Raw genomic sequence first — 560,236 nt, forward strand, 5'->3', positions numbered from 1 at the left:
GGGATCTGTCCCCTGGGTCCTCAAGACCAGCTCCTCTGTTTCCCTCACCACACCCCAGACCTTATCCTTTCACTCAACCGCCTGCCCCGCCGCCCATCTCTGCTTTCCAGGTTCACGGGCCTCCACCCAGAGGCACCTTCATCATTCCTGCCTGACACGTCGACTTTCATTTTCCTAAGACGAACCTCATTTGACAATCTCCTGCCCATATTTCTAAGCTCTCTGGGCCTCACGGTGCTATTTCTCTGTCCTCTCTGGGGTTTGGGACACCAATCATCTGCAGGTTTCATTAGCATGCTGTTTACCCCTGTCTTTCAGATCATTAATGAAGATGCGTAGTGAGACACCCATCCTCACATACCCCCCCCCCCCCCCACGTGCCCCCTCCCGGGCCCCCGCGCGGCTGGAATCATTATCCTTCCTGGCATGACAGGGTCAGAACCAAACCAATTTGCATCAATCTTTGGTGATGTTGTGAGGTGTCGCCTGCCCTGCAATCCTCATGTTGTTACAATCGCTTCGGCTCTCTGTTCTGGCGTGTTCCTCTCTCCTCCGGGAGGGCTGACCGGATCTGGCCGCCCCAGCTCTTCAGGCTGAAAGCCCCTAACAGTCAGGCAGGATTCAGGGCTGCGCATGGCTGATATTTTCCCTTTGTTTTGCTATCCTGAGCTGGGCAGAAAGTAGCACCTCTCTGAGAAACAGGATGGACAAGGACACATACTGGTGACCTGGAGGAGGGAGCAGGCGTCTCAGGCACAGCATTTTTCTTACTCATCATGACATCTATTTTTGTTGAAGGGAAACGAGGAGCAAGGCTCCTTAGGGCCCTCCAAGGCCTAGCCAGATGCCTGGGCCTGGGGTGGACGAGCCATTTCTTGAGGACGAATTTCATTCTTCTGCATGATTTTCATGCGACCCAGCCCCTAATGCTTTCCTCTCTTCTTTATCAGTTCCGTGGGTCTGCTTCCCATCTCGCAGGGACCCTGACTGTATACACACGTGTTCCCGGTAAAGGTGAGAACCACCTCCCACATACCCCTTGTGCCCCTCAGATCCCAGCTTGCACAGAAGGCTCCTCATGTTCTTTCCTGAGGGTGCAGCGCCTCTGTCTGGCGCTCTGGGATGAAAATAGAGGAGCATCACTCCAGGCTGCCTTGCCTACCCCTGACTCCGAGTTCCTCTTTTTTTTTTTTTTTCCCTCCCCCTTCTCCCTCAGTCGGGAAGGGAAAATGAGCAGGAAGAAAGCGAAGAAAACTCTCACCAGCACAGTGTTGGCACGCCCCCGAGCTGGGGGAAATTCAGCCTTAAGAGTTGACAGCAAAATTAGGTGAGATATATTGTTCTGTGTGGGGATGGACCGAGGAAAAAGAGCTATTTTGCAACACTGACCGCACATGTACTGAGAGAACATTTTTCTGTTCCCGAGTAAAGGCTCTGTGGCCTGTGAGGAGGGCTGGGCCTTGGGACGGAGTGTGCTTAGGGCACTACGGGGGATGGAGTAGGGTCTACGACAGGACTGGATGCTCAGTAAATACTCAGAGGTTTACAGGTTGATAGACATGTTCGTACACAAGAACAAATCTCATTACCATAAACAGATGTCACCGGTGAACTCTGTGTGTGTGCACGCACACATGCATGGTACTAGGCTGGGCTGATAGGGCATTTTAAGCCCCATATACCTGTATACTCAGTTCCAGAGGCTTCCCCCCATGTTATGAACACAACACGTGCTTCTGTAGAGAGTGTGGAAAATGTAGGAAAAAATATAAAAATTTCCCACAATCCTCCAACAAGGCAGCAAGTACTGTTAATACCTTGGTCTATTTCCTTACAATCCCCTCCCCCCCATATTGGATATTATGTCACATTTATAATTTTACATCTTGCTATTTTAATTTCGCTTATCCTTATGACAAACCATTTCTTCCATGATGTTATAACCTTTTGCAAACCTACTAACTGGCTGCATAATAGTTCACTCTGTGAATGTACCATAATTTGATCAATAGTTCTGGGTACGAAGGACCTTTGGGTCAGTTGGCTTGGGGGAAGCGGCACTGTGAGAAAAGCAAGGGATGAGGGTCTGCCAATAAGAAGGTGGAGACAGGGGCGCCTGGACAGCTCAGTCGGTCAAGCGTCTGCCTCTTGATTTCGGCTCAGGTCATGATCTCAGGGTTGTGAGATGGGGCCCCGCATGGGGCTCTGCACTGAGGGGGGAGCCTGCCTGGGATTCCCTCTGCCCCTCCTTCTCCCCGTTCTCTCTCTCTCAAAAAAAACAAAAAAACAAAAAAGGTGGAGGCAGAGACAGCAGAGACAAATGGAGGGGGGAGGAGGCCAAGGAAGAGGTTGTCAGGAGCTTGCTTTCTCCATTCCTCAGAGACCATTTATGGTTCTGACCCCTGCACATCCCCCATGGCCCTACCCAGGGCTTTGCTGGTAGCTGCAGCCAATGCTTCTCATTCCCACTCAGCCGAAAGTCACTGACTTTTCCCACCCGACTCTTCTCGGCTGCTCCTTTGTGTGAAGCCGCTGGCTCGGGCCCGCTCAGCTCCTGGGGCTTGGCCGCATCCTGGAAAGCCCTGGGATGTGACCTTCAGCCCTGCTTGACCCTGAGGCCCCGGGCTGCAGAAGCAGGCCAGGCTGTTCTCCAGGGGCTCCTAGAGAGGGCAAAGCCAGGAGGAAGCTGCTCTGCGGGGAGTCCAGGCCCAAGTGAATCCTGCTCAGGCCTGGAAAGAGAGCATCTGGAAGAAGGATAAAGGGATTGGTGGAGGGGTGAGGTGGGCAGGGGTGGAGGACACAGCAAAACAGGGAAGAGCATTCCTGTGCAGTGACTGGAATAGTATGGATGCTCAGCAAATGTGAGGACCATGAAGACTAGTGAAGCACAATGAGCTGAGGCTCGTGCCAAGCTCAGTATCAGCTCAGAAACCTGCCACTGTCACAAAGAACACCTCTCCTTCCCTTGTTCATGAGTAACAAATAGTCTTCAATGCCACCGTCTGCAGAGTCAGCCGTGATATTTGCTGAATGTCCATACGAGCAGAAGCTGCCCCAGAGGCTGGAAGGAGGGGGGCAGGAGTACCCAGTAAATGTCAGCTCTCTGGAAGAGTGAGAGAAATGGGTTCTCTGCTTCACCCATTTCAACTGTTCTAGGTAACCAAAAGTTACTGTACTTTCCCTGTAAGAATTATGAATTTTTAACAAATGTGAGTATAGTAATTAAACAATGCATTGAATCCATTTTTAAAGATATATCCCTCAAGCACTCATATAATGGGTTAAGATAGGCCATGTACTGCTCTAAATACTTGCAAGTACTACTTTAATCTCTACAACGACCCTAGGAGTTAGATGCTACTATTGGACCCACTCCATAAATGGGTAGACTAAGGCACAGAGAGATGAAGCAATTTACTTATGGTCACATGGTTAGTAGATGGCAAAAATAGGATTTGGACCCACGCAATCTGATGAAAGGGTCTATGCCCTTTTCCATGATGCTTGCCTGCCTCTTTTTTTGGGGGGGGAGGGGCAGGAGGAGAGGGAGAGAGAGAATCTTAAGCAGGCTCCATGCCCAGTGCAGAGCCAATGCGGGGCTTGATCTTACAACCTTGAGATCATGACCTGAGTTGAAATCAAGAGTCGGATGCTTAACTGACCAAGCCACCCAGGTGCTCCTTGCCTGCCTCTTTAAAGTAGAAAAGGTTCCAATGACACTGTGGTTCAGGGAGAAGTGAACTCATGACCACACCCTGCCTCTCTCTCAGGATCCACGCTCTTAAGACTAGCAAGAAAGCTATGAACACTGAGTATCATGGTGCAGTTCTTCAACAAATTCTTATTAGGCACTTATGTTGTGCCAGGTACTATTCTAATTTTGTTTATAACCAAAGAAACTCTAATAAGAGACTGAACAAATTTGGATCAGATTCTTTGACATCTCCCAAAAGTTACTTACAAAGTCAAATCCTATTGTTACCTCTGTGTGTCTCAGATAGGGAGGATGGGAAAACAACAAAGCAACTCTTATTACTTGAGCTTTCTGGCTCCTTGGAGTCCAGATAATTGTTTTCTAGTATTGGAGGTTACTTTCAATTTTAAGTTTTCAAACTTGGTAGAAAATACCAATTTATTTGTAGTATTTGTAGAATTATATTTTATTTGAAATTCCATATTCTAAGGGAAAAGAATCAGCAGATATTGGCCAGAAGCATCAAGTATAGATCAAAAGAGAAAGCAGAGACCAGGATAAGATGAAAATATGTGCGAGTCCAACTCAGCTCAGAGCTTGAGTTTAATTGAGATTCCAAATGCCACTCTCCACTGCATTCCTTCGTCCCTGGCTATGACCAAGTTCATGGCTGTATCACCCCTAGTAATCCCTGTAATGGGCTGCAATCCTGGGGGAGCAGTTTCTGTTTATTAAGTGGCCAACCTCTGAGCCACATGGAGTGTGGCTGTTGATGGGCCACTTTTCTGTTTAAAAAAACAGGGATCTTCCAGGAGAGAGCATGGGGATAGAAAGCAAGGCTTGTGGGAGAGCCAGAGACCCAGAGGTGATGGGTGCTGGAAGTGAGAGCCCCTTCCAGGTCCTAAGCTCTCCGAGCGCAGAGTTCACATGTGTGTGCTGCACGTTAGCTAGCCTCGAGCTCACTGACTACGGTTGTACAGGGCTTCAGTGCAGGTCCGAGGATGGTGCCACAGTTGTAGCTGTCCAAGATGCCCCAGCGAGGACATGTGGGAGAAGGGATGAGGACACCCAAAGGGGACAACTGGCAAGTGAATGGGGCGAGGCAAATAGCAGGGAGTGGGTCTCTCCCAAGGTGCCCAATTCTTAGTGCTTCAGACGGCAGCCCAGGCAATGCGACCAGGCTGCACCTGGAGCTGTTCTCCCAAACGAATGGCCTTGTCCTTCTCTGCCCACAGCCCCAGTGTCTGCCTTTTGGAGTGGGGGAGACATTGCCACAGCTGCTTCGCTGTTTAGACACCCTGTCCCCTCACTGTGTCCCCCCTTCCCCCGGGCACTTGTCCTCTGGTGAGAGTTGTGTGAAGCGGAAGACAATTTGGGGCTTATTAGTGTCCCAGGGAGACATGTAACTTGTGTTGCTGGGACCCAAACAGCAAGAGTCTTAGCGGCAAACTCCAGCCGAGAAAAGACTGAGGAGTTGTCTCACCTAATTACAGGGAATGGCCCTCTTTGTGTTTGTGACTCGGTACGGTTGTCCGATCGCTTTTGATCGCTTTTCTCCATTTGCTGGCTCAGGCCATGCTGGAATTGTGCTAATTAGAAGAGAAATGGACAGAGTGATCCTGTCAGCCCTGGTTACTGGTGGGGACAAAGCGGAATATTATTCTGAGGCAGTGTGTTGTGAGGGCCCTTCTTCCAGCTCTCATTAGGAGGAAGGGGCCCACAGGAGGGGAAGGTTCCGAATGCCCGGCCTGGCGAACGGAGCACTGGGGTGTTCATGTGCTAATTAACAAGCTCTGCGAGCACCGGCGCCAACCATGAGCCTCAGGGTTGCACCTGGTGCCACCTGAAGCTCATGAAGAAAAAGTGTGGGACAGAGCGGGAAGGCTGGTGGCCTCTTTCGGCATAGTCGGGGACCCAGCCCCAAAGTGCCAAAAAGCCTAGATAGAGAGGAGCAGTCAGTTAGAGGCCAGTCAGAACTTACAGACTTGGGAGAGGCCACTGTTTGGGGTGGGGGCTATAAGGCTCTCTGGGGAAAGAGAAGCCCATGCAGGGGCCGTCTGGATGGCACAAGATGAGGAAAACAGAAACTGGAGAACATAACCAAATGGTTGGAGATGGATTTTGTGTAGAAGTTGAAAGCTGGTAAGAAATCATGTCGTCTGACCCTGGGACCATCCACCTTGGCCCACCAGCCCATTTCCTCCCTTCCTGTTCTGCCTGTTTCTCTTTTCTGTGAGGCCTTAGTCCTGGAGGAAACAGAAGGGACCAGAGCATCGCACTGGAAAGGAAATTTCTTGGTTTCATCACAAAGCTCCTGTGGAAGTCCAAACACCCTTCAGAAACCAAAGAGGCAATGGACTGACTTACCAGCTCCATTTTCATGGCCCAGAAGATAGAGGAGCTACAGTTAGCTAGAGGACCACAAACAAGCAGCACTTCCCAAGTGCCCATTTAAAAAATATGGTAAGTGGGTCACCAAAAGATACAGAAAAATTAACAATGGCATCTTGCTATTAATACAGTTAATAGCCTGTGAACTTTTAGTGCCCTGACAATGGAAGGAAGGCCGAGCAAATCAGCAGAGGCCAAAGCAAGAATCTGAGACTGAAGTGAGCAAGAAGCAACAAGACTGCTGGTGAGAGAAGACTTGAATAAGAATTTGCAAACGTGCCTCCGAAACCCCGGTGCTATTCCTCTCAGCCAACAGTTGCTTCCGCAAGGAAGGCATTCAGAATGGCAAAGGGAAAGGCAAGAGAAACCTGTGGGCAAATAATACATAATTATTTATTGGAAAAATAATCTCTCAAGATTTAGAGCAGCGCCATCACGACTCTGTCCCTGCCGAGGCAGCCGGCTGGCCGTGCTTTTCCAGGTCACAGAGATCTACTGCCTACCCAGCTGTTTTCTTGGAAATCAATGATGAGCCAACGATGCCAAGCAATTTGCTTTCCTCACATGGAATGTTTCTCTGAAAGGGCATGATGCTCTGCTCGAGGGCAGGTAAACTATCAAGGGGAGGGTAGTGACAGTACAAATACTTGCTCTTCTCTAGTTCTTGAGCAGAGTCGAAAAGGAAGTCACACTAAGGATTTTATTTATTTTTAATTTTTTTAAAAAAGATTTTATTTATTTATTTGACAGGGAGAGACACAGCGAGAGAGGGAACACAAGCAGGGGGAGTGGGAGAGGGAGAAGCAGGCTTCCCGCGGAGCAGGGAGCCCGATGTGGGGCTCGATCCCAGGACCGTGGGATCATGACCTGAGCCGAACGCTTAACGACTGAGCCACCCAGGCGCCCTACACTAAGGATTTTAGTAGGTGGCAGAGAAACATTTGTTTTCAATCCATCATATTTAACTGGAAGTCTGCAAGAAGGTACGGACCCTTCCAGCTCAAAGAAGACACAGCAGAGTAACTAGATGTGTAGGAACGAGCTGTAACCTTGAGGAGCTTACGACTCAGTGGGACAAGAAGAGATGCACTTGGAACACTTAAATATAAGGCGGAGTTGGTAAGAATAGTAAGGATGGGGTACATACATGTTGTGGTAATGCAGGGAGAAAGATTGTTTCCAGCTGGTTCACCAGGGGTTTGCAGGAAGGGTAGGTTTGATATGTGCAAAAGAGACTTTCTAGGAACTCAATGGCATGAGCAAAGGCACTGAAGTGAGGAAATGGGAATTGTTCAGATTAACTGGAACAGAGACTTCATATATTGGAGAGGAGGGGTGCTTAGGATTACATGCAGAGAGTTTTAAATGCCAGGACAGGAGACCCGACTTTGGGCGCCTGGGTGGCTCAGTTGGTTAAGCGACTGCCTTTGGCTCAGGTCATGATCCTGGAGTCCCGGGATCGAGTCCCACATCGGGCTCCCTGCTCGGCGGGGAGTCTGCTTCTCCCTCTGACCCTCTTCCCTCTCGTGCTATCTCTCATTCTCTCTCAAATAAATAAATAAAATCTTAAAAAAAAAAGAGACCCAGACTTTATTATTAGACAGAAGGAGGTATTAAAGGTTTTTAAGTAATACTTTAGGGAGGTGAGCAGTAATGAGCTTGGATGGCTGGTAGAACAGACTGGAAGCTGGGAGACCAAGTAGTAGATGGTCATAAAGCCCCACACCACCCACTGTGATGTTAAGGGGAAAAGAGCATAATTTATCATTATAGTTGTACTTTCTGATGAATGCTTTAAATACGCAACTTGGCCCTTTGAGGAAAAGGAAAACTCACTCTCCTATAAAAGGGACATATTTATTATGACGACATAGAAACCACCATATACAAAGCACAGTCCTCTAACACACTGAAGTACACACACATTACACATCCATTTATATTATCAATATAAAAATACATCATTAACATTTCTAAGGATGACAAATACAAAACCAATAAATATCGCAATTCTAAAACATCTACTTATATTAAGTGCTGGTGAATAAGATGACAATAAAAGAAAGGCCAAAGCAGATCAGAAAACCAACTACATAGCCTTGGGTTACAGACCTGAGTTGGTTTTGGGGAGGTATCTTCATATTCTCCATGTATTTCTCAATTTCCCCAAACACTTAAAAGTGCCTGATGTTGTCAACTCTCAAAAACAGAGCAAAGGAAAAATTTGACGTTATGGCATTCTTTTTTTGCCCTCTCCTTCCCTCCCACTCCAACCGTATTTAGAGAAAAAGGAATGTCAGTAATAAGCTTAACTTAAAATCTATGCCTCTCCAGCCCAAATTTCTATATCGCATCCAGGCAGAATCTTTTCTTTCTCACTTACCCATCCTTTGTGACTTGTGCTCAACTTTTCCCCTTATCAATATGTAAAATCGCATGGATGGCAAAAATGAGAGAAAAACCCAACATTAATTCTAGTATGGGAAACAAGGCACAAATGTCAGAAATGGTTAATAGACCAGCTATTAAACTGAATAGGGCTGCACCCTCGCACAGACACTAAGGACCAATAATTTAACCACAACTTTCCTTGTATCCAAATACCATCAGACAACTGCCATGTGGATGTTCTTTGCATGAAGGTCAGGAAGCCCCATGGCCTCAGGTACTTCTCGAAACATTATAGAGGCTGGGGTCTGGCTTACGAGACAAAATATGGAGAACATGTGTAATCAATCTTACGCATGGGTTAGGTTTTCAGGTTTTAACACAGGGACAGATAACTGGCAAAGAGCTCCATAAGAATTGTCTTTAAGTCAGGAAATTCTTTTTTTCCGTGTGCACACTTGTGTACTTTGGTGAAAATATCTGCTATGTGCTATGAGAGGGGACAAGGGGGGCAAAACATTGCCACCATTCCACAGCACATTCCTCTCAGGTCAATTAGAGTTTCTCGTTTTTAATCAGATGGGAACTCCTGTAAACAATCTCCTTCTACCTTTTAGGCCATACCGACTTTCTTGTGTGGATCTGTAACAGATTTTGGAACTCAAAAGTCCTTTCTTTCATCGTTGACTTGGTCTTGAGGTCTAGAACCCAATGTAACCTTGCATGATGGGCCTTTCACTAGCTAATCCCAGGAGGGATCCCCTTTTCCTGGAATCAGAACTGATGGTGGGGAATGAAAGGCACTGGGGAATGGGACTATTGTGAAAGGTACAGAATTTTTAAAGCAGGTATATATTTCAAGAAGATTCTGGCTTCTCCAGCTGGGGATTCTTGGAACCCAATATATACTGGAGAGTTCACAGGTCAGGCTGCCTGGTCTGTTTCAGAATCTAATTGGTCTCTGGTCTCCTCGCACCATAAATACTTCCTAAGATATCAAGTACAAGTCAAAAGAACCCGTCCAATCAACGTGCCACAACTGACTGCCATCACCGAATCAAATCATCTGTAAGATCCTGGGACTCCTGAATCACTTTCTGAAATGAGAGAGCAGGACTTTGACCTTTAAGAATGATGTGCCCTCTAGGGTTACCCATATCCAAGGCTGAGATGGTCAAAGTCCGGAAGTTGACTGAATAACTGCACTGATCCTTCTGTAGAGAATTGATAGAGCAGATTCCTCTCTTGCCGCCGAAGGTCCTCAGAGGTGCAGAGTGCCAGGGGCAGGGGAGAGGGTCAGTCCTGGAGGGGCACCCTCTGGCCTCTCACCAGGAAGCAGAGAGCTAGCTGCACATTGCCAGAGCTGCACTGGGAGGGGAGCACGGTTCCAGTCCCCCAGAACATCCTGTCCATAAGCAGCTCCTGCTACTTCTTGGGTTTCTCCAGAATGTTGAGAAATTTCCCCCGTGTCATCTCTCTGGCTGGAATCACAGCAAATGGAAGATCAATGAAAACCCACAATCTGCAAAAGAGATCTCAGGAAAATATAATTTAATAATGCAAACTGATTTAAATCGTAAAAACAAGTTGCTACCAGAACAGATTTAATCACCACTAACCTCCAAAAAGAGGGAAAAACAAACCACCACTGACAACGAAAACTGTACAAAGCTGTTCTGAAGTTGGCAAGTGCTATAAGGCATAGGCCAAATGGGGAAAACTATCATTCCCCCCTTAAAAAAAATCCCCAGGGAATTCCCCCAAACCCCTCTCTCTCAAGAACGTAACCTAATACTCATGTTCACTATGTCAGGGGGTTTGCTCTTGGAGACTATAATCCAACCAAGATTAGAGTCTTCTCTGGGTTGTTGGTGTCTGGACATTTATAATCTCAAATCAAAATTAGAGATCATTTACCCCATCTCTCAGCAGTGGAAGTCCCTAGATGCTGTAATGTAACAGGGTTTATATTCCCTCAGTGCAGTTCATCTGTGGATGGTGTAATAAAGTAGGGTTTATAGAGCTTTGGTCTTCTCTCTCTTGGTATTGTCAGTCCTTAGATATTTAATATAGCCAGGCAAGGTTTATGTGTCTTTCTCTGACTTTCAGCACCATCCATCTTTGAATGCTGTAGTTACAAGAGGGTTTATACAGCTACTTTCCTACATATGAGGCTCCAAAATGAAAGTAAAACATTTCTCAATTACAAGGGCCACTCTAGAAGCCCGCTGTTTTAGCTGTCAAGCAGGTCCTCAGAAAATGGATGTATTATAACACCCCCTTCATCCTCATCACAAAATCATCTTTCCAGATCTCTTAAATAGATTTAACAGTGCTCAAAGTTTCCAATGGTTGGTGCTGGAGGCCAGAAGTCTCCTGGCACCATGCAGGGGGCTCACAGCAGCTATGCCTGTGGCCTCTTAAGAATATGTCCCCATGGCTGGAAAGACACATGCAGAATGAGAAGGACCTGTGCCCTAGCCTCCGTGCAGCTTGACTCAAGTCCAGAGATGGTGCGAGATGAGTGGGCTCCACTCCCCCTCCCTAGCAGTTCCTGGTTTATTTGTACAACAGAGAACTGTAACAACACAAACTCTATAACCACAGGAAAGCTTCTGGTACCTGCAGTCTGTGTACTCCTCATCTCTCACAAGTTCTGGAGCTCCAACAAAGGGAAAGGAAACCCCATTAACTAGGAATGGAAGCTCCAGTGCTAAGTGCTGCCTCATGTGCCCACAACCCCACCCGGGCTCAAATCAGACTGACCATTTCTTTCCTTGGTGGATCTGCACCAAACCCTATACAGACAAAGTTCCAGTAAGACTTGCAATTATTTGTTTATATAAATGTCTTCTGCCCTAAAGGGTAAGAACGGAGGGTAGAGACTGTTTCATTATTTTTTTTATCATCAGCACTAGATGTAGTATCTGCTAAATAAATGTTGGTTGGATGAATGATAATATACGAAAGAAATATTCCAAGCAGGAACACAATAATGTTTATTGCCTTCCTTTCCAGAGACAAACAGCAAGATGTGTTAATGGCCCTTGTTAATAGCCTTCATTCTGTACATTCTGAGTTTTTTTTTCTTTCTTTCTAAATTTACCTTGCTTGTTTGGCAAGAAAAATAATTTCCTTTGATGAAAGTAATGCCAGACTAATGGAGAGACAGAAGTAGGACTAACTACCCTAGAGGAAATCCAAACAGGTATTTTCTCACCCATGCGGACTTTTAGATAACACAGGGTCTGAACTCAGTTTATGTTCCAGCTCTAGTGCTTAGCGGTGGGGTGACACCTTGGGCTGGGCAAGATCTCTGAGCCTGTTTCTTTATCTGCAAAATGAGTAGCATATTAATGCCACCTGCCCTGCTTTTCTCTTGCTATTCAGCAATGAACGTGTTTGGTAGAGTGGTACCATTACCAACACACCACCTTTCAAAGGAGGGTAAGTAGCTTCTCCTGCACTTGGTATTGCCTGAGTGAATGAATGAACTGTGATAAGAAGGGAGGCTAGCAACCTCAAAAAACCCATTCCTTGGAAGTTTTCCCCTCAACCTTATCCTACAGGTGACCTATACTTTTGGCCAGAGTGGGTCTCATCATTTATTTCTACTGGAAGGGCTTCCTGCCTCCTCTCCAGTGCTTATTAAGGAGTTTTACACAGTATCAAATGATCCTACAGCAAGGCTAGAAGCAGGTACTTTGGAAACCAGATGTGGGTAATCTAAAACTCTGCTGGGTAGAACAGAGACTTGCTCCAAAACTCCTGGGCCTGGAGCACTGTATTGATCTTACTAATTATTTCTGCCTGCTTCCCTTCACATCCCCCGATTCTTTACTGTTTTTTTCCCCAAATGGGAGAATGACCAATATTTTAAGGCATAAAATTTAAAAAGACCCAATCTAGTCAAGGGATCAAAAGGATTTAAAAGGCAAAATAGACAGTTCTTCCAAAGTCTCTCAGTGGCAAGCTCTCCTTGAATTTAACCAATCCTTTTTAACAACCCTTTCCCCACTCAATCATTCCTCCCCCTTCAACCTAATCTGAGCACACAGAGCTGCAGAAAACCACCGTAAAAGCAGAAGTAATTCAAAGACCTCATCTTCTACGTGGGAGGGGAGAAAGTTTTCCTACTCACCAGTCCCATATAGGAGATATACGAATTCATGACAGAGTGCTCCCTAAAAGAGGGCTGTGCCCTATAAATCACATCCTAAGCACCAACCCCTCCTTGTGCGTGGAGAAACTGCTGTCAGGGGCAGTTTCGGACTTCGAGCCCTCCTGTTCGCTTGTTATCAGAGATGTTAACATCTCTGATTAATTCACATACCCCTTATTTTATTCTTCATTTCTTTATCCTTGCCTTCCTGCTTTGCTGCAGCATGAAGTTCTTACTGACCTGCGACAGTACTCACTGCCGGCTGGCCGCATCCCCCTAAACCTAGTGAAATTGTTTAGTGATGCCAACCGCGCTTTTAATTTGCAAGACATCAGACACAGAGGTAATTTATACCAACATCTGTTCATTTTTGACTTCTGAAACAAACTCACACATGCTGCTACAAAATCCCATTAGGAGTAGGGAGACAGCCTTCTGCTACTATTCTGTATTCCTCTTACACACACACACACACACACACACACACACACACACACACGAGTGCACGCGCCCCCCCCCCCCCCATACACACCTCTTCCAGCAGGGTTTTATATGTAAATGTATTTTATGAAAAAACTCCCACCAAGGATTTCAAATCTCTCCAGGGAAGAGCCTTTAGAGATGTCTCTGGCTTGCTTACAGAGGAGAGGAAGACATTTCTACTCCCTTGCCTCGTTCCATCCCTTCTTCTTCCCACTAGCTACAGCTTGGTACGATTCTTGCATTAATGGCCCTGGTAAGATTACATGCTCCCCAGCTTGACACTTCCAGTTCCTCTCTTCTCTGCTGGTTCTTTTTTTCCACCGTGTGTTAGAAGACAATCCTAGAGACGATAAGATTGCTAGTTTTTACCTAGAGTCAATATAATTTCTTAACTGTTTTCTAATTCTGGATTAATCTTCTAGGATTACAAGGTTCAACAAGAAGGCAATGCTGCTCCCACATTCTAATAATTATGCCAAGAGGGATCCACTGGTCATCAGCCACCACAGTATCTGCATGCAGAAGAGAAGCAGGGCCTCCGTGTCAAGTCATGATGTACAGGCCTCCTATGTAGTGCAGACCGTGGGCAGAGTAAGTCACAATACATACTGTCACCATAGGGTGAATGTGTGAACTGCTGCCAAGAATGTGGGACAGGAGGCCACTTGTACACATTTAAAGACAGCAAATGGATAAACTACAATCAACTTCCAGGTTTATGTAGTTTCTATTACCCCCTGCATCGTCTCCCTAGGGCTGTCAGGTTCACGGCAGCTGTAAATACCTGGATCGACTTAGGTCAGGGCTGAAAGGAGGACTCCATCCTGCTTGCTCTGAAGGTGGTGTGTGGTTTAATACAATCTCTTCTTTAGATTCTCCAATTCCTCCATCTACAGTTAGCCTTGTCTCTGGCTCCCTTTCCACAATGACTATCCCCAAACTGCCTTCTCTGCAGTAAATTTTCTTGGTGGCTGGTTGAAAAAGATTCAGTGGTACAGATTGATTTCTCACCAGTGAGGGGATGAGGGATTACCAGAGGCACCCTGGTTAACGAGATTGGGTGCAGAATCTCTCACGAGACCAACCCTCTCTGCCAGGGCTTTGCACCTTTCGCCCATGACATATGGGTTTCATTATAGAAAGATTTTCCAGATTATAACTTTGAGGCAATTGCCTGATAAAATTCTGCTCGGCTTTAATGTAGAGAACAATGTAAAGATTAAGTAACTTTTTAATGAAATGGGAGAAACTCATAATGTTTGCTTTTCAATTCCAATGCAAACTACTTTAAATATTTCTGTGCCTCAACATAATTAAAAACATTAGTGAGACGGAGAAAAGTTACAACAGGCTATCTTTAGGAGACTCTAATATGAATGGCAGGAAGCAAAGGAAACAGCATAACCCTGTGAAAAGAGCAGGGCGTTGAGCATCAGACAGGCTTGGAGGGTTGCACCCCAGCTCCTACACAGGCCCTGGACCACTGCAGGCAAGTCACCCGAGACATCTTTCCGAGCTTTGGTTTCCATTTTTTTTCTTTTTAAATAAAACTCACTTAAAATACATAAATAAAACTCATTTTTATTTATTATTTTTTTTAAAGTAAGATCTATGCCCAACGTGGGGCTCAAACTCACGACCCTGAGATTGGGAGCTGCGTGCTCTACTGACTGAACCAGCCAGGCGCCCCTTGGTTCCCTCATTTGTTCAAGGTGGAATTAATATAAAGGTCACATAGGCATTTAGTAAACGCTAGCTACTGTAGAACTATCTTTTTCTCTCTTTCATTTCAAACAAGACGTTTATTTAAGCAAAGAGACACTTGATGGGAAAACTATGTAGGATTCATTTCTTTTAGAGCAATTTATTTCTACTTAAAGACAAAATGCCCTATGTGTAACAGCTACGTACAAAAAAGTTATACAATTGTCCTTAGTTTTACAATGATAAATGAAAAACATTAAAATTCTTCAAATGAACAAGGTACACAAGGATTTTTTCTTGTCTTTTTGTTAAACAGTGAGAGCAAAATAACTGGAATACGAGATAAGAGCTGAATGAGCATGCCACTAACGGGGAAAGGGGATACTTTCACTGAACCAGTATTTTATCCCATTCCATATCCATTCGATGTCGATCAGAACAGGGCATTGGTCGTTTTGTTTTTAAAAAAGGCCATATGCTTGTGTATATACACCAGTTACTTTATGTACAAGGAAGGAATGAAGAAAGGAAAAATGAAAGAAGAGAGAAATCCATACTGCACCGGTCAGGACTAGTGGAACCAAACTGCAGGTTTCTGAGAATGGGTCCATGCTCTGTGGGAACTGAGTTTTGGAGTAAACTGCAGGTTCCCTTTGTAGTAGACACTTCCTGTCTGCTGCTGGAACACATTAACTGTATCTTCATACTCTATTTCCAATTGTGCAGGTGTATCTCTTTTGTGACTTGGCTGCCTATCAAACTGGTATCTGAACTGCCTCCTTGACAAACCCTGTCGTGCACAGGAGGCCTTCATTAGTTGACTAAGTGGCTTAAATCGCACCACAGACCTATTCTGCCCTGCCAGCTCCAGGTTAATATGACTATTGTTCTTAGTCTTGACCTCTTCCTTCCTTGCATTTTTCGCTGGCCAAGGGGAGCCCTGGAGCTCCTTAGCTACCACTTCATGAAAGAGGTACTGGGTCCGCACCGAGACTGCACACAGGCAGTCTGGGGAGTGGCAAAGGAGATCAAACAATTTATTTTCTAAGAGATCTCAAATGTAAAACAAAAGGAAACAGGAATGACTTGCATCTGTGTGACACGGATAATCTGGAGAATCACACCTGCCGGAGTAATGTTGGGTCTTAGAGGCAGCCCTCTCCCTTAACTCTACCAGCAGCTTCTTCTAGCAAAGAGGAACACATAAAATCCTAGTTTAGTTTAAATCAGTACGCTAAGAAGCTATTTATTGAGTTAGCTTCATTGAAAGATAGTTTCGTAGAAATGATGCCATTTGTTATAATTATGGTTTTGACGTTTTTAAAGATTACTTTTTCGGTCCTTGAAACGCTGAATGCATTCTAATAACTATGACAAGAGGGATCTCCTAGTCATCCTAGTCATCCAGTGTGCTAAGCAGGAGAGAGGCATAAAGGGGGAGGATGAATAGTTAAATTAGTCACACGAAGTGACGACTACGTACTAGATATTAGGGAAGATTCAAATAAATGAGAAGTGGCCTCTGAGACGTAGCTAGCTGTTCACAGGTTATTTTGGTGCGTTAGAGGAGAATAAAAGGAAACCGATGTGATTTATAATTCCAAGTTCTCTCTCACAGGAACGTGGAAGTTTTTGGTCGCTCTGGCAGAGAGCCGGGGTTCAGCAGAGCAGCTCCAGGGCAGCCTGCCAGATTGGGATTCTTCCGCATGCTCCAGTTCAGACCGCCGCACAAAACGTACCAGTAAGTGAGCGATAATTCAAGTCAAGGACTAAGCACTTACTTTTTCATGCCTCTAATGCAAGAGCAGCTGGTGCTGGGGCCACTGTCAAGAACAGAAGGTGCTATGAACTGAGTAGGGTGTCATGGATGAGGAGGGGTCTCTTAGAGCCTCATTTAGACACTTGGTGGCCCTCAGAAGGTGTAGTTGTAATAAGGTCTTCTGATCATTCTCAAAGAACTCATGAGAGAGTTCACAAGTAAGAGTCTTTAGTAGAAATCCCACTTTTCTCTAAAATATATAGAAGGTAAGCAAACAGCTTTGAGGCTTTTGCCTAAAGTTCTTTGGGCATAAACATTTCAAAAAGGAGACTGAAATATATATCTGAGGAAGGAACAGTCTGGATGCTACATCTGTGACCAAACTATCACTGACTATGAAAATCTTCATCTTGAGAGTTCTTAAAAAGCCTTTTTTTGGTGCACCCTTTCCAGATTCTCTTTCTATTGGGTGTCTTATCTCTCTAACAGGACTTTTTTCTTCCAAAAGGGTGGGGTGGCGGAGAACAGTGTTCCCTTAAGGGAATTTAGAGAAGGATAATTTTATATCAAACATTTTCCCCCCAATTCACAATAAGGCCCATTTCTAGATGGGTTTTTATCTAAGATGTTTTATCTAAGATGTAATATAAGAAAGAAAAGCCAAGACTCAATGTACAGGTAAACAAATTTGGACAGTTCCAATATGGAAAATAATTTTAATGGCTTTTCATGACAAAAAAGAAAAAAAAAAGGACAGAAATATCCAGCCAACAGATTTATTCTCAGAATATAAAACATCAAGCAAGAACATAAAATATGGGAAGTGTCAGCCATGATGCCTGAAGATTGAAAGCAGAAGTAGAAGAATCTTAATTGTCAGGCATTTGAAAAATGTTGTATTCAGGTGAAAGCTTGTGTCCCTCCATCAACTCTCCTTGTCCTGCCTTCTTTTAAGAGCAAAACAAGACTAGTTTTCAAATATTCAGTCTCTATCATCCCTCTCCCTACTAAAAAACAAACCAAACCAAAACAACAACAACAACAACAACAACAAAAACCCCAAAGATGTGTCTTCAGGAATGAGAGCTATCAAGTTCTTATTTGTATTTTGTATCCTTTTCATAGGGCTTCAGAGACCCACTTCATCGTTTTGCTTGGTTCCCCTTGCAAGAGTAAACTCAACTGAATGAAAGGTAATGAGATTAAAGCAAAGGATGAATACTCTTGGAGTGAGAGCTTTTACTAAACACTTAGAAATTTGTGCAGAACATTCATGCTTCAGGGCATGAGTAGTAATACATCGTGGTGAAATATTTATTATGACCAAGGGCTAGTAACTTCACACAGTCTTAATTTCTTCATCTATAAAGTGAGTAAAGCAATAAATCTATCATGTAAGGTTAAGAAAACAATAACTAGTCAAACTGACTTGATCAGTACACAAAATATTTTGCCTCAAGTTATTGTAATTTATCCACAGGCTATATTCCACTCTCAGGAAAATCAGGCCAAGATCACCGTATGGATAAATTTCAAATGACTTGGACATTAAGACAACTTTCCTGCTTGGAACATCCCCACTTCAGGGTGCTGGCCGTAACTAAAGTCTACAGAGGATGAAGGCCCAGTCTTCTTGACCCCCAGGGCAGGGAAAGAGTTACATTTTCACACTGAGAAGCCAATAAAAACCTCTCTTGATTATAATTTAGATAAGAACCATCGGATTGAATAATAATGTCTGAAACTCCCCTAGCTGTTTCACCTTGAGACGTCCATCACTGGGTTAAACATGATGCTAATTGCATTTGGATTGATTAATTTCTCTCACTCCTGTCTATTCGAATAACGCTTAACAAAATAATCATAGCACCCAGAGCCAAATCTTTTCCGTCAAAGGAATGAAGCCATCAGAACAGGCAGAGATGAAAGAAATGAAGATGACCCGTAATTACTGCAACGGTGATATCATTACCATATTATACAAAATGAGTGTGTGTGGGGAGGGGGAGTGGAGGGAGGAGGGGCTGAGATTATTTATTTTTTTTAAGGGAACCCTACAATCTAAGAATACAGATTTGACGTCAAGTGGAACACACAGAAATATAGAACTTTAAAAAAATACAAATCCTGCTCATGAAATTACAAAATCCAACAAACACTGAGGCCCAAGATACATCAAGTGTCTCGGGCTGTGAGCAGGTATTATTCACGCCACTATTTTTTCATTGCAATAACACTTTGTGTATGACTTGCATAGAGATTTAAGATGCTGTCTTCATGCCACAGCATTCCTATAGTTACTGGAGAATTTTTCTTTAGGCCAGGAAATATCATTTTATTTTAATATTGTTAGAGGTGGCCTTGTTTGTAAAATTAGCATCTGGGTTTTAACTGCTAAACTAGTTCTAGTTTAAGACACCAAAGAAAATGTCTATGAATCTTCATGCATGGTTCACTGGACAATAATATGGACTTAACTCACTGGCAAGGGAGAATATAATAATAGTTTCCTACTTTCTTATTGTTTCAGATGACCTTTTTAATACTTAGATATAAAACCAATGAGTGCATAGGATTTTAACTTTAGGTCTAAAAACTATCACTTATTAGAAGGTGATTGCAAGTAAATCATGTAGCCTCTCTGTGCCTCAGTTCCTTCATCTATAAAAAGGGGATCACTACTGACCTGAGTTGTTGCAATACTTAAGAGAATACATTTAAGTGCTCAGTAAGTGCTGATATAAGAAAAAAAAATTTTCCCCCTAAGATTAATTTTATGGTTATTTATAGAACCTTGAATAATTTGGTTATTTCATTTACTAAAGGTAATTTAAACACTTTAAAGTACCTTTTATATAAATTTTAACAAATATCTGTGAAATAAATAAAAAGGATACTCAGAAGATGCATCATTTTAATAGGTTAGAAATATCTGGGTGATGTTTTTGCTATGGTATTTTAAACATAGAACCATTACTAACTCAAAAACAATAAAAAGATATTGAAATAATTTTATTCAGCTTGGACAAGAAGGTCTATTTTTTATATAACAAATATTCCCAAGTAAAATGAGCATAGGTATTCTGAAATTATAATCATTCAGTAATAAATAAATTAAACCATTTACTACATTAACTGGTATTCACCGCTTTCTTTGTAAGAGGCAATGCAATACAGGAAAAAGGGTTTGTCTTATCTGGCTTTAGAATTAGACAGGCCTAGATTTGGTCCAAATCCCAGCCCCTATTTCTAAGTTTCAAGGTTTTGAGCGAGTAATTTACTTTTCTGAGCATCAGTTTTCTTATCTGTAAAACAGGCATTATAAAGTAGACTTCGCAGAGTTTATGGAATAAAGTAATGTGTGAAAATCCTTTATACTGCCTGGCATATAGTAGGGAAGTCAATAAATGATGACATTGATCATCTTTTTCCTTCATGTCTCAGCTCAAATGTCACCTTTTCAGAGAGGCCTTCCCTGACTACCCTATTCAAAGTGAGTTATCTTAGCTTATTCTTTCATATCAACCCATTTACTTCCTTCATAGCACTTACCGAAATCTGCAATTAACTTTAACTTCATGCTCCATGAAGTTCCGTAGAACTTCCTCCTGTATCCCCATCAATTAGAACAATGCCAGGCACACAGCAGGTGGCCAACTATGTATCTACTGAAATAATTTATTCATATATGAGGAAAAAGGAACTCTGCTTCCTTTTCAATTCTTTTTTTTAAATGAGATTTTATTTATTTATTTGAGAGAGAGAGAGTAGAGCAAAAGAGAGAGAGCACAAGTAGGGGTGAGGGGCAGAGGGAGAGGGACAAGCAGACTCTCCACTGAGTAGGAAGCTCGATATGGTGCTCCATCCCAGGACCCTGAGATCATGACCCGAGCTGAAGGTAGACGCTTAACTGACTGAGCCACCCAGGCACCCTTTCCTTTTCAATTCTTAAAACACCGTGTGCAAGAAATTTTTGTTCTAGTAAAACTACATATGCATTTTACCCTCTGACCCAGCAATCCCACTTCTAGGAAGCAATCCTAAAGATACACCAGCAGAAGTATTAAATAGGGTATTCATATTTCCATTCATTTTAGAACTATTTGTAATAACTGAGGATTGGAAACAACCCAAATATCTACCTTTATGGAGGGGACTCCTTTTGATAGAGTAATTTTCAGCTTTTTATATAAAAAGGAATAAAAATACCTACATATTGTTATGGAAAGATCTTCAGGACATATTGTTAAGTGAAAAAAAAAGTAAGGTGCATAAGACTGTATATAGCATGTTACCTTATGTGGAAAATTAGGGAAGGGGGAAAATATATATATGCATATTTACTTATATTTTCAAAAGAAACTATGGAAGGATTAGGTTTGCTATTAGTTTTTACTAATAAAAATGGTTACGTCAAGGATGGAAATGAGAGGGGGAAGAAATAGAGATGGAAGGTAGACACTTTGAATGTACCTTTTTTATACGTTTTTCTTTCCTTTTCTTTTTTAGAGGTGGGGAGGGGCAGAGATAATCTTAAGCAGGCTCCATGCCCAGCATGGAGCACAACATGGGGCTCCCGATCTCATGATCCTAAGATCATGACCTGAGCCAAAATCAAGAGGTGGACTCCCAGGCGCCCCTCATACATTTTTCTTCAAGACACCATATAAATATTTTATATACTGAAAACAAAATTCATTAATTAGAAAAAAGCAATCTCTAAAAATTGAAATAAACAAAATAATTTGAATCTATAAAGTTTGCATAACCACAGAGTACAAAAGTTTAAATTTTACTTTATTATTTTTTAAAATTTAATTTTAATTTCAGTATAATTAACTAATTTTATTTATTTTATTTATTTATTTTTTTAAAGATTTCATTTATTTATTCATGAAAGACAGGGAGAGAGAGACAGAGGCAGAGGGAGAAGCAGGCTCCCAAGGAGCAGGGAGCCCGACACGGGACTCGATCCCAGGACCCTGGGATCATGACCTGAGCCGAAGGCAGACGCTTAACCATCTGAGCCACCCAGGCGCCCTAATTAACTAATTTTAAAAGACATTCTGATTGGGGTGCCTAGGTGGCTCAGGTCATCCCAGGGTCCTGGGATTGAGTTCCGCACAGGGCTCCCTGCTCAGCAGGGAGTCTGCTTCTCCTCCTCCCTCTGACCCTCCTCCCTGCTTGTGCTCTCTCGCTCTCTCTGTCTCAAACAAATAAAATAAAATCTTAAAAAGAAGACATTCTGATTATACATCCCAAGTATATATCATACGGATATAAAAGAAGCAGAGAAATCTTAAACTGCATCCAACAGTCTTGTTACATGTAGTTAATTCTTTTGATGCTAGTTTTACTGTAGGTTAAAGCAAATAATTATGTTAATTATTAGGAGACAACTTTTCAGCATTAAAAGAAAAGATATCATTATAAAATCAAATACATTAAATAAAAGCCCTTTCACATCTTTTTTTTTAAGAGATTCTATTTTTTTTAAAAGATTTTATTTATTTATTTGACAGAGAGAGAGAGACAGCGAGATAGGGAACACAAGCAGGGCGGGTGGGAGAGGGAGAAGCAGGCTTCCCACCAAGCAGTGAGCCCGATATGAGGCTCGATCCCAGGACCCCGGGATCATGACCTGAGCCAAAGGCAGATGCCTAACAGCTGAGCCACCCAGGCGCCCTGAAGCCCTTTAACATCTTTAATTTGAACTGGGCATACTGGTAGGCACATAATTTCCCTTTCTCTTTTCAAAAACCAAACCAAACCAAAAACTTATTTACCAACACCGCCTATGGGAAAGGCCTAGAAGCAATGACAGCTCAGTAACAATGAATACCATTAGTACTTAGATTTCTACTACATGGGACCAGGGTTCCTTAGAGAAATGAATGAGATTCCAAGTCTGAGGAAGTACATGAGCCATGGCTAACTTGACATGCCAAAAGCAAGAAATTACCAAAAATCACAAGGGTTGTGTCAAATGACACAGGAGGCAGCCTGCAGGGGCATCCACTCACCAAAGGTGGGACAGTTTTGAGTGTCAAAAAGAATAATTATAGTAGATTGAAACACATCAAATATAAACATCCACAATACTTTTTAAAAGTCCTCATCACTTCAATCATTTCATGTTTTGAAAATTGATAAGTAAAAGGAGGGGAAAATCTAGCATTTTCCCTGCCATTCCTATTTGGACTGTATTTTAGGAAAACCAAATAGTGATTTATGAGAATCACCATCATCATCATCATTATTATAAAAAGGATCAGACTGATACCACCTAAATCCACTGATCTTCACTGAAACTGGAACAAATGGAGGTGATGTGCTTCCTGGTGAAGCTATAGTAGCAAGCAAACAGTACCACTTATGAGGCATTCTTACCAAAAAGACGGAAACCAAACTCAGTTTCTTCTCTAACTATATCAGATTCTAGGAAATATGGGGGAAAAGAGGAACATGTGGAACACTACCACCAGGATAAAATCATCAGAATTTAAAATGTGGGGTAGAGGATTGAAAAAAGAAAGCAAAAAAAGAAGAAAAAAAGGAAATAGAATGTGGGAAATCCTGCAGGACAAACAACCCAGTTCTTCAATAATTAAATAGCATGGGGGAAAAAAATTTGGAGGAAGTAGGGAGTGTGGTTATAGAGAAGTTTAAGAAACTGAGGATTCATATGAACCAAATACAATGTGTGGGATCTGGCTGAGATCCTGATTCATACAAACCAATTTTATTTTTTAAAATTTATTTATTTTAGAGAGAAAGAAAGAGAGAGCGGGCATGTGCCCGTGGGGAGGGGTAGAGGGACATTCTCTGCCTCTCCCTCTGCGCTCTCTCTAAAATAAATAAAATCTTTTTTTTTTAAAGATTTTATTTATTTATTTGACAGAGAGAGACACAGCGAGAGCAGGAACACAAGCAGGGGGAGTGGGAGAGGGAGAAGCAGGTCTCCCCCTGAGCAGGGAGCCTGATGGGGGACTTGATCCCAGGACCCTGGGATCATGACCTGAGCCGAAGGCAGATGCCTAACGACTGAGCCACCCAAGCGCGCATAAATAAAATCTTTAAAAGACAAAATTTTGAGCCAAATTGGACACAGACTATTAGATGTTACTAAGGAATTATTATTTTATTTTGTTCAGTGTAATAATGTTTTTTTTTTTTTAGATTTTATTTATTTGAGAAAGAGAGAGCGCGCGCAGAGTGGGGGCAGGGAGTCAGAGGGAGTGGGAGAAGCAGACTCCCCACTGAGCAGGGAGCCTGACCCGGGGCTTGACCCCAGGACCCTGGGATCATGACCTGAGCCTGAAGGCCAGCGCTTAACTGACTGAGCCACTCAGGTACTCCAGTGGTGGTGTTTTTTTAAAGAAAAAAGCTTTCTCAAAAAAAAAAAAAAAAAAAAAAAGGAAAGGAAAAGAAAAGAAAAGAAAAAAGAAAAAGGCCTTTTCAGTTAGGATTTCCTTTAAAATACTCCAGCCAACAACAGGAACATAACAGCGTGATACAAGGGAGTAGAGATAAAACAAGAATGGCAGAAAGTTGACAATAACTGAAGATAGGGAAGTGGGTCCATCACAGCATTCTCTCTACTTTAGTTAGTATATGCTTGGAAAATCTCCACAATAAAAAGAAAACCTCACAAATGCTTCTCTGGATATACAGCCTTTTCTCATTATCACCACATATCATAATACAATGAAAAGTAAGCCAGGGAACAGAGACTGGGATAATTCATTCTGCAGAGGGCCTGGAAACGGATGGACAGGGAATGCGTTAGAAAGGGGGTGACTTTTCATGTCATGAATGTTTATCTCTATCGTTAAATTCTTTGGATGAGGAACAAATTACACATGACAAAGCAATCAAAACCAGATTATATATTTTTTAAAGTCTACCAAATCTAATTCAGGTTAAGCCTAATATTAAGGAGCAGCTGCCCTCCAACCTTTCTCTCTCTTATTTAAGAAATCAAACTGACAAATCTAAAAGCACGGTTTTCAATTTATTCATAAAATAGCCATGAGAGACGCTCTCTGGCTCAACATTCTGCTTCTACAAAATTCTCCGGGAGGTGGAGAGAATGAGTCCTTGGTTACTCATTTATCGAATCTTCTCAGAAAAACCTTTAGAGGTCTCAGAAAAACCTTTAGAGGTTAGTTAGCAAGACTAACTTCAAGCTGTCAGTCCAACAGTTAACAAGTTACAAAAAGGAATAGCTTAATCTAAACTTTCACTAGTCCAATGAAATTTCAACTAGTTTGTCCTCATACTGTCAACTGTATATATAAAATGACCTCACCGATCCTACTTCACTTGGACACCCTTTTACTTCATAGATGATTTATACAGTATAAAACAAATTACATGTTCTAGCTGATAATTTGATTTTTAATTGTTTGCACTGTGGTTTCACATACATATGGTTCATGTTCTCAACCTGACCAGACAATAAATTCACCAATGGAAGAGAACTTTAAAGATGATTTCCCTGATGGACTTAGAAAAAATTTACAATATACAGGAGCTATCCAGTAAGCCTTCATTTAAAAAATATTTTTCCTGGGGCACCTGGGTGGCTCAGTCGTTAAGCGTCTGCCTTAGAGTCCTGGGATCGAGCCCCTCATCGGGCTCCCTGCTTGGCGGGAGGCCTGCTTCTCCCTCTCCCACTCCCCCTGCTTGTGTTCCCTCTCTTGCTGTGTCTCTCTCTGTCAAATAAATAAAATCTTTTTAAAAAAAATCTTTTTCCTCTAAAATCATGTAGTAATACAAAGGTACAACAATTACTGCCTTCATTTGACCATGAATTTCTTTCAGGTAGGAATTTGATTGTATGATGTGTCTACTTGGGAAGCAATATGGTAGGGGTTATTTTCCTTCTGATTAGAAATAACAGCTAGTTAACCTTCTGTTTCTTTTTTTTCCCCCAGAATATTTGGCTATGATCTTTCCAAATAATCATATTTACAACATTCATGAATTATTAATTTAAAATAATTAAAACACAAAAATATCCTCAACCAGAAAATTATATTCTACTGTGTATAATAGTGTGCATTACTGAACTCCAGAGCTTAACCAATATATAGTTAACATACAATAAACATGTATTAAATGAAAAAAACTTCTGACAGTACAAGCCGTCATTCAGGATCTTAAAAACAATTTATGGGTAGGGGCACCTGGCTGGCTCAGTCGGAACAGCATAAGACTCTTGATCTCAGGATCGTGAATTCGAGCCCCACCTGGGGTGTAGAGATTACTTAAATAAATAAATCTTAAAAAAAAAAAAACCAATTTCTGGGTAATCAATATAGTTAAATATGATGGGGGACCCAGATGTCCACTGACAGATTAATGGATAAAGAAGATGTGGTATATATACATACAATGGAATATTACTCAGCCATCAAAAAATGAAATCTTGCATTTGCAACAACATGGATGGAATTAGAGGGTATTATGCTAAGCGAAATAAGTCAGTCAGAGAAAGACAATTATCATATGATCTCACTGATACATGGAATTTAAGAAACAAGGCAGAGGATCATAGGGGAAGAGAGGAAGAAATGAAACAAGACAAAACCAAGAGAGGGAGACCAAACTGTAAGAGACTCCTAATCTTAGGAAACAAACTGAAGGTTGCTGGAGGGGAGGGGGGTGGGGGGATGGAGTGGCTGGGTGGTGGACATTGGGGAGGGTATGTGTTGTGGTGAGCACTGGGTGTTATGTAAGGCTGATGAATCACAGACCTGTATGCCTGAAACAAATAATATATTCTATGTGAATTAATTGAATTTAAATTAAATTAATTTTTAAAAACTGATGGGGAATCTGGTTGGATATTATAATGATTAATAATTAAATTTAAAATATCTTTTTCATTAATTTTATTTGCATTCAAACCAATACAGAAGTAAAGTGAAAAGAAGCATCTTTTTTTTTTTTTAAAGATTTTATTTATTTGACAGAGAGAGAGCGAGAGCACAAGTAGGGGGAGCAGCAAGCAGAGGGAGAGGGAGAAGCAGGCTCCCCACCGAGCAGGGAGCCCAACGTGGGGCTGATCCCAGGATCCTGGGATTAGGACCTAAGCCAAAGGCAACCACTTAACCAACTGAGCCACCCAGATGCCCTGAAAAGAAGCATCTTATAGATGCTAGACCACTGGCTTCAAAACCAGAAGGTTAGAGTTCTAAACTAGTTTCATCAAGCAGTCAACAAGTTCTTACTGTGTGCTCACATATACTCTTATAACTGCAGATGATGAGACACCAAAAGAGATCAGAAAACCCCTCCCGGTTCCTGTGGGCACCAAAGTTTGCTCATTAACAGCTTAACTGTTTCTGTGTAGATACTTGTAGAGAGCTTTGCAATCATGGAGTACTTTTTTTCCCCAAGACCTTAAAAAGAGGGCTAGGTGGGAAAATCAGGAACAGATCCATTTCAAGATACTGGAGGTCTTTCAGATAGCTTATTTAGAATCTGTATCCTGTATCAGTGGTTCTCAAAGTGTGGTCCCTGGACCAACTACACCAGCATCACCTTGGGAACCTGTCAGACATACAAATTCTTATATCCTCATCCCAGATCTACTGAATCAGAAATTCTAGAGGTTGGGCCCAATAATCTATGTTTTAACAAGCCTGTCAGGTGATTCTGATGGATGCTAAAGTATGACTACCACAAATCTACATTATCCAGGCTTTCTGATTTTGTCTCCAGTTCTCTGCAGTTCTAATTCATTACCAAAAGAGAAAGCATGGTTTTTTTATATTAAAATTATGATCTGAAAGTTAAAAGTTAAAAACTGAAGAGACTATCTTTTAGAAAATATGAGCAACAAAGAGATAAATTAAAATATTCAGCCAAAGGATTAGAATTTTAAGTAGGCTTCACATCCAACTTGGGGTTCGAACTCACAACCCCCACATCAAGAATTGCATGCTCTACCGAGCCAGCCAGGCACCCCCATGGGATTAGAATTTTTACTAAAACTTTAGCTCTATCTCTGTTGTCACAACTGTGCTTAGTATTAAGGCTACCATACAATCCTTAACCTTGAGAATCTGGACAGAAGACAGACTGGAAAATAAACTATTATCAAACAATGTCATGAAAGCTATATAAGAGGACAGACATGAGCCATACTTAATTCTGCACAAGGTTTGGTTTGAATGGGCAAGAAAAAGCTTTAGAGAAAGGGGTGATATTGAACTGAGCCTTTAGAAATGTACTATCTAGGAACACTTAGACAAGCTAGGGACAGCTCTTTTTTAAAAGCTTTCCACTAGGCCACTGGTATAAAATGCAACTGAATGTTACGAAATAGATCTTAAAACCCTTAAGAACCTGCTTAAAAGCCCTAAGTACCTGCTTAATTCCCAGCACTGTTTGGGACTTCTTGTAGCTACCAAAGTAATATAAAACATGGCCCTACTTTTAAGAAATTAAACCACAAATAATGAATTTAGCCTATCCAAAATTTGGCAGAAACTAAGGCGATTGTAACTATTCTTCATCATATTCTGTTGAGCAAAAAACTGTGACAGTCAACAACCAAAACACAATTAAGCCAAGTGATCTGTTCCTAAGTCCAGTTTCCTCTTAAGACTGAAGTTTTCACATGATTTATAAAAAATGGAGACATTTACCATGCTTTTATATAAAAAGATTTACTTAAATACTTTTATTTTTTTTATTTGAAAGCAATAGATGCTTTATAAAGTCCAGGCTGGATAATGCTATCTTTTTTTTTTTTTTTAAGATTTTATTTATTTATTTGATGGAGAGAGACACAGAGAGAGAGGGAACACAAGCAGGGGGAGTGGGAGAGGGAGAAGCAGGCTTCCCGTGGAGCAGGGAGCCTGATGCGGGGCTCGATCCCAGGACCCTGGGATCATGACCTGAGCCGAAGGCAGATGCTTAACGACTGAGCCACCCAGGCACCCTGGATAATGCTATCTTAATGAACTAAAAATCCTTGGGCTTGTAAGATCAACCCGATCTAATTCCATGAAACAGCCAAATTTTAAATCACAGTTTTTTCCTCTATACTTATGTTGATTTCAATAAACTAGCATTTCTGTAACCAAACATATCTGACTGAACCTCAGGTTTTCAGAAGGTAGAGAGACTTAAAAGCTAGCTCTCATAATTTGCTAAAAGTTTATTTTAATAAAGACTACTTAGTAAGTTGCCAGTAATCTAGCTCTGATTTGATTATGGGGTCCTATTTCTAATAAATAAACCCCCAGATCCAGAACTGAGTCAAAGGCCAGAAGACAATGTGAATAACACACTTAAATATTCTTACTATTAATCACATTCTCTGAACTGTTTTTTAAAAAAATTATGTTAGTCACCATACAGTACATTATTAGTTTTGATGCAGTGTTTCATGATTCATTGTTTGTGTATAACACCAGTGCTCCATGCAATACGTGCCCTCCTTAATACCCATCACTGGGCTAACCCATCCTCCCACCCCCACTCCCCTCTAAAACCCTCAGTTTGTTTCTCAGAGTCCATAGTCTCTCATTTCTGAACTACTTTCTTAATGACTACCCAAGTTCAGCTTAAGTTACTGGGTACATTCACTTCATTTGTACAATCAATGATGTGTCTTTGAGGTTAATGTCAACAAAGAAATTAAATTCTCTATGCCAGAAGCTGTTCAGCATTCCAAATCTATAAATTCTTTCAGTTTCACTCTAAGCAAAAACAAAATAAGAATATATAAGATTAAAAATAACAAAACAGAGGATATGACCTAATGCTGTCATTCAGCTTTTCATGCTCCCAAATAGCCAACCAACTGTAAATGAATTCACAATAAGCCATTCTTCTCCAATCTAGCTCAGGATATGAAATATCAAACTCCAGAGTCCTTTGAAATAGGATCCAACAGAGTGATGAAAGCAAACAGGGCATTTCGCTCAGTCAGTTTTAAAGTGACTCCAAAAGACAAAGGAGAGACTACTAAATGGTTGGGTTACCTACTAGTTTAGCAAAATGTACTTAGATCATTGGATGATATATGTTATACTAAGTTAAAACTATATCCAGGGAATTCTAATACAAATCTTAAGATATAAGCTATGAATACATCCCCACATCAAAAGAAAATTTAAAATGGTGATGACACAAAACCTTGTACATGAATATTCATAGCAGCATTATCATAATAACCAAGAATTGGAAATAACCAAATGTTCATCAACTGATGAATAATGTGGTATATCCATATAATGGAATACTATTTGGCAATAAAAAGGAATGAAACCTTTAGACAAAAAGTAGGTTAGTGATTATTTAGGATCAGCTGGGGAGGAGTGGAGTCAGGGGGATGGGAGAGACTTCTAATTAATAGGTATGGGGTTTCTTTTCGGGGTGATGGACATATTCCAAAATTAGATTGTCATGATGTTTGCACATTCCTGTGAATATACTAAAAACTCACTGACTTGTATACTTTAAACAGGTAAATTTTATGGTATGTGGAACATATCTCAATAAATCTTTTATAAAAATGGGTAGTGTGTACAGCTGTGCCAAAATTAAATGCACAAGTGTAAAAAGCTCCTTGGGCTCAAGTAAAATCCTTCATAAAAAGACCTCACACAGAGAGTATCCAAGGCAATAGAACATGAGTTTCTCTACTAAAGACACAGGCATCCAGTTCTTACCTCTGTCCTACAGCACAAAGGAAAATAACCCTTTCCTCCTGGTTTTGTTCTTACTAAAGAAGTGACTGCAAATCTAACCAATCAGTGTTTTTGATAAAAGATCTGGGCGTTGGAACATTATTGCCATATACTTCAAGAGAAAATATACTTCATAAATTCAATTGTGTAAATTCAGATAACATCAGAATTTGTATTTATGATGTACTTTTAGAAAGCAAAGAAACTATATTTTGAATTAAAATAACTATAGTACTTAGATTACTTAGACACTATGAATAATTATTTGAAAAATGTTCCTTTTGTTTAATGACTAAATATTTATCCCAGGAAGTCAGAATGCAATTAGATTTAATATAAGTAGATTAGATTACTGAAAATGCATTAAATGCAAAAACATTTAACAAAGCTATATATTTAAACATATCAAAATCCATGAAATGAAAGATTAAGGTTGCTATGAAAACTAAGTAATCCTCAGTACATGTAAATAATTGGTTAAATGTAATAATTGAATTAGCAATCCTCACTCAGATCATGAGCAATGTAGGTAACTTCATTTGCACAAAAGCATTTAATTGTAGACTTTCTGTGTGCTTATTATAGTGTTATGCTCTGAAAATACTAAGAATAATAATGCTGATAGTTTCTTTTTAAAAATTGGTTCATTTAGTATGTGTTTACTGGACATAGCTTCATACAGGATTAGTAACGCTCACCTGTTCACATTCACATTTTGAAGAGATTAAAAGATTCAGGTAATCACCATAGAAGCTAACACAATCATTCTTTTTTTTTTTTTTTAAGATTTTATTTATTTGACAGAGAGAGCACAAGCAGAGGGAGAGAGAGGGAGAAGCAGGCTCCCTTTTGAGCAAGGAGCCCGATGTGGGACTCGATCCCAGGACTCTGGGATCATGACCCAGGCCGAAGGCAGCTGCTTAACCGACTGAGCCACCCAGGTGTCCCTAACACAATCATTCTTACGGTGTAATTTCTCACTGGGTCCCAAAGAACCTCCATAATTGTCATACTGTCACTGGTTGTCCTTCTGTCCTGTGTGGCTATTTGAGTAGAAACATTTTCTGATCTGAACACATTCTTACATTCTTAATATATTTGTGAGGCAAAGTTCTCACTTGTTCTAGTAAGTGCCATCTTTCCTTGGTGTTAATGTGATATTATGCTTCTGACCCCTTACTTAGAACAAGTTGTATCCTGCTCCACACATCACGTAACCTGCTCAGTTCTAAGGTTCATCTGACTGGCGTCACTGTACTGTTAATGTGTTTATTACACATTGTTCAAAATTTATAGCACACCCGGTGAAGAGTTTGTGGGTTAAGAACTACAATCGCTAACATTTTTGAGTGGTGATTATATGCTGAGTACTATTCAAAGCACTTAACACGTGTTATCATTATTTAAAATCCTCACAATAAATAGGAACCTCACAAATAGGTACCACTTATGATTCCCGTTTTACAAATGAGGCACGGAGAGGTTACTTAACTTGCTCAAGTTTGCACAGCTAGTAAGTGGGAGAGGCAGGATTAGAACCCAAGTGCCTTAACTCCAGAGCCTGTACTCTTAGCTACTTTGCTACAGTTATCTCCCCATGGTTCCTGACCTAAAGGAGTTCACAGACTAGAGATACAGACATCATTTATTGAAGTTTGATACTGGCTGTAGTAGAGCAATGTACAGAAGCTCAGAAAAAGGGCTAGGAAAATGGACAAAGAATTTCAGGGATAAGAAACAGCATTCAGTATTTCAAACACTCCAGGTATAAATTTCCCAAGAAATGTGAATTAGATTTGTCTTACGAATTACAGTGATATAGGGGCGCCTGGGTGGTGCAGTTGGTTAAGCCTCCGTGTCTTGGTTTCAGCTTGGGTCGTGATCTCAAGGTTGTGAGATTGAGCCCGATGTTGGGAGGTGCACTCAGTGTGGAGTCAGCTTTGGTTTCTCTCTCACTCTGCCCACCCCCCCAATAAATAAATAATTCTTTAAGAAAAAAAAATTACAGTGATAAAAACTCAACACCCAAAAAACAACTAATCCAATTAAAAAATGGGCAGAACACACGAATAGACATTTTTCCAAAAATGACAGAGATGGCCAACAGACACATGAAAAGATGCTCAAAATCACTCATCATCAGGGAAATGCAAATCAAAACTACAATGAGATATCACAATTGTCAGAATGACTAAAATCAACAACACAAGAAACAACATGTGTTGGCGAGGATGTGGAGAAAGGGGAACCGTCTTGCACTATTGGTGGGAATGCAAACTGGTACGGCCACTCTGGAAAACAGTACAGAGGTTCCTCAAAAAGTTAAATATAGAACTACCCTACGATCCAGTAATCACACTACAGGGTATTTACCCAAAGAATACAGAAACACTAATTCAAAGGGGTACATGCACACCGATGTTTATAGCAGCATTATCCACAATAGCCAAATTATGGAAACATCAACCGATGCATGGATAAAGAATATGTGGTATATATATACAATGGAATATTATTCAGCCATAAAAAAGAACAAAATCTTGCCATTTTGCAAGGACGTGGATAGAGCTAGAGAGTATTATGCTAAGCGAAATAAGTCAGAGAAAGACAAGTACTGTATGATTTCACTCATAGGTAGAATTTAAGAAACAAAACAAATGATCATGGGGGGAGAAAAGAGAGAGGTAAACCAAGGAACAGACTCTTAACTATGAGAACAAACTGATGGTTACCAGAGGGGAGATGGGCAGGGAGGAGGGGGAGGGGGTTTGGGCTAAACAGGTGATGGGGATTAAGGAGTGCACTTGCTGTGATGAGCACAGGGTGTCGTACGGAAGTGTTGAATCACTAAATTGTACACCCTACACTAATATTATACTGTATGTTAACTAACTGGAAATAGTTTAAATAAAAAGTTTTAAAAAATTAAAAAAAAATTACAGTGAAAGACATATGAGAATACTGGATCTAAATTCATTTTCTAATCTCCAGGTCTACATAAATGTACTCTTTACTCATATAACATCTGTTTATACTTTTTTGATAACTTAAAAAAAAGTTTTTAGTATAGTAGCTTTTGTTTTCCTTCTAGTTCATGATATTTATTTAGGTTTTCTTCAATGTTTCTCAACAAAATGTGCAATTTTCTCCATAAAGGTTTTACAAAATTTTGGTAGATCAAACCCTTAAGTATCTTAAATTCTTCTTAAATTGGGAAGTTATCCTTTAAAACTATGTTATATTCTACTTGTTTCTGGTGTATAAAATACAATAGACTTTTGTTTTTATATAATGGTTTTATAAAAAGTACGATTTCAAATTGGTGTATTCTATTCAATACTACCAGTTCTCCAGGCAGAGAATATCACATGGACATTTGTGTTGTGTGCCCATATTTGAATGAACCCAACATTTGCTTTGTGTATGTATGCCAAGCAAGAGGGATGATGGGATAACATCATCTGTAATTCTTTAATTACTTTGCACTTGCACTATTTCCATGGGATTTAAATCATTCTCATGTTTCTGTTATGACTTTAAGTGCAGTCTGAATGCAGGATAATCTGAACCCCCAAAAGGTTGAAAAATTACTGAAGAATATAGTGCAGCAAGAAAAATGCATCTTCCAAAAGATGATGCTCTCACACTCTATCTCCACTACCATCCCCTATCAAATCTTCCCTTCTTCCCTTGGTAAACAAATCAAGTTTCATCACATTACATTTGTTATACAATCTGTATTTACATACTTTCAAATTATTTTTTTTAAAAGATTTTATTCATTTATTTGAGAGAGACAGCATGAGTGGAGGGGAGGGGCAGAGAGAGGGAGAAGCAGACACCCTGCTGAGCAGGGAGCCCAATGCAGGGCTTAATCCCAGGACCCTAAGATCATGACCTGAGCTGAAGGCAGATGCTAACTGACTGAGCCACCCAGATGCCACTCAAATTCTAATTTATTACTTAAACCTATTGTCATAGTTCAGTTTATATATTTTTCTACCCATGAAACTTGTTTGGATATCTTAGGTTACAATGGAATGCACCATAGTTTTTCCTACTAAAATTAATAAAAATAGTTTTGTAATTTTTCAGAAGCACATTCAATATAACAAAGAGATAGATATATTTATTCAAGTACAGGTTCTATGAAATATGTCCCATCAGGAAATGTGTAGTTCCTCCCTTCAAGACCCCAAATCTCCCCTCAAAATCCAAAACAAATTTCAACTAACTTGCTCTCTGAAAGTTAACTTTCTTGAGCTATAACTTACATATAATACATTGTACTCATTTTATTTTATTTTTTTAAAGATTTTATTTATTTATTTGAGAGAGAGAATGAAAGAGAGAGAGCACATGAGAGGGGGGATGGGTCAGAGGGAGAAGCGGATGTGGGACTTGATCCTGGGACTCCAGGATCATGACTTGACCCAAAGGCAGTCGTTTAACCAACTGAGCCACCCAGGCACCCCTATTTTTTATTTTTTTTTAAGATTTATTTATTTGACAGAGAGACACAGTGAGAGAGGGAACACAAGTGGGGCGGTGGGAGAGGGAGAAGCAGGCTTCCCGCTGAGCAGGGAGCCCGATGTGGGGCTCGATCCCAGGACCCTGGGATCATGACCTGAGCCGAAAGCAGACGCTTAACGACTGAGCCACCCAGGTGCCCCTACATTGTACTCATTTTAATCATACAGTTTGACGATGTTTAAAATTGCATGTTATTTAATCATGATACAGAATATTTATATCAATCCAAATCATTCCCTTATATCCTTTTGCAATCAACCCCAATATCACCACAGTCCTAGACAACCACTGATCTACTTTCTGTTACTACAGATTTGCCTTTTCTAGAATTTCGTATGAATAAAATTATATATACGGTAGGTACTCTTCACTATAACATTTTTAATATTCACCCATATTGTTCTATGTATCATTAGTTTGTTGCTTTTTAGTGCTGAGTAGTGTTCAACTATATGGATATACCATAAAATGTTTACTCATTCACCTGTTGCTAGGCCTTTGGGATGTTTCCAACTTATGGTTATGAAAAAAAAACTTGTGAATATTTTGTACAGTCTTCATACAGACATGTTTTCATTTTTTTAAAAAGATTTTATTTATTTATTCATGAGAGACAGAGGGAGAGAGAGAGAGGGAGAGAGAGAGAAGCAGAGGGAGAAGCAGGCTCCCAAGGAGCAGGGAGTCCGATGCGGGACTCGATCCCAGGACCCTGGGATCAGGACCTGAGCCAAAGGCAGACGCTTAACCATCTGAGCCACCCAGGTGCCTGACATATGTTTTCATTTATCTCAAGTACAAAATTAGGAGTGGAATTGTAAGGCTAGATGGTAAATGTATATCTAACATTATAATAAATTGCCAAACTTTTCCAAAGTGGCTATACCATTTTACATTCCCATCAGCAATGTATAAGTTTCCAGTTGTCCCACATCCTCCCCAGCACTTGCATTATCCATCTTTAATTTTAGCTATCCTAATGGGCATGTAGTGGTATCTCGTTGTGGTTTTTAATTTGCACAATTTCTCTGATGACTAATGATGTTAAGCACACTTTCACATGTTTCTTGGCCATTATTCATCTTCCATTTTTAGATTATTCACCTTTCTATTATCAAATACATTTAAAAATATATATTGTGGGTAAAGTTCCTCATCAAGTACAGTTGATTCTCATTATTCTAGGTAGTTATGTTCTATAATGTCACCATGAACAGTGAATTAGCAAATACTGAACCACTGCTCCTACGGGAAATACCGGGCTAGGTTCCTGAGAACCACTGGTCACAACGTTTTAGTCAACCAGTCAACACAAAACCTCATTTGTTTCTGTTTAAAGACAACTTATTTAATACATATTGCTGATTCATTAACATTAAACTCCCAGCCAACAACAACTATAACTCATGCCTGGAGGAAGCTTATCTCATGCATGTGTTTTCTCCACTAGGCACCATTACAACCTTGTACTTAGGAACACTGGAAGGCACTACAGCATTGTGCTTTGGGGGCTGTTCTAAAACTGCAGAATCTTCAACAAAAAGAATAAAAATGCAAGATATGTGGCACTAAATAAATAGGCCACAAAAATGACACTGTTTATAGTATGAAAAATAAACAAGAAGGCAGAGCACCACCTTGTTTGACACTAGCTAGGAGCATGCATGTAGGGCAACTAAAATTTTTGCCACCTTGGGCATGTCCACAAATGATCATGAAAGCACCTCAAATATAGACTTTGGGGTTTTAATTTTAGCAAAGAGGTGAATTCGCAAACACAGAATCCATGAATGAGGATCAAGTGCGTATGTATTGCAAATATTTTATCCCCATCTCTGCTGATTTGTCAGTCTTTTTGTGATTTGTCTTTTCATTTTCTTTTTTAAGATTTTATTTATTTTTTTAAGAGAGAGAGAGAGAGAGCACGCCTGAGCGACTGCACGACCAGGGCAGGGGGAGGGGTAGAGGGACAAGCAGACTTCCTGATAATCAGGGAGCCTGACTCAGGGTCAGGTCAATCCCAGGACTCCAAGATCATGGGGTTAATCCCAGGGATCAATCCCAGGACCCCAAGATCATGACCTGAGCTGAAGGCAGATGCTTCACCGACTGAGCCACCCAGGTGCCCCTGTCTTTTCATTTTCTTAACAGTATCTTCTGAAGAGCAGAAGTTTTTAATTTTGAAGAAGTACAATTTATCAAGTTTTTGCTTTATGGTTCATGTTGCTTCTGTTGTCTAAGAAATCTTTTGGCTATCCCAAGGATGTAAAGATTTTCTCTTACGCTTTCTACTAGAAGTTTTACATTTACATTTGTTATCTATTTTGTGCATTTTTTTTCTGTTGTGAGGTAAAGGTCAAGGTTAATTTTTTTTTAAGATTTTATTTGTTTTGAGAGAGAGAGAGACAGCACAAGTGAGGGGGAGGGGCAGAGGGAGAGGGAGAAGCAGGCTCCCTGCTGAGCAGGAAGCCCAATGAGGGACTCGAGCCCAGGACCCTGGGATCATGACCTGAGCCAAAGGCAGACGCTTAACCGACTGAGCCACCCAGGTGCCCAGTAGATTCCTTAGATTTCTATGTAAACAATCATACCATCTTTGAATAAAGACAGTTTCACTTCTTTTCCAATCTGTAGACCTTTAATTTCTTTGTCTTTCCTTATTTCACCAGTTACAATCTCTTGTAAGACATAAAATAAAAATGCTAAAAGCAGACATCCTTGCCTTGTTCCCAGTCTCAGGGAGAAAGCATCCAATCTTTCATGACTAAGTATGATGACAGATGTTTTTTGTCTATCATATAGACTTTAACAATAGGCATAAGCCCAGAATGCTTACTATCTTCCCTATGATTTGTAGCAGAAAGAATAGAGTTTCAGAAAAGGACTGACGATTGCTCAATTTTAGGAGAGGAAGGAAGAGAAGCAGAGCTTATAGTATGGACTACTCATCATTTTATTTTTATTATCAAGTCTTACCAAACTAAAAAAACCCCACCTGTCTATATCTATTTAATTTCTTCTGTTTTTAAAGATTTTATTTATTTATTTGAGAGAGAATGAGAGATAGAGAGCACGAGAGGGAAGAGGGTCAGAGGGAGAAGCAGACTCCCTGCTGAGCAGGGAGCCTGATGTGGGACTCGATCCCGGAACTCCAGGATCATGACCTGAGCCGAAGGCAGTCGCTTAACCAAGAAAGCCACCCAGGCGCCCAAATTTCTTCTGTTTTTAGTCAGAAAGAAAATGGAACATTCAAACTCCAAAACCACTTCTAAAATGTTAAATAGGATACTGTGGAGTTCACCTCACCAAGAATTATTTTTCTTTTTCTTTTGCAGATGTAATTTGGCAAAATGTAGCACTATAAATTCTGGCAGGTAATCAAATAAATTAATATTTCATATTCACCTTAGATATACACAAAAAGGGAAGAAATGCTCATTAATAATTGTGAATTGGATTGAGAATCTGAAGAAGATATAAAAAACCTAAAAATGTGAAAAAGGCTAGTCTTAGTAAAATTTAGATAAAAATTATAGTTGACCCTTGAACAATGTGGGGGTTGGAGTGCCTACCCCCTGTGCAGGCAAAAATCCATGTGTAACTTTTTTTTTTTTTAAGATTTTATTTATTTATTTGAGAGAGAATGAGAGACAGAGAGCACAAGAGTGAAGAGGGTCAGAGGGAGAAGCAGACCCCCCGCTGAGCAGGGAGCCCGACGCGGGACTCGACCCCGGGACTCCAGGATCATGACCTGAGCTGAAGGCAGCCGCCCAACCAACTGAGCCACCCAGGCGCCCCATGTGTAACTTTTGACTCCCCCAAAACTTAATTACTAATAAACTACTGTTGACCAGAAGCCTTAACAGATAACAGATAACATAAACAAGTCGATTAACATAATTTTGTATGTTATACATATTAAATACAATATTCTTACAATAAAGTAAGCTAGAAAAAATGTTAAGATAATCATAAGGAAGAGAAAATGCATTTAAAGTATTGTACTATAAAAAAATAAGAGGACTCGGGCAGTTAAAACTTGTTTTGTTCAAAAGTCAACTATACTTGGGGCGCCTGGGTGGCTGAGATGGTTAAGCATCTGCCTTCAGCTCGGGTCATGATCCCAGGGTCCTGGGATTGAGCCCCGCTCCTCGCTCGGCGGGAGGCCTGCTCCTCCCTCTCCCACTCCCCCTGCTTGTGTTCCCTCTCTCGCCGTGTCTCTCTGTCAAATAAATAAATAAAATCTTAAAAAAAAAAAAAAAAAGTCAACAATACTTAACTTTTCTGAACATTGTTAATTGGTAGTATTACCTAGCTTTTCACAAGAGGGCAGCAAGAAGCTTTTCAGTGTAATAAAAGTCCTATTTGAAAGGTATGATGGAATTTCAAGTTATTACATAATTACTGGGGCAATCTGTAAAAACCTTACGGACACAAAGGTGAGAAAGATTTCAGGAAGTTCTATAACTGGCATTATCAAGGCAAGTTACATAAACATTTGATCCCTCCTTCAAAGACTTTATTTTGATAATGTAGAAGATATTCTAAGAATGAATAGACCAAAATAACAAATAAACAACCATTAAGACTAAGTATGATAAGGACCATAATACAGGTAAAGAATAAGTGCTATAGGCGCCTCAAAAGGGAAAGAGCACTATTAAGGCCTAGAAATTTCAAAGCATTAAGTTTGAATTGGGTCTCAAGTGTGAATAAGATATGGACAAGTGGAAAGGGAGGGCCAAGGCAGTCTTGATGGCAGTCACAGAAAAGGACAAGACATAGGGTGCTCTGGGAGAGAGAAATGAGGTACAACCTTTAGAAATCCTCACAGATAAATGTTAGAGGAAAGTATACAGCCTGGAAGTACAGGTTCCCAGAAGTGTGTGAAGAGTAATGAAGCTAAAAATGAGGCTATTGGATTAAATGTAAAATATGATACTTAATTTAAAAAAAAGACTATGCAGGATGGGAGGAGGCACATGATTCGATAACAGAAAAACCTAGAATTTTTAGTTGATTTTTAAGTTCAGTATGAGCCAACTCTGGGATAAGTAAGTGCTAACCAACAAACACAAATCTTAGTTTCCGTTAATAGAAGCAGTTTCCAGATCACAGGAAACAATCGTGCAGTGCTCAGGGATCAGTCCACAGAGTGCTGTATTCAATTTTCATCGTCATTATTTTAAGAAAAATGTTGATAAATTACAATCTATACCCAAAGAAAGGCAACCAGAATGGTTATTGCCACAAAAGGAAGTTAAAGACAATGCTGGTTTTATTTACTTTTATCTTACCCTTTCAAGCCTGCTTCATCATCTGTAACCCCGTTCTAGGCAATGGGAACACATCCACTGAATCACCTCACTTGGAAACCTGGGAAGATCATCCTGGGTCCTTTTCCTTCACTCTCATCTTCAACTGGTGACTAAATCTTGTTGATTCTCTAGCCCAAACATCTCATGTCAACTGCATTTTCTGCCTTACCACTGCCTTACTTGAGGTCTTCCCCATCTTGCCCCTGGATTCAAACTGATAACCTAACTGATCGCCTGGTCTCAACTTTACTCTCTCACAAAGCCATTCTTGACACTACGGCAACTGAACATGGAGACCAGCTATTTACTTTGCTGTTGAAAGCAAAAAGAATAGATTCTTTAACTCTCTTGGTTGAAAAGAGTATTTGAAATCACCTAATCTAAGCTCCCATCTAATCCCAAACAGCATCTAGTAACATTCCAGAGCTGGTTGAAGACTCTGCCTAAGCATTCCCAGTGATAGGGAACTTGGTACTTTTTGAGAATCCATTTAATTTCTGGGCATTTGGGAAGTTCTTCCTTAATACTGTGGCAAAAAAACAACAAAAAACCAAACAAACCTCTTTCTAACTTCACCCCATTGTTCCTAACTCTGTCCGTTGGAACAGGACACAGATAAATGCCCAGTTAGTCAAAGCAGACAAAATGAAATGTAAAGGCTCTAATCAAAAGTAAGGAAAAATAGGTGAAGTATCAGGGACAACTAAGTCAAAGACAGCAGTTCCCTGAAAACTTTAAGAGCAATAAAATGAAAGCCCTAGCATCTTCCTTGACATTAGGATTCTGTTCAAACCCAGGGGGTTTATAGAAATTGTACAATTCTTTTGTGCCTCCCAATATTCAGTATTTCTTCAGATGAAACACACAATAAGGAGAAAGAGCATGTGATTCTATAGCCAAACATGGGCGATCCATTAAAAAGACAAGTGACAGCTCAACCCTCTCTCCAGGAACATTTGTCACCTACGCCTTTATCCTTCAGGGATTTCAGTTGAATGACATTTGCTGTAGGTTGATAATTAGTTTTTCTTTCTTTCTTTTTCTTTTTTTTTTAAAAAAAGCATAGGAGGCCAATGTTGGCTTCTTCCCCATGAGAGACACTAGCCTGAGTGGTTTTGGGAATATATGCCTTGATCAGATTTGCACTATGACTCCTGAATGCATGAGCCATCCCAGCAACACCTGCTCTCCTGACAGGCCACCCGGGACTAGCAGCAAAAGGATCCATCAATTCCACTCTCCCCAGAGAGATCACCCAGACCTAGTGGTAAATGTACAGTTGAGTGCCACGTTAAAAAGTAAAATTCCATCCACCAAAACCTACCAGTTACTTAGCATAGGTCAACTTAGCATAGAATTTTTTTCCCAACTGAACTGCCATCAAACTAAATACTAAGAAAAGTACCACTTATATCAAAGGAGGAAAGATGGGAGGTAGTGAAATTCCTTAATCAAATCTGGTCACCAACATATTGCTAAGGGCTTGTTCTGGAGTTGTATTTCTCATCACAGGGTGGAAATACAGTTGCTTCGTACCCAACGGTGAATTACTTATTTTGTATTATAGTAAGTTTGGGCAAGCAGATTTTATAACACAAAAACTGAAAATATATAAACAATCACATTTTATTTTATTTGTCAGAGAGAGACAGAGCGAGAGCACGAGCAGGGGGAGCAGTAGGGAGAGGGAGAAGCAGGCTCTCCGCTGAACAAGGAGCCCAAAGCAGGACTCGATCCCAGGGCCCTGGGATCATGACCTGAGCCAAAGGCAGAAGCTTATCTGACTGAGCCACCCAGCAAGTGCTGGCATCCCAGCAATCACATTTTAATTCAAATTAGTTTCCTTTTCATAAAGAGAGATAGACATCTTTTACTTTTGGCCTATTCATATACATTTTCTGTATTGGTTTCCATTTATTTTTCTATTAAACATTATTTAGCTTTGTCATTCTAAATGTTACAAGATCCAGTCTCTGTCCCTCCAATTACCTATTTCACCTATTTTTAACAATGAATTTTTTTTTAATTTAAAGTTATACATGTTTCAAAAATCAATTCTATGAGGTTAGTTAAGAAAAACTAGTTCACCGTTAACTTCTTTTCAGTAGTAACCATTTGACCCTGTTTAGTTGATTATTTTATATTACCCCTGTCTCTGTGTGACTAAATAACACACTTATATTACTATTGCTTGATTTTTCAATTTGAGGCATTATCTCTTGACTTCCCTCAAATATAGAAGGTGATGATTTAGCTCCTTTCTCCAGCCCCACCTAAACTCTTCACAATACATGTGCAAGCATCCCATCTCCCATTCTCTCATATATTGTAACTTTACTTAGATCGATATTCACGTCCTACATTATTATGATTATATAAAGCTATTTATAGCTAACCCATTGTAATAAACTATGATTACCTTTCCTTTCTTGCATACTTTTTGTTTTCTTTGGGTTTTTAATTTTATTTTCTTAAGATTTTATTTTTAAATAATCTCTAAATCCAATGTGGGGCTCGAACTTACAACCCCAAGATCAAGAGTCGCATGCTCTACCAACTAAGCCAGCCAGGTGCCTCTTCTTTGGGTTTTTAAATTTGCTTGGTTTTCAATGTACTTACCCCTCTAATTCAACCACAGTCTATGTCTGCCTGTTGTCTAAATCTTAAGATACTGAGATGTATCCCATAATTTATGAATTTCATCTTCCTGAAGAAGTCTCCAATATTGTCTAATTGTCCTCTGTGCCTGGTTTGCTGCAATCACCCTGAGACTCTTACCCTCTCACCTTGGGGAGCCCCTGTTTTCTATAGCTTCTGTCATCTCCTTTCTTGGCTTATTCCCTCATTCCCTCATGACTTCCAATAGTCCTTAAGAGTTTATGGGAGGTCAATGTTTTTGGATCTTCCATGTCAAAAAATATTTTTTGACCTGAGTTGGCATTCTAGGTTGAAAGTAATTTTCCCTCCAAATTCTTTTTTTTTTTTAAGATTTTATTTATTTACTTGACAGAAAGAGAGAGAGAGACACAGAGAGAGAGGGAACACAAGCAGGGGGAGTGGGAGAGGGAGAAGCAGGCTTCTGACATTCTGATTCCCATCCTTTGTCTAAAGCCCGTTTTTTGTCTCTCTTTTCTGAAAGCTTCCAAGATCTTATCTTCTTCCCCAGAGTTCTGAAAATTCATAATGATGTGCTTTGGAGCAGTTTTATTTTCATCTGTTTTGGTTGCACCTATCAAGACCTTTCAGACTGGAAATACATGTCTTTCAATTTTGGGAAGTTTTCTTAAAGTATTTTATTAATGATTTCCTTTCTGGTCCCCCCTCTTTTTTTCTGGAACTCCTATTATTCAGATTTTTGGCTCTCACAGATCGGTTCTCTTTTCTTTGCTTTTCCCTTAGTTCATGTCTTTTTGCTCTACTCTATTTCCTTAACTTCAACTCTAACAATTTTTGTTGAATTTTTCATTCCTATCATATTTTTAATTTCCATGAGCTCTTTCCTGTTCTCTGTATAGTCCTTTTTAATAGCATCCTGTTCTTATTACATTTGCGGTATCTTCTCTCTGAGGGTATTAATAGGACAGTATTGCATAGTCTGTTTTCTCTGAGCTGATTTTTTCCATTTGTTGCTTTTGTTTTTTAAAATTTTTGTCAGAGCTTTTTTCAAATGTTGATAATCTTTCACTGTTTTTCACTTGTAAAAACAGGGGACTAAAAAGTTGCTTGAAGAGTCTGAGAGTGGGGATGCCTGAGTGGCTTAGTCAGTTAAGGATCTGCCTTCGGCTCAGGTCATAATCCCAGAGTCCTGGGATTGAGTTCCACATTGGGCTCATTGCTCAGTGGGAGGCCTGCTTCTCCCTCTGCCTGCCCTGCCTGACACTCCCCCTGCTTTGTGTGCTCTCTGACACATAAAAATCTTAAAAAAAAAAAAAAAGAAAGGAGAGAGATAGAGAGAGAAGAAAGAAAGAAAGAAAGAAGGAAAGAAAGAAAGAAAAAGAACGAAAAGAAAGAAAGAAAGAAAGAAAGAAAGAAAGAAAGAAAGAAAGAAAGAAAGAAAAAAGAAAAGAAAGAAAAGAAAGAGAGAAAGAAAAAAGTCTGAGAGTATAGGAGTTGGGTTTGGTGACTGTGAGCTTCATCGCAGTATGACCAAGCTGTTTGGTTGTGGAATTTCCAATGTCAGTGCCTTTATACTTCTTAGGCTGGTCAGATTCCTCTCTTTCACCTTCCTGATTGAAGGGTAAAGGCCTGGTTGTGGAGGGCAGGGTGATCTCAGCACAGAGTGTACGTAATTCCCTACATTTTCGGTACAGAAACCCATCCTCAGGTGGTCTGTATCCTCCAGCTGAGGAAACATTTTGTTTTACCTTTTCTAGAAAATAAAGCTCCAGTCTTTTGTGGGGTAGAATAAAGCAGGTGATCTGGGCATCTGACTTTTCCTTAAACAGACTTTAATGAATCCTCGTTATTTAAAGCATCTCCCCCATCCACCTGATACCAATCTTCAGCCTTTTAGAGTATTGTGAGATGTGAAGTGGCTTGATTCTTGGCTTTCCTCTTTTTAGGATTGTTTTTCTTAGGCCTGCTAAATTCATATGCTTACCCAGCTTCCAAAATTTTGTAACTGTTGTCCTCTTTCCTTACTATCCTTGAGGGCTTATATCTTTCTTTAAAAAAATTGTTTTAGTAGGGCTTGGGAAGAGAAGAAAAGCAAATGTATGCATTAAAACCATCATTAACAATGGCATGTGGGTGGCTCAGTTGGTTGAGCATCAGATTCTTGATTTCAGCTCAGGTCATGATCTTGGAGTTGTGGGATCAAGCCCTCCATCTGGTTCTGGGCTCAGTGGAGTCTGCTTCTCTCCCTCTCCCTCTGCCCCTTGCCTCCAAAGCATGTGGGCGTGCGTGTGCACATGCGCGCGCGCGCACACACACACACACACACACACACACACACTCTCTCTCTCTCTCTCTTGCACTCTCTCAAAAAGAGAAATCTTTTTAAAGATTTTATTTATTTATTTGACAGAGAGAGAGATAGCGAGAGCAGAAACACAAGCAGGGGGAGTGAGAGAGGGAGAAGCAGGCTTCCTGCTGAGCAGGGAGCCCGATGCGGGGCTCTATCCCAGGACTCTGGGACAATGACCTGAGCCAAAGGCAGACGTTTAATGACCGAGCCATCCAGGTGCCCCTCAAATAGATAAATCTTAAAAAAATAAAAATAAAACCATCATTAACCTGGAAGCACTCTCTCCCCAAATTTATTGTTCACTGTACATAGATACCTTCCAGCTTTCTCCATGATTTTAACTGTTTTGTCATCCTCCCCGCTCCCACCTCAGTTTTGGTTTTGTCTTTACAATTTTAATATTACTTATAGTCTTTCTAAAGGGCAAGAGACAGTGGATAGCTTCTGAAAAAGGAGCAATGGAGAAAAGGATGGGTAAGTATCTATCTGTTCTCTGATTGCCTTGAAGACTGTTTCCATTTCTTATTCTGTAAATATATTCTGTAAATATAAAAAGATTCCATCTATTCAACAGGCATTTGCACAATACAGTTTGGGTTTTTAAAATGGATTTATGTTAGCATATAGTTGGGTCTTGATTTTGATCTTCCCTTCTTTCCTCTCTTCCTTTCTCTCTCTTTCTTTCTAAAGCAATCTCTAAGCCCAATCTTGAACTCACAGCTAGGAGATTAAAAGTCCCATGCTCTACTGACTGAGGCAGCCAGGCACCCTTGCACAATACTGTTTTGTAATATACAAAAATAATATAAAGCATGGCTCCCAACAGCAAGGGTCTTGCAACTTAGTTGGGAAGACAAACATAAATAACAAGTGAGTACTAATGCTCATTGTAGCTAAAAAAGAAAGAATAAAAACAGTTCAAGAAAAATAAAATGGTTAGAAGAGAGAATTAGTCATGAAGAAAATTAGGAGAATTCAATGGGATTCAGAGGTTAGGAGAGCCATCTTTTTTTTTTTTAAGATTTTATTTGTTTGACAGAGAGAGACACAGTGAGGGAACACACACAGGGAGAGTGGGAGAGGGAGAAGCTGGCTTCCTGTGAGCGGGGAGCCTGATGTGGGGCTTGATCCCAGGACCCTGGGCCAAAGGCAGATGCTTAACGACTGAGCCTCCCAGGCACCCCAGGAGAGCCATCTTCTATCCACATTCATGTTCTGCCTTCTAATTACAATCTGATTTTTCCTTCATTTTAAATGTTTGTTAAAACTTATTGATTAAATAACTTTTTTTTAAGATTTTATTTATTTATTTGACAGAGAGAGACACAGAGAGAGGGAACACAAGCAGGGGGAGTGGGAGAGGGAGAAGCAGGCTTCCTGCCGAGCAGAGAGCCGGATGTGGGGCTGGATCCCAGGACTCTGGGATCACTACCTGAGCCAAAGGCAGATGCTTAACGACTGAGCCTCCCAGGCGCCCCCTGATTAAATAACATTTATTAAACCCCTTTGTGTAAAGTAGCCAACAGAAGTTTGAGGGACATTTATAGCTAAGTCAGTCACTGGCTCAGATGTCACTGTCAAGGCTGTGAATGCTACCCAGCCAACTGCAAAAGTTACAGGTATAACCTGCTTTGAGGAAAATAAACATCTATTAAAAAACGAAACCAAACAAAACTATTTGTGATGCAAAATGAAATTATTTGCAAGACTGAACTTTACACAAAGCTTTTACTCACTGTGCCAGCTATTCATTTATTGCCTCTGTGCTTCTAACTCACCTTTCTCTGCCCTGCTTTGTGATACTAGAGCTGGACCCTGCAGCAGCCTACATTTCTCCTCGGTCAGCTGGCTTGATGTTAAGCTTGCCAACAGAGAGGTACTGGTGGGAGACTGTAAGGCTGAAGCAGAAAGAAAAGAACTTTCTTCCTTTCTACAGTGTATGGCTTTTCTCCACAGTGACAAGCAGGTTGGCATTTGGGGGTCCCCGCACTGTCCACCTTGCCCAAGTGGCCCTTAGTTTGGTGGCAGGGCTCCCTCTGGCTAAGATTATTTACACACCACAGGGAGGCTCCTCCTAAAATGACTCAGTGCGCAGCACGTTTCGCAGGCAGTTGTGTCCTCTCTTCAGAGGTCTGAATCTCAGCCTTGTCGGGGACCTCCTTTAAGTTTCTAACTTCCTCTGCGCTTCACTCTCCTTCAGCTCTGGGGGAAGTGGCTTTCTGCAGCTTCTACCCCTGTACTCCTTAGAGTCTTCTAAGGAGTACAACAATTTAACACCTCTTTATCTAAAATTTTCCCTGTTCAAATTACTCTTCATTGAATTCTACCGTCACCCAAAAAGACCAAATAAATGAAACACATATGATACCAAGTAAAGACAGTCCCCAAATCCTAATGTTAAAAAATGAATTCTAGCAACTTGTTATAAATCTAGAGAAAACCCCCAACATGAATTCTCAGTAAGACAACCATAAATATCAGATTACCCAAACCATGAGTACTAAGCACTGAAGAACAAGAGTAAAGAACCAACTATGTCAGAGGAACTTTTATATTCTGTTGTGATAAAATTACAAGATTAGTGGCTGACAAGAACCCAATAGATGAAAGAACCTGATTATAAGAAAGCATTTAATAGTGCTTCTCCTGGCATCTTCCTTGCAAAATTAATTAAAACTAGCCAGGATATATGAGTCTCATGAATTGAAAACTAGCCTCAAGACCGCAAGGAGTGATTATAAACTGCCTTAAATCACATTGAGGAAAGTGTCTGGTAGAATGTCCAGAGAGTATTAGATTGGTTATAATCCAGTATTTCCATTAGTGCTTGGGAAAGTAAAAAGTAAGTTAATGTTTAGTAGACATTCACTAGAAGGGATTTGTAAAAACCAGTATGCTCTAAAGTATAAAAGATTTAGAAAAGTGAAAAAGATGTACAAAAGGTAAACTCTTTTTCTTTATCTCAAATAATTAATATAAAAAGTAATTTTCACCCAGTGATCTCAAAACCTACATATGCATGTGGGACTACATATAGTTGACAGAAAAGAATCGGAGGTTTTTATCTGGGCTAACTAAGAACAGCATCCACCTCGGGGGATCTAATTCCTTTCATTCTATAGAGATTATAAATTCATGGAGAGACGAGTGTTTGGGGTCTATAAATAATCCTTTTCATAGCTACATCATACAGCAGTTTGAATTAATGCCAGAATTTCCTTTCTGTGCGGATTTGTAGATTTACAAATACACAAAGGCGGAGACAAAACAGAAGAAGTAAGAGCAGCAATAACACTAGCAGCCAAACTGAATTTTTTGGAGATAAAGATATCACTGATGCCTTAATAAAGAGATTGCCTAAACCCAGAAGTTGTCTGGCCTTTTCCCTCCTTTCCTGTACCTTCCTGGCACCTATGTGTACATCAGGCACTGGGGACCCAGTGGAGAACAAAGCAGACACTCTAGGAGGGAGAAGTAGACTGTGCTGGTAGAACATATATCATGAGTGTAGGAGTGCAAGTAGGAATAATCTAGTCTAGCCATCAGGAATAGCCTTCCAAAGGACTTGCCATTTAAGCTAAGCCTGGAGTTTGCTCTAGTCACTATGTGGACTCCTTCTCAAGGGAGTGAGTTGTCAATGCTAGTATCTTGCTATGGGACAGAAGAGGGTCTGGGGCTTATTCTCAAATTTGCCTTCATCTAGTCAAAAGGGGGCCCAGGGTCTGTTTTTCTTGAGAAATTCGGGGCTCTAAAGATGCTAGCAAGTCATAATTAAGCTAGGAAAGGGCTGGATTAAGCTCTTCCTCCACCCATACCTGTATAGATATAGAATGCTTCATGTTTCTTTCTAGTAGTTAGCTGGGTAAGGGGAAGACAAGTATTGACCTTAAGAAGTAACATTCATGGCAGTGCTAAGCAGTCCTCAGAAGAGCATCCAAGGCCAGGACCAAAAGCCTTCCCTAGTTATTGTGGTCAGAGAACTTAGGCCATGTTCAGCAAGCCAGTTAAGGAGCAGAGGCTTTGGAATAAAAAACACAGACCTGAGTTCTAGTCTTGGCACGGTCATTCAATACCTTTATTCATCTGTACAATGAGAAGAGTAACAGTAGCTACCCCCCACGGAAGTGGTATCCAGAGAGCTGGTTACATATCAGGAAATGTAGGTTGTTGATGATAATAATAAACAAGACTATATCTGTATATGATGGACTACATCCGTAAGTAGCAGAAGGACTAGATATAGGTTTATTTGCATATGCCTAGATTGTTTATTAAATCAATATTTAGCTAAATAAAAGTGATAGAATATCCCATGGGTAAATAAGACACAACAGGTTGAAAGCAAGTATCTCCCAGCCCCAAAGAGTACTTTTACTTACATTCTCTATTCTGGTTAATAAAACCAATTAAAAACTACTCAAGTTAGAAACAGAGTTATCTGAAACTCCTGCATCACTGCATTTTTTAAAACTGATCTTCCTGCTTCTAGTGGTCTATGAGTCATGAATACCTATAATGTGCCAGACACTAAAAAGAGAGAGAGGGGGGTGCCTGAGTGGCTCAGTTGGTTAGGTGCCTGCCTTCGGCTCAGGTCATGATCTCAGGGTCCTGGGATCGAGCGCCACATTAGGTTCCCTGCTCTGTGGGGAGCCTGCTTCTCCCTCTCCCTCTGCTGCTCCCCTGTTTGTGCTCTCGCTCTCAAATAAATAAATAAAATCTAAAAAGAGAGAGAGAGGGAGAGAAATATAGTGAAGAACAAGTCAACAGCCTCTGCCCTCAACTAACAGAGTGCTCTTCCTAACAAGAGATCAATTGACTTCCCTGCTTATCATTCTTCAGTGGCCACACAGAGCCTTCGCTCATATGTGCAATCAGGCTCATATGTGAAATCAGGCTCCTTCCTGGTTTTCCATCTTGGTCTCCTAACTGCTTACTCAGCAGTTCCCCAAACACAGCATGCCTCAGGCCCTTGCCTTCACCATTGCTTATGCCCAGATTACCTTACTCACTCTCTGTGCAGCAATCAACACCCCATACCCACCCCCTTACTGCCCATCCTTAAAGACTGTTTAGGATTACTTTCTCTGATCCTGTCTGAGATAAGTACCCTTCCCTAGTGCTTTCCAATAAACTGTAATCTTAAGGACAAGAACGTTCTTTTTCTCTATAACCTCATGCTCAGCAGAGTATGCCCATATAGGAGGCACTCATTTATTGAGTGATTAAGTTAAAAACAAACAAACCCAACCTTTCAGTTACTATTAACTTAGAAATTCTTTTTTTTTTTTTAAAGATTTTATTTATTTATTTGACAGAGAGAGACACAGCAGGGGGAGTGGGAGAGGGAGAAGCAGGCTTCCCGCGGAGCAGGGAGCCCGATGCAGGGCTCTATCCCAGGACCCTGGGATCATGACCTGAGCCGAAGGCAGACGCTTAACGACTGAGCCACCCAGGAGCCCCTTAACTTAGAAATTCTTAAACATGGGTCACTATTTTGATATCTGAATAGAGCTTAACCTTGATTAGGTATCTCACGTTAGAAACACTGCCTGTCTTAAAAGCAGTGGTTCCTAACCTTTTAGGGCTCACAGACTGGTAGACAGAGGTAGTTGTCTACACAGAGCTATTTCCCCACTTAATCTTTGTTAACAAAACCCTGGTTTTATTTAGGAAAGAGTGAGCTTGTGCTCAGGGGAGACTGGGCTCCTTCCTAGTTCCAGGGATGAACCAGTATTAGTGCATCTAAACCAATGATGGTAGGCAGTCTAACTTCTCTTGACAATGGTTAGTTTAGGCATAGGAATGTGACCAGCACTGTTCGATGGCATGCAAGGGGAAATGTGCCTCAGAGCGTCTGGGTTTTTCTCACTGATAAGAAGCAGCACGGGGGGGGGGGGGAGGGGGGGGGAACAATTACCTTTTCTATCTTAGGATAGTGTTGTCAGCCAATGATGTCAAAAACTGTTGCAGCCATCTTGCAAATATGATGGAAACCAACCTAAGGGGGCATCCAACACAGTGAAGTGACAATGGGGGTCTCTGGTGATAATGTTAAGTAACTGAATTAACCACCCCTAAAAATGAAGTACCTATATGGAACATCTTTATCCTTTAAGCCATTGTAGTTAGGTGTTCTGTAATTTGCAGACAACAGCTTCCTAACCAATAGAGAGTATATTAGTTTTCTGGGACTGTTGTAACAAACTACCACAAAGTGAGTGGCTTAAACATCAAAAACTTACTATCTCACAGTTCTGAGGCTAGATGTCTGAGATCAAGGTATCAAAGTGTTGCTTCCTTCTGAGGCCCATGAGAAAGGATCTATTCCAGGTCTGTCTCCTTGGCTTTTAAGACGGCTGCCATCTCCCTGTGTTTCTTCACATCATCTTCCCCCTATGTGTGTCTGTCTTCGTGTCTAAATTTCCCTCTTGTATAAGGATACCAGTCATATTAGACTAGGACCCATTCTACTTACCTCATTTTAACTTGACTACCTGTGTAAAGACCCTATCTCCAAATAAGGTCTCATTCTGAGGTACCAGGGGTTAGGAGTCCAACATATCTTTTTTAGGGGCACACAGTTTAATCCTAACAGAGACCTTTTAAAAAATCTAATGAAAGTCATTAATATTCTCTGCAGAGAAATATACACGTATAAGCATATACATACCATTTTGTTTATATTTCAGGAGATTCATGGACTCTTAGGTTAAGAACCATAGCTACAGTATCTTCCTGAACAAGACACGCACCTGAGCATTAACTACACACATACAGAAACTAAAATTAGTAATTGCCTAGGTAGTAACATTACATTGCAGGTAATTCTAAGGGTACTATGTTATGTATATGCAAAGGCAGGAAAGAGGTATTTTATTGAATGAAGGTTATGCTAAGATCACCAGAAAGCTTTAGGAAAGGAAGTTACCAAGAGTCTTCTCTTAAAGGGATAAAGTCAATATCCTTTATTTAAAATTTTTAGGGATTATTTGGGTAAGTTTTTTTTAACCTCAGAATTTCTAGTATTAAATTTTTGTTATAATTAAATGAAAATATACAATCTACGCTGAAAATTATCAGTACACAAAGAAAACACATTTTATTTCTATAAATCTGTTAATGTTAACTAAGGCTTAAAACTTAAAATAATTGAGATCCAACAACTGGGAATACAGAGCCCTTAAAATGCTGGCTTCCATGGCCCCAACAAACCTGCATTGTCAGTAAGATTGGCAGGAGCTCTGGGGCCCAGAAAAATGGCAGGAAACAAAAGTCAGAGCAACTGGAAGGAAAACTAGAACCATCTAAGTACAACATCAATGTAACATGCAACATGTGAGGGACTAGAAAATTCTGAAATTTTGCACTATTTAACTCTGAGAATTAGCATTCAAAATCATAAAGGGTCATTTGTGAACTGTGGCAATCAGATTAAATAAGTTTGATTTCTGGGGTGCCTGGGTGGCTCAGTTGGTTAAGCGACTGCCTTCGGCTCAGGTCATGATCCTGGAGTCCTGGGATCGAGTCCCACATCGGGCTCCCTGCTCAGCAGGGAGTCTGCTTCTCCCTCTGACCCTCTTCCCTCTCGTGCTATCTCTCATTCTCTCTCTCTCAAATAAATAAATAAAATCTTTAAAAATAAATAAATAAATAAATAAGTTTGATTTCTGCTCTCTAGAGATACATAGCTTAAGGTAGCAGTAATGATAGGGACAGCAAACAGACACTTTCTTCCTTACCATTAAAGATCGCCACAGGGGCGCCTGGGTGGCTCAGTCGTTAAGCGTCTGCCTTCGGCTCAGGTCATGGTCCCAGGATCCTGGGATCGAGCCCCGCATCGGGCTCCCTGCTCCTTGGGAGCCTGCTTCTCCCTCTCCCACTCCCCCTGCTTGTGTTCCCTCTCTTGCTGTCTCTCTCTGTCAAAATAAATAAAATCTTAAAAAAAAAAATAAAGATCGCCACAAATCAAAGTTAAATTATAAAGTAAAATACATAGGACAAATCATTAAAAATTTGACCATTAAGCTAACTCTTAGTTGAAACAAAGAACTGGGAATATTTGCAATCTGGCAAGTAATGCACAAAATCCTTAATTACTAAGAAGTACATTTTTTCTACCATGGGAAGAAGCCAGAGCCACCAAGCGTAAAACCCACACTAAATGATAACAAAAATGTAACTCTGCTTGGGGGAATAGGGAGACACTACATGGAGAGACTGGGATTTGAAACAGCCTTGGAGGATAAGTGTAAGTTTTCCAGATAAAACTGGCAAGAAAGGCTAGGTCGATGTTTAGAAAGTCCTTTGTGAAAGCCTGAGGAATCTGAATTTTATCTTAGACCCAAGGAGCCAAAGAATTTTTATAAGCAGGAGTATGACATAACTGACTTCATTCTATTTATATTTAAGGAAGTATTTGTGGTACCAGAGGATAGACTTTCTCACTGTTCACTATGCAACTAAAAATGCCACATACCTAACAGATGCTCAATTAATACTTGTTGATAGACTTACTGACTGAAGTCTTATGAGAGAATTATCAGAACATGTAGATTGACATACAAACAAAGGTTAGTCCAAAAAGCTACCACTGGGTATTTATATACAGAAACAAGAGTATTTAGGGCTTGATGCTTATGTTTTGATATTGCTCAAAAAGGGGGTATTATGATCTGTAATCAAATGATGCCAATTCTTTTTCTACATTAATAAGACTTTATCTGGCTTAAAATAAAACAAAGCAAATCAATAACCTTATCTGGAGGAAATAATGCCAAATAAAATAGCATCCAAAATATCAATTTTTATTTCAGTCTGTAAGCCCTTTTCTTGCTTGGCTGTACAGTCTCCAATCAACCCTGAAATACAAGTGATTGGGCTCTTCTGGACCCACCAGTTAAGGGGAGGGAACATTTATCTACCGTCAATTCATGGGACACTAATCTCCTTCCCACTCCTCTGATTACAAGCAAGCAGGATGCTAGAGGAGAGGCCTCAACAGAAGCTTTAAAAATAAATAAATAAACCCAGCCCCTTCTGCTCCAGGAATACAGAAAAGATTGGCATTAGTACAAGAGAAAGTGATCCGTCCAAACAAAAGCCAATCTGAAGGAGCTAGCCTGGCATTATTGGTAGGAAGATAGCACACTTGTTAAAAATGTATATTTTAATTTTCTGTATTGCAAAAGGCCCCAATTTGCCTGGGGATCTAGCTAAGCTGCCATTTTCTACTACGACAGAGTCTAATCTTTATTTAATGGATTTAGCATCTATCTTTACTAGAGTGGTCTCTAAGGAAAAGGGGAGGGGAGAATAAAGGGGCAGAGAAGAGATGATCAGATCCCCCCCTCCCCCTTTCATCCATCCGGCTCTCATGTTTGTGTTCAAAATTCAATTACCTCCTTATTGATACTTCACAGAGATATTTAAGCTGCAAACATGAAGCCCTGATTTCCCAAGGGGCCATGCCCCTCTCTATTTCACTGCTCTGCTTCCCCCTGGGTGAATTCCTGAGGCGTCCATATTAATAGGTAATCAGTCACAATTCATTTATTAAACAGCTAGCAAGGTTTATCAGCCTGCCCTGATTAGCCCGAAGAAACCACTGAATTCCTAATTTATTTATGGAAATGTAAGTGTCTTTCTGAATTCCATTCAGGAGCTGCAGGAGTGTTCTGGTCGCTGCATCCTGCAATCTAACAGGCAGCACCAGCAGCAAGCAAGCTTTCCAGGACGAAGAGGGGGACCAGAAGGCAAAAGCCAGGGACATACACTGCAGAGATTCTTCTCCTGGCCACGGGATTTGGGTCCACATAATCCTTGGATTAGTACTTATCTGATTGCTTTCTGTTTACATAAAGGAGTTTGAAATGTTGTCACTCAGCAGCCATTACTATCCATTGTAACAAAAATCAATCTCAGGGATGCTGCTTTTTGATTGGCAGAGAAGTGGCCCTTAATGGAGTAGAATTGAGGACCTTGGTGAGTTAAAAGACAATCATTCTCAGCAGAGTTAAGACACCAGGCTGGAACAACAAACCCAAACCATGAAAATAATACTTTGCAAGCATTTGTCTTAGAATAGTAACTAAACTAGACCCCATTTTAATCTTCTACTATTCTAGGCTACAGTGACAAAACAGCTTTTCAGATGATTTCCACAATTCTAATCAATTAGCAATTCACCCAAAATTGCCCATTACTAATTAAAAGGCCAATTCAGATTAAATAAAGCTCTTAAGAGTAACATTAAAACCCATGCTAACTGCCCCAACAGGTGCAATTAGAAAAGAAACTGTTTTGGGGACGTGAGCAGATCATACAACCTACACTCTTGTTTTCAGCCAGAATTAGGACTGGCTTCTTCTGAAAAATGGTAAGATACAAAAAACTTAAAGAATGTAGCCAATGTTTCAATGCCAACAAAGATTGTTAATGCTTATCTTTGTGTGGGTTATCCACAGCCAATATTTTCAAATCCCAATCTGCCTTCCTCAGAGTTCACTATGATTAAGAGCAACCTCCCCAGATAACCTAGTGTATGCAGTGAAAGGCAAACCATAATCTTAAGAAAAACATCAAATCCCAAGTGAGGAACATTACACAATGTACCTGACCAGTAAGTCCTTCTTAAAACTGTCAAGGTCATCAAAAACAAGGAAAGCCTGAGAAACTGTCATAGCCAAGTGGAACCTATGGGGAAATACGATTACTAAATGTAATTATGATATCCTGGGTGGAACTCCAGAATTAGGGAAAAACTAAGGAAGGCTGAATAAAATACAGGAAAAATGTTAAACAAATAAAAAAAGTTAATCAATTGTAACAAATATATAACAAATGTACCATAATAATAATAGGGGAAATCGGGTGTGGGTTTTATGGAAACTGTCCTGTATTTTCCCATGAATATCTAAAACTATTCTAAAATTTAAAAATCTAACAAAAAAACAGAAGTGACAATTTATAAACTAAATTACAAGGTGGCCAAAACATGAATAAGTAATTTTTATATTTTTACAACAGAAGGTTGAAGATATACTTTCGAAGTCATTTTTCATTACAAACAATATTTTTGGAATAGTGAAAAACAACACATTTATAAATGAAAATTTTCATATATATTTATTTGTTTTCACCTGATAGGAACAGCAAAAACATTTAGTTATTAGTATATTTACTTATCGTATTAAATGTATTCTCCCGGAAATGTTATCTCCAAGCAAAATGTCAATGAGCATTATAATTACAATAAGTGGGAAACCCCCTAAAACACACACACACAACACATACACACATACACAAAAAAAGAAAAAAAGAAAAGCAGTTGTAATATGCAAAAATAATTGGGAGGGGTGTTTGCAAAGAAAATCAGTGTGTCCTCAAAGGAAATATTAACACTCTTCAGGTTGTGTCACTGTTACTTTAGTTTGTGTTGTTACTGTTCCTCTCCTTGAGTTTGAATCATCAAGAAATGATCTGTATGTGCTTTGGCTAAAGATGAAACAGGCTCAAGTCAGGAGCACCAACCCTCTCCATTCCCAAATTAACAAATGCATACATTAGGATTCTGTTAATCACTCCATAATGAAACATAATAAAATTTTCTTTTAAGGCCCAATGTCTTTATTTGCACTGCCCAATACATAAAAATGCTACATATGGCCCTGGCTTCTAAAATACTAGCTAGGGAAAAGTAAAAACTGAAGCCCATCACGGCAGATATAGACTAGTACAAACAACGGCTGTGGAGTCAGATGACATGGACTTGATTCACAGTTCCTGGGTCAGTCCAAACCTTTGTGAACTATGAAATGGGGTCAATGGTCCAAACTGCTCCTAGTGTAGCGTTGAGGCTTTGGAAACCATGCACTTAAAGCACTTAGCACAGCATCTGTTAGTAGGTACTCAAATAATGATGGCCGTTGAGGATATGCTTGCTTCCCAGCAGGCCCCTCATGACTACAGGCAGAAAAACCCGAGGAAACAAAAAGTTAATTGAACAGTATAAAAACAATGCAGAGTCCATCTGCAGAGTTCATTAACATTAACACAGCACCCTTACAGACAATGCCCCTACTTGATGCACTTAACAACCTATATGGAAGGCAAAGCAGTTATTTATCACCTATTTCACAGATAAGGAAAATCAGGCAAGTTAAGTGATCTGTCCAAGGTCAACAGCTAATAATGAGCCAAGTCAGAACTTGAATGTAGTTCTTCTGGTTCTGTCTAGTTTGTTCGCTGGTCTCCCACTCTGTGCTATAGGTACATTCTGTCCTTTGGCTGGTAACTCTTGACTTCTCTGGCACATTACTCTGATCCATGTCAAATTCCTTACAACTAAAACTCCTATAATGCCACAGGATTTCTTAAACCCCACTGCTTTCATCAAGCACTACCATTTTAAGAAAATTTCAATATGAGAAAAGAGAGACTATTCAAAAAGCATTTGACTTGTATTAAAATAACCAACAAAAACAGATGGGTCAATCACTTTAATTTTTTTTAATTTATGCTCAAGTGCACCCTAATCTCCTCATCAATAAATTTCATTGACATCTTTGTCCAAGGCAGTTAGTCATTATCTCAATCTTGACATATACATATTCCTACATACAAGACAGAAAAAAAAGAAAAAGGATGCTGCTCAAATTCTTCCTGAATATTCTAGGTATTAATACCCACTTAATACTACATTAAACAAACTTCCTATTGCAGGCTATCATTCTAGGATTTTATGTAGAAAAATCTGTCCTCTACATTTGTGGACTCTAAATCTTATGGGTTCATTCAAAATAGTTCCTAGTAATACATCAAATAACATGTAACATGAACAAAAATATTAAAACGTTCCTTCCGGTCTACTTGTCGAAGCAGGTGACCCTTTATCACTCCTGAAGAAAGTTGCTAAGAGTTACCCCCACATATCCACATTTTAACTAAAAACTTCAAAGGGAATACTGCCATCTACTGAATCACATTTATCACCATTCTGTCTCTCTCACAGTGATACCTAATTTAATGATTCTATGGAACCAAATTTTTAATACTAAAGATGTTTACATTAAAAGCAAACTTTTAAGGCACAAAAAGTTGTATATATTCACAGCTACCCATGACAAAAATATCCTAGAAAATAATTCCTATTATTCTGATCCAATGCTTTAAGCCCTGCTCAAAGCAATATTTTGAAATCTGGCTGGAATACTATTAGTGCTTGGTAACTTTCTTTCATGAGCTTCCCATATCAAACCAAAAAGGCTAGCAATTCAATTTAACAACAGCCTAGCGATTCGACTTCAGAGTGAATTACTTTCAATTTTTATCTCAGCTACTATTTGTCTTTAAAAAAGATGTTTAGTTAACTTTTAAAGTGCAGCTATAATATAGACAGAAAAATGTACAAATCATAAGCATATGTGAGGAATTTCACAAAATGGACACACAACCACATTCATCTTTATAGAGAACCATTACCAGTCTCCCAGAAGTTTCCCTTCTCATGCTCCCTCCCAGCCACCACCATACCAGCAATGCAACTATTATTTTGATTTATATCACCATAGATTAGCTTTGCTTGTTTTGAATTTTATATAAATGATAGCGTGTAACACATACTCTTTTGTGTCTATCTTCATTTACTCAATGTTATGTTCCTGAGACTCACTCATGTTGTTGCATGCAGCAATAGTTTGTTCATTTTCAGAGCTATATAGTATTCTAGCATGTGAATATATCTGAATTTATTTGTTCATTTTACTGTCAGTGAACTTTTAGATTGTTTCTAGTCTTGATCTATTATGAATAGCACTGTTCTGAATATTTCTGTATGTATCTTTTGGTATACAAATGTTTGCATTTCTATTTCTAGAGTATATATCTAGCACCAGAATTACCGGGTCATAGGCTATATGTATGATCACCCTTAGAAGATACTGCCTGTTTTCCAAAATGGTTGTACCCATAATCATTTGCCATTTAAAGTCTCATATTTCTCAGCAAAGGGCCAATCTTTAATTGGAAATTGTTCCCAGGTAGAAAAACTGGAGACACTTGGAAGCAGGTTGGGAGTACTCAGGGGAAGAGAGGTCAGAGAGTTGCTAAGAACATTACTTGACCTTCCCAGACTCTCAGTTCCTCCTTGAGGACTATGACCTAAGTCCACAGGATGTTAGAAGCCTATTTTCAGTCTGTATCCCATGTCACTATACCCTATACCAATTTACCAGAAGGTTTCTCCCATTCAAGTTCTCCTACTCTCTAAACCCTAATCAATACCTCAAACTCCCAGATAAAGATATTGTATGTTTTTGAGCACAGGTTGTTTTAGTTAGAATTCAGAGGCATTTTAATACCATGACTTCCTTCCTAACTGGCTACATGGAATGTGTTTTGATGTAAAGAAGTTTCTGAAAAACAGTATTAGCAGAATTGAATTGGAATTACTATAATGGGAACCCCTCCTCTAAGATTTCTCCTATTTACAATGACAAAGACTCTTGTCAATAATGCGAGAATACCATGCCTAACTTCATTCTTGTACCGGTCAGAACTGATACAGTCTTATCTCATCATGATGTCTCAACTTAAAGGCAAAAAGGAGACAGCTGCCGGAATATTTTAATACCTATGCATTTAGAGAATTGCTCTATGTCAGTCTAATCATTTTGTAGAGTTATAAAAATATCTGCTACAAAAGTGGGGCTATAAGTATGTGTCCTTATGTAGCTGAGGGTAATAAAACACTGCACAGCCACGGGTCAAAGTATGTCAAGCCAGAACTGAGATATATCAGAGCTGGCTGTGGATTTTAAAAAACTGTTCTGGCTAATCTTTTTAAAGGACTCTTGTTTACTTAACCAAGAATTAGCTGCAAAAGTAACCAACTGCTTCAGTGCTTCAACAATGAGTTGTGCCTAATGAAAATTCAGAAATCATCACGCATGTCATAAGGAGGCTAACAGTCAGCATGTAGAAGACTAAAAATAAATATATTTTTTAAATTAAGGGTCTTTGAGACTCTGATGGGTAGTAAATCCATTCAACATAGAAAGCAGAAATAATCAAAATCATTGTCAAAGTGCAGGTCAAACTCACCCTAGGCCAAAGATGCTTGACAGTGGCTACTTTCTTATCTCTTTGTTACCACTTTACAGGCTAAACAGAGTAAACCCACAGAGGCTATTGCATGGCTCTGTGGCCAAATTATGATATAAGGTCACTTTGCCTCCCTTACGTAATTACTCGTCCGTATGTGAACGAATAGACAAATAGGCAATGCCTTTTACTGTACTAGCAAATCTGGGCTGCCAGCAAGGGAAATGAATATGAGAAAAAAGGATTTGTGCAGGTTAATCAAATAGTAACTGTTACCTGGAATGTTACATTTTACATGGAATCTTACAGTGTGGAGGAAACCAATTTGCCAATGATGATATATAAAATTTATTTCTTGGGGTGCCTCGGTGGCTCAGTTAAACATCTGCCTTCAGCTTGGGTCATGATCGCAGAATCCCGGGATCAAGCCCCACATCGGGCTCCCTGCTCAGTGCAGAGTGTGCTTCTCCCTCTGCTCTCTCTCAAATAAATAAAATCTTTAAAAATATATAAATAAATAAAATAAAACTTATTTCTTTCATTCCAGTTTAAATTCCACCCAACCACCTTCAATGCATTATGGGCTCTCATTTCTGAACTTCTATGGTACTCAAGTGACACTCAGTACATCCTCTCTTGTACTGTGATCTTTTTACATATTTGTCTTGTCACCCTAATCAGACTATAAATAGAAAAGTGTATGTATTTTTGAAATCCAGGGTCTAGCACATTGCTTTTCATAGCAGGCCATTAATAAATGTTTATTTATTATGATAGTATCTAAATCCTAAGCAATAGATGTGAACCCTTAGTAGAGTCAGATGTTACAATAAGTAACAAGGATGATCAAGAGATTATTTCAAATCTACTTTGGGAAATAATAAAAGAAAAGGAGGGGTAGAAAAGACTCATTCAGGAATTGAAGGAAGTGGAATACAAAACCATTATACATCAAAAAAAGACCTTCAGTAACACAGACTGGATTCAACTCTGACTTGTGTCAGTAAATAGATGGTATGGTCTTGGAAACTGCCTTTTCTTTTCTAACAACCTTTCCTAATTAGTGTCCAAGTCCTGCTTTTGGTGGCTACTAGATGATTAGAATCAATAAAAATATCTCCAAGCATGTGCTTGACAATGGCACCTGGTAAACCACATAGCCTGTGCACCCTGCCCCTCGTAAGGACAGCCACAGGAAAGGTGCGAGTAGGAGGGAAAATGCTCCCTCCTGTGAACTGAACTGAACATGCACTCCCTACTCACCCCTTGAAAAGTGGTAAGAGAACAAAATAAAATTTCAGGATAGCTTCACCTTCTCTGGCTTACCATGATAATCAAGTAATAGGAGCATTAATAATGCCAGAATCCTGTCTGCTGGTCTTTTTTCATTATTTATCATTTCCTAACCAGGAACACCTCTAGCTTGTGTTTTTTGTTATATTTAAAAGATTTCCTTGAAAAGTCATGTTGACATTAAAACAAAAAAATAATTTAGTTGCTTTGGAAAGGGAGAGTTTTTTTCTTGAATGAATAAATGCTGTGGACTTGGGGGGAAAAAAAAAGACCTTCAGTTAGGAGCAGGCATATAATGGACTTCTTCAAATCCTTTTGGGCTTTTTGGACTGGTTTCATATCTTTGTTTTCTTCTTTTTCTCATATAAGTTGTTTTAAAATTGAAATATAATTCATATACCATAAATTTGCTGCCCCCTTTTAAACTGTGGTAAAATACACATAACATACATTTTACCATCTTAACCATTTTTAAGTGTACATTTCAGTGGCATTAAGTATATTGATATTGTTGTGGAACCTATGTTCAGACTTTTTTCCCTCTTGCAAAATGGAAACTGTATCCATGAAATAATAACTCCTCATTCTCCCTTCCTCCTTTCCTCTGCCCTTGGCAACCACCATTCCACTTTTTGCCTCTATGAATTTGACTACTCTAGGTACTGCATATTAAGTAGAATCATACAATACTGGTCTTTTTGTGACTGGCTTATCTTACTTAGCATATCCTCAAGCTCGTCCACGTTGCAGCATGTGTCAGATTTTCCTTCCCTTTAAGGCTGAATATATTCCATTGTATGTACATTCCACATTTTGTTTATCCCATTCATCTATCAATGGACATTTGGGTTGTTTCCACCTCTTGGCAATTTCAAATAATGCTGCTGTGAACATGGGTGTACAAATATCTGTTCAAGTGCCTGCTTTCAATTCCTTTGGGTATATACCCAGAAGTGGAATTGCTGGATCATATGGTAATTCTATTTTTAATATTTTGAGGAAGTACCATACTATTTTTCATAATGGCTGCACCATTTTTACATTCCCAACAATAGTGCACAAGGGCTCTAATTTCTCCACATCCTTTGCCAACACTTGTTATTTTCCATCTTTTTCATTATAGTCATGCCAGTGGGTATGGAGTAGTATCTCATGATTTTGATTTGCATTTCCCTAATGATAAATGTTGAGTGTCTTTGCATGTGCCTATTGGCCATCTGTATGTCTCTGGAGAAATGTCTATTTAAATCCTTTGCCCACTTTAAAAACTGGGCTGTCTTTTTATTGTTGAATTATATGAGTTTTTTATATATTCTGGATACAAGCCCCTTATCAAACAATACAGAAATGATTTACAAAAGTTCTCTCCCATTCTGTGGGCTGTCTTTTCTTTTCTTTTCTTTTTTTTTCAAAGTGCTCCAAAGCAAATTTTATTTCACAACTTGTTTTGAATGTGGGTTGTCTTTTCAATTAACTTCTCTCTCCCTCTTTCTTGTAAACTCTATATCCAACATGGGGCCTGAACTCACAACCCCAAGATCAAGAGTTGTATGCTCTACCAGCTGAGCCAGCCAGGTGCCCCATGCCTTTTCATTTTCTTAATGGTACCTTTGAAGCACAAGTTTTACATTTTGATGAAGTCCAATTTTTAATTTCCTTTTTCTGCTTGTGTTTTTGGAATCATATGTAAGAAACCACTGCCTACTAAGGTCATAAAGATTTACGCTTATGTTTTCTTCTAAGATTTTTTACAGTTTCAGCTTTTACATTTAGGTCTATAATGGATTTTTGAATAAATAATTGTATATAGTGTAATGTAGGGGGTTCAGTTTGGGGTTCTTGCATATGGATATTGTGTCTTCCCAGCACCATTTGTTAAAGATACTGTTTTCCACCCATTGAATGATCTGGAACCCCTGTCAAAAAATAATTGACTATAAATATGAGGGTTTCTGGATTTTCAATTCTATTCCATTGATCTATAAAGATACCTATATACCAATACCACACTGTCTTGATTACTGTAGTTTTGTATGAAAATTTTGAGACTGTGACTCCTTCAACTTTGTTCTTTTAAAAGATTTTTTAGCTATTCTGGTTCTCTTGTATTTTCATGTGAATTTTAGGATTTCCTTGTTAATTTGTGCCAAACCAGCTTCATTCCTGACCTAAATAAAGTACAGGGATAGTTCCTACATATGGAAGGATCCACAGTCCTTACAAGGTTAATCATGCAAACTGGGATCTCCTCACTGCTTGCACCCTCCAAACACCAAAGCAAATGTAGGTGATAACAGACCATTTTTGCATATATTCATTTCACACACTGGTGGTGAACAATAAAAACAGAATCGAATATAATCTCTAAGGACAGAATTATTAATTTAAATAATTATTAAATCTCATTTATGGCAAAACCCATTTATTTTTCTTCTAACAGTGTTATAAAATATTCCAAAGAAAATCAGACTGCAGCATTATATACAATGTTGGATAGTTCCATTACACAAAATTGAATTTTAGTATACTTTCTTTCTACTTCAGGAGGAAAACAAGTTATTCTAAACAATTCCTTATGGTTACCAATATGTGAATCTAAGTCTTTAATATCTGTGGGATTTCAACTATAAAAGCATGAAAGTCAATATAACACAGGAGTTTACTTGCAATTTTGCTAAGGAACTAATCCAAACAACACAAACTAAAGAGCAAGTCATTCAGCTAGTTAGTGAGCCTAGCAGTCCACTCACCAAGAGCATCCCACTGTGGCTGTAATATTCCCCAGTGGTACTCTTATACATAGTAAGATAACACTATGGAAACTGGAGAGGACTAGAAGTTTCTACAAATTGGGAATAAAAGATGGATACATTTCTTTCTTTGTTTTTTTTTTTCAAAGATTTTATTTTTTGAGAAAGAGAGATCACGAGCAGGGGGGAAGGGCAGAGGGTGAAGCAGACTCCCCACTGAGCAAGGAGCCTGATGCGGGACTTGATCCCATGACGCTGGGATCATGACCCAAGCTGAAGGTAGACACTTAACCGACTGAGCCACCCAGGCACCCCCAAAGATGGATACATTTCTTGAGGCTGGCTCAGATCTATAACACAAATAGTTCCATCACATATCCAGCAGTGTGTGGGAATGTTTCAGCAAGTACATCAAGTTTTACCAAGAACATTCATCAGAAAAGAGAAAAATGAAAGCTGAAAAGGCAGTGAGGATGGTACAGGAAACATGGGACTCATGACCACAGTGTGATTTAGGAGAAAATGTGAAGTTAAAGGGTTCATAAAAAAGAAGAGTTATCAGTCATAACAAGAAATTGTTTCGTGCGCCTGGGTGGCTCAGTCAGTTAAGCGTCTGACTCTTGACTGTGGCTCAGGTCATGATCTCAAGGCCATGAGACTGAGCTCTGCATTGGGCTTTGTGGTCAGCAGGGAGTCTGCTTGAAATTCTCTCCCTCTCCCTGTCCATGCACGCTCTCTCTAAAATAAATAAATAAAATCTTTAAAAAGAAGAAATTGTTATAACAATGGATATGAAAAGAAAATGCCTTTGTACATAAATCAATAGAAGATCTATTAGACAATAGATATATATCATGTACCAATTATAAGAAGTGTTGGGAATTCAGTGGTGAAAAACTCAGATGCCCAGATTTCCTTATAGGTTTTTGGAGTTTAAGATCAGGCTACCTTATCTACTTTGTAGCAATGTGCAGACTTTATGCAAAAATTAAGTTTGCCCTACTAATCTGAGAATCTCAGGACATAAAAAGAATTCTTTTCCAAATAAGGATAGGTCAACAAAAAAGCCTCAGATACAGGGCATCTTTTTTTGGTTGGTTTTATAAATACTTTATGCCAGAAATGGAGAAATATCTAATTTCTCAAAAGTTTGAATTTCAGGTTCTCCTCATCATGGACCATCCTAAATGGCTATGGTTTGCAACTTTGAATCTCAAGTTGACGTTCCTTCCTCTTAATGTTTCTGACTTTTCAACTGGGGTGTAAAATACAGACCCAAGGTATATGACTTTACCATACTTTGGCATCATAAAATGCCATGGACAAAGATCTCAAATTTGATTACAGCCAGCTTTAGAGGGGTACATCCTCGGTTATATAAGAAATATTATGGAATCTCTTACTGGAGACTGGGCGATCTCTGGATGCTTACTGGCGTGCCTTATAGAAGAGGGTGGTGTATGACTTCAAGGAGATGATTTTCACAGGCAATACTATTAATACTGGGGTGGCAAAGTTGGGAGGGCACACGTAAAAGTGACATGGAAGAACTGAAAGAGCAAGAAGATTCAGAAATGGTCTGGCAAAGACTGGCAAAGAGGGGGCACCTGGCTGGCTCAGCCAGAAGAACCTGGACTCTTGATCTTGCAGTCATGAGCTCAAGATTGGGTGTAGAGATTACTAAAAAATAAATAAATGTAAAAAAAAAAAGAAGAATGGCAAAGAGGATGGAACTGAAAGATTAGAACAAATGTGGGGGGTTTTCATAAATTTAGTCAAAGTTCTCCCATGGGAAATCGCTGTTTGAAACCACAACCAGTTATGATGAATGAATAAAACTTTAATAAAATTTTCACTGATTTTGTGCCAGGGAATAAAAGCAAAACACAGCTACCATTCTTACCATTCTTTAGAAAGAAGCTGTCACTTCATGAAGGTTCCCTCTCAAAATACTGTCTCACAATTCTCTCCCTTATCCCCTCCATCACTTGCCTCTTTCTTTCTCCAAGGCTAATGTTGAAATGTGACTTTTTTTGGGGTTCGGTGCATTTCATGATCTCACCACATAGTCCATAATATTGTGACATCACTATCTTAAATCTGAAGACTCAGGCAAGTTCAAATTAATGCTTCTACTAATAATTCAATGTATTATAGTGTAGCATTTATTTTAGTGGGGGAATTACTTTAGTTACTTCTAATTATGAAATGACTTACATCAAAAACCAAAAGGGTAACTTAAATTTTTTTCAAATGTACCTTACTGCTTTTTAGAGGAAAAATAATATGCTATGGGTTAGCACAAACTTGGGAAATCACAAAGTTCCCTCATGAATATCAAGGTCCTATCTTGGTGGCAACAAGTTGACTCTAATTTACCACAGAAGTGCCAGATGCTCACTTTTATAGGCAGATTTCATAAGCTTTACATTTAATGAGAAATTGTTAGCTACATTTGGCAAGGGAAGATTCTCTCTCAGATGTTGAGACTACCAGCAGAAGAACCTTTTTGCTTCATTCTTCCTAGGAGACTGACTGAAATAATTTGACAGTTAAAAATAATTTGAACAGTTAAAAATCTTCATGGTAAATTCTTTGTTGAAAGGTCAAGTACATCTGCTGAAATGTACTCATTCTATTTCTTTCAGAGTAAGATGGGAGGACAGAATACCTAAAAGTCCCAAAATTGTGTATAAAATCCGAATGATGTTTTGTTATACTAGGTATTATTCACAAAGCTGTTCCAAGTTTATGATTTATATTTTAAAGAATTTTACCTATTTCAAAGCTCATCCCACTTGTGCTAGCTCCAGGGAACTGATTTGTGTAAGCTCTGACTCATTCCATGGTCTATCTATAATAAAAAAAACTTTACTCCTGAATTTGCCTGATCTGCTTAATAGAGTCACAATCTCCTGATGGCTTAAGGGGAACCCCTAACCTTAACTTGATCAGAAAGCTGAAATGTTCTTTACAGAAGTAGGCACAGGTCCAAGGGTCAGCAAACTTTTCCTATAAAGGGCCAGGTAGTAAATAATGTTAGACTTTGCAGGCCACAATCAGTCTCTGTCTCATATTTTTCTGTTTCGTTTTATTTTTATGACCATTTAAAAATGTAAAAACCATTCTTAGTTCACAGGGAATACAAAAACAGGCTGTGGGCCAAGTTTGCCAACCTTTAGAGTAGTGCTGTCTACTGGAAACGTTCTCTGTCTACGCTGTCCAATATGGTAGCCACTAGACACATGTGGCTACTAAGCATTTACAAGTGTGACTGAGGAATTAAATTTATTTTATTTTATTTTAATTAATTTAACTTTAGACATCTACATGTAGCTAGTGGCTAACATTTTGAATAGCACAGGTCTAGAGAATCTCAAATAGCCCACAAGAGCCACTGAAATCTGATACACTCATGTGTCCCAAGAATCTACTGAATGCTTAGACAAGAGGTAAATCAGGTATAAACAGGAATTGTTATTAATAACAGCCTCCAATTATTAAGTTAAGCATTGTGTGTCAATTCAAATGCATCAAGGAGAAGAAAACAACATAGAAGAAACTGGAAACAAAACTAGTTGGCATCTTACAACTTATCAGTATGACATCTCTTCAATAATGATTGGGCAAATCAGACCTTTGAAGTGTTGAGAGAATGAGTCTAAAGGGCTTTGAGCTAAAAGACATACAGTGTTCCTGTTTTTTATGGAAGTGGTAATTTCTATCACTCAAACTGCATAGATCCTATTGAAGACAGATGCAACTAAAGTTAGGTTTCTGTTTGCCTGAGAAGACAAGTGATTTCTCCCATCACTGACCTGAAATGCTCCTGGAAAATTGCTTTGCTTCATTCATCACACTGCCACTCCCAGCAAGGCCCCTAAAGTTCACAAGGTACAAACTTGCTTTGTTAGCCAAGCTGTTAACACAAGAAACCTACGTCCTCATTTTCACGTGCTGACAAATCATTTCCCAAGTCCATTAATGCATTCATAACTTGATACTTGGAACTTCTGAAGTAGAAAATTAGGGGAGAGAACACTCATTCAACTTGAACAGAAGCCTCTAGCTGATGCCTTAGACAACATCCATTAAGGGTTGTTTTCCCCAACCTATCTAGACTAAGCAAAGAATTTAAAACATGCAGTAGGGGCGCCTGGGTGGCTCAGCTGGTTAAGTAACTGCCTTTGGCTCAGGTCATGATCCTGGAGTCCCAGGATCGAGTACCGCATTGGGCTCCCTGCTCAGCGGAGAGTCTGCTTCTCCCTCTGACCCTCCCCCCTCTCATGTGCTCTTTCTCGCTCTCTCAAATAAATAAATAAAATCTTAAAAAAAAAAAATGCAGTAGGGCGCATATCACTACACAGATGTCCAGCTGGTGGTCCATGACAAGACTCACACTACCCCTCCCCAAAAGTTTTACTTCCACTACTTCCTATTTTAAAAGTCTTGGAACATTCCTGAAGAAAGGAAAATCACTGAGGTAAAAGGGTGAACCACAGAATACAAATGAGTGAGTGCAATCAGTTGGTACAATAAGTATTCACTCACAGGTCCAGGTCAAACTATCCAGTAAGAGTCTAGAACTGGCACATCAATACAATAAAATTCTATGCAGCAATTGGGAAACAATGAGGTAGGTCCATCTATATTGCTGTGGAAAGATATCCAAGATACACTGTGGGGTAAAAAAAAAAAAAAAGCAAGTCACAAAACAGTACATATATTATGATTTCATCTGTATGTGGTAGCATACAAACTTGATTATGCATAGAAAATGTCTGGTGGCTACCTCAGGTACAGCAAGCAAGGTTTTTACTTTTCACTTTATAACCTACTATGCTATTTTAAAGATTTTTAAATCAAGAGTGTGAATTACTTGCATAAATTTAAAATGTTCCTTTAGGGGCACCTGGGTGGCTCAGTCAATTCAGCATCTGACTCCTGGTTTCAGCTCAGATCATGATCTCAGGGTCGTGAGATCAAGCCCTGCACTCCGTGGGTAATCTACTTGAGATTCTCTCTCTCCCTCTCCCTCTCCTCCCCCTGGCCTCCTGCACTCTCTCTCTAAAATAATAATCAAATTTTTAAAGAAATATAAAAATAAAAAAATAAAATGTTCCTTTATGGGGCGCCTGGGTGGCTCAGTCGTCAGGCGTCTGCCTTCGGCTCAGGTCATGATCCCAGTGTCCTGGGATCGCGCCCCACATCGGGCTCCCTGCTCCGCGGGAAGCCTGCTTCTCCCTCTCCCACTCCCCCTGCTTGTGTTCCCTCTCTTACTGTGTCTCTGTCAAATAAATAAATAAAATCTTTAAAAAATAAAAAGTAAAATAAAACGTTCCTTTAAAGCCTAGAGAGATCTCCGCAGTGGTCAAGAGACTAAGGATATGTGGTAGCCCTTCTTTACTGTTGCAGTGTTGATAATTTAAATGAAAAAGTCAAAGCTATATATGGAAATCCTTTTGGAACTTCCTTTTGTCTTTACTTCCTCCAACCCCAAAGTATACAATCAGTTGCCCCTCACAATCCCAGGTCCTGTCCCCGTGTTTTAATAAAACCACCGTTTTGCACCAAAAAAGAAAAAAAGTCAAAGCTGTTCTTTTTATACTTAAAGCCACTACAATATTCCCAACACTGCTTCTGTCAATGAATTTCTACAGTGGGGAGAAGAAAAAAAATTCACACATTATTAGTTAACAGGAAAAAAAAAAGGAAGAAAGAAAAAAAGAAGGCAACTTCAAATAGGGTCCTGGTAGGAAGACAATCCACAAGTGCCAACTAGCTCCAGGGCTGTGAAGATCCCAGGAGAGCCATCACATTTCAATTACCATCACTAACATTACTTATTATTTGGCCTGCTCCAGTCTCTAAGGAAGGCAGCTTGTGATGACAATACTCAGCCTCTTCTTGTAAAACAATTCATTAGGCAAAGCAGAACAGCTGGGGCAGCCACGTGCTAGTTCTTAAAGCACCACCCCACTGGGACCTCTGGCCCAGATTTCTCTTTTGGTGAGGGACAGCTGTAGAGTCCTCCAGGGACACTTCAGGTTTAATCAGTACTTCCTGCACTGGAGAGAGCCATTTGATTTCCAACATAAACTAACGGCACTCCTGCTTTCAGCAGGTTACACCAGACATCAGATAAGAGGCTTTAGGGCATTTTTATCTTGTTCTAATGCTCCTGAGTTAATGAGGCAGCAAAAGATATTGTCATAGAGCCCCGGTGTAGCTATATTATCCAATAAACGGACTCTTTCCAAGACAGATTTAATATGGATCGAGGAGGTAAAGAAGGCTGGCTTAATATCGATCCTATTGAAAGGATGAGAATCCAGTCACCAGAAGTAGGGCAAAATCATACCCATTCTGCAGTAGACAAAGTGCTATAAGGAAAGTAAGAAGTCATCTTTAAATATTAAGTAAAATGCTGCGGGGTTTTTTTTGTTCTTGTTTTACCATTTTAAGCAGCATAAACCTAGAAGATGTATATGGCATTTTGGGTTGTTTTAAAAAAATGCTTCGAAATGAATCTGTTTTCATGTATTTTGCTGAAAATATTCTTAGGGGCTAGTTTTTGTTAAAACTAGCAATAAAATCATTGTAAAATTAGCTTATTATATTAATAATATATAATTAGTTATATATTATATATTAATAAAAGATATTAAAGTTTTTTACTGGCTATAAAGCAAATCTGATTATGTTAAACAATGAAGACTGCCTTTAACTTCCAAATATGACCACCGCCTAACTGGGCTTCAGAAATAATTCAGCCATTGACTCAATAACACTGATATCCTATTATAATGAAGGCTGTGAGAGATATAGTGAAAATAAAAATCAGCCCTTGGATTCACTGCCATTAGTCCAGACTAGCTGCATAAGAGAAAATTTTACTAAAATGATCTTTTTAAAAAAAAAATCTCTTAGAATCTGCTTTGATAAATATACAGAAATCAGAGAACCAAGTGTTTTTACTTCAGAACTAGAAATATCTACTCAGAACCTGCGAGCAGATATACATATTAATAAGCTGACCATAAAAAAGGGTCAATTATTAAAAGCTGACCATTTAAAAAAATTTTAAATATTTTATTTATTTATTTATTTATTTATTTATTTGAGAGAGAGAGAGAGAGAGAGAGAGAGAGAGAGAGAGAAACAGCATGAGAGGGGAGAGAGTCAGAGGGAGAAGCAGGCTCCCCTCTGAGCCAGGAGCCCGATGTGGGACTCAATCCCAGGACTCTGGGATCATGACCTGAGCTGAAGGCAGTCGCTTAACCAACTGAGCCACCCAGGCACCCCAAAAAGCTGCCCATTTTTGAGTGGTTTGCCCTCTAAAGATTTTTTTTTTAAAGCTGAGATTTTACTTCTTGGAAAAATAGCCCCCACCCCTTAAAAAAAGGTCTGCAAGATCTCTTAAAAGGATTCACTGGTTATGCACTTACTGACTTTTGGAATACCAAACATATCATATGGCAAAGAAAATCAATCCCTAACTTTTGTTTATAATTCACACAACATAATAAAATATAAGAATGAAATCTAATTCACAGATTAACAACCATTCATGCACCTCTAAAATCACTAATTCTGAGCTTTCTCAACATAACTGTCACCTTACATTTCTCAAATCTCTCTTTTTTTTTTTAAAGATTTTATTTATTCATTTGAGAGAGAGAGAAAGAGAGCAAAAATAGGGGGAAAGGCAGAAGCAGACTCCCAGCTGAGCTGGGAGCCCGACATAGGATCCCAGCACCATCTTGATCCCATGACCTGGAGATCATGACCTGAGCTGAAGGCAGACACTTAACCATCTGAGCCACCCAGGCACCCCACATTCTTCTACTTCTACTGACCAATCATTGCTCTTTGCACAGGTCTCCTGTTACCTGTGGAAGAGAATATTGATTGCTTATCCCAAAACCTATTGTTCCCCTCCTTATTATTAACAAAACCCCTAATTCTTAGCCAGCAAAATTACAGTCCAGAATAATAGACGACATTCTTTTACAGCTAGGTTGGTCCAGATGACAAAGTTCTATGGCACTTCTAGGAAACTGCTTAAAGGAAAGTAAGTCAGCTGTGTGGGGACCCCCAACCCCCTTCGCCCTTCTTCCTTCCCACCTTCTCTTGGCCTATACCTCTGGCCTGACGACGAGAGCGCTAGTAGTCATCTTGCACTATGAGGTATCCTTCAGGATGGAAGCCACTAAGAAAGTGGAGTGGAAAGAAAGAAGCCTTAGTCCTTGATGACACCGTGATGCATACTACCTATCTACCTCCAGCCTTCCTTTGTGTGGAAAAAAAAGAGTTCTACTCTGTGTAAGCCACAATTATTTTGGATTCTTGTTACATATAGTTGAACCTCATCCTAACTAACAGACTTGATATCCACAATCTTTTAGCCTATAATACTGATAGATTTCAGAGATGCCTTAATACTTTGTACCCCACTTCCACCCTAAATTGTAGTCTCCTGGTCACAGGGGCTTAACATCTTAAAATCATTTTGATTCTTGTGTCCTTCCAGTCTATTACAATTTCTTTTCTATTTCCCGCCCCCCAAAGATCTCTCAACTGTCTGTCCTATCTAGCACAAGCAGCATTGCATTCTTGGACTGCAAGAGCTTCCTAGCTAGTCTCTCGGACCCATTACCACACCCTTCAATTCTCCCTGGAGGTAGCTATCAGGCTTCTGAAAATGATTCCTCAGCCTGGTCCTTCAGGCCTTCCATAATTTAGCTCCTCCTCATTTTTATTTTTAAGATTTTATTTATTTATTTGACAGAGAGAGACACAGCGAGAGAGGGAACACAAGCAGGGGGAGTGGGAGAGGGAGAAGCAGGCTTCCTGCTAAGCAGAGAGCCCGAGGCGGGGCTCGATCCCAGGACCCTGGGATAATAACCTGAGCCAAAGGCAGACGCTTAACAACTGAGCCACTCAGGCGCCCCCCTCCTCATTTTTAAAACCATGCTTTCGTACTCTAACCAATCCATACTCAAAAACTGCTTCTAGTCTGAAAAGTGTCTTCTTTCCTCCCATATGCAAATATTAACCATCAAGTCCTACTTCAAGTTTCATCTCCTCTGAAAGGTGTTCCCCAGATTCTTTACCTCATTTTTTCCTCTTGAGGAATTTGTAGAACTCATGGTCAGAGAGGGAAGCATGGTGTGAGATGAACATCGTGTGAGAATGGCCAGATCGTGCAGGCAATAAGGCCAAGTTAAAGATTTCTTATTTTTTCCTAAGAGCAATGAGAAGCCATTGATGGGTTTTAAGAAAGGAATGAAGACACAGGTCAAATGTGTTTCAAAAATATTACACTGACTGGGGCACCTGGGTGGCTCAGATGGTTAAGCGTCTGCCTTTGGCTCAGGTTATGATCCCAGAGTCCTGGGATTGAGTCCCGCATCGGGCTCCCTGCTCTTTGGGAGCCTGCTTCTCCCTCTGCTTCTCTCTCTCTCTCTCTCTCTCATGAATAAATAAAATCTTAAAAAAAAAAAACCTCATTTAAAAAAAAATATTACACTGACTGCAGAGTGGAGCAGTTATTGGAGAGAGATCAATTCTACAGCTAATTTGGTTAGGAGAAGGGGAGAACACCAGAAACAGATTAAAGAAGCTTCATAAAGCAAGCTTGTTGTAGAGGGAGAACTTGAAACTCAATATTCTAATGGAAAATGATAGTCATTTGAGTAGATATATGTTCACCATAGGAAAAGAACTGGTAAATATTTATTAAAAGAGCTGGTGTGCAGAATTTAGTACTAAATGTTCTTCTATCAAGAATGTACTGACATGGTTAAGCATCTGCCTTTGGCTCAGGTCATGATCCTGGGGTCCTGGGGTCGATCCCTGCATCGGGCTCCCCTCTCAGCAGGGAGTCTGCTTCTTCCTCTCCCTCTGACCTCGTAAATAAAAAATCATTTAAAAAAAATGTACTGACATTTGCAATGCTTGAATCTTGACTGGATCTTGGTTTAAAAAAAAAAAAAGCAGGTTGCCTCAGTCAGGTAAGTGACCTACTCTTGATTTCAGCTCAAGTTATGATCTCAGGGTCATGGGATTAAACCCCACATCAGGCTCCGCACTGAGCTTGGAATCTGCTTGCCCCTCTCCTTTTGCTCTTCCCCCGCTCACTCATTCTCTCTCTCTCTCTAATCAATCAATCAATCAATCAATCAATCAATAAATAAATAAAATCTTGAAAAAAAAAGCTACACAAGATTTTTAGGGACAATTGAGGAATTCTGAATGTGAAAGGATACTAGATATTTTGTAACTATTGTTAATGTTTCTTGGACAAAACAGTTATAGTATTATTGGGGCACCTGGGTGGCTCAGTTGGTTAAATGTCTGCCTTCAGCTCCGGTCATGATCTTGGGGTCCTGGGATTGAGCCCCACATCGGGCTCCCCACTCAGTGGGGAGTCTGCTTCTCCCTCTTCCCTCTGCCTCTCTCCCCCCATCCCTTGCTCCTGTGCTCTCTCCCAAATAAATAAATAATCTTAAAAAAAATAGTTATAGTACTGGGCACCCAGGTGGCTCAGTTGGTTAAGCGTCTGCCTTTGGCTCAGGTCATGATCCCAGGGTCCTGGGATCGAGTCCCGTGTCAGGCTCCCCACTGAGTGGGAAGTCTGCTTCTCCCTCTGCCTCTGCCTGCCGCTCTGCTTACTTGTGCTCTCTGTCAAATAAATAAATAAAATCTTTAAAAAAAGTTATAGTATTATGTAGGAAACTGTCCTAATTCTTAGGAGATGTGTTCGTAAGTAAGTATTTAGGGGTAAAGTGCCTGATGCATGAAACTTCCGAATAGTTCAAGGAGAAATAAATAAATATTTAAAAATACATACACGCTATCTGCACATGTATATAAATACATATAAACATATATATATGTGTGGTAGTGGGAGGCTCACTGGGTATTTAAAATGTGTTTTCATAAAAAGAATTATAGGAGGAAAAGAAGACTAATGGCATTTCTTCAGTTAGTTTTTCAGCATTTCTTTACCTATTTGTGGCATTAATATTCTTTTACTTGAAAATCTGAAATAAACTATTTTTAATCTATATTGAGCCAAGGAAGTCTGGGATCTTAAAAAGTCAAACACCACTTGAGGGTTTTCACCCAAGAATGATCCCTTCTACAAGCAGTTAACAGATCAATACTTCAGCCCTCCCTTTAGTTTCAAGCCTGGCTTGGATTCCATTCTCAGACTGACTGAGAAGAGTGAGGAAGAACTACCTGTTTTTTAAACTGGAGATGTGTTCTGGAATCATTCTCCAGTGCCTATGTTTATTAACCCTTTAATACAAGTTATCAATTCCTGATATGGAGCCATTCCAGCAAATAGCAGGTACACAAATTCACATTCAAATAATGTTTTATTGTGTTGCTCTTTTCTTTGTTAATGCTATTATCCTCCAACACTGAGACTGTTAGCTAATTAGACCCTTGTTTTTACTGAATTTGACAGCTTACGGCAGCAGAAACAGAAGCAGACAACCATAAACTATTTTCCCTCCAACCAGAAGAAAAGTGCTTCCCTTGCAAAGCTAGAATACTATACTCTCTGCACCTCCAAAACTATTTTCGGGGAGGGGATAGTCATAGTAATAACAAGCCTTTCCACCTGAGCAATCAGAAGGCTTATTTTCTATAGTCAGACCAAGACATCTCATTCTTTTGACTGAGCAGGCATACAGATGAAACTTCTTAACCTAGTCCAGACTTGTGCAAACAACCAGACTGTATAAAACGGGTAAAAGACAAAAGAAAAAAATGAAGGTCTATATCAAAATGGATGCTGAGCACTTCCAATATGACATTCATTAAAGAAAACTTTTTAAGTTCATAAAACAAAACCAGAAGTTACAGCACCAAGTTAAGAAGACAAGCGTTTTTTTGTTTTTGTTTTTTTAAGATTTTATTTATTTATTTGAGAGAGAGAATGAGATAGAGAGAGAGCATGAGAGGGGGGAGGGTCAGAGAGAGAAGCAGACTCCCTGCTGAGCAGGAAGCCCGATGCGGGACTCGATCCTGGGACTCCAGGATCATGACCTGAGCCGAAGACAGTCGCTTAACCAACTGAGCCACCCAGGTGCCCTGACAACTTGGGGTTTTGTTTGGTCGGTCATTTTTAGGTTATCATGTATGTTTGTTAAATTAGTAGGAAGCCACATACTAGAAGTTTCCCAAACTAGAATTAGGTTAACAATGTCACTTACTCCATGAGGAACACTGCTTGGTGTGATGGGAAAGAAGAAAATGAGAGAGGGCTCCTATTATAAAGAAGGGCAAGGACTGACTGACAAATAAGGGGCCTGACTGGCTTATTCCTCTCACCCAAAGAAAGTAGTTTATCCCTTGCTGAGTAAGAAGAAACTCTATTTCGGCAACAGGCGAGATAGAGAATTAAAACCACAGATAATTTCACATTTTATTTTAGCCACAATTTTCCCTAGCCATACTTCTCACCGCAGCTTCTGGAAAGAAGCCAAACAATTTTGTATCATATCGTCTCCTTTAATCTTCCCTCTCCCATCTACTGGTAGAAAGATGGCAAAAAGAATGCAAGCAGAAGAAGGAAGAGAAGTTAAAGGTACGGAAAAATCAACTAGATAACTCTCCATATTACTTAGATGTGTGGGCTGACTGAGGGTTGAGATTCATGCTGCATCTTAGCCTCTCTTTGTTAAACTGTACTGCCACCTACTATTCTTTTAAACTGCCCTGCACAAGGTTCAGGGTATGCAAGGACAGTTCTGATTCTTGAGGGACGTGCTCCAATACCGAATGTACTAGAGGAAAAATATGTGTTTGCTTCTCCATCTATTTTTAAAGGCCTTCTCTTTGGTTTCTTTCACAATTGCTCTAAGAAAATACCAGAGAAATCCTGAAGGGCCTTTAAAGATGGAATATTAAGAATTTCTCTATGATTTAAGACTTCCTTTCTCAAGGCAAATGGTTGAGGGCACCCCACTTCAAGCAATCAGCAAAGAGCCACTAATAGCTGAGAATTAAGACATGGCAGATGATATTATCAAAACTCTCTCTGGCCCCACTTGAGGAATGAGTGTTCTGAAAGAGAAATCCTGTGTGTGTGTGTTTTTTAAAGATTTTATTTATTTATGTGACAGAGAAAGACACAGCGAGAGAAGGAACACAAGCAGGGGTAGTGAGAAAGGGAGAAGGAGGCTTCCCACCAAGCAGGGAGCCTGATGTGAGGCTCAATCCCAGGACCCTGGGACCATGACCTGAGCCGAAGGCAGATGCTTAATGACTGAGTCACCCAGGTGCCCCGAGAAATCCTGTGTTTTAATTCTAAGTAAAGGAAAATAGAAAGATGAAAGCTTAATTATCAACAGTGATAGAAAATGGGAAGTCATCTTAAAGGTGATAAATAACAAGAAGTTAGAAGAGATTCTTTTTTTCACATCTACTATTGCAATCAAGTTGCATTTCACTTAGGAAGCCAACGTTGTCCATGTTCTATTTCCCATACACAGTTATCCAACACAATGTCGTCTGACTTTAAACAAACAAATAAACAAGAGAGGCCAAGGTCCAGTATCACTTCCTATCCCACCATTCCTACCTCATCTCCCAGCAAGTTAATGCAAATCAAAGCAAGCACTTCAGTGCGGCTGGTAGTGAAGCCTGTTCCTTTCCCAAGAGAGGCCTGTAAAACAGGACAGTCACTGACAGCAGTACAATTACTGACACAGATACAGACTTTATGGACATGTTTATCTCCGCTGTAAATCCATACTCTCTCTCCACTCCGATTCATGAGTCATAAAGAAATTGCAGATAATGAAAAAGTTGGGGAAATTTACAGCATGTCGGAAACCTCAGACAGCCAGAAGAAATTAAAGAGCTGACTAGGGATAAATCACACAGGTACAATTAAAACTTCCCGCATACCTCCTTCATTTCCAAACTGAGGCACAATCCAATGGAGCTGATGAAAAGTTGAGGTCATGACTCCTCAGGCTGTAATCATTTCTTAACTAACTGCACGTTAAAAATTAGCCAATTCACAGGTCATGTGTAAATGCTGATTTCTTGCTGCTACCTTGATTTCCTTTGCTCTCTACTAGAAGAACCCACAGAGCAGTTCTGTCTGTAAACAGGCCAAATTGCAATGAGCAATACATGGAAAGGTGATGTCCCTTCTCCCACTGCCATTTCTGTAGGTGCGGGATATCTTTTACCATTGCCACTGTGAACTGAGCATTAAAATGAGAAAGTGGAGCTAGAATGGGTGAATGAAATTGGAGGTTTCTTCTTCCCCAATAAATAACCATTCTGAAGGTTTCATTTGATCTCTTTTCAACGTTCCAAAGGAGATTTTAAAGGACTGTTATGTTTGATACTAGAATAAGAATTATTTCTGGTGATACTTGTTTTTCAGGAGTGGACTGAGCTAATGGTCCCTACTCTTAAGTAACCATCTCGGCATTAGCAGAAATGTGGTATGGCTAAACCTACCACTGCCTGAAACCATTCAACTTTGATTTTTTACGTTCTTTCAGTCACAAAGACTGCAGGAGGGGAGGAAAAAACAAAAAGGAGAAAACAAAAAAGGCAAAATGAAACAAAAACCCCAGAATCTATAAGTGCTAATTAATGTGTAACCCTTGTGCCAATAAAGTAAATCAGAAAACTACCAAAGAAATAATGTCTATTTCTTAAATAATGAGACTTAACAGAGCCCCATGATTAAAGGCTAGAATAATGTGAGTTAATTGTTGGCCCCCCTATTCTATAAGCCTATAAAATCCTCTGTAAAGGAAAAAAAAAGGAAGATTCTATCACATGCTACACTCTTTCATTTTCCCCAACTTAGTTAGATGAAACTAGAAGGTTTAAAAAACATCAGCCTAAACATTTATAAGATCTCTCTGGAAAGTAGAAATGCAGAACACATATTTTTACCAACTAACGTCTACATAACTGAAGCAAACGAACAGTGTCAGCAAAGTTATACACAAGTCAATACTAATCTCTGTACATCTCTGTAGGATAAAGCTTCAACCAAATTAGCTCAAATATGATTTTGAAATTCTGAGACCTGTCAAGAAATGAAAGTTAGCAGGCATTTTTTTTTTTTTTTTTGAGATATGGAGGATGTAACTGACATGGTTTTGATTTTGTTCCTATTGACCCCTTGATGATTTCAGGTCCATTTTACACTTCAGAGAATCCACATGTCATTTTCATTTTATATGTTAAGATTTTACTCCCTATGGAATAAACATGGTTCTAAGGAAATACTGAGAGTTTCAACCCAGACATCTCTACCGTAATAAACTTAGGTTATATCTAACTCATGGATTTCAAATCTATTCACCCATAAGCCAAAAGACATGGTCTCTGGTCTGTTTCCGCTTATTTTTTTAAAGATTTATTTATTTGAGAGAGAGAGAGAACACACAGAGGAGTACAGGATGAGGGAGACAGAAACTTTAGCCAACTCCTTGCTGAACTCAGAGCCGAGGTGGAGCCTGATCTCAAGAACCTGAGATCATGACCAGAGCAGAAACAAAGAGTCAGATCCTTAACAGACTGAGCCACCCAGGGGCCCCTGATCTGTTTTTGCTTATAATGAAAAGTTCCTTAAGCTTGGTGTCCAGGATTTTTTTTTTATTTTATAATTGTCCTCAGATTTTATTATTTTTTTATTATGTTATGTTAGTCACCATACAGTACATCATTAATTTTTGATGTAGTGTTCCATGATTCATTATTTGCGTATAATACCTAGTGCTCCATGCAATATGTGCCCTCCTTAATACCCATCACCGAACTAACCCATCCCCCCACCCCCTCCCCTCTAGAACCCTCAGTTTGTTTCTCGGAGTCCATAGTCTCTCATGGTTCGTCTCCTCCTCTGATTCCCCCCCTTCATTTTTTTTTTTTAAAGATTTTATTTATTTACTTGACAGAGAGAGAGAGAGACAGGAGCTTGTGCAGGAGCACAAGCAGGGGGAGTGGGAGAGGGAGAAGCAGGCTTCCCGCCAAACAGGGAGCCCAATGTGGGGCTCAATCCCAGGACCCTGGGATCACCACCTGAGCCAAAGGCAGACACTTAACGACTGAGCCACCCAGGCGCCCCTCCCCCCCTTCATTTTTCCCTTCCTTCTAATGTCCTCCCTGCTATTCCTTATGTTCCATAAATAAGTGAAACCATATAACTGACTTTCTTTCCTTGACTTACTTCACTTAGCATAATCTCCTCCAGTCCCATCCATGTTGATTCAGAAGTTGGGTATTCATCCTTTCTGATGGCTGAGTAATATTCCACTGTATATATGGACATCTTCTTTATCCATTCGTCTGTTGAAGGGCATCTTGGCTCTTTCCACAGTTTGGCTATTGTGGACACTGCTGCTATGAACATTGGGGTGCATATGGCCCTTCTTTTCACTACATCTGTGTCTTTGGGGTAAATACCCAGTAGTGCAATTGCTGGGTCATAGGGTAGCTCTATTTTTAATTTTTTGAGGATCCTCCACACTATTTTCCAAAGTGACTGTACCAACTTGCATTCCCACCAACAGTGCAAGAGGGTTCCTCTTTCTCCACATTCTCACCAACACTTGTCTCCTGTCTTGTTAATTTTTGCCATTCTAACTGGTGTGAGGTGGTAACTCAGTGTGGTTTTGATCTGAATTTCTCTGATGGCTAATGATGAACATTTTTTCATATGTCTGTTAGCCATTTGTATGTCTTCTTTGGAGAAGTGTCTGTTCATGTCTTCTGCCCATTTTTTGACTTGATTATTTGTTTTTTAGGTGTTGAGAAGTTCTTTATAGATCCTGGATATCAAGCCCTTTGTCTGTAGTGTCATTTGCAAAAATCTTCTCCCATTCCGTAGGTTTCCTTTGTTTTGTTGACTGTTTCCTTTGCTGTGCGGAAGCTTTTTACCTTGATGAAGTCCCAAAAGTTCATTTTCACTTTTGTTTCCCTAGCCTTTGGAGACGTGTCTTGAAAGAAGTTGCTGTGGCCAATGTCGAAGAGGTTACTGCCTATGTTCTCCTCTAGGAGTTTGATGGATTCCTGTCTCACACTGAGGTCTTTCATCCATTTTGAGTTTACTTTTGTGTGTGGTATAAGAGAATGGTCGAGTTTCATTCTTCTGTATATAGCTGTCCAATTTTCCCAGCACCATTTATTGAAGAGACTGTCTTTTTTCCATTGCATATTTTTTCCCGCTTTGTCAAAGATTATCTGACCATAGAGTTGAGGGTCCAAATCTGGGCTCTCTATTCTGTTCCATTGGTCTATGTGTCTGTTTTTATGTCTCTTTGCAGATGACATGATACTTTATGTCGAAAACCCAAAAGACTCCACCCCCAAACTACCAGAACTCATACAGCAATTCAGTAATGGGCAGGATACAAAAACAAAGCACAGAAATCAGTTGCTTTCTTATACACTAACAATGTAACTGTAGAAAGAGAAATTAGAAAATCGATTCCATTTACAATAGCACCAAAAATTTTAAGATACCTTGGAATAAACCTAACCAAAGTGGTAAAGGATCTATACTCTAGGAACTACAGAACACTCATGAAAGAAATTGAAGAAGACAGAAAAAGATGGAAAAACATTCCATCCTCATGGATTGGAAGAATAAACATTGTTAAAATGTCTATGCTGCCCAGAGCAATCTATACTTTCAACGCCATCCCAATCAAAATACTAATGGCATTTTTTCAAAGTGCTGGAACAAACAATCCTAAAATTTGTATGGAATCAGAAAAGACCCCGAATCGCCAAGGAAATGTTGAAAAAGAAAAACAAAGCTGGGGGCATCACGTTGCCTGATTTCCAGCTATATTACAAAGCTGTGAACACCAAGACAGCATGGTACTGGCACAAAAACAGACACATAGTCCAATCCAGTATCTAACAAGAACCATTAAACAGAGGCAGTTTTTCTGTTTTGTTTTGTTTTTAAAGATTTTATTTATTTGAGAGAGAGAATGAGACAGAGAGAGCATGAGAGGGGGTAGGGTCAGAGGGAGAAGCAGACTCCCTGCTGAGCAGGGAGCCCGATGCGGGACTCGATCCCAGGAGCCATGACCTGAGCCGAAGGCAGTCGCTTAACCAACTGAGCCACCCAGGCGCCCTTTTTGTTTTGTTTTTTAAAGATTTATTTATTTATTTGAGAAAGAGAGAGAGAGAGAGAGAGGGCACAACCAGGGGGAGAGGCAGAGGAAGAGGGAGAAGCAGACTCCAAGCTGAGCTGGGAGCTCGACGTGGGGCTCAATCCCAGGACTTGGAGATCATGACCTGAGTCAAAGGCAAATGCTTAACCATCTGAGCCACCCGGCGCCCCCAGAGACAGTTTTATTTACAAGTTCTCAAGAGGTAAATCATATGTTATCAAATGAATATTTAAGTGAAGTCAAGAAACATGTCTACTGTTAACTACTCTATGAGGCAATGATACCCCTGGATTAAGCATCAGAAGACTTAAATTCCAGTCCAGGTTTGCAAGTAACTAGGTGTGTGACTGGGCAAATGACTGAAGGTCTCTGAACAGATGAACCTCTGTCACCTTATTTGTTCAAATGGGAGTACAGCTGACCCTTGGACAACACGAGTTTGAACTGCATGGGTCCACTTACTCATGGATATTTTTTTGGCAAATACAGTACAGTACTGTAAATGTATTTTTGCTCCCTTATGATTTCCTTAATAACATTTTCTTTTCTCTGCTTACTTTAAGACTCTAGTATTTAATACATGTAACATACAAAATATGCACTAATCAACTGTTTATGTTATTGGTAAGGTTTCAGGTCAAAAATTGGCCATTAGTAATTAAGTTTTGGGGGAGTCAAAAGTTCTATGAGGATTTTGCGCCTGCATGGAGGGGGTAGACGCCCCAACCCCTGCATTATTAAAGGGTCAACTATAGTAAAATAATAGTGAGAATTAAATGAGAAAACACACATAAGAAACACAGCAGGCTCAAAAATGTTACTTGCCTTTCCCTCTTCATGAGACATGATTCAGATTCCTGGTTCCGTCATTAATGAGCTGTGTAGCTGTCCTTAGTCAAGTCACCTAATATCTTTAAGCCTCTGTTTGTGCATCTGTAACATTAGAGGGTTGGGATTCAATGATGTCTAAGACCCCCCTCCAGCTCCAGCATGCCATGATCACCGATTCTGTCCCTTAGTTGCTGGCTGACCATGGGAAAAGTCATTTCATTTCTTTAGACCTGTCTCCTCACCTTTAAAAATGGGAAGCTGACCCAACAGAAAAGTAGATAAGGATGATAAGAGGAAATTCATGAAAGAGGAAAACATGTGGCCAATAAACACAACTTTATTAGCGATCAAAGAAACACATGTAAAAAATATTGCAACATAGTTTTTCTATAAAATGGGCAAGTAGTAAAAAGTTTTAACAATATCCAGGGTTGGCTAAGTTGGAGGAATACAGTGCTTTCATTGACAGTTCTCAGAAATATAATTTGGACAAGTGAGGAGGTCACTTTTTCAATATGTATAAAAATATTAAATGTGCCATTCACTTTGATCTCGCAAAGGATGGTCACTGCAGCATGATTTACTTTAGTGAAAACACTGGAAACAACCTGAATGTCCACTAAGAATTAAAAAAATATATGATAAATAATCATATAATGGTATTCTGCAGTCATAAAACTAATGATTTTACTATGTTTTCATGGACACTGAAAGATGTCCATAATGAACTAAGCTGAAAAAGCAGGTTACAGAACAAGAATAGCATGATGCCATGCATGTAAAATTTATATTTATATGCATAAGTGTGTGTGTATGTGTATATGTACATGTGTATAATATCTGTTAGAGATGTTGGAAGAACGTTCACTAAAATGTTAAAAGTGACTACCATTTTGGGATGCTGTGATTTTGTTGGATTTTTGCTTTCTTTATATTTTCTATAATGAGTATGTATTGTTTTATAACGGCAAAAAAATAAAGCTCATATTTAACTTTTAAAAAAATACACTACTGGGGCACCTGAGTGGTCAGATGGTTGGACGTCTGCTTTCGGCTCAAGTCATGATCCCAGGGTCCTGGGATTGAGCCCCATGTCCAGCTCCCTGCTTAGCGGGGAATCTGCATCTCCCTCTCCCTCTGCCTCTCCCCATGCTCATGTTCTCTCTCTGTCTCAAATGAATAAATAAAGAGTTTTCAAAAAAAAAAATAGACACTACAGGGGTGCCTGGATGGCTCAGTCAGTTAAGCATCTGCCTTCGCCTCAGGTCGTGATTCCGGGGTCCCAGGGAGTCTGCTTATCTCTCTCTCTCTGCTCCTCCCTCCTGTGCTCTCTAATAAATACATAAAATCTTAAAAAAAAAATACACACTACAAAAAAAACCTCTGTGGCTTTAACAATTATTTTCAGTTAGATAAGCAATATCTCTTGTTCTTACAGTCCCTGACGTCTAACCATGTATATAGTTAAATCATTAGCACTATAATGTACTTGCTTTACTTAGACCTTTGCAAAGCACTTTACACATACCATTTCTCATCACTCTACGATGCTATATGCCTTTTATTTTTTTTTAAGATTTTCTTTATTTATTTGACAGAGAGAGCGAGAGAGCACAAGCAGGGGGAACAGTAGAGGGAGGGGGAGAAGCAGGCTTCCCGCCAAGCAGGGAGCCCAATGTGGGGCTCGATCTCAGGACCCTGGGATCATGACCTGAGCCGAAGGCAGACGCTTAGCCATCTGAGCCACCCAGGCGCCCCTGTATGACCGTTTTTATCTTAAAACCAAGCAGGGCTTTTACATTTTAGAACTCGTTTTCCCCACGCTAGATGTTCTTTTCAAAAAGCGTAAGAAACTGCAAACTAAGATCTTTAAAACCAGAAAACTGTCTTTTTTTTAAACAAGTCACTTTGTAAATACAAACAAATCTTATTCTTGGTTATCTTCCAGATCTCAATTAGGAATACTCATGCATTTAGGAATTCCAAGCTGATGCTAGGAATACACTTAAGATTGCCAGAACCGAGGAAAAGCACAAGTGTGGTATTTAATGAAGCACACTGGATGATGGGGGACAGGATCTGGGCTGATTATTTGTTGTAGGATGGCCTAGATAGGCAAAGAAGAAACCAGTGTAAGAATAAACAACATTTTTTGTTTTTTCTTTTAAGGGGGAGGGGCAAGGGAGGAGAGAGAGAGAATCTTAAGCAGGTTCCACATCCAGCACAGAGCCCAACATGGGGCACGATCACACAACCTTGACATCATGACCCGAGCAGAAATCAAGAGTTGGACACTTAACTGACTAAGCCACCCAGGCACCCCAAGAATAAACAACTTAATTCCTAAAATATGTTGAAATTGAAAATTTTGGTTGCCATTCTACATTAAAAGCATATTTAATTACTTCTTCATTTGCTGGTATGTTTGTTCAATTTAAATTGGAGAGGCACAGAAAAAGAAACACTCTGATGTAACATACAGGTACTCTCACATCTTTCTACCAGTGCACAGACCTGCATCATCATCATGTTTTCCCCATCCTCTGGTTATGAGATAGTAGCTCTCTCTTCCAACATAAGGCAACACACCTGTGCTCTAAATGCTGGCCCCTCCTTCTCAGGAAGCTTACTTATACTTCACCCCTTTTCACCTGTGTCTCCCATCTCTGCCATCGGAATTTAAACATACACAAGTCTACTGTTTAAAAGCAAACAATATACTTCGACTCCACTTCTCCCTCTAGCAACCACCCTCTCTCCCTCTTAACAGATGAACTCTGTAAGCATTATCTACATTTCCTATCTCCCACTCATTCCTCACTCCATTTCAAACTGCCTCTACCACCTGACAAAACTACCTCACTCATCCACCCATTCAACTGCCTACAACGTCTCCAACTAACATCCAAAGCCATACCCCATGTCAACAACCGAACTCATCATCTTTCCTTACGAATCTGTTCCTCCTCCACTGTTTTTTTTTTTTTTTAAAGTTTGGTGAGATATAATTCATATATGAACTGCACATTTCAAGTAAGTTCTAATGAATGTATTCACCGCTGAGGCAAAACACTTCTGAGTCCTGTGAATCATGAGATTTTTGCAGGCTGGCTGGTGGGACCAGGCACTAGTACTGGCCTAAGGTGTCAGCCACTGTTCCCCCAATCCCTCCAGATGGTACTCTCTTCGGCCTCAAGTAGTTTCCTCACATGAATGCGCGGATCGGTACTCAGCTGGAGCCTCTAAGAGGACCTTCTGCAGATCTCCAGGATTCTCTCTCTGTATAGCCTTCTCCTTTCTGGAACTCTGTCCTGTGAAAGCCAGCTGCCTTGGTCTCTCCAGACTCTTAGCTCTGTTTCTTCAACTCAGGGAGTTTGTCAGTCTCTGCCTGGGATCCCTCTCCCTGTACCACTGCTTGAAAACTCTCAAAGCAATAAGTTGGGACAATCACGGGTTCATCTCATTTACTACCTCTCAGAGACCACTGTCTTTTGTTGCCTGTTGTCAGTGTCCTGAAACCACTGTTTCATGTATTTTGTCATTTAAAAAAATTGTTCCAGGTGCGAAAGTGAATCTAGTCCCTGCTGTTCCATCTCAGCCAAAAGCAGAAGGCTTTCCAATGTTCTTTACATGCCACTGATTTACATGATCAGGGGAGAAATGTGGGACTCGTTGACAACTCTGTCTCCTTTCTCACGTCCCATAGTAAATCAATCAAGACTTTGTCCTAAATCACTCTCAAATTCAGTGATTTCCCTCCCTGGCCACTAGGCATCAGTTCTAGGCATCACAGTCTTGGCTATTCCATGACCTCCTACTTGGTATCCCTAGTTCCTCTCTTGCTACCCTCCAAACCATTCTCTACGCGGCCAGATGCTGAATATTGCTCGCTTAAGCCCGTCAATGATTTCCCAGTGCTCTTTGGATAATGACCAAAACCCAAGAAGTTTTACATGATCTAGCCTTTGTCTACCTCAGCAGGCATATTAGCCTTCTTTCAGGTCTGCAAAGACACTATAGTATTCCTTCCCACAACCAGAACTGCTATTTCTTCTAGAAAGCTCATTTCCCTTTCCTTCACTCAATTAACTCCAATTCATTCTTCATACTTAAGTATCTTTTTCTCAGAACGATCACTGCCCACTTGACCTCTGCCCCACACTGTACTTAAAACAATTTATCAGCAAACAATTATTAGCTCCGTGACAGCAGAAACCATCTCTCTTATTTACTGCTAAGTCCTTGGTACCTAGCACAGTACCCTGAAAGTACACAATAAATATTTGCTGTATGAATGTGAGATAATAAAAAGTAAAGATATTGGTCTCTGCCCCTGGTTCCTGGCACAGAGCTCCTAAAACTCTTATAATTTCCTAAGTGGTAAGACGCCTAGGAGGATCTTTTGTTCTAATATTTAATCTTTGACGCTCGTTCCTGACACAGAGTTGCTAAATCCCTTGGCATCTCCTGGGTGACAGTACTGTCTTTTGTTCTAATGAGGTGACTCCTGGTGGGTTCCTGGATGGGGGCTGCTCACCAGAAAGACCAAGCCATGATTAGAAGCTTGGGATTTTCATTCATACCACTCCCTCCTCCAGAGAGGGGAGAGGGGCTGGAAATGGAATTAATGATTGATCATGGCTATGTGATTAAAGCCTCCATTAAAATGAACAAAGTACAGAGTTTGGTGGGCTTCTGGGCTGGTAAACACGTGAAGGTGCTGGGAGACGGGTTCAACTGGAGAAGGCACGGAAGCTCTGTGCCTTTTCCACATACCCTGCCCTATAAATCTCTTCTAGTTGGATGTACATCTGTATCCTTTATCATATTCTTTTATAATAAACTGGTAAACAGTAAGTAAACTTTTCCTGAGTTCTAGCAAATTAATCAAACCCAAGAAGGAGTTTGTGGGATCATCTGATTTATAGTCGATCAGTCACAGGCACAAGTGACAACCCGGACTTGCAACTGGTATCTGAAGTGGGAGGGAGGGGAGTCCTGTGGGACCGAGCCCATAACCTGTGGGATCTGACAGTATCTCCAGCAAGTCAGAATTTAGTTAAATTGTAGGACACCCAGCTGGTGTCACAGAATTGCTTGGTGTGAGGACAAAAAACCCATAGGTGGTGTCAGAAGTGTGACAATAGAGTGGGACAGTAGCGTTGAGAGTAAAAAGGAGAAACCCAGGAGGAGTAAGAGTTGGTTTTCCCTACACAATGAATTAAATACCATATCTTAAAATAATAGAATTTTAATGCTACAAGGATCTCAGGGGTCTTCTAGTCCAACAACTTTGTTCTTCAACTGAGGAAACTGATACCCAAGGTCACTCAGCTAAATTAATGATAAAGGTGACACTAGGCAATAATAAAATCTAAAATTTATTGATAGCTTACTAGGTGTCAAACACCATCCTATGCATTTTTCTTACTGAGGTGAAATTTTTAAGTGTACCTTTCAATGGCATTTACTATATTCACAATATTGTGCAACCACCACTTATCTCAAATTCCAAAATATCTTCATCACCCCAAAAGAAATTCCTGTACTCATTAAAAGCAGTCACTCCCCATTTCTCCCCCATCTCCTGTCCTTTCTCCTGATTGGCAACCACCAATCTGCTGTCTCTATGGGTTTATCCACCCAGGATGTCTCATATAAATGGAATCATAACATATGTGACATTTTTGTATCTGGCTTCCTTGTTAGTATAACGTTTTTGAGATTCATCCATGTTGTACTAGGTATTGGTACTTCATTCATTTTTATGGCTGAATTATATCCCATTGTATGTATATGCCATATTTTGCTTATCCATTCATCTGTTAATGGACATTTGGGTTGTTTCCACCTTTTGGCTAACATGAATAGTACTGATATGAACATACATGTGCAAGTATTTGAGTTCTTGTCTTCAATTCTTCTGGGTATATATCTAGTAGTGGAATTGCTGGGTCATGCGGTAATTCTATGTTTAGCCTTTAGGGAACCACCAAACTTTCCCACAGTGGCAACATCATTTTACATTTCCACCAGCAACATATGAGAGTTCTAATTTCACCACATCCTTGCCAACACTTGTTATTTTCTGTATTTAAAAAACTATTATTATTATAGCCATATTAGTGGGTATGAAATGATATTGATACCGTTGTGTCTATGATTTGCAATTCCCTAATGACTAATGATGTTCAGCATCTTTTTATGTACTTATTGGCCATTTGTATATCTTCTGTGGAGAAATGTCCATTCAAGTCCTTTGCCCATTTTTTAACTGGGTTGTTTGTCTTTTTGTTGTTGAGTTGTAAGTGTTCTTTATATTTTGTAGATACTAGCCTCTTATCAGATGAACGATTTGCAAAAGTTTTCGCCCATTCTGTGGGTTGTCATTTCACTTTCTCAATAATGTCCTTTGAGGCACAAATGTGTTTAACTTTAATGAAATCCAATTTATCTATTTTTTATTTTGTTGCTTGTATTTTTTTGGTGTCATATGTAAGAATCTGTGGCCAGATCCAAGGTCATGAAGATTCATACTAGGCATTTTATAATCATCATCCAATTTAATCCTCTCAACAACCCAGTAAGATAGGTATTATTACCTCCATTTTATAGACAAGGAAAATGAGTCAGAGAGAGATAAGTTGTCAAGTTTAGTAAGTATTAGAATAAGTCTGTTCCCAATGACCAGGCTCTCAAAATTCCCAAGCCAGTTTTTCTCTCCATACTCACAATATGGCAGCTTGCTTTTCTGAAAGGGTAATGGGGGAGAACAAGACAGAAGTCATGGTCTTTTTGTAATTTAATCACAGAAGTACCATTCCATCACTTCTGCTGTCACCAGATCCAGCCCACACTCAAGGGAATAATATCAGGCAAGGGCATAAATACCAGTAGCAGGGATCAGAGAGACCATCTCAGAATCTGCCTACTACACCAGAGTTCTGTTTTAACATCACACATCCTTCCTGGGTGATCTCTTTCTCACTGATGAGAACCTATAAGCTGATGATGTTCAAAACTCTATTTTCTGCCACTAGATCCATATATTTAAACTATCTCCTGGGTAGCTCCTCATAAATTGTCTACACACAGACGTGCAACTGAATTGTCCTATCTTTTTTTTTTTAAGATTCTATTTATTTGAGAGAGAGCACACGAACACGAGCAGGGGGAGAGGCAGAGAGAGAGAGAAAGGGAGCAGCAGACTCTCCATTGAGCAGGGACCCCAACGCAGGGCTCAATCCCAAGCCCCTGAGATCATGAACTGAGCCAAAATCAAGAGTCAGACACTTAGCCAACTAAGCCACCAGGTGCCCCAAATAGAGGTACTTCTTAAGCTATATTTTGAAAAAGCAATACCTACAAGCTGTTCACTACAATAAGATAGTATACCCTTCCAAAGCTTTCTTTCTAAACCAGACAAACAGGCTTTTCAACCTATCAAATACAGATATTAATTCCTTGGATCTGACCTCTTAAGAATTTCTTTTTAAAAACAAACCTCACAGGGCACCTGGGTGGCTCAGTCAGTTAAGCATCTGCCTTCAGCTCAGGTCATGATCCCAGAGTTCTGGGATCAAACCCCAGGTTGGGCTCCCTGCTCAGCAGGGAGTCTGCTTCTCCCCCAACCCCACAATTAATGCATGCTCTCACTCTCAAATAAATAAGCTCTTTAAACTACCCCCCCCCCAACAAAAACCTCACAAAATGTCCACAGTGATACCAATGATCAGACTACTCTCCCAGGGGACATGTTTGGAACTATGAAACAGGGACTTAAAGTCACTGCTCACATGTTTTACATTAGCTACAGTGTATTCATTTCTACAAAAGGTCAAAGAACTGAAAAAGAAAAACTATGCGGGACAGTAAGCCACTTAAGATTGTTTACAGTGCCTCAGTGATTTCCTAAGTCTTTGCAACAAAGATGCCCAAACAAGTTCTTTTTCCTCAGGCTTCTTCACAGCAATGCATTTCCTTTTTCACGCTGGCTTTTCTTTCTAGTTGACTGGGGAATTTGACATGGATTCATTTTCACAACATGTAGTTCAAATCTCAATGAAGTTACTTTTCTTTTTTTAATGTTTAAAACTATTTCTCAAAAGAAACCTATCTAGTAGGCTCAACTGCTTCTAAAAATAATCCACTGCACAGGGTAGACTTCTCACTCAGGATCAAACTATAAGGTCTATAAGCAGAGCATTTAGATAAGACATTAATATCCAACTGAAATCAATGACTCGAGTATAATTCCCTATGGTTTCCACATCCCACCCAAACAACTTTTCTCTATTCTTTTTTTTATTAAGATTTTATTTATTTATTTGAGAGAGAGAATGAGAGAGAGAGAGCACATGAGAGGGGGGAAGGTCAGAGGGAGAAGCAGACTCCCTGCTGAGCAGGGAGCCCGATGCGGGACTTGATCCCAGGACTCCAGGATCATGACCTGAGCCAAAGGCAGTCGCTCAACCAACTGAGCCACCCAGGCGCCCCAACTTTTCTCTATTCTTATAATTCTCCATTGCTTAGATCTGTTGTTTCCATTTTATATTACAAATTTACTCTATATTTCTTACACTACTAACCATAATCGTTTCCAAAGACATTCGAAAAAGATGTCTTCTGCTTTTATAATTAAGTGATGCAAGTTTTAATTAGTAATATGAGACTAAAATCTTCTTTATTCTTTCCTTTCCAATCCTAAAATAATTATATGCATCAACTCGGCTATTAGTTCATTATGCAAGATTTTTTGTCATATGGCGCCCAAGTTAGTCAACACAGTTAAAGATGCTTTGGTTTTCACGGAAAGTAGTTTTCCAAGGATTTTCACATGACAAATGATAACACATTTAAAAATTCATCACTCAATAAGGTTGTCAGAAAACTTACACATCAAATCAGGAAACCAGTGAGTTGCAGAAAACACACTCTCACTTTGACCGTTTAAATTTTTTCTATTATGTAACCAATAATGATATTCTGATATCCCCACAAGGGAGAAGAAGTGGGGAAGAAAAGAATTCAGCCAGCCCAAGTCACATATCTAGTAATTTAGTATTTATTTCTAAGATACTACAGCTTTGACATCATAACCCAAACTAAAATGACATGGGTGGCATTAACAAAAAGGGAAAATACTGCTAAAATGAACTACACTAAAATTCAAAACTTCTGTTTAAATTGGAGAAATCTGAATATGGATTGTATGTCAGACAATTGTACTGTATCATGTTAAATTTCTTGAGTGTGTTAAAATTATATTGTAGATATATAGGAGAATGTCCTCATTCTTTAAAAATAATGCTAAAGTATTTATGAAGTGTCATGGTTTCTGTAGCTAGCTCTCAAATCGTTCAAGAATAAAACAATAAACTTAAAATTATATGTGGAATGATAAAACAAATGTGACAAGTGTTAACAACTGGTGAACAGGTGAAGGCTATATAAGTATAGTACTATTCTTGAAACTATTTTTTAAACATTTTATTTATTTATTTGTGAGAGAGAGAAAGAGCACACATGAGAGAGCACAAGTAGGCAGAGCGGCAGCAGAGGGAGAGGGAGAAGCAGGCTCCCCGCCAAGCAGGGAGCCTGACACAGGACTCGATCCCAGGACCCTGGGATCAAGACCTGAGCCAAAGGCAGATGCCTAACTGACTGAGCCACCCAGGCGCCCCTATTCTTGAAACATTTTAAAGAGATTTGAAACTTAACAAAACACAAAGTTGGGGAAAAAAACTTTGGTTCATTAACATATACCATTAAGAATATCAAAAGGCAAGCCATGGGGGGGATAAGATATTTGCAATTTATGTAACTGACAAAGAATGCATATCTGGGGGGCTCCTGGGTGGCTCAGTTGGTTAAGTGACTGCCTTCAGCTCAGGTCATGATCTCAGGGTCCTGGGATCAAGCCCCACATCGGGCTCCCTGCTCAGCGGGAAGCCTGCTTCTCCCTCTGACCCTCCCCCTGCTTGTGTTCCCTCTCTCGCTGTCTCTCTCTGTCAATTAAATAAATAAATAAAATCTTAAAAAAAAAAAAAAAGAATGCATATCTGGGGGGTGCCTAGGTGGCTCGGTCATTAAGTCTGCCTTCAGCTCCGGTCATGATCCCAGGGTCCTGGGACTGAGTCCCATATCAGGCTGCCTGCTCTGCGGGAAGCCTGCTTCTCCCTCTCCCACCCCCCTGCTTGTGTTCCTGCTCTCGCTCTCTGTCAAATAAACAAATAAAATCTTAAAAAAAAAAAAAAAAAAGAATGCATATCTGGATTATGTTAACAACACTTGCAAATCAATTTTTAAAAAACTGACAATCCAATTTTTTTTAAGATTTTATTTATTTATTTGACACACAGAGAGATAGAGAACACAAGCAGGGGGGAGAAGCAGGCAGAGGCAGAGGGAGAAGCAGGCTCCCCGCCGAGCAGGGAGCCCAATGTGGGACTCCATCCCAGGACTCTGGAATCATGACCCGAGCCAAAGCCAGACGCCCAACTGACGGAGCCACCCATGCGTCCCAACAATACAATTTTTAAAGATGGGCAAGAGATATGATAAACACTTCACAAAAGATGTTATCCAAATGGCCAATGAACATATGAAAAGATGCTCAACCTCATTAGTCATTAGGAAAATGGAAATTAAAACTACACTGGGATACCATTCTATTACAATGGTTAGAATGAATGAATGAATTTATTTATTTATTTTACAATGGCTAGAATTTAAAAGACTGGGGCGCCTGGGTGGCTCAAATGATTAAGCATCTGCCTTTGGCTCAGGTCATGATCCCAGGGTCCTGGGATCCAGACCCACATCGGGCGCCTGGCTCAGCAGGGAGCCTGCTTCTCCCTCTCCCTCTCTCCCTGCTCATGCTCTCTCTCTCTGTATCTCTGTGTCTCAAATGAATAAAATATTAAAAAAAAAAAGAATTTAAAAAACTGAGAATATGTCTGTTAGTAAGGACTTGAGGCAACTGGGTGCCTGGCTGGCTCAGTGAGTTAAGCGTCTGCCTTCAGCTCAGGTCATGATTCCAGGGTCCTGGGTCCCTGCTCAGCGGGAAGCCTGCTTCTCCTTCTCCCTCTGCCTGTTGCTCCCCCTGCTTGTGCTCGCTCTCTCTGTCAAATAAATAAATAAATAAATAAAATCTTTTAAAAAGAAAAAGGACTTGAAGCAACTGAAATTGCCAAAGGGCTTGTAAATTGGTATAACCACTTTGGAAAACTATTTGGAAGTAGTATCTATTAAAATTAAATATATATATACACTCATAACCCAGCAATTCTACTCCTAGTTATATATAAAACAAAAATACATATATCAAAAAAATACATATACCATGAATGCTCAGAGTATTTATTTTATAATTACCAAAAGCTGGAAACAATTCAAATGTTCGTGATTGGCAGAATGAAAAAATTGTGTTGTGTTCCTGCAATGGTATACTACATAGTGATGAAAATAAACAAATGACTGCTAAACACATGGATGGATATCATAATCAAAATGTTGAACAAGGGCACCTGGGTGGCTCAGTTGTTAAGCATCTGCCTTCGGCTCGGGTCGTGATCCCAGGGTCCTGGGATCAAGCCCTGCATCGGGCTCCCTGCTCAGTGGGGAGCCTACTTCTCCCTCTCCTGCTCCCCCTGCTTGTGTTCCCTCTCTCGCTGTCTCTCTCTCTCTGTCAAATAAATAAATAACATCTTAAAAAAAAAAACAAAAAACCAAAATGTTGAATACAAGAACCGGACACAAAAGAGTATGTAACTTGTGATTCCATTTACATAAAGTTCAAAAACAAAATTTTTTCATGATACCATGTCACAATAGTGCTTGCCTTTGGGGAATGGGCAGGTAGTCACTGGGAGAAGCATGAAGGTGGATTTATATATTGGAAAGGTTCTGTATTTTCATCTGGTCTGGGTCGTGGTCACAGGGAAAAGCTAATTTTCTGAAAATTCATTAAGCTGTAATTTGTGTACTTTCATTTATGTATATTATATTTCCATTTAAAAAAGTTTATTAAAGAACAAAAAATGATGTTGCAGAGGAATATTTTCATATCCTGAATCTGAGGTCTCATTTTACTTCTCAACCAAAGAGCTGTAATTCCATTTAAGATTGACATTCATTCAAACAGTTCTTTGCTCCTACTGAGCATTTAATATTGAGTATTGTTCTCCAACTACAGGAGAGAAAAGCTGAAAGCATAAAAAGCTGGACAAAATCTTGGCCAGTGTTTGCTTATGAAAAGCCATCTCTTGCCCCTGACCCAATAGGTTACCACTTTTATTCCCAAATTTCTACTTCTGGAAGAACAGACTAAGGATGGGAAATGAAGTATCACAACTTTCCCCTTGCTATTCATCACTTGCTTAAAGTGATCAATTGTTAATGGATCTAGTCATTTTTATTTAGAAACAGTCCATAAAAGAGTTTAAAATTTTAACTGCATGAGAAATTAGGAGATAGACCTTTCAAGTAACTATAATTTTGTTTCTAGAATGGTATACAATTTTTCTCTATTTCTTTACTTTTTCTACTCAACAGAATAGAATGTGCTCATTGTGGGCAATAAGGAAAATACAGAAAAATTTAAACAACAAAAAAATCACTTGAGATAGGCATTAAAACATTTCTGGTCCTTATAGGGCAGAATAAATGTCTCTTCCTTTAGGGCAGAAAAACAAACAAAAAAACATACTGGTGTATTTCCTTCCCATCATTTGTCTATGCCCATGCTCTCAAAACAAAACAAAACCAAAAAGAAAAAGAAGAAAAACAACCTGATTTTGTGTTCTGCATTATGATTTTTTCACTTGCAATTATCCTTACATACAAGGAGCAGTTTTCTGTAATTAAATTCTCTTTAATGCTTTAACATTTTTAATGGCCACATTGTCTACTGTAATTCACTTGGTTATTCCCCTAATGTTGAACTTTACATTGTTTCACTGTGTACTTTTCCCTACCATACATGTTGTACAATTAAACAGAATGCTACTTTGAAACCAACCCCATCCAAATTAATGTGTGCCCTGCTTGCTTTCCTCTATCCTTGCCTGCCCCAACCCCCACCCCAAATCAGAAGAGAATAGAATACCACAAGCATTTTAATGGTAAAATCCTCTTTGTGTGTAAAGCCATTTCAGAGGCAATGTTGGGTTTATGAAACAACTTGACTAATGGATAAAATATACGAATGCTTATAAGCCTTAAAGGTAATTTGAAGCTTTGTGCATCCTAATTTGTTAACCAAGGGGAAAATGAGAAATAATGGCATGTTTTATTTCCCATTATCATAATACATTTTTAAAAACAAAATACTTAAGGCTAAACTGACAATTTCTAATTATGAAGAATAACCTTGATCCCTTCAAAGTGGGATTTCTAGATTTTATACTGTATTACTACCTAAATAGGATGCCATGCTAATGACTATGGTGAAATGGTATGGCAGTGTCTGAAACAGAAAACAAAAGATAAATTTCATTTGGTATTTGAGAAGTGCAGATTATAACACTATCTTTAAGGTGCCTTTGCATCAAGTTCCCTGGCTTTATTTTTCAGGTTAAAATAATTTAAATTTATACCTTCTTGAATTTCCCTGTCAACAGATACAGTCAAGAAACATTAAAAAAAGTTTATCTTCACAAGGAACAAACACTAAAGATATTAATATTTTGCCTACCGAGTTAGCAATGACTTTAAAAATTATAATACTTGGTGTTCACAAGGATGCAGGGGTAGGAAGTGCCTTTCTAGAAGACAATTTGGCAGTGGTTCTCCTCTCTGTCAGAGATCTCACAAATCTCCAGCTACATGTAAAATGCTGTCTTCACTTCTAGGAGGAACTGACCCTGTTGCTGATATAATCCAAATATAGCTGTCGATTAATAGATATATCAACATCAAATATTTGGGGCCAATTACTGTTATTTTAAATATATTTGGGGCACCTGGGTGGCTCAGTTGGTTAAGTGTCTGCCTTTGGCTCAGGTCATCATCCCGGAGTCCCAGGATTGAGCCCCATGTTGGGCTCCCTGCTCAGTAGGGAGTCTGCTTCTCCCTTTGTCCCTCACCCCACTCAAAACCCCACCCCGCTCTCTCTCTCAAATAAGTAAATAAAATCTTTAAAAAATAAAAAAAAACATTTATTTTTGAAGTTTAGTTAACACACAATGTTACATTAGAGATGGACAACACAGTGATTTGACAATTCTATACATTATACAATGCTCACCACATAAATGTAGTTACCACGTCATCTCAAATTTATACTTCTGAAATTTTTTTCCAGTTAACAGATTTGGAAATCAACTATACAAAAGGCCATACCAATTTTCTGAATAGCTACAGGTAAGCTAAGTGAATAAAATATCACTACTATGGAAGAAAACTATACAAAAGTAATCTATTCAACTGAGAGGCCTGATGATCTGCCAAAGAGTACTGTAAGGGGACTACACAAATCCATTTCTGAAGTATGGATATCTAGTTTCACATGTTTATTTCCCTGAGAGAAAAATATCTATCCAAAACATTACCTGTTGCCCAAACTAGACAAGAGTACTGCTGTCACTCTATTAGTAACATCCACCTATACAAATGGCTTTTACTTATTTCTAAAAAAAATTAAGGTGCCTGCCTCCTAAGAAACATACAGAAGAGTCTGGTGATGTATTTATCTGGAAATGATACAGCCGAAACATCCACTGCACTTCTTCCCATTCTCACTGCCAGCTTTCATTCAAGCCCTCACCTCTTCTTGCTGGACTCCCATAATAGCTTCTGGCCCCCTGGCTCTACTGTTCCATTCCATCCTATGCACCAATGCCTCCTAATGGTGTGACTTCCCTACTCAGAAATCTTCAATGGTAGAATTTTTAGTGACACAGAAAAACGCTTAAGATAGAATAAATGAAAAAAATTCACAGGCTAAAACTATATACTATAGTCTCGGTTATGTTAAAAAGCATGTTTGTGTATGTGTATGGACAGAAGCAGAAACATAAACACAACATCCATACACAAAGGGAAAAGAGTGGGGCAAAAAACACATTCAGTGTTATTTCTTAGTGGTAAGGTTATAGTTTTTACTTTCTTCTTTATCTTTACAATTACAGATTTATGGTAAAGTCTCTTTTAGTAAGTATCTCTATAAACCATCTATAATGAACACATAGTTAATGTTATAGGCATTAAAATCCTTTTTTTTCAAGATTTTTATTTATTTATTTAAGAGAGAGAGAGAGAGACAGAGAGACATGAGCAGGGGGAGGGGGAAAGGGAGAAGCAGACTCCCTGCTGAGCAGGGAGCCCCAAAATGGGACTCCATCGCAGGACCCCAAGATCAATGACCTGAGGCAAAGGCAGACACTTAACCGACTGAGCCACCCAGATGCCCTTAAAATACCTTTTAAAAAACATTTCACATGCTTCCATTACCTTTACGTCTAACTCCTCACTCCCTAGAATTCAAGGCTCTTCTCAATCCAGTCCCTGTCTCCTTCCTTGTCTTATTTCTTATGAACCTTGATGTAACCTGGGCTCCTTACGAACCAGATTAGATCACTCCCACCATTCCTTGAGCACAGCTATTCCTTCAAACTCTGTTTTGCTCTGAATATTCACTCCACCTGGAATATGGTCCCTTCCCACTCCCACCTAACAAGCTCCTATGTGTTCTTTAAGGCCTATTTTCAATGATCCAGAAATAGCAAATACTACCACACCTTTTCCTCTTGTCCATGGCAGACAACACTGACTTCTCTGAATCCAGGCTCCTTCTCAAAATCCACAATTCGATGGCCCTAAACAATCCTTACTAATCAGTCCATGTTTATATACAAAATGAAACATACCCGCCATTCCTATAGCAATCTAATGTAATTACCCTCTTCTCCCCTACCCCACAGGTCTTTGTACTCTTAAGGAGCTTATCTCCTCTACCTTCTATTAAGAATCACTTACTTAATTGTCTTACCTCCCTTTCCTACTAGATTTTAATCTGCACAAGGGCAGTAATTATGTTTTATTCATCTTCATATCCCCTGCAGAGGCTTGCAGGAGGTCAGCACTCAAACAGTTGCTGAATTGAATACTTCATTCTTTTCCTATTATCTCATCACTCAAAATGGCCAAATATTTGCAAGTTTTATTTTAAAACAATTAGATTCTTCTTGAAGAACGACTGATGAGTCAAGTTTACTTCATCAGTTTTAGCCAACTTGCCTGCCTTAACTTAATAAAGCAGTGTCTGATCTCACACAGTAACCTGCAGAGTCAAAGGATAGAACAAGAGAAGCTGAGATGAGAGAACTGAGCCCATTCTGAGGGGGCTTATATCCAGGTATGGAAGTACTGAATTAAACTACCACATTTTTAGAATTTTTTCTACCAATATCTTTAATCAAAAGCAAAATGTTATTTCTGACAATAGAGAAACTTAAGGACTCTGAGCATCAGAAATATATATCTTGCTTTGAAGAGGGATTTAAAAAACTGGGGAGATGAAAAGGAAAAACAAAAATCTAAAACATCAAGCAAGGCATCAACAAAGTTAGGCAAATAGTCTGGTAAAGTCACAATAATGTCTTACCTAAATCAGAAACCCAGTTCAAGAGATATGGTCGAAGAAAAGCTGGTAGTACAGTAAGACTCATGCTGCCATCTAGAGGTTAAAGGCTAGACGATTTTCCTCCTCAATCAACTGCAGTTAATTTAACTTCTATTATAGAGGGAGACTCAACAGGCCTTATAAAGTAAGCCAGACAAGTATTTCTGCTGTCAAGCCACAAAGAAGAATATCTAGGCTGTAAGAGTCCCAGTTTTTCTCCCCTTTTCTTCCTTCATAGGCTAAAATAAAAAATCTAAAGACCAGAGTTAACTGTGCTTTAGAATTTTATGTAGATGGGAAACAATTTCTAGATATAAATGGTCCATTTTTTTCCCCAAAAAATTATATGCCTAGGGGGTAGAGAAATCTACTATACCACAGGCTAACTTGGAAGTTCTCCTTTGGTACCATCTCCCAAGAATGCTGTACCAAATAGTTTCTGGTACAGACAACTTCATCAATGTAGACTGATGGGATGAAGTACCAGGAGTGGGGACATCTCAGGCTTTTTACAATAAAATGTTCCTTTTAAAAACTATGGTAAGTGATTAAATTTAGCCAAATAACAGTCCCACTGAAACTTCTAAATGAACACACAGGATTAGACTATAAATTAGTAAAAAAAAAAAAAATCAAAATAAGCTAAATTTCATAAAGCTTTTCTTAGGTGAAATTATTTACATTAGTAATTGTTTAGTCTATCTTTTCTTTATACCACTAAGTAAATTTCAACCCAGATGAAGTAAATGAGTACAAATTAAATTGAGATTTTAATTTACTTTGTAGTATAAGATAAAGCGCAATTTGCAAGAACAAATGCATCAAATTCAACATCTCTTCGTGATAAAAACACTCAACAAAAAAGAAAAGGTAATTTCCTCAACCTGACAAAGGACATCTACAAAAAACCCACAACTAACATCATACTTAATGTTTTTTTCCTAAAGTAGGAAGAGGACAACGCCACTTCTATTCAACCGTGTACTGGAATTTCTAGCCAGGGCAATTAAGCAAGACAATAAAATAAAAGGCATCCAGATTGGAAATGAATAAGTAAAACTATCTCTATTTGCAGATGACATGATTCTGTATATAGAAAATCTAAATTCTACACCTGAAACTGGAATTTAAATAAAAACTTGGAAAAAAAATAAAGCACCAATGAACAAACTGAAAATTAAATTAAAAAGACATTAACACTTATAACATCAAAAAATAAAATACTTAAGAACTAACTTAACAAAATATAAAACTTATACTTTGAAAACTACAAAACATTACTGAAAGAAATTAAAGACCTAAGTAAATAGAAGACATACTATATTCATGAGTCATGCTAATATCAAGATTGTTCAATGCAATCTCTATCAAAAACCCAGCTGACTTCTTTGCAACAACTGACAAGTTAAAATTCCTACAGAAATTCAAGAGACCCAGAGCAGTCAAAACAATCTTGAAAAAGAACAAAGTTGGAAAACCCACACATCCCAATTTCAAAACTTACTACAGAACTACAGTAATCAAAACAGTAGGGTAGTGGCATAAAGACAGACTATAGATCAATGAAGCAGATTTGAGAGTCCAGAAATAAACCCTCACATTTATGGTCAGTTGATTTTTAACAAAAATGCCAAGACAATCAATAGGAAAAGAATAGTCTTTTCAATAAACAATGTTTGAAACAAACGGCTAGCCACATGCAAAACAATGAATCTGGATCCTTACCTTACACCATATACAAAAATTAACTTAAAATGGATCAAAGACCTAAATGTAAGAGTTAAATAAAACTATAAAACTCTTAGAAGAAAACACGGGCATAAATCTTTGAGACACTGGATTAGGCAATGGTTTCTTAGGTATGAAACCAAAATACAAGCAACAACAACAAAAATAGATGAACTGGATTTAAACAAAATTTAAAAATTTTGTGCTTCAAAGGACATCATCAAGAAAGTAAAAAGACAACCCACAAAATGGGAGAAAACTTCTGCAAAGCATATATATGATAAGTGACCTGTTTCTAGGCTATATAAAGAACTTTTTTTGTTTTTAAGATTTTATTTATTTATTTGAGAGAGAGAGACAGAGAGAGCACAAGCAGGGGAAGCAGGAGAGGGAGAGGGAGAAGTAGGCTCTCCGCCAAGCAGGGAGCCCGATGTGGGGCTCGATCCCAGGATCCTGGGATCATGACCCGAGACAAAGGCAGCCGCTTAACCGCTGAGCCACCCAGGTGCCCCTAGACTATATAAAGAACTCTTACAACTTAATAATAAATACACAAATAATCCAATTTAAAAATGGGTAAAGGATCTAAACTGTTTACTGATATCTCCAAAGAAGATATACAACTGGCCAGTAAGTACATGAAAACACGCTCAATATCATTAGCTATTAGTCAAATGTAAATCTGAACAATGAGATACCACTTCACATCCACTAGGATGAATGATAACTTTTGAAAACAAAAACAAGTACTGGCAAGAATATGGAGAAACTGGAATCCTCATACACTGTTGGTGGGAATGTAAAATGGTGCAGCCAGTATGGAAGACAGTCTGACAGTTCCTCAAAAAAGTCAGATGTAGAGTTATCATATGACCCAGGAATTCCACTTCTAGTTATAAGCCCAAGAGAACAGAAAGGTAAATCCACACAAAAACTTGTAAATAAATGTTTATAGCAGCATTATTCATATTAGCCAAATAGAAAAATTCCAAATGTCCATTAACTGGGAGATAAGTATAATGTGGATAACTGGTGGATAAATATATATATAAAATGGAATATTATTTGGCCATAAAAAGAAATTAAGCACTGATACATGCTACAACATAAACATCGAAAACATTATGTTAAATGAAAGAAACCAGTCACAAAGACCACATACTGTATGATTCCATTAATATGAAATGTCAAGAACAGGTAAATTCATGAAGACAGAAAGCAGATTAGCTGTCCCCTAGAAGAATGAATGCTAATGGGTACAGTGTTTCTTTTTGGGGAGATAAAAATGTTCTAAATTGTGGTGATAGCTGTACAACTCTAAATATATTAAAAGCCACTGAATTGCACAGTCTAAGTAGGTGAATTGTAGGGTGTGTGAATTATATCTCAACAAAGCTGCTATTAAAAAAAGAAAAAGAAGGGCACCTGGGCTGCTCAGTCATCAAGCGTCTGCCTTCGGTTCAGGTCATGATCCCAGCATCCTGGGATCGAGCCCCGCATCGGGCTCCCTGCTCGGCGGGAAGCCTGCTTCTCCCTCTCCCACTCCCCCTGCTTGTGTTCCCTCTCTCGCTGTGTCTCTCTGTCAAGTAAATAAACAAAATCTTTTAAAAATAAATAATTAAATAAAAGAAAAAAAAGAAAAAAGAACAAGTGCATCAGAGTCCCAAGCTTTAGCCTTAGTTTCAAATGGCATGATCCTGTGCTTTCCCAATTTTCACACTGAATATAGCCATTAATTAGCTCCATGAGGGAAAAAAAATTTTTAAAGGGTAAAAAGTGTTGAGAATCAGTGTTCAGTAGGGTCACAATGATAGTTCCATTGGTCTTTTTTTTTAAGATTTTATTTTTAAGTAATCTATACATCCAACATGGGGCTCAAATTTACAACCCCAAAATCAAGAATCACATGCTCTATCAACTGAGCCAGCCAGGCACCCCTACTTTCATTGGTCTTAGGAATAAAGCAACCAATGGACTGTTGAAAAGACTAAATCAGGATCATGTCCAGGTCATATCAGTGATGGAATAAGATTCAAGTAGAAGATAAAATCAAACCATCATCAACAAGCTTCACCCTATTTTTACTATGTGTGGTTGATCATCCAGCCACTAGACAAAAAAATTCCTGACACTACAAAACCCTCAAATGTTACTTCTCATCACTAAAACACCAACTATCCAAAAAAGAACAATTTCCAGAAACTTTCACCTTTTCAGTTTTAAGTCAATGGATTTCATTAGAAAAATTCTACCATTTCACCCGAAGTCATGAGCAATTGATCACTCATTCAATCAGCAAATACATACTTGTGTGTTTACTACATTCCAGGTACTCTATGGATCAGAAAGACAGCCCAAAGTATGATTCTTACCTGAAAGAGTTACAATCAATCAAGGGATAAGACATGTACCAAAATCTCCCAGAATGGTAAAAGTGCCACACAAATGAAACAAATGAACTGCTCTAGGAGCAATTTGAGAGGTCAGGAGAGTTCACTTTCCAGATAAGGAATGAAAAGGAAACGCTGATCAAAGAGGTAAATCTGGAACTGAACAGTGAAGGATGAATAGAAGTTCTAATACTAGAAAAAGGTCAGGGAGAGCTTTCTGAGGAAAAGGAATAGCATGGATAGACTTAAGAAGATGGGCAAGTGTTACAGGAAGAATGAGTATCTCAAATGGGAATGGTACATGGTGTTTGGGTAGGGGAGAAGTAAGGAGGAAAACTAGTCAATAAGCTAGGGCCAGAGTGAAGAGGATTTTGAATGCCATGCTAGAATATGAATTTGATCACATGGTCAATAAAGTACTAATAATGACTTATGAGCAAAGGACAAAAGAAGCAAATGATACTTTAGAAAAATTAACCTGAGAAGGGTAAACAAGATGGCCTGGAATGGGGTGGTAGAGAGGCAGGGAGACTAGTTAAAGACTGCAATAGTTCCAGAAACAGGAAGGACACTGAACTCAGAAAGAATGAAATGAAATTCTTTATATGGTAAGGCAGTTTACAATTTTTCGTATTTCTATGTATTTCATGAGAATTTCATATTAATTAACTGCTCAAATCAAGCCAAGGGTCCCCATCATGACAAACTTTAAATGCCTATACAAAAAATTACTGCACTCCAAAATCCCAAAAGGGTTATCTGAGACATAATCACGTACCAAATCAAAGGGCATGGTTCATCTTCCAAAAGACACAATCTAGTTACTATCAGCCCTAGAAGGTACACATTAATTCTATACTAACATACAACAATGCTCTAGGGAAGTGACAAACAATCATGTTTTGAGGACAAATATTTTTTGCATTTCTTTTCTTTCCATCATCTTTATCAGTGCAGATATTTGCATGAAAACAGGATCACTGGTCCTTGGGGATTCATCAGTTCCTATTGCTTATTTTTCATCCATGTCATCCTCTCAATTAATGCAGGAAAGAGGATTGAGACATCGAAACACCAGATTAGGGTGTCAAGTAAATGTCAACCCCTAGAGTAGATGAATAATCTGTAAGGACAAAAAAAAGATCTTGTTTTTATGCAAATACACTATATACAATAAACCAAAGAGAGACTATACCCAAGAAGTCCAATACATATCAATATAAATCTTTCCAATTCTATTAGCTAAAACTATTTTCTATATGTCAGTTAATTTGTTGTAATCAGGGAAAAATGACAAGTTGCAAAGCATTGCCACAGAAATTGAAATAAGGCTGAATTTTGAACCAGAAAATAATTTTGAAAGATCTCAGCTGTGCTCATGGGACTCATATGGCAGAAATGAGCATTTGTTGCAGAATTTTGGTTCAGTGCTTAAGGTGGCTGAGTTAGGCGACGGCAAATCCCCACCTACAATGTCTTAAGTTTTAGAAATACAAACGCTTAATAGTAATAATGTTTTTAACTGTGTGAATTAAAAACTAAAACAAACCATACCAAGTTTCTGATTCTGTGGAAAGCCATTAAAATAAACTTTACTGATGTTTAGGGGAACCTTTATTCTAAAAACTGATAAAGAGAAAGATTCATTTATTCTGTAGAAACAGCTTTCAAGGTAATAATAAATAGTTGATAAGATAAAGTCCTTTGTAGAAAAATTCTATCTAATAACAAAAAAATGACAGAATTAGAGTATTACCATCTGGCAACCTGTAATAAAACAGGGGATCTAGGCAGTTACCAAAGGCTGCTAAAACTCTCGTGTAAGGCTGATAGAGAATTTTACAATGAATAATAAAGCTAACAATGCCTTCATCAACTAATTAATTTTAACATCACAAAGAGAGACAGGCAGACGTGATGTACCTTCTGATGGATGTATACAATACCATTTAGGAAATGGCCAAAAACAAAATAAAAGAGTCAAGCTGTATCTGTGCAAGCTTCTAGATCTAACTACCAGGAAATAAAAAGCACTACCACAGAAATGTAAATAGCAAAATCCAGAATGTGGAAAATTCTACAGAACAAATAACCAGTTTAATAAACAGCAAGGGAAAATAGAAGGGAGATGGAACCATGACAGATGAAGAGAGATTTAAGAGACATATCAATCAAATACAGTGTATGAACCTTACTTAGGACCTGATTCTAATAAACCAACTGTATAAAGACAATTATAAGTCAACCAGGGAAATCCAAATCCTCATTAGCTATTGGACGATATTATGCAAGTTTGTTAAAATATTTTAGACATAAAATGGAATTGTGGTTATTTTTAAAAAGGTGAGGGAAGGAGACAGATCTTGTCTTTTGGAAATACATACAGAATTATTGGGCAATGAGGTAATATAATATCTAAGATTTGCTTTAAAATAATTATGGGAGGTTGTATAAGTGAAAGAGATTGGCCATATGTTGACTATTGAAGCTGGGTCATTGGCTCCATGAGGTCAGTGTTCTATTCTCCCACTTTGGTATATGTTTAAAATTCTCCATAATAAAAAATGGGGGAAAATTTTTATCTTTCTCAGTAGGAAAGCAGAAAAAGAAAGACTAATCACAGGAAATACAGCAATTTCAACTACAACTTACTAGAGATAATACTGTTGATAAATACATTTGGCAATACAGCATCTTCTTGATATAATGAGCATAAAATTTATTTCATTAAAAACAACTGACAGAGAGATAAAGGATTATTTATTATTACAGCATTTACTATCCAGAGCTAGTAACAGAATCAACTTTTATATTACACCAGCCTAGCATTCATGAATTTAATAATCACAGATTTGCCTTTCCATTATAAACCCTGGGGGTCCATGACATACATGGTAAATATTAATTTTGCCAACACATAAATTTTAATCATGAGAAATAAATGACCAGTAACAAGAGGAGAGTCAGGAAACAATGAGTGAACCTAGTAGACCACATAGCAACCATAGTCTGTTGTTTCCTGCTCCTTGATTCATGAAGTGATTAAAAAATATTTTCTTGGTAAAAGAAAGCCAACTGTTAATGACAGTGATGGAATATAGAAAAAGATAAGGAGGCCTAAGGAAGTGATGACTATTAGTCAAAAATTAAAAGTTTCTTAAATGAAATTTTAAAGTGAAATACTGAATTTGACAGTAATTTAAATCAACAATGTAAACAAATCCTCTATATGCTCTATAAATAAGCAATTAATGAAACTGTTTTTGGAATTGTTCTAATCAGTGCAAAACTTGCATGTCTGAAGAAAATTGTAAGCTATTATAGTCTCTCACAATTGTGGATTCATGAAGGTGTCAGGAAGTACCCATTGAGAACAAAGTTCTAACAACTGTATTTATGTTGAGTTTCTCTTTCAATTACAAAGTGAGAATTCCTACAATTCTTTTCCCAGTTTTATAATGAATACAGTATGGGAAAAAATACAATCTATAGAGAAATAAATGTATACTAAAAGAACGGAGAGCAGACGGGAACAAATGAGAAGTTTTAAAACATTAGTCATGACAGTAGATTACATTCTTGGCCTGCTATATGGTCCTTCCTTTGGGGAACCAATCCTCCCTCCCATTCCATGGGATTTGAATCAGACTAACCCCTCTAATCTGTGTCTGCATTCTGGACCCAGCTTGGCCCACTAGGGTACTCCATGCTAACTGGCTAAAGGACTGGTTCTAAGATAGGTATTTGAGTCAAGATGGTACGGTCTGAGTCCTCCCCAGGATCTTTCTTTTGGAATGTTCAGAAAAGACATTCTTTATTTTGGGATTATGAGATTTAAAGACACATTAACTGAAGCTCCTTTTGGCCACCTTCCCCAGGGCTAGTTCAAAGAACAAGACTAATGCAAGAGCCTTGAGATGAAAAACAAAAGCAAAAACGAGAGCACATCCCAAAGACATCATTAAAAGTCAAACATCTAGATACCCTCAAAGCTATTTCTACTCCTGAAATTTTGATTTATATAAACTAATAAGGTCTCTCTTTTCCTTAAACTACTTTGATTAGACATTCTATTGCTTTAAACTGAAAGGGTTTCCAATGTACTTTCACTACACAGAGAAAAATAACTTGTTACTGAGTAAACTCAGTAATTATTCCAGTATATTACATCATAAAAGGAACTCTAGATTACAGCGACTTCTTACCTTCACAATACTTAGTAAAGATACTTTGAATTACAGCTAGTACTCATTATGAAATACACAACATGCAACCCTGAATAAATGTGATCTGGGTACTCACACTCATCCAGCCCCAGCTGATAGGCCAAATTCTGTAGGCCTCGTACCTTCTCCATCAAATTAGCTGTGGTGAGGCTCCCCAGTTCTGAAACAGAATCATTTATTTCAATACCGTATCTTTCTACTGTTCTCTAGTTAACAATCCATTCAGGTTTGAAATCCTTGTTATAAAAGTTTTCAAGCTTAATTCTTATCTAATAAGTAGAAAATGGATTCATCTCTCTTCTTATCCAATCATTCCCTTTACACACACACACACACACACACATACACACACCCCAGTGAATTTTTCCTACTGTTACAAAATGCTTCAGATGAACTTATGTTTAAGGCACAGGTCAATTTGTATGGAACATAATGCTATGATCCCTCATTAAAAATTTAAAGTTTCCTTAGAAAATACATACTGATGAGACATTATATAAATGTCCATTTGGAACATTACAACAATGAACCTGAGATGCCCTTGAGACTTAATTTTTCCATGGTTGGAGGAGGGGATCTGCATTTAAGCATTTCATGCAGAACAATGAATTACTTCTGAAATCAAATAAAGGTGTTATTTTTCTCCCACTTATCATGCCACACTCATTATCCATATCTGGCATAAGTAGACTGCCGTGATCTGTTCCGCTGCTTAAATAGCTCAAAAATGCCAGATTTTTACCTTAATTTCAGTCTATTACTTTACAACCATCATGAATCTTATCACCGGAAAGATAAAAATTAAATAAAGTAGAGCAAAATCAAGGAAAATTAATGTTTTTTAATTTAAATTTCTACTTTGTGGTTGAGTTCCAAGTCATTTATCAAACAACAATATTCACTACTTATAGTATTCTTTATGGGAGAAATTGATGGGATAGAAAGAACTAAAAGACAGGTCTTAACCTACTAAGGGGTTATCAATTAACAGTACTGACAACAATATATAGCAGTAACTTCTAAATAAGGCACTTGGGTAAGATTGGTAAGAGACTAGACTTAAAAGATCAGTTTAAATTTTAACTCTTTCTAATAAATCTTGGTTAAGTTAACCTCTGAACCTTGGATATCATCATACCTAATTCACATGACATTTATGAGAATTAAATGGGAAAAATTTATATGAGAGCTTTTGTCGACTACAGCATTACACAAAATAAAGTTAATATTAAAGGAATTTAGCAGCAGAAGAAATCATTCTGAGTGGGTCCTGAATTGAAGGGATTTATACATATGGAAAAGTAAAGATAAGCATTCAGACATGAAGAACCATGAATCAGCTTGATTAAGTAGGCGGTTTGACTGCAGCAAATACTTGTAAGGGCACAGTGAGAGAAAGCTGGAAAGGTGGTTTGTAGAGGAACGTAAATGTCAGGTTAAAAGTCAGAGGTCACCAGCATTGCTTACCTTTCAACATGTCAATGTCATCACGTTCTATTTCAGCCATCCATTTGGGTGGAGAACTAGTAATAGGCTGTCAGAATATAAGAATATATCCACTCAGATACATACAAAATGTAAAGAAACTGTAATCTTCCTTCTTATAGAAAAGTAGCTTGTCACAGAGCCTTCACGTTGTTTGAAAATACTGTCACACAGCCTTCAGGTTGTTTGAAAAAACTATAATTTTGAAATTATAGTTTCAAAAACCCAGATTTCTCTAGGTTCAGATATGACCTACAGTTACCTTGCAAAATAATTCTGCTCATTTTTTACAGCTGGTCTCAAAGTAATTATCTTAGAAGAAAGGTCTGACTATTATTACTATTTCACGGATAAGAGGTTAGTAAAGCAATGAAAGAAATTACTTGAAATTCAGTTCTGATAAAAGCCTCCAACTGAACTGTTTGAGACAATCAGGAAGTAACATTCTCTGGCAGAGGGGAAGATTCATAGAACGATGTCTCTCTCTCTCTCTCTCCCCACACACAGACACACACAGACACACAGACACACAGACACACAGACACACAGACACACACACACACACACACACACACACACACACAGGAATATTACTCAACCATTAAAAAGAGGGAAATCTTGGGGCGCCTGGGTGGCTCAGTCGGTTGAGCAGCCAGCTCTTAGCTTTGGCTCAGGTCATGATCTTGGGATTAAGCCCAGTGTCAGGCTCTGTGTTCAGCAGGAGTCGGCTTGAAGATTCTCTCCCTCTGCCCCTCCCCCCACTCGCATTCACCATCTCTAAAATAAATAAAATTAAAAAAAAAAAAAATGAAATCTTGCCATTCGTGACAACATGAATGGACCTAGAAGGTATTATGTTAAGTGAAAATAAGTCAGACAAAGAAAGACAAATAGCATATGATTTCACTTATATGTGAATCTGAAACCAAAACAAACGAGCAAATAAAAAACAGAAAGAGACTCATGAATACAAAGAACAAACTGGTGGTTGTGTTGGGCGGATGGACAAAACAGGTGAGAGGGATTAAGGGGTACAAACTTTCAGTTATAAAGTAAATAAGTCACAGAAATGAAAAGAGCAGCATAGGGAATATAGCCAATAATAACGTAATATACATAATTGTTGATTCAGTGTTATACACCTGAAACTATTATATGTCAACTATACTTCAATTAAAATTTTTAAAAAGAGGAAATACTCAATTTGTGAGAAGACTGTGATGATCATCACTTCAGATTTCATTTTACTGTAGACATTTTAGGAAACTAGAATTTTAAGTTATCCTCTCATTTCTCAAAAGTAAACTTATAAAATATGAAAGAGAGCCCATTTTTGGAATAACTTTGAGCAACAGTTTTCAATCCTAGTTGCACATGAGAATCATCTATGGAACAAAAAAATACAGATGACCTGGCCACACTCCAGATGCACTGATTAAGAATATTGGAGGTGGAATGAGGGTTCAGTGGAGAGAACAGAGCAAGGGATATTACATATGTATTTTTTTTTTAATGTAATACCGTCCATTTAACTTCAAAAACATTTTTGTATCCTAAAAATACAAAAGAGGTAACAGAACATTGCAAATTGTGTTTAGTACAGGTTCTTGAAATTTCATTATTGCAGTGGCTCTTTACAGACAACAAAGAGTTCTACAGTTCGTTTAAAAACAAAGTTGAAAACTACTACATTTAATTAAAAAAGATCCAAACACTTTTCATACCAGTGGACCCCCCTCCTTTTCCACAGGTAAGAATGGCAGCAGAAGGCTATGTCACTATACACACGAACAAGACAACGTGAGGCTCAATGAACACCCACTGCAGTGTTCACAGGTCTAGCCTCACAGCACACATCCCAAGCTACAACCATTACATATGTTTAGTTTTTAAAAGCTCCACAACTGCACACTGATGATTCTGTTGCATGACTGAGAAACATTATTTCAGCTTTGAGTCTTTTTTCTTTTTTTAATTAACATTTGCTTGGTACTATGTGACCAATGCATCGTGTAATTTCCAAATCAACCCTATGAAGCAGGTATTATTATCCTCATTTTACAAATGAAAAAAACTGACGTACAGGACTTGCCTCTGGACACACAGCTACTGGAGCCAAGATTCAAACCCAGGAAGTCTGAGTTCAGAAACCACTACTCTATACTACCTTTCCTAGAAGGCCATTGGTCAAATTTGCCATTTTTACCCACCAGTAGGGAAACATACTATACCAGGGGATGTTAACCTGGGGTCCTGGGATGACCTAGAAACAAAACTTAGGGAAAAGGGGTAGATATACAATCAGATTTTAAAAAAACAACATATTTTAATAAAAGTGTTTTTTTAATCCGCTTATTTCTATTTACAACTCAAAATATTTAGTTGTTACCAAATATAATTAACTAAACTGAAAAGTATGAATGAGAATGTAAGAAAATTAAGTTAGGTACTTTATACTCAATCTACTAGACAAAAGCTGATCTAATACTAATAGCTACTGAGTACTATTTATTATGTCCTAGGCACTATGCAAAGTATTTTACATGCATGATGGCATTTTATACTACAAATCCTATGAGGTAGTTTCAGATGAGAACACTAAGGCTCAAAAATGTTAGGAAACTTGCTCAGGTCACAGACAGTGAAGTAACAGATTCAGGACTCAAATCCAAGTGTGTCTGACTCCAAAACCCTATACCATCCTGAACTCTCAGGCTTAGGCCTTACTGAATGTTAAATGAGCACAGGCCAGCTTTCATACAACCCTAGCTCTTGAATAAATGGAAGGTTACCAAAATCTAAACTACCTCTGAACAGATACTCTCAAGGAACCAGAAAGCCACACGGCCTTAATATATTTTAATTTTATTTATTTTTTAAAGATTTTATTTATTTATTTGAGAGACAGAGAGAGAACGAGCAGAGGGAGAAGCAGAGCGAGAGGGACAAGTACAATGAGTAGCCCGATGCAGGGCTTGATCCCACGACCCCAAGATCATGATCTGAGACAAAATCAAGAGTCAGACACTCAACTGACTGAGCCGCCCAGGTGCCCCTGGGGGGGGCCTTAATATTTAACTCAGCACCTATAACTATAATAATAAGTAGAGAATACTAAGCACATAGCAAGGTACAGAAGATTCTTGAACTTTCATTGTTGCAGTGGTTCTTCCCTATACAGACAATGAAGAGTACTATAATTTATTTTATTTTTTAAAGATTTTATTTATTTATATGATACAGAGAGAGCACACACAAGCAGGAGGAGCAGGAGAGGGAGAAGCAGGCTCCCTCCTGAGCAAGGAGCCTGATGCAGGGCTCAATCCTAGGACTCCAGAATCATGACCTCAGTCGAAGGCAGACGCTCAACCGACTGAGCCACCCAGGTGCCCCTCTACAGTTTGTTTAAAAACAAAGTTTAAAAAATTTAAAACTACCTTTAAAAACAAAGTTTTAAACTACCTTTAAAAATGTTTAAAACTACCACACTTCACTTGAAAAGTGAGAGTTATATTACAAATCCCCAGTGGCATGGTTTACTAGATAGAGCATGAGCTCTGTAATAGATAGAACCTGCATTCAAATCCTGGTCTGTCACTCCCTAGAACTTGGGCAAGTAATTTCCAAGGTTCTCTTTCAGTTAGTGCTTTTAACACTGGACTCAAATGCTTCTGCATATGGTGTTAAAAGTATGGATGCTAGTCATCAGATCAGTGGATTCAAAGCCTAGTTCTGCCACTTATAGCCTATAACCCTGGGTAACCTACTTAACCTCTCTCTTTGTGCCCATTTCCTTATCTATAAAATTGGGATAATAAATAGTACCTATACCCTACATAGTTTTGTGACGATTAAATGATATACATGAAGTACAGAGAACAGTACCAGGCATACGGTAAGCACTATGTAAGTGCTAGCTGATACTACAATCACATTCTCCTGGTTGTGGGAATATAAGAGAATATATGGAGAGCATCAAGCACAGTGCCTGCTGCCCTGAAAGTACAAAGGTTGTGGCTCTAATGGATGTCTTCCTTTGCTTTTTGTTAAGCCACTGAGAAATTTCAAAATCTTGTAAGGAGGTATAAGATAAGGTCAATAATGCATCCCATAAACAAAAGAGAAAAGCTTCAAAATATTGGTTTGGGCAAGAAAGAATACTGGTGTTACATCAAAGATTTCAACTGCTTTACCTTAAAAGCTTTCAAGCTGAGAAAAGAGGCTAATACACAAAGGTCAAAATGCCAAAACAGAACATCTGAACAGAGGAAGACATTATCATCAACATGATGATAATGTACACAGATTTCCAGGGCTGTAGTTACAAACTGATTGGAGCCTATGACATTTTTCTTGAAAATAAAGAAATAGGAAATATTTGAGCTTTTATTAAGGAGCAAAACACTGGATAAACTTCATTAGGTAAGTGAAATATTACTTACACTTTTAAAGGAAGCTGCAAATTCAGCAACACCTGGTACTGAAAAGAAAAAACACATTATTTATTAAATAAACATTTCAGTGCCCCAGACATAGAGGATCCAAATAAGAAGAAGAAAACAGCCTTGTCGTCAAGGAGCTTATAGTCTGGAAGAGGAGGAAGAGTAACTCAGTAATTATAATACTGGTTAAGTGCTCCAAGAAAGATACCAGGCATTATGGGAAGAAAGAAAAGAAAAAGAAATCTGTATCAGACTGAGGGGGGCAGGAAAAGCTTCTTAGAGAAAATGCCTCAACCGAACTTGCAATGACAGGAGTTAGCTGGATGGGAGAATGGGAGATACACTATCTCTTACCAGAAAGTTTAAATTTCTTTTTTAGGTATGCTGTCCTGCCATGGATTGACAATCGGATAATTGTTTATTTAAATGCCCAAAGAGAAGAATCACATTAGAAAACAGAAAGATAAAAAGCAGATATTTAAAAATAAAATACTGTTCAACCTCACTAATAAAGAAATATGAACTAAAAATAATAAAAATCAGTAACATCCATGGGCACCTGGTGGCTCAGTCAGTTGAGCGTCTGACTCTTGGTTTTGGCTCAGATCATGATCTCAGAGTCATGAGATTGGGCAGCCCCCCTCACCATCCCCCCCCACTGCCGCGTCAGACTCTGTGCTCAGCATGCAGTCTTCCTGAAATTCTCTCTCTCCCTCTGCCCCTCCCCGCCCTCTAAAATAAATAAATAAATCTTTAAAACAAATCTGGTAACATCCAATATTGGTTAGTATGTGGGTAGATGGGCACTCTCACACACAGCCATCATCTTCCTTGTGCACAAAGATACGTGTTAAGTTGTTTATAATATCAAACAGTGGATCTTGGGTTTCCAAATAGGGTAGGAATACATAAACTACAGTTTATCTATTATAATGAAATACTTTAGGAGAATGAAGTAGATCTACACCTAGTAACATAGAAAGATCCATTAACAAATTACTAGGAAGAATAAGTTAAGCTACATTAACTTAACCATGTACATATGACCCCATCATTATACCAAAAAAATAAAATAAAATAAAACAAAAACCCAAAAAACCCAAAAAACCCTGCTGTATACTTTATAAATACGTATTTAGGGGTGCCTGGGTGGCTCAGTCATTAAGCGTCTGCCCTTGGGATCGAGCCCCACATCAGGCTCCCTGCTCAGTGGGGAGTCTGCTTCTCCCTCTCCCACTCCCCCTGCTTGTGTTCCCTCTCTTGCTGTGTCTCTCTCTGTCAAATAAATAAATCTTAAAAAAAAAAAAATCTTTAAAAAAATCTTTAAAAAAATCTTAAAAAAAAACTTTAAAAAATAAATAATAAAAATACGTATTTATTTGTTTACCTATATAACCATAAAAAAGGCCAAAAGGATTTGTACCAAACTATTAATTGTGCGTTTATAAGAGTGAGTGAAGGAGGTGAGGAACTGCTACTTTCTGTATCTCTGTTCTTTTAAGGCTCTCTATCATTTCCTGAGTCACACTGTGTCCTGAAAAAGTTAAACTACCAAACAGCTATTCTTAACATTGGACCACAGAATTCAGTCTCTTCCCTGTGAAGTAAAATCAAAATTTTAACCATTACAGTTAAATGATAACTTCAAAAATCTCTCTCAAAGTAGCACTGGGTTCTGCTGTATTGATTCTGATATCAAGAAACCAAAAACTTACATTGTTCTGGCCAAAGGTCTGGTGAGGCACGGTCAAGTTTTTCAAAACTTAGCAAAGATGCTTCCAGATCTGTCCCTAGAACAAAACACCCAGATGAGCCAAGAAGACACAAAACACATAAATTTACATTTTACAACATTTCAGTCTCAAAGAACACAACAAACTGGAAACTTCACTTGGAAGTCTAGAAATCTGAGTTCTTTTTTTTTTTTTTTAAGATTTTATTTATTTATTTGAAAGAGAGACAGAGAGTGTGAGCGGGGTGAGGGGCAGAGGGAGAAGCAGACTCCAGGATCATGACCAGAGCTGAAGGCAGATGCTTAACTGACTAAGCCACCCACGTGCTCCAGAAATCTGAGTTCTATAACCACTGATACCGCTGGGGCATGATGTTATACAAATAAATCATTCTCCTTCATCAAACTTCACTTCTCTGATCTCTAAAATGGGAGCAATAGTTTAGTGGGGTGTTAGGAAAAATAAATATCAACAAACCCACCTGCATCTTCACTCATACTCTTAGACTTTTCCGCAATTAAGACAAACTCCCCTGCAGAGCTCTGGATGTCATTTTCTCTTGCTTTGTCAAAGACATAATCTTCAATAATCTCTCTTGCACAATCAAATTCTATCTTCTCTACTGGCTCCTACTCAACAGCAAGTAAGCCTGCTCTAGAATTCCCCTTCTTTGAAAAAAAACTCTTCTGGGACCCCATTACCTCCTTTCTCCTCCTTCATTACAAAAGTTCTTGAGTTGTCTATCCTGATGTCTCCACTTCTTCACCTCACATTCTCTCCTTAACCCAAGACAATCAGGTTTCTGCTCCCACATACATGGAGAGTGCTGTGGTCAATGTCACCTAATACCTATATTGCTAAATCCAGTGGTAACTTCTCTGTTGTCTGTGACTTCTTTGCAGCATTTACACACTGACCACTCTCCTTGAAAAACTCCACTTCCAGGGCCCCTGGGTGGCTGAGCCAGTTAAGCATCTGACTCTTGGTTTTGGCTCAGGTCTTGATCTTAGGGTTGTGAGATCAAGCCCTGCATCAGGCTTCATGCTCAGCGGGGAGCCTGCTTGAGATTTTCTCGCTTTCCCTCTCCCTCTGTCCCCCCACTCGCACATGCTCTCTCTCTCTCAAATAAATAAATAAATCCTTAAAAAAAAAAGAGAGAGAGAAAAGAAAAACTCCACTACCAGCTTCTGTTAAACCACTATGCTGGTTTTTCCTCCTACCTCACCGACTCCTTCCTTACTTTCCTCCACTCAGGTCCCAGCGCAGTCTGGCTTCATTCTTTACCTAAAGCCTCCTAAGGAGATCTCATCTAGCCCCATAGTCTTTACTGTCATTTATATGTCAATAACTCCACATTTATATTTCCAGTCCCAAGCTTTCCCAGAACTTCAGAGGTATAGCTATGAGGCTACTTAAACTTCTCTGCTAGAGCTCTGATAACTCTTGACATCTCTCACCATTTACATGTGTGAAAACCTTTCTGAGTCTAATAATTACGTTCAAAACCACCTCCATCTTGGGCGCCTGGGTGGCTCAGTTGTTTAAGCAACTGCCTTCAGCTCAGGTCATGATCCTGGAGTCCTGGGATCGAGTCCCACATCGGGTTCCCCGCTCAGCAGGGAATCTGCTTCTCCCTCTGACCCTCTTCCCTCTCGTGCTCTCTATCTCTCATTCTCTCTCTCTCAAATAAATAAATAAAATCTTAAAAAAAACACCCACCTCCATCTCAAGAAATAGCACCACCATGAACCCCAGTTCTCAAATCAAAACCCAGAGGTCATCCATCCTTCATGCCTCCCTTTCCTTCAATCTTTCATTACAATCCATTAGTAAATCCAGTAGTTTCCATCTTCAAAATACACCATAAACCAAATTAATTAACCAAGGAACCATCACTTCTCTCCCAGACTACTTCAGAAGCCTCTCAACAGTTCTCCCTTTTTTTTTTTTTTAAGATTTTATTTATTTATTTGACAGAGAGACACAGTGAGAGAGGGAACACAAGCAGGGGGAGTGGGAGAGGGAGAAGCAGGCTCCCCGCTGAGCAGGGAGCCCGATGTGGGGCTCGATCCCAGGACCCTGGGATCATGACCTGAGCCAAAGGCAGACGCTTAACGACTGAGCCACCCAGGCGCCCTCAACAGTTCTCCCTGCTTCTATTCTTACCTCTTCCCCTCTCTACCCAAATCTGTTCTTCACAAAGTAGCCAGAACCGTTTTTTTTTTTTTTTAATGTCAATCAGTTTGTGTGGCTCTTCAGAGTGAGGGACTTCTTCCCAGCTAATATCATGAATGTATATCGGCCATGCCCTAAAAATAATCATGCATGATCCAGCCCTTGCCTAATTCTTTGACACCACTTCTTCGCCACTCACGGCTTGGCACACAGTTAAGTGCTCAAAATTAATAACAATTAACATTTGTTAATTACATATTGTGTGCTCAGTATCCTAACTAGTCGTATAAGTTAATGATCTAAACAGCGATTCTTAACACTTTCTGGGTGAGTCACATCTCCAGAAATGTGGAGGCGGGGGGGAAGCTATGGCCTCATTCCTTGGAGAATGTACATATATATAAAATTTTTCAACATGTGTTTTTCTCTAACCTGAATTTTTTTCCCCAAATATTCTAAGGGAATTTCCAGCAGCATTCTAGTTGGTAAAGAACTCAACCCTAATAAATTGCCTTAACTAAAACATCCAAAAATGATAACAAAGAAAAGCTGTATGTAATACACAAAATGCCAACTTTGAAACTCCTTAGGAATGTTACTGATGGGAAGTTCAACCATAACAAAAGTGAGCTTATCAAGAATAGGATCTGATAACAAACAAGGGTGGCCTTATGATATCACAGTCTGGGGCATAACTCAGACTCTGCTATGAGTGTTACTCTCATACATTAAGTAATTTCAATGTTTTCCTTTTTTTTTTTTTTAAAGATTTTATTTAATTTTCAACAGAGAGAGAGACAGCAAGAGAGGGAACACAAGCAGGGGGAGAGGGAGAAGCAGGCTCCTCGCTGAGCAGCGAGTCTGATGTGGGGCTCGATCCCAGGACCCGGGGATCATGACCTGAGCCAAAGGCAGACACTCAACTGACTGAGCCACCCAGGCGCCCCTCAATGTTCTCCTTTTTAAAGATATCCCAAGCAGGGGTGCCTGGGTGGCTTAGCCGGTTAAGCATCTCCCTTTGGCTCAGGTCATGATCCCAGGGTCCTGCTGACTCAGGTCATGATCCCAGGGTCATGCACTCTCTCTCTCTCAAATAAATGAATAAAACCTTTTATAAAAAAACAAGTGTGCAAATAGAGTGAGTACGGAGATGGTTAGAAGACCAATGGAAAACAAAATGTTTCCAATATTTTTCATAGCCAAAAAAGGAAAATAAATAGAGAAGACAGGAAAAAATCAAATACAAGGAACACAGCTCTAAAATCTGCAAAACTTATAAATTATAAAAACAATTTAGTAATAAACTGAAAATTATAATAGCAGTTACTTCTACTTCTTTCACTTGGCTGATTTTTTTTAAAATTCTGGTTAAGATACACATAACAAAATTTACCACTTCAGCCATCTTTAAGAGTACAGTTCAGTGGCATTAATAACATTCACACTGCTGTGTAACCATCGTTACCATCCCTCTCCTGTATATTTTCATCATCCCAAACTGAAATTCTCTAGTCATTAAACAATAACTCCCCAATCCCTTAGCCAACTTTTTAAATGTCCTTTTTTTCTAGCAAGAAAAAACACATTTTAAGAGAGCATCCAGGAAAGAGAAGGAATCGCTTGCTCTCTCTTTTTTAAAGATTTATTTAAGATTTATTTATTTATTTAAGAGCGAGCGAGCAGGAGCACAGAGAGAATCCTCAAGCAGACTCCCTGCTGAGCATGGAGCCCCATGTGTGGCTCAATTCCAGAACCCTGAGATCATGACCTGAGTGGAAATCAAGAGTTGGCTGCCTAACTGACTGAGCCACCCAGGTACCCCAGGGAATCTCTTTTGAATCTGAACACCCATAATTTCTTATACAGTATGCACCTGTGCTCAAAAAACTTAAGACTAAGTTAAGCTTGAAACCTGAGACTAATAAATTATTTATGTAGATATTCTAAAAGGTCTCCTGCTTGCCAGACACTGTGCTAAACTCTGGGATATGAACAAGACACTTGGAATTTATAAACCAGCATGAAAGGGGCAAAGTTAACAGAATAACTATGCTGACAATGAAGGTAACGAGATAGTGAATAATAGTGAGGAGAGGCAACTCCAGATACTGTGTTCTGGGAAACCTTCTCTGAGAGGTGACATCTAAAATGAGACCTGACATGATCTCAGGGTCGTGAGATCAATCCCTGCGTAGGGCAGAAGTTCAGAGCGGAGTCCGCTTGAGATTCTTTCCCCCTCCCACTCCTTCCCCCTCTGCTCCACCCGATCCTCCCACACACGCTCTCACTCTCTCTCTCTAAAAAAAAAAAAAAGTAAAAAATAATAAAAAAGAGTTTACATGATTGATTAATATTTTCCTCTCCCAAAGCACCTAGCATTATGCCTTTCATATAGCGGGAACTCAGTAATAGCTCTCCTGGCCTCAATTTCCTTATTCCTGAAATAAACTTCCAAGATTTCTTCCAAACACAAAATGTGTTTGAGGGGAAAAAACTACGTATCAATGAAACGGACATGGGAATGGTGGCGGTAGAAGTAAAAATTAAGTGAGTCCAGAAATGACCGCAAAACCGTAACTAAGGCAGAACCGCGCGCAAAAACCTGTGGTTATAACAAAACCGCTTGCTATCTGAAATGCCTTGCATCTTAAGACAACATATAAACAGAAATCATTCACTCACTCAGCTTCAGGAAACAACACATACAGTAGAAGCAAGAAGAGTATGAGATAAGTGCATGACTACACTGAAATGCTCACTTATCTTCCTCCGGACTCTCACTGCGAAGGGCCAAGACAGGGCAACGGTCCCAATCTACCCAGAAAGGAGAGTAATCAGGTTCTGCTTGAGGCTTAATCCCGGGATGAGGTCAGCCACCAATCTTAGCTAGCATTTGAGAAAATCGTTCCGATGCCCAGAAAGAAGAAAATCGACCCTTCAATGGGGCGCCCTGAGAAGGAGAAAGCTACACTAAGGCACCACATTTACCCCAGCAGTACCTCCTCCTCGGCCCTGCCTCACCCAAATGGGGCTGAGGCAGGGCCAGGGCGCCCCCCGTCCTTTCGCCTGGAATGCGCCCCACGAGGGTGCCCTCCTCCACCCTCTTGGTACAGAGGGGAAACCGGGCACCTCCAGAGCTGCTGTGAAGAACCAGCGAGCCTGAGGACGCACTCGCATCCTAAGGAACAGTGGAAAGGAAAGGGTTGGAGCCCAAGAAAAAAAGCGTAAGTCGAAGCGGCAGAAGAGAGTGGAAGTCCCCAGCAGCGCAAAGAAGGAGGTTACAGCCGAAAAATTCCTAAGCCGGCTCTTACCGTCTGTGGGAGACGCCATTTTCCAACCCATGTCACGTGACGCGGCCAACCGTCGGCGGGAAAGCAAGGATCCATAAGCCACGCCCCCCCCAAGAAACCCTATCCCCAACTCGCAGCCCCGTCTTATTTCCCCGCCCTATAGGGCAATCTTTGCTAGCCCCGCCCCCAGTGCTGGCCACACCCCCCGCGCAGTGGAAGAGGTGGAGCGACTGCAAAGTTCCTGAAGGCTCTTATTTACTTTCCTCGGTGAGGGGGTGGGGCCGCGGTCGTCTCTGTGGCCAATCCGGGTTCCCGTTTAGGGGGCGTCTCCTGCGAGTGCTTAATACAGAGTACCCTAGTCAAGGGCGACTGCCCTCCTCCGCCAACAGAATTTGCGGAGGTGTGGGGGGCTAGGGCTCTTCCACTTCTGGCCAATCGCATATCTCCAAGACTGGGACTGAGGGGTGGAGTCAGGTGTTAGGGCGAGTGACTGGCTAGAGGAAATAGTCTTCTCCACCAATGAGGCGGTGCGGCAGGATTGCGGGGGCTAGGCCTGGCGGCCGTAGAGCTTCTGGGGAATCACCCGAAGTAGGGGTACGTAGAGGAGGGCAAGAGGCGGCTGAGGACCATGGCGGCGGCACTGGTGGCAGCAGCGGCAGTGCGGGCCCGGATCCTGCAGGCGAGTGAGGGTGGTACCGAGGGATCGCGAAGCTAGGAATTACGTTCTTTCTATCCACTCTCTGAGCCAAAAAACCCTTCTTAGCCAACCTTCCTGTTCCCACCGGACCCGTGCGACCCGGTCCCACCCCTCACTTATTATCCGCCCTCGTTGGATGCTGGACTGTCACCCCTGGCCTGCTGCCTTTTTACTCTGGGAGGTTCTCCTTATCTGGCCCTGGCCCACTCTCCTCCCCCAGCCCTGCCAGTCACTGCAGTCAGTCACCCTTGCCCATACTTCTCGTGGTCCCCTAACCGTAATTCCCTCTCTCTCACCAGAAATTCCCTTTTCTGGTCACCTTTGTTAGAGCTCTTTCTCCTGCCCAGAGCTACCAGATTGTTCCCCTCCCCCGACCCTACTTCACTGTCCATAATCCATGGTAAAGGAAGGAAGCACACGAGGGGGAGGGTCAGTGAATGAACTTTGAATCTCCTTCTAGAAAGCTTACACCAGGTTTTCCCCAAAAGCAGCTATTTTCTGAGCTGTTTTCCCTAGCTGTGGCTCTTTGTATTTTCCACAGGCTGTAGACTGTTCCTTTTCTTGCCAAGACCTTAGTTAGACTTTTAGCAAAGTTACAGTATTCATGTTGGTGGTAAATAAGGACACATAGTTATGCTACCTGTATGTCCCAAGCACATGCCAAGGACTAAACATCTCTTTAAAAAAAAATGATAGAAAATGAGCTGAGGGACACCTGGGTGACTCATTCAGTTAAGCATCTGCCTTCGGCTCAAGTCATGATCCCAGGGTCCTGGGATCGAGTCCCGCATCTGGCTCCCTGCTTGGCGCGGAGCCTGCTTCTCCCTCTAAATGCTGCTCCCCCTGCTTGTGCTCAGTCTCTCTCTCTGACAAATAAATAAAATTAAAAAAAAAAAGAAACTGCCTCATACATAGAAATAATTCTTTTTTAAAAAAAGAAAAGGTGAGCTCATCTTTTAGAGCTCATCTCTGAAACAGATGATAGAAAATAAACAGGAATTGTTAATTCCAAGTTCCTAACCCAAAGTCAGCTCCTAGTTTATCAACACACCCTCAACACTGGCCCATAGTAGGGATTGGGTCCTTTCTGAAGCTACCCTAAGGAGAGGTGGTAGAGCTAGAGGAGCTGCATGCCTGAGGCCTCTGGTTTCTAACTCTGTTCACAGCGTTTCCCCAGTTTTAACAGCCTAGCAAGGACTTAGAGGGGGAGATTTACTGCCGGAAACATTCTCCAACCTACAAGAAACAACATTGCCCTTCTTACTTGTTACATCCGTCCTGGGAACTTCTTCCTCTATATTGCTGGACTTTTATTTATTTTTATTTTTTTAAAAGATTTTGTTTGACAGAGAGAGGGAACACAAGCGGGGGGGGGGGGTGGTGGGAGAGGGAGAAGCAGGCTTCCCGTGGAGCAGGGAGCCCGATGGCGGGGCTGGATCCCAGGACCCTGACGACTGAGCCACCCAGGCGCCCCATGGACTTTTAGATAATATTAGTACTTACCAGGTTGCAGTGAGTTCTGCAGAAACTTACACATTTGTAAGATTCTTAGTAAAGTCAGCAAAGATTCGTGTTTAAATGCTATTTAATGGGACAGCATGGAGAATGGGCTGGAAGAGTTTGTCAGATAATCTGGCTTCATTCAACTATTTCTTGCTGTGCTCCTAGTTCTATTTTTCTAGTATCCTTTCTTTTTTTAGTAATAGGGATATAAACTTTCTACCCTGTAATTTCCATTACCAACTTATCCTTGAAATTTTTACTAAAATTGACTTTTTTCCTTTGCCTCCCCACCATCACAGTGAGTCACTGATAGCCTTAAGAAGGTGTTTGCCCTGGGATGCCTGAGTGGCTCAGTCAATTAAGCGTCCAAATCATTTTGGCTCAGGGTTGTGGGGTGGAGGCTCTGTGCTGGGGGTAGAGCCTGCTTAAAGAGTCTCTTCCACTCCCCACCCCTCCCCAACCTTCTCCCTATCTTTAAAAAAAAAAAAAAAGAAGAAGAAAGTATTTTGGCCTTTAAATCAAGGAGAGGAACCTTCCTTCCTATGTAGTTTGTTGTGGAAACACACACTATTTCCTGATTCATTTGAAGAAACTGGGTTGATCTGGAAAAGAACAGAAATAGTAATCCTTAGCCAAAGAGGAGTAACTGTAACATATGAAACTTTGATAAACAGTAGTCTAGGGGCACCTGGGTGGCTCAGTCGTTAAGCGTCTGCTTTCAGCTCAGGTCATGATCCCAGGGTCCTGGGATCAAGCCCCATATCTCGTATCGGGCTCCCTGCTCGGCGGGAAGCCTGCTTCTCCCTCTCCCACTCCCCCTGCTTGTGTTCCCTCTCTCGCTGTCTCTCTCTCTCTCTCCGTCAAATAAATAAATAAAATCTTAAAAAAAAAGCACTCTAGATTCTGACAGTCGTGAATTTCAGAGGATCGTCAAAAGGATCTGTAAAGGAAAGAGTTCGTGTTTTCAGTAATTTTAAGTACATGTGGTCCTTGATGTTCAATGGCTCAACTTAAAACTTTTTGACTTCATAAAAAAAATTTTTTTTTACTTCATGGTGGTGTGAAAGCAATATGCATTTGTATTAGGAATTTTGAGTTTTTATGCCTCCCCACCCCGCAGTGCAATGCAGTATGATCCTCTTGAGGGACGCTGGGCAGGTGCAGGGAGTGCACGTGGCTCTCCGCCAGCCACATGATCACGAGGTTAACAACTGATACACTTATAACCATTCTGTACCTGTACAGACATTCTGTTTTTCACTTTCAGAACAGTGTTCAGTTAATTACATTAGCTATTCATCGCTTCATTATAAAATAGTCTTTGTGTTAGATGATTTTGCCCAACTATAGGCTAATGTAAGTGTTCTGAACAGTTTAAAGTAGGCTAGGCTAAGCGATAATGTTTGGTAGGTTAGGTAGATTAAATGCATTTTCAACTTACAATGGGTTTATCACTCACATTCAGAGATAAGAAAACCAGCCTTAAAGAGACTCTGACTTGCCTCCGTGACGTGGTTTAAAGAGTAGAGGGTTTACAATCATACTTGCATTCTTTCCCAGCTCCACCACTTTTTTTTAAAGATTTATTTATTCCAGAGAGAGAGAGAGCATGATCAGGGGGAGGGGCAGAGGGAGAGAGAGAATCTCAAGCGGACTCCACACCGAGCTTGGAGCTTGATGCTGGGCTCAATCTCACAACTGTGAGATCATGACCTGAGTGGAAACCAAGAGTAGATTGCTCAACCAACTGTGCCACCCAGGCACCGCGCCCCCCAGCTCCACCACTTTCTAGTTTTAAGAATATTTGTGAAGATTGGAATTCATGAATATAATAAATGACCTGACAGGGTGATCCAAGGTCTCCCAGCTGGTGACTGATGGGCTGAGAATTCAGGACTTAAGTCTTGGTATCTCGTTTTGTGTCAAGCACTGCACTGTCCCCAGGCTTTGGGATGAGAGAAGGAAATACAACACTCACTGAATGCTCCTCTATTATAATGCTATGGTAAGTGCTAACAGTAGGAGTGCTCAGAGTACTGCAGGGCTGTAGGGAAACAATCCCAAATTCAACTTGTTCAGTTCAGGAAAAGATTCCAAAAGGAGTTCGCTCCAGGGTTGAGTTTTGCAAGACTAGCAGACCTTCAGCCAGAAGGAAAAGGGAGTGCCTGATAAAGGAAATAGCAAGTATGAAATAAACATCTAGAGAGGAAGAGTTTTGGTGTGATGGGATGGAGGATAGTTTCTTTGACAACAGTGAGTGTTTCTTAGGAAATGAAGATAGGAGATCCAGCCTGTCAAAAACTATAGGCTAATGTTTTATTATGCCAGATGCAGTGCCTCTTATGCCCTCTTAATGGCAGGGAGACTGTGTGCAAGTGAAAAAATAAAACTAAAAACTAAGTGGCCTAGAATGCTCATGTTGGCTGAGCTGTACATTTTCTGCCCTGGAAGAGAGTATACATGAAACATAATTAATACCAAATGATGGCTTGGTGAGTACTCATTCTTTCATTCAGCAAAAATATTCCTGACTGCTTACTCTACTCCAGGAATGGTGCCAGGGGCTGAGGACACAGCCATCTAGTGCTCTAAGGGGAGACAGACTTCATAATTAAACAAACTATTATTCCACAGTGTGGTATCAGAAATAGAGGAGTTTAGGTGTTACATGAGTGCTATAATCTGGTGTTGGGCCTGGACTTGAATTGTGACTTAAAAGCTTCTGACTCTGCTACTTCCCCTATCACACTCAGAAGTTAACCTTGTTTTCCCTACTTCGGAGGCAACAGAAACCATCAGTTGAGAACTTCCCCAACTTCCTACTAGCAAACATACAAAACTGACCTGCACTAATACCCCAAATGATGGCTACATAGGGAGCTAAGGAGTAGGAGTGAGCCAAGCAAATGGGATGAAACAATTCCACGCAGGAAGGGGCAGCATGTACACAGGCAGAGAGAGCACAAAACATGTTACAAATGCCTGCAGCATAGACTGCAAAGAGGGAGTGGCCAGCTGTGAAACTAGAGAAGTAAAGATGCTATGTGAAGTCTTCTAAGCAACATCAAGATTAGTCTTTAAGAACAGAGGAAAGCCAGTGGAGCTTTTTTAAACAAGGGAGTAATCTGCCCAGATTTGTGTTTTATTCTTTTTTAAAGATTTTTTATTTATTTATTTGACAGACAGAGACACAGCGAGAGAGGGCACACAAGCAGGGGGAGTGGGAGAGGGAGAAGCAGGCTTCCCGCTGAGCAGGGAGCCCGACTCGGGGCTCGATCCCAGGACCCTGGGATCATGACCTGAGCCGAAGGCAGACACGTAACGACTGAGCCGCCCAGGCGCCCCCAAATTTGTGCTTTAGAAAACCCCTCTGGCTATGGGGTAGGAAACCAGATTCAGAAAGCTTAAGACTGGAGGCTGGGGGATCTGTTAGGAAACACTTATTGAAGTTCAGGTGAGAGACAACGATGATAGAGACTGTGGTGATGGCAGGAGGGGCAGAGAAAAAGGACTGTGTTCCAAGGACGTCTAGGAGGACAGATTGCCAGGATTTGTTTGATTCACTGTGGAGAGAGAGAGAGGGAGGAGTTGGGATGACATTCAGGTTTCTTCTTGGGTAACTAGGTGCATAGTGGCCCCCTTCCGAGGAAGGTGAGGAGTTCAACTTTTTCAGTGTGCACCTAAATAACATCCATGTAGAGACGTGGTGAAGACAGTTAGGTGGGTATTATCTGAAAAGGAAGAGCTGGCTAAGAACTGCAGATTTGGGCATCATCAGAATCTGGACTGTCAAGCCACAGGAGTTGATGAAATCATCCAAGGCGAATGTGCAGAATGAGAGGAAAAGGCCTAGGACCAAGCCTTGAGGAATTTAGTTAGTGGCCAGGTAGCAGAGGATGAGTCAGCAAAGAAGGCAGAGAAGTGGCAGAAGAGATACCAGGACATCCCCGAAGACAAGTGAAAAGGGTGTGAAAAAGTCCAGTACAGGAGCACTGGGAAGAACCCATGGGATGTAGGGAGTCACTGGTGTTTAGTCATGAAGTTTGGAGTGGATTGAAGGGTTAGTGGGAAATGAGGAAATAAGGTAATTAGCAAAGAGAATCCTTGCTGTTGGACAGAGAGAGGTTTAAGTTTCAGGAAAGAAAGGATAACTGGAAGTGTCTGGGGTAGCAGGCAAGGTGGGCTTTAGAGCACAGGTGCAGAGAGAGCCTGCAGTTAGAGGACAGGAACCTCGTCAGTCAGTCCACAGACACTAGTTGTGCACTTGCGTCTCCCAGTCACTTAGCCCCCACGGGGCTTGCTAGCTAACTGCTCCCTTACAAGAGGAAGGGAGGAGAAAAGAATAGGTATCGGTCAGCTTCGTGGATTTGCTAGTAAGAAGTTGAAGTTCTCATCTGATGGTTTCTGTTCCCTATGAAGTAGTAATAACAAAGGTCAGCTCTTGAGAGTGAGAGGGGAAGCAGCAGGGTTGGAAGTTTTAAGAGAGTACATTTTGAAATAGCAAGGAGTGAGATGAAGCTTTGAAATAGCAAGGAGTAAGAGCAAATAAGTAGCAGGGAGATAGAAGCAAGGAGATATGAGAGAATAGCAAGGAGATAAGAGAAGTTTTGAACTAGCAAGGAGTGAGGGCAAAAAGTATAAAATATAAGAGTAACAACTGAGTGAGCACCCACAACTTACTGTTTTCCATGTCTGGACAGTGTTGATCACAATACCTGTAAAGTAGGGGAACAAGACAGATGGAGCGCCTACCTTCGTGGAACTTCAGTCTTTGGGGCAACAGACAAGTACCCAGGCAGTTACAACACAGACAGATAAACCTGATAGGGCAAGTACTAGCTGCTAACCTAGTCTGGGGTGGGGGCAGTCAGCCACCCAGTGGACCTTTCATTTGTTCTATAGATATTTGTTAGACACGTACTATGTACCAGGTACCATGGTGGTGTTGGGAATATGGCTATAAATAAGACATGGTGGACTCCAGAAGAGTGTTTAGTTTGAAATAGTTTTTGTGGGGAATGGGAGAGGAAGTGGATGAGGCATTTGGAAGAATTGTCTGCTGGCCCAAAGGACTTGCATCCTTTCCCCTGGACAGTCCTGCAGGAACACAAATTCTTGCACTTCAGGTAGCCCTAAACTCTTTGGTTAACATGCCTGTCTTCAGACAAGATAAAAGATTATTAGATTACAGTTTTCCTTTATATCCCATTCCAAGTGTTTCAGTTTTCTCACTTTGACTTGAATATTCTTATATCAACTTCCATAGCATATATACAAATGAGTTTTTTATTGTAACTGACCCCTCCCCCCTCCAACTTGCTGATTATATCCTATTAAATGTTACCTATACAACACATTCTTTTCCTACATGTGGCATTTTTTTTAAACAGCTTTCTTGAAATAAAATTGACATAAACTGTACATAAAGTATACCATTTGATAAGTTTTATATTTGTAAACACCTGTGAAAACATCATCACAATCAAGATAGGGGACATAAACATTACCCCAAAATGTTCCCTCTTACCCCATCTTCTGCACTTCCACCATCATCCCCAGGCAACCACTGATCTGCTTTCTAACCCTGTGGATTGTTGGCATTTTCTAGTTTTATATAAATGGAATCATACAGTGTGTACTGTTTTTATTTATTTTTTTGTGTGTGTGTGTATTGTTTTTATGTCCAACTTCTTTCACCCAGTATAATTGTAGTTATCCATGTTATTGCATGTATAATAGTTCCTTTTCATTGCTGAGTACTGTTACAGTGTATGGATATACCTCATTAGTTTCCCTATTCAGCCCATCCAATGGTGGACATTTGGGTTGTTGCTAAGTTTGGGGCTATTACAAAGCTGCTAGGAGCATTTGTGTTCAAGTATGTATATGGGCATATTATACTTATATTTGACACTTGGTTATATACTATCTGACATTTGACACCTATTGTGTTAGATGCCATCTAAGAGCTTTCATATTGTTAAGATTTGTGGTGACTACCATTTTCCAGGCCAAAAATTAGAAAAATATGGTCTAATAAAAAAAATATTTTAAAATTAGGACTGTCCTGGGCGCCTGGGTGACTCAGTCATTAAGCGTCTGCCTTCGGCTCAGGTCATGATCCCGGGGTCCTGGGATCGAGTCCCACATCGGGCTCCCTGCTCAGCAGGAAGCCTGCTTCTCTCTCTCCCATTCCCCCTGCTTGGGTTCCTGCTCTCACTGTCTCTCTCTGTCAAATAAATAAATAAAATCTTTAAAAATAAATAAATAAATAAAAATAAAATTAGGACTGTCCTGGAAATTGAGGACATGATCATTATGGTTTCTTATTTTCTCATAGTTTGCTGTACCTCATAGTCTGATATCTTTTCTCTTTAAAGCCTATATGACCCTTAAGAGCAAACACTGAGTCCTTTTCCATATACGCACAGTAACTAGTGTAATGTTAAGTATATGGTAGCCATTTGCTAAGTTTTTAATAACGTTCTGTTCTCATTTACCAAAATAATCGTTCTTTTACTTCACAGGTCTCTTCCAAGGTGAATTCCACTTGGTATCCAGCATCCTCCTTCTCTTCTTCAGTGGTAAGTTTATTTGGCACTGAAGTTGGACTTCTGAGAAGGAATACAGTATAATTTGGGGGTATTAACATAATTGTGATCTTAACATAATTGTGATCAGAATATATGTGAAATTTTCTATCTTGGTTTTCTTATCTAATATGTTTATTATATGTCATAAACATTTTCAGTATTGCAAAATGCTCTTTATAGTTATGATTTTTTAAAGATTTTATTTATTTATTTGACAGAGAAATAGAGAGCACAAGTAGGCAGAGCGGCAGGCAGAGAGAGAGGGAGAAGCAGGCCCTCCGCTGAGCAGGGAGCCTGACTCAGGGCTCAATCCCAGGACCCTGGGATCATGACCTGAGCCGAAGGCAGACGCTTAACCGACTGAGCCACCCAGGCACCCCTATAGTTATGATTTTAATGGCTGCATAATATTCTATCAAGTATATATAGCCAGAATTAACTAAAAATGTTCCCATATAACAGCTAGATTGATTCAGTTTTTCAATAGTATAAAGCAAACATTTACTTATATAGTTTTTTCCTTCTTTTAGATTATTTCCCTTCTGAGGTAAGATTATGTCAAAAAATACAGACATTTTCATGGCTTCTAGAGGTTTTATTGATCCTGCCAGATAGTTGTCCTCTTCTTCACAGTCTTTAAAAATTGTTCTTATAGAACTGTCAGCCATTTGCAGTACCTAAAATCTAATAAACAAGGATAGGTGCTCAAAATCCTTTTTATTTAGAAGCACACACTGTAACACAGTAGTCCTTCACCTTTTTTGGTCCACAGCCCCCTCTGGAAATTTAATGTAAGCAAGCTACTTCTCAGAAGAACTACACACAGACAAAACTGTTTTTTAAAAAAATCTTTTGATCATAAAGGTAGTACATGCTCATGGTGACGTGACAAGGTTAGCTGGGTGAACAAGTCATACTAGCTAATCTTTGTTAACACAGAAGCTGCTACTTTTTTGGTATAAACTTCAAAGTGACATAAAGTTCCACACTGATTGCAGGGAATTTTCCTTTCTCAGAGAGATGACAGTATTGAGAGGCGCAGCCACATCTTAATATACACTATAGACAAGTACATTGTGTATCTCTTTCCAGTGGTAACATTTCTAGAGAACAGAAGATTCACTAATCAACCCTGAATTCCTTCCTCTTTGTGAAAGGGAGAGAAGCAATTAACTGATACAAAGTTTTATGGGGTTTTTCTTTTCCAGCCAACTGTAAAGCTCTTCATTGATGGGAAATTTGTTGAATCCAAAAGTGACAAATGGATTGACATCCACAACCCAGTAAGCAAAGCTGCTTTGGGACTTAAGCTGGCTAGCCTAGAATTCTGGGACTGTGGTGGGAAATGAGGGACCTGGGTGTCAGTCATGTGAAGTACCTAGTGCTGCTTCTGTGACTAGATGAAAAATGGAGAAGGTAGAGCAGGGGCAAAGGTGTGATGTGCTGCTTTTTCCTATCAGGCCACCAATGAGGTCATTGGTCGGGTTCCTCAGGCCACCAAGGCTGAAATGGATGCAGCTGTTGCTTCCTGCAAACGTGCTTTTCCTGCATGGGCAGATACCTCAGTGTTAAGCCGCCAGCAGGTCCTGCTCCGTTATCAACAACTCATTAAAGAAAACTTGGTAAGAAATCAGAATGGTATCATTTTCCAGACTGTTGCCTAGGATACTTGTCACACCCACAGAAGCCCTTTCAGCTGCCCTCCATAACTCTACAATCCAGAAAGACACAGATCATGGCTTTCTCCCTTGTACTACCTCTCCCCCAGTTTTGTTCTTCCTTGGCTACCTAAGAACTACAAGGAGGCACATCCTTGCATTGGTTTCTATTTGTGTGTTTTTTCTCTAGAAAGAAATTGCCAAGTTAATCACGCTGGAACAAGGAAAGACCCTCGCTGATGCTGAAGGAGACGTATTCCGAGGCCTCCGTAAGCTGGGAGTCCCTCTTGGGGAAGTTCAGGAACCCTTTGGGAAGGAGCAAATAAAGATGAGAGGCAAAGATCTCAGAATGGGAGGTTATTTCTTCCTCTATATAGATTTTGCTACCCCATGATATCTTTTTTAATACTTGTGGAAAAATGGCAATATTTCTCAGGTATGTAGGAGATCAATTTACTTCATTTATTTTACTTGATCTTCCAGTAGGTATATGCATATCACTGTCTTTTTTTTCCCCCATTGGGAGAATCTCATTTTGCCTATCTCCTTCATGTGGAAGGGCAAGTCATTGTTTCTTCCCTCTGTCATTGGCCTGAGCCATTCTCTAGGCTCAGGAATGACTAGAGCATGACACAGCTGAGTAGTTCACAGTGGAGAGCTGGTGGCCTGACTTCTTCTCTGTTCCAGAGGTGGTTGAGCATGCCTGCAGTGTGACGTCCCTCATGCTGGGAGAGACCATGCCATCCATCACCAAAGATATGGACCTTTATTCCTACCGTCTGCCTCTGGGGTTATGTGCAGGCATTGCTCCATTCAACTTTCCTGCCATGATCCCCCTTTGGATGTTTCCCATGGCCATGGTGTGTGGAAATACCTTCCTACTGAAACCATCAGAGCGAGTCCCTGGAGCAAGCATGCTTCTTGCTAAGTTGCTCCAGGACTCTGGTGCCCCAGATGGAACACTGAATATCATCCATGGACAACACGAAGGTAACTGCCCTTCTGTACATGGCACTTAATCTGGCCACCAAAAAAATAAAGGTGTTGAGTGGTGAAGGTTGAGTGGTTTTAGGATCAGGAATCTAGGGAGGAAGGGATTTACTAACAGTAACGTCCGTTTTGAAGGTAATGTTTGTTGATACATCTCTGTGTGCTAAGGTGATTAACTGGGGAGTAGCAATGCTTCTTGCCCTTACAGAATACAGTGAGACAAAGTATAGATTAGGTTAAGGCATAGATACAAGAGAAGGTTTTCTCTTCAGTACTGAGAGGGTTTCTAGATCTCAGAGAGACTGAAGACATTCTAATTCACGTAGTAATAGCTAACACTTAAAAAGCACTTCTGTGTTTCAGGCACTGTTTCTAGTGCCTTTCAAATATTATCTGATTTAATCTTTATAGCATTCCCTCAAGGTGAGTACTGTTGTTTTTCCATTTTACAGATAAGAAAACTGAAGCATAATGAAATTAAGTAATATGCCCAGTCACACTGCTAGAAACTGTCACAGCCAGAATGTCAGTACCCAGGAAGGCTGCCTCTGGTTTTTACTTTTAAATACTGTGCTATATTGCTGTTCACATGAGGGCACAATAGTATTTGAGAGTCCCAGTATATAGTGACAGTTAAGGAAATATCACATTCTTAAAGGATAAAAGGAGGAGTTGAGTATTAAAAGGCTGCTATTTTGGAGGAAAACAGGAGTTGTAGCCTTCAGAATTAGAAGTAGAAATAGCAAATGAGAAAAATAATGAAATGGAAGAGGCCAAATAAGAATTAGTAGTTTAAAGAATTTAAGAGACGGAAGTGCCTGGGTGGCTCAGTCAGTTAAGAGTCCGACTGTTGGGATTTTTTTGTTTTTAAAGATGTGTTATTAGAGAGAAGGAGAGAGAGAGTAAGCGTGAGCAGGAGGGCAGAGGGAGAGGGAGAGAGAATTTCAAGCAGACTCCACGCTGCGCAGAGCCTGATGCCAGGCTTGATCTCACAACCCTGAGATCACGACCTGAGCCAAAACCAAGAGTCGGAGGCTTAACCGACTGTGCCAACAGGATGGCCCCCCATCCCCCACCCCTTGGTTTTGGTTCAGGTCATGATCTCAGAATCATGAGATAGAGTCCTCTATTGGGCTCCGTGCTCAGCAGGGAGTCTCCTTGGGGTTCTTCCCCTCCCTCCCCCTCCTCTTCTACCCTCCCCCACCCGCTCATGCGCATGCATCTGCATGTGCACAGACTTGCTCTCAAATAAAATAAATGAAAAATCTTAAAAAAAAAAAGAATTTAAGAGAGAGAAAGAACTTCAAAATGGGAATCCAGGATAGATAAATAAAAGTATGGAAACTTCTCATTCACAGCAGCGGGAAAGGGGGAATTTGCCATGTCGAGAAGCCCATAGCCACTTGTTCCTTTGTGGTAATCATCTCTTTTCTTCTTAAAGCTGTAAACTTCATTTGTGATCATCCGGATATCAAAGCAATCAGCTTTGTGGGATCCAACCAGGCAGGAGAGTACATCTTCGAGAGAGGGTCAAGACATGGCAAGAGAGTTCAAGCCAATATGGTGACTTCCTATTCCTTTTCCCACTAAATCTGTTTTATGTATTAAAATTACCTACAAACAGCCCTTCAACAGAGGGGCTACTATCCCACTCTAATGCCAGTGTGTCTTTACTCCCATTTCATCCTGAATATCTTCCCTTTAGCCATGAACCTTGTGATGAGTTTTATCCTAAGTGACTTTAATTACCTTTTTATCTTATACACCTAATCTTGATGACAAAAGGCACCTTTCTCCCTAAGAATGTTATTCAGATTCTTTGGGCTCTAGCAGTAACAGCTGGATTCTGGTTCTGGCCCTGTATCTTTCTTCATACCATGCTTTGTAGCCTTTATCCTTCCTTCCTTCCAAGGCATATCCTAACTACTATACTGTAAGATATGCTTTTCCTAAGAGTCCAAGCTATTTAAGGTACTGGAAAGAGCCAAATATCCCTGTATGTGAGTGCAGTTTACTTGGTTGCATAGTTTTGCTGTTCTCTTACTAGCTCCTTGCCTAATACATAGTAATTCTTTGATACTAAATATAAAGTCCAGTTGCCACTTTCTCACCCTTTGGTTACCATTGCAGAAAGGATAGCCACCTATGCACAGGCTTGGAAACCATTCCTGATATGACTACTTACTTCTTTTTGTGGCTGAATGTCTTTTGGCCAATCTGACTTAAGTCCCTCCCAGTTCACTACAGATTTATTGAGTGTATTCTATGCCTAACAATATACTATGTGTAATGGGATAAAATTAAGTAGCAGACATGGTTAACTATCCATGCACTCCATTATAGTTGTACAGTAGTCCCTCTTCATCTGTGGGGCATACGTTTCAAGATCCCCAGTGGATCCCTGAAACTGGATAGTAATAAACTCCATGTATACTCTATTTTTCCTATACATACATATTTAGATAAATTTTAATTTATAAATTAGGCACAGTAAGAGAATAATAACTAATTATTATAGAACAATTTTAACAATACACTGTAATAATATGGCCTCTCTTTCAAAGTATGTTGTTATACTTTACTCACCCTTCTGATGATGGTGATGATGTGAGATGATAAAATGCCTACATTATGAGATGAAGTGAGGTGAATGACGTGGGCGTTGTGACATAGCTTTAGGAGAATCATCTGCTTCTGGACCTCAGTTGACCTTAAGTAACTGAAACTGTGGAAAGTGAAACCATGGATAAGGGGGGACTACTGTATCTGGAAACATATGTATGGAAATGACCATGTTATCCTACATAGCTGTGTATCATGAGGCTTTGTATTTAGAAGCAAGCCAATTTGGGGAATCTCTTTCCAGAAATGGTGTATCAAGAGATCCACCTAGTTTGCCTTACAGCTAGCCACTGGCATTATTACTGGCAGCCCTTTGTTTACATTGCTATTCATATAATTGGGAATCCCAGCAGACAATAGACTGTTTCCTGTCTAACTTAGGAAAGAGAGAGGAGTTCTTGGTTCCCCGATGTCGTATTTAGCCTCTCAGTTTAACTGAATGTGATTATATGGCTGAAGGTTTTGTTTTGTTTTGTTTTGTTTTTTGGTAATGGTTTTGATCTAAATAAACACATATCAGCTTGTCAGCTAAGAAAGTAGGAAAAAAAGTAACCTGGAGACTCTCTGTGCTACCACGACTTCAGCAGTATCAAAATGATAATAAATCTAACCTCAAAGCAACAAAGGGTAAATTCTCCCTATTCTTAAATTCTCATTTGAAATCTCAGATTCTTCACTTAATTTCTTAGCCTAATTATATTTTGCCAAGGAAGATTCATGTACTTTCTGTATTTCCTTAGGGAGCCAAGAACCATGGGGTAGTCATGCCAGATGCCAATAAGGAAAACACCCTGAACCAGCTGGTTGGGGCAGCATTTGGAGCTGCTGGTCAGCGCTGCATGGCTCTTTCCACAGCAATCCTTGTGGGAGAAGCTAAGAAGTGGCTGCCAGAGCTGGTGGAGCGTGCCAAAAACCTGAGAGTCAATGCGGGTAATCAGTTATCTGCCTTGCTCCTTTAGACTTTGCATCTGTGGCACTAAGTCCTTGGTTTTAGCATTGGCCTTGACTAATGGGAGGAATCACGTCTACTCTTTAACCATTGCCTCTCTTTATACTGTACTTGCCATTTGGATTCATCTTTGGTTAACAGTCATAATTTATGATAATGAAGACCTTAAATACTTTTGTGTTGTTTTACAGGAGACCAACCTGGAGCTGATCTTGGCCCTCTGATCACTCCCCAGGCCAAAGAGCGAGTCTGTAATCTGATTGATAGTGGAACAAAGGAGGGAGCGTCTATCCTTCTTGATGGTCGAAAAATTAAAGTCAAAGGCTATGAAAACGGCAACTTTGTTGGACCAACCATCATCTCAAATGTTAAGGTGAACAACTCTGGATTATTTATTTCACAAATATGAGCACTAAAGGCACCTTAGAGGCTATGGAATCTCATCCTTCCAATTTATAAATGAAAAGACATTTAATAACTGAGACCTCGGCTCTTGCCAGGATTCCTCAGTTATTTTATCTACAGTCTGAATGAGTCTCCTATCCTGACTCCCAACCTCCTTCCACTATACCAGCGGTTGGCAAACTTTCCATAAAAGGCTAGATAGTAAATATTTTTGGCTTTGCAAGGATATACAGTCTCTGTCACAACTACCCACGCTCGACGTTTTAGTGTGAAAGCACATTAACATTGTGTGACTGTGTTCCAATAAACCTTTATTTGTGGACAATGGAATTTTAATTTCAAATAATTTTTCACGTCATGATTGATTTCTTTTGCAGCCATTTAAAAAACACAGAAACCATTCTTAGCTTGTGAGCTGTTCAAAAACAAACAGCAAGCCACATTCAGCCCATAGGCCATATTTTGCTAACCCTATTTTATATTTGTTACTTATTTAATGTTAGTTTTTTTCTTCCCACTCCTTGTTATCCAGCTTATAGCTATTACAGTGTCTCCATCAATATATCAACCACTCAGTATTTATTGAGTACCTACTCTGTGCTGCATCTTCACCAGAAAGATACGAAAGAAAAAGAGTTGCTGTCTCAATTTTTATTTATTGAAACTCTGCAAGTCTCTCAGCTAAAATTAATGACTAAATTGAGGTTAGGAGGCTTTTTTTGAAATTCATATGTCCCCACTAATCCCACTATAATCCTGAATAATTAAGAGTTGAATGTACATGTAGTAGAAATTATGAAATCTCTAGTCACAGAACCATAGGGGAAAAATCCACTTATTAGCAACAAACACAGCTGACTAGCTGCAGTGGAGAAGGATGTTTTGAATGTTTAATGTGACCTGATATCAAAACATAATTGTACAGACTCATTTCGGAGGCAAGGGAGTGAATGAGAATGAATTGTTTATGTTACGGAAAACTTAGCACAGGTTTTCTTTAAACAGAAACATTCCTGTGATGTTTTCAACCTATATTTGATTTATAAAAAATGAATTTTCATGTAACTTTTCAGTAACATAATAATTGTATAAACAGGTTATGCAGGTATAAAAGAGGAAACTAGTGATGGGTCATGGGACCTAAAACTACAGTGCTTAAAAGACAGGAGTGTAATTGTTGTTAATAGGAGTTTCAAGTTGTTTATATGATTGGCAGCTTGGAAGATGGAAGACAGCAGGAAAGGACTCTTTTTTTTAAAGGTGGTTTAAAATGAAGAGAGGTTCCTAACATGAAAGCTGTCCATGTAAACAGTGGGTAATAAAGTACCAGATAAGCATCAAGTACTGACTTCTTTTCTGGATGCATCACTCCTGGCAGCCAACTATGACCTGTTACAAAGAGGAGATTTTTGGTCCAGTTCTTGTGGTTCTGGAGACAGACACTTTGGATGAAGCCATCAGGATTGTAAATGACAATCCATATGGAAACGGAACTGCTATCTTCACCACGAATGGAGCCACTGCTCGGAAATATTCCCACCTGGTGGACGTTGGACAGGTTTGTGAACAGGATTTTTAGGAGATTCTTGTAGCCATGTACTGTTTCCTATCTGAGGGAGATGGTAAAGTGATCAGTCGCTGCCCCTCTCATTTCCCATGATGCCCCATTTCTTCCTCAGGAATCAAAGTTCGTGTGTGGGATGCAGGATGGGGTAGAAGTTGGGGTATTTAAAACTGGTCTCTGTGATGTCAGGCATTTGTGCTTCTAGGTGGTGAGTTCCTTTGTTTGAGTCCTTTTCTTTTACTGGATGTGGATTTGTTCTGCTTTAGGTGGGGGTGAATGTCCCTATTCCAGTGCCTTTGCCAATGTTCTCATTCACCGGCTCACGATCTTCCTTCAGGGGAGACACCAATTTCTATGGCAAACAGGTAACTGTAAGAAAACATTTTTTCCTCTAAGAAAGTTTCTTGAACATACTCAGGAACAAGGATTCTGCAAGGAAGGGCCTGCCAGTAGCTTTTGTGGGGTCATACGTGTTCAGCAGCACTTGTCAGGAGGTCCCCTAGAAAAGATTTACAAGGTAACAAAATTTTGCCAAAGCTGCTCCTTCCTGAATAACTCAAGGCAGCAAGGTTTTGGGGAAAGAGCATGAGGAAATCTAAGCCTTCACGTATTTCCTTTCCTCTGCCTGAGATCCTCTCCTCCTGCCTCCCCTCTTTCATTTGACTCTTAATCATCTAAGTTTAAAGCATGGATTCCTCCAGAAAATCACCTCTGACTCCTCCCCCTGCTTCCTCAGTGCTGTGTTGGGTATGCCCTCCTGTGTTCCCATTGCACATTCTTCTCCCATAAGTTATTCATTTACAAAATTTTTGCTGAGCACCTTCTTTGTACCAAACCCTATTCTGGGCACTAAAAATACATCACTGAACAAGGAAAATAAAGCACATCTGGAACTGAATGGCCTGGTTTCAAATTCCAGCTCATCCAGTTATTAACTGTGACTTTGGGCAATACCCTGTGTCTCAAGTTTCTTATCTATAAAATGAGAATAACAGTAGTACCTATAATTCATAAGGTTAGTAAGATTAAATCATCACTATTACCACATCCTTCAGCAGATACATATTTCCTAAGGCAGAAAGAGGCATAGCAGGTTCAAATAGCAGAAATGGGCTGGGGCACAGAGAATGAATGAGAAAGAGAGTGGTAAGAGATGAGGTTAGAGAGGTAAGCCGAGAGAGTCCTGTCAGGCTGTGTAAGCCACAATAAGAAGTCTTCATCACACCATAATTATTATTTACTTCTTAATTGCAGTACCTGGTGCAGAGCAAGTGTCCAAATATGTATTGAACAAATGGCTAATGGAACTTCTTTGTAGCCCCATAGTGATAAAACCATTTTGGAACCTTCAGTAATTAAATTACATGTTTCCTATACAGGTCTCTTTTATAGTTCAATAAAAAAATGAACAGTGCGCATCGCATAGCAGAATGTAACGGTATGACCAACTGGTTAAGAAGATATTTTGGTTATTTAGAGGCAGCTTATTCAGTTTGTGCATTAGTCACAGGTTTTGTAGAATTGACTAGTTTGATACTATTAACAAAAATTTCTTTCAAGGGAAGCAGAGTAAAACTCTTTTTCTCCCCTGTCTTGGTTTAATTACTGTAAGTCATCCTGGTAAGTGAGGTTTCTTGAAGGAAAAGACTGACCCCATATACAGTTTGAAGTCTTAAATTCTTAGGTAATCAAATTGCCATTTTGCATCCTGGAAAGAAGACTTGAAGTAGATAAAAATCTCTCAAGTTTTTTCAATATTTTAACATGACCCAGGTTTTATCAAATAATTCTAAAAGAGTATCTTAATCAAGCTAGTTGCTTTTTTTCCCTAACAGTATCTTCCTAGCTTGCTAGTATTTTTTTTTTTTAAGATTTTATTTATTTATTTATTTGAGAGGAGTTGGGGAGGAGCAGAGGGTAGGGAGAGGGACAAGCAGGCTCTTCGCGGAGTACAGAGCCCCCACAGGGCTCGATCTCACAATGCTGATACCATGACCTGAGCCAAAACAAAGAGACGCTTAACTGACTGAGCTACCCAGGCGCCCCTAGCTTGTTAGTGTTTTTTGTATTAGATCTTAACAGTCTATTCTTTTTTGCTCAAGCCTATTCTTACAAAATAAACTGTATATATAAAGTCTTAAATATGCTGAATTTTTTTGGTTCACATTATAGGTGATTTAGAAGTGATTGTATATAATATCAGACATTTTACTTTAGATTTGTACAATATTATGGATTTTGCTACATCAGTATAGAGCTATTTATCACTGACAGTTGTCAGAAACGGCCTAAAATGTATCTCATCCCTTTGTGCCTTTTTCTTCTTCTCAGGAAGGAGAGAAAAACTAACAACTATTGAATAGCATTTACTTTGCTAGGATATTTGTAGATCATTTCATTTTCCCCTCATAGCAATGCTGTGTTGGGCAATAGGTCACAGATATGGCCCAAAGTTACGTGGCAGTCAGTAAGGAGGAGAGGCAGGATTTGAGCCATGTCCCAAGACCTCAGAGCACGTGATATTCAGCCCTAGGAAAAGAATGAACTGCAAGTTTAACAGATTACATTGTTCAGTTTTTCCATTTAGATCCTCTTGATTAGTTTCAACATAATGATAGCTAAGGTTTGACTATTTACCATGTGGGAGGTATTATGCTAAATGTTTTAAATAGATCATATATCTTATGAACAATAGGTTGAATTTTGGTTGTACCAGTTCCTCAAGTGGGAACATGAGTAGCACTTCATACCATCTCCTTCAAAAGTTGATTGAAAGAGAAATCATGAAACCCTCAGGAATATATGCTAACTCTATTTTTTTTCCCCTTTGTTCTCTTTAGGGCATCCAATTCTACACACAGCTAAAGACCATCACTTCTCAGTGGAAAGAAGAAGATGCTACTCTTTCCTCACCTGCCGTAGTCATGCCTACCATGGGCCGTTAGAAACAAGTTTGTTCTAGACTCAGTCCACCCTGTGTAATCTCTCTGTATTCTTGACCAACTTCATTTGCCAACTTTGCTCAAATCAGAACCCTCGGACTGGAATACCTGGTAACTAAAATCTTTCTCAAGACCATTAGCCCCTGCAAAGTTGCTCTAGGGAGATTCCTAGTGTAACTCTGAAACCAGATTTTCTTGCTCTTCTTACTTCAGTTTTTGAGGAAACTGTTTTTACTGTGAAATGCTTACATGGAATGAGAACAGAGACCTATTTTCTAGAAGTTCTCCCCTTTTCTGATGACTAAAAGGGAAGATATAAGTGTATGTAAAGAAGATCTTCCAATAACTAGAAGAGGGCCTCTTGGATGGGGAAATAGGACAGAAATAATTCACCCTTTGGTTGATCCTCAAACACAGTCCCATATAAGTGGCACTGGGGGAGACCCCTCTGCCAAGCTTTCTTGAGCCTCTCATTTATCCCACACTACACAGGACATAATCCATTTCTATTTTCCCACAGTTGTGACAACTGCTTTCTTTTCTGCTGAATGGCACTTTGTCCTAGTGATTCATGACCAGTAATTCTATCATTGTCACTGTTCCTGCTTCTTAAAATCACTTCTCAAGGATACCTCAGTACACACTGGATAAATCAACTTTTTGTTGTGTGTACCAAGCGTTAAATTTCAGATTTGGCTTCAATAGTCATTAATGTTTCAGTCATTAATTCAGATGCAAATGGAGTTTTTTTAAGAAAACTATTTCAAAAGTTTTTTAGGCTCAGAGATCAAGGGGTATTCTAGCCATGAAAGTGTGCAAGACTCTTGCCTTAAGTAAGTATAGCCAGATAGTACTTGCCAAATTTTTTATGTTGTTCTTTCTTCTTGCCTGCATTTCTCATTAGTGATCATTTTTAATGAAAGAACTCTTAATGTAGAGTAATTGCCTGGGGCCTAAGAAATTTCAAGGCTCTTCATGACATGAAATAGTAAAAAAGAAATGCTTTGACAGATTCTTTTGCTACCATTAATTCAAGTGTCTTTATGCTTTTTGTTTCTTTTGATATAGCTAAACTTTAAGTCACAACATAAATTGATGAGCTAAAAAAAAATAGATTCCCATTTGAATCAATCTTTTCTGATACAGTTTTTACCCAGTGAACTAGGAGAAGGCTGCTGGCTCTGGGAGAATAATCTCTGGTCCTCAGCCAGATGACATAGGTCATTTATTTTTCTGCTTCCTCATTAGTCACTTGGATAATGTTAATCTGCCCCGTGGCAGTGATTTGGTGAATTAAGGATAGTGAAAATTTTGAAAACATTTGTGCAGTTGTGGATTTTAAGCTTATTACTACCACTACTAGATAGAATGTCAGAATCTTCATTTAAGGTGACTGGAACTTATACATTTATGACCCTAATGGGTTTTGTGGGGTTTTTTTGGGTTGGTTTTTTAAATTTTTTTATTTTCCTTCCCAAACATGAGGCAGTAAAAATGTTTAATTTGGTAATAGAATACCCCTTGTTTTATCTCTACTTATCACAGCTGGCAACTGATAGTGATATTTAATCCAATCCAACAACTATACGCTGGGTTGAATGAAAGGTCATATTGTCTAAATTCCAAGTGGAATTAAATATAATACCAGAGATTCCTAAGTTTTCCTTATATTTAAGGGAATTCACTTTTTTAAAAATACTGACGCATCAGAATTGTGTTGCTCTAATTGGAATCAACTCATTTGGCTAGCTACTTGCTACTTAGAAGAGTTTCTTGTTTCTTAGATGGAAAAAAATCTGCAGTTATATTCACACTAGTAGCAGCTTAAAATTTAGTATTTTATTTTCTTTTTGCTCTGATGTGGCCTCATTTGAAATTTCTGAGATCCTATGTTGTACTAATTGATTATAAATAACAAATTACAAATAAAAAGCTCCTAAAAAGAAAACCTGGCTTTTTCTTTTTTAATAATGCCTTTCCTAATAATGCCTTTGTCCCTAGCTTGTAGAGACTCAGACTTCCCAACTCTGTTCAAAGCCAAGAGTTATGTGGTCATTATGTTTATTCCTACATAAAAGATAGTACATACTTTGGCTAGCCTGTATGTTTCACAAGGCAATTTATAGGTTTTCCACATTTACTAAAAGAGGCACAAATGTGCATTTGCATTAAGTATAATATGCCTGCCATAGTGTAGATATGTTATAAAAATGTCCACGATCTCATATTAGTGTTATTACTCATTTCACTGATCCCTGAGAGCTCTTGGCTAGTAGAGAAAAGCACTATGACTTAACAAGAAGTTGCATGGGGGAAAAAACAGCAGTTACTATGTGTATTGTTTGGTTAGATTATAGATTCCTTACTGTGTCAGACTCTTGTGATCCTTTCTGAATATTGGGTATCATCACTTCACCAGAAGAGTCTGAGATTGGTACTTGCTGAGTGATGAAGGTTTGATCTTGAAGCTTACTGTCATCCCTGTAGTAATAACAAAATGACAGGCCTGTCAGCAACCACATACACATGGAACTTGGTTCAGAACAATAGACTTGTCATGTAACTCCCACTCAGTTCTAGCACATATAAAATGTCCCCACAACCATTGTGATCAGGCTCACAGTCATTGCTTTGTCAAGAGAGCTCTTACCCAAATTCCTTTGTCTCTCCATCATCAGAAACAACATGGTCTGGAACTGGGGGCCTAGAACGCTGGCTGTATTTCCTGTGGTAGGTAAAAGTTAACAATGAGTTAGTGTCTCCTCATGCCCCATATTTCAACTACACTTTTAAAGTGCTAAATGAAATGCTTCAGTTGGATGTGCTGCTTATTTTCAAAACTGAGCTTTACACACACACAGAGGCAGTATAATGTTAGGCAAGTTAATATAAACTTATTTTCTCTTAAAGTTGAGACATGTTGAACTTAAATGGAAATATGGAGATGATCATGATGATGATACACATAATAACAGCTATTAATGGTGATGGTTAAGACTGAACCAGAGTACAGACCAGAAACATGGCCAGAAAAATTCCCTTCCCACAAAAAGAACCTCAGAACATAGAAAATTTACCCAATGGAGATACACCCTGTAGGAAATTTCTCCTTTTACATTGGAGTCTGGTTTAAGAACAGGAAATAATCATATCACTAATTCAATATTCTAAAGGAAAGGATTATACAAAGTATAATAGGTTGATTTGCCAGCAGATAAAAACACATATTCTACTCCTAAAACTGGTCCTCAATTAGGTACGTATGAAAGCAGGATAAACCCATTCAAAATATGGTCATATTAAATAGTCTCATAATGATGCATTAAAAAATGTATTTTGGATACTATTAGCACCTGAGTTATAGCCACAGTGATTGCTGATGCACTAAAGAGTACAGTTTATTGGTTATACTCCTTGACTTTGTTTTAAGCACGAAGAAAAATATCATACTGTTAGAGTCACAATCATACAATCAACTGAACTCATAAACTTTCTAGTTACTGTCCTTGCCTTGACATTCATCATCTAATTCCTCTCCCCTCTGGCTTGAGCTTTCTCATTAAACTCATCTTCACCTCACATTTCACCATTCTATTCCCATCTTTTCCTTTCATTCCAACTCTGGCATGAGATTCCAACAGGCTTAGACTTGTTCCATTGTGGCCAGATTTAAGTTCATTGCTTTGGTGTGAAATATTTCTACTCAAATTCCTTTGTTTTTCCAGTGTTGAAAACAACACAGTATGGAACTAGAACTCTGGTTGTTTCTTGGGGTACAGAAAAGTCAACTTACAATGAGACAGACATTCTGTACCTGTAGTCTGGATTCCGCCTCCACCTCTTAATAAAAAACAAAAACAAAAACTTTGGAAAGGCCATTCAAAGTCCTCCATTTTCCATTTAACCTATAATTCTTTAAATTCTGCTCTTTTCGTCGTCCTCTTACTTATTCTCCTGTTTATTTTAGTGGTTATTCCTAGCCTCAGCCCTTTACTCTTCTACCTTCAGACTAAAAATGCTCAAATCTCTCTCCCTAAGCTCACCTGTACTCAAATCCCTATTTACAAATGCCTTATTTTTCACTTCAATATATTGCCATTATCTCCAATTCAAATTGAAAACTCCTTGCTATTTCTTCTGCCCAGAATGTTTTTTTCCCCCACCCTCTGCTCCTATTTACCTTTTAGACATCAGCTCAAGCTTCTACTTCCTTAGAAACTTTCCTGAACTCCTCAGTTAGGTCAGATTCCCCTAATCTAGGCTGTTACCACTATAAACCACTCCTTTGAGCCAATGTCATAGTTCTACTTTCATATTTGTGTGATGATTTGAATAATGTTTTTCTTCCACATAGACTATGAACTCCCTGAGATTAGGAATGATGTCTTTATTTGCTCAACACTATATCCTCAATAAGTAGTAGGTACCCAATATGTATATGCTATATAAATTCGTGGACAGATTAAATAAAATTTAAACATTTCCCTCACGCTGGCTTTCCAGATTTTTCATTTGCCTTTCATACCACCATTCTTGCATTTCTAAGCTAAACACTTTAAACTTTTACACTTTGCTTTCTTTATTCCTTTTGTCTTTTATCACCAAGTCCTGTTTCTCCTTCCTCAGTGTCTCAGTTTGTCCCTTTTCTCTGATGGCTTCCATTCCCGCCTATACCCACACCGCCACATGTCCAGAGGAGCATGACGGCTTCTGCGGGTTCCCAACTCTACTTCTGTCCTGCGGTCCACCTTATGTGTCACTGCATCAGGTTCAGGTCAGCTCTGAGAACAGTGGCCTGTGAACCCTTCCAGTAAGACAGTATGAAAGTAGGGCTTATTGCTCTTGTATTCCTTCAAGGCAGAAAAAGAAAGTGTGTTACACTACTCTAGAATGTACAGTGGCATAAGATTTGGGTTTTTCTGCATGGTTTTTAAGGCTCATCATAATTTAATCTATAGATCCAACCGTGTTTTTAATTACTGATTACTCTCTAGTACCATCAAATTTCTTCAAGCTGGGAAGTGTTTCCTCAATGTCCCCCAAACACCCCACCTCCATTCCTACCTCTGGGCTTCTGCTTAGGCTGTGTATTAAGCCCCTTGACTGATGTACCCTTCCCACTCTGTCTACTACTCTCTCCTGCAAAGCACCCTGCAGTCATACTCTTTCAGTCTTCCTGACTGAAGTCTTCCCTGACTACTGTAGGCCACTGACATATTGTCTGAACTCCGATGATACTTTATTGTGCCACCTAACTTTTTTCTTTGCTGTTTGGTTTTGTTTGGGCAACTAAATTATAAACTCTTTGAGATCAAGGGCAATGTCTCTTAATTCCTTTGAATGCCCATAGTAACTAACATAGTACCAAGCATGTAAGCAATTAATAAGTGGTTGATTTATTATAGCTATTTTATTGTTCACTACCAGTGTTACAGTTACCGATAAAACATAGAGGAGAAAGAGAGTGAAATGAATCATTAAAAATAATTACTTGGAATATCTGTGGATTTCTGTTTTCTAGGTCTTTTTTCTTGGTATTAGACATTCTCTTGATTAATAATCAGCTTAAAAATCATTTACTTATCTTTGCAAACCAATAAAATCCTAACAATTACACCGTGCAAACCAATAAAATCCTAACAATTACACCGTGCAAACCAATAAAATCCTAACAATTACACCGTGCTTCTCTTCGGTGACCATTCATTCAGCTTAGCAATATTGTACCTTCTCAGCAAGCATTACCTTCAACCTCTAAGCTGTCTCTTTCCTCTCCCCTTTAATTCTAACTCATCTTTCATTTTTGTGCTTATTCATTCATCTCCCATTCTTCATCTCTGTGAGTGGCAGGTGCTAAGCAGTATGACCGCTTGATATTTGGTCCTTTTCCATTCCTTTAATTCTAAGTGAGAATAAGTTCATTGTTCCTATATGGTTTCTAGGTTTGATAACAATTTGGTATTTCACTACAGAAATAAGGAGTTACCTAGGAACAAAACCATTCATTTTTGCAAAAAGCAATCTCAAGACTTTCTCCTTCTGCTCCCAGGTCAAATCTCCAATATCCACATTTCCTTGAATATCGGTCCTGAAGAATTTCAAAGATAAAAAATGAAACAAAAATATAGCCAAAGTAAGCATCTCATCTTTTTAAAAAATATGAACTATGTAAACACGAGAAAATTTCCAAACCATAAATGAATATTAAGAGGCTTCCAAATGTAATGACTACAAAGCAAACTGTTTCTGCTACAAAATCATAAAGTTGAAAAGGGTATCAATATGCTAGCCATTCTGAAATGTTATGTAGTCATTAAGATAAAAATAAGAAAAACTATAATAAGAAAAAGGTTTGTGTTCAAACAGCAAGCAAATAAGCAAAATAGAAAGTTGTAATATAACATGCATCGAGATACAAAAGGAACAATACAACAACAAAACATTTACAAGGTGAGATTATTGCTAAATTCCTTTTAACAACTTTTTGTATCAGATATTTTGCTGTGAAAACAGAGTGATAAGAGGTATATTTAGAAAATAACACATAACTTATCTAGCCTATTTTCTTAACTCCAAAGAAATCTGCAGCTAAGCTTTCCAGGCAGGTCTTTATCTATACTATCACTTTACCAGAGGATTCGTAGTCAATTTGCTATTTATGAAAGCTGGCTGACACTGTAGAGAATACTGATGTTGTACAATGGAAGAAACATTTTTGCATACAGGTCAATTGGGGTAGTTTTCTTTAAAAGTTTAGGTTTTGGGCGCCTGGTGGCTCAGTTGGTTAAGCGACTGCCTTCAGCTCAGGTCATGATCCTGGAGTCCCGGGATCGAGTCCCGCATCGGGCTCCCTGCTCAGCAGGGAGTCTGCTTCTCCCACTGACCCTCCCCCCTCTTGTGCTCTCTCTCACTCTCTCTCTCTCTCAAATAAAAAAAAAATCTTAAAAAATTTTCAAAAAATAAAAGTTTAGGTTTTGCCTTATGAGCACCGTATACTTCAACTTCCCTTCCCCAGTCTGCCTCTTAAGCAGATGATGTAATATTTTAATCACCATTTCTGCCCTGCTGGTACAGGCAATAGAACAGTGCAGTTAAGATGAGAAGTTGTTCAGTAGCAAAAATGTCCCAAAGAGGGCAGAAGAGGAAGAGCCCAATAACAGTGTGGACAATCATTTTATATACCTCCCTCTGAAAACTTACTTACCACTTTGGAGACAAAAATATAAAAGAAACTGCTTTATGTATGGTAGGGACTCAACTTGCTTGACATATTAAATTAAAAAAAGGAAATTACAGTGAACCTCTTGGTAATAGAAGTAACAGACTTCTGAATATGGCAAAAAGTTTTTAAAAGTCATAGTATGGATATTTTTGAAGAAGAGTCTTGTCTTTCAGAAGCCACTGGCCATGTCCAACCTTCCCAACAGCTATATAATTTAAAAGAAACTACAAATTCGTCCATTATAAAACAAAGCAGAAAACTCATTTGGAAGCACTGTTAACAAGATGTTTAGTACACAGTAGTAGGGAGTCCTTTTAAGTTTCTTGAGTCAAGGCCTTTGAAGAACCTAATTGCCCTGGGATATAAGACTTTTTTTTTTTTCAGAATAATCTTTAAAATGCACTATAATTTATGGGTTAAGAATGCACTGACTGACAAAAATGCTAACAGGAAGCAATCACTGTATACAGTCTCCAACTGTCTCAAGCATTCTGCTACCTTTATTATTATAGTGGCAGTAGATCTCCAGAGTATATTTTGGAAACTTGGGGGGGGGACTTTCAGTTAATACAATAATGGGGAACCACTACTAGATGTCCTCCAATCCATGGGACAGTTCTGTACAATAAAGAATTATTACAAAGAACTGTTATATTGGTTTTTTAAAGTATATGTTTAGTTAGATATTATTACCTATGAATTTCATCTCAGAATAGTAAAGGGAACATTACAAAATATTTGTGAAAGTATGCTATAAAAAATGTTTAAACTGAATCTGATCAAACCTTTATGAGTTTACAGAAAGTAAAATAAAAGAACACATTAAAAGATATTACAATGACATTCTATGGAACAAATGATCAGTCTCTTTAAGAAGTCTCTGTGATGAAGAAAGGGAATCTACTAAGAATACCTACTAAGCCCCACACACTGTCCTAAGCATAGGGGTTATAAAGATGAGTATACGATAGTTCCTGTCCTCAAATAACTTAGTGAGTAATCTATTAAATATTTAGATATTAGCAAACTGAACTGAAGGGTTCTTATTTCTCTAAAGGGCACAAAAATAGCACAAAAGATAAAATATTAAAGGCATGACTCGTACCATTTCTCAGCCTCCATAAGATCTTGATTCACACTATTGGTGCTGTGCTCTTTGCCATCAAACGTTCGGATTTTGGGATATTCTGTTCTTCCTGCACAGGCCTCTCTCATTTTAAAATTGAAAGCAGCTTGTGCTACCTGTTTATAATGCTTCCTGCTAAATAGGATCTGTTGCTTCACTTGGTGTAGAGCATCTAAAAAGAACCTTTCGACTTCTGTTCTCTCATCCAGTATGTTCTTGGCCAGCTTCTTAACCCGATTCATTTCTCTGTCCTTCATCTGGAGAAGTTGCTGCAGCTTGTCAATTTCAACCCGCCCTGCTTTGTTCTCTGTCGTTGCCTGTTGCTGCATTTTACAAACTTCAATCTCAAACTCTCTGGTCATACAACTCAGGGCGGTCTCCAAGCTTACCACCTTCTTCTGAAGAGTTTGGATTTGCAATCTTTGCTGGGTAAGTTGCATAATCTTTTCCTTAACCAACAGATCATTGATCTCCTAAAAACAAAGATGAGAGAGGTGAGAGTTTTTTTAGTCAATTTCAGAACTTAAAAGTTCCTTACTAATTTTCATTACTTCAGGAGATTTAAATTTGATGCCAGGTTGAGATGGTGATATTTGGTGTTCTGTGTATGGAGAGTAAAAAACATCTGAGGGTTCTTCTCTGGGCTTGTGAAGGCCACTACTTTTGCTAAGGAAGAAACTGTCCTTCCTTTAAAATTCTGAAAGTTTAAATATTTTGTATTATCGAAAAGGGTAATTTCAAAATCAGTAAGACTATACAGTAACACATTAACAACTATATACTGGAAATTGTTGCCTATCCTCGGCCATAGGCTAGTTGCCTATTTCTTTTTCATTTTCCCTTTCCTCCTTAGTGATAAAACTCTAATTGTATTCAGGAAGGCAGGAAGCCCAACTGAAAGTTCTCAGTCTCCCTTGCAGTTCAGCAAAGCCATGTAGCTAAGTTCTGGTCAATGAAGTGGAAGTGGAAGTGTGTGCAGGACTTCCAGGAAGACCTCTAAAGGGAGGGGCATACTTTTTTCCTCCTTGTCCTTTTTCCTTCCTGCTGTTTGAGTAATGCTTAGAGTTTTAGCAGCTGCTTTGGGCCACGAGGTGACTTTGAGGCTGTCAGCCACACACTGCATAGCAGAGTTAAGGAAACAGTTCTGTTGGCTTTGTGGCACTACCATTCTAGCTCTGGATCGCTAACCTCCAGACTTCCCTTAGGGGAGAGAATAAACCCTTACATGGTAAAGCCATTGTTGTCAGGGCTGTTACAGCTGAACCTATTCCTAAGTGATTCAGAGACTGACTCTAAGGTAAGCAAAGTAAAATGAGTATTCTAAGGTAGTAGAGGATAGGAGTTATTTATGTGATACATTCTTTATAAAGCCAAGTTGAATGCTTCTTATGTCGTTCTTGTAATTAATCCTTTCGGATAAGAAAGGTACATTACCCAGACAGAAGAAAAATGGTCACATTACATTATACTCAATTTTTCATATTTGCCAACCCAATCCTTAAACAAACAAACAAAAAGCAGAAAGATAGGAAATGAAGTCTAAATGGAATGGGAACCTTTTGATGTAAAAGGAAAGTCTGAGTCTCTTGCAACTTCTGGGAGTTTTTTTGTAGAGCATCAGCTTCCTTCAGATGGTATGCAAGAGCTTTCTGGAGATAAACATTCTCTTTAAAAACAGCTCTTCCAGCATTGTTCAATTGCCTGAAATAGATATAAGATCCCAAAACACAGGCCTAAGTATTAGATATTAACAAACTAAAACAATGATTGCCTTATCCCCAGATATTAAAAATAATGCCCACCACTTATTTAGTTAATGGTGGGTACTCAACAGTTAGGTGGGAATCTTGTGACTAAGTTCTCATCAACAGGAAAGTGAAAAGTTATGTGCTACTTCCAGTCCAAGGCAGTTAAGAGCAGACAGGAGTTTCCCATGCTCTCTCCTGTCCATATGACTGAATGTGAAGAAGTCCAAGATGGAAGCAGCCCTGGTTTCTGAATCACCACTCAAGTAGAGCTATCAAACTTATATTGGATTGTTAAGTGAGCAAGAACTAAACCACTGAGACTTGGGGGTTTATTTATTAACACAATACAATTGTACTAACATACCTCATGACAACTCTGTACAGTTGCTCTGATTATCTGCATTTTTGGATGAAGAAATTTAATTTCAAAAACTTTAGGAAATCTTCTGACAGTCAGTCAGTCAGTAAGTATACATGTTGGGAACCAAAGTCTAACTTCAAAGCCGGGTTCTTTCCTCCACACCACCCTGGTACAGAAAGGGTGGGTGGGAAAGGAGCCAGGACACAAAGAGAAAGAAACAGGGAAAATAAACAGAAATATTTGAAGAAAGTAAACCGAAAGAGAAGGGGGAAGACAACATAATAACAAAACACACCAGGGCGCCTGGGTGGCCCAGATGGTTAAGAGTCTGTCTTCGGCTCGGGCCGTGATCCCAGAGTCCTGGGATCGAATCCCGCATCGGGCTCCCTGCTCCTTGGGAGCCTGCTTCTCCCTCTGCCTCTCTCTCTCTCTCTCTGTCTCTCATGAATAAATAAATAAAATCTTTAAAAAAAATAACAAAACACACCAGCAAAGAGGTCAGAGAGGATATGAGAAAGGAAAAGGAGACAGTAGTCTCTTACACAAGAGCTTCATGGTGAGCTCTCTCTGCCAGCATTATTATCTTCTTTTCAGCCTCTTGTTCTAGTCGGTGCTAAAAAAGAAAATAGGATATTTTAATACAGAGTTATATTTCTAACAAATTTACACATCAAAAAGTGAAGTATTGATTTCATAATGGCAAAAAAACATACTCCTGTCACATGACCCGATGTGAAGAGCTCCAATTACTGGTGGAGGAGCTAGCAAAGAGGAGAGTGTGAACACGGGAACCTCAGGGTACCTCCAGGTCTCCCCATTAAAGAAGCAACATGACATGAAAATACCAAAAAAAAAAAAATTCTACATCAGTATTGGAAAGTATTTCTCCCAGAGCTGGGAGAAATTTATGCTAAATACAAAGTGGCAAGTCATTTATTTACTTATGCAACACACTCCTATTGAGCACTAATATTGTCCCAGATTTTTTAGATGCTGGCGATTCTGTGGTGAAAAAACAGATAAAGTCCCAGATAAAATCTCACCTTATATTCTAGGTGAGATCCAAGCAACAATAATAATTAAAATGCATTGAGCATGGGACGCCTGGGTGGCTCAGTTAGTTAAGCAACTGCCTTTGGCTCGGGTCATGATCCTAGAGTCCCAGGATCGAGTCCCGCATCGGGCTCCCTGCTCGGCGAGGGGCCTGCTTCTCCTTCTAACCCTCCCCACTCTCATGTACTCTCTCTCTCTCTCTCATTCTCACTCTCTCAAAATAAATAAATAAATAAATCTTTAAAATGCATTGAGCATTTACTATGTGCCAGGCCTGGTTCTAAGAGCTTTATATTTATTATTTACTTCTCACAACAACCCTAAGAATCAGACACTATTATTATCCCCCAAAACAAGGACTGAGGAAATGGAGGGAAGGAGAGGTTAGTGACTTGTGCAGAGTTAGATTGTTAGTAAATGGCAGAGCAGAGATTCATAGCAGGCAATATGACAAGTAAGAGAATTAACAGATTGTGATAAATGCTGTCAACGTAGTAAGCGAAGTAATGACACAGACAGTGATTGAGGGAGATTCTTTTAGATTGGGGTTTAGAGAATCTATCTCTGAGGAAATTACACTTGATCTCTGAAGAATGAGAAGAGCCAGGGGCACCTGGGTGGCTCAGTTGTTAAGCGTCTGCCTTCAGCTCAGGTCATGACCCGGGGTCCTGGGATAGAGCCTCTCTGCTCAGCGGGAAGGCTGCTTCTCCCTCACCCTCTTCCATTCCCCTCTGCTTTTGTTCCCTCCTCCTGCTTGTGTTCCCTCCCCCTGCCCGTGTTCCCTCTCTCGCTGTCTCTCTCTGTCAAATAAATAAATAAATAAATAAATAAATATCTTAAAAAAAAAGAATGAGAAGAGTCAGAGCTGGAGGAAGAACATTCCAGAAAGGAACAGACAAATACAAAAATATGCCATTGGGAAAGGGCTTGGTGGTTCAAGGAACAGAAAGGATGACCAGGTGGAGCATGCTATGGTATGAGATGAATAAACAGGCTTACTGCAAAGCCCACTGCCATAAACCAGCAGCACTGGGGTTCACACCACCGCAGGAGTTCCTACCTAACCAGGGAGTTTGTCCCTAACATGGTGAGATGGCTACTGCTGAGGCTGGCCATCCCAACACTCATTCCCATCTTCCCTTTTCCTTCCCAGCTTCCACTAGGGTCTAGAAAAACAACACACTCACTTTCCCAGCATCCAATATAACATGGTTCTGACCAATGAGATAAATGTAAGAAGAAATCTGCTAAGAGCTTCTGGGAAATCTTTTATGGTTTGCAGATCAAAAAGGACAGACACGGCATCAGGGAAATCCAAATCAAAACCTCAATGAGATAGCACCTCACACCAGTCAGAATGGCTAAAATTAACAAGTCAGGGAACGACAGATGTTGGCGGGGATGTGGAGAAAGGGGAACCCTCCTACACTGTTGGTGGGAATGCAAGCTGGTGCAACCACTCTGGAAAACAGTATGGAGGTTCCTCAAATAGTGGAAATTAGAGCTACCATTCGATCCAGCAATTGCACTACTGGGTATTTACCCCAAAGATATAATGTAGGGACCCGAAGGGGTACGTGCACCCCAATGTTTATAGCAGCAATGTCCACAATAGCCAAACTGTGGAAAGAGCCAAGATGTCCATCGACAGATGAATGGATAAAGAAGATGTGGTATATATACACAATGGAATATTATGCAGCCATCAAAAGGAATGAGATCTTGCCATTTGCAACGACATGGATGGAACTGGAGGGTGTTATGCGTAGTGAAATAAGTCAATCAGAGAAAGACATGTATCATATGACCTCACTGATATGAGGAATTCTTAATCTCAGGAAACAAACTGAGTGTTGCTAAGTGGTGGGGGGTGGGAGGGATGGGGTGGCTGGGTGATAGACATTGGGGAGGGTATGTGCTACGGTGAGCGCTGTGAATTGTGCAAGACTGTTGAATCACAGATCTGTACTTCTGAAACAAATAACGCAACATATTTTAAGAAAAAAAGAAAAAGAAGAAGATAGCAGGAGAGGAAGAATGAAGGGGAGTAAGTCAGAGGGGGAGACGAACCATGAGAGATGATGGACTCTGAAAAAACAAACTGAGGGTTCTAGAGGGGAGGCGGTGGGGGGATGGGTTAGCCTGGTGATGGGTATTAAAGAGGGCACATTCTGCATGGAGCACTGGGTGTTATGCACAAACAATGAATCATGGAACACTACATCAAAAACAAATGATGTAATATATGGTGATTAACATAACAATAAAAAATTTTTTAAAAAAAGGACAGACACAGCTGGAGCGTCCCTTCTTCTGGCCTTAAACACAGACAAATCTTAGAGCTGCATTAACCATCTTGCAACTATGAAGGAAAGGCCAGCAGCCACCTGCTTTCAGACAGAAAAATCCTATTTATATAAGCACTGTCAGTCAGGTATTCTATAAACAGACCAAGCACTCCTAACCTTTGTTTGTAGAATGCTACAGTTAGAAGGGAAGAGATCAAGCTTAGGGTGGGATAGAAGGAAAAGGCAATGGAGAGCAGCCCATTCCCGAGGACTTCCATTCCTAACAGTGCCAGGAAGTGCCCAGGGGGAAAGTACCAAGATGCGGTTCCTGCCCCACTCCTAGGTTATTCACTACATAAACTGGAAATCCAGAGCCACTTCTTGATGCAAATCCTTTATCTAAACCTGATGTGAGTACATATTTGCCCCACCCTCAACTTGCTACATCCCTACCAATTTCTGAAAAAAATCTGTTCAATTCTTCCTAAGAATGAAAAATTAGAAGAATTAGAAAAACCATGGGTCCTCTGAAAAGACTGTGTAGAAAAGAAGTGTTCCAATGCACTTCCCACGATTTGGAGAATTAACATTGGAGACACAGAGAAACATGGAAGTTTGTGATATGCTAAGGAACATTTCTGAGCCCCCTTTTATTAACATCCTTAGTTTAGCTTGGCTTGACTAGGGAAATACCTTCATGAGTACCAGAGTGACCGCTCCCACCCCATCCCCCCTATATAATGTGGTACATGCCGCTCTCATTCCACCAGGGGAACACCAAGCTGAGGCAGGTGTGTCCTGAAGCCTTGGTAAGATGACAATCCCTCTTGAGGGTTTCAAGAATCTCTAACTAGGGGCACCTCCTGGGTGGCTCAGATGGTTAAGTGTCTGCCTTCAGCTCAGGTCATGATCCCAGGGTCCTGGGATTGAGTCCCACATTGGGCTCCCTGCTCAGTGGGGAGTTTGCTTCTCTCTCTGCCTCTGCCCATTCCCCTTCCTCTCCCCCTGCCCCTGCTCATATTTGTCCTCTCTCTCTCTCTCAAAAATAAATAAAATCTTTAAAACAAAAAAAAGAGGTGCGCTTGAGTGGCTCAGTCAGTTAAGCGTCTGCCTTCAGCTCAGGTCATGATCCCAGGGTCCTGGGATCAAGGCCCGTGTTGGGCTCCTTGCTCAGCGGGGAGCCTGCTTCTCCCTCTCCCTCTGCCAGCTACTCCCCCTGCTTGTGCTCTCTCTCTCTTTCTGTCAAATAAATAAATAAATAAATAAATAAATAAATAAATAAATAAAACCTTAAAAAAAAAAAGAATCTCTAGGAGGGGGGAAAAGGACTAAACACTGAGATACCTTGAACAAGTTTTGTTTTCTCTGTTTTTTCTTTTTTCTGCTGTGATTTGATAAACCCTCATCTAATAAGATCCAAAGGAAAGGTTGACATGCATATAGACACTTATATTGTTCTAGTAAACAAAATATTTCTTTTTTTAAAAACAAAATATTTCTTAATTAACTCTAAAACGTCGTACCTTTTCTTCAGAAAACCTGCCCTCCAATCTTCTAAGAGTCTCCTGATGTTTCCGCTCTGTGTTCCTTAAATTCTCCTTCAACTGTAATTAAAACAACAACAACAAAAGATCAATAGGAAATGGGGGTGATTGAGGCACATCCCTGGAAAATTCTCAATAAAGAAACGTTTTCTGTTATACATTATTTCTTAATCCTGAACACAGAAAAATTCCATGACCCTGCCCGTGAGTACCAGCTTTCCGACCAATCTTCTACAGACTTACAAGATCAGTATTGAATTTTTTAAAAAGCTGTTCATGAACAATAGTTCCCAGGACAAGTTGTTCTCATAATCATATTTTTCAAATATCATGTGGACTCATAGAATCATAATATTTTAGAATTGGGGCATGTGGCTAGCCCAGTTGGAGGAGCATGCAACTCTTGATCTTGGGGTCATGAGTTCAAGCCCATGTTGCGTGTAAAGATTACTTAAATAAACTTAAAAAAATAATATTTTAGAATAGAAAGGGATCTTAAGAGTCACAGTGTATACAATTTCCTACTTGATATAGGATTCCTTCTATGAGAAAAATAGCTAGAGACAGAAGTATCACTAATTCAAATTTCATTAATTCATTAGCATTTCATAGTTCCCATTTTTAGAAAATTCTTCTTAGTATTAATCTAAAACACATCTCCCTATGATTCCCACAGATAGATCCTTCTGTCCTCAAAACATGCTTACATGGAATAAAAAGGACATAAAACTCTTCTAGGCAAAGAAAGGTAAACTAATTTAAAGCTATGATTCTATAGTCTACATTTCCTGGCAATCAGGCTGAAATAGCATACTCAATCTAATCTTCATGCCGTAAAAAAGGCAGCAGAGAAGGGTTTCCGCAAGAGACAGACCTTTCTCACTTGCCAGCTGTTTTACTCTGGGTTAATCTCTTAACTTCTCTAAGTCTCAGGTTTCCAGGAATAAAAAGAGAATAATAATAGTAACTAGCTCATAGGGTGTAGCAAGGATTAAATAACAAACAATACATGTAAAGTACCTAGAATAGTAACCGTTTAATATAAAGCCTCGTTATTATTATATCTACTATCATCCTCCCTTATACTTAACAATTTTCCTGTCCTGATTGTATTAAATCTCCATTTTATATGATCTCTTTCAGATGTTCTTTCTCCCTATATTTCTTATACAACTTTTTAAAAAATGGCCTCTTACATCGTTAAAGACTGAAAATTAATGTCAATATACAAGTTTACGGAAATGTCTATCATCTTAGCGTGTGCAGGGATGGACCTTTCATATGCCATTGGACTCCCTCAAAAATCCATAAATTAACAAATCTTTCAAAAGATAATTAAGTAATGCCTATCAAAAGTCTTCAAAAGCTTATGTTCTTTAACCTATAAATTCCACCTCTAATTGGGATGCCTGGGTGGCTCAGTCGGTTAAGCGTCTGCCTTCGGTTCAGGTCATGATCCCAGGGTACTGGGATCAAGTCCCACATCAGGCTCCTTGCTCAGCAGGGAGACTGCCTCTCCCTCTGCCTGACTCTCTCTCTCTCTGACAAATAAATAAATATAAAATCTTTAAAAAAAATTCCATATCTAAGAAGTTACCCTAAATGCTAATTACAGATGTAGAAAAATATTGTTATTAGATGTTCATCATGGTGTATAATAGTGGAAAATTAGAAAGAAGCCCGGGGCACCTGAGTGGCTCAGTTAGTTAAGCATCTGCCTTCAGCTCAGGTCATGGTCTCAGGGTCCAGGGATCGAGTCCCACATCGGGCTCCCTGCTCAGCAGGGAGTCTGCTTCTCCCTCTCCCTCTGCCCCTCCCCACTGCTTGTGTTCTCTCTCTCTCAAATAAATAAATAAAATCTTTTAAAAAAAAGATTGTTACATATTCTTTAAAAAAGAAAAAAGAAAACAGTTCAGATGTCCAATAAGAAGGGACCAATTAATAAATCATGATACGTTGGGGTGCCTGGATGGCTCAGTTGGTTGAGCTTCGGAGTCTTGATTTTGGCTCAGATCATGATCTCAGGGTCATGGGATCAAGCCCTGTGTCGGGCTCTGCGCTGAGCGTGGTTTGCTTGAGATTCTCTCCTCTCTCTCTCCCTCTGCTCCTCACCCTCCTCTCTCTCTCTCTCTCTCAATAAATAATTTTTTAAAAATAAAAAAATCATGATACATCTACCCAGTGGAATTCTATGCATCTAGTCAAAAGATTTTATAGAAAAGTATGTAATGGTGTTGAAAAATGTTCACAATAAAAATAAAAAAGTCAGGTTAACAGTTTGTACATAATGACCTCCTTTAAAAAAAATACCACATATTTTTAAATGTTTCTACATAGAGGAAGAAAAATGGAAAGAAAATACACCAAAATATTTACCAGTTATCTTTAGGTAGTATAATTGTCAGGGGAGAGCTTTTAATTTTTTTTTTTTTGTCAGCTAGATTTGCTGAAATGGGTATTATCACTTTGTCAAAAGAAGAAAAACTAAAACAAATTATTAAAAATAATAACTGCAACCTACCAATGTATGCTCCTTCTGTTAATCACATAGATATCATTTTTTCTTTAAAATTTATGCTTTGAATACCTTGTGATCATCTAAATTTAATTAGCCTCTTTCAATTTGTATAGTGAATTCTATATACACACTTTAATTAATTTTCTTCCTTTATGTATACACCCTCTTCCCATTTTAAGTTCATGGGTCCCTACACCTGCCTTAATTCTTCCATATTTGGGATTCCAGAGAACCACCTTATTTTTTCCCATAAGCCAGTATCTTTTGCCTTTGAATTTTAAGTCTTCTGGCCCATGGCCCTTTTTGAAAAGTCTGAAATCTATTTCTCCATTAGGTGGCAATATTGTTCTTAAGAAATCATACCGTGGCACACAAAAATATGCACTAGTTAATTCACTTTGATTCAGAATGTATACCTATACTTCCGACCCCTATTTTGAGAGTTCCTAAAAAGTTACAGATCTTAACTTGATTCAGTCTTTAGCATTTTCGTATAAAAATTTTTTTGATATTCCTTTTAGAAAATTTTTAAGCTTTTTTGAGGAATTATTAACAGTAATGTATTTTACGTGTATATTATGATGATTTGATATACTTATACATTATGAAAGGATTCCTCCCATCTAGTTAGTAGAAACTTGATATTCCTGCAATTACATTTTTAATGAAAAGACCTACTCAGCATTTAACAAAGATGCATAGAGCATTACTGTGTATCTTGTATTTCAGTGAATACAAAGGAACAACACTGTTCATGCCTCAAAGATTGTGATCTGGCAGGGGAGATAAGACAGATGATAAATACGTCACGGTAGAATGGGCTAACGGGTATAAAAGAGATACAAAATGCCGTGAAAACACACAAAGAAAATTATTACTTTTTTTGCTAATAATCTTTATTTTTTCTCTTTTTTCCAGCTTTATGAGGTTAATTGACATATAACATTGTATAAATCTAAGGTGTACAATGTGTTGATCTGACACACTTATATATTGCAAAATGATTACCACCATAGCATTAGCTAACACCTCCATACTGTCACATAATTGCCATTTCTTTTTTGTGGTAAGAACACTTAAGATCTACTTTCTTAGCACTTTCAAGTACGTAATACAGGATTATTAGCTCTAATCACCATGCTATACATTAGATTCCCCAGAACTTGTCAATCTTAGAACTGGAAGTTTGTATCCTTTGACCACTATCTCCTCATATCCCCCTCCCTGCCAGCTGTGGTAACCTCTACTCTACTGTTTCTCTCAGTTCAGCTCTTTTTAGATTCCACATATAAGTGATATCAACCATCATAGATGGTTGCCTTGTATCACTCATTTAGCAAGTTTTATTATTATTATCTTTCTGACTTATTTCACTTAACATAACACCCTCAAGTTTCATCTAAGCTATCATAAATGGAAGGAAGAAAATTCTTACTTTTTTTTTTTTAGGGAAGTTAATACTTTTAAACATGACTTTTGGGGACCACCTTATGGAGAACATGCATTTGAGCTGAGCCTTTGAAGAATGGGTAAAATTTTAATGGATAAAGATCTATTGTAAGTATATTCCAGACAAAAGAAACAATGTAACTATTTAAAAATAGCAGAAAAGACTTCAGGGATGAGGAAATATCCAGTTTGGGTGGATTAAATGGGATGCACATGGGGCGGTGTAGTAAAAGGAGAAAATTAATGTTCCAAAGTAGGTATAGGGTCTTGACTTTCACACCAAGACATCTGGACAATACTGGGTTTTACATAGAGAAATACTAAAGAAGATTCTTCAGGGACGTGATGAGAACATTCCTGCATCAATACATACTTTGGACTCTGGTGGTTTTAAAATATATCCACAACTTCTATGATTTCTAAGGCTAGGTCAAGAAAGGGATAGCTTCTGTCTGGCTTTCTTTGGGATTACTCACTTTGGGTAAAGTCATTGACCAAATTGTGAGAACAATCAGGGCCCCTCTGTAAGGCCCTCATGGGAAGATGTTGAGGCCACCCAGTAATTTTTGGCCCCAACCTGACAGCATGTGAGTTGGCTCCTGGGAACAGATCTTCAGGCTCTCATCTAGCCTCCAGATGACTGAAACCCTGGCTGATATCTTGATTGCAACTTCATGAAGGGCCCTGAACCAGAACTGCCCAGTTAAACTGCTCCCAAATTTCTGACCCATGGAAATCTGCTTCTAACAAGTGTTTGTTATGGTTTTGAGCTCTAGATTTGGGGGTAATTTTTTTCTGCAGTAACAGGTTACTAAAGCAGGTGAAAAATGGAGCAGGACTAGAGGTACTAGACTGGCATTCAGATCACCAGGCTTCTGCTGCCAGCTCTACAACTTACCATGAAAGTCACTTAACAACTTTGTGTCTGTTTTCTTGTCTGTAGAATGGCTTAAATAGGCCCTAAAGTTTCTTCCAGTTCTATGATTCTATGAATTCCATGAAAGGATTTAGTTTTAGATGGTTGCCTTATATCACTCATTTAGCAAGTTTATTATTATTATTATTATTTTTTTAAGAGGCCCCATGCCCAGCCTGGAGCCCAATGCAGGGCTTATACTCACGATCCTGAGATCAAGACCTGAGCTGAGATCAAGAATCAGACACTTAACTGACTGAGCCACCCAGGCACCCTGCAAGTTTTATTATTAAGTACTAATCTAGGAACTAGTGAGGAGTGACAAGGACATACACAAATAGATGATTTGATTCCTTTTATTCTCCTCAGTTTACAAAATTAAAGAACAACACAAATATAAAATAACTAGACAAGACAGTTACACAATTGCTCTTTTAAGGACTTTAAAGGTCTGGGAACGTGGGGTGCCTAGGTGGCTCAGTCGGTTAAATGTCTGCTTTCAGCTCAGGTCATGATCCCAGGATCCTGGTTTTGAGCCCCACATTGGGCTTTCAGCTCAATGGAGAGCCTGCTTCTCCCTCCCCCTCTGCTGCTGCCCCTGCTTGTGCTCTGTCAAATAAATAAAATCTTAAAAAAAAGAAAAACGTCTGCAAACTCATAGAAGGAGAGAGTTCCTCTGAAAATACTTCAAAGGAGCTTGTATAATGGTGAGCTACAGAAATTAAGAACAGTTTTAGGGGTGCCTGGGTGTCTCAGTCAGTTAAGTATCTGCCTTCGGCTCAGGTCATGATCTCCAGGTCCTGGGATCCAGGCCCACGTCAGGCTTCCTGTTCAGCAAGCAGGGAGCTGGCTTCTCTCTTTCTCTCTCCCTTTGCCCCCTGCCCCGGCTCATTCTCTTTCTCTCTCTCAAGTAAATAAATAAAATCTTTTTTAAAAAATTAAGAACAATGTTAAAGCAACAGTTACATGCAAATAATGAATCATGGAACACTACATCAAAAACTAATGATGGGGACGCCTGGGTGGTTCAGTCAGTTTAGCGTCTGCCTTCGGCTCAGGTCATGATTCCAGGGTCCTGGGATCAAGTCCCGCATTGGACTCCCTGCTCAGCAGGGAGCCTGCTTCTCCCTCTCCCTCTGCCTGCTGCTCTACTGGCTTGTGTTCTCTATCTATGTGTCAAATAAATAAATAAATAATCTTAAAAAAAAAACAACTAATGATGTACTGTACAGTGACTAACATAACATAATAAATAAATAAAAATAAAAAATAAAATAAAACAGTTATAAGACCAGTTGTAAAGCAACAAGTTATCAGGTTCATAAACAAAGCCTACCGGGAAGGTTTTGGGATAACTTCGCGGTTACGATAGAGTTAAAACACATTCCTCCACATTCCTCCAGTCTAAGAAAGTGTCTTTCCCTTTCCTACCTTACCTGAAATGTGCCAAGTCATCCCTTTAATTAGAGCTTTTAAGAGTACTCTACTACGATTTTTATTTATTTAAGATTTTATTTATTTGTCAGAGAGAGAGAGCGCCCACAAGCAGGGGGAGCAGCATTTAGAGGGAGAAGCAGGCTCCCCTCTGAGCAGGGAGCCCGATGCGGGACTCAATCCCAGGACTCTGGGATCATAACCTGAGCTGAAGACAGACGTTCAACTGACTCAGCCACCCAGGCATCCCTCTACTAAGATTTTTAAAGCTATATAATTAAAACAACAAGCAAACATCAATAACTACTATGCTACTACTCTTACCAGGGATTAATAGGAGTGAGTGTGCTAAGTATTTTACACACATTACATTATTTAATCCACACAACATCTCTAAGAGGAGGCAGGTGATATTACAGCTACATTTTACAGGTGAAGAACCTGAGACTCAAGAAAAGTTAACAGACTATCCAAAGCCATACAGCTATCAGCTGCAGAACCAGGACACGAAGTCCATAATTTCCAACACTACATTGTCTTATCTGACTTACTCATTTCGCATATACCCTTTGGATTGGTGATCAGCTAAAAGGTAGACAGAAATAGGATGCAGGAACTCTGGTTTCCCATCAAAGCTTGTGCTTGTTAAACAGGGCTCTGGGTAGCCCAAGGAGGGCTTGAGAGGCATTGCATGCTTGGAGAACACCATGCCCAAGAGTGAGAGGCACTAAAAGGGACGGTGGAAGGGCCTTAAATAATTCTCATGGCTGTAATCATAATTTTAGCAGTAGTAATGATGCAGCAGGGTCAGCAACAACAGGTAATATTTACCACACAGTGCTATGCATTTAAAACAGATTATTTCATTTAGTCTTCACAATGACCCTTTAAAGTTGGTACCATTATTCTCACCTCCATGTTTTAGATGAGGAAATTTAACAAGATACCCAAGTAGTAAAAACAGTATACTCTAGCAGCCTGACTTCACAGCACCAACTTTTAGCCCCTACACTACTTGAAATATGGTTATCTTAGGTGGTAATACTCTTACTATTACTAGTAATAGCGGCAATGTTCAGTTGCACGTTGGAGCAGGCTCATATCAGGAATTTTGCTAGCAGGTTGTTAAAGTGTTTTAGCTTGAAATTGGCCATAATACAAGTATTTATACCAAGGAAATCAGCAAATGCTACAAATCAGGACTTTTGTCCTCAGAGAGCTACATGCCACTATAAATATAATTTTCACTTATATGATATACACTACTTTAAGCACTTTAAATATATGAACTCATTTAGTCCTTACAATAACCCTACGAGTCTATGAGTAACCCTATTATCCTTATTTTACAGATCAGGCAACCAAGGTAGAGAGAGGTTAAGTAACTTGCCCAAAGTCACAAAGCTGATTTCGGCTACTATCCCCAGCATAAGTGCGTCATTTATTACATTATTACTAATGCAATAAAACTATATTCTGAGCTGAGGGGATGGAAAGTAAGAGAAAAAGCATAGCAAGGTCAGAGAAACTTTCTGAAAGTACTCAGTTTTCCCCTGCCCACCCTTAACCAGAGAACCTTCTAAAATGTTCTAAAATCATCCTTCATCAGTCTAAACCTATTTTCCTTTAGGACTTTGCTACTTTGCCCCTAATGTTTCCCAAGAACTGTAATTTGTTTGTTTCTTTTTTTTTTTAATTTTCTTTATTTATTTGAGAGAGAGAGAGAAAGAGTATAAGCAGCAGGGAGAGGGAGAAGCAGACCCCCCACTGAGCAGGGAGCCCAGCTTGGGGCTTGATCCCAAATCCTGGGATCAGAACCTGAGCTGAAGGCAAAGGCTTAACTGACTGAGCCACTCAGGCACCCCTGTAATTTGTTTCTTATTGAAGTCACTCCAAAGGTTTAGTTGCTGATAAATGTGGAAGGGTGTGTTGGCTAAGATTTGGTGAAGTCACAAAGAAATCAATGCTTAGAAAAGTCTTAGAAATAAGACTTGCACCCAGTGCTACACTCATTATATCTTCCGCTTTCTCTCAAATAACCTCTGAAATGTCCAAGGGAGTCCTTTACCATCTCACAGGAGTAAATGTCTATGAAGGCTTTTGCACACATGAAGTATAGTACTGTGATATTCACTTGATTGTGGCACTCTAGAACTGAGCCTGCAATATTTCCGAGGTATGCTTGTAGTTAATTCTAATCACCTTTATTTAAAGAAATAAATAAACTTACATCATCTAATTCTTTCTCCACTTGGATTTTTCTCTTCTGGAATTGTTTTATTGTTTTCAGCTCTGTCTGAATCATGCCAATTTCTCTAGCTTTTTGATGGAACTGTCCCTCCAGCTCATTTATTTGCACAGTATATTTTTGTTCCTGTATGCAAAAAAACAGGTAAGCGAGTTAGGAAAAAGAACAAAAGCCCCACAGAGTTGTGTTCCCTTTGAAGCCTTAGGCTATTTGTCTATCTTCTTCGAAGAAATGTTCCCTTATTATTTTTGCATCAAGTTTTACTTTTTGTTAGAAGATACCAAGTGCCTTGAATAAGAAAAAAATTCTCAAATGAGCTGATCTTATACAGAAAATGTAATTATTAAAAAGAGGTATGAGAAGACTAAACAGGATTTTAATTTGTAAGAAAGACAAATAACATCCCTAACCCTAAATTAAAATTAGTGAACTAAGAGATAAAGGAAGGGCCAATAGCTCTAATAAATCAAGAAAGAAGGAGAAGTTGGGCAAAAAGAGGAAGGAAGGGAAGAGGGAGGAAGAGAAGGCTGAGGATGAGGAGGAAGAGTAGAAAAGGAAGAAAAGGAGAGAAGAGAAAAAAAGGAGGGAGGAAGTGGAGGAAGAATGGGCCAATAACACAATTTTAAAAATGAATGAAATAACAAAAGGAAATGCAAATGACCCTCAAACATGAAAAAATGTTCAATGTAGCTCATAATAAGAGAAATGCAAATTAAGATACACTGGAATACTCACCTATCATGTTGACAAAAATCAATTTTGACAATATACTCTGGCATATTGTGAAGACATGGATAGGAGTTAGATTTCTCAGAATACAACATGTTTGATAGATTTGACTTTGGAGCCACATAAATATTTTACATAATTATATAATTACATAATTTTAGATGCACAATTTTTTTAAAAGCAACTTCTAAAAAAAAAAAGCAAAATGTGTTCTTCACTTGGTGGCATAACCTCACAGGAATTCTTTCAAATGGCAAAGTAATTTGATCATAGATCCCTATTGTATATATCCTAAGGGGAACAAGCACCCCCTAAAATCTTAAATCTGTTTCCACTAATCTATGTTAGTGGTAATATTGGTATTATGACTGTTGATGTATTGAGGTTTGAAGCAACTACTCGATTATACCGATATCATTAAGAACAGGATTATTGGAGAAGTTCCCCCTTGGGCAGCGGGGCAGCTTGTAACCTCAGGGGTGGCAGCTCTAACCGCAAAAGCAATTATTAGGGATGGCAGCAGCTGCAGTAGGACCTGCAACAGCCCAGAAGTTTTCCCAGAGCTTATCAGGTCCTCTGATTGATGAGGACCCCCAGGCAGCATTAGAGAAGCTGACTAAGGCTTTGGAACAGAAACCAGATGATGGACAATATTATTGTCAAAGAGCTTATTGTCACGGTCTTCTTGGGAATTACTATGATGCTGTTGCTGATGCAAAGAAATCTCTTGAACTTAATCTAAATAATTCCACTGCTATGCTGAGAAAAGGAATATGTAAATACCATGAAAAAAAAAACTATGCTGCTGCTTTAGAAGCTTTTCTAGGAGGACAGGAATTAGAGAGTGCAGATTTGATTTCACTGTCTGGATTAAAAGGTGTCAAGAATCTCAGAATGGATCACAGTCTGAGGAGTCTGCATCCCAGAGGACTCATCAGTCAAAAATCAAGTATGACTGGTATCAAACACAATCTCAAGTAATCATTACACTTGTGATCAGGAATGTTCAAATCAAGAATGTTCAGAAGAATAATGTAAATGTGGAATTTTCAGAAAAAGAGTTGTCTGCTTTGGTGAAACTTCCTTCTGGAAAGAATTACAATTTGAAACTGAGACTTCTTCATCCTATAATACCAGAACAGTGCACATTTAAAGTACTTTCAACAATAATTAAAATTAAAATGAAATCAAGACAGAGGCTGTGAGATGGGAAAAACTAAAGGGGCAAGGAGATGTGCCAAACCAAAACAGTTCATAGCAGACATAGGAATTTATATCCATCATCATCTCATTATGCAAAAAATTGGGATAAATTGGTCAGTGAAATCAAAGAAGAAAAAATGAGAAGTTGGAGGGAGACGCAGCTTTAAACAAATTATTTCAGCAGATCTATTCAGATGGTTTTGATGATGTGAAACATGCCATGATCAGATCATTTAGTCTGGTGGTGCAGTTTTGAACACCAACTGGTCTGATGTAGGCAAAAGTTGAAATCAATCCTCTAAAAGTACTAAATAAGTTAATTTGTTATCACTGTATTGCAAAACAACAACAACAAAAGCAGGACCTTTGGTGAGGGATAAAGGAGACTCAGATCAAGTAATAAACCCTCAGATCAAGTACTCCTGCATCTGAATTGAAAATATTGGTATGGACTCATTATATAATCTTTTAAAAATATGTATTTCCTACCTCTGTCCACTGAAAAGCCAAAGAAAGAATGACAAACTCAGTAGTACCACTACTACCAGATCATTTTCTACAATAACATAATTTTATGTTATTTTTGAGCTTCTGTACAATCAAGTGCGTGAGCTTTAAGGTCACTGAGCTACTCACTTACTCTTATTGTGTCTTAAATATCTGAGCTTGCCAGAAACCTGACCACCCAGTAAGTAAAAGTATTAGTGTACCTAGATACTCACCAATTTTTCCTTCTCCTCTTGGGCTTTTTCCTTTGTTTCATTCAATTGCTGTTTCAGTTTTTCAATCTGTAGAAGTTGGAAATACGGAGTCAGGAAAGTAAAGAAATTGCCCTGTAACTTACTTTTTTAAGCAGCCTAGTTTTTGCATGATATTGAAACCTACAGTTTTGGAGATGTAGAGTAATGTGGGCATATTCCATGCCCTTAACCTGCTATTGCCAGTTCTAAAACCTGGCTATCATCAGAGTTGTCTGGGTAACTATTTTTTGTGTGTGGTAAAAAACACATTATATTTACCATCTGAACCATTTTTAAGTACACAGTTCAGCTGTTACATATATTCACATCGTTGTACAACAGATCTCTGTAACTTTTTCATCTTGCAAAACTGAAACCCTATACTCATGAAACACTAATTTCTTCTACCTACTCTCCAGCCCTTGGCAACTACCTTTCTGCTTTCCATTTCTATGATTTTGACTGCATCAGATACTTCATATGAGTAGAAGCATACAGTATTTGTCCTTTGGTGACTGGCTTATTTCACTTAGCATAATGCCCTTGAAGTTCATCCATTTGTAGCTTGTAATAGGATTTCCTACTTTTTAAAGTCTGCATTATATTCTATTGTTTGCATTTACCACATTTTTTTTCTTTTAAGATTTTAATTTATTTGAGAGAGAGAGTGAGAGAGAGATCACAAGAGGGGGTAGGGTTGGAGGGAGAAGCAGACTCCCTTCCGAGCAGGGAGCCTGATACGGGACTCAATCCCGGGTCCCGGGATCATGACCTGAGCCAAAGGCAGTCACTAACCAACTGAGCCACCCAGGTGCCCTACCACATTTTCTTTATCCATTCTTCTGTGGATGGACATTTGGGTTGCTTCCACCTCTTGACTCTGAATAATATTTCAATGAACATGGGTGCACAAATATCTCTTCAAGATCTTGCTTTAAATTCTTTTTGGAAATTTCCCCACAAGTGGATTGCTGGATCATGTGGTAATTCTATTTTTAATTTTTTGAGGAACCTACATACTGTTTTCCATAATGGCTGCACCATTTTGCACTCCCACCAACAGTGCGCAAGGGCTCAATTTCTCTGCATCCTCCCCAGTGCTTGTTATTTTCTATTTTTCTGACAGTAGTAGCCATCTTAATAGGCATAAAGTAATATCTCACTGTAGTTTTGATTTGCAATTTCTCTTATCTGGGTAACATTTTTGAAAAAAGTTTCAAGAAGAGTACAAAGAGGTCTCATATACTTTTCACCCAATTTTGCCTCATTTTCTTTCCCTCTTTATGTATGCAAAGATAGATCTATCTAAAATATGAATATATAAATGATATACATTTTTTTCTGGACCATGTGAGAATAAGTTTAAGACATCATGCCTCTTTACCCCTAAATATTTCAGAAGGTATTTCCTAAGAAAAAGTACATTCTCTTAGAAGCACAGTAATCAAAATCAGAAAATTTAACATTGATATAAGACTATTATTTCATCTGTAGTCCATATTCAAATTTTGCCACCAATTGTCGCAGTAGTGTTCTTTATTGCAACTTTTCTTTTTCTGGTCTAGGATATAATCCTTGATTATGCATTTAGTTGTCATATATCCTAGTCTCCTTTAATCTCAAACAGTTTCTCAGTCTTTGTCTTTTAGGGTCTCAACAGTTTTAAAGAATAGCAGCCAGGGTTGGGGTTGTCTGATGCCTCTGCATGAGCAGATTCAGATTATGCATTTTTGGCAGGCATATACTGTCTAAGTGATGATGTATACTTTTCAGTGCATTACATCATGAAGTAATTGATGTTAATTTTCATCAGTTGGTTAAGACTATGTCTGCCAGGTTTCTCCACTTAAAAATTACAATTTTTCCTTTTGTAATTATTAAGTAATTTATGGAAAGATATTTTGAGACTATGCAAACACCCTTCTGCTCATCAAATTTTTACCACTAGTTTTAGCATCCACTAAAGATATTTTTTAAAGATTTTATTTATTTATTTGAGAGAGAGAGAATGAGAGATAGAGAGCACGAGAGGGAAGAGGGTCAGAGGGAGAAGCAGACTCCCTGCTGAGCAGGGAGCCCGATGCAGGACTCGATCCCAGGACTCCAGGATCATGACCTGAGCCGAAGGCAGTTGCTTAACCAACTGAACCACCCAGGCACCCTCCACTGAAGATTCTTAATGATATCAATTATTGCCACGATGCCGAATGGTGACTTTTTTAACTCCCCCATTCTTTTTTAAAAAATTTACTTAAGGGTGCCTGGGTGGCTCAGATGGTTAAGCGTCTGCCTTCGGCTCAGGTCATGATCCCAGGGTCCTGGGATCGAGTCCCACATTGGGCTCCCTGCTCAGCAGGGAGCCTGCTTCTCCCTCTGCCTCTCTCTCTCTCTCTGTCTCTTATGAATAAATAAATAAAATCTTTAAAAAAATTTATTTAAATTCAATTAATTAACATATAACGTAGTATTTGTTTCAGGGGTATAGGTCTGTGGATTCATCAGCCTTACGTAACACCCAATGCTCACCACAACACGTACCCTCCCCAATGTCCATTACCCAGCCACTCCATCCCTCCACCCCCCTCCCCTCCAGCAACCTTCAGTTTGTTTCCTAAGATTAAGAGTCTCCTACAGTTTAGTCTCCCTCTCTGGTTTCATCTTGTTTCATTTTTTTCCTCTCTTCCCCTATGATCCTCTGCCTTGTTTCTTAAATTCCACATATCAGTGAGATCATATGATAATTGTCTTTCTCTGATTGACTTATTTTGCTTAGCATAATACCCTCTAGTTCCATCCATGTTGTTGCAAATGGCAAGATTTCTTTTTTATGGCTGTGTAATATTCCACTGTATATATATGCCACATCTTCTTTATCCATTCATCTATCAGTGGATATTTGGGCTCTTTCCATAGTTTGGCTATTGTGGACATTGCTGTTGTAAACATTGGGATGCAGGTGCCTCTTCAGATCACTACATTTGTATCTTTGGGGTAAATACCCAGTAGTGCAATTGCTGGATCATAGGGTAGCTCTATTTTCAACTTTTTGAGGAACCTCCATACTGTTTTCCAAAGTGGTTGCACCAGCTTGCATTCCCACCAACAGTGTAGGAGGGTTCCCCCTTCTCTGCATCCTCGCCAACATTTGTTGTTTCCTGACTTGTTAATTTTAGCCATTCTGACTGGTGTGAGGTAGTATCTCATTGTGATTTTGATTTGTATTTCCCTGATGCCGAGTGTTGTTGAGCATTTTTTCATGTGTCTGTTGGCCATTTGTATGTTTTCTTTGCAGAAATGTCTGTTCATGTCTTCTGCCCATTTCTCGATTGGATTATTTGTTCTTTGGGTGTTGAGTTCGATAAGTTCTTTATAGATTTTGGATACTAGCCCCTTATCTGATATGATATTTGCAAATATCTTCTCGCATTGTGTCAGTTGTCTTTTAGTTTTATTGACTGTTTCCTTTCCTGGGCAAAAGCTTTTTATCTTGATGAAGTCCCAATAGTTCATTTTTGTCTTTGTTTCCCTTGCCTTTGGTGATGTGCTTAGCAAGAAGTTGCTGTGGCCAAGGTCGAAGAGGTTGTTGCCTGTGCTCTCCTCAAGGATTTTGATGGATTCCTGTCTCACATTTAGGGCTTTCATAAATTTTGAGTCTGTTTTTGTGTGTATGGTGTAAGGAAATGGTCCAGTTTCATTCTTCTGCATGTGGCTGTCCAATTTTCCCAACACCATTTGTTGAAAAGACTGTCTTTCTTCCATTAGATATTCTTCCCTGTTCTGTCAAAGATTGGTTGACCATAGAGTTGAGAGTCCATTTCTGGGCTCTCTATTTTGTTCCGTTGATCTATGTGTCTGTTTTTGTGCCAGTACCTAACTCTCCCATTCTTTGGAGATTTAATAATTTACCACATTCTACTGAAAGGAAAAGTTTTCCCTTCTTCCTTATTTATTAATGTATGTTTTATTAGCAATATGCACTCATGGACTTATTTTATTCAATGGATTATAATCCTTTGCTGTCATCATTTATTTTGATTGTTTCAGATTTGGCTAGTGGGAGCCCCTTCAAGCTAGTACCTGTGCCCTTTTCTTTTTTTTAAAGATTTTATTTTAAGTAATCTTTACACCCAATGTGGGGGCTCGAACTCACAACCCTGAGCTTAAGAGTCACATGATCCACCAACTGAGCCAGCCAGTTACCCTGCCTTTTAATTTTCTAACTTACTTTCTTGCACAGATATTCCAGGCTCATCTTTTACTTTCCCTGCTCCAGTCTTAGAATCAATCATTTGTCCAAGGTTGCTAGTATGTTTTAGTAGGAAACCTGAGCTTTTTTTTTTCTTAAAGATTTTATTTATTTGATATATATAGAGAGAGATCACAAGTAGGCAGAGAGGCAGGCAGAGAGAGGGGGGAAGCTGGCTCCCTGCTGAGCAGAGAGCCTGATGTGGGGCTCGATCCCAGGACCCCGAAATCATGACCTGAGCCGAAGGCAGACACTTAACTGACTAAGCCACCCAGGCACCCCCTGAGTAGCTTTTTAAACTAACAACTCCTTGACATGGTTATAGAATCAGAGGATACATAAGTGAAATACTGTTGTAATCAGACTAGTTTAAGGAAAACCTAAAAATTTTATGATATAAATTATGACAGTTCTAAGTCATATAGGTCAGGTGTGAAATATGAGATTTAGTGATTAAACAAAGCCTTAAATGCAAAAACACCAATTTTGTTCAAGATATATTTCTAAAACACATTTCATTTCTAATATTTCTATAATTAACATGATATACGACTATAAACAGTTTAAATAAAGCTTTAATGACACATTTCTAGGATATAGCAGAATGAGTAAGAAAACTATAGGAGAGCTCATTAAACAGCATATATTTAATCTATTTTACTTCTTCCTTCCAAGATAGTCTCTTTGGTTTTAATGGGCATCTGCGATTATGAGAAAATTATGTTATTTGCCATAGCCAGATGCTGACCTGATACACGAAGGCAGATGAAAATCAGGAAATATGAGTGACACTGATAAACCAACAGCAATCAGCTAATGCAGGCCACAAAGCTTCTATGTGATGAATTTGGAAAATTACTTGACCTAAAAGCTTACCTTAGAATAATACTTTATAGAAGATAATTTTAATAATGCCTACTATTGAAAGAACAATTTTTAAAAAAGATTTTATTTATTTGACAGAGAAATAGAGCCAGAGAGCACAAGTGGAGGGAATGGCAGAGGGAGAGGGATAAGCAGGCTCCCAGGTAAGCAGGGAGCCCAACACGGGTCTTGATCCCAGGACCCCGGGATCATGACCCGAGCTGAAGGCAGATGCTTAACCATCTGAGCCACCCAAACGCCCCTGAAAGAGTAATTTTTAAAATGGAAGTTGCCTAGGAAAGAAGGTAAAAAAAAAAATAACAGTAGGGGCGCCTGGGTGGCTCAGTTGGTTAAGCGACTGCCTTCGGCTCAGATCATGATCCTGGAGTCCCAGGATCGAGTCCCGCATCGGGCTCCCTGCTCAGCGGGGAGTCTGCCTCTCCCTCTGACCTTCCCCCCTCTCGTGTACTCTCTCTCTCTCTCATTCTCTCTCTCAAATAAATAAAATCTTAAAAAAAAACAGTAATGGATAAAAATTTACTTTAATAAAATTCACAAAATCAAGACAAATGTTCATTTGCCTGATTTCTGTAATATGCTTTCACTATTATCTTGAAGTTAATTTTGATTGGTATTAACTTTTTCAAAGTATCAGTACACTCACAAGCCATTCGTTCATGCATGCAAAAATATTTTAATGACTGCCTTCTACGTGCTATGCCTGTACCAGGTGCTGGAGATGTAGCACTGAACAATAAAAAAAGCCCCAGGATGCTTGGGTGGCTCAGTTGGTAAAGTGGCTGCTTTCGGCTCAGGTCATGATACCCGGGTCCTGGGATCGAGTCCTACATAGGGCTCCCTGCTCATTGGGGAGCCTGCTTCTCCCTCTCCCGCTCCCCCTGCTTGTGCTCTCCTTCCTCTGTCAAATAAATAAATAACATCTTTTTTTAAAAAAGCCATCAAATTCTTTACTTCCATGAGGTTTCATTCTAATCAGGAAAAGAGACAATAAACAAATATATAAGTAATATTCATGCAGCTCATAGAGGCAGATGGGAAAGAGAAGAATTTGGAGTTGCACCTAAATTCGAATTTAACACCCACTAGCTGTGTGACTTTGGGTCACACAGGTATAGTGTAAATTAGTATCTGTCCTTTCTGAGAGTCAATTATCTATAAAATGGGAATGACATATTGTAGCTACATGGGGCTATTAAAAGTCCTTAATGAGACAAGAGAGGTATAAAGTACCTAACATAGTGCTTGGTACAAAATATGGTCTCCAAAATATTCGTTCCCTTCCCTTTTTCCTCCAGATCTAAGATAATAGTTTCACTCGCAACACTTAAATAGGGTACAGAAAGCTAAATTCAAGACCCAACTAGCCAAAAAAAGGAGATTCAACTTGCTGGGTTCATAATCATGTGATCATGGATTATCAGTGAATTGCTTTATAAATCATTAAAAGTATTTATCAATATCAAAAAACATATAGGTCAGGGGCACCTGGGTGGCTCAGTCAGTTGCGTGTCAGGGACACTTGGTTTTGGCTCAGGTCATGATCTTGGGGTTGTGAGATGGAGCCCTCTGTCTGGGCTCTGCACTCACCGGGGGGTCTGCTTGAGATTCTCTCCTTATCCCTCTGCCCTTCCCCCACTGCTTGTGTGAACACTCCCTCTCTCCCCTGCCTCAAATAAATAAAGCTTTAAAAAAACATACAGGTCATATACTATGCTCTTCTTAAAATAAAATGGACCATAATGTTCCCATATGACCATCAATCTTTGTTTCAGACAAGAAAATAATGGGACAAGGGCTGAAAATAAAAGAGCCAATTCTAACAGTAAAGCCATTCAGCAATAACATCCTGCTTCAAGTATGACAGAGGTAGTTATTGAGACTCCGGAGGGTTTCTACCCACCTACCATATTATCTTTCTCCTGATCCTGCTTCTTCAGGTAACTTAATACAGACATTGTATCTTTCTCCATTTTATACTGCTGTTTCTTTAAGTCCTCATTACTTTTTGCCAGTCTCCGGGAAGTATCACGATACTCAATCCTAGAGAGTTCTGTGACTTCCAGCCTGGCCTCCCACAGGGAGGCATTGGCCTTGGCTCTGTCCACTGTAAATTCATCAGCTTTTATTATCTTCCTGCATGGGAAGAGGACATTGACAGCATATAACTATTTCTCTACTATATTAGAATTATACCTTTCTCTTCACTACTATTTGTTTTGGTTGGCAATGCCTGGCACATATGAGCAAATATTGTTGGATGAATGAGTTAATAAATACATATTTATGATAAGGGAGTTAAGTGGGCGACTCCTCTCAGAAGAGGGGAGCTTTGGAGCATAACTCTAAAGAACTGGAAAAACAAAGAGGAAAGGCATAAGTCAAATTCATTTCATAAATCTTTCACATCTTTTCATTTACCTCCTTTTCTCATATTTGAACTGTCATTTCTATTCCTACCCACTCAGTTTTAGACCTTGGTTCTCACTCCTGCAAATCCATTACCTTAGTTCCCCTTCTGAATAATACATTCGTAGTGTAACTGTAAGTCCATCATTCTGTAATCTTCCACATACTCCAACCCCAGTTTTGGTTTAGTTTTAGGTTGTTTGGCGGGGGGGGGGGGAGATTTCTGGCTAGACCTTGGACAAAAGATCAAGTCACAAGGACAATACTTTATTAGCTGGTGCCACAATGCACCAGGCTTCAAGGATGGCTGAGAAACGAACCATAATCATTTATACAGAAGTAAAAAGAAAAATTTAAAATAATAATAATAAAGCATGGCTTCAAAGATTAAAGTGATAAAAGTAGAGTTTTTCAAAATAAAGATTTAGGGGCGCCTGGGTGGCTCAGTCGGTTAAGCACCTGCCTTCGGCTCAGGTCATGATCCCAGAGTGCTGGGATTGAGCCCCGCCTCGGGCTCCCTGCTTGGCGGAGAGCCTGCTTCTCCCTCTCTCTCTGTCTGCCGCTCTGCCTACTTATGCTCTCTATCTCTGTTAAAGAAATAAAAATCTTTAAAAAACAAACAAACAGAAAACAATAAAGATTTATTGTATGAAGATTAACAAAACAATGCCCCTTATATGTGGTAGGCACTGGATGCATATTTAGATAATAGGTAAGACTTTACCTGCATTTGAACTCTATAAATATTTTCACACATAGATACGTGTGGATCTATCTGTACTATCACCCTCCACCCCACCAACTCCTGGTTCTCCATCCCTTTCCCTTCTGTTCTCTTCAAATTAAGGCCAGCCCCACCTCCAACCCTCTAGCCTGTTATAGCTTTGACCTTTCTTTCCAGCATGATTTAGGCAGTAGTGATAAGCTGCCTTGCTATAATCATCCAATTACTCCCTGAAGGTATCAGGTCTAAGCTGCTCAGAACAGTTGATGGCAGCTAGGATTTCTCATAAAACAACCACTAATACTGACTGAAAAAACAAAGCAGCGTTTCTCAAACTATGAGTTATGGAAAATCCAAGGAATACAAGGTCTGTTACCCTCAATGTTCCTCCTTGTTGATAAATGTACTGTAGATGCACGGTCAAAAATAGAAAACGTATGCTAGTGAGTTCCAAGAATGTGACAAGACCTTGGCACTTGTAAAAAGTGCAAGACTGGGGCACCTGGGTGGCTCAGCTGGTTAAGTGTCTAACCTCAGCTTAGCTCATGATCTCACTTTGGCTCATGCCATCATCTCAGGGTCCTGGGATTCAGCCCTGCGTCGGGCTCTGCGCTCAGTGGGGAGTCTGCTCAAGGATTCTCTCTCTCCCTCTCCCTCTGCCCCTCACCCTGCTCATGCTCTCTCTCTCTCCTTCTCAAATAAATCTTTTTTAAAAAGTGTTATACTATGCAATTATGTAAAAAAGAGAAAAAAATCACACTGCAGAAGAATACTTATATTAATACATGGGGGGGGAGCTACAAATAAATATGTACCCTGGGCTATCATTTTATGAAGAAGAAAAAGAAAATCCCCAAATGATAGTAGTAGTTACATTTGGATGATGGGATTACAGGTGATTTTTGTTTTCTACTTTGACTTTCCATGTTTCCTAAACCTTCTGTACTGAGCACGTATTACTCTCTTAAACAAGTTACTTTATAAACTTTACAAGTTTGGGGGATTCCCTTTTGGTCCCATATATAGTGATTGATGCTGGACACCATGTATGATTCCAACAAACCACTAGAGTCACCCAATAGATGTAGTAGCAATCTAGCAGCAACTCCATGCCTGCAAAGGGTTAGTGCTACAGCAATGCCTACTTTAGGGGTTCTGACCAGCTTGGGGAAACCTGAACAATTACCCAATTCGTTCAAATCTTTTACGTTTTCCTTTGAACCAAAAGGAATCCTTCAAAAGGCCCAACAAACTACTTCTTCAATCACCCAGAGATTCTCTAGATGTTCAAGATATTCTCAACTAAACCACAGAGCTCTCTCGGGGGGTGTGTGTGGGGGGGGGAATGAAACCTAGATAATAGTTCCTGTAGAAAAAAAGAGAAGATTCAAGCTGAAGCATACAGGGACACCTTAATTTGTTTATTTATCAAATAATAAGCATCCACTATGTTTCAGGGTCTCTGCTAGGTGCTGGAGATATGGTGAATAATGCTTAGTGCCTACTCAAGAGAAGCTTATAGTCTTGAGCAGGGGTTTCCAACCCCGGCACTACTGATACCCCGAGCCAAATAATTCTTTGTTTGGAGAGCAGGTGGGGGGTGTCCTGTGCATTGCAGGATGTTTAACAGTATCCTTGGTCTCCACCCACTAGATGCCAGTAGCACACATCCCCCGATGAGAACCAAAAATGTCTCTAGATAGTGCCAAATATCCCCCAGGAGCCAAAATCGCCCCCGTCTAGAGCACTACTGTCCAACAGAATTTTCTGTGGTGATGTTAATGTACTATACCTAGGCTGTCCCATACAGTCACCAGTAGCCACATGTGCCTATTGAGCATATGAAATGTGGCTAATACCACAGAAGATCTGATTTTTACATTTTAAGAGCCACACATGGCTGGTCACTACCCTATTGGACAGCGCTGGTCTAGAGGACCTTCAGTATACCAAGAAATGTTATCCTGACTTCCTGATCTTCACTTCTCGTGTCAGAACTAACTCTTCCTCCTCATTCCCAGTTCTTTGCTTTTTTCACTAGCCCCTATTTCATTTGGTCCTGTATTTTATTCTTCGGGAACTTATCTGCCTCCATCGTTAATGCATTACACATAGGCAGGGGCTGTGTCTAAACTCTTCAGGGTCCCAAACCTCACGCTCCGTTGTTTAGGTTGGAGCAGTACGGTTCGCATACATTTTGGGAATTTCTGAACAATGAGGTGTCCTTTTCAGAAGCCAGGAGAGCAAGAGGAGGGCAGTTATCCAGCCGGCTAGCCCCAGCGTCCCGCCTGTTCCCAGCCCCGAATCCCCGGAGGATAGGCCCAGGGAGAGCGTGGCTTCTCCTTACTTCTTGTCTTTGTCTTTGCCTTTACTCTTGCCTTTCTTTTTGTCCTTTCCCTTAGACGGCATCCTGGCTTCACCAGGGGCCCCACTGTAGTGGACGTTTCTCCACCGCCTCCCCCGGCCGGCTCCGTTTCTAAGGAAACCAGCACGCCCAGCGGGTAACGTTCCCTCCCAGCCGTTGCCCGTGCGCCGGAGAGCGCACGCGCCGGTGACGTAGCCCCGACGCCACCGCCGCAAGGGGCCCGGTCCGCGGGCCGGGCACGGGGGCGGGGCAGAGATCGCGCCCAGGGCGGAGGGCGGCGGGCGGCCGCGCCGGGGCGGCGCGCGCGCGCGGTGAGTGTGCGGGCAGCGGGGACGCGGCCGGGGAGGTTGGCGGCCGCGGGTTCGAAGCGGGCCCACACGGGGCGGCGGCGCGGCGTTCTGCAGGCCAGGCATTTCCGGCGGCGCGACGGTCGGTGCGCCTTAGCCTCAGGAGGCTTGCTTCGCTGGGGTTCCGGCCGCCCCGCCGCGGGCGTCGGTGCGCCACTCCGCGCCGTCTTTGCAGCGTTTCCCACCCACCCCGCCTTGCCATCGCGTCCACCCCCTGGCCTCACGCCGCAGCCAACGTGGCCGAGGCCGCCCTGCTCCGTCTCGTCCTCTCCCGAGGCTGCCCTGACTCTTTTGGTTTCCTTCTCCCTCTCCTAGCTTCTAACTCTGGCTAATTCTGTGAGGGATGAAGCATTCAAGGGACTTGCCAGGCTAAATACTTTTTGATGAGGCCGCGGAGGACTTCTCCGAGGGCGGTGGTTGGGAGGGAGGCAGGCTGCCTCGTTTGGGGAGCGCATGCGGGCGTCTGAGAAAAGTCCTGTCAGCTGGGGTCGGAGAGGCTCCGACGAGGAGAAAAGCGTTGTCACCTGGGGTGGGAAAGGTGGCAGGGCCACGAGGAGAGCTCTGGGGTCAGGCGCTCGGCCCCATGCTGTCCCGTGTGTCGGACGCTGCCCGCCCAAAATGTTTGGCCCCGGATTCCCATTTAGTGATACCTGTCTCGTCCGCAGCCCCTTTTTCTGCAAGTTGCAATACAGTTGGAACTTCGGCCTTTTTGGTGTTTTTTTTTTTGTTTTGTTTTTTCCTGAGCACATTTGTGAAAAGGGGTATTCAAAAGTGTTCGTTTTCAGAGGAGGAGCTCTGTAATAATGCCTTCCTTCTGTGAGAGTTAGTGTCATTGAGGACGATCGGGAATTCAGGGTGCCAAGACAGTGCCTAGGAAACTTGTGACTGAAGCTCTGCTATGCGTTATCCTACCTTTCAAATTGAATGTAAGGTTTCTTTCTTTCTTTCTTTTTTAAGATTCTATTTATTTGACAGAGAGAAACACAGTGAGAGAGGGAGAAGCAGTTCTCCCGCCGAGCAGGGAGCCCTATGTGGGGCTCGATCCCAGGATCATGACCTGAGCCCAAGGCAGACGCTTAACGACTGAGCCACCCAAGCGGCCCTGAATTTAATGTTTCTTTAAAAACTTTGTACATCTTCCCTCTCCATTTCTCGAGGTCTTTGTCCTGATGCCCCCTTCCTTTTTTTTTTCCTCCAGTTGTGTAGCTTCTGTTTTTGAATTCTGTGGCTAGAGGGAACATGCTCATTTGTTAATGAGCGCTGAAAATCTTTTGCCACAGCGTGTGTTAGCATGATTTTAGTTTACCCCCCTTTTTTTTGAGTTGAGTTGATTCACAGCGTTATATTAGTTTCAGGTGTACAACATAGTGATTCACCTTCTCTCTAGGTTCTGCTATGCTCACCACAAGTGTAGCTACCATGTAAAATGCTATTACAGTATCATTGTATTTTCTATGCATTAACTTACTCCCTAAGTCCCTTTTGTTCCCATGATTTATTCATCCTGATATAGGGAAATGTTGGGGTTCAGAGCCGACGGCCAAGAAAGAATTCTTGAGACATCTTCGGTGCAAAAAGGTGGTTTTCTTAAAGCCGGGGGACAGGACCTGTGGCCAGAAAAAGCTGCCCTGGAGTTGTGAGGAGTGGCCAATTGTATACTTTCAAGTTGGGAGGGAGTTAGGGATAGCTTAAGTCTCTAAGGAATTTTGGAAGCAAGGTTTCCAGGAGCTTGAGGGGGCTAGCTATTATTAGGAAAAGGTCATTTATTACTGTCTAGTAAACCCTTAGTCATGAGACCCTTCAGATGTATATCAGTGGGCCATATCCTTGGGGGATGATTGCCAACATATATCTTGGTGGGGAAGTAGAGATAAAGGAAGTTTCCAGTGGAATTTTTTTTTTAAAGATTTTATTTATTTGAGACAGAATGAGAGAGAGAGAGAGCACATGAGAGGGGGGAGGGTCAGAGGGAGAAGCAGACTCCCTGCTGAGCAGGGAGCCCGATGCAGGACTCGATCCGGGGACTCCAGGATCATGACCTGAGCAGAAGGCAGTTGCTTAACCAACTGAGCCACCCAGACGCCCTCCAATGGAATTTTTATATATTAAAGTAGACCACAGGATCCCGGGGGGTCCGGCTAAGGTTGCCTTTTGCCCTTACCAAAGTACTAACATCAAGGCAGCTGAGTTCCTAGAGGAATGTCACTCTGCCTGTTCCAAGGACTTGTCAATGGACTTTAAGTAGTAATTTAATTTTTTTTATTTTGCCTTTGTTTCCCACATCAATTACACAGCTAGAAGCCTGCATCTCCTATTCCCCTTCACCTGTTTTGCCGAACCCTCGAACCCCTTCCCTCTGGTGGCTTACTGCATTTCTGGTGCAAATTTTCCCTCTATTTGTATGTCACACTCTGGTGGGTCCATGGTGGGATTACCATACACGGAAGGAATTTCCTCTGATAATATCCATAAAGTTAGGATTAATTTTTTTTTAAGTTTTTACCTATTTATTTGACACAGAGAGAGAGAGACAGCGAGAGAGGGAACACAAGCAGTGGGGGAGGGAGAGGGAGAAGCAGGCTTCCTGCCAAGCAGGGAGCCGGATGCGGGACTCCATCCCAGGACCCTGGGATCATGACCTGAGCCGAAGGCAGACGCTCAACGACTGAGCCACCCAGGCGCCCCAAGTTAGGATTAAGTTTTGTCTGAGGTTCTGAAAGTGCATCCTATTGATAACTTATAGAAAAGAGAGGTTAGGGCATCTTCTATACAGGCTGTAAAATTGGATTTCTAAAAGTTGGTTATTGTATAATATGAAGGTCAGTTCAAGAATTTCCTTGTTTGAACACAGGCCTATAAACTCATTTATAAACATGAAAGTTTCTTAATATACACATAATACTTTAAATTGCATATACTTTATAGTTTTTTTTAATCATACAATTTTATTTACCATAACTTTGTAGTTAAAACTGCTGGCTAAGTTAAAATATGGCTAAGAGACATGCCCATATTTATACTATAGTAGAGGTGGTTCTAGAATTTGCAGTCTTCTGAACCTCCACATTCTCTGCCAAAGAACTGGATATTATTCAGTCATGTTAGTAAGAAACATCTGATGATACAGATAGTAAAGTAGGAAGTTGCTATTTAGCAATTCATCTGATAATATTTCCTTCCATAATTTCTGGTAGGTAGGTTTACTGTGAAGTTTCAGGATTATCTTGCTGAATAAATATGCTTTGTTTTATTTTTTAGAATGCTAATGCTTTTTTTTTTAAGATTTATTTATTTATTTATTTGACAGAGAGAGAGAGAGAGAGAGACAGCAAGAGAGGGAACACAAGCAGGGGGAGTGGGAGAGGGAGAAGCAGGCTTCCCGCGGAGCACAGAGTCCAGTGCGGGTTCGATCCCAAGACCCTGGGATCATGACCTGAGCCAAAGGCAGACGCTTAACGACCGAGCCACCCAGGTGCCCCTAGAATGCTAATGCTTTTAAAACTTGGAATAAACCAGTCAAGTGTTTTGTTGACTTGGCTTTACAATTGTTTTTTTCCCCAGTTTGCATAGTTCCCGGTCGACATAGAAATGTGGGAGTGTCTTGGCTGAATCCTCATGCAGACAAGATCATTATGGTCCTGGTAGGTAGGACCAGGAACCTGATATAAGGTAACATCTGTGCTAGCTTAAAGCTCTAAATGTACTTCATATGCTTCTGGGTGGGTTTTGTTGGTGTTTTCTTTCTGAATTGGATTCTCTGTCCTTACCAAATGATGACTTTTCTCTTGTCCTATTGATTGTAATATCAAGTGTAGAGTTGTTCAAAAAGCCAAACAACTCAGGACTACATATCAAAATATATAGTATTTCCTGGTGTGTGTGTGTGTTTTTTTTTTTTCTTCAAAATATATAGTAATTCTAATTTTCTCTTCTAGTAGTTCCCAAATTGGTTTTACTCTGTAAAGTCATCTGTGGCTTTATTCTTGTTTTGCCTGGAGACTCAAAGTTTCTACTCATAAATCATCCTTGAAATCACCTGATAGCAGATGGAACTCTATAGGTGGAAGAGAGTAGGTGGAGAGCTTTTGATTTGGTTTTCATAAAGCGTTTAGAATCATGCATAAATATATTACCCAAACTGTATCTGAAGGGACTGATTCGTGTTTCCAAATATCATGGGGAGTCAGTTACTTTCATCTTATTTTTTATTGCCCATGGTACAAATACAGAGTTCTATTAAATAGGTATTGTGATATTGACTAGGTCACATCCCTGCAAGGGATGAGAAATCCTGGAGATCAAGGGTTTACTGTTATCAATTTTAAAACTAGGATTGTTGTTTTTTTTTAACATTGACTTTTTCTTTTTTTTAAGATTTTATTTATTTGACAGAGACAGAGGCAGAGAGAGCAGGAACACAAGCAGGGGGAGTGGGAAAGGGAGAAGCAGCTTCCCGCTGAGCAGGGAGCCCGATGTAGGGCTCAATCCCAGGACCCGGGGATCATGACCTGAACCGAAGGCAGATGCTTAATGATTGAGCCACCCAGGCGCCCCTGACTTTTATTTTTATACAAAATAAGATAATTATTACTACTGGCCATTTATTTGCAAAGTATTCAATTTTTATTAGTTGTCTATTCTGACAAAGCCATTACACAGGACTACAAGTTCTCTAAGAAAAATTACACACACAAATTTCAGTCCCACTTATCTGCACTTTGATTTCATGGATCTGGCAGATGTTCATTTAAGAAACGCTTAGTGAGGGGGCACCTGGCTGGCTCAGTCAGTTAAGTGTCTGACTCTTGATTTTGGTTCAGGCTATGATCTCAGGGTCATAAGATTGAGCCCCGCATCTGGCTCCCCACTGTCTGCTTCTCTCCTTCTCCCTCTGCCCCCCCTCTTGCTCATTCGTTTTCTTTCTCTCTCTAAAATAAATAAATACATCTTAAAAAAAAAAAAGGCTGGTACTCACTTTAGTGAGTACCAACTGTATACCATGCTACCTGACAGACAGCTTGAGGAGTACCAGCCTTCAAGTGGCTTGTAGTCAGGTGTATGAGATACTGACCTGAGCATTGATCTGTGAGAGTACATAACTTCATTGGCACCAAGGTACTAAGAGTTAATAAAAAACACCAAGCAGTGATGGATAAAGGGGGGATGGCATAAGTACTGCAGGAATTTGGGGACATGAAAGGCTCTTACAGAGAAAGTTTACAGAAGGTGGGCTGAAAGGAAGAGGGAAGACTTTCTGGAAAGGTAGAATCATGTGAGCAAAATTCAGTGTGTGTTTGAGACAAGGAGATGGTTAACTAGAGCAGTAGTTCCCAAAGTGTGGTCCATGGACCAGTACCATCAGCGTCACCTGGGAACTTGTTACAAACTAGAAATGGAGATTTTCAGGCCCCACTGGAGACCTGCTGAATCAGGATGCTGGCAGTGAGGCCCACCAACCTATGTTTTAACAAGTCCTCCAGGTGGTTCTGATACATCCTAAAGTTTGAGAATTGCTAGACTAGAGGAGAGGGTTCTTGTATGAAAGTAGTGGGCAAAAAACTTTGGTAAGGTAGCCTGGGAATTCACAGTGAAGGACTTCAAATGTGAGGCAGGGAGTTTGTCTTTTATCCTACAGAGCAGAGACGCCAACTTGTAACTTGAAGGCTGCATTTGACCCATAGATGTGTTTTGCCAGGACTGCACAGTGGCTTTTGGGTTTTTTAAAATTTTTAAATGGAATTAGTTGTCACTGTTTAAAAACCGGATTCCACACAGAAATCTGTGCTTTCAGCTTATCTTGAAAAAATCAGAAGACCTGGCAATACTGGGCCTGTAGTTCATCATGGCAGCAGTTTGTGGCAGCAGCGAGCAACTGCCCGTTCAAATGGGTTATGTCCTCTCTAGCTTGCCATAGTCCCCACCACTTCCTGTGGGTTTACACCTTTACTGACTTCTGTTTCCTGCTTGGCCCCAGTAAGTATTTAGGTCTTTGAGTTTGTACCTTCTGTTATGAACAGTGGAAAATTGATGAAAGTTTTACTTTATTTTATCTTTCTAAAGATTTTATTTATTCATTAGAGAGAGAGAACAAATAAGAGAGACAGAGAGAGCACACAGGCAGGGGGAGGAGCACAGTGATAGGGAGAAGCAGAATCCCCACTGAGAAGGAAGCCCAGTGCAGGCTCGATCCCAGAATGCCAGGATCATGACCCGAGCCGAAGGCAGATGCCCAACCGACTGAGCTACCCAGGCGCCCCTTTATTTTTTTTTAAGATTTATTTATTTTAGAGGGAGAGAATGAGCAGGGGGGAGAGGGAGAGAATTTCAAGCAGACTTCCCACTGAGTGGGGAGCCGTACATGGGACTCAATCTCACAACCCTGAGATCATGACCTTAACCAACTGAGCCACCCAGGTGCCCCAATCTGATGAAAGTTTTAAAGAGAGTGAGGTGATTTATGTATTCATTCATTCAACAGACATTGATTAATTAAACATATATGCCAGGTTGTACAGTGTTCAAAGATAAATGAATTCCTGACATGCTGTGGGTTAATATCTAGTGAGAAAATGTTGAAAACAGTGGTGTATAGATTTGAGAATAGAGACACTGGTGATTGGAAGACCAGTTAAGAAGCTGTAACAGTCCCAAGTCTGAAGTAATAAAGGCCAGAATTTAGATATTAACAGGGGTACTAGGGAGGAAAGAAGGAGGAAGAGATGGGAAAGATATTACAAAGGAAAAATCACCAGTTCTTGATAACAGATTGGAATATAGAAGGTATGAGAGTGGAGAATTCAAAGATGGTGAGGATTTTGAGTTGTGAATTAGGAAATCTGTGATGCCACTAACATAAACAGGAAATAAGAGAATCCATTTAGCCTCTGTGTGGGGGGGGGCAAGGGTGCCAAGGAAAGGGGGCATTTGGAGATGCCAGTTTGAAGTGTCTTTTGTTTTGAGTTCAGTATATTGACATACACACAATATTAAGTGTTTTTAAAAGGAAAACTTAATTGAGCACTACATCAAAACTGATGTATTATATGTTGGCTAATTGAACATAAAAAAAAACAACAAAAAAAGAAAACTTAATAGAACTGTCAAGATTGCATGCTTAGAGGTAGATATCACTCATTCCATCCTTGGTTTCCAAGGGCATACTGGGAGAGGTGTTTAAGTTTTCATTAACAAAATGTCTTGAAAATGTTTGCTTTGGGAGCCGTGTAGTTAGAATTTCTAACCTTGTTTGAATCCTCTCTTGGATGTATAATTTTCAGATTTATGTTGCATAGGTAAGTTTAACTTTCTGGGAGAATGGAAGATACTGTATAAATTCAAATGCTTAAAGATATTTTCTGAGTATCAGTACTACCCTTGAGGATTTAAATCATAATTGACTGTGTACTGGTGAGATATCCAAAGGATGAAATGTTGCCATAACTTTTGTTTTATTGAAATCATAGCCAAAGTTTTTCCTCTTAGGATCTTACATTTTGTCCATCTACACTTTTTTTCTTTCTTTCTTTTTTTTCTTTCTTTTCTTTCTTTTCTTTCTTTCTTTTTTTGAAGTAAGCTGTATGCCCAATGTGGGGTTTGAACTCATAACCATGAGATCAAGAGTCACATGCTCGACCGACTAAGCCAGGCAGGTGCCCCCATCTGCTTGCCTTTTTTTTTTTTTTTTTAAAGATTTATTTATTTGCGTGCGAGTGGGGTGGAGGGGGGTAGGGGGAGAGGGAAAAAGAATCTCAAGTAGACTCCCTGCTGAGCATGGAGCCTGATGCAGGGCTCAATCTCACAACCCTGAGCTGAAATCAAGAGTTTGACACTCAACCAACTGAGCCACCCAGGTACCCCACTGCATCTGCTTTTTTTAAAAAAAGTTTTACTGTGGTAAATATAACATAAAAATTGCCATTTTAACCATTCTAAGTGTACAGTTCAGTAGTAATAATTATATTCACTGTTTTATAACCATCACTATTTCCAAAACTCTGTCATCACCCCAAACAGAAACTCTGGACCTGTTAAGCAATAACCCCCATTCTCCCCTACCTCCCTACCCCCTGGTAACCTCTAATCTACTTTCTGTCTTATGAATTTACCTATTCTAGACATTTCATATAAGTGGAATCATATCTTTTTGTATCCAGCTTCTTTCACTTAGCATAATGTTTTTCAAGGTTCATCCATATTGTAGCATGTGTTAGAACTTCATTTCTGTTCTTTTTTCAGTTTACGCAATCTCCAGTGTGGGGCTTGAACTCATGACCCTGAGATCAGGAGTCACATGCTCTTCCAGCTGAGCCAGCTAGGCACACCAGAACTTCATTCCTTTTTATAAAAGCTAAATAATATTTATTGAATATATGTATCATATTTTGTTGCGTATCTATTGATGGACACGTCAGTTGTTTCCATCTCTGATTGTTGTGAATAATGCTGTAAGGAACATCGGTGTAGAAATATTTGTTTGAGTCCTTATCTTCAGTTGTTGTGGATATGTACCTAGGACTAGGATTGGCTTGGTGCCTTTTAACCATGCATTCATACATGTAATAGTAAATGGCCCCTCTTGATCACACTGTGGAACACACACCTTATTATAGGAGTTCTTTACAGCAAAAAAAAAAAAAAATGACCCCACTAAGTGCATAAACTAGATTTTATCCACTTTGTTTATGGATTAGCTCCTTAGTCACTGCCCCCCATACATTTACACACAATACACACTAGCTTTTAGAGGGAGTATGACTTGCCTCCCTTTGCTGTTGCTGATTTTATAAACAAGTGATTTTATAAGAGTGGTTATGTTCGTAGTTTGAATGAGAAGAAAGTATGGAAAAGGAGAAAGAGCCAAAGAGTACTAGACTGCAAGTCAGGAGATGAGTGTGGTGATCTGGTTTCCAAAGATTGAGCAGATTAGAAATGAATGTGAAAAAAGATTACTACCTCTAAAATTAGCTTACTGACAAGAGAGAACTTTGCTCTTATGATTATCCATGTCCATCTTCTATAGGTTGAAAAAATGGTACATTAGTTGAAGGAAACAAAGGGGAATGCCCAGAAGAAAAAGAAAATATTGGTAAGTGGCCAATATAAAATAATACCCCACCTTTGCATAGGTCAGATTTCTGCACATTCTGCTTTCTTATTCCTGAGAGCTCAATCTCTGAGCCACTAAAAGACCTGTCACAAGGTCTACAACCCTTATTCTTTTGGAAAGCCTCTCGTTTGCATGAGTTGACATAAAAATCTAATAATTATGGCTTTCTGATTTACATCGCATTGATTTTAAAGATTTAAAAAAATTACGTGATGGCAGCTTATTGAACGAATTCTGTATATAACAACACTCATCAGTGATACACAGCATGGTGTCAGGGAAAACTAGCTCAAAAAGCATAGCAATCTGGGACCATTTGATGGCAGACAGGCAAACAGTCCTATAGAACTGTAGCCCCTAGAGGCATCCCAGGTTTGCAGAAAAATATAACTGATGATCATAATCATGACCCTGAATCATAAGTCACTTTAGAAATGTTTGTAGCCAACATTGTTAAAATAAAAATGTTACATTATTTAAAAGGGAAGCATCTTAGACACATTTGAAGAAATGTACTTATGTGGCAGCCCTATTCCTTTATATAGATATAAATATAGGAATATAGGTATATATTAGGTATATATAAAATATACCTAATGATATAGGTATCATTGTATATTTCAGTCTTTCTCATTTTGTTATTTTGATATAACATTTGAAGCAGTAGATGCTTTTCATTTGATATCAAGAAAGGGAAAATAGGTTTTTACTTCTCTTCCCACAAATTCCAGTGTAAACAGTGACAAAGCGCACTGATCCTTGTAATTACTCTTCTGCACATAAATGCCTCTCACAATGGATATGGGTTTGAAGGCAGAAATAGTTTATCACCTTAGGTTTTTATTATATTTGCTCACCGGGGCAATATTAACCCTCTCCTGACGTAGTAGCTTCCTGTCTAAAGGTTTTTCACTCTTAATGAATGGGTAGGAAAAGGCCTTGTGCCTTGTGAAGAGAGGGGCAGCAAGAGCAGCAACTTTCCCCAGGCAGTGGGTACTGTAGCTAAGTCAAGCCTGAAACAATGAAGAATGAAGTCAGGCACTGCCTGATCTCATTTTGGTATAACACCCAAATGGTTTCATTGTGTAGAATCGGCCTTTTTGACACTTGTCTAATGATGTTTTGATTAAAATGGAATAAAGTACAGAGAGAAGTGATCTGTTTATCGGGAAGATTTTATATTTGTTGGTAACTACCAATGTATCAATTCTAATTCCTTTATTGGGAGTGTTTGATCTTAGGGTTGGAGAGACCTTAAAAGAGATCTCATTCAACCAGTCTTCTGATTTGTGAATCCACCTGGGACAACATAGTCAGACTTGAGCTGGGCCCTTGGGGCAAGAATCCTCTCCTCCCCACCAGCACAACAACTCCTACTGTTGGGAAGTTCTTCCCATTCAATCTCTCCCCTTATAGTTTCCATGCTTATAAGTCTTATTACAGCTCTTTGGCAGCGTTCTAAAACAAGTTGACTATTTAATAACTCTATTTTGATGCTTGAAAAATGCTTGTTACAGAGTTTTTCAGTGGTTTTCATATCTGTGCCAGTTGTCAGTCTTCTCCCTTTCTACCAGATATCTCTTTGGTACCTAAGTATTAATGCTACTGTTGTCTGATTGGACATTTTCTTTCTGTATATAGCATGAAGAAAGTTGCTATTCTGTTAATATAAATATTTTCACTCTATACCTTCCTTGATTTAGCATTTCATTTCACTATTAGGTTTACTATTCAGTTATTAATGGATGCTTATAATCATAACAAATATAGTGACTTGTTTATTTTCTCCCTACTCTTTCCTAAATATATCTGACTTTTTTGAAGTATTTACATTCTTTTCACCCTTGGAATAAGCAGGATATTGTATGAGTTATAGTTTTTCTGACTTTAATGCTTCTCCCTAAATAAAATATTAGGACTCAGGGTGCCTGGGTGGCTCAGTTGGTTAAACATCTGACTCTGGGTTTTGGCTCAGGTCATGATCTCAGGGTCATGAGATCAAGCCCCACATCAGGCTTTACATTCAGAGTGGAGTCTGCTTAAGATTCTCTCCCTCTGCGCCTCCCCCACACTCATGTTCACTTGCTCGCTCTCAAATAAATAAAGAAAGAAAATCTTTTTACAAAATATCAGGAGGGTGCCTGGGTGGCTCAGTCGTTAAGTGTCTGCCTTCTGCTCAGGTCATGATCCCAGGGTCCTGGGATCAAGCCCCCACATCAGGCTTCCTGCTCAGCGGGAAGCCTGCTTCTCCCTCTCCCACTCCCCCCTGTTTGTATTCCTTCTCTTGCTGTGTCTCTCTCTGTCAAATAAATAAATAAAAATTTTTTAAAAATCTATAAAACAATATCAGGACTATAATAGAAAAAAAATGGAAAGCATCAAGTGGTGGGATAGGATATTTTCAGAGAAATTAAAAGTATATACTGTTTTTAATTTTTTATTTATTTAATTTTTTTTAAAGATTTTATTTGAGAGAGAGAGAGAGAGCACGAGAGGGAAGAGGGTCAGAGGGAGAAGCAGACTCCCTGCTGAGCGGGGAGCCCGATGTGGGACTCAATCCTGGGACTCCAGGATCATGACCTGAGCCGAAGGCAGTTGCTTAACCAACTGAGCCACCCAGGCGCCCATATACTGTTTTTAATTTTTTAGAGTTAATCTCATTGGAATAACATGTAGTTCCTAAAACAAGAAGTGTATAAGCTCCGTTAATAGAAATAACATATAAACTGAAAAAAAAAAACTGAACACAAAATATTATGCAAATACTGGTTATAACTTGCAGTAGCCTCTAAGATGGCCCCCACTGATCCTCACCTCTTGGTATTCATGCCCATCCTCTCACACATTTCCTCAGGGTTGGTCTGTAGGAACAATGGAATATGGGGGAAGTAATAATGTATGACTTACAGGGCTAAGTCATAAAAAAACATAGCCACTTCTACCTTGCTCTCTCTTGGGTTTCCCACCCTGGAGGAGCCAGCCACCATGTAAAGATATTCAAGGTTCTTTGGAGAGTCCACTTGGGAAGCAGCTGAGGCTTCCTTCCAACAACCAGCATCAGCTCACCAGCCATTGAGTGAGCCATTTTGGAGGTGGGCTTTCAGCTTCAGTCAAGCCTTCAGTTGACTCTAGCCCCAGCCTGCATCTTGACTCCAGTATCATGAGAGACTGTGAGTCTGAACTTTCCAATTAATCCACTCTTAAATTCCTGAACTATAGAAACTGTGAGATAATAAGTGTATCTTATTGTTTTAAGCAACTAAGTTTTGGGATTATTTGTTGTGCAGCAGTAGGTAACAGTGTACAGCATTCCAAATATTTATTGGTTTGATAAATAGAAGAGAACTTGGGCAATGTAAATAATGTTTAGTATCCTTTAGATTTGGGGGGGCTAAGTTACTTCAGTTTATTGCAATTTTAACAAAGTGTGTGAATTAAAGAAATTCAATATAGCTATAGAACTAATAGATTCAGAAAAATAAAATTATAGTTTCTCCTAAAACAATATGACTAGATTAGGTATTCATTAATTCTCTTAAAATCTTTTTATACAAGTATATATTATTCCCTCCCTTTTTTAAATATTTTATTTGAGAGAGAGAGTACGAGGAGGGGGAGGAACAGAGGGAGAGGGAGAAGCAGAATTCCTGCTGAACAGGGAGCCTGATGCAGGGCTTGATTCCAGGACTCCGAGATCATGACCTGAGCTGAAGGCAGATGCTCAACAAACTGAGCTACCCATGTGCCCCTATTTTTCCCTTTTTATGTCACTTTGCAGCTTATTCCTATTGTCAGTTTCCATTGAGAACCTTCTTGGACACTTTTCTAGGTGGTTGGGCTACATCAGTAAAGAAGGATTCCTGCTCTCTAGGAGCTTATATTCTATCAGAGGAACACATAATAAACATACATAAACTATCTAATATGTTAGAATGTGATAAGATGCAATAGAAAAAAGAAAAAGATAAGAGTAAGGGGTATTGAGAGAGCAGGCAGAGGTAAGGGGCACATGAGGGAGAGAGGTTAGTATTAAAGATAGGTCTCAATAAGAAAGTAGCATTTGAACCATGATTTGAAGGAGTTGCAGGAATTTATCAAGTGGATGTATGTTTCAGTCAGCGGTGACAGCTAGAGCAAGGCCCTAAGGCAGGAGCATGTTTGACATGGCACGTAGACGTCAGTGTTGGGGGAGTGAGTAAGGTGAAAACTTAGATAAGATCAGAGGTAATGGGGAGGGAAGCAGAGCAAGAAAGCTGTTGCTGGAATCTTGCTACTCTGGGGGAAATGGGAAGCCATTACTGGATTTTGCAGAGGAGAGACATTCTGTAACATATTAAAAGGATGACTTTGGTTGCTTATTAAAAATAGACTCTAGGGGAGTGAGAGTAAAAGCAGAGATGTGTTAAGACAGTATTGGAGTAAATCACAGGAGAGATGATGGTGGCTTGGGCCAAAGTGGTAGCAATGAGTGATCAGAAATGGTCAGATTCTGGGAATGTAATGAAGATAGAACCAGCAGGAAACAGATCAGAAGTTCTCGGTTGTATATAGGAAGGAGATCAAACTACTATAAGACTTTTGCATGTTGATGCCAGTCTAACTTTCCAGCTTCATCTCTGATCATTCTTCTCTGCTCTACCTTCTCCTCCCACCCCCATATCCATTTTTCTGTAGAGTCATTCTAGATGACCCTTCTGGGTGATCTACTAATTAAAACTGTGGGCTCTGGAATTAGACCATCTGGGTTTGATTTCTGGCTCTTTTCGCTTTCTGCTATGTGGTCTTACCTCGCTTCTTATGCCTCAGTTTTCTCGTTTCTAGAATGGGGATGTTAATAAATAGAACCTACCTCACAGAGTGGTTTTGTAAGATTAAACAAGATAATGCATATAAAATACTTAACATAGTGCTTGGGAAGTATTAAGGTCTTCGCTGCTATTACGATTACCTCAAATTGTGTTCCTTTGGCCACAGTCTTTCCTCTGCATTAAATACTAACCCTCTCTTCTATACCCTTCCCCTATAGTCTACTTTTTGTTTTTATTTTGTTTCTGAAATCCACATGACAAAAATTTTTGAGGAAATAAAAAAATGAAATCAAACCATAATATACCTATTTCTTTTCATCTTTTTATAGTCCCTCTGGTCTTTATCCAGATGTCTGCATTATTTATGTAGTTCTATTCATTTTTCATGATCAGTTCAAATGTCATCTCATGATGCCTTTCCTAATCCTGTAGGTAGAGTTAGTCCTTTAAGGCTTTGGGCTCCTCTAGTGTTTTTATGATTAACTTAAGAAGGTGTGGTTATTTGTGCCTATGTCTGCCAGACTGAGCATCTTGAATAAAAACATCTGTTTATTCACATTTACTTCTCGAGCACCTAGCACTTAGTGGGCATCAGTGAATGTTTGTAGATTGGACACTGGAATGGAGCCTAGTAAGGCTCCCCACTTCAGTCATACATCTAACGGCCAGATTCATATTTGTGACACTCCCTTGCTCAAAATCTTCAGTGGCTTCCCATTCCCTGCAGAGTTTAGTCTAAACTCAGCTGAGTATTTGGTGTGCTGTACTGTCTGACCTGACTTTGCCTTTCCAACTTTATTTCCTGTCACAGTCAAACTGATGTGTTCACTATTCCCGAGGGGCCTCCATCCCTTTTCTACCTCCATGTCTTGAATCATTGTTTCCTGAAAAGCACTCTTCTCCTGTCTTAATACCCCTTCTCAGGACCTTCTTCAAATGCCACTTCTTTCACAAAGCCTTCTCAGTTATTCCAGCTGGACATAATCTCTCCCTGCTTTGAATTCTCAGATCATGGTAACTGAGCTACTTGTCACATTTTAACTCTATAGAGGTTGTTAATGGACATGTATTCTTTCTTTTCCTGTTTACTGTAGTCTCTTAAAGGGCAGGTCTAAGATGATTCGTCTTTGCATGCCATACTTGTAGGTAGCACTGGGCAACTGATAATTTCTGGAATGGCTAAATGAATGAATATGTGAATAAATAGGATTCCTGGAGTAGCACTCCTATCCATGAGCTGGTTTGGAGGGGAATGGGGAGCTGGGTATGTCATACATTGCCATGGTAAGACGCTGGGAAAGGTGGTACCCCCTTCCCTGATGCTTTTGTCTGCAGATATTATTAGCTCAATTGTACCAAGTCTATTCATGAGAAATTTACTGATGTCTAACATGTTCCAGGCTCAGTACTTGAGTTTGGGAGTACAAAAGATATCATATACCCTCACCTTAGACAACCTTCAGATAGCAAAGTGATCCAGGGCCCTGGCCCCTAGTATTGGGTATGTAGGCCCCAACTTATATTCCCAATGAGGCATTGCTCACTGTGCTGAATCTATTTCAGACTTAACTAATTAGACTAGTCGTGGTTTTGCTTTGCTTGACTAACTTATGTTCTGGGTGGTTTAGCTACATTTCTGTAGTTCAGCTTATTGTTTAAATTTTTCATTCTGGTTACATTTTAAACTTGCATTATGTTTAATTTTTAACTTCGTTAAAACTAGCTTCTCTGTGGAGCTCAGGAGAATTGGCAGTGGGAGCTTACCTAAGGCTTTCTGGTGGAATTTTCTAGTCACCTGTCCCCCATTCCATTATTTTAAACTGTTGAGAAATACTGTGTCATTTTATTCAGGTCAGTCGATACTAATATTTGTTTTGGGAGGGAATAGAAAAATTTAAATAACAGGTGTCACCATGGAACTGTTTAATGAAAACAAGTCCACTCTTTTTGAAATCTGATTCAGTACCTACAGGTCCTTTCTCACACTTGTGCTCTATTCTGGTTCTCTATACTCCATCTATTTGATACTCAAAGTTCTCAGGGTTTTCCTTGTGTCACTTCACCAGGTTAATTCCTACCTCTGATTTAGGACCCAGCTTAGGCCTCTTACCCCTTAAGGAGCCTCCCTCTCCCTTCCCACCTCCATGCTTCCCCTTCTGAGATGAGTTAGTTTCCTCTTAGGTTCATTCCTATAATATTCTGCATATTCGCATAAGAGAACTTACCGCAGTATGTACATTATAGCTGTTGGTTTACTTGTCTGTTTCTTCTAGTAAGCTGAAGCCCCAAGAGCTGGACCTGTATCTGATTCCTCTTTTGTATCTAGAAACTAACAGTGTCTGGTGTACAATTCAAGACATTCAGTAAATGCTTGTTAATTAGACAATTTAATACCCAACTTTCTAAATTCATCACAAGGATAGAAGCCATCAAGGAGTGCAATTAACTTTCCTACTCTTGGGCTAAGGTTGTAAAAACATGAAATAGTAAGGAATTAATAACATTATTACATAGTTACATATTTAATAATTGTAAATATAACATTATTTAATAATATAAAAACAGTAGGTTATCAGTGTCCTGTGTAAAAACACAGAATTCAGTTCCTGGGCAACTTCGGCCCTACAAGCAATAATGCTACTAGTTGGCACTTAACTATCATAAAAGTAGATGAACCAGACAGTCATGTGTACCCAGAAAAAAAAAGTGGCTAAGGGAGGAGTGAAGGGTCAAGAAGAGAATGAGTTAACAAAATGCCACGTAGTTAGTTACAAACGAGCACAAAGGTGAATGTGGTTCATGAAGCTAGCTTGATTCAGAAGGGCTGAAATAGGAGCAAAGAGCAAAAGGCACCTAACAGTGACAGCAAGGATTCATGGGGAACAGGCAGACATGAGCAGGTGAGCACCCAAATGGGGCCCAGGTTCTGTGGGATTGTGGTCTGTCTCTGGGTGACATGGAAGAAGGGAATCTGGAGTGTGAAGCTCTAGGGAGGCTGCCTAGGGAGTATTAGTGTTTACTATAGAGACAAAGATATATTGAAAAGACCTTAGAAGGAAATGAGAACAGTGACAAACACTAGCTGGCACCAAGGTCTCAAAAAAATTGAAGAGCTTTGTTGGGGTGAATAGGCAAAAGTGAGCAAGAGATGTTGAGAAGACCAGTTCTGAAAGGAGTGAATTTCAGTATACTGATGTGTATACTCCCCAGTCTACAGAAAGTAAACTTGACTAGCTGCATTATTTTGAGTAGCATATGAAACACATAATTGACACATTGGAGAAACAATCCTGCCTTGGAAGTTTGGAATCGTGATCTTCCAATGGGTAGGTAATTAATTTCCTGTTGGAAAGAAGTCAGCTATCATATTCTTGTTAAATGGATAGGATCCAGGGCACCTGGGTTGGCTCAGTTGGTTAAGCGACTGCCTTTGGCTCACGTCATGATCCTGGAGTCTCGGGACTGAGTCCCACATGGGGCTCCCTGCTTAGCAGGGAGTCTGCTTCTCCCTCTGACCCTCCCCCCTCTTGTGCTTTCTCTCTCTCTCTCAAATAAATAAAATCTTTAAAAAAAAAAATGGATAGGATCCAGTGCCCGAGTTACTGGATCACTGTTCATCCTTTCAGAGTATTTATTCAACACCTACTGTGTGCTAGCACTGTTCCAATGCCAGGAACACATCAGTGTATACAACAAACAAAAATTCCCACCCATAGATAGCTCACATGAGGATGGCAGGGAGCAGGGAATCTGAAACAAAAAAACAAAAACACTGAAGTAATAAATTATACAGAAGATGGAAAGTCCTATGGAAAAAAATAAACAGAGGGGTGCCTGGGTGGCTCAGGTGGTTAAGCGCCTGCCTTTGGCTCAGGTCATAATCCCAGGGTCCTGGGATCGAGCCCCGCATTGGGCTCCCTGCTTCGCGGGAAGTCTGCTTCTCCCTATCCCTCTGCTGTTCCCCTTGCTTGTGCTCTCTCACTCTGTCAAATAAATAAATAAAATCTTTAAAAAAAAAAACAGGGAAGGAAGGTAGAAGATGCGCATGTGGCCAGGTGGGTTGCAGTTTTAAATAGGATAGACAGGGAAAGTCTCAAGAAGACATTTGAGCAAAGACTAACAAAGTGAGCAAGCTTTGCAGGCTGGGGTCACATGAAAAAGGATGCTGTTCTATATACTCTAAATTGTAAGCCTTTCTAGTATCATTCTTAGCGAATCTTAAAGAAAAATGAGATTGGAAATGGTGTTAGAAGGTAGGGATTGAAAGCAGAAGGGGTTATTGGATGTTTTCATCCTTTGCTTTCTCTAGAATCTACTGTTTATTTACACTGAGCACCTGGTATGACTCTGCACTTTTTCACGCCATGAAAACAGATACCTAGCATGCATTTTTTTCCCCTTGAAATCTCTTTTGAAATGAAAACAAATGTTTGCTTAATGGAAATGGAAGCTGGAGAGGTTTTTCAGAAACCACAATAATAGAGAAAATATGAGTGAGCCCTGAGAAGCTTCTGTGGAATTAGTCACAGAGGTAGAGGAAGGCTGGTGACTGGAAAGCCCCTAACTGTTCTTCCTGAGGGAGAAAAGGGACCAAGGGTTGGATAATGGACAAGGCAAGGGTCCATTAATACGCAGAGAATCTGAAAGGGTTGTTTTTGTTTTCAGTTATTTAGATTGATCTACATGACTAGCCTGTTTGCTGTAAGAGAATCTGCCAAAGGGAGTGATTTAAGATGTGAGTGTGAATCTGGCCAAGCAGTTGCCCTATTTCAGTGTTGTTTACCTGGGATAAAGTTTCCTTTGAGACTCTTAAAAGGTTTTTGGTTGTTTTTTCTCCCTAGCCAAAACCTTTATTCTTAACTATCAAGTAGAAGTCCAGCCTTGAATTGTCTTCAAACTGATAATTCTAACTCTGCCTTTCAGTACCTCAGAACTACTGTGGTTATTTTAAATAGTTCAAACTCCAAATGCAGTTAACTTCAATTTACATTATTTTATATAAAATGTCACCTTTGGGAAGAGAGACATTTTGATAAAATGAACCCTAGGAGGTCAACAGACTTGAGAATGACTGAGAATCCTCAATCTATACTCCAGATATACTCAGTTATTCTGTTAGAAATAAAGGGACTGGACAATGGGAACTTTGGAATTAGATCTTGATTAACCAGCTACTTACATAGGGAGAAGTCCAGAGATGAAAGCTGGAATAGGACACTCAAAACTGTTTTGAGCAAAGTACATAAAGGGCAATTAAGGAAGTCTTAAATGTTAGAGGATTGTCATGGCATTCTTTATGAATACCGGGAGAAAATGAAGCCGAGAGCAAAGACAATATAGCTCATCCAGGAGACATTTTTTCATGTAACCCTACTCTAGGTTTTCAGCATCATTTTTATCCAAACTATAATACACAGATCTAAAATAAAACTGAGCGCTAGTGCTAAGATTTTTGTCTTTGCTAAGACAAAAGAAATATAGGCAGTAACTTGCCATAAGGGAGGCTTTTGGAATCAGAAAAAAGAAAGGTTGGCAAGACTGAAGACTGATTTCTAATCAAGATTTCACCATTGACTTGCATTATGACTTTCAGCAAGTCAGTGAACCTCTCTGGCTTAATTTGCCCATCTGCCTTACGTGTTTTTTTGGGTGGTGGTGGTGGTTGTTTTTGTCTTTTTTTTTTTTTTTAAAAGATCTTATTTATTTGTCAGACATATAGAGAGAGAACACAAGCAGGGGGAGCTGCAGGCAGAGGGAGAAGGAGGCTCCTGCTGAGCAAGGAGCCGGATGCGGGACTTGATCCCAGAACCCTGGGATCGTGACCTGAGCCAAAGGCAGACACTTAACCAACTGAACCACCTAGGCATCCTTTTTTTTTTTTTTTTTTTTTTTTAGAGCGGGAGTACAGGGGGAGGGAAAGAATCCCAAGCAGGCTCCACACCAGACGTGGGGCCTGATGCTGGGCCCAGTCTCACAACCCTGAGATCATGACCTGAGCTGAAATCAAGAGTCGGATGCTTAACTGACTGAGCCAGCCAGGTGCCCCCATCTGTCTTAAGTTCTTTACGGGGATAACATGGCCTGAAACCTGTGAAGGATGTTTTTTAAAACCATAATGGTCCGGGAGCCTGGCTGGCTCCGTTGGAGGAGCATGCGACTCTTGATCTGTGGGTTGTGAGTTCAAACACCATGTTCAGTGTAGAGATTACTTAAATAAATAAACAAACAAACAAAACAAAAATCCTGCAATGGTCTGTTTAAGTGTTTTTAAGTTAGGCTGATTTCCCTAAAATGTGATTGTATGTACAAGCCACTGGCAATATTAGTGGTCACAGGTAGCAGTCCAATAGCCTGAGTTTTGAAGGCTGCAGATACCCTAATGCTAGTGACGTTATAACTTCTTTGTAACTTTATGACTTTAATTCAGAAATTGAAACATCTTATATCAACCAGAAAAGACAAAAGAGAGGGAAAGAGGGAGGGAGAGAAGGTTAGTATATGATCTAAAGACAAAATTGTCAAAATAGAAAAGAAGTCAGTTAGACTCAACAATAAGAGCAGGGTGGCAGAGAAGGCCTTGAGTATGAGAGATCCACCGTACAACTGAAAGCAGAGAAGGGGGAAATATATTTTAAATCCCATTTTCCTTTTGCAACAAGATACTCTTCAGTAAAAGGTGCTAGGAGCCTATGTTACCCTGGTCTAGCTTGTTACGCTGGTTAGGAAAAATAGAGAAGGAGCACCTTGGGGGAAGGGCTGGGATTTCTATAGTAGGTGTTTCTTCCTTTACAGGTATAAACAAAAGACCAGTTGGTCTAACCATGTGTTTCTTTGTCCTATAAGCCACTGCAGGTGTATGAACAGCACTGCTTCTGCAGCAAAAGCCTAGACTCATCACACCTTGGGAAGAGAATGGCCACTACCTGGGGGGCAGCCTTTTTCATGCTGGTGGCCTCCTGTGTTTGTGGCACTGTCTTCCACAGAGACCAGCAGACTTGGTTTGAGGGTGTCTTCCTGTCTTCCATGTGCCCCATCAATGTCAGTGCCAGCACATTGTATGGAATTATGTTCGATGCAGGGAGCACTGGAACACGAATTCATGTTTACACCTTTGTGCAGAAAATACCGGGTAAGTGTAGCTGGTACCCTCACCAGTGCCTATTAATCCACAGTTCAGCATCTCCTTCCAGAAACAAATGTGCTGAGAGTATGTGATATGAATTATGGTAACTTACAGCTACTGAATGTCTTTCCTCAGAGAAGATTTTGGGCTATAATTGAACATATGGTTTAATTCAATGTGAAATTAGATCTGGGTTGCCTGTAGTCTGAAACCCATATGTCCAAGAAGTATAGCTGTAATTTGTCCTTTTCTCTAAAGTTGATGTTCCAGGGTCCAGAATATTGAGAATATTGGAAGTGGTCATGAGAGAGGAACATTGCCATCCTTGGAGAAGGAGATGAAGGGACCTTGAAGATTAACTTTTTCTGAATTTCCAGTGTTCTCAAGTTACATTTAGAGCCTAGGGTCAGCAGTAGGAGCTAGGTATCCACCCTGAGAAATGCCAGAGGGACTCTCAAGAATTGCCCATGGTCTTCTGTCCCCCTACCCAGTACTCCTGCAAGCCACTCCTCACAGGTGGGATTACTTAGGATGGCTTGGAGGGATAGCAGGTTGATCTAGTGGGTCATATGATACAGAGCCCACTATCAAAAGCAGCCTAACTTTTGGTAATTAGCCATCTCTTCTGTTTTGTTCCACGGACAAAATAGGACAGCTTCCAATTCTGGAAGGGGAAATTTTTGAATCTGTGAAGCCAGGACTTTCTGCTTTTGTAGATCAACCTAAGCAGGTGAGTTTTTACAATTAGGTGTTTAGATTCTTAGTGCTTTGATAATTTTACCACACAGCCGCTGTTAAATATCTCATGCTGTTCACTAGTGATATTGAGGCCATGTGTAAGATCAGTTTTCTGTCCTCAGCTGTACTGGATTACAGAAATTATACACCCCAGGCTCACTAGGACTTGGGCAGAAGGAAGTTAGAATAGATTGTGGACATGCAGGGATGACACCATCTTTTAAGAGATTGTTCCTTTTGTATTTACTGTTTAAGATTTTGAGTTGAAGCTGTCAACTGCATTGATTAATGTAGATACAGAAGATGGACATGGAGTTCTATAGAGTGTGAGGTATAAACATGGCAGTTGAGGCCATGTAGACCCGATGAACTTCATTTTAAAGTACCCTGATCTAGGACAGACCGTGCATGCCTATACTCTAGAAATTAGGCAAGAACTTATGAAAACAAAAATCTTTGGTTATTAGAGGATGAATGAAGAGTTTTGTTGTGACTATATTTCACATTTGAGCACCCATAATGTGCTACACCCAGTATGTCAGAGACCAGAATATTGAACTTTGGTAGCAAATTTAAAGGTATTGTTCCGTGTTACAAGCATAATCATTAACCAAAGGAAAACCTTATATTAAAAATAACTTGGGCGGCGGGGGGAATGTCCTGGGGCACCTGGCTGGCTCAGCCGGTAGAACATGCAACTCTTGATCTCAGGGTTGTGGGTTCAAGCCCCATGTTCTGTATAAAGATTACTTAAAATATAACCTAAGAAAAAAATGGCTTGAACTTGAAGAACTGAGAAGATGTTTATTTTCTCAGCTCACTGTTGTGAAATGGTAAATACATGAGAAAATTAGGAGCTGTTGAGAGCAACTACATTATCAGAAACTGATTTGACATGTAGAGAAGATTGTGTTGTGGTAGCTAATAATTATAATAATTTAGAGGCAGCGTGTTGTCAGATAAGATGTTCACTCAGGGAAACAGTGGATTTAAAATAATGGTTTTTAGTTTCATAAATTTAGTATCTACTGTGTACTGTGTGTGTAGGTGCTGGTGATGCAAATATGAACCTGACGTGTTCTGTCCTTACAGAGATCATAAAAATCGTAGCACAACAGCTACACCAGCATTTGTGTGGCAAGTATACACACTCTGCCTCATCTAATGCACTCGGCAGTTTTATAGTGGTATGAGGTGTATCTCCCTCATATATATATATATATATATATATATATATATATATATATATATATATATAATATAAGGAGGAAACCAAGCCCCTCTGTTAAGCCACAGGGCTAGCAAGCAAGTCTTTTCTAACTCCACATCCAGTGTTTTCTTCACTGTACCCAACTTTCTGGCCTAAAGCTAATTTATGAGGCACAAAATAACAGTCAGTTAAAATGACCATGCTATGACAGAATCATTTTTGTTATTAATCAAAATTAGATGGATTTTCCTTCAAAGAAGCCTACTTCTCTGGGTTTCTTCTACAGAGCAGAATGTGCTTGGAGCCCTCTACTGCCTCACTCTTAATATCCCCCGGAACATGTTGAGGGAAGAGACAAGTGCCCCTAAATGACTTTTCACTGGATGAGTAGGTCATCTTTTTTGAAGGGTGCTGAGACTGTTCAAGGACTCTTAGAGGTGGCAAAAGACTCAATCCCCCGAAGTCACTGGAAGAGAACCCCAGTGGTCCTGAAGGCAACAGCGGGACTGCGCTTACTGCCAGAACAGAAAGCCCAGGCTCTGCTCTTTGAGGTAATTTTTGAAGTCCTTTGCATCTTGGATGATTCTTTATCCCTATGTGAATATTTTCTTCGTGGGTTTTTAGCTCTCTGGTGTGTGACTGCTACCTTTAGTATTCCACCATTGCTAAAGCACTGGGGTAACTGGGCACTTATTCTAGCTACTTACTTACATTTTTAAATGTTACTCTTGAATTTATACAGCTTTTCCTAAAGAAGTTTAAAGTACTTTCTGTCCATGGGGTTCTTAATTCTCCTAATTTGTTAAAGCATAATCACAGAAATTATGTTTAGCCCACTTTATTGAGGTAGAACTTAAAATGTGTGCATTTTAAGTGTACAGTTAAATGAATTTTGACAAATACAGAAGTTTCCTTGTACCCCTTTGCAGTCAGTACCCCCCTCCCCTGAAGTTAGGCAACCACTGATCTGCTTTCTACCATTGTAGATTAGTTTTGCTTGTTCTTACGTTTCATATAAATGTAATTACACAGTTTATGTTCTTTTTTTTTACATCTGACTTTTTTTCTCTCAGCATAAAGTATTTTTTTAATTAAATTTTTTATTTTAATCCCGGCATAGTTAACATACAGTGTTATACTAGTTTCAGGTGTACAGTATTAGTGATTCAGCAGTTCTGAACATTACTCAGGGCTCCTTATGATAAGTGCACTCTTAATACCCATCACCTATTTCACCCATGCCCCCTCACCTCCCCTCTGGTAACCATCAGTTTGTTCTTTATAGTTAAAGAGTCTGTTTTTTTTTTTTGTTTGTCTCTGTTTTATTTCTTAAATTCCACATATGAGTGAGATCGTATGGTATGTCTTTCTCTGACTTACTATGCTTAGCATTATACTCTCTAACTCCATCCATGTTGTTGCAAATGGCAAAATTTTATTCTTTATGGCTGAGTAATATTCCATCGTTTATATATACCGTATCTTCTTTATCCATTCATCTGTTGAAGGACACTTGGGCTACTTCCATAGTTTGGCTATTGTAGATAATGTTACAATAAACATAGGGGTGTATGTATCCCTTTTAATCAGTGTTTTTTGTATTTTTTGGATAGATACCCAGTAGTGCAATTACTGGATTGTAGGGTAGTTCTATTTTTAACTTTTTGAGGAACCCCCATACTGTTTTCCACAGTGGCTGCACCAGTTTTCGTTCCCACCAGCAGTGCATGAGGATTCCCCCCCTTTTCTTTAACATCCTCCCCAACACTTGTTGTTTCTTGTGTTTTTGATTATATCTCATTGTAGTTGTGATTTGCATTTCCCTGTTGATTGTTGAGCATCTTGTCATGTGTCTGTTGGTCATTTGTATGTCCATTTCAACTTCTTGTTCAGATAAAAAATTTAGGAAGCTTTTTTAAACTCAAAATTGTTACCATTACTGAACATTTATTTTGCAAAAGCATGTAAACTAATAAGATTTAAATTACATATTATGAAGAATATTTATAGGTGGGATCCCATTATAACAAAAATCACAGTTGGGGCGCCTGGGTGGCTCAGTTGGTTGAGAGTCCAACTCTTGGTTTTGGCTCAGGTCATGATCTCAGGGTCATAGGATCGAGTCCCGAGTGGGGCTCTGCACTCAGCAAGGAGTCTGCTCGAGACTCTTTCCCCCTCCTTCTCCCTCCTTCTTTGCCCCACCCATGTGTGCGTGCTCTCTCTCAAGTAAATAAATAAAGTCTTTTTAAAAAAATCACAGCAAAAAATGATTCTGTATTATAAGTGTGCTAATTCAGAGCCCAAAATCCATTTTCCTTTGACTATCAGCACAGAGGGCCTTAGTCCCTTCTCCAAGAACAAGCTGCCTAGCATGTCTGCATGAGAATCTGAATCCTGATTTCTCATTCATTTATTCATTTATTCAGCATATGAGTGCTTACTATGTACTGGGCACTGGTGAAGTTCTGGGGGACATGCTGCAGGGAGCAAAAAAATGACAGTCTGTGTCGTGGTAGAGCTTGCATTCTAGTTGCAAGCGGACAGAAAACTAGACAACTCACCACAAAGTATGTCAGGTACTGTAGATGAGTTGGAGAAAGAAAAGCAGAGGAAGTCAGCTAGGGAATGCTGGTAGTGGTGTGGAGGGATACTGCTTTAAATAGGATGGTCAGGGAAGACCTCATTGATTAGATGCATTTGATCAGAGGCCTGAAAGGAATAAAGAAGCAAGCTATACAAGACATTTATAGGAAGAATATTCCACACAAAAGAAATAGCAGGTGCAAAGGCCTAGAGCATGAAATGTGCTTGCCATGTTCAAGGAACAGTATCCAGGAGGTCAGTGCAGCTGGAGGGCAAGTAAGTGATGGAAGGGAAGTAGGAGATGAGGTCAGAGAGATGTGAGGGGTTTATCATGTAGGGCCTTAAGGCAAGTGTAAGGACTTTGGCTTTTTCTCTAAGAAGGAAGTCACTGGAGGGTCTTGAGCTGAGAGGCAGGATCTGACATCTGTTTTAAAAGCACCACTCTGGGGGTGCCTGGATGGCTCAATTGGTTAGGTGTCCAACTATTAGCTCAGGTCTTGATCTCAGGGTTGTGAGTTTAAGACCTGCTTTAGGCTCCATGCTGGCTGTGGAGCCTACTTAACTAAAAAAAGGGGCAGGTGCCTGGGGTGTTCAGTTGGTTGGGCATCCGACCTCATGGCTCAGGTCATGATCTCAGGGTTGTGGGGTTGAGCTAGCTTTGGGCTCTGTGCTCAGTAGGGAGTCAGCTTGAGATTCTCTCCCTCTCCCTTTCCCCCACCAACACGTGGACACACTCACTCTCTAAAATAAATAAAAAAAAATCTTTTAAAAAAAAAAGAAAGAAGCACCACTCTGGTTGCTGTATTAAGAATAAACTGTGGGCAGGGGAGAAGAATGGAGAAGGCAAGAGCAGAAACTCTTTGTGTTTATTCCTGTTTGCTTATCTGTCTTCTCTTTAAAAACTAACTCATAGATCACTTAACTGGCTTTTCCTGGATGAAACAGAGTCCAGAGGTCATCACATGAAGTGTTTCATCCTGTCAGGAATGAGAACAGCCAGCAGACCAGAGTTCCTTCTATTCCTGTTTGGAAAGTCTCCCCCTTGCCTCATGATAATCATATTAAAAAATAAGACATAACACCCATGTCACTGACCTATATTTATGGAGAGTCAAGGATGTGTGAGATGTTCATTCCCATCTCCTAAAATAGGATAAATAAATCTAGATCTGGGGTCTCTGTGGACTCATGAGGCCTCAGCCATGTGCTTGAATCTAACGGGGGCTGACAGCAGAGTACCCCAGCCTACAGACATGAGCCCCATTTATGAGCAAGGGCAAAGACCTGCAGAATTTGGTGTGAGAGTAGAAGAAATGTTTCTATAGCCTCAGGAGCTGCCCAGTAACAATTACAGGATCCTGATTTGAGCTGGAAGGGTTCAAATATATGCCCTTTCCTAGGTCCAGTTCACCTATAAATTTCAATAGTTTGGTTGAGATTTATTTTAAAGTCAGAGGAATCCCTGTGTTTTGTTTTTACAAGAAACCAGTAATGGCTTGTGTAGTTCCTTCTCTAGTTTTTTAGGGAAAAAGAATGTTCTGCCAAAATTTTATCTAGGGAAATGAAGAGTGTAGTTTTCTAAGCCTTAATAAGATAGAGCCAAAATACGGAAATCTTCTTTATTGCCTTAGGGAATCCAGACTTTTCCCCTTTTTCTTTAGGTGAGAGAAATCTTCAAGAAATCACCTTTCCTGGTACCAGATGACAGTGTTAGCATCATGGACGGATCCTATGAAGGTGGGAGAGGTGTTAATACATGTTCTGAGGGGAGAGGGCCAGGATTAATAAAAGATTTGATTAAAAGAACTGGGAACAGGGGCGCCTGGGTGGCTCAGTCATTAAGCGTCTGCCTTCAGATTGGGTCATGATCCCAGGGTCCTGGGATCAAGCCCCGCATCGGATTCCCTGCTCCGTGGGAAGCCTGCTTCTCCCTCTCCCACTCCCCCTGTTGTGTTCCCTCTCTTGCTGAGTCTCTCTTTGTCAAATAAATAAATTTTTAAAAATCTTTAAAAAATAATAAAGCGGTGCCTTTAAAATAAAAAATAAAAGAACTGGGAACAGGGATGGGGTGCTGAAGTAAAAGGAACTAAATAAGGAGAAGCAAATAAGCCAGGAGGGATGGGCTAAGAGAAAATGGAAGGAGAGGGAGAAGGAAAATGTGTGTTTTAGATACAAAATTTTATTTTTATTTTTATTTATTTATTTTTAAAGATTTTATTTATTTGACAGACAGTGAGAGAGGGAACACAAGCAGGGGGAGTGGGGGAGGGAAAAGCAGGCTCCCCACAGAGCAGGGAACCCAACGTGGGGCTCGATCCCAGGACCCTGAGATCACGACCTGAGCCGAAGGCGAACGCTTAACGACTAAGCCACCCAGGCGCCCGTAGACACAAAATTTTAGAGAAAAAGACCAAAAATAAGGTCAAGGAAGATCAGGGGAAAATGCTCTGAGATGTAATCCCTGTTTTTCTCTCTCTTTCAGGCATCTTAGCTTGGGTTACTGTGAATTTTCTGACAGGTAATACATTCTCAAGCTTATTCTAAGACGTAACTGGGTTTCATACAGGGTCGAAGAGTAAATAACCCTTTTGCTTGTACTGTGTTTTAAAAAAAGGGAAGGAAAAGATAGGAAGTTAATGTTTATACCCTATCTTCAAGACCTTAGCTGCCCCAAGAGTCCCTATAGGTTAGCACTCACGTACAGCCTCCCGGGCTGGGGAGCAGTGGAATGTTAATGGAACACCTGCAGTATACAACAAGAGCAGGAGAGAGATTGCAGACAGAGGAGTGTTGGGCTGTCCTGGAAGCAGAAGATATTCAGAGCTGGCTCTCATTCACAGGTCAGCTGCATGGCCACAGCCAGGAGACTGTGGGGACCCTGGACCTGGGGGGGGCCTCCACCCAAATTACGTTCCTACCCCAGTTTGAGGTGAGTTATTTACACGAAGGCTGGTTAGCAGCCCACTTGGCAGGCATATCATGGTGCCAAGAAAGTGGGTCCCCATTTTCAGACAGTAGCTCCACCACAAATAGGTTGAGTAGAGTCAGTTAATGACTGGGTGTGCTTCCCCTGGCCCCCCCACTGCTCAGAGTCCCTTTGATTCCTCCAGCTTTGTGAGATCAGCAGCTTAGTCTGTCTCTTTCATCTCTGATTTTTTGGGGGAGGGACAGGGATGGTGGTGGTAACACCTCCAGACAGTTGCAGATCCTGAATATTCTTTTTGCTCTTTCTGATTTGCAGAAAACCCTGGAACAAACACCTCAGGGCTACCTCACTTCATTTGAGATGTTTAACAGCACTTACAAGCTCTATACACATAGGTGAGGAGGGGGACAGGGAGGAATAATATTTCTTGTTGCATGATTCTCCTAACTTTTCAAAGCATTTTCACATCTGTTATTGTATCTGACTAGCCTTACAAAGTCTCTGCCAACCCCCAAAGGTCTGGTGACTGAAACCAAAGCCACTTACCAAAGCCCAAGGACCCAAGGGGTTTCTCCATTCATGGCCTCAAAAGTATAGAACTTAAAGGGTCAAAAGTTTTCTCCAGAGAGGGGCTCCTGGGTGGCTCAGTCAGTTAAGTGTCTGTCTTCGGCTCAGGTCATGATCCCAGGGGCCTGGGATTGAGCCCCAGGCAGGCTCCCTGCTCAGCAGGGAGTCTGTTTCTCCCTCTCCCTCTGTCGCTCCCGCCCACTCATTCTCTGTCTCTCTCTCCCCCCCTCACTCTCTCTCTCTTCCCCCAAATAAACAAATAAATAAACTTAAAAAAAAGTTTTCTCTAGCTAGAGGACACTTGGAGAATCTTCAGCCAAAGATCTCTGCCACCTCCTTTTTAGTTTGCTTTCAGATGTTCAGAATCCATCCTTGGATTTGATCACAGTGGGCCTGGAAGCTAAAGTAATGAGAGCTTTTCTGGGCATGGTTCCCAAGGTGGGATCCTAGAAAGTGTCACTGGTTCTGGCCTTTAAATCATAGGCATGGAAAGTTCTGGATGGCCTTGATCTGAACTGTGCAGAAATTACCACTTGTCCACACAAGATGAAGAGGTCACAGAGAACAAGGTTTTCCCCTCTCCAGTGGGAGACAGAGAAACCATACTGCTTTTGAAAGAGATAGCTTTAGGCTGGAGAACTTCAGGACCAGCATGAAATTAGTCAATCCTGTATTTTACAGTTACTTGGGATTTGGATTGAAAGCTGCAAGACTAGCAACCCTGGGAGCCCTGGAAACAGAAGGTTCGTCTGGTACCTGTGCTGGTTGGGGTGTGGTGAGAGTGACACCCATACACAGCTTGCCTTTCCCCTTCCTTCACAGTGATTCTGTGGAGGAAAGAAAGGGTTATGCTCATTTAGGAAGCATGTATTGTATAATAGACATAACAGCAGATTCTTTTTCTACTTTATGTTGCGTTCTGTTGTCTTAGTATACATTATTAGCCATTTCTAGAATGAAGTCTGTATATAGGGGCAACACGTGACCAGGAGGCTGCTGCAGAAATTCAAAACTCCAAGAGTGAATGTGGCAGAAGTTTGCTCAAGCCCTTAGTTGTACATGGGAGGTACAGGAAGCAACATCAGTCCACTTGCAAGGTGGAGTGATTGAGCAACTTTATTCATCTCTTCAAAGGTGGTAGAGCAGTTAAGAGCTCAGCTTTTGGGGTCAGGCAGAACTGGGTTCAGTCCCACTTTGTGATTTGGGGCAAGTTAGCTAACGTTTCTGTGCCCCTTTCCTCGCCTTATATGAGAGTTTGCATTTAATATACTTTTTACCGTGCCCGGCTCACAGTAAACTCTTATTGTGATGATGATTGTATAGCATTTCAGAGTTTACAAAACATCTTCAAATGTATTTCATTTAAGCCTCACAACAACCAATGAGAAAAGTAGAATAGTATTTTTTCCCTTTTTTTAGGCAGGAAGGAACTTATTCCATTGTAAGTTTTGGATTTCTTTGAGATGTGATGAAAGCCATGGACCCCTCTGCCAAATGCACAGATGCACAACAATTTATCTGTAGTTTCAGAGGGTTCACCAACCCCACAATGCCCATCTGTGAACCCTGAGTTAAGAATTCATAGGGTGAAGTCATGGAACTACCTACTTTTTGGTAATTCCTTTTAACTTGACTGGCTTCTTGCTTGCATGGATGTGTGCATGCGTGCATGTGTCTCTCTCACTCTTGCACACACCCTCTCTCAAATCCTTGCCTCTTACTCTGTGGCCTGGCTTCTTTCAGGGATTGATGGACACACTTTCCGAAGTGCCTGTCTACCGAGATGGTTGGAAGCGGAGTGGATCTTTGGGGGTGTGAAATACCAGTATGGTGGCAACAAAGAAGGCAAGCGATGTTTTTTCACTGGTTGAAATTACCTTTACAGTAGAAGTCCGGAAAAATTCCATGGGAAATGTTTTCCAGAACTCAAGACAAGCTTGTCTTTTGCGGGGACTCATTCCAAATAGATCTTGGTATGCAGTAGAGGAATAATGTGAAATGACAGCGAACAAGGCAACCATCCCTCTGTCCTGCTCTTTCCCTGTCCAAGTGTTGTGGATCCATTAGAAACCTGTTCTTAACCTGGGTCTAATGCTTTAAGGGTCTCTGCCCTCCGCAAGGAGAAACTCTGTCTAGAAACTATAGATTCCATTAATGTTTAGCTTTTTTAAATTATAGTAACATTTAAAACCGAGACATTAGAAAGAATAATTCATCTTGGTATTATAAAAAGCAAAGACCTTAATATCAAGGAAAAATCTAAATTTTTCCAGTGAAGGAAGCGGTGAGACTTCTGGATGCTTCTTATAAATACCATGGGACATAGGCTAGGCAGCAGCTTGAGTTGGATATGGCTATTTTTGGTGAACACAGGTTCAGGAGGGAAGCTGCCATGGGAAAGCAGGTGCCTTTCCTCCAGAGTGACAGGGCTATGGAAGTTTGTTCATCTTTGTCAGCCCTTTGTCCTGAGCCTCAACATTCTGCTTTCCTTGATCCTCCTGTTTCTTTGTTGGCTCCTGACAGCTTGCCTCAGCGAGCTTTCATTTTTCTCACCTTTGCCATGGCAGGAGAGATGGGCTTTGAGCCCTGCTACGCTGAAGTGCTGAGGGTGGTCCAAGGAAAACTTCACCAGCCAGAGGAGGTCCAGAAGAGCTCCTTCTACGCTTTCTCGTACTATTATGATCGTGCTGTTGACACGGACATGATTGGTACGTTTACTCCAGGAATCAGCCTGGGGAGGGAACCGGGCAAAGCTGTCCTGGGGAAGGGAAAGGGAGAAGAGGAGCATTTGAAATGCTTTGTCATAAGTGATCACACTACTCTTCTCCAGTGCTGGCTGTTGAATGATAATTGCTGCAGTGGAAGGGTGAATATGATTTAGAATCTTTTGCTAGAAAGTAGCATAAAGAGACACATATGAAGTCTCTTTTTTTATATTTTTATTGAGGTATAACTGATATAAAATAAAATATGTTTAAAGTGTACAATTTACTAAGTTTTGACATAGGTGTATACCCATTAAGCCATCACCAAAGTCAAATAATATGTCCATTACCCCAAAAAGTTTCTTACTCCCCCTTGATAACTTTTATTTCCTTATCACAGTAGTAATGCTTTTTGTTAGCTGTGAATGTATATGTGTGATCTGTGATGGCCTGAGATATGAATTAATATCCTATTTTCTATTTTTATAACAGGTGAATTTTTTTATTGTGGTTAAATATACATGGAATAATTATTAATAAAATAGTCTACATAGATTATATTATATGGCTATGTCATGTTTGTTTAGCCCATTCTGTAATGTTAGAAATTTTACTTCCAGTTTTTCATTATTATAAATAGCACTAAGATGAATTTCCTTGTTTCCTTGAAGGTTTTTTGACATTAGCTACTGTTTCATTTTAGATTATGAAACAGGGGGTGTTTTAAAAGTTGAAGATTTTGAAAGAAAAGCAAGGGAAGGTAAGTGCCAGTGGAAGCCCATGAAGGCGAGTCCATGCATCTCTGCCTGCGAACTGCAGTGACCTGAAAGTGACCCAAAGCACTGCAGTCAGCAGAAAGCCTCCCAGAAGGCTGGTTTCCTGTTTTTGCCCGGAATTAAAAGCATTAAGTGGCATAGAAATCCATGGGAATAAAAGAGGCTTTGGGGAGATGGTGAAAACCTTTTCTTCTTTCTACATTTCTTTCTTCCTTCCTTTTTTTTTTCTATTGAAGTATAATTGACATACAATGTTATATCAGTTTTAGGTGTACAACATATAGATTTGACTATACATTACCCAGTGTTCGGCATGATAATATAGTCACTATCTTTCGCCATACAGTATTACTACAGTGTTACTGACTGTATTCCCTATGCTGTACTTTCCATCTCTGACTTATTTATTTTACAGCTGAAAGTTTGTACCTCTTAATTTCCTTCACCTATTTTTCCCATCCCCCTACCCGTCTCCCCTCTGGCAACCACCAGTTGTTCTATTTAAGAGTCTGGTTTTTTCTTTGTTCATTTGTTTCGTTTTTGGGGAGGGTTCCACGTATAAGTGAAATCATATGGTAGTTGTCTTTCTCTGTCTGACTGAACTTCACTTAACATAACACCCTCTAGATCCTTCCACATCATAACGAGTGACAAGGTACCATTTTTTTATGGCTGAGTAGTATTCCATTGTGTGTGTGTGTGTGTGTGTGTGTGTGTGTGTGTGTGTGTGTATGTATTATGTATACATATGTATAGAAGATGTGTGTGTATACATAATATATAATGATATGTATATTACATATTATACAATGTATGTATAATGTACATTATGTATACATACACACACACCACGTCTTCTTTATCCATTCATCTATCAATGGATACTTGGGCTGCTTCCATAATTTGGCTATTATAAGTAATGTAATAAACACAGGGGAGCTTATATCTTTTTGAATTAGCGTTTTCATTTTCTTGGGGTAAATAGGCAGTAGTAGAATTACTGGATCATATGGTATTTTTTTTTCCCCGTGTTTTTTTTTTAATTTTTATTGTTATGTTAATCACCATACATTACATCATTAGTTTTTGATGTAGTGTTCCATGATTCACTGTTTGCGTATAACACCCAGTGCTCCATGCATAACATGCCCTCTTTAATACCCATCACCAGGCTAACCCATCCTCCCACCCCCGCCCAGAACCCTCAGTTTGTTTTTCAGAGTCCATCGTCTCTCATGGTTTGTCTCCCCCTCCGATTCCCCCCCCATTCTTCCCCTCCTGCTATCATCTTTTTTTTTTCTTAACATATGAGATCTTGCCAATTGCAATGACGTGGATGGAACTGGAGGGTGTTATGCTGAGCGAAGTAAGTCAATCAGAGAAAGACATGTATCATCTGACCTCACTCATATGGTATTTCTATTTTTCATTTTTGAGGAACCTCCATACTGTTGTCCGCCGTGGCTGCACCAGTTTGCACGGCACAAGGGTTCCCTTTTCTCCACATCCTCACCTACACTTGTTATTTCTTTTCTTTTTGATACTAGACATTCTGATTGGTGTGAGGTGATACCTTATTGTGGTTTTGATTTGCATTCCCCTGATGATGAGTGATGTTGAGCATCTTTCCATGTGTCTGTTGGCCACTGCATGTTTTCCTTGGAAAAATGTCTATTCAGGTCCTTTGCCCATTTTTTTTTCAAATACTTAAGATTTATTTCCTACAGTGGCTAATGTAAGCAAATTATACTTTTTTGTACAATTCACGTATTGCATGAAATATTAAAACATCAATTTTATTTTTATTTTTTAGGGAGGGAGGGAGAGAGGAGAGTGGGGCACAGGAAGAGGGGGAGAGAGAGAATCTTAAGGAGGCTCCACACCCAGTGCAGAGCCCAACGAAGGCCCGATCTCACAACCCTGAGATCGTGACCTGAGTGGAAATCAAGAGTTGGACGCTTAACTGACTGAGCCACCCAGGCACCCCTAAAACATAAATTTGAAACATTTGAAAATTATTATATGAAAGTATAAATACATGTGTATAAAATTAGATTATTCTGGAACACCTAGGTAGCTCAGTAGATTAAGCGTCTGCCTTCAGCTCATGTCATGATCCCAGCGTCCTGGGATTGAGTCCCACGTCTGGCTCCTTGCTCAGCAGGGAGCCTGCTTCTCCCTCTGCCCTGCTGCTTCCCCCTGCTTGTGCTTATGCTCTCTCTCTCTGACAAATAAGTAAAATCTTTAAAAAATAAAATAAAATTAGATTTTTTTTTTTAAGATTTTATTTAGGGCAACCCATTCAGGACCCCTTTCACTCTAGAGAGCTTTTTTTCTTTCCTTTCTGTTCTCACCTTCACTTAATAAACTTTCACTTCACTTCAAAAAAAAATTATTTATTTTGGGGGAGGGGAGAGCATAAGCAGGGGGAGTGGCAACTAGAGGGAGAAGCAGACTCTCTGCTGAGCAAGAAGCCTGATACGGGACTCAATCCCAGGACCCTGGGATCATGACCTGAGCCGAAGGCAGATGCTTAACTGACTGAGCCACCCAGGCATCCCTAAAATTAGATTATTCTTTAGACAAGTTTCAAGATTGAGAATGCGTTAAAAATGATGGTAGAAGTTGAAGGTTGACAAACCTTGCATATGGGAGAAGACATCATCTACGAAGTTAATGGGTGGAATAATAAACTTGGAGACATTATTTGTAGCATATAAAATAGGTAAAGGTTAATAACACTAGCATATAAAATGGTCCTAAAAATTATTAACATTTTATATTCAAAAATTAATGTCTAAATATTAAATAGTCACTAAAGAAAAGTTGTATCAGTTTTCTATTGCTGTGATAACAAGTTACCATAAATGTAGTGCCTTTGCCCATTTCTTTAATAGGATTGTTTCTTTGGTGTTGAGTTGTGTAAGTTCTTTATATATTTTAGATATCAACCCCTATTGGACATACCATTTGCAAACATCTCCCATTCAGTAGGTTGCCCTTTTATTTTGTTGATGGTTTCCTTTGCTGTATAAAATCTTTTTTATTTTGATGTAGTCCCAATAGTTTATTTTTGCTTTTGTTTCCCTTGCCTGGGGAGATATATCCATAAATATGTTGCTAAGGCTGATGTCCAAGAGATTACTGCCTATTTTCTTTTAGGAGTTTTATAGTTTCAGGTCTCACATTGAGGTATTTAATCTATTTTGAGTTTATTTTTATGTATGGTGGTCTTCCTTTTTTAAAAAAAATTGAAATAGTGTTATCAGTGTTAATGAAACACTGAGCACCAAAATATATGGGAAATAGCCACAGAGGCCTGCTTGAGAGAGTTCCTGGAAATACAAATAAATGATCTTAGCCATGGGCCCCAAAGTAGGGCTAACTGGTATTTCCTGGTCTTCTGGGCCTCAATATTAATGATATATAAAGGACTTAGTTGAATTAAGCCCCAACAATAGGTTATAGAAATTTAGCAAATAAACTAGGATCCCAGGGGCACCTGGGTGGCTCAGTTGGTTAAGCGTCTGCCTTTGGCTCAGGTCATGATCCCAGGGTCCTGGGATCGAGTCCCACATGGGGCTTCCTGCTCAGTGGGGAGCCTACTTCTCCCTTTGCCTGCCATTCTCCCTGCTTGTGCCCTCTTCCTCTCTGACAAATAAATAAAATAAAATAAATAAACTAGGATCCCAGGTCCATCTGAGGTCATGATCCCAGGGTCCTGGGATCGAGTCCTGCATCGGGCTCCCTGCTCCTTGGGAGCCTGTTTCTCCCTCTGCTTCTCTCTCTCTCTCTCTCCCTCTGTCTCTCATGAATAAATAAATAAAATCTTTAAAAAAATAAAAGATTCTAAAATACATAAGACATACTACAAATACACAAGGCATTCAACACTATTGAGAACTTGAATAAGCCACTCACTGGTGACACCAGTGACACCAGATGGGATATCTGAAATGTGCAAGAGGCTGTGGTCTTGCGGGGGCTGTCAGTGCACACAGTTCTAGTCGTCACGACTCCCAGGCATCAACCACATGGAGAATTCTGCTTTGCTTATCCTAAGTCTATGTTAAGAGGAAATCGTACGCCTGCCAGTTGGCTGCAAGCTTGGATTCCACTCTTCCTCCCTTTCAGTGTGTGATAACTTGGAAAACTTCACCTCAGGCAGTCCTTTCCTGTGCATGGATCTCAGTTACATCACAGCCCTGTTGAAGGACGGCTTTGGCTTTGCAGACAGTACCATCTTACAGGTAAGAGAGAATCACAAAACGGTCCACTTCTCTCGGAATTAGGAAAACACTTGTGTGGTAATCAGAGTGGCTGCAGGTGGAATTATGCGGGGTTTTTATTAGGGATGTGGGCAAAGTGCTGTGCAAGATACCATGAATGTGGGGAAATTAGCTTGATGTAATGGTAGCTTCTAAGTGTATTCCCAGGCACGCTATCCCAGGGGTCACAGAGCAGAAAGGCTTACATCCCAAATCAAGGTGCCCAAGTCACATGGTTTATTAAAGCAAATTTAAAACTCAGGGCAAGAAGCAAAGGGAAGAAATGGGTTAGGAACACACAGGATAGGGTGCAGGCAGGTTGGAAGTGCCATACTTCTTAAATCCTGGGTTCATATGTCCTGCCTCTCTCTCTGCTGCTGATAGTGTAGTTATAAGTACTAGAGCTGATCAAGGGGGTACAGGGACAGAAGGTGCCTGTGGCCATCGGACAGATTTGCTCAATTTGGAGAGGCACAGGGGCAGGTACACTCATTAGCCCATTAGATGGTTTTATTTGGCAGAGGACAAAAGGGTGTCACCAGTGAGTGGCTTATTCAAGTTCTCAATAGTGTTGAATGCCTTGTGTATTTGTAGTATGTCTTATGTATTTTAGAATCTTTTTTTTTTTTTAAAGATTTTATTTATTTATTCATGAGAGACGGAGAGAGAGAGAGAAGCAGAGGGAGAAACAGGCTCCCAAGGAACAGGGAGCCCGATGCAGGACTCGATCCCAGGACTCTGGGATCATGACCTGAGCCGAAGGCAGATGCTTAACCATCTGAGCCACCCAGGTGCCCTTTTTTTTTGTTTAAAGATTTTATTTATTTGAGAGAGAGAGCACATGAGGGGGGGAGGGTCAGAGGGAGAAGCAGACTCCCTGCCGAGCAGGGAGCTTGATACAGGACTTGATCCCGGGACTCCAGGATCATGACCTGAGCCAAAGGCAGTCGCTTAACCAACTGAGCCACCCAGGTGCCCGGTCTTATGTATTTTATATGTGTCTCATATGTTTAGTGTCCCTTGAATCTTGGGTCCCTCTTTGTCTTCCTGTTCTGTCCATCCTTTTCAGCACATGCAGGCTCCACTTGATCTGTAGGAAATTATCTATTCTAAACACATCTTTTATGTTCCGTCCACCCCATTTACTTTGTTGTCTTCTGTACCACAATTGGATAACTGTACATTATGGTTACAAAGATAATTAAGATACGGTCTTATCCTCAAATAGCATATAGTCTCTTAGAGGAGATGTGACAGAAATACAAATATGGTGAATCATGGAACACTACATCAAAAACTGATGATGAATGGTGATTAACATAACATAATAAAAAAAAAAAGAAATACAAGTATGGCACAGGCAACTTTGAACTCTGGGGTCAAGTAGGTAGACTCTGCTTTGCTTTTGAAGTGCCCTTGCTCGTGCCACTTCCCCTTCCTGCTTCCCCACTTCCAGATGAGTTTACATTGCCCCCTTTCTTGGCACAGATTTTGTAAACTCATAAACTTTGCACTGAGGTATTTGGATTTAACGCGTTTGTCCGATAAGAATATTGGCATTTAAGGTGCTTAACAAGGAATCACATGCCAGTAGACACAGTATCACATATATTTAAAGGACGGCTCCATTGTCCATCACATCTGGGTTCACGTTTTGAGTCTGCGAGCTTACCAGCTCTGTAACCTTAAATGATTTACTTCCCCTGTCTAACTTTGAGGTTTCTCATCCAAACTTAGGGATCTTTAGCGTACCTATTTCATAGGGCTGTTAGGAAAATTGAGATACTGTATGTAAAGCACAATGCTGGCACGTAGTAAGTTATTAGTCTTGGCGATATTAGTGTAGGCATTTCACACCAGTTGGGGATAGATTTGTGGATAAGAAAGGTCATCCTAAGTCCTTAATACATACAAAGTTAACTTCCTCTACTTAAGGATCAACAGTAACCGCATCATCTAAAGACCGTTTTTCTGCCATTTCCAGTGCTGGCATCCTTTTCATCTTTATCATTTCAATGGTAGCAGAATTAAATCCAGTGACAGGCAGTTCCCTGGCCCAGATGTCACTTCACTTCAACTTATTTACTCCGGGCTGTCAGCCCAGTCCTGAGGGCAGAGGAGCATTTGGGAGTGGGGGCGGCACTCCCAGTTTGACTCATGTGCTGCAGACTAAATCTCAAGGTGACGTTCACATGCCATTCTTCCCAGTTTTTGGCACAGTGCCTAATGTAGATTTCATCAGGTCACCACAGGAGTATTGTATCATAAGAAATTAGTCCCAGAAAGAAAGACTAAATCCAGTCCACTGGTTTCCAAACTTGTGTGTGGTGTGATCAGTGGTGGCATCGTTCCACAGAGGCTTACACAGAAGGCTGGTAAAGCTGATCAAAATGGAGCTGTCTGGTGGAAGCAGAGGAAGGGGGCCTTGGAACTCCTTTATCATTTGGCCTCCCTTTCTCCTTCAAAGTACTTTCAAGAACTCCTAAGAGTCTAAAGAAAACAATTTGATAAATACCTAATCCGTTTGTTATGTAGTGGAGGAAACAGGTCTAAACACTTGCCCAAAGTTACTGAACTAATTGAGGCGCAACCTGTCTAGAAGACCTTAAATGCTTTGATTGGTTATTACTTAGTGCTTAAGAAGTTTTGGTTGTTTACAGAGTATGAATTGACAAGTTTCGTATATTCTTTGCTACCCCTAAATCTATTCCCAACTCCTCGTGTATTTAGTTCCAGGATTAGGGAAAGAATTCAGAAGCCTCTGTCTAGAAGGCCTGGGTGAGACCACTTCCTGGGCCAGAAGATTCAGAGGCCAGATTGGCAGGTGTAAGCCACGACAGGAGGGAAACTGTTACAGAGGGGCTAGTGGGAAGCCTCCCAAGACTGGCTACCCCAAATTTTACCTTGGTTTGGCCATGTGGATGATATTTGTAGATACTCTCTGCCTGTGTCATGCTTGCTAGAGTTGAAAATTGATGACAGTGTGAGCTTTTTTTTTTTTCTCTTCAACAGCTCTCAAAGAAAGTGAACAACATAGAGACAGGCTGGGCCTTGGGGGCCACCTTTCACCTGCTGCAGTCTCTGGGCATCTCCCACTGAGGCCAGGCCCTCCTTCTGAGGACTGCATTCTCCAACAACCTTTTGAAAAGTAGAAGGAGAAAGGACTCAGTCATGTTCTGAGCTAGTCTGAGGATAGCCTGGACTGAAGCCCAGCAGCTGGATTCGTCAGGTAGAAGGGGCTTTTGGACACAGGTCTTGCCCTTGAGTCTAGCGATTTGGGTCTAATTAATTTTATACATCTAATGTCACCTGTTGACCTAACTCACCTGCTTGCACAGCTGGCACCAGAGTCTAAATCTTTGAGATTCTTCGAATGTCACAGAGCCCAAAGGAATAGCTTTGGAACCTAACCTTGGAGAGCCCAGGGACAGGTCCCTGGGAACCAAAGAAAAATCTCATTTCAATCCTTTGAGTGCCTCATTCCTTTGAACATACTAATTTTCCTTTTACATGTTAAACTAAGCCTACTGATTGCAATCCTGTGAGCTATCAACACCAGTATTTTTCTCCTCCCTACACATTGCCATGTCCCACCCTTACTTCCACCCACCTCCCCTAAAAAAGAGAAAGAAAAAAATGCCTGGTTTTGCTTTTTTCATGTGTAACTCAAGGGGGAAAAAAGGGTAACGTATCTGCAATTATGTGATCCTGCTTCGTGCCAGTTCCAGTCAGCCAGCTGAGAGCCATCCTAAATCTTGGCAAGATGGAGAGCAGCTCCTAGCTGTGCAGAACCCAGCTTAAAAATGGAGGACAGCCAGTCTCTAGGGACAAAGTTTGGGAGGGTGTGGCTCCCTTGAATAGACCACCTTCTTTAATCAACTTTTAATCAGACAACCCTGGGATTAACTAACATACCCAACTTTATAGGAGTGTGTGTGTGTTCAGTGCCTGTACCTCCTCCCAGGCTAATGTGTTTAATTTCTCATCCTAAACATGTTTTCTTTGTATTTCTAAGAAATACATCTACCCTGGCCTCTAGATTTTGGTCACAGCTCCTTTCAGTTTGCCCTTTTATTCTGTTTTATTTTTTTAGTGGTATCTTTTCTTGCCCTGGCCGTGACCATTTTAGCTAACTTCCTCTAAATTATTTGCCTAGTTCCACAGCTTCTGAGATCCTTCTTGGTGGTACCTAACATTTGATTTGGTTGGGTATTTGGGCCCACATCAGTACAGTGGATTCTCTTTCTGAGTTTGAGTGCTCAGAGCTCTTGGTTTTTGTGAATTATTTCCCCTAAAAGTCATTATCTTGTATTTTTTCTTAAGATTTTATTTATTTGACAGAGACAAAGTGAGAGAAGGAACACAAGCAGGGGGAGTAGGAGAGGGAGAAGCAGGATTCCTGATGAGCAGGGAGCCCGATGCGGGGCTCGATCCCAGGACCCTGAGATCATGACCTGAGCCGAAGGCAGATGCTGAATGAGCCACCCAGGTGCCCCATTGTCTTGTTTTTTTTTTTTTTTTTTTTTACATGACCATTATCTGCTGCTTGTCTACCCACTCGAGTGCTGTTGAACTTGAAAGATCTTTCTATACTCTGGCTCTTGCCATGGCTCCTTGCCTCCAGCTTCTTCCCAACACAGTTTATAGCTCCCCAAACTTGTATCCTTCACAGTAGATTCTTTCAGATCCTTCAAAAAAGATGCTAATATACCTGGCACTCACATTGGTTCCTGGGGAACCTTATTATTTTTTTTAATTTTATTTATTTGACAGAGAGCACAAGTAGGCAGAGTAGCAGGGAGAGGGAGAAGCAGACTCCCCGCTGAGCAGGGAGCCTGACATGTGGCTCAATCCCAGGACCCCCGGATCATGACCTGAGTCGGAGGCAGCTGCTTAACGACTGAGCCACCCAGGTGCCCTGTGGGGAACCTTATTTTGTAGTCATTCCATTGAGTCAGTATTTGACATCTGGTATGTGCAAGTAACTAGGCAAATTTCCATATCCCCATCCCCCCAATTTTTTTTTTTAAAGATTTTATTTATTTGAGAGAGAGAGACAGCGAGAGAGGGAACACAGGCAGGGGGAGTGAGAGAGGGAGAAGCAGGCTTCCAACTGAGCAGGGAGCCCAATGCAGTGCTCAATCCCAGGACCCCGGGATCATGATCTGAGCCGAAGGCAGACGTTTAACAACTGAGCCACCCAGGTGCCCCTAAGTTGTTTTTTAACATAATGTGGAATTTCTTCGGATTCCTCTGACTTTTACTATACTGAGGTCACCTTTATACCTGTTGTCTTTCTCAAAAGGTGCTACATAATGAAATAATAGACTCTTTAAGATTGGGAACAGCCAAAGATCAAACCCAGTCTTCTGCCCATTGTAGAATTCCCTTAACATGTCTAACAGGTTATCATTCAGCTTCTGTTTAGGCATGTGATCAGACAGCTCACCCCATTTTTGGACTGCACTGTTGTTAAAAAAAAAAAAAATCCCCTTTGTACTGAGCTGAAATTAGCTATCTTCTCAGTGGCCTTAGTTCTGCTCTAATCCCTCCTTCCACAGCCTTTCAATCTTTTGAGAAAAGTCCTTCATGGTCTCTTCTTTAACCTACCATATGGTTTCTAGACCCATCTTTGTCCAAAAAAGTAGGGTGTTAGAACCATTCATCATATACTATATGTTCCATATGATTAGGGAGAGAGACCATTTCCTCTAGTAGAAACCAACTTGTTTTCCCAAGAGGTAAGCTGTGTTCACTGGACTTGTCTAGCTTGATGGGACCATTCCATGGTCTTTACCAGCACATCTTGTTTCTGAAGCTTATAAACAGGGGTCAGGTATTGTTCAGCCAACTCCTTTGAGCATCCTGGATACCTTCAGAAATCTTGGGTAGATGCAGTATAATTCCAGAAGTGTATCTACATATATTCTGATTATCTTGATGAGAACATCTAGAGAATTAATTTATCCATTTTAGGAGCAATCTGGAATGAGAATTTTTTTTCTTAGAAAAAACAATTTTTCTATAATTGTCCTTGCTGCCCCTTAGTGTACCTTTTGGGCCTCTTATTAAGGGGTCCTACAGAATCCAGTATTGCTGGTTGTTTCCTTTCTGTAAATGTGTTTATAATACTTCTAATACTAAGGACATGGCCTGGCACAGAGTGGATGTTCTGTGTTTGTTACCATCACCATCATATGAAGAACATCCTCCATGGGTTGTGGAGGTCCTTGCAAGGTGTGCCTTAAAATTCTTCCTTTCTTGCCTGATTTGGTTTGCATACTTGTGGAGTCCATGTTCTCCCTACCTGGGTGGGCTACCTTTCCATTTTTTGTTAAAGATGACCTTTTTTCCAACAGGGACCTTTCTGGACTCTGCCTATACGCACACGGCTTTTCACAGTAACTGTCCTGTTCCATTCTGGGTACATTTTTCCTGAGATCCCAGGAAGGTTCGTGACTGTCACTTTTTAGTATCTTAAAAATGTTCTGCATTTGCCTGTAAAGCTCCCCTTGTGGTAACAAATTTCTCATTCCTTCAAAAATTATTCTAAGAGTAGCTTAGTTTGGTTCAAAAGCACAGTTTCTTCTCATTCTTCTTCAAATCAGCAAGATATTTTCTACAGTGTACAAATCCAGTGGATGCACAAATCTCTTTAAAAGGATTCTCTGGTACTATGAAGTTTTTCAAAATCAAGACACCCCTTCCCCTGCAAGTCAGCCGCCAGTCTGCAACCAAACATGAACAGATTCTGCTGCTAATTGAATTTCCTTTTTGATCTGGTTCCTTTTGTCAGACCTGTGCAATTTATTTATTGTTTTATAACTGAACAGACAATGGTGTCCCAGAGAGAAACCATAAATAAAATTGAAATCTGGTGCTGTGATAAGGAAATAATATTAAGATTTTTTTCTTTCCAGAAAGTCCGGTGTGCACCTTTAACAAAGGTTAAAGTAATTTGTTTCATTTGCATTGCGTTAGGAATTTTAAAATAGCAATTCTAACAAAAATGTATGAATTGGGTATTTTTAATTTTTATCATTAGAAACCAATTGTGTAAATTTATGACCAGCATTAAAAAGAATGACATAAATCTTTCGTATTATATAAGTTTCTGGTGTACAGCTTTATAATTTAACATCTGTATACACTACAAAGTGACCACCACCACAGATCTAGACACCATACAATTGACATCCTCCTCCTCTGGTAACCACTAGTCTGTTTTCTATGGTTTTTTTTTAATTTTGTTTGTCCTTTTAAAGTTTTTTTTTTTTTTTTAAGATTTTATTTATTTGACAGAGACAAAGCAAGGGAGGAAACACAAGCAGGCGGGGAGGGGGAGAGGGAGAAGCAGGCTTCCCGCGGAGCAGGGAGCCCGATGTGGGGCCCGATCCCAGGACCCTGGGATCATGACCGGAGCCAAAGGTAGACGCTTAACGACTGAGCCACCCAGGTGCCCCATAATTTTGTTTGTCCTTTTGTTGAGATTCCCCATATAAGTGAAACTGACTTTTCTGCATTACATGTGTTCTTTGGCTTCTTTGTGGTAGATTAATTGCCCAGATATGTGTGGGTTTATTTCTGGACTCAGTTCTGTTCCATTTAATCTGTGTCTGTTTTTGTACACATAGCATATGGTTTTGATTACAATAGCTTTGTAGTATAGTTTGAAATTAGGGAGCATGATATTTCCTGCCTTGTCCTTTCTCAAGATTGCTTTGGCTATTCAGGATTTTTTGTGGTTCCATACAAATTTTAGAATTATTTGTTCTAATTCTGTGAAGTATGCTGTTGAAATTTTGAGAGCTACTGCACTGAATCTGGAGATTGCTTTGGGTAGTGTGGAGTTTTTAATATTAATTCTTCCAATCCATAAGCACAGACTAGCTTTCCATTTATTTGTGTCTTCAATTCCTTTCATCAGTGTCTTGCAGTTTAAGTGCCCAGTTCACCTCCTTGATTAAATTTATTCATAGGTATTTTATTCTTTGTGATGCGATTGTAAATGGAATTTTTTTTTTAATGGGATTGTTTTCTTAACTTCTGAAGCTTTGTTCTTAGTGTTTAGAAACACCACTGACTTCTGTGTATTAATTTTATATCGTGTAACTTTACTGAATTTTTTAGTTCTAAGTTTTTTGATGGGAGTCTTTAGGGTTTTTTATATATAGTATCATGTCATCTGCAAAGAGTGAGTTTAACTTCTTCCTGATTTGGCTGCTTTTTATTTTTCTTGCCTAATTTCTGTAGCTGGGACTTCCAGTACAGAGCCAAGAATGGGCATTCTTGTCTTGTTCCTGTTCTTAAGATGAAAGGCTTTAAACTTTGCACCGTTGAGTATGTTAGCTATAGGACTGTCATATATGGCCTATATTGTGTTAAGGTACAGTCCCCATTCCCTAATGTATCCACTTTGTTGAGAATTTCTAACATAAATGGATATTCAATTTTGTCAGATGCTTTTTCTACATCTATTGAGATAAAATGACTTACTTTCCTTCTGTTAACATATCTCATTGATTTCCATGTATTGAATTATCCTTGCATCCCTGGAGTAACTTAGGGTGCATGATCCTTTTTAATGTATCATTAGATTAGATTTGCTAATATTTTGTTGAGGACTTTTGCATCTATGTTCATCAATGATATTGGCCTATAATTTTTTTTGTAGTGTCTTTGCCTGGTTTTGGTTATTAGAGTAATGCTGGCCTTGTAAAATGCATTTGGAAGCTATTCCTCCTCTTTTGAAAGAGTTTGATGGGTATTAAATCTTCCTTGAAAGTTTGGTAGAATTTTGCCATTGAAGCTGTTCTTGGACTTTGGCTTATTGGGAGGTTTTTAATTTACTGTTTCAAACCTCCTTACTAGCAGTCTATTCATATTTTGTTTCTTTGTAATTGTTTTGGAAGATTGTAGGTTTCTAGGAATTTATTCACTTCTAGGTTGTCCAGCTCATTGGCATGTAATTGTTCACAGTAGTCTCCTAGGATCCTTTGGATTTCTGTGTTATCAGTTGTACTTCTCTTTCATTTCTGATTTTGAGTCTGTGCTTGTTTTTTCTTGGTTTGTCTGCTAAAGGTTTATAGATTTTATCTTTTCAAAGAACCAGCTCTAGTTTCATTGATCTTTTTTATTGTCTTTCTGCTCTAATCTACCTTCTACTGATCTGGGGCCTTGGGAGTCTGAGTGGCTCAGTTGGTTGAGCAACTGCCTTCAGCTCAGGTCACGATCCCTGAGTAGTCCCGGTATCAAGTCCCGCATGGGACTCCCTGCTCAGCAGGGAGTTTGCTTCTGCCTCTGACCCTCCCCCATCTCGTGCTCTCTCTCATAATCTGGGGCTTTGTTCTTTTTCTAGAAAGTTCTTTTAGGTATAAAGTTATGTTGTCAGTCTGAGATTTTCCTTCTTTCTTGAGGTAGGCATGTATTGCTGTGAACTTCCCTCTTAGAACTGCTTTTTAACATCCCATATATTTTGGTGTCCTATTTCAGTTTTCATTTGTCTCTAGGAATTTTTTTCTTTCTCCTTTGATTTCTTTGAGGACACATTGGTTGTTCAGTAGCATGTTATTTAATCTCGTATCTGTGCTTTTCCCCATTTTCTTGTAATTTCTAGTTCCCTACTATTGTGGTCTAGTTTTATACCAGAGATGCTTGATAGGATTTCCATTTTCATTTATTGAGACTTGGTTTTTGGCCTAACGGGATTTATTCTGGAGAATATTCTATGTCCACTTGAGAAGAATGTGTATTCTGCTTTTAGATGAAATATTCTCAGTGTGTCTGTCACATCCATGTGGTCTAATGTGTTAAGTCCAGTGTTTCTGTATTGGTTGTTTTGTCTGGATGAATTATCCATTGATGAGAGTGGGATATTAAAGTCTTTTTATTACCATATTGCTTTCAGTATCTCCCTTTAGGTCTGTTAGTATCTACTCTATGTATTTTGGTGTTCCTACATTGGGTGCACATATATATATAAATGTTATACCTTCTTGCTAGCTTGACCCCTTTATCATATGTAACATCCTTGTCTTTTATTACAGTCTTTGTTTTAAAGTCTGATTGGAGTATAGCTAATCCAGCTTTCTTTTCATTTCCATGCAGTATCTTCTTCTGTCCCTTCCAATCTCAGTCTGGGTATGTCCTTCTGAAGTATCTCTTGTAGGCAGTACGTAGATGTGTGTTGTTTTTTTATCCACACAACCACTCTTGTGATTGGCATTTTTATTTAAAGTAATTATTGGTGGGTATATACTGATTGACATTTTGTTAATTGTTTTGTTTATGTAGTTCTCTATTCTTCTCTTTCACTCTTCCCTTGTGGTTTGATGACTTTCTTTAGTGTTATGTTCAGATTCCTTTCTCATTTTCTTTTGTGTACTTACTATATTTTCCCCTTGTGGTTACCATGAGGTTCACATAAAATATGCTATGTAAATAGTCTTTTTTAAGTTGATAGCAACTTAATTTTAGAAATCTTCTCTTTTATAAATCCTTCCTCAAAAATGAACAAGACAGCACCTTAGCAATTTTTCTTTTAGTAATAAAAAGTCTTTTCAACCAAATCATAATGGTCTTCCTTCAGGGTCTTTTGTTGGCTTGATTAATAGGCCCTCCTCACAGCAAATCATCTGTCACTCATTATTTGGGCTCCACAGGTCCATTAAACAGAGGAGAAAAGGAGGACTAGAGAATTCTAATGTAAAGCAAATTTATTAAATCTTGAAAACATGTGATGGTCTTGAGAAAAGATGTCCTTTTTCTTCGACAGAATGTCCTAAAGAGCATTCATTTGCTTGCAAAGGCCATAATCTGTTCCTGGAGAAAAATGAAATAGAATGAATGATACTTTGACACTGTAAGGTGTGAGGGCAAGTGAAGAAAATATTTTAAAATATCCAGGGGTGCCTGAGTGGCTCAGTTGGTTAAGCGTCCAGGTCTACGTATCTGGGTTGTGAGTTCAAGGCTCCATGCTGGGAGTGGAGCCTATTTAAAAATAAAATACCCAAAGTGATTAAAGCAAAAACTCAGCAAGGTTTTTGTCTCAGACAGACGCTCCTCTCAAGAGTCCCTCCAAAGTGTCTTTAGATGGAAGTTCTGAGGAAAGAAGCTGACCAAGCAGCAAAAGGAGTTTAAAGCATCTTTTTTTTTTTTAAGACTGTATTTATTTATTTGAGAGACAGACAAGCAGACTGCACCAAGTGCAGAGCCCGATGGAGGGCTCGATCTCACGACCCTGAGATCATGGCCTGAGCCGAAATCAAGAGTCGGATGCTTTAACCAACTGAGCCACCCAGGTGCCCCTAAAGCATCTTTATCTTTAAAAGTTCCTATTCACTATTTTAAGCCCTTCCTCATATAAAGTTACTGCTTAGATGTTGGCTCTAGCACCCATGAGCCCAGCAAGGACTTTGTTGCTCATAACCAATGAGGGAGGTATTCATAAAGAGGTAATTTTACAACCAAGAAAATTAATTCAAAGAAATTAAGAGTCATTGGCAAAATGCTTCCTCAGCGAGCAACTCCTGGAGAGCCGTGAGTGACCTTACTTTGAGTGGAGGTACTGCATTTGTGGCCTGCAAGCCCCATGTCCGGAGCAGCACCAGCGGAGTGGCACTGGTGGAATAGAGCCTTTTCAGTAGGTCAGTAGCAGCCAGAAGAGCAGTGTTGTGACGCTGTCGATCTGTTTCGTAACCTGCAAGATGGCTCATAGAGCCTGGAGGAAGGAGGAAAGGTATAAATCCCTAATCTCATAGTGAAGTTGTTTCCTAGCAAGCCAGACACACTGATGTCTACCACATCTGGCTACCGGAGGGGCATTTTGGGGTCCCGACCTTCCCTGACTACATGACCTCTGACTACTTCTCTGAGGTACCTGAACCCTTACCCAAGTCCTTTCCATTGAAGGCTGCAGCACTGAGGTGATGGACCAAGCTGGAGACATCCCCAAAGCCCATGTTGACACCTTGTCCTGCAAGTGGATGGACTCTGTGGGCTGCATCCCTAAGAAGCAAGCAAGAGTTCAGGTGTGGCTGCCTGCAGCCGAGTGAGAAGAGCGCAGCCCGGCTCTGTTGTCATCTTACCCGATGAGAGCCAGTCGCGGCCGGACGTACTCGGCAGCATGTCCCAACCCAAGTGGAAACAGCACTCGACTTTTGGCGTCCACTCCGGCGACACTTGGGGGCATCTGGCGAGCTGAGACCTTAGTGGGCTTCAGAAAGCCAACAGCATATTGCAGCATGGTGCTGGCCGAGTCAATGAAGTCTGTGTGGTTGGCATCACTCCACTGAGCAGCGTCAGCCACAAATAGCAGAAATTCATCAGTGATTAACGGGATTTTAAAAATCAGCAGGGAAACCCATTTTATCACTAAAGCCAAGTGTTAATAGTACCTAACGTGCCTAAACTGATCCAGACCATAGGTGACAAGCCTTTTAAACAAATGGAAAACACAACTTCCTGTCCTTCCCCACAGGTTTTAGGATCAAGCCAAACTGCTCCTGAGCTGCCCCTGCCTACCTGTGAACTTCCACCTTTCACTTCACCTTAACCCTCAAAAACCGTACAGTAGCCACAGTGCAGCTCATTCTACAACATCCTCTTGCCCCTGGCATTCCTCCCTCTGCTTAGAATGTCCTTCTAATTCACCCCGATGACCCCTTAGAAACACCCAGAAGCTGTGAGCCTCCCTCTAACCCCTCCACTGTGTGTTCTCCTCTGCTTCCGTTAACACCCTATGAATATTTTTACCAATTGTTGCTTAAGTAGCTTTCTTCCTCACTTGATTGTGAGCTTCCTGAAAGCAGGGACTGTGTCTCATCTGTCTACCTCCAGACTCTTGTACCTGGAAGGCACGTGTGATTGTTGCTAAATGAATGCACTGCAAAAGCCCATGGCAGGAATACATGCTACATGACCAGAGAGCCAGCAGTTACCATTTACCCTGGAAGCCACTTTAGTATGTTCAGTTCCTTTCACTCCTGTTGCTACTCCAGAGCAGGGATGCCTAAGTTCCTCAGTATAAACTACTGTGTAGTCACTAGCGAGGCGGTAGAGTTTGCCAGTTAAAACCACAGGTTCGAGGGCCAGCCTGATTTCCAAACCCGGCTTCACTGCTAGCTCTATGACCTTGGGCAGATAACTGAGCTCTAAATGAGCATAAGAGTACCCTCCTCGGTGGTTCACTGCATTAAATACATACAGGTACAACTCTTCACCTGTACATGGCACACAGTAAACGTTCAGTAAATCTTACTGATAGTATTACTATTAGTGAATTTAGATATATGTGTTTAAGCTCCGAAATTACTGGTGCCAATATTATTAAAAGCTGTGTCTACTCCAGAATAATCATTACATTTGTTGAGCACCTATAATGTACTAGGTGTGCTCCAAGCATCTTATATCAGTTCTCTCATTTTAAAAGTCTTTAGACTTCTTTATTACTGTTATTAAACCCTGAGAGGCTGGTGATACTACCTCCATTTTCTAGGAGATTAACAGGCAGAAACAGTACTGAACCCATGTCCGTCTACAAAACTTTCTCTTAAGCTCCCTGCTAAAATGCGCTCAGCTCCTCTCAGAACACTTCTAATGAATCTGGCTTCAAAGGTTCAGGTACTTCAAATCTAGTACAGCTATTCAAAATTAGCCAAGCATTACAGATTCAAAAAAAAAAAAAAAAGCCCAATGAGAACCACTGCCCACGACAGCTATTTCAGTCAACTCAACAGCAGCCCACAACCCTCAAAACACGGAAGTTAGTAATTTCCATTGTTTCGCATTTCTCCGAATGTCCTCCCCTCCATGTAGCCCAGATCAAACCCTGTAGTTACAAAGGGGCCACTGGTTGGTTATTCCTTTTTCCTTCATCAAAACCACCTTTCTGTATCTCCGCTGCAACATAGCATCACCTGGACAAGCTCATACTCACGAAAGCAGAGTTAATGGTATCCACAAACTTTTCCTCATCCATGCTGACGAGCTCTGCTGCATGGTCATGGGATGTGGACCAAACCAAGGAACTCAAGGTGTCTGAGAGCTGTGTCAAAAGAACATCAATACTGGGGCGCCTGCGTGGCTCAGTACATTAATTTTGGCTCAGGTCATGATCTCAGGGCCAGGAGACTGAGCCCCATGCGGGGCTCTGCGCTTAGCAAGGAGCCAGCCAGCTTGAGGTTCTCTGCCTCTGCCCCTCCCCCCACCTGCAAGCACACACACTCTAAAAAAATAAGAACAGCAATACTAAGGGGCAAGACTTCTATTCTTGGGAGCTCTCAAGGATAAAGGAAGTAAGGGGGGAAACAAAGTTAGCCTGGCCATATGCCCTAGAAACCAGAAAAAGGTTGAAAGAAAGTGAAGCCCTAAGAGCAAGGCCGGGCATGTTTAAGCAGACTAGCCAGAAGGACTTACCGGGAGCAAAGCAATGGGCCCAGAGGGAAGAAATCTCTGCCAAGCTACGTTGTTTTCTGTGGCCTACAATAGAGCAAGGAAGAGTTCTCATGAAAAGTACTTAGTACCCACTAAACACAAGCAGGGTCCCCAGATGGTGGGCTCAGGATCCTACCTCCGATAAATGCAGAGTAGCCACAACAGCAGACTGATCATAGCTCCAGCTGACATTCTGAATCCCAGCAGCCTGCCGCACTCCTGAGTTGTGACCATCTGCACCAATCTGCATGGAAACAAGAGTCTGTTCAGTCTTTTTTTAAACTCTCATTTTTTTGTTTTTAATATTTAATTTGAGAGAGAGAATGAGAGAGAGCACGAGAGGGAGAAGAGGGTCAGAGGGAGAAGCAGACTCCCTGCTGAGCAGGGAGCCCAATGCGGGACTCGATCCCGGGACTCTAGGATCATGACCTGAGCCGAAGGCAGTCGCTTAACCAACTGAGCCACCCAGGCGCCCAAGAGTCTGTTCAGTCTTATAACTTAATACGTAAAACTGTTCCAGAAGTTTGTTTCTGCCTCCTTTTCTCTAGTTCCAACTGTTCACAAGCTCATCGGTGGCAGGCAACTTTTTATCACGCCCACCTTACTCATAGCCCCTGGAGGGGGTAGCCTTACATAGGTGATCCCAGTGTCAGCTACTGGACCAAAGCTGGACATGGACATCTGCCCCATGAGGTGCAGCCAAAGGTTAACTTGGCCAAGCTCTCTTGATATTTGAACTAGAAGTTAATAAGGCAGGCACTGGAGTTGAACAGTCCTGCTGGAAGGTTAGGGATGGCTGCCAGGTAAAAGGGGAAGCTGGTGAACAGAGAAAGAGAGAGACATGGGAAATGCAAGGAGATGAAGTGACTACAGGACTCCTGCGAGGGAAAGTACCACCTCAATTTCTGCTTGTGTTCCTGTGTCCCTTTTCTTTCAAGACCTAAGATGATCCAGGAGATTACTTCCTATACAGGATTTACAAGACCATCTTAACTTGAGTTGGCCTGTGTGGTTACTGGTCCTTATAACCAAAAGCTTTGCCAAAAATTATAGCTTAAACCTAAAATGAAAGGCCACAGAATCTAGGATAAGCTATGGATATGCAAGACCCCTGGCAAAATAAGAATTTTCAACTACCAACAATTTAGTCTGGAGGGTGCTGCCATCACCTAGGGTAATATGAACCCAAGGGCTGGAGTCTGCCATGGTAAACGGATAAGGCCAGGTGTAGCTGAGTGCTTTGCTCCTGTAGAGAACTGTCACCCCGGTCTAGGAAGTCAGAAGAGAGAAAACAAAATATTAGAAAGGCAGCCTACATGGGCTGAGGAAAAAGCCGTAACTAAATCTAAAGGGAGCTCTCAGGACAGCTGTCTCTTACCGTTTACTCCTAAACAAGGAAAAGTAAAATCTAAAAAATAACTAATTAATGCTATAGTTTGAGAGCTGATAAATGACAGAGCCACAGGGATGAATCAGTGTCAAAGAACAAAACAAAACAAAACAAAACTCAGCCCTGAGTGACCAGCCCGCACCAGGGATTCTTTCTTCTCACCCCCACGCTCCTGCTCTTCTAGGTTCACTCTGTGCCTAAGTGACTCCACGTGCTTGCAGAATCAACAGGGTGGGACTCCCAGGGGCTCAAAAAAGTTCTAGATTTCCTAAGATTTTTCTTGCCACTGAAAATCATTTTACTTTTCTGATCATAAAAATGATATGCCTGTAAAGTCTGAACAACAAAGATTTAAGGGATGGAAAAAATCACCCTTTATCATACCATTCAGAGGCAACTACAGTTAAAGCTTTTCCATACAGCTTTACAGATAATTCCTATGTGTATAGATGCGTGCGCACACGTAGGATATGACACATACTTTTTTCACCAATTTGTTATGGGATATGTTTCTAAGTGATTAAATATTAGGTCTAAATTATCTTTAAAAGTTGCACACAAGTGGGGTGCCTGGCTGGCTCAGTCGGTAGAGTATGGGACTCTTGATCTCAGGGTTGTGAGTTCGGGCCCCATGTTGGGTGTAGAGATTACTTAAAAAGATAAAATTAAAAAAAAAAAGTTGCACATAAGTTCATTGCATGGATAAATTACTATTCCATATCAGAAAGCATAAGCTACTTCCAATTTTTCTCTCACTAGAACCACCCTGAGATATTTGCAAATCATATATCTGATAAGGAATTTATATTCAGAATACATAAAGAACTCTTAACTCAAAAAGAAAAAGACGATCCAGTTTTTAAATGGGCAAAAGATTCTGAATAGTCATTTCCCCAGATGGCCAATAAGCACAGGAAAAGATGGGAAATACAATCAGAACTACAATAAGATACCATTTCAGTCACTAAGATGGCTCTTATAAAAAAAATAAAAGGAAAAATAAGTGTTGGCAAGGATGTGGAGAAACTGGAACTCTTATATAGTATTGTTGGGAAAGTGAAATGGTGCAGACTCTTTGAAAAAGTTCAGCAGTTTCTGGAAATGTTAAACAGAGAAAATATGACCCAGCAAGTCTACTCCTAAGTATCCACCCAGAAGAAATGAAACCTATGTCCCCACAAAGACTTGTACACAAGTGGTCATAGCATTATTCACAATCGCCAAAAGTGGGAACAACCCAACTGTCCCATCAACTAATGAATGGATAAACAAAATGTAGGGTATCCACACGATGGAAAACTCTTTGGTGATAAAAAAGAATGGACTAATACAGGCTACAACATGAGTGAATATCAAAGATATGTTAGGTGAGAGAAGTAGACACAAAAGAATACATTGTGTATGATTCGATCTTTATGACATGTCCAGAACAGGCAAATCCTGAGAAACCAAAAGTAGATCAGTTGTACCAGGGACTGGGGTTGGGAATGGGGAATGGCTGTAAATGGACCTAAGATTTCTTTTTGAGGTGACAGAAATGTTCTAAAATGATATTGTCACAGTGGCATAACCCTATAAGTAACACTAAAAATCACTGTATTGTACACTTAAAATGGGTGAATTTTATGGTATGTAAATTATACCTGAATAAAACTGTTGGGAAAAAAGAAAAAAAAGAAAAAACCCTAAGATATCCATCAGAGGGTTTCTTTTTTTTCTTTAATGCTTTCTTTGAAAAAAAAAATTTTTTTTTTATTAACATATAATGTATTACTTGTTTCGGGGTACAGATCTGTGATTCAACAGTCTTACACAATTCACAGCGCTCACCATAGCACATACCCTCCCCAATGTCTATAACCCAGCCACCCCATCCCTCCCACCCCCACCACTCCAGCAACCCTCAGTTTGTTTCCTGAGATTAAGTCTCTTACGGTTTCCCCCTCTCTGGTTTCGTCTTGTTTCATTTTTCCCTCCCGTCCCCTATGATCCTCTGTCTTGTTTCTCAAATCGTCAGAGGGTTTCTTTATGGTGGATATTCAGTCTCCGTAAAAGGGATTCTTTTTCCAGTAAGTCCTAGAAAAATTCTAAAGCAATTCACCTTGCAGTGTGAAAGGAAGATGTAAGGGGTGGGTGCCTCACCTGACACCGCCTCCAGCTGCTTGGTGAGAGCGCACATTATGACATCATTCTCCACTATATAGCCCATGTCATCCAGATTATCCTTATCGAACATTATCAGGGCCTCTGAGCAGGCATCCCACACCTGGAAACACAAAGGGGAAGTTTGTATTATAACCCAAAGAAGAGAAAATGTCTTGCTCTAATCAGAAACAGTACTGCCTTCCCCAAGTGACAGAAGCAGAAAAATCACAATGTCAATTCTTCTGGTAGGAGACAGAAGGTGAGAAGAAAATTCTCTTGAGAATGCTTCCCCCCACTTCCTTAGACTGAGACTGAATGGGAACTTCCTGCTTTCACATAAAATATGGAGAATATGGATTCCAAGATACAGAAAAGAATATGGACAACCAAGATATCTTGCCAGAAGTGATAAAGGAGGCACCTGCATTCGCCGAAAGGCTCTGTATCTCATGTGCAGATGTGATCCCAGGCACCAAAACCTACAAAAGAAAGGATCTATATATAGGCCAGAGCAATCTCACCGGGCACTTCCCTCCTCAGCTCTGTCTCTCCAACCTATGAAGTAAGAGATTGTTTTCAGTGTCCTCCAATGACAGAAAAATACTCTCATTTATGTTTGATATTAGGAGTTAAGCTGCTCTGTTATTATATTATTATACAGCATGAAAAAAGACCGAGCTTTCATAATCAAGCCAAATCTGGGGCGTCTGCGTGGCTCGGTCAGTTAAGCGTCCAACTCTTGGTTTTGGCTCAGCTTGTGATCTCAGGGCTGGGAGATTGAGCCCTGTGTCAGACTCTGCACTTAGTGGGGAGTCCGCTTGAGATTCTGTGTCCCTTTGCAGCCCCCCTCAAATACTTTTTTTAAAAATGCCAAATCACATTGAAGTTAGGGAAAATAAAAAAAGAAACCAAACCCATATTTTTTTCATCATCCTACAGAAGTTATAAACTCTCTGGATAAAAACTATTTTTTTGGGTGCCTGACTGGCTCAGTCAGAAGGGCATAGCAACTCTTGATCTCAGGGTTGTGAGTTTGAGCCCCACAGTGGGTGTAGAGATTACTTAAAAATCTTAAATTTTTTTAAAGATTTTTATTAATTTGAGAGAGAATGAGAGAGAGAGAGCATGAGAGGGGGGAGGGTCAGAGGCAGAAGCAGACTCCCCTCTGAGCAGGGAGCCCCATGCGGGACTCAATCCAGGGACTCCAGTATCATGACCTGAGCCAAAGGCAGTCGCTTAACCAACTGAGCCACCCAGGCATCCCTTAAAAATTGTTTTATTTTTTTTAAAGATCTTATTTATTTATTTGACAGAGACAGAGACAGCGACAGCGAGAGCAGGAACACAAGCAGGGGGAGTGGGAGAGGGAGAAGCAGGCTTCCTTCCTGCCAAGCAGGGGAGCCCGACGTGGGACTCGCTCCCAGGACCCCGGGATCATGACCTGAGCCAAAGGCAGTCCCCCTAACCAACTGAGCCACCCAGGCACCCCTTAAAAATTGTTTTTAAGAGACAGTCTTTTAACTTTTTTTTTTAACCCCATAGCACTGAACAGATTTATTCAGTGTGGACATATTTACTGAGTCAGACACAATTCTAGGTAGTGAGCATAAAGTGTGAAACCAAACAAAGTTCCTGCCCTTCTGGAGCTAACATTCTGGTTGGAGAGATAGACAGTAAAAAAAAACAAATACATAATACATTGTCACACAGTACTGTTATAAAGAAAAAATAAAGCAGTATAAGGGGCTAAAAATGATGGAAGAGTAATTTTTGACAGGGTGGTTCTAGATAGGATAGCCCGGGGGAGTAACATTTGGCAGAGACCTAAAGGCACTTTTCTAATGGGTTCCATGTGCACACATTGATCTACACTCCAAAAGCACTTATTATTTGTTTATTTATTTATTTTAAGATTTTATTTATTAGACAGTGAAAGAGGGAACACAAGCAGGGGGAGTGGGAGAGGGAGAAGCAGGCTTCCCGCTGAGCAGGGAGCCCAATGCAGGACTCAACTGCAGGATCCTGGGATCATGACCTGAGCCGAAGGCAGATGCTTAATGACTGAGCCACCCAGGTGTCCCTCCAAAAGCATTTAGCATGCGAACTCCCTAGATCCCAAGAGGGCTGACTCTAGGCGTAAAGAAGTGAACGGTCATAATTAGTTCATATAGTTTCAATTCCACCAATTCATAATGACCCAACATCACAAATGAAGTCTACATGATGAACCCCTATGTCCCAAGGACGTCTTCCTCAGACTGGGAGGTGACACTTTAATAGTGTCAGGGGTCCTCATCTTCAACGACACACTAGATTACCATACCAACCCCCTCCTCACAGGATGCTCTAGAGCCTCTGCCCTGTGGGACACACTACAAAGCCAAGAGAGACGAGAGACTGGGGTGCCTGGGTGGCTCAGTTGTTAAGTGTCTGCCTTCGGCTCAGGTCATGATCCCAGGGTCCTGGGATCGAGCCCCACGTCGGGCTCCCTGCTCCGTGGGAAGCCTGCTTCTCCCTCTCTCCCACTCCCCTGCCTGTATTTCCTCTCTCGCTGCGTCTTTTCTGTCAAATAAATAGAATCTTTAAAAAAAGAGATCGGTTCTATGAAAGACCTTCTACTCACTACTGAGAAGGGTTGCAGAGCCGGGGGAAATGGAGCTGACTCTGTTGCTGTAAGTTTCTGGCAATTTCTCCCATACTTTCTTTGGTCCTGCTTCTAGCAAGAGGATTTTCTTGTCACAAAAGTGAATATCATATCCTAAAAAAAAAAAAAAAAAAAAATTTTATATCATAGTGGGAAAATCAGAATTTCTTCCCTTTCTCACTTCCAAGAGAGGGAACAGATTAACTAATTCCTTAGCCCTTAGGATACAAATTTCTCACAGGGCACACAAAAATGAAACACCACACAAAATCCTAAGCAATACCTTATACCACTATTTCAGCCACGTGAACCACTGTGCCCATGACTGTAAGGACAGTAAGGACTTAACAGTCCAACACCGGCCATGTGCAAAGAAGTGAAAAACAGCAAAACTCACAAGGAGCCAGTAGAATTCCCTAGAAAGGAAGAATGAAGTAAAAGAGAAAGGCTAAAGTATTTAGACACCAGATAATTCTAATCTTTAAACTGTTAAGTCACTAAAAATTACAAATCCTGTTCAACAGAAAAATGGAATATTTAATAAAATTCATGTGGCCTCGAGATTAAATAAAGGATAAAGAATTATTTGTGAAAGAAAAGGAGCCCCCCGAAATACATCAATTGTACCTACAAATCTGGTCTTCAAACACCTGTATAGGGGAATAAAAAGGGGACTTGGGACGTGGTTACTGGGTGCCTGCAGCCCAGACAGTCCCCTCCACCGTGGCTCAGGGAAAGACACGGAAACAGTAAGCAAGGAGCTGCTGCAGCCAAGAAAGGAGAAAAAAAGTGACAGGATTATGAGAAACAGTGTAGGGTTTTACTTCGTAATGATGACAACCTCACAATTTTGGGAATCTAAATGAGAAGAGTGGCATTATTATAAGATGCAACTAGGTCGCTCCAGTGAACAGGCAGTGAGCGGCACCAGGTTCACGTATACCCCGCCCTCGCTGTGTTTGCACTGGAGGATGGGAACAGCCACGATCCTCGGAGTGGACTGCCTTCTGGTCCATCACACCTCCCCACCTTCAGGTATCTGCTCCACCCGAATGCCCCCCTGGCCACCTCCTCCCTCCGGATCCTACCTGCTCAAGCCTCACCTCCCCAGTGGTATTCAGACCACTCTGCACACCTCCTCCCCCAGCACAGGTCAGCGGCTGTTCTTCTAGGGGAGCTTTTGTTTCATAATCCCTTCTATTAGTTATTTACAAGGCTTTCTCTTTTGCTAGATTCTAAATTCCCTGGGGGCAGGAACCATTTCTTTTCTTATGGCTAATATTCCCAGCAGCAAATGCTCTATCTCCTCAATCCATAAAATAGATACTCAATGGACATTTTTGTTACATGAGAGACAAGGGAACTAACAGGAAAAAGAATTGTATTTCCAAACACATTATAAAATATAGTCAGGTTCAATATTTTATTTTTAGCTATTTAAAGTGACACTTTAGAAAACTCATTTGGAGAAAAAAATACTGCAGGATACAATTTACAAATAATAATGTGAGAGGGAAATATAGATGTTTCAAGCCTGAAACATAAACTAATGTGAGTTTGAAGAAGAATCAAGGAAAACAAACTGACTTAAGTGGAAATATGAAGAGCGTACTGAAAATTTTACACTTTTAAAGCAGCTGTCTAAAATTAAGTGGACATTGGAATAAAAAGTAAGGTTGATCACCATATAAACTACTGACAATATTCTCTGGGATACATGCTGCGATGATCAAGGGGAAACATCAGCACGCACAAAATCTCAGGATTTATTTGACTCAACAAGAGAAAACACTCTCAATGCCACACCTGCCTCTGAAAAGCTGAGGATCTGCCCAACATCCCAACTGCTTTACAGGAAAACAGTGAAGCTTGCTCACTGAATAAATCACATGAAAGATTCCAAACCTTCCAGAGCTTCAACTTTCACGTTTAACATTTTTCTCTGAGTTTTAGGAAATTGGCCAGTGTGTGAATTTTATTTTGTAAACCTGCGTTTGGTAGTTTTGACTTAAGAGCAGAGATTGTCACAACCCAGTATGCTCGGGCCCCTGAACTTTCTTTTGTAGACTTATGCAGAGAATTCTGTATTATGACTGTTTAAAGTCAGTCCTGACTTTGAGGATTTATACTTCTATGGAAGAGACGGAAAACAGAAACAATTACAACACAGAATTCTCTGTTTAGGGGCTCCTGGGTGGCTCAGTCGTTAAGTGTCTATCTTCAGCTCAGGTCATGATCCCAGGGTCCTGGGATCAAGCCCCGCATCGGGCTCCCTGCTCAGCGGGAAGCCTGCTTCTCCCTCTCCCACTCCCCCTGCTTGTGTTCCCTCTCTTGCTCTGTCAAATAAATAAATAAATAAATCTTAAAAAAAAAAAAAAGTACAGGCTCCTGGGCCCCACCTGGATAAACCCAATCAGTCACTGGAAGTGAAACCTGCAATCCTCATTTTTTTTTAAATATGCCCCACAAACTGGTAATGGGTGACTGTCTTCAAGGAGAACTGAGTGGCTAAAAATAAAAAATGGAAGTCTCACTTTACATTCTTTATACTGTATGCCCTATACCCTTTGTATTTCAGAACTCAAAATCCCTTTTGAATTTTCTATATGTGCCTTATTCAACACCTCCGAACAAAACAAAAACCCCAGGTGATTTTTTTTTTTTTAAAGATTTTATTTATTTGACAGAGAGAGATAGTGAGAGCAGGAACACAAGCAGGGGGAGTGGGAGAGGGAGAAGCAGGCTTCCCGCGGAGCAGGGAGCCCGATGTGGGACTCAATCCCAGGAACCTGGGATCATGACCCGAGCCGAAGGCAGACGCTTAACGACTGAACCACCCAGGCACCCAAACCCCAGGTGATTCTTAAATGCACTCAAGCTTCAGAACTACTATTTTAGGCCATGGACCAGTAGGTACAACCAAAATGGCTGCCAAGAAGCAAAGGTATATAAACCTGCCAGAGAGTTTTGTGTCTCAAAAAGGCTTTGTATCTCCCAATTACCAACAAGATTTTATTTATTTGACGGAGAGAGACACAGCGAGAGAGGGAACACAAGCAGGAGGAGTGGGGGAGGGAGAAGCAGGCTTCCCGCTGAGCAGAGAGCCCCATGTGGGGCTCGATCCCAGGACCCTGGGATCATGACCTGAGCCGAAGGCAGATGCTTAACGACTGAACCACCCAGGTGCCCCTCCCAATTACCAACTTTTGAATGCAAGTTACTTAACCTTTTTGAGTTTTAATTCCCTTATCTGCACAATTTACAATCAAGATTATTAAGTGGATGCAATTAAAAAAGATTATAACCCAGTGCAGCCCTTTCTGCCCACAGGTCCTGTCCCTGTGCTGTAAGAAAACCACCTTATTGCACCAAAAAAAAAAAAAAAAAAAGATTATGAGGATTAAGTACAAATGTATGCAAAATACTTTAAAAGATGCCCATCCATAACAAGTACTCAATAACTGATGACTACGTTTTTATAATTACTTTGAGATTCAAGCCGATTAGTTCATACAAAGCTTTGTTTCCCACCAGTATCCCAAAAGAGGAGCCACCCTAGGGAAGATGTGGCTGTCACACCTTATTCTTAAGTCAACGAAGACTTTTACATTAGTGATCTTTAATTTGTGAGGCCAGAAAACTCAGATCCAATTTCTGCAAGTCACTATACAATTGTTAAAAAGCAAAAGATCTGGGGGTGCCTGGGTGGCTCAGTTTGTTGAGCGTCCGGCTCTTGATTTTGGCTCAGGTCATGATCGCAGGGTCCTGGAATTCAACTCCACATCAGGCTCCGCGTTCAGTATGGAGTCTCCTTTTCCCCCTCGTCCTCTTCTCTCCCAACACCTGCCCCCCCCCATGCATGTGCACGCTCTCTCAGATCAATAAATCTTTTATAAAAAAGGGGGGGGGCAAAAAATCTAGAGTTTGGTGGCCTGAGGTTCAAGTTCTGAGTCTACTACCAGTTGGCTGTTAAGACTCTGGTCCTTACTAAACCTTGCTAAGCAATTTTCTCACATAAAATATGAAAACAGTATCTACATCACAGTGAAGTGAACCAGCCTAAACTATACATGTAAAAGCAAAGTCCTTACCTCACTTTACACACACAGTTTAACTCAAAGTAGATCACAGACTTAAATCTAAGAGCTAAAACTACAAAACTCTTAGAACACAAGAGTGAATCTTCATGAGTTTGGGTTAGCCAATGATTTCTTAGGTATGACACCAAAAGTATAAGCGGTAAAAACTTGACAAGTTGAATTTTATCAAAATTAAAAACTTCTGTGCTTCAAAGGACACCATCAAGGAAATGAAAAGGCAACCCATAAAATGAGAGAAAATATTTGCAAATCACTTAGCTGTTAAAGGACCTGTGCCCAGATTAAACAAACAAAAACAACTCTTAGAACTCAATAATAAAAAGACAAATTGCCCAAAATGGGCAAAGAGTGGTGTCTGGCTGGCTCAGTGGACAGAGCATGAGACTCTTGATGGTGGGCTCCTTAGTTCGAACCCACATTGGGCGCAGAAATTACTTTAAAACGAAATAAAATGGGCAAACGGTCTGAACAGGCACTTCTTCAAAGATATACAAATAAGCGTATGAAAGGATATTCAACATCATTAGTCATTAGGGAAATTCAAATCAAACCAGGAGACACCACTTCACTCGCACTGGGATGACTATAAACAAAAATACAACAGCAACTGCTGTCCAGGATGTGGAGAAACTGGACCCCTCATATACTGCTGGTGGGAATGTAAAATGGTGCAGCCACCTTGGAATACCATTTGGCAGTTCTTCAAAACAAACACAGAGTTACCATGTATGTGATCGAGCAATTCCAGTCCTAGAAATGGATATATCCAAGTAACGAAAATATATGTTTACACAAAAGCCTGTACCCAAAATAACAGCATTATTCGAAACAGTCCAGAAGAGGAAACCCAAACGTCCATCAACTAATAAATGCATAAACCAAGTGTAGTACACACAGTGCAGAATTACTCAACCATAAAAAGTACTGGCGCATGCTACAACCTGGACGAAACTTTAAAACAAGCAGAATCCAAGTATATGAAAATGTCAGGAAAAAGCTAATCTATAGAGACAAAAAGTTCACGAGTGGTTGCCTAGGGCTGAGGAGCTTTGTGGGGAAATGGGCAATGACTACTAATTGGTTCGTTTCTTTTGGGGGTGATGAAAATGTTCTAAAATTTATGGTGGTGATGGATGCACAACCTGTTAATATACTAAAAAACCATTAAATTGTATGCTTAAATGCGTGAACCTTCTGATATGCAATTGATCTCAAAGGAGCTGTTTTTAGAAAGAAACCAAAACGCCTAGCCCGATACAATGCCTTAATTACTTCCAACTGTGCCCATTCCTGAATAACAACGGGCGGGATTCAGAATGACTCCTAAGGACCCTCCCACTTTTGACCCTTAGGAACCCCGAAGGACCAAACGCTTGCAGCGGGGCTCCTCTGGGCGGGGGAAAGACCACAGGAGCTCAGGGCTCCCACGGTCCTCACAGTTCCTCCACGGTCCTCACAGTTCCTCCACGGCCCCACTCCCCGCCACTACCTGCCTGGAGATGCGCTTACCCAAAGCACAGGCCATGGCGGCACCCACCAGGCCTCCGCCCGACACCACCACATCGTACACCGTGTCGGCCTTGGCGCCCGACCACCTCCGGCAGGAGAGCAGCGGGCCTTTCCCAGCAGCTGCAGGTGCAGCCCTCCACCGGCTCACAGCCAGCCGGGCCGCCATGGTGCTGACCCGCAACGTACTTGGCGCGCTGCTAGGCCCTCCTTTTGCTGCACTGCGGAAGCAGAGCTCTCCAATCACTAGCTGCTTCCGCCCCGGCCTCAGAGCCGGAAATAGAACACTCAAGACTAGGCCAATCAGAAAACAATTCTTGCCAACTTGGGCGGGAAAGATTAGAGGCTCCCTGGGAAGGCGGACTGGTCAGGCATCCGCCTGGGAGCCAATCAGAGGCCAAAGCTAGAAAGGGGCGGAACCTGATCGCGTAGCTAGTACCGCCACCGCAGCCAGCTCGTAGCCGGCCGCTGTGACCGCCGCCTCCGTCTCTGCCTCGCGGAGAAGATGACCATTGGGAGGCCTCCGGGAGCCCAGGGCGGCGCTCAGTGGAGCCGTCAGGTGAGGAGAGAACGAAAAGGAGAGGAATTAGGTCTGCGCCCCGGAAAGGAATCTCTAAGAAACTGTTTGACGTTGCCCTGGAGACACGACAGGGGGCGTGTCGCACGGGGGCGTGGGATTAAAATCGGGCCGCGTTTAGGGACCGGCCGGCGGCCTCCCTAAGGAAGGGGTTGAGCCTTATGTCAGGCCCTTCGTCGAACCACAGCGATGGCCCTCGGTTTTCGCTTATCCTGTCAACTACCCTAGGACTTATAGTATGATGTCGTCCCCATTTTGTAGAAAAGAAAACTGAGGCACAGAGAGAATAAGAAATTTGCCACAGTGGGGCACCTGGGTGGCTCAGTCAGTTTAAGCGTCTGCCTTCGGCTCAGGTCATGACTGATCCCAGTGTCCTGGGATCGAGCCCCGCATCGGGCTCCCTGCTCAAGCGGGGAATCTGCTTCTCCCTCTCTCTCTGCCCCTCCCCCACACTCGTGCTCGCTCGCTTGCTCGCTCTCAAATAAATAAAATTAAAAAAAAGAAATTTGCCATAGAGTCCATACAGAAAGTAGATTGGTGGTTGCTTAGGGCTGGCAGGGAGGGAAGGGTTGGAAGGACTAAGCAAAATAGAGAGTGACTGCTAAATGGTATGGGCTTTCTTTGGGGTGATTGAAATGCTCTAAAATTGATGGTGGTGATGGTTTGCACAACTCTGTGAATATACTAAAACCCATTGCATTGTACTCTTTCAGTAAGTGAATTGTATGAATTGTATGGTGTCTGAATTATATCTCAATAAAGGCATTTTAAAAATTTCTTTCCCAAGATCCCATGCTCCTCAGTAGCAGCGCAAGGGCTGGAGCGCATACATACCTTTGATCAGAATCCAGTGTTCTTTTCAGTATTAGAGCTGGACCTTAGAGAATCATCACCAAGTGTCACCTGGAGGCCTGTAGCAGCCTACCTCCAACTGATTTCTAGATGCAACCAGTCATCTTATCCAGTCCAATCCCGACCCCACACCTGCTTCTCTAAGGATATCTCATACCACTGTCCTCCAGCCACACTGGCCCTCCTTCTACCTCTCCAAGAGCCAAGTTTATTCCTGCTTCAAGGCCTTTGCATTTGCTTTTCCTTGAACCCAGAACGCTCTTACCCCAGATCTTAGCAGGGCTGGCTCCCTCTCATCAATCGGGTGTCGGTCTAAAACTCCTCTGCATTGAGAAAGTAAAAATCAGCCCAGGACTGAGAAAGTACAATGCAGACTGTAACAGGCACAGTTAAGGTGAGCAGCCAGATTAGCAGAAAACAATGTTCCTCCCAGGGCCAAAGTGTACCTGCAAAAAGACTAAGACCTCTTTCTAACTGACGATGCTTACCTATCAATTACTTACCCAGCCTCACTTTGTTCTAGTTACCTTTTGAATAAAAATTGCTCAATCACTCACTTACTGAACTGTGCCCTCTTCATGACAGCATCCATTCAGATCCTCAGAACCATTCAGGATAAGCCAACCCTAGAAAAAGCCCTCCCCCCACCCTCTTACTGAAAGTCCCCACCCTGCAAGTTCCCTTAATTTTTCATGGTGTACTCCAACAAATTAATAAACCTAACTCTGATTATAGAGACTATTCCTAGTCGTCTTTATCTGATGGGCTTTTATCAACAGAAAAGCTTCCCCAAACCACTTCATCACTGTGTAATCTCTCACCTTAATGTCTTTGGTTGAACATACTGTCACCTTATATTGTCTTTCTCCCTCTCACTAGAACGTAAGCTTTGTGAGTAGGGACCTTGTTTGACTCGTTCTCAGCCTAATGCCCAATGCACATTAGGTACCAAATAAATATTTTCTAAATGAATGGAGTATTTAAGCCCACTTTCTATGACATTGTTCTGTCAGCTAGACCACATTGTTTAGTTAATTATTCATTCCTAGTAACAGGGGGCAGCTAGAATCTTAGATAGAATTAGGAGGAAAGCAGAGGTGCAGGTAAAGGAAGATTGGCAACAAGTAAAGCCCGAATAGGGCAAGGCCCAGGGTGTGGCCCAGGTCTGGTGGGGGTCCGTGGAGTGCAGGGGACAGAGTGCATGCCACAGAGTCGGTACTCTGTAACTGTTCACCTGTCGCTTCCTTTCCCTGCCCTTCGACCAAGCGCACCCCATATACCAATTTGTGAAATTTCTTTAAAGTAAGGAACACATTTTTCTTCCTTCCCAGTCCCTAATGCAGAGACTTATTCAAAGTGAAATTAATGGTTAATGTTTTGAGTAAATTTGAAGTGATAGTTGACCCGTTTATTCTATTTCACTCTAGGTATTTCCCCCCAAGTCCTCCTCAGACTCGGAGACAGAAGAGGAGTTGTCTGGGGATGGGCTGGTTTTGCCCAGGGCTGGCAAACTGGATGACTTCCTTGGCCCAGAGGACTTGACGCTTTCTGATTCTTCTGACTCAACTGGGAGCTTTTACGAGACCCTGGAGGTACTAAAGCAGAAAGGCAAGTGGTGCCTGTTGGAATCCCTTTATGAGTCTGACCCAGACAGCGGTGAGAATTTCTCCGAAGATGAGGAGGACCTGGAGAGTTTCTTCCAAGACAAAGGCAGGGGGAAGCCACAGGTCCAGTACCCCGTGTCTCCAAGGTAAGGCACTGCAGTTCCCCAGCTGCTTCATGCACAACTCTGGCCAAGTCACATCATGACTCTGGGCCTCATCCTCTTCCCAGTAAAGCAAAGACCACTTCTGCAAGTTGTCCCTTACCCAGACTCCAGCTCAGAATCAGCCTTTGGAGCCAAACATGTTCTGGTTCCTACCCGGCCGTCCTAAATCACTTTGGGTTACCCTTAGTCACTGGAAGCACTGGAATTGATTAAAGGGATGCCTTTCTCACTCCCTCCCTGAGAATGGCAACAAGGTACACTTACCTTAGCCAAGCCCTGTTATATGCATGTGCGCTGCATTTATATGATATTTAATATTTATTTTCTCTTCCCACTAACCCTGTAAGTAGATATTATTTTTGCCATTCTCCAGATGAGGAAATCGAGGTTCCAAGCAAACCCTGCTAAAGGTCACACGGCTGGTAATTGTTTGAAGCAAGATTTGAACCTGGGTCCGACTCTAAAGCCCTGCTGGGTACCATTGCACTGTTCTCCCGCCCATATGAAAATACTAGAATGCAGGGCGCCTGGCTGGCTCAGTCAGTGGAGTGTGCAACTCTTGATCTCTGGGCTGTGACTTCGAGCCCCGGGATGGGTGTGGAGATTACTTTAAAAAAATAAAATCTTTAAAGAAAAAAACCCAGAAAATATTAGAATACAAAGTGGCAATTCTTGAATCAGTTCTGAGAAAAGACTTCCTAATGGGCTGCTAGATGGCCTGAGGTCGGAAAGGAGGGAGGCCCAGTTGAGAGAAGCACAGGCTCAGAGGCCTGTGGGGTGATGCTAGGCTGAGAAGCCAGCTGCCACCTCCTGGGAGGGAGGACTGGGGAGGAGCGGGAGGAGGAGCCAGCCTCCAGCCTGCTGTGTCCTCCACGCAGCTGCTTTCTCCCCCCAGGTGTGGCTCCACAAGGCGCTGCAGCTCGCTGAGCAGCCTTCCGTCCGACGACCCCAAGGGTCAGCCCCCGCCACCCTCAGGCTCCAGGCCTCCCTCGCAGCACAGAAGCCTCAGCTCCTGGGCATCATCCATCACCGTCCCTCGGCCGTTCCGCATGACGCTGCGTGAGGCCCAGAAGAAGGCCCAGTGGCTGGCCTCCCCTGCCTCCTTCGAGCGGGAGAGGAAGCAGGCCCAGCAGCAGGGTCAGGAGGAGGCCGAGTGCCACCGGCAGTTCCGGGCACAGCCCGTGCCCGCGCACGTCTACTTGCCCCTCTACCAGGAGATCACGGAGCGCAACGAGGCCCGCAGGCAGGCAGGGATCCAGAAGAGGAAGGAACTGCTCCTCTCCTCCTTGAAGCCCTTCAGCTTCCTGGTGAAGGAGGAACAGAGAAAGGAAGCTGCTAAACAGAGGGAGTTGGCCGCCACAGCCAAGGCCAAGGCCCCCAAGCAGAGGGCCACCAGAAGGATCCCCAAGTCCATTCTGGAGCCAGCCCTCGGGGACAAACTCCAGGGTAAAGACCCCCCCCCGCCCCCCCCGCCCCCCGCCCTCACCTTGCTGCCTGCTGCCTGGGGGCTACCAAGAGGTGCTGTGGGGACGTAGACTCGGGGGTCAGCCTGGCTGGGAGATAAATTCATTGCTCGGGAGGACCGGCCTCCGGGCCACGCTCAGGGCAGGCGACGGGGTAGGGCTGGCTCTGTCTGTGTCGCGGGGAGCCCTGGCAGGAGCGGGCCATGCGAGGTGGCACAGCATTCCCCAGCTTGGTCCTGTGAGCCCTGCCAGTGAGGGCGGCGAACGCGCGGGCAGCCGCTCAGGTACAAGAACGGAGAGCCAGAGCGACACACCCAAGGGCCGGCTTAGGCCAGTGCCGCCACCAGCTGGCCCTGAGGCCAGCTCCCACCCCTCCCTCATCCTGGTGAGATGCACATTCCAAGAAATGGGGTTCGGGGAAAGGACTCAGGCTTTACTGTTCAGTAAGGTGCCCAGCCCTGTCTGGGATAGACAGACATGGAGTTGGTGGACGCGGGAGGAAGACAGGTACTAGATAACAAAGCTACCGATTTGAGGGGTTTGCAAGGATGAAAGGCTTGCCCCTCACAGAGCACAGGACAGAGGGACCTAGCTTCGCATGTGGTGAGCGGCCGGAGCAGATAGGGAAAGGCCCTGGGGGAAGTGAGCGCTGAGGCGGACCCTGAAGGATGGGAAGAGGGAGGAAGAGTGAGCCAGAGAGAACAGCGCGGAGGGCAGAGGACGCTGAGCACATTCAAGGAACAAGGGGCAGGAGAGAAGAGGGAATGGGGAGGGAGAGGCAGGCCGGGCCACACCTGGGGCCGCGGGAGGAAATTTGGACTTCATCCAAGGGCACTGGGGGAGGGCCCCTGAAGGGCTCTAAGTCCGGTGGCTCCGGGATCCGATCTGCAGCTCAGGAAGATCATTGAGGTGGGGAGGGCCGGGCCTGGAGGGATGTTGGTCTGTAGGCCACTGCGTCAGCAGTTCAGTGGAGAGATGGTGAAATTAGCAGCAGGGATGGGGAGGAGAGGCCAGACTGGAGCACGCTTAAAGAGCAGAGACCGCAGAACTTGGGACTGAGCAGAGAAGGCAGGCAAGAATGATTTGGGCAACAGCGTGAGCCTCTGGGTGGATGGTGGGGACTTGCCCTGAGCCGGTGGCGGGGGGGGGGGACCTGAGAGAGGAGGGATGACCGGCCTGCCCCTCCAGCTCCGCCTTGGAAGAAGGAACCACAGAGAGCGCTCAGTCGGTATCCATGGTGGCTGCCTCACAGCCTAGTGGCACCTGGCCGCCGTGTCCTGGCCAGTGTTTATGAGCGAACTCTCCAGAAAAGACAAAGCAAGCTGATCTGTAGTGTTTGCCATTTTCCGTGGTCTAAGTACACTTCTCCTGGCCAATGCCGAGCTTCCCACATGATGTCGGCTGGTGCCCGAAATTCCCACAAAGCTGTCGGTCAGCTCCGGCACACTACTGCTAGTGTTTGAGGGAACATTCTCCAAACCTTTAGGGATGCGGTAGGGTCCCCCTCTCTCCCTCACCTCCCTGACTTTTTCTCCACAGAAGCAGAACTCTTCAGGAAAATTCGCATCCAGATGCGAGCCCTAGACATGCTCCAGAAGGCCTCCTCCCCTATCGCCTTCTCCGGCAGCCGACCTGACCCACAGCCTCGCACAGCTACCCGAACCCAGAAGGAAAAGCTTGCATTTCTGCACCCTGACTTTGGATTCCAGCCTCAGGTGAATCCTGCCGTCCCTGACTACGAAGGCCTTTACAGAGCCTTCCAGAGAAGAGCTGCCAAGAGAAGGGACGCCAGGGAGGTGACTCGCAACAAGCCCTTCTTGCTGAGAACCAGCAGCCTGTGGCGCGCTCAGCGGCCCAGTGATGCCGCCACGTCCTGGAGGGAGGAGGGTGAGAGCCCGGGCAGGTGCCGGAGGGGCGGGGCCCGGGACCCAGCGGACCGGCCCGTCTCAATGGGAGGCACTTCTCCTGACATTTTCCTATCTTTTTTTTTAAAAAAAAAAAACACTGGCTCATTGTAGAAGACTGATGATGAATCACTGACCTCTATCTCTGAAACTAGTAATACATTATATGTGAATCAATTGAATTTAAATTTTAAAAAGTTAAAAAAAAAAAAAACACTGGCTCAGTTGTAAACGCCACAATTCCTATAAACTTACAACCATAAGAATACTTCCTTTCCTTGCCTTCCTAGAGGGAACTTTTCTAGAGGAAATTTGCAGAAATAAATCCAAGCAAGTCTAGAACGTAGGAAGTTGGGACCAATTGCTCACGTCCCTATATCAATTCTAAAGAATTCTTCTCATCTGATTTTAAAACTTTAGGATTGATATCCAACTTTAGGCCTGGTAATAAACTCATGACTCTTTCTCTAATCCCAGGGGGAAAAAAAAAAGATTCTTGGTCTGACTAGTCCTTCACTGAAATTGAATCCTAGTTAGAATAGAAACTAGTCACACATTGCTGTCCCATCAATACCAACCTTCGTTTCTTCCAGGACTCTCCACAGCCGCCAGCCACACCCCTGCCAAGGAGTCGTTCTCTGAGTGGCCTTGCTTCCCTCTCTGCCCACACCCTCCCTGTGCACATCACGGACGTCACCAGGAAGAGGGAATCTGCAGTCAGGTGAGTGGTCGGGCTCGAGATCTTGGCCCAGGATCGAGATCAGTGGTCAGCACCCAGGTCTTGATCCGATGGTAGAAACTGTCCTGCTGCTGGGCCTCCTCTTCAGTTATTAGAGAGACCGTATAGGGGTGGAAGGGAACTCTCTGAGCTGGACGGGAATACACGTAACCCTACACATGTAGTGCTGGAGAACACCTGGCCATCGCTCAGCAGATGTGTCAACTCTGTGCCAGTCAAATGGCAAGGCTGGAGATACCTTATGGAACCTCTAGTTTATTATCTAGTATGAAATACAGAAAAACAAAGAAATTACCATATTTTGCAAGAAGTGCAGTGGTGGGGGAATACAGGGAAACTTGGGGGCACTGGACAGCCTAGGGCAGGGGTCTCTTTAATAGATCTCTGAAGAATGAGGAATTAGCCAAAGGCTGTAAAGAAAGAAGGTTCCAGAGAGAACAACATGGGGGAAGACCCACAGACGAAAGAGGGAGCCATTAGGAACAGGAATGCAGAGGCACATGGGGGCAGGTGGCAGACCCAGTCACAAAAAGAAGGCGTCCACAACGCAGATTTGAGATTCTCTGAGATTCATCTTTGGGGAACTCTCAGAAGTTGGTTGGGAAGCAGGAGCCTCCTTACTTTTTAATTCTTTAACTGACCTGACTCTGTCATGGTACTGCTGTCATCAAACCAGCACCCCAGCAAGAGCTCCTCCACTAGACCTCTGAGCTGAAGTCAGCAGGAAAGGTCATGGTAATACAAGCAGCTGAACTCTGGGAGAGGACTAGCATCTTAGTGCTTTCCTGTGGGGCTCACAGAGGAGTACACAGGACCTACTTGGCTCTTGAGGACCCCACCATGGGGATCTTAGAAATGTATTTAGAATCCAAGGGATACTCCCTTCTTTAGATGTCTTAGAGCGACTAAATGAAGGCTAAATGCATCAGTATCTTGAGGCCCCAGTAAGGTAAGCCTTAGGAACCAGAGGCTCGTGCCTCTAGGGGATGTCCATATCTGCTTCCCAGCAACAGAGAGTTTGATATAATAGCAGACTCAGCTTTCATGCCTTCCTTCCTAATCTGTTCATTTGAATGTAAATAATCCAAATGCAAGGGTCTTTTTTTAAAAAATACACCTTTTTTATTTTTAAAATTTTATTTATTTATTTGAGAGAGAATGAGAGAGCGAGCATGAGAAGGGGGAGGGTCAGAGGGAGAAGCAGACTCCCCACTGAACAGGAGACCGATGCAGGACTCAATCCTGGGACTCCAGGATGGTGACCTGAGCCGAACAAGGGCAGTCGCTTAACGACCTGAGCCACCCAGGCACCCCAAATGCAACAGTCTTGACTGTTGTTTCTTTTGGTAGAACTCTCCACAGTACCTTGTCAAATGATACTTAGACAAACTAGGTGCTGTTAAGTTAACCCCAAACTGTGCATGGAAAGAGGCCTTTTTTCAGTTTTCTGTGAAAATGCAGATTTGTATTCCCAAGGGACCATGACCCCAGGTACCTTCCAGCCCACCCTTTACAGCACAGTGGTCAAGGGCAGAGGCTTGGGAGTCAGACAACCTGGTTCAAATCTTGGCTTTTCCAAGGGCATGCTGGGTGGCTTTGAATAAGTGGCTTACCGTCTCTGAACCTCAATCTCCTTGCTTATAAAAAGAGGGGCTTACAGTTCTTACCTCATAGGGCAGTTATGAAGATAATGGATATAAAGCACTTGATTCCTTTCTGCTCTTGGTTCAGAGTAGGTAGCTCAGCAAATGGCAGCTCTTAGAATCATTTTGTTTCCAGACAGGCCAGAAGCCTGAGTGTAAGGATATTTGAACTCATATGTTTTTCAGTTCAATTAATGAACTTCTCCTGGAGCAGAAAATCACCGTGTCCATAGTGCTGGGAAGGCTTGTTCTGCCAATCTCAGAAACCTATTCTTTCTGAAATGCCAGTGTGGTAAATCACTCCCTTCATAGAAAACACCATTTTACTTTCCAGAGAGGTTACTAAGATTGCTTTTAAATACACTCAAGTTGGTCATCTGTATGGTTTTTGCCTCCTCTCCTTAGAAGTTCACTTGAAAAAAAGGACAAAGCAGATGAGAGTACTCAGTGGTTGGAGATGCACAAAAAGAAGTGTCAAGCGATGTCTAAATCCGTGACCTTGCGTGCGAAAGCCATGGATCCCCATCAAAGCCTGGAGGAGGTGTTCAAAGCAAAGCTGAAAGAGAATCGGTCAGTGTCCTCCATGTGTCAAAGGGTGTGCCTGTCTTGGGATCCAACAGATCACTGGCCTTGAACAACAGCAAAATGGAGTCATTAGAGTAGACTCCTATAACTGCACACAGTCAAGGATTTTGCTAGGCACAGTTAGGAATTTACAATGTCCTTGGGAATTACTCTGCTTAATTGGAGTGAAGGGTATTTCAGATTGGAAAAAGAGAATTCATTCTAAAAATCTTGTTAATTCCAGGAACAATGACCGTAAAAGAGCAAAAGAGTATAAGAAAGAATTGGAAGAAATGAAGAAGAGAATACAGACGAGGCCGTATCTCTTCGAACAAGTTACCAAGGTAAAACTAAACCATCATTCACTTTCTTCCAGTCTTGGATGAAAGGGCTCTTAGAAATGATGGAACAGTTTATTTTTAAAGATTTTATTTGTCAGAGAGAGAGAGAGACAAAGGGAGAGCACAACCAGTGGGGAGGGTTTGAGGGAAAGGGGAGAAACAGTCTCATCGGGCAGGGAGCCTGATGCAGGGCTCGATCCCAGGACCCCGGGATCATGACCTGAGCCGAAGGCAGATGCTTAACCAACTGAGCCACCCAGGCATCCCAGTGATGGAATAGTTTAATATCTGGGTATTAATAACATTTCCTGGAGCCTTAGAAAGATTCTAAATTGGGCCTGTTTTATTAATTACCATTCCACCCCAGCCCCCCCATTAAGTAGTGCAGTGGTGAATGTTGCTTGGACTGATTTCATCCAAGACTGGACTCCAGAAACATCTATTGGGAGTATTTCACTTCCTGGAGTGTTTGCTACAGTCTAGCTTTCAGTTTGAATCATGGTGAGGGCTAGATCCCACATACCCAGGGACAGTTTGGCTGTGTTAATGAGACGATCTTTAACTTACTAACATCATCTCTCCCCCTGCAGTGCTGGTCCCCTGGGCATCCCCAGCCTCTAGAGCTGTGGCAGGCACATTTATGGGTCTCCAGACATTGAGATGCTCACAGGCACCCCATAAAGCCCCTTTCAGATTAAGTGGCTTTCAGGATGGAAGAATCATTTTAAGGTGTTCTCTAGACCTCTAGGGGAGTTGAGATCTCTCCCTAAGGAAGCTCTGGAGCTATCTGAACAGCCTTAGAAAGGCCATCATCCCTGGAGGTTTTGGGTTGTATCAGACTCTGTAGATCCTTCTCTCCAGTTTCAGAAAAAAGTTGAGTGACCTGATTCCAACTACTGGACATTATCTCCATCTTACAGCCAGTGTGTTATCTAGGCATTTCCCAGGTACACTCCTCTCCACCCCCATACATGCCACACACAGACGCACACATGCTGGACAGTCTTGGGTTTTACGTAGCAACTTGCATTGTTCAAAATCTCTCATAATGACCTTTCCTCTTTAATTTTTTCAAGCAAAGCTCACTCTCTGATCTCAACAGATGTTTCACCACTCTAGGAAAAATAGTGCTCTATATGATTTTGTTTAAATCAAACAAACAAAAAATAACCTTTTTCTGGTCCACATGCAGACCATCCATCCTGTTAAGAGTGTTACTAGTGGGATGCCTGGGTGGCTCAGTCAGTTAAGTGTCTGCCTTCGGCTCAGGTCATGATCCTGGGGTCCTGGGATTGAGTCCAGCATTGGGCTCCTTGCTCAGTGGGGAGTCTGCTTCTCCCTCTGCCTGCCGCTCCCCCTGCTTATGCTCTCTGACAAATAAAAATCTAAAAAAAAAAAAAAACTGTTACTAGTGTAGTTTATTTCCTATTTGTTATATGTTAGTGGGTTTTTTCTTTTTTTTTTGATATCTTAGTGTTCATGATAATGGTTTGGTTGTTTTTAGTTTTTAGTTTTTAGTTTTTTTTAAATTTATTTGACAGGGAGAGACACAGCGAGAGAGGGAACACAAGCAGGGGGAGTGGGAGAGGGAGAAGCAGGCTTCCCGCGGAGCAGGGAGCCCGACGTGGGGCTTAATCCCAGGACCCTGGGATCATGACCTGAGCCGAAGGCAGAGGCTTAAAGACTGAGCCACACCCAGGCGCTCGTGGTTGTTTTTAAATCTTTTTTTTTTTTAAGATATTTATTTAAGGACACCAAGGTGGCTCAGTTGGTTAAGTGTCTGCCTTCGGCTCAGGTCATGATCCCAGGGTCCTGGGATTGAGCCCCGCATCAGGCTCCCGGCTCTGTCGGGAGCCCGCTTCTCCCTCTGCCTGCCGCTCCCCCTGCTTGTGCACGCTCTTTCTGACAGATAGATAGATAGATAGATAGATAAATAAATAAATAAAATTTTTTTCTTTAAGATATTTATTTACTCTAGAGAGAGAACACAAGCAGAAGGGGCAGAGGGAGAGAGAATCTCAGTTGACTCTGCACTGAGCGTGCAGCCGGACTCCCGGGGCTCAGTCCCGGAACCCTGAGATCATGACCTGAGCCAAAACCAAGAGTTGAACGCTTAACCGGCTGCGCCACTCAGGTGCCCCTGGTTGTTTTTAAATCTTAAAATGTTTTTAAGTCCATTTTTTCATCTGAGTCTCACTTGGTCTTCCAAAAATCTAAATCCTTGCTTCTAAAAGGTGTGCCTCTCAAATCAACAGTTGGCATCTCCTGGGAGTGTTAGATGTACAGAATTGTGAGCCTTATCTGAGACCTACCGAATGAGAATTTACATTAATAACAAGATCTTCAGGTAGTTCCTATGCACTTTAAGGCTTGAAAAGGCTCTAAGAAATTTTCATGCACATCAGTGCCCAGCATTAATGGGGGGTTGGAGTAGGGGGGCAATTTTAGGCATACAGATGAAGCAAGTGATTTAGAATTACCTGGTAATTCATAAGACAGCTCCAGCAGATTAATTTCCATTCCACAGGACCTTGCCAGGAGAGCCGCAGAACAACGGTATCGAGACACCCTGAAGCAGGCTGGGCTGGATGAAGACTTTGTGAGGAACAAGGGTCAGGGCAGCCGGGTTGTACAATGGCGGGAGCAGTCAGAAGTCCGTGATTGTCCCAGGTAATCTCAGATGCTCCTTGTTATCCTGCAGCTCTCAAACTGCCATCCCTCGTAATGCCACCGCTTGTATATTTTGAGATCACAATCCTGTATGTACAAAATACTAACCCAGAGATCTCCACATAACACATTTAAAATGGGAGAATAGTGCAGTTGTGAATAAAATATAACTATATGAGGTGTAGATTCCTTCAATTTGAAACAGATCATTTTTCCAATTCTAGTTCCAGGGCCATCAATCAAAAGTATTTCCACTTCACTTTTGAAGAACAAACATATGTGTGTCTGTGGGTATAAGGGTGCCCCAATGTATATTTTTACTTACTATAAAATGATAAAACTATTTTTCTAGCACTTTTTGTTTGGATAACTGTAGGTAAAAACCTATATAGAGCCACAATAAAAGCTATACTATCCTGAACAATCAAAGCCTTTCTTTTCCCCTCAGCATGGTCACCATGGCTTGTTAAAATCTAGCACTCATGGGGCGCCTGGGTGGCTCAGTCATTAGGCGTCTGCCTTCGGCTCGGGTCATGATCCCAGAGTCCTGGGATCGAGCCCCGCATCGGGCTCCCTGCTCCGCGGGAGCCTGCTTCTCCCTCTCCCACTCCCCCTGCTTGTGTTCCCTCTCTCGCTGTGTCTCTCTCTGTCAAATAAATAAATAAAATCTTTTAAAAAATAAAAATTAAAAAAAAATAAAATCTAGCACTCATTAAAAACGTAACTCCAATGGCAGCACCCCGCCATTGGTATCATGTAAGTGAAGGGGAGAAAAGCATAGTATCGCCATTACTCTCAACTTTTGTTTTGTTTCTTAAATCTTAATGGCCCCTCCCCTAATTCCTATCCCAGTTTCCCCCTAGAAAATTTCCCTTTACACCCCATATAAAATAATGAAAATGTTGAAACCATCCTTAAGCCTTACATAATGCTTTAATTAAAAACATTTTATTTCATAATGCTTTAATTTATTCTGTAGCACCCATGAAACTACAAAACTCAGCACCAGAAATCCACAGCAGGATTTAGAAGAATCTCTACAGCAGCCTACAAGCCCCAAGAAAGAACTGGAAAGAGCTGTCTTATGAATTGCTAATTTCAAATCACTTGCTTAATCAGTAGCACTTAAAATTACTGCTTTTCAGTATTAACCAGCTAACTTGGGGTTGAGTCAAGGCAGGCAAAACTTGGCTTCTGAGTCAATGGCTACTCTTGGAGAATGGGGAAAAGAGAAGTAGCAGGGGGAAAAAAAGCAGATGACAAATAGGGAATGGTTTAAGTAAATCAAAGTGAACAACCTCAGGGCAGAGGGATCAGAGCTAAGCATTCTTGCTTTGTGCCTCCTACTTTAAAAAAAAGGGCACAAGCCCAAATGCCTACGAGAGGCTAGTTAGGAGACAGATCACATGGGCTGGGTATGACAGGAGACAGTAGACTACAGTCTCTGCTAGAACACAGGCCCAGAACTGCCAGATCAAGCGAGCTTTCAACAGAAGCCAGAAATTTGCATGTTGGCAACTAATTTAAAAATTATTAAGAAATACTGTGTGGGGTAGGAAGGGAAAAATGAAAGGGGGGATGTCGGAGGGGGAGACGAACCATGAGAGACTGTGGACTCTTGAGAAACAGAGGGTTCTAGAGGGGAGGGGGTGGGGGGATGGGTCAGCCTGGTGATGAGTATTAAGAAGGGCACGTTCTGCGTGGAGCACTGGGTGTTAGATGCAATGACTCATGGAACACTACATCAAAAAAAAATTTAAAAAAAAATATCGTGTGGGCGTAACAAAACACCTGCAGGATGACAAGCTTGCAGCTTCTAGTACAGGGTCTCCCCAACCTCAGTATATCAACATTTTGAGCCAGATGAGTCTGTGTTGGGTGTTGGGAGACGGAGCTGTCCTGTACATTCTGGGATGTGTAGCAGCATCCCTGACTTCTACTTGCTAGATGCCAGTAACTCCCTCTCCCCAGTTGTGCCGAACAAAAATGCCTCTAGATATTGCCACATGTAGGGCAGGGGGCAGGCAAAAATGTTGCCAATTAAGAACCATGCTATAGTATAAAAGTAAGGCTACAGGAAGTAAAAATTGGCAAATTAAGAATACAAGAAATTGACATGAACTCAATCTACATAGCAAAGGATGATTATGCATGTCACTAACAATTAAGAACTGTATTTATTTATTACAGCAGTTAATTCTTTCCTGTTATCTGCTTAGAATACACCACTGTGTGCATGGTATGTATGTGTCAGCATGAGGTTCATTTTAAATAAAGCGAAAATTCTCTGACAGCCATGATTTTCTACTAGTAAGTGATCTCTGGAACACTCTTCTTCTCACCAATGATTAATTAAATATTCTCTAACAGCTGTAGAGACAGGATGATAGCAAAAGTGCCTACTCTTAACAGAAGCACATTTCTCATCTTTTTGTTTTTTTTTTAACTTTCTGGAAAAATTCAAAAGTATCTATTATTGCCATTTTTCCAGACTCAGACATGGTCCCTTCTGGTGATGACAGAGCAGTACTATGATAACTACTATCTAGGTTTGCTAGTTAGAGATGAAGATGGTCATGTCCTGTTCCCCAAGACTCCTGGGCTCAGTTTTACCTGCATGGTATCCAAAGGGTAAATCAGTGCCCTCTCTTAAAGGGAAAGCCTGAACTATTTTCTTAATCTCCTCTCTAAGTAAACAGGTTTTGTCCAAAACAAGGAACCAAAGAACTGACTGGGCTGTCTTGTTTATTTAAAGGGAAAACAACTGAAGCTCTGAATCATGTGATATTTAACTTTAAAAAAACAAAAAACCTTTTAACATGCTACTGTATATTCCATAAACAAAGAAAGCAAACTGACCAAGTAGAAGTGGATATGACAAGATAGTACCTCAGCCCGGGCCAAGTAGGGATTCAAGTAATTTATTTTTTTGCAGCCCAGTGGCAGAGAGTCTCTTACTCAGGTTGCTAAAGGGATAATGCCACAACAGAACTGACATCACTCCCTTCTCCAAAGCAACAAGGCATCTCGAAAGCGCAACTTCTTGGTGAAGTTTTATGGTTGGTGGCAGGACTTAGTTCATCCATGTGAAAAGACAGCTGAGTCGGGTATGAAAATTCTTCAGAGGAAAATCCCATCTCAACAGTCATACTGAAGAAATTTCAGCCAACACATAATCCAATTCCCTTTTGGGAGAAGTCCTTCCCAAAATTTTGTAGTGGGAAGAGAGGTAGGTACAGTTACCCAGCCCACATTCACTGCTTTCTTGTCTGGATCAGGTGTGGTTTGAAGAGAAGCTCTCCCACATTCATCTTCTATGTCAGGAAAGATGAACAGAGGCAGACGTGGGGTCCTGTCCTTCACAGATTGATTTTGGTTCTGGCAGACCATGAGCCAGAAGCATCCTGTTCCCACTACGTGCACTCTGGGATCAGACAGAGCTGCTCTTCCAGGCATCGGTGCCCGTGCTCATGTCTGGCTTTCAGTTAATTCTCCTTGGTTTAGTAACTGTAAAAGATGAAAACCAAATCTGGAATAAAGGCTACCAATGAATACCAGAAAAATAATTCGTACTAAGGAAAAGGTTTATGAGTGGAAGTGGGGAATGCACAGCCGAGGTGAGTCAAGGATACCTAGCTCCAAAGCAAGAGACCACGTAGACTGATAGATCTCTTTCATATCCTGGCCTTGGGATAGCATTCTGGCCACTTCATGATGCTGGCATGTTCACTACGGCAATAAAAGATCCTGAGTCCATAAGCCAAACTATTGTTTGTGTAGTCACGTACTCACTAGTCAGTGATGGAGGTATCCATAACTTACAGATAACGTCAGAAATGGTAGAACAAAAAATCTTACGTCAGTCAGTGTTTGGTCCAAAGTACAGGCAGAACGCTCAAGGAGAAGTAAGAGGAATGGGAAGCTATTCCCAATGAGTTCTATGAGAGCTAGAAACCACTCATAAGGGATCCAGCAATTCGGGGCGCCTGGGAGGCTCAGTCGTTAAGCATCTGCCTTCAGCTCAGGTCATGATCCCAGGGTCCTGGGATTGAGCCCCGCATCGGGCTCCCTGCTCGGCGGGCAGCCTGCTTCTCCCTCTCCCACTCCCCCTGCTTGTGTTCCCTCTCTCGCTGTCTCTCTCTCTGTCAAATAAATAAATAAAATATTAAAAAAAAAAAAAAAAAAGGAACCCAGCAATTCCCAGGGCTTAGAAGGATACCTCTCCTAGGATGGAGACAAGCCTGAGACTCCAAGAGGGCGGCAGCTAAAACAGACTTTCTACTCTACACTCAAGGCTTTCTGTTGAAAGGCAGTTCTGTACAATAACTGATGAACTTGGGTTCCGTTTTATTATGAGAATGAGATGGAAATAACAGTGAAATTCAGAATAAAAATGTGACTTAGTAAAATATAACCAGATAAATTCTTGGGCTGAAGATAAGATTTACCTGGTGATCTCAATTTGGATGAAAGTACTTTATACAGTAGAATAGGATGGAATATGAAGAAATTTAAACAAAATTTAAAGAAAAATTTAAACCACAAATTTCATTTGATGCTATGTGGTGGGGATGTAAGAGTGGTGTCTTTTTAATCTAGGTCAAGATCCAGATGTTTGCACTCAAATTTAGCAATGGCACTTTATGAGAAATCTTAAAGAATTTGTAATTTGTTTTCCTCCTTTTTGGGACAAATTCTGATATATTCAAGGCTAGCTGGCAATCATTTACATTGCCTCCTGAGTTCAAGAATGTGAGCTCAATGTGACTACAGAACCCCACTTGGGATGCCTTTTAGTCAGCAAAGGTCCGAAAGCCCTGGGGTCCCAGGTGGGCCGGCACAATGAGTCCTCTGATTTGCAGGAGACTGGGTAACACTGAGGGCAAAATAAAAATTGTCCAGTCTGAACCATCAGAATAAGATGTAGTTTTGATAGGGCGCCTGGGCGGCTCAGATGGTTAAGTGTCTGCCTTTGGCTCAGGTCATGATCTCAGGGTCCTGGGATCAAGTCCTGCACCAGAATTTGAAATGAACATGTGTTGATTTACAAATTGCAAATAGCTGGGACGTCTGGGTGGCTCAGTCGGTTAAGCGTCCTACTCTTGGTCTTGGCTGAGGTCATGATCTCAGGGTTGTGAGATCAAGCCCCTCATTGGTCTCCGAGCTCAGCTAAGAGTCTGGTAAGACCCTCTCTCACTTTGCCCCTCCACCTGCTCTCTGACTCCCTCTCAAATAAAATCTTGTTTAAAAAAAAAAAAAAAAAAAGGATTGCAAATAGCCTTCTTCTATCTGCGAATCCCTAAGGAATCAACATCCCTCAATCACTGGAGGAAGGTCAGTTAGTACCAGGAGCTTAGATGAGGAAGAGGACTAAACCTGGAGCCTTGAGGGGCTTGTAGGTTTAAAAAATGACAGTATCAGAGGATGTGGTAAGCCTGCCGTGATAAGGAAAAGGAGGGATGAGCAGTGGAAATGCCTGTGATGAGGAAAATAATAGAGGTAACAGTGAAGGAAACACAGAAGTGAGGTTCAGACAGAGGGTGTGTTTGTTAAATATGCGATGACCCATGAGGGAAAAGTAATCATCTAGGATGTTCAGCTACACTAAGGGCAGCACTTTCCCCTTTGTGTTGTTATATTCTTCTATGAAGTATCTTGGGCTTCCATCATGAAATTGGGTGCTTAGGGCCTGTACGCCCTTAGTGTCCTCCTGAGGTGAAGGCCAAGTTTTCTTTTGTTTCTTAAAGGTGGTCTGGGGTATTGTGTCTGTCTGAGGCTGTGAGTAAGCATCGCTCAGACAAGGACACCCTGAATCCAAGACCCACGTGCCTAGGTCCGAGGGGAACAAATGTGCTATTACCGGACTTTTTGCACACACAAATCTGACCATGTCATACCTGGCTTAATACCCTGCAGTGGCTCTCCACTGTCCCCAGGATAAAATCATGTCCTTGAAGTGAAGGCCCTTCAAGAGAGAAACCAGCTTATCCTTCCTGCTCTCACTTTCCATTCCACATTCCATCTTACTCAACCCTTTGTGGTTCCATAGTTGTGCCCTGCTCCCTCACCTCTGCCCTTGTACACATTGCTGCCTGTTATTTTCTTCCAATCCCTCCCACTTATCCATCAAGATCACTGCTATTCATCCCTCAGGTCTCAACTTAAACTCTAAAACTTACTCCCTGACTTCCCCCTAACTAGTACTTCCTACACTATATAAAAAATTGCCCCACTTATTGACCTGCCACCCTTCCCATTCTCTCTTGTACAGCACAATTCCAGGGGCACCATTTTGCAGTTATAAAAGGCAGAGGTCCGAAGTCTGACTAAGCTCTTTGGGCAGAGGCTGTACTTTGTTTACTGTTGTTTAGTACCCAACAGAGGGCCTTGCACTTCATTAGGTATGAAGTATCTGTTGACTATGTTTTAATACATCTGGCATTTGTTTGAGAAAACCTGAAACGCTTCAATAAAAAAAGGTATTTAGCAGGAGAGAAAAGCTCCAAGGTTTCAAATATAAAAAAGGAAAACCCTGAGTGCTGTGGATTGGTTTGTCAGGATAATAATTTCCACTAGATAAAAAAGGAGATGATTTTTCTGAACTATTTTAGAGCAATCCAATAGTTGATGAGAGAAGTATTTCTTTTATAGAAGAATCACAGTTCATAAAAGCAGAAAGAAAAAGGGAATTAGGATATCACCATTTTGCAAGCCTTAATAAAAAAAACTGATCTAGGCCATGACCAGTAACATTTGCCAAAATTTTTATGTAACCCATTGGTCAATCATTAAGCTCAGTAAGAGGAGAACAACCAGGGGCGTCTGGGTGGCTCAGTTGGTTAAGCGACTGCCTTCGGCTCAGGTCATGATCCCAGGGTCCTGGGATAGAGCCCCGCATCGGGCTCCCTGCTCAGCGGGAAGCCTGCTTCTCCCTCTCCCACTCCCCCTGCTTGTGTTCTCTCTCTCGCTGTCTCTCTCTCTCTGTCAGTTAAATAAATAAATAAAATCTTAAAAAAAAAAAAAGAGGAGAACAACTAAACATCATGTCTGCTGTGAGCTGTAACAGGAAGAGTACCACCTATAGAATATTCTTGCCAAGGGGAAAAAACCAAACATGAATCTAAGCTCCTAACTACCAGTTTTTAGGAAATCTGTAGATAGAGAAATATATTAAACAACAAAAGGAGTCAATCAGCCAAAACCAGAACGTGGGAAATTCTTATTAAATAGTTAAGTCATTCTGAAAAAAACGGGGTAGGGAGTGGAGGGTGGGGAAGACTATTAGAGATAAAGAGAATTATTAACCAAATGCAGTGCATGGGCCTTTTTTGAATCCTAATTTCAACCAACCAACCATTAAAAGACATTTTGAGAAAAAATAAAAAGGAACACAGACTAAGTATTCGAGGATATCAATAAATGATTGTTAATTCTGTTGGGTATGATGAAGACATGAGAGCTATGAAAAAGTACTTACCTGTTAGAGGCATGTGCTGAAATATCTACAATAAAATGGTACATCTGTGATGTGCTTTTAAACACTCCAGCACAAACAGAACAGCAACAGTAAGAAGTAGGCGGGAAGAGATAATAGCAGAAACTTAACTGTCGAAGTTGGGGGGATAGGTACATGAGTTCATTATACTATACTTTCTCTCACTACACTCTTTGAAAACTCTCATAATAAAAATTTTAAAATACATAAATGAAGAGGGGAAATAATAAAGGAAGTCTTCATAGGTGAGAAATGTTCCAAAACAGTAGCCAGGAGAAGGTGGCTTAGCAAAGAACCAACAGAATCAATAGCAAAAAAACTTTCAATATAATATAAGCAAGACTCAGACAATGGGTCACAATGATGAATACAAGGAAAGGTTCTGGCAGAATCATTAACATGCATGTCCAGAGCCCTGTGATCTTGGGCATCCCCAGGAATCTTACAGAATAATCCGGAATATTTAATATAGGATGCAGTCACCTGAATACTGGAACAGCTGATTTTGTGGTATCAGGTTCTAATGAAAAGGTCAGGGGGAAAGACGGCAGAACACTGTAAGAGTTACTATCATACAAAGGCATCCAAGATACTGGGTTTTGGCAAAAGTTTATGCATATGAAATGAGCTCATGATGGAGTCATCTACTATACCCTAAGATTCTAGAAGCCTGACTGGTTTTCATTCTGTTTTCTGGGTTAGAGCTAAGATCGTAGAGTTGGGAATCTTAGAAGCAATCTGAAACCTCTCCCGATTTAGATGATGGTTCTCATTCCACAAGTGAGTGAACACGTCCTTAAAGGCCCAGTTGGTTCAGCCTGGTATCTCCCAGACATATGATCCTAATAAAATGAACAATGATTATTTTCCATGATTTTGTCACTGTCTTTTTTGCTCAAGGACCACTCTGTCCAGGATATTTTCTTTATAAAATAAAAGCAGCATCCTCATGTCATAGACAGAGAACAGTAGGAGCAGATATCATTCAGTAAGGTATGTATATAAAGGAAATTAAAGCTGAGAGACCCAGTCGTGAGTGACCAATCTCCCAATCCAGGAGACCCTAACAATCAAGCTTAAATTAAGCTGGATTCATGCTTGGCTTAAAGGAAGATATTCTAGACAAAGTTTCCAGGAAAGGGAAACTGGAGTAATTTTCAGATCATCTAAATTAGATTCCCAACCACTGTCCACGTTAGTCTCCACAGAAACAAAGTAAAGGCAAGAGATAGATTTACCTCCTGTGGATTTACGGCAGTTAAGACAGAAACCTCATATGACTGCCTCCCTGACTGCATGGTCACCAAGTGATGTGTCACATCAGGCACTGAAGACAGGGGACGTGGGGATCCTTCAGCAAGCACCTCTGAAACAGCAGAGAATGTTTCAACGAAAAATGAATCTACAGATATACCCACCTGCATTATCAAGCCTCTCCCATCCTGAAAAACCCATATTCCTGTATTCCTTCCAAGTTAATTCCTGTCTGATAATAATCATCATTACCAGTGAATTTGGAAAGTATTACAAAAGGGGGATGGGAAGACATGATATATAAGAGTTGACCATTTTTCAGTATACCAATTTTGAGTAGTATGGCTTTAGCACTGTTAGCTGGATTAGCCATGCATGAAACAGGGCAAAAGCTGCCGAGGCAGGCAGATCCTGGGACCACAGCCTACCCTTAAAGCAGCCACCAACGACATAAACAGCATACTATGCAGAAGTTAAGAACTTAAATCCGGCTTCAAAATTCCTATTCAGTGTCCCTTCCTCCCTTGAGACTTTCTTCCTTAAGAATGGCAAAGTAGTTCCATGCAATTTCTGTGTCCCACGCTTCAACTATGCACTAGTATCATATTACAAAACCGAGTAGGCTTGTTGTGGAAGCATGCTGGGCCGTGTAGGCTCCGCACAGAAGTTTACACAAACATGGTCACTTATACACAAAACTGACTGAGTGGGATACGAGTAACTAAAACACAGGATCTCGAACTTATTCAGTGGGATCACTGTAAAAATCTTCTGGAAATAGTTTATACACAAACTACTTAGGCCTCTAATAAATCAAAGTTTCTTCTACGGGGCTTTCAATATATACTGCTCTTCCAGACTGTACTGTGTAGTTTAGCATTTACTTACATACTATCTTCTATTCACTCAATGTTGTTTCCCATACGTAAGTTTTGACTTCTCAACTAGATTTTAAGGTCCCTGGTTTCTACTTTTATCTTTCACATGGTGCCAGGCACACAGTAGGCACTGAATAAATGCATGCTGACCTCACCTGTTAAGTTTTTCAGAGAAGAGGGCCTGGCCTGTGTAACTTGGGTGAAATTTCTATACCAGAGAGGAGCAACTGTTTCCTAGAGAGCCCTTTCTTTTCTCCAGAAGATATGGCTTTTGAAGGTATGGAGAAATTGCTTTATATCTCCTCTGTAAAACCTGGTTATGTTCTGTTTAAATGTTTTAAAAGTTAAGTTCTTCCATAACTGCAATAGGAAAGATAGAAATAGTTGGGCTAGGATGCTAAGATTATGGATAATTTTCTTCTTAAATTTTTTTCTCTTTATTCTTTTGTTACATCATCTGTTCAATAAAAAAAATATTTTTTTTAACAGATTCACTTATCCATCCCAGAGACAAAGAACACAAATGCTACGCAATCATACCACAGCCACTCAAGAGAAATGAAATTAATTAAAACCTTCATTCTGGAGACAACCCCATTCCTTAGTCCCTAGTTGCAGCCCATTTTCCCCCAAATAAAGGAGAGTTGAAAGTCTTACCATCATCAACTCCTAGGATAGAATTGGTATTTGGTAGGTTCAAGGACTCTCCACCAAGGCTGGGCTGGGAATTCATAGGCACCAGGTTTTTACTGGTTACTGAAGCCTCTTCAAGCAAACTACTGCCCATTAGTGGCTCAGCTGCACAGAGAACAGGATGTGAGAGACACGCTGCAGGCAAGGCTGTGCCTGGTCCCCATTTTCCTTCACAGGAAGCTGGCCTTTCCTTTCAGAACTGGAAGTTAACCTGTATCGTGGATGCTATCTACTTTTGGGGAACAAGAATAAACCTAGAAGGGAAGGGTGGAGCCTCATAGATAAACATCCTTGCCTGCGATCAGCATGTGGAGAATTAATATATGAAATGGGATGGATGCATCCTTGGAAAGGAGTATATGGAATGAAATAATTGATTAAATACATGGAAAAAAAATAAAAACGAGTTATCAAATTTAAGTTAGGGTAAAAAGGGAATAATGAATGTTATGTAAAAAATGTTTAAACCCTTGTCTTACAGAACACTTTATTACAGTAATACTTAAATGCTGGTTCATGGATCAGCACTAGTTACCATTAAACTCACTATAGAAACCAAAACTACAGATTCTGGGATCTTACTCCCAAATAATTTCAGTTATCAGTCTGAACTGTTTTGTTTTATTTGGGGGTGAGGGGTGGATGGCAACACAAATATATACATTTTAAAAGCTTACAGATTTTACTGTAGAGCTATATTTGGAAACCACTAGTCCATCAAATGAGACTAGGTCTCTCTCCCTAACACAGAATCTGAAAATTTCCAAATAACCAGATAGGCCAGTTATTTGGCTTTTTGAACCCAGAAGATACAGCCCTCCACTCCACCTTCTCTCCTCACCAGTTTGCTCCTGCTCTTGACTCCCAGCTGCTCCCAGCTGCAAATGATGCTTTCTCATGTGCACATTCCTACTCCCACTCTGAGAGAAGGTCTTCCCACAGACTTGACACTGATGAGGCTTCTCTCCTGAAAGAGAGAGCAGGTTAAGACAGGGTAGCCAAAAAAAAAATAGGGTACATTTCTGACATCAAGAGAATGGACTCAAGACCTGGACAGAGAAGTTCAGAGACTGTTAAACTAAACAGAAGAGGCTTTTCCTTCTCCCATTCTCCACCCAGCCTTGGTGGTCCCCAGCCTCAAAACCTTCATACACCAGGGAAGGCAGGAAGAGTTCACCAGCAGGGCTTAGCATGCTCACTGCTCCCGACTCCTATCCTTACAGTACCTACTGTACTGCTGCCTTCCCAACCTCTTTGATATCAGATCATGGCAGCCACCCAGAACATTTCCTTCCCTTTCCAGATACAGTATTCCATGGAGCTCCAGAACATGTACCATCCTCAAGGATTCCAACCCTGGGTTCAGAATACCCCCTTATCCCACTTCTGCCACCACTCTCACAGCCATCAACGTGTACACCGGTGGTTCTTCTACACTGTGATGTGAACTCTCCTCCGTGTCCTCAAGTCCAAAGCTCTCAGTCACTCTTCCATCTACTCAGACAATGACACTTAGAGCTGGGGTCAGAAACACATGCCTATAGGAGATTAGTAGGTGGCCAAAGTAAGTGAAGTGGCCAGAAAATTTCCAGAAAAGGAAAATCTATAGAGACAGAAAGCTGACCAGTAGTTGCCTGGATCTGGGGGTGGGAGCAGGAACTGACAACTAGGGGGCATAAAAGAACTTTCTGGTATGACAGAAGTGTTCTAAAACTGGACTGTGGTGATGACTGTACAATTCTATATATTTTCTATCACTGATTTGCATGCTTACAATGGATGAACTTTAAGGTATGTGCATTATACATCAAAAAAGCTGTTCAACGAGAACTACAATGGATTGATACAGTGACTACACAGAAACCCATGAATTTACTAGAAGAAGCAAGAGCACCAATTTCTTATTTTGAAAATTCATAATTAAAAGAAATGAAAATAAAAGGAACACACATTTTTCCTGCCTTTCCTATGCAAATTACTAAACAGCCCTACTGGATAGAGAAGACACTTATTATACACATTAGAATTCCAACTGTTGTGAACAGAATGATAGAATTAGAAAACCACCATTTACAATCCTAATGAAATAACCAATTCAGGCATCACTCATGAAACCATATGGCAAAAGTTGCTAGGGAACTTTACAATGTGAAGATCAGGGTGTTACCACCTGAACCCACTGATAAATTCTGACAACCAAGCACTGTGTGCCTCCTGATATGATGATACAAAATGAAACACATACAACCATTTATAACACATCCTTCCCAAATCTTTGAACCTTTGAAGCTTTTAGGGCTTACTTCCATTTATAGGAAATCTAGGGGAACAAGTTAAATAACATAAAAGGAAGCAAACCAACAAATCCAGAATGTGGGACATTCCATAAAACCCAACTAACTTGTACTGCAATAAGTCTATGGCATGAAAAAAAAAAAAGTCAGTATAGACAGATTTAGATTAAAGAAGACTTACTAAGTATAATAATTAAACTAAGTACAATAATTAAACCTTATTGGATCCTGATTTAAACAAACCCATTGTAAAAGACATTTTTGAGACAACTGCAAAAAAACGAAACATGCACTGGGTATGAGATAAAACTAAGGAATTGTTAATTCTGAAAGGTATGATAACAGTATTGTTGTTATGTAAGAAAATGTCTTTGTTTTCTCTACTCTTATGTATGTTTGACATAATTTTATATAATAAAATTAAGTTAAAATAAAATAAAAACACTCTACAAGCCAAGCAAAACATACCTGGAAGTCCACATCTAACCCACAGGTTAACAGCTTGTCACCTTCTGCTTAGAACTTGTCATCAAGAGCTCAACTCTGAAATTCATATCCCTGATTGCTTACACCTCTCCAACTCCCTCACTCCCACTGAATTGCTTTGCTGTCCTCATCATAAATAACTTCCAGTTCCTTCTCTCCACTCCTCCTGTTTTGGCTTCCCTATACTTCCCATGGCTATCCGTTTGAACAATTACTTGATTCCATTCTAGAATCCCTCTCCACTCCTGAGTTCACTTCTGCCTTGGCAATCTCTGTTTTGAATAACCTCCATGGCCCATATCTGATGTAACTTATTAAGCACCCAACACAGTGCCAAATAAATTTTCTGATCTCCTCAGAAAAGCTCTGGATTAGAAAGCAATTCAATCAATGGCTCAGCTGAGAATAAAGCAATTAGGTTTTCCCCCCTTGATTATACAACCCTTTTAATCCAATTATCAAGAGCCTTGATTACTGATTCTGTCATGAGGAGTAAACTTAATGTTGAACAGTTTGTTTCTTTCTAGATTCCTTTATGCCATTTCCCCACCACCACCACCCTTTTACCCTTTTGGTTCTCTACCTTCCCTGAAATCTATGAAAGGCACGGGTTCTAGTACCTGAGTGAACCACCAAGTGTTTTCGCAGGCTAGAATACTCGGCAAAGGAACGGCCACATCCTTGGGCTTCACAAAGGAAAGGCTTCTCTCCTAGAGACAGAAAATGACATAAAGAGTCAGTCTTCTAATGAACTATTACTCTCTTTTTCCATTAACCTATCCAGTTTCCAATGACTTGCTCAGATTTCTTGAATTCGGGCTATATAGTTTCAGTGGGGCTATCTATCCAGTAAGTGTCACCTCTCAATGGTCTCCTAGCCAAGAGCCCACCAGACAGCCCTACCCTCTTCTTTAGAGTGGCTACCTCTGAGCATCATACTTCCTTCTCCTTCCTGGCTCAAGGGCTGACCCCCAGCCACACTGACCCACCTTCTTCAGTGATCCCATCCCTTTTGAGGGTATCAAGATTAACATCGCATATGCTGTCAGGATTTTTTACTTTATATCAATTCTTTTTATGATTCAGTTTCTAAATCCACTAAAAAGTACAGATTTTAAGGTTTTACATAGTCCCACTGTCTAAAGCAAACAAATGAAAACAGATATACAGTCAGAGGTACAAAGAAAACTCTGTAACAATATGCTAAAAGTAGTTACAACCTGATTAGTGCTATTATGGATGATTTCCTTTCTTCTTTGTGCTTCTCTGTAAGTTTTATTGTCTATGATATTACATTGTTTTTTTTATTTTAATTTTTTTTTAAGATTTTAATTATTTATTTGACAGAGAAAGACACAGTGAGAGAGGGAACAAAAGCAGGGGGAGTGGGAGAGTGAGAAGCAGGCTTCCCGTGGAGCAGGGAGCCCGATGCAGGGCTCAATCCCAGGACCCTGGGATCATGACCTGAGCCGAAGGCAGATGCTCAACGACTGAGCCACCCCGGCACCCCTGTTTTTTTTGTTTTTTTGTTTTTAAGATTTTATTTATTTGACAGAGAGAGAGCACAAGCAGGGAGAGTGGCAGGCAGAGGGAGAGGGAGAAGCAGGCTCCCCACAGGGCAAGGGAAGCCCGATGCTGGACTCAATCCCAGGACCCCGGGATCACAACCTGAGCCTGAAGGCAGTCGCTTAACCAACTGAGCCACCCAGGCACCCTACAATATTACATTGTTATTTTAAATCAAAGATGTATGGTAAAAACTAAATAAGGCCTGTAGACTACCTGATAGTACTATTAACCTTCTGGTTTTGATATCGTACTGTGGCTACAGAGGATGTCACTTTTTGGGGAAGCTGGGTAAAGCACACAACATAACTCTTTGTGCTATTTTCACAACTTCTCATGAGACTGTAATTATTTCAAAATAAAAAGTGAAAAAAAAAATCAGAGATGGCAATTCCTATCTGAGGGTCACAGACTAGTGTGAGAGATAAATGTATTCATAAATAACTTTAGGGCGCCTGGGTGGCTCAGTTGGTTAAGCGACTGCCTTCGGCTCAGGTCATGATCCTGGAGTCCCGGGAGCAAGTCCCGCATGGGGCTCCCTGCTCGGCAGGGAGTCTGCTTCTCCCTCTGACCCTCTGCCCTCTCGTGCTCTCTATCTCTCTCATTCTCTCTCTCTCAAATAAATAAATAAATCTTTAAAAATAAATAAATAAATACATAAATAAATAACTTTAATATAAATTCCTGCACAGAAAAGTGCTATAAGTATTTAGAAAAGGGAGGAATTCCGGGGTGCCTGGGTGGCTCACTGGGTTGGGCATCTGACTCTTGATTTTGGCTCAAATCATTATTTCAGAGTGGTGGGATCAAGGGCCCCCCACCCCCACCCCATGCTGCTCAGCAGGGAGTCTGCTTCTCTCCCTCTGCCCCTCCCCAACGCTCAAGTGTGCTCTCTAAAATAAATAAATCTTAAAAAAAAAAAATTAAATTAACATAATACAATCCCAAAAGGTTATTGTGAGAATTGAGACACAAGTTAAATATATTCAGCATAGTGTCTGGCACATAGTCAGCCCTCATGGTAAGCCACCGAAATCGGTAGCTTTAATTACCATTGTCACTACTAATAAAGATCTGCGGTCACTTTTGACATTTAAGATAAACTGAGCTGTCAGCATTTGAAAACAAAATCCTTGTAAGAGCTTTTGGGTCTGACCGGAATTCAAATCCCAACGCCGCCATTTCCTAGCTGTGTAATATTGGGCAAGTTGTTTAACTCTCTAATCCCCTATTTCCTTGCCAATAAATACAGTATCTAATTCATAAAGTATCCTTGAGGATTAAAAGAGACAATGTACATGTACGTGACACATACTAAATTGCCTCAATAAATGCTAACTTTTATTATTATATGAATTCTGGCGACTGGGATCTGTGAGGCATCCAGGGGGAAATGATTACACTGCGCCCTGACACTGTGGCGAGAGACACACTGAGTGAAACGGGAGAAACGACAAGTTCTGGAAATGGTGAGCAATTAGGAGATTCACAAGGGAGAGCTAGCAGGAGCTAGAATGAGGAGAGAAAATAAGGTCATACTCCACAGGAAAAGAAAGCATTTTAAGATGTTCGGTTTTATCCAATCTACATAGGGGACGAGCAGCACGGGGATGAAGAGGTTAATGAATCCAACCCTAAGGCACGGTGAGCTCTACTTCTTCCCTTCTCTAGTCTGCTAGATGTTTTTCTTGTTTTTTTATTCAAAGTGCTTCTTGGAGAAAGTATAGTTTAGTCTCTCAGGAAAAAGCTGAGAACAGAGCTATTCTGCCCTAAAACATATCCAGTGGTGATGTCAATCTAGCAGGAATCATAGGGACATACCTAGAACAAATATGGCTTCAGCTTGGGGTTCACTTTTGAATGCCCTTTAATTGTACCTGCTATCATTTTAGCAATGCAAGAAGAAAGAAGACACAAAGAAAGTGGCAAGAAAGTGGGGAAGAACAGTTACACATCCTAAGACTGGTCTCGGTTCAGTGATTAAGCTCTGACAAGAAACTTAGCACATTTTAGGCCAAGTGGCGTGGAAAGTTACCCTTACACTCTTAGAATGAGAGTCAGGTTATCTTTATTTTGTTCCTGTGATATTAATACGCTATCTGACCCAGATCAAATCACTTTCCCATTCTGCTTCTCAGGTCGTGAGGCTCCACCAAAAAAGCAAACTCCTCAAAGTCAGGGATTCATCTTAGCTTTTGTATTTCCCCCCTCCCCTTACCCCATTTAGAGGCTAGCAGAGGCTCTGTATGGTTTGTGTGATTCAATGAATATTACTGATCAAAATTACAACCGTCTAACATTCGAAGATATTTGGAAATACTGATTTTGTCCATATCTCAGCATATCATTGTTATCAGAGAAGGTCTTATATCCCTTCCTGCACTTTTGGCTCCTACAGGCAGAAATCAACACTGTCCATTCCTCACACACAGGTGAAAGGTCAATAAATGTTAGTGAATTAACTGAAAAGTGACATGAAGCATGTGAAAAAAAGAAATCCCATCTTCAGAGTTTTAGCAACAAACCTAAACCTTCATTTCTATTCCCACGGCAGAGTCTTTCCTGAGGACAGGAGAGCAAACCCTGAGCACAGAGGTAGACTGCTTACAGGAAAATTGGGGTTGCACACACCTGTATGGATGCGCAAGTGGTTCTTCAGATTTCCAGCTGTAGTGAATTGCTTACCACAGCTAGACTCAGGGCACATAAAGGGCTTCTCCCCATTATGGGTCCTCATGTGCACCTTCAGCCTCTGCAGCACATAGAAGCTTTTCCCACAACCTTCTGCAGGACAGATGAAAGAGCGGTCATTTCTGGAGGAAAAAAAAAAATCACATAAGCAACAATACCTGAAAATGCTCTTTGCTAGAAAGGACAGATCAAAGCTCCTATTGCCTCTCAAAGCAGACAGTAATCCCCAAACCTGGATATACCAGAATCATCTGAAGTTTATTAAAACCAGAGATGCCCCAGGCCTTACTCCCCACCCCCTTTTTTAAAAATAATCTCTCTGCCCAACATGGGGCTTGAACTCACGACCCCAAGATTAAGAGTTGGATGCTCTACCAACTGCACCGGCCAGGTGCCCCATACCTTACTTCTTGAAAAGTGATGTCACAGGATTATGAGTGACACCCACGCTTATGTATTTTTTTTAAGTCTTCCAAGAAATTGTATTTTAAAATGAGATTCCAGAACTCTTGTTCTAAGACGCTTAGGTGCCAAATGTCTTACTAAGTATTTGTGAAGAATGAGGTAAATGAGAAAATGCAAACCCTTCTATTAAAAAACAAAAGACATCTTAATCACAAGTGAACTGGAGCGTCTGCTTTCCTTTAATGTGTCAACTGGGGGACAAGCTGCTCCAGAAGCATCAACATTCTTGAGCTCCAAGTATGGAACCTCAAATATGCTCACCTATGCGTTTTGAGATGGTACTTGAAATGAGCTGGCCACACAAATGTCCGGTCACAGCCTTCAACTGTACATTTGAGCTTCTTTTCCACTTGAGGAAGGGGCCCAGAATCTTTGGGCTGCCCATCACCAGAACTGAGGTGGACATTTTCTCCTGTAACACAGTCACATATTTGTAATCCAGGGAAGGAAGCTGCTGAGGTACTTTGTTTCAAACACTAAAGCTCCTATATTTTACTTCTACTGATCAATAAGCAGGTATCTATCTTCAGCTTCCCTAGTTCTCTTGATACCCATCTAACAACTGAGCACACAATTTGTTCCCATCCCCTTACTCCAGAGAATTATCAAAGCCATCATGCTTCATTTCACAAGACCAGGCCTCTTTGGCAAATGTAAGAAATGTCCACAATGGTTTCACATAAAAAAGGGGAGTTAAACCTATCCTGTACTACACAAATTGGCAAGGAAGCATATGTGTCAACACCCAGAGTGGGATGCTAAAGATGGCTTCTTGTTCCAGGTATTACTGAACTTATATTTATTTTAGGAGGGGCAGCCATTCTGGCTTAGTTCTGGGCTTATGGTTGTGATTTCTTTTGTAAATGATCATTCTTAGATTTCTATCTTCTGAGGTCAATTTGGCTGTTTCTATCATTTTAGAGAATAAGAATAACCTTCCAATTTCCTGTGCCACTTCTCTTTTTAAGAACACAAAAACTTGGCTGATTTTACAGTATCTAACCACATTTTTAAAAGCTAGAAATAGGGGCGCCTGGGTGGCTCAGTTGGTTAAGCGACTGCCTTCGGCTCAGGTCATGATCCTGGAGTCCCGGGATCGAGTTCCGCATTGGGCTCCCTGCTGAGCAGGGAGTCTGCTTCTCCCTCTGACCTTCCCCCCTCTCATGTGCTCTCTCTCTCTCATTCTCTCTCTCAAATAAATAAATAAAAGCTAGAAATAACATGAAGTTTTTTGTTCAACAGAACAAAAGGAAGGAAGAAAAGGAGCATGTAGTGCAGTGCCTCCCTTAAACTTAAGTGCAATCAGTTAAAGCTTTATATAAATCCCAGATTCACAGGTCGTACTCCTTTTCTTTCATTTTCTTCAAGATATAGTTGGATATCAACAGAGAAAAATATTTACGACTACTTAATTATGCTACAAGCACATGGAGTGTATCTTTCTACTACATATACCTCAGGAATAAGATTTATATTTCCAAATTTCCCTCTCAAAAGCCAAGAATAGGGACAATAAATGTTGTGCCCATCACATTTCCTGGAACCTGACAGTTGATCAAGGTTTCCATCCCGTCTACTAATCTTAATCTCTTCCCGTCCTACATTTTCCTTGCTGTACAAGTCATCAAATGCTAATCATAAAACTAATTGCTCCAAGGTCAGAGCAGAATCTAAGATGCCTTTTGCTATTAATTTTTTTCTTTAATATTGTACCAGTTTTTTTTTAATTGAAAAATAGCCACACATAGGTACATTTTAAACAGTACAAAACTGTATATACCATAAAGGAAATTTCCCAACTCCAGAGCTTAGCTAATTAATTTCTAATGAAAGATCAGTAGAAATCCCACCCTAATACAGAAATTTAAACTGCTGACATTTGGGACTTTGTGCATTCAATGTTGTAGATACAATGAGAACACTGACAGAATCATGAAATTTAAAAACTGCTCAGAAAACAGTGAATTGCCTTGTATTTGAGTCCTTATGAAACTACTCCCTTAAAAACACAAAGCACTGTTTGCAGAAGACGGATTAGCTTAAAATGACATCAACCAATGATAGTTTTGGATATTTAGAGATCATCTGATGAACTGGTTCCCCCCACAAAAAAAAAGAAAGACAAAGAAATTCAACACCTTACATGGCGCACATTGGATAACACTGTAAACACTTTAAAGATCCCACAGTTATGTGAGGTCTTCGCATTTGGGATAAAATTTCCAGTGAAAGTATCATATATAGTATGGGTCAGTAAACTTACTCTGTAAAGGGCCAGATACTAAGTATTTTTGGCTTGGAGGACCATACAGTCTCTGTCACAACTCAACTTTGCCACTGTAGCACCCAGACAATTTTTAATGAATGGGCATGCCGTGTTCCAACAAAACTTTATTTATACAACAGGTGGTTATCTGGCCCTTTGCTAACCCCTTATAATATAAAGCATCATATACAAAATTTAAATATACCTGTATTTCAATCAACTTAGATAGAAGTGAAGATGTGCTCTGAGAAACTGCTACAGGACTCACAAAATGGCTTTAGTAACAACAAAGATATTTATGTTAAAGATGCATTTAAATACCAAATAAAATCATTATGTTAGTGGGTGAAAAGCAATATTAATATATTTCATGATTTAAAATGTGTGTGTAATCAAAATAATAACATTTTCAAAAAACCACTCACAGTGTTTAATTTTATCTCTATGCCTAACGGTTTATATATCTAAGTTAATCCCCTCAAAGGGTTTTATGGAATCATCTCATTGATAAAATAGAAGACTGTCAAATATTTGGGCTCACTTTATATTCAAGTATACGAGGTAGTTGTTAGGTAATAAGGTACATATTCTGAGAGTAATAAAAACATCCACACAATGCTTTGCTGATTATAAAGCATTTCCCAGACAGAATCTTATTTAAATCTCCAAAACAACCCAATCAGGTAAGCTACTTGATCTCTGTGTTCTGAACAGGAGAAAACGGCAGCTAAGAAGGTTAAGTCCCCCAGGCAGAGGATGAGTTAATGACAGCACCAGGTCTGGATCCCAGGTCTCCAGAGGCCAAGCCCAAGGTTCCCTCACTGCACCAGCTTCTTCCTGGCCCATACAGCACTGCTTCCTTAATGCAATGAGGAGATGCTGCTGGTTTCAGGACCCAGAGATTAGCAAAAGCGTCTCAGGAAGAATCTGAACTTTAGAGCCTCCCCAAAATGGTAAAACTGGCCATTCTAAGTAGCATTACAGTAGTCAAAGCAGAACTAATTATGTTGAAACTAACAGAAGTCTGGAGTTCTCATGTGGAGAAAGGGGAACCCTCCTACACTCTTGGTGGGAATGCAAGCTGGTGCTGCCACTCTGGAAAACAGTATGAAGGTTCCTCAAAAAGCTGAAAATAGAGCTACCGTATGACCAGCAATTGCACTACTGGGTATTTACCGCAAAGATACAAATGTAGTGATCCAAAGGGGTATGTGCACACCAATGTATATAGCAGCAACGTCCACAATAGCCAAACTATGGAAAGAGACAAGATGTCCATCAACAGATGAATAGATAAAGAAGATGTGGTGTATATATACAATGGAATATTATGCAGCCATCAAAAGGAATGAAATCCTGCCATTTGCAACGACGTGGATGGAAGGAACTAGAGGGTATTATGCTAAGCAAAATAAGTCAATCAGAGAAAGACAAGTATCATATGATCTCACTGATTGGAGTTTGAGAAACAAGACAGAGGATCACAGGGGAAGGGAGGAAAAAAATGAAACAAGATGAAACCAGAGAAGGAGACAAACCCTAAGAGACTCTTAATCTCAGGAAACAACCTGAGGGTTACTGGAGTGGTGGGGGGGTGGTGGGAGAAATGAGGGGGCTGGGTGATGGACACTGGGGAGAGTGTGTGCTATGGTGAGCGCTGTGAACTGTGTAAGACTGATGAATCACAGACCTGTACCTCTGAAACAAATAATACATTATATGTTAAAAAAAAAAAAGAAGAAGATAGTAGGAAGGGAAAAATGAAGGGGGGAATCGGAGGGGGAGACGAACCATGAGAGACTATGACTCTGAGAAACAAACTGAGGGTTTTGGCGGGGGGGATGGGTTAGCCTGGTGATGGGTATTAAAGAGGGCAAGTTTTGCATGGAGCACTGGGTATTATACACAAACAATGAATCACGGAATACTACATCAAAAACTAATGATGTAATGTATGGTGATTAACATAATAAAATAAAATTAATAAAAAAAGTAGAAAAGTAAAAAAAAAAAGTCTGGAGTTCTCTTTGCAGTGACATGGATGGAGCTAGAAACTATTATGCTACGTGAAATAAGTCCATCAGAGAAGGACAAATACCAGATGATCTCACTCACAGGTGGAATTTTTTCTTTAAAGATTTTATTTATTTATTTGAGAGAGAGAGACACAGCGAGAGAAGGAACACAGGCAGGGGGAGTGGGAGAGGGAGAAGCAGGCTTCCCGTGGAGCAGGGAACCCAATGCGGGGTTAGGACCCTGGGATCATGACCTGAGCCGAAGGCAGACGCTTCATGACTGAGCCACCCAGGTGCCCCTCACAGGTGGAATTTAAGAAACAAAAGAGCAAAGGGGAAACAAGAAGAGAGGCAAACCAAGAAACAGACTCTTACTAATAGAAAACAACCGATGGTCACCAGAGGGGAGGTGGGTGAGGGATGGATGAAATAGGTGATGGGGATTAAGGACTGCACTTGTGATGACCACCTGGTGTTGAATCACTATATTGTACACCTGAAACTAATATTATGCTGTATGTTAACTAAGTGGAATTTAAATTAAAACCTAAAAAAAAAGAAGTCTGGAGTTCTCTATGTAGAAAAGATTTAGGTTAATGTTTCTAAAACTGGAATATTCTGAAATATTCACACGGATCCTTGTGAAAGTTTTTAATTTTTTATTTTCACTTGCATGGTAATCACAAAATAATCATAAGCATATTCTAGATCATCCAAATGAGCTCTAAACAGCCACGTACCAACATAAGATTTCAGTGCTTAAGCTTGGTTTGTGATGACAGTGTGTACCTTAACCTTAATAATTTGTTGTAGTACCTTAATTGTCACAGATTAAAGAGAAAATATAGAAGCTGCTCTAAAACAAAAAGTATTAGGGCATGTTACATAAGCAAAGGTTGTGCACTGGTTTAGGGGTGGCTTACAGTCACGGTCCTCAAGCTTTAACATGTATTGGAACCACTGAGAGGGCTTACTAAAAGATCGCATGTTTCTGGTTCAGTAGGATGAGGCCTGAGAATGTGTATTTCTATGTTCCTTGGTGATGCTGATGATTTAAGGACTATATCTGAAAACTACTGGATAGAGAAAAGTGGCACAGAGTTAGTACAGGCATGCTGAACTCAAAAGAAACAGCCCTACAGACTGTTTGGATATTTAAGGTCATATGATGAACTGGTTCCAAAAGAAAAGGCAGCAGTGGCAGTTTCAGCAAAACACCATCGTCTGTCAAAATAAAATATTAACTTTATTCTCACTGGTTTTGTAGTTTTATTCCTATTAATTGGTAATACTGTTTTGATTTTATAATGGTATAAAAGCTCTAAGTATAGGGAACAGTACAATAAAAACAATTCAAGATAACATCTTGTTTTCCCTTTAAAGGGGCTGTGTACATTATTTAAAGCTGACAATTGAGAATGCTAGTGTTGATTTTGCACATGAATCTGGCATAGCTAAGTTATTTCATAGAAAATAAGACAAACAGTGTACACATTTCTAGCTGCCTGCTCTCACCAATAACTCAGATTCCAGTCAACTCAAAATATGGTCATTGTATTGCCAAAATCCCCACAGAGAATACAGGAAGTGAAAACGTCACAGGGGTCTCACCATTGCTGCTGGTTTTTGCATTCTTTGCCAGCTGTGCGCGAGTAGCAGCAATCAGACTATCATGAGCCAGCTCCTGAACCCGGAGGAACCATGGGATGCTACTGTCCGTGCTCTCACTGGAGAGGAAATCATTCCCTGAATCTTCTGCCTCATCTTGTACAAATACTAAGTGCTCGGCTGAAGAGCCCAGACCTGGAAGAAACAAGAGGATATGTGAAAGCTACCCAACAAGTTGCCCTTCTATCGGCCCTGGTTCGGATACTTCATGGCCTGTATCAGCTATTCCAGATTTTCACCTCTCACCTCAAGCTTCTGTTCTCCTACCACACTAGGTTATCTATCACCTTTCCACTCCCGGACAACAGGCTTCTCTTTCTTACCTCCTCTGGTTTCAGAGGCAAAGCTGTCCCCCCCAGGGCAAGCAAGCTAGTATCCTGACCCTATCCTTCAGTCATTTCTCCACCATCTGCAAGCCATTCCTCTCTACTGGCCACCTTACAACCTCCCCTTAGAGCCTTTAAATCTGTCTCACCCATCTTTATTTTTAAAAAGAAGAGAAAAATCCCAAGTACTTCTCTAGCTATTTACTGTCTCACAGTCAAGTTTCCTGCAAGCGTAACTTCTAACTCAGATATCCACTTTCTCACCTGTCATCCAGTCCCCACCATGGTTAGAACCCTGGCCTCCACCTCTACTACCTCAGTAACTACTGCTCTTGCTCGCGTCACCAGACATACACTCCCCAGTCCTCACCTCACTAGTCCTTCCTGTGGTATTTGGCATGATTTACTACCTTTTCTTCTTTAAGACATTTTCCCTCTCTTGGCTTCTAGCATAGCACTCTCCTTCTGTTTTCTTTATCCCTCTCTGGCAGCTCCTCCCCACTCTTCTGTTATTCCCCTCTTAAATGTGTTTTTTCCAGGGGTCCAGATTTGCCTTCTTTTCTGTTTATGCTCCTGAATCAAAGAATTCATGTTCACTGTTTCATACATTTCCTGAACGCTGATAAGCACCAAAACAACTTATTTCACACAAGACATTTCTAGAACTCTGGATTCCTGTTTCTAACTCTCTAAAGGACACCTCCTCATGAATGTCCCTCTGAAATCCCAACATCAACAAGCACGTACTGGAACTAATCATCCCCCCCCCAACCCTGTTCTTGGGCTCACTATCTTGCTGAATGGCACAACCCAATTTCCCAAACAAGAAACTTCTTCCTAAAGTCTGCCTTCTCCCCCTACACATTCAACTGATCACCAGACTATACCAATTCTCTAAAATAAATAATAAGGCTTCTTTCCATTTTAAGTATGATTGGGTTAAATATGCCCCCTCCCCAGTTTTTTTCTTAACCATGAGCAGAGTTCGGAAAAAGATAAAGAATACCTGCTCTCGTTAGGTTAAGAAGAATAAAAGAAGTGCTATCACTTGGCTGTAGATCTTGCAACAAGCTGGGAGACTCTGGAGTGGACAAAAACTCCGGGGACTTCTGTGCAGTCTGAGCCCTCGTCTCCTCTCCGTCTGGGCCCACATTCACCTGAAGGCTTCTCAACACAGCCGAGGAAGGGACCTCCTTGGAGGAGTTTGTATGACTTGGAGTATCATCTAGCAAAGGGAAAAGACCACGGCTTTATGTGGCACCTCTCTCCACGGAGCTCACCATTCTGATACACAGCACCGAACACCCTTATCACATCCCTTCTAGGAGCAGCAGCCTTTTTATTTTACAAATACAAAATTTCCCTCAGAAGAGAACAGAGATATAACTTTAAGTTTTAAAGGGAGTCAGCCAAAATGTGAGGGACAAACTCATTTGACATTTGGATGTGCCAACCAACCAACCAACCATCCACATTTGGACATCACAGGCCTTTGTCCTTTTGAGGTCAGAAATCAGTACTTTTCCCTCAAAAAATATAGTTATACAATGAATACTAACTCAAGAATAGGATCTAAATTTTAAATTATTATTTTTCTTATTATCCCTCCCTTTAATTTTTATAGCATGTATGTGACAGTTCTATTGAGTCATTAGGGGGAAAAAAACCACAGCCTGAGAAATCACTGAAATTTTATAGAATCATAAATATGTTTCATTATACTTCCAGGTTTACACTAAAATGTAAAGAAATAATTCAGAAGACTTGCTCTCTAGGACTTTACTCTAAGGAAAGGAATGACTTTCCAAAGGTTTTCGTTTGCAATAAAACGAGGAATTGCACTACAGTGCTAAAGCACTCAATGTTTTCAGGGGTTTCAGTCATCTTTATAAAAGGCAGATAATTTTTTTCCTTTTTTTAAGGAAGTTAACAGATATTATAGGAATGAAAGTGGAAGCCTAGGGATAGACAGTACTGCCACTTCAAAGTCTAATGAAATAGTACAATATCAATGTACTTAATGTCACAGAACTGGTTAAATCGTAAGTTTATGTGATTAAAATGGTTAACTGGTTTAAATGGCAAATCTTTAGTTATGTATATTTTATCATACACAAAAAGTTTTTAATGAATTTCATAGCAGTACTGTTTGTAATAGTAAAACACTGGAAAATAACTAAATATTCATCAACAGTGTCATGGATAAAGAAGCTGTGGTTACACTCATGTAACAGAACGCTATACGGCAATGAAACCAACCACAGCTATACACACAAGGATGAATCTCACAACTACAGAGTAACATAAGAAAGGTACAACAATATACATTCATATGATTCCAAGGTCTAAAAACACCTAAGATTAAACTGCATTGCTTCGATCTCAGTGGTTAAACTTGGGAAACAAATATCGGTCAAATAATTGAGGATAGCGGTGACCTATGAAGAACACAGGCTGTCTTTATCCGGGAGGAACCCATGGGGGTTTGGGAGCTGGCAAGGTTCTACTTCTTGATTGGGTGGTGGGGATCTCCTTTATAATAATTCTTCGAAATGTATAAGCACAGGGTTTTATACTTTTCTGTATCTATCACAAATCCCAACTAAAAAGAAAACATACCGGCCATGCATGGAATGATACACACATATTTAAGAGGGAGGGGAATAAAGTTAGGGATGTATGTGCAGATACATTTGTGTTTGTAATATTATGTTTCATGAGCTGGGAGGTGAGTACATGGGTTTTCACTTATTATTACTGATATTGGTTATCTAAAATATTTTTACTCAGGGTACCTGGCAGGCTCGATCGATCAAAAGAGCATGAGACTCTTGATCTTGGGGTTGTGAGTTTGAGCCCCACAGTGGGTGATAAACAAAAACTTTTTAAAAATAAAATAAAATAAAATATTTTTAATCAAAATTAAAACTAAAGTTAATGTAGAAAAGAAGATTGATGATTTTGTTCTTCTTTTCATTTCAATATTGTTAAAATATTTATTCAACAAATTAAAATAGGGAGAGAAAAATTTAAGCCCAATGAAGATCAAAATTCATTTGCACGTGGAAATGTACATATATTGAAAATCCGTAAGGATTTGGAAAAACTCCAATGTACCAGTAGAAAAATCGGAGTTGAACGACAGAAGATGTGTGAAAGCTAGGAACTAGACAGGGAAACCTTAAGTCAATACTAGTTGGTTGAATGTATCTGTCCTTCTTGAATCTTTAAACATTGAAAAAAATTTTAAAGTCACTTCAAAAAAAAAAATCAAAGAAACAGGACATCACTAGATAACAGTAACTAGAAGACTTTATAAGCTGTCACCAATCACCAATAGGTGGTGACCCTCCCCTCCCCTGATTTAACATCAGAATTCCAAATTTTAAATATTCCAATTTCCAGAAAGAAACTTATTGCACCCAAAAATAATGTTCTCCTTGCTAACAGTCAAGGAATAGGATCTCCTTCTCCCCATCCAAAGTTAATCTCACAACTCATGATCAGCATTCTAGTTCCTCCTACCTCTCCTAGAGCCTCCCCCCTAATTAGCCACTCTTTCTGTTCGCACCTCTCCAACTGGCTCTTTCCTCTTAGCATAAAACCATCCTCAAATATTTCTGATCTTAAAAAAAGAATTCTGCCATCTACTTTATGTCCTTCTCTTTTTCCTTCCCATAGCAGGAGAGTCTTGAGAAAGTGTGGTTACTTCTTCAACTATACTTACCTTGCACTGATACCTCAACCCTCTACAACCTGGCTTCTCCATTACCTTTCCATGGAACAGGTCCTGCCAACGTCAACAATGTTGGCCCTATCTCATTGGGACAGTCCCTATCTCATGGGCCTCTTAGAAGCATCTGACATAGTGACTATTCTCTTGAGTTCCATGCCTGCACTCTGTACCAGTATTTCTCTTACTGCTCTAGCCTTTCCTTTTTCCCTCCTTCATAGGCTCTCCTGCTTTACCCTGTACCTTGAATAGGGAGTTCCACATTGGTCTTTTCTTTTCACTCTCACATTTTATGAATGATCCTATCCATTACTATGGCTTAAATTACCAATGCACTTGTTAACTCCTATGGTTGCTTATTCTTCATGATTCCTAGTTTTTACAGTTTCTACAAGTCAGTTATAAAGTCATTTATCCCATCCCACCAGTATGATAGAAGAGGCTAAGCTCTTAAAACTTGCTTATCTTATTTCTTGTAATCTTAATTTTTACCTGGTAACATTAGCCGACTGCATTCTGAGGCCTCAGTCACCGGAAGGAGGGATAAGCAAGTAATGTCTTTAGCTTCTGATTCTACTAGCCCCTGTCCCAATGGGATGGACGTATTCTGAACAAACTGTACCAGGAGCTGGGGGGTTGGGGGGGAGAGGAGGAAGAGACAATATTGAAAAATACAAGTTGTTAGGAATGAATCTAAACCTCTGAACTTACCAAAAGCTCACAGCGTAATTAAGTCTTTATTGCTTACTAGTCTCAACCACATTCACAGAACAACTAAATTAACTACAAAATAACATTTAAAGTTATTTTTATCAAGTGCTCTGTTCTAAAGAAAAGCTGTATTATATTGGCTCATTTAATCCTCACCTTAACCCAGTAAGATTGAACATGTATTTTAAAGATAAGGAATATAAAAAATAAATAAAGATAAGGAATCAAGTTGAAGACATCAAATGACTTATCTAAGGTCACATGACTAGTAGGGGAAGTAAGTCTTCAAACTTAATCTGATTCCAAATTCATTGACCTTTCCACTATGTGACACAGATGTACTAAAATTAAAGGAAGAGAAATGAATAAAAATAAAAAAATGATTAGGGGCACGTGGGTGGCTCAGCCAGTTAAGCCTCCGACTCTTGATCTCAGCTCAGGTCTTGATCTCAGGGTTGTGAGTTCAAGCCCCATGTTGGGCTCCACACTAGGCATGGAGCCTACTTAAAAAAATAAATGAAAATAAAATAAATAATAAATAAATAATATTTAAATCCTCTAATTGCATTTAGAAAGAAAACACTTTCAGATACATACAAAATTAACTGAAAAATGGTTGTGGTAGTAAATATTTATATATGTATATACATATCCACATATGCCACATATATATAAAACTTTTGTCATTATGTAATTACCTAGATGTATAAGAACTTATACTTACTTAAACATAAAAAGCTATAGGTAAAAAAGAGTTTTTAAATCTTTGAAAAAGTACTTAGTGATAGAAAAAGTAATAAACTAGTAGTTATGACCAAAACCATATGGCCCACAAAACCTAAAATATTTACTATCTGGCTCATTACAGAAGTTTACTGACTTCCTGAACTAAAGACAAACCTCGGAAGATAGCCCACAATCAATCAATCAATCAATCAATCAATCAATAGCACTGCCTGGGCTCACCTCTGGTTTGGATTCTAACTCATCTGATAACATTGATTCAGCTTCCAAATCCTGTAGCTGTTCAGGGACAGGTTAAAAATTTAATTCAGAGTCAACGACACCTTCCTGTTATGCTCATATTCCTCTAGGAAATGCTATGCTTTTCCTGTAAGATGCTGTGCTGGGTGGGTAATCAATTTAGCCTAAAAAAGGATGAGAGAGAGAGAGAATCAGAGGAGTAGAAAAATGTAGCTAAATAAATAAAGGCACTTCTCCACATATCTGAAAATCACAAGCAAACAAATAAAGAATCCAGCCCAAAACACTTGTTTTAAAATAGAACAAGCCCAATAGATGTCAAAATCCATTAAAAGTTGTACTTTGTAGAATTTCTACTTCCAATAATCTATTTTTTAAAAGGTCTTAAAAACAGAAAAAGTACATGCCCAAAGAACTTAATGTTAGCATCTATAATAATAAACAACTGCAAGCAAGATATAAATACACATATATGCCCAACACTTAGGGAATGGTTAATTAGATTATGGCACTGTCACTTAAAAATATGGTTATAAAAATAATGCAACAAGAAGTGCCAATGACATGTTAAATTACAAAAACAAAATACAAAATTATATACTTGCTATTAAAACTAATTAAGATATGAACAGAAAAAAGTAAAAGGAAATTAATACAACTATGATAATAACTATATTAGGTGGCAGGCTGGTATGACTTATTTTTCTTTTCTCAATTTCCTCATCTTTCTAAAAGTAGTTATACAGTCAAAATATGAACAGTGTTTCCCAAAAGTAGTACCCTTGGGACCCTGATGTAACTGTTCTCCCCCCATAATTAAAATTCTTACTTTCTTATCGCTTAATTTTTTCAGACTTTTGACAAAAGAGTCCACTGTATTTTGTACAATTGGTGCTAAAATTGGGAGCTCTGCCATATACAAAGTAATTACACAGTGTAAAATGTACCCGGATGGGAGTTTTCAATTAATACCAAAGTAACTGGAAAGTTAGAACAAGGCAGGCTTACTCTACAAAAAAGGCATTTAGAAGTTCCTGAATAAATGTTTATTGTCCTGTTGGTTCCTTCCTCTCCCCCTTGCTAGCTTCCAGAAATCCTCACTTTCATCATAAAAAAATAACAATTCACAAGATGTAAATGAAAGTGTCCTTTTAAGTTTCCCACATGATTTAAAATCAAGTATCATAAATCTCTGACTTTTCCCCTACGTTTTTCTTATTCAAGCTCTATACATAATAGTTCAATGTTGTTTATTCATCCCTCTTTTCCACAGAGGAAGGAACCAAGGTTCGGTGCATCACTTGCTCAAGTTAAGTTGCAGAGCCAGGACTCCCACCCACAGAGCAGGTTGGCATGGAATAGTGATTACACCTATCTACTTACATCTATGTCTGACCTTGAAACACCAGGGTTTAAGAATTCCTTCTCCCCAATTCCAGGTCATCTCAAGAAGCCAAGAAATAACCAAATATTTGTTTAGGTTATTCTTAAGGTTCCTCAAATTCTGAGTTTCCAGGGATGTAAAACCTCTAGGAAACTAAACAACTATTTGCTGCCCTTTATATTTGTTAGGTTTCTTAGAAACCAATGATGCTCCCTGCGTTTCCATTATCCTTACCCAATGAAAAATGAAAAAAAAAAATGAAGTTTATGAATATATGCACTGGACGAGGGAAAAATCATATACTAGATCTTAGATACTTTTGCAAAGCTGTAATAAAATTTAAAGAAGGAAGCTGCCACCTCTCTTATAGTTTAAGAGCCACCTCTAGATCACCATTTCTCAAGGGTCCATGGTTATCTATGATATCTTATATCTTTTTATTTTAGTGTCTTCATTTCAGTGATAATTTTTCAAGAAAATAACACAAGCATTTTCTGGAACAAATAGGTATCCATATTATAACTGAGTTCTCCCCAAATTTGTTGCCCATGTTTGTGGTTTGTATGTGTACTAAACTAAAGAGAGACTAATAGGTAGCATAGAGTAGCACAGGCAGGCAGTACCTTATCAAGTGCACTGTGTGAATCTCACCTTTAACACAGCAACTCGCTATGTATATCAGCCGGAAGTGTGATGGCAAATATGCAATTAAATTTGTTTCTATCCTCAATTCCCATTATCATTTAACAGGTTTCAAAAACTGCAATGCAATTTTTAAATAACAGCTTCAATGAGATATAATTCATATACCACACAATTCACTCATTTAAAGAGTACAGTTAAATTGTTTTTAGTATATTCACAGAGTTGTGCAACCACAACCACAATCAATTTTACAACAATTTCATCACCCCAAAAAAGAAAACCTGTACCTATCAGCAATCACTCCCCATTTCCTCCCAACCCTCACCCCAACCAGGCCTAGGGAACCACTAATTCCTGTCTCTATGGATTTGCCTATTCTAAACATTTCATATAAATGGAATTATACATGTGATCTTTTGTGCTTGACTGCTATCACTTAGCATAACGCTCCCAAGGTTCAGCCATCTTGTAGCATGAATCAGTACTTAATTTCTTTTTATTGCCAATAATACTCTATTGTATGGATATACATTTTATTTATCCATGTACCACTTAATGGACATTTGATTATTTCTACAATTTGGCTATTATGAATAATGCTGCTATGAACATTCATGTACAAGTTTTTGAGTAGACATATGTTCTTACTCTTTTGGATATACACCTAGATGTGTAATTGCTAGGTCATATGTTAACTCTATGTTTAACCTCTTGAGGAATTACCAGGCTGTTTTCTGCACCATTTCATAATCCCACTAGCAGTGGATTTCTCTGCATTCTCACCAACACATTATTATAGCCCTCCTAGTAGGTGTGAACGGTAACTCATTGTGGTTTTGAGTTGCATTACCTGATGGCTAATGATACTGAGCATCTCTTCAAGTGTTTATAGACCACTTGTACATCTTTTTAGGAGAAATACTTATTCAGATCACTGGCCCATTTTTTAAATTGAGTTGTCCTTTTATTATTGAATTGTAAGAGTTCTTTATATATTCTAGATACAAGCCCCTTATCAGATATCTGATTTGCACAAACTTCCTCCCATTCTGTGTTCTCGTTTGCGACACAAATCTTATCTTCATCTGAACAAGGCAACTCTAACTCTGACAATACCTCTATCAATACCACATTAAAATTGGCATTCAAGGACTTGTAGTCAGTTTTGGTTACACCTGAGATCCCATTATCACATGCTGCTTAACAATGTCTTAACATTTTAAAATACATACCTTGTATGATATTCTCTGCATAGTATTACTAAAGTTAAAATGTAGAAACAGAGGAAATATATTATTGAATCCAAGGGTAAATCTTTCCACTATTAAGTTCAACATTAAGTACTGCATTTCAGCAAAACGACATCCCTACCAAATAATATGAATGTTATTTTGAATTTTGTTTATGGTGTGGTTTACAACTGTATACTTATTCATAAAGATATAAATCATGGCAACTGATATAACTAAACTGTACTACCTGCATGGTTCCCTAGAGCCATCAAAACATCAGGCTGCTAATACTGTAATGAATTTGTATGGTGGCAGATGGTAACTACCCTTATCCTGGTGAGCAATGAGTAGTATATCAAATTGTGGTAATGTGTCAAATTGTCAAATCATTATGTTGTACATCTGAAACTAATTTAACATTGTATGTCAACTATTCATCAATTAAAAATATATATTAGACTGCTTAAAGGAAACAATCTTGGTTCAGCATGTTAATTTTTTTTTAAAAATCCACTGACCCTACCACTGTTATTATTGAATTATTTGTAAACTTAGTTTTGATTTTAGTTGATTAAGAGCTACTGGGAACTTCAGCATAGAAGGATGAGAATTACTACCTAGCTTTATGTCAAAGTATATTTAGAGTAATCATAATAAAAAACTGCCAGTATGGGGGCCAATATAGTGTCCAATGCAATGTTCTTCCTTTAAATGCAATTTGCATGACAGTGGAGTGAAAGGCACAGCTCTTACTCAAAAGGAAACTATTTTTTTTTTAAGATTTTATTTATTTATTTGACAGAGAAATAGAGAAAGAGCACGAGTAGGCAGAGCAGCAGGCAGAGAGAGAAGCAGACGCTCCATTGAGCAGGGAGCCTGATGTGGGGCTTGAGCCCAAGAACCCTGGGATCATGACCTGAGCCAAAGGCAGCCACTTAACTAACTGAGCCACCCAGGTGCCCCAAAAGGAAGCTATTTTTAAGTTAACTATGGGTCTCAAGGAGATTTCTTCCCAGGCTTTCTTATGCTATTAATTAAGAGACTAGAAATGCAATACTGAGTGGTCACCCCAAATTCTTGAATGTGAACATGAATATTTGTTTTGTTTTGGTTTTTTTGTATCTTTACCTGGTAGACAGGCAAAATTTATACCCTTTCCTTTCAAATTAGAAAAATTACTAATTTAGCCCAATAATAAGAGATAATGATATTTAACTATCAGCAACCAAGGTCAAATCGTATTTTCCACAAATCATAAATAAGGCATCTTGGCTGTGGATAGAGTTCATAACAAAACAAAATGATCTCAGACACCCAAGGACTAGTCTAATAAATATTATTAATAAATATGAAATAAGTAGTTCTAGTCAGACCCTTTTCTTCCTCTACTCTTGGCAACAACAGGATTCTACTGTGTGCATGGTTCCTTATGGCCACCAAAGCACATTAGACTGCTTACAGAAAATTACCTTGGTCTAGCAGAAATTCTGTTTTTTAGAAATCCACTAACCCTGCCAATGCTATTATGTTAACAGCTAATAAAAGCAGAAAATGTTAATATGTTATCCCATAGTCAGCCTAAAGGTTAAAAAGAATGCAGGCAATACAAACCTTTGCAATGAACCAAAGCAAAGAACACAAGAAGCTCTGAAAAGTTCCGTAAATTTGTAACAAAAGAACTCATAACAAAAGTAAAGCCGATTTAAGACAATAGCAATCTCTATGACCTAGACCATCCTGAGAACAATTCTCCTTCTGTTTTTAGCCAAATAAACAAATCCTGAGAACTGAAGTCTGATTAACTGCATTCTTCTTCTACAGTACACTCAATATCATCCAGCAAATTATGCATTAAGTAGCTGAACAAGTTAAATAAAGAAGCTGAGATATGTTTATTAAAAAAAAAAAAAATCCAAGGTCTCTAAAACAGAAATCAAATTCTGCCTCTGACTTTTTGGTTGAGACCTAGCCAGGCTACTCATCTTCTGGGCCCTAGGAAATTCATCTGAAATACAGATGAAACAAATCTACCCTAGGATTATTTATGTATCAGTCAATAGAAATAATTGAAAAATTCTTCAGAAACAAAGCTCTGCATAAGTGCTTAAGAAACAAGTAAATAGGGCGCCTGGGTGGCTCAGTTGGTTAAGCATCTGCCTTCAGCTCAGGTCATGATCCCAGGGTCCTGGGAGTCGCATGGGGCTCCCTGCTCAGTGGGGAGTCTTCTCCCTCTGCCCTTCCTCCCCCCCCCACCACTCCCTGCTCTCTAGCTCACTCTCTTGCTCAAATAAATAAAGAAAATCTTTTAAAAAAAAGAAACAAGTAAATGTTTCAAATGCTCTGTATACTCCAGAATATTAAGAAATGCGCCTGGCTGGTTCAGTTGGTAGTGTGTGTGACTCTTGATCTTGGGGTTGTTAGTTCCAGCCTCCCGTTGGGTGTAGAGATTACTTAAAATAAAATCAAAAAAAAAAAAAAAGAAAGAAAGAAAGAAAGAAAAGAAATCTGCCTTTTATTACTGTCCAAATTCCCTATAAAGCAGTGGTTTTCAAACATTTTGCCTGCAAATCACAGTAAGATACATTTTCCATCATACCCCAGAGAGTGAAATACTAAGACATATACAAGTAACACATTTTCATGAAACAATACTAGCCTATGCTAATCTCATGTACTCTGATTTTTTAAAACTAAAACTCACTAAACTGATCTCAAAAGCTACTTAACAGATTACATCCCAAAGACTGAAAAACAGTATAAAATATCTTCAAAAGTCTAAAATACATATGTTAAACAGAGACTCAGCCATAAAACGTAAAGCCATTGATATAAACCTGCTATATATATGTGTGTGTGTATAACACACACACATATATACATACACACATATATTACAATCAGCAATTATCATTGATCAGAGTCTTGGGGAAACTGAAATTACTTGAATCCTTACACAAGACAGGAATTAGTGGTAACACCAAGTTAGGAGGGTAGAGATGGCTTAAAACTAATGCAGGCTACATGGAGAAATACTGGGTGGGAGAACCAAGCCAAAATAAACTAAACAAGCAACAGGAGAACAGAGCTGATACAGGCGGTATCTTGCCTCAGTCCTGACTGCCATACAGAAGGGAGTGTATTCCAAAAGGAAAGATGACCAGGGGCTTTTACTGCTCTGCCTCAAGAAAGAAACAGAACATCATTGTGTCAACTTCTCCCCAAAAGCAATTTGATTCCACCCTAGGAAAACAAAGCCTAGAATATCAGTACTGCTCTTACTTTAGGGAGGTAGAAAATGCCTTGACCTTGACCCACTTTCAGAAAGAAGTGGGGGGAGTGAGAAAAAAGAGGGAAGAAATTGAGAAACACTGTGGTCCCCCCAATTGGTAACCAATCTGCTTCTCAGTTCCCTCCATATCTACCTGTGGCTGACCACAAATATAGACCCAAACAATGCTTCACTAAAGATGAAAAAAACTAAAACAAAAATTCTACTAATGGTAGGGAATTACCATGCTCAAAAATTAAAATTAAAATTAAAATTAAAATTAAAATTAAAATTAAAAAAAGAACCGTTTGGGGCACCTGGATGGCTCAATTGTTAAGAGGCTGCCTTCGACTCTAGGTCATGATCCCAGGGTCCTGGGATAGAGCCCAGCATCCGGCTCCCTGCTCAGCGGGAGGCCTTGCTTCTCTCTCTCCCACTCCCCCTGCTTGTGTTCCCTCTCTCGCTCTCTGTCAAATAAATAAATAAAATATTTTTTAAAAAGGAAGGAAGGAAAGAAGAAAAGAAAGAAAAGAAAAGAACAGTTTAAATTTTGGTATAAAATAGTAGTCCTGGGACCGGACACCTGGGTGGCTCAGTGGGTTAAGTGTCTGAGTGGGGAGCCTGCTTCTTCCTCTGCCTGCAGCTTCCCTGCTTGTACTCACTCTCTCTCTCTGACAAATAAATAAATAAAATCTAAAAAAAAAATTCCTAGGGGAAGATAAACAAAGTACCTAGGGACGCCTGGGTGGCTCAGACCCTGCATCTGCCTTCCGCTCAGGTCATGATCCCAGGGGCCTGGGATCAAGTCCTGCATCAGGCCCCTTGCTCAGCAGGAGAGCCTGCTTCTCCCTCTGCCCACCGCTCCTACTTGTGCGTGCACTCTCTCTGACAATTAAATAATCTTAAAAAAAAAAAGCCCAAGTAACTTTTTATATCCCTATCTAGCATATTATGGACGTTGATTAAATTCTAAGAACAAAGTGATAATAGGTACTAGTGAGAGAAATCTGGATTAGAGAACTGTGAAGCCAGAATGAATCTTAGAAACTATAGGATTCATCCTGGGCCTTCCCTCTTCCTTCCCAGGATCTGCTGAGGTGTTCCATTCCCACAGCCTTCATTTTTATTCCAGTCACCTCCCCATTTCTCTTCAATCCTTCAGAGCCAAATTTATCAAGAGACTTGTCTCCACCTTCAAATCTCCAATCACTATCCAATCCCATCACTTCACCAAAGCTTCTCTTATAAAGGTTACCAAAGATCTTCATGTTACCAAATTGGAGGGACACTTAACAGCCCCAATCTTACTTGACCTTTGCAATGAACTATTGTTTTTAATTGTCACACATTCATTTCCGCTGCCTGGGTGACAGATCTACATTATGTCTGGGGATCCACCCCTCCCCCACTGGATACATCCTTGGTTGAGACTATAGATTAAGGTGTTCTTTTCTTCACTGGCCAACTGTTGGACACTTGACCCATATTGAACAAATCAGACACTCTTCCTCAGAATGTGAATTCTCAAAGAAGTAACAAAGGGCTGAAAACTGCTGCAGCAGCCCTTTCATGCCAGTAATGCTGCTAGCAGCCTCCCCTAGAGCTGCTCCGATTCCTGTCCTTCATGAAGCCAGGGCCTTCATCATTTCCTTTGATCCCATGAGCTGCCCACATCCTTGTTATAAATTCCTCTTCTGAAGCAAACTGGTCACTTGCAAACAGAGCCATAACTGGTATTATCCCTTAGAAGCACTGCCTCCTTCCTCCAACACTTATACTCTCTGCTTCCAAGATACATGTTCCTCATTTTACTCTTACATCATTGCCATTCCTCCAGTTTCCTTTGGTAACTCCTATACTCTTCCTGTACTCAGCCTCTAAATATTAATATTCCTCAGGATAGTATTCAGGCTCTCTTTTCTTGCTACATTCTCCTCCTAGTGTAAACTTATGACTTTAAATGATAGTCTTCAATTTTTTTAAGGTTTTATTTAAATTCCAATTAGTTAACATACAGTGCAATATTAGTTTCACGTATATAATAGTTATTCAACACTTCTATACAACACCTGGAGCTCATCACCAAAATTTTTATCTACAGCCCAGATACCTCCTTTCAGCTGCAGACTTGCATATACAATTGCTTACCCGACATCTCTACTTAACATTTTAATTTGATATCTCAAATTTAACATGTCCAAAATGAATTCTCTCCCAAGCCTGTTTCCCATCACACCCTGCCAGCCCCACTCACCACAACCCTCTACTCAAGACGAGACCACCGTTCACCCCATTTAGGAGTCGTTTTTATTACTTTCTTTCCTTTCCTCCCAATATCCAGTCCAGCTGCAAGTCCTACTGAGACAGCAAATCCACCTACTTCTATCTCTGTCACCACCCTATTTCAGGCCACCATCAATACTTGTCCTAAACTACTGTTAGTGCCACCTGACTGGTCTCCCTGCTTCTACTCTTGCCTCCATCCATTCTATTCTCTTCACAGTAGTAAACAGCATCTTAAAATGTGAGTTCTATTATATCACTCACCTGCTTGAAACTCTTTACTTGGCTTCCCAATGCACCTACACAAAATCCAAACCCCTTATCCTAGCCTGTGAGAACCTTATGTGATCCACTCGCGCTTCTCCAACCACACTTCAAGAGTCAGTCTCCCTTATGTGCTCACCAAGCTTCAGCCATCTTAGTTCCTTGAACAAATTAAGCTCTTTCTGATGTTAGGGATGTGCACATGTCATTTCCTCTACCTTGGAATGCTTTTACCTTTCTCTCCATTGGTTAGCTCTTTTTCATTCTTCTGGGCTCTGCTTAACTATCAACTCATTTAGAGAGGCTTTGTCTGATCGTCTTATCCAAAGACTCCCCATACTTCCACCTTTATTCTCTATCTCTGTTTCTAATTCCTTTTTTTTTTTTAAGATTTTATTTATTTGTCAGAGAGAGAGAGAAAGAGCACAAGCAGAGGGAGGGGCAGGTAGAGGGAGAAGCAGGCTCCCGGAGGAGCAAGGAGCCTGACGTGGGACTCAGGACCCTGGGATCATGACCTGAGCCGAAGGCAGACACTTAACTGACTGAGCCACCCAGGTGTCTTGCTGTTTCTAATTCCTTTGGTTTTATATAGCATTCATTTTTTGTCTGGCTACCCTGTAAATTGTAAGCTCCATAAACAAGGGCAGGAACTAGTCTGTCTTGGTCACAACTTTACCTTCCACCACCTAGCATTGTGCCTGGCAAAGTATTATGTAATTCATAAGGAATTCAGGCCTCCAAGAGTCATTTCTGATACTGTGAAGCTCTCTTGGCTTTACTGTGAGATTTAAGGGCTTCCATACAAACTTCCCTGCAAGCACCTAGTAAACACTGAATAAATATCTGTAGAGTAATGAATGACATGCAAATACCGGAATTTTTGTCTCTACTCCTAACCTCTCTTCTGAACCCTAAATTTTCATTTCTAACTGCTTATCTCCCCATGGATATCCATCTCAAACCTAACAATGTCCAAAATCCAGATTATCATCTCCACCACCAAACTTGTTCTTCTTCCTGTATTACCCATTTCAATTATTGCCCAATCTTCTTCCCACGCAGCTGTAAATTCTAGGTCTTTAACAATGTCTCTCATCCTCCATATTTAAATAACCCCAGTAGTTCTGATTCCCCCAAATTTATTCCTCCTGTAATACCCTGTTTAGGTCTCATTATCTTTCAAGTACACTATTAAAATAGGCTTCTAACTGGTCACCCTGTCCTAAAAATTCCCCCTTTCAATCCATCTTTTAATGCAGCCGCTTGAGTTATCTTTCCGAAACAGAAATGCTTATGTTACTCCACTCACTCAAAATTCAGTGCCTCAGAATACTAGTCAAATTCCTAAGCATGGCATTTCAAATATTCTACAGTATATCCTCAAATACTGTTCCAGTTACAGCACTGTCCATATTCTCCAATTAACCCTTTACTCCATCCCCCATGGACTGGCTTTTGGAAATCACACCAGCCTATTTCAGTGCTCAAGTCTTTGCTTAGAACAGTTCTTCCACCAGTAATAAACACTCCCAATCCAGCTGTGATATTTTGAAATCCTTTCCAGCCTTTAAAATACAACTCAAATGCCATCCTCCACTAAGTCACTGATCCTTTCCCGCCAATCAAAACAAATCTGTGCTTTTCTCTGGTGTTTTTGGCAACACACTGTTTCACCTCTCTTTAGCAACTATTCCATCCCGCCCTGGCTGTTCTACATGCATATCTTTTTCACTGGTTAAGGTCGTTGAATTTATTCATTCTAACTCTCATTAACCTAGTATGATGCTTTGAACAAACTAAGCATTCAAAAAGTATCTGCTGAATAAATAGGTAAGCCTCTTCACCTACACAGGAGAAACAAAAGCACTAGAGATCAAGTAACTTGTCAAAAATCAAACATGTACTTAAATGCAAGAATTCTTAAAAATTAGCACCTAAATCTTCCGTTGACTTTACTCTGTCCACGCTAAGATAACACAAAGTGGAATTTCTCACTCCCTAACAACAAAATGCCACTGACTCTATTTCAAAATGTTTCTTTTACTCTCCTTGCAAATATGTTACGTTGACCCATGTGCCAAAGTGATTAAGTACAAATTCTTAAGTCCCAGGTTAGTAATATTTAACTTCCAAATGGTGCCTAAACGCATTTCAGGCCTCATGAGCAAGTAGGATAAACTTTAATAAACTAACTCCATTCTTTCCTCTGAAGAAACTTCAGAGGATAAATTCAACCGGCGAACGCATACAGGCTGTAAACACAGCCCACAGCCTCGCCTTGAAATGACAGGCGAAGGAGAAGCCAGGAGCCAAGCCCCTCAGAGCCGGCAGCCTTCCTTCTTCTAGACCCAGGAAATAAGTGGACGTATGAAAGAGGGTAGCTCTGGGATGAAATAATCCAGGGCAGAGTCCTCTTGGCATCCTCTTTCCCCCTCTGCAAAGGCCTTGGTGTAGGGCCCCAAGGCCCGCGGGCAGGGCCCGGCTGCGGGGGCAGTCCAGCAGCCCCCGCCCTTAGGGACTCGCTGCTGACTCCAGCTTTCTCAAGACCGTCTTGTTCCTAAGCCCCTACCCCCAAAACCAAGCAAAGGAGCAATCACATCAGCCACAACGCCGCGAGGGGAAGGGCCGAAGCCGTAGGGCTTCAGACCGGCCGCTCCCGGGCCCGCCAGATCTGGGAGGGGTGCCCAAGGGGGGCGGTCTCCCTGTCCTCTCCGGAGGCGAACTCGGCCCGAGCCCCTGAGGAGCCGGTACTGGCTCCCTCCCTCTCGGGGACCACCTAGCTGCGCGGGTGTGGCCTGGCCCAGACCGGAGCTCACCTTCCCGTCCCGGGCAGCCTGCTAGCCGTCAAGGCGGTCCCGAATTCCGTCCACACACAGCGTCTTCCGGCTCCCGCCGGAAGCAGCGGCAGCGCGGGACAGGAAGTTTGGCCGGCCCCCAACGCTCACACCCACTCGCTTGCCCCAGAGTGGACCTGGGCGGCCCGGCGCGGGGTTCCGCCCGAGGCGTGGAGGGATGGAGGGAGGCGGGAGGCGGGAGGCCGGGCTGTCTGCGCAGGGCCGGGCCTCCGGACGCTAGGAGCTGTGGTCTCCCGAGCCCTGTTCATTCGGGCCTTGGGGCCCGGCGATCTGCGAAGCCCGAAAACGGGGTCAGTTCATTCCAGCCGTGACATCACTGCTTCCTTGCAGCAGCAGATGGGGTAGTTTTTCCTGTCAGCTGAGAGCGAAACTAGTTACAATGGAGGCCAGCGAGAAAGAGAGCACTACTTAAACATTTACCGAAGTTCTCACTGAAGAGGACCTCAAAGCTTCGCTGCCTGAGAAGGGAACTTGCAGAATCTAGTTCTGCATTGCATTCGGGACAGGGTAAGAATTGAGACTCAGGTGTACAACTTTTCTTCTAATATCAATTCCCTAGAGTCTGGGATCCCTATATGAGGATGGAAAGAGCTCTCGAATACCCACACTGGGGTCTAGAACACTTGAGTTCCAGGCTGGATGCCATCACGTTAGAGCTTTATGCGGTTGAGACTTTGAAATTACTAATTTTTAAATACTTGCTGTGTGCCAAAGGATGAGGAACTCAACTAAAATAGTGGCAGTGGGAATTAAAGGAGTTCTCTAAGGCATTTTCAGCGTTGACAGGCCTGATGACAGGCCATCTGAATGAGTGACGGAGTATTAGTTTGGGTGCACAATGGTGATTTAAAAACAAAGCAGAAACGTGTAAGAGGAAGGTGATTCCTCTTTAGATAAACAGTTTATCCCGCATGCCAACAGGATATTTTACTTGGGAGGTCCTAAGCTCAAGTAAGAGGTCAGAAATAGAGATGCAGATTTGGGAGTTATCAACATACAGCGCTCTCTGGAGATGAAATGATCCAGGAAAGGTATATAAAAGAAGAGGACACTGAGGTCAGCTGGAGTGACTGATGACTCACACAGTTTGAATCTATGTCCTACAAATGTTGCAGACAAAAGTATATAGCAGGGTGTAAAAAGGTGACCATAAACCAGCACAACACTTGAAAAATATCTTCAATTTTATTGTAAAGGGTTGATTATAATTAATGAAACAAACCGTCTTATTTAGAGGTACATTAGATCTTGAACACTCATGTTTACAACCAATTGTTAATTTGCTCAGTCCTGTCATTTTCTAAAGCTGTCTTTGTTGCCTAAATCTTTCTGATCACTTAAAACTTCAAGTGATGTTTTTATCTATTTGCCCTCAAAATCTTTACACTATTTGACAGTATGTAACTGCTAACCTAAAACAAACATGCTTTTATCAATACATGTATTTGAGTTTTTAGGCTATACAGTAAATTATTTAGCAAAACACAAACAGATAATCCTCTGTAATAAACTAGTCTTTTCATCAACCTGACTGACCTGTTTTCTTCTCAACACAAAACCTCTGCTCTCCTATCCTAAAAACTGCTCCACAAGCTCTAAATTCCCCCCAAACCCCAACACATGCTCTGCCATTAAATCTCTTCCATCTACAATATAGAAAAGCCATCCCAATTCTATTCTTATACCAAGTTACAGTTCAAGAATTATGTAAAGCATTTTCAGGTCAACATATATTTACTATGTGTCTTCTCAAGCATTCTATTTTAAATAAAAGTTAACTGTAAAAATTGACTTATTAAGCTGATCCATTAAGCACTTATATCAAATCTCCGGTGGTTTCAGAATATCTGATCAAATATCATATATCAGTTTTAGTAAAAGAAAGAAAAATAGGTCATGTTGACTTCAATCTACTACTGTAAATAATCATGTTGGATATAGAAAACACATATGATATTGAAGATATAGGAAAAAATTATGCAACTAGAAAATATTACCAACGATCACATTTAAATAAAAAGCCATCTGTACTCTAAGATATTTTTTAATGTATCTTAAAAATCTTTGTGCAAAATGGAAAGAAATCTGTATATTTCCTTGATAAAGATGCTTATACAGATTACACAGAGGTTTCTTCTGAAATGCAAACTATCTGCTTTCCTATGTTACCTCCTGTCATCATGGACTGGAATGCAGCTAGAAAGAAAAAAAACCTAGGTTACATGAAAACATGAATATCACTATCATACATGTTTATTAGTACATGAAACAGTTAATTTGAATAATTTCTGCGATGATCTTAATATTAAGAATAGAAGGAAACTGTCATGAAAAGAAGTTACAAGATAAACTAACCCAATTTATATCTTAAAAATGTGCTTTTACCCAAACTATAAATACTTATATCTACCTCAATATTCACTGTTTACAGAGTCTGAAGACTAGAATAAGTATGAGGATAAAATGTCAGGAAAATCAATTTTCCAAAAACTATTAAAAATAATAGAAATCTGGGGCACCTGGGTGGCTAAGTGATCAACTCTCGATTTCCACTCAGGTCCTGATCTCTGGGTGGTGATCTCTGGGTCATGAGGTGGAGCCCCACACTGGGCTCTGTGCTGGGCGTGGAGCGTGCCTGGGATTCTCTCTCCTTCTGCCTCTGCCTCCCCCCACGTCCCCGCACTCCCTATCCCCACTCGCGCACTCTCTCCAAAAATTAAAAAGATTATAGAAATCTTGGGGCGCCTGGGTGGCTCAGTCAGTTAAGCATCTCCCTTTGGCTCAGGTCATGATCCTGGAGTCCTGGGATCTAGCCCCTCCATGGGCTTCCTGCTCAGCGGAGAGTTTGCTTCTCCCTCTCCCTCTTCCCCTCCCCCTGCTTGTGCTCTCTAGCTCTGTCAAATAAATAAAATCTTTTAAAAAAAATAGAAATCTAATCATAAAGTTTTACTAAGTAAAATGCACATCTGTTTATGCCAGGAAAATGAGTGAAATTTATATTTCTGTTTGGTAAACATATTGATCAAATGTATTAAATATTTTTTCTATAAAAGTCAAAAAATCAGTTTAATCTCTTTCATTTGAAACAAAGAATGTTGAAATCTGTGTATATTAGGAAAAAAAAAACCTAGGGGCGCCTGGGTGGCTCACTTGTTTAAGCTTCTGCCTTCAGCTCAGGTCATGATCCCAGGGTCCTGGGACTGAGCCCCATGCCAGGCTCCCTGCTCAGCAGGATGTCTGCCTCTCCCCTTGTCTCCCCTCCCACCCCCCCAACTTGTGGCTCATGCTCACTCTTTCTCTCTCAAATAAATAAATAAAATCTTAAAAAAAAACTTAAATATTGAAAATCTGTTTAATATAATCTTATGATGCCTTAGAACCATTCAACCTGGGGCACCTGGGTGGCTCAGTCCCTTAAGTGTCTGCCTTGGGCTCAGGTCATGATCTCAGGATCCTGGGATTGCCCAGCATTTGGGCTCCCTGCTCAGTAGGGAGCCTGCTACTCCCTCTTCCTCTGCTCCTACCCCCTGCTCATGCTCACTGGCGCTCTCTCTCAAATAAATAAAACCAATCTGAAAAAGTTACGTAGAAGCTAAATGACTTTCATGATTCTTACGTTTTTTTCGTAACTTGTTTCAAAACCAAAGAAACATTTATTTTATGATTTGAAATGAAAACAATACTTCTTAAATACCTCTAAGCTGAACTTTAACGAAGTTTGATGAAGATATTTAAGTAAACTCGCAGGGTGGTTTTACAGGAAAGAAAGAAATGCTTTAAAAAGAAAAAAACAGGAGGCGGAGCAAGATGGCGGAGGAGTAGGAGACCTAGATTTCCTCTGGTCTCTCAGGAATTCAGCTGAATAGGGATCAAACCATTCTGAACACCTACGAACTCAACAGGAGATCGAAGAGGAGAGTAGCAACAACTCTCTGAACAGAGAAGCGACCACTTCCTGGAAGGTAGGACGTGCGGAGAAGTGAATCCAGGGCGATATTCGGGAGGATAGATGGCGGGGGAGGGGCCTCCGCCAGCCGCTTCTGGCAAGTGGTAGAACCGTGGAGCACAAAATCGGACCTTTTAGAAGTTGGCTTGGCTGAGGGACATCGCTGCAGTGGCTAAGCAGGGGCTGGAATCCTCCCGTGACAGTGTGGTCTCAGGACCCTCGGGGTCACAGAAAGACCGGGGGTGCCTGAGTGCAGCAGAGCTCCCAGGTATCAGAGCAGGGAAGCCGGCTGCAGAGACGGAGCCGAGGCACGGGCTCTCAGCTCCGGGTTGCCATAAACTGTGATCCGCGGCCCAGTTGGGCCACTGCTCCTCCAGCAGGGACCCAACAAGCGGCAGAGCTGGGGAGACGCCCCTTCCGTCCCGGGGAGGAGCGGCGCGGGAATGCACCGCAGGGATCTGCTGGGTTTGGAGACTCCACACGGGGTCGGGTGCCAGAGAGCAACGCTGGGTCACAGGCCGGGTGAGCACGGAGTGCGGCCGGAGACCAGGGAGACGGGAGTGACTGCTTTTCTCTGGGGGTGCACTGAGGAGCGGGGCCCCGAGTTCTAAGCTCCTCCGGGTGGAGATTGGGAGGCCACCATTTTCACCCTGGTCCTCCAAAGCTGTACCGAGAGCTTGCAGGGAACAAAAGCTCCTGAGAGCAAACCCAAGCAGCTTCCTTAGCCCGGACCGACAAGGGTGGGGCAATTCAGCCTCCGGCAAAGACATTTAGAAACCACAGCAACAGACCCCTCCCCCAGAAGATCAGCACGAACAGCCAGCAAGCCAAGACCAAGTTTACGGATCAAGGAGAACGGGAGAACTCCAGCGCTAGGGGAATACTGCACATAGAATTCATGGCCTTTTTTTACCATGATTCATTAGTTCATCAAAGTTAATTTTTGTTAACTGTTTTTTTTATTTTTCTTTTTCCCTTTTTCAACCAACATCTTATCAATCCCTTTTTTTAAAAAAAACATTTTTTTATTTTTCATTTTTAGAGTCATATTTTATCCCTTCATAGTAGTTACCCTTATTTTTGGCATATATATATATAAGTTGTTCTCTCTTTAAAATTTTGAGATAGTTTCTTCTAACAGATCAAAATATACCCTAAATCACTAGTGTATGGCTTTGTTCTAGTCTCCTGCCTGATCACATTCTCTCCCTTTTTCCTTTTTTTTTTCTTAAATCTTCTTTCTTTTTTCAAACAACTTCTTATCAAGTCCTTTTATAAAATCTTTTATAATTTTCATATTTACAATCATCTTCCATCCCTTCATTGTATCAACACTTATTTTGTACATATATGTCTTTCTTCCTTTAAAATTTTAGGAGGCACTTTTTTCTAACAGACCAAAATACGCCCAAAATCTAGTGTGTGGCACTGATCTATGCACTAGCCTGATCATATTTGATCACATTCTGCTTTTTTTTGTATTGTTCTGTTTTTGTTTTTATCTTTTTTTTCTTTTATCTTTTTTTTTTTTTCTCTTTCTTTTTTCTTTCTTTCCCTTTCTTTTCCCCTGGTTTCAGGTCTTTTCGGATTTGTATACAGTATATTTGCTGGGGATGTTGTAAACCTGTTAGCATTTTGTTCTCTCATTCATCTATTCTCCTCTGGACAAAATGACAAGACGAAAAAAATCACCTCAGCAAAAAGAACAAGAGGTAGTACCGTCAGCCAGGGACCTACTCAATACGGACATTAGTACGATGTCGGACATAGAGTTCAGAATCATGACTTTAAAGATACTAGCTGGGCTTGAAAAAAGCGTGGAACTTATTAGAGAAACCCTTTCTGGAGAAATAAAAGAACTAAAATCTAACCAAGTCGAAATCAAAAAGGCTATTGATGAGGTGCAATCAAAAATGGGGGCACTAACTGCTAGGATAAATGAGGCAGAAGAGAGAATCAGTGATATAGAAGACCAAATGATGGAAAATAAAGAAGCTGAGAAAAAGAGAGAGAAACAACTACAGGATCACGAGGGCAGAATTCGAGAGATAAGTGATACGATAAGATGAAACACCATTAGAATAATTGGGATCCCAGAAGAAGAAGAAAGAGAGAGAGGAGCAGAAGGTATATTGGAGCAAATAATAGCAGAGAACTTCCCTAATGTGAGGAAGGAAACAGGCATCAAAATCCAGGAGGCACAGAGAACCCCTCTCAAAATCAATAAAAATAGGTCAACACCCCGACATCTAATAGTAAAACTTACAAGTCTCAGAGACAAAGAGAAAATCCTGAAAGCAGCTCGGGAGAAGAGATATGTAACCTACAATGGTAGAAACATTAGATTGGCAACAGACCTATCCACAGAGACCTGGCAGGCCAGAAAGGACTGGCAAGATATCTTCAGAGCACTAAACGAGAAAAATATGCAGCCAAGAATACTATATCCAGCTAGGCTGTCATTGAAAATAGAAGGAGAGATAAAAAGCTTCCAGAACAAACAAAAATTAAAGGAATTTGCAAACACGAAACCAGCCCTCCAAGAAATATTGAAAGGGGTCCTCTAAGCAAAGAGAGAGCCTAAAAGCAGCAAAGATCAGAAAGGAACACAGACAACATACAGTAACAGTCACCTTACAGGCAATACAATGGCACTAAATTCATACCTTTCAATAGTTACCCTGAATGTAAATGGGTTAAATGCCCCAATCAAAAGACACAGGCTATCAGATTGGATTAAAAAACAAGACCCATCAATATGCTCTCTGCAAGAGACTCATTTTAGACCCAAACACACCCCCAGATTGAAAGTGAGGGGGTGGAAAACCATTTACCATGCTAATGGACATCAAAAGAAAGCTGGGGTGGCAATCCTTATATCAGACAAACTAGATTTTAAAACAAAGACTGTAATAAGAGATGAGGAAGGACACTATATCCTACTTAAAGGGTCTATCCAACAAGAAGATCTAACAATTGTAAATATATATGCCCCGAACATGGGAGCAGCCAATTATATAAGGCAATTAATAACAAAAGCAAAGAAACACATTGACAACAATACAATAATAGTGGGGGACTTTAACACCCCCCTGACTGAAATGGACAGATCATCTAAGCAAAAGATCAACAAGGAAATAAAGACTTTAAATGACACACTGGACCAAATGGACTTCACAGACACATTCAGAACATTCCATCCCAAAGCAACAGAATACACATTCTTCCCTAGTGCCCATGGAACATTCTCCAGAATTGATCACATCCTAGGTCACAAATCAGGTCTCAACTGGTACCAAAAGATTGGGATCATTCCCTGCATATTTTCAGACCACAATGCTTTGAAACTAGAACTCAATCACAAGAGGAAAGTCGGAAAGAACTCAAATACATGGAGGCTAAAGAGCATCCTACTAAAGAATGAATGGGTCAACCAGGATTTTAAAGAAGAATTAAAAAAATTCATGGAAACCAATGAAAATGAAAACACAACTGTTCAAAATCTTTGGGATACAGCAAAGGCAGTCCTGAGAGGAAAGTATACAGCAATACAAGCCTTTCTCAAGAAACAAGAAAGGTCTCAAATACACAACCTAACTCTACACCTAAAGGAGCTGGAGAAAGAACAGCAAATAAAGCCTAAACCCAGCAGGAGACGAGAAATATTAAAGATCAGAGCAGAAATCAATGAACTAGAAACCAAAAGAACAGTAGAACAGATCAACGAAACTAGGAGCTGGTTCTTTGAAAGAATTAACAAGATTGATGAACCCCTGGCCAGACTTATCCAAAAGAAAAGAGAAGTGACCCAAATGAACAAAATCATGAATGAAAGAGAGATCACAACCAACACCAAAGAAATACAAACAATTATAAGAACATATTATGAGCAACTCTATGCCAGCAAATTAGATAACCTGGAAGAAATGGGTGCATTCCTAGAGATATATCAACTACCAAAATTGAACCAGGAAGAAATAGAAAACCTGAACAGACCTATAACCACTAAGGAAATTGAAGCAGTCATCAAAAATCTCCCAACAAACAAAAGCCCAGGGCCAGATGGCTTCCCAGGGGAATTCTATCAGACATTTAAAGAAGAATTAATACCTATTCTCCTGAAACTGTTCCAAAAAATAGAAATGGAAGGAAAACTTCCGAACTCATTTTATGAGGCCAGCATTACCTTGATCCCAAAACCAGACAAAGACCCCATCAAAAAGGAGAATTACAGACCAATATCCTTGATGAACATGGATGCAAAAATTCTCACCAAAATACTAGCCAATAGGATCCAACAGTACATTAAAAGGATTATTCACCACGACCAAGTGGGATTTATCCCTGGGCTGCAAGGCTGGTTCAACATCCGCAAATCAATCAACGTGATACAATGCATTAACAAAAGAAAGAACAAGAATCATATGATCCTCTCAATAGATGCAGAAAAAGCATTTGACAAAGTACAGCATCCTTTCTTGATCAAAACTCTTCAGAGTATAGGGATAGAGGGTACATACCTCAATATCATAAAAGCCATCTATGAAAAACCTAAAGCGAATATCATTCTCAATGGGGAAAGGCTGAGAGCTTTTCCCCTAAGGTCAGGAACGCGGCAGGGATGTCCACTCTCACCACTGCTATTCAACATAGTATTAGAAGTCCTAGCCACAGCAATCAGACAACAAAAAGAAATCAAAGGCATCCAAATCGGCAAAGAGGAAGTCAAACTCTCACTCTTTGCAGATGATATGATACTGTATGTGGAAAACCCAAAAGACTCCACCCCAAAACTGCTAGAACTCATACAGGAATTCAGTAAAGTAGCAAGATATAAAATCAATGCACAGAAATCAGTGGCATTCCTATACACCAACAACAAGACAGAAGAGAGACAAATCAAGGAGTCGATCCCATTTACAATTGCACCCAAAACCATAAGATACCTAGGAATAAATTTAACCAAAGAGGCAAAGGATCTGTACTCAGAAAACTATAAAATACTCAGGAAAGAAATTGAAGAAGACACAAAGAAATGGAAAAACGTTCCATGCTCATGGATTGGGAGAACCAACATTGTGAAGATGTCAATGCTACCTAGAGCAATCTACACATTCAATGCAATCCCCATCAAAATACCATCCACTTTTTTCAAAGAAATGGAACAAATAATCCTAAAATTTGTATGGAACCAGAAGAGACCCCGAATAGCCAGAGGAATATTGAAAAAGAAAAGCAAAGCTGGCGGCATCACAATTCCGGACTTCCAGCTCTATTACAAAGCTGTCATCATCAAGACAGTATGGTACTGGCACAAAAACAGACACATAGATCAATGGAACAGAATAGAGAGCCCAGAAATGGACCTTCAACTCTATGGTCAACTCATCTTTGACAAAGCAGGAAAGAATGTCCAATGGCAAAAAGACAGTCTCAACAAATGGTGTTGGGAAAATTGGACAGCCACATGCAGAAGAATGAAACTGGACCATTTCCTTACACCACACACAAAAATAGACTCCAAATGGTTGAAAGACCTAAACGTGAGACAGGAGTCCATCAAAATCCTAAAGGAGAACACAGGGAGCAACTTCTTCGACCTCAGCCGCAGCAACTTCTTCCTAGAACCATCGCCAAAGGCAAGGGAAGCCAGGGCAAAAATGAACTATTGGGATTTCATCAAGATAAAAAGCTTTTGCACAGCAAAAGAAACAGTCCACAAAACCAAAAGACAACCGACAGAATGGGAGAAAATATTTGCAAATGACATACCAAATAAAGGGCTAGTATCCAAAATCTATAAAGAACTTATCGAACTCAACACCCAAAGAACAAATAATCCAATCGAGAAATGGGCAGAAGACATGAACAGACATTTTTCCAAAGAAGACATCCAAATGGCCAACAGGAACATGAAAAAGTGCTCAACATCGCTCGGCATCAGGGAAATCCAAATCAAAACCTCAATGAGATACCACCTCACACCCGTCAGAATGGCTAAAATTAACAAGTCAGGAAACGACAGATGTTGGCGGGGATGTGGAGAAAGGGGAACCCTCCTACACTGTTGGTGGGAATGCAAGCTGGTGCAACCACTCTGGAAAACAGTATGGAGGTTCCTCAAACAGTTGAAATTAGAGCTACCATTCGATCCAGCAATTGCACTACTGGGTATTTACCACAAAGATACAAATGTAGGGACCCGAAGGGGTACGTGCACCCCAATGTTTATAGCAGCAATGTCCACAATAGCCAAACTGTGGAAAGAGCCAAGATGTCCATCGACAGATGAATGGATAAAGAAGATGTGGTATATATACACAATGGAATATTATGCAGCCATCAAAAGGAATGAGATCTTGCCATTTGCAACGATGTGGATGGAACTGGAGGGTGTTATGCTTAGTGAAATAAGTCAATCAGAGAAAGACATGTATCATATGAGCTCACTGATATGAGGAATTCTTAATCTCAGGAAACAAACTGAGTGTTGCTGAGTGGTGGGGGGTGGGAGGGATGGGGTGGCTGGGTGATAGACATTGGGGAGGGTATGTGCTACGGTGAGCGTTGTGAATTGTGCAAGACTGTTGAATCACAGATCTGTACTTCTGAAACAAATAACGCAACATATTTTAAGAAAAAAGAAAAAGAAGAAGATATCAGGAGGGGAAGAATGAAGGGGAGTAAGTCAGAGGGGGAGACGAACCATGAGAGATGATGGACTCTGAAAAACAAACTGAGGGTTCTAGAGGGGAGGAGGGCAGGGGGATGGGTTAGCCTGGTGATGGGTATTAAAGAGGGCACATTCTGCATGGAGCACTGGGTGTTATGAACAAACAATGAATCATGGAACACTACATCAAAAACTAATGATGTAATATATGGTGATTAACATAACAATAATAATCTTTAAAAAAAGAGAAGAAATGTTAGAAAATACGCCATAAATTATAAAACAAAAAAATAAATAAATAAATAAAATAAAATAAAATAAAAAAAAGAAAAAGAAAAAAACACCAGTGAAGTACAATTCAAGGAAAAAAGGGAGTATTTGTGCCAAGCTCATGCATATAATAAATAAATCGACGTCCATCTTACCTCCCATGTTTTCCAATCCATTTATCACAGTCTCTTTGATCTGGAAATCAAAATACCTACATATAGTATTCTTTAGGTCAGTGTATCTATTTATAGTTGACCTTGAACAACATGGGTCTGAACTGTGCAGGTCTATTTATACACAGATCCTTTTTATAAACACGGCACAGTACTACATATGTATTTACCCTTCTTGTGATTTTCTTAATAACATTTTCTTTTCTCTAGTTTACTGTAAAGAATACAGTATAGGGGCGCCTGGGTGGCTCAGTAGTTAAATATCTGCCTTCCGCTCAGGTCATGATCCCAGTGTCCTGGTCCCTGGCTTCAAGCCAGTGGGGAGCCTGCTTCTCCCTCTCCAACTCCCCCAAGCTTGTGTTCCCTCTCTTGCTATCTCTGTCAAATAAATAAATAAAATCTTAAAAAAAAAATACAGTATAAATTATACATAACACACAAAATATGTGGTAAATCAACCGTTTATGTTATCAGTAAGGCTCCTGGTCAACAGTAGGCTATTAGTAGTTTTGGGGGAGTCAAAAGATATACCGGGATTTTCAACTGCATGGAGGGGGAGGATGTCAGCACCTTTAACCCCTGAGGTGCTCAGGGTCAACTGTAATATTCTTCATTTTTGCAAAGGGCAGCAACACTCTTTAGCACTTTGTCTAAAAATAGATATTCCTCATTTCATGGAGGCAGCACAGAAAAGTTTCCTATGAAATAATTTTTTTTTTAAGATTTTATTTATTTATTTGAGAGAGAGAAACAGCATGAGAGGGGAGAGGGTCAGGGAGAAGTAGGCCCCCCGCTGAGCAGGGAGCCCGACATGGGACTCAGATCTCAGGACTCCGGGACCATGACCCAAGCCGAAGGCAGTCGCCCAACCAAATGAGCCACCCAGGCACCCGAAATGATTTTTAAAAATAAAATCCTCTTGGGGCGCCTGGGTGACAGTCAGTCAAGCATCTGACTCGATTTCAGCTCAGGTCGTGGGACTGAGTCTGGCATGAGGCTATAGGCTCTAGGCTCTGGGCTCTGGGCTCTGTGGGGAGTCTACATGAGATTCTCTCCCTCTCTCCTTACCCCTCTCCACTGCTCACGCGGTCTCTCTCTCTCTCTCTCTCTAGAATAGATAAATCTTTTAAAAATATAAAAATAAAAAAATAAAATCTTCTTTTCCCACTGTCTGATCCTTAACTGGTAGTATCACAAACTATACAATCTCTTTTCAAAAAACAAAGTACATAAACATAAGCACACACACATATAACTTTGCCTATCATTTGCAAGTTTCAAGAACATCCTAGGTCAGAATCTCTACAGCCCTGATTAATAACTCTTGATTTCCAGCCAGCAACCAAGATATATCAGAATATCAGGGAGGGAACAAAAGATGTATGGTGGTAGAGGGTTAGGGGTACCAGGAGGTACTTATAAGACTTTTGAGAAAGCATAGCTTCTAACACATAGTAGCATTCCATAAATATTTGTTAAAGTAATGAATATTAAAATTTGGAAAAAAACACCTACTTATCTTGTAATATAGTCTAAGAAAAGTAAAGGTTAATGAAATCTTAGATAAAGGTACTAACCGGAAAGAGTTTCTCAATTAGGAGGTTATACTCACCTGGGAGTAAACTTAATTTACAATATTTAGTACAATTTTGTAGGAATTTTTATTATGAAGTTATGTTTGCCATCATAAATTCAAATAACATAAAAGTATATTAAGTAGCAGACAAACGATATTGATAAACAACAGAAGCAAGTTCTACCTTTAGCTTCCCTTCTTTAAACCACTGACTCAGCTGTAGAATGCCAGACTCAAATTTGTCCTTATGGTTCAACACCAGAAATCTTTCTCTGTAGTGGGGAAGAAAAAAGGATAATGATCAGAGATTAGAGGGTGAAATAGTCCAAAACCAAATCATTCCAGAACTCTAATACCTGTTAATCTTTCAAACATTAGGACGTAATCACAGAGTCTGGTCAGATACAGTTTTAGGTGTAGTTACAGGTGTAAGTATAGTGGACTTCTATTGTTTTGTCTGGCCAGCATCCAGAACTCTGTTTGGTAATTAGCACTGTGATTTGACTTTGTGGGTAGTATCCTTTCCTCACCCATCCATGACCAAAGCCAGGCCAGTCTGAGCCGGTAAGTATCAGCTTTGGACTTAACAAAACCGAGAGGAGAGAGCTGTCCTCTTTTCGCTTGGGTTGCTAACCTGGTATGAGACAAGGGATGACAGTCATCCTCTCACTGGGCTGCAAAAGAGCCTGGGAGGGAACAGAGCCAACACAAAAGAAAGCACGGCCCAGAGGCAGAGAAAAACTGAGTAGTGATGCCACTATGCAAACCTTTTATCCAGCCAAATCTAAGTCAATACTAATACCGGACTTCTCAGAAACATGAGCCAATAAATTTCCTTTGTACTTAAGCCAATGTGAGTTGAGTTTCTGTCACTTGGGGGAAAAAAAGGCTTGCAAAAGATTGATAGAACAGATGCATTTTTAGAAAGTTTTCTGCCAGGGCACTAGTTGACAAAAACCTAAATATTGAACTGGCTTAATATGTATATTTTCAAGTTTTATTTAATAAGAGGAAATTATAGGGGCGCTTGGATGGCTCAGATGGTTGAGGGTCTGACTCCTGATTTGGGCTCAGGTCATCATCTCAGGGTCATGAGATGAAGCCCCGCAGTGTGCTCCACACTCAGCTCATCGGGGAGTCTGCTTCTCTCCCCCTTTCTCTCTCTGCCCCTCCCCTCCATGTGCGCACAAGGGTGCTCTCTGAAATACATAAATAAATATTTTTTAAAAATAAGGAAAACTGGGGCGCCTGGGTGGCTCAGTCGTTAAGCGTCTGCCTTCGGCTCAGGTCATGATACCAGGGTCCTGGGATCGAGCCCCGCATCAGGCTCCCTGCTCCGCGGGAAGCCTTCTTCTCTCTCTCCCACTCCCCCTGCTTGTGTTCCCTCTCTCGCTGTCTCTCTCTGTCAAATAAATAAAAATCTTTAAAAAAAAATAAGGAAAAATGATATATGAAGAACATATATTTTATATACATCTATGATCTTTAAACTCATGAACCTAGTAATAAGGGGAAAAGGGTAGACCATACCTTGTGATGTTTCTTTCTTTTTGGATTGCTTCTACAGCAGGGGGTAGTGGAGGAGGATAAGGCACATCTTTGTTGTACTGAGAAATTTGACCACACAGGATGATATGGCTGTTCTGATTCATCTGTTCAGAGAAAATTGATTATTATACCCTAAAATATATGCCTTACCTATGTTTACTGATTTTACGGTTGCTTCAATGAAAGCCTCCTTGATTATTATATTTAATCAATTGGTGCCAATTAACTGATTTTGCTTTGCAGATTTACACCTTATTATGTTTTGAAGAGTTTTAATTAACTAGGAAACAAGTCCCCTCCAACGGAACATAGAGGTAAGGGAGAGTTCGGCAATGTGCAAAAGAATTACACTGGTGTTGCCATTATTGTTGCTACTGTCAGTAGTAGCACTAAAGTCGTTTCTTGGATTTAAATAACCTCAACTGCAAATAATTTTACATATAGTAAAGGACAATGCAGTGTTAATAGCCAACGTTCATACTTTGTAACCTTGTCAATAAAAATATGTAAATACCTGTAATCTATGAAAATCCTTTCCCTACCCGAAGTCAGAGGCCATGGCTGTGAGTTAGCTGATAGGGAATTAGGGTCAAAACTTCACCATTTGAACAATACTACTGTATTTTTTTTTTTTTAAGATTTTATTTTTAAGTAATTTCTACACCCAGCGTGGGGCTAGAACACACAACCCCGAGATCAAGAGTTCCGTGCCTGACCAACCAAGCCAGCCAGGTACCCCTACAACTGTTAATTTTTGACAAAAAATAAAATGCAGGTGAAAAATATAATATTGCTAGCGAAGAAATGAAATTGATGCTCATGTGCAAATCTGCAAGCAAATGGAAGTAGGTGTCAGCAAGCTTTTCGATATCATTTAATTACAATACTGATCATTACGTTATTTCTCACAATAAACCGTAGAATTTTACAGTTTTTTTTCTCAGTATCAAGTAAAAAGATAGCACATCAAATAAAACATAGTATTCAGATTTGTAACAAACAAACCAGCACACAACCTGACTTATCACTGCATCACTGATGTCACCACCAACATTGTCAAAGTAAACATCCACTCCAGCTGGGCATAATTCACGGAGCTGTTCTGCCACATTCCCCTTTTTATAATTAACTGCAGCATCAAAGCCTAGTTCTGAGGTCAGAAAGAGGCACTTCTCCTGTGTTCCACAAATTCCCACCACTCTGGAACAGCCCATCAAATGGCCAATCTAGGGGGGAAATTTTTAAAAATTAAACAATTTTCTGTTGCCACATTTAAGTGTAAAAATGTGAAAGCATACAAGATATTACAAGTATATGAGAGTATTCACAATTAGGTTTGATTACAGAGCTGTTGGCTTAAAGTAATTTGAAGCCAAAAGAATTGAGACCAGATACAATGTCACTCCTAAAAAAATGAAGACTGACTAATATTAGACTTAGTTTTAATGTTAAAATCACACAATTTAAAGCTGATTTCATAAAAGGAATAGTCAGACTCAAAACATCACTATCTTGCAGTTCAATATTTTTCAGGCCTCTGAGGAACTAAAATCCCTACTATGATAAAATGTTTTGTTCCAATGGTTTTCACACTATAAAGGCTGTTATTCATAAAACAGTTTACTTTAAAATTCTATCATAATCCTGACTATGTTTCTAGAACCCAGTAAGTGCCCTCTTATTTGAAGATTCTTTTCAAAAATATGAGTTTGCCTTTTAATTCATGAATTCCAGATAGGTACTCTTTGAGCTTCTTCCTTATATTGATTAAAGCAATGCTCTTGCATTTACCATGTCTATTTTTGGTTAACAGAGAACAAGATACAGAAATCTAGGTTTTCCATGTTGTTATGAAGAGAGTCTAAGCAGGTAATAACATCATTTCTACCCGAAATGTGTAAAATAACATTATAAATGTGTTCAATTTTCTATTTTAAATTATATACATGTATCCAGAAATTTGATTTATGATCACTTTTTTAGAAAAATCAAATAATTCTCAGAAATTTTACCTGCCCGGCCAAGGATCCACAAGCACCAGCAGCTCCACTAACAACCATTGTCTGATTAGATCCAGCAGTTATATGACCTTTTTCCTGTATCCCAATCAAGGAAGTCAAACCAGGCATACCTATAGCTCCAAGAAAGTATGAAAGGTTCCCATCCACAAGTTGTGGGTCTACCTAAAATAAAATATATAACTTTAAAAAATAATACTAGGAATTCCTGTTTTAAGTCAACACGGTAGAAACAACCTGTTATGGACTGTTGTATACCCCCAAATTCTTATGTTGATGACCTATCCCTTAATGTAACTATATTTGGAGAAAGGGTCTTTATGGAGATAATTAAGGTTAAATAAAGTCATAGGGAAGGGGCCCTAATCCAGCAGGACTTGTTTCCTGATGAGAAGAGGAAGAGACACCAGAGCTCTTTCTCTGCATGTGCACAAACGAAAGGCTGAATGCCCTGTGAGGACACAGCAAAAAGGCAGCCAACTGCAAGCCAGAAAGAGAGGCTTCACTACAAACCAAATTTTCCAGCACCTAGATCTCAGACTTTTAGCCTCCAGAACTGTGAGAAAATAAATTTCTGTCGTTTAAGCCACCCAGTCTATGGTATTTTGTAATGGCATTCCAAGCAGACTAATAAACAACCCAATATGGTTTCTAGAACAGCGAACCATTCTTCAGTCTTGCTAAAATTCTATAATTTACTTGTAACAAAGTAAAAAAGAAATGAATATTACTTCTCTTTATAGTAAAAAAACAAACAAGCAAAAACTTTAAAGAATTCCCACATGAGGGGCGCCTGCATGGCTCAGTCGGTTAAGCATCTGCCTTCGGCTCAGGTCATGAGCCCACGATCCTAGGACTGAGCCCTGCATCGGGCTCCCTGCTCAGCGGAATGCCTGTTTCTCCCTCTCCCTCTGCTGCTCCCCCTGCACTCTCTCTCTGTCAAATAAATAAATAAAATCTTTAAAAAAAAAAAAAAGGATTCCCACATGAAAGACACTAACCATTCCTTCTTGTCAATGCCCCAAGTATATACAAAAGAGAAGAAATATTTAACGGGAGAACACTAGGCAGAGTTGGAAGGTTTTAAAATCTGAGCAATTCCAAAGCAAACATTTATCCATAAAAATCAGCTCAAACCCTACTGATGATTAAAGTGTACCATAAAAATATAAGGAAAGTGTGATACAATTTCTTTTAGTTTAATTACAGAATAAAATGAGGGCTCTCTCAATCTTTTAGCATTTAGCATTGATGTTTATATGTTTAGCAGGCCCTACCAATAATTAATTATACTTCTGCATTCTCTGTGTCTGTTTTCTTTTTTTCTTATTAACATATAATGTATTAGGTGTTTCAGGGGTACAGGTCTGTGAGTCATCAGTCTTACACAGTTAACAGCGCTCACCATAGCACATACCCTCTCTCTGTGTCTGTTTTCTTATCTGTAACGTTAGGAGGAAATGGATCAAGAGAAATGATATGGAAAGACTCCCTACCATAAAAATTCCATAATAATTTTTTAAGAAATTGAATATTTTGGTAAAAACTTAATAAACCACCAAAAGTAATTAAGATTCACCCTCTTAATTTGATTTGTACTTAAACTGTCATAAATAAAATGGCAGTTTGTATTCAGCAGTCTTAAACAGCTATCAGTTAAATCTAGTGTGTACATAAAGGTAATTGAGATACTGAAGTCAACAATACTTAGAAAGGTCTACACAGGAATATTTCATGTAGGTAATAGTTATTTATTAGTACAGCCAATATAAAAACATTGAAAGATATGTTTGTGGTAGCAAATATCCTTTTTCCATCCCTTTTGAATTCCTCTTCCTCATTTCTAATACCTGTGCCTAAAGCCTTTTTAAGGCTTTTTAAGCTCTTTTTAAGCTCTCCCCAACTGCTCCATTTCCCACCACAGCACAATGACAGGGAAAACCAGAACCTGCTGCGTATTTCTTTTTCACTTCCTGGCTAAGAAATTTCTAGTTAAATAGATTTTACTAGTACCATTAAGTTGAAAATTATTGTATAACATCTGACACATTATCATTTGTATCTTAACAGTCACCTTTAACTGATAAGAATTTGTAATAATAAAAAGTACTAAGGGCACCTGGGTGGCTCAGTCAGTAAAGCGTCTACCTTCAGCTTGGGTCATGGTCCCAGGGTCCTAGGATCGAGCCCCATGTGGGGCTCCCTGCTCAGTAGGGAGCCTGCTTCTCCCCCTCCCTCTCCCTGTGCCCCTCCCCCGCTCCCACTCGTGCTCTCCCTCTCTCAAATAAATTTTAAAAATTAAAAAATCTTCAAAAAAAGTACGAAAATTTTATAAAACTTTTAAGAAAGTCTTAGTCATATTTCTCATAGCATCTAATTTCCACACTCATTTGTGAGAGAGCTAGTATTTTCATCTTGCAGATGAGGAAATAAAGGGTCAAAGGCATAAAGTAACTTCCCTGATGACATATATTAGGTTGAATTACATTAAGCTGCCAGGTTTTATAGGTCAAAACAGACAAATATTGATAATTTCACATGATTCAAGTAATAGCAGAAACTGAACTCAGGACTTTGATAGAAAAAATAATTTCAAGAACAAACCAAATGCATTTCTTAAGTCAAATGGCAATTTCTCAGGAAACTTTAAAGCACACAACTCTAAGGGGCCTTCTGGTTGTTGGCATAAAATATTTTTTGATGCTTACAATTCAGGTTTTATTTTATATATGCAAAATTTGAGAAATAAACACAGAAAACACCACCATCCACTAATAATCTTAAGAACTGTCATATATAGTTATGGCCAACAGTGCAAAAGAAACAAAGGTTTTCCACATTTTGGAAGCTATCTAAAAGAAAATATACGCTTTTATTATTTTTCCCTGATAACAAACTGAATGCCAAATTCACAAAGTAAAAATTACAGGGGGAGGGAATCCAGATATTGTATATTATACGTCACCTTTTCAAGGCTATTTCCATCCAGAATAACCTTGGTTTGCCAGGGCCAATTAAAAGAAATCACAAAATCGCCTTTGGTAAAATTTATGTTTTTGCTTTCTTCTACAATCCCAATACCTCCACCATCAACCACTTGAGACAACTGCCAAGCTCTTATATAATCAGTACCAGTGTCTTCATTCATTCTGCAACGCTAAAAAAGAAAAACGTTGATTAGAATATAATTCTGCCTGATAATACTGGCCAGTTTATTAATTTACCTGGTGACTAAAAGAAAGGTATATAGTCAGTAATGTTAAATAAAATCTTAGTCAAACAAATCATATTTATCTTAAATTCTAACTTCCTTTCAGTTATTTTTTATCCTGAAAAAAAGAGGTATCCCCTCTCTAATCAGTAAAGCAGTACAATTCGAAAGGTATACAACTTTGTGAACAGACTAAAAACCGCTGAATTGTACACTTTATTTTTTATTTTTTTAAGATTTTTTTATTTATTTGCGAGAGAGAGAATGAGAGACAGAGAGCATAAGAGGGAGGAGGGTCAGAGGGAGAAGCAGACTCCCCGCCGAGCAGGGAGCCCGATGTGGGACTCGATCCCGGGACTCCAGGATCATGACCTGAGCCAAAGGCAGTCGCCCAATCAACTGAGCCAACCAGGCGCCCCTACACTTTATTTTTTTTAAGTTTATTTATCTACTTATTTTTAGTAATCTCTACACCCATCATGGGGCTTGAACTCATGACCCCAGGATCAAAAGTTGCATGATCTTCTGACCCAGCCAGGCGCTCCTTAACTGTACACTTTAAATGTATAAACTGTATGATAGATGAATTATATATCAATAAAGCTGTTAAAAATTTTTTTAAAGATTTTTATTTATTTATTGAGAGAGAGAGAGAAAATGGTAGAAAGAGAGCATGAGAGGGAGGAAGATCAGAGGGAGAAGCAGACTCCCTGCTGAGCAGGGAGCCCGATGCAGGACTCGATCCCAGGACTCCAGGATCATGACCTGAGCCGAAGGCAGTTGCTTAACCAACTGAGCCACCCAGGCACCCTAAAGCTGTTAAAATTTTTAAACACTTAAAGAAATGTAAGTACTAATACATTACACTAGCAAAAATAATACAAAATACTGCGTCAATGGCTTCAGTGGATTGTGGCAAATTACCTACACTTACATGTTGCTATTACAAAACTACATTTTTTATAGAAAACAAACGGGCAACATATAGACCATAATACTATTCATTTCTATTGGCCTAGCGATTCTGCTTCCTCAATGAATATTTTCATTTCATTTCATTTCATTTCACTCAAGAAGAAATGAAACTATTTTTATACAGCTGTTCACCACAATTTCAGGCCAAGCATTACATCATACCCCCTAACCTTAGGTGGATGTTCTCTTTATTCTATGAAAACAAAATATCACAATGGCACCACACCTTTCCACAGGACTAGAGCTAAAGATATCTCTGGGAAGCAATCAAGGCTTTCTTCTTCTCTGTGGCTCACTCTTGCCCACTCATGAAGGCCAAGATGTAGAGGCCCACAGTGTGGTCCAGGAGATAGAAAAGATAGAAGGCTACTTGATTAAGGGGCCCCATGTGGTATAGTTTTCACCAGGGAAAAGGACCAAACAGGGAATTGAGGCAGAAGCTTCTATGACAATACACTTCTGCTAGTGTGCCCTTCCCAAGTATTCTTAGAAAGCAATTGCAACAGCCACTGAATACTGCCAGACCAAGGACTTGACCCTCTTTCTCTTCTTTTTTAAGGTAATTTATTTTTATTTTTTAAAGTAATCTCTACACCCAGTGTGGGGCTCGAACTAACAACCGCAACATCAAGAGTCACATGCTCTACTGACTGGGCCTGCCAGGTGCCCCCCAAGGACCTGACTCTTAAACAAGGCTAACAGAAAAAACAGGAACAAGTAATTCTCCATGGGTAAGCAAATGATGTCAAGACAATAGGATATTATATAACCACCAAAATAATGATATTTGGACTGGTTTTTCATATGAAAGTATGTACATGAAGTCACTTAAATATCAAGTCAAAGTAGTATATATACATTAAATACAACCACGTAAAATACTGTGTACACATGGTGATTAAAATTAATTTTGATCTTGCTTAATAAGGGCAGGAAGTAATGATGCCAGCTGTCAGCACAGTAAGAATAAGAACTAATAGGGCGCCTGGGTGGCTCAGTTGGTTGGGCGACTGCCTTCGGCTCGGGTCATGATCCTGGAGTCCCGGGATCGAGTCCCGCATCGGGCTCCCTGCTCGGCGGGGAGGCTGCTTCTCCCTCTGACCTTTCCCCCTCTCATGTATTCTCTCTCTCAAATAAATAAATAAAATCTTTAAAAAAAAAAAAAGAATAAGAACTAATAAATGGATTTGGAAATTTGAAAAAAAATAATAAAATCAGTTATGAATTTGGATATATTATTTTTTCAAGAACAATGTCTAGTAAAAGCAACCAAAGTGATTTTCTTTTCTCCTTCCTTTAATTACTAAACACCATGCTAGTGACTGGAAATATAGTGATAAATAAGACCTCTGTCTCCACAAGTTTACTCTTTATTAGGGAAGACAGACATCTAATAACTACACAGATAATTCTTCATTACAACTGGGATAAATGCTATAGATCAAGGTCCTGTTTTGAGAAAATGTAACAGAGAAAGGACTAGTCTGAGGGATCAAGGTAATTTACCAAAGCAAGTCCTTTTCATGCAGGCTTTGAGGAAGTAACAGGAGTTCGCCACATGATGAAAGAGTAGTGGGAGGAAGACAGAGGGACAGCATGTATGAAGGTCTGTTTTAATTTTTACTCGGGGTTTTTAGTCAGGTATAGTAAAACAACGGACAGAGACAATTGCCTTGAAGGAAGGGTTTATTACTTACAATTCCCAAGAGGAGGAGCCCTGTGTGGTAACACAGGGCGACACAGGGAAGCACCAGAGTTAGTCAGGAAGAAAAAGCAGCAACAGGAGAGCATGGCCCAGAGTCTTTACTGTGGTTTCAGGGGGAAGAAATGGGCAAGACAGGGTAGGCAAACTTGAGTAAGTTTAGGATTAGATAGTCTGAATAATTTCCGTGGGCTCTGGCTTATAGGGGTGGTCCCTAGTTGTCTGGCACCTGGCCCTTTGGTGATCTGGGGCACAGAAAATACTGGGTTGGTGTGTGAGAGTTAGATGAAGGAGGGGGTTGGTATGTTCCAGGCAAGATGTTTGTTATCTCTAAAAATATGCTGGGGCGCCTGGGTGGCTCAGTGGTTAAGCGTCTGCCTTCGGCTCAGGTCATGATCCCAGGGTCCTGGGATGGAGGCCCACATCAGGGCTCCCTGCTCCGCAGGAAGCCTGCTTCTCCCGCTCCCCCTGCTTGTGTTCCCTCTCTCGCTGTGTCTCCCTCTGTCAAATAAATAAATAAAATCTTTTAATAAATAAATAAATAAAAATATGCTGGTAGGGGCAGTCTCTCCAGGATTAGGAAGACCCCTAAGATAGGAAAGCATTAAAAAATACAGAAAAGGAAAAACAGGGCTAATATAAGGCTTGAGCAAAAAGGGCCACTGGTGTGTTACACACAATAAGAGGCCTGGTGTGGCCAGAGTACAAGGGGAAGAAGTAAAGTAGGGTATGGTAAGGCTGGGCAGGCAAACAGGGACCAGACTATGTAGCATCTTTTTTTTTTCATCAGCAAGTATTTATTTATTCTATGAGTACAGTGTTATGGTAGATCTTGTTAACAACTGACCTAACATTTCATTAGGCTATTTTGATTTATTTTTTTAAATTTTATTATGTTAATCACCATACATTACATCATTAGTTTTTGATGTAGTGTTCCATGATTCATTGTTTGCGTATAACACCCAGTGCTCCATGCAGAATGTGCCCTCCTTAATACCCATCACCAGGCTAACCGGTCCCCCCCCACCCTCCCCAGAACCCTCAGTTTGTTTCTCAGAGTCCATAGTCTCTCATGGTTCGTCTCCCCCTCCGATATCTCCCCCTTCATTTTTCCCTTCCATCTTTTTTTTTTTAACATATAATGTATTATTTGTTTCAGAGGTACAGGTCTGTGATTCATCAGTCTTACACAATTCACAGAGCTCACCATAGCACATACCCTCCCCAATGTCTATCACCCAGCCACCCCATCCCTCCCACGCCCCACCACTCCAGCAACCATCAGTTTGCTTCCTGAGATTAAGAATTCCTCCTATTGGGCGCCTGGGTGGCTCAGTTGGTTAAGCAACTGCCTTCGGCTCAGGTCATGATCCTGGAGCCCCGGGATCGAGTCCCACATCAGGCTCCCTGCTCGGCAGGGAGTCTGCTTCTCCCTCTGACCCTCTTCCCTCTCATGCTCTCTATCTCTTTCTCTCTCAAATAAATAAAATCTTTAAAAAAAAAACTAAAAAATAAAAAAAAAAAGAATTCCTCCTATCATATGATACATGTCTTTCTCTGACTGACTTATTTCACTTAGCATAATATCCTCTAGTTCCATCCACGATGTGATGTGATATATATATATGTGTGTATATATATATATACACACACACGTGTATATATAACGGAATATTATGCAGCCATCAAAAAAACCAAAATCTTGCCATTTGCAACAGACTATGTAGCATCTTAGACCATGTCCAGAACGTTAGTCTTTATCTCAAGATTAAAGGAAAGCCATTAAAGATAAAGGTGACGTGATCAGTTGCTTTGTAAAAATATCTTTCTGGCTGCAGTTTGAAGACCATCTAAGGGGGCAAAGAGTGTATGCAAGGATACCCCATTGGGAGAGGAAACAATGGTCATTCAGACTAGGTAGATGTCCTTGGAGTTTACGAAGAACTGTACTGAACTGAGATGTACTTAGAAGTAGGATCTGCAGGACCTGAGGTTGACTGACAGAATGACTAAAGAGAACGAAGAGACAAAATTCTCAAGAAAAACTCAGTGCTTTATAGCATGAAATGAGTGGATGGAGGAGCTATATACTTCCCTAGAGGAAAAAGAGGTTTTCTGTTTTTGTTGTTTTGAGGTTGAGGGTATTTAGAAGTGGAGGTCATGAATTCAATTCATGTCACAATCTTAGTTGTTTCATCATCTCTCCTAAAATCTTTGGGTCATAAATTTCTCTCACTGTAAGACTCTCAGAGGGAAGTCTGAATAGGAAGTTTGTTCCACCTTAAAGAATACTGTGTAAAACACATCCTTTCTGCTTGTTTTCAACTATTCCTTTTTGACTGCTCTGTTTGATTTTTAAAACCCTTCTAACCTTGAACCTTGGCTTTATTTTGGTAAATTTTATTCTCTTAATTTACTTTGTACTTATTATCCTGGGCTTAAATGACATGCTTTACATTTTGTTCATCAGGGCATGGGTAATCCTTTGTGCCCTGAGCTATGTCTTATACACTGCAGAGGTGAAGTCTTAAGAAATCCAAACCAGTCATGATCAAGACTCTAAATACTAAATAGTGCACTGTCATTTTTCTCCTGAATTTGTGGTAATTATTCTCCTCATGTGATTTGCTTAGCACAGTGTTGAGTGTGTTGAGAGTGTTGAGGCCCATAGCTTGACTGAGCTTGTCTTAGCTGCCATTGAAAGATGGAGCATCTTTAGGTCTGTAGGAAATGTGACCTAATTTACCCCTCTGTATCAACTTGAACATTCGTCTACTTAGAATGTTCTAGACCAATCACCACCTCATTTCCCTAGCCCATAAAGAAAATTTTCTTCCTAGCCCAGGGAAGAATTTTGAATGAAGTCATCAATTTGCTTTCCACTGTTAGCATAATCAAGTGTGACTGGTGTCACTCAAAGAGGCTGAACTGCACTCCTGGATCAGAGGAAAAAGGAGCCTTCCCAAAGCTACAACTCTCCTGGCAGAAAACGGCACTGCCATTGGGCATCCGCTGTAAATGAAGCCTGAGAAGAGGCAAGCCAGGATTTTCTTTATCCCTTACAAGGGCACTTTAAAAGCCAAAAGGAGGCGGCAAGCAGACAGTACAGAAATAGTAATACAGAAAGAGACTATAAATTGCTTATTTGTTTCTTTGGCCAACTTTCTACTTTTCACAGACTAATGTATAGGAGCGTCTGTGAAAAGTAGAAAGTTGGCCAAAGAAACAAATAAAAAAAAAATGTCATCTTTTTTCTTATTTATATTGCAAATTTTTCTAAGTTTGCCATTTCTTTTGATTTTGTACATGCTATTTTATTGTGTCTTACAAAATACAGTGTTTTTTTAAGCAGTCATATTTATCAATCATGTTTTTTCATATTAGCTGGGTTTGCTGTCATTCTTACAAAGTCTTTCATTCCCCAACACCATTCAATTGTTTACCCAGACATATATATATATATATATATTTTTTTAATGTCAGTCACCATACATTACATCATTAGTTTTTGATGTAGTGTTCCATGATTCATTGTTTGTGAATAACACCCAGTGCTCCAAGCAATACGTGCCCTCCTTAATACCCATCACCAGGCTAACCCATCCCCCCACCCGCCGAGAGAGAGAATCTTAAGCAGGCTCCACATCCAGTGCAGAGCCAATGCATGACCTGAGATCATGACCTGAAATCAAGAGTCAGATGCTTAACAACTGAGCCACCCAGGTGCCCCCTAAAATTTTTTATAGTTTCATTTTTTTCTTTAATTTTTTTATTATCTCTTAGAATTTATTCTAGTGAAGGATTGAGCTAAGAATGTAATTTTTTCCAAAAGTATACAGTGAACTGATCCAACACAGTTTATTGAATAAGCTATCCTGATTTTCTTTTAACTTTTTATTTTACATAAATACTCACAGGAGGCTGTAAAATTAGTACAAAGAACAGAAATTAATGAAATGTACAAGAGGAAAACAATACAGAAAATCAACAAAACCAAAAGTTGGTCCTTTGAAAAACTAACAAAACTAACAAAGTTTTAGCTAAACAGACCAAGAAAAAATAGACAAGACTTAAACTACTAAAATCAGGAATGAAAGAAAGGGTATTACTACCTATCTTTCAGAAATAAAAAAGGATTATAAGGAAATACTAAGAACTGTATGCTAATAAATTATAAAACTTAGATGAAATGGGCAAATTCCCAGAAGCTGACTCAAGAAGAAACAGAAAATCTTAGCAGACCTAAAACAAAGATATTGAACAAGTAATTTTAAAACTCTCCAAAAAGAAAAGCCCAGGCCAGAGAGCTTCATTGATGAATTCTACTAACCTATTCAAGAATACCAATTCTTCACAAACTCTTCCAAAAACAACAGGAGGGAACATTTCCCAACCCATTCTGAGGCCCATAGTACCCTGATACCAAAGTCAGGCAAACACATCACAAGAAAACAACAGACCATGAATATAGTCTCATAACCTTAAATGGATGCAAAAAACCTCAACAAAATAGTAGCAAACTAAATCCAACAACATATCGGGGCACCTGGGTGGCTCAATCACCCACATCGAGCCCCACATTGGGCTTCGCACTCAGAGTGGTGTCGGCTAGTCCCTGTATCCTCTGCTCCTCCTTCCGTTTGTGCATGCACACACACACACACACACACTCCCTCTCTCTCTCAAATAAATAAGTAAATAAATCTTAAAAAAAAAAATCTTAGGGGCACCTGGGTGGCTCAGTCGGTTAAACGCCTGCCTTCGGCTCAGGTCATGATCCCAGGGTCTTGGGATCGAGCCCTGCATCGGGCTCCCTGCTCCGCGGGGGGCCTGCTTCTCCCTCTTCTCCCTGCCGATGCTGTCTCTCACTATCTCTGTCTCTCTCAATAAATAAATAAAATCTTAAGAAAAAATAAATCCAACAACATATCAAGGAATTATACACCAGGAACAGGTGTCATTTATTCCAAGAATGCGAGACTGATTTAACATCTAAAAATTAATAAACCATATCAAGAGATTAAAAAGCAAAAACCACACAATCATCTCAATAGAAGGAGAAAATGCATATGACAAAATCTAAAACTTCTGAGGGGAGGGAGGAAGGAGGACTTATTATTTAATGGACACAGAATTTCTGTTTTGGATGACGAAAAGTTCTGGAAATGGAAAGTGGTAATGGCTGCACAACATTGTGAATGTTCTTAATGCCACTGAATTATACACTTGAAAATTGTTAAAATGGCATATTTTGTTATATATATCTTACCACAATAAAAACAAAACAAAAACAAAAAACATCCCTTTATGATAAAAACACTCAACAAACCAGGAACCAAATCAGGAATAGGAGGAAATCTCCTTAACCTGATAAAGGGCATCTACCAAATCCCACATCATACTTAATGGTAAAAGACTGAATGCTTTCTCCCTAAGATCTAGGAACAAAATAAAGATGTCCACTCTCACCACTTCTATATAACATTGTACTGGAGGTTCTAATCAGGCAAGAAAATGAAATAAAAAGCATTTGTAGGGCGCCTGGGTGGCTCAGTTGGTTAAGCGACTGCCTTCGGCTCAGGTCATGATCCTGGAGTCCCGGGATCGAGTCCCACATCGGGCTCCCTGCTCAGCAGGGCATCTGCTTCTCCCTCTGACCCTCCCCCCTCTCATGCTCTCTCTCTCTCATTCTCTCTCTCAAATAAATAAAATCTTAAAAAAAAAAAGAAATCATTAAAAAAAAAAAGCATTTGTATAGGAAAAGGAGAAGCAAAAACTATCTCGGTATAGTCTTAAGTCCACGTAGTAGTCCTAAACAGTATCTTTCAATAAATCTCCTTTCTCTAAGTGAGTCTGTTCCTTCAAAAAGAGATCAACTAGCGGGGTGCCTGGGTGGTGCAGTTGGTTAAGCTTCTGACTCTTGGTTTTGGCTCAGGTCGTGATCTCAGGGTCATGAGATTGAGCCCCGTGTCAGGCTCAGTGCAGTCTGCTTGAGTTTCTCTCTCCCTCTCCCTCTGCCCCTCCCCACCACTCTAAAATACATAAATAAGTCTTTAAAAAAAAAGAGAGAGACCGACTAGAATAAGGGCCTTATACACAGCCTGCCTTGTAAACTAGATCAATCTGAGAGAATTTCCAATCCTAATCTACTATCTTTAAGCTTTATTTACTACCGGGAAGTGACCTGGACATTTGAAAGAACCTGATTAACCACATGTACTACTATTTTGAAAACATTCTTCTATAACATTCCTTCATATACTAGTGAATTTAAAAACAAAGGCAATCTGTAATTCCCAGGTATCAAGATATAATTGCTCAAATATTTATTAATCATAAGGATTGCACAATAAAATTGAGATGCAACACGCAAAATATGAAAATAAAATTAATTTTCACCAAGTCACAAAATCCTGATTCTTACCATGTAAGGATCCACAGAAAGATAAAGAGTTCTCACTTGTACTTGTCCTTCATTGATATTATCTGATAAATTTACTTCTTCTATTCGGAAATTTTCTGCCACTGGATTACCATTTTTTCCTAAAATATTAAGGAAAATATAAAATCAAAAAGTTACTTTCCTATGTAGTTATTTATTATTCTTTGGAAGGTAACTCTAGGATTCAGATAACTCCCCTTTAATGCAGACATGAATAAATCTATATTGTTTTATAATTTCTCTGTAATACAGTATAAATTCTTCAAATAGTTTCAGTTGCTGTTGATTTTCCCCAAGAAGTTCCTGTGGAATATTGCTAACACCTCAAAATTTCTTTTTAAAGATGATTCCAGATAAATCACCTCATCTGTTTTAAAATTATAGGATTTCAAAAAGTGAAAACTCACAGCCAGTTTAAATTATGAAAATCCAAAATTTACAAGGCAGCAGAAACACCACATCAGCCAAAATAAATAGTTAAGTAAACCTTCTTTCCTCATTTTAAGAAGAAATGGAAACTTAAATGAATGCAATTTTTTTAAAAAGTCAAGTCTTGGCGGCGCTCGGCAGCAGACCGCCATGGGCTATGTCATCCGTGGGCAGACAAAGGGCGCCGGGTCGGTATTCCGCGCGCATGTGGAGCACCGCAAGGGCGCCGCGCATCTGCGCACCGTGGACTTCGCCAAGCGGCACCGCTACATCAAGGGCATCGTGAAGGACATCATCCATGACCCGGACCGCGGTGCACCCCTCGCCAAGGTCATCTTCCGGGATCCGTACCAGTTTAAGAAATGAACGGAGCTGTTCATCACCGCCGAGGGCATCCACACCGGCCCATTCGTGTACTGCGGCAAGAAGGCCCAGCTCAACATAGGCGGTGGGCACTATGCCCGAGGGCACGATCATGTGCTGTCTGGAAGAGAAGCCTGGTGACCGGGGCAAGTTGGCCCGAGCCTCCGGAAACTATGCCACTGTAATCTCCCACAACCCAGAGACCAAGAAGACCCGAGTGAAGCTGCCCTCAGGCTCAAAGAAGGTCATTTCTTCAGCCAACAGAGCTGTGGTCGGTGTGGTGGCTGGAGGTGGCCGCATTGACAAGCCCACTCTGAAGGCTGGCCGTGCCTACCACAAGTATAAGGCAAAGAGGAATTGCTGGCCACGTGTGCAGGGTGTGGCCATGAACCCTGTGGAGCATCCTTTTGGAGGTGGCAACCACCAGCACATCGGCAAACCTTCTACTATCCACAGAGATGCCCCTGCTGGCCGCAAAGTGGGTCTTATTGCTGCCCGCCGGACCGGGCGTCTCCGGGGAAACAAGACTGTTCAGGAGAAGGAGAACTAGGGCTGGGGCCTCAATAAAGTCTGTCCTGTCACTAAAAAAAAAAAAAAAAAAAAAGCTAAAGTCTTGGGGCACCTGGCTGGTTCAGTTGGTGGAGCATACAACTCTTGATCTCAAGGTTGTGGGTTCAAGCCCCACACTGGTATGGAGCCTATTTTAAAATAAATTAAAAGGTCTTGAAAACTAGAAAATTTGAAATATTGAAAGAAAAATCTGTAAGCAGAAAATGCCATCACTAAAAGTGTATTCTCAGTTATGTTTAATATAAGCAAACTTCATATTGATTAAATCATCAAATGTCTAAGGTGGGAACAGAATATAAACATTTTAATCTAACAGCTCACTTTACTAAAACTGAAGTCAGAAAAGGTAAATGGGGGTGGGGGGGGGGGAGAAAAAACTGACAAGGTAAGTGATTTCCCCAGGCCACACACTAAGTAAACAGTAAAACCAAAGCAGCACGCGCCCAAACCTCCCAGGTTATTTCCACACCTAAGTTCCTATGATTCAGGTTAGATGTCAGCACAGACGTAGGTCAGTGCTTTTCACATAAAACAGAAAGGCAAATTTTAAGAATCAGCGATACATACTACAAAGAAAAAACAAAAGCTATATATATTTGTAGTATAACCTTTTAAATATAGTAATTCCAAAATACCTTTTTTTCTTCAACAAACAGCCTTGATAAATAAGTAATCACTTTAAAAATTGATATTACATTGCTTAGAGTTTCTTCTAATATCTCTACTAGGGTTAATATCTTCCTAAGTTAATTTACCACATTGACTATTACTTTTTGTTCCTTCATTTTCATTAATAATTATGATATAATAATTATGATTTGATAATAATAATCAAAGACCGTGGTGCCTGGGTGGCTCAGTTAGTTCAGTGTCCCACTACTGATTTCTGCTCAGGTCATGCTCTCAGAGTAGTGGGCTTCGCCCAACCTTGGGCTCCATGCTCAGCAGGGAGTCTACTTGAGATTCTCTCCCTCCCCCTCTCCTTCCGCCCCTCCCTCTGCTCTCCCTCTCATAAATAAATCTTTAAAAATAACAATAATAATTATCAAAGACCACAGCTGTTCATTCATCACAGACAAATACATACCAGGTCGGGAATTCAATACCACTCTTTGTACAATCATCACCTTGCTGCACAGTGGTCTCGCAAGATTTCTGTATAAAATATAACTCCTATAAACAGAAAAGTTTTTAAATCACAAAGTTTTAAAATATTCAGCAATTAAAAAAAAAAGCACATTTGTGTTTCTGAACGAGGAGAAGAAAAATCAAATTTAGGATCCAGAAAAGATATAGTCTACTGTCCGAGTTTGCCTCTGCAGATATGTAAAGAAAGACTAAATCTAATTAGAATTTTTGGCTAAGAGGAACAAGTTCAAAAGACTAAGACAAAATGTTTTTGGCCTCATAATTCAAGCACATTCATCTTTATACCATCATGAGTGAGCCTCCCACTGTGGCTTGATTAAAAGAGAACATGATATATTCCTCCAGAGTCAAACAGTTAATCTAGTAGCAAAATAAGAACACTAGCTGCTTGAGGTGTAACCAAATTTTCAAAAAATATTTTATTCATTTATCAAAGTGGAAATTAACAGTTTTGTTGATAACAGAAGTAAAACATCAGAGGTGCTCGACCGGCTCAGCTGGGAGAGCATGTGACTCTTGACCCCGGGATCCTAAGTCCGGGCCCCACGTTGGCTGTAGAAATTACTAAAAAAAAATAAACTTAAAAAAAAAAAAAAGGAAAACATTAAAAGCATCTTTAAATCCTCACATTATAGGAAATTCTGTAATACAAAATGGCACAATAAGAAAGTAAAGGATCAGTTTATTCTGGATTTTCAATTTGAGCTAATGAAAGAACCAAAATGAAGTTCCAGGGCTGGCACCATCTGCCTTGTGGGAAACAGCCCTGATCTTAGCGAGTGTTACTATGTGCCAAGCACTCCTGTGAGTGCTATGAAATATACACACACACACACACACACATTCATTTAATATTCAATGCATATATTCTTTTTTCAAAGATTTAAAGTAGTCTCCACACCCAACGTGGGGCTCGACCTTACAACCCTGAGATCAAGAGTCACATGCTCTACTGACTGATTCTGCTAGGCAGCCCAAATATATATACTCTTTTAATCTAACAATCCTATTAAGTAGTATTATTATCCCCATTTTACAGAGGAGGAAACTGAGCCTTAAAGAGTTTAAGCACTTTCCTAAGGTGGTGGAGCTAAAATTCAAACCCAAGCTGCCTGACATTCCAGAGCCAATCTCTTAACTACTACATAAAAATGTCCATCCTGGGGGCGCCTGGGTGGCTCAGTCGTTAAGCGTCTGCCTTCGGCTCAGGTCCTGATCCCAGGGTCCTGGGATGGAGCCCCACATCAGGGCTCCCTGCTCAGTGGAGAGCCTGCTTCTCCCTCTCCCACTCCCCCTGCTTGTGTTCCCTCTCTTGCTGTGTCTCTGTCAAATAAATAAAAATCTTAAAAAAAAAAAATTTCCATCCTGTATGTTTAAGTTGTTTGACTTCTAAAATGCTAGGCAAACATTATCTTTCTTAAAATTAATATACTTATTTACCACTTCTGTCTTCTCTCCTTAGATATTTTATCATCTTTAGTACTAACATTGAGAAGCCCAAAGGAAAACAACTGTATCAACCACTTATTTATAACAGTTGCAACATATTTAGCTCTTAACATCATTTCTAATTTTATATAAAAGATTTTATACAGCAGCACACTTAGACATTTGACAACCATCTGTAAGTCCATTTGACATTTAATAATCCTTTGCCTTGTATCACTGGGTAATTTTGTTTATGCATGACTCTACTCCTAATCCAGTTTCTAAGTTTGCAGGATATTTCAATTTCTTCATTTTTCTCTGTATCCTATAAAGTACCTAAGTATCCTATATAAACCTGATATTCATATATACTCCAAAAAAAGTTGAATCATCGCAGGGTATTTCCCAAATCTCGCTTACCACAGTATTTATACGTAGATAATTTATACAGAACTTTCACAAAGATTCCGTTACTTATTCTTTAAAACAAAGTTATATAGGTAAATATATTACTATTCCCATTTTACAGGGAAAGTGGAGATACAGTTTGTACCCAAGATCACAGAGCAGGTAAGCAGAGGAGTTGGGACTGGAATATAAATCTTATCGTACCAGATCTCGCATGCCTCATTCTTTGCACTATTGTCCCACAATCTCCCATAAACAGGGTTTTTACATATACAGCCATATAATGATGTCCAACCCTCCTACAGGTACTCTTTCCTAGAGGAAGGGAATTCTACTCCCAATTAAGAACTAAATGATGTTAGCAACATTCAGTAAGACAGAAGGAAGAACACTGCTTTCTTACTTTTTATAATATATGTATTTATAACCTCACTGGTTGTGACATTAATGGCTAGCTGCCCTCAATATCCTTTCTCTCTTTCACGCACAATGTTGCCCTGCTGTTTCCCCTTAAAACAATCCCAGACATCATCCTACTGCCCAAAATCCCTCAGTTTGCATCTCTGGTAACAGATTATTTTAAATACAAATACTAGGGGCGCCTGGGTGGCTCAGTCGTTAAGCATCTGCCTTCGGCTCTGGTCATGATCCCAGGGTCCGGGGTCCTGGGAACGAGCCCTGCATCATCGGGCTCCCCGCTCCGGGGGAAGCCTGTTCTCCCTCTCCCACTCCCCCTGCTTGTGTTCCCTCTCTCGCTGTGTCTCTGTCAAAAAATAAATAAAATCTTAAAATAAATAAATAAACACTATACCATTAACCTGACAGAACTGTTAATATAGGTAATTCCTTAACATCATCTAATACCTAGTACATATTCAAATTCCTATTTGTCTCTAACATGCCTTTTTTTTTTGCCAATTGTAGGCAACTTATTTTTTATTTTCCCCCTTTTTAAATTTAAATTCAATTAATTAACATATAATGTATCATCGGTTTCAAAGGTAGAGGTCAGTGATTCATCAGTGTTATATAATATCCAGTGCTCATTACATCACGTGCTCTCCTTAATGTCTATCACCGAGTTACCCCATCCCCCCCACCTCCCTCCCGTCCAGCAACCCTCAGTCAAACATGTCTTTTTACAATTGGTTCATTAGAATCAGGATTTAAGGTCCACATACTACGGGCGCCTGGGTGGCTCAGTTGGTTGAGCGACTGCCTTCGGCTCAGGTCATGATCCTGGAGTCCCGGGATCGAGTCCCGCATCGGGCTCCCTGCTCGGCGGGGAGTCTGCTTCTCCCTCTGACCCTCTTCCCTCTCATGCTCTCTCTCATTCTCTCTCTCTCAAATAAATAAATAAAATCTTTAAAAAAAAAAAAGGTCCACATACTACATTTTGAGTCTCCTCTCCTTTTTTATTTCATGCCATCGATTGTTGAAGAAACATTTGCTGCTTAATTCCTTTGTCTATGGAATGTCCTTTGATTGCTTCCTCATGGTGTCATTTACCTCATTCTTCTATCTTCCCCATCCATACCCCCCACCATCCCTGACTAGATGCAGGTTCAGTTTTTTAGGCAAGAACCTTTAAAGGTGGTGCTGTGTGCATCCTATTTCATCACATCAAGAAGTCCAAAATGTCTTATGGGGCTAAACGTATTTTTAAAAGGAAATTTTCTATTGAATCACCTTATGTATAAATTATGGAAGAATTAAAAAGCAAAATTTTCCAATTTGATGCTGGATCCATAACTGCCCCAAAGTGGTTATTAACAGCACCATAATTTTCAATCAAAGGAGTCTTCCCAAGTTAAGTTTCATATTTGCCCTCTTCCCTGATTACTTTCAATGTATGCTTTCTTTAAAATATGCACACTGTAGATATGTCCAAATACTGTTTCTCAGAACCAAAAGTACACTATCAAATTTCTCTCCTGTATTGTTAGAAAGTTTTCAACTGTCAAATACAAAAATTAACTAAGATGCGATAATTGCACAATATCCCTTGATAGGACAACAAACAACGCATTTAAAACTTAAAAGAACTTGATTTAGTCCCGAAATTAAAATCTTAAAATATGACACATCTAGTTCTAGATCTGAAAGGAGGGATAGCGGTGGTGTTACATTCATCCCTGGCAGAGGAGTGGGGAGAGGACACTCAGTTCTTTACTGACTGACATTAAGCACACCATGTTTGCTTGGTCTGATATTAAGTGGGTTTCCAATTATGTTAAGTAATATACCAAAATAACACCAGATCAAGAATCAACTGAAAAATTCACTCCCGCCCCCGCATCAGGCTCCCCTGCTGAGCGGGGAGTCTGCTTCTTCCTCTCCCTCCGCTGCTCCCCCTGCTTGTGCGCGCTATCAAATAAATAAATAAAATATTTAAAAAAAGAAAATTTCACTCCTGTGCTGGTCATAAAGAGTGTGTTATCTGAGCGTCTACCTTGTAGCCTAGTATTAGGAAAAGGGCACTGAACTAAGGAGACAGAGTACTTAGCCGGGTTCTAATCACTTGGGATCGTAGGAAAGGCTCTTCTCTCAGCCAGTCTTCTGAATGCTACCAAGTGCCAGGAGCTGGGCTAAAGTTTTTATAATCGTTGTCTCGCTTAACCCCTCCACCTAACAACTCTATGAAGATGGTACTGTCATTTATCCCCATTTTCTAGACGAGGAAAGGGAGTAAACAGAGAGGTCAATAACTTGCCCATGTTTGCACAACTGGCAATGACCGACACTGGAACCCACACTCAAATCAAACACAATACATCCCACTCCCGTAACATGAGCTTCCTAGTATCTTTTTAAACAAAACACTTCCCTATACTGATCTCGTTCAATTATCCTGCCACAAATGGCTCTGCTGACCACGGCCTTGTTATAAAAGGTGGAAATCTCTGGGATTTCCTCCACTCGTTCTGGCTGGCTGGTCGCTCCCTCTCCTTTTGAGCGTTCTGGTTTCCTCCTCCTACCCAAGTCTAATATGTGGGGATTCCTGCCTGGCTCTTCCCCTTTCCCATACTGACCTCCCCTTCCTCTCTGGCTCCCACTACCAACCATTCACATGGAAATTAATAAAAATCTGCGTCTACAGCCCAAATTTCAAACTGGCTTCCCTGACTGTAAACGCCGAGAGGATAGGGATCCGTGTCCACGATTTACGTTCACTCTCTGTCCGGTACATGATAGGGGGGCTCAATAAATATGTGTTAAATGAACGTCCCAGACGCACCTTAAACACAATTACGTCCAAACTCGAGGTTGTTTACTCCCAACAGTTCAAAAAAAAAAAAAAAAAAAAACTCTGCCTCTGTTCCTTCTGGAGCATTCCCTAGGTTAGCGACCTAGGCAATAACGCCAGCATCGCCGCAGCTCCGGAAAAAAAATGGAGGTCACCCCGGCTCCTCGATCCTCCCACACCCGGAAGGCGTGAGCCAGCCCCGGGTTCCCCGGACAGCGGCTGGGCGGCCGCCCCTCTCCCGGCACTCACCCCGACGCAGCTGGGGAGCAAATCTCGCGCGGCGTGTGGAGCTTGCGAGGGGCCTCCTGCGCGACCTCAGCCCTCCGAAGCCAGTACGCAGGCGCACTACTAGACCTCTGCTTCTCGCTTCTGCCCCCTTCGCTCCAGCGGCGGGCTTTTACAGTTTAGGCAAGATTCCCGGGTTCCCACGTTTCGGAGAGAGGTGGGGAAAGTGCAGAGTTTAAAAGGATCCTCACTTGTCTGGGCAGTGTGTTGAGGGTTTTTTTGTTGTTCTGGTGGGGGAGGGGCAGAGGTCTAAGAATCATGACCTGAGCCCAAATAAGAGGGGGTGGCATACCTGACTGAGCTACTCAGGAATTTGATTCGTTGTATGGACTTCTCTCTGAGCCTCAGATTGGAAAATTACCGTGAGACAGGGGCCATCAAGCCTATCCCTGGTTTTATAGACAGGGAAACTGAGACTCGGAGAGCTGATGTGGTTGGACCACCCACTTTCCTGCTGGTTAGGGGCAAGGTTGGGGTTAAAATTGCCTCTCCAGATTGCTGGGCTAGGACCCTTTCCCTTACAACAGGGCTGTCTTTTCTTTCACAAAGAATCCCAGCTTCCTCAAAGATGGATTACCCAATGTTGAAAGAGTGATTCAACTGCTTCCTTTTTGACTTTCTAATTGATTAAATTCTTTCAAGTCTATCTCTTAACTCAGGCAAAAGATTCTGCCGGCAAAGCATCCCCTCAAGCAATAAGGACTGCCCTGAGCCAGCAAGACCCCAGTGACTGACCCCAAGACAATGACTGATGTGACCTTTACTGCCCACCTGCATATACCCATGACCTTTGCCCCACATTTTCCTTCTATAAACCTGGAAGTATTTTCAGCACTTTGGAGGCAGTCTTTGAGACACTAGTCCACTGTTTTCCGGTGTTAGCCTCACTGAAATAAAATGCCTTTCTCCTTTCACCATTTGTCCCTCTGCCTTTGGATTTTATTAGCGGCAAGTGGCCAAACCTGGTCTGTTTGGGATCCCCAGAGCCAGGTGCCCTTGCACCCCTGTGCCCCTGCTACAGTGTGAACTGATTTCTCAATTTCATTAATTATTAATTGCCTTTTGTGTTGAACTGGGTTGAGCAAGACTTATTCCTAAGACAGCTTGGATCCCCAGGGACTTTAATAAACCCTAAGAGAGGGCGCCTGGGTGGCTCAGTTGGTTGAGCGACTGCCTTCGGCTCAGGTCATGATCCTGGAGTCCCGGAATCGAGTCCCGCATTGGGCTCTCTGCTCAGCAGGGAGTCTGCTTCTCCCTCTGACCCTCTTCCCTCTCGTGCTCTCTTATCTCTCATTCTCTCTCTCTTTCAAATAAATAAATAAAATCTTTAAAAAATAAAAATAAAAAAAAATAAACCCTAAGAGAGACCATTCTGAGTTAGGCAGGTGAAGGAATTGCTATTTATATTGTATTCATGTCCGAGCTAATAGCTCAGCATAAATCATGGTATTCAGTAGCTGAATGATGACTGGGGTAGTGAGCAAGAGGGTAAGAATCATTCAACAGTTTGGAGCTTCTGGTAGCTTTATCTCTTAAAAATTTTTTTAAGATTTTATTTATTTATTTATTTATTTATTTATTTATTTATTTATTTGACAGAGAGCACAGGCAGGGGGAGCGGCAGGCAGAAGGAGAGGAAGAAGCAGGCTCCCTGCTGAGCAGAGAGCCCAACATGCCACTCGATCCCAGGACCCTGGGATCATGACCCAAGCCAAAGGCGGACGCTCAACCGACTGAGCCACTCAGGTGGCCCTCATCTCTGAAATTTTTAACTTCTTTGAGAAAGCTTCAGGAAAGGACTAGAAAGATTACAGTACCTTGCAAACTCAGGCAGGAGCTTATCTCTTATTGGTCTTGTACAGGTAGACCTTCAATAACATTTTTTTAATAACTTGAACCAGTTGATGAAAAAAGAAAATGATGGGCGCCTGGGTGGCTCAGTTGTTAAGTGTTTGTCTTCGGCTCAGGTCATGATCCCAGGGTCCTGGGATCAAGTCCCAGGTCAGGCTCCAGGCTTCTCCCTCTACTCCTCCCCCCTTCTCCTGCTCTCTCTTTCACTCTCTCTCAGGCTCTTTCTCTCTCAGATAAATAAAATCTTAAAAAGAAAAAGCTCTAACAGACTAAAAGTAATAGCATAAAGTAAAGGTAGTCTAGAACTTGATCTTAAAAGGAACTTTTTTTTTTAAGATTTTATTTATTTATTTGAAAGAAGAGAGAGCATGTGCCGGGGGAAGGGGCAGAGGGAGAGGGACAAGCGACTCTCAGCTGAGCAGGGAGCCTGACCTTGGACTCAGTCCCAGGACCATGGGATTATGGCTTGATGACTTGAGTGAAGGCAGACATTTAACCTACTGAACCGCCCAGGCACCCCTAAGCGTCCAACTCTCAATTTCAGGTCAGGTTATGATCTCAGGGTTGTAAGATCTAGCCCCACATTGAGCTCCACGCTCAGCACTGAGTCTGTTTGTCCCTCTCCCTCTGCTCCTCTCCTCTCTCTCTCTCTCTCTAGAATAAACAAATAAAATGTTTTTTAAAAATCAATCAATCAATCAATCAATCATGAGCTCATGAAAGGAGAGAAACCTATCCAGAATATACCTAGCTAAACTTCTCCCAAATTCTTGAACCTCAGAAACTGTGTGAGATAATAATTAGTGTCATAAGCTGCTAAGTTTGGGAGTAGTTGGTTATGCAGCAATAGATAACTAATATGCCCATTAAAAGAATTACAACCCCTTAGAGAGATGGCTCATTCCAGGGCTGGGGCAGGTTAGGTACCAAATGAGCCTAGAACATCTTTTTTGCTAGAAATTAAGGAAGTGTTGAAAAACTGATGAAGCATATCACGGGGACACAGAAGCCAGCTTGAAGGGAATCCTACTGGCCAAATCTGGGACAATTTGAGCACCAAAATAATTAAGTAGAATAATGATTTATAAACATTGTAGAAATAGAAATTCGTGATTCTGTAACAATAATAAAAAAGAATGGAGGGTTCTTGCTTACAGCAGAATGCTGAGGACCAGCTAATAAATATAAAGGAGAGTACTAGAGTTGGAAAGTTATCCTTTTATAGCTTTCATAGTAAAGATTGGATCAGACGAGAATTATCAATGGGTGGTAAATCTAGGAGGACTAAGACTCTGCACCCAATCCAGTGGTGGGTGGGTACTTCCCACACACCACCAAATAATGTTCCAACACCAGTTGGTTGTCCTACAATTCAACTCAATTTTGGTGCTATCTATCTGGAGATAGCATCAGAACCCACAGGTTAAGGGCTCAATCCTACAAGACTGCCCCCCCACACACACACTTCAGATATTAACTGAAAGTCCAGGTTGTCACCTATGCTCCTGACCAAATGTCTATAGATTGGAGGGTCTAACAGCCCCCTCCTTGGATTCAATTAAGTTGCTAGAATGGCTCACAGAACCCAGAGAAACACTTTACTTACTAGATTACCAGTTTATTATAAAATGACATAACTCATGGGGTACCTGCCTGGCTCAGGCAGTGGAGCATGAAACTCTTGATCTCAGGGTCATGAGTTCAAGTCCCACACTGGGTGTGGAGCCTACTTAAGATAAAATAAAAACAAATAAAATAAAATAAAATAAAATAAAATAAAATAAAATAAAAAATAAATGATATAACTCAGCAACAGCCAGATGGAAGAGGTGCATAGGGCAAAGCATGGGAAAAGGTTGTGGAGCTTCCATGCCCTCTCCAAGTTACACACTCTCCCTGTATCTCCACATGTTTACCAACCCAGAAGCTCTCCAAACCCTCATCCTTTTGGGTTTCTGTGGAGGCTTCATTACAAAGGCATGATTGATTAAATCATTGGCCCTTGGTGACTGAATTCAATCTCCAGCCCCTGTCCCCTCCCTGGATGTAGGGTGGAGGGAGGACTGAAAGTTCCAACCCTCTAATCACTTAATTGGTTGCCCTGGCATCTTTAGGTTACCGAGGCTTTCTAAAAGTTACCTCATTTTTTTAAGTTTATTTATTTATTTTAGTTATTTCTACACCCAATGTGGGACTCAAACTCATGACCCTGAGATCAAGAGTGGCACACTCCACTGACTGAGCCAGCCAGGCTCCCCTAGAAGTGACCTCATTAACATAACAGAAAACACCTAGGCCATTATCATCACTTGGGAAGTTCCAAGGGTTTTAGGAACTCTGTGCCAGAAATGGAAGAAGACCAAATATATATTTCTTATTATAAATCACAATATAACAGGGACATTGTGTTGAGGAACAAGATATTTGCATGGTCATAAAGTAGAAAAATCAAATAATAACTTAAGCAGGTAATCAAAATTAACATCACCAATGAAGGACAGATGTATATTGAATGGCTCTAGACATGATAAAGTATACTACAGTGTATTTCAAACTATGCTACAAAATAGTATATTAGATGTAGAGTATAAGTATTAGATATAGAAATGATCTAAATCATCTTTTTTAAAAAAATAATCTCTACATCCAACATGGGGCCTGAACCCACAATCCCAAGATGGAAAGATGCATGCCGCATCAACTGAGCCAGCCAGGGTGCTCAGTGGGGAGTCTGCTTCTCTCTCTGCCTCTGCTCCTACCCCCTGCTCATGCTCAATCTCTCTAATAAATAAATAAAATCTTCAAAAAAAGAAAACATTTTCAACACAAAAATAATCACATTAAAAGTCAGTATGTTCGATTATATTCCATGCTCTCTGTGTGTACCTAATACCTTCTTTGTTAAAGAAGAAAAGAATTTTGTTTGAATTTTTCTTAAACCAGATTGAACCGATGAGTCTAAGGGCTTTTATTCCAAGAAAGAACCATCTTGCTTTATAGTGTCAATACCAGTCACCGAGGTTGGAAAGAAGCTACTAGCGTAAAATTGTTCATAATATTTCCTTAGTGAGCTTCTTGGATGTATAGATGAACGTTTTTCATCAAATTTAAGAAGGTTGCAGGCATTATTTCTTCAAATATTCTTTTCTTCCCTTTTCTCTCTCTCCTCTCCTTCTGGGACTACCATTGCATGTATGTTAGTATGCTAATATCTCATAGATCTCTGAAGTTCTGTTCACTTTTCTTTGATTTTTTTCCTCTCTGTATTCAGATTGGGTCATTTCTTTTTCTTAGATTTTGGGGGGCAGGCAGAGACAGAGGGAGGAGAGAATCTCAAGCAGACTCCACACCAAGCACAGAGCCTGACACAGGGCTTGATCTCACAACCCAGAGATCATGACCTGAGCCAAAACCAAGTCGGACACTTGACCCTGACTGAGTCACCCAGGTGGCCCCAGATTGGGTCATTTCTATTGATCTATCTTCCAGTTCATTCCTGCCACCTCAAATCTGCTGTTGAGCCCTCTAGTAAATTTTTCAGTTATTTATTCTTTGCTTCCAGAATTTCCATTTGGTTTTGTTTTAAAATTTCTATATCTTTATTGAGAATCTCTTTTTGTTGCTACATTGTTGTGTTCTTTCCTTTAATTCTTTAAACATGGTTTTCTTTAGTTCTTTGCACATATTTTTAATAGCTGCTTTGAAGTCTTTGCTAAATTTGGGGCACCTGGGTGGCTCAGTCATTTGGGCAGCATGCTCTTGATTTCAGCTGGGGTCATTATCTCAGGGTCCTGGGATTGAGATCCATGTCAGCCTCCACGCTCAACAGGGAATCCACTTGGGGATTTCTCTCCTTCTCCCTTTGCTCCTCCTCCTGCTCCAGTTTTCTCTCCCTCCCCCCCCCTCTTAAATAGATAAATCTTTATTTTTTTAAATTTTTTTATTTTTTAAAGATTTTATTTATTTATTTGAGAGAGAGAGACACAGTGAGAGAGGGAACACAAGCAGGGGGAGTGGGAGAGGGAGAAGCAGGCTTCCCGCGGAGCAGGGAGCCCGAGGCGGGCCTCTATCCCAGGAGCCTGGGATCGTGACCTGAGCTGAAGGCAGACGCTTAAAGACTGAGCCACCCAGGCGCCCCAGTAAATAAATCTTTAAAAAAACATATTGCCATCAGTTGTTCATTTCTGTCCTTCTTTTCATGTACTGTTGCTATGGCTACAATGACCAGGACTTTTTTAATAATAATGGATCAAAACTATGCTGGTTTCCCACTCTTGTTACCAATCAAGCACTCATTTCTAAATCATCATTTTTTTATTTTTTTAAAGATTTTTTTATTTATTCATTTGAGACAGAGAGATACAGAGAGAGAGAGAGTATGAACAGGCTCCCTGCTGAGCCAGGAGCTCCACGCGGGGCTCCATCCCAGGACCCTGGGATCATGACCTGAGCCGAAGGCAGACGCTTAACAACTGAGCCACCCAGGCGCCCCTCTAAGTCATCATTTTTAACAAAAACTATACCAGATCTAAAATCTCAAAAACATGACAATGGACAAAAAAAGCAAGTTTTTTGAAGGAAGGAAGAAGGAAACAACAGTATAATTCCATTTATATAGAGTTTAAAAACCTGCAAACCAATACTGTATGTTGTTTTTGAATAAAACTTCTGTTGTAAAAGCATAAACACACCCAAGGGGATGATAAACTCCCAATCCATATTGAGCATGGTTACTTCTAGAGGAGGAGAAATAAGGTCAGGGAGGAGGGGACTACTACAACTGTATTTCTTAAACTTAGTGGAATCTGGGTGTTTGCCATATCATTCTACAAACTGTATTTATAAAAGATTTAATGAAAACAAACAAACAAAAAAGTTAAATAACAGACATATTGTTTTAAGGAGGCCATGAGAGTTACATTTCAAAGAAAAAGATCAAGTTGGCTTTTGGAGCTTACAAGCATCTAAATAAAACAGATTTTTGACCCCACTCAATGTCTTATCTGAGGAGACTGGAGACTTTACTTTTGTGTGGTTAATCTTCAAAGACCTTTTTTTTTTTCTTAACCCTTTTTAGAAAAACACTAAGCCTTCAGACAATGAAACCTTACATTGGAGGATAAGTTGAGGGGTCTTCTAGTGTCAGGAAAAATTGTGAAAGACCTTGAAAGACTGGGTGAAAAAGATTACTAGGTGCTCAGTCTAGCAGATTATCTTCACCTTTCATTGTCTTTGAGCTATTTTACAACTCTGAGTTACAAAAAAACTGATACCAGTAAAGATGATTCTTGCCCCTAAAAATACAAATGCAAGGCATTCCTAGAGTACAACCGATCTCTCTCCTCCTCACCCAAGAAACCAGTGTTGCATCTATTAAGCAAATTAATTTCAGCATTGCTGATTGTCTACACATGTGTCTGCCCTTTGGAATATCTTTTGAATCAGTTGTAATATCTTATGGTTCTCTTATTAATTAATGCATTCAATCAAATCTTAGACACCTGTTCATTTTATATTTCTATGAGTCATGATTTTACATTTAAAAAATAATTATCCTTTGGGCGCCTGGGTGGCTCAGTTGGTTGAGCAACTGCCTTCGGCTCAGGTCATGATCTTGGAGTCCCGGGATGGAGTCCCACATCGGGCTCCCTGCTCAGCGGGGAGTCTGCTTCTCCCTCTGACCCTCCCCCCTCTCGTGCTCTCTCTCTCATTTTCTCTCTCAAATAAATAAGTAAAATCTTAAAAAAAAATAAAAAATAATTATCCTTTAGCTGGAGGGAAGAGGGCTCTTTCACCTCATTTCTGCCAAACCACATCAATTGCACAATACCTGAGGCAGCTCCTTCCTGACTGGAGATGCTTGCCCCTCAGGTTACTTGGTCCTATTATTTTTCTCTTGCTCCCTTCTTTTTTCTCCTCTATGTTAGGGACTTTTTAAAGAATCTGTTGGGATGTCTGGGTGGCACAGTCGGTCAAGCCACCGACTCTTGATTCCAGCTCAGGTCATGATCTCAGAGTCCTGGAAGCAAGCCCCGGGTCAGGCTCTGCACGCTCAGCACAGGGTCCGCTTGGGATTCTCTCATTCTCCCTCTGCCCCTTCCGCTCATGCTTCCTCTCTCTCTCTCTCTAAGATAAATGAATCTTAAAAAAAAATTTTTTTAAGATTTTATTTATTTATTCATGAGAGAGAGAGAGGCAGAGGGAGAAGCAGGCTCCCAAGGAGCAGGGAGCCTGATGCGGGACCCGATCCCAGGACCCTGGGATCATGACCTGAGCTGAAGGCAGACGCTTAACCATCTGAGCCACCTAGGCGCCCCCCAGAAATTTTTTTAATCTATTTTTAAACCTTGATTCCTTGCTCCCTTGGCAACTGGAAATAACAAATTTCGTTTACTAAGCTGGTAATAGATAAGGTTTTCTCCATCATTAAGAACATTATTTACAACTACTATATGATATAAAAAATTGCCATAGTTATAGCAGGTTTATTTTTTTAAAACTTTTTATTTATTTATTCATGAGAGACAGAGAGAGAGAGAGAGAGGCGCAGAGGGAGAAGCAGGCTCCCAAGGAGCAGGGAGCCCGATGCGGGACTCGATCCCAGGACCCCGGGACCATGACCTGAGCCAAAGGCAGAAGCCCAACCATCTGAGCCACCCAGGCGCCCATTATAGCAGGTTTAAATCAGACTCATTTCCCAGCTTCCTTCTCACCAACCTCCTTCCTCCCAAACTTCACATTTGCTTTTAACATTGTAAACACACTCTATATACTTGTTAAATTTTAACAAGTAAATGGATGTCCACTGTGTGCTTAACACTACTTAGGTGTTACATGGCATATCACATGCAAGTTCAAGTCCCTGACCCACGGAAATTTACAATCCAGTTGGGAAGACAGGGAAGCACCAGTATATGCAGTATATGATAAGTGCCAAATGGAGCGAGGTTGGCAATAAATGTTTCATTCATTCATCCATTGAGCAAATAATTCTTTCTTACCCATTACATGCAGGTGTTGTGGTATGCAATGGTGAAAAAGACCGGCACAGACTCCCCCTTCACCAAGCTCCTTCTAGAAGGGGACTAGAACAAGTAACCAGCTACTTCCAATACTGCATTGCCGGGGCTACAGTGGGGAAGTACAGGATGTTGTGGCAGCAGACGGGAGGAAAACTAATCCCTGACTTGGGAGGTTTGGAAAGCTCTTTAAACTGAAATTGGAAAGAGCTTGGGCCAAATTAGGCTAGGAGTGGGTGGGGAGCAGAAAGGGGTGCGGATGGGAATCAATCCAAACGGTGGGAATACTACGTATTAAAGTCTGGTGGTAAGAGACAGCAAAGCATATTCAGGGAACTTAAAGAAGTTTAGTATGGCTAAAGCAATGAGTTTGCGGGGAGAGCAATGAAAGGAATGAGATGTAGGAGAAGCCGAAAGGGACCATCAGATTACATGGAGCCTTGTGAGCTGTGTTAAGGAATTTCAATTTTATCCTGAGAACAGTGGAGGAACTATTATTACAGATTTGTGGTTTTGTTTTAAAGAATTGGACCTGATTGTATTTGCATTTTTTAAAAGAGTTTATTCATTTATTTATTTGAGAAAGAGAGCAAGCAAAGGAAGGAGCAGAGGGAGAGAGACAGGCAGACTCTGTGCTGAGCCCAGGACACGGGGCTTGATCTCAGGACCCTGAGATCACAACCTGAGCCGAAACCAAGAGCTGTACACTTAAATGACTGAGCGACCCAGGTGCCCTGGTACTTGCATTTTAAAGGGGTCAGCCCTGGCTGGAATTAGGAGAGTGGATTTTTTTTTGTAAAGATTTTATGTATTTATTTGACCGAGAGAGCACACGCACAAGCAGGGGAAGCGGCAGGCAGAGGGAGGAAGCAGGCTCCCCGCTGCACAAGGAGCCTGATGTGGGACTCCATCCCAGGCCCCTGGGATCATGACCTGATCCAAAGGCAGACACTTAACAGACTGAGCCACCCAGGCGCCCTAAGAGAATGGATTTCAAATGGTGGGGACTGGAGGCAGGGAGTCTAAGCAAAAGATAATGGTGCCCTAAATAAAGGTAATGGTTCTGGAAATGGGAAGAAAAGCACAGACCATGGGATGTTTAGGAGTTAGAATCAACAGGACTTGATAAAAGATTGAAGTGGACATAGCCAAGTAAAGATATACAGGTCTATCTGGATTTCAGACAGACAACTGAACTAGAGATAGAGTGGACAGTCAGGATTTCTAGGGCGAGACTGCTCAGAAAGAGTAATAGAAATATAGGGAGAAAGCCCACTACAGAGTCCTGTAAAGGATTGCAAGAGTCTGCGAAGAAGCTGAGAGGTGGAAGGAAAACCAAGGTAACAAAATGCCATGAAGGTCGAGGGAAGGGAGGGCCTCAAAAACAAAGACAAAGTCAACAGCGTCCAAGGCTGCAGAAAGGCCAAGTACATGAAAACTGAGCTGTGACTTTCAGATCTGACGGGTCTGAAGCAGAATATGTCACTCCCAAATATGACTGTAGGAGTTCAGGACATGTCGCTGCAAAATAGGCTCCTTTGGTTTATGGGTTATTGTGAGCTGTAGGCACTTGAAAAACAGCAAATGCAGAGAGAGAGGCTTTCTCTGAACTCCCCTGTGTACCTAAAGACAGATCCTCTAAAAGGAACTCACTTGTCATAGGTACCCTCCCCTGGAGTTTCAATTAACCAAGGAAGACTGGCGCTTATCACAGGAGAGGAGACTAGAAGTCGACACCACACCCAGACAAACTGTCAGAAACCATCATACCTCCCATCTGTGCCTCTAAGGGCCCATTCATCTTCCCTAGAGACCTACAACCCTCCTCTCCTTTCCCTATTAAAATGGTTTTTGATCCTGAATTCTAAACCGTCTTGGGGAGTTACTCATTTTTCCTGGGTATCTCCCATGTGGGTATGAGGTATATATGATAATACACTTCTGTTTGTTTTTCTCTTGTTGATCTTATTATAGGCATCTCAGCTAAGAACCAGAACAGTAGAGGGAAAATTAATTGTTCTTCCTTTACTGATCATTTAGCCACAGGAACCTCACTGGTGATCTTGGTGAGAGTATTTCAGTGGCATGGTGAATCGTGATTGCAGTAATGGAGTAAACTGATGGTACTATTTTTTGACTCTTGTTTTGTAATTACCAGAAAAAAATGCCTTTGTGGCCTCTCTATCCTGTATAAGTGTATTGTTGCCCCATTTAACAATTATTTACATGTCTTTCTTACTACTAGACTTGAGCTTCTTGAACCTAGGAATTGTATCTTACTCAGGTTGATAATCCCAGGGGCTAGCACAGTCTTTGATACATATAAAGGGTGTAATTTATATTTATGATTGGATAAAAAGCCTAGGAGCTGTCTTCCAAATTCAAGTTGTCTGCAATCTCTCAGCCAAACCTCTAAGCTCTGTGGTCAGAGTCTGAAGCTTTAGGTAAGCAATCGAGGACAGGAGCTGAAGCCAGGAATCCAGTATCTGCATCCTCCCTGCAACTTCTCATTCATCCCGGGCCAGTCACAGAGCCTCTTGACTTAATTTTCTCATCCACGAAGTGACCACCTTTATATTCACTACCAGAGGCACTGAGAACCTTAATTAACATTTAGGAAAGAATTTGTAATCCTTATAACATGAGACCCATCTAATCGAAAGCCCATACCATTATCATGGCCCATTTCATTTTTTTAAAAGGATTGATTGACTGATTGATTGATTTGACAGAGAGAGACACAGCAAGAGAGGGAACACAAGCAGGGGGAGTGGGAGAGGGAGAAGCGGGCTTCCCGCGGAGCAGGGAGCCCGATGCGGGGCTCGATCCCAGGACCCTGGGATCATGACCTGAGCCGAAGGCAGATGCTTAACGACTGAGCCACCCAGGCACCCCAATTGCCCATTTCATTTTATCTGGATTTTTAAAAAATATTTATTTATTTGAGAGAGTGAGAATGAGAGAGAGAGAGTACATGAGGGGGGGAGGGTCAGAGGGAGAAGCAGGCTCCTCGCTGAGCAGGGAGCCCGATGTAGGACTCGACCCCGGGAGTCTGGGATCATGACCTGAGCCGAAGGCAGTCGCTCAACCAACTGAGCCACCCAGGCGCCCCATGGATTTTTTTTTTTAACAGGATTGGTTTTACATTTCAACATGAATTAGTATGCAGTGCTACTGTTAAATTGAGTGTTGAATTTCACTTCCCAGAGAGTTTTCTCCTTCAGTAATGGAAAAATGAAGCATACATTATTGCAGTAATAACACCCTCACTGTGATCTTGTCATTTTCACAAGAATCTTAAAACAGGAGTTCAGCTGAATTATTGCTTAGAAGAGAGACCTTCAGAGAAAAGACATATGCTTTACAGGGCTTTATAGTTCTCATTTCTCCCCCCACCTGCTCCACAAATCCTATAAGTTTCCTCTCAGAGACCTTCCCGTACTCCAGAAAGGACTTCCTAATACCTGGCCCCGGCTATTCCTCCTAGCTCGCTGGCCACCAAAAGAATAGTGGGCAAAGGCTTTTGCCCTAACAGCTGCCGGTCCACACGTCAGCACCGCTCTCTGCAGCACCAGGACGAGACGCAAGGTGCTGCCCCGAACGCTCTGCTTCGGTGTTTCTCATGGCAAGAGATGGTTTCCTAAAAGATGTAAAGATGGAGAGATTATAGGGAAGTAAAAATAGTTGAAGACTGTGCTCAAGTTATCACGTATTGTCTTTCTCTTTAGAAAGGTGCACATAATTATTCACAAGGGAAAAAGACCTGGCAGCAGGAGATGCTCACTATGCCCAGGTGAGCAGCAAACTCGAGTTTTTAATCAGTTACCAGTTTACAACTACCGCCTACATTTTTCCTGATACCACTAATAAATCTCCTTCCTCTAGCTGATTTCAGCATTTCATCAGCCTGAGCGCAAAATCAGGAAGCCAGCAATACAAGAATGTCTTCTGACAGCACAATGCCAGGGAGCAGATGTGCTGGGCTGCGTGCGGGGTAGAGGGCATACCTAGGGAAGGGCAGGGGGAAGGGGGTATGTGAATAAAATCAGGAGTGAAATAACACGAAAGGAGTGTCAAGTGCAACTAGTCTGAAACACAACGTGCAACCAAATCCTTGGCAACAGTATGAAATTACTCTCAGGGAGAACATTCAATTAAACCAGTATTTTCAGACTCCAGTTGGAAAAGGATTGCCAAGCAGCAGAGTACTGAACATCATCCCGCGCAGCAGCTAGATGACAGATACATAGTAAAAGTGGATAGGTGAACATGTATATAAAGATGCAAGCATTTTTGTGTGTTGGAAATTATAATATTCTGAGTAAATTAGTAAGAATTTTATATTTTAGGGGTGCCCGGCTGGCTTAGTCGGAAGAGTGTGCAACTCTTGATCTTGGGGTCGTGAGAGATTGCTTAAATAAGTAAATAAATAAACCAAAAAATAAATAATTTAAATCTCAGCCAGAAGAAACTAAGTAGCTCCTTAAGTGTCAACAGATGATGTAGCCCTACCATATTACTCTCCAGGCTCTGTGGTGCACAAGTGCTAGACTTGCTGAGGTTGCTATCTGAGACGCCCGTGTACAGTCTCCACATATCACATATGTATGTAAATACAGTGCATCATCTCTTACTGTAAACAGCATAACATCCAGCTCATTGCATGTTGGCATCACTGGAACACCTGAAAGCCTGCCACCTTTTTTCCTGGAGTCTTCCTGGGCTGACTTTAATTCTGTACCTTTAGGTAAGGTCTGCCTAGACTTGTCTTAAATCCAGCTGCTTTGGTGGTTCCAGGGCTTGGCCTAGGTGGGTCAGGTACCCACTGGTATGAGATCCACTGAGATGGTTTTTTCCCTTTAATTCATCTTTTTTTTCTATGCTTCTGTCACATATAATCTGCAAATGCATTTCATTCATCTCACTTCGGTCAAGCCCTGAGTTGGTGGCTGACTGAGTGGCTGTATTTTCTTTGCTGGAGGAATAAAAACCCAAATGATCAGCAGGTCTCATGGCGGGGTGGTCACTGAGGCAGGAAGGCTTACCATGCCGGCAGAAGTCCGGACTACCACTATGGGCAACAAGATGCATCATGTCCTCAACAGCATGTGTCTCTCAGCGCCTCAGGGTATCCAGAAGTTTCCTGTGGACTGGAGGCCTCACGCTGGAGCCACTCCCTCCCCACATCGCCTCAGCACAACTGGGAGAAGCAGGCTGGACAAGGGGGCAAGGCAGAGAGTGTGGTGACAGCCAAGGGGGATGCTGGCTTCCGGCTCTAGCTGCTGTTCCCACAAAGCGTCCTCATCCAGACACAAAGAAAGAGCCACCACGGCTCCAGTGTCTGGACAACATGTATTTTAAGAGATTAATTTATGGGATTTTTTTTTTTCCTCTCTCTCCCTGTATATTCTCTTCCCATCAAGCAGGGAGCTTTTATGCTTTACTGCTACAGAGAAAGTATATGAAATGGCAGAAAGCAGAGACTTTGGTTTCTCATTTACCAAGCACTTAGAAGAATGCAGGTTTGTGGTAGAAGCAGAATGAAGAGAAAAGAAAAAGGTTCAAGAGTTTTACAGTGGAATGTCTTCAAGAAAGTTGAAAGGAGGGCGCCTGGGTGGCTCAGTTGGTTAAGCGACTGCCTTCGGCTCAGGTCATGATCCTGCAATCCCGGGATCGAGTCCCACATCGGGCTCCCTGCTCAGCAGGGAGTCTGCTTCTCCCTCTGAACCTCTTCCCTCTCGTGTTCTCTATCTCTCATTTTCTCTCTCTCTCTCAAATGAATAAATAAAATCTTTAAAAAAAATTTAAAAAAAAAGAAAGAAAGTTGAAAGGAACAGACCCCCTTCAGTCTTGGCTTCCTGGCGAGGCCCCAGAGATGTGACAAAACTTCAGAGAAGAAAAGCACTGGGGCCCTCAGCCTGGCAAGCAAATCCCATGTCCCAAGTGAGTCACGGAAACAATGACCCAGTGTCAGAAGGGCACCGCCAACTTGGAATTGGGGAAGATTGTGAAATCTTCACCAGGTCCCCGAGGGGAAACACCAGGCATGACTGTCTGTCAGAATGGGGCTCTGAGGCAGAAACTCAATTGATGTGGAAAACAAAGAAAATGCTGTGCTGCGAGTCGGACTTTGTAGACCGAGAATCGTCTTCTCTGCACATTCATTGGGAGAATTGTGGAGGGATTTTACCGTGTCGCTGGAGCTACATTTTCCAGAACTCCCTCCCCAGTGTTGTACACACTGGGCTTGGCCACAAGAGAAAGATCCCGTGAGATTTGGAAGGCAGAAGCGAAGTGGCAGCCCTGAGGCTCTGGAGGTCGTTTAGGGGCCTGGGTGCCACTGCCCACCTCCGAGGTCATCTGGCAGGTCGGGGGCAGCCGCTGGGCCCACAGTTCCTCCAGGTCCACTGGCGCTTCCTGGGGTGCCTCCCAAATAAATAACTCACACTCAAATCATCCCCAGTTGGCCTCTGACAAAACACAACCTGAAACAGGCCTTACTGGATGGAAGAATGGACCGAACCTGATAAGTTTCTTTTTTCTTTTTTTTTAATAAAGATTTTATTTATTTATTTATTTGACAGAGAGAGAGCTACAGGCAGAGGGGAGAAGCAGGCTCCCTGCTGAGCAGGGAGCCCAATGCCAATGCTTAACCTTAACGACTGAGCCACCCGGGCTGAACCTGGGTGAAAAGATGTGCCCTAAGTTTTCAAAAACCACATCTCCATGGCTACAGAGGAGATGCTCTAATCACTGCTCCAGCCAGGGTGCCACCAGAGCAGCTGTCGGTCATGCCTGCTGGGAAGTCCAGGGGTTGCCCAGGGTCCCAGGTTTTCAATGCTTTTATGTCCTGCACAGTTATACCAGCGGAATACATGTTGTTTGTACATAGGATGCTGCTGGTGCAGATAGAGAAGCACGTGAGTGTGACGCAGATACACTCACGGGCCCCCATTTCCTTCCTTAAGGCCTAACTTAGCACTGCATCCTGGTCAAAGGAAACACAAGTCTGGGGGTGGGGGGATGGGGTAACCGGGTGACGGGTACTAAGGAGGGCACGTGTTGGGATGAGCGTTGGGTGTTATAAGCAACTAATGAATCGTTGAACACTACATCAAAAACTGATGATGTACTATATGTTGGCTAATTGAACATAATAAAAACATGTAAAAAAAAAAGCAAAGAAACACAGGTCTGACTCCAGGCAGCCTTGAAAATCACTATGCCTTTAGCAAAAAATATCTCCCGAAGAGGTCAGTTGAGGAAGGAGTAACACTACATTACAGACACTGCAGGTTCTCCAGCCTCCAGACTTCCACCTGTAAGGCAGTTGCCTAAATCTTCAGTTTTCCAAAGGCTCCAGGCTGCAGGGGGCTCTCGCCCTCCCCCCACCCCCCCAGCATGCACCAGCCCACCGGCCATGTCACACAAACCAAGATTGTCCTCAAAGAGGTCAGGATGAGTGAACGGGTAGGGTTGGGGGTGGGGAAGACAGCCTGACTATACTTCAAAAATTTTTGTCCGGGTCACATGTGAAAATAAACCGTTTAAATTGACCATAATTCCGGATCCACCACACCCTCCCCACCAGAGAGCCAAGCCTCCTCTCAGCAAGAATTAGCATAGAGTAACACTACATCTACCACCCAATTTACCTCTCCCTTCCGCTGGAAGCTAGTCTCAAGTTCAAGTTAAGTATTGCAGAAAGGATTGCTAATGACCTCCAAGCCCATTAGCCACATGGTTTATGTTGTCTTCAAAAGCTGATGCAGGTAATGTGACCCACTGTCCCTTGGCACCATGCACACCTCTCTGTCTGCCCTGGCCCCATCAGGCTCACAGTTCTCAGGTAGCATTTACTCTTGTCCAGACAGTAAAATCCAGGCAGGTACAAAGGATTTTAGAAATTGGCCAACCTCTGTGTCCTTTCCTATTTTGTTCTTTTCAGCACCGTTGTATGAAGTAGAAGTTTATGTGGTTGAGACAGTGCCAAGACTCCATTTTCTCTGTTAATGGCAAGAGAGTAGGAGAAAACACAAAACAGGCTCCATCTGCACGGAGCTAACATCATCATTCTCACTGGGGCTCATTTGCTTCCTGGGCAGCTTGCCTCTGGAGAGGAGAGCAGGGCTGGTGGTGGTGGAGCCAGGAACTCCAAGTTGGGTCAGAAAGGGTAGCCAATGCCCATGAAGGCTGAGCAAATTCCCTGAGGCACCCAAGCAGTAGGCAAAGGAATTCAGAGGCGGCAAACCTTTGCTGCTTCTGTCCCTCCCACCTAGAAAAATGCAGGTGACAAGCCATAGAATGGGAAAAGATCTTTTCAACTAGCAAAGCCCTAATATCCAAAATGTATACATATTCCAGTATATGAATAAGAAGAAATAGGCCTGGGTGGCTCAGTTGGTTAAGGGTCTGATTCTTGATCTCAGCTCAGGTCTTGATCTCAGGGTCGTGATTTCGAGCCCTATATTGGGCTCCACTCTGGGAGTGGAGCCCTATATTGGGCTCCACTCTGGGAGTGGAGCCTACTTAAAAAAAAAAAAAAAGGACAGGTAACCCTGTAGAAAAAAATGGACAAAAGACTTAAATCGACATTCACAAAGATGCTCAACTTCATTAATTATTAAGATAATGTAAATAATAATGAGGTAACTTTACACATCTCATAAAAGCAGTAAAATTTAAAAATCCAACAGTATCAAACGATAGTAAGCATGTAAAACAATGGGAAAACTACATCACACCCTTCCAGGGAGAGGATAATCTGGTTCAACCACTTGGGAAAACTGGCAGTATCTAGTAGAGATGGTATGAATATCACCCCCCCCGGATGCTATGCACAGATCCTTTTGCCACCTGTCCCAAACCCGAGCCCCCTTCTTCCAGGTCTCCTAGAACCTGGTCTGGATTACCTATGCAAAGAAATGAGGTCTAGTTTGAAGGACTGGCTTCCCTGCCCTCCCTTCCTTGTTTCCCTCCTTCCTTTTAGTTTTTTCAAAAGAGTGAGATAAAACATATATACATAAAATACATAAAACGTATTTGTAGAGTTTAACAAATAATTGCAAAGCCACCGTCTGTGTAACCAACACCCAGATCAAGAAGTAGCAAGTATCAGCATCCAAGAAGCCTCCTGTGGGTCCCCTGAGTCATCACAACCCTCTCCCTCCTCAGTAGAATTAACTACTATTATCCTGTCATTCAGAATATTAATTTTCTTTGTATTCTTTGTACATTTACCCCCATCTGAACTTTACACGTATGGGTTCCTATTGAATACTTCTTCTGTGTCAACATTATTTCCCTCAACACTATGTTTGTGAGATTCAAATGAGTCACTGGCAGTGGCAGGTCACTCATTTTCATTACTGTATTGTATTCCATTGTATGAATACACCACAATGCGTTTTTCTCTTCTCTTCTTGATGGATAGGGCTGTTTCCAGTTTGAGTCTATTATGTACAATGCTGCCAAGAACATTCTTGCACATAAATCCTGGTGTACGTGTGCAAGAGCTTTTCTAGGGCGATGACCTAGTGTGGCTTCCTTTTAATCCAGGCTTAGAGCATTCATGTTTTTCCCCTGTCTCCTCTTTCAAAACTAGCTCTTAGGAAAGACCATAAATTCCCTCATGCTAAGGTAGGAAAATGGCTGAGAACTTCTATGTAGCCTCTCCCATATCATTGTGAACTGACATCAAATGAAGTAATTTCCAACTACAGAATTTTAGGTATCTGGAAGCTGAGAGAGAAACCCATCAGGGTTGGCCCTGGGTAAAAAGTGTCATACAGCTGTAAGGCCATGAATCGAGAAAACGAAACCCCAGAAAACCAAAACCACAACAAAACAAACAAGAAAAAAAATAGCTGAGGTATTACATTTAGTATTTTTTTAAAAATCTTATTTCATGCTTTCAAGAATCTTTTATGGAAAACAAGGAAAACTCTAAAGGCTGTTCTGTGTGAAAGGTCAGAAACCAGGCACAGGAGATGACGCCTTCTCCAAGGGTCAGTTGGCAGGTAATGGCTAAGCTACCTGGAGTGGTAAAAAGGAAATCCTTAAGACCAGACACCCACGCTTGAGGCCGAATTCCATCAACTAGAGAGTCATATTTTCCAAGCTGGTTTCCTCTGTGAAATTGACATTACGAGAGTACTTATTTCATGAGATGGTTGTGAAGATAAAGTAAGGAAATGACTGAGCTGCGTTTCACACAGTGCTTGCCCCTGGTAAGTGCTCAAACAGTGCTCGGCATGGTTCTGCTTCTTTTTATTATTTGAAGCTCAGTGTGGGCACTCTCTGTGAGAACAAGTAAACAGATGATCTGAGCAGGGTCCACTGACGCTATCCGGGATCCTGGCAGCTTAAAGCATAAACGCAAGAGAAGAGGGAAAGAAAGTAGCAGTGAAGCCAGAGAGAGACATGACAGGAGCTCATCTGCTGTGCAGGAGGAAAGGGCCCAGTTTCCAGAGGTGAGCCCCTGAGGGCCAGCCGGGGGGCGGTGAGCAGAGTGGGGGCTGGTGTCAGCGTGGCCCAGGGAACGCTGCACTAGGTCCAGCCCCAGGAGAGGTTTGAGCGGGTCTCACTGGGTCAGGACAGAGAGGTCAGATGGAGTCCAAACATGAATAGCAAGGTATGGGGGAGAAAGTGGGTCAGACGAGAGCTGGCAGACAAAGATGTGCACACTCCTGGAGCAGCCAAGAGTCAACAGCTCCTATGCATGCTGATAGCTTCCATCTCAAGCACCAGCGAGTCACACAGCTTTTTTGCCTCGGGATTTCTCCTAGCTTGTAAGCTTGCTCAGTCAGCTTGCAGGCAGCTACAGCAGGAAAGTATGGTGCATGTGGGTGTGGGGATGCTACCCAGGGGCAACTCTCAACCAATGGAGGATGAAGGTGGGTGGATAAATGTCCCAACCTCCCATATTTCAGAGGGGCATTTCTAGGTGTTTTTTTTTTTTTTTTTAATATGGTATTTCAAAGGGTCTTCCCAGTTGTCCACAGTGATAACTAGCTCAATAATGCATCTTTCATTGGCTTCCTCCTCTTCCCTATTTCACTCTCCCTTCTTCTTCATGGTCTTCTTGGGATAGCCTCACAAATAAATGATTGTCACCCACGTCCTTGCCTCAGTTCTGCTTGAGGAGGAACCCAAACTAAGTTATATTATTATAACTAACATAAACTTGGGAGCTGAGATTCCAACAAAACGAAACAAAACAAAACAAAAAACCCAACCCCTGCTCAAACCCTAGCTCAAACAGTGTTCAAAAAACATGGTCAAAATGGAGATAAGGAATTAAGAAAATTTCAAAAACAGAGTCAAGATCATAGCCAAAGCTCAATGTGCTGACATAGACTAATCAAATGTGAACGGGCATATAAATAGAAAAAAGCAAACAAACAAACAAAAAACAACACCTGTACAGGTACTAGAAGAAAATGTAAGCAATCTGGAAACACATCCTAGAGAATCTCTCACATAGGACTGACCGTACATGAGGTTGTGCACTGAGGGGTTGTTTGTGGTTATGGGAGTTCAGGCTCCAGGGGCTCATTAGCGGGGGAAGGTTGAGAGAAGCAGTTAGCAAGAAATAGTATGTACCAGTCATGTGGATAGCTTGTAAAGCAGTGTTGAATGGAAATAGTAAGAAATAGAATCAGGTCATGGCATAGCATCATTTCCAAAAAGATTCCATATATATACTACATACTTTATAAGGAAACATACAAATACTGTCAGACCTATCTAACACATCAGAGTGATTATCTATGGTGGGCAGGGGGAAGGGGAGCGGGAAAAGGGAGTTTAAAAAAAAAGTGTCTTGGGACGCCTGGGTGGCTCGGTCGTTAAGCGTCTGCCTTCGGCTCAGGTCATGATCCCAGGGTCCTGGGATCGAGCCCCACATTGAGCCCCGCATCGGGCTCCCTGCTCGGCGGGAAGCCTGCTTCTCCCTCTCCCACTCCCCCTGCTTGTGTTCCCTCTCTCACTGTGTCTCTCTGTCAAATAAATAAATAAAATCTTTAAAAAAAATAAATAAAATTTAAAAAAAGTGTCTTACATGGACCCGTGATGACTGTGTGGAGTTCATACTGAGAAGCCAAGAAGTGTGATCAACTCAACTCTGCACCAGAGGTCCAAAATGAGGGGAAAAGAAGGAGGAGGGGGAGGAGGAAATACAGAAAGACACAATTCTAACCTCAGAATAGGGAAGGCCTCTTAAACCGGTAGTATAAAAGACACAAACTCAAAATATGAAATTATGACTTTGACTATATGTACAAGGAGGCATCTGTAAGGATTTCTTTTTTTTTTAATTTTAAGATTTTATTTATTTATTTAATTGACAGAGACAGAGAGACACAGCGAGAGAGGGAACACAAGTGAGGGAGAGGGAGAAGCAGGCTTCCCGCGGAGCAGGGAGCCCGATGCGGGACTCCATCCCAGGACCCTGGGATCATGACCTGAGCCGAAGGCAGACGCTTAACGACTGAGCCACCCAGATGCCCCATAAGGATTTCAACAAAGCATTTTAGTAATAGCCAAAAACTGGAAATGACCTAAAGGTTCATTGAGAGGGAAATGGTTAATCATGACCTATTCATACCATAGAATGCTATTCAGAGGTCCGCAAGAAAGAGGCTGACCTGTATGTAATGACAAAGGCCACAAAATGAAAGAAGGCCATTCTCAATGCCTGCGGGTCTCAGTTGTCACTCCCCGGTACTGGCCCTGCCCAGAGATATTGATAGGTGAAAACAGTAAGTCAGAGAATACAATTATTGCATTAATTTACAAAGTGCAACACAATACAATTTATACTATAAAACAGAGGGGCGAGGGACATTACAAAAACATCTGTTTTTATCTGTACATTCTATCCATATGTAAATGTTTAAACTAAAGTCTGACATTTAAAAAACAAATATAGGTGTTAAAAAAAAGGGGCAAGGAGCATGAAAAGATTGCTACATGAGTAGTGTCCCTGTGGCAAGACCTTTCGGAATAGTTTTGAGCAATAAGGCCAGTTTTTCTAAGTGTCCCTGGGTTTGTAAACACTCATGATCTCTCAGGGTTTCCCCAGAGAAACTACCTGGGCCAGAGCCTGCACTTTCCAGAGTTGTCCAGCAGGGGGCAGAGGCACCATGAGTCGGCTGCCCTGAGACCTGACTGGCATTTAGAGCTGGGCCAGCCTTCTCCAGCCGCGGACATTTGGCCTGCTTCTCCACCATTAAAGGCTGATTATTTTTAAGTTTTCCTGCAAAGTAGCAGATTCAAATATATACTCTTGGCTACCTATTTAAAAAATTCAGAACACGCATTTGAATTTAGGGTAAGACGTAATTCTTTTTCTTTTTTTTCTTTCAAAAATAGAAATCGTCCAATTATTTTTTTTATTATGGAAGTAAAATATATTCATTACAATTATTTACTTATCTATCTATCTATCTATCTATCTATCTATCTATCTATCATCTATCTATTTATTTATTTTTTAGTATAAACTGGAAGACTTGTAGTTTTATTATCCGGAGAAACACTTTAACATATCTCTTTCCCAGACTTAAACACATATAAACAGTATACAAACAGGGCCATCATACCATTTTATAGTTGCTTCTTTTCAACTAGATCAACAAGATCTCATAGGGATCTCTTAAGCTCTCAATTTTAAATGAATTTTACATACATGTTATTAAGCCAGTTATTTCCATTAAAAGTCATTCTGACAGTGGGTGAGATGGGCCAAGACCCCATGCCATTGTTTGGGCTTTGGATCCTGATTATTTTGTCCTGACCACAAGAGCCTGGCATGTCATGGAGCAAATCAGCAGCAGAGGAAACCAAGTCCATTCTTGGATCGACACTTCTAAATGGCATGGAGTTTTAACAGCCAAGAGCTTATGTGCTCTGTGGTCTTTTGTAGGTTTCCCCACACAGTGGCTTCTTGGATGGTGGATGTGACTTCCCCTTTATTGGATAACAAAAGATAATCACAGATCAGCTTCAGAATCTCTCTTGGAAGAGTGACTGAGCTGTCTATCTGATTATTGTATGGGCTGGCTTACTAGAAAGTGAAGATTTTGGATGGCCAGATTCTAGCTGCTTCTCCCTAGGGAAGGTGATTACCTCATTGTAGAAAGTTACAAATGTAGCCCTTGCTCACTATGTTGTTTGGGGAGGTTTGGTTCAAAAAAGGATAAAATAATGGCTTCATATGTAAAGATATATCAGATTTAAACTCTCTTTCTCTCTGGTACTCTTCTTCCAGTTGTGTTAAACCTAAATCCCAGAAAACTTAGCCAGATGAAAAATAGAGTTTGATTTTTTTAAATGAATTTATTTCTTGTTTTGGAAAGGATTCGAATAAATAGAAAGTTGAAGGATTGGCTGATGAATAGGAGAAAAAACATACCATTTTGAGAGGACCAACAACCATACAAAAACCAATGTCCAAGGCAACTAAGACTAATTTGGTTATCAACTTTCAAAGACCAAGGAATGCAGGGCTTAGAGAAAATGTGGTATCATTTGCTCAGAGGAATAATAAAGGATTTTCAAACCCAAACATCTTTGCAGACAATGGCTCAGACAATGGTTGAATTGAAAAACCAAAACCATAGGAACAATAAGCCACAGATGCAGAAAGGGACCTGGGTGGTCCGGCTTGTGGCGAGGTGACAGCTTGCCAAACATCAAGGTCCCCCGCTGACGAGTTCTGCAGTTGTATTCCTCTTTCCTCGTGATTGGGGTCACAGGAGATTATCTGTCCTAGTTTAAGCTTCAGACCACCTCCAAAAGTGTTAACGCCTGGAATATCAGCCCGATTGGATCCTGAAAAGCATATTTTATTACATATGTGTTGGTTTTTGGCATGATGGAAGCCAAAGGTTGCTGAAGGTATAAATGTCTGTTTCACAGAACAACTAAATATGAACAATTTCTTTAAGGAAGTGTCTCATCCCAGGGTAAAGACAGCAGGTGAGGCAGAGAAGAGTACCAAACACACTGCTATGAAATGCTTTTGACCTTGGGGAATGATAAACCAAAAATAAGAGAGGGGATCGTAAATCTAAATGTAAGAGCTAAAAACCATAAAACTCTTAGAAGAAAACAGGAGCAAATTCTCATGACCTTGGATTGGACAACAGTTTCTTAGATAGCACATCAAAAGCACAAACGACAAAAGAAAAAAATAAAGTGGACTTCCTCAAAATTAAGACTTTTGCTCTTCAGAGAACACCATTAAGAAAGTGAAAAGACCACCCACAGAATGGAAGAAAATATTTGCAAATCCTGTGTCTGATGAAGGGCTTGTAGCCAGAATATATAAAAATTCTTACAACTCAACAATAAAAAGACAACTCAATTTTTAAGTGAATAGACATACAGATGGTCAATAGGTACATGAAAAGATAGTCAACATCATCAGCTAGCAGGAAATTGCAAATCAAAACCACAGTGAGATAGTCAACATCATCAGTGAGCAGGGAATTGCAAATCAAAACCACAGTGAGATACCACATCACACCCACTGGGATGGTTAAAATAAAAAAGACAGATAACCCCAAGTGTTGACAAGGATATGGAGAAATTGGATCCTCATATAGTGCTGGTGGGGCTCCAAAATATATATATATATAATGTATGTACACCCAAGATAATTGAAAATACATATTTACATAAAAACTTGTACATGAATGTTCATAGCAGCATTATTCAAATAGCCAAAAAGTGGAAACAACCAAAACATCCACCAACTGATGCATAGATAAATAGAACGTGGTATGTCCAGAAGATGAAATATTATTCATCCCTAAAAAGGGAATGAACTACTGATATATGTTACAACACAGATGAACCTTGAAACCATTATGCTAAGTGAAAGAAGCCAGACACAAAAGGCCACATACTGGATGATTGCATTTATATGACATATCTAGAACAGGCAATCCATAGAGACACAAAGTAGATTGGTGGTTGACAAGGCCTGGGGAAAGGGGGTTGATGAAGGACTGTTGATGGGTATGAGGTTTGCGGGTAATGAAATGTTCTGGAATTAGATAGTGGTGATGGTTGCACAATTCTGTGCATATACTGTGAATATACTAAAACCAATGGATTGGTGGGTGGATTTTATGGTGTGAATTATATCTCAATAAAGCCATTACGGTAAATAAATAAATAAATTAGAAGGGACATAAATGAGTGAAAAAAATGAATGAATGAATGAAGGTCACAGACAGCCAGATCCCTTCTCCCTAATGAGCAGGAGCCTGGGGCTCTGGGTATTGACCTGGGTCGGGTGATCAGACCTAGCCCACACACCAGCTGCCAAGGAAGGAGTGAAGAACAATCAGGAGACGCCCACGGGCAGAAGTGTAACCAGCGCCTCTTAGCCCCTTCTCAGTGGGAAAATCCTGGTAGGTGGCAACCCATGGAAACTGAGGAAACCAGAATTGAGCAAGAGGGATTGGCATGAAAGTAAGAAGAGCCGCCAGGGTATATTCCCTGAGTAAAAGAACACAGCCAATTTGATAACTGCCAGGAACCAGCTGTGAGTAGAGAAGGAGATGGTAAGGGCACCAAGCAGAAATTGTGTGTGACTTGTGGAAGTAGTCATCCATTGTCCCTAAAGTGATTTGTGACGTTCATTTCATTCAGGAAGCTGGTGGTGCCTACCAAGTGCTAGCCATGGGCAATAAAAGGAAACTAAGAGCCAGGAGCTTTGCAGCCTGGTAAGAAAGGCAGACAATAAGTTACTCTATAGTAAAATGGGTGCAATGGTGAAAGTAGGTGCCAGAGCACAGAGAAGGGTCACCAGATTCAGGCTAGATGGTCAAAGAGGGCTGCCTGGAGGAGGAAGTACTTGAGAAGAATCTGTGCCTTTGAGGAGATGCTACCATTTCCGGAAACTGCAGCCTAGGGAAGCTGGCTAAATCTCTTTAGGTAATCCAAGAGAGAGCAAGTCAAGAGCCCATTCCCTGCTCACAAGCCAGCTATCTGTCCTCATGCTGAAACCTTCATCTTCCATGAGGAAGGACTTCAACCCGGAGAAGACTGTGATCCTGGGTTCTAGCTCGGATCCTGGACTAGGCTCTGGACTGGTTTGTGATCTTACATACTTTAGATCTATTCTAGATCTAAACTGGAAAGTTTCCTCTCCTAAAGAATTAGAACTGTGGCTGTTCTTCATAGAGATGATCCAATTAACCTGGTTGTTTCCTTTCATATAGGTGAATTGGGTGTATGTGAGGAAAAAGTCTGGAGTCACCAAGTGGAGAGGCACTGAATGGGAGAACTGGGGTGGTAGAGTCAGAGTCCTACCTCTAGATTCACATCTGGGTACAATCATCTAGCCCTAGGCATCCCTTCCAGGACCCAGTAGGTAGGTGTCTAGAAGCAGCTAGAGGAGGCCAGTCCCTTTTCCCTAGTGCTTTCCAAATGCTACCTTTTCTCCTTCTGTGTGCCATGATATAATGATAGAATAGGAATGAGGAGCATTGATTTAGCAGTGAAGGCATTGCCAGCCATGGAGCTCATGAAGGGCCAAAGCCTGATGAGTAAAGAAATTTTTTGTCCTAATGATGCATCTAATGATTGTTGAGCTTCTGCTCTGGAAGAAAAGGCAGGAAATGAGTGTGCCAGAAATGAGTTACCCACAGTTAGCATGACCCTTGGACTCAAGTTCTAAAAAACAGCAGGCCAGACAGGCTTGGCTAATACTTTGGGAAATTTGGTCAACTGGAACCTGATGCTTCCTATCCACTTTCAGAAGGTAGTAACCAAACAGGTAACAATTTGATTTTCTGGGTCAACTGGGTCACTGAATCCTGTTTTAATTGTGACATGTTCCCAAACTGCCCCTGTTATGAACTGGGTTATGTTCTCCTCAAAATGTTACATTGAAATCTTAACTCTAGTCCCTCAGAATCTGACCTCCTTTAGGAATAGGTCATTGCAGATGTGATTATTTAAGATGAGGTTATATCGGGGTAGGAAGAACCCCTCATCCAATATGACTAGTGTCCTTCTAAGAAGACAGTCGTGTGTAGGCAGACACATGGGGAGAAGGCTATGTGAAGGCTGGAGGCCAAGATTTCTTGCAAGCCAAGAAATCCCAGGGATTGCCGAGAAACCACCACAAGCAAGGCAAGGAAGGACTCTCCTTCAGGTTTCAGAGGGAGCGTGGCTTTGACCACACCTGGGTCTTGGACTCCTTGCCTCCAGAACTCTGAGACAATAAATTCCTGTTGTTTCAAGCCGCCGAAGTTGTGGTACTTCCAGCAGCCCAAGGAAACAAATCATACAGACTCCCAAGCCTGAGGTTTTTCAGTGTGCACAAAAAAACTTGTAGTCTTCATCTGAAGGGCAGCATTTTGGCATTTGTTCCCATAAAAAATATTTTTCACATCTCCTGGGACTCTGGTGCTGTTCTTGAGTGCTGATGGAATCCAGGGCTGTCTCTCCTACCTCTTCCTCCTGTGATGTGGGCTCAGCTTCCTTGAGAAGCTGCTGGAAATGCCATTTTCAGATCCTCTGTGAGACTGAATGAATGAAAAAATCAGGCTTCTTTTTTCTCATTTTTAACACACATTGCACAACTTTCCTATGCACTGACAGTCTTTCTCATGCTCATTCATTCAGCAAACCCTACTGCACACCTGCAGCATGTCAGTGACAGACAGCGCTGGCCTCTGACCTCCCTGGGCCTCCAGCCTAGGGGCAGCCTCACACTACTCCACCACTCCACTCACTTCCATGCTGCCCCTACACCTCCCTAGGCCTCCTTCCTGAGTAATGCTGGCCTAACTATGGCATATTCCCTGTGGTAACAAACCTCCATCTTTGAAGGAAGAGATGAGTTTTTGGACCACCCAGCGTCCTTCAGAGCCATGTCTGGGGAATAAGATGTGTGATTAAGCTGATGAAAAAAAAAAAAAGATAAAATAAAATTTAAAAAAGTTTAGGTCTTTGTTTTTCCTCTAAAAACCTAACAAAAAAAATCCCAAAATATCTTAATAGCAATATCAATGAGGTACTTTTATAACTTATAAGATGATGGTGTGGCAGGACACCTGGGTGACTCAGTCGGTTAAGGGTCTGACTTCGGCTTGGGTCATGAGCACGGGGCCCTGGGATCAAGCCCTGCATCGGGCTCCCTGCCCAGCAGGGAGTCTGCTTGTCTCTCTTCCTCTGCCCCTCTCCCCACCTGTGTCTCTCTCTCTCTGTCTCAAATAAATAAATAAAATCTTAAAAGAAAAAAAAAAGATGATGGTGTGGAAGAACAATGTTATTCAGATTTTTTAAAATGTCTTATTCATATAAGGAGGTCCTTTCAACTCAAGCTCAAGGTCTTTACTCAGTTGCCTTTCATCATCTTTCTTTCTTTGTTTTTCCTTTGCTCTAGAGAGGGGAGCCGCTGAGGGAGCAGGATCTTTATCTCTTCTTTCTCTCTTTTGATCTTACTCTTGAGTAAATAGATGGTGCCAGGCACAGGTCTTTCAAAACAGCCAGTGCTTCCCAGAATGAGACTCTTGATTGCCCAACTTGACCAGGGATCTCCTTCCAAGGTCGTGATATAATTGTGATGCAAGCCTCATCACAGCTGCCATAACACGTCACAAGACATGCACATGGCAGACACTCAGAATTGAAGCTGTAAATCAAAACCGGAAGCAAGCTGGGCTTTCCACCGCGGACAGAAATGTCTCCAGATGCCTGGGAAAATGATTCTCCATCTTCTGCCCCAGTGAGCTGTCCCTTGTTTCTAAGTCTAAAATATTCCCTTATGGTAGGGCGCCCAGCTGGCTCAGTGGATGGAGTGTGCGACTCTTGATCTCAGGGTTGTGGGTTCGAGCCCCATATTGGGTGTAAAGATTACTTAAAAATAAAATCTTTAAAAAATAAAATAAAATATTCCCTTATTATGTATTGAGATGGCAATGTTTAAAGTCCGTGTTTCAGGAGGCAATCATATATCTAATAACCACATTTTGTGAGATGGCCTGAATATAACCGGGACCACCCTGCTATGCCTTGGAGACCTATCCCAGCATTCAAATCACCTGCTGCAAAAGCATTCCCTGAGCAAGCAAAGGACAGGCTCATACCACTCATCACCAACAAGACTTCCTAATCACGCTCTTTTTATTTATTTCATTGTTGTTTTCCATTTGTTTGTTTTTAAGTACCGTCTACACCCAATGTGGGGCTTGAACTCATAACCCTGAGGATCGAGAGTCGCACACTCTACCAACTGAGCCAGCCAGGTGCCCCTCACCCTCTTTTCAAGGTGTCTCTGCTTCTTTTCTGAGGTGCCGCGCGCCTTGCACTTGCCACATCCAGGTCTTATCTCATCCCACCCTGAAAGCAGGATCTTAGCCTGTTCTCTCCTCCCCACAATACCCCTCTGCTTGCAACCTGGGTTAGTAAAACAAGAACTGACCTCAAGTGTCTCTCAAGATTGCTTCTGGGGAGCCTCTATTCACTGTGTCTGCAGGATCGCAAAGTGTAAGGCAGAAGGCAGGAGACCAGAGAGGAAGCCTGGAGTCAGACACGTGACCCTCATAAACCAGGCCATTTTTCCTAGTGGCTATTCCTACCCTTGACCTTTTGAACCAGAATCCAAGCAAACCACCCCTGCTTCCTTCCCTCCTTCCCTCTTTCTCTCTCTCTCTCTCTCTCAAAAAAATTGGGTGGTCTGTCCTCACCAACTGCATTCTGCTGATGACAATGCCAAGGTGGTGTAGTTTTTAACATATTCTCCTGTCTTCCATATTTCCTGGTAGTTAGATTTTTAAGACTTTATCAGATTTAGGTCTGATTTGTTTTGTTTGTTTTTTTGGCTAGACTACTTCTAGGGTTGCCAGGTATGGTAAATAAAAATATCAGATGCCTAGTTAAATTTGAATTTCAGATAAATAATAAATAGTTTTTATTACGTCTTATGGAATATTTGAGATATACTTATACCAAACATTATTTGCTATTTATTTGGAATTCAATCCTAACTACTTCATAAGAGATATTGAGTCCATCCATCAGGAGGCACATAATATCTCACTCTCTTGGTTTGTGATGTTGGCAGCTGTTGGTGATCATGGCCTAGATTGTTTATTTCCCTAGAGGTTGTAAAATTGTGATGTTCTAATTCTCTCTCTCTTTTTTTTTTTCTTCATTTCTTAGCTGGAATATGTCTATAAAGGGAAACATTCCCTCATCAACTATTTGGTTTACCTGGTCATTTTCATATAGGAAAGGTGGGATACATGCTTAATTCTTTACTTTTATTTGCTACTTCTCAGAATAAAACATCCTCCAAGGGGAGAAATGGGAGCAGTGGCTGGAGAGAGATGGAGGCACAAGGAAAGGTATATTCAAGATGGGAGATGCTGTGTAGTAACAGAGATGGCCTTGTGTAGCCGGAGATTCTCATGACACTGTACCGAGAAGCCAGGGCTGTAGGAGACTGTTGGAGTAATCCAGGCAAGAAAGGATGTTCCAAAAATGCATCCTCCAAAGGTGACCAATGAGTTGTGTTCTTTCTTTCAAAATCATCATTTGGGTGCCTAGGTGGCTCAGTCAGTAGAGCATGAGACTCTTGATCTTGGGGTCATGAGTTTAAGCCCCATGTTTGATGTAGAGATTACTTAAAAATAAAAAATAAATTTAAAAAAAGAACCAAGGAAAGCAGACTATTTGTTCAAGAAGCTTTGTGGTAAAGGAGAGAAATGGAAGCTGGAGAGAGATGTAGGGGCAAGGAAAGGGTATGTTCAAGATGGGAGATGTTGTATAGTAACAGAGATGACCTCACATCATGGAATATTCTAATGACACAGGACTGAGAAGCCAGGACAGTAGGAGACTGTTGGCATAATCCAGGCCAGAAATAAGGCCCGAACCAGGACGGGGAAATGGCACAGAACGAATGTATAAAGTGGGTTGACTAGAGATCTCCCGACTCCAGACCAGGAGGCAAATGTCAGGGTGTGTAATTTCTCAGGATCCAAACCTGCCTGCTAAACAGCCTTGCCCCTCCTCACCCCAGATAAACACACAGACCGAAACATCACACCCTTTCTAAAAGCAGAGAAAGCAGGGTGCACACTGGGATCCTGGACAAATGCCCGACTGCCCCCAGGACAGCCTGATCCGGGTTCAAAGCCGAGAAAGCACACAGGGTCTCCTCGTGTCCCCCACTGGATTTAAGTGAGTTTTCAAAGCGCCCTTCACTGGCTACCCCGGGATTAGCCATGTGTTCCAGCAAGTGATTTAAAATCATTACTCATCTCTTTTGGTTGAACCTCAAACTTTTGAAATGAGCAGCTGAGCTTCAAGAGGACGTGTCCCAGCCATCTGTTGCCTCACTTCATACCAGCCTTCTGCCCTTCCCACTGCCCAGGAGTGCAGGGCTTGACAGGCAAATGCAGTACAAGGCCAACTGCAGCCCTGGCCTCCAACAGTTGCCGCACGGTGGTTTGGGTGTGGTGGGGGAGGGGAAGGGAGTGTGTTTTGCTTTGCCTTGAGGTTACAGAGTTTTAGAGATCCAGTGTTCTAGGGACAGAGAAAAGGACATATCTGTGATTTTTTCCTCCATCAGAGCAGTTCAAGCGGTACTCAGCTACTCAGAGGTAATCCAGGGATGCAATGTGAAGATTAGAAGTTTATTTGAAACAATAGTTCAGTATTTTAAAAACTGCTATTAAAAAGTGTTTAGCATGTAGCAATGTGAATGCATGAAATATACACGTCTAGCCGGTCAAGACCTCCGTGGTTTAAGTCACACTGTCAGGTAAACTAAGTTTTTTGAGGTGAGGGCAGTCGATTTTATGATCCTTTTTTATTAATAGACTTTATTTTTATCATTATTATTTTTTAAGTAGGTTCCCCGACCAACATAGGGCTTGAACTCAACGACCCTGAGACCAAGAGTTGCATGCTCTACCGACTGAGCTAGCCAGGCGCCCCAATATAGACTTTATTTTTTAAGAAAAATTTTATTTATTTTTTGTTTTTTTGAAAATTTTATTTATTTATTTGTGAGCGAGAGAGAGTGCATGCACAAACAGGGGGAGCGGCAGGCAAGGATCCCATCACGGGACTTGGTCCCAGGATCCTGGGATCATGATCTGAACCGAAGGCAGACACTTAACCGACTGAGCCATCCAGGAATCCCAGAAAAATTTTAGATTTAGAAAGAAATCGAGCAGGTTGTACAGAATGCCCATATCACCCTCCCCCTTCTCAGCACTCACTTTCTCCCATTATTAACGTCTTACATTTGTGTGGTACATTAGTCGCAATTGGTGAATTAATGGTGAGACATCATTATTAACTAAGGTCCATAGTTTATTTAAATTTCCTTAGTTTTTACCTAATGTCCTTTTTGTGTTCCAGTATTCCAAGTAGGATATCACATTATATTAAAGAGCCATGTCTTCTTGGGTTCCTCTTGGTTGTGAGTTTCTCAGACTTTTCTTGTTGATGATCTTGTGAGAACTGGTTGAGTTTTGTGGGATTTTTGTAGGATACACAATTTTCTGTTGGGATTTGTCTTATGCTTTTCTCACAAGTAGACTGGGGTTGTAGGTTTGGGGGAGGAAGATAACAGAAATAACGTGCCATTTTCATCACATCACACGTAGTATACAAGGGTACATACTACCAACATGGTTTATGATTATTGATGTAGATCATGACCATCCAGCTGAAGTAGTGTTTATCAGATTTCCCCACTGTCAAGTTTTCTTTTTTAAAAAACATATAGGGGCGCCTGGGTGGCTCAGATGGTTAAGCATCTGCCTTCGGCTCAGGTCATGATCCCAGGGTCCTGGGATTGAGCCCCACGTAGGGCTCCTGGCTCAGCAGGGAGCCCACTTCTCCCTCTCCCTCTGCCTCTCCCCCTGCTCATGCTCTCTCTCTCTCCTCTCTCTGTCTCAAATGAATAAATAAAAATAAAAATCTTAAAAAAAAATAAAAAACATATATAACTATGGACTCACAGATACTTACTTTATACTTTGGGCTATAATCTAATGCGACTTTATTTTGTTCCTCAAATTGTCCTAGCTTTGGCCCCTGGGAGGTCTTTCGGTTGATTCCTGTGCCCCCGTGGCATACCCTCATCACTATAGTATTTTTCTGTAAACTCAGTTTTGTGCTGACTCTGGCACAAGCTCCTGCTGGCATCTCTGAGTCCAGACTGGCACGGATCGTGGGTGTGCCTTGTGAGGTTCCGCGCTGCGCCAGCCTGGGCATGTCTGCTAACGAAGAAGAGCAGAGCGCTTCCTGCACGGGGTGCCCTGGGCTCCATAAACCACCAGGCTTATCCCAGCGAATACGAAGCGATAAAACCATCTTGTTTGTTCAGTACTTGATGTAAGTTTTACTTGTTTATTGCCTGACTTCTATGATTATGACGTGAATAAAGAGCAGTTGTTGGATATTTTGATAGTTACTCATTCAACTTTGAAACAAAAATTTATACTACTTTTTCTAGCTTCTAGATTGGTTTAATTGAAGACTGTTGTAATCTCAAAGACAAACTGAAAAAAAAAGCTGTTAGCAGGAGTTAAGAGCGCAGATCCTCATGTAGGACTGTCTTGATTTAAACCCTTGACTTTGGGCAAATTATTCCATTCCTCTGTACCTCAGTTTTCCACCTATAACAGGAGAATGTTAAATGATAGATCTACCTCAAGGGTTTGTTAAGTGAGTTAATATATGTAAAGTGTGTGGAATAGGGCCTGCCATGTAGTGGGTGCTATGTAATGGTATCTATCATTATTACATTATTACTTATAACCATCTGCTATGGTCTCAATGTTTGTGTTCCCCCTGAATTCTGACGTTGAAATCCCATCCCCAAGGTGATAGTATTAGGAGGTAGGTACCTTTGGGAGTTGATTAGGTCATGACGACAGAGCCCTGATGATGGGGATTAACACCCCCATGAGAGAGGCCCCACAGATCTCTCTAGCCCTTTCTGTCGTGTGAGGATCTGACGAGAAGTCTGCTACTCAGAAGAAAGCCCTCCCCCGACCATGCCTGGCACCGTGACCTTGGACTTGCCGCCTCCAGAACTGTGAGAAACAAATTTCTGTTGTTTTGTAAGCCTCACACTCTTCAGTATTTTGTTATAGCAGCCCAAATGGACTGAGACACCACCCATTTATATGATCAGAATTTTCTCAGAGCTGGGTGACCAAAGCAAAATAGAAAAAGAACTTGGATGCCCAGACTGACTTAAGACTGAATCAGCCAGGGCTTTGATTTAAAAGCACAACAGGAACTGGCTCTGGATGAGTAAAGCTGAAGAGGAATTTATGGAAAGGATGTTGGGTAGCCCATGGAATCTCCGGGAAGGCCGGAGAACCAGGCACAGGGCATGAGCGAGAACCAAGGGTGCTCGGAAGCAGCCAGGTGAGCACAGCCAAAATTGTGGCACAGCAGCTCTCCAGAGCCCTGCCCTGGGAAGCTTGTGCCACAATGAAGGCTGGGCCTGAACGGTGACCGGCCTGCGGCTGCCACCCTGCACTCTGGACAGGGCTGCCACAGAGGATGCCACCGCCGCTGGAGAAGGTTCTCTACGGGGTTCTCTCTGCGCTCTCACAGTCAGAATCCAGGTCGTGCTCCTGATTGGACAAGCCCAGGTCACATGTCTGAGTCCTGCCAATGAAGGAGGCTGAGAAGCAGCGTGTCTTAGATTTCGGTCTCTACAGTGAGAGGTGAGCCGCGCACTCGAACTTCCACTAAGACTCATAAGGTGGAGTCTTCGGGGGACACCTGGGTGGCTCAGTCGTTGAGCCTCTGCTTTCGGCTCAGGTCATGATCCCAGGGTCCTGGGACAGAGCCCAGCATCGGGCTCCCTGCTCAGCGGGAAGCCTGCTTCTCCCTCTCCCACTCCCCCTGCTTGTGTTCCCTCTCTCGCTGTGTCTCTCTCTGTCAGATGAATGGATGGAATCTTAAAAAAAAAAGGTCTTCCATACACCTGGGAAGGGATTCTGAAGGTGGACAGGCAAAAAGTGACAAATGTCACCTATCACCTCTGCTTTCAGATTTTGTTCCATCATATTATCATCATTGGTGAACTTTATAATAAGTAAAAGTTTGAAAAACACTGGCCCTGTATTTTTCAAGCTGGAGGTATAAGAGACTAATTTCTGTGAGTTGTAAGAAAGATAAAAGCTCTACTGGTTCGATTTGGGTAGGAGCTTTTCACAGAGGTTGTGATTCTGAGCCTCAAAGGATGTTGTACCTGGGGCGCCTGGATAGCTCAATCGTTAAGCCTCTGCCTTCGGCTCAGGTCATGATCCCAGGGTCCTGAGATCGAGCCCCACGTCGAGCCCCACGTCGAGCCCCACGTCGAGCCCCACGTCGAGCCCCACGTCGAGCCCCACGTCCGGCTCCCTGCTCGGCGGGAAGCCTGCTTCTCCCTCTCCCACTTCCCCTCCCACTCCCCCTGCTTGTGTTCCCTCTCTCGCTGTGTCTCTCTCTGTCAAATAAATAAATAAAATCTTTAAAAAAAGGGATTTTGTACCCTAATTTTTATGAATGACAGTAGATGCTCCTGTGAATAACAAAATGCAGTTTCCTTTAAAGGATTCAAAAGTGACTTTTTTTTTTATTATTTTGCATTGTTTTTTGGATCAACAGGTACTAGATTACCATTGCCATCCTGTTGGGTCTTTAAAATCTGCTTTGAAAAAGAAGCCTTCATATTTTAAGGTTGGAGAAACCCTTAGCACTGTCTTAACCTTCCCTTTTTTTTTAAGATTTTATTTGTTAATTTATTTATTTTTAGAGAGAGAGAAAGAGAGAGAACATGAATGTGAGGAGCCGGGGAGGGGTGGGGGGAGAAGGAGAGAGGGAATCTCAAGCAGGCTCTACTGCCGGTGCAGAGCCTGGTGCGTGGCTGGATCTCATGACCCTGTGATCATGATCTGAGTGGAAATCAAGAGTCCAATGCTTTAACCTACTGAGCCACCCAGGCGCCCCTTAAAGATTTTATTTCTAGGGGGGCACCTGGGTGGCTCAGTCATTAAGTGTCTGCCTTTGGCTCACGTCATGGTCCCAGGGTCCTGGGATCGAGCCCTGCATCAGGCTCCCTGCTCAGCGGGAAGTCTGCTTCTCCCTCTCCCACTCCCCCTGCTTGTGTTCCCTCTCTTGCTGTGGCTCTCTCTGTCAAATAAATAAATAAAATCTTTTTTAAAAAAAAGATTTTATTTCTAGGTAATCTCTATACCCAACGTGGGGCTGGAACCTACAACCCTGAGATTGAGAGTTGCACACTCCACTGACTGAGCCAGCCAGGCACCTCCCAACCTTCCTTTTCTAAATGGAGGCCCAAGAGGTGAAAAGACTTACACAAGGCCACACAGCTGGTCTAGCGGCAGACTCCTGGTCTTGAGCCAGTCCTCAGTGTCCCCCTAATCATGCTGCCAACAGCTGGCCCAGGAGGAGGCCCAGCTGTCCAGCCCCACAGCCACAGCCTTCCCGAGGTAGGTCTTGACAGGAGACCTACAGCTGCTTTATATGCCCTCACTTTTTGGAGCAGGAAGTCCCCAGTGATGTTCTCTCTGTTTTCAGTCTCCTCCCTGGAAAGAAGTAGGGGAAGCCAAAGAAGAGGAGGCGGAGGAGCAGGAGAAGAGGAAGAAAGAACAAGCAGACAATAGGCCCATGCTGGTGCTGGGCTTTACCTGCTGGATTCCGACCTGTGCCAGTCTCAATTCTGCCTTCTCTCAGTGTGGCTCACCTCCTGCCCTAACCTTGGAATCGCTCCAGATCCTGGGAACCAGATTCCCTGGTCCTGCATTCGCGTCCTGGCTCCTAGCAGTGAGGCTAGCTCAGATCCCAACATCTGCCCAGTGTACCTTGCAATGGGACTGCCCATCCCTTTGTCTGACCAGCCAGATATGGACCTGGCCACCCCTGAGGAAACTCCCTGGAAGCAAGGCTCATGCCTTACCCTTCCAGGCGTCCTCAACACCCAACAGGGCATGACCCAGCAAACCCTTGTTGAAGGAATGACTGACCTGCTCTGTTTGGGTGCTGCCCACACCTAGTCATGACAAACCAAAACCAAGGGAGGTAGAGGTGCTAACAGGACAAACTGCATGAGATCTTTTCCTTCTATACCACCTGGGGGTATTTCTGCTTTGTATTGACACCAGGTGTTTCCATCTGAAATCACAATACCATAGACAAGATTTGGGCTCTGGCCTATCCAGAGCAGGGAAAACTGTCTTGGGAATCCAAAGAGAGCTTCAGAATCGGATAAAGTCATCTAAGATAAACCAGGGAGCAAGACATTCATTCATTCATTATGAATTGAGTACTATATTTGTCAGGTTCTCTGCTGGGCACCCAGAGATTCAATCATGAATGAGACACATTCTGTGCCCTCAAGATGCTTAGAGTGAGAAAGACAAAGCCGGGGACTTGTATTTATAATAGATTATGATGCATGTTGAAATAATAGTAGCTAGTATTTATTGAGGGTTTACTATGTGCCAGACTCTGCACTAGGCCATTAACCATACATTGTTTCAGGTACTCCTCACTGGAATCCTATTAGTAGGTATTATTATTTCCATCTTACCGATGAGGAAATGGAGGCACAGAGAGGTTAAGCGACTTGCCCAAGGTCACATAGGTGGGGTGAGTGGCATACCTAGAACTTAAATCCAAGTAGTTTGACTCCAGGGCCTATGCTTTCAGCTCCTCCACTATAGTTCTGCCTCATCATATAGAAGAAAGAACAGGATACTGTCAGAACACATAAAGATGCACTTAACACTGAGAGGGCATGGAAGGCTTCTTTGAGGAGGTGACATGTAAGCAGAGCCCAAAAGAATCAGTCAGAATGGTTGGGAGAATGGGAGTGGGAGTGCATTTCAGACTGAGGGAACAGCACATGCAAAACCTGGAGGCAAGTGGCCATGGTGCATTAATTACTGTTTGGTTAGCACTGACTGCATGTCAAGGATATCTAGAGGCACTCAGACACTATAACTAGTGTCAACGTGACTGTCTTGTAGTAAGTGGAGAGAAGACTCAGGGAGAAGAGGCTGAAGGGTTCAGGAGACACCAGCTTACAGAGGTCTTTAAAAGCCAGGTTAAGGGGTCATGACTTTATCAAAAGGACAGTGGAGACATACTAAAGAATAAGCAGGAGAGTTTCATAATCAGGTTGCACTTCAGAAAGCTCAGGTTTTTTGTTTTTGTTTTTTAAGATTTTATTCATTTATTTGACAGAGAGCTAGAGAGAGAGCACAAGCAGGGGGAGTAGCAGAGGGAGAGGGAGAAGCAGGCTCCCGGCCGAGCAGGGAGCCTGGTGCGGGGCTCCATCCCAGGACCCTGGGATCATGACCCGAGCCAAAGGCAGCTGCCTAACTGACTGAGCCACCCAGGTGCCCCCTAAAAGCTCAGTTTTAACTGTACTTTGGAGAAGGAATGGAGTCAAGCGAGACTGGAGGCCATTTTGGTTGTCTAGGCAGGAGATGATGGTGGCCTGAAATGGGCCGTGAGAGAAGTAGCCTAGGTTGGATTACTTTGTTGGAGGGGAGGTCACCATCAAACCAGAAGACTGGCGGGGACCTAGACACCTGGGTGAGCCTCAGAGCATAAATGGTTAACTTTGGTCCAATGTTAGGCAACTGCTCAACGTCTCAACAGGGAAGTGGATGCTAGCGAATAAGTCCAGGGCCACTTGGCTGGCCCAGTCATGCAACTCTTGATCTCGAGGTTGTAAGTTCAAGTCCCACATTGGGTGTAGAAATTACTTAAAAATGATAAAGAATACTCTCTAAAAAAAAAAAAAAGTCCAACAGAAGGTGGTGGGGACTCAGCAACAGGAATGAGAGGCCAATGAAAGAACTTCAGCCCCTGGAGAACTGGATGAAGAAAGAGAATTTTCCACTGGACCAGTGGAAATGGGAGATAATGGGAAACCAAAACCAGGAACCAGGGTCCCCATCACTGTCCCAGGCTGGCAGCAAGACCCGGGATGCTCATCTGTGAGACAGGGATGCAGAATTCCCATATCCACCTCACTCCATCTAGAGCTGGGTGGATCCTATTTAGTCAGGTCTAGCTTCAAGGTTGGTGGGGACAGGGAAATGCAGTGAAGGGCAGTGCTCTGACATCAGAGAGATGAGGGTTTGAACCTGGTCTGGAACCACCTACTAGTTGTATGACTCCAAGCAGCCTACCTAACTTCCCTGAACTTCAGCTCACTCCTCTGTAACTTGAGGATAAGATATCTACTCCACAGGGCTCCTGAACGAGAATGCCAGTATCTACTAAACGGGGTTATGGTATGAATGGGGGAGTTAACACATGAAAGGACAGAGCTCAGTCAGCTGTCAACCATCCCCTTTATCAGAAGTCTGTGCACTGGGCCACAGGCTGAAGGTTTCAGGTGCTATGTTCCCTCCTTCTTAACAAATCAAGGGAGATATTCCTATTCCCATTTCGTAGGTCAGGAAATAGGCTCAGAAAGATTAAGAGACTTGTCTGAGAACACATTGTTAGCAAGCCCACCAGTGTTTTCCCAAACTTTAGTCCACATCCTCTGCACAACTTTTTCTCTATCAACTCCCCACCGATATTATTTTTTGCTTAATAGTTTATTTAAATCAGTCTCCCTTTTACTTTAATTAATTTAATTTAAAAACAGCTCTGAGATATTAATTCATATGCCATCTAATTCACCCATATCAAGTGTACAATTCAATGTATTTAGTCTATTCACAGAGTTGTGCAACCATTACCACAATCAATTTTAGAACATTTTCATAATTAATTTATTAAAGGAAACTGTCATTCCCATAAATGGGAAACTTGTATTATTTACCATAAGTGGAAGGCAAAACAAACATAAGTAAAGCAACAACCTGAGCGAGGCCATGTTACTGAATGTTCTCTAACCAGGGCTGCCTGTGCCGTGTCTAAGCTTCAGACCTTTTCTCTTTGCCAAAAAGGGAGATTAACAGGTATTACAGAGCTGCTAAAGACACACTAACACTCAACCGAGACACTCTCTTTGGCATAATCAGGAAAATAAAAAGAGAATTGAAAGGAAACTTACTTTCTCACTGTGTAATTTCATGCCACATCCCTGAGCCACTGAAAATCATCTTTTGCGAAAATCATCTTCCCACGCTTGCCTCCTCCAGGTAAGCTGAGTGACTTGTCCAATGTCACACAGCAAGGTGGTAGCGGACTGGATCTAGAATTCAGGCTTCTTTACCTTTTCCTTTTTTTTTTTTTTAAAGATTTATTTATTTATTTCAGAGAGAGAGGTGTGCGTGCGCACATGCACACATGTGCACACACAAGCAGGGGGAGAGGCAGAGGGAAAGGGGAAAGCGGACTCCCTGCTGAGCGCAGAGCCCCACACAGGGCAGGGGCTCAATCTCCTGACCTGAAGATCATGACCTGAGCCAAACCAAGAGTCGGATGCTTAACTGACTGAGCCACCCAGGGACCCCCAGGGTTCTTAACTTGTAATGTTATCTTCTTTCCTTCTTTTTAATTTTTTTATTTTATTTTTATTTTTAAGATTTTATTTATTTATTTATTTATTTATTTATTTATTTATTTATTTATGAGAGAGAGGCAGGAGAGAGGGAACACAAGCAAGGGGAGTGGGAGAGGGAGAAGCAGGCTTCCCGTGGAGCAGGGTGCCCGATGCGGGGCTCGATCCCAGGACCCTGGGATCATGACCCCAAGCCGAAGGCAAATAACGACTGAGCCACCCAGGTGCACTTCTTCTTTTTTTTTTTTTTTTTAAGATTTTATTTATTTGAGAGAGAGAGAGAGCATGAGGGGGGGAGGGTCAGAGGGAGAAGCAGACTCCCCGCCGAGCAGGGAGCCCGATGCAGGACTCGATCCCGGGACTCCAGGATCATGACCTGAGCCGAAGGCAGTTGCACAACCAACTGAGCCACCCAGGCACCCTTATCTTCTTTCAACTAACACCACAGCCCTCTTTGCAATCATTATTTTAAATTAAGTCAAGTGCCTAATTTGTGTGCTAGACAGATGTGTTACAAATTCATAAAGCACATATTTTATAGCTAAGAAGGAACCTCAGAGAAAATATGAGCCAACTGATTCCGTATATCAGAAAACCAATGAGTTTGTCCTTCTAAGCATGTTTAGAATTGCCTGCAAGTCAGTTGAACATGTAACCAAAAATGTAGTTCTATAAATAGTCCAGAATTGCAATTATTCTCCTCTAGTTTCAAGCTTAAACCAAACTTCCTGATACCTCAGTCCTGCCCTAGCTTCAGTCTTGCTCTTTAATTTGATCCTTTGGTCTGTCCTGAACTCTGTATGAGTAGTTTCCCCTTGGCCCAAACTACCAAGATGGCTTTAAGGATCACAGGCGTGAGGGGAATTAGTTGGTGGGTCGAGGTGGTATGCCATATGAGAAAGAAATGGAGATTGTCAAGAACTCTGAAGGCTCTGAAATTTAACCCTCCTTGTAAGCTAACAAGTTAGCCTGCCACAGTTTCATGGAAGCTGGCAGAACACACAAGACTTCTGGGTCAGAAACAAAGGACTGCTCTACTCACAGCAATAGCAGCAGCAAGAGCATTGGCATTTTCTTGGGCTGGTTTCCCGATTCCCAATTCCCAAAGGCAATGCAAAGAGGGCCATGAACATTTGTACACGCAGTGAGGTCCATTGCAAATTCTGGACTATTTATAGAGGAACCCAAAAGCTCAGGGAACCAGATCTTAAATAATAGACAGTAAGCATGCCTATACTTTGCTCTGAGAAAGATACTATCTTAAAAAAGATAGTCTGAAACAAAGGGCATTCCATGACTCTGCTCATAAGGCATGCAGAAATGTGATAGACCCATCGAGAATTGTCTCCCAGCAAGTGTTAAATACAAATATGGAAAGTGAGCTCACAGTCCTCCAGCCACATCAGAAGACAAAGGATGGGGAAAATGGGGATGTGGAAGTGTAGGTTAATCAATCCTGTCCTTTCTGTATTGATTCTTACTGGTGGTCAGTTATGGCAAGAGCACGTGGAGGCTCGTTTGTGGAGTTTGGCATGTGTCTCCTGTTTTGATGTACGTAGCCCTCAATCCACTGCCTTGACAGGGTTTAGACGAATTGGATCATTTCTTTGCATAGCTGTTAGAAATCTCTAGAAGCTCCAAAACTCCACAGAAGAGAGAAGAATGCAGTCTTCCAAACATTATCGGCTTCCTGGAGATAGTGTGTGCTGGGAGAACCCACAGTGGCCACACTGCAGGTGGGTGAGGGGGTGAGGGTTTTGGACCCATCCTTTGCATCATATCCATCAATACCTATAATAAATGTGGTAAGGGGTACTCACCACTGTGGCACAGTCCACAAGAGCCCTGACCTGGTCTAGCCTCTTATTTCAAACCACAGCTAGATGGGCCACAAAGTCAGGCTTTATTTGTTACCTGTGCTCCATATTTGAGGCAGCTATTTTGTATCTATAACTAAGACCCAGAATCCAGGCCGGTGGCTGACAGGCCTCAAGGCTGTTAATTTTGTTCCTTTGCCTAGAGGAGGATGAATTCTTAGGCTGAAGGAAGAACAATGCAGCTCAGGACAGGAGCTCATAGATACTGCCAGAACCACAACAGGACCTGGGATATGGTCCACAGAGGGATTCTGTGGCATTCCACTGGTCCTCAGGCTCTTTACAACCACATCAGATGGGAGTTAACCAATCAACTGGAATCAAGCAGTGAGAACCTGGCAGGTGAGTCACCGACCACAACCTCTATCTAGGGGCAAAGGGTAAAAATTATGTTAAGAAACTAGGCAAAGCCCAACACTGCCCAATATGGGGCAAAGGCTATTCAGGTGGGTTAGCCTTAGAGAGTGATTCTAAAAGGGTGATAGAGGGTGACCTCAGATGACCCAGCTGAGGTGGTGGTCTGCTCTAAATATAAATGTATTATAGGGGCGCCTGGGTGGCTCAGTCGTTAAGCATCTGCTTTCGGCGCAGGTGGTGATCCCAGGGTCTTGGGATTGAGCCCTGCATCGGGCTCCCTGCTCGGCGGGAAGCCTGCTTCTCCCTCTCCCACTCCCCCTGCTTGTGTTCCCCCTCTCGCTGTGTCTCTGTCAAATAAAAAATAAAATCTTTAAAAATAAATAAATAAATAAATATAAATGTATTATAAATAATAATTTAGAGCTGGCCATCCAAAGTGGCCCTCCCATCTCATTAAAGAACTCTATTTAGAATTTAGGAGGTAAAGGCCCCTGGGTGGCTCAGCGGGTAAGCGTCTGACTTTGGCTCAGGTCATAATCGTGGGGCCCTGGACTTGAGCCCCGTGTGGAGCCCAAAGTTGGGCTCACCACTCAGAGGGGAGTCTGCTTGTCCCTCTTCCCCTCCTTCTGCTCCTCCACCTGCTCGTGCTCTCTTTGTTTCTCTCTCAAATAAAATAAATAAAATCTTAAAAAAAAAAAAAGGAATTAGGAAGTAGAAGGAAATAAATTAGAGGGCCCATGGGGTCTTTTGCACTGTTTAAGCAATCCACAAACTATAGCTTTTAACAGTTCCTTGGAGCTACTGTGAAGAATTTTAGTTCATGAAGATATCCCCGAAGAGCTGTAGCTCCTTACGGACAGACGCTATATACTGCCTCAGTATATGGTCCCTTGTTGTAATCTCTAGATATTACCCCACCCAGGAGAGGAGGACTTCCTTCATCCCGTGAGAAGTCATGAGACCCAAAGTAATCTCATGAATGTCTAGCAACTTCTCGGCCTGAGACATCAAATGACACCACCCATGTTAATGCTCTGACTGATGTCCCAGGGCCAATATATATTACTGGCATATGATTGTGTAAGGGCTTCCACCCCAATATGCAGTAAGCTCAACCTTTGAGCTGTGCACGCCAATATCGAGTCACCTATCTCAAACAGGAAAAAGCAACCTGTGCAGGGTGATTGAACTCTGGCATTGCTAGTCAACCTGGATCCCAGAAATGCTGTGCACATTGCCTTGACTCTTGGGTTTGTGTTTTTCTCTTCATTGTGAAAAGAAAAATGCATTTACAAACTCTGGGTGGTGGTATAGCCTTGCTGGGGAGCTGTGGTCATCAAATGCACAGAATTTCCACAACAGCTTTTGATAATTAAGTCTGGTTTACTTTTGTTAGCCACTTCTACACTCTGACTCCACATTGTGGCCTGCTAGCATCAACAGTTAGCAAGTCTGAGAAGGAGCTCCAAGAAGTGGTTTGTGGATTAGCGTTCACGCCTAAGCCAGGGGACTGCTTACAGATTGAATGTCCAAGGTACTGGGTTTCTAGTGGCTGTTACTCATCATGGGACTTTGCCTGGCCCAGCCAGCCAGCCTTCCTGTCCAAGTCATGGTCTGAAAACTGGAGCTCCTAATACACCATGTAGCACATGCAACTAATACATGAAGCAAACACTTCCCAGAAAACACCATATTTAGGAAATGCCATTGTATTCGTTTTCCGTGGCTATTGTAACCAATTACCACCAAATTGGTAGCTTAAGACAACACAGGCTTTTATCTTAAGGCTGAAACCAAGGTGTCTGTAGGGCTGCATTCCTCTCTTGAGCCTCTAGGAGACAATCTGTTGCCTTGCCTTTTCCAACTTCCAGAAGCCACCCACATTTCTTGGCTCATGACCCCTCTTCTCCAGCTTCAAAGCCAGCACATGGCCTCTCTCTTCCAAAGTCGCATCTTCCTCTGACTGATTCCTCTTCTGCCTCCCTCTTCTACTTCTAAGGATCCCTGTGATCACATTGGCCCATCCTGACAATCCAGGATAACCTCCTTATATTCAGATCAGCTAATTAGGAAACATAATCCTATTTTAACCTTAATTCCTCTTTGTCATGTAACCTAATATATTCACAGGTTCTGGGGATTGGGACATGGGCATATTGGGGAGGATTATTATTCTGCCTACCAAGTCCCTTCCTGAATTACATTTGGACGATCAGAGGTGAGTGAATGTAAAGACTTGCTCAATGTCTATCTTCCCAACTGTACGATCTATAGCTGATTTGATTCTCCCCATAAGCTGATGGTTGGGGGTGGGGGTGGATCTGTAACAGAAAGTCCAGTTTGGGGGTCTTGGAGACATGTGATATCCATATAGAATCCTTTTTGTTGGTGAATGATTTACTTATTTAACTGACGCTTAACATATATATCAGAGCTTTACAAACTAATTTATTCTTACAATAACCTTATCAAGTCCGTAAAATTGTTATCATCATCCTCATTTTGCAGATAAGGAAACTGAGGCATAGAAAGGCTAGGTAACTTGTCCAAGGTCAGACAGGTGGTGTGTGGCAGAGATGGAACCTGAAGCTAGGCAGTGTGTGGACAGTCCAGAACCCTTGTTCCTGACTACCATGCTAAGCTGCCTTGTCCTCTTGGTTTCTGCCTGTCCCCAGGCCCCTGCTCCTACCAGCTTTGGTAGGTGAACTGGTGGTCCATTCTTCAGCAACACCCCTTCCCACCTCCCATCACTGGCTTCTCCCCTTTGTGACTTAGTGCTCTTTTTCCCCTCTGTTCTCTGTGGTGCAGACCCCTGACCCTCCCCAGGTTGCCTTGCCCCACCAGTGCAGTCACACAACAGGCTGCTTGCTCTCAATGTGATGTCCATGCCATGTGGGAACCACGGGGACTCAGGAAAGCTGAGCCCCAGAGCCTCTCTGCTTACCCAGGCTTGATCACCAGGTCACTTTGACATGGCTGCCCCTAGTTTGGTATAAAACCACCTTCGGGGGTGCCTGGGTGGCTCAGTCGGTTAAGTGTCCAACTTCAGCTCAGGTCGTGATCTCAGGGTCCTAGGATTGAGCCCCCCATTGGCAGGCTCCCTGCTCACAGGGCAGTCTGCTTGCCCCCTGCCCCTCACCCCACTCTTGTGCTCTCTCTCACTCTCTCTCTCAAATAACTAAGTAAAATCTTAAAAAACAAAACAAAACAAACACCCTCAGGGCAGATTCCTCTCGGAATCCCAGTGGGAAGCTGGGTGAAGGCCTCTGAACTGCTCACTGTAACATTCATTAGGTAATGCACCTTTCGGGCTCTCACTGAAGACCTGGAGAGGAGGAAAAAGCATGATGCGCTTCTGACCCTCCCCTCTCTCCTCTTTCTCCTTCCCACCATTTGGCTGGCCAGAGAAGGGGTGGCTACTCTTTCCCTGCCTTAGAACTGGCCTAACAGTCCTGGGGGGCAGGGCCCAGTGCTCTGTTCAGAGAGGAATCAAGGAGCTGCTCCTTCAAGCTTGGCCTTGATTTACTAAGGGCGGAGAATTTGGAAGGATTTGGAAAATCTCTTAAGTCACGGCTGGTTTCTTCAACTACCCAGTGCAACAACACTTTGAACCAAGCCTGTCATAAGCCCCCAGTGTTTGGGGTATTTATTACTCTCTAACCTACAACTTTCACGCTTCTTGGCCTGCATGTAGGAGATATGTTTTACACTGTGACTCACACAAATGTATACATGTATATTATCAACAAGCTAACTAAAGCTACACAAACAATACTTACTGCTTAATGCAATGCATCCGATCATTTTTAATGTATGCTTTTTTTAAGAAAAAGAAAAACCCTGGTGGTGACCCATCATCATTCCTATCCCCAAGCCAACTAACTTGCTTCCTTCTCTGGGATCCAGGGTGCCCTATGCGAAGCTCCATTGTAGCGCTTCTCAGGTCACATTGTAATTTATATACCTTTGTCTCCCACTAGGGAGAGACTTTGATCTTTTCATCTTGGCATGGCCAAGCCCAGATACCAGCAGACATTTAGTAAGTGTTAATTAAAGGGGTGGAATGAAAAAAAAAAGGCCAGTGGTTTCTCTTTTCATAGCACACATCACCTCCTTCTGGGGTAGAGAGCTTGGAGCCTGTCGGTGAGAGACCTGGGCTCAGGGCAGGATTCCTGTGCAAGTTAGTTCATATGCCTCCTGCAGAATGGACCATATTGTGCAAAGAAGAAGACCAGAGACTTTATTTCCCCTCCTTGGATTTTTTTTTTCTAAGCTGACCTGTTTGCATCCCCATGCCAGAATGCCTTTATGTCCTCCTCCACGGTAACTGAAGGCCGCCAGACTGTGGGGACGCAAGATCCAGGGCACTTGGCATTTTTGCAAAGCCAGACTCTAGGAAATGTTCCCATTGCTGAACATACTGGATGTGGTTTAGGTAGCAAAGCAAATGACCTAACAAGGAATATATGTGCTGAGCCTAGTTCCTGTTAAATTAATAGATTCACGTTCTGGCACATCCACAACCTCACAAGTCATAGCAACCGGATGACGGCATGGCAACCCAGCAGCTGTGGCCACGGCACATGAGAAAAATCAGAGCCTGGTGTCTCCAGAGAGAAAATGATTTCTATGATTGCCAGCTTGTACGGGGTTGGCCAAGGGGAGGGGGGACGTGGGGGCAACCACAAGTAGATGCCTGCCCTAGTTAGGGATGAAGGAGTAGAACATCTCTCCCGCTTCCTCAAACTTCGTTTTGTATTTTCAAAGTGAATAATTTGCTCTTGTCGGAGAGGAAATGATATTGAGAGCAAGATACCATCACGTGGAGAGAATGTTCTTTGGGGCCCTGGAAGCAGTGTGGAGGCGATTCTTATCAGAGACTGTCCACCACCTGCTCTTCAGCTGCAGGCCCATGAGCCTTTCTTTCTAGTTTTAGACCTGCACTGAATTCACCACCTCTTCTGGCTGCCAGGCTTGAAAGCCCTTCTTTCCAGCTCTCCTTCCAGGACCAAGGCCTGACGCCACCAGCCCCCGGGGTGTGCCAAGGCCTCAGGAGCAGGGTAACTGCTCTGAGGAAGAGGAAGAGGACACCCGGACAGATGTCAGTTCTTGTGAAACAAACACATCTGCATGTACTATCAGGTGGGTGACACCCAGCCCCCCAGGGCCGCCTGGGCCTGAGCAGCAGCCCACACCCTCTGAGCTGGTTTAAATTCAAGGATGACCCCAGCTCTGCAAAAGGGGTGAGGGCTGGGCCTTTTGTACTTAGGACTCACGTGTGCCCCTTAGGTCTGGTCCAGGCCCCTGCCTCCTCCTCCATGTTCTGCTTTTTCCAGGGAAGGGACCAGGAATCTGTGTGGGGTTGTCATTGGGCCCACATTGACTTCTCTTTTGGCCTGTGTACTAGTTACTCACGGCTCTGCGACAAATGACTATAAAACATCACAGCTTAAAACAACAAACGTTTATTACTTTATAGTCTCTGTGGGTCAGGAATCCAGGCAGCTTGGTCGGACAGAGGCTTGGTTGGGGTTGCAGGTCTCATCTGAAGGCTCGATTAGCATAGGGAGAGGGGGAGGTATCCCAGGCTAACTCACAGTGGTTGTTGGCAGACCCTACTCCTTCTCCATAGGGCTGCCTTAGGACATGGCAGCTGGCTTCCCCGCAGTGAGTGACCCAAGAGAGAGAAAGAGAGTGCCCAAGATGGAAGACACAGTTTTTTTATAACCTAATCTCACATGATTAGGGATATCACATGATTTCTGCCATATCCTATTTGTTGGAATGGAGTCAGTTAGTCCAGCCCACACCCAAGAAGACAGGATTACACAAGGGAATGGATACCAGGAGGCAGAGGATCATCAGCAGGGGATTGTCTTTGAGACCGCCTACCCCAGCGTCCACACTGTGGTACTCTAGCAAATGCCACTCTGTACAGAGAAAAAGCAATATATGTGTGTGCATATATACGTGTCAGGCCTTCACACATTTACACCATCTGCTAATTATTCCTGGGCATGCAGAAATCCTGAATATTCATGAAATTGTGACTGAGAATTCAGCATCACAATACGGAACAAAGAAATATTCTGCTCTAAAAAAAAGGAAATATTCTGCTCTTATCCTAGCAAATACAGAATATCACATGATTGTTTTTAGAAGTCTGGGTGACATATTGTCTTTACTTCCCTTGATTATATCATTGCTTGCTGTAAGCAGAATGCAGGAAGGAATGACTTTTGTCTATCCCAAAACTGAAGTGGGCAATCTCTCCACCGCCACCCCCACGAGTGTGATGCAATAAAAATTTCAGAAAATTGTAATTATTAAGAGTCTAATAATGCATGTATACTTCTAAAAGCAACATTATTTTTCCTACGTGGTACATTTTGTATTTATAAGGTGCTGTTAATAATGTCTGGGTAGAAGTCAGAACTAGCACATAAGGGCTGCAGTGTGGGGGATTTCATGTTGCTAGGAGAGCTTCATTTGCATACTCCCCATCTTTGGGTGAGTCTGCATTTGTGGCTTCCCATTAGGTATTAACGCAGACCTGGGGATCATTGCCCAGATGTCACTTTCCATCAGTTTCACATCCATCTTTCTGGACAAAGCCATGGAAAAAGATGAAGCATTAGAAAGGGAGGTTCTGTGATCCCGCCAATGTGCTAGTAGAAGCAGTTATTTGGGGAAAAAGGGAAAATTGTTGAGCCCTAACGAATGCTTTTCAACCACCTTTAAAAAGCTCCCTGTTTTCCACAACAAGCTACAATGAAGCTAATGTTTCTGTTATGAAAGCCCTCCACTGCAGTTTCAAATGTCTGCTTCTTTTTTTTTTTTTTTTTAAACCACAGCAAAGGCTAACCCCGTTTTCTCTCCAGATTTACCGGAGAGAATTCTTCCCTAAAGACTGCTGTTTAACTACTTTGTTGCTATTTATCAAGAAACCAAAAAGGTGGGGTTTTTTGTTGCAGTTTTGAATACGGTGAGCGAATTTATTTTGGGCAACGGTAAATCTCACAATTATTATTGCCTGAAGCTCATCTTCTCAGGACTCCACCCTACCCTCTAAGTCACTTTTGGCCCGCGATGAAACACGGAATGCATCAGGGCCCAAAGAGATCTTCTGAGAGTTGAGCGTAAAGGAAGAGGTGGAAGTTGCGGGGGAGGATGAGAACATTTTGCAGCCCCAACTTGGACGCTGAAATAGCTCCCCTGAAGTGTGATAAATGGTAACCGTCCGGCGCATTTACAACCGGTGGAAATGACGAAGGACAAGCGTGCAGACCTTTGGAGGGAAAGTGGAGAGGAAACCCGGGTTTTAAGGCCCAGCTTAGGCATTATTTGGCAAAACACAGAGCACTTCGCTTTCTGACTTGACCGTCTAGCCTCAGCGCGAAACTGAAAAACTTTCTCTTCCTCCTCTCCCACCCTTTTGCTTGTGGGGTGGGTGTGTTTCCCCTGGGACCCCCAGCTCGCCAGGATCCATGAACCCCAACACCACGTTCCAGACTCAGCCTTGAGAATCCAGGTTCGGTCGCATTTCTTCCGCGCGGAAACCGCCCGGAGGGGTGCAGGCTCGCCGGACAACGGCCCGCGGCCCCCCACACCCGGGGGCGCGCCGAGCGGGGGAGTCGGCGCCGGGGCAACCGGGGCGCGCAGAGCCGGGGGCGCGGGCGGGCTGGCGGCTGCAGGGCCCGGCGCGCCACCGCGCGAGCTGCTGGGTCACACGCCGGGCCGCGCCGCCCGCTCCGCGAGGAAGTGACGACTGCGCCGTCCCGAGAGCAACAAAGTTTTGAGTCTGCGGGCCGCGCTCGCCTGCGCCCCGCGCCCCTCCGAGCGGCCCCGGGATCCAGCGCGTAGGTGAGCCGCGGGCTGGGCGCCCCCTCCGCCGCCGGGGCGCCGGCGTGGGGCTCGGAAACGCGGGGGGCCGGGGCTTATCCCGGCGGGCGGGGTTGTGGGGGGCCGGGTTGGGCCGGCCGCGCTGGGCGCGGGGGTGCGGGCGGCGCTGCACCGGGGCAAGGGGGGGGGCGGCGCGCTCGGCGGCCCGGATCGGGGGCGCCAGGCTGCTCCCCTGCTGTCGCCGGTTTGCCGCGGGGCTTAAAACAGTCGCGGCTGCAGCCGGGCCTCTCCAGGCGCTGTTCGCGAGAGGAGGGGTGCAGGGAAGGGCTGCCCGCGGCCTGCGTGCGGGGCTGGTGCTCCTCCCGCCGTCCCGCATCCCCACAGGCTGCGTGCAGCCGCCCCCCTCCCCCCAGCCCTGCCCGGTGCTTCCCAGGGAAACGTGCTCTTCCGACTCGCAGCCTTCCGTGAGTTTGCAGGAAGGAAGTTAAAGGAACTTTCCCCCCACTTTTCTTCGTTCGGCCCTGCAGTGACGAAGAGCAGAGCAACTCGGCCGTTTGGGAAAACAACCCTACGCACATCTCAAAAGCAAAACCAGAATTGCCTCCCAAGCCCCCTCTCAACAAATCCCTCCCGACTCCCGCCCCCCACACCAACGTCCCCAACCTGACAGTGATCCCTAAGGCCTAACACTTTAAAATTTAGCCATAAAAACTGTCAGCACACCCACGTACATATGTGAGTGCTTTCTATATAAAACTCCGAAACCCGCTTCCAGTGCACTCTGTGACATCTCGCTCTCTTCTGTTTTCTAAAACTGCTAGGGCTGCAGGATTGTGCTTGCGAACTTTGCTGCTGGTTCCCGCCGCCCTCGGGAGCCTCGTGGCGCAGGGCTTTTTAAAGACCAGCTGAGAAGTTTATGACATCCCTGCAGAGTAACTAGGGGCTGGCAGGCCGGGCGGGGGGGGGGGGGGGGCGTCGGGGCTCCCTGGCTGGGAGGCTGCAAGCGTAGCAGCAGCCTCCCGGGACGCGTCGGGGTGCGCCGGAATGTCCGTCGGTGCCGTGGAGACTCCCGACGTGGGACGTCTAGAGGTTGAATGGTGCAGTTCCTAGCAGCAGCTTCCTGCCGGCCTGTAATTACAGCGTGATTGCACAGTCAGGCATTGTTGGCGTGGATGTTTATACACAGGCTATTGTGCAAGACCGTGGTGGCTGCGAACAAAACGCAGATTTGCATTGCAAATGCCCGGGACAGATCTGGGCTTGAGCTGCAAGTCACCAAGTTCTTTCTGGCCTTTCACCTTGGGTAGGTGATTTATTTCCTGGCCTCTCCCTTAATCTCGGACCACTTGCCAAACACCAGAGAAGTGAAGTAGACCCAGGAGGGCAGCAGAGTCCCTCCACTCCCATCTTAGGCAGCCTAAAAACTATCCCAGGGATTGTACCCTTATTTGTGTCGGTAGAAAATGTGGGATGACGTCAGCAGGAAAAGGAGATGGGAGATGGCTATCAACCTCCCTAAACGGGAAAGCAGTTTGAATTAGCAAAGTTGCACCGTGGTGGAGTGGGGCCTGGTTGCAAAGAGGACACGTCAGACTTGTGTGACTGAGCTGGCGAGCTAGACTTTGAGCCTTGAAGTGTCAGCTGCAGAAACTTAGTAGGTGGGTCCTAATTCCTTTATTGTGTTCTGGGCAAAGGGAAAAGTGCTCGGGCTTGGAGACTGGGTTGTCTGTGATGGTGTCTGGGGTGGGCAGGATGGGGGTGGGGGTAGGGAGTGACACCCCCAGAGGAGTGACTCAAGTACATTTTGTCCAGAAGAGCCCCAGGCCCATTTCCTGAGCCAGGCCTGCAGCACAGAGAAGGGTGGGGGTCCTCATACCTGCTGAGCTTCTGTGCAACAGGGAGGGAGCCACGCCTGCAAGCGTGGAAAGAAGGCAAATAGGTTTTCCTGCAGGGCCTCGGATGTGGCTAACGGTAGTGGAGGGATTTAAAACACAGTCAAAAAGCATGTGTAGGATACAGGCAGGGCTATTCTGCTCCCACCCCATGTCTCAACCCGCTCTCTCTTAGAGACAGAGTGGCCTAGGTGGAAGATTCTCGTGGGACAGCGCTCAGCCCCGCACCACGGGGGTGCTGTGTGACTCCGGGGCACCCTCCCACGGTGCTCAGGCAGCCTCCCTGCTCAGAGTGGCGGGAACGGATAGCCCTGGCACCCTGGAGCTTCCCCATGCCTGGCCATCTCCCCAACCCAGTAACTGAGTTTCACCTGAAGGAAAAATGCTGTTTTGCAGCCTCGTGCCAACTGTGTGTCATGGGCACAGTGACAATTTGCCAAAGCAAAACATTAGGGCATAGTCCCTGGCAATCTCCTATGTGCTTCCAGAGACTCGAGGAAACATGTGAAGTCAGCACATTTCTAGGAAGTCTGGGACATACAAGCCCAGTTGCCGCCACAGGGGAATGAGGTTTAGAGCAAAAACACCACTATGGTAGGGGGTCCTGAGCTGCACAACTCCTGTTCCTGGTACGTTTGGGTTTTTCCTGAACTTGACTGTCAAGGTTCTGGTCAGCTGCATCCCCTGACCTGGTTGCTTTCTTAAGAATCTACTGGTGCCCAGCACTAGCCTTGAGGGGCAGAGGAGGGGAGCATTCCCTTATGCCCTCAAAGAAAAGACAGCTTTGAGTCGCAGTACTTTGTGTTAATTTAGGCTGCAGAGCCTAAAGGTGCGGAAAGGCCCTCCAGCGGTGTAGGCAGGAGAGCGGTGGAGAGGGACCCCTTCCTTGTAAAGGCCAGAGAAAGAAGAAGGAGATTCCCTGGAGTTGCGGCCCCACCAGGTGCCGTTGCCTACCCACATCTTCAGGTCAGCCTGGCTAATTTTTGTGCCTAACTCAGGCCCTTCTCTTGGCTTGCCCCGATTTGCCTCGGCGTTCAGAGAGCTTGCCCTGCAGTTGTGCACAGCACAGGGCAAGGCCGGAAACAATCCTGACTTCTCTCGCACCTTACGTAAATGCTGACTTAGGGCCCGAAGTTGCTGCCCAGTTCATGGCCTCTGAGCAGCCCTGCTGCCTCGCCATGCACAACTAGGAACAGTCTTGAAAAAGCACTGAGTCAGAACCTGACAGTTTACAAATCATTTTAAGAGGAGAAACCATTGGAGGTAACTCGCAACCTCAGCAACTCTGTCAAAAGCCCCTACATGCCACTGAGAGAGGCAGATGAAGTCTGCTGCAAGACGGTGGTCTCCGAAAGAAGACCTTTTACGCTCCCCAGGCCTGATAGTTATATTTCTGTTCATCTGCCTCCTCCCAGCTGCCTCACTCCCTACACCACAATCCAGTGTTTTGACACCACAACTAACCTCCAAAAAAGGAGGCAGAACACCCCCAGCTAAAAGAGGGCATGCCAGACTCTGAAGAAAGTGCTGCAGTTTTCCAGATGCCTGGTGGTTCTGTGCTGCACGTTTGTTTCCTTCTTTAAAATGTTCTCCCCTTCATTTCTCGTACTCACTGAAGCATCTCTTTGTGAGACCCTTAAACCATTTTTTTTCCTCGTCTACATGACACAGGGCTTTGCTTTGCGACTTTCTGTATCAAGTGCTACTTGAAATATACACAAGGCTTTGCATAAGCCCGGGATAAAGGGCTGCCTGTAATGTCACTTAAAATGCCTGGTTGCAAGGGTCACTGTCTTGCTCAGCAGCCTTCAATGGCTCCCCACTGTCTGCACGGTAAGGATCAAACCTCTAGGCTAGCAGTCAGGGCCTTCCACACACGGGTCTGGCCACCGCTGCTCTCCTGCCCTAACCCTCTGCTCTGACCCAGTGACCCACTCTGTGTGTTTGTCCAAACTGCCGGTGGCAAGCATTCCTACCTCTCATGCTTCCCCGGAAGCCTGGAATGCCTTTTTCTTCTGTTCTACTTGGCTCGGTCTTGCTTTCCCTCCAGCCCTGTTGATGTTCCCCTCTTTAGGAACTTCCCCTGTCCCATCCTGTGCTAACATTCATCTGGGCCCTGTACTGAAGAAAACCTAAAAACCTGGACTAAAGGATTTTTAACATTGCCTTTGGGCTTCAATCACTTCATTCAGCTTCTTCTTTAAAAAAAAAAAAAGATTTTATTTATTTATTTATTTTAGAGAGAAAGAGAGTACGAGCATGAGGTAGGGGAGGAGCAGAGGGAGAGAGACAAGCAGACTCCATGCTGGGCGTGGAGCCTGACACAGGGCTCTCGTCTCAGGACCCTGAGGTCATGACCTGAGTGGAAATCAAGTGTTGGACACTCAACCGACTGAGCCACCTAGGTGTCCCACCTTCATCCAGCTTCTTAAATATGCCTTTGGGTGGACCACTGTTATCATTTTTCAACTAAACTGGAAGTCCCTGTTTTAAATGTATTTGTATCTCCAAGCCTGGTGCCCTAACTCATCGCAAGTCCCAGTAATTATTTGGTGGTGATGATGACGATGATGATAAAATGGCAATAGCTGTCCAATACTGTCTGCTTGTGTATAGACAAACGCAACCACACCAAGCACCAAGGACCATGGTTCCTATCCTGTATTCTGAACATTTACCCAGCTTTGTCTCCTCCTGCCCATTAGCCTCTCTGGTGCCTCCTGGTTTTGCACTTCATCATTCTGTTCCATTTCCAGAACCTCTTCCCCGTGGGTGCCAGATGGTATCTGTCCAGCTTCCACACTGGCTCCTCCTTGTCCTGATTTGAGCCCAGCTGACCTGCCCACAATGTCCTATGCCTGAGCACCAGCTCTCCGGGGAGAGCCTTCGTCATCCGTGTTGGCCTGTCCTTCCAAGGGAACCAGTCTGATAGGAGGTAGGGCCAACTCTCAGGCAAGACTTTGGGGGAACACGAAGAGGTGCTTCCTGGTTCATTGCGGGTTTGTTTTGCCCGAAGAGTCAGTGAACCTACGAAGCTAGGCTAAACTATAAAACTGAGTCTCTGGGAGATCCTGGCTAAACCCTAACATTGGCCTTGACTGGGCCAGTTCTCATGTTAATCTCAACTTTGTCATATAAGCTAGATTCTTTTTGAATTGAGATATAATTCACATACCATAAAATGTACCCTATAAAGTAGATTCCTAAAAAAATTGTTTTATTTCTTTCATTTTTTTAAAAGATTTTATTTTTAAGTAATCTATACACCCAACGTGGGGCTCGAACTCACAACCCCAAGATCAAGAGTCACACACTCTACCAACTGAGCCAGCCGGGTGCCCCCCAAATTTTGTTTTATTTAAAAATAAAATCTGGTAAATTCTCCCCCCATTTTCTATTTAAAAAGGTAATATATAAATAGGGTTCAAAATTCAAAAGAGATAAGTTATGTAGTATAAAGTAAGTCTCAAAAGTCATTTCAACATTAGACAGGAGATTACTATATATATTATGCCCATATATACAAATGCAGTAGAATTAGAAAAATATCTATTTCAACCTTGAGGGAAGGAAGACCTTCTTAAGAAAGATACAAAGCAGAAGCTGTAAGAAAATGTTGATAGATCTGGTAACATGAAATTTTCAAAACATAAATTTCCCATTCTCTAATGTTCCCCATTTCTTCAGTCCTTCAGTGTCCTTGTCTTAGGCAACTATGATTTGTCATTTTTCAGCCATGCTTCCAGAGGTAGCCTCTGCAGATTGAAGAAAATCTGAATTTATAAGCAAATTCTGGCATACTATACACAGGGTTCTGCGTTCTGTTTTTCACTTAATGTATCTTGGAGATTATCCTGTAACAATGCGTGTAGAGCTTCCTCATGTTTTCCACTGGCTAGGTTGTATTCCCCTCTATGAAAATGCCATCATTTATGTAACTAGTCTCCTACTGAAGAGCATTTGGGCTGCTTCCTGTCTTTCTAGACTACACACAATGTTGCAGTTAATATGTCTAATGGACTTTGAATTGAAAATTCTTGCACAACATACATGAGTGAAACTGGGATTTACATAGAAACTATTTCTGAGAAGTTATGCATAAACTACATTTAATAAACCAATAATTTCTAGAATCTGCGGTTTCATTAAGTAATCAACTTTTATTTATTTATTTTAAGATTTTATTTTTAAGTAATCGCTACACCCAACATGGGGCTTGAACCCACAACCCCGAGATCAAGAGTTGCATGCTCCACCGACTGAGCCAGCCAGGCGCCCCTAAACGATCAACTTTTAGAGTTGACTAGGACCTCAGGGACTCTTTTCATCCAGCCCCTGTTTTATAGTACCCGCGATAACAGCATCTCAGAGAATCCTGAGATTAAGAATTTAAAGCTGGGGGGGCACCTGGGTGGCTCGGTCGGTTAAGCGTCTGCCTTCGGCTCAGGTCATGATCCCAGGGTCCTGGGATTGAGCCCCGCATCGGGCTCCCTGCTCTGCGGGGAGCCTGCTTCTCCCTCTCCCTCTGCCTGCTTCTCTGCCTACTTGTGCTCTCTATCTCTCTGTCAAATAAATAAATAAAATCTTTAAAAAAAAAGAATTTAAAGCTGAGAAGGGCACCTCTAGTAACTCTCATTTTTAACTAAGGTTCAGAGACGAAAAGTGTTTTCTCTAAGGTCACACAGCTGTTGAATGGAAGGATTGGGGCACAAACCCCACAATCCATTTCCTTTTGCCATCCTGCATGGATCATCTTAGTCACCATAATCATTAGTTCCACCATGTCTGTAAGTCAAGGATTCTCTCTCTTCGGTTTCCTTAAGGCAGTACACAAAAATTTAAAAAGAAGAAACTTGGGGCGCCTGGGTGGCTCAGTCAGTTAAGCGTCTGCCTTCGGCTCACGTCATGGTCCTGGAGTCTTGGGACTGGATCCCGGGATCGAGCCCCGAGTCAGGCTCAGCAGGGAATCTGCTTCTCCCTCTCCCTCTGCTCGCCCCTCATGCTCTCTCTCTCTTGTTCACTCAGTCTCAAATAAATAAATAAAATCTTAGTAAATAAAAAAAAAAAACAAAAAGAAACAAACAGCAACAAGCTAGGGGGTTGGAGGAGGAGGTCTTTAAGAAGAGAGTGGGATGCTTTTTTCATAGACTTCTTACCATTTTATTATCTCATTACAATCGTCATTGATCTTAATTGCTATCAACTTGTTGAGTCCCTAAAAACTCCTAACCCGGCTCAGTTGGCCAGTAAGATTACTTGGTATTTTCTAAGCGCAGGATGTGGGTTGGGCAACACCGAGGAAATGGAGAAATCCTCCCAGTTCCTAAGATCCCAGTCGTCTCACGAGCGTCCCAGGAACACACTTTTCTCTGCCCTAAGGCACTAGCCCTCTGTTCACTCTGTCCCCTCCCCAGTCTCCCTGTCGCAGGCCACTGTAAGGAGCCTGCACGGATCGTCCACGTGAGTCTGTGTCCACTCTCTCTGTGGCTTCCAAAGAGCAGGTGTTCTGTGACAACTGAGGAGCCAACAGCCACTCCCCAACCCCATTTCCACTTGCCCTAGACGTGGTGAAAAGCTCAGAATTTCCTCTACCATTTCCCCAGGAAGGCTGTGCTGAGCCACCCGGCTGGCATCTAGGATCTGACTTGCCCAGCGCCAGAGAAAAAGAAAACCGGCCAGAGCAGCAGTGGTAACCCCGCCCAGCACAGTTTGCAGGGTACTTTCCCTCGTGTTCTTGATTCTCTCACTCGATCATGCAACATGCACTTATTGAATCCCTACTCTGTGCTCTGGGCTAGGTCCTAGGGGTACAAAGATCAAGATTCAGCCTCTCCCTTCAAGGTGCTCACGGTCTGTGAGGGAGGCAGACATGAGCAAAACCCAAGGACAGTTAGTGGCATGGATGTCAGTGTGAATGTGTTCAGGGGTCTGCTGAGGGACTGGTCACTTCTGCCAGGCCAGAGGAGACAGGAGTGTGAAGAAAGGTCCAGGGTGGCCCCAGTGCCTTGCGTGGTGCCTGTGCTTGGTGAATGCTGTGGAATGAATGAATGAGAGGCTTCCTGGAGGTCCTGATTTTGAGTGGAGTTCTAAGAAACGAGTAGGTGTCCACCAGGTGGCCAAGAGAATCAGGGCATTCTCCAAATGGGAAGCAGCCCAGGCAAGTGGGGTGGAGGCGTGACATGGCCTGGGACACTCTGGGAACTGCAGGCAGCGGGGTATGAGGGAACACTGGTGGGACAGAGTGCCGAAGGGGCGGGCAGGGGCCGGGTCTCCCGGCAGCCCTTTGCGTCAGCTAAGAGGTTTGGACCCTACTGTGAGAGCAGTGGGAGCCACAGAAGACTCTGGAGGGAGGGCGGGGGAAGAGGGAGATTGATTTTCTTTTTGAAAGATCATTCAGCTGTGATGTGGAGGGTTGACTAGAGATGGGGGAAGATGGGCGGCAGAGAGACCAGTGGGGAGGTCATTGCAGTCACTGGGGCAAGATGGAGGAGTCTGAACCAGAGCAGTGGGGGAGGGAGGAACTGGATTAGGAAGCATTCAGGGAGTTGGGTTGACAGGCCTTGAGGACCAACCAAATGTATAGAGCAAGGGAGAAGTCAGAATATTTGCTGAGGTTTCTACCTGAAATATAGGAGGAAGAACAGGTTTTAGGGGAGAGACAATGAGTCTGATTTCAGACATGTTGAGTTGGAGGTACATCCAACTCATGAGATGGGACATCCGAGAGAGAGATGTCTAGTGGGTAGTTGGACATACGGGTCCAGGCAGGAGATCCCAAGAGATGGCGAATGGGGGATGTTGCCCTTCTGTGATCCCTAACTAAGCCGTCCCAAATAAACATCATTTAAGTAAAAATGATTACTCACCAGGGCGCCTAGGTGGCTCAGTTGGTTAAGCTTCTGTCTCTTGATTTTGGCTCAGGTCATGATCTCAGGGTCATGAGATTGATCCCCGTGTCTGGCTCCGCACTCAGCGGGGAATCTGCTTCTCTCCTCCCTCTCCCTCTGCCCCTCCTCTCTCTCTCAAATAAACAAACAAACAAATAAATAAATCTTTTAAAAAAATGATGACTTACTGTGCAGCTGCAGCTTCAAGACAAGTTCCAAAGAAACCCAATTACCTCCCTTTAGCCCCTCTGTCTATCAGACCTTCTGGAGCAGACATTTGGGGATCCGAGAACATAGATGGCAGTGGAGGTGGGGAAGCTGATGGCAACACCGAGGAAGAGCATACAGTAGAAGGTGAAGGTGAGAGGATCACCGTTTACGAGGTGCAGTGTGAAGGAATCAGCAGTGGAGACTGGGAAGGAAAGAATGATGAGGAAGGAAGAACCCCAGGAGAGCATGGTGTCATGGAGCTGAAGGAGGGGGGAGCTTTGCATTTTATGAAAACAGGGACCGTGATTTTTGTGCACCTAGTATGGCAGGTGGCACATGGAAAGTTCACCATCAAAGTATTAAACTAAGTTGAAATTGATCAATTATTGATCACTGGGGACGTCAAGAAAGAGAGGACTGAAAAGAATGATTGACCTAGGAATTAGGGGGCTTCTGGGGCTTTGCTACGGGGGCTACTTGTTTGATTTCACCTCCCTGTGAAATAGGTGGTGCAGGTATCACCTGCCCCAGGGTTGAAGTGGCACATGCAAGTTCTAGAAGCCAGGTTTCCTGGCTCCACGTCCACCTTTCCCTGAGTTGATGGAGAACTAGGGAAGAGTCCAAGGGAGTGGCAGTGCCTTTAATTTCTGATACTAATGCCCCAAGCCAGTAGAACCAGGGATAGGGAGGTTGTTATATCCAGCACTTATGGCATTTGTCCATATTTGTGATGATTAGGTGGCTGCAGTCCTCTCAGATGTGTGGGTATTTAAATTAGACTGCCTTCACAGAGGAAAAGATAGAAGCTTGAGTGTAGATGTTACCTTGGGGGGCCAGAGGAACCATTGTGGGGGTAAAAGGACGTAGTGGGGTAGTCCAGGCCTTAGGACTCTGGCTAAATTAGGGAGAAAAGGAATGCATCAGGACAATACATGGTGGCTCCCTGAAAGCCTGAAGAACAAGGGCTCGGACATCGGTCAGGACCGTGGGGATGCTGGGTGGCTGGAACCAAAGTGAAGGGGATGACGCTGCTGGCCTTGCATCTCTGCCACTGGCCGACCCTGGAGGCTGCTGCCCCCTCCAGAATGAGTTCTGAACGCTCCCGGCTTTTCTGTGCCACTCACTCCAGAGGCAGAACCCAGGCCGAGCATCTGGTTGTCCAGCTCAGGTCACGTGCCCATGATCTCCCTGCTGGAGGTCCTGAAGAATGAGGCCCTGGAGGTTACGGCCTCCCCAGCAGCAGGTGGAGCTCTGCCTCCCACCAGGGCTCACGCTGCCCGATGCCTGAAAGTGGACATGGGAGGAGGAGACGGAGCATCCCCCTTAGGCTATTGAACATATCTACATCTTGATCGTAATCTTTTTTTGACATTTTTCTGAATCTTTTAGCCTCCAGCTAAACTGCAGGATTCTTATATGCTCTGGAGAGCTAAGCATTTCATTAGCAATTAGATTTCTGCTCAAGGAGTCTGAATGATTCCAGTGGAAAAGAGAGGTCATCCCAGCATCTGGATCCTCCCTGCACATTTGACTCCACTTGGAAAACTTTATCGCTGCCTTGTGAGGACAGAGTCCAAGGCTTGGCTCTCTCTAGCTAACAGCTTGAATTCTGTTTCTCCTCTGGGGTGGGGCAAGACTCTCAGGGCCATGAGGTGCTTGGGAGGTCCTACCTTGCTTTTTAGACCGGAGGTTGGTGGTCTGGCTTCAGGCTTGGTTTGTGGCATGACTGAGGTCTCTGGTGCCCCAGCTGTCCAAGGCAACAGGACTGGGCACCTCTCCAGTCCTGAAGATGTCAACCTTGTTGAGATGTTCTACCCAGTATCCTGCCTGAGAGGGAGAGCTCAAGGAGCGAGAACTTGCCTGCCTGGGGCCGTCAGCATCTGCGGTCACATTCCTGCCCAGTTTCCTCATCCACACGAGAGGGTGTTGGGTTGGGTGAGTGCTGGCTCCCTTCTAACCCTCCGATCCTCTGGTTGTAGCTCTTTGAAGCAAGGGCACCTTGACTGAAATCTTGATCATTCAGTCCCAATAGCCTTATACAAAGGATTTAATCTCCTTTAAAAAGAAATAGGAAAATGTAGTTTTGAACTTCCTGGACTCAGGCTGAGGGGACTGCCGGCGATGCAAGAGTCTTTCCCCCTGGTCCCTGCAAGTGGGAGCTGCCGCCTGTAGAAAACCAGATCTGTCACAGGCTAGCTTCTTACAGCCCGGACTGGAGGCAGTCCTGAGGCGAGGCTTGGTTGCCCCTGTGGGGTCAGGATGGCCCTCCAGAAGGACAAGCAGGCGTGTTCCTGGCCGGGACTCTGGCACAGTTTATACTGACTTGTGCGTTTTTGCCCCCGTGACATGAAATCGTGTTCAAAGCAGCACTGAAATGGAGAAGAAATCTTGAAGGACCTGGTTATTTTACTAAAACAAAGCTTTGCTCACATTCCCCCCTCTTACATACCTTCGCGAGCTGCCCACGTCCTGCAGGAGAAAGCTCACAGTCCTCGGAATGGTGCGCGAGGCCCTCTTTGGAGGCCCAGAGCACCTTCCTGCCTCTTCCCTTGCCACCGTCCCCTTCCCCAGCATGGCCTGTGTTCTCTCTGCTGCTCAGTGCGCTTCTGCTCCTCTGTGCCTGGTGTACCGTTGCTCCCTCTCCCTGGGATGCCCTCCCTGCCCTTTTCTCCCTGGCAGACGCCCACAGGAGCCTCCGGAAGTCACCTGCTTCCCTGCTGCCTTCCCGAGCCTCCACCCTAGCGTCTCTGCCATGGAACTTACCCATGGCCGGGGGCTGGCTCCTCACTGGTGCAGAACTGTGCCTGGCCACCGTAGGTGTCCCGTGGTGGGACCGGAAGGGCAGCCTGCGGGGATGGGAGGGAGTAGTGGGCAGGCCCAGGACCTGGCGTGGACCAGGTGGACACGGCGTGGTGGGTGAACTGTTGGTCTGCACGCGGCCCTCCCTTTGCACCTGTGGGTGGAGTCACAGCCTTGGTGGCTTTGCTGTTTGTCTGAGCCTGCCAAGTAGGCCCCGGTGAGGGTGGGAAGGGAACTTAGGGCCTCAAAGCCTAGCACCTGGGTCCCCCTCACACTGAGGGGGACTCTGAGGAGACATCTGTGATGAGGAACCGGGTTAAAGGTGGCACCCTCCTCCTGATTCTTTAAAAAGGATAAATACCAGCTTCCCTTAGAGAATCCCTTAGTTTTCATGCCTGGCACTGTCTGCTGGCCTTGCACAAGGAAGGAACTAGGGAAAACGAGTCAGCAGACCATGAGAGAAGAGACTGAGGCTCTTTAAAATGAAAGCCTCATTTAATCAGGTGACAGGACAGGACAGGCCGTGGCTCTTCATGTTGGGTGAGAAAGAGAACTAGATCCTCCTGACAATGATTGCAGGGTACGGCGGGAGCCCCAGAGCAGGGACTTGGGGTCTCAGTGTGTCTGTGAGAGGCTTGGACTACGTGGGGTTCTTTCCTGCTCAGAAATCCCACAAGCCTATGAACAGAGTCTGGCAGGTGGTGTCTTGACGGTGCATCACAGTGAAACCTGATTGCTCTCAAGGGCATTCCTGGGACGGAACAGCTGTCTGGGGTCTGCATGCCACTTAGAGAGTACTGATGAGAAGCATCTTCCTGCCATGGCTGATGGGGTGGACTTTTTTTCTTAAAGTTGAACCACACTTAGGGCTGAGCCCACACATGCATGGGCCTGCTTCACTAGTGATGAGTGCATGGCTTATATTGTTTACCGAGTATGTTTCCAGAACTTAGAAACCCATAGTATTTCTAAGGTCTTTAGGAGCCCATTCAAGTGTGTTTTTGTTCTTGGCTCCTTGAAGATCAGCTTAAGCGGAAGCTTGGGTGGTAGGGTAGGTTTGATGTCTAGGGAGGTACTGGCTTGTTTTGGAAGGGACAGCCTGTGGGATTTGCCTTTGTTTCTGCCTCCATGGGGCCTACTGCTCCCTCCTCTCCATCCCAGGTCTCTGCCTCCCTACCCATATCTCTCTGTCCTCCTTCAATGACTCCACAGTAAATCAGCTGAGTTATCTCCAACATCCATGCAGTCATAAGATGTGTGCTCCAGAGGCCTGACCCAATGGGGACTTGTGGAAAGTAGATTTTAAGAGTAGACCTTGAAAAAAAAAACAACAAGTAGACTTTGATTGGTAGGATTGGGAAGTATTGTCAAGAAAACTACCTTGGAAAATAGGCAATCCAGGTAACTGACACAGAGTTATATATATATATGTGTGTGTGTGTGTATATATATATATACATATATATATAATTTTTTTCTTTTCTTTGAGAGAGAGAGAGAGAGAAAGAGCATGCCTGTGCAAGTGGGGGATGGGGGAAGGGGAGAGGGAGAGAGAGAGAATCCCAAGTGGGCTCCAAGCTCAGTGAGGAGCTGACAGTGGGGCTCAATCTCATGACCCTGGCACTCCTGAACAATATATTTTTAAAATGTAGAATTTGAGGGGCACCTGGGTGGCTCAGTTGGTTAAGCGCCCGACTCTTGATCTCATCTTAGGTCTCGATCTCAGATTATGAGCTCAGGCCCCATGTTGGGCTCCATGCTGGGCATGGAACTTACTTAAAAAATGTAGAACTCGAAGCTATTTAAAAAATGTTAATTTCCTTTTACCTGTAAGTATTACTCTTGGGAATTTCTTCTTTTTTTTTTAAGATTACTTATTTATTTACTTCTTTGAGAGAGAGACAGTGAGAGAGAGCGCACACACGAGTTGGGGGAAGAGCAGAGGGAGAGGGAGAAGCAGACTCCTTGCTGAGCAGGGAGCCTGACTGGGACTCCAGGATCATGACCTGAGCTGCTTAACCAACTGAGCCAGCCAGGTGCCCCTCTTGGGAATTTATTCTAAGGAAATAATTCTAAAGAGGAAAAAAGCTATATGCATAAAGATATTTATAGCAACATTGTTTAAAATAGCAACAAACTGTAAACAGCCTAAATGTTCCACGTGGCTATGTAACTCATGAGTTCGTGATACCTAGATCCAGTGGAATATTGTGCCATTGTGAAATTAATATGAAGGTGATACTAATTCATAGGAAAATGTTGATGAATTTTGGTGAAAAAGTGGTTTTTGTTTTAGCAGGCAAAATTGCAGATACACTTGAGTGCATAAAAACTAATTACACTGGCCATAGTATAAATTGGCACAAGGTAAATGAGGTGAAGTGGCTATGAATAGAGTATTTTGTGTGTTTGAAATTGCTTTAAAAAATATATATACTTTATATACTTTTTTAAAAAAAAAGATCTTAATGTATCAAAGACTTTGGCTCTGGGTGGGAAGGCCAGGGGGAGGGACCTCCAGGCCTCCCATCTGTTACCACCCGGAAGACAGAACTTCTGTGTCTTATCAGCCACCTGCACTGCAGGGGCTGGAGAATTCAGATTGGCTAACTGAGTCTTTTAGTGATGGAAGGCCTGACCTCACAGGCTGGCTAATTGTATAACTTCGGGGCTCCCAGCGTGGACTGCCTGGTGCAGGTGACCTCCAAGTGGCCTCAGAGCCCCAGATGATTGCTCACACCTGGTTTTCCAGGGAACCAGCCCCTTGAGTACGTGTGGCCCTGAAGCTCAGTTCTGAGCCACCCGCTCACCTCCAGGCTGCCTGCCTGGTCCTGGGGGCCTCAGCCACAGGGGGAGGCAACTTATTCTCTCTTCTGCAGTTCCGATAGGCAGCGGCGAGGTATGCTTTGCACACTGACCTCTTGCGGCCCTGCCTAACCCAGGTAGGGCCCTAGTGAGTTAGTGTCTTGGGTGTTTGCAGATTGTATATATTTGTTATAGAATTGAAACTTTGAGTTGCCCTTTATTGCAAGCCTCGGAAAGCCCCCCACATGTATCCAGTCTACCTCTGCCTGCTTAGCAGTCAGGGCTTTCTGAACCCCCATCTTGCCATGAGCTCTGCTGGGACTTGCAACTGTAGGTGTCGCTTTGTGGCTGAGCAGCTGACCCTCTTCTGACCACCTTCTCATATCTCTGGCATCTCATAACCTTGGGACGCCTAGTGAATAGCCTTCTCACTGTCCACCCCACTCTGGTTCTGCCTCCTCACGTGTGTGTAGCCTTTTCTTCTTAATGGGGCACTTTCTTGACATGTGGAGTGTCTGTGTGGTGGGCCCTTGATTGTCCTTTCCCTGTGGCCAGTGTGATTCAGGGCAGGCAACGGAGATTCCTCGGTGTTGTTTGGAGTCCTGAGGTGGGTGGGAGCTGGAGAGCCCTGGGCAGACCTTGTGTAGGCAGGTCGGAGCCTGCTAAAACAGAGGCCACGGCAGCAGTGCGCGTGTGGAGAGATGTCGGGGCCCTGCTGGGGCCCTGGTTATCTCGAGCACCTATCTGTGGAAGCCAAATTCCAGAACTGTCAAAGGTCTGGAGTTTCTTTGTTCTGAGATCAGACTGAAATGGGCCCTTGTGGCTAGAGGTTGGCCAGGGTCAGGGAGAAGTTGGAAAGCTTGTGGGCTCAGGGCTCACCTGAATGCTCCTGAGGGGTACAGAGGCCAGTTTCATATCTTCCGTGATGTGTTTGAAGGCCAGGCGGGGGTGGGGGAGAATATCCATGTGCTTCCCTGGAATATTCCTAGATGCCAAGGTCCCATCCCCACCCCATACAGCGGCCTCCAGCCTGCTCTCATGGGATCATTGCTGGTGGTGTGCGACACAGTCTAAGTAAGAAGCTGTCTTCCTGAGCCCAGGACCCAGCAATAACTGCTCGTCTCAGTTCCCTAATTTAGAGACCACGTGCATGCCCCAGGGCTGTCAGCAGCTAGATTTCTTGAAGCTTGAAACACATTTCCATAGAAACAATGCTATAAATGGTGGTTGAGTTCCTAGGCTAGCCCACAGAGAGCCCTGGTGTCACCTCTGAAGTTGTTGAAATAAGGTATTAGTGAAATTGAGAGCGAAAATGCAGCAGCGAGATCTAGCACCCAGGACGTTAGAGGTTAAATGGTGTGGGTTTATTTGTGTAACTTTGTTTCTTTAGCGGGAGGTATCTTTTCGAGCCCTCCTGCTAAGGGAAGCTCTGGGGCCATCCTGCCCACAGTCATAGCCCTGTCTCTCCCAGCTTGCATCCGTTCTTCCTCCCTCCTCAGGCCAGGAGCCTGGGCTCACCTGCTTCCCGGGAGCTGGGCTGGGTATCTTTATGGTGAGGAAATCCTATTCAATGGCCCTGACATTATTATCATCGTCGTCATTGTTATTTAAACCATCTCCATCTATTTAGAGTAAACATTACACCTTTGCAATTTGTGCTGTTCAGGGTTCTCTTCTGACTGCGGCTAATGTTCCCGTGGATGTTTTAACCTAGTTTGTAAGTCCACCTTTACTATTTCTTTGTGCTGATTTTGTCACATAGCCTGATCAAATGGTTTCGTCAGATTGTTTCCATGTGCCGATCCCTTTCAGGTTTCGTTCTATTACCATACCATACCATAGCCGGAGTGGATTTCAGTTTTGGAGGGTCTGCAAATAGGTGCTATGAGCCTCGTTTGTAAAAACTCCTTTGTGGTGGTATTTTAGATTATTTTCATGGAATCTGGTCTCCCAGTCATAATTACCTGATCAAGGTCTTCAACTCTTGCAACACAGTGCCAAGTCACATTCTGGAAAGGTTTGGACAGGTTCCAGTGGTACAGCAACATCTGTACGGCTGTCTCCTGATGGCCCTGCAGTCAGCAGCTTTCTTGTTTATTTACTTATTTACACGTGGAGTCCAGGCCATAATGGGTCCTTAATGACGTTCTAATTTGCGTATCTTAAATTGCTGGTGAGACTGTACATTCTTCCTCCCGATGATTTACTGTTTGTGTTTCCTCTTGTGTCAAACTCTGTTCATCTTTGTGTCTGTAGAACCTCCCCACTTCCATCTGTCTCCTTAAACCACTCTCCTATCGAGAGACACAATGTCCTGCTTTCCTCGCTCCCTTGCTCCCTCCTGGGTGGGCCCCCCCCCATGGCCTGGGCTAACCCGACACCCGCACCTGCCTGGCTCACCCCCTCACTGGCTGACACTGGTGCTCTGGGTGCAGAGGGAGGGGAAGGGAGGGAGAGGAACAGACAGACACTGGAGGCCCAGTGATGGAAGTCAAAGGGGGGGTAGGTGTGGGGCCGGGGCTTGCCTGAGTGGTTCCAAAATAGGTTCCTAAAGTGACCTTCTTGTGAGGGGCTGCTGGGGTGGTTCTGGGGGGAGCCACGCAGGATGTTAGGGCTGGAGAGGGCATTGGAGTTCATCTGGTCTAAGGGTCACCCACTCCAAGGCCCATAGGGAACAAGGGCATTCTCAGTAAGAGAGGCTGGCTGGGTATAGGAGAACAGCACAGGAAAGATAGTAAGTGGCCAAGGAAGCAGTGGAAAATTGGGGTGTGGGAGTCCCACCGCAGTGCTGCTCCTTTCTACTGCCAGTCTCTCATAATGCCACCCCCCTCGTGTAGCTACTCTGCCCCACCTCCAAGAAGGAGGGCTCAGTGTGGCCAGTGTTCCAATTTTTTTTCATGACAAACCAGAAATCCTGATTTTTATTTTTTTATTTTTTATTTTTAAAAAGGTTTATTTATTTGAGAGAAGGAGAGAGAGCAGGGGGAGAGGCAGAGGGAGAGAGAGTCGTGAGCATGGAGCCTGACACAGGGTTTGATCTCACAACCCCAAGATCATGACCTGTGCTGAAACCAAGAGTTGGACACTTAACCAACTGCACCACCCAGGCGCCCCCAGAAATCCTGATTTTTAGTTCAAATCTCCTGATTTAAAAAAAAATGTTGATAGTAAATTTAATTCACTTCAAATCAAACACATTATATGGGTCAAATAAAATATATCTGGGGGTGAGAATGGATTGTGAGCCTCCAGTCTGTGACTCCTAATTATTCGGCTTCCTTACTGGAAAAACACAAGCCCCGGAAGGTATCCTCATATATCAGAGAGAAGGACTTGGAGAGGCCAGTGATTGAATTCCATCTGTGTGACCTTGGAAGAGGTGTTTAACCTTTTTGAACCTCAGTTTCCTTATCTGTATAATGGGAATCATGGCTTCCTCTCAGGGTGCTGGATGGACCCATTGGGCTCACATCACATCAAGCATTTAGTAGACCTTTAATAAATGTGTTGCTAGGTGCTGCGTGGGACCATCCAGAAAACTAGAGGAAGAACCAGGCTTAGAACTTTGCTCTCCTGACTCCCAGTCCAGAGCTTGTTCCACATCACATTGGCCTGCTTCCATGGGAGTTTCAGGAAGCATCTGGAACAGGGGTCCTTCTGATCCCTGGGAAATTGCAAATCACTTTATGAAAGCTTGATTGCCGCACAGCTACTGAGCCCAGGCAGTGGAGACTCTCAGCTCTGTGGACTTCGTCCTGTGGGCTCCAGAACCCAGGAGATTGAGTCTCAGTAGTAGTGGTGCTGGTAGTAAATAGTGGTGGTGGTGGTAGCAGTAGGAGTATTGACCCTAAGATGCCAGTAACTATCAGATGCACCGTTATTTTTTGCACAACTAAGAAAGACAAAAAGCTGCTGATCAAACCATGACATGCACTCTGAAAAAAAATTAAAAAACAAACAAACCCCAAACCATGACATGCTCTGTTGATTGTAAGATGCATCCTGATTTTGGAGAGGTTAATCGTGCATTTGGGATGGAAGAAATAGTAATGAAAGCAGTGATAATAATAATAATAATGTTACATTTTATTGCTTACCTCAAATGTTCACATGTATTCTTTTTTTTGTGCATTTATCAACAAGAATTTACTGAGTACCCACCATGTGTAGGCGCCAAGGATACATACAAGGCGACTAAGATCTAGACTGTGCTCTGATCCTAGTAAGGAGATGGCTCAATAAGCAGAACAATATATCAGGATGGAGGAAAGATGAACAAGGGGGTGCCACGGGAGTTCCTTAGGAGCAGGGACAGAGGCAGTGAGGGGTGCCTGGGATTGACTTAGGAAGTGCTTTCGGGGAAGGGGATGAAAGAAGCAGGCTAGAGTGGGGAGGACATTATGCAAAAGCAAAAGAAGGATGTGCTGCCGCTGGAGCTAGGTAGCTTCAGCCAGACCCCACAGGGATCCCACAAGTATGACTTGCACCATCACAGAATTGGTTCCACCCTGAGATGGGGGGGTTGAATTTTTTGACCCATCCCCTTGCCCCACCCCCTAATCAATCACTGACTCTAGAGCTCTCTGCCAGCAAAGGCTCCCTTTGAAAAGGGGGCAGCTATGAGCCCTTTGTAACTAACACAGTAGCTGGGGGATTGTGCACCAGTCTGATAAAGGAGATCCAGGAGGGCTCCAGCTGTATATACTCCAGTGGCCTTCCTCTGCTGGGAGTGGTCAAGGAAGGCTTCCCGGAAGAGTTGCCATTGAGCTCAAGTCTGATGGGAGACTAGGGGGGTGGGTTTACCTGTGGATGAAGGTGGGGGGAGGAGGGGCATGTGTGAGCAAGCAGGCATGTTGAGGAACTTCAGCTTGTTTGGCTGTGTGACCCTCGGGCTGGGAAGCAGGACAGAGCCCGTAATGCCTGAAGTGTCCACACGTAACAGTTTGGCCAGTGGGCTCAAAAGGGATGTGATCACTCTAATGGCAGTGAGGATGGTGAGTGTGCCAGGCCAGAAGCAAGGGGATCAATCCGGAGATGAGAAAAAACGATAGCCAACACTTGGAAAAGACTTCGTGTGTGCCACATACTGTGAAGCTCTTGTCTCCATTTTGCAGATGAGAAAACTAAGTGGTTAAGGAACTTGCTCAAGGTCATCAGGCTAGCATGAGCCAAGATTTGGATTTAGGTCTCAGCTTTTACTCTTAAACTGTACACTCCCATGAACACGAACTTGGGATTCTAGTCCATGACCTATCAGTATTTGTTTTCATTTAAAAATAATGTTTTTAAAGCATGCCCCATTGCACACACTCGATCTTGTGGGTCCTGTTCCTCCTGGCCCACGGCCACAAGGTAGGGAAGCTGAGCTCCCGCCAATAGCCAGTGACGGAGTCTGTCTGGGGCTGGTTCCGCAGGGGGCATGGAACCGTGCTGAAAGGAGGCCTTGGCTCTGTGAAGAAAGGGTGCTTCTGGCCCGCCCTCCCTGGCAGCCACACCTGTTGTGTCCTTCCCACTACACCCAGCCAGACGTCGCGCCCCGAGTGACAGCAGCAACTGGGGACATCTGCAGAAGCTGCCTCTTAGGCTTGACAAAGGCACTAAGAACCTAGCTCGGGCCTGCAAGAGAGGGAGGTGGAGGCGAGGGTAGGTGGGAGGGCCAAAGGATGCAGCCAGCTGCGGGCTGGTGTGGCAGGCGCGGCCCTGCCCCAGAACAGGTGACGGAAATGTGAAAGGAGGAGGAGGGTCTCCGGGGTTTTCAAGGATAAAAGAGAAGACGGTGCAGGGACTTCGTGGCACACGGTGGCTTAACTTACTGGCTCGGGTGGTTTTGAGCTCCCTGCCCCCTCAGAAGGGACATGACAAAAAGGGGTGAGGAGAAGGCAATGGCCATCCAAAGAGCGCCCCTCCTCAGGCTGGTGGGTGGCACTGGGGAAGAAGAACGGCGGAAAGGACACGAAGAGACTGGGAGGCGAGCCTTGGAGGGACACCCGGATGGAACTCTGGGTTAGGGTTGGAAAGAGTCTGGGCTGAGCCCAGCAGAGGGTCACCCTGAGGCATATGGGGATGGACCCAGGGGTTTTCAGAGGGGAAAAAGATCTTGCCTGGACTAGGTTCTTGAAAGAAAGAAGCTAGTTTTCGGAGAAGGGGATATAGGCTAAAACAGTAGAAATAAGAACGGTTGTAACCCCTTAAGTGTACATAACATGATACGGTCATAAAGCAGTTTTTTGCCCTTGGAATTCTCCCAAGCCCATAGAAGGTGCGTGTTCTCTCGTTGTCTGTGTAACAAATTCAGTACATCTGTTTTGGGCCCAAAAAAGTGAGGCTCAGAGGTGTCAACTTTCCTAAGATCACGCAGGGTGTTAGCTGTAGTTTGGCAAGACTCCGTCCTGGTTCACTGTTTTTCCCACAGCCTGTCTTTCTTCTGTTGAAACTGCGGGTAATGAGGTCTTAGAGGCGGCACCTTTATTCTGCAAAGGGAAACGACAGCAGGGACACAAGGAACCCAGCACTGTCGATTTGTGATTTCCCCAACTGTATTTGTTCCTCAGTTCCCCAGACTCCAGTAAAGGTTGCTTATTCGCTGAAACACACCATTTGTGCTGGCCTCCATGGAAAGATCCTGACAGAGAAGGGACAATGGAAAAAGGGTAGGAATGCAGGCTGGGGTTTGGGGGGAAGAAAACCCCTGTTGAAATAGTGACTGATGGCAGCAGAAAGTTCGTGGAGGTGGGTGTGTGGGTAGGGACGACCTGGCTTCCTTGGAAGCTTTTTGTTCCCTCTTAGTAACACCTTTTTTGGAATATAATTCAATACCACAGAATTCACCCTTGGGGAAGCTTTTTACTGGTCTCGGGTTGTCCCAGAAGTGGACACTGCTGATGGCCACTCGGGGCACTGACGGGCACTCGGAGCCAAGTCCAGAGAGCTGGTGCAGCCCCAGGAAGCCTCTGTAAGGCCATTTTCTGCCCTCATCGGGACCCAGAGTTTGTAAGCCTGTGTTGGGTGCTTTGCCTCCTGGAGTGTTTCTCAGCAGGCACACTCCCTGGGACCTGGAGCTCTCTGCTCCTCTCTTCCCTGCAGCTTGTAAAGGTCGAGAGAAGCCCGCTGTATGGGGAAGGTCCCTAGAACACCTTATTTTCTTCTCCAAAGGGCACCCTTCTTGGCTGCCCCAGAGACTAGAGCTTCTAAAACCAAAACTTTCACTTCACATGTCAGTGATTCTGCACTGTCATATCTGCAGCAAAACTGACCTCCAGGGCTTTCTCGGAAGAGCTGCAGCTGTGTGTGCACATCCTCATCGGCCTGCCTGTGGGAGGCGGACTTCTCCTGCAGGGGGGTCGGGGGGGGGGGGGCGTCGGACACCATCTTGAGCCCTCCTCCCCTGCACGGACACGTGCCCCTTTCCTTCCTCTCCTCTTTCTGAAATGGCCTGAGTCTGGAAGCTGAGTTGGGGTGAAGGGATGTGCTGTTCCCAGATGAGCAGGACTCCTCCGGGTCCAGGGAGGTCCTCCCTGACTCCTGTTTCTCATGCACCCCTGCCACCTTCCCCCCTACTCCTCCTGCTGCTTCCTGGGCCCGAGGCCCAGCAGCCCGGCAGCCCGGCGTGGGACAGGGAGGAGGTCCTGGCGGGACGAGGCTGAGTGAGGAGTGCCCTTTGGAGTGGCTCCCACTCGTTCCCTGGAGGTTGGGCCCTGGCTTCATGGTGGCAGGCTCTTCTAGGAATGTGCTTCCCAGCTGGGTTTTCTGGTTGGTTGGGAACATCCCTGGGCTTGCTCTGGGCTGGCTTGAGGCCAGATTTCGGGGTTAGGCCCTGGGGCAGGGGGGGAGAGGAGGGCAGGATGGCCAGAGGCCTGCAGACCTGGCAGCCGTGGGCACTGGACACGAGGTAGCTTTGCTTTTGCTTCCCTCACTTGGATGAGGTGTCAGCGGGAATGAAGAAATCAGACAAATGGAAAAAAAAACCAAAAAGCCTTTACACCAAACCCCTGCCTGGGAGTCCTGAGAGTCCAGCCTCTACTTGGGGGCCGGGCCTGCATGCCTGAGCACCCCGGTCCCTCAACTGCTCACTGCCTTCCTCTTGGGGGAGCTGGGAAGAGGAACAGAGAAGTGACAAATGTTTGGCTTGCCCTGTGATCTTGCGCGAGTCACTTAACCTATCCGAACCTCCGTGTGCTCGTCCATAAAACGAGGGGGATAAAACTCTCACACACGTAGGGTTGTTGAGTAGGCTGTGTGGGGGGACGCACTTTGAGTATTGTCAGGAACAATACCGTCATTGCAGATGCTAAATCCTAGAGCCTGGGCTTTTCTTTGTTGGAGGTGGTTTCCCTGGCTCCTCCATTCACTTTTTACAATCACGGAATCCTGGATTTTAAACTGGAAGGGATTTTAAGAGGTCATCTGGTGCAGTCCCCTGGCATACTTATCTCTGTTTGGAAGATGAGACTGCTTTAGGTTGTCCTTTTGCCATATCTGTTCTACCCTGGTACAGTAAGCCCTCTTCCTCCTGGGTGAGGTGTGAGCTCTGGGTGCACACAGGTGCTCCAGCCAGCAAAGGGGTGGGACAGCACCGGACAGTGGTGCTCCTCAGGAGCAAGGGTGGGTCTCTGTCATCTGCTCCCCAGGGGCAAAGGCCCTTGCCCTGCAGGCTCAGATGGTCTGGGAGAATCCCATTCCACTGCCTCTCCCCTTCTCCCTGAGAAAGCAAGAGATGCACTTGCTCCTCAGGACTGGCCACGGGGGAAAGCAGCTGCCAGGACCCGGTGTTTTTTCCTTCAAAGGCAAACCTTCTGACCCATCTCTTTGGGGGAAAAAAACAAAAACAAATGGAAAGAACCTCCCCTGGACTTTCTCCTGGCCCTGAAGCTTCACTGAATGTGGGGGCCAAGAAGAACCTCCTGAGCAGCAGAAATGTTTCTCATCTTCCCACCAGCCAGGCAAGACGGCATGGGATGGGGGGGGCAGCTAGGAGGGAGGGGGGGGAAATGTGGGCATGCAGTGAAAAGCTGCCCCAACTGCCTTCAGTTGCTATAATGAAACCCAGGAGCTTTTCATCACCTCAGTAACTGGGTCCTTTATAGGGGCTGGGACGTTTCTCAATAACCTTTACACCACCAGGATGCTGGTGAGCCAAAAGTGAAACTTGGAGAAACTTTAATAAAGTGCCTTAGAGAGGACTGTGCATGATTTACCGTATCCAAAACCAGAGTTCTCTTTGTGGAAGAAAGCGACTTGTGTCCTCCCCAACATCACATACACACTTTCCTGGCAGGCCCGATGGGTTTCCAAGCATTTCGTCACCGTCTCCTTCTGACCTTGGTGTGAAAGGAACGAGCCGCGTGGCCTGTTGGTTCCAGCAAAGCCATCGGGGGCGCGGGCCTGGGCTGAGGGAGGAGGGCGACCCACTAGAGAGTGGAGGCGAGGTCTGCTGGAAATCCCCAGCCCGGACAGCCGCCCAAGGTTTAAGGACGCCTTCTCCGGCCTTATTTGGTCGCAGGAAGTGGGCGGCGCCAGGCCTGCCGGCTGTGAGGCCGACCCGAGACAGTTGTGCTGATGAAGTGGTGGAGCTGGTTCCTGCTCGCCGCCGTGCCGCGCGCGCCGGCGGCCGCTGGGCGCTCCGCGCTCCCAGCCCGGAGTTGTGCAATCCTTTGTAGCACGCCAGAGAGTCCTCCTCCTTCGCTGTTGCCTCTCGCCCTCTCTCTCTTTTTTTCAAGCTGTGAGCTCAACCGATGAGTCAGAGCAGTGCAATCCTGACACTGCATCGCAGGACTGGGGGTGACACGGAGGGAGGGAGAGCGATCGCGAGGCAGACACCGCGGGCGCGGGGTGCGCGGAGGCTCCTGCGCCGCAAGCGAGGGGTGACAGCCCGCGCGTCCCGCCCGGGCCCCGCCAGCAAACTTCCCAGCCTTGGGAGGCGCGGGCTGGCGGAAGCCCTGCGAGCGCCGCGGGGAGGCGGAGGCGCCTGTTTGTTTTTAAAATCCGGGAGTGCGTGCAGGCGGCCGGAGCCTGGGAGGCGACCGAAGGCGGCGGCCCGCAGCGGAAGGGGGGACAGCCGATGTTGGAGCTCGGGCAGGAGCGGGGTAAGTGGGGTTGCCCGGCCGGCGGCCGAGGCCTGCACGCGGCGAGGCGCAGCCCGCCCTGGCGGCGGCGGCCCAGGGACCCCGGGCTGCGCGCAGGCGGTGGCGGCGGGGCGCGCGGGCTGCAGCTCTGCAGGCGCGGCCGGGAGCGGGGGCGCGGGGCTGCGGGGGGCGCGGCGCGTCAACTTCTGCGGCCTGGGCGGTCGGGGCGGGGTGTGCGTGTGTACGTGCGTTCGCCGCTCCGCAGCCCGCGCCTCCGCGGCCCGCACCGCCGGCCCGCAGCTGCGTGTGCCGCGCCAGCCCGCGCGGTGTTTGTGCAGCTACGCAGCTCGCGCGCGGCCCCCGCCCACCCGGGCGCGGTCCCGGCAGGAAAACCCTCCCGAACCGCCTGGCCCGCCGCGCTGGCGGCGGCGGCGGCGGCGGCGGCGTCGACTCGGGAATACGGCTGATCCTCCGCGGGAGAGAAACGTGGTGTCTGGGGGGACCGGCTTGCGTGACCGAGCCCAGGCCCCGAAGGCGTCGGGAGGGGCTCGCGCGAGCTGCGGGAACTTGGCGCGGGAGCCCCTTGCCCAGGTCCTGCCAGTGTGCACGGCAGAGTGGACACGGAAACTGTGCCCGCGCCGGGAGTTTGGGGGGACAGAGGTGCAGGGGCGGCGGGGAGCTGGGGCAAGTGCAGCAGAGGCCTAAAGTGGAGCGCTTAGGGCGGGCGGGCCGGCCTCACCCCGCGCACCCCGGCGCTGCTGGCGCACCTCAGACCTGTCATCCTTCTCGCCCGCCGCCCCCGCACGCCCGCGCCTTTGCGGCCTGCCCAGCTCTCCGCGCGCCTCACCTCGTGCTGTGTTTGTGGTTGCCCGCCCGGAACTCGGGGGCCCGGGTTTTGTCTGGACCCTGCACATGGCCGGCTTGGTGGAGGTAGTCATACCCTCCCAACTCAGGCTTCCAGGAGCGTGTGCACCAGGTTGCCCCCTCTTGGGGGCCCCCACCCAAGCCTCTGGCTAAGGGCCTGGTGCCGCCCTGGGATTTTCAGGCCTCAGCCCCGAGGAAGGCAGACCTGGAGGAAGTACCTGCCGCCTGCCAAAGTGGAGGCCACTGGGTACTCCAGCCCAGCCTCCAGAGCAAGCTGTTGGAAGGATGAAAGGGGAAGTTACTCGCCCCATTTAAAACTTTGTTGGTCACAACTTTGGTGGCTACTTCCTGCTTCCACCAGCCCACATCGGATCAGTGTGCCAGCCTGTGGAGCCTGGCTCTGGGGCCGGTGGGATGGGAGGAGAGCTGGCTCGCCGTGGCTGACTATGGAGGCCTCCGTGGCACGTGTGTGCAGGGGATCCCTGTTGGCAGTTGGGGCTGGGGGGAGGGGAGGTCTGGCTTGCTCCAGCAGGGGGAGCCTGGCCTGATGGCAGCCTGGAGGGCTGGCTTCTCCTTGTCCCTGCAGCTTCAGGATTGAAGCTCAACGGGAGGCCTGGTGAAGGTGGAGGAACTGCAGCTCTGAGGAGAAGCCTCTCCTCCCCTGTGGGGCCCAGGCTGAGGAGAGAAAACCACCCATCCTGCTCCAGAACCTCCCAGGGATGGTGTGGCACAGAATCAGAGACATGCACCCTTTCCAACGGCAGTTAGATGGCTTCAGGACCGAGGGGGCAAAGAGAAACCTTTCCAGGTTGCGAAGTTCCTGGTCCTCTCTCTTTCCTACTGCTCTGGACGGTGAATAATAAGGGTGTAAACATTCAATTACTGTGATAAACCATCGCAGTGCATGGCCCAGTCTCCATTCTAATTGGATTGGCCTCTGGCTGGTTACTGTGATCTGAGTAGCTCCTAGGGGACAAGGGGGTGAAGAACCTAGAGGGTGTCCCCCCCACCATACAGCTTGCTCTGGGACAGTCTGCCCACTGCCTGCTGTGGCTTTTCCAAGTGCCAGGCAGAACTCTCACCTCACTTTAGGAAAGGGTGCCCTGGAATGAGGGAAAAAAAGGGCATACGCAGTTACAGATTCAGTTAAGGGCTGCCCGTGCCTGCAGAACCCAGGGAAGGGCTACCCTGTGGGGCCGGGAGAAGAGGGGAGTGGGAGAAGGATGTGGGGGGGGGGCACCTGGGGCATAGTATCTTGGAAGGGGAATGGGCCAGTCTGGGAATCTGGCCTTGATGGCCCCTCTCCTGCAGCTTGGGTCCCTCAGGAGGAAACCTTGCTCACGGAGGAGTGGGATGACCACAAGTAGCTGGGAGATTCCTGCTGATCCTTTTAGGCCTGTCTCAAATGACACTTCTTTGGAGATGCCTCAGCCTTCTTCTGAACACTCGTTTCCGCCTCATGTAGTCATTTGTGTACATATCTACTGTGGTGCTCAAAACATAGACTCAGAGAGTCCCTGAACTCCTTTGCACAGTTGCAGTGAAGTTTCTGTATGTGAAACGCTGAAAGTCTATTTCGGGATGACCATAACCTCTGCCCTAGTGTATGTTCTGTATTGTTCTCACAATGCCTGGCTTCTAGTAGGTGTTTAGTATATGTTAGTTGAAAAATGAACGAAAGATCTCCATGAGAAAAATGAGGGCTTGTGTGGGGTGGGCCCAGTGAGTCCCGATGCTAGGATTGATAACGCACCATTGGTTTCAAGAGGGTCAGTCCACGAGTGAGTCTGGTGCCGGCGAATGCAGTTTCTTGGCCCTGCACTACGGCTGGCCTTCCAGAGAGCTGGAGAGTATGTCTGATCGTTCTGACCCCAGAGGGACCTCGGGATGGAAGAGTGTGAAGCCTCCTGCCTGGGAATCTGCTAACCTGGTCATTTCCTTTGGCCAGGCCAAATTGGCATCCTTTCTGTGTGTGTGTGCATGTGTGTATGCACGCGTGTATCAGTATAGAAGCAGCCTTGGGGGCTCCATTCTTCCCTGACTCACCATAGGCTGCAGGAAATGCAGCCAGGGGTTGCATTCCAATGGAGGGGATGCTCCTGCCCAGTGGAGCAGTGACTCTGTGCGGCTGAACTAAATAAACTGCACACAGGGCTGGAGCTAGGTGGACCTGAAATCCCCAGGTCTTACTTAAGGGATCTGCATTTGCATTCGAGACAACATTCAGGATACCCTGAGACTGTGAGCTCATTTTATGAATCAGAGGCATTACCGCATAACTTTGGTGTTAGAAACTGCTATTTGGAATCTAGATCACCCTCCCTCTACCCCAACACACACACACTTACAGGGGCTCTCACAGCCACACACTTGGGAGTGAGAACAGCTTTTGGCCACACCCAGTTCCGCCCCCACACTCAGAACACCATTCCGGGATGGTGTGTGGACAGTAACCTGGGCAGTGACTATGAAGGAAGCTCAGTAGGTGCACAGGAACGAGGACTGGGCCGACCTGGGGTTCCTACTCCAGCTTCTCTACTTCCTGTGTGGCTTTGGGCATTGCTTCACTTCCTGAGCCTCAGTTTCCTCACCTGTAAAATGAGGATGATAATAGTACTTCGTAGGGTTGCTGTGCAGGTTAAACGAGATCACGCATGCGAAGTGGTGCATAGTAGGTACTCAACAGATGGTGGCTATCATTCCACTGATCCCTCCCAAGTTCACCTGTTCACCCTCTTCCCAGGGAAGAGGAAATGAAGCGTGTCCTGCTTATGGTAGGAGGGTGCTCCTCCAGGGCATTGGGGCCTGTGTGAATGAAGCTCCTTTTATAACTCCCTAGGCCCCCGGTAGAGCTGTGTGATCCCCGCCCACCTAGATGGGCCCAGATTCCGGTGCCTCTTTGCTTTTGCGAGGGATTGTGTCCCTGCAGCCCAGAGTTAAGGGCTTAACTTCCCAGAGATCAGACTGTGCTCTCGGGAATCTACCCGCCCAGGCCTCAGGCTGAACTGCTCACGTGGGTGGGAGGAAGGCTGCTTTCTCAGCCACGGAAAAAGTCCCCTTGTCTTTTTTCACCTGAAGCCTCCCTCTGTGACCTCAGTGGAGGCTTGGGTGGAGCTGAGGGTGGGAATTGTCCCTCTAAAGAGCACTTGGGCTCTTTCACCAATCGAAATAGCAGGGGTGGAGTGGGGTAGGGGGGTGGGGGAGACACCGAGGTATTATATAAGAAGAAAGTTGCCACATGTCAGAAAAGAGCTAGGTTTTTGCTAGGGTGGGGGTGGCGGGTCTCCCTGAGGGACTCGATTACTGGCTGTGGTTTGCCAGGGGAGTGGGGAGCTGGTGGGGAAGAGAGGGGCTGGGGGCCTGAGGCTTCCCTGGCAGCCCTTCTTGCTTTTGCTCTTCCTGGAACATAGCCCAGTGCTGTGGCCGGCTGGGGAAGGTGCTCCCTGTTCCCTCTGCCTTTCTCCCCAGCCGCTTGTGGGGAGCTTGTGGGTTATTTTTTCCAGGCTGTGCTTCTTCCTCCAGGAGTCTCAGGAAGGGGGGGAGGGGAGCAGCCAGGGCAAGATTTGACCAGGCCAGAGCTTGGAGAGGGGGAAGGATACCAGGCTTGCAGCCAGAAGGGGGTTCCCTGTGAGGCTGCCCAACTTCTCTGGGGAAGTGGGGTCCAGAGAAGGAAGACGGTGAGGGATTTCGATTCCCAGCTTTTTCTAGCAGTTGGACAGACAGAGGCCCAATTCAGCCTGCTGTTGCCAGAATTTGTCAGTTCCTTGAGGGGGAGGGCCCCCGAGCTCAGAAAGCTCAGAAAAGCTTAAGTGATAACTGGCAACTCTTGAGAGTGCATGTAGGCTGCCTTTTCTCCCCCCTTTCTTCTCTCCTACCTCCTCTTCCTCCTGTCCCTGGTCCTGCCCCGCACCACCCCCCCCCCCCCCCAGCCTTCTGGCAGCTCCTGGGGAATGTACCTGACTACTGCTCAGCTCCTCCTCCCCACCCGACCTTGCTGTGTCTGACCTCCGCGGCTGGCCCCAGGTCACAGTCCTGGGCTCCCCAGCTCCCAGGAGTCATGCCAGAGCTGGAAGACACTGTGGGACATGGAATCCCATTCCTTCGTTTTCAGTTGGGGAAGTGCAGAGACAGTGAGTTGCTTGAGGTTCCCCTCTGCGTCCACTTTCACCTGAGGCCGGTGGAAAGAGGAGCTGCTCCAGCGTCTTGCCCCCGGTCCCTGTCCCTCCCAGTTTGGAAGGTGGGAGGGCTGCCCGGAGGAGTCATCTGCCGCTCCTGGGTGTGGCTCAGTCCCCGGCTGGCTGCTGGCTCCTTGCTCATTTATTTGTGTGTGTGTGTGCGTGCCTGCATGTGTGTCTGCATGCGTGTGTGTGTGTGTGTGTGTGTGTGTGTTTCGTGGTTGGGAGACTGGATCTGAGTGAAAGCAGAAGTACCCATGCTATGTCAACTATGTGACAGGCAGATGGGACCTTACGGGGACAGTGGGGAGAGGAAGAAAGGGCCCGAGGCCTCCGCTGCATGGTGCTCTTTCTGTCCCCGCCTCAGTGCTTGCACGCTGGAGCATAAACAGCCCTTCCCTTCCATGTTGCTAGCAGCTGCCTTTCCTTGCTGGCTTTGGGCAGAAGAGGTGCCAAAAATAACCAGGCGGGCACTTGCACTTGTGGGACATTCACTGTGGTCGCCTTGGGGCAGGCTTACTGGCCGTCTACAGGCTGGGGTGCCCTTGGCGTCCCTGCTCATACCAGCTCTGGCCACCCTTCTCCCCAGCTTCCCTCAGGTGATGGTACTTTCCCTTTTATCGCTTTTCTTTGGGTGAACCCAGGAGGGTGGAGGCTGCATGATGGGCCTGGAAGCTCTGCCACGTATCATCCGGGGACTCTTGTCTCACCATGTCCCTGCAGGCTCTGCTGGCACAGTGGAGCCCGGGAGGGGCCTGTGCTGGGTGTGCCCCTCCTGCATCCCCAGGCCAGATGCCCCGCGTGCCTGCAGAGCCCGACACCATTGCTGGGACCGCTCAGCTCCTTGTCCTGCTCTCGCGGGCCGGCCCTGTGCTCAGCCCCCTGCGGGACGGGACTGAGAGCATCAGATGATTCAGGTCCTCCTGGGGTGCTGGAAGACTGATGATGATGCTACTCCTGCCCAGCAGAGGGGAGAGGAAAGCACATTTATCGAGCTTTTACTTTGTGCCAGGCACTCCATATATGTGCTAACCTCATCTAATTCCATGGTAACTATGAGGCGAGGATATCGTGCCCATTTACTGTTAGGGAAACAGAGACCCACAGAGAGGCTGGCGATTGGAGAAGCTGGAATGCATTTTGTCAGACCCTAAAGCCCTGGCTCTTTTTACCATGCAGCTCATACTTCCCTGGGCTATTTTCACGTGCACAAGGGAACAATGCTTTGACCCTTGGAATGAAGTGCTGATGGTAGGAATTCAGGCACCTTTAGACCCGCTGATTAGGGGAGATATTTTGGGCTGGGAAGGGCAGGGGAAGACCCCTCTGAGGCCTCCCTCTCCAAACACTTCACAGGGCCGTCAGAAGCCCAGCCTGAGCCACAAGGCCCTCCTGCGGAGGGCAACAGACACCTGAGGGTCAGCTTGTAGGTGTGTTGGCTGGAGGGGGGGGGGTGGGGATTGCTCATGCATGGGAGGAATGGAAAGGCTTGGCTTAGGTCTCCCTGAAACTTTCCAAGTATCTTCTCCTCCCCAGACATCCCAGCCTCTGTAGTCAGCCCTGGGATCAGTTCTAGGACCATAGGCCGGGGGTAGGTGGGATCTTGGGTCTCTCTTCCCGGCTGTTGGGTCTGACCCCTGGCGTCCATCATTCCAGCAAGCTGGGCCCTGCTCTCAGGGAACCTGGTTGGTGTGTACTTGGGGCCTGGGCTGGATGATCTGCCGGTGCCTGGTGCCAAAGGCCTCTGGGTGTATTTCAGGAACAATAAAGAATAAATCAACACAGGAAAAAAGGCCCTGCAGCAGCTGCTCAGAGACTGAAGAAACGCAAGGAATGTGTGAGCATTTGGCAGAGGCCCTGGATCTTGACCGGGGCCTGAGAAAGGGCACGGCTCCGACTGGCTGGCTGGGCCAGTGAGGCAGGCGGCTCTGCCCACCTTGTAGCTCCTCGGGGAGGCCCAGGCAGCCATGCTGACACCCCCTCTGCTGGAGGCAAGTTTTTGTGCTTTTCGGTCACTAGCAGATATTGGGGAGCCATATTGTCCCCACTCTTTTGCTCCAAACCAGCAAGACACCCTCCTCACTGCCTGCCCCAAGCCACTAAGTTGGTCTTGGCACCTTCTGGAGCTGACCACACAGGAGATCCTGGGCCGATGCAGACACCACATGCTGGACACCCCTGTTCCACCTCCCTCCCAAGAAGGACATGAGCCAAACATCAAGGACCTGGCATTGCCAGGAAGTGCTGGGTGTGAGAACATCCACCTGGGAGGCCCCGACCACGCCTCTACCCAAGTGATCAGCTGTGTGTCCTTGGGCAAGTCACTTCACCTCTTAGGGCTTCAGTTTTATTCGTCATGAAATAGAGATGTGGACCAATGATTTTTGGAGCGGGTGGGCATTGTTTGTCTCCCTTAATTAGGATGTGCAATGAACAGCCCTTATTTAGGAATTCAAGTTCTTGAGAAGAAGCCTTTCCGAGAGCCCTATGCAAGAGGCGGGTTGCTAGGCTTGGGGCTGATACTCAGTGTCCTGGGTGGGGGAGGGGGCATTGTCACCAGGAGGAACCCAGTCATGGAGCTGACCTGTTCCAGACTTTAGGGTGCCAGGGGAAGGGACAGGAGCCTGCGTCCCTAGAGGGCTTGGGTTGTCTGACAAGCAGGGGAGAGTCAAGGTTTTATGTGTAAAGAGCTGTTTGCTAGCCATGGGTGTGGGGTTGGGGAATGTGGGAGGGGTGTGGCTTCCTCCTGAGCAGAAGGTGTTGGGCCTTGGACAGATGGTCCCCTGTGGTGGTGATCACCAGCAGCCTCTTCATTTTCAAAGCAACTCACTTTCTGCGCCTCTCTCAGCCACCATAGTTGCCCAGCCACGCTTCCAGAACACCACGGTGGTTTTCAGTCCCGCTGAAGGTGCTCTCCAGGGAGGTGGGAGCAGTCCAGAGGCTGTTGCCATCGATCCCAGCTGCCAAGCAGGAGGCTGAGCCTGAAGCCCTGGGGAGGAAGTTTGCAGAAGGGGCCATGCGTTCCAGTCCCTGTCTCACCTCTATACTCCTATGGCCTCGGGCAAGTGACTGGACCCTTTGGATCTTCAGGTTCCTCCTTGGAAAAGGGGGGAGAATACTAATACCTACCTTGTTTTTTAAGCATGTCGTGGGTAGGGTGCTTAGCACCATCTTGGCACGTAGTGGCACCCTCAAGAAATGTTAGAGATGCTGATGGTGGTAAAGGAGAAGGCCTTATTTTTTTGTGATGTTGGGATTTCACCTTGGCTCCAGGCCCTGCCCAGTGCCAGTGTCTTGCCAAAAGGTGTGGCCTTCCTAAGTGGAAGCAGAAAGCATTGTTACTGGAGTCCTTGATTCTGGGCCCTGCTCTGCTCCTGGCTGTGCATCTGCAGGCTAATTTCTTTCCTCCTCTGGCTGCTTTGTGGAACGAGGAATGGACTAAGTGAACATTGGCATCCCTTAATACTTGGAATCTGTTCAGCTTCCCCATCTGGACCCGGCTTTGCCGGTTGGCTCTGAAGAGAGGCACTAACCACCTTTCTCCATGTGGTATGGAGGCAGGCTCTTATTCCAGCGAGTGAGAATCTACTGACCCTGCTGCTCCCAACTCACCTCTGCTGTCCCCTTCCCTCAAAACCCTATGGGCTTCCAGGGACTTTTACAGACACCCCGTTTTTGACAGACTGGGGCTGGGATTATTTCTCAGTGGGAGTGTTACAGACTACGCTCTACTTGGAAGTGCTCCCAGGAAAAGCAACAGGTGGGAGGGAGCGTGAGGAAGGGGAGGGTCCGCAGCTGGCTTTGTGGGGTTCTCATGTGTAGCATTCCTTCTGAAGCCCACAACAAGTGTGGAATTGGGATTTTTCTGGAAGAATGATGGAAAGACCAGGAACTTTGAAGGCAGACAACAGGGACCTGAGTCTTGCTTCTGCCACTTTAGCAGCAGAGCCTCGGTTTTTTTTTTTGTCTAGAATGGAGACAGTAAGATGCCTAGATGGGAAGCTTGTAAGCATGGATTAGGGCATGTCAGGTGCCTGGTATGGGGCAATTGCTCTATAAATGTTTACTTCCTTCCTTTTGGATATTCTGTAGACTGGCAGGGGGAGTGAAAATATTTGCCTGTGCCCCCCCCCCCCCCCCGGGGGGGAAAAGCAGGCTGCATAACAAGCTGTTACAGCCCCACAGCCCTCTCCCTCCCACGTCTGTTTTGATTCTGGGGTCAAGCTTGGGGTCAGGTTCAGTTTGTGTCCCGTATGGGGGATGGGAGAGGGGCTATCAGGCATTTGCAAAACTCTTGAGATCTGCAGCTTCCTAGGGCTGTGCCCAAGGCGTAGAGACCATGATCTGAGGGAGTGGCCTTGCTGGTCTGGGGAACTTGACAAGTTACTTATAACCTTCATTTCCTGTAAATTCCCCAAATTTCCTTCTGTTGTTGATTTTTAATTCCGTTTCATTTTGATTGGAGAACATGCTTTGTATGGTTTCACTTCTTTTGAATTTATTGAGACTTGTTTTATAGGCTAATTTATGATCTATCCTAGAGAATATTCCATGTGTTCTTGAGAAGAATGTATATTCTGCTGTTGTTGGGTGGAATGTTCTGTAGATATCTGTTAGGTCTAGTTGCTTCTTGGTGTTGAAGTCTTCTGTTCCTTGTTGATTTTCTCGTTAGTTGTTTGTTCCATTATTCAAGGTGGACCGTTATTGAAGTCTCCAGCTATTATTGCTGGATCGTCTTGTCTCTCCCTTCCATGCTGATAGTTTTTGCCTAGTATACTGGGGACTCTGTTGTCAGGTGCATGTGTTTCTAATTGTAATATTCTCTTGAGGGATGGATGCTTTTATCATTATAAAAGGCCCTTCTTTGTCTCTGGAAGAATTTTTGTCTTAAAGTCTGTTAGCATAATGTTAGCATGGCCAGTCCTGCTCTCTTTGGTTACCCTTTACATGGTCTTTCTTTTTCCATCCATATACTTTCAACCTATTTGCGTCCTTGAATCTAAAGTGTATGTCCCGGGCGCCTGGGTGGCTCAGTTGGTTAAGCGACTGCCTTCGGCTCAGGTCATGATCCTGGAGTCCCGGGATCGAGTCCCGGGATCGAGTCCCACGTCGGGCTCCCTGCTCAGCAGGGAGTCTGCTTCTCCCTCTGACCCTCTTCCCTCTTGTGCTATCTCTCATTCTCTCTCTCTCAAATAAATAAAATCTTTAAAAAAAATAAAGTGTATGTCCCTTGTAAACAACATATAATTGGATCATGGCTTTTTTTTTAAAGCCATTTTCCCCACCTCTCCCTTCTAAATGGCGTGTTTCATCTATTTACATTTAAAATAATTATTGATAGGGTAAGGTTTATGTCTGCCATTTTGCTATTGATTTCTGTCTTATGTCTTTTTTGTTTGTTTCTCTGTTACTCTATTACGGTCTTCTTTTGTGTTAAATAGGTATTTTCCAGTGTATCATTCCTGACGTATATAATGGGACCGAGAAGAGTGAGGGTTCAGTGAGGTGTTGCTGGCACTGCACTTAGCACCATGCCTGACAGATAGTAAGTGCTCAGTAGACATGGCACTCCTGCAGGCTTCTGGCACTGTCAGAGTCATGGCCGGCCCCAGGGCTAACTGAGAGCAAAGTCCACCCAGGCTCCATGGGACTCCTCTCATCTCCTAGGTAGGGTATGGCCCTCTGGCAGTAGGCTCCTTGGGGGAGGAAGGAACAGTGGGTCCTTGGAAGCCACCTTACATCCTTCCCTGGCCCTCTCGTCTTTCCCCTGCTCCAGCACATGGCACCCCCTGGGCTGCCTAGGAAGCATCGCAGCTTCCCACCCCCCCCCCCACTCCTCCCCAGACCCATAAACCCATCTCTTAGGGTGGGTTTGAGAGATCTGGTTTGGAGTTGGCAAACTTAGATTTGAACCCTGGCTCCTCACTGTGTCCTCAGGTTGTGACCTGGAACAAGTTACTTTTCAGAGCCAACCGTTTCTCATCTCTCAGATGGGAACAGTGGTTACACAAGTGAGCAATACTCACACTCATGGGGCATGTGGTCAGTGCTGGTGGCTAATATTTCATGTCGCAGTTGCGGGTTCGGAAGGTGTTTGTCCTGCTTTGTCCCCTCCCCCCCACACCCTGCCCAAAGCTCCTAAGCTCCTCAAAGGCAGGAACCAGGGAGCTGCAGCTCCTGGACCAGACACCTGTGACCTGACAACCAGTCCATGGCACTCGCCATTGGGCCACACTGCCTCCAGGCCCTGAGTGCCCCAGTCTTGGTGCAAAAACAGAGGGCATTGAAGAAGTAGTTTGGGAAAATGGTTAATACGGAGCAAGAGCATGAAGATTCAGAAAGGGTGAGAACTGTGCCCCAGAGGCTGCCCTTAGGGGCTAGGCCTTGAAGGAAGGCAGACTGTCAGCATGGAAGCAGGGGAGGGGCGTCCAGGTGGAGGGAACACCTCCGTCAAAGGCTCAGAGTCAGGGAACTCTCCCCAGGCCACCTGTTCCTTGTATTTCTCGCCCCTGCATGGGCTACTGTGCGTGGTAGTCAGTGTGTGTTTCTGTGTCTCTCCTCCATTAGACTGGGAGCTCTGTGCAGGTAGGGACTGTGCCCGGTCTCCCTTGTCTCCCCAGACCTGGAGGGTTGCAGAGAGGGGTGTGTGTGTGTGTGTGTGTGTGTGTGTGAGAGAGAGATGGGGGAGTGGGGAGGGGGAGTTGTTAGGTAGGCAGGTGTGAGATAGCTTGTCTGTGTCTTGGCCTGGGGCAAACTCTAGCACTGGGGCTTAGTTAGGCACAGACTCCAGAGAGCCCTGCCCTAGCCCTGCTGGGGAGCCCAGCCTTTCCAAAAGGGAGGGAGGGGTTGGAGCAGCCTGGGAGGGGGGTGTAAGTCCTTTAGGGCACAGAGAAGGTTATCAGGAGACCAAGAGCTCCCCACGAGGGCCTTTCCAGAGGTTCAACCACTCACAGACCTTAGTGATACTTAATGTATCTCTTCTGGAGAAAGCCAAAACCTGCCAGCTTTGACCTTGGTCCCTGGGCCTCCCAAATCCTGCTGGAAGGGATTTTCGTAGGCTGCCTGTGATTGTTGGTGGCCCTTGCCTAGGAGGAAGGCAGCCAGTCCCCGCCATGTAGGCAAAAGCTGAGCCTGGAGGTTTGTTCCTTTCCAGGCTCTTCCTGGGACTCTGTTTTCTTTTTCCTTCCTGCCCTCCCCCCCCCCCCCCCCCCCCCCCCCGGCCCATAAAACAGACCTGGCTCTCGTGGCTTCTCATGGACATCCTGGCTTCCTGTGGACTTTCGGGAGGGTGCTTGCTGGCAGTGGAGGAGAGGGACAATGAAGGCAGATGCCTGAATGAAGCCCTGAGAGTGCCTCATAAGGCAAAGGATTCCCCTCTCCTGCACATCCCTTTAAAAGCATCTCAGTGTTGACATTATTACCGTCACAACTCAGGCTGCAGCCACCTGGAACCCTGGTCAAACCTTCTGAGCCTGACTGGCCTGATGGCTGAGACCCCTGGGACCTGATCAGCCTGGGCTCTGCATTTCAGAGCTGAAGCTGAGTCCAGAGAAGTGCTAATCTGGGGACTTTCTGGACTGGGAATGGGTAGATCATAGGGCCTGCTTTCTCACGCCCCCGCCCCCGGGGGGGGTGGGGAGTGACACTTGTCAGAGTCAGGTCTTTGTCCCTGTTGCTGGTGTCTCCTTCCTTACCAGTTTGCAAACTCTTTATGAATAGGACTTAATGTGTCCAGTGGTTTGGAGACATGGGGCCCTCTAGCCTGGTATGAACTCCCAGTTAAAGGGGGAGTGGGGTGCAGCATTGCAGATGACTGTGTCCAGAGGGAAGGTTTATCTAGGGCCTGGACAACTCTAGCCAGCCCAAGATGACAGTTCCAGGCCCACTTGCCTAGTCTGGTTGTAGCCACAGACCCAACAGTATCTGGGAGAGAACTTTCCAGGATATGACTGTAGGCTAGAGGGCTAGCTGGGCCATGGTGGGCTCCTCTAAGGAGGGCCCCTCATCACTGCCCCTGGCATCCTAGCCAGACACCTTGGTGTCTTGAGGCCCAGCCCAGCCATGTCAGGGCATGAGGTAAACAGATCCACAGGCTCATGTCCCTGGCTATGGTCTAAGCAAGGGTGGGAAGCCGTGGGGGAAGAAAAATTGGACAGGGCAACAGAGGGGCTGGCACTTTTCCAGTTGGCCCGCATATGGTGTGGGGCAGCAGGTGAAAGCCAAGGGGCAAGGAGCTTGTGGGCCAGCAGTTCAAAAAGGATTCATGTTCAGCTTCGTTGGAGCTGGCCTGGGGCTACTACTGATAGGATGAGGTGGGATGGGGTTGGGACGTGGCACCTTTTCACTTCATCTCAGGATCATGAGGACGTCTGATGTGCATCAGGGAGAGAGCCTGGGAGCCAGGGCGGGGCAGGAGCCCATGGTGAATACACCGGCCATGAGTGGTGCCTCTGCCTGGGCACGGCTCTGACTCACCTTGGGTGCAGTCCTGAATGAGCATCCCATGAGGCAAGTACAAGCCAAGTGCCGAGATACAGCGGTCCACAAACTCTGCTCCATGGAGCTTGCTGTCTGCTGAGGACAAAGAAATAGGCATCTGGAATTTCATGTGCTGAGCGTGGGGGGGGAGCGGGGATGGTGGTTGGGAGGTGTTATGGGTGCATAGGGAAGCTCCTGCCTCAGCCCTGGGGTGAGGGAGGACTTCGCAGAGGAAACAGTGTCTGAGACCCAAAGGGCAAGTAGGACTTGGCCAGATGAAAGGGTTGGGAAGGTGTCACAGGCAGAGGTGCTGCCTCGCCAAGGACCTGGATGCAAAGCAGGAACGCCACTGAATGAGGGCTCAGGCATGGCCGGTTGAGAGAGGTGGCAGGAGTCTGCAGGACTTGTGGGCAGGATAGGGAGTTTAGACTTTGTCCTAACATAGCCTCTCTGGTGCTCAGGGAATTGGCTGGTCTAGAGATTTGTTAGGTGCCATAAATAGGTGTGTTCTGTCTTGGTTGGGGATGCATGAGCTCTGACTCTCCGTCTTCCTAGTGCTGAGTTTGTGAGGCTGGGAGTGGCCCAGGTTGTAAGAGCAGGAGCTCTTTAGCAAGAAGGGTCAGGAGGGTCCACCAGTCAGCTCTGATTCTTGGGTCAGAGCTGAGCCCCTGAAGCTGCTAGGACCAAGTGAAGCACCTCCTTCCTGGCCTTGTAACCTTGACTCACAACAGTCTTGTCTCTCAGATGGCCGCATTCAATGTCTTGAGCTTGTGGGTGGCCCTGGTTTCCTGGTGGTCATGGCCTGGCCCCGCTGCGCTGTGGTGAGGGCTCACTGGACTCTCCAGCCGGTGTTGGGCATGTGGCCAGGCTGTTGAGGGCACTTGGGGAGCTGTATGTGTTCTAGTTGCCCTCCCTGGAAGGCATGGTGTCACCATCAGCATAGAGCGCCCAAAGACCTTTCCAGCACCTTCCCTCATGTGTCTGCAAAACACATATGCGGGTTCAGCACTGTTTTCTTGCACGTTGCTTTCTTCTGTAGAGAGAAAGTATTTTCCACCACAGATCCTCCTGAAAGCCTCATAGGCCCCTGTCATTGATAACAGACTTTTGCCTTGTGTTCAGCCCAGGGGTACCTCTGGGTCTGGTCAGGGACTGGTTACAGCAGTGAGGTGCCCGGAGGAAGAGAGAGTGAATAGAGCTAGGACAGACAATCAAACAGACTGATAAGTGGGTTGCACTGTCTGGGGCCCCTTGGTGACTGTGGGTTTCCTTTTTGCAGTGTTCCTGCATCCGCTGTTAGAGACCCTGCAGCTGGTCCCGTGGGTGAGCTGCCTGCAGAAGTTCCTCATTACACCCTGTTCCCTGTACCCACAGGGAGCTGGCCCACAGGTCAAGAGCCTTTGGAAAAGATGGCTTCCTTCCTCTTCCTCACTGGGAGGAAGGCCAGGCTGACTTCCACCTGAGGAACAGAAAAGTGGGGCTGGGGCACAAGAAATGAGAGGAAGTGGCTTAGTCCTGCCCAGAGTTGCAGGCTGTGAGGTACAAGTAGGGTATGAGAGCTGGAAGCCCCACCAGCAGCAGCTAGACCTGAGGCAGGGGTGAGCTTGCAGGGGCTGGAGGGTCCAGGCCCAGAGGGCTGGGCTGAAGTGGCCCGTGCAGTCTCAGACCTCCTTGTGGGTGGCCCTTCTGTGGTGAAGCCCCATTTCTTGCCTCCCTTCCTGTGGGACTGAGGACCTCAGCCGTATGGGAGGAGAAATAGGAGAGGTTTACCTGCCGACGGTTTGGGCAGGGGTGAGGGGCCTGTCAGGGAGGAGGATATTTGTGTCCAGAAATCCTTGCTCTGAGATGGTGGGGGGTATGTTGTGGAAGGGGGGGGATGCAGAGAGGGACCTGGTGTCCTTGTGGCATGTCGTAGGGACAAGGAAGAAGAGCTTGGCCTTGGAGGCAGACAGACCTAGGTTCAGGTCCTGGCCCTGCAACACAATTACTGCGTGACTGTTGTCAAGTCACTTAGCCCCTCTGAGCCTCATCTAGCTCGTCTGTAAAATGGAGGTTAAAATAGCAGTGCTTCATGCTTGGGCTTCATGCTGCCTTATAATGCTGTTGTGGAAACTAAACCTATGCAAAGCACTTAGGACAGGCCTGGCACAGGTGCCTCGTTTTGCTGCTGCTGCTGCGCCACCACCGCTGCTCCTTGGAGCCCTGCTGCCTTGGTGTGGCCCCTCCCCTCCTACCTTTAGGGTTCCCAGGCATCTTTCACTCTTCTCACACCCCCAGATCGTGACTTCTCTACTCAGAGGGTCCCAGGTCTGGGTGTCTGTGCTCTTGACACTCATAGCCTTCCAGTGGGGGTGACAAGGAAGGCCTCTGCAGAAGCTTCTGGGGTGATTCAGCCTCCCCGGAATCTGCCCCTTTGGTTTCTTCTAAGCAAGTTCCCAGCCCAGCTTTGGAAACCTACTGTGGGATCCTGAGTGCTGGTCCTTCCTGACATGCAGGGCGGAGGATGGGAGGCCAACCAGCCAGACCAAACAGCTGCTGGTGAGCCAGCTGTGGGGCCCAGGCTCTGTTCAGAGACTCCGCCTCCATCTCTCTCAACCCAACCTGCAGGACCCCCCCCACCCCCCACCCCCGCTCCAAGCGGCCATCCCCCTGTGCCTGTGTGCCCTCCACTGGGTGCACGCTCTCACACGTGCACACAGCCTCATCTGTCACGTGGCCCTCCCCTTCATCCAGTCCCCGGCGAGCCGGAGACAGGGCTGTAACTGCGGAAGGGGGGCAGCCTGTGCCTGTCAGCAGGGGAGGCACAGGTGCACGTGAGCACCTGAGGGGGGCCCGGGCCCCCTTGAGGCACGTGCACGGGCCAGCTCCCCTCCTGGGCACCCTCCCCCTCCCCTCAGACACATTCTTCCTTCCTCTGTCTTGCTTCTACAGAATGCACACGTCTAGTTTGCTCACGCTGATTGGAGAGGCAGAGCCTGATGCCTGCAGCCAGGACAGTCACAGCCTGCAGCTTCACCATGGTGCCCAGGGTTATTTTCATGGGGGGAAGGTGGCTTTGGGGTCTCTGCTCCGAAATGGGTTGCCTGTCAGGGAATGAGAGTTTAAAGGCAAGAGAAAGGGGTTTGTTCTAAAGGTGGTTTCTCTGGCCCTCTGCACTCCCTGCTTGTCCAAATTGTCCCCCTGCTGCCAGGGCCAGGGTGACTTGGATGTCCACCTATTCTCTCCCTCCCTCCCCTGACTTCCGTAAGTGAAGACGAAGGGGGTGCTGCTAGCGGGAAGCACGGTCCGCTTACTGCAGGGCCCGGAGCTGAGGAAGGAAATGAAGGAGGAAGTCCCTCCCCTTCTGGGTGCTGGTGAAAGTGAAAGGCAGGTGGGGGGGGGGCTGGAGTGAGTCACTGCAGCCCTGGGAGGGGAAGGGAGGCTGGGAAGCTGCGGAAGCCTGTGAAGGGGTGATAGGGGGCCTCGCAGCACTGAGAGCTGGCCCTTACCGCCCGGCCCCAGCCCCAGCCCACCTTGGCTGGGCTGGTTTCCCAGGAACTCCTGGGACTACTAACTAGGACCTGGAGCTTCTAGGGTCTGAGGCCTGAGGTTGGTCTGGACCTGCAGATTTATTCCCCAGGGCTTCCTGAGCTCCTCTCCCCTCCTTCCCCCTCCCTCCTGACCTGACTGGCCCAGGACCAGAATCTTAGCAGCGTTGGGAAGAGGTGGGCTGCGTAGCTTCCACCCTCACAACTTCCCAGAGAGGGAGGAAAAAAACCCTCTGAAGAAAGACAAAGTCTTTAAAAATACATGTAGGTAATAAAAATACATGTAAGTTATAAAATCCTGGTCTTGATATTCACTGTCCTGTAGCAGGATAAATAGAGCAAACTGTTTTTGGTGTTTTTTTTTTTTTTAAGTCAAGTTAGAAAATAAACACAGACGCTGTGAACACTTTAAGTCATACCATGTCACAGAAAAACATTTCAGACCGAAGTTCTAGCAATCTGCATCTCCTCAGTATCGTAGTTGTGCTAGTCCTTTGCTCAGGACACCAGGAGCTCTTTGGCAGGGGAGGAGGGTAGATGAGGATTGCTGACCAGGTACCCGGCTGGATCCTGCCTTCAGCCAGCCAGGGCTGCAAAACAGGTTCTGTGCTGCTTTGGGGAAGACTCTGGCAGCCACAGTCCCACCCAGCAGCTCCTCCCAGGGGTGGGGCTAGAACTGCACAGACCCTTCTAGGGCCTCACCTACATGCCTCCTTGCAGAGGACGCGAGCCTAGCCCTGGGCCCTGGACTCTGCAAGGACCTGGTGGGCTTCCCACCCTGGAGCCCCATAGTTAGGAGTGACCCCTGTTGTCTCCACTTCCTGCATCTGAGATATGCTTGGAGCATCAGAGGAGGCACGGTCTGGATAAAACGCCTTCTGGGTCTGGTGGGGAAGCTACTTCATGGACAGACGTGCTCAGCCCATGGGCAGCGAGACCTGGCCTAAGAGAAGGCCTTTGTTGCCCCTTTAACCATCGTGGCTGCATCTCAGACCCACTTGTTCCCTGGCAGGTGCCTTCGTGCAGTGTACAAATTACAAACCCAAATGCTGCAGGGCAAGGTGGTGGGACAGGAGAGTCACAAAGCGCTGTCTTCTTTTTGTTCCCCCGAGGCCCTGGCTCCTGCCTCACCAGGGCTGCTCTGTGAACGTGGGCCCCTCCCGCACACTTGCGGCTGACGTCTGGGACTGGGACGCTGTGGCTGACACTGTCGTTCTCTCTCTGCAGGCTCCAGGGCCCTGTGGAACATCATGAACTGGGAAGAGTAGCCGAGCCCAAGAACCTCTCCACGGAAGAGCAAGGAAGAGCTGACCGTTTCTCCCTGTGCCTGACCTCATCCCCCTCCTGCTCTGCCCCCACTGGCTCCTGGACAAGAGCTGGGCTTCCAGCAGGGCCTTCCCACAGGGGATGGGCAACTGGTGAAGTCGGGCTCACTGCCGGGGCCCAGTTGGCCACACCATGAACCTCCAGGCCCAGCCCAAGGCTCAGAACAGGCGGAAGCGTTGCCTCTTTGGGGACCAGGAACCAGCTCCCAAGGAGCAGCCCCCACCCCTGCAGGCCCCACCGCAGCCCCCAGCCCCTCCACAGTCCACCAGAGTGAAGGAGGAGCCTTACTTTGGGCACGAGGGTCCGGCAGGGGCCGCCCCGGTCTCCCAGCCTGTGGAGCTGCCACCTCCCAACAGCCTGGCCCTGCTGAACTCGGTGGTGTACGGTTCCGAGCGGACCACGGCAGCCATGTTGTCCCAGCAGGTGGGCTCCATCAAGTGGCCCAACTCGGCGGCGGCTCCCGGGCGGGGCCCCGAGCGCGGAGGCGGTGGGGGTGTGAGCGACAGCGGCTGGCAGCAGCAGCCCGGCCAGCCTCCACCGCACACGACGTGGAGCCGCCACAGCCTGCCCCTCTACAGTGGACCCAAGGGGAGCCAGCATCCCGGCGTGGGGGTCTCGACCTACTACAACCACCCTGAGGCGCTGAAGCGGGAGAAAGGAGGGGGGCCGCAGCTGGACCGCTACGGAACTGCGGTGCGGCCGGTGATGCCGCAGAAGGTGCCGCTGGAGGTCGGGCGGCCCCAGACGCCCCTGAACTCTTTCCATGTGGCCAAGAAGCCCCCAAACCAGACACTGCCCCTGCAACCCTTCCAGCTGGCGTTTGGCCACCAGGTGAACCGGCAGGTCTTCCGGCAGGGCCCACCGCCCCCCAACCCGGTTGCGGCTTTCCCACCGCAGAAGCCGCCGCCGCCGCCGCAGCCCGCCCTCCCCCAGATGCCGCTCTTTGAGAACTTCTATCCCATGCAGCAGCCCCCTTCTCAGCAGCCCCAGGACTTCGGCCTGCAGCCGGCCGGGCCCCTGGGGCAGTCCCACCTGGCTCACCACAGCATGGCGCCCTACGCCTTTCCCCCCAACCCCGACATGAACCCAGAACTGCGCAAGGCCCTCCTGCAGGAGTCAGCCCCACAGCCTGTGCTACCTCAGTCCCAGATCGCCTTCCCCCGCCGCTCCCGCCGGCTCTCCAAGGAGGGTGTCCTGCCTTCTGCCCCCCTGGATATGGCTGGCACCCAACCCGGACAGGAGCCCACCAGCAACCTGTTCCTGCATCACTGGCCCGCACAGCAGCCGCCCCCCGGCCCCCTGGGGCAGCCCCATCCTGAAGCTCTGGGATTCCCACTGGAGCTGAGGGAGCCTCAGTTACTGTCTGACGGGGAGAGACTGGCACCCAATGGTCGGGAGCGGGAGGCTCCCACGATGGGCAGCGAGGAGAGCATGCGGGCCGTGGGCACAGGGGACTGTGGGCAGGTGCTACGGGGTGGGGTGATCCAGAGCACTCGTCGGAGGCGCCGGGCATCCCAGGAGGCCAATTTGCTGACCCTGGCCCAGAAGGCAGTGGAGCTGGCCTCGCTGCAGAATGCAAAGGTGAGAGTGGCAGGGGATGGAGGTCTGGCCTGGCAGAGGGCGGCATGAGCCGTGTCTGGGGCCACGGGGGAGCAAGGGATTGCAAGTCCACAGGGCAGTTTTCTCACTTCGATGAAGGAAACAGAAAGAACTCTTAGGCTTCAGGGAGTTCTGAACTCCCTGCGTGCAAAGAACCTCCGCATAGGTACATTCATACCTGAAGGAGAGGGGAAGTTCCTACACATAGGCTTGCAGGCGGGAAGGTAACAGTGCACCATCGTGGGTTGGCTTCTTCCATTTGGCACATGAAGGATTGGGAGTAGGGGCAGGTGAAACCATTGCCAGATCGGGGATACTGAAACAAGAAGGTGGCAGTGGTTACACAGGTGATTATACTTGTCAAAATGCTTCAAACTAATTAAAAAGAGGTGCGTTTTGTTGTATGTAAATTTTCCTGCAATCAGGTTGATTTAAAAGAAATGACAATAACAGTGGGGAAGAAGAATGAACAGAATCTGAGCACCTCTCTTGTACTTGCAGTTTTCTTATACCTGATCACAAATAATTTATCATCAAACCCTGTGACAGGGATGCTGCCATTATCCCGTTTTATTGCTAAAGAAGCTGAGGCCCCAGGAGTATTTCCCAAGGTCACAAGGCTAAGATAAAAGTCTAGTATCTGGCTCCAAAGCCAGTGTTTGCACCTTCCTTCCCTAGGGAAGGGGTTTCAGCCCTCCCACACTCCCTCCCCCCATGCCTATGGGCCAGGCTGATATGTCAGAGGCTGTAGAATTAGACTTCTCTCCAGCCAGTTGCCAGTGGGGAAAAGGTACAAAGACCACCATTACCTGGTAACTGGTTCCTTGCTTACTTTCTTTTGCAGAGGTATGTTTTGAATTTAGATACTATTTCATGTGCCATGCCCCGTGCAGGCCAAACAAAACATATCTGTAAGCCACTTGTGGCCTGAGGTGGCCATCTGGGCACCCCTGTGCCAGGCCAGGATCAGAGGCTCTGGCAGAATGGAGGTTATGGAGAGTATTTGGGAGTGTAGTGAGAGAAAAGGTATTCAGGGAAAGACCATTGGGAACCATCATGGGTGTCTTGAGTTCCTGAATCAAATGTGACTAGGAATCTAGGACTTAACAGGACTACCTTCTAAACCTTACCTCTGTTCCCCCTCCTTCTCCTCCAGGATGCCAATGGCTCCGAGGAGAAGCGGAAAAGTGTGTTGGCTTCGACTACCAAGTGTGGGGTGGAGTTTTCTGAGCCTTCCTTAGCTGCCAAGCGAGCACGAGAGGACAGCGGGATGGTACCCCTCATCATCCCAGTGTCTGTGCCTGTGCGGACTGTGGACCCAACTGAGGCGGCCCAAGTTGGAGGTGTTGACGAGGACGGGAAGGGTCCTGAACAGAACCCCACTGAACACAAGCCATCTGTCATCGTCACCCGCAGGCGGTCCACACGTATCCCTGGGACTGATGCCCCAGCCCAGGTATGAGAGGCTCCCCATGCAAACACCTGTAGTACCTGTGTGCTCCTGGGGGCCTAGTACCATATGGGAAAAAGGAGAACATGGAAATATAGGAGGGATTCAAGCAACCCATGGAGATACTATTTATATTTTCCAAACCAAACTTACGGATAAATGCACTTATGGGAGACAGTGAGACAGTTTTATACTTGAAGTTGAGACTGCCTAGGAGAATCTAGGGTGTGTGAATCTCTTTCATTTCAGGTCAGCAAATTTTGGCTTCTAATTTGGGTCAGGTTTTGTGCTAGGCACTGGGAGGCAGAGATGTTTACTTGTTCTGTCAGTACAGATATATATATGTTAAAATCTCTCACTAAGATTGAGGTTTTATCTCTTTGATCTTTTAGTTCTGTCAGTATTTGTTTTATACATTTTGATGCTGTGTTATTATTTGCATACTCATTTAGAAGTAGATTAGACACTTCATCATTATGAAGTGTTTCTATTTATCTTTAGTAATCTTTTTGCCTCTTAAAGTCTGTTTTGTGCACATCTGGCTTTCTTTTGGTTACTGTTGCAGGGGTGGGGGGGATGGATGAGATGCGTATCTTTTCCATCTTTTTACTTTTAGCCCTTCTGTATCCTTATGCTTAAGGTGTATCTTTCAAATGGCCTATAATTGGAGTTTGTTATCTGTTCTGACAACCTTTGTCTTCTAGAGCATTGATATAGTTTACTTTTAACGTAATTACTCAAATACTTGGATTTAAATCTGCCTTCTTACGTTTGCCTTCTATTTATCCCGTATTGCCTTTTCTGTTCCTTTCTCCCACCCTCTCACCCCCTTTGGATTGATTGGGTTTGTTGTTCCATTTTCCCTCTTTATTAATTTATTAGTTATATGCTTATTTATTCTTATTTATTTACTTAATTATTACTCTTTTATTTATTTCTTTATGACTCTTTTAGTAATTATCCAGGCAGCCTTTCTTTCCTGGATTAATGTGAGAGAACTAAGCCCCACTAAAAGGAATTTGAATTCCTACCTTCTCAATTCACTGGAGGTTGGCACAAAGCTAGTACCATTCTAGATGCATAGGCGAGAAGCTAAGTCGTTACATACAGTGAATGCCTTGTGACATTAGGGCTTAATTCTCTGGTTGAAAAGAGCTACTAGAGAGTAAAACATGCATTCTTGGCTTATTGAAATCTAATATAAATTAGTATTTTACCTCTTCCAGAACAATGCAAAGTTCTTACAACACTTTTAACTCCATTTTTCACCAATCTCTAACTTGTAGAATTATTAACATGTATTTTCATTCTCTAAACATTTTAACATCACCAAGATGTTATAATATCATTGTTTTTATTAAGTTTTTAATTTTAATTCCAGTATAGTTAACATACAGTGTTATTTTAGTTTCGGCTGTACAATCTTGTGATTCAACAATTCTATACATTCCTCAGTAATAACATTATTGTTTTGTTCAGTTGTTGTTCATTTTAGATTTACTGAAAGACTTAGCATATTTGTTGCTTTTCATTTCTTCTCATATCTCCAAGCTTCTAGCTCAGATGATTTATGTGCTGCTTGAAAAACATCCTTTAGTATTTCCTTTAGTGTGAGTCTATTAATGATGAAATTTATTAGTCTTTGATTGTCTGAAAATTTTTATTTTTTTAAGATTTATTTATTAGCAAGGGAGGAGGAGGATAACTTTGCTGGGTGGAGAATTCTGTTTTGGTAGTTATTTTCTCTTGGCACTTAAAGAATATCACTCTTTTGTCTTCAGACTTCATTGTAGTTACAGTGTTGGGAAATCACCATGAGCCATATTGTTGTTTCTTTGAATATAAGGTGTCTTTTTATCTTATTGCTTTTAAGTGCTTTTTTTTTTTTGTCATTGGTTTTCAGCAGTTCTGCTGTTACACCTAAATATTGGTTTGCTTTGTATTTATCCTGTTTAGAGTTTGTAGTCCTTCTTAAATATTTCTTCTGCCCCATTTTCTCTCTTCTCTCCTTCTGGGACTCCAGTTACACACTTGTTAGAGTCTCACCATATCCCCTATTTTTGTCTGTCATGCACTTTTCTGTATTTCCACTTTGGCCTTTCAGGTCACCCGTTCTCTCTTTAGCTATATCTAATATGTTGTTAAGCTCACTCATCGAGTTCTTATTTTTAGTTGTTTTTTTTGGTTACTGAATTTCTATTTGGTTCATTTTTAGAGTTCCTAGTTCTTTGATGAAATTTTCAACCTTTCATTTTATTGCATAATTTAGGCGTAGTTTTCTTAAAGTTTATGTCTGATAACGCCATTAGTGGGATCCCCAGGGGTCTCTTTCTGTTATGTTACTTCTTGTTTCTAAGTCACATTTTGTTCTCTTGTATATCTGGTGACTTTTAATTGCATGAAAAATTGTTGAGGTAATTAAAGACTCTGGATGATATTCTTGTCTTCCAGAGAGGATTTATCTTTGCATCTGACTGGTAGCAAAGGGCATTAGCAATCCTGAATTACTTTAATTTAATCAGCCGTTGAGATGAGATGATTTTAAGCTGAGCATTACTCTATGTGAGGACTAGTCTATTTCTGATGTACCTTTATTCTGAGGATTTAGCCCTTTGGAGCCCCAGTCCAAAGCCTGGGGGTTTATCAGGCTCTCCTTCCTTGGCAAGGCCTAAAGCCCAATTTTTATTCTGCTAGCTCCTGGATTTGTTAAAAACTCTGTTTAGTTTCACAGTTTCCCAGTTACCTCTTCTAGTAATGCACCCACCTCTAGGGAAAACACAGCTCCAAATGCTGCACTCACCTCTTTCACTTTCCTTTTTTTCCTGTTATCTTGGCTCTTCAAGTCTTTGCCAACTGATTTGCTCTCTGCTACCTTCAGAAATGTGGTTTTTATATAGAGTTTGGAGTTTTTAGTTGTTCTCAGCTGGAGAGTTGGCCTGTGAGCCTGTCCTCTGTAATAGAAAGGGGAGCTTTAAGATTATCATGAACAGCTCAGTGTCTACTCTCTGGGTTGTTATTCCCTGGTTGTGATAGAGATTGGAGGCTAGAGGCCTCAGCTTGTCCCGAGGATGGCCGGAAGGAGCCTGAGCAACTACACAGCTCTGCATGCCCATTTCATAGATGAGGAAGTAGGTCTAGAAAAGGCAAGAGACCTACCTAAGTTCGTACAGCCAAGTAATGACAGAGCTAGCCCTGGAGTTTGGATCTCTTGAATCCCCACCCATGGATACTTTCACTTCACCAGGCTTTAGGAGGAGGTTTATTTATTTATTTTTGGTTATTTGTTTACTTATTTTTTTATTTTTCTTTGTATTACAGATATTTTCAATCTTGCACAAAAGTATAGAGAATGGTAAAATGAACCTCAATATTTAGCCATCCCCTGGCTTTAACGGTTTTCAAAATATAGACATTCTTTTTTTATTTGTATCTCCACTTACTTCTTCCTGCCGCTGGATACTTTTTTTTCGAAACAAATGCCAAACACCATATCATTGCATTCATACATACTTAGGTTTGTATCTGAAGTACACAATACGTAAGCTTTCTCCCTTCCTTCCTCCCGTCCTTCCTTCCTGCCTTCCTTCCTCCCTCGCTCCCTTCTTCCTCCCTTCCTCCCTCCCTTCTTTCTATATATAACCTCAACATTATTATCACACCTACAAAATCAATACAAAAAATATTGTCAAATATTCAAAATAGATTAATTCCATTTCCCTTATTACAAAATTACAAATCATGACAGTTAGCTGAGTTCATGTTGGATTTCTTGTCTGGCAAGTTTGGGGGCCTTCGACTCCACTGCATTTTTTTCTGTGCAATCATCTTGTTCCCCTAAGGGAGGAAGAATGAAGAATTTCATTTCTTCCTAGTCTGTAGAAAAGAAAAAAGGGCACGAATGGGTGAAAGGACATGGCCAGAACCTCACGGAGAGTCAGGGCCCTCTGCTGAAAGGGGTTGTGGGAGCTGGACCCCGGGAGGGGGAGAAAGCCTGCTGTTCCCAGGCCTCCTCAGTCAGTGTGGCCAGCCTCACCTGTCGGCCAGCTGTACCCCCAGGGAGATGATGTGGGTTCCATTCTCTCTTGAGAGGACAGGGATGGGGCAGAGAAAGGCGTCTATTCCCTTACAGCCCTACCTACCCTCTATCATGGGACTGATACTAGGAGGACAAGTTCTGTGAGGACAGGACTGTCTTGTTCATTCTGTGGTCCCGTGCCCCGCTCAGGTCATGGCACACAGCAGGCACCTCCGCCTAATACAGAGCTTGATAGCAGCCGGTATTTCTTGAGCAATTACTACATATCAGGTACTATTCTCAGTGATTTCCATGTATTAATTCATTTCGTCCTCATGGCTAACCCATTTGGTAGGTGTTTATTATTCCCAAGTTAAAAATGATGATGCACAGAGAAGTTAAGAATTTTAGGTGGTAAGTAAAGGAGGTAGATTCCATACCAAGCATTCCGGCTGCAGAGCCTGGACCCGTAACTACTATGGTTTCCTGTCCAATAGCATACTTCACCTCGGGGGTTGGGAACTAGGGCCTGTGGGCCAAATCCAGACCTAAGAATGGATTTTACATTTTATTTATTTATTTATTTATTTATTTATTTATTTATTTATTTATTTATTTGGATTTTACATTTAAAAGGATTATTTGAAAAGGTTGGGGAGGAGGGGAAGAAGAAGAAGAATGGAGATGGGCGTGGAGCCCACAAAGCCTAAATTCACTCTCTGGCCCTTTACCGAAACAGTTTGCTGACCCCCAGCCTAGAGGAGACAGTGAAAGGAGTTTTGGACCTGTTCCCTGTCTCAGGTTTGCCTTGGCGGGTGTAGTGGGCAGACTCAGTTCCAAAGAGGAGACTGACAAGCCGTGGTCAAGTCTTCGGTTTTCCCAGCACATAGGAGGCTGAGCCATCTTGGTTCTGTTTCCTTCTCCAGGCTGAGGACATGAATGTCAAGTTGGAAGGGGAAGCTTCAGCGCGGAAACCAAAGCAGCGGCCACGGCCTGAGCCCCTGATCATCCCCACCAAGGCGGGCACTTTCATTGCCCCTCCCGTCTACTCCAACATCACCCCATACCAGAGCCACCTGCGCTCTCCTGTCCGCCTTGCCGACCACCCCTCTGAGCGGAGCTTTGAGCTGCCGCCCTACACCCCTCCCCCCATCCTCAGCCCTGTGCGGGAAGGCTCCGGCCTCTATTTCAATGCCATCATGTCAACCAGCAGCATCCCAGCCCCCCCTCCCATCACGCCAAAGAGTGCCCATCGCACCCTGCTCCGGTCTAGTGAGTGACCCGCCCTCAGGGGCCATGGGGGGGGCAGGGGGTGTGGGGAGGGAGGGCAGTGGGCAGGGATGAGACTCCACTTATAGGGCTGCTGGAGATGGGGCTAAAGCACTGTAGGCAAAGGGGCTCCACTCTCTTCTCTGAGAGAGAAAAGGAGATTTTCCTGGTTCAAGAACAGGCAGGGGTGCGGGGGTGGGGGGGTATGAGCCCAACTGCTTGGGTTCAAATCCCAGTTCTACCATTTACTATTACTTGTGCAAATCATTTAAACCCTCTCAGCTTCAGTTTCTTCAGTATTTAATTGAAGATATTAGTAGTAGTGGGTTGATGATGAGATTGCCAATTTCAACTGTTTTGGGATCCACAAATAGCAGTTTCCTTGGGTTCAACCTAATAGCCACCTCACAGGGTTGTGGTGAGGTTCAGATGCATTAACAAACAAACGTAAAGCACTTAACGTCATGCCTGGAGCATCACGTTTGCTCTTACTCTGGTAGATCCTGTCTCCTGGGTCTCTTAAACAGTTGTTTTGGCCAAGAGCAGACATTTTGGCAGGCCTGGCTAGTGAAGTGTTGAAAAATGTTTCCCACTCCACAAAAGGATCCTGTTTCCTCTGAAAAAATGGGATAATCCTATCTCTTAGGTAGTGGAGGATTAAGTGGGAGGTAGAAGGGTGAGGCTGCGCCATCACCAGATTAACCTCTGACCCTGACTCCCTTGGTGTAGCTCTCTGGTGCCCCCTGGTGTCTGTAGGTGAGAAATGGCTCACCCTGGGCTGGCTGACCTGCCGTCCCATGTACCCTCCAAGCTTCTGAGCTCCTCTCCCTCCCTGGGTTGTGCAGGAAGAAGTCACTGTAGAGACCAGACTGGCAGCAAAGAGAGGCCTCCTGTCCATCTATGAGTATTTATCGAGTACTTGGGTGTAAAGCGTTCAACTGGCCCTGGTGAATGCTTCAGCAGTGCATGGGGCAGCATGGTCTGTTCTAAGAGAGTACAGGATCATTAGGGAGTTAACACGGAAACCTGGGAGACAGAAGAGCAGAGGTTATGAGCAGAGTGGGATCAGTAGCCAGCGACTCAAGCAGACCCTAAGCTCCAAAGCCTGCAGAGGCTCCTAGCCTGGGGTGGTAAGAAAGCATTCAAGAGAGGGTGGGGCTAGAGCTGAGCTTAAACTAGGAAGGGGGTGGGGAGGGCCCACTAGGCTAAGGAAACAAGTGGTACAAAGGCCTGGAGGTGGGATGTGCAGGAAGAGTGATGAACCGTGAGTAAGCAGTCTGCTAGGATCTGGGGTTCAGGCAAGGGGGTAGGGGGAGGTATAGATGGAAGGGGGACTGCATGAGCCAGCTGAGCTGAGGAGTTCAGGTTTTATCTCAGGCTGCAGAGGGGAGTCGGCCAAGGTTTTGGTTTTGGAGCAAGGGAGTGTGTGGGTCACATGGGGCACTAAGATTAGCTCAGGAGAAACTGAGGCTGAGAATCCAGCATGGAAGTGAGAAGATAAGTATGAAATGGGGATCCCCTTCCCCACCTTGCTAGCGTGCCAAAAGTTTCAGCCTCTTGACTAGAGCACCTGCAGTTTAATGTTGGAGTTAATTCTGTAGGGTGGGAGCTCCTGGGGCAGGGACCCAGCTTTGGGTAGGAGTAGTAGTAATAATAATAATAGCTGATATTTATTGAGGGTGAGGCTCTGTGTGATTTCATTCAGTCCTCACATTAACCCTAGGAGGTGGGTAGTAATAGCCCCTTTCAGCAGGTGTGGAAACAGAAGCACCCACATGTTTGGCAGAGTCTCAGTTAGTTGTCACAGTTGCAGGCTGAGGAGCCAGGATTCAGGGGGCCTGATTTCCAAGTGTGAGTCTCTGTGAGTCACTGCTGTGGGTCTTTGCAAACAGAGCAGCCACGTAGGGTGGGGGTGGGGGAGCTTGCTGAAGGGAGGAGGGTGCCGTTCACCAACGTGCCTTTTGTCCCATAGATAGCGCCGAAGTCACCCCACCTGTCCTCTCTGTGATGGGGGAGGCCACCCCAGTGAGCATCGAGCCGTAAGTGCAGCCCTTCCTCTGGCCCGTGGCATGAGGGTGGCCGAGTGGGGTCCAGTGCATGCGCGTCCCGTGAGGAAGAGGAGGGTCGTGTGGGGCCCACAGAGGGCTGAGCAGGCCTCTGAGATTCTGCAGTGGGTTCTGGGCTTTACTGTCCCCACCCTGCCTCTGTGTGGAAGTCACAGGGAAAGAAAGGACGAGCGCCGTTTAAATTTGCCTCTGAGGAGAATTAGGAGCGTAGTCCAAGAGACTCCTTCTGTGTCTGGAAACCGAGAGCTTCTCCCGTTTCCAACCTCTGGGCCTTGTCTTTCTGGCCGTACCAGGTGCCCTTTGCCAGGGTTCCTCATGGAAGGCAAATTCCCTTACACCCAGTTGGGGCCTTGCTGTGCTCAGCCTCTGCCAGCTACCCGCTGCATCTTCTCCCACCCCGGGGGGGGGGGGGGGGGGGGGGGGGGGAGGGGGGAAGGATTCCCTATCACCACGGGGTGAGGCCTCACTCCCTGCACTTTCCACCCCTGCAGACGGATCAACGTGGGCTCCCGGTTCCAGGCGGAAATCCCCTCGATGAGGGACCGTGCTCTGGCAGCTGCGGACCCCCACAAGGCCGACTTGGTGTGGCAGCCGTGGGAGGACCTCGAGAGCAGCCGGGAGAAGCAGAGGCAAGGTGAGAGGGGACCGGAGCCAGGAGGTGAAGGTGGGCTGTCGGGCAGGTGGGTGGGCTAGGCCCGGAAAGTGATTTCTTCTCCTCCCTTCCTACATGTGCTCCAGTGGAAGACCTGTTGACAGCTGCCTGCTCCAGTATCTTCCCTGGAGCTGGTACCAACCAGGAGCTGGCCCTGCACTGTCTGCATGAGTCCAGGGGAGACATCCTGGTGAGACAGCGGCCCTGGTGGAGGGAGGGACCCTCAGGGAGGCTGGCCTGGATCTGGGTCTTCTGCGCAGGAGCCAGGACTGCTGATCTGAGGCGGGCAGGAGGGTCTGACCAAGCTGGGGGTTGTAGGGGCTCCACCCACGGCCATCTTAGTTCCAAAGTCCAGACTTTGCTGCACAGGGCCCTCCCGTCTACCCTAGTCTCCGATTCTGGGTGAGTCCCCACCCTTAGAAAGGCTGTCACTAAGGCCTTTCTCCACCTGTGGCTGTCTGTCCTGGGGGCCGCATAGTCCCTCTTTTTTTTTTTTTAAGATTTTATTTATTTATTTGAGAGAGAGAATGAGAGAGAGAGAGCACGAGAGGGAAGAGGGTCAGAGGGAGAAGCAGACTCCCTGCTGAGCAGGGAGCCCGATGTGGGACTCGATCCCGGGACTCCAGGATCATGACCTGAGCCGAAGGCAGTCGCTTAACCGACTGAGCCACCCAGGCGCCCCGGCATATTCCCTCTTAAGAGGCCCATGGCCTGGTTCCGGAGCAGCCCCACCCCCCATGACCTCGTCATCCCGCCAGACCTCTTGTCCCTCAGCAGTTAAGCGGGGGCAAAAATAAAGGCCCACCCTACTACTCAGAGGGCTGAAGAGGCCTTCTGGGAGTTTTGCCTGGCACCTAGGATGCTCAGCCTACCACTGAGACCCCTGCAGGGCCTTGACCCTTTTCCTCACTTCCCCTTCAGGAGACGCTGAATAAGCTGCTACTGAAGAAGCCCCTGCGGCCCCATAACCATCCACTGGCAACGTATCACTACACAGGTGGGCCTGGGACCTGGAGCCTCGAGGGGTCTCCAGCATCAGTGGGGCCCAGCTTCGTGCTGAGTCACAGCCCTGGGTGTGGGTGAGGAGGTTGCAGGTGGACAAGCCAAGAGCCAGAGTGAAGAAACTGACGCCAAAGCTGGGGTAGTTCTCAAGGGGCTTCCTGTGCCCTGGAGGGGAAGGGAGAAAGGTGTGGGCAGGTGGGAGGCCATGCAGGCAGAAAAGTCCATGGCAGGGTGCAAGGGACAGGAGCTAGGGAGTGCCATCCAAACTAGCATCAGGTGCCTGGAACTTCAGACAGCCCCTGGAGTGCCCTGTCCCCTGCTGGGCGCTGTGCTCTAGAAGGGACACTGACCGAATGGCCTAATCACAGCTGCCACTGTCCTCGACCCCTGTGGGGCAGTGCATCTTGTGTGTGCCAGGCCTCTAGAGCATCGAGGGTTCCACAGGATTACCTCATTTAGTCCGCACCACAGCTGGTGCGGTGGCTTCTACGATGAGCTCCCAGTTGGAGAGTGAGGGAGTGAGGCTCAGAGGCAAGTTAAGCGGCACAAGCAGGATGAGGATCCAGCCCTGAGAGCCTGCAGAGACCACCTGTGGGTGCCCTCACACTTCCGTGCCGCTCAGGATCGCCCCCTTAGGGGCGCCCGGCTCCACCTCACGACCTCGGCTCCTCCCTGCCCCACAGGCTCTGACCAGTGGAGGATGGCGGAGAGGAAGCTCTTCAACAAGGGCATTGCCATCTACAAGAAGGATTTCTTCCTGGTGCAGAAGCTGGTAAGCTGGGGCAAGTGAAGGCCAGGGACTGGCTGCATGATTTGGGGCTCCCTCTGCCGGTGGCGGGCTTGCAGTCCCTCACCAGGCCCTCTGAGAAAGCAGTTAGGTTAAGGCCACTCGGTATCCTCAGAAACAGACAAAACAAGGGGGAAAGATTGGGCCTTTCCTTCCCTTGGTTCCGAGCCTTCTTCCCTCAGGGTAGTGTGGCCATGCGCTGGGATCTCAGCGGGAGGCCTGAGTGGGCAGACCCAGCGAGGTCAGACTTCAGAGAGTGACCTGCCTTGCGAGGGGAACAGGAAGAGAAGGAGGGCTGCAGACAGATGTGAGCCAGTCTCCAAGGGGCTGGGGTACTTCAAAAGCCACAATCAGCATGTGGAGGAGAGATCACCCTAAGAATGAGGGGAACTGAGAGCCAGCAAGGAAGAGACTATGTAACTGACCTGGGGGGCCGCTGCCCCCTTCCTGCCAGACCCAGGGCTTCCTTCCAGTAACTCAGCGGACCAAGTAGAGGAGGCCAAGTCTAGTTTTCCTAGATTGGATTTATCTTGTCCTCTCCCTGTGTTCTTCTGGGAGAAGAAGAGTGCTTTGCTGATCCAAGGACTTGCATCTTTCCAGCAGCCCTGCCTCACAGAATCTGAGCCTTGTGGACCGCTGAGGAAAGAAGGGTTTCCAAGAATGTGTCCTCTTCTCCTGGAACTGTAGATTATGCCAGGACAGCTCTGGGGACTGGGCAAAGTGCTGATGAACTCTCCTACAAGGGCCTTGTTGTGAGGACAGTCATTTGCTGGGGTTTAGCAACACTGCGTTCCCAGATTGGGCAACATTTCTGCGAAGTACATGCCTGTGAAATGCACTGCGGGGCCCCCTAACGCCTTAATGAAAAGAGCAGACCATTAGTCATACAGATGGTCAGAGAGAATTGATAGCAAAAGTGTAAACAGGATCTAATTAATACATTTGTGACTTGGCCATTCCTGTGAGATTGGAGCACATCTGTTTCCTCCTCGGGCACTGAGGACTGTCACTGACCCCTTGGGCTCTGTGGATAGGACTTCCCAGCTCCCTCTGCAGCCCCATAGTTGGCTGAGCTGCCTGGGAGCCTGGGGCAGAAAGGGCAGAGTCAGAGCAAACAGCCTCTGTGTGGGAAACGCTCCAGAAACTAAACCCAGGAGCCAGATGGATTTGTGACCTGGTAGGGCTAGGGTTTCAGAGGCCGGGAGGCCCCTTGGAGGCTCATCTACACGTGAAGAGACCCGCCTAAAGGCACACAGCCATTTAGTGGCAGAGTTAGGAGTAAGGCTTGGGCCTTCTGCTTCCTTTTCAGGTTTTCCAGAACTTTCTTATTAGTGTCCCTTCAGTCCCTCTCTGACATAGGACAGTTTAACATTTCTCTAAGCCTCACTTGCCAGTTGCAGCACCCTGGGGAGGAATGACACCGTTGCCCAGCTTGATGAAGGCAGTTTGTGTTGCTAGGTCTGCGCTGGCTCTGAACATGGATGGTGTCCAGACTTTTTCACCCTGAACTTTTTATTTTGGAAAAACTTCAGACTTACAGCAAAATTGAAAAAATAGTACAGTGAACACCCATGTACCCCTCATATACATTTACCAGTTGTTACCGTTTGCCATACTTGCTTCCCCTCTCTCTCTCTCTTTCTCTGTCTATATATAAATTTATATACACCCTACTTCCTCTCCCTGTTTTAACTAATCATTAAAAGGTAGTTACAGACATCATGACACTTGATCCAAATATCACTTAAAAACAAGGATATTCCCTTGCAAAACCACAATACCATCATCATACCCAAGAAATTTAAACTGATACAGTAATATTCTCTAATATGCAGTCCCCATTCAGATCTCCCCCAATGGCCTCATGTTGCTTTTAGCTTTTTAGCTTTTTTAGTTTTTTTTCTTTTCTTTTCTTTTTTAACCGTGCTGAAGCATTGGTCAGTGGTTTGTTCAGAGTAGGCATCGGAGAAATGGTTGTATTTCCTGGGTTTCTCGGGTTTAGCATTTGCTGCGGTTGTGGCGGCGGGGGGACGGGACATGAGTGGATGGAAAAGGCTGGAGTATCCCCAGGCAGGTGAGCTAAACCAGGAACTCTGACCTCAGTTTTGGCTTCAAACCAGATCCAGACCAAGACCGTGGCCCAGTGCGTGGAGTTCTACTACACCTACAAGAAGCAGGTGAAAATTGGCCGCAATGGGACGCTAACCTTCGGGGATGTGGATACAAGCGACGAGAAGTCAGCCCAGGAAGAGGTTGAAGTGGATATTAAGGTGACTCCCTTCCCAGCTTCGGCTGCTTAGAGCCTTGGCTGTGTCTGGGGCCAGGGGCTGAGTTGGGAGCCTGAGGCCAAGCTCTCTGGAAGTCCCTGGAGGGTAGAGAGAGGAAGGCAGTGTCCCTGACAGCCCCAAGGAGCTGATATCCTGGGCACTGGACCTGGACCTTTTAGGTTCCCCTCTCTATCTGCCAGTGTCGTGGTAAGAACAGGTTGTGTTGATGCAGAAGCCCAGGGAGTTTTCCCACAGTATTTGCACCAGCGCTGACTTACTGTCCCCTGGCAGCAGATGTCTAACACTGTTGCCCAAACTGGAGTCATTCTTAATACAGCCATGAATATGTTCTCTCTGCATCCCGACCACATGTCACTGTTACCGATTTTGTCATGTTCACATACCACCTGTGCTTCTACTACATGTTTTTCTTTAAATCAACTCATTTTTTACTCAGAAGAGAAACATTGTATCACAATCATAAATAGATAACCAGCATTGTTTGCCATAGAAGGTACTAGTGGAAATAAGTAGATAATGAAAACCAAACAATGTTATTAAATTCTAGGTGGATACTCTTACCTGCCAAGGCTCTGAGTCTTGGGCCTGACCTCTGTTTAATTAAATCTGGAGAAGTATAGAGGACACATTAAGATCCAACTCGAAACTTTGTCCTTGACACAATCAGGATAGAAAGAAAATTGAAAAGTGAATGTTATTTAATTCTCTGTCCATGTATCCACCTATCCACTTAGTGTATCTTGGTGATGTGCTAAGCAGGGAGTGGTTTGGTCCCCAGTGTGCAGATGGGAAGTGGGTGCAGGTCCCAAAAGCATGACAAAGATGGTTTAGAATTGCAGCTAAGGCTGCTGCCTGGCCAGACCACCTTGCTGAAGGATGTGTCTCTTGGACTGGCATGCTCCCACCCTGCCCCTAACTCAGTCTCAAGTGCTCCGTCTCTTCCTGGGGGCTTCCAGGGCCCCAGACTCCATCGTCTTTCCTAGGCTGACTAGCGGGGGAGCACATAGAACTGCAGCACGGGAGGCCGCGCGGGCCAGGCCAGGCCAGGCCAGCAGGATGAGCAGGGGCTAGTGGCCCCGGGCTGGGTCAGAAGCAGGGCAGTGCACTGTGTAACTGACCTCCAGGCTCACTGCCCTCCTTCTTGTCCCCTGTAGACTTCCCAGAAGTTCCCTAGGGTGCCTCCTCCCAGAAGAGAGTCTCCAAGTGAAGAGAGACGGGAGCCCAAGAGGGAAGTAAAGGAGACCAGGAAGGAGGGGGAGGAGGAGTTGCCAGAGATCCAGGAGAAGGGAGAGCAGGAAGAGGGGCGAGAGCGGAGCCGGAGGGCTGCGGCTGTCAAAGCCACACAGACACTACAGGCCAATGAGTCGGTAAGTGTGCCCTCCACTGGGGGAGTCCAGGGCCAGGAAGAGGGCTGGAGCTGGGCCTGGGGCTGTGGGAGGGAGGGCAGAACAGGAACATGGAACCCTGTGTGGTAGGTACTGTCATTAGTCCCATTTTACAGATGAGGAAATTGAGGCCCCTAGGTAAGACAACTAGTAGGCAGCCTGACTCCAAAGTCTGCTATCAATTTTTATACTATATTGCTTCTGGATCTGAGACTCAAGAAGAAGGCTTTGTGAAGACCTAAAAGGCATGTGGGACGTTGGGGAAGCATTTATGAGTTGTAGGTCAGGCAGGCTCCCCCTAAGAGAGCTGTGTCCTCACCACGAACGTCTGGCAAGAACGGGCTGAGACCGTGAGAACAACAATGGCCCCTCACACATGTTCTCCACACAGTGCCTTCCTGCCCATTATCTCTCGTTGATTCCTCACGGTAACCCCATAAAGTGTTAACACCTACCTGGAAGATAGAGGGTTCAGAGGTGGGTGCAGAGGTGCTGAGTGACTTGCCTGAGGTCCTGCCCACGGTCCTTGTAGTGAGGTCCTCTGTCCACCGTATCACAGACCAAGAAGCCAGACATACCGGCCAGTGTGTGCAGTGTGCGCAGTGTTCCTTGTCGGGGAGAGTCCCCCAAAAGAGAGTAGGGATGGGAAGGGCCTATTAGGGAACTACCATGAGAACCTTTTAAAAAATATTTTTGTGTTGTACACTTACGCTTGCAGGAGACCCCCCACCCCCACCCCAGACTGTGGCCAACAGCTGTTTCCTCTCTTCCGAGACTTGGCTGTGCCCCTTTGCCAGGAGCTGTGCTCTGTGTACAAGCTCCATCGAGTTCTGCTGACTTCTGTGAATACGTCCCTATGAGGGTCAACCCGTGCACATACTTATGACTAATGATGGCCATCTGAGGCTCCCCTAACCCAAGGCCCATGATTCCTATATCCTGAGCAGCGCCCGTCCAGCTCTGTGCCGGGGTCTTCCACTCTCGGTCGTTTGCTTGTCTACTGGGCATTTCCGCTGGTGGCTCATGTTGTCTGTCCCATTCACTAGATTTCGAGTTCTCTGAGAGCAGGGGTTCCTGTCTGTCACCTCTGTATCCCCAGCATCTGGCACAGTCACATGGACTTGAATCTCATTTACGGAATTAAGGCATGAATGAATGGGCTAAATGGCTGAAAACATGCAAACAGCATTAATTGAGACACCAAGGCCCCCCGTCAGATAGATGCATGGAGAAGTCCTGGCTGCCATAGGCTGTCCCACAGAATGACTGTACCAACAGCTTTGCAAAGATAAGAGTTGGCCAAAGACTGGAATGGGCTGCCAAAAAGCAGTGAGTCCCTTGTCACTGAAAGGATTCAAGTGGATTCTAGGGGACCATTTGGCAGGAGTGATTCAGGAACCTCACTTTCCCAGATCTCTCACCTCTCCTTGTCTGATCCTCTCCAGGCCAATGACATCCTCATCCTCCGAAGCCATGAATCAAATGCCCCTGGGTCTGCTGGTGGCCATGCCTCAGAGAAGCCAAGGGAGGGGACAGGGAAGTCACGGAGGGCACTACCTTTTTCGGAGAAGAAGAAAAAACCAGAGACATTTAACAAGACCCAAAATCAGGAGAACACTTTCCCTTGTAAAAAATGTGGCAGGTAAGATGGTGGCCCTTCCACCCCTGGGACCTAGCAGGGTGGCCACGGTTGGGGGGCAGGGGAGAGGGAAGAGGCAGTGGGAACTTTCCCCTTGTCTTCTGATTGGCAGCGAGGGTTTCTAGGGCAGTGATGTCACCTGGCTCCGAGAAGAGGGATGATGGTGCTGAATCAGGAACCCCTCCGTTTGTTCCCTAGGAGGAGGGTGGGGGTGGGCGAGTGGCCAGAGCCCGTCAGGCAGGGCTGAGTGTGGGCCCAGGCGGGGCGCACACTGCGCACACTGCGCACACTGCACACGCACGCACGCCCTAGGCTGGTGGTCCCAGGGGCGTGGGGACGGCCCTCTGACTTGAGCCCCTCCTGCCCCGGCTACAGGGTGTTTTATAAGGTGAAGAGCCGCAGCGCCCACATGAAGAGCCACGCGGAGCAGGAGAAGAAGGCCGCCGCTCTGAGGCAGAAGGAGAAGGAGGCGGCGGCCGCCGCGGCCAGCGTGGCGGCCGCCTCTCCGCACCAGCCGGCCCTGCGCGAGGAGAGCGGCGCGGGGGAGAGGGGCTGACGGCCCGGGGTGGGGGGAGCTCGGCCGCGAGGCCCCGGGGCCGTCCCTCTCCCCGGACCCCCGGCCCTCCCCGCACCAGCCCGCCCGAGCTCCTGCAAGCACCCCGGGACCTCCAGAGGGAGAGAAGAGAGATCCCGTGGACTTTTCTCTGCAAAACGAGACAATAAAATAAACGGCTCTTTTATTTATCAAAGGCCCGGGAGCAGTCTTCAGGGCTGCAGGATCCAGTTCTCTTGCATTCGGTGTCGGAAGTCGCCCTTACGCTTTCCTGGAACAGCCGAGGTCCCTGCCGGCTGGGGCTGCCGCCCCCCTCGGGAGGGCCTCCAGCGTCGCCACCGCCGCCCACGCCGGGACCTCGGCCGCCGCGCAGCCTCTTCCGTCCGTGACAGCACCCCCCCCCCCCCCCCCCCCCGGCCCCACGGAGAGCATAGCACTAGCTCACCCTCCTGGCAGCAGTATTTCCGCTCCCCAGAGGACCTCAAAGGCTGCACAGGCCCTGCCCCAAGCCCCGGGCAAAAGGGACTCCCCGGGAGGGAGTGTGGTGGTCTCTCTGAGAGGGAGCTCAGCCTGGTACCTGTGCTGTCCCCTACACGACAATGCCCAGGCCTGTGCCGCTCCCGTGACCCTGTCCCAGGCCACCTCCTCTGGGAGGAAGCCTCCGGGAATGCCTGTAGGTCAGAGGACAGGTACCTGTCCCTTTGCTGCTGGCGAGCAGCCTGCTGGGGCTGAAGTTTTCTCGAATGTGTGGGGGAGGGACCGCCATGCCTCCCGAGCCCTCAGCCTGTGGGAGGGCAGGCCGCACGTGGTGGAAGCTGCAGGGTGGGGCTGGAGGGAACTTTTTGATAAACCTTGGCTCTTCCTGCTTCCCACCTTTTTGCCAAACGCCTTTGGGCCCTGGAGGCTGCTAAGGGAGCTTATCTGGGGCCCAGCCTGCTCCTCCCGGGTGCAAGTTCCTCACTGCCTCTGTCCTGCCCTTGGCAGCTGCCCTCTAACCCCATCCCACCTGGTCTAGTGCTGATATCCACAGCGCAGCCCCCAGCCCTGCTTGCTGGAGATTCCTGGATCCTTCCCTGGGAGGGGGAGGTCTCCTAACCAGATTGGACAGGAGCCTTCATTCCTTGACTTGTGTCATTTAAGAGCTATTTATTTATTCTTAATATTTAATTTTTAACATCCTCTCAGGGACCAGGGGCCTCCTGCTTTCCAGAGGCCCGAGTGCATTTATCCCAAAACAAGGCACCTTCTTGGCATCCACCCCACCCCACCCATTCCTAAGACCCTAAGGCCCCTCACCTCGTTGCTCTGGAAGCTTTTGCCAATAGGAGTGATTAGTAGCACTGAAAGAGGGTGGAAAAGTGTGAGGTGTCACCAAAGCCACACAAAGACTAGCAGAAGCAAGGGAGATCAAAGGCAGTTCTTATTGCTACCTCTTCTCTGGCTGTATTTTCAAATTGCCTGAGGGGATTGGCTGGAAGCCAGAATTCTAGTCTTGTTTCTGGCTGGACAAGCCATATTTGGCATGGAGTCACTGAAGTGAAGGGCTGGAAGGTTCTAGAGGCCCCATCACTTGCCAGTCCTATAGGAGTGCTGAGTTATTTTTCTGATCTTGTTATTCAACTTTAGTTGTGTTAAAAGTTCCAAGTGCATGCAAGTATATGACAGATCAGCAGGTTAGGAAGGAGCTGAAAATTCTGCTACTCTCCTTACGAGAGAGCCTAAAGGCGCCATATTTGGTAGCTGGGAGTGGGGAGGGAGTTTTGTTTCTAAACTATGCACTAGCAGGTGTTCTTCAGCATTCATTTATGCATTAATATGGTTCTTTAGGACCCCAGCGATGGGAGTAACAAAATTCTTCTCCCCGCCAGACTCCAGGAAGCTACCTAGAACAACTTCCCAGTTTCCCCCAAAGGCTTCTTCAAGGTCCCAAGACCGCAAAAATCTGGTATACCCTCCAGAAACAGGAGGGTGGCAAATTTAGGCTGTCTTCTAAATCACTTGTGTAATAAGAGTGCCTTCGCAGCTTCGCCCCAAAGTGCTACTTATGTTTCCCGAGGTTTTTTTCTATTAAATACTATTTAGTTTCAGGCCCCTCCGTGGACATGTAGTAAAAGGAACCCCCTTCATTTAGAGTGATTCTCCTCTTCTAAGCTTATAGAAATCAGACTAGGTGAATGTTGGGGGAGAAAATCAAGCTGATACCTCTGTATTAATTCCACCAGACACTGTATTTTCGAAGGGCTCATGCTCCATGATGGATTCATATCTAGAATATAAGGTGAAAGTTAAAATGTGTAGAGGGCAGTTGCCATTTTTCTAAGTGACCTGCCAATAAAGTAGGTGCAGCCATAAGAGCTGGGGTAGGTATGTCCTTTATGGTGCTTTCTCCCTGTGAACACAATAGGCTCGTCTTCTGTTTTTTCTTTCTCTTTTCTATTCAGAGCTGTTTAAGAAGTTAAATGACAAACACCTCCAGCTTTATAATGCCCTCCCCACACCATCTCCCATATCCATCTTCCAGTCTCCATCTACACTTAGCTAAGGGCATGAAACTAACCTAGTGCCTGTGTTCCAGACCATTTCTGAGGTCTCTTACCCACCCAAGGAGACTGTGCTTCAGCGCACTGTTCTCCATGCCTTCAGCAGCCCCCCCTTACAGCTAAGGTACACCCTCATCCCTTCTGCCACCGCCCCCCACCCCGGCACAGAGGTTGTGTGCTGCTTATGTCTAAAGAGATCCCCTATATTTAACTGCCTCAGTGACCTAACCTCTTTCTTCTCATGTGCCAGATGTTAAGATGAAGGAGGAATACGACACATACCCAAGCCTCAGCTGTTTAAATATATTTTCACTGGGGCTTTTTTTCGAATGGTATTTATTACCAGACTGGCAAGCCTAACTCCTTAGGTTTACGGGAAGTATGCTATTTTTATAAAACAATTGTATGTCCTCCCCATATTTTGCTGTGTTAGTATTTGCCTCTAACAATTTGCAGCTGTTTCACCTTTCCCTCATTTGTCTCTAAGTTGAAGGCCTTGTTTGGAGGGGACAGCACAGGAACAGCCTTGACAGTCTGTAATTATTGTACAAATATTTTAATAGCATATAAATAAGTATATTCCTTTTATTTTGGAAAAAAACATCAGACACTGCCTTTTGTGTGTTTGCTGCCTGTGGCACCCCTTTTTAAAAAGACTGTTACATATTAAAATAGTGTATATATATATAAATATTACCTCTTTTGCTGTACAGTTGTGATAGACAAGACTGAAGATTTTATTTTTTGTGTGCTTTTTATAAAAAAGAAAAAATAACACACTAAAGTAAATCTTGCGGATGTGATTGTAATGTACCTATGTAACTTATTTACTTTTGAATGTTCTTCTGTATCTTTAAACCTTTTATTAAATAAGGTTTTAAAAATTCAGAGTTGAATGCTGTGTTCTTTTGGGGAGATTTTCACCACCTGGGATTGACCCCGTTTTGCTTGCAGGGGATTACGTGACATTTTTGAATTACAAGGATTCTCTTTTATCACCTCTTTGTCAATGACGCCAGGGCAGGAAAAATAACACGCTAACGTTTGCCTGGCCACAAAGATTACTGAAAAGATATTTTTACAAAATTTTAGACAAGAAAAAGTCTCAACTCAGTGTCTCACACAAAAACACGGACACGGGACACTTCCCACGTGTTAGTTTCGTTGAGATGAAGTATGGAGGGTGCAGAATGCAATCAGGTGGCACAGAGGGACCCGCAGTGCTCACGACGGTATTTTCCTACGCAGCGGCAGACCAGTCTGCCTTGATGGACGCATTTCAACAATATCACCTTAACTCCACTCCAGAATTATATTATCTTTTAAACACGGTCCTTTGTTTAAAAAAAATAAATCTGGGAAATGTGAAAAAGTAAATGCGCCATCAGAGTAAGCAGTGCCCGGAGCGCCTCGCTAGCACCATGGCAACCGCTCGACCCCGCGAACCACGGGAGCGCGCGGAACTTGCGTCGTCAAGGCCACCGTTGCCATGGCTACGCACAGCCGCGGGGGCTGGCCGCGACGGACTTCGCTCCCGGAGCCGGCCCCGCCCCCCACTGCGGCAGGAACGCTTCCGCTGGCTGCGGGTCGGACGGCCTGGCAACCGAGCTGCGCCACACCGCCCCAGCCCGTTGCAGCCGGCGCACGGCCGCGCCTCCCCGCCGCTGCCTCCGCCGCCTGTAGCCTCGCTTCCCCGTCCTTCTGGCGCCTCCGCTGCCCGGCCTGTGTCCGCGGTCCTCAGCCGCCCTCGCCGCCTGGAGCCATCACTGCGTCTGCAAAGAAACCGCTTGCGGGCTGGCCTCGCCGCCGCCGCTGAGACCTCAGAACTGTCTCTTCCTTCTGGGACGACACAGCCCTCGTCTGCAAAGCAGCCGCTCCTCACCCGACTGAAGGCCGGACTCCGACCGCGAACGCCGGAACGTCTCCGGGAGGAGCCCCGAGTTCCCCGCGCCCCGGCTGCGGGGAGAAGACGGCCACGCCCCGCGACCACACCCCGGCGCCTCTCCAGCCCCGCGGCTCCTGCCTTCGCCACCCGCACTCGCTCCTCGCCTTCTGCGCTGCGACGCGACACCCTGCCTGCAGGTGGGGGACCCGACCGGAGACGCAGGGTGGCGGCGGACGCGTGATTGACTGCCTGAGCCTCCCAGAGGCTTCGCTGCGAGAACGAGCCGACGGACTGACTGACTTTGGGCGGGGGGCAGCGAAAGGACAAGAGCAGGACTCTGGTGTCATTTGTTACTTGTGATTGCGTGAAGCTTACCTCCCTCGGGCATATTGGGGGGAGTGTCTGCTGCTGTCCCTAAGTCCTAGAGCACAGGGAGCCACAGTCTAATCTGTATTTGTAGAATTGGGATCCTTGGTAGTTGGGAAAATGGCGATGACACTGTTGGAAGACTGGTGCAGGGGGATGGATGTGAACTCCCAGCGAGCCCTGCTGGTCTGGGGGATCCCAGTGAATTGTGATGAGGCTGAAATCGAAGAGACCCTCCAGGCTGCGATGCCCCAGGTGCCCTATCGAGTGCTTGGGAGAATGTTTTGGAGGGAAGAGAATGCGAAAGCAGCCTTGTTAGAGCTCACTGGCGCTGTCGATTACGCCGCGATCCCCAGGGAGATGCCCGGTAAAGGAGGGGTCTGGAAAGTGGTCTTTAAACCCCCGACTTCCGATGCTGAATTTTTAGAAAGGTTGCACCTCTTCCTAGCGAGAGAGGGGTGGACCGTGCAAGATGTTGCCCGCGTCCTTGGGTTTCAGAACCCCGCTCCGGCCCCAGGCCCAGATATGCCAGCAGAGATGCTAAACTATATTTTGGATAACGTTATTCAGCCTCTTGTTGAGTCCATATGGTACAAGAAGCTGACGCTGTTCTCCGGGAGGGACATCCCGGGGCCTGGGGAGGAGACCTTTGATCCCTGGCTGGAACACACCAATGAGGTCATAGAGGAGTGGCAGGTGTCTGATGTAGAAAAGAGGCGGCGGTTGATGGAGAGTCTTAGAGGCCCTGCCGCTGATGTCATCCGCATCCTCAAGACTAACAACCCTTCGATAACCACTGCCGAATGCCTGAAGGCGCTTGAGCAGGTGTTTGGGAGCGTCGAGAGCTCTAGGGATGCGCAGGTCAGATTTCTGAACACTTACCAGAACCCGGGAGAAAAGTTATCTGCATATGTCATTCGTCTGGAGCCTCTTCTGCAGAAGGTGGTGGAGAAGGGGGCCATAGATAAAGATAACGTGAACCAGGCCCGCCTGGAACAGGTCATTGCCGGGGCCAACCACAGCGGGGCCATCCGAAGGCAGCTGTGGCTGACAGGGGCTGCGGAAGGGCCTGCGCCTAACCTCTTCCAGCTGCTGGTGCAGATCCGCGAGGAGGAGGCCAAGGAGGAGGAGGAGGAGGCCGAGGCCGCCCTCCTGCAGTTAGGCCTGGAGGGGCACTTCTGAGGCCCAGGAGTTGGGCTGTGGTGCAGATGTGGGCCACGGCTGCTTTCCTTGTCTCCGCGCTGTCTTACAGGTGTGTCTCTGAGTTGTAAAGGCTTCACCGTGTTCTGTTGTTTTGGGGGGTGGGGGGAGTCAGGCCTGGGTATTCATGTAACATTAGTACAGTGGCGCTGGTGAGCCCCGTGAGCTGCTGCGAGTGAGTCCTCCTAGCCGCAGTGCCGAGTAAAGACCTGCACACAAGTGCTCAGTGTAGGCTCTCGTGGTGGTCGTCAGTTGTGAACCTGTGAATCCGTGACACTTCCCACGGAGGTGAGCAAGTGGGAAACTGCATGTTCAGATGTTCAGGGCAGGGCCTGGCAACACAACAAGTGTTCAGTAAAATATGAGCTGTCCTTACGAATATCGTGAATAGTTTTTGTGTTTACAGTAAATTGCTCCTCATTTATATTAATGGAAAGAAATGTGACTTAATTAGATACTATTTAGTTATTCAACCTTACAAATTTCTTATTTTTCATCTTGAAACATCTGGATCAGTTTAATTGAAAAGTATTCTGAGACTATGGAATGGGGTGTTAGAAAAATACTGCAATTCTAGAATTATGTAAATCAATTTTTCTCTGTACAAGATACAGAAATAAATTGCATGGGGAGGTCAATAAGAACCAGTTACAGTATCTGTTCCCCCATTTCAAATCTTTTGTCATTGAATAGTTCTTGTTCATGCTGATTCTAAGTGTTCTAAATTTGAAGTTATCAAAATACATGTATATGAATAAAAGAATTTTAAAATTCTGTTGTCTTGTTTTTCTGACACATATACAAAATTTCAGTGTAATTAAGCTCTATATTCTCTTTTCTTAGGAAGACTTCCCCATGTCACTAAAAAAAGCAAACTTCAATTACTTTAAGCTTTATAGCATACTGTAAGTATAAATCGCAGAACCTTTTTTTTTTTTTAAAGATTTTATTTATATTTGAGAGAGAATGAGAGAGAGAGAGCACATGAGAGGGGGGAGGGTCAGAGGGAGAAGCAGACTCCCTGCTGAGCAGGGAGCCCGATGCGGGACTTGATCCCGGGACTCCAGGATCATGACCTGAGCCGAAGGCAGTGGCTTAACCAACTGAGCCACCCAGGCGCCCCGTAAATCGCAGAACCTTTCAATGTATTCCATTTTTGCACATTTTCTATTAGAAGGCTAAATAGATGTAAGTAAATATTACTATAAAATGTTAGGAAATACTGAAATGGGGCTCCGATGTTATCTAGCAATGCTTTTTCTTCCCTTTTAAATCCCTTTTCAGCTAAAAGTGTTTGTTTTGCTACAGAAATAATTCCTCATACCTGTTTAAAATGAATGTTTCAGATTTATAGCAGCCATTTTATATCCAGAGGATATAAACAGGGAAAGAGTTTAAAAACATGTTTGACTGCAGAGAATCAGTGACTGAAGATGTTTGTCTTGAGATCCCAATAAGTCCAGAAGAGGTTACATGAACATAAGAGTTCAGTGGGGTTTTCCCCTAGTAACAAGGCTTTAAAATTATAGCCAACCTATTTAACAATCTTAAGGCAAAAAAATTATCAAGGTTAATACTGGTATACAGTCTAAAAGATTTTTCTGTACACTCACTTATGTCCTCATCTCCCACGTCAGGTCTGTTCCACCCTCACAGTCTTCTCCTAACTCTCACATCTCCACATATTTGACCCTTAAAACAGACATGCAAGTCTTCGCTTCCCCCACCAAACATGTCCTCATTCCTCCACGCCCCAACTCACAGAGCCTCCCCCTCCATTCCCATCAGCATGGCAGCATGGCACTGGGTACACGCACCCCCCTCACTTCTCAGAATCTTACCTGTACACACACACTCACTCCCACCTCTCCCCCACCCAGCACTCCATCACACCCCACCCCACGCATACAGTGCAGCAGTCTCCCACCCCAACCATACATTCCTGTCTCTCCACACACACATGCACACGTGCTCCCACTGCTGCCCACACCAGCCGGCCACCACATATACACACATTCTCACCCATACATACTACATTCATAACAAAAGTGATTGTGGTCTTCATTTTTTTCACCCAATGTTATAGGCATCCTTCTATGTCTGTACATAGGAATACACCTTTTTATAGCCGCAGAGTTGACTGCATTTTAGAAAGGAGGGTTATCACTTGGGATTCTTTTATTATATATAATAATCATATATCTACATATACATACATATATATTTATATAATACATATATATGGTATACATGTCAGGATTCTAGACAGCCACCCTTTATTCTAGAAAGTAATGAACTAAAAATAATGAGCTGTTTCTAATCTGAATTAAGGTTTTCTCTTTATAGGCTCAGAAATTAAAACCTGCTTTTTAAAGGAGGACAGCAGAAAAAAACATCCTTATAACCAAAAAACTGTGGAATAAAGAAGTAGAAACTGCACTACGGTACCATTCTGAGACCAAAATTGTATTCAGCCGGTAGCACAGAATATGTGCTGAGACAATGTGTAATGTTACGGCTATAATTGGGTTCTTCCCTGTTTCTTGTGTATCACAAAGGGCTAGCCAATGTCAGGTTTATTCCAGACCACACATCAGGGGCCTATCAACCCATCTTAACCTTGTACCCTACTAGTGAGGAGAGTACTAGGAATGGCCAAGTGCGGTAGTCACTTGCTGTCCTGGGAAGCACTCACCAGGACACTAATCATTGAAATGGTGCCCAGAGAACTTACGGTGAAGACTTACAAACCTGGGAGAGGAGATTGTCATTGGTGGTGAACTATAGGAAAAACAAAAAACAAAAAAAGAAATGAGTCAATCTCTTTCCCCCTCTCTCTCATACACATGCACACAAGCTGTGTGGAAAGTTTGATCCAAAGACCAAATTTCTTCAGAATTGAATGTCATTGGAAGTTCATGTGGTTGCTCTGTACTAGCTAAAACTAATGGTCATATAACCAAAAAAGATACATTTTTTTTATAAAATAACACAATTTATTACTATTTTAAAACGTCTCACAAAATAACATTCAGAAACTCAACATTTCTAAATAATTTAACACAATAAGTTTAGTCATAAAGTCATGCTACAAAATTCCTGCATATAAAAGATTATTACCAAAGTATTAATAGATGTTAAAATGTTCTTCAGAATGGAGTTGGTTCTAGAGGCCAAAGATTCTGGAATGACGCTCGTTACCATGCTGACACCCTGGGAGAAGCAGTTAGCTCTATGTATATTCTCTATAGCTACCAACTCACCAGTCTCTGGATGGGATTGATCCCTCCAGGCAACAGCACCTCAGAGGCAGGTACCCTGCAGATCAAAGAAGCAAAGAACTTCCCACCCTTGTAACATGAGCCACAACTTAATTTAACCAACATCTAAATTAATTTTTCAAATCTAGATGTGGGAAAGATAACTCACAAAGTTCCTATTCTGAGTAAGAGAATTCTACTTGACATATTCCCTAGAGGGATGACTGTCAATGTAGCAGACTTGGAAGGTGACACCAAGGAGGGAAACAGGGAAATCCTGACTCTGATTATGTCAACAGACAACTACTGCACAGGTGCGCTTACAACGAGCACGGATGAAGTTGGGTTCTCTAATATCCACATGCAGGCTAGGTACTTACCTACCTGCCCTTTGGGAGTACTTTCCACCAACATCCAGTTCATAACTTTAAAGTGCAAATCTACTGCAAAATAGTTTACTCTCCCCCACCCCCTTGTTAAACTTGCTGGAGCACAATTTGGTTGGCTGGTTCCCCTCCACTTTAGCCCAATATGGGAAATTAACTAGAATCCAGTTATGACTTCTCTAAGTGGCAAGAGAAAGTTTTTCTTCATTTAGTAAAAAGTAAGACTCAGTCTCATTTTTTCTTTCAGTCTTCTTCCTTTGTACTCACTACTTTATAAAAAGGCAGGAATGGAGATTTAGATGTGGGATTTCTAAAAGTTCAGTGATTTTTTTTTAAACACACCCTTTTTTTTTATTGCACCTATTTTATGGTTTTACAAAAACAAAACAACAACCTCATGCTACAGTGAAGGTAAAGGAATACGGTCAAGTTAGCTGTGTCAGAAGCACCAACTCCACTACACTGAATCTTGTTTTATATTTAATTATTCACAGACACATTAAGCAGCCTAAATAAAGAAAATGTGTGCCAAAGGAATTAATTTCAGTTAAAGGATAACTTTCAGTTCAGCAGTTAGTTTTTTCCCTTTATCAATACTTACAATGTAAGGTCTTCACAAACTGACAGACTGCAGTTAGAGAGACACTAACTACTCATATGATCAATATTTTGACACACCCCCCCCACACACCAATTTTTAAAAGTTAATGATTAAATCCAACCTTTCTAGACCCTACACTTTTCCTATTTAGTCCTAAGAAAAACCCAGGTGGAAGGTTCTGGGTCAGAGAGATGATGATCTTCAATTCCACTTACACATCACCAATTCTGAGAATAAGTCAACAGTTACAATTCATTTCTTATTCCTTGTTACTCTACTTCAGACCACTAGCAAAAGGTATAAGAAGCATCTATTCAAGCCAAAATTTTTTTCCTCACAAGAACCACATTTAAGTATCTTATAACTGTACCAAGTTAGTGACCAATTATCATGATCAGACATTCCTCTGATCACATTGAAAATTGGTGTCTACACCAGCTAACTTTCATATATGATTACCAAATTTTGCCAAATTTTATACAATATTTTTCTGTATTTAATGACTGCTATAGTCTGGAAAATCCTATGCATTATTGGACAATGAATGAACATTTAAAGAATGAACACTTAAAGAATGGTCCATTTTCTAAAAGCACACTCAAAAAGTTCAACTTTAGAGATAAAGAAAAATCTATCATAAAGTTGAATTCTGTTATAGTAAGAGAGAGGTAGGTTAATAATCACTGTCCTAAGATAAGCAAGAATGCTAAGAAATAAAAGTTGAGACCCTGCTGAAAAATGTAAGTTGAACCTTCTAGCCCTGAGTTTCTAATGTTATATGAAAAGTTATTAAAATGACCATTACAAAAAAGCAAAACACCAAGGACCATTTTCCTTCCATCCATGATTATTAAATACATCGCCTTCTCTCATACAACTCTCAGTGGCATATAGGACTACAGAGTGAAAATAAATGCACCCTGGACAAAAGGAATGTTAGTATAAAGCACTGGTTCTTAACCAGGGGCGGATTTGTTCCTACCTCTCTGCCAGAGGGGACAGATGGTAATGTCTGAAGACATTTTTGGTTGTCACAACTAAGCAGGGGGTTCTACTGGCATCTAGTGAAGCCAGAGATGGTGCTAAACATCCTGTAATACACAGGACAATATCATCCAACCCAAAATGTTATCAGTGCCAAGACTGAGAAACTCTGGTTTAAAGGAACAAAATCGTACGAACAGAGAACACAAAAACCTTTCAAGGTCTGACCCAGGTAATACACCCATAAGCTTAGAGTTAGGGAACACAGAAAAGTTGAATTCCTTTGTAGACTAAAATCAAGTTACCTGTGAAAAATTAAAATGCTGAACTGATTCTAGAGCTCTACTATCATTATGAGAATAGAAGAAATTTAAATGAGCCACCAAAATGGCATAATGCTTTAAACCAGGAGCACAGAGAGAATCCATCTAATCCATAAACCAAAGGCATTTAATACCAGCTAAATTTGCAAAAGTAAAGGATGATTTAAGGAATGACTGGAGAGAATGTTCTGAACTTACTCATACACCCTATCTTCCATTTTCTAATGGCATGGATTCTGGCTTTAATTCCATGAAAAGGATGCATAGAAGTCATTCAAATATTTGTTGAGTGAAACTAAGTATGAATTTTGTGTGAAATGAACAAAGAAAAGCACCTTAACATTTCTCTGAGAACTATCAGTGATTAAAAGACATTAAGAAACAAGGAGAAGCAGAGAAAATTAGTTTCTATATTATAGAATTCAGAAAACCACACACCAACACCGTAAGCCATTTTACAGATTCAATATGAAGTCATCCCTTCCTATTACATTCACTTCCAGAGTAACTTTTGAAAATATATCCATACATAGTAAAATGGCTTCAAGCTTGCCTACTGGATGAAGTGCAAACTACAAGTGACGAAGATCATCTTCCCTCCTAGTTTGAGGGACTTAAACATCACCACGGGGAATACTCATTGTCTACAGTTCACAAAAGAAATACCCATAGGCTTTGAATGTATAAGCCAGAGTAAAGATTTCTTCCTATGAGATTATAAGGAAGAACTAAAAGGAAGATAATAAAGTGTTGGACTAATTTTTCCTCTTGCTGTTTGTATTTAGAATTGATTGTCAAAGCAGTGGTCCCTTTAGATCAGAGTGACTCAGAGAAATCACGTAATTCCTACTTAAATGATAGCCGAAGTTTTCTGAAACCCAGGACTATGCGATCACTTTAAAAAAATGACTCTCCCCTCTTTGATTTTACACAAGTAAATGGGGAAATAAGAATCAGTCTCTGGTTGAGGGACTTTAGGCACAATTTGGCAGAGCGCCTCTGACTTCTTTTCTGCAATCTGTCAATGATTCAGTCATGACCTGCTATGCACTTCATCTGGTTACTGACTACTATACCTTGTACTTTCCAAAAAGATTTTTTTTCCTTACAAATTCTAAGCTCTGTATCCAACTATTGCTTTGCAGTTTTGAGGTTAAGTCACCTACCACACTTCATAGAGAAGGCAATCCTCAAAAATACTGCGATTTGCCTGGGATCCCATAATGAAGTATCTCTTCTCTTTTCCCTCCACAATCACTTACATAATTCATTTTAAGAGCTAACTTAGAAATGTTCTAAAAATATATTTTGAGATTCTAAATTTAATCTATTGAAAGGTATCAGATGCAGTCTTTTAAGTTCTATATTCTTATTTATAGCAATCACTTCTCCCAACATGAGGGTCAACAGAACAAAGTTATTAGAGATATATGTTTACATATATCTTACATATATGTTTACATATATTTCCTTATTAACATATAAGGGACTATAAACCAAAAAGTGTGCCTAAGATCAGGTCCACGTGAGTAACATGACCAGAGTAGTGGTCAAAGGAATGATCGTGACAGTCATTTTAACCACTGACCCAGATCACAGCATGTGACTCAAGTGGCCAGGTATACAAACACAACCTAAATTCCAGTTGACAAAGCACACATTTTTGGAAAAACAAATAAGTACATATAACATGGGCTGTAAGGCCTCCAAGATATTAATTTTTCCTTTTTTCACCATAGCTTTTCCAACTGGACTTTGGGAGTCTTGGTTCTAGGACTGCTCTGTATTTCTTCTAAGAGGAACTCTTCCTGTCACCGTGCTGCCTTCTGAACCAAAGGCATGACACATTTGTGCTTCTGAATCATAAGGACATGGACCTTCAGGAAAGATGGTCTACAGATTCAAAAGTTAAGTATATATATTTAAATGCCTGGTCTGAAAAAAAAAAACAACCCTAAACAAACTGAATAAAGAACCATATTTGTTGTTAAAAATGACTGGTCTATAAAAGTTTCGGTAGATGGGGCCACGTAGTACATAACTGGGACTGAAGACAAAAAACTGAAAATTCGAGTTTCTAAAAAAAGTACTAGAATGTATGAAGTTGGTGTTACTGTTTTGGGGGGAGAAACACTCAATAGGTTTAAAAAAAGATAGGAATGAGAGATTTGTTTTATCTTAAGAATCTTTTGACCCACAGAGGATCTTTAAAATAGACAATTATACAAAACTTATCTACTGTTCTTATGACATTTAAATAAGTTAACACAAAGCAGGAAACGTGGTGTTAGTTATCTTCTTCCTCATCCTCTTTAATTACTGGGGTACCTAAAATGAAAAAGAAAATATTTCTGGTCATTCTCAACAGATTGCTAAAATTTTAAATGAAAATATTTTCCTGTTAACCTGAGAAGCTATGAGATGCTACGAAGTGTGCCATAATAAAAATAATCTTATAAAGTAATCTCTTTAACTTCAAATGATCCAAAAAGCCTCTCAGGGAAATTCTCAAATGGATTAATATAAGTACTTATGAATATTTGGCTCCCCAAATGCAGAGTTGCAAATAAAATGCCTACAGGTGCCAGGCAGAAAAATAAAGCCCTATACCCAGTAAAAACTTTGTATGTTAAACACAAAGAAATATTCTTCATTTTTCACAATAAAATATGCAATCCCAGTGTTGCCAGAAATCTGAATTTTTATATTACTCTCCCAAATATTAAGCAATAGGGACGAATTTGGGAAAAAATAAAAAGAACCAAAGCACAAAAAACAAAACACATCTGCAGGCTGTCACTGGGCCAAAGGCCACCCATTTCTGAGCACTGGCATTTGAAGCCTGCCCACAATTTGACCCCAATCCACCGTTCTGTCTTAACTCCTCAGCCAGTCACTTTCTGCACCAGCTAAACTGATCAATTCACTGTCTCCCAAACTCACCTTGCACACTCTTACCTCTGGACCCTTGTTCAACAGAGTTCCTCCATTTTGGAATGTCCTCCCACACCAACTCTCCTTCCATCTAAACCCCACCCTTAATAAGGAACCAACTCTAGTGCCTCTTCCTCTGTGATCCTTCCTTAATGAACATTTATGTTCTTTATGGTAGCGAGCAGAGTTTCATCTCTCTGTACTCCCCACAGCATCTTTTCACAGGGGGAGAGTGAATGTGTTATTAGAGTATAACATACAAAGTACACAAATTATGTAAGTGTATGGATCGATAAATAAACACAAAGTGAACACATCTGGTAACCAGCACCAGACTAGGTAGAGAACATTATTAGAACCCCCAAAACTTCCTCAGGCCCCCTTCTAGTCACTATCCCCCCACAAAAGGCATATTCTATCCTGATGTCTAACACCATAGGTTATTTTGCCTGTTTTTGAAATTGATATGAACAAGATGGTATAACATACACTCTGTGTCTGGCTTCTGTTGCTCAACATTATGTTTGCATGATCCATCTATATTGTGTGAAATTTGTAATTCACTCATTCTCATTGCTGTTTAATATTACATTATATGAATATGTCATAATTTGTTCTATTGTTGATGGGCATTTGGGTTGTTTCCAATTCATAGCTATTAAGATAGTGCTGCTATGAACATTCTCATACACGTCATTTGGTAAACATATATATCCTTTTCTTTTGGGTATATAGCTAGGAGAAAAAGTGCTGGGTCATAATGGATATGTGTGTAGAGCTTTTACAGATAATGCCAGTTTTCTAAAGTGGTTATACCAAGTTACATTACCATTTGGCAAGGTCTGAGAGTTCTAGTTCTCCACATCCCACTAATATTTGGCATTATCTTTTTCATTTTAGCTTTTTAAGATTCCCTAGTTTTGCTTATAAGCAACAGAAGAGGAGCAAAAGTAGGCAAGTTAGCAGCTGCAGCTGTCTCTGTTCTGGTCTATCCTATAGACCAAGCTGGTCATCGTAGGGGCTGTTCAGATTGCCCTGAGGTCAGTACTTGGTGGCTTGGTCTACTCAGGGTCTACTTGTGGGGTTCTGTTCCATGCTTAAGGGAAGAGTTTTACTTCCTGTATGCAATCCTGAAAGAAGACAAATGACTTCAAATGGTTTCTAGAATCCAACCAAAGGTGAACATAAAAAAGCTGAAGTCCAAGACTCTAATGTCCCTTCCCCCTTTTCTCTACTTTATTTTTTAATTGAGAAATATTCATTCATACAAATACAATATAAATAATTTAAGGAGTAATAAAGCCAATGACTGTATACCCACTACCAGTTTAGGAAATAGAATATTACCAGCATCTTAGAAACCTGTTTGCCTCTTCCCAATTATTCCTGTACCTCTCCACAAGAGATAATCTACTGTCATTTTACCCCTATGCAACCAGAAAAAAAGAAAAGAACATTCTGCATGATTCCACTGATATAAATTCAAATTAATCTATAGAGGCAGAAAGCAATCAGTGATTGCATTGGGAGGGATGATGCAAGGACCAGGAGAGAGGGATTACAAAGAGGCACATGGATACTTTTGGGGGTGATGCATATATTTATTACCTTATTTTCCCCCAGCTTTATTGAGATATGACTGAGATAGCATTGTGTAAGTCTAAGATATGAACATGATGATTTGATATACATATATATTAGGGAATGATTACCACATGTTAGGTAATACATTCATCACCTTACATAGTTACTTCCGTGTGTGTGTGTGTGTGTGTGTGTGTGTGTGGTGGTAACTTTTAAGATCCACTGTCTAAGCAACTTTCAATTTGCTGTAAGACAGTATTGTTAACTACAGTCACCATCATATATTCACTATCTTAACTGTGGCAATGGTTTCAGAGGTGTATATGTATATCAAAACACAGCAAATTATACACTTTAAATATGTGCAGTTAATTGTGTGTCAGTTAAACTTCAGTCAAGCTGTTAACATTTTTTGGTATAGGAAAATAGATAGGTAAGAGCTTTTCACATCAATAATTCTCAGTTAGAGGACAGATGAGCACATATCTTCCAGGGAGGCATATTGGAATCACCTGTGAAACTTTTTCTGACTATAGAGACCTCTTCACTCTCTCCCCAGAGATTCTAAAATGTCCACTATCTTCATAGGGGTGCAGTCCCATTTAAGAACAACCACTGCAGTAAGCTGGGGTGGATAAAAGGGTTGTATGCTGAGGCTTTGAAAGAGGTAGTAAGGGAGCAATGGGGAGACAAAGAATCTAGGAAGGGTTAATGACAAGGCAGCAGGGGTGGTAAAGAGAGAAGAGAAGGGCTGAGGGACATGGAGGCCTCAACCATAGACAACTAGGTCCTTTTGTTGGGATGTGACTATCAGTATGAGGATGGTGCTGAAGACTACAGGGCAAATATGTATTTGGTACATGGGATGATGATGATCATCATCATCACATAGCTGGATATTACTTATTTTTTCTAAATATTTCCTTTCCCTCCATTCAATCAGGTAGCCTAGTCAGTTCTGGATCACTGCTTCAGGGGCAATGTGGAAAGTAGAGAAAGACCATCAGACCTACTGGATTTTGTCTTTGAAAAGCCTAAGAAGATTAGTGGAAGACAGTTTATGAGAAGATGAAGAAAAATGTGGAAAAGAAGGAGGGGGATAGTGATTCTCTTCAGATTAGAAAGGTTATTTCCCTGGGCTGGCAGAAAAGAGAGAAGTTTGTGGGTTCTGGAGCAGTTGGGATCCTGGCCTGGCCTCCTGGGAGGAGGTAAGATCCAGAGAAGTCTGGGACTATTATCATTTCCAGTTTTGAGATTACAAAAGAACAAGGCTTGGTGAAATTAATTAACTAGCAAAATGACGAAAAAGCTATTAAGTGGTAGAACTAGAACTTGAACCCAGTCAGTCAGGGATATCTACTGACATTGACACCTATCTTAAATATTGGTTAACTAAAATTAGAGGGTGGGGGTAGAGAGAAAACTACAATTTTGATCCAGTTGTGAAAAAGCGACTGCTTACCATTTATGTCTAATTATTCTGCAAAATAATACCTTTGTGACTTGAGAACAAGCCTGGCTTTATTAAAAATTTTTGGTCGAGGGATGATCTTATACCAGTCTAAGTATCCTAGGAGGTTTTCATCTCACCCTGGCTCAAACCCAGACTCTAAAATTTCCTATGGAATGAAATGGCTTTGGAGATTAGAGACAACCTATTTCTTTCTTAGTTTTGCTCCTTTTCATGATTCCATGTCACAAATTCAATCCTTATGCCTCGAAAGCATTGCCCCAAGCTAGCCCAGAGTCACTCACCATCCAGCTTTTTCAGTTTGGGGACTCTCTTGGTCGCCTCTTCAATCCAGTTCCCGTCAGCAGAATGTTTCTCCTCCAAGGGATTGCCTACAAACACCAGGTCTTCCAGGCACGGCAATTCTGCCAGCTTCACAAATTCAGCTACAAGTACAAAGAATACATTCTATATTAAAATGGAAAGTTCTCCTGTTATGATTTTGGGGGTTGAACTCCAGTATCACTAGCCCTCAGTTTGTGACTATTCAGAACAATTTGTTGTTTAAGATTTTGAAGAAAGTAAGGGAAATTATACCATATGAAGTCATTCTCTGAAGACATTATGGAAAGGGAAGGAAAAAGAAGGCATACCTCTTCTACCTTTATGCTAGCCTAAGGACAGGATAAGAAAAGGAGATGAGGTTCAGAATCACAAAGAACAACATATCACTCTCCAGCGAGAGGTCTTCTCTATGCTGTATTGCATCAGTATGGGTTAAATCAAACTGCTTTTGTCTCTACCCATTCCCTTATCTCCAAATTCTTTATTTAAAAAAAGATTTATTTATTTGAGAGAGAGAGTTAGCATGGGGTAGGGGGCACAGGGAGAGGGAGACACAGAATCTCAAGCAGACTCTACACTGAGCATGGAGCCTGATGTGGGGCTCAATCCCATGACCCCGAGATCATGACCTGAGCTGAAATCAAGAGTCGGAAAGCTTAACCGGCTGAGCCACCCAGGCGCCCCTCATCTTTGAATTCTTTTTTTTTTTTTTTAATATTTATTTATTTATTTTAGAGAGTGAGTGAAAGAGAGATCAGGGTGGAGGGGCAGAGGGAGACGGAGACAGTCTTATACAGACTCCCCACTGAGCACAGAGCCTGCAGGGCTTGATCTCACAACCCTGAGTTTATGACCTGAGCTGAAACCAAGAATCCAACACTTAACTGACCAAGCCACCCATGCATCCCTCATCTTTGAATTCTCAAAGCAATGCATTCACACACCTACTGAAGAACTCATTACAGTTTATAAACTACTCTTTCCCACTAAGTTGTGAATTCCCTGAAGGCATGGACAGTGTCCTATTCAACTATGTATCTCAAGAGCCTGGCATAGCTCATAACACTTAATAGGGCTTTGGTAAATGCTGAATGAATAATGTACTATAAAAAAACGAAGTCATATAGATGGCAAAGACATATTCCATCCAAGAATTATTAAATTTAAACTGATTCCATTCAGCCTTTGGACTATAATTTTTTTCCATGATGGAGAGGACCAGGATCTATTCAATATAATCATTTTAAGTAAATATTTAAATGTAAATTTCAAGCATTCAGCTGAAAGATAGGAACTCCTATAGCTATTTCCCTGTGTGCTTAGAAAGAAATGTCCCCATTTTGCATCTTGTTCTCTGTTGGGCTATTTTCTATAAACAGGAGGTAGAAGATTAGCAAAGAGCCAGCTTCAGCTTACCCCAGTCTTTCACTAGGTTATTAGACATGTAGAGAATCTTCAATTTCTTCATTACATGGATCCCTTTCAACTTCTCAATAAAATTGTAGGAGATCCACAGTTCTTCTAATGTGTCCCCTACTGCTTCCTGAAAAAGAAAGCAATTTTGGTTTACAAGCTTATTTTCCTCTGTCCCCTTCCTTATAAACATAAAGACAATGGTCTTCAGAGAGAACTGAAACCCACCTGTCCGTTGGCAGGGGGGCTGAGGCTATGTGGGAGTTTTTTCTCATTAAGAAGGCAAGTACAACATTTTCTTCCTCTCTTTAAACTGATCTGAACTAAGAATAGCTACTGAAATCACCAAAAGGGGAAATAATAGCACTATTTTATCATTTTTATTGAATTGTACAGATTTCAAATTATTTCCCTGTATTATATGATTTGATCCTTATAACATTTAAGATAGGCAAAGCAGGTTATTTGATTTCTATTATAGAGATTAAGGCATTTTCTAAGATCACAATGCTATCAAATAATAGAGGTAGGTCTAAATTTAAGGGTTTTTGTTTCAATATTTACTACAGAAACTTTCAAACACAAAAAGTTGAAAGAATCTTATAGCAAATATCTATGTATCTACTACCCAGATTCTACCATTAACATTTTACTATTCTTTTCCTATCACATATCTGTCCATCTATCCATCCACTATCTATCCATCAATTCCTCTTATTTTTTTGATGTATAAAATTCAGTTTAAAACCCACAGTATTTCCATTATGGTATAAAGATCATACTGGCTCTTAAATGCTAGATATAATCAATGGTGGTACAAAGACTCTTCCTTCTTTTATAGACATAAGACAAAATGTAATGATTATTTTCTTTATAAAAAAGAAATGAGGGGGGCGCCTGGGTGGCTCAGTCGGTTAAGCGTCTGCTTTCGGCTCAGGTCATGATCCCAGGGTCCTGGGATTGAGCCCCACGTCGGGCTGCTTGGCGGAGAGCCTGCTTCTCCCTCTCCCTCTAACTGCTTCTCTGCCTACTTGTGCTATCTCTCTGTCAAATAAATAAATAAAATAAAATAAAAAAGAAACAAGGGGCACCTGGGTGGCTCAGTCAGTTAAGCGCCCGACTCTTGATTTCGGCTCAGGTCATGATCTCCGGGTTGTGAGATCAAGTCACGCATCAGGTTCAACGCTGGGCATGAAGCCTGCTTGGGATTCTTTCTCTCCCTCCCCCTTTGCCTGCCCCCCCCCGCAAAAAAGTTCTAGGCAGGAACAATTACATGCTCAATTTCCTCTTATCCCAAAAGAATTAACCTACATCCACAAGGTAACGTCTAGAATGTGGGGCCTAGGTCTATGTCCTGGTAACTTTCCCTTCAAAGACCGCAGAGAAAATAAATGTACCCTGGATAAAGATCCCTAATGGATTTTCCATACTGGTGGAACCAGGGGGAAGCTGAAGGGAGTGGCCTGAATTAATCTGAGTGCCATCCCAACTCCCACAATTCATCATAGTTTCAACTTTGAGTTGAGAAGAAACACAATTCAAAGTAAAACAAAAAAAAAAGTTTAAATCAGTCTATCCTGGCACTCATATATCAGAACTTTGTGATTTAACCAAACCCCTCATCTAGTAGTATTCTGATATCTTCTCCCAAAGGACCTAATTAATATACCCTACCTTTCAGAAGAGGGGAATCAGTCTTCAAACAATTTAAGCTGTTTTGCATACATTTTCATCTTAATGTATCTCTAATCATCTCATGTTTCCAATTTAGAAAGTATGAGGTAGCAGGAAAAATACTGACTAAATATGGATTAGAAGGTTTAGGCTCAATTCTGGGTTCTGCTGCTTAGTTTTGTTTTACGTGTGCACCTGAGGGCTCTCAGTCAATTTCACATAGCCAATTTGATCAATTCTCCAAAGAACCAATTTGCTGAATTTACTCGTTCACTGATTTACTGAAAAACTGTTCACTTATAAATTATAGCAATTCGTTTTATTTTATTTTTTTAAGATTTTATTTATTTACTTGACAGAGAGAGACACAGCGAGAGAAGGAACACAAGCAGGGGGACTGGGAGAGAGAGAAGCAGGCCTCCCGTGGAGCAGGGAGCCGGATGCGGGGCTCGATCCCAGGACCCTGGGATCATGACCCGAGCCGAAGGCAGACACTTAACGACTGAGCCACCCAGGTGCCCCAGCAATTTGTTTTAGATAGGATAAGATATGATATAAATTCCTTTAGACAGGATAACTTTTGAAGATTTCTGTGATGTTTTATTCATTCGAGTACTAATTTAGTTTCAGTTTAGTTTTCAGCCGTTTGGATGTAACTGTTTTGCCATTACCAAATTGCGGTGCACTTGGGGACTTTGCTTGGCAATATGACTTTGTGGAATGAGAATTTCTTATGTATACTGACTTACTAATGTATAGATTTTGGATGGCCAGAGCATAGTTTTTTCAATACATTTTCAGTCTATTCCACTGTCTATTGTACTTCTGTAAATGTAAGGATTTACTAACCAGCTCAATTAGATTACTATTTTTATGTGTTCTAATCATTTGAGAAGTGATTAGTGTCTAAATTATAAACTGAATTCTACAAAGATGGACTGACAAAAACAAACAGTTGAGATGAAACAGCTGTATATTAAGACTAAATTAAAACCTTAAAGAAAATTTTAGAAGGTGTTGAAACCATTCCAAGCAACACAATTTTCTATGTATTTGTTAAGTAGGTAATAATGATAAGATTTTGGTGAAGCAATCTGGTGACTATCAACTAGTAAACCTGGCTAAGTTTGTGTAAATTAGTTCAGTGGAATCTGTCATTAAATACACTGACTCTTTGGAGAACTGGACATGGAGTAGACAGGTATTTAGCAAACTGGTCTGCTCCTGCCATGCGAACAAATCATTCCTCCTAGTTTCTTACTCTGTAAAATGAGGAGGTTGGCATATTGAGATAGCATTTCACACTCATTAGATGGCTACTATCAAGCAAATGGAAAATAACAAGTGTTGACAAGTATATGAAGAAACTGGAACCCTTGTGCACTACTGGTGGGAATGTAAAATGGTACAGCTACTACAGAACAGTTTGGTGGTTCCTCCAAAAATTAAAAAATATGATCCAGCATTCCCACTTTTTTTTAGATTTTATTTATTTATTTGCAGAAAGAGAGCACAAACAGGGGGAGTGGCAGGCAGAGGGAGAAGCAGGCTCCCCGCTAAGCAAGGAACCCAATGCGGGACTCAATCCAGGACCCTGGGATCATGACCTGAGCGGAAGGCAGCTATTTAATGAACTGAGCCACCCAGGCATCCTGGCACTCCCAATTCTGAGCATACACCCAAAAGAATCAGAAGCAGAGTTTTGAAGAGCTATTTGGATACCAATGCTCACAGCAGCATTATTTACAATAGTCAAAGGTGGAAACATCCATTGGTGGATGAATGAATAAACAAAACAAAATATGGTATATACATACAATAGAATATTATTCATCCTTAAAATGGAAAGAAATTCTGATACATGCTACAACATAAATGAACCTTGAGGACATTATGCTAAGTGAAATAAGCCAGTCACATGAAGACAAATACTGTATGATTCCATTTACATGAGGTATGTATAGTAGTCACATTCATAGAGACATAAAGTAGAATGGGGGTTTTAGAACTGAGGGGAGGGGACAAGGAAATTATTATTCAATGGGTACAGAGGTGCAGGTTTGCCAGCTGCAAAGAGTTCCAGAGATGGATAGCATTGATGGTTGCACAATAATACAAATATACTTAATACCATTGAACTGTACACTTAAAAATGGTTACCATGGTAAATTTTATGTTATGTGTATTTTGCCACAATAAAAAAAGGAAAAGAAATGAGGAGGTTGGAAAAGAAGTTCTCTAAGATCCCTCTTCAGCTATTAAAGTTTATGATTCTTTGAGGTCAACAAACCACTATGTATTGAAACGAAAAAAAAATAAGTGTCTGTTCCGTAAATAGTATTACATGAAAGTTATAGGAATGGAAGGGCTTAATGAAGTGCTGCAAAACCTCCATTTTGGACCACATAAAAATGATGATTACTATTATTGTTTGTTTTTTTATATAAAGTAATGAATTCAGATAACAAAATGTTGCTTAGAATTCTTTAGGAAGATCTGGGGGGCACCTGGGTGGCTCAGTCGTTAAACGTCTGCTTTCGGCTAGGTCATGATCCAGGATCCTGGGATCGAGCCCCACATCGGGCTCCCTGCTCTGCAGGAAGCCTGCTTCTCCCTCTCCCACTCCCCCTGCTGGTGTTCCCTCTCTGGCTGTGTCTCTTTGTCAAAGAAATAAATAAAATCTTAAAAAAAAAAAAAAGTGGCTGAGTCATTAAGTGTCTGCCTTCGGCTCAGGTCGTGATCCTGGGGTCCAGGGATTTAGGCCCGCTTCAGGCTCCCTGCTCAGCCGGGAGTCTGCTTCTCCCTCTCCCACTCCCCCTGCTTGTGTTCCCACCCCCTCTCTGTGTGTCAAATAAATAAATAAAATCTTAAAAAAAAAAAAGAAGTCTTTAAGAAGATCTGATTCATAAACAGTTAAGAACTGTTTGTAGGCAATTGATTATAAATATACAAAACAAATAGCTTTTATATTATAAACAGGAAGTGAAGAGAGAAATTACCTCATTCATCGTAGCAACAAAAAATATAAATTACCTGGGAATACATTTTTGTAAGACATGTACAGGCCTTATAGGAATTAAACTAAAATTCTACTAAAAGACATAAAAAAAATCTGAATAAATCTGCCTATGAGGAAAGTCTCATTATTATAAAGATATCAATTTTCTCCAAATCAATCTATAAATTCAATGTAATTCTAAGACTTCCAAAGGGAATTTATTTTTGTGAACTTGATAAACTGATTTTCAAGTTTCTCTCGAAGAGTAAATGTCTTAAGAAAACCCAACAAACATTTTGAACAAAGAAAGAGGACTTATCCAAATAGGTATCAAAACATATTATAAAGCTAAAGAAAATTAAAGCAGCATGATATCGGAGCTGGAATATATAAGTAAAACAACAAATAGAAAGAAACTTGGCCATCCAGGAACCCACCCATGCATACACAGAGTTTAGGAGGTGGCATTTACAGTGGGAAAAGGAGATTTTTCAATATACAGTTAACCATTTGAAGGGAAAAAAATAAGGTTTGATACCTGCCTAATGCAACATATAAAAATAAACTCCAGGGGACGCCGGGGTGGCTCAGTTGGTTAAGCGACTGCCTTCGGCTCAGGTCATGGTCCTGGAGTCCCGGGATTGAGTCCAGGGTCGGGCTCCCCGCTCGGCGGGGAGTCTGCTTCTCCCTCTGACCCTCCCCCCTCTCATGCTCTCTCTCTCATTCTCTCAAATAATAAATAAATAAAATCTTTAAAAAAAAATAAACTCCAGATGGGTTAAAGATATAAACTTTAAAAATTTACACTTAAAAAACTACAGAAGTACTAGAAGAAAATATAAGACTATTTTTATAATCTAGAAGTAAAGACCTTCTATATAAGATATAAAACATAGAAGTCATAAAGTTTGACAAATAAATTTGACAAATTTTTTTTTTAAAGATTTTATTTATTTATTTGACAGAGAGAGAGAGCAAGAGCAGGAACTCAAGCAGGGGGAGTGGGAGAAGGAGAAGCAGGCTCCCCACGGAGAAGGGAGCCTGATGCAGGGGCTCGATCCAGGACCCGGAATCATGACCTGAGCCGAAGGCAGACACTTAACGACTGAGCCACCCAGGTGCCCCAAATTGACAAATTTTAAAATTCCATTTGGCAACTACAAATAAAGTAAAAAGACAAGGACAAAACTAAGAGAAAATACATTTAATAATTCTGAAAACTGGATTCCCTGGTGGGCTCAGTCAGAGGGGAATGTGGTTCTTGATCTCAGGGTTGTGAGTTCGAGCCCCTTGGTTGGGTGTAGGGAGTACTTAAAAATAAAATCTTAAAAAAAAATCTGAAAATTGTATTAAATTGAAGTGTGGAATCTGCAATCAGATTGCCTAGATTTGACCATCGTGGCCAAGTCCTCCACCCCTTCCCTCTTCTTCCCTCCTACCCTCTACTGCTCTTCCATCATTTTTTTTTTATCTATTCATCCATAGAGGTACACTTGGGTTGCTTCCATCTTTTGGTCACCGTGAATAATGCTGCTATAAACATGGGTAAACAAATATTTTCCTTGTATTTTAGGGGGAATCATCTGTTTGTTTCTTTTTTGAGTAAAGAGTAACATACAAGATAACAACAAACAAACAAACAAAAACCCCACACAGTACAAACAAGCATAAAAAGAAAAGTGTTTCGCACCCCACACCTCTTCCTTTCTGCAGAGGCAACAGCTTTTACCAGAAATGTGTGTGTGTGTGTGTGTGTGTGTGTGTGTATAACATATTTGGTCCAACATCTTTGTTCATGTATGTGAGTATGAAGAACTCCTAGATATAGAATAGCTGGGACAAGGTAAATACATATTGAAGACTGTGATAGCTACTACAAACTGCCAGTCTCAGCAACAGTGTTTAAGAGTGCTTGTTCACTATACTTGGGCACTTTACATAACTACCTGAGACCAAGTGTGTTTATCCTGAAATGAGGATTTTTTTTAAATCTTAAGATGAGGACATTATCAACTTGTGAATTGCAAAGGAGACAATGCATATAGTCTGCTACATAGTTAATAAATGTTAACAACAGTTATAGTAACAATATTCTCAACAATGGATATTAGAAATATTGAGAGTGCTTAGAATTCAAAAAGAAAAAAATAAAGCCAATAGAAAAATGGGTAAAAACTATAGTTGGTCAATTTCCAATTAGCAATAATCGCGCCTCGGATAAACCTCATTGGCTATGATACTGCCACTGTGCAAAGCTTAGTTGGTCAATTTCCAAAAGAGGAAACATACATAACAAATATATAGGAAGACGTTCAAAGTCACAACTAACTAGAGAAAACAGATTAAAACAACACAATATTCCATTTTTGCCTATCATATTGGCAAATATTAAAAAATGGATAATACTCATGGATATTAAGGGTGGAGGGGATAATCCTCACCCATATACCATTGATGGAAGTAGAAACTGGCATTAGCATTGTAAGAGCAATTTGAGGTACCTATCAAAAATTTAAATGCACACAAATATTCTCAGCATTTCTACTTTTAGCAATCTAGCCTATATAAACAATTCAAATAACTGTTGAAGGATAGATGTGTGAAGATGTTCACTGCAGCACGATTTGTAATAGCAAAAAAAGAGACACCCCTTCCTCAAGAAAATAATCTAAACACTCAGCAGTATTGGAATAAATACATTGTTATATACTGAAACTGTGTAAAAACTATAATGCTATTAAAAAATAATGCATGGGGGGCGCCTGGGTGGCTGTCAGTTAAGCATCCGCCTTGGGCTTAGGTCATGATCCCAGGATCTTGGGATCGAGCCCTGCATCAGGCTCTCTTAGCAGGGAGCCTGCTTCTCCCTCTGCCTGACACTCCTCCTGCTTGTGCTCTCTCCCTCTCTCTCTGACAAATAAATAAATAAAATCCTTAAAAAATAATAATAATGCATTTGAGGGGTGCCATGGTGACTTAGTCTGTTAAGCACCTGCTTCAGCTCAGGTCATGGTCCCAGTCCTGGGATTGAGCCCCATGTCAGGCTCCCTGCTCAGCGGGGAGTCTGCTACTCCCTCTGCCCCTAACCCCACTTGTGTGAGATCTCTCTCCGTCTCTCTCTCTCTCAAATAAATAAATACAATCTTTAAAGAAAAGATTAATGCATTGGGGTGCCTGGGTGGCTCAGTTGGTTAAACATCCCATTCTTGATTTTGGTTCAGGTCATGATCTTGGGGTTGTGAGATCGAGCCCTGCACTGGGCTCCACACTCGGCGAGAAGTCTGCTTCTTTCCCTCTTCCTCTACCTCTGCCCCTCCTCCAGCACATGCTCTCTCTAAAATAAATAAAATAAATCTTTAAAAAAAATATACTATATCTTTATATTTTGACATGGAAGGATATCCCTGATACACTGTTGAATGAAAAAGCAGAAAAAATATGCCCTGTATATTATCAGTACAAACATACATAACATATATATACACACACATACACATGCACACACACACACAGATATCTATAGGTAAAAAGAGGAAAGACTTTCACAGTGTATTTCATATATTTATGAATTGCTTGATCTTTTTTTATAATTAACATATATTACTCTTAGAATTAAAAATTTAACCTAATAATTTTTGTAATTAGGAATATATTGAGTCACTCAGTAAATATTTACAGAGTGCCTCCTACATGTATCAAGCACTAATATAGACGCTGATGAACAAAACTAATGTACTCATTAGGATTCGTGTGTGTGTGTGTGTGTGTGTGTGTGTGTGTGTGTGTGTGTGTGTGTGACATGACAGAAAGAGAGAACAAATGAAAATTTCAGATAATAATAAGAAAGATGAAAAAAATTATAAGTAGTGAGAGTTATTGCCTAGAGGGCTACTTTGGATATAGGGTGCTGGGACACTTTTGTGGAGGTGACATCTAAGCTGAAGTGTGATGGCCAATAAGGTAGAAATCCAAAGTAACAGAGTTGTTAAGGCAGAAGAAATAGCAAGTACAGAGTCTTCAGGTGGGAACAGACTCGGTGTGTTCAAGGAAGAGAAAGACCAGTGGAGATTACCAACTAGGAAGAAGAGTAATATGGATTGAGATCTGAAAGGAAGGCAAGAGGCCAGATCATCCATACAAATGGGCTTGTCAGTTTCAGGACATTTACATTTGTTGTCCCACCTCAGTCTGGACCACCAGTCCCTTGGTCAGCTCTGTAGCTTACATCCTCACTTCTCATCCATCTCTGCTCTTGTATATGCCTTATTTTTCTTCATTGCCTTCATCACCACCTGTATTATACAATCTATTGTATATGTAGCATACAAATATTTTCTAGTCTGCCTCCCTCTACTGTAATGGAAGTTCTAGGAGAGCAAGGACTTCATTTCATATTCTTCTGTATCTCTAATGCCTAGAACAGCACCTGGCTTAAAGTAGGCATTCAGGAAACATACTAAATGAATTTGTTAAATGAATAAATAACATGAAAAAAATGATCTTTAAATATTAAGTAAAAAAAAAAGAGATGCAAAACAATATGTATAGTATGATTTCATTTTCTACATACCCATCAAAGAATAGAAAAAAAGGCAAGAAAGATGACAATCAAAATGTTAGCAATATTTATGAGGTGCCTGGGGGGTGTAGTCAGTTAAGCATCCAACTCTCAGTTTTGGCTCAGGTTGTGATCTCAGGGCTGGGATCGAGCCCCACCTCAGGCTCTGTGCTCAGCACAGAGACTGCCTGTGACTCTCTCCCCCTCTCACTCTGCCCCTCCCCCTGCACACACTCTTCTCTCTCTCTCAAATAAATAAATCTTAAAAAAATAGTTACCAATATTTAAACTGTAAGTGATCTATAGGTACCTTTTACAGTTGCTTTTCTACTTTGTAAAGTTTCTGAAATGGACAAATATTACTTGTATATTAAGGGAAAAAAGTACATGCTTTTTTAAAGAAATAAATAACAACCTACCAGTCCATTTAAGTTCTTTATGTTGTTTCTTCCTAAAGACAATATCCTCAAGTTTTCTGCAGTGGAAAAAAAACAATTTTTTGTTTACGAGAATCATATTATAACTGTTGTAAATCCAGTATAATAAAGTATTAATACATTTTATATAATAAATATACTTATATGGTGAGTAAGAAAGGCTGTATTAATTAAAAGTGGTATTCAAGTCAATTCAATTCAAGAAACTGACTTACTTATCATCTAAGGCAAACACTACAACTATAATTTCACATCATGACAATATTAAATTTACAAATGGTTAGCTATTTTGAATGCATGGTTTTAAATTGCTGGCTAGTAAAAATATTTCAGGGATAAGATAAGAGGAAAGAAGATTTGAACTTTAAATTTGGAAGCATATATATTTCAAATCTACTACAGTATAAGGACTCACACTAGAAAATAGGAACATATTTATGTATAGTCCACCTCACTCCACAAAGGATTAAAAGTGAAATCAAATTAATTAGTATTTAAAAAATCTTTTGCTTTCAGTCTTTTAAAGAATTAGATTGTGATTTGCTTTAAAAATGCTTATTTGTATTTTTTAAAAGGATGGTTCTATCTGTGTATCTATAGGCTATTTCTAGAAGAAAAAAAGAAAATAGAAAGAGTAGTTGCTTTATGGTCAGAGGAAAACTTAGTTTCCATTGTAACCTTTTTTGAACTGTTTGCATAAAACCGTGTGCATGTATAATTTTTCAAACTTAAAAAAAGATTTCTAGAAAAATAAAGGAAACTTCATTTCTGTTCTAAAAAATTGTTGATTACTTATGCATAAGTTATACACTTAGTTTTCACAATGTAACCTTCGGTAACTATGTTGTCCAATATGATAGTTACTAGCCACATGTGGCTATTTAATTTAAATTAATTAAAATTAAATACAATTTAAAATTCAGTTTCTCAGTCATACTAGCCACATTTCAAAAGCTTAACAGCTGTATGTGGCTAGTGGTAACTATACTGGGATGGTGCAGACAGCTCTATTGGATTGCACTGTTTTACAAAATCCATAATTCAGTGGTTAAGAACACAAATTCACTTAACTGAGTTCCAATCCCAGCTCTCTAGGGAAGCACCAAACTTCTTTGAATCACAGTTTCATCACATATAAAATGAGGAAATATAATATCTACCCTTATAACGATATCAGGATTGGGGTGCCTGGGTGGCTCAGTCAGTTGGGACTCTTAGTTTCAGCTCAGGTCATGGTCTCAGGTTCAAGAGATGGAGCCCTGTGTTGGGCTCTGTGCTCAGCACAGAGTCAGCTTGAGATTCTTTCCCCTCCCCCTCTGCCCCTCCCCTCCACCCCCACTCACGCTCTCTCCCAGATAAATAAAATAAATAAATAAAATCATTATAAAAAGAAGAATATCAGGATTAAATGAGATAATTTTCTAAAACATTCAGCATAATGCTTAATCCATGGTAAGTACACAATAAATGATGTCTGTGTCTATGTATGTGTTTGTGTGTGCATGTGTGTATCAGGCATACAGGGTTACATAAACTTTGTTTTAATTTATTTAATTTAATGAATTATTTTAAATTCTGTTATGAGAAACATTTAACTTTCAGGACAAAGTATTTTAAGAGTGACCTAATTCATGCAAAATGCTTTAATTGTTGAAAGAAGACCCCGTTATGGACTGAACTGTGTCCCCCTACCCTAAAATTCATAGTTGTAGTCCTAGCACCCAGAATAGGACTGTATGTGAACACAGGATTTTAAAGAGATAATTAAGGTAAAATGAGATCATTTTAGGTAAAATTCAATATGACTGGTGCCTTTAGAAGAAGAGGAGATTAGGACACAGAAACAGAGGAAAGACCATTAAAGACCAAGGGAGGGGCGCCTGGGTGGCTCAGTTGGTTAAGCGACTGCCTTCAGCTCAGGTCCTGATCCTGGAGTCCCCGGATCAAGTCCTGCATCGGGCTCCCTGCTCAGCAGGGAGTCTGCTTCTCCCTCTGACCCTCTTCCCTCTCGTGCTCTCTCTCATTCTCTCTCTCTCAAATAAATAAACAAAATCTTTAAAAAAAAAAAAAGACCAAGGGAAAAGATGGTCATCCATAAGCCAAGGAGAGAGGCCTCAGAAGAACTCAATCCTGCCAAAACCTTGGTCTTGGACTTCTCGCCTCCACAATTACCAGAAAATAAATTTCTATTGTTTAAGCCACCTAGTCTGTGGAATTGATTATGGCAGCCCTAGCAAACTAATACATCCCATATAGCTATAAATGTGTGAAAATTAAATATTTAAGAAAATCACATAATCAATTATTTTTTAAAGCTTCTTGATATGGAAAGATTGGCATTTTATTTTTTCTATAAAAAAAGCTTATTCAAAAAGTTATTTGGAGCACCTGGGTGGCTCAGTCAGTTGTGTCTGCCTTCTGCTCAAGTCATGATCCCAGAGTCCCGGGATAGAGCCCCTGGGCAGGCTCCCTGCTCAATGAGGAGTCTGCTTCTCCCACTCCCTCTGCCCCTCCCCCCCTCATATTCCCTCTCTTGCTCACTCTGTCTCTCTCAAATAAATAAAATCTTAAAAAAAAAGTTATTCACGTAATTATTGAGCATCTACTATATGGTAGGAACAGCTATAATCACTTGTGATATAACAATGAATAATACAGATAAAAATTCCTGACATTGAGCTAATAATTTGCCAGATGATAAACAAAATAAATAAGTATTTTAGATACTGACAAGTGTGAAGGAGAAAAAAAGCAGGTAAAAAGAATGAAATGTCAGGGGGCTGGGAGCAGTTGACATTCTGGATAGAGGGTGACTTCTAAGACTTAAAGGAAGTGAGGCAGCTAGCCATGAGGATCTGTGGAGGAAGAACATTTACAGGCAGAGGAACTTCAAGGACAAAGGCTTTGAGGCAGGACCACATCAGAAGTGTTCACAAAACACAAAAAGCTGGCTGAGAGAATGGGAGGAGAGTAATAGGAGATGAAATTAGAAAGATAATGGGTCTTGGGGATGTGTGAGAAAGGAGTTAAGATATTACCAGGGAATTTGGCCTAAGCAAAGAGAAGAATGGAACTGTTGCTATCTGAGAAAGACATACAAAAAGTTGGTTTGGCTGGGGCTGGAGAAGGATATCAGTACTTAGATTTGGACATGTTAATTATGAGATGTGTATTAGACATCCAATGGAAATATCAGGCAACTGACCATGAATCTGGAGTTCAGAGGACATGCCTGTGTTAGAGGTACAAATGTGAGAACCATCAGCATATAGACGGTAAAGCCATGACCTGGACAAAATAATCCAGGGAGGAGGTGAAAATAGAAAAGAGAACAGATCCAAGAACTGGGTCCTGGGGTACTCTAACACTTAAAAGTCGGGGAAGACTGGGAAGGAGAAGTCTAAGAAATCAGGAGGGTACAGCATCCCAGAAATCAAATATTGAAATTGCTTCAAAGAGGAACAAAATCATCCATGTCAAAATATGCTGCTAAATCAACTAAGATGAGGATTGAGAAACAACCCTCAGGAACTGGAGATAACAAAATATACGCAACTCTTCCAAAGATAATATCGAACTTAATATGTAAAACTCCTTTTTTTAAAAAAATACAACTCCTTTTAAAAAAAAAATACACATGAAAATGGTGACGGAAGGCTAAAAAGATCTTACTTATTACTGTGTAAGGAAAGAAATTATGATATCAAAGTTAATGACAATGAGAATAATATTTTTAGAAAGAAAACTCTGGGAGCTCCTAGGTGGCTCAGTCAGTTAAGCATCTGACTGTTGGTTTTGTCATGATCTCGGGGGTCATGGGATCGAGCCCCGAGTGGGCTCAGTGCAGAGTCTGCTTGGGATTGTCTCTCTCCCTCTCCATCTGCCCCTCCCCTGGCTTGTGCGCTCGCACATGCACTCTCTCTAATAAATAAATAAAATCTTAAAAACAAAAAAAAAAGAAAACTCTGTTATTAGTATTGAAGGTCAACTGAAGAGCAGAAAGGAGACAAAAAGTCAATTAGGAAGGCTATCACAAAAGTCATAAGGTCGTGTCTTTCACACTATGGGTGATATGAAATCAACTTAGTGGGTTATGACAAGCAATTAAAAAAATATATTGTCTCATTATCATTCCACCAAATCAGAGATCTTTAATGGTTCCTCTTTGCCTAGTGAAGACCAAATGCCTTAATGTTGCATTCAAAGTCATCTAAAAGCTGTGCCACCCTATTCACACCTGAACACATCATTCTTTTTAAGACTCTTTGCATTCATTAATGCAGTGCTTTTTTTCTTTGAGAACAGCCCCCTCCTCTAACAGGAAAATCCTATAAGAAACAAGATTAAGAATGTCAAGTTTAGGGGTGTCTGGGTGGCTCAGTAGGTTAAGCATCTGCCTTCAATTCAGCTCACAATCCCAAGGTCCTGGAATCAAGCCCTGTGTCAGGCTCCCTGCTGAGCGGGGAATCTGCTTCTCCCTCTCCCTCTGCCACGTGCCCCCTACTTGTGCACGCGCTCTCTCTCTCTCTCAAATAAATAAAATCTTAAAAAAAAAAAGAATGTCAAGTTTAAATGTCATTTCTCCCTCAAAGACTTCTCTAGTCATCATCATAATTACATTTTTTTTAGGAACATGACATTGGATTATAATAATAAATATCCACTTCATATAGTTATTGTGAAGATTAAATGAGTTCATATATATAAGTGCTTTGAATAATGCCTGGTGGATATATGCTCAAGAAATACTAGTTATTTTTACAGTTAGTGAGAAATATGTTCTATCACTTTCGATAATGAGCTCCTTGAGGGCAAGCACTGCATCTTACTACCATCTCTTCCAAATCTCCGTTCCCCCTCCAGGACCTTACTCCAAAGTTGGCATTCAGTATCTATGTAGTCCCGGAGAGGAAATGTTTACTAACAGAGCTATGCATAAGATGACTCAATCTATTCCAGTTAGGTTTGTAAGAAGAAAAAAAAAGAAAGAAATCTTTAAAAATTTATACTGGAACCTATGCTATAAGGGTAAATTTTGTTTTACAAACCTAGTCTGCTTCGTGTGTGTATTTATTAGATATGTGTATTCAAGTGAACATATGTACTGAGTCAGGAATTCATGTGTAGTCCTTACTGCGGAAAAACGCGGTCAAAAGTGCTTGAAAAACACAATTGAAGGGAGAGAGAACGTGGGTCTAAATTAAAGCTGTAACTGCTGGAAATGGAAAAGCAACAAATTACTTGAGAGCTCTTTCCAAGAGGAGAGTTAACAAGACTTCGTGATGGACTTGGACGCAGGTCTCAGGGGAAGCAAAGGACAAAGAGGGGGCTAAACAACGGCTCACCGAGAGGTGCCTGGACCTCGAACCTTGGAGCCTCTGCGTGCTACCTTATATGGGGAAAAAGTACTTTGCAGACGTCATCAATAAGGATCTTAAGATAAGCACAGCATCCTTGATTATCCAGGTATCCCCTAAACGCAGTCACACATATCCTCATAAGAGGGAGGCAGAGAAAGATTTGACGCAGACAAAAGAGGAGAAGTCAATCTGACCACAGAGGCAGAGATTAGTGACGCCCTCACGAGCCAAGGAATATGGCAGCCATCAGAATCTAGAAGAGGCAAGGAACAGATTCTCCCCAAAAGCCTTCAGAGGCAGCGTGGCTCAGTCAAAACCTTGATTTTGATCCACTGAAACCAATTTTAGACTTCTATCCTCCAGAACTGTTCTTTTGTTGTTCCTGTTGTTTTTCAGAACTGTTGCTTTAAGCCACCAAGTTTCAGCAACCATAGGAAACTAGCAGGAGTCAGAGCCCTCGGCAACTGGGATGGTGGCAATGTCATTAACACAGATAAGGGGCACAAGAAACACAATGATGGTGAGGAATTAAAATTTAAATATAACAAGTATGAAACACAAGACAAATTTGAACAAAAAATATATAATTAAAAAATCTATTCTATTTAATTCTAACTCTATAAAAGCTTTAAAATGTCTTTAAAATGTTTAGATCTTGTGTTCTAATTTTCTTTGGATAACCAAATTTAAGACACATGGTTTATATATTCTCTCTGTTATCTGACAATTACTGTGGTTAAAACAGGTGCCAGCTTCTGGGATTACATAGTGTCTCTGGAATGTTTATTCCAATAACGAGAAAATCCAAGAACCATCTGTTACTGTGGATCACTTACTTAAGCCATTGAGGTTGGCAATTTTTTCAATGCAGTTTGTAGACAGTGAAAGCTTCCTTAAAAAGAACAAAGGAAAACTTGAATTAATACGAAACAATTTTAAATGGTGTAGCAGACAGATAGATAAATAAATAAATAAATAAATGGTGTATCAGAAATTATTCCTCTAGTGCCCAAACAAGATAATATTTAAGTCATGTCTTCTTTTTACACTGAATCCTTTTTTCCCTCTCAGACATGGCATGTATTCTTTCATTTTGAAATCCTCATACTTTTTTTCTGATTACAGAAGTTAATACATATTCATTGTACAAAATTAAAAAAAAACTTTCTGAAGTAATTTGGTGTTTTCTATTAAACTTTTTAAATGCATGTGTTCTTTGGCCCAGTGATGCATTTCTAGGAATACATCCTACTGAAATACTAATACCAATGCCAACAGATATATAAGCTAGATTATTTAGAGTATTATGTAACAAAAAAAAATGGGGAAAAATCTATAAACATCTAGCAACTGAGGGATAGATAATGGAAAAACTATGCTGTCACTAACACAAATTAAATTGGGCTCCAGATACCAGCTTGGGAAGATGTCCATGATGTGCAGTCAAGTTCAAAACCACCTAACAGAACAATACATTTTATAAGATCCCTTTTGATAAAAAAGCAGATATATGCACGTGCAAAGATATTTATTTGCTCATGTGTTAAATCATTCAGAAATGTATACTGAAGAAGTCATATGTAATCCTAACCACACAGATTCTCCCAGAGAGAACTACTTTTAATGGTTTGTATATATTTGTCTAGGTTTTTTCTACTCATAATTTAATTATATAAAAAAATTTTAGGGGTTTCTCGTTTCTCAGTTGGTTGAGCATCTGACTGTTGATCTCAGCTCAGGTCTTGATCTCAGGGTCATGAGTTCAAGCCCCGCATTGGGCTCCACGCTGGGTGTGGAGCCTATTTACAAAAAATATATATATATACTTTACAGGGAACACAACTACACATTCTTAGTCTTCCTTTCTTGACAAAATATTTAATATTTTAGAATATTTCATGCAAAAAAATAAAAGCTAATTTTGTTGAACACAATTTGTGTCCAGTATTCTTCCAAGTACTTTACATAAACTGTTTTAACCATCACAACAATCCTGTGAAATAAGTACTATTATTATAATCCATATTTTACAAATGAGTAAACTGAGGTACAAAGATGTTAAGCAATTTGCCTAATATTACACAGCCAGAAAGGGGCAGAGTCAAATTTAAAACCCCCCAAAAACTGACTCTAGAACATGTGATCTTATCCTTGCTGATATGACTTGAGGAAGAATTATTCATTTTTTTACAAAAGCAATTACTGTACAGTGTAAATTATTGGTCAAATTGTATATTTTCTAGTAATCCCCAACTCCTGACAACTACCAGTGAAAAATGGAGTGCCTTAAATCTGGGACTATGATTGGGGATGAATTCTTTAATTGTTGTTTAGGCAACCTGCCCAAAGAGATTGTCAGCAAAAATATGAACAGGGTGACTCTTTCCAAGCAGTTTCCAAGGTACTTTGGTACTAAGAACAATACCTTCTCAAATGTTTGCCTTCGAGAAGGCTTATGATAAAAAGATATTTGACCACTTTGAAACAGTGCTCTTTGAAATCATGCTTTTGAAGCAAAAAAAAAAAAAAAAAAAAAATCTAAGGTGGAGTTTTATATAATACACTGTGCTGTCATCATAAAGGGCAAGTTGCATACAATAACTATGTTTGCTTTTCCCATTTCCCTAAGGGAAATGAAACATAGATATTAGTCTAATTCATGGGTTCACAAATTATGTGTCTAAGAGGTACTCAAGTTGCTTATGATAAATACAGATTCCTAGATTTCATCAGTAGATATTCTGTTTCTATAAATTTGGGGGGGGCTTACCTCCTGTATAAGGAGATTCTTATGTAGGTAGTCAGTGCACTACACTTCAAAACACACAGGGTGGGGAAATCAAAAAGAACCCCAAGTGATTCTATAACATTCTACAGCTCTGAGAAGAGACACTTCAGCCTGAGAGCATGGTCACAAGGTGTCATGGTTTAATTGCCTCAAATTAGCCACAGAACCTTGCTAAAAAGTACGTAGAGTATTTAGAAAATAAGTTAAGAGGAATTAATAAAGATCTGATACTTAAAGTCATGGGAAAATAGAATTACAAAATAATAAGTATAATTTGATCCCAATTAGGAAAAGAAATTAGAAGGTTCTATATCAAAATGCTAACACTGGTTCTCAAGAGGTGATACAATTTTGATTGATATTAATTCCTTTCCTTTGTGCTTTTTGTATTTTCTAGATGTTTTACAATGTATTTTTATAATTTGAAGAAAAAATTTAAAGCAGCATCTCTTAGGCTTCTGGTAAGCATAGTACTGACTGGCTAATTTTATAAGAGAAAGTATTAGATTTTATGACAGAATAATATAGTCTTATTGTGTTATTTAGTTTCTCCCAAGAGACAAGGAAACGTCTATTTTCCAGGCACATTATACAGATTTTACTGTTAAAAAAAATACTATATTGTTCAGGGTTACTTTATTAGTAGTCCCATAAACCAATAATCTCTTATGTTTGGCCTTGCCAAAGGGGGAATTACATTAACCAAACAAACAAACAAAAAAAGAAAAATGAAGATCACAGGAAACAAACACATTTTTTCTAGTTTGTGTATTTAGAAAAGAAAGGGAAAAAAGACAAGAGAACTTACTCGCAATTAGCAAGTGTGGACAAGGATGCATCCATCTTCTCTATAGGGGGAATCTGAGCATAAAGCTTTATCTCTTTGGCTTCGGATGGCTTTTGACTGGTTTTCTCTTCCTATGATAAAAAATTAGTTTGGAAGAAAGTGAACCCTGATTGTAATACAGAACTAAAAAAGTCCAGAATATCCTAAGGCTTTTAATGTTTATTTCAAAACAATTATTAGAATTTCATAACTCTGTGCATTCTTTACAATTCACTTGCTGACATTTACTAACTGACCCTGATAACCAGGCTTCTACATGGCTGGTTCAGATAATTTATTGTTAGGTCCCAACCAAATGGAAAGGAGGAGGAAAGAAAAGAACTTTTATTTCTGTAATATTTAAAATCCTTGGGACGCCAGGGTGGCTGAGAGTCAGTTAAGCATCCACCTCTGGCTCAGGTCATGATCCCAGGATCCTGGGACTGAGCCCTGCATCAGGTTCCTTGTTCAGCAGGGAGCCTGCTTCTCCCTCTGCCTGCCGCTCCCCCTGCGTGTACTCTCTCTCTCTCTGATAAATAAATAAATAAATAAATAAATAAATAAATAAAATCTTTAAAAAAATAAAATAAAATCCTTTAAGAGTCTATCAATAAACAAAAACAAAAATACAACAACAATAACATTTTCTTGGGAAGAATTCTTTGTCCCTAAGAACCCTTTTCTTAAATATCAGATTTAGATCTCTAAGATCAACTATTTTGTCATCTCATCTTGCTTTTTCTTTTTTTTTTTTTCAATTTTATTTATTCATTTGCCAGAGAGAGAGTACAAGCAGGGAGAATGGCAGAGGGGAGAAGCAGGCTCCCCGCTGAGCAATGAGCCCCATGCAGGACTCAATCCCAGGACGCTAGGATGATGACCTAAGCCAAAGGCAGACGCTTAACCGACTGAGCCACCCAGACGTCCCTCCTCTTGCTTTTTCTATACACAGTTCAGTCTGAGATAGAACCCTAAAATGCCAAGAATTCTGGAAGATAACATACTTACAACACAGCTGAGGTCAAAGCTATTTGCTCTACTATTACTTATATTCTATCTCAGATTTTCAGTACTATGTACACAATTTAAAATTTAATTACCAATATATGCTGCCTCGAAGTACCTCAATACTTAAAGTTAGTTCTCTCTTTCCAACAAAACAGGAAGCTCCTAAAGTGAAGGGCCCATTTCCTTTGCTTTCCTGTATTTTCTATAACATAGTGCACTATAAGACACACAGAGGCTTGTTTTTAAAAATCAAATCATAACATGTCAATACTAGAAAATACATAATTAAAAAAACAAAAAAAGAAAACACAATAAGTTGAAAGAAAAATATCTAATACACATCCACTCAGTACTTATTTTTGTGTCATGCATTTGTAGGTTATGAGAGGGGAACTGATACATAGTAGATCCTCAATAAATGTTAGCTTAGTCAGTGAAAGAGTGAGCTTAATGTCTTCAAATAATCTTAAAAGTCAACGATTTATGGCCACAATATAATCTAGAAATAGAACCTACAACCCAAAACAAAAAAGCAACCACTTATTATTGTAAGTAAAGTCCTAAAATCTGATTCAAAGAAATCTAATACTAACTTTATTCCATATTTACTTTTCTTCTTTAACAAAACAGATTTTTCATTAACCAAACAGAAATAAATTTTTTAAATGCAAAGTACAAAGAAGTTTATAAGCACTAAAACAAGAATTCAAATATTTCATTATCCTATCCACCCTGTTTTCCCTAGACACCAAGCCTTCTGAAAGACTTTTGATTCAAAGCTCAGCCTCAAAAGCAAAAGATACATTATTATACAAAAAACTATTGATAATATCCACAAAAAAGTTATCACTTGGCATAGAAATTGAGGCGCTATCTCTAACTCTATGGAAATTCTATTTATGATGCTGAATTACAACTGTTCAAACTTTATAGAATGTTTTATTCAAAATATTTCTGGTTTATATTCATGTGTTTTATAATGTAGTTTCCTTTCTTATGTTAGTATATGCTGTAGTATTTTCTTCCAGCTTTACTGACATGTAACATTGTGTAAGTTTAAGGTGATGATTTTATACATGTATATATTATAAAATGATTAACACAATAAGGTTAGCTAACACATCCATCACCTAATTTTTTTTTTTTTTTTTTTTTTTGGTGCTAAGAACTTTTAAGATCCACTCTCTTAGCAGCTTTCAAGTATATAATGCAATATTACTAACTATAGTCACCATGCTGTATATTAGATCCCCAGGACTTGGCTTATAACTGGATGTTTGTACCCTTTGACCAACATCTCCCCATCTCCCCCACACCCCAGTCCCTGGCAATCACCATTCTACTCTTTGTTTCTGAGTTCAGCTTTTTTAGATTTCACATATGTGTGAGATCATAGAGTATGTGTCTTTCTGTGTCTGATTTCATTTAGCATAATGCATTCAAGGTCCATTCATTTTGTCAGAAATGGAAGGATTTCCTTCTTTTTTTGTGGCTGAATAATATTCCACTCTGTATATATACAATTTTTTTATCCATTTACACACTAATGGACATGTAGGATATTCATACTGATATAATCCACTGATTTTAATCAGATTTTCCCAGTTTTACTAGTACTCATTTATACGAGTATGAATGTGTTTGTATGTGTGTATTAAGTGTATACAATCTTATCACCTATATAGGTTCATGTACCCAACACCACAGTCAAGACAGCTTAATAGTTCCAGTACCACAAAGATTCCTTGTATTGAATGGTCAGATCTAAAGAACTATCCAATAATTCTCCTTGTATGGTTTCTAAAAGAGATAAAAATTCATATACTCACCCATCTGGCTAGAGCTTCTTTGATTGTTGTTGCTTTTGCCTTAAAAAGAGAAGAAACAAGGAGTGTCTTTATTGGTATGATTTGTTGATTCAATTTTCATGCAATGATTATTAGCCTTGGCATCTACCATTGAAAAGATTAACTTTTTTTCTTTGAGACTTTATATGCAAACCAAGTGTTTTAATTTCCTGAAATCAGGGTGATTTATTTAAATGCCTCTCAGAGAAATTAAGGCAATCATGATGTAATGCCCATATACTTCACTCCCACTTGGTTTACAAAAAATATATAGCTTTCAACATTTGATATTAAAATAGATCTCATTTCATTGATTCTAAGATCTACATCTTTTACATTTTAACATCTTTGAAATTTGGATGCATTTTAAAACCAGGAACGATTTACAATTACAGTGGCCAGGTGGCAGTGGTGATGATCTAGAAAAATATTAACCATTTTATTTCATATATATATTCCTTTTTATGTTTGCAAAGAATGACATATGATAAAAATCTACATGCCTAAATACATTTAAAAGAACTCTGTCGTATATATACACCACATCTTCTTTATCCATTCATATGACCTCACTGATATGAGGAATTCTTAATCTCAGGAAGCAAAGTGAGGGTTGCTGGAGTGGCGGGGGCTGGGAGGGATGGGGTGGCTGGGTGATAGACATTGGGGAGGGTATGTGCTACGGTGAGCGCTGTGAATTGTGCAAGACTGTTGAATCACAGATCTGTACTTCTGAAACAAATAATGCAACTTATGTTAAGAAAAAAGAAAAAGAAGAAGATAGCAGGAGGGGAAGAATGAAGGGGACTAAGTCAGAGGGGGAGACGAACCATGAGAGACGATGGACTCTGAAAAGCAAACTGAGGGTTCTGCAGGGGAGGGGTTTGGGGGGATGGGTTAGCCCGGTGATGGGTATGAGGAGGGTGCGTTCTGCATGGAGCACTGGGTGTTATGCACAAACAATGAATCATGGAACACTACATCAAAAACTAATGATGTAATGTACGGTGATTAACATAACAATAAAAAATTAAAAATAAATTAAAAATAAAATTAACTTATGATCCAGTAAAAAAAAAAAAAGAACTCTGTCAATAGGTACAAAATAAAAATTCTTAAGTGATAAGAAATTACTTGTCATGGTTTAATTCCAACTTCCTATTTTTCTTTCTTAGAACATAAAATAATGTTGCACCTTATAATCAAAAGTATCTTAGATTCAATTTAATATGACACTTAAAACTTTAAATGTGAGAAAAGGAAGACATTCTTTGAATCACTGCTAGAGTTCATTTAAAAAAAAAATCCTAAACAATACCAAAAGGAAAAGTTTAAAAATACAGTTGACCCTCCAACAAGACAGGCATTAGGGACACAAACCTTCCCACCCCCACCCCCTGCAATACAGTCAAAAATCTGAGTATAACTTCTGACTCACCAAAAACTTTACTAATAGCCTACTATTGACCTGAAGCCTTACCAATAACATAAACATTTGATTAATACATATTTTGCATGTTATATGCATTATATACTATATTCTTACAATAAAGTAAACTAGAGAAAAGAAAATATTATTAAGAAAATCATAAGAGGGGTGCCTCGGTGGTTCAGTAGGTTAAGTGTCCAACTCTTAGTTTTGGCTCAGGTCATGATCTCAGGGTTGTGAGATCAAGCCCCATATTGGGCTCAGTGTGGAGTCTGCTCAAGATTCTCCCTCCCTCTCAGCCGCTCCCCTCTGGCTCACATGCTCTCTCTCTCTCTCTCTCTCTAAAATAAATTAAAAAAAAAAGAAAAAAAATCATAAGAGAAAATACATTTACAGCATTGCAGTGTATTTTTTTTTAATATTTTATTTATTTATGGGGCACCTGGGTGGCTCAGTTTTTAAGTGTCTGCCTTCGGCTCAGGTCATGATCCCGGGGTCCTGGGATAGAGCCCCACATCAGGCTCTCTGCTCAGCGGGGAGCCTGCTTCTCCCTCTCCCACTTCCCCTGCTTGTGTTCCCTCTCTCGCTGTGTCTCCCTCTGTCAAATAAATAAATAAAATCTTTAAAAAAAAGATTTTATTTACTTGAGAGAGAGAGAGTACAGGCAGGTGGGGGCAGCAGCTTACCTTCTTCTCCTTCATCTCTAAGCCTAGATAATTTTACAAGTAAATTCTGCAAGTTTTCAAGGAACAGATATTCCCTGTTAGACAAGTTATTTCAGAAACCAGAAAAGGAGGGAAAGCTGCCAATTTATTTTATGAGGCTAGAATAACCTTGATGTCATAAAGAGATAAGAGGCCCTCTTTACTTCTCAACACAGATTTGAAAATCCTAGGTACAACATTAGATCTCCAAAGCCAATGGTGAATAATAATTGTGATCAAGAATGGCTGATCCCAGGAGCATAAGGATTGTTTAACAAAAAAAACCCTATAAATGTAAATCATCTATTAATGGATTAAAGAGGGGGAAATCACATTTATTTCAGTAAAGTGAAGAAAAAGTACTTAATAAAATAGTTCTACATCTGGGGTACCTGGATGGCTCTGTGGGTTAAGCATCTGCCTTTAGCTCAGGTCATGATCCTGGGACCCTGGGATCAAGGCTTCCCTCTCCCACAGCCTGCTTCTCCCTCTCCCTCTGTCTGCCACTCCCCCTGCTTGTGCGCTCTCTCTCACTCTGTTAAATAAATAAATAAAATCTTAAAAAAATATGTAAAGTTCTACACCTACTATTAAAAGCTCTCAACTAAGAGCTACAGGGAAATTCCCTACTTGATAAAAGCTACATACCAAAAAGCTATAGCAAACATCATACTTAATGAAGAAATTCATTTATTTCAGCAAATGTTCATTAAGTGTCTTCTATGTACCAAACACACTTTTACATGCTTGGGATATACCAATTAACAAAACAAAGATCCCCGCCTTCGTGTAACTTATATCTACTGGCCAGAGACAGATGGTAAACAATATATTTAACAAATAAATAAATTATATAGTATATTAGAAGGTGACAATTACTAAGGAAAAAGAAAATACAAAAACAAAAGGTTGAATTTGTCAGAGGTATCAGGATGTGTGTTTATGTGTGTAGACTATGTTTATTTTAAATAAGGTGGTCAAGGGGCGCCTGGGTGGCTCAGTTGGTTAAGCGACTGCCTTCAGCTCAGGTCATGATCCTGGAGTCCCGGGATCGAGTCCCACATCGGGCTTCCTGCTCAGCAGGGAGTCTGCTTCTCCCTCTGACCCTCTTCCCTCTCGTGCTTTCTATCTCTCATTCTCTCTCTCTCTCAAATAAATAAATAAAAAATAAAAAATAAATAAATAAATAAGGTGGTCAAGAAGAGCCAAATTGGGAAGATAACACTAGAAGTATTCTCTTTAAGATCCCAAATATATCAAAGATCCTTATTATCATTGCTACTGTTTAACATGGTACAAGAGATCTTTATCAATGTTATAATAAAAGAAAATACAAATTGGAATGATTTAAAAGGAAGAAATAAAACTCACCTATGCTCACATGACCATCTACATAGAAAACACAATAGAATAAACTGACAAATAGAACAAATGGAATTCAGCAAGTGAAGAACACTGTGAGAGAGTTGACAAAAAAGTTGGGAGAAGGTATTTTCAACATAAAACCAACAAAAGACTAATAGAGAATATAGAAGGAACTCCTAAAATTCAAAAAACAAAAACATCGAAAAAATTAGCAAAAAATATAAACAGAATTCACAGAAACTGAAATCCAAATGACTAACAATATCATGAGGTATTGGAACTCACTGAAAATCAGAGAAATGCAGAGTAAAACAATGGAATACTAAAATACATCCTCAGATTGGCAAAAGTTAGAAATTTGGTGAGAATGTAGAACTCTCATGCATTACTGAAGGAAGTAAAAACTAGCAGAGCCAGGGGTGCCTGGCTGGCTCAGTCAGCAGAGCATGCAACTCTTGATCTCAGGATGGTGAGTTCAAGACCCATGTTGGGGGTAAAGCTTACTTAAAATCAAAACAAAACAAACTAGCAGAGTCATTCTGGAAAGCAGTCTGAGAGTGCCTAAGGAAATTAAGTATGCATAGGCCCTATGACTCTGAAATCCCACCTCTGCATAGATTTCCCAGAAAAATCCCTGTATGGGTCCATGAAAAGATACATATAAGAATACTTTCAAATTGGAAGCATTCTAGCTGTCTACAAGTTGGTTTATGAGGTTACTAGTTCCCCTAGAGATAGCAGGAGTCAAAAACTGAAATGCCTTGGGGTGCCTGGGTGGCTCAGTCGTTAAGCTCTGCCTTCGGCTCAGGTCATGATCCCAGGGTCCTGGGATCGAGCCCAATGTCGGGCTCCCCTGCTCCGCGGGAAGCCTGCTTCTCCTTCTCCCGCTCCCCCTACTTGTGTTCCCTCACTCGCTGTGCTTTCTCTTCAAATAAATAAAATCTTTAAACAAAACAAAACAAAACAAAACTGAAATGCCTAAACGACCTCTTTAATGGGTAAAGCTGGCCATATAAAGAGGATAACCTCTATTTTGTCATTAGAAAACAGCAGACATGTGGGACTTGGGACAAGATTTCTTCAAATATTAAAACTCCATTATCGAAAATAACACCCTTATTTTATGTACCATTAAGAATGAAAAGATGCTGCCAATTATATGACACCATCATATTTCAGTAATACAAAAATGGGGCAAAAATGTGTCCAGTTGTGAAATATGGTATTTCTCATTTTTCAGAGAGGCCATAAATCTGGGTTTTGATGTGAAATACAAAATACAATCATTTAAAGACAATGAAAGCTAAGGTTTTTTTTTTAATAAAGATTTTATTTATTTATTTATTTATTTATTTATTTATTTATTTATTTATTTATTTGAGAGGGAGAGAGAGCAAGAGCACAAGAGCAGGAGGAGGGAGAAGCAGACCCCCGCTGAGCAGGGAGCCAGACACTGGACTTGATCCCAGGATGCTGGGATAAAGACCTGAGCTGAAAGCAGACGCTTAACTGACCCACCCAGGCGCCCCAGAGGCTAATGTTTAGTTAATTAAAAAACTATGTTGGCCTGATTTCTCGAGGGCTCTGGAAATACCAGTTTCCAGCCTTAGCTAGCTTCATCTAATTACTGGTTCTGATTCGCTATTTGAAGATTTTCAGTAATTCTCATGGATCATGCTTTCAGAATCATTTAGGGCTGATTATTTTGTCACCTGCATATAAACCTAGGTTCCAGAACTTTTTACTTTCTTTGGCAGTGGTTTTCAGATAAATGCCTGTGGAATAAAGTAAAGAAAGTGTGGGGGGAAACTTTTAAAAGAGTGGTATTTATGGGGCGCCTGGGTGGCTCAGTTGGTTAAGCGACTGCCTTCAGCTCTGGTCATCCTGGAGTCCCAGGATCGAGTCCTGCATTAGTTCTCCCTCTGACCCTACCCCCCTCATGCTCTCTCTCTCTATATATCTCATTCTTTCTCTCAAATAAATAAATAAAATCTTTTTTAAAAAAATAAAAGAGTGGTATTTAATCTTGTGGTTGAGGGCAGGCACGATTTCGTCATCATTTCAGTTTCCTGGGCTCAATTTCTGCCCACTTAAACAGCACTGGAATCACAAAAAGAAGACAACTAATTATACTTATTCTTCATAAATATCCCCATCAGGCAGGACAATCACATACATCGCTAAAACAGCTTTGACTGGGTCTGTAATCAGCCAACAACATCCCTTTTCAAACTACTAGGTGGAACTACCAAATCTGTAAGCAAAACTGCACATTTTAAGTAGGAGTTGAGGAGCATCAGTAGGTAAAAATCACTACTTCATAAAAGGCTTTGATTGGATAAATCACTGATAGATTTCAAATCCAAGGTAGCAGTATTTCTCAAAGTGTGGTGGGACGCCCTCCAATTTCTGAATCGCTTGTGGTGCACTGTCGAAATGCACGTTCACGAATCCCATTATATTAAAAATTCATAATCTGCATTCCAGCAAGCTCAATCTTCAGCCGACTATACTTACGAATACTTAAATCTGAGAAACGCTATCCTAATATATTCTATCCGAGTGGGCTTTACAGTGCTACCTAATAACTACACTTACAGTCATTCAGAGGACAACCTGGGCACCTCACAGGTTAGGAATACAGCTGCACTCGGTGTTACACACACTCCTCTGGTAACCAGCTCCCCGCGCCCCATCTCGCCAGGGGGAAAATTACTTCCATGACCAGAAATATCCTTATTCACACTCTGCCTTCCATCACCTTTCCCACTCTAATCTGCTCTTTTTCGAGAAATTCCTGCTCTTTGCGCCCCCTTTCTCTCTCAGAGTCCCTCCACATGAACCAACCTCCAATCCGCCCCAGGCCGCTCTCACCCCAAACCTCCCCGTGCCAGGGCTTCTCCTTCGCCTCAGGCCTCTGACTGCAGAGCTAGCGTCCGTTACCGGCTTCCTTCCGCTAATCGAGAACCCCCCCAACCCTCAACACGCCACAGTCACCCTTTTCCACCTCCAATCTCCTCTCCTCTTTGACTATGAGGCCTAGAAGGTACTCACCATTCCGGCCGTTGCTACTGTCACTGCTCTGGTTGCTAGGGCCCGCCGAGGTCAGTGCGCGTGCGCAATTCTCGGAGCCCTCCGCGGATCCCACCCCCGGCAGCTGTACTTTCTCTCCGCCCTCAGGGTGGCGCGTGCGGGGCATTGTGGGACCGCGCAGCGGCCGCCTTGGTCCTCCGGTCGGTCCGCCGCTGGCGTGCCAGCGGCTGCGGCTCGCAGGATGTGAGAGTTTAACCGCGCAGAGTGGTCAGGAGATGCTTTCTACTGAAAGCAATTTCAGCTGATCTGCAGTGAGGTACCTGCCTAAAGTTTAAAACTTTAAAACCTCGCTATAAAAATTCTTTCCCGTAAAATAACTTTAAAAATTCCCTTCTGCACATTTCCCCTCCGCATCCCCTCCATCTACTGTGATTCACCTGTAGTCCGACTGAAACTAAAATCAGCTGAATTTCCTCGGTTGCCTTCCCCCAACCCCTCAAGGGAGCCAGAGGCGAATTAAAGCATAAAATGCTGGTTTTATATAACCGAGATGTCTCCCTCTTCCCCTTCTCCTATTAAATTTGACAAAAATTATAAAAATATTGAGTTGCTAGAGGTATGGATAAATGCGGATGCGTATATACACTGCTGTTTATAATTGACAGCCTTTCAGGAGAGCTTTTGGCAATAGTATTAAAAGCTTTAAAAACGTGTGCACCTCTGTGACCCAGCAGTTCCACTTCTAGGACTTCATCCTGAATAAATAATCAGACAAGTGCACAGAGATTTATGTTCAAAGTTTTAATAGCAAAAAGAAAAACAACCCAAATGTCAAGGAAAAGAAGAATTGGTATTATCAAACATCCAAACGATGAAATAATATACTTCCATTAAAAATGTTGCTGAGGGCGCCTGGGCGTCTGCCTTCGGCTCGGGTCGTGGTCCCAGGGTCCTGGGATCGGGTCCCGCATCGGGCTCCCTGCTCCTTGGGAGCCTGCTTCTCCCTCTGCTTCTCTCTCTCTCCCTCTCTCTCTCTCCTCGTCTCTCATGAATAAATAAATAAAATCTTTAAAAAAATGTTGCTGAAATGCATCTATTCACATGCAGTCATAATGTACTAATTTAAAATGCAAGTTACCAAACAAAATACTTGGTATAATTTTCTTAATGATATACTGAAGGGGTGCCTGGGTGGCTCAGTCCGTTAAAACTCTGACTCTTGATTTTGGCTCAAGTCATGATCTGGGGTGGTGGAGCTCATCCTGGGCATGGAGCCTGCTTGGGATTCTCTCCCTCTCCCTCCCTCTCCCTCTGCCCCTCCTCCCACTTGTGCACGCACTCTCTCTCTCAAATAAATAAATCTAAAAAATATACTGTATGGGGCGCCTGGGTGGCTCAGTCATTAAGCGTCTGCCTTCGGCTCAGGTCTTGATCCCAGGGTCTTGGGATGGAGCCCCACATCGGGCTCCCTGCTCGGCGGGAAGCCTGTTTCTCCCTCTCCCACTCCCCCTGCTTGTGTTCCCTCTCTCGCTGTGTCTCTCTCTGTCAAATAAATAAATAAAATCTTTAAAAAAATAAAAAATATACCGTACACACATTTATACGTAACATATATCTAAAAGATTATGAGGGTCTAATATTTGCTGCAGATTGAATTGTATCCCCCCCCACTCAAATTCATATGTTGAAGCTCTAACTCTAATGTGACTGTATTTGGAAAAAGGGCTGTTAAGGAGGTAATTTCAGTTAAATGAGGCCATGAGAGTGGGGCCCTAATCCAATATCACTAATGTCCTTATAAGAGGAATAGACATACTAGGAGTGGTGGTCACAGAGGAAGGGCCATCCAAGGACACAGTATGATGGTCATCTGCAAATCAACAAGAGAAGCCTCACCCAAAACTAACAGTCAGCATCTTGATTTTGGAATTCCAGCCTCCAGTACTGTGAGGAAATAAATTTCTCTTGTTTAAGCCACCCAGTCTGTGGTATTCTGTTACGGCAGCCTGAGCAGACTAATACAGTGTTCATTTTGCTTCTTTATTTTCTGATTATTCTATTCTGCAATATATATGTATATATTTTTATAGGCTCCACATCAGGCATGGAGGCCAACATGGGGCTTGGACTCACGACCCTGAGATCAAGACCTGAGCTGAGAGCAAGAGTTTGACCTTTAACCAACTAAGCTACCCAGGAGCCTCTGCAATGTGGATATTTTAAATTTTCAAATAACAAATTCCATTTTTAAAAAGGTAATTTTATCATATTTATTAAAAAACAGGAAAAACTAAATTGTTTATTAAAGAAAATTAAAATAGGTATTCATAGGGGTGCCTGGGTGGCTCAGTCAGTTAAGCATCTGCCTTCAACTCAGGTCATGATCCCAGGGTCCTGGGATCAAGTCCCTCATAGGGCTCCTTGCTCAGTGGGGAGCCTGCTCCTCCCTCTACCTGCCACTCCCCTTGCTTGTGCTCTCTCTGACAAATAAATAAACAAATAAATAAAATATTTTAAAAAAATAAAATGGGTATTCATAATATATCCCCTTTTTTCTCATAGCGTTTTATTTTGTTTTGTTTCAGATCTCCACACATCTCCACACCTCTCCAAACTAGAATTTATCCTGGCTGCCAAAATCTCCACCAGTTTTGTTGATGTGGCTGAAATGGCAATTTAATCCTTGAACATATCTAATAGCCTAACAGAGTATGCCTTTTACTCAAAACTGTGGATTATGGGCGCCTGGGTGGCTCAGTTGGTTAAGCGACTGCCTTCGGCTCAGGTCATGATCCCCGAGTCCTGGGATCGAGTCCCACATTGGGCTCCCGGCTCATTGGGGAGCCTGCTTCTCCCTCTGATCCTCTCCCCTCTCATGCTGTTTCTCTCTCTCTCTCTCTCTCTCTCAAATAAATAAAATATTTAAAAAAACAAAACAAAACTGTGGATTACATCATAAGGCATTGGCATTAAAGGTGAAATATCATTAGTAAATCAATTTTACCTTCATGCTTGCTCAGAATGTTACTTTTATATCCTCCTCATCATCGGAGGAGTAAACTTTGACTATGAATATGTCTTATTTACCTCAAAGTAAACTATTTACCACTACATAAGCAGACATTTGCTGAGTTTCAAATTCTCAAAGGTTAAAAACATTCACACAGGAAAAGGAAGAATTATATAACGTGGATCCTTTGTTCTTTTAAATCCTGCAAAATGGCAAAATAGATTCGAAAATCTGTTCACCAGAGACTATGGCTTTGGATCTACTTGTTCTTGCTGCAGGCCTAGAAGAAAGTTGAGAGAAAGGTTAAAAAGATTATTGAAACAGTTTCCCCAAATTCAGAAAATCTGGCAGACCCGTCGAAAAGTAAAATAGTGTGAAATGATAGCAACCAAATATGTTAAGGAATCTTTAATTTCCTAAACAAGAATGTGGGTTGAATAAAAGAAAAAAAAGTCACATTTAACAGATGATTAGGGATTGAGCAAAACAGCTAAAAGTTACATACCCTAAAATTTAATAACTTAAAGCCTAAGAGAGTCATTAATTCTTAAGGTTATTTATACAGTCAAAAGGTTTATCAGTTCAAATTAGAATGAGCATTGTAACAAATTTCAATAGTCAATTTCCCAGATTATTATTCTCATTATAGTTATTTGATAAAAAGCCAATTTCTCCCCTTGCTATGTTTTTGGTCTGTTTTTTTAAAAAAAAAAATCTTTTATTTTTTTATTTTTTTTTTTTTAAAGATTTTATTTATTTATTTGAGAGAGAGAATGAGATAGAGAGAGCACGAGAGGGAAGAGGGTCAGAGGGAGAAGCAGACCCCCTGCTGAGCAGGGAGCCCGATGCGGGACTCGATCCCGGGACTCCAGGATCATGACCTGAGCCGAAGGCAGTCGCTTAACCAACTGAGCCACCCAGGCGCACAAAAAAAAAAAAAAAATCTTTTAAAAATCTTACATGAGTGGGGCGCCTGGGTGGCTCAGTCAGTTAAACCTCTGCCTTCAGCTCAGGTCGTGATCCCAGAGTCCTGGGATAGGAACCCCAACAAAGGGCAGGGAACCTGCTTCTGCCCATCTCCCTTGTGCTCTTGCTCTCTGTCTCAAATAAATAAATAAAATCTTAAAAAAAATCTTACATGAATAATCCAAAAATCAGGAGGTAATACATATGTATGTAGGTATATATATACATATATATGTAAAGTATGACATACATACTTTCTTGTCAATGTTAAGAATTTGAAACATGGGGGTGCCTGGGTGGCTCAGTTGGTTAAGCGACTGCCTTCAGCTCAGGTCATGATCCCAGGACCAGCCTGGCATCGGGCTCCCTGCTTGGCGGGAAGCCTGCTTCTCCCTCTCCCACTCCCCCTGCTTGTGTTCCCTCTCTCACTGTGCATGTCTCTCTCTCTCTCTCTCTGTTAATTAAATAAATAAAATCTTAAAAAAAAAAGAATTTGAAACATCTATTACATTTTAAAAATAATGTTAATTTGGGGGAGGGAAATCATTAATACTACAAATTAGGGTGACAGCACTTCATCCTCTGCCAAGAGCCCAAAATATAGTTCTGACGAGATCCACTGATCAACCAAAATCAAAGACTGATAATTAATACTTTAATCTTTCCCTTCAATTATGTGGAAGAAAAAAACACTAAACTGAAACTAAATTATGAGAAGGTCAGAACTTTTAACATTTTCTAATTCCACATATATTTTTAAAGTTTAAAATCAAATCTCAGAACTTCAATTAAAATTATTTTAATATATTAAGGCTCATCCAAAAGTGCAATTAAAGTTTTGGTGAGGGTAGTGGAAAGTCAAAGGGATGAACTCTGTCTTTCCCTCAGATAATTACATTGTCCACTTGTGTAATTATCAACTTGGGAGGAGAACTGGAGTGTGCCTATTTTTAAATATATTTTTGAAGCAAAGTGTGAAGGAAAGTTGTTTTGTTTTTAAGATTTTATTTATTTATTTGACAGAGATAGACACACAGTGAGAGAGAGGGAACACGAGCAGAAGGAGTGGGAGAGGGAGAAGCAGGCTTCCCGCTGAGCAGGGAGCCTGATGCGGGGCTCGATCCCAGAACCCTGGGATCACGACCTGAGCCGAAGGCTGACGCTCAACGACTGAGCCACCCAGGTGCCCCTGAAGGAAAGTTTTTTAAAGTACAAATACAGAGATAAAGGAACTGTAAAGAATCAGTGTTTCTCAGTAATTGGTCGGCAGTTTTAAAGCAAGTATTTTAGGATTTCTAACTTTCTTTAAAGATCCTAGAACAGGTGGCAACTAGAAAAAAAAAAATCAAAACCTGATTAACAACAGAAAGGATTCTATGACTTCAGTCAACCACAAATTAGTCTCTGTGTCATCTTGTTAGAATTCACTCCAGCCTCTAATATGAGAAAGTTATCATAGCCCAGTGGCTCCTCATCATAAAACCAAGGACCTATATTCATGTATTCACCCCTGTTCAAAAACAGTTTTATAACCTCTGGGACACATAATAGCAAACTAATTATCATACACCAGTTTTTAAAAACCTTTGGAAGTACAGGTAACAGGGAGGGTAGGTGGGAAGGGTGGGTAAATGACAGATTGAAAACTGGTTTTCGGGGCGCCCGGGTGGCTGTCATTGAGCGTCTGCCTTTGGCTCAGGTCATGATCCCGGGGTCCTGGGATCAAGCCCAGTGTCAGGCTCCCTGCTTGGCAAGAAGCCCACTTCTCCCTCCCACTCCCTGCTGCTTGTGTTCCCTCTCTCGCTGTCTCTCTCTCTGTCAAATAAATAAATAAAATCTTCAAAAAAAAAAAAAAGAAAGAAAACTGGTTTTCACTTAGCAATTACCTTGAGTTCAAGCTCAAACAAACCAAACATGGAGAAACATGGATAGTAACCAAAGTTACAGACTCCGATGAACTTGAAGCAAGTATTCTTACTTCTTTTAAAAGCTTACAGATGCCCACGAGAAGTCCAGATTTCAGTCAACACTTGTTAAAAATATTCAACCTATCCCTTAATTCATTCTGTGCATACTCTAAACTTAACTGTCTAGTTTGTTAGACTTTACCCTAGATGCAAGTGCAAAAACTCCAAGATCTTCTTCCAAGACTCAATCTGAACAACAGCATGAGCTTTGAGCTGTCCACCTCCCAAAACAGGCACTCCCAACACGGGATCCAGCGATACAGAGAAAAAAGGGCTGTAAGGGGGATCTATTCTGTGGCCAGCACTAGGGTAGCTTAAAAGAGTGAAATTCGTCTTCCCATGCTCTGTGAGGTGCTTCACAGCTATGTCCGCATAAACAGAATTCTTCCAATGCCTGTCATCCTCTCCGACTATGACAAGGAAATGGGCATTGGCTTTTTCAAGGGGGATACGGCTTTCCTGGTAGGCTGGGTCCAAGGGGTCCTCCAGCGCTTCTTTAATATCGTAAACCCCTGAACCCATGGCAGAGATTTTATCTAGGTTGAAAGGCAGGATGGCAGGATGAATCTACCACATGTAAGGGCAGTAGTTGTGTTAGAGATGCAGCCATTGATGCTCACAACTGCAGCTATATTTGGGAGAAAGCTAGCCATGGAAAATGCCAACTCGGCCCCTTTGCCGGAACCAATCACTCCAATGTTTGGACCTTTAACATAGAGATTGAAGAACAAGACAAACAAGGGGGGAGGGAGAGAGAGAGAGAGAGAGAGAGAAATCATGATTGTTAACAGCCTCGCAAAGCCCTCAATAAAGAAAAAACATTTATGTATTTATCAGATGGCTTATTTATTCATTTATTTATCCATTCATTAATTCATTCAACAGGTATTTGTTATAGATGTTTTCCAGCCCATTAGTACCACTTTCTTTATTCACTCTCTCCTGGACCTAAGGAGTTAATTTTAAATACATTTCTCTCTACAATCTCACTCACCTTTGGGTGACTTTGCACAAATTTAGCTGCCTCCTCAAAGTAATCTAAATTTAAGTCCCTCATGATTGGAGGTAGATCTTCATAGCCAAAAAATGGCAAAGCCAAAGTAGCAAAACCTCCACAAGCCAGGAGACTAGCTCAAGATTCATTTAATCCTCCATCACCAAACATATCAATCAAACCAGGAAAAGGACCGTCTCCTATAAATGAGGAAAGAGGATTAATCTGGGATTAGATGACAGGACATTTAATGGACTATGATACCTAGCTAATATTTTCTAAAGCAAATTCTAATTGTATAATTTATATTTTAAAAAATTATTATTTTTTAACTTTAAAAATTTTTTTAATCTTTTTTTTTTCTGTTTTAAAACATTCACCTATTTGCCTTGGGAAAAAAACATCTGTTTTGGCTGAAATAGGTTTATTGTTGTGGTTGAAATGGATACTTGTTTCGGCTATTTTGAAGCTATAAATGTAAGAATGTTTTTATCTTTTTTTCCTATGAGAAAATCACTCGGAAATGGAAAAAAATATGAAAATTTGCACCAAAGATATGGAAAATGTTTTGGTTTGAAGTGTAAATCCTAATTAATCTAAGCAAATAGTTCTGGCAGTCTTTGAGATATGAAAGTATAATACCTCATTAAAAAAATCCAACTTTAAAGGGCCCTTTGAGTTCTCAATGAGCTTAAGAAACAAAGTCACCAAAATCCCTAAATAAACAAAGTTTACGCTATTTTAAAGGTCTAATGATGTTGTAATATAAATGAATAACATGTGTGGTGTAGGGGCCAAGGGCAGGCTGCCCCTAGATTAACCACTTTGGTATATAACGATTATTTTGCATTTGAAGGAATTCAGGGGAGTTCCCCTCAGAATATGCCACTTTGGCATGTGGATTATTTTGAGCTGAAAGCAACTGAGACCCTGCAGTTTCAAGAGAAACTTTTGCCCTCCCTTAATGACACGGAAAAATCTAAGTTGGGGGTCTTTCTCAGAATGAGGGTTATTACCAGAGATAAGTTTTATCTGAGTGCCATCTATACGGCAGGGCAAAAATCTAATTTCCAAACATCTGTTCTTTTTATTGCCCTGTGAATTGCATTCCTTCCCTTTGAAGTCCTAGACCCCTAACCTTTTCTCCTTAGTTCAGGATGACATATATACCTCGTTTTGCCTGACTATCTTTGGAATTTCCATGTCTGTGGATTCCCCATACATACAAAATTAAATTTCATTTTCTCCTGTTAATCTGTCTCATGTCAATTTGATTCTTAATCCAGCTAGAAGGACCTTGAAGAGGACAGTAAATTCTTGCTCCCTCACAGTGGAAAGGGAGTAAAATGTCAAACTATTTTCTTCTAATATTGATGTTATTTCTCTTTCAACATTCCTTTTCTAGATTTTGTTATTCATTCACTATTCCAAGAGAAGAATGTCTCAGCCAATTGCCTCCTAGTATTTTTCAGATATAGTCTTCTGTGTTATTCCAATAAAAGTCTCAGATAAATCTATAAAAACGGATTAAGAGGCAAGAACATTAGAACATAAACCAAACTAAGAGATCTAAAATTCCAGTGCCAAAGGCCGTTTCTAAATTTTCAAATCTAGAAACAAGTTAAGGTACATCTAGCCACCAAAGTGAAAGCCAGGGTGTATATATTAAGGTAGCGATTTTTACAGGGTGGTTTTCTTAACATTCAGATATCTTGGCATATCTTGATCTGCTCTTTTTAAAATTAGATAAATCTCAAGCATCTCTGGATTCAAGATTACTTTCGGAAAGCCTAAAGCAAACCATGAAAAAGACAATAACACACAGATCCTCAAATTATTCCAGCAATAGATTTTTCCAACCACAGGTCTATCACATTAAAATAACTGAGAATTTGTTTATTTTGTTTCAATTTAGTAATTGGATCCCCAGTATGTAAATTTGCTAGTACCTTATAGGCTCTAAAAAAAAAAAAAAAAAGCCCACCCACCCTCAACTATGAAAGTGTTTTAAATCTCTCATTTAAAAGATTCTTAGTTGGTGCTAAGGATCCTGAGAGTGAGAGTAGAAAATGAGCCAGACTGTTTTGTTTTGTTTTGTTTTTAAAATAAAAACCTAACTATTTCACTCATTCACTCTGCGCGTTTGTGGTCAGTGTGGCTCTCAAAGAATTTGACTACACCCTGATTTTAGCACCATCTAGGTGTGTGATTTGATTAAAACACTTTAGGCCTCAGTTTTCTCATCTATAAAGAAACTGTTCTTTGATCTATGAAATGAGAAACAGAACAGTTTCTTCATGATGAAGGTCTCCAAGGAATCAGAGTATGTCAGAATTAACAACAAAAAGGTCATTTGTATCCTAACGTAAAACCAGTATTTAAAAAAGTGAACAATAGGGGCACCTGGGTGGCTCAGTCATTAAGTGTCTGCCTTCGGCTCAGGTCATGATCCCAGGGTCCTGGGACAGAGCCCAGCATCGGGCTCCCTGCTCAGCGGGAAGCCTGCTTCTCCCTCTCCCACTCCCCCTGCTTGTGTTCCCTCTCTTGCTATGTCTCTATCTGTCAAATAAATAAATAAAATCTTTAAAAAAAAGTGAACAATATATGTAATAGGACTTCAGTTATGTTGGAGCTTGAACGGATACCAGTGAAAGATTTGTATCCACTGTTCTCGTCATTTTTACAAGAAATAACTTAAAAAGTCAAATTACCACAAAGCTCTGCCTACTAGAGAGGCAAGCAAATACTTCATGCTAGAAACTATAGCAAAGATGCTCACAAGGAATAGCATCGGGAGCAGTAGGAGTTTAAAGGGGGCGGCAGCTGGCAGAAAAGAGGTACCCGAGCAGATTAAATTTAAATCCCAGTCACCATTTAGGAGAATGACTGTCCCGCCTGATGTCTAGGGCGACAAAATAAAGGAATTAAGGCACCCGTTTTGTTTTCAGAAGATAAATTAGCCAGCAAAGCAAGCCAGCTTTCATAAATCGACTTCCTAAACCCATGCAAAGCCCTCTGCGGAAAAGACCTCACGCAACTGGGGGCAGCAAGAAGACGCCCCGCAGGCGGCCGGCCTGCAGCCGAGCGCGGCGCAGCTCGGGGCTGGAGAACCAGCGCTGCACCTGGGCAGAGGCCAGCGCCGGGCCCAGCGACACCGCCGGCTGCCGCGGTGCGTGGTGGACGGTCACCTCCACTTTGAGGGGGCTTTTCATCACTCCCCTCGGCATCTGGTTGAAGCAGGGATCCTCTGAGCCGACCGGCGTGAGGCTCCATAAGGAGCCCCATGGGCTCCACGCCCGTGAAGTCGCCGCCCAGAGCCGGGTCCCTGGCCAGGTCCAAGCCCCCGCGGCCGTCCGCCTCGTAGTGGGCCAGCGAGTGGAAGAGGCGGCCGCGGCAGCTGACGGCCGACGCTCGCAGGGTCACCCGCGCCCTCGGGCCTAAGCCTTCCACTTTAATGTCCAAGGAGCTCGTCGGCCAGCCCAATCGTAGGGGTGACAGTCAGGGTCGTAGCCTTCTGGGAGAGAAGGGCCGATGTGGACATCGACCTCCGGAGTAGGAGGGGGATCCCGGCGGTTCCGAGCACGGCCTGGGCAGCTTTCCACATGGCCCCGGGATCTTCGCGGTTCCGGGCAAAGACACGAGGCCCGGCGGCGGCTGGAGGAAGAGTCAGACCTCCCCGCCCGGCTCCGCAGGGCAGGCGGGGGCCGGGCGGGGGCCTGGCGGGGGCCGGGCGGGGCGAGCCGGGCGGGGCCCAGCGGGGCGGGGCCCAGCGGGGCATCCTCGGATCCCGAGGGCAGTAAGGCCCCCGGCTGGTCCCTGGGGCGCCACTCAGCCAAAGGCTGCAATAAGAGGCGACTTTTAGGAGGGCGCGGGGTCGGTTATGCTTTTGGGGTCCCTGTAGTGGGACCGCTTAGAAGAGGCAGGAGCTCATCCCCTGCCTAAGGCTCGACGCGGTGAGAGAGAGGTTACTGATGTGACAGAATGCTGGCCGGTCTCTTTCTTTAAAGTCCCTCCCTGGCCACCAGGGGTCAAAATTCCCTAAACCTAGCTGAAGGAAGCTACGTGTAATAGGCTTCTGCCAAATTCCTTCCTTGACATTATTTTTGCCTGGGATTAAGAAAGACTGCCAAGGTTAAAGTTTAAACGTTTTAGATGAGGCAGCACTACAGATGTATACACTATGGAAATAATCTTTATTGTCTTGGGGCTTGGCACAAGTACTAAAAATGTTTTTATATGCAGAAAAAAATTACATCATGACTTTTTTTCCCCCAAGAAAAAGTCATGGGACTCACAAAATAAAACCATATTTTTTACATTCAAACAAATATGTGTATGGACATGCACCTAAAATGGTTCTGGAAGGGTATACTTCAAGTTGATAACTGTAATTAGCCCTAGGAGAAGCCTGGAATAGGGTAATAAATTAAGAGGGTTAAATTTAATCTGTGACCATCATGTCCAACCTCAGAATGCAAGTACAAGTCCAAAGTTCTGGAATCCAGCACCTCTGAGAATCTCAGAGCTGGAAGGCACCTGAAAGGCACTTAATCCCTCTCTCTTAGGATCTTTTTTTTTTTTTAAAGAGTTTAGTTATTCATTCATGAGAGACAGAGGGAGAGAGAGAGAGAGAAGCAGAGGGAGAAGCAGGCTCTCAAGGAGCAGGGAGCCCGATGCGGGACTTGATCCCAGGACACTGGGATCATGACCTGAGCCGAAGGCAGATGCTTAACCATCTGAGCCACCCAGGAGCCCCCCTCTCTCTTAGGATCTTTCAAGTTGGAATCCTCACTTAGATTTTGTAGGATCCATTACTTCTCTGTAATGAAATTTAAATGTTGTTTTTACAAAGATAGATAAATTTTTTAAATGCTTCACCTGGACTATCTAATTTAATGACCACAACCCAGACAGGTAGTTTCTATTATTAGCACTATTATTATCCCCATTTTATAGATGAAGAAATAGAGGCTTAGAGAGGTTAATAACTTACCCAAGGTCACATGGCTAATAAGTAGTGGAGCCTGGAATTTATATCTACCTCAGAGGAATCGCTGAGGATACTACCATTTACATCACTCAATGTTTCTTAGCATGACAACCTTTGGAAGAACTTAATTGCTAAGCTTTGCTTTTATTTTATGAATGCTGTAAAGTTTGTGTAGCTGATTAGATTTCCTTCTTTGCATAAGCCATTGCAAAGCATATGACTGGATGAGTGGCCCAGTCAAGGCCTTCATAATAAGCGCTATTGTGTTAGCCTCATTTCTGGCTTCATTTCATGGATACCTTTTCTCTTCCTGCCTTCCTTCTTAGTCACAATTACCATATTTTAGGTAGCTTTACAACAACCTGAAATTCCTTTTGAAATCTTAGAAACAGGTGGCCATATATAGAGTTAACTCTGAGGGAAAAATGACCAAATATCTTTAGTCAGTGTAGGGCATTTCTAGGCTACTTTATCAGTAAGGAAGAAATCGAGGTGGAGAGCTGTCCCTACACCTAGAAATTTAGTACCTGGAGATGGTTAGTTGCAATCAATAATTTTGTAAAGGATACAGTATCAGTAAGGAAGAAATTGAGGTTTCATTCGTAAAATAAAAAGCTGTATTGATATACTGATATAACCAATTTTTTAAAAGATTTTATTTATTTGAGAGAGAGAGGGAGCATAAGGGGGGAGGGGCAGAGGGAGAGGGAGAAACAGACTCCCTGGTGAGCAGGGAGCCCAACATGGAGCTCAATCCCAAGATCCTGAGATCATGACTTGAGCCCAAGGCAGACGCTTAATTGGTTCTATCAGTATATCAATACAGTTTTGCTTACAATAAATTTTGTTGTAAAGAATTCAGCTTTACTTTGTAAAGGATACATTACCAGTAAGGAAGAAATTGAGGTTTCATTCATAAAATAAAAGCAAAGCTTAGCATATGAAAAATATCAATGCCCCCAATCTTCAGAGTGGGGTTCAGAGACAAGTCTTGAATACACATTCAGGAATGTGTACTGGCAAGAAAGAAGCAGAGTCCATTCCTTAAGGGATTCAAGTGGGTATGTTCCCAAGGTTCAGACATGGTCAGTTAGGGTCCAAAGGGGATATGGAACTCTCAGGGCGCCTGGGTGGCTCAGTTGGTTGAGCGACTGCCTTCGGCTCGGGTCATGATCCTGGAGTTCCGGGATCAAGTCCCACATCAGGCTCCCTGCTCAGCAGGGAGTCTGCTTCTCCCTCTAACCCTCCCTCCTCTCATGTGCTCTCTCTCTCTCTCATTCTCTCTCAAATAAATAAATAAAATCTTAAAAAAAAAAAAAAACTCTCAGCAATACAGAAGCTCAGTCTTCACAACCAGAACACAGGTCAAAGCTAGGTCAGCAAGTGAGAGTTGGGTAGGCACTTCTTACATTTCTCCTATTTCAGGTTAAGATGGATCCTATGGATAAGATCAGGGTTAAGCCTATATGGTAGGTAAAGTTCAGGGGAGAGAGGGGTGGCAGTAAAGAAAGGAGGGTTGCAAAGCCTGGGAATCCAATAGGACCTGACAAGGAGCTGAGATAATTATTTTGTTACCACAAGTTTTCTATGTGCTTTGGAAAACCCAACACATGTTGTATGAATTAGATTTTTATTAATAGTATCTGGTCTATGATTACAATGTTATATTTTGCTGGACTGGACAGATTTTTTACCATTGAGATGTTTATGGAAGAAAGTTTGAATTTGCTGCCAGGCATCTACCTGTGCCCTTGATTGAGCCTTTGGCTCACCTCCATAGAATACTGCTTGGTTTAACAATGTATGTACAGAAGCTCTACAAGGAGGAAAATAAGGTGGTTCAATACAATGACCAGTTCCTGGGTAGTAGATTATCTGGGGTCTGTCTTTCCCATGGGCTTGTAACCGTTCAGAGGCTATTTGAGCATAGAAGTCACTTCTCCAGTTATGATCATCCATGCCAACAATAAACAGGAAGGGCCCTTGGGCCCTTTCCAGTGGAATAATACTTGGGTGATTGCGTTCCTCCAGTGGATTGTCCCACATATCAAGAAAATTCCAAAGTCCTGATTCATTAATTGTACATCTTCCTATGTCACTGCCAAGACTGGGAACAATCATATCCTTGTAATGCAGAGCAACTATTGTGTTGGCCACACAGGAATTGATAAGTACCGTGGCAGTGATACCTTTTAAGAAAGAGGCCATGGAGAGACACAGGTCACCTCCTTTGGAGAAGCCAAGAAGCCCAACATTAGGGCCTTTCACCTGAAGAAGAGAAACAGAACAAGCTTAGAATTTGTAAGTGGAGGACATAAATGGTGATTTTATATTTTCTAGGTAGCTTTCTTAAGTTTCATTCACTTTCTTTCCTTATGCAACAATCCACAAAGCTCAACTGTGTCTTCTAATAAGCAAATCAAATGATTTCTTAGTATACAGGCCTTCCACTAATATTTATGGTGACTGGGTCAAGAGTACACACAGAGACCCATACACCCCATACCTAAATATTTAAAAGTTATAAATCAAATGAACAAACTCTTTAAATATATTCTTTTCTCCCACCTTGGTAAATATACCTCCATAACAGAAAATTTGAAAGCTTGGGAGTCCTTGAAGTTCTGTACTGGAATGTGGCCTGGGGGAGAGCCAGCCCCAGTCCTTGGTCCCTGGTCCACCTTCCTTCTTTTCCCATTCCCAGTTCCATCATGTTACCTTGAGGGGCCTCTCACACATGTATGTGGATACCCCAGCCTACATGGTGAAGGCCTAGGTGTATTCACATTGATAGACCAGAGAAGAGACATAGAGCCTGGAAGCAGGATTAGTGCTATTTGGCAAAGAATTCTGGGGTTCCACATCACAAGGGCATGGTGTGTGTGTGTGTATGTGTGTGTGTGTGTGTGTGTGTGTGTAAGGCACGTGAATTCCAGGTGGATACATTCCCTGGGTCCCTTGGATTCCTCACCCTGTGGGCAGGGATGAAGCCCAAAGGCAGGCCAGAATGTGGCCATCTAAAACAAAAAGTCCAGGACAGAAGCCCCTCTTGCCTAGGCCTAAAGGCACAACTGAGTATATACTGGTCTCTTCTTTTTCCCTGGGGCCTTATCTCCTCTAATAAACCAATAATCACAGTTCAAAATCATCTAGGTTGTAGCAGCTCTGCTAAGAGACCATTCCCTGAATTCTGGCAGCATTAGAATATCCTATAGAACTTATAAAACATTTTATTACTTAACATTAGAATATTTGGGTTGCTTTAAGTCTAGATAGTTGCAGAGTATGTATTCCATTTATAATCAAACCAAAATGTTTTGATTATTTTTTTCAGTCTCAGATAAAAACTCTCTATGAAAACATAATACCGTTATCACATTTAACAAAATTAATGATTCCTTAGTATCATCAAATACAGTCCCTATTCAAATGTCCTAAAAATGTCTCTTAATAGTCAAATGTTTTCCTCTATACATTTACATTAGCCTTATAAGTGAGAAAAACTGAACCTCAGAGAAAGCAGTTGCCCCGTTCAGGATTCTAAGGCCATGTGGTGGTAGATGGAGAACCAGAATTTAAGGTTAGTAACATTTTAGTAGAGTGCTTTGAATTATGGTCAAGAATTAAAGGGAAATAAACAGTTGAGTCTTAAGAAATTGGAGAGAGATGGGTAGAAATGAAGATAATAATCCTAGTAACTTTTGAAGGAACTTTGGTGTCTCGTGACATATTCTGAGCCCCTGATGTCCCGGCAGGGTTTTTGAATCCAGGCCTGTGTCCACTCTATTCCCAATCCTCTGCATTCAGGCAAACACTAGAACCCACCCTTGGATGCTGCAGCATGAAGTCTACGGCTTCTTCAAAGTACTCCAGGTGCATGTCATCCAAATATTCAGGGAGGTCTTCAAATCTGAAATAAGCCAAAGCAAGCACAGCAAAACCATGTCCAGCCAGGAGGCTGGCCCTATATTCACAAAGGCCACCACCACTTCCAAATAGATCGATGATCCCAGGGAAGGGTCCTGCACCTAGAAAGCACCACAAATCATAAGGAGCTTTAGACTCTCAAAAGACATTCTCGAGTTTCAGATTCTGGCAGTCAGCAAAGAAAAGTTTCTGAAGCAGGGAAGGTTGGGGGTGGGGGAGTGAGTGGAAAAAGGATCCTTTTTAAAAAAAAATTTTCCTTCTTTCTTCTTTAGTGACCTTCAGGGAGAAGGGAGGGGGAACAAAATTATTTATTTCTCCAGAATTTTTCACATATTTTCATATACATATATATGGTATATGTATGGTTGTGTATATACACACACCACATATATATTTATACCAAATTAGAAATAGCACATGATGAAATGTACATTTCCCACAAAATTTTCCTCAAAAAAAATCTATTTGAGAATACTTTGAGAGTTGTAAAATGTTCTACATACATAAGGGTTTATTAGATGTACACCGCATGTCCTTGCACTCTCTGCTCCAGCTTTAAATAACACCATCCCTAAATGTGCTGTTCTCGTTGGTTCCTGAAAGTGGTATACACTAGTCTCTTCCCCTCTCTAGTTTTTATGATCTCGTTGACCCCTCAGTTTTCAAACCTAAATTTATATCTCCCTTCCCAGAAGAATTCCCAGATCTCCCCCAAGGTTGAGTTGAATCAGATAGCCTTTTTTTTTCATTGTCAATGACACTTTTATTATAGTTAATTTATAATTCCCATTTGTCATGATAGTCAAGCTTATTCAGAGACATAAACCAGAATTATAAGGGCAGGAAACACTGTATTCTTTCTCACATGATATCCAAGACTAAGTATCTATTCAAATACATTCAAAAAGCTGATGATATAAACTTTGGCAGTTTTCAAGAAACACTGGTCAATCCATAATTAAATCTCAATGCATCAGTTAACACCTGGGCACCTCTTGCAGTTAGCATTGCATTAGATGCTTAAAGACAACCAGTTCGACTCAATAAACTTTAAAAATATATATTTAATACTTATAATATTATTTACGGAGTTCTTGGCAGAGTTAAGTATTTTGAGGTTTCTATTGTTGAGAAATTTGAGGTTCATGTTGTCTCTTTTTCAGTCCCAAAAGCTCCGTTTTGAGTTTCCAGGCTTTGGTGGAATTTCAGGTATTGTCAGGTCCGGCTGGTAGTACCTGTGCACCGCTTTGGCCCCGGCACACATGGTCAGGAGGCTGGCAGCGAACATTTTCAGATAGGTGGCCCAGGACATGCCCGCGGGCATGGTTGGGGGGTGCAGAATGCACTGGCTTTTGGCCGCGGGTCAGAGGGTGAGCGGCCAGATAGCCTTTTATATGTTCCCACCAACACCCTGGCCCTCTCCTTCTCCCTATCACAGCACCTGCCACATCTGTAAGTGCAAGTATAGTTACCTGGGTCCTTTATTAGGCTGTAAGTACAGTGAGGACCGTGTCTAACTTTGCTATCTATTCCATCCCAGTATGTAGCATGGTCCTTGACTTAATACATATTTGTTAAATGACTGAACTCTTCTACATTATTTACAAAAGCCTTTGAGACAGAAAACAACTTTTATTTATTTATTTTTTAAAGATTTTATTTATTTATTCATGAGAGACAGAGAGAGAGAGAGGCAGAGGGAGAAGCAGGCTCCCCACCGAGCAGGGAGCCTGATGCAGGACTCGATCCCAGGACTCTGGGATCATGACCTGAGCCGAAGGCAGACGCTTAACCATCTGAGCCACCCAGGCGCCCAGAAAACAATTTTTAAATAGACCACATAGTAGACACTGAAATAGTTAACAGAAGATTGACTTGACTGGAGTATCAGATACCGTGATGGGCGGTGAAAGGTTTTTTGGGGGGAGATTCTTTTTAAATGTTTTTTTTTTAAAGCTTTTATTTATTTGAGAGAGTGAGCAAGTGCTCATGTGAGGGGACAGGGGAAGGGGCAGACGGAGAGGGAGAGAATCTCAGGCAGGCGCCCTGCTGAGTGCAGAGCCCGAGACGGGGCTCCCTCCATCCCAGGACCCTGAGATCACGACCTGACCTGAAATCAAAGAGGTGGTCACTTAACCAACTGAGCCACCCAGGTGCTCCTGGGGGATTCTTACTGAATCAGTCGGTATGATTTATTGAGCTCCTACTATATCCCTGGGCAAGCCTCTAGGAATATAGATATACAGAGATGTGTTAAATCTGATCGCAGCCGCAGGAGTTCACAGTTGAGTGTGCAGCCACTAGTTAAGGTTGGGAATTGCTGACGAGCTGTAAGAATAAAGCAGGTGCTCTTGTTCTGGAGAATAACAGAATTGTTTAGGGATTCTGTGAGATGTGGCAACTCCAGCATTTCTATATAGGAGGGGTTTCAACCAGGAATTTGGTTGTTAAGAGTTGGGTCAAGGGTCTTGTTTCCAGGCCCCTTTTACCTAGTAAGCACCTTTTTACTTAGACTAGGGTTTCTCAATCTCAGCACTATAGACATTTTGAGTAAGATATTTCTTTGTTGTGTGGGCTGCCCTGTGCATTGTGAACGTTTACCAACATCTCTGGCCTCTACTCACTAGATGCCAATAATACCCCCCACCCTTCAGTTGTGAGAACCAAAAATGTCTCCAGATATTGCCAAATGTCCCCTGGGGTGGGGGAAAATCAACCGAGATTAAGAATCACTGCCAGGGATGCCTGGGTGGCTCCCTCGGTTAAGGGTCTGCCTTCAGCTCACGTCATGATCCCAGGGTCCTGCTCAGCAGGGAGTCTGCTTCTCCCTCTGCCCCTCCCCCCTGCTTGTGCCCACTCTCTCTCTCAAAAATAAATACAATCTTAAAAAAAAAAATCACTGACAGTTTATGATGGGAGAAGGTGACCATCAGTTTGTTTTTTAGGATTATGGAGCACTGCCTCTATCTGTGGGTTTTAGCTTCCTTGGAAGTTCCATGTGAAAAGAGGCAAAGCAGCTTAAGTCATTACCTAATACTGGTATCTGACACAGCCGCCTGGCGGGCACTTGAAATAAATGCACTCTTTAGCATACAGCTAAGGAGTGGTAGTGACTCTAGGAAGTGCCATGAACTTAAAGAGGAAAAACGTCTATCCAGAATCCATGATAGGCTCTGGAGTGCGGGGATGAGCTTAGGAAAGTTCCACAACCACGTGGTTCCCGCGCCAGGCAAGAGGCTGCCCAGGGTCCCGGGACGACTCCACCTGGTTCTCCCTAACAGCCTGGGACCCGGGGCGCTCACCTGGGGGCAGGAAGAGCGTGGCGCGCACCCGGCCAGCGCGCACCGGCTCCCGCCGCACGCCCGGCCGCAGGAAGTCGCGCTCGTGCACCGCCCTGCCCAGGACGCGCCCGGCGTCCGGCTCGTGGCCGTCGAGCACCTCCAGCTCCACCGCGAAGGGCGTCTGCACGTCCCGCTTCACAAACCGCACCAGGGCTTTCTCGGGCTCCAGGGCCCAGAGCAGCCCCATGGGCTCGAGTCCCGTAAAGCTGCCGCCCAGCGCGGGCGCGCGCTCCAGGTCCAGAAGGCCGCCGGCGTCGGCTTGGTACCGCGCCTGGGCCCGGAAGAGCGCGCCCTTCTCGTCGCGCAGGGACGCGCGCAGCGTGACGGGCTGTCGCGGGGCCAGGCCGCGCACGGCGATGCGCACGGGCTCGTCCCAGCTGCAGCGGCCCGCGGGCTGCAGGATCACCGTCGCCGCCATCTCGATTTCTGCGGAACAGGGGAGTCAGCCCTCCCCGGTCACGTGTCCAGCCAGGCGCGCCTCCACCTCCCTGGGAAGCAATAGTAGTTGGAACCTTTGCGCTTCTTCTTTTGGACTCACGTGAGACCCTCTAAGCCAATGTGTGAGGTCTCTTAGTGTTTGTGCAAATCCAGTAGCGTCTGATCGGAAGAAAATAGCTGCTAAAATAAGAGTTCATTATTAATTCAGCAATCCAGCGCAGTGAGTGTGAAATAGAGGTACAGAGACTGCTGAGATTGGGAAAGATACTGGCAGTTCCAAGAATCTCAAATTTTATAAAGCATCCCAGGTGATTGTGATTCAGATGATCAGTGGGGAAACAGCCTAATCCTTCCCCTGCCTCAGTCCTTTACCGAGCCTTTTCCCTAAAGCTAAGGGTACCAAGGGTGGCCTTCAGAGCAGGTAGATGTTTATGGAGTGAGATCTACCTGAATTCCAGTCCGATCCTGCGCAATAGCCTGGTGATCCTTAGCAAGATATGTAATTAAGTCTCTGAATCCAGTCTCCTTGTCTGTAAAAGGCATATTGTGATGATTACATTGGCCAACATAGGTAAAAACACCGCACTGATAAAACTATATAGCAGGTGCTCAGTAAGAGTTTTGCTTTTCTTAAGACTTAATATTTTTATTATTTGAGAGAGAGAGCACAAGCAGGGGAAATGGCAAGCAGAGGGAGAAGGAGGCTTCCCAACTAGCAAGGAGCCCGATGCGGGGCTCTATGCGGGGCTAGATCCCAGAACCCTGGGATCACGACCCTAGCCAAAAAGGCAGACGCTTAACCACTGTGCCACCAAGGCGCCCCAAGAGTTTTGCTTTTCAGTTCACAAATCTGGTCACTGGCAGTGTCAGTGTTGTTGTGTCAGAGTTGTGGCAGGAAACAAGGGGCACTTTCCAATTGGGTAATTTGTGGAGAGTTTCATAAAGGGACTATTTACAAAGGCATTGGCAAGTCAAAAAACAAACAAGGTTGGGTGCACAACCTTGGACCCTGAAGGCTCAAGGGCAGAGGGCTGCCTGGCAGGAGGCTGGTAGCCATGGTGGTGTGAGGAAGGCAATCCGTGGTGTGGTAGGAGGAGTGGGGAGGGAATAAATACCTTGACCTCACTCTCCTCTTGGCCCTTCACATTTTTGCTGGTGCCTTTCTTTAGCTGAACTTGACCCTTCAGCTCAGCCTACTTGGTTACACAACAAGATGGATGGAACACACAGAAGATGCCCAGCAAGTGGAAGCTCAGTACATATTTCTAAACTGAACAAAAAGAAGGCAGACTAGGTCCCAGATCTCAGAATTTCAGTGAGCTTTGACAGCTCTACCTCCTGAAGTAACTGCTGTTGGGTATTTAAAATACCTGTTGTGTAAAGTGTTGCAGGCTGGGGCACCTGGGTGGCTCAGTCGGTTAAGCATCTGCCTTCGGCTCGGGTCATGATCCTAGCGTCCTGGGATTGAGCCCTGGATTGGGCTCTCTGCTCAGCAGGAGGTTTGCTTCTCCCTCTCCCTCTTCGTGCTCTCTCTCTCTCTCTCAAATAAATAAATAAAATCTTTTAAAAAGTAAAAAATAAAGTGTTGCAGGCTGTGCTCAATCTGGGAACACTCAGCTTACAAAGAATTTACCTGGGCTACTGCAGCCACCAGCACAGTTGACATTTGCACTCAGGGTGCCTGGGTGACTTAACAGGTTAAGTAACTCTTGATTTCAGCTCAGGTCATGATCTCAGGGTCATGAGATCGACCCACACATCAGGCTCTGTGCTGGGTGTGGAGCCTGCTTGAGATTTTCCCTCTCCCTCTGCTGCCTGCCCAAAGAAAGAGAGAAAAAGAAAAAAAAGAAATTTAAAAAATGAAATCTGCACTCAGATTTCAGAAAGGCAAAGAAAAAGGTGGCTTCTCCCTCTGCCTTCCCTGATACCTAGGTTGCTGTGAAGAGGCACAGAAATGGCACATGAGGGAAGAGCAACTAAGAGGGAGGCCTTGGGGGTCCTGGGATCGAGCCCCACATTAGGCTCCCTGCTCAGCGGGGAGCCTGCTTCTCCCTCTTCCTCTGCCATTCCCCTGCTTGTGCGTGCTCTCTTCTATGTCTCTGTCAAATGGATGAATAAAATCTTTAAAAAAAGGGGGGGGAGGAGAGGCTGGGCCATTCAAAATGCCTTCCTGTGGGGAATTCTGCACTTAGGAACTCTATGGAAGAAATAGGTACTTTAGAGGCCAACTGCCAGGCTAGGTTGCCCATAATCTGAAAAAGAATCAGTTGCTATAAGAAAGGGGGGTGGCTTCATACAAATTCTAATGTTTGTCTAGTGACTTGATGAAGTAGTTGTAGCTTAAAACCCAGATATGTAGCATACTATCTCCAATATTAAACATAAAAATTAATTTTTGTGTCCCTATTTTAGGGGTAGGGACTTTATGGATAACATTTGCCTGATATAGAATCTCTCTGGTTACCCCCAGATAATTACACTCCCAGAAGGGTTTCTGTCTGAGAAGGCCCCTGACCTTTTCCATGCATAGTAGCCCGCTGACTTTTAGTTATAAATTCAATATGGAAAGGCTGAACTTCAGAAAGTTACTTCAGTGTCACCTGACCAGTAGGCTATCAATAAAATGAGTAATTTCACTATCTGAATTAGGCTTAGGACACCTGTTTAAATATCACCTTAACAGATTATGTCAAATGTTAGAGAGTTGAAATATCTTGGAGGCAAGACTGTAAAGGTAAATCACTGGCCACCAAGTGACGGCAAAATGTTGATGTCTAATACGTTAAAAAAGTATTGGGATTAAAAACAGTGCCCTAGTAAGATCAATAAAAGGATACCAATCAAGGATGATTTTTTAAAAAAGATTTTATTTATTTGACAGAGAGAGAGATACAGCAAGCGAGAGAGAACAGTGGGAGAGGGAAAAGCAGGCTTCCCACCAAGCAGAGAGCCTGATGCGGGGCTCGATCCCAGGACCCTGGGATCATGACCTGAGCCAAAGGCAGATGCTTAACAACCTAGTCACCCAGGCACCCATGGGGATGATTTTTTTTTAAGATTTTATTTATTTATTTGACAGCACAAGCAAGCAGAGCAGCAGGCAGAGGGAGAGGGAGAAGCAGACTCCCTCCTGAGCAGGGAGCCCAAATGTGGGCTCACTCAATCCCAGGACCCTGGGATCATGACCTGAGCCAAAGGCAGACGCTTAATCAACTGAGCCACCCAGGCGCCCCGCAGTCAGGGATGATTTAGAAAGATCTTCCTATAGAAAAACAGTTACAGATTTATTACATTAGTTTTCTGTAATCCTCAATTGACATCTGAGATCCATCTATTTTTCCAATAACCCAACTGAGAGTTGAAGGGGAAAAGGTTAGAAGTGGGAATGGATTCCCAGTTACCCCAGTATCAGCTATGATCATGATTTCACTCATATCTGGCCTGGTACTATTTCCTGTTTACAGTTTTGGTGGGACAAGAGAGCTCCACATTTCCATTTTTTAGCAGCCAGTAAACATCCCATTTGAGTAAGTCCTTTCTCCAAGATAGCAGTAACTTAATTGCAATAATACTCTCATGGTTACATAGTATTCTATCAATGTTCACTTCCTGACTTCTATATTTGTGGTATGGTTATGTAAGGTGCTAACATTAAGGAAAGGGGAGGAATGGTATAGGGAAACCTGTACGAGTTTTGTAACATTTCTGTGGGTCTAAAATTATTTCAAAATAAAAGGTTTAAACAACAGAGAACAGTATTAGGGACTGATGAAATCACCAAAAAGAATACCTTTGATCTTCTGTGTCCCACTTTGGCGTTAGGAAAACCTGTCCACCTCAGGCTCTTCCTCGTCCATATCCTTGAACATTTAGTCTTTCCCATTTGATTGAGGTTTCCAAGAATTTGCATTATCTCTGATCCTGTATCTAAATCCCCTGAAATACTTGAAATTTCCCTTGTCCAAAGCGTCTGGACTCAGGCATATGATTTCTCCAGAGGAATCTGATATTGTAACAGGTCTAGAGAGAAAGGACATCAGGGCCACATGTCTCTCCCTTTGAGGGGCCTTGTTCTTAGAGTTTAAGGAAAAGTTCTCTACATTCAGAGAGATTAAATGGAAAGCATGGTTTTCAAAATAGGTACTTGCTGTCTGGATACAAAAACAGCTTTATTCTTAGCCTGGTGAGCCTGCTCTTGGCTCAGTTTCCAGAACTTTGAATTACAGAAGTTATGTTGAGTGTTTGCCAGGAATGTTGCCCTAGTGGCAACTGTCACTGGGGAGTTTGAGAGATTAACTCTTTCAGGTGCTACATTACTTACTGTTGTAATTTCATTAAATCACTAGTAAGCAATAACCAGATAGTTTGACAAAGAAACAGTTGTATGAACAGAATGAAACACTAGTTCACAAAAATACATTCTTTAAGTGATTTTATTTTTTTAAGATTTTTATTTGAGAGAGAGAGAGAGCGTGAGAGAGAGAGAGATATCATGAGCAGGGGTGTGGGGTAGAGGGAGAAGCAGACTCCCCCCTGAGCAGGGAGCCAGATGTGGGACTGGATCCCAGGACTCTGGGATCATGACTTGAGCCGAAGGCAGATGCTTAACTGACTAAGCCAGCCCTTAAAGGATTTTATTTTTAAGTAATCTCTACACCCAACATCAGGCTCAAACTTACAATCCCAAGAGTTGCATGCTCTACCTACTGAGCCAGCTGGGCACCCCACAGAAATACATTTTCTATTTGCCCAGTTCTCCAGCTATTCACCACCAACACCATCCATGCCCTGCAATAGCTCTGCTTCTAACTATTTGGAAGAGCAGGATGTAAATCTTTGAGAAAATAGGAATGCCAGTTTCTTTGCATTTAGTGAAAAGCAGATTATTTGGGCACCTGGGGCAGCCTGTCTCAGGCTGATTCAGATGGCCTCTTTCATCATTCCTGATTCCTTCTGTTATAATTCTCCAAGACTGCAGTTGTCCTCTAACATCGCATACGAAGGATCATGGTAATCTCCATAATCTCATCAAACACAGAAACAGCATCTAACTCTTGGAACATCATATTCAGAGGAGAGTGCTCACTGTGAGACCCCCTCTCCCCCAATTCAACCTGGTCAATCTGAATGTCCTCTGCCTTTATCCTATGATCCTAGTAACCAACATAGATTTTCCAGAAGTCTGGTTGTATATTATAGTGAGAGCTGGATTTCTGGTGAGTCATTGGGTCTCTTCCCAATAGTGTGTCTATTCATTGGCCCTTGGAAATGTTCTTCCTTTACCTCTATTACTGGGTAAGTTTGCGGTGATCTCTGGAGGACTAAATAAATTTGCCCTTCAACATCCTGAGAAGAAAAGTCAGAGAATCTGGTCTGGGGAGAGACCAGCTGAATGCTCCCTGCCTGTTCTGATTTCTTGAAAGCCCAGGAAAAACAGCCAGAAGACAGTGCTCTCATCCCCTCATCTTTTTACCCTAAGCTTTAAACTCCAAATCTTCTCCCCAGATAGACTTTCTTCTTATGATATCACAATTTTCTATTATAATATTGTCAGTATCAGTCAGACTCAGGTCCTGCTAACTGGAATTGTCTTTCCTGCCCAATGTCCTGTCAGTGTTTCCTCCAGCTGCACAAACTAATTCTGCCCTACCCAATGGACTACATAGATTTAGACTACATAGCATTGTTTCCACTGGTGGTCTTTCATATCTTGAGTGTGGTCTCTAATTAGGACATCTGGAATCTCTACCATAGGACCTTGAACTTGTCTAGGAGGTGATAATATCCTTGGATAAACTGAATGGCATTTGCTAGGTCTTAGAAGAATGTCTTATGCTCAAATCATCAAGAACAATGTGTAAAAACTTGGACCTACCAGCAAGAACTATTAGGAACTAGTAGAAACATCAATATTGGCTTAGGATACACAGTGACTATGCAATATTTACTTTAACCAATGCCAAAGCTCATATAGCTCCAGGCTTTGGCCATACCAAATAAAAGCTATAGTCAGAATCCTGGGATTATGAAGAAAATCCAAGAAAAAAATTGATACTTTCTTGCAGATTATATATAGTTAGTTCACTTTAGAGTAGACCAAAGCCTTTTCATTTCTTTCTGAGCATGAAGTGAGGTAGATATATAGACACTGATTGGCATTTCTGTGATCGGTGAAGATCTTAGAAGGGATGGCATAATATGGGAGACACTCCTTCTGAAGAACCCCGTCGTCCCTTCTCATCTCTTTATGTGATTAAAATTTAATGGTGTTGGGGCACCTGGGTGGCTCAGTTGGTTAAGTGTCTGCCTTTAGCTCGGGTCATGATCCCAGGGTTCTGAGATCGAGCCACGTCAGGCTCCCTGCTCAGCGGGGAGTCTGCTTCTCCCTCTGTCCCTCCCCCTGCTCGTGCTCTCTCTCTCTCTCTCATTCTCTCTCATTCTCTCTCCCTCTCTCTCAAATCAATTAAGTATTGGAAAATATTTTTAAAATAAAATCTAAAGGTCTGAAATTGTAATGGGCAAGATATTGTATCATATATATGTTTATGTGTATATATATATATACATAGTGTGTGTGTGTGTGTGTGTGTGTGTGTGTGTATGCAAGTTAGTAGAGAACAGCATCATAAGACAAGAGAACCATTCTGTATCAAGAGCACCACCCATTCATGTATTTATGAAATTAAAATGGGAAGATGGGTGCCTGGCTATCTTGGTTGGTAGAGCATGCAACTCTTGAATCTCGGGGTTGTGAGTTTGAGCCCCACTTGGGGTGTAGAGATTACTTGAAAATAAAATCTTAAAGTAAAATGGGAAGATGTAGGGGCACCTGGTTGGCTCAGTCAATAGAGCATGTGACTCTTGATCTCAGGGTTGTGAGTTTAACAATATATTTTTTACTTTTACCAATTTTTGAATCTTACATAAAACATTTACTTTTTTTACTTGATCAAAGTTAAGTTTTTATTTAGCTGAAAGCAAATATTATGAGTGTATTCTACTTAAAAGAAAAACATCTTTATGTAGTATGATTTAATTTACATACCATACAACTCACTTATTTAAAGTGTACAATTCAGTGGTTTTAGTATATTCACAAGGTTGTGCAACCACCACCACCACTAATTCAAGAACCATTTTATCACCCCAAAAGGAAACCCTGTACCCAGTTTTTCCACATCCTCACCAACACTTGTTTTTATCTTTTTTTTTTTTTAAGTAGGCTCCACGCCCAACATGGGGCTCAAACTCACAACCCCAAGACCAGGAGTCACATGCTTTACTGACTGAGCCAGCCAGTTATCCCTCTGTCTTTTTCATTATAGCAATTCTAGTGGTGAGAAGTGGTATCTCATTGTGGCTTTAATTTGTTTTTGTTTTGTTTTGTTTTTTAAAAGATTTTATTTATTTAATTGAGAGAGAGTGAGAGCCAGAGAGATCACAGAGGGAGAGGAAGAAGCCGACTCCCCACTGAGCAGAGAGCCTGATGTGGGGCTTGATCCCAGGACCCTGAGATCATAACCTGAGCTGAAGGCGGATGCTTAACCAACTGAGCTACGCAGGCGCCCCTCATTGTGGCTTTAATTTGTATTTTCCTAATGATACTGAGCATCTTCTCATGTGCTTATTGGCAATTTGTATATTTTCTTTGGGGAGATGACTATTCAGAAGCATTGCCTATTTAAATTCCCTCAGCCTGAAGTTTGACTCACTCCCTCATCCTCCAGGCAGGTCTCTACTCAAAGACTACCTATTCAAATACATCTTCCTTCACCAGTCTATTTAAAATATCACCTTTCTCATCATGCTCTAATATTTTTTTTATTCTTCACAGCATTTATCATTTTCTCACTTCCCAACTAGAATAAATGCTCTTGACAGCAAAGACTTTGTTATCTTTGTTCATCTGTGCCAGAAGCTTAGAACATTGCCTCCCACGTAGCAGGTTTCCAATAAATATTTGTTGAGTGAAGTTGAATGACTGAAGGCAACAACAGAAAATAAAAGCTTTTCTGTTTCTTTTGGAGTTCCTTTCAACAAGGTACTCAGCAGGTTTATTTCACCTTGACAAAGTAAATGCTATATAATTAATACCTAATATGAATCCATTTTGAATATATATAGGAGATAGAGTTTAAACAGATTGGTTAAACTGACTTTAATTCTCAGTAAGATTTTATTTCATTATTCATCGATGACAAATTCTTAGAACAAGGTTTAACTGTCATAATTCTGTTATTTTATACATTTACTTTATACTCAGTACATATACCTACTCTCACTTGAGGTTAAGGTGTCCATCTCTTACTCTCTGATAGGAAATCAATACTATATATGATCTAAACCCATTTTTTAGAGCAGAAAATTGAACATACTAGGAAAATCAATCTGATATTTTGTTCTTTACTGGAATGTATAGTCCATTTACATTTAATGTAACTACTGATCTATCTGAGTTTAAATTATTATTTTCTACCTGCTTATTCTATATTTTTTATCTTCTTTCAGCTTTTTAAAAATTATTCAGGATGACCTGGTGGCTCAATTGGTTAAGCGGCCAACTCTTGATTTTAGCTCAGGTCATGATCTCAGGATCATGGGATCAAGTCCCACATGGGGCTCTGTGCTCAGCATGGAGTCTGGTTGAGAATCTCTCCCTTTCCCTCTGCCCCTCCCCCACTCATGTGTGCTCGCTCTCTCTGAATAATAAAAACTTTATATAAAAATTATTCCATTTATTTCCTGTATTAGCTTATGGTAATAACTTTATTAACATTAAATAAAAATTAATATTTTTACCACCTTGTGAAAAATGCAGTGATCTTACAACATTTCCACTCCACTTATTTCCTTCTTACATAGGCAATTTAATCCTCTGTGTATTTTAAACTCCATAGTATATTATTTGTAAATATTTATTGGGGCACCTGGGTGGCTCCATTGTTTAAGAGTGCCTTTGGCTCAGGTCATGGTCCTGGGGTCCTGGGATTGAGCCCTTTGTTGGGCTCCCTGCTCAGCGGGGAGCCTACTTCTCCCTCTCCCTGCCCACCCCCACTTGTGCGCTCTCTCTCTCTCAAATAAATAAAATCTTTAAAAAAAATTATTTAGATTTCTCTACATATTTAACCTCTTCATTATATTCCATTTCTTCCTTCATCTACGTGGTCTCCCCTGGAATCTTTTCTTTGTGCTTGAAGAATACTCTTTAGTTTTTCCTTTATTGCAGATATGCTATATTATCTCAATTTATATTTCTTTGAAAATGACTTTATTCTGATTTCATTAATTTTTTTCAATAACCTTTATGAAAAATAAATGCTTTCATATTTAAGTATCTCTCTGGCTAGTATAGGCTTCTAGGTTGTCACATATTTTCTGTCAACACCTTGAAGGTATCATTCCAGTGGTTTGCCATTTCCATTATTGCTGTTTTTAAGTCAGTTGTTAGATTTATTGTTGTTCCTTTGAAGGTAAGGTTTTTTTAATCTTTAGCTTTCTTTTCAGCAGCTTTCTTTTCTCTTTCAGCTTTCTTTTCTCTTCAGCAGTTTTCTCTTCAGCAGTTCAACAAACAATTCCGTGGACAGATTGCCAAGATCACTGCAAAAACAACTCCCATCTCAGATGCTCTTCTAGGAATCTTGCAATTTCCTTATCAGGAGATAAGAGTCTATAGCCACTTTCCTTGCACCTGATGTCTTTGTGTTTACCCTCAAACAATGGAGTACAGTTGAAGTGATGCTATGTGACTTCCAGAGCTAGGTCATAAAAAATGCCATGTATTTCTGCCATCCTTTCTTGGGACATTCATTCTTGAAAGTCAGATACCATGCTGTGAGAAAACTCAAGCAGTCTCTGGACCTGCCCATTTACACAGGAATCACAGTTGCCTTTAGGACTAGGTGGCAGGTGGAAGCTGCAAGGGCTTCAAGGAGACTGTTAGTGAAAGCCTAAAGGACCCCATGGAGGCTATTACTGAGGGCCTAAAGGAAAGCAATAAAAACTTACTGGAAGCTGAAGGCAACACTGACACTTGGCAGTCATGTGAAAAATGGAAAATATACCTAAATGAATTCAATAATCTGGCTGAGGGGATTTCCCAGCAGAGTACTGATAGTGCCATCTGGCTTCTGCTGCCTATGATAAAGTGCAAGAAAAAGAATCAAAGAATGAACTGTTACATGTGAAGGAACCAGGACTTGCCAAGTTTGACAACAATACTATTTCTCTTTCCCAGCCTCCCCATATGGTAAATTAGACTTTAATTAAGACAGGACCTCAGACCAAAGTCAAATCCAGAGTGGGTCTGTGGGGGATACTTTGTAAAGACCTCAGAAAGATTCAAGGTAGTGCTTCATAGAACATTTCAGACAGAGAGAAGGCCCTCTGAAGATTTTAAGGTGTCCCCAGCAGATCCTATCTATTAAATAATAGATTCTAAGAATCTTAAGGGTATTACCCTCAGCATACTCACAGGGAGCCCCAGGTAGAGAATGTCTTGCCTCAAATAGATTTATAGTGGTGTGTTTTATAAAGTGAACCTCACTAAGGTTTTTAGAAAACCCACATAGTTCTTAAGAGAATTGTTCTAGTAGCAGTATAAATTTGAACTAAAATAGAAAGAGTGCAGAGAAGAAAAGAACTTTGGACTCCTGATCTTTTTCATCTAGGAAGCTGACGGAGGAGGTTTTGTTGTTACTCAGTTTTTTTTTTTAATGGAAAATAAAGGTTTTAACTCAGAGGGCAGAACCAAGAGCTACAGAGAACAACTTACAGAGAGTTAATGGGCACCACAGAATTGGCAAAATGTTCTCAGCTGGATTTCAGAATTGCTAGGGGCCAGTGACTGTTGTGTGCCTCCCACTTCCATTTTTTTTTTTAAAGATTTTATTATTTGACAGAGACACAGCAAGAGAGGGAACACAAGCAGGGGGAGTAGGAGAGGGAGAAGCAGGCTTCCTGCGGAGCAGAGAGCCCAATGTGTGGCTCAATCCCAGGACCCTGGGATCGTGACCTGAGCTGAAGGCAGACACTTAACAACTGAGCCACCTGGGTGCCCCCACTTCCCCCATTTTTGAACAAGAATGTAAGTTATCTTACACCTATCCCACCCTTGTATTCTGTGTGTGTGTGTGTGTAGTTGTTGCTTTAGTTCACAGGTTTTCACTTTGAAAATGATACTTGAGGAGCTATACCCAAGGAACTATACCTGAGGAGCCTCATCTGTACCTAGATGTTATACAGATGATGCAATCTTAGACCTTGAGCCTGAGCATGACACTAGAATGGAATGAGATTTTTGAGGAGCCTTGAAAGAGGGACGGGTGTATTCTAACTATGGGAGGAATGTGAACCACTGTGGACAGAAGGCAGATTTTCAAAAAACGATTACAATGTTTCCCATCCTATATTCTTCTAGAACCTTGCCACTCTCCTTTTAAGAGGTGTACTCTATGTTCTCCTTGAACTTGGGTGGGGCTTTGGGACTGCCTTGACCACTAGAGTATGGCAAGAGTGATGCTATGTAGCTTCCAAGACTAGGTCAAAAGAATGCCATGCAATTTTGCCTTGCTCTCTTGGGATGCTCACTCTTGGATCCAAGCCCAAGTAGCCAGTGAAAAAACCCATGTGTAGAGATATTGGGAGACCCTCCTAACCCATAGGACTGTCTGAATTCCCAGGTGATGGCCACTACCAATCTCCCTGCCATGTGAGTGAGAAAAATAAATGGTTACTATTTCCCCTCCCCCCCCCCTTTTTTTCTGAGAGAGTGTGCAAGCACACTGGGGAGACGCAGAGGGAGAGGGAGACAGAATGTTAAGTAGTTTCCATGCTTGGTAAAGTCCGATATTGGGCTTGATCACACAACTCTGAGATCATGACTTGAGCCAAAATCAAGAATGAAACGCTCAACCCACTGAGACACCCAGGCACCTCAAATGGTTACTGTTTTAAGCCACCATGTTTTTGAGGTAGTTGTTACATAGCAACAGCGAACTGAAACATACCCCAAAACATTGTCACATGAAATAACAATCATTTTGCTCACAAATACACAATTTGGACAGGGCTTGACAGGTACAATTCTTCTCTGCTTCAGATAATCGAAGCCTTTGTTGGCTTCGATTTTAAATGGCTTAGGAGTTAGAATCATCTGGAGGTTTTTCACTCACGTATCTGGTACCCAGGTGGAAATAACGCGAAGGCTGGGCTCCACTGGGACAATCACAGGAAATGTCTACAGTTGGCCTCTCCATGTATTTTTGGTTTCCTAAAATTGTCACAGCCTCAAACCTCAAACACAGTAGTCAAAGTCCTTAAGGTGGCTCAGGGCTCCAAGAGCAAGTGTTCCCAGCAGAAAAGGTGGGATCTTCATAGCCTTTTATGATCTAGCCTCTGAAGTTACATAGTACCAATTATACTCCACACAACTGATTGAAACAGAAGCACATCCAGATTTGAGAGAAGAGTATAGATCTTCCACCTCTTGGTGGGAGAAATGTCAAAGATTTATGGCTATGTTATAAAACTGCCACAAATGATTTTTCTGTGGTAAGTATGGTCTTCTTTATACTTGTCTTGTTTGAAGTTTATAGTTGTTACGAACCGAATGTGTCACCTCAAAATTCGTATTTTGAAATCCCAACCCATAATGTGGTGGCATTTGAAGGTGGGGCCTTTGGGATGTTACTAGGTTTAAATGAGGGCATGAGAGTGAGGTCCCCCATGATGGAATTAGTGCCCTAATAAAAAGAGGAAGAGAAACCAGAGCTCTGTTTCTTTGCCACAGGAGGACATGGGGAGAAAGCAGCCATCTGTAAGCTAGTAAAAAGCCATTACCAGGAACTAAATCTGCTGGAATCTTGATCTTGGCCTTCCCAGCCTCCAGAAAAAAATAAATGTCTGTTGTTTCAGTCACCCAGTCTATGGTATTTTGTTATAGCAGCCCAAGCTAAGACACAGTACTCCTTGAATATGTGGCTTGATGTCTTTGTCAGTTTTGAAACAATTCTCAACTATTATCTCTTCAGATACACTTATGCAATGCTTTGCAGCCCTCAAAGAAAATGAGGAATGAGGCTTCTAAGAATGTCACACTATGATTTTCCAAAGTCTATTCTTAAAGCCAAGGAAGCAGGAAAATAAATCATAGTCATTCATCCTTGAAACAGAGTTTAGACTTAACTATTCTAGAGATGCTCCCCATCTTTACCCCAACTCCTCCTCCCAAAGGATTCTTCTCTGATCTCCATGAGGAAAAGGTCAGCCTGGCTTCCTTATACCAACACCTCTCTGTAGGTTTGGCCAATGAAAATTCTACCCTGCTACCAGTATTTGAACCAGTAACAAACATTGGATGGCAATTCTCCCACAGTGATTAAAAAAAAAAAGTGACCTAGTATTTGTTCAACTTTAAATTTCATCCATGGCTCAAAGTGTTAAGTAAAAAAATCTAGAAGAAAATACAAATTTTAATAGAGGGGATGCTTTTTACTTTTTGTGTTGTATACCTCTAATTGAATCTTCTACAATAGACATGTGTTACATTAGTAAATTAATGAAAACATAATGTATTAAAAATGTTACCTAAAATATATCATTAATATCCATGACATGAATTTAACATTATCCAGGGGACAACTGATTCACATGATTATTAAATACCAGAATCTGACCTCGAATTTCTCATGTCAATAACAGACCAACACATTACAATTTAGGGGAAGCTATATTCTGGGTACCTCCAAGATGTTTGCAGAAAAAGGTTAGAATTTGTTTCCAAGCATCTTCCTGAGCCTTAGAATGAGCCCTGGGCTGCCCACCCCAGATTACAGATTTGTTCACAAATTTGTGCACAGAAGCTGGGCATAGGGGGAAGTAAGGAGGCTCGATATAATGCCCAGTCCCAGGATAAGAGATGATCTGGGGTTTTTCCTTTCCATGGGCCTGTAACCGTTCGGAGGCTATTTGGGCATATAACTCACTCCTCCAGTTATGGTCATCCTGACCAACGATGAAGAGGATGGGCCCCTGGGCCTTCTCTATTGGAATCATGCTGGGGTTCTCATGCCCTCCTACAATATCATTCAAAATATCCACAATGTCCAGGAGACCTGAGAAAGCTACCTTGATTCTCCTAAAATCATAGCCCAATGATGGGATGCAAGTCTGCTTGTAGTGTATGGCTGTGTTTCCACTGAACCCAGATCCATTGATGGAAACTGTGGCTGAGACGTTCTTCAAAAATGAGGCCATGGAAAGACAAATATCAGCCCCTAAAGAAATGCCCAGAAGCCCAATGCCTGGGCCCTTTACCTGGAAGAAAAGAAGAAGAGTCAAGAACGTATCTCATAGAAAAATGTTCTACAATGATGGCAATATTTTTCATCAACATCAATTCACCTAGTGAGTGTTGATACTTTGGGTCTGAATTAAGCTGAGGGTAGAGGGAAGATGGGGGCTGGGAAGTAGCTGTCCCTTTAGAGGCTGACAGAGAAAAAATAAAATGGGGCTCCTGGTTGGCTCAGTTGGTAGCACACCTGACTCTTAATCTTAGAATTGTGAATTCGAGCCCCACACTGGGCAGAGATTACTTTAAAAAAAATAAAGCTATTACCTATAAAAACACCTTTTTTAAACATAACTAGAGATGCTAACTTTAATTTGTGAGTTGGCCACAAGATTATCAACCTCAGCTGACAGGAGTTTCTTCCCACATAAAAAATATCTGGGTGAACACATGGCAAATGAATTGTGAACTCACTGGCAAGTCTGGGTATTGATTACAAATGTTCCAGACTATCATCCACTAGAGAATGCTGAGTCACGGAGCTTGTCAAGTTCAGGTCCTCATTTAGGTGGGCATGATGTAAGTCTCAGTGTGCCAAGGTATCTAACTATGTGGAACCAAGGTCTGTTCTAAGTGAATGACTCACCAGACCCCATCTAAATATACTGGCAAATGATTAACTTTATAGAAACAAAGTAAGACTTCAGAGTCAGATTAAGTAGTTCTTAGCTTCTGAAATATGTGGGCAAGTTATGATCAAAATCTGAGAACACACTGATTCCAGAAAATTAAAGATTAAAAAATCAGAAAGAGTCTGCACAGAAAAGTAAACAATCAACAAAACTAAAAGACAACCTAAGGAATGGAAAAAGACATTTGCAAATCACATATCTGATAAAGGGTTAGTATCCAAAATTTAGAAAGAATTTATAAAACTCAACACCCAAGGCACCTGGGTGGTTCAGTGGGTTAAGTGTCTAACTCTTGATTTTGGCTCAGGTCATGATCTCAGGGTCCTGGGATCAAACCCTGCATTGGGCTCCCTGCTCAGAGGGGAGTCTGCTTCTCCCTCTCCCTTTGCCCCTCCCCCTGCTCATATTCACTCTTGTGTGCACTTTCTCTCTCTCAAAATTTTTTTTAAATCTTAAAAAAAAAAGATGTTCAACATTATTCATCATCAGGGAAATGCAAATCAAAACCACAATGAGATAGTACCTCATACCCATCAGAATGGCTAAAATCAGTAACACAAGAAACAAGTGTTGGCAAGGATGTGGAGAAAAAGGAACACCCATGTACTGTTGGTGGGAATGCAAACTGGTGCAGCCACCGTGAAAAACAGTATAGAGTTCCTCAAAAAGTTAAAAATAGAGCTACATTACAATCCAGTAATCACGCTACTGGGTATTTATCCCAAAATACAAAAACACTAATTCAAAGGGATACATGCCCCCCTATGGGTATTGCAGCATTATTTACAAGAGCCAAGATATGGAAGCAGCCTACGTGTGCATCAATAGATGAATGGATAAAGATGTGATGTGTGTATACACACACACACACACACACACACACACACACACACACACACACACAATGGAATATTATTCAGCCATAAAAAAGAATGAAAACTTGCCATTTGTAACAAGATGGATAGAACTAGAGAGTATAAGGCTAAGTGAAATAAGTTAGTCAGAGAAACAAATACCATGATTTCACTCACATGTGGAATTTAAGAAACAAAACAAAGGGAAAAAAAAGAGAAATCAAGAAGTGCACTCTTAACTATAGAGAACAAACTGATGGTTACCAGAGGGGAGGTGGACAGGGGGATGGGTTAAATAGGTGATGGGGATTAAGGAATGCACTTGTGATGAACTGTTGAATCCCTATATTGTTCACCTGAAATATAACACGGTATGTTAACTATACTGGAATTAAAATTAAAAACTTAAATAAAGAAAGCATGTAGGGGTGCCTGGGTGGCTCCATTGGTTAAGCGTCAGCCTTCAGCTCTGGTAATGATCTCAGGGTCCTGGGATCAGGCTCCCTGCTCAGTGGGGAGTCTGCTTCTCCTTCTCCCTCTGCCTCTTCCCTTTGCTCATGCTCTCTCTCTCTCAAATGAATAAATCAATCTTTTTTTTTAAATCATGTTAAAACTAACAAATTAGAAACTCATTTTGCATAAGAAATGCAAATTCCTGAATAATTCCTTTAAATAAAACTTCACATGCATTTTTACAATTAATCCTATCTTACTAAGCCATCTGACAGAGAAAGTGTAAATAAGCACTTAAGCCAAGGAAGTCTCCAAAAGAAATTTCTGTGAAAGAAGAGTCGAACAGCAACAGGGCACCTGACACAGGTGAGTGCAAAGTGACACCCTCCCTGGATGTATTTCTAGAGAGAATGATACAATGAAGGACATTAGGAGAACCTTGGAGTGTTGTAGCATGTAGCACAGGGCTTCTTCAAAGTAGTCCAGGTGTATGCTGTCAATTTCCTCGGGGAGATCCTCAAAGTTATAATAAGCTAGAGCCAAGGTGGCAAAGCCATGACCAGCCAGAAGGCTGGCTCGATATTCCATCAGGCCCCCTCCAATTCCAAAGATGTCAATGATCCCCGGGAAAGGTCCAGGTCCTAGAGAAGAGAATATAAAAGAAAGGCATTATACAATTTAAATTTGCTTTCCTTTCACAGATCTATTTAGTGGGTTCCTATGAATCAAAGGGAAAAAAAAAAACACAGCTCCCGGAGTTATTATGCAAAAGGAATACAAATATCTTGAAAGGAAAATCTACAAAGTACCTTCTCATTAATGAGTTTATCCTCCATACGATTCTATAAATTATCTACAAGGTTCTAAGAATCTTTAGTTATCAAGGGCTAACTTGAGTAACAAAGTCTTTCATTACTGACTACATCATGGAAGGAGGAATTTCATGTTTTAGACAGTGTTGATTCATAGTGTTCTGTTAGGGGAATAGACATAAAGTTAAGAATCTTGAAATAAAGCTTTATGTTGTGTTGCATTGACCCTTGGCTTTGTGTGTGTGTCTACTGATATTTCAGATGTCTACTTAGAGATAGGAAAGAAAAATAAATATCCAGAGACGGCTTCAGGTGAGAAAGCCAGTAGAATCTAAAGTGTGATCTGTGGTACAGAGGGGCATGAAGAAGTGGAGAAGAGGCCCAGTGTACCCAGGGCACTACAGAAGGGTGATATGGCAATAGCTTCCATTGATTGATAGGGCTGATGAGATCTATAAAGTAGTTATTAAAACAAAGTGGACCACATACCTACCCATCCTGACCCTTTTTATTTTTAACCTGCCGAATAACAGTACTCACCTCATTGAGATATTATGGAGAGTAAATGAGATAATGCAAGCAAAACGCATAACACAGAGCCCAACACATCAAAATACTCCATTTTGGTTGTTTGGCTACTGGCTTACTCATTGTCAGCTTCTCTGTCCTAACGGATGAGCTAAACAGCCTGCAGCAGTACCGGAAACCACTGGCCGCCACGGCACCCAGCCGCGCGCCCCCTAGCAGCGCACACTCACCAGGGGGCAAGAAGAGCGTGGCGCGCACCCGGCCCGCGCGCACCGGCTCCCGCCGCACGCCCGGCCGCACGAAGTTGCGCTCGTGCACCGCCCGGCCCAGGACGCGCCCGGCGTCCGGCTTGTGGCCGTCGAGCACCTCCAGCTCCACGACGAAGGGCGTCTGCACGTCCCGCTTCACAAACCGCCAAAACGGCTTATCCGGCTCCAGGGCCCAGAGCAGCCCCATGGGCTCGAGTCCCACGAAGCTGCCGCCCAGCGCGGGCGCGCGCGCCAGGTCCAGGAGGCCGCCGGCGTCGGCTTGGTACCGCGCGTGGGCCCGGAAGAGCGCGCCCTTCTCGTCGCGCAGGGACGCGCGCAGCGTGACGGGCTGTCGCGGGGCCAGGCCGCGCACGGCGATGCGCACGGGCTCGTCCCAGCTGCAGCGGCCCGCGGGCTGCAGGATCACCGTCACCATCCCGGTTGCACGCGGCTGCCCTCTGGACGTGGAGCCGGGAAGCCTCAGGTCGCGACTGGCCGAAGTCCGGCCCAGGCGGCGGAGTGCGCTTCGCAGGCCCGACGGGGTCAGGCGTCCCCTGGCGCAGGAACGGGGGGTGGCGGAGCCGCGTCAGGAGGCGTCTGGGCGCTGCACACCTGTGGCCTGCGCCCCCGGGACTCGCCTGAGTTAAAAGCAGCAGCAGGTCGTTCTCCCAGCCCGGGCGGGGGCGGGCCGCACGGAGCATCCTGAAAACTGGATGTGGTGCTGAACCCCCCTCCGAAACGCTTCTCTCCCTCCAGCCATTCTCAGTTGTTGGAGTGAAAGTTGGGTAATCGGATTCGTGTTGAAACCAGAACTGAGTGAGTTTAGGCAGAATTCCAAGAATCCCAGGCCCTCCGTGGAAAAGGGTAACTCTTTTTTTTTTTAACTTTTAGTGAATTATAACACACGTACAAAAAGCGTGCAAACCCTAAGCGCACAGTCCAGTGAATTTTTACAATCGGAACATAACATACCTGTGTAACCAAGCACGGGAATCCAGAACCCTCATTACCAGCACTCCAGCAGCCGCCCTCATTCCTGCTCCACGCATTTCCCTTGTCCCCAAAGGTACTCTATCCTATTCCAACAAAATGAGTTATTTTATGGGAATGAATCCTTCGGTGCGTCGTCTTTAGTGTCTTTCTGCTTTCACTCAACAGTGTTTATGAGATTCATGTCTATTGTTGGGTGTAGTTGTACATCATTTATTATCACTTCTAAGTGGTGTTCCATTTTATGATAGGACAAGTGTTTGTCAACTTTACTACCAATGGACATTTGATAGTACTCAGATTGGGACTATATAGTGCTATGCACATTCAAGAACCTATCTTTTGATGAACATACATGTGCATTTCAGTGGGGTATATACCTGAGAGTGGAATTGCTGTATGATAAGGAATGCATATGTTCAGCCTTAGTAGACACTAAAAGTCAACCGTTTGAATAGGACCCTAGAAGCAATATAGATATAATGTTCAGAGATGCCCAGTGTTTTATTTATACATACAACAATAATAGCTACTCTTTATCAATACCCAAATGCTTTACGTACAAAATTCAACATGTTCACAAAACAATGGGAGTATTTTCAGAATATCGCTGAGAAGGATCTTGAGGCTTGGAGAATATTAAGCCACTGAAGTTATCTAATTAGTAACAGCGCCTTGACTAACTCCCAATGTGGAACTCAAAGGTGAACAGCAGCATTGTGGTGAGGTGTAATCAGAGTTCTAGCTCTGGCTTTATTAACTAGTTCTGTAGCCTTCAACAAGTTTTTTTATTTCTCTGGGTCTCAGAGTTCTTGTTTGTAACATAGTAAAAGTCTCTCATAGAGAATCAAACATGATAGTGTATGTGAAGTCTTAGAGTATGTGAAGCAAAACCTAAGGTTTGATTTCAGAATTGCCAGAGACTGAGCCCATGTGTTTCATTTCTTCTCATGGTCTCCAGATAGTTGCCCTAGGTTTGCGTATTGCTTTCTAAACCCCTCTTATAAGAAAAATCAAAATATATTCTTTTTTAGAGAAAAAAATACATATTTTTTGAAACAGATGTAAGCAGTTCTGAAAAGTTTAAAATGTGAAATGATAGAATCTCTTCTCTTTCCAGTTCCCCTTTTCCCCTCAAAGGTGGTTGCATACATCTTGATTTTTTCCTGTATGTTTGAAGCATGTAAGCATATGGGAGTGTAAACATATTAATCCACCGTTCAGCAACTTGCAGACCTATGTTTTCATTTTTCTGTATATACAGGAATAGAATTGATGGGTCGTATGGCAACTGTGTTAAACCTTTCAAGGAGCTGCCAGACCATTTTTCGAAGTCCCATTTGAAATCCCACAGCAGTGTATGAGAGTTGGAATTAATCTACATCCTTGCCAACACTCGTTATTATCTGTCTTTCTCATTATAGACATCCTTTGTAGTTTTGATTTGCATTTCCTTGGTGACTAATGATGTTGAGCATCTTTTCTTGTGCTTATTGACCATTGCATGTCTTTGAAGAAATGTCTATTTAGATCCTTGACCTATTTTTTTTAAGTTGCGCTGTCTATTATTGAGTCAAAGGAGTTATTTATATATTGTACATATAAGTCCCTTATCAAATATGTGATTGACAAATATTTTCTCCCATTCTGTGAGTTGTCCTTTTATTATTTTTTTAAAAGTTTTAATTTTTTTTTTTTTTAAGTAGGCTCCACACCCAATGTGGGGCTTGAACTCACAACCCTGAGATTAAGAGTCGTATGCTCTACTGACTTGAGCCGGCCAGGTGCCCCTATATTTTTTAATGGTATCCTTTGATGCATAAGAGTTTTTAGGCTTTTTTTGTCTTTGTTTTTTTAAGTAAGCTCCATGCCCAATGTGAGGCTTGAACTTGTGACCCCAAGATCAAGAGTTGCATGCTCCACCAACTGAGCCATCCAGGTGCCCCTATTCCTGTATTTTCTTCTAGGAGTTCTGTAATTTTAGCTCTTACATGTAGGTCTTTATTGAGTCAGTTTATATATGGTTTGAGGTAGGGATCCAAATTCAGTATTTTGCATGTGGTTATCCAGTTGAGTCAACACCATTTGTTGAAAAGATCATTCTTTTTCCCACTGAATTTTTTTGGCATCCTTGTCAAAATTCAATTGACTATAGATGTGAGGGTTTATTTCTGGACTCTCAGTTCTATTCTGTTGATTTTTATGTCTGTCCTTATGTGTGTGCCACATTGTCTGATTATTGTTGCTTTGTAGTAAGTTTTGAAATTGGGAAATACGAATCTTCAACTTTACTCTTTTTCAAGATTCTGGGTCCCTTGAATTTTGATAGGAATTTTAGGATCAGCTTGTCAATTTATGCTGAGATGCCAGCTGGAATTTTGTTGGAGATTGCATTGAATCTGTAGGTCAATTTGTAGTCTGCCAGGGTGACCATAACAAATCCCAGGGACTGGTGGCATGAACAACAGAAATTAATTTCCTATAGTTCTGGAAGATAGAAATTCAAGATCACAAGGTGTCAGCAGGGTTATTTTCTTCTGGGGACCAGGAGGGAAGAATGTGTTCCAGACCTGTCTCTTAGTTTATGGATAACCATCTTTTTGTATCTTCACATGGTTTTCTCTCATACATGTTTGTGTCCTAATCTCTTTTTATAAGGACACTAGTCATCTTGGATTAGGGCCCCTTCATATGACCTTATTTACTTTAATTGCATCTTTAGAGGCCCTGTCTCCAAATATAGTCACATTCTGAGGTGCTAGGGATTAGAATTCAACATGTGAATTTTGGGAAGCCACAGTTCAGTCCATAACAGGGAACAGTGCCATTTTAACTAAACTGAATTAATTAAGACTTAATATTAAGTCTTCTGATCCATGAAATGGAATGTCTTTCCCTTTACTTGATCTTCTTTATTTTCTTTCAACAATATTTTGTAGTTTAGTATTATATTTATTGTATATATGTATTAATATTTAGACTGCTTTTGAGGAAACTCAAATATAGATACTCTGAATAGGAAAATAACTTCCTATATTTTCTTCGAATACTATTATCACTTGTATTTTGAAGTGATCTTATTAAATGCAACACATTTAGAGTTATATCTTCTTGGTGAATTGAATTTTTTTTTTAAATCATGATCTTCTTTACTTATAGTAATACTTTTTTTTCCCCTTTGAACTGATGTGGACTGATTAATACAGCTACATCAATTTTCTTTTTTGTTCGTATTTGTCATGTGTTTCTTTTTCTCTGTTTTTCCTTTGCTTTTTCTGTCTAATATTTTTAAGTATTTGGTATGTCTCCTAGAAATAACTGTAATAAATTTAAAAAAATCAAACCTGGCATTTCATTTATGTTAATAGGCAAGTTTGATCCATCAATAATTATTGATTACTGATATGTTCAGATGTTTCTATCATTTTATTGTGTGCTTTCTCTGTGCTTCTTTTGTACTTCTTTCTTGCCCTCTTTTGGATTGATAAAATTTCCTTTTTTGGCAAATGGGGATTGATTGGCTTTTGCCTTTCAAAAATGGAGGGCTAGGGGAGGGGGACTATTAGAAAAAAATAGAAACTCTAAGATTTAAAAAAAAAAAAAATTTTCCTGTACATAACAAGACAGCATCTGCTCTCCAGGGGCTGAGACTGATAGCAGGGGCCTCAGGCAGGCAGGCCAGAAAAAAAAAAATTAAAAAGTAAAAAAAAAACCCCAAAACCAAAAAATACCCTTTTTTTCTTATCTCTTTTCTTTATACAGAAATCAAACATTCTTTTTTTTCGTGGTTACTCTTGAATTTTTTAAAAAGGTAACTGTTGTTTTAATGGTTACTGTTAAAATGTTAACAGAGTGAAGAGTTAATATATTTAGTTTTCTCTCAGAAAATGACAAATACCTTAGAATACTTTAACTGTCATCAACATTTTCATCTTTCATATGTTTGTTGCTCTTTGTTTCTGTTTAATATCTACTTTGGTTTTGTTTATCAGTGCTTCTTTCCTGTGTTTACATGGCTATATTTTTATCTAATTTATTGAGATAAATTACTGGTTCTTTTATTTTTCTTATATTCTAATAAGTCTATTTAGGACTGTACTTTTCCTCTGAAGAGTGTTTTCATTATTGTTTCTTCATAACTAATTTTTTTTAAGATTTATTTGTTCAGACTCCCTGCTGAACACAGAGCCCATCACAAGATTTGATTCCAGGACCCAGAGATCATGACCTGAGCTGAAACCAAGAGTCAGACACTTAACCAACTGAGCCACCCAGACATCCCATCATAACTTTTAAATAGTTTTTAACTTTCTACAGCTCCTTTTTAATGAGTTATTTGGAAGGAGCTTTTGTTTGCAGCAAACTGTCAGACTCTTAACACTCTTCAGACACTGACCCCTCTATGTCTGACCACTTTAAAAAGGCAGCTGCCACCAAAGGCTCTGCCCAGTTAATCTCCAAACAGAGCTTAGATTCTTCACTGCTTAAACTTAAGAAGCAGTTAGTGCCGAGAATTGACCCAGACCAGACCAAGGCCTCATCTCAACCATGTGCCCACAGACTGACTTTATGTTTGGTTTGTTAACTTCTGTTATCTTGTTCATTGCGTGGCTTGTCTGGTGTTCTGCTCTGTGTGCTTTGAAAGAAGCCAGGTTCAGTCACGTGGTGAAATGTCATTGAAATGGAATCTGAACCTGCTTTATAATTATGATTTAGTTTGCTCTATGATTGAATAAAGCCGACATTGTAGAAGGACACAGCTCATGTGTGTGTCTTCATAGTGTGCTCATGACACTTTTACCATGATATGGAAGCTACTTAGTGAGGACAGCAGAGTTTGGGTCCCTGACAGTGTGGAAAATAATCCTTGTACTGTGCCACTTCCTGGAATATTTGTGAGAGAGAAATCAATGTTTATCTTATTTAACTGTTTGGGGGATTTTCTGTCACTAGCAACCACCTCTAAACCAAATGCTCTTTTTAACTTCTGTGGTGATAGTTGGGTTCTTATTTCAGCAAGTTTCATAAGACTAATGGGAAATTATGCTAATTTAGAAAGAAGGTTCAGGGGCAGCCTGGGTAGCTTGGTCAGTTGAGCATCCAACTCTTGGTTTGGCTTGGGTTGTGATCTTGGGGTCCTGAGGTTAAGCGCTGGGTGGAGATCTGTGCTCAGCAGACGTCTACTTCTCTCCCTTTCTCTCTGCCCCTCCCCTTGCTTGTGCTTGCTCTCTCTGAAAGAAGGAAAGAAAGAAAAAAAGAAGGAAGGAAGGAAGGAGAAAGGAAGGAAGGAAGGAAAGAAAAAGTTTCAGATGCTAGGCAGCCAAAGAAATGAAAGTACCCATTTCATTATGATTGGTGCGGGAAGTTTGGAGCAAACTACCAAGTTAGAGGAAATCGTCCTTATAAGAGATCACCCTCACTTCTGATACCAACTGCAAGTTTGTCAGGAGGGCAGGGTGGTCCTCAAAACAACTCCTAGAGTCAATAATATGCTGAAACAACCCAGAAAACAGACCGAAAGCTATTCTATTCATGGTTGTGATTTATTACTGGAAAAGATTCAGCTTAAAATCATCCAAGGGAAGATGTGTACAGGGTGGCATGCCCAGGGAAGTTTCTAACATGTAGCTTGTGTTGTCCTCTCCAGTCAGGTCAAGATGTGTTATTCTCCTGACATTGATGTGTGATATTTGCATAACCAGGAAATTCACCTGAAATCTGGTGTTCAGAGTTTTTATTGGAGTTACATTACATAGGCATGATTGCTTGATTGTCCACACAGTTGAATTCAGTCTGCAGTCTGCAGGTGGACTGAAGCCCAAAGCCCCTACCTTAAATCACATTGTTGGTCTTTCTGGTATGGCCAGTTCCCACCCTAAGGTGTAGGCAACCTCTACCCTAAATCATCCAGTGTGACTCAAGGCCCCTAAGCAATGATACTGCTATCAGAGATAACCATTGTAAGGGCCTACAGTCACCTTCCAGTAGCTGAGGGTAAAGGCCAGATCTCACTTCTGTGCAGAGCCTTTAATCTGAAGCCTGAAGTTGTCTGCACATAATTAGCCTCATGTCATGGGACCATGTGCATCTTGAGTGTGGAATGGCTTTATACTGTGGCTGTGTTTTCGTTTATCCTGAATTCTTTTTTTTTTTTTTAAGATTTTATTTGTTTGAGTGAGAGAGATCAAGAGCTGGGGGGGGGGCAGAGGAAGAAGGAGAAGCAGACTCCCCCCTGAGCAGGGAGCCCAACTCGGGCCTCCATCCCAGGACCCCAAGATCATGACCTGAGCCGAAGGCAGACGCTTAACTGACTGAGCCACCCAGGCGCCCCTCTTATCCTGAATTTTTTTTTTTTTAAGATTTTATTTATTTATTCATGAGAGACAGAGAGAGAGAGAAGCAGAGGGAGAAGCAGGCTCCCCGCTGGGAGCAGGGAGCCCAATGTGGGACTCCATCCCAGGACTCTGGGATCATAACCTGAGCTGAAGGCAGACGCTTAACCATCTGAGCCACCCAGGTGCCCTCTTGTCCTGAATTCTTAATATTAAGTAAATTTGGTGCGAAGTGAACCCTGTTCTCTTTTGTAAATTTGTTTAATCCAAAGCTGAGACCACTGCTGTTTGAACAGTGTGCTGGATGTTCGGCAGTCTCATTGTGTGGAGGCCAGTGGCCCAGGTGGTGAAAGAATTTGCCGAAGGCACAGAGCAAAGGAAGTTTACTGAATTCACGGCAGGGGAGCAGAGAGCAGGACAGCAAGGGAGAGACTGTCTGTGGGGCACAGGGGAGGTGGGGGGTGGGACTGAGGAGGTATGGGAATGTATGCGAGTTTCCTTTTTTGGTACCTGTGCCTGGTTGTAAGTAGCCCATTGGTCAGCTAGGGCTCACGGATATTTTGAGGTGGGTCATCCGACAGGCCTGTTGGTGGTATTCAGCCAGGAGATCACTGTGGGCCTTTCTACCTCGCTCAGGTTTTCATTGCTCAGTTTGGTTGCCTAAAAGTGGCCTCTACACTGGGATTTTTCCATGCCTTAATTTTTTTCTCATACATTTCCCATCTCTTGTTTCAGCAAAATTATGAGAGATTTTCTTAACTCTTCCCTCCAAATTCCTAATTTGGCTATTAGCCATGTCCATTTTGTTTTTCAGCTTAACTACTGAATTGTTTATCTTAGCAATTATATTTGTAATCCCCCCTTTTTAAAATTTTTTAATTTACTTTTTAAATTTTTTTTAAGATACATTTTTTTAAAGGATTTTATTTATTTATTTGACAGAGAGAGACACAGCGATAGAGGGAACACAAGCAGGGGGAGCAGGAGAAGGGGGAAGCAGGCTTCCTGCTGAGCAGGGAGCCTGATGCAGAGCTCTATCCCAGGACCCTGGGACCATGACCTGCGCCAAAGGCAGACGCTTAACAACTGAGCCACCCAGGCTCCCCACCCTTTATTAAAAAAGATTAATTTTTAAGTAATCTCTGCCCCCAACATGCAGCTGGAACTCAACCCCGAGATCAAGAGTTGCCCACTCCACCAACTGAGCCAGACAGGCACCCCATATTTGTAATTTCCGATGAATTTTCTTTGATTCCTTTTTAACATTGTAACTTTTTCTTGTTTTCAGGTGAAATATTCTCAAATACCAAATCTGAGGATGCTGAGAATTTTTCTAAGTTATCTGTGGTTCACTGGATCATCTCTGTTTACTTTTGAGTCAGTGGTTCTGTTTGCTCAGTGTGGTCCTTGTGATCCATGCTGTTGGTTGTCCTCATGATCCATTTATATTTATAAGCAAAGAATTAGACTCACTGGCATCAGTAATTTGTAAGCTGTACCTGCAGGGGTAGAAGTCTTTTTTCCCAACAGCCCTGTCTTCTGAATGGGGAGTAACTGTAAGCTCTGTGTAAATATGTGGGGTGTTTGTCATTAACCAGGTTTAACTTCAGGTCACTGAACAGGCTGGCTTGTTGAGGACAACTTCCCCCTCCTTTCAAAAAAAAAGAGGACCTTTTTACTTACTATTTCTCTTCTAGAGTATTTAGTATAGTCCCCCCCCCACCCCGCCCCCGAGGAGAGGTGCCTTTGTTCTTTTTTCTGCCCCTTGCTCTGTCTACTGTGGAAATTTTAAGCCTCTATATTTATAACTTAGATCCTTCCCCTGGCCAATTCTTCAATAAATGTGAAACCTAAGGCTTATTGCCCCAGGGCCTGTAGCTCAGCAGGTGTTTGCAGAAGAGCCTGACTGGTTCCCTGTGCCACGGCCATCCTGAAACTAGTTTTTATTTTATTTATTTAATTAATTATTTTTTATTTGAGAGAAAGAGAATGAGAGAGAGCATGAGCAGGTAGAGAGGCAGATGGAGAGGAAGAAGCAGGCTCCCCGCTGAGCAGGGAGCCCGATGCGGGGCTCTATCCCAGGACACTGGGATCATGACCTGAGCCGAAGGCAGACATTAACTGACTGAGCTACCCAGGTGCCCCCTGAAACTGGTTTTTAAATTAATTTACATTACGGGTAAATTTCCTCTTCCTTCTGGAAAACAGTACAACAGTATTTCCCGGCCTTCTCTGTAGTTTTGTTGGGTTTGAATGACTATGTTCTACTAATTGGTTGGGGGATAAAATGATACACCCTGGGCTGGTCCTAAAACATGACTTCCTATTCTCTTTTCTTCCGATGGCAATTTTGGAAGCCAACCCAGTTGTTCCAAATGGCAGGGCTACATCACAGAACCCTGGATCCGTAAATCAATGCTTGAATAAGAGTTACTGAAGATTCGTGCCCAGCTTGCTTCAAATTGTGAAAAGAGTGACGAAATAAACTTTGTTGTATTAAGCCACTGAGATTTCAGTCATCAGGGTCATAATCTAGCATAACCTAAATAACACAGTTGCCCTGCCCAAGGCAGTTGGTACACAGAGCCTTCCTGTTCTTTGCGTTTGTTCATTTTTTAAAAAAGATTTTATTTATTTATTTGAGAGAAAGAGAGCATGAGCAGGGGGAAGGGCAGAGGGAGAGGGAGAAGCAGACCCCACTGAGCAGGGAGCCCAACACGGGGCTCAATCCCAGGACCCCAGGATCATGACTTGAGCCAAAGGCAGATGCTTAACCAACTGGGCCACCCAGGCTCCCCTGTGTTTATTCATTTTAAGTAAGTTTTTTTTTGGTTGTTGTTTGTTTGTTTGGAGCAGTTCATTTTGGAGTAGTCTGCCCATATTTGGCCTGTGGTTTCCTTCATTCTTATCTATCGCATTTCTTTTGTGCTTTTTACCAATAAATCTTCATATTTTCTAGACCTTTAAATAGCACTTTTCATTTTCTAAGATTGTTACGGATTTTTTTTTAAAAATCTATTTATTTATTTTAGAGCAAGCACGAGAGTACAAGCGGGAGGGACAGAGGGAGAGGGAGAGGAAATCTCAGGCAGACTCTGCTCTGAGCATGGAGCCCGACAATCTTACGACCCTGAGATCATGACCAGAGCTGAAACCCAGAGTCTGTTGCTTAACCAACTGCACCACCCAGGTGTCCCTGGATTTATTCTTTTAAGAAATATGTCTTGGAGTGCTTTGCTGGCTCAGTAGGTGGTGTGTGTGGCCCTTGATCTCAGGGTTTTGAATTTGAGCCCCACATTGGGTATAAAGATTATTTAAAGTCATTTAAAAAAAGTATCTTTTCTTTCCTTTAAAGGGATTTGGGAGAAGACAAGTTATGAATTTTGTCCATCAGGTTGAGCCATTTTTATTTCCTATATTTATTATCAATTTGTATTTTACCTTCTGAGAGCTGTTGTTTTATATCTTTTGGCCAAATTTCTTATTGGTTTGTAGAAGGACTTTATTATCTGTCCATTATGTGTTCTATTTTCTCCTATTCTCTAACTTATCTTTTAAATTTTTTGTCATATATTCACATTTTATTTTATTTATTTTTTTAAGATTTTATTTATTTATTCATGAGAGACAGAGAGAGAGAGAGAGAGAGAGAAGCAGAGGGAGAAGCAGGCTCCCAAGGAGCTGGGAGCCCGATGCGGGACTCGATCCCAGGATCCTGGGATCATGACCCGAGCTGAAGGCAGACGCTTAACCATCTGAGCCACCCAGGCGCCCATATATTCACATTTTATGATGTTCAGTCTCTTGGTCTTTTCCTTTATGGTGTTAGAAACCAAAATTCAACCAAAGAAATTTGAAGATCTAACCCTTTTTTTTTTTAAAGGATTTTATTTATTTGTCAGAGATAGAAAGCACGCATGCACAAGCACAAGCAGGGCGACAGGCAGGCAGAGGGAGAAGCTGGGTCTCCACTGAGCAGGACTCGATCCCAGGACCCCGGGATCATGACCTGAGCCAAAGGCAGACACTTAACAGACTGAGCCACCCAGGCGTCCCAGAAATTTGAAGATCTAAGTGACTTTATTAAGCATGATTCATGAATTGGGCAGCATCCCATCTACAAGCAGAGGGGAGCTCAGAGGAGTTGTACAAAATGGAAGGTTTTTCTAGGAAGGAGGGTGGAACAAGAAGGTAGTTAGCGCAAGAAAAGAAAAGGTTTATTTCAGGCAAGATAACCCTTCCTCAGGGAGAAGATCAGGGGATCTTATTCGGATTACCTCATCTTCCTTTGGGGGTGGCTAGGGCCTTGTGACTGATTCCTCACTGACATTGGTCAGAAAATTCCTGACTAAGACTGTGTATCTGGGAGAGGTTGGAATTGCAGTTGGGTTAAGTGTTAAGCCCCAGGTTTGGTGATTCGGCCACACCATTTTATGCCTGGTCTTTTCTTTTTAACAAGTTTTTGAGTTTTGTGTTATGCTAAGGAATACTTTATCCTATGTAGGATTATTATTGCATTTTCTCTCTTATATTTTTCCCTAATGCTATACTTGTATGGCTTTATTTTTAAGTTAAACTTTTATTCCCTCCAGAATCCAGTTGGTCTTTTAAGAAATCTGTAGCCATGTCAGTGAATTTATAGTAGTTGGGCTTCTTTCAACGGCAAGTAACAAAAACACACTCAAACTGGTTTTTGAAAAATAAGGAAGTTATACATTGTAGGGGAGGAAAAATTATTTCCCTCTACCCTTCAAGGTCTCCTAGCTGGTCTAAGAATTAAATTGTCATGAGACAAATTAACAGGAGAAAAAAACTAAAGTTTTATTATGTGCACATGGAGGCCCAATAATGAAATTGAGACCCAAAGAAATGACCAAGGCAGGCATTTTTTAAAAAATTATTTTTAGGGCAAGCAGTCTTTATACATTGTTGACAAAGAGACAATACACTTTCTTTTTTTTAAAGATTTATTTATTTGACAGAGAGAGACGCAGTGAGAGAGGGAACACAAACAGGGGGAATGGGAGAGGGAGAAGCAGGCCCCCCCCCGCCCCCCGCCAAGCAGGGAGCCCGATGCAGGGCTCGGTCCCAGGACCCTGGGATCATGACCTGAGCCGAAGGCAGACGCTTAAAGACTGAGCCACCCAGGCGCCCCTGAGACAATACATTTGTGAGGAATTGACAGGACAAAGAAAACTTGTGTTTGGGAGCTTAAATCAGTAAGGAGTTCTGAACAGAATTTGGGCTAAGGTAGTAAATTAGAAAAAGATAACAAAGTTGGTGTGGGGCAGTCTCATTGGGTGGAGGCCAGCAGAGCGGTGGTGAAAGAATTCACCCAAGACAGAACAAAGGAAATAGAAGTTTACTGAATACACAGCAAAGGAGCAGAGAGAAGAAACTGTCTGCCAGGAGGCAGTGGAGGAGGCGGTGGGAGCTGTAGTTAAGATGGGGGATTGAGGAGGTATGGGAATGTATACAATTTTCCTTTTTTGGTACCTGTGCCTGGTTGTAAGTAGCCCATTGGTTAGCTAGGGCTTATGAATATTTTGAGGTGGGTCACCTGATGGGCCTGTTTGCATTCAGCCCAGTAGTCACTGTGGGCCCTTTTACCCCATTCAGGTTTTCATTGCTCAATTTGGTTGCCTAAAAGTGGACTCTACAGTTGGTTTATACAGCCTTCTCAGCTCTAAATTCCCTATCTCTGTTGATAAGGATGTCTCTTTAGCTCCTGGTACAGGGAGGGTGCCTTTCACATGGGAGATTTATTTCCTGCTTTCAGGAGGACAGAGGTGGTTCTGAGGGTCCTCCTTGCACAGGCTGTTTTTTAAAAATAGTTTTACTTAGCGGTGCCTCAGTGGCTCAATTAGTTAACCATCTGCCTGTGGCTCCGGTCATGATCCCAGGGTCCTGGGATCGAGCCCTACACAGGGCTCCCTGCTCAGCAGGGAGCCTGCTTCTCCCTCTCCCTCTGTCTGCCATTCCCCCTGCTTGTGCTCTCTATCTCTCTGTCAGATAAATAAATAAAAATAAAATCTTAAAAAAAATAGTTTTAGTTAGAAATAATCAGTATGCCATTGTGGTACATTTGGGGGTGGTCTGTCCAGGTCCCCTACAACATCTATTAGAATGTCCAAAATGCAGAACACAGACAACAACAAACGCTAGCAAGGATGTGGAATAACAGGAACTCTCATTCATTGCTCCTGGGAATGCAAAGTAGTATAGACACCTAGGAAGACAATTTGACAGTCTCTTAAAAAATTAAACATACTTTACTATATGATCCTCCTTAGTATTTACTCAAAGATGATGAAAACTTATATCCATACAAAAACCTGCACATGGATGTTTATACTAGCTTGATGCATAATTTGCCAAAGTTTGAAGCAACCAAGGTGTCCTTCAGTAGGTAAAAGGATAAACAAACTTTGGTACTTCCAGACTATGAAATATTATTCAGCAATAAAAAGAAATGAGTTACCAAGCTATGAAAAGACATGGAGGAACTAAGTGAAAGAAGCCAATCTGAAAAGGCTACATATTGTATGATTCCAACTCTGTCATTCTGGAAAAGGCAAACATGGCAAAAAGAGCAGTGGTTGCTGGGGGTTGCAGGGGTGGGAGGAATGAATAGGTGAAGCACAGAGGATTTTTAGGGCAGTGGAACTATTTTGTACATTATAATGGTGGATTCATGTTATTCTACAGTTGTCCAAAGCCATAGAATGTACAATACCCAATACCCAAGGTTAAACTTAATGTAAACTAAGGACTTTGGGTAATGGATCAATGTAGTTTTGCTTTTTTTTTTTTTAAGATTTTATTTATTTATCAGAGAAAGAGAGAGCATATACAAGCAGGGGGAGCTGCAGGCGGAGGGAGAAGCAGGCACCCTGCTGAGCAAGGAGCCCGATGTGGGACTCAATTCCAGGACCCTGGGATCATGACCTGAGCCAAAGGCAGATGTCTAACCGACTGAGCCACCCAGGTGCCCCGGTCCATGTAGTTTATCAGTTATAATAAATGTAGAACTCCAGTGGGGGATATTAGTATTGGGGGAGGCTGAATAGGGGCAGGAGGCATAGGGGAAATCTCTGTACCTTCTATTCAGTTTTACCGTGAACCTAAAACTGCTCTAAAAAATACTCTTTTTAACAAAGTAAGGAAATTTATTGTATGGGAAATCAGGAATAGTTCTGATATCTGATTGATCCAATAGCTCAAGGATGACAACAAGAACTGTTTCTGTCTGTTCTGCCGTTCATGTCATAAGGTGGCTGCCAGAATGATTGGGGCTTCATACTTCTTTATTCATGTTTAGTGGGAGAGAACATTCAGATCTCTATGTATGTGACCTAAGTCACATACTGTTCCCTGAATGGAATGTTGATATTGGCTTGAACCAAAGAGGGATGTCATCACTGCCCTTGCCTTCAGGGTGGAGTTACTTTTCCCTGAAGCCCATAGCTGTGGGGAATGGGTGATACCTGAATGAAGGTCAGGAATTGTTATAAAAGGGAGAAGGGTAGTATTTGCTGGGTAGGTACTTGACAATATCCTTGAGAGCAATGGAGGGCAGGCCCATTATGGTATTGATGGCTTTTTAGAAGTTAAGGCAAGAAAGGACATTTTTTAAATTTAGAAAAAGAAAATGGGATTAATAGGAGTTACAACTATTAATAGAACTAATTAAGGAATTTGGAGGTTGACTTTTAGAAGACATGTTTTTTAGATTTGAACAGAAAATTTGACATTAGAAAATATGTTAGGAAACAAGAAATTAAGCACATAGCAGTATTTCACTGTGTGATGAAAATTCTCCCTCAGTTTATCTTCAATTCTCAAAATCGAGTATGGATGAGAGAAACACTATGGAAACAGGCGAAGGGGTCCAGGGGAGGCTATCCCAAAATATGTCACTTAGACATATTGCTTATTTTGAGCTAAAGGCACTTGAAAAACAGCAGGTGCGAGAAAGGCCCTCATCCCCTCTTCCCCCTGAAACAGGAGATGAAACTCCCCGTGAGAACCACTCTCCCTGTACCAGAAGGAAAGAAGCAGTCTGAATACCAGAAGTAAGACTCAAGGCTGAGAGAAGTCTGCACAAGATCTTATTAAAAACTTTTCTTCCTTTAGTTTGCCCATATACCTTACTTTTCCACAGTTGCCACTATGCTCAATCTAGTGTGTTAGTACTTAGGTTTTGCCACTTCTTTGGGGTCTTCCTTTTCTTGTGAAGACTTCCTTGTACACTTAAAAATCAAATTGCTTTTCTTTTGTTATTCTGTCTTATGTCAATTTAATTCTCAGGCTCAGGCAGAAGCCCCAAGAGGGCCAAAGTAAAGTTTTGCCTCTCTACACAAGTGAGTGAAGGTAAACCCACAGGAAATTCCTAACAGAAATTTTGTTGATACTGGAATATAATGAGTATTGAGACAGAGCACGAACAAATGGATGTTGCTGAAATGGGGAGTGAGGCCAGAAATCTGTCAAATTCCTAGAACCTATTCCTGATGAATCCTCAACAAGTATGGAAGATACAGTATTCTTGTCAGTAAGTCTATCTTGACACTCAGAAGAGCTGATGCAGAGCTGCCCAAGAGTGGTGGGCAACTGATTGTGGGGGGCTGAAGAAATGATCTACTTATCTACATCAGTCATGGAATCATCTAATTTTTCTATATTAACCAAGAAATGAAGTACACTCAATATTCTGTGGTAGTATCACCACAAGACTAAGATAAAATGTAGAAACAAAGTATTGGATACCGACAAACTTTTTTTTTAATTTTATTTATTTATTCATGAGAGACAGAGAGAGAGAGAGAGAGGCAGAGGGAGAAGCAGGCTCCCAAGGAGCAGGGAGCCCAATGCGGGACGTGATCCCAGGACTCTGGGATCATGATCTGAGCCGAAGGCAGATGCTTAACCATCTGAGCCACCCAGGCGCCCGGATACCGACAAACTTTAATATGAAAGTAAAAAAATAAAATGTTTTCCATGAGAATCCAAGAAATTACAATGGTTTGACAGTTTACACATCCTTAAAACTCCAGTTTTTAAGAGAGAGCTGGTTTAGCTCTCTCACTATTTCTTTCCACAGTTCTCAATTAGTAGCCTACTTTAAAGTTTGCTGTTTCACAAGGGTGAATTTTTTATTATAGATTCAAAAACTTCAATTTTATACTGAGTAAATTAGTACTATAGTATTTGATTAGCCAAGTTCCTACAGATTGTAATTCTTAGAATTTTTTGATGTAAGAAATGTTTATTTATGGGTAGTTTTCTTTCAGTGATTTTCCAACATTATTCTGCTGAATGTAAGAGTTTTTTTTTTAAGAAAAGTAGGTATTCGGAATAAAAAAACCCAGCTACACATTGGACATGGGTGTTGGTTACATGGATGTTTTCTTTAAACTTATTCATTAGTGATATATTTGTTTAATGCACTTTTCTGTATATTTCACAGTGAAAAATGCATTTTGATGTTTTGCATAGGTTGAAAATGAAAAATGCTAATCAAATAGCTAATAAAGACTAATTGAGGGGTGCCTGGCTGGCTCAGAGGAGTGTGCAACTCTTGATTTTGGGGTTGTGAGTTTGAGCCCCACATTGGGTGTAGAGATTACTTAAATTAAAAAACTTAAGGGGCTCCTGGGTAGCTCAGTTGGTTAAGCATCTGCCTTCAACTCAGGTCATGATCTCAGGGTCCTGGGACGGAGCCCCATGTTGGGCTCCTTGTTCAGCAGGGAGTCTGCTTTTCCCTCTCCCTCTGTCCCTCCTCCTTGCTTGTGCACGTGCTCTCTCTTTCACTCTCTCTCTCTCTCAAATAAGTAAAATCTTTTTTAAAAAATCCTAAAAAAAAAACAAGACTAGTCAACTGTCAGGAAGTGAATAGGTAGGTAATCTGAGCCCTTTTGGTAGTTTGGAATCCAACATTCACCAAACCGAATTTCTAAGAGTGGGGAACAGGGCCTATAATGTATAAGGAGGGCTTTGACTGACTCAAGTTTGGAACCAGGCGTTTACTTAGAACAAGCTTTAATAACTGCACTTTTCTAAGATAGTCATATATTGTATAATGGCAAGGGTCAAGACAAACCAACATACCTTGAAATTCTGCCTTGTTGCCTGGCATATTGGTGGTCCCTTGCCTGGCCAGCTGTGAGGGGTTTTCTTAGACTGAGTGCTCTCTAAGGGTTGTCAGAGCCCTAAGCCCTGTGTATTCTATTTTTTTTTTTAAGATTTTATTTATTTGACAGAGAGAGACACAGCGAGAGAGGGAACACAAGCAGGGGGAGTGGGAGAGGGAGAAGCAGGTTTCCCGCGGAGCAGGGAGCGCGATGCGGGGCTCGATCCCAGGACCCCGGGATCATGGCCTGAGCCGAAGGCAGATGCCCAACGACTGAGCCACCCAGGCGCCCCAAGGCCTGTGTATTCTAAATGGGGATCCGTGCCCAGCATGGGAATGCTCATGGAAGTTTGGACAGGCATGGCACCAAAACATGGTTGAGCTTCACCAATGGATTGGAGTAATATGTGTTAGGCTTCATCTCAGGAAACCATTTCTGTACTGTAGATGTGGCTATATCCTATTGCTATACGACCATGAATTCCTTTATTTATTTATTTATTTTTAAGATGTTATTTATTTGATAGAGAGAGACACAGCGAGAGAGGGAACACTAGCAGAAGGAGTGGGAGAGGGAGAAGCAGGCTTCCCGCTGAGCAGGGAGCCCGATGTGGGACTCGATCCCAGGACTCTGGGATCATGACCCGAGCCAAAGGCAGACGCTTAATGACTGAGCCACCCAGGTGCCCCCATGAATTCCTTTAAACAGAAGGTGCAGGTCATGATCCTGGAGTCCCGGAATCGAGTTCCACATCGGGTTCCCTGCTCGGCGGGGAGTCTGCTTCTCCCTCTGACCCTCTTCCCTCTCGTGCTCTCTCTCATTCTCTCTCTCAAATAAATAAATAAAATCTTTAAAAAACAAAAAACAAAAAAAGAAGGTGCTGGAGTTTGGCTCAAGGGGGATCTTATGTACATAAGTAGGGGTAGGGACATAAACAGGGAGAGGTAGCCAGTTGATGCTGGGTATTTAGTCAAGTACATCTAGTTAGCTACATATAGTACAGTCAATGGCCTCCAAAGGGATGGAGAAGCTGAAGAGCACTGTCCCCTCCTAGAATGCAGTTTACTTAGTGCCTGCTCCTGGAGCCTCTCCAGATCCATCCTGATGTCCATGCAGAATGGACCTCCAGGTGCTGTTCAGGACAAAATCTCTTTTAGGAAAGAGAACAGTCCTCCTCCCTCCCTACATCTTTTGGGTCTAACTAGAAAGTTCCAAGAAAGTATGAGATCCCATAAAGTGTGTAAGATAGAAAGAGTCTACTCTTCCTTTAAACCATTGTAATACTGTCTATGTGGGTACTGCACACCATGTTTTCTAAAGTATAATGTCAACTCTATCATTTCCCTTGCAAATCTTTAAGGTGTCCCTTTGCCTGTCTAATTAAATACATTTAAGGCTGCCTACCACATGGCATGCTCCTACCTTTGTAGTTTTAACATACTGCTATTTTATCTGTACCCTATACTCTACCAGGAACTACCTGTAGTTGAACATGCTTGACTTTTTCCACCACTGAGTCTCTAAGTCTGTTACTTCCACTTCCTAAAATGCCTTCTGTATATTAGGGAAAATCTACAGTTCTCATCTGGTATCTTGTCTTTCCTGTGTGTCTCTTTTATGACTCACACAGAACACTTTACTTCTGACACTTCTGGTCGCTAAATGTGTGGAGGTTTTTCCCCACACTCAGCAATTTTCTGTGATACAAGCTGGGTGTCCTACCCACCTAGAGATAGTGTTAGATCTCACAGGTTAGGAGCTCAGGCCCACAAGACTGCTCCCGCCCTATTTCAGATGCCCATTCCAAGTGGTAGGGCCCTAGGTTACCCACAGCTTTTTCCAATTTGATTACAAATTGGAGGTTCCCACAACCCTCTCCTCAGGTTCAATTAATTTGCTAGAGCAACTCACAGGACTCAGGGAAACATGTACATTTACCAGTTTATTACAGGATATGATAAAGAGGACAGATGAACAGCCAGATGAGATACATGGGGCAAGGTCTGGGAGGGTTCTGAGCACAGGAGCTTCTGTCCCCATAGAGTTGGAGTATGTGTCACTCTCCCAATGTGGATGAGTTCACCGAGCTGGAAGCTCTAAAACTCTTGTACAATTGGGATTTTATGAAAACTTCCTCACATCGGGATGGTCAATTATCAACTCAGTTTCTAGCCCCTTTCTCTCTGGAGGATGAGGGGTGGGGCAGAAAATTCCAAGCTTCTAAACATGGCTTGGTCTTTTTGGTGACCAGCCTATATACAGAAGTCCACCCAGAGTCACCACAATAAAATAACGGATGCTCCTAAGTGCTTTTATTAGGAATTTACAAGGGTTTAGGAGCTTTGTGCTGGAGCAGGGGAGCAGAGACTAATATATATATTTCTTCTTGTTTTATACCTTCCATCATCAACTCCATCTTGCAAGACCTAATACACATATATATTAATGCACATACATGTACAGTTTACCTTTGGACAACATGGGGGTTAAGGGTGCCAAACCTGGTGCAGTCAAAACTTCACATATAACTTTTGACTCCCCCAAAACTTAACTACCATTCATCCTATTTATAGGAAATAGTGGAAATAGAGAAATAAAGAGAGGGAAAAGGAGGGGAGGAAGGGCAAATTACTTACACATTGTTAACAATCAAGGCAAGGGGGGCACCTGGGTGGCTTAGGCGTTAAGCGTCTGCCTTCAGCTCAGGTCATGATCCCGGGGTCCTGGGATCGAGTTCCGCATCGGGCTCCCTGCTCGGAGGGAAGCCTGCTTCTCCCTCTCCCACTCTCCCTGCTTGTGGTCCCTCTCTCTCTGTCAAATAAATAAATAAAAATCTTTAAAAAAAAAAAGGCAAGGGATGTAGGCATTTTTGAGTTGGCTGTCAGCTCCTCCAAACCTTACTACTGCATCAAGGCCAGGGTTTAAATGTATTTCCAGATCTACTCTTATATGTATTTTTAACGGGGCGCCTGGGTGGCTCAGTCGTTGAGCGTCTGCCTTCGGCTCAGGTCATGGTCCCAGGGTCCTGGGATCGAGCCCCGCGTCGGGGTCCCTGCTCCGCGGGAGGCCTGCTTCTCCCTCTCCCACTCCCCCTGCTTGTGCTTTCTCTCTCTGATAAAATAAATAAATAAAATCTTTAACATCTGGCACCCCGAGACACACACCACCATGCTAATCCCACCCCACACTGCAAATCCAGGAATTCCACCGATAATGTATATAGGAGAAAAAAGAGCCACTTCCTTTACTGTGGCTGGGGCTGTTATCCTACAGAAAGCATGGATGGGTTTTAAGGGAATTCATGATAATGCATCTGATGTTATACAACACTGTGCATAGGAATATAAATACACACAAATGTGCATTCTACTGGGTGGATGAGAAGAGGCAGAAATCGATGGACAAATGGTTCTGTTCCCAAATAAAATGAAAAACCACGAAGATGAGGCCAGGTTAACAAATAACAGCCTACAACAGATAAGCAGCCTAATAAAGAGAAGAAACTGCATTTGGGGATACTGAATCCCAGTTCTACATTCAATATTTGAAGAACTTCTCTGAGACTTGGTTTCTTCAATTGTAAAATGAAGGTGACACCTGCCTCACAGATTGGTGAGGATTAAGTGAGGAGCATACAGTGGTAAAGAACAAAAAGCTGACAAAAAGAAAACACAGTGCTTTTTAAAAAAATTAATGTTATTTTTTTAAATTAGTTTCAGTGGTAGAATTTAGTGATTCATCAGTTGCATATAACACCCAGTGCTCATTACATCAAATGCCCTCCTTAATGCCCTCACCCAATTATCCCTTTCCTCCACCCACCTTCCCTCCAGCAACTATGTTTGTTTCCTAGAGTTCAGCATCTCTTATGGTCTGCCTCCCTCTCTATTTTCATAGAGTCCTCCACTCCTTTGACTGAGCCAGCCAGGTGCCCCATGAAGTTTGTTTTTGTTTTTTACTTTGTGTTTAAGATGGGAGAAATAACAGCATGTTTTAAGCTGATAGGAATTATATAGAGAAAAGAGAAAAATGTTGGAACTGTCTCCTTGAATAGACAAGAGAGTACAGGAAATAGTAAACAAGTAGAAGGGTTGAAAGATAGGAGCATGAACTGTTCATCTGTAATGATAGGAAAGAAGGCAGAGTATAGGAGTACAAATGCTTTTAGGTAGGTCAATATGATGGTGGGAATTTGTGTAAGTTCAGTGCTCAGTGCAACAGAAAATGAAGTCCTTTATACCTTGGTCATTGTAGACAAAGAGAAGGCAGAGAAACTGAAGCAATTCTTGCCCTCAGGTTTGGCAGTGAAGGAGCTGAAATGAACCAGGCACACTGATTATTAAGGGCCTACTTAAGGTTTATGGATATGAGTTTAAAGTGATACCAACAAATAGAAAGCAAATGATAAAATGGTAGATATAAACTCAATATGTTAATTACATTAAATGTAAATGGACTAAATACTCCAGTAAAAGACAAAGACTGTAAAACTGGCTTTTGAGGGACACCTGGGTGGCTCAGTCGGTTAAGCATCTGCCTTTGGCTCAGGTCATGATCCTGGAGTCCTGGGATTGAGTCCCATATCCGGCTTCTTGCTCAGCAGGGAGCCTGCTTTTCCCTCTGCCTGCTGCTCCCCGTGTTCATGCATGCTCTCTCTCTCTCTCTCTCTAACAAATAAATAAAATCTTTTAAAAAAATACAAAAACAAGGGGCTCCTGGGTGGCTCAGTTGTTAAGCGTCTGCCTTTGGCTTGGGTCATGATCCTGGGGTCCTGGGATCGAGCCCCGCATCGGGCTCCCTGCTCTGAGGGAAGCCTACTTCTCCCTCACCCACTCCCCCTGCTTGTGTTCCCTCTCTCACTGTCTCTCTCTCTCTGTCAAATAAATAAATAAAGAATCTTAAAAAAATACAAAAACAAAACCAAAAAACCACTGGCTTTTGAAAAATCAAACTAAATGCTACTTATTGGAGGAGATACAACTTGAATATTAATACACAGAAAGATTCAAAGTGAAAGGAAAGAAAAACATATGATATATAAACACCAACAAAAATAAAGCTGCTGTGGCTATACTAATTCAAGCAAAGTAAACTTTAGGGCAAAAAATATTAGAACAGTCATTTTTTGGGTTAATAATTAAAGGTATAATGATGAAAAAGTTTGCTTAAACATACTATGTTTCTAAAAACAATCTGAAAATATAAAATGCAAAATCATCATAACTGAAAGAAGAGAATCCCCAAACTGAGAGATGTTTACTCATCTCAGTGACTGAGAACAGAGATTTTATTTTATTTTATTTATTTTAATTAGGCAATGTTTAAATTTTCTTTTTCTTTTGATAAGGTACCATTCCTCAAGGAAGTGATGCAGTTTTGCACATTATTTCACAGTGAGAGGAACTACATCTGTCTCTGCTTGTGCATTGGGTTCATTTTGCAGTAGATGAACCAGTGCCTGCACATCTTTACTGAGTAACAGTCCCTGCAGTGATCCTTGATTACACCCTTGGCCTTGAACCCCAGGGCAAGCTGCAGCCTGGGGAGGAGGCGGCTGGGAGGATCATGGGCATCATGGCCCAAGTGCACTGAGCTTCACACCAACAGGACCTGCAGTGCATAGGGGTCCTGGAAAGAGAGTGGAGAGTGTGTGGGTGTTCACCGGGCGAGGGAATGAGGACTTTGATAGAGCAGAGGGCTCAGGGCAAACAACAGTGTTATAAGCACAGAAGCTGTGTTGTCGCTGAGTCTGGGAAGAAGGTGCCTGGGAGACTGCTGGCAGCGCACCTCACACATGCCTGTGCAGTGGGCAAGAAAAAAGAATGCTTAAAAATCTGTAAGAATATGAGATTTAAATTGAGATAGTCAGTATGGTTGGGTTTTTTTCTCCAGTCACGTTTAAGTGCCCTGGTGCAGATGCAGAATTCCTAGAGAGTAGAATTTAACTAGGACTGGAATTTTGCCAAACTAGTATGAAGGACAAGTGAAAGTTGATGGTGTTTGGAAGGAAATGGTTATAATATTTGACTCGCTAAGAAGGGGTACAGTAAAAAGTTGGAGGGATCAGTGAATTATAGGCCCTGGTGGGTGGAAGGATTTAGTTAGAATACTAGAGACATAGAGTTAGAAGACAGGGAGTGTGAGAGAATAGAGGTAATGGTCTGAAAATGGGATGCTTGAAATGGAGATTATGGAGGAGTCATCATTGGCAATGACCAGGTCTATGGTAGGAGCAAGTGATAGGAATATATGGGTTCAAGAAATGGAGAAACCACAGTGTTGGAAAACTCATATATATGAATATTGAGATCATTAAGAATTAAGATGAGAGTGGTGATTTATATTCAGTGGAGTATTTTTTATATCTAATCAGATTCATTTACTAGAAATTCACATTTAAAAATGAATAAAAGGGCACCTGGTTGGCTCCATCAGTTAAGCCACCAATTCTTGATTTCTGCTCAGGTCATGATCTCAGGGTCATGAGATCCAGCTATAGGGCTCTGTGCTGAGTGTAGAGCTTGCTTGAGATTCTCTGTCTCCCTCTCCCTCCGCCCCTGCACCCCCCAATAAATACATAAATAAATAAAAGTCTACAAAAACTCAATAAAAAGACATATAACCCAACTGAAAAATGGGCAAAGGTGTTGAAGAGACATTTCTCCAAAGAAGATATACAAATATGAAACTCTTCAGTTTTTCGTTTATCATTCTTTTCTCATATGTAACATTTTTTTACAAACTTTAATATTCCATATCATTTTGAATTATATAAAACAATACTCAAAATACAATATCTCAAACATTATAAAAACCTTAGTTTAAGGCATAATCAAATCATATTCAAATAATATCCACAATGAACTGCTTTTTAAAAAAAGACTTAAATTTTTAAAAAATTGTTATTTATTTATTTGAGAGAGAGAGAGCACAAGCAGGGGGAGGACAGCAGAGGGAGAGGGAGAAGCAGGCTCCCACTGATCAGGAAGCCCGATATGGGGCTCAATCCCAGGACCCTGGGATCATGACCTGAGCTGAAGGCAGATGCCCAACCGACTGAGCCACCCAGGCACCCCCAAAAAAGACTTTAAGAGCAATTTTAGATTACAGCAAATAGAGAAGAAAGTACAGAGATTTCTTGTATACCCATGGCCCCCGACATATATAGCCATACCTGTTATCAGTGTTCCCCATTAGAGTCCTTCCTTTGTTACGTTTGGTGAACGTACACTGACACATCACCCAAAGTCCATATTTTGCATTAGGGTTCACCCTTGATGTTTACATTTTATAGGTTTAGACAAATGTATAAGGACATGTGTTTATCATTATAGTATCTTACAGAGTATATTCATTTCCCTAAAAAATTCTCTGTGTTCCACCTATTCATCCTTCCTTCCCTCCAACCTTTGGTAATGTTTGATCTTTTTACTCTCCATGGGATTTCCTTTTCCAGAATGTCATAGAGCTGGAATCATACATTATGTTGTCATTTCAGATAGGCTTCTTTTACTTAGTAATATACATTTAAGCCTTCCCTGTGTCTTTTCATGACTTGATAGCTCATTTCTTTTTTGTGATTATTATTCCATTTTCCGGGTATGTCAGTTTATTTATCCATTCACGTACCGAAGCACATCTTGGTTGCTTCCAGGTTTTGGCAATTATGAATTAAGCTGTTATAAACAACTATGTGCAGGTTTTTGTGTGGATATAATTTTCAGCTCCTTTGCGTAAATACCAAAGAAGGGGATTGTGGATCATATGGTAAGAGTCTGCTTAGTTTTTTTTTTTTTTTAAGATTTTATTTATTTATTCGACAGAGAGAGACACAGAGAGAGAGGGGACACAAGCAGGGACAGATGACGAGGGAGAACTGGACTCCCCGCTGAGCAAGGAGCCCAATGTGGGACTCGATACCAGGACACTGGGATCATGACCTGAGAGTCTGCTTAGTTTTGTAAGAGATTGCCAAATTGTCTTTGAAAGTGGCTGTACCATTTTGCATTCCCACTAATAATGGTTGAAAATTACTGTTTGTCTACATACTTGCCAGAATTTGGTGTGGTCAGTGTTCTGGATTTTGGACATTCTAATAGGTGTGTAGTGGTTTCTCATTGTTCTCATTTGTCATGCTCTAATGACAAATGATGTTGAACATCTTTTTTTTTTAAGATTTTATTTATTTATTTGAGAGAGAGAGAGCAGATGAGAGGGGGGAAGGTTAGAGGGAGAAGCAGACTCCTTGCCGAGCAGGGAGCCCAATGTGGGACTGGATCCAGGGACTCCAGGATCATGACCTGAGCCGGAGGCAGTCGCTTAACCAACTGAACCACCCAGGCACCCTGAACATCTTTCACATGCTTATTTACCATCTGTATATCTTCTTTGTTGAGATATCTGTTCAAGTTTTTTGCCCAATTTTTAAAGATTATTTATTTATTTGAGAGAGAGAGAGAATGAGCAGGGAGAGGGGCAGAGGGAGAGGGAGAAGGCAGGCTCACAGGGAGCCTGATGAGGGGCTCAATCCTAGGACTCCAGGATCATGACCTGAACCAAAGCCTGATGCTCAACCGACTGAGCCAGCCAGGCACCCCTCTTTTGCCCATTTTTCAGTCAAGTTGTTAGTTTTCTTAAGTTTTAAGAGTTCTTTGTATATTTATAATACTCCTTTAACAGATGTGTCTTTGGCAAATATTTTCTCCCATTCTGTGGCTTGTCTTCTCATTCTCTTGAGAGTGTCTTATGCAGAGCAGAAAATTTTAATTTTAAGGAAGGTCAACTCAATAATACTTGCACAGATCATGCCTTTGGTCTTGTATTTTAAAAAATCATTATGATATCCAAGTTCATCTAGATGTTTTTCTGTGTTATTTTCTAGTAGTTTCATAGTTTTGCATTTTACATTTAGGTCTATGACCCATTTGAAGATAATTTTTGGGGGGAACAATGTAAGACCTGTGTCTAGATTAATCTTTTTGCATGAGGATATCCAGTTATTCATTTGTTGAAAAGACTATATTTTCTCCATCACATTGCCTTTGCTCTTTTGTCAAAGATAAGTTGACTACATTTATGCAGCTATCTATTCTACTTAATTGTCTACTTGCCTATTCTTTTGCCAAACCACACTGTCTTGATTAATGTAGCTTCACTGCAAGTCTTGAAGTAGGGTAGTATCAGTCTTCCAACTCTGTTCTCATCTAATACTGTGTTGACTGTTCTGGGTCTTTTGCCTCTCCATATAAACTTTAGATCAGTTTGTCAATGTCCACAAAGTAACTTTCTGGGATTTTTATTGTGTTGAATCTATAGATCAAGTTGGGAAGAATTGACATCTTGACAATATTGAGTCTTCCTATCCTTGAACATGAAATATCTCTCCATTTTTTAGTTGTTTAATTTCATTCATCAGTTTTGTAATTTTCCTCATAGATCTTGTACATATTTTATTAGATTTGTACCTAAGTATTTCATTGTTTTGGATGCCAATGTAAATGGTATTGTGGGGTTTTTAATTAAAAAAAAATTTTTTTAAGTAATCTCTACGCCCAACGTGGGGTTTGAACTCACGTTGGGTGAGTTCAACTGTGGTGGTTGGGTGAGTTCAACAGTGACTCACTGACTGAGTCACTCAGGCACCCCGGTATTGTGTTTTTAATTTCAATTTCCACTTGTTCATTGCTGGTATATAAGAAAGTGATTGAGGGGCACCTGGGTGGCTTAGTTGGTTAAGCAACTGCCTTCGGCTCAGGTCATGATCCCAGGGTCCTGGGATCGAGCATCGCATCAGGCTCCTTGCTCAACAGGGAGCCTGCTTCTCCCTCTCCCTCTCCCTGATATTCCGCCTCCTTGTGCTCTCTCTCTCTGTCAAATAAATAAATAAAAAATCTTAAAAAAAAGAAAGTGATTAAATTTTGCATATTAACCTTGTGTACTGCAACCTTGCTGTCATTGCATATTAGTTCTAGTTTTTTTGTCAGTTCTTTTGTATTATCTACATCGATGATCATGTTATCTGTGAACAAAGACAGTTTGTTTTTTCCTTCCCAGTCTGTATACTTTTTATTTCCTTTTCTTGTCTTATTGCATTAAGTTGGATTTCCAGAATGATGTTAAAAAAGGAGTAGTTAGAGGGGACATACTTGCCTTGTTCCTGATCCTAGTAAGAAAGCTTCTAGTTTCTCACCATTGAGTATGATGTTAGCTGTAGGGTTTTTGTAGATATTCTTCATCAATTTGAGTAAGTTCCCCTTTATTCCTACTTTTCTGAGAATTTTTATCACGAATTGGGGGTTGGATTTTGTCAGATGCTTCTTTCTGCATCTATTGATTATGCGATTTTCCTTTTCTCGCCTGTTGGACTCCATTAATAGATTTTTGAATGTTGAACCAGCCTTGCTTAGCTAGGATATATCCCATTTGGTTGTGTTGTATAATTCTTTTTATTTTTTTTTTTAAGTTTTATTCATTTAAGTAATCTCTACACCCAATGTGGGGCTTGAACTCATGACCCTGAGATCAAGAGGCTCACATTCTTCCAACTGAGCCACCCAGGTGCCCATAATTCTTTTTAAATATCAACTGCTTTATTATTGTTTCATTTAGAGTTTTAGGAGAATTTAATTTACATTGAAACAAATATTTATGTCTATCTATTATCTATTTATCTATCTACAATTATACACAGATTATGTAGTGACTGTGGATTTTTTCTCTTTTAACTTTATAGAAAGTTCTTTATAAGAAGAGATAGGATGGGCACAAGTGGGCTCAGTTGGTTAAGTGTCTGCCTTGTGCTCGGGTCATGATCCTGGCGTCCTGGGATCAAGTCCTGCATCAGGCTCCCTGCTCTGAGGGGAGTCTGCTTTTCCCTCTCCCTCTGCCCCTCCCCCCTGCTCATTCATGCTCTCTCTCTCTCTCACTGTCTGTCAAATAAATAAAATCTTTAAAAAAATAAGAAGTGATAGATTTAGGATTGAACTTCAGTTTTGTTTAGTTTTATACAAATATAGGTATTAACTGAAGTATTAACTTCAACTTCTCAAAACCATTTAAGAGTATCAGAAAATATGAAAATATTAATATATCAAAATCATTAGTATTATTTTAATAGCTATTAAATATTCATTAGATCATTAAACTTTATTCAGAAAGTTTCAGCATTTCAATTTTTGTAGATATACATAATTTTGTTTTTTCTAAATCTTCATTAAGAATGTAACTGGGAGGACGCCAGGATGGCTCAGTTGGTTAAGCGACTGCCTTCGGCTCAGGTCATGATCCTGGAGTCCCTGGATCGAGCCCCGCATCAGGCTCCCTACTCAGTGGGGGGTCTGCTTCTGCCTCTGACCCTCTTCCCTCTCGTGCTCTCTGTCTCTCATTCTCTCTCTCTCAAATAAATAAATAAAACCTTTAAAAAAAAAAGAATGAAACTGGAATGCCTGAGTGGCTCAGTTGGTTAGGCGTCTGCCTTTGGCTCAGGTCGTGGTCCCAGGGTGCTGGGATCGAGTCCCGCATAGGCTCCTTGCTCAGCGGGGAGACTGCTTCTCCCTCTGCTACTCCCCCTGCTTGTGTTCCCTCTCTCTCTGAAAAATAAATAAATAAAATCTTAAAAAAAACATAAGAATGAAACTTAGAAGGCTCTACTGGTTTAAATTATAACACATCTTAAGTATAAATCAGTTGTTCTGTTCTTTGAGTGATCTGCCACAATAAATGTAATACTACTGTCATGGAGAGCTGGCACTTAGTGGAGTGACTAGGAATTTATCTTTTGAGTGAAGGATTATGTTGAAATGCAAAATGTTGATTTAAAATAGTTTAATTTTATGTGTTTCTTTGATCTAAATAGATTGCATTATAAAATTGATTGAGGTTATACCTTCTTTATTTTATTTTGATTTTATTTTTTTAAAGATTTTATTTATTTGACACAGAGAGACACAGCGAGAGGGGGAACACAAGCAGGGGGAGTGGGAGAGGGAGAAGCAGGCTTCCCGAGGAGCAGAGAGCCCAATGTGGGGCTTGGTCCTGGGATCATGACCTGAGCCAAAGGCAGATGCTTAATGACTGAGCCACCCAGGAGCCCCAAATCTTTTTCTTTTTTTTAAAGATTTTTAATTTATTTGTCAGAAAGAGAGAGTGCATGAGAGAAAGCAAGCACAAGCAGGGGGAATGGCAGAGGGAGAAGCAGGCTCCCTGCTGAGTAGGGAGCCCGATGTGGGGCTCCATCCCAGGACCCTGAGATCATGACCTGAGCCGAAGGCTGACGCTTAACAACTGAGCCACACAGATGCCCCCCCCTTTTTTCCCCTTCTTAACTTTTGTACAGACATAGTAATAAATTCATTCATCCCTTTAATTCTTCCCAACAATACACTCATCCTCAGCAGTATCTTTTCTTTCTTTTTTTTAAATGTTGTTGTTTGTTTATTATTTTTAAAGATTTTATTTATTTATTTGACAGAGAGGGAACACAAGCAGGGGGAGTGGGAGAGGGAGAAGCAGGCTTCCCGCTGAGCAGGGAGCCCGATGTGGGGCTCAATCCCAGGACTCTGGGATCCTGACCTGAGGCGAAGGCAGATGCTTAACGACTGAGCCACCCAGGCGCCCCGTATCTTTTCTTTTAATTAAAAAAGTACGAGTATCTCAGACATATTAAAATTATAGAGTTTGAACATTTTAAGTTTCACTTTTACCTGATAAGAGTGTTACTTATTAGTCATAACCTAAAGTGCCAGTGAGTTTTTGGGTTGCCTTTTGGTGGGGGGGAGGGTTGCTTTTTAAAGCAAAAAAGAGTTCAAAAGAAAGGGAAAACTGGGGCACCTGGGTGGCTCAGTCGGTTAAGTGTCTGCCTTTGGCTCAGGTCATGATCTCAGGGTCCTGGGATCAAGCCCCACATTGGGCTCCCTGCTCAGCGGAGAGTCTGCTTCTCCCTCTGTGCTCTCCCTCTCTTTCTCTCTCTCTGAAATAAATAAGTAAAATCTTTTAAAAATAAATAAATAAATAAATAAAAATTAAAAAAAAGAAAGGGAAAGCCTAGGAAAGACATAACCGAATTATCCCATTAAAATCATGAAATTCTGTTTGTATATTTGCATACCCAAACCATAAAATACACGAATGTATTCGTTCAAAACAGGTATCACTATTTGAGATGATATCCTATAATTTGTAACTATGATTATATCTTTCATATGTTATTGAAACAAGAGTCCTAATGGAATAAGCTTCCCCTTGGTGCCATCTCTCCCATTTCTCAATTCATGTGAGGCTTACACATCAAGGGAAAATATTCATTCAGGTTTTTTCATGTCAGGATAGTTTTGAAGCAGAAATAAATTTCTATGAGCCTAAGCTTTTTCCACATAGAAGCTGACCTAGAGAAGGGTCTTTTGGTCTGGAGCACTGTTTATTACCCAAAGAACTTCTGAGAGTATAATATTTTCTCATCTGTGTTGCCACAGAGAATCACATTCCAGCTCAGGAACAAAAGTTAATTGGT

General features: G+C 42.2%; 12 protein-coding genes, 1 long non-coding RNA gene, 1 other non-coding gene and 4 pseudogenes across 46 annotated transcripts; 7 read left to right on the plus strand and 11 right to left on the minus strand.

The window, feature by feature from the left end:
- Positions 1–7,928: 7,928 nt before the first annotated feature.
- LIN52 (lin-52 DREAM MuvB core complex component) lies at positions 7,929–121,504 on the minus strand. Of its 3 annotated transcripts, none has more exons than XM_027570216.2 (6): positions 121,377–121,503; positions 115,873–115,947; positions 114,158–114,195; positions 109,698–109,764; positions 108,307–108,390; positions 7,929–9,954 (listed from the first exon to the last, which is right to left on the minus strand). In XM_027570216.2, the coding sequence occupies exons 1-6, from the start codon at positions 121,405–121,407 to the stop codon at positions 9,899–9,901; spliced, it is 351 nt and encodes a 116-aa protein (XP_027426017.1). In that variant the 5' UTR covers positions 121,408–121,503; the 3' UTR covers positions 7,929–9,898. The 3 variants fall into 3 exon arrangements, with proteins under 3 accessions (XP_027426017.1, XP_027426020.1, XP_027426019.1); XM_027570219.2 differs by lacking the exon at positions 7,929–9,954 and adding an exon at positions 68,503–68,927 and having other exon boundaries at positions 121,377–121,504; XM_027570218.2 differs by lacking the exon at positions 7,929–9,954 and adding an exon at positions 103,155–105,127 and having other exon boundaries at positions 121,377–121,496.
- Positions 121,505–121,875: 371 nt separating this feature from the next.
- On the plus strand, positions 121,876–143,226 carry ALDH6A1 (aldehyde dehydrogenase 6 family member A1). Of its 2 annotated transcripts, XM_027569896.2 has the most exons (12): positions 121,877–122,034; positions 130,083–130,139; positions 131,357–131,431; positions 131,609–131,770; positions 131,997–132,075; positions 132,494–132,796; positions 134,238–134,359; positions 136,159–136,348; positions 136,559–136,740; positions 138,151–138,330; positions 138,603–138,701; positions 141,177–143,226. In XM_027569896.2, the coding sequence occupies exons 1-12, from the start codon at positions 121,984–121,986 to the stop codon at positions 141,279–141,281; spliced, it is 1,605 nt and encodes a 534-aa protein (XP_027425697.1). In that variant the 5' UTR covers positions 121,877–121,983; the 3' UTR covers positions 141,282–143,226. The 2 variants fall into 2 exon arrangements, with proteins under 2 accessions (XP_027425698.1, XP_027425697.1); XM_027569897.2 differs by lacking the exon at positions 138,603–138,701 and having other exon boundaries at positions 121,876–122,034.
- BBOF1 (basal body orientation factor 1) lies at positions 122,977–178,668 on the minus strand. Of its 7 annotated transcripts, XR_003515670.1 has the most exons (14): positions 178,466–178,668; positions 174,893–175,121; positions 167,840–167,905; positions 165,168–165,311; positions 156,600–156,680; positions 152,278–152,348; positions 151,183–151,327; positions 149,606–150,099; positions 147,265–147,366; positions 143,929–144,003; positions 143,645–143,759; positions 130,056–130,169; positions 125,396–125,500; positions 124,047–124,157 (listed from the first exon to the last, which is right to left on the minus strand). XR_003515670.1 is itself a non-coding variant. In XM_027569895.2 (13 exons), the coding sequence occupies exons 1-12, from the start codon at positions 178,525–178,527 to the stop codon at positions 128,262–128,264; spliced, it is 1,593 nt and encodes a 530-aa protein (XP_027425696.1). In that variant the 5' UTR covers positions 178,528–178,668; the 3' UTR covers positions 124,073–124,157; positions 128,236–128,261. The 7 variants fall into 7 exon arrangements, 4 of the variants coding, with proteins under 4 accessions (XP_027425693.1, XP_027425696.1, XP_027425694.1 ...); XM_027569895.2 differs by lacking the exons at positions 125,396–125,500; positions 130,056–130,169 and adding an exon at positions 128,236–128,270 and having other exon boundaries at positions 124,073–124,157; XR_003515671.1 differs by lacking the exon at positions 125,396–125,500 and having other exon boundaries at positions 124,132–124,157.
- Positions 166,428–167,405, plus strand: LOC113908693 (annotated as a pseudogene).
- An 11-nt stretch (positions 178,669–178,679) lies between the features above and the next one.
- ENTPD5 (ectonucleoside triphosphate diphosphohydrolase 5 (inactive)) lies at positions 178,680–256,017 on the plus strand. Of its 10 annotated transcripts, XM_035727940.1 has the most exons (24): positions 178,680–178,794; positions 182,392–182,499; positions 187,850–187,915; positions 197,410–197,479; positions 199,588–199,873; positions 200,518–200,597; positions 202,223–202,366; positions 206,060–206,135; positions 206,881–206,916; positions 207,239–207,327; positions 207,640–207,719; positions 208,573–208,634; positions 209,635–209,736; positions 210,459–210,599; positions 211,300–211,356; positions 215,507–215,622; positions 244,715–245,037; positions 245,951–246,501; positions 248,058–248,314; positions 249,016–249,143; positions 251,210–251,374; positions 251,613–251,712; positions 254,237–254,379; positions 255,359–256,017. In XM_035727940.1, the coding sequence occupies exons 5-24, from the start codon at positions 199,657–199,659 to the stop codon at positions 255,465–255,467; spliced, it is 2,976 nt and encodes a 991-aa protein (XP_035583833.1). In that variant the 5' UTR covers positions 178,680–178,794; positions 182,392–182,499; positions 187,850–187,915; positions 197,410–197,479; positions 199,588–199,656; the 3' UTR covers positions 255,468–256,017. The 10 variants fall into 10 exon arrangements, with proteins under 10 accessions (XP_035583833.1, XP_035583829.1, XP_035583834.1 ...); XM_035727936.1 differs by lacking the exon at positions 197,410–197,479; XM_035727941.1 differs by lacking the exon at positions 187,850–187,915.
- On the minus strand, positions 226,338–242,096 carry COQ6 (coenzyme Q6, monooxygenase). The gene is given in 13 exon segments (XM_035727943.1): positions 226,338–226,461; positions 227,193–227,359; positions 227,531–227,646; positions 227,727–227,929; positions 229,577–229,684; positions 230,056–230,118; positions 230,210–230,317; positions 231,211–231,342; positions 233,601–233,729; positions 234,030–234,061; positions 234,064–234,087; positions 236,232–236,366; positions 241,862–242,096. Coding segments are annotated over 13 exon segments (1,413 nt in total). The 5' UTR covers positions 242,028–242,096; the 3' UTR covers positions 226,338–226,431.
- Positions 256,018–256,025: 8 nt separating the features above from the next.
- ZNF410 (zinc finger protein 410) lies at positions 256,026–295,942 on the minus strand. 4 transcript variants are annotated; one of them, XM_027569888.2, is made up of 13 exons: positions 295,797–295,823; positions 285,940–286,048; positions 283,887–284,068; positions 282,702–282,837; positions 279,483–279,701; positions 278,094–278,285; positions 272,463–272,613; positions 271,677–271,858; positions 268,100–268,189; positions 265,541–265,666; positions 264,664–264,804; positions 263,113–263,240; positions 256,026–257,886 (listed from the first exon to the last, which is right to left on the minus strand). In XM_027569888.2, exons 3-13 carry the CDS (start codon positions 283,917–283,919, stop codon positions 257,848–257,850), a joined length of 1,437 nt encoding a protein of 478 aa, XP_027425689.1. In that variant the 5' UTR covers positions 283,920–284,068; positions 285,940–286,048; positions 295,797–295,823; the 3' UTR covers positions 256,026–257,847. The 4 variants fall into 4 exon arrangements, 3 of the variants coding, with proteins under 3 accessions (XP_027425689.1, XP_027425688.1, XP_027425690.1); XM_027569887.2 differs by lacking the exon at positions 285,940–286,048 and having other exon boundaries at positions 295,797–295,941; XR_003515668.1 differs by lacking the exons at positions 256,026–257,886; positions 285,940–286,048 and adding an exon at positions 264,162–264,366 and having other exon boundaries at positions 263,110–263,240; positions 295,797–295,942.
- A 1,053-nt stretch (positions 295,943–296,995) lies between these two features.
- PTGR2 (prostaglandin reductase 2) lies at positions 296,996–332,362 on the minus strand. 5 transcript variants are annotated; one of them, XM_027571519.2, is made up of 10 exons: positions 332,216–332,362; positions 326,822–326,907; positions 324,355–324,473; positions 315,005–315,196; positions 312,034–312,204; positions 311,038–311,247; positions 310,004–310,125; positions 308,658–308,745; positions 306,880–306,919; positions 296,997–298,031 (listed from the first exon to the last, which is right to left on the minus strand). In XM_027571519.2, the coding sequence occupies exons 2-10, from the start codon at positions 326,856–326,858 to the stop codon at positions 297,955–297,957; spliced, it is 1,056 nt and encodes a 351-aa protein (XP_027427320.1). In that variant the 5' UTR covers positions 326,859–326,907; positions 332,216–332,362; the 3' UTR covers positions 296,997–297,954. The 5 variants fall into 5 exon arrangements, with proteins under 5 accessions (XP_027427323.1, XP_027427321.1, XP_027427320.1 ...); XM_027571518.2 differs by lacking the exon at positions 332,216–332,362 and adding an exon at positions 331,958–332,209; XM_027571522.2 differs by lacking the exon at positions 326,822–326,907 and having other exon boundaries at positions 296,996–298,031; positions 332,216–332,320.
- Positions 324,937–325,762, plus strand: LOC113909881 (annotated as a pseudogene).
- A 50,115-nt stretch (positions 332,363–382,477) lies between the features above and the next one.
- On the plus strand, positions 382,478–447,897 carry MIDEAS (mitotic deacetylase associated SANT domain protein). 5 transcript variants are annotated; one of them, XM_027570713.2, is made up of 14 exons: positions 406,507–407,415; positions 423,843–423,931; positions 425,666–427,345; positions 428,520–428,819; positions 433,755–434,100; positions 436,070–436,136; positions 436,655–436,797; positions 436,902–437,005; positions 437,737–437,812; positions 438,501–438,589; positions 440,725–440,874; positions 442,047–442,259; positions 443,723–443,919; positions 444,292–447,897. In XM_027570713.2, the coding sequence occupies exons 3-14, from the start codon at positions 425,897–425,899 to the stop codon at positions 444,470–444,472; spliced, it is 3,315 nt and encodes a 1,104-aa protein (XP_027426514.2). In that variant the 5' UTR covers positions 406,507–407,415; positions 423,843–423,931; positions 425,666–425,896; the 3' UTR covers positions 444,473–447,897. The 5 variants fall into 5 exon arrangements, with proteins under 5 accessions (XP_027426513.2, XP_027426514.2, XP_027426512.2 ...); XM_027570712.2 differs by lacking the exons at positions 406,507–407,415; positions 423,843–423,931 and adding an exon at positions 382,478–382,761; XM_027570711.2 differs by lacking the exon at positions 423,843–423,931.
- LOC113909490 lies at positions 432,501–440,710 on the minus strand. The gene is made up of 2 exons (XR_003515753.1): positions 439,030–440,710; positions 432,501–432,686 (listed from the first exon to the last, which is right to left on the minus strand). It is a non-coding gene; the product is annotated as an uncharacterized LOC113909490 (long non-coding RNA).
- A 727-nt stretch (positions 447,898–448,624) lies between the features above and the next one.
- Positions 448,625–451,234, plus strand: PNMA1 (PNMA family member 1). Its single transcript, XM_027570716.2, has one exon. The coding sequence runs from the start codon at positions 449,381–449,383 to the stop codon at positions 450,440–450,442; it is 1,062 nt and encodes a 353-aa protein (XP_027426517.1). The 5' UTR covers positions 448,625–449,380; the 3' UTR covers positions 450,443–451,234.
- Positions 451,235–452,506: 1,272 nt separating this feature from the next.
- DNAL1 (dynein axonemal light chain 1) lies at positions 452,507–491,877 on the minus strand. Of its 2 annotated transcripts, none has more exons than XM_027570717.2 (8): positions 491,333–491,353; positions 485,219–485,257; positions 482,364–482,473; positions 479,604–479,659; positions 473,390–473,445; positions 463,744–463,870; positions 462,288–462,428; positions 452,507–458,342 (listed from the first exon to the last, which is right to left on the minus strand). In XM_027570717.2, exons 1-8 carry the CDS (start codon positions 491,336–491,338, stop codon positions 458,302–458,304), a joined length of 576 nt encoding a protein of 191 aa, XP_027426518.1. In that variant the 5' UTR covers positions 491,339–491,353; the 3' UTR covers positions 452,507–458,301. The 2 variants fall into 2 exon arrangements, with proteins under 2 accessions (XP_027426518.1, XP_027426519.1); XM_027570718.2 differs by lacking the exon at positions 491,333–491,353 and adding an exon at positions 491,789–491,877 and having other exon boundaries at positions 452,509–458,342.
- Positions 470,539–470,669, minus strand: LOC113910832 (annotated as a pseudogene).
- A 13,402-nt stretch (positions 491,878–505,279) lies between the features above and the next one.
- On the minus strand, positions 505,280–515,436 carry ACOT6 (acyl-CoA thioesterase 6). 3 transcript variants are annotated; one of them, XM_027571512.2, is made up of 5 exons: positions 515,191–515,436; positions 511,848–511,930; positions 510,924–511,577; positions 507,520–507,722; positions 505,280–505,962 (listed from the first exon to the last, which is right to left on the minus strand). In XM_027571512.2, exons 3-5 carry the CDS (start codon positions 511,378–511,380, stop codon positions 505,357–505,359), a joined length of 1,266 nt encoding a protein of 421 aa, XP_027427313.1. In that variant the 5' UTR covers positions 511,381–511,577; positions 511,848–511,930; positions 515,191–515,436; the 3' UTR covers positions 505,280–505,356. The 3 variants fall into 3 exon arrangements, with proteins under 3 accessions (XP_027427313.1, XP_035584064.1, XP_035584063.1); XM_035728171.1 differs by having other exon boundaries at positions 510,924–511,580; XM_035728170.1 differs by having other exon boundaries at positions 510,924–511,930.
- LOC113909877 lies at positions 508,359–509,224 on the minus strand (annotated as a pseudogene).
- Positions 515,437–524,851: 9,415 nt separating the features above from the next.
- On the minus strand, positions 524,852–529,854 carry LOC113909876 (peroxisomal succinyl-coenzyme A thioesterase). The gene is made up of 3 exons (XM_027571514.2): positions 529,257–529,854; positions 528,125–528,327; positions 524,852–525,713 (listed from the first exon to the last, which is right to left on the minus strand). Exons 1-3 carry the CDS (start codon positions 529,708–529,710, stop codon positions 525,108–525,110), a joined length of 1,263 nt encoding a protein of 420 aa, XP_027427315.1. The 5' UTR covers positions 529,711–529,854; the 3' UTR covers positions 524,852–525,107.
- Positions 525,762–525,832, plus strand: LOC113910779. The gene has a single exon (XR_003516265.1). It is a non-coding gene; the product is annotated as a small nucleolar RNA SNORD56 (small nucleolar RNA).
- Positions 529,855–560,236: the final 30,382 nt, after the last annotated feature.

This window comes from Zalophus californianus, chromosome 6 (assembly GCF_009762305.2).
Source record: "Zalophus californianus isolate mZalCal1 chromosome 6, mZalCal1.pri.v2, whole genome shotgun sequence".
NCBI lineage: Eukaryota > Metazoa > Chordata > Mammalia > Carnivora > Otariidae > Zalophus > Zalophus californianus.

Bases quoted from the DNA above. Each gene is read 5' to 3' on its own strand.
- ENTPD5 (XM_035727940.1), top strand. From the start codon at position 199,657: ATGGCCACTACCTGGGGGGCAGCCTTTTTCATGCTGGTGGCCTCCTGT. The intron at 206,136-206,880 runs GTGGGAGAGGTG...TCTCTCTTTCAG, and splicing joins CATGGACGGATCCTATGAAG to GCATCTTAGCTTGGGTTACT. The intron at 208,635-209,634 runs GTTCGTCTGGTA...GGCTTCTTTCAG, and splicing joins GGGAGCCCTGGAAACAGAAG to GGATTGATGGACACACTTTC.
- ZNF410 (XM_027569887.2), bottom strand. From the start codon at position 283,919: ATGTTATCAGATGAGTTAGAATCCAAACCAGAG. The intron at 278,286-279,482 runs GTATTCTTTATC...TGTTTCTTCCAG, and splicing joins TCTTAACCTAACGAGAGCAG to GTCTGGGCTCTTCAGCCGAG. The intron at 271,859-272,462 runs GTGAGCATATTT...TTTTTCCTCCAG, and splicing joins TACCATCTCAAAACGCATAG to AAATGACCGCTCTTTCATCT.
- LOC113909876 (XM_027571514.2), bottom strand. From the start codon at position 529,710: ATGGTGACGGTGATCCTGCAGCCCGCGGGCCGCTGCAGCTGGGACGAG. The intron at 528,328-529,256 runs GTGAGTGTGCGC...TCTCTTCTCTAG, and splicing joins CACGCTCTTCTTGCCCCCTG to GACCTGGACCTTTCCCGGGG. The intron at 525,714-528,124 runs GTTCTCCTAATG...CTTTTCTTCCAG, and splicing joins ACATGCTACAACACTCCAAG to GTAAAGGGCCCAGGCATTGG.
- ALDH6A1 (XM_027569896.2), top strand. From the start codon at position 121,984: ATGGCGGCGGCACTGGTGGCAGCAGCGGCAGTGCGGGCCCGGATCCTG. The intron at 131,432-131,608 runs GTAAGCAAAGCT...TTTTCCTATCAG, and splicing joins GGATTGACATCCACAACCCA to GCCACCAATGAGGTCATTGG. The intron at 136,741-138,150 runs GTGAACAACTCT...CACTCCTGGCAG, and splicing joins CCATCATCTCAAATGTTAAG to CCAACTATGACCTGTTACAA.
- LIN52 (XM_027570216.2), bottom strand. From the start codon at position 121,407: ATGGGTTGGAAAATGGCGTCTCCCACAGACG. The intron at 115,948-121,376 runs GTAAGAGCCGGC...GTTTTGTTCTAG, and splicing joins AATGGCGTCTCCCACAGACG to GGACAGATCTGGAAGCATCT. The intron at 9,955-108,306 runs GTGAGTACCCAG...CTGTGATTCCAG, and splicing joins TCAGCTGGGGCTGGATGAGT to CCAGAGAGATGACACGGGGG.
- DNAL1 (XM_027570717.2), bottom strand. The intron at 479,660-482,363 runs GTAAGTTCTCTT...GTTCTTTTTAAG, and splicing joins TCCACACTTGCTAATTGCGA to GAAGCTTTCACTGTCTACAA. The intron at 458,343-462,287 runs GTGAGTGACTCT...TTTTCATTTTAG, and splicing joins CAAACTGAAAAAGCTGGATG to GTACCCCAGTAATTAAAGAG.
- BBOF1 (XM_027569892.2), bottom strand. From the start codon at position 178,527: ATGCCGTCTAAGGGAAAGGACAAAAAGAAAGGCAAGAGTAAAGGCAAA. The intron at 144,004-147,264 runs GTAACTCCTTAT...TACCTACCACAG, and splicing joins ATGAATGGTTTTGTTCCTAG to GAAATACAGCCAGCGTTCTA. The intron at 143,760-143,928 runs GTAAGAGCTCTC...TTATTACTACAG, and splicing joins GGAGAGACAAAGGAATTTGG to GGATGACAGTAAGCTTCAAG.
- PTGR2 (XM_027571519.2), bottom strand. From the start codon at position 326,858: ATGATTGTACAAAGAGTGGTATTGAATTCCCGACCTG. The intron at 324,474-326,821 runs GTATGTATTTGT...TTAATATTTTAG, and splicing joins GGTATTGAATTCCCGACCTG to GAAAAAATGGTAATCCAGTG. The intron at 298,032-306,879 runs GTAAGATGGACG...TTTTCTTTCTAG, and splicing joins TGGATTGGAAAACATGGGAG to CTGCATTCCAGTCCATGATG.
- PNMA1 (XM_027570716.2), top strand. From the start codon at position 449,381: ATGGCGATGACACTGTTGGAAGACTGGTGCAGGGGGATGGATGTGAAC.
- MIDEAS (XM_027570712.2), top strand. From the start codon at position 425,897: ATGAACCTCCAGGCCCAGCCCAAGGCTCAGAACAGGCGGAAGCGTTGC. The intron at 437,813-438,500 runs GTGGGCCTGGGA...CCTGCCCCACAG, and splicing joins GGCAACGTATCACTACACAG to GCTCTGACCAGTGGAGGATG. The intron at 440,875-442,046 runs GTGACTCCCTTC...TGTCCCCTGTAG, and splicing joins AGGTTGAAGTGGATATTAAG to ACTTCCCAGAAGTTCCCTAG.
- ACOT6 (XM_027571512.2), bottom strand. From the start codon at position 511,380: ATGGCGGCGACGGTGATCCTGCAGCCCGCGGGCCGCTGCAGCTGGGAC. The intron at 507,723-510,923 runs GTGAGCGCCCCG...GGTGCTTTCTAG, and splicing joins CACGCTCTTCCTGCCCCCAG to GTGCAGGACCCTTCCCTGGG. The intron at 505,963-507,519 runs GTGGGTTCTAGT...TCTCTTCTTCAG, and splicing joins TCATGCTGCAGCATCCAAGG to GTGAAAGGCCCTAATGTTGG.